This window comes from Pongo pygmaeus, chromosome 9, assembly GCF_028885625.2.
Source record: "Pongo pygmaeus isolate AG05252 chromosome 9, NHGRI_mPonPyg2-v2.0_pri, whole genome shotgun sequence".
Taxonomy (NCBI): Eukaryota; Metazoa; Chordata; class Mammalia; order Primates; family Hominidae; genus Pongo; species Pongo pygmaeus.
Window position 1 is genome coordinate 104,625,312 of NC_072382.2, and position 576,716 is coordinate 105,202,027.

General features: G+C 36.2%; 2 protein-coding genes across 9 annotated transcripts; one reads left to right on the forward strand and one right to left on the reverse strand.

Annotated features, from left to right (window-relative positions):
• Positions 1–583: 583 nt before the first annotated feature.
• On the reverse strand, positions 584–37,221 carry DCUN1D5 (defective in cullin neddylation 1 domain containing 5). 3 transcript variants are annotated; one of them, XM_054439097.2, is made up of 8 exons: positions 30,295–37,221; positions 27,741–27,832; positions 21,771–21,841; positions 21,263–21,354; positions 4,985–5,093; positions 4,795–4,899; positions 2,761–2,863; positions 584–912 (listed from the first exon to the last, which is right to left on the reverse strand). In XM_054439097.2, exons 1-8 carry the CDS (start codon positions 30,378–30,380, stop codon positions 857–859), a joined length of 714 nt encoding a protein of 237 aa, XP_054295072.1. In that variant the 5' UTR covers positions 30,381–37,221; the 3' UTR covers positions 584–856. The 3 variants fall into 3 exon arrangements, with proteins under 3 accessions (XP_054295072.1, XP_054295074.1, XP_054295073.1); XM_054439099.2 differs by having other exon boundaries at positions 30,192–30,304; XM_054439098.2 differs by lacking the exons at positions 21,263–21,354; positions 30,295–37,221 and having other exon boundaries at positions 27,741–27,759.
• A 10,457-nt stretch (positions 37,222–47,678) lies between these two features.
• On the forward strand, positions 47,679–407,488 carry DYNC2H1 (dynein cytoplasmic 2 heavy chain 1). 6 transcript variants are annotated; one of them, XM_054438209.2, is made up of 89 exons: positions 47,679–48,356; positions 52,149–52,319; positions 52,716–52,851; positions 53,791–53,909; positions 55,171–55,315; positions 56,175–56,407; positions 58,979–59,113; positions 59,221–59,334; positions 59,457–59,568; positions 59,902–60,026; positions 61,358–61,533; positions 63,605–63,800; positions 67,427–67,522; positions 72,074–72,226; positions 72,846–72,944; positions 74,019–74,158; positions 74,244–74,472; positions 75,637–75,764; positions 80,144–80,259; positions 80,854–80,981; positions 84,475–84,624; positions 85,620–85,825; positions 86,757–86,912; positions 87,001–87,115; positions 87,641–87,811; positions 88,701–89,083; positions 90,998–91,130; positions 91,231–91,348; positions 93,269–93,381; positions 95,365–95,484; positions 98,230–98,380; positions 101,081–101,286; positions 102,434–102,616; positions 103,212–103,394; positions 105,415–105,638; positions 106,416–106,531; positions 108,600–108,799; positions 109,950–110,214; positions 111,420–111,627; positions 114,146–114,275; positions 117,297–117,452; positions 118,635–118,894; positions 119,740–119,986; positions 120,898–121,049; positions 122,076–122,220; positions 123,929–124,031; positions 124,513–124,680; positions 130,702–130,832; positions 131,997–132,245; positions 132,769–132,877; positions 136,394–136,507; positions 137,550–137,692; positions 142,609–142,693; positions 144,528–144,682; positions 148,700–148,837; positions 152,716–152,829; positions 153,424–153,584; positions 154,831–154,954; positions 155,774–155,895; positions 162,432–162,518; positions 165,202–165,328; positions 166,844–166,985; positions 167,574–167,683; positions 174,880–174,978; positions 176,822–176,945; positions 184,820–184,983; positions 186,967–187,086; positions 187,653–187,787; positions 189,144–189,287; positions 191,424–191,513; positions 210,611–210,676; positions 212,455–212,505; positions 213,281–213,358; positions 216,595–216,726; positions 217,871–217,943; positions 233,389–233,549; positions 234,888–235,013; positions 237,994–238,104; positions 242,181–242,336; positions 246,702–246,777; positions 251,492–251,700; positions 254,358–254,462; positions 288,766–288,882; positions 324,296–324,505; positions 358,594–358,683; positions 384,232–384,341; positions 385,322–385,403; positions 397,136–397,252; positions 406,951–407,488. In XM_054438209.2, exons 1-89 carry the CDS (start codon positions 48,162–48,164, stop codon positions 407,107–407,109), a joined length of 12,924 nt encoding a protein of 4,307 aa, XP_054294184.2. In that variant the 5' UTR covers positions 47,679–48,161; the 3' UTR covers positions 407,110–407,488. The 6 variants fall into 6 exon arrangements, with proteins under 6 accessions (XP_054294184.2, XP_063528195.1, XP_063528194.1 ...); XM_063672125.1 differs by lacking the exon at positions 406,951–407,488 and adding an exon at positions 406,178–406,925 and having other exon boundaries at positions 47,730–48,356; XM_063672124.1 differs by lacking the exon at positions 288,766–288,882 and having other exon boundaries at positions 47,730–48,356.
• The last annotated feature ends 169,228 nt before the right edge of the window (positions 407,489–576,716 follow it).

Sequence of the window (576,716 nt, forward strand, 5' to 3'; positions counted from 1 at the left end):
GAGTTCTCTCATGATTGCTTATTCTATTGTCTTCTTTTCCTATGTGTATCTTAACTAAATCCATATCACAGCTAACGTTCTCTTAAGGCAAAACAAAACAAAACAAAACAAAAGTGCTTTAAACAAAATTCCCTATATAATGACAGTTAAAAATATAAATATGCTATTATCAACAATAATAATGATGATACAACTTAATAATACAACTTTTTTAGAAAACAAAACAACTGGACATAATCTTTCCAATTCTAAACTCTCTGAGATAAGACATCTGCATAAGACCTTGGCAGCTTTTATAGAAACCCAGAGCTAAAAGTAGGAGCATTTTTCCAATACCTAGAAATGTTTATTAACTGCATCAGCAAATCATTATCCCAGAAGTCAAGGCCAACAGTTTTCCAAATTGTGCAGAGATGACTATAATGAGCCATACCATCAGCAGACTATGTTGCCAAATATTAAGACTGTTTAAAATCTTGAAAATTCTGTAAATTCATGGTGAACTGGAACCTCAAAAATCAAAAAATTCAAATTTACAAAAATAAATACCACTCTGACACTCAAGGGACATCTTCACTTTAAGGCCTTTGTCACAAATCTGAATCTTTATTGTTCTGAAATAAATGTTATAAACATAACTCAAAACAAAAACTGCAATATTCAGTCTAAGAAGAGGTGTGGCTCAATGCCCATCACATGTAACAAGAAAAACCTCCTTTAAAAAAAGGAAAAAAAAGTACTATGAGAAGTCTTTCATATGAATGAAAATGCACCCGTTGGATTTTTTCCCCCTCATCACATTAGCTTGTATACACGTGGGAATCGAAAGGTTTGCATTTTCTTCACATAGTTCTTGCTATGATGTCTGACGGACTTTTTGCCACTCAACAAATTCATCAAGAAGAACAGGCCCTAGAAAAAAAGAAACCATTTTTGTCAGAATTCAGTGAACTCATCTCTCCAATTATAAAACAAACTCCCCACGAGCTCTGCAATGACAGAGGAATGACCCTTCCTTTCTTTGGGTGTTCTGCTTCTAGCCACCTTATTCCATTTAATGGTGCTTTCTTATTAGCCTTTTCTTTTTTGCCCTTAAAGACAGAAGGACAATGGTATCTATAGCAACTTCCTTCTCAAGGTGTTTCATGAACCCTCCAGTAACCGAGTCAATACAAATCTCTCCCTTTTTCTAAGTGTCCATAGCATTCTGGCATTTAATTATGAAACAATCTGAAAAGTGTTGAAGGTAATATTTCTATGCTGCCTCCCCAAGAAGTGTATAAGCTTGTTGAGAGGGATCAGCCATAATAGAGACTTACTTTATTCCAATAACAGGATGTAGTACAAAGCTGAACACAAAGCAAGTGCCTAATGAATATCTAACTAATGAGCTAAGTACTATGCTAAAACATATATTTTTATAATGTAGGGGAGGTCCAAACTCATTTGCTGACAGAGCCAGGTAGGCAGTTTAAATGAGCTCAGTGTTTGTTTAAACGTAGGAAAAAAATCACTGCCACAAAGAAATATGCTTGCTTTATTCTTCTTAAAACACATAATCCTCTGGTGGTCTTTTTCCATTGCTTTTGACAACATGTTTCTCTACTGTAAGAAAAGCAGCAGAGCACGTATGATAATAAATGGCAACTGAAAAACAGCCTAGGTGTTGGCATACCATGAACTGTCAAACTGAAAAGCAAGTCCAACACAGTTAACACTTGGCTCCAGCCTCTGACTCCTATAAAGGAGTACTATATAGGTACAGTTTTGTCAGACTTTTTAAATTTTTCAAACAAATCTAAAAGTTGTATTTTTATACAAAATCTCCTAGTTTTAAATGCTGATACAAAATACATAAATATACACATCTACAGGCCATATACAGCCGTTGGGCTGCCAGGTTACTGCTGCTAGGTATTATTTCTTTAAAATAATACTAAATTTTATACCATCTTGTAAAGAGAGGACAAAATATATGTAGGAAGAAATAAAGTTATCCCTTCTTCTGTTATTTTTTCAGTGTCACAGAAAAAAGTGTATAATTTCAGTTTAAGTTTATAGGAATGTATCTTTCCTTGTAACCGTTCTGAACACTGAAAACACATGCAACCAACCAAAATGGTGGTTGGAACTGAAAATAATTTATAGTTCTATAGAATTAACTTGGTTTATCTAATTAATTTATCATTATTTCAAAATCCTGTTTTATGGCATTCTAGCCTTTCCATGGAGGAGTATGGACAGATATTTTAACTTGAGGGATTGAAAAATTATAACTATTTCACTATCAGTTTGCTCACAATCAATTTATAGTTTTCAGAGAGCAGTTATACTGACATTATTTGCCATATTGTTAATGGGTAGCATAATATTACAATAATGTTAAAGCTTTTTCTATTGTGGCTGATTGTTTTGCTGTTATATTTTTAAAATCATGACTGTACTTTTCTTCCATAGGCAAATGCCAGGAAAGACAGAAACAAAGCTGAATTTTAGCTTCTGGATGCAAAAATTATAATTTAAATTTAGCTAGAATGTTTGGTTGCCGAGGAACTGAAAACATTTCATTTACCAGCATAGGTTTTATATAATACTGCTGAATCTAAGCTCTCTCTCTACTTCTCCCACAATCCCCCACACGATTAAATAAGTTACTATTACAAAGTTTAAAACCTCTATGCAAATACTACACAAATGCATACTCTCATTTAATATTTTTGGAAATTTTGTTTTCAAAGGAACATGTTATGTTATACTTACAAGCACCATCTTCATCATAGTTACTAAGATCAGCATGGACCGTTCTGCTGAATTCTAATACATTGTACCATTGATCTTTGTTCATAACACGATACTTTGATTGCTGCAAAAAATGATTTAAATATTTGTATTTAAATATTTAAACAAACATCATTTACTTAATTTAGTAAACTAAGTTTTAACTGTTTTTGTGATTTGGTTTTTTCTAAAACATTTATTACTCTTTTAATTATTTGTGTTTCTAAGAGATTCCTCATGGGCATTTACATATTAACATAATCTATTTTTTACTTTTTTTTTCATTTTTGAGGAATAAGAAGAGCACTGAGTACTAACAGTAAGGATAAAACTAACTTTTACATATGTATATACTTGTGTTACCACCAATGAGATCAAGATATATAACATTTCCTACATCCAGTATGTTCCCTTGTGCTGCTTCCTAGTAAATCATTTCTTTACTCAAGATTTACTGTTTAGCCACATTTTGAGTTTGGCATCTTTGGAAACAAGTGAAAGAGTATAGGCTTCGATTTAAATCCCACCCTTGCCACTTAATTGATTGATTTAAATCCCACCCTTGCCACTTAATTGAGTGATTTTGGGAAAGTTACTTAAGAATAGAAACCACTTCCTCATTTGTTAAATGGGGATAGAATTTAGTTCAAAATGGTATTATAAAGATTTTTAAAAATATATGCCAAACAACCTGTACATAACAAGTGTCTGAAAATATTTAGTTCTTCTCAGCTCCCCACAGAGCTGAATATTTTTACATTCAGTTAAATTTATTTTTGCCCAAAACTACTATAGGAAGAAAACAGATACCATCCATCAAAAATAATTCATAGGAATTACAGATTGAATCATGCATAAAACTCATTCATGTAATACCTTTTCATATCATTGTCTCTTTTTTTTTTTTCTGAGACAGAGTCTTGTTCTGTCACCCAAGCTGGAGTGCAGTGGTGCAATCTCAGCTTACTGCAACCTCCACCTCCCTGGTTCAAGCAATTCTCGTGCCTCAGCCTCCCGAGTAGCTGGGACTACAGGTGCAAACCACCACACCCAGCTAATTTTTTTTTTTGTATTTTTAGTAGAGACGGGGTTTCACCATGTTGGCCAGGCTGGTCTCGAACTCCTGGCCTCAAGTGATCTGCCCGCCTTGGCCTCCCGAAGTGCTGGGATTACAGGCGTGTGCCACCATGCCCAGCCGATATCACTGTCTTGTATCACAACTTTTACTACTCTGGGAAAAGGGAAGCTGCTATAAGCAATGTGCTTTATGAGAAATTATTTCCAAAGGAAAAAGCATCTGTATTCAAGATATGGTGAGAACTATACCAATAACCCTAAAATTACAAAGGCACAAAAACAGATTAAAAAAAAAAAAACTAGACAAAGCAATGGAAAAAAAGAATAGCATCTTCTTAGAATCACTGCCTATAGTAGTGGCTATGATAAGCCTTCTAAAAGAACACTTCATCATTTCAGCTTACATTTTTTTAGTAACCAGCATATTTAAGTATACTATTATAGCCATTCTCATATTTGTGGACATAAAATATTAATAGCTTTATTCTGTTTCTTTAGATTGAGCCTAAGTAGAAAAGGAAAGGAAAGTTTTATTACTAAATTGGTTCTCTTATGTACATTTCAGCTTAAGACCCTGTGTAACAAAAGATGAAAATCAGATTTAGAAGCTTAAAGATTTGTGTGCTAGCATTAATTCTCTCTTACGAAAAGCCCGAGAAACTAAATCTGCATGACAAATGTCTGTGATACAATATATTTCTTGGAGGTTTCTTTTATTTGGGGGGATGGGGGGGTAGGATTGAAAGTATCTTAAGTACAAAATCTATTAATAAACATGAACTTCTATCTAAAAATAACTGATATGTACATATTTTAGAATTTTTTCTCTACTTAAGTTTTTTTAAAGCATACTATTAAAAATCTACTTGTTCTTCAAAAGTATAACTTTCAGATTAAGTTTTAAAATAATATTTTCAAAATTCGAAAAAACATACATACCTCCAGGTACTGGTAAAATACTGAAAACAGTGGCCATGTCCTCCCAAGCAGAAGAGCTAACATAGATTTAGCAGTATCAATATCAAGGCTTCTCTGATCTTTATCCTAAAATATAAATGAAAAAGTTTTCCTAAGTGTGGTCTCAAGATGAAAAGCTATTAAAACAACAAAACAAGAAAATTGCACCTACCCTTGCAAAATCAAAGGCATATCTGTAGATATTCTTAAATGACGAAATATCATTCAACTGTGAGCGCAAAAAGTCAAATTTGTTTTGTAACTTTTCTGTGCAGTCACACCTTAAATAAAAGAAATATCAAACAAATTACATAATCAAGAAAATCAAATAAAAGTATCATTGGGGTTAGAAGGAATGCATTAAGAAAAAAGTGAGTGCATTTATGAAGTTAATTTAGTTTTAAAATTCTGAGTCACAAATTTAGAGTAATAAATTTCTTGCCTTGCATCTACCAATGCAATAAAAAAAGAAAAAAAGGGGAAAAAAGAAAACCTGGGAATCAAAGAAAGTTCACTCCAATTACTTTGCTTAAAAACAAACAAACAACTCATTCAAAAATTCCAAATCAAAGTTAAAAAGAGATGTATTAAAACATGTTTTATCACATATACAGCTAAAAATGGCAGAGCAAATGAAACTAATCATGCCTTTGTCACATATTTCTTTAGAAAGTTCGTAGGTAACAGTTTGGTGAAAGACATTAGTCATGAGTGGTTCTAAAGTTTAGGATATAACAGTGGAAATTAATACATTATATTAAGTGGTCCAGTCATAAATCCAGATCCCTATATTTTTGTGAACAAAAAGTCAAAGTCAATCAGTAGAAGCACCTAACTTCAAATAAGTTACATATGCAAAAGCATGCAAACAACAAGTTATACGTGTTATTTTTAAAGACAAGACATTAAATATAAGCAGCTAAATATATGGAAGGCTCAAAAATCTTAACTGACTTTGTCTCAGTGGGTTGATAAATTCCACTGTTTAGCAAGAAGCAAGGCAGTCAAGGCCTTTCACAATTTGGCACAAATCTCTAGTTTCATCTCCTGCCACTTCCTGATAACCTTACCATGCTCTAATTGTATCACTTACCATTCCCAAATGCCAATGCCATGCTTCAGCACCCATTATTTCCACTTGAAATCTCAAACATGCTGATAAAAATATTATTCATCAAGACCTAACTCACATTTTGCCACCTCTGAAAGACCATCTGACTCCCTTTAATCAACTTAATTGTGCCATCTACTGTGGTCCACAGTATTCCACTCAAAACTGAATTTTAGTTATTCAACATGCTCTCCAGACACCTGGCATTCTCAGATTTAACTAAGACTATACTAAATCAATAACGCAAAGGCCTATAATGTGTAGTAACATAATTTCATTAATGTGTAAATATTTTGGACAATTTTCTAATATTAATTAAACCTTGCATTTCTAGAATAAGTCAAATTTGGTCATGTTACCTGTTTTATACATTGCTGGATTTTGGGGTTGTTTTGCTAGGTTCCTAAGTGAGACTAGCTTGTAAGTTTCATTCTTACTCTCCTTGCTAGTTTTTTTAACAAGATTGTAGTACATAAGACTCAGAAAATGAAAAGAGAATTGCTACTTTTTCCCCCATTTTTTGAAAAAGCTTATGTAACCCTGGAATTAGCATCTGTCCAAACTCAGGTGAGTATTGAGGGAAGGAAAACTTTTAACCAATAAACCAACATTTTTAATGGCCATAGGGCCATTAAGATTTTCTATTTTTTTGAATGTTTTGGTCCCATACTTTTCTGATAACTGATTATCTTACATATAAGTTTATTTAAATATGATTAAAATTTATAAACATTTTCTAATTTGCATTAGCATTATTTATCATCGCTTTTTGTTGTTTTTCTTGACCAATCTTGCCAGAATTTAATTCATTTAATATAGTATTTAAGGCCATAGATTTCCCTCTTAATACAACTTTAGCTGCAACCACAAGTTTTGATAAGCATTGTTTGTAGAACTATCATTCGATACAACAATCCCATTATTGGATATATACCCAGAGGAATATAAATCATCCTACCATAACGATATGCAGGTGAATTTTCATTGCAGCACTATTCACAATAGCAAAGACACGGAATCAACCTAAATGCCCATCAGTGATGGACTGGACAAAGAAAATACGTATACACCATGGTATATGTACACTATGGACTACTATGCAGCCATAAAAAAAGAACATGATCATATATTTTGCGGGACCATGGATGGTGCTAGAGGCCATTATCCTTAGCAAGCTAATGCTGGAAAACCAAATGTCACATGTTCTCACTTATATGTGGCAGCTAAATGATGTGAACTTATGAACACAAAGAAGGAAACAACAGACACTGGGGTCTACTTGAAGGTGGAGGGTGGGAGAAGAGAGATGAGCATAAAAGATAACTGTTGAGTACTAGGCTTAATACCTGGGTAATCAAAAAATCTGCACAATCAACCCCTCTGACACTACTTTACCTATGTAACAAAGCTTCACATGTACCCCCAAACCTAAAAATTAAAAAAAATAAAGATCTTACAGTTCAAAAATACATGCATATTTTTGCTTTCAGTATTTACTTGTAAATGACACCTTGACAAGAATTGTTTTGAAGGAGTGATAGGGATAGAAATTTTACTAGCATAGGTTTAAGAGAGAATGAGAAGAGTGGAACTGGAGAAAATAAGTATAGACGAATGCTTTCAAAGAGTTTGATTCTAAAGTGGTGCAGATAAAAGAGGCACTAACTTGAGTTGGATGCAGTCAATGAACTTTTCACACTCACTCTCTCCTAGGTACAACTAAAATCCCTGAACATTATATAGAAAATAAACACAAGACCCTGAAAGGTGGAAACCTGAGGAACTACATGGTGGTGAGTTCTCTGGGTTTCTTTTTGCCTAATATATTCCAAACTTGGAGCTGAAGAAGCTAGTAACCAGAAACACCAATGGGGGCAGACAAAAAGCCCCAATAAAACCCTGCCTTTTCTCTAGCCAAAAGACAAAGAAAGGAGGAGCCTCACAAAACAGAATACTCTTAGAAAACAAACACTCTACTCCAGTTAAAAACCATTGAAAAAACTATGGCCCAACTCCCACCAATGCCAGCAAAGACTGAATGGGGACCTAAAATGTCCACCCTTACCAGGATATAATAAAGCCTCTCTCTCAACTCCTACAATGCTGGTGGAAATCGAAACCACACAGGTAACATGAACTTCTGCTCTTGCCAGGTAGTAACAAGCAGCCAATCCTCTTCTGCCCTAGGTTGATATAGAGGAGGCCTAGTGAAGAGTCAGGGCTTTCACCATCACCCAGTGGTAACAAGGCACTCCTATCCCTTTCAGACAAGAAAGCATCAGTAAAAGTGTAGTGGGAACCCAGAACTCTCTTCCCTGCCCAGCAGTCACAAGGGATATCCTTCCTTAGATGTTAATGAATGCAGAGTAGAAAATTCAATTTCTACCTGTACCTGGCAGTAATAAGGTGGCAGCCCTGATTTCTCTTGCCAGAATAGCATTAGAGTAAGCTAGCTAAAACTGAAGCTTTAAATATGATCCAGAGATCCAGAGTTTCGTAATATACTACCCAAAATATCCAAGTTTCAATTTAAAAAATCACTTGTCAAACCAAGATCTCAAATGGAATGCAAAAACACAATCAATACTTGCAACCACCAAAATGACAGAGATGTTCAGAATTATCTGACACATTTTAAAGTAGCTATCATACAAATGCTTCAACAAGTAATTAAAAATGTAATAGAAAAATGAAAAAATATAAAGTCTCAGCAAAAAAAAAAGTCCAAGGACAAAGAAATATAAGATATAAAAAAAGAACCAAATGGAAATTTTTGAACTGTAAAACACAAGGTAGCCTTAAGCCCTAATATATCCATAATTACATGACAGTGAGTAGTCTAAATACACCAATAAGACAGAGTGGATTACAAAAAGCATGACCCAAACATATGCTGTCTAGAAGAAACTTTAACTTCAAATAGTATAGGCAGGTTGAAAGTGAAACAATGGAAAATAATATTTCATAGAAATATTAAAAGAAAGCAGGAAGTGGCTTTCTACATTAGATGATATTAAAATAGACTTAGAGCAACTTCAGAGCAAAGAAAATGATCAGAACAGAGAGAATAATCATATTATAATAAAAAGGTCAATCCATCAGGAAGACATAGCAATCCTAAACAATTCTAAGCAATCCTATATACATTAAACAATAGAGCTATAAAATGTGTGAAGTAAAAACTAAATGTGTGAAGTAGCACTGAAAAGAGAAATAAATTCATAATTATAGTTGGATATTCCGCCACCCCTTTTTCAGCAATTGATAGAAACACTAGAAAGAATTCAATAAACACAGAGAATTTAACAACATCATCAACCAACAGGATCTAGCTGAACTTAGTAGACTACTCCATTCAAAGACAATAGAATACACATTCTTTTCAAGTGCCCACAAAACATAAAACAAGACGGACCAATCCGGAGACATAAACCCCTCAACAGAGTAAAAATAACTGAAATAAAAAAGAATGTGTTCTCTGACAACAATGGAATCAAACTAGAAATCAATAACAGAAAGTTAATGGCAAAATCTCCAAACACTTGGAAACTAAACAGCAAACACCTAAATAATCTATGGGAGAGTTAAGTCTCAAGGGAAAACAGAAAATACATTAAACTAAATGAAAATACAACATATCAAAATGTTGACATACAAATAAAGCAGTACTGAGAAGGAAATTTATAGTGCTAAATACACACATTAGAAAAAAGAAAAAGCCTTAACAATCTAAGCTTGTACCTCTAGAACCCAGAAAAAGAAAGGCGAAATAAACAAAGCAAGCAGGACAAAGTAAATAAGAGCAGAAACTGCTGAAATTGAAAACAGAAAAATCAATGCAACAAAGCACATTGAAAAGATCGATAAAACTGACAATTCTCTAACAAGACTGACAAAAAAAGAGAGAAGACAAAAATTACCCATATCAGGAATGAAATGGGGTATTATTACAGACCCACAGCTATCAAAAGCATAGTAAGGGATACACAATGAACATACACAATGTATGATAGTAAGGGATCACAATGAACAACTCTCTACACACACAAATTTTTCTACACATATAAAGATTTTTATACAGATATAATCTATATCTATATAATTTTATATAATCTATAGCTATATGATCTATAATCTATATATAGATATTTTATATCTATTGATTTATATAGATATAATCTGTATCTATGTAAATATTTTATATATAGATTTTATACAGATTTTTATATAGCTATAAAAATTCTACACATATAAAGATTTTTCTACATGAAACCTTGGATGAAATGGACCAGTAAGTTCCTTGAAAAACACAAACTACCACAACACACACAATATACAGTAGTCTGAGTAGACCTGTTATTATTAACGAAATTGAATTCAAAATTTTAAAACTTTCAAAAAAGAAACTCCAGAAGCAGATGGTTTCATTACAGAATTATACCAAACCTTTAAAGACTTATTCCACATAATCTCTCTCAAAACATAAAAGATTAAGAAAATTTAAAATATTTAAAAAAAGAAAAATTAAGAGATAAAGAAAAATTTATTTAATAAAGCCAGTATTACCTTGATACCAAAACCAGGCAAATACAAAAAAAAGCCACATAATTTTATCATTTAATACAGAAAAAGTACTTTAAAAATTTAACATCCATTCATGAGAAAACTCTCAGAAAAAAAAAAAAAATAGAGGGGAGTGTCCTCAACTTCGTAGAGCATAAATAAGTAACTTACAGGTAACATAACAGTGAAAGCCAACGTTTTCTCTCTAAGATGGGGAACAAGGAAAAGATGCCTACTCTTTCCACTCTTATCGACATAGTGGTAGAAGTTCTAGCTCATGCAATAAGTCAAAAAAAAGAAATAGGAGAGGATGTGGAGAAATAGGAATGCTTTTACACTGTTGGTGGGACTGTAAACTAGTTCAATCATTGTGGAAGACAGTGTGGTGATTCCTCAAAGATCTAGAACTAGAAATACCATTTGACCCAGCCATCCCATTACTGGGTATATACCCAAAGGATTATAAATCATGCTGCTATAAAGACACATGCACACGTATGTTTACTGCGGCACTATTCACAATAGTAAAGACTTGGAACCATCCCAAATGTCCATCAATGATAGACTGGATTAAGAAAATGTGGCACATATACACCATGGAATACTATTCAGCCATAAAAAAGGATGAGTTCATGTCCTTTGTAGGGACATGGATGAAGCTAGAAACCATTATTCTGAGCAAACTATCACAAGGACAGAAAACCAAACACTGCATGTTCTCACTCATAGGTGGGAACTGAACAATGAGAACACTTGGACACAGGGTGGGGAACATCACACACCAGGGCCTGTCGGGGGGTGGGGGGAGGGGGGAGGGATAGCATTAGGAGATATACCTAATGTAAATGACGAGTTAATGGGTACAACACACCAACATGGCACATGTATACATATGTAATAAACCTGCACGTTGTGCACATGTACCCTAGAACTTGAAGTATAATAATAAAAAAAAAGAAATAAAAGATATATAGATCAGAAAAGAGAAATAAACTGTCCCTATTTCCAGATGACATGACTATGTAGAAAATCCAAGGTCTATACAGAAAACATCTTAGAACTAATAGGTGAGTTCAGCAAGGTCACAGGATACAAGATAAACATACAAAAATCAATTGTATTTCTAAATATTAGTAATGAACATGTGGACACTAAAATGTAAAATACCATTTACAATAGGTTGAAGTAAAAATAAAATACTTATGTGTAATTCTAACAAAAGATGTACAGGACTTATATGCTGAAAACTACACAAAACTGATGAAAAAAATCTAATACCTAAAAAAAAAAAAGACATTATCTATCTTCCAGTATTCAAAGCAAGACTGACAAAGAGAGAAGACAAAAATTACCAATATCAGGAATATTAAGAGTATTCAAAGACTCAAAACAGTAAAAATGTCAATTCTCCCCAAACTTATATGCTGTTTAACCAAAATCTCAGTAAGATATTTTTGTAAAGAAAAGATTATTCTAAAATTTATATGGAAAAGCAAACACACTAGAATACCTAAAACAATTTTGAAACAGGATGCATAAGTCTATCTGATTTCAAGACTTACTTAGCCACAGTAATCCAGACTGTGTGGTACTGGCAGAAGGTTAAGACACATCAGCGGAACAGAGAACCCAGAAATAAATGTACACAAATATGTCCAACATTTATATACCTTTTACAGAAATTAATTCAAAATGCACCACTGACTTAAACGTAAAATTTAATAATGCAAGCCTTCTAGAAAAATACGTGAGAAAATTCTCAGGATATAAGGCTAGGCAAATAATTTTTAGACTTGACATCAAAAGTACAATCAAAAGTACATCAAAACTGAGGCGGGGGCTGATGTCTGTAATCTTAACATTTTTGGAGGCTTAGGCGGGCAGATCACTTGAGGTCATGATTTCGAGACCAGCCTGGCCAACATGATGAAACCCTGTCACTACTAAAAAATAGAAAAATTAGCCAGGTATGGTGGCACATGTGTGTGTGGCTACTTGGGAGGCTGATGTGGGAGGATCGCTTGAACCCAGGAGGTGAAGGTTGAAGCGAGCCAAGATCACAGCACAGGTTGGAATGCAACCTGTGAGTGAGACAACTCATTGGAGTGCAACAGAGAGAGATTCTCAAAAAAAAAGTACACTCCATAAAAGGAAAAACTAATAAACTGCTCTGCAAAAGACCTTGTTACAGGAATGAAAGAAGTTATAGAATGTAAGAAAATGTTTGCAAAACACACATTCAACAAAAGACTAATATCAGCGAACTCTGAAAATTCAACAGTAAAAAAATTTATCTTCCATGTTCGTTAGCATCTCTTTCACATTCCCCTTCTGCCTCTCTGCACTAATTTCCTTAGATATCGTAGATCACTGATCCTTACAAGCCAACTACATTATCTTCTTTCTATCTCATCTGCTCAGTGTTTGTTTGTGTGTTTTGAGATGGAGTCTCGCTCTGTCCCCAGGCTGGAGTACAGTGGTGCAATCTCAGGTCACAACCTCCACCTCCCTGATTCAAGTGATTCTCCTGCCTTAGCCTCCCTAGTAGCTGGGACTATGGGCATGCACCACCACACCCAGCTAATTTTTGTATTTTTAGTAGAGACAGGGTTTCACCATGTTGGCCAGGATGGTCTCAATCTCTTGACCTCGTGATTGGCCTGTCTCGGCCTCCCAAAGTGCTGGGATTACAGGTGTGAGCCACCACGCCCGGCCACCGAGTTTTTAATCTGCTGTTTTTCACTTTCAGAAATTTAATTATTCGGAGTCTGATATCTGAGACCATTCTCTTTTCTGTAACCACAGAGTTGTCTTATGCGGAAATTATGATAATTCATAAATTAATCTTAAAGGGTCTGATTCTCAAGTTCATTTTTTAAGATTGATTTCTGAATGTTTAGTGATTTCTGATTATAAACTAGTGATCACAGAACCTTTTTCTGCAAAAATTGAGGTTTGTGTAAAATTTCTCTATGGAAGAACTGCTTCCATTACAAACAGGGGAGTCTTATTCTAAAACACATTTCTGGCTTGGGTCAGATAGTGAATTCCATCCCCAAATCTGCAAGACAAAAGATGGAGGACTAGGAATTCTCTCAGGTAGAAGCCCTTTACCTCTAACTGTATGTAAAACCAGTCCCAGGTCATCAAATTTCCATTTATTGCATAAGTTTGTCATCAGTGTTTTTAATCTGATTCCCATCCTATTAAGGTCTTGCTTGAAATGTGTCCTCTGTTCTCAACATGCATGACATGTCAACAACCAGACCCTAGGTGACTAGGAATAGGTAGGTTTCTTCAGGGTAAATGTCAGCTCCATAGATCTCTATGTAATAATCACCATCACTCATCATTTCTGGCCTCTGATTATTTTCCTTATAGGCAAGTCCAAGTATACTTTTAAAAAGTTTTTTTTTTTTTTTGAGATGGAGTCTCACTCTGTCGCCCAGGCTGGAGTGCAGAGATGCAATCTCGGCTCACTGCAACCCACGCCTCCGGGGTTCAAGTGATTTTTCTGTCTCAGCCTTCCAAGTAGCTGGGACTAGAGGGGCATGCCACCATGCCCAGCTAATTTTTGTATTTTTAGTAGAGATGGGGTTTCACCAAGTCAGCAAGACTAGTCTCAAACTCCTGACCTCATGATCTGCCCGCCTCAAACCCCAAAGTGCTGGGATTACAGGCGTGAGCCACCGCGCCTGGCCAAGATGTTTTTATATGTTATCCAGCATTTAAGTGTTTTACGTGAGAAGTGGTTTCTCCACACATTTAGTAGCCATATTGCCAGAAATGGAAATCAAAATTTGGATAAGTTAACCAGAATTCCTTATATATGAATGAATGCACAATATGCTTGATGAGGAAACAAGAAAAATTTATTCTCACTTATTAGAAATTCATTACCTACTATTTCACTAAGTGGTTTCTGTTAGTGTAAAAATTATTCATTATGTGAAAAATAATGCTTTAATGAAAGTTGACTTCTACCACGGGGATATGCAAAACAAATTTCTCAGATTACATGCCACTATAATGTTTGAAAATATAGAGATGAAGTCTTCATAATGTGAGTCACATCTTTGATACAAAATCTCATGCAGAATCTTAACAGACTTGAGACTTAAGTGTTAAGAGGGCAAGGAAGATAAAGGATGCCCCCTGACATTCAAAGTTCTTTCTTTCCTTACCATCAGATTTTAAAAATCACTGTCATAGCATAACACAGGACCTGACATATAGCACTCCAAAAATATTTGTTAAATAAAAGTGTGACTACCAAAAATAAACCACACGATAGGTGATATATTTATTTAATTATATAATGTTTCAAAATTCCTATCTGGGAGAAACTTAGTGGTAAATGGTAGATCAAACAAAATCACAAAGCACATAGTGACTGAGAAGTCACTAAGGAGATAAGAATCCAAGAAATTATAATATTTTCCAAATATTTTACATTTCATGGTTACACAAAATTACAATCTTACTTATGTAATTTCAATAAGCTTAAGAAATACAGTGAAGGGAAAAACAAATTTTCAAGTCAAACAGATTGGTTAAAATTCTAGCTTCTCTATTTCTGGTCATGTGGCTTTCAGCAAGTTACTAAACCTTTTTCAGCCTGTTTCCTCATTTTTAAAATGACGATAACAATAATTTAATAGGACAACTATATGGCAAGTTACTTAACCTTTTTCAGCCTCAGTTATCTGATTTTTAAAATGGTAACAATAATAATTTCATAGGACAACCATAAAGATTAAATGAGAATCCATGTGTTAAATGCTTAGCACAGTCCTTGACATGCTTCTTTTGAGGCAAATGGATTAAAAATCACCTACACTACACACCTTGGTAGAAACTACATCATACCATTCCTAATGGTCTACTATAAATCTTGAGCAGAGAAAGAATCCGACAGACATTTTTGTAGTAAAAAAAGAATAGGCCAGCACAGTGGCTCACGCCTGTAATTCCAGTACTTTGGGAGGTCGAGGCGGGTGGATCACGAGGTCAGGAGATCAAGACCATCCCAGCTAACATGGTGAAACCCCGTCTCTACTAAAAATACAAAAAAAATTAGCTGGGTGTGGTGGCAGGTGCCTGTAGTCCCAGCTACTCAGGAGTCTGAGGCAGGAGAATGGCGTGAACCCAGGAGGCGGAGCTTGCAGTGAGCCGAGATCGCGCCACTGCACTCCAGCCTGGGTGACTGAGCAAGACTCCGTCTCAAATTAAAAAAAAAGAATAAGAGCACGAACCTCCATATTTATTAACAGTATCATGAAGACTGTGAACACATTTGGCAAAACTAACATACCGAAGCAGTTACTAACAGCAATACAATTTTTATATCGAATCTAGCTCCAAAATACTAACATCGATACCTCAGAAATTGGGAAGTTTAGAAAAAAGAATATTTCCTCCGAAATAAAAAGAAATGCATACTTAACTAGCGTACTATGGAAAGCAAGAGATAGTTTTCCAAATAACAACCAAATAAAACCACACAGATTTTAGGGAACACTGGCACAATACAATACACCATTCTCCAAGACCACTGTAGTTAGAAAGAGAAGAAATGGGTTTTAATTTCAAAGTTAGGACTTGGAAATTAATTTCCTGGTATTGCTAAGCAACTGATTACAAAGGGACGCTTTTGAACTTGTGTTTCATTAAAGACCTTTAAAGTGAGAAGAAGTTTCATGCATGTATTAGATGTAAGTGAGGCTCTCTTCCTAATCCGTAAGTCCCAGTGACTGTGCTGTGACACACTGATGTGTAACACGAAGAATTGTGTCACAAAGTTCTGGATTTAGAACTTCCTCCAAATAAGCTTTCTCGACCAGACCAATACCATCTACTTCTAGGGGTATTTGAAAATGTGCAGAGGGGCATTTTGAAATTGTCGTAATGACCTTAAGAGAGAACAGAGGGGAAGGATGCTAACGGCAATTAGTAGTTGGGCCCCAAATGCTAAATGAATGACAGTCACATCACACACATGATGGCATTTCATTTACTCCCCTCTTCCACCCCCACCAAAAAAAAAATCATATAAATGTTCCCTATTCCCCTCTCTCTCAGACGGTCAAGCCATGCCATTCCTTTTACACTTCAAAGTCCGGGGCTCAATAGAGACTAGATTTACAAACTGCAACCTACCGGCAGGCAGCTTAATTACTACCACTGTTGTCAGATGCTCTTGTTTTGTCTTTTTTTTCATTATCATAATCAAGTACAGTCCTCTTCAAAGGTCTATGTTCAGTTTTCTCCACTGGTATAGTATTTCACCCTTGCTCCAACACCAGACTTTCAGCTAGCAGATATGAGAAAAGACCTCCACTCTAGTACACTATGCCAGAACAAAAACTCGCCAAGTATCCTTGGAACCTCGTATCTATAGATGAAGGAAGAGAAATTCCATAACCTCCTGAGAGCACATCAAATTTTTGTGTCTAGCAGTACATGTGCCTCTTAATGGGAACGAGGGCCATAGTTCTCATAAGACTCTCAAAAGAGACTATGACTTTAAAATATTAAAAACAATTGCTCATTGAAAATTATCCCCCAAATCTTTTAAGATTCCTGTGCTTTAAAATCTCTGACGGTTTCCCAATATCTGTAACACAGATTTAAACTCTCTCAACATATTAGCTAAAGCACTCTACAGTGAAGCCATCACTCAAAATATTAGAATTCAAAACCTATCCCGGCAATTTTTTTATGTACTTTACAATTCTAAGAAATCAAACTACTTCCTTCAAACATATGCTTTCCTTCCTCAAGGTCCTGCTCACAATCTCCCTCTTCTGAAACATTTTCCTATATCCTCAACAAACAAAATCCTAATCATTCTTCATGTTCTAGTTCACAGGCCACACCTACATTTACCTACCTACTTAGCTGAAATTAACCTTACTCATCTCTGCTTTCATAGTATCTTGTATTTCCACTCTAGCACTTGTCACATTCTCCTTGGTTTATGGTTACAGCAAGGTGACCAATCTCTGGGCTGAGCATAATTACCAGCCTGTGGCCTGTTAGAAACCAGGCTGCATAGCAGGAGGCGAGCAGCAGGCGAGTGAGCGAGCATATCCACCTCCTGTCAGAACAGCAGCGGCATTAGATTCTCACAGGAATGCGAACCCTATTGTGAACTGTGCGTGCGAGGGATCTAGGTTGCATGCACCTTATGAGAATCTAATGCCTGATAATCTGAGGTGGAACAGTTTCATCCTGAAGCCATCCTTCCCTTCTCCCCAGCCCCATCCGTAGTAAAACTGTCTTCCACGAAACTGGTCCCTGGTGCCAAAAAGGTTGGCTGGGTTATAGTATTGTAATGTTTTCCCTGACCTAGTAGAATATGACTAAAGGACAAAAGCTGCATCTTATTCCTCGCTGTGATCACCAGTAAGTGATATTGTGCCTTACATAATACAGGTGTCTAATATAAATATCTACAAAATTAAATTAAAATTAATACTGGGCACAGTGGCTTACGCCTGTAATTGCAACACTTTGGGAGGCCAAGGCTAGAGGATCACTTGAGCCCAGGAGTTTGAGACCAGCCTGGGCAACATAGTAAGACAAGCTTGAGCCCAGGAGTTTGAGACCAGCCTGGACAACACAGTGAGACCCTGTCTCTCAAAAAAAAAATAGCCAGGTGTGGTGGCATGTGCCTGTGGTCCCAATTACTTGGGAGGCCGAAGTGGGAGGATTACTTGAGCCCAGGAGATTAGGTTGCAGTTGAGCCATGATTGTGTCACTGCTCTCCAGTCTGGGTAACAGAGCCAGACCCTGTCTCAAAAAAAAAAAAAATTAACACCTTAGATTTGCAAGGAAATTTGGCTATTATTAAACAAAGATGAAAACTACATGGAAGAATAGATGTGAAAAGCATATGGCAATTTCATCCCCTGAAACTTACAAAATGGCTAGTCTAGGCCAGTTATATCCAAGTTCATATACCCACAAATTCTTTCACACAAAAAGGAAAGCCAATTCAGTTATAGAAAGCCTATATGAATAGAAAACAAACGAATGCTAACAAAGTAGTCTGCAAACTATAAAGCATTACACAATATAGATAACTAATCATGATTATTACAGTCTACTATCCTTTAACACAGTGTATGTTTTAAACTACCAGACTGTTTCTATTTTTTAACAGACCAACATAGTTATAAAAAGTTTTATGGGTTAAAATTAATTAATTGAAACAACTCATGACTATCTTAAGATGATTTAAGAGATCATTAGATGCCCAGGTGAAATTATAAAAGTATGAAAAATATCAGAGGGAATTGATAATAAAGTTTTATCTTTTAAGATTATGTTTATTATATAGAACACCAAGTATACTAAGCAACGAATAATTTCTAAAGACACAGATTTTTTGTCTTTCTTGGTTTAAATTTCAAACTGTTTTATTCATAGCAAGTTTTTCTAAGAAAATTCAAGGAGTAATAAGACTTGGCCAATTGAAGAAAAACACTTTGTATTTCACATGGTAACCCAGATCATGAGGGAAAAAACCAACGATTTTCCAGGTCAAGAATGCTCACTTCAAGCATTCCTCAGTAGCTTCAAGGCTCTACAGTATATTATTCTGGGCAAAGGGGAAAGGAATAATAAATGAGTGAAAGAGAAACTTCTGGGACAAATTTAAGTGCTGAATAATTGCTTTTATTTTGTATACCCTGTGACCTTCCTACAGGAAAGGTGTGCTAATAAAAACCGTGCTTGGCTGGGTGCTGTGGCTCACACCTGCAATCCCAAGACTTTGGGAGGTCGAGGCAGGTGGATCACAAGGTCAGGAGATTGAGACCATCCTGGCTAACATGATGAAACCCTGTCTCTACTTAAAATACACAAAATTAGCCGGATGTGGAGGCACGCGCCTGTAGTCCCAGCTCAGGAGGCTGAGGCAGGAGAATCGCTTGAACCCAGGAGGCAGAGGTTGCAGTGAGCCGAGATCGCGCCACTGTACTACAGCCTGGCAACAAAGCGAGACTCCGTCTAAAAAAAAAAAAAACATGCTCATGGGCTAGTCAGTTTCTATTCTTGTACGCAAGACCATATGATGTTAATTATTCAGAAGTATATATTAGAAATGCTTTGTGCTTACACATTTTTGTTATAAAAAGACTTTTTATATTGTATCAACTTATGCAAAAACATAAATAAGAAACTTTTAGGTTTAAAAATATACAGCCACTTGTTAGCTGAGATACTTCAAAAAGCAGTATTCAAAGAGGAGAAGGAGGAGGAGTAGTAGTAGCAGTAGTAGTCCAAAATGCACTTATAATGACAAATGTCTTACATTAATAAGCCATATTACAACATAAATTTTAGTAAAACACACTGAGTTGTATAAAACCTATATTATTTGCATATTCTTTTGTATATTTATTTAGTCCTTCTCCAAAAAGCTAATTAAATGGTGAGAAATAATCCAAAGAATTTCAGAATCAATGTATTTAACTGGGCATATTATGACATCTAAATGTATGGCAGAATTCAGTCTTGGTAGCAAATGCTATAATTTAAAAATAATGGTCCTCTATTTTATAAGGAATGTTGATTTATATAGAAAGTAGGAATACAGTATTATAGATTGGTAATCAGGAAATTTGAATTCTAGCTTCTAACTAAGCACTACTACTAAGGAACTGTGCCAAATATTTTCGTAACCTCTCTGGGTCTCAGACTATTAAAAAAATGGAAGTGGGAGGGTTGATTTTATATTCAAGAAATTATGATTTGGTTCATACGAGCAAAGACTTTTACCCAATAATAATAATATAAAATATCCACGTGTCTACATGTTAATGTCAGTTAAAAAAGAGAATTACAAACCATTAGGCACTGAAAATTCAAATTTAAAAATTTCAGTGCCTCATAAACAAATACTTTAAAAAAAAATTTAAGGCCAGGCAAAAAATAAAGAATAATTACATGTGTTAATGAAAGCATAATCACAACAGGAAACCACACAGCTAATTAAGCCCCAGTTTTTGCCTCAAAAATATTATAAATTAATGCTTTCTCTATTTTAGAATGTTGATAACTAATACCCTGCAGAAACACTAGAAACGTGATACTATACAATTAACACAAAATTACTAATTGATTCTGAAATTAAGCACACTTCATTCAGGAAAGCCAAAATCAAATTATTTATATAAGGTGCAATTCTATAACTTATGAAAATGTTCAAAGACAGGATCCTAAACTGAAAGTGTAGGACTATAAAATGGGTAAAGATTGCATGGGAGCGGTTACAACATTTCTACTTTTGTCCTTTATGAAATTCACTTGGCAATAAAGAAATCATAAAAGGATAATGTAACTCTATCTTCAAATTTTTAAAGTCAAATATAAAAGTGAAGAAGGGAGAGGAGGCCCTAGAGCTTAGGGCTGCCCAACGAACATACTCCTTCCATAGTATAATTCTGTATTGAGAGAGGAAAATCCTTACACTCAAACAACCTGTAAATAAATAGGTCTTTGATCATAGGCTTTTAAGTCACTCATCAAGAGAATCAAGGAATTTTAATAGGACTGTACTAAGGTTCTTTCTTAGAGAACATAAAACATGGGGTACCTATATATTTGCCCAAGACCACAATATAATTTTTTCAATCCCCAAACTAATTGTTATAGATCAAACAGATTTGATTTAAGGTGAAACCTTACTCCTGAAAATTATGAAGCACAAAATATCAATTAAGATCTTCAAATAGGCCATCAAATTTGTTTTTTAAAAAAATTTCTTACTGTAATGAAGTCATTCCCTTTAACCATTCTTCCTTGGTAAAAAATCCCATGCTTTCAGCCTCCAATTTCCACGCTAAAACTAACATAATAATCTGGAAAGAACAGAACATAAAGGATAGGGGAAAAGTCAGCATAGAGATAATCATGTCTATATTTATCATGGAGAGCATTTTTACACAACTACTTCCATCCTTCAACTATTAAAGAGTACAACCTCTGGAATTATTAACTATATATAAAGAAATTGAGATGTGCCAATTTCTTAAAAGTAAAAAGTTCTAACAGTTTCTGAAGGTAGAATCTCTTACTCTATTACATATAACATTTGTATCAAGAAAGAACACATTTGCCCAACTTAAACTGATTAAAAATACCCTAAATGCAAATTTACAATATTAAACATGAAGAAATAAAATCTTCATACAAGATTAAAGTGTCTCAATTTTTAGAAATTTACAAATATGCTATACCCCACTTATATGCCATTCTACTTAGAAATAAAACATACATTTTCAGGTTCAACACCAATGTCTTCACAAAATTTTTCCATTCCTTCTGGCCCTACAACTTCATCAGGACCTTCAAAGACAAAAATAATTAACATATTTTGTTATAATATCAACATAAAACATAAATCGTCATGCTAAAGGTACCCATGAACACACCATAATATTTTGCAAATAATTAAATTTGAATTTTGGCATAGCTTTGATAAGTATAAATATTTGCTACAGGATTTAAAATTTAAAATTTGTGAAGTATTCTTTGAACACCACATTACAATATGAAATTAAGAAAATTTAAAAAGCAGCAAAGAAATACTCCATTAGTATCAATCACGAGTTAGTACAAAAACTCAAACCGATCCATTAAAAAAAAAAATTCACTGAGAGCCTACTCTGAATAAAATTTTTGACAATGCATGAATATGAAAAAACATAAAGAAGCTGGAGCTTCTTAATCTACTGGAATATCAGAAACAACACAAAGTTCAATACTGTAATCAGAAGGGGAATATATTTACCTATAAAACAGGCCATTTATTACCCTTTTGAAATACACTCAAATATAATTTAATTATTGAAAAAGACAAACGTATTTTGAAAATAATGACTTATGGAAATTACTACATTCCATTTCCAGAAAGAGCTATTTTCCTTATCATCTTGGTTCTAAAACAGACAGCAAGCATTAATGGCACCTTAATGTAGAAACAAAAGTTTAATCTTTCAATTAGCTAGTGTCTATCATTCATCCAAAAATTAATTACTGGCATTTAACTTGTTCCTTATTTTACACCCTTAGCAACACTAATAAATCAATACATCAATTATCATTTTTTCAAAATGTTATCAGATTCCCAAAATATAGTAATTACATCATCACTAGGTCTCTTTTGTGACTGGATAAGAATAAAACAAATTTTGTAATAATATGAGAAATGTGTTTACCACTATGGGATTTGGAAAATATAATCTTGAGATATTATTCTTAAGAGTCAAGAGAAGCCTCTATTTTCCTTTTTCAAGGATGAAAATCCTCCAGCTTCATAAACCATAGACTAGACCAAGGCTGCTCAGGTAACTTTGACAGCACCATATTTAGGTTACTAGCACAACATAAAGTCAATACATTCTTGCTGCCTGAGATCCAAGCTGCTAAGGTGACATTAATACATAGTCTGAAGCCAAAACCTTTTTAATTTTTTTGTGTAACATGTTAAGTGTTATTAGGTTTAAATAAGTACTAACAATGCACTCATGTGTTAAAAGGTGAAGGGGGTGATTAATTATAGGGCGCTTTCTCTTCCTTTACATATTTGGAGAATTGTTTAAATGAGAATGTATTAATTTTATAACTTAAAAGGCATACATATACAATAAAGGTGTTAAAATGCATAAATTAGTATGTATTCTTATATATGATTGAAAGAAAACAAAAATCAGATTTTCAAATTTAAGAGGCCCAGGCGCGGTCTTAGCACTTTGGGAGGCCGAGGTGGGATTATCACTTGAGCCCAGGAGTTCCAGACAAACCTGGACAACATAGGGAGACCCCATCTCTAGGGAAAAAAAAAAATAGCCTTGTGTGGTGGTGCCAGTCTGTGGTCCCAGCTACTCAGGAGACTGAGGTGGGAGGATTGCTTGAGCCCAGGAGTTTGAGGCTGCAATGAGCCATGATCACGCCATTGTACTCCAGCCTGGGAGAGAGCAAGGCCCTGTCCCAAAAAAAATAAAAAATAAAAAATTAAGGGAAAAGACAAATGGTTTTTTTAAAAGCCATGATGTGAATATATTGTAAATTTTTCTAAAGCATCAAGAAAACATACTTGCTCTCAAAGTTGCCATTAGTGATTCGAAGAGAAAGCTGAAGAGGATGTCTAGAAACATCAGTAAAAGCCAGAAGCAGTGGCTCACGCCTGTAATCTCGGCACTTCGGAAGGCCGAGGCGGATGGATTACGAGGTCAGGATTTCAAGACCAGCCTGGCCAAGATGGTGAAACCCTGTCTCTACTAAAACTACAAAAATTAGCCAGACGTGGTGTCAGGTGCCTGTAATCCCAGCTACGCAGGAGGCTGAGGCAGGAGAATCACTTAACCTAGGTGGCAGAGGTTACAGTGAGCCGAGATTGCGCCACTGCACTCCAGCGTAGGTGACAGAGCGAGACTCCGTCTCAAAAAATACAAAAAATAAAAAAGAAATATCAGTATAGCCCCCCCTAGAAACTGGAGGATTACTTGGTGATTACTAATTAAAATTTGGTTAGAAGCAAGTCAAATGAGATTACATAGAGATATAATACCTTATAACTTAGATAAGGTCTGTAAATGTCAACTGACTTTGCCAAAGTGATGTAAATAGTAACAGATCTAAGTCTAAAGCAAGGTCTGTAACTAATGTGCTTTCCCCGGACTGCAAAATGTTAATCCTTCCAATAACATTGCTTCCAATCTTTCTAATAAAACTACTCTCTGGGTAAAACCTCTGGAGCTAAATTTAATTAACTCTTTTGGACAACCAGGTTTCTACTCAATTGAAGAAGCTATAGAAATGATTTTCTTCATACTATGAGTTCACTCTACTCCACCAGCTAGGTACTATACTAGGACTATGCAATCCCAACCTTATTTTTTGACTCTATGAGACTTTAAAACTGCCCTTTCACTTTCCATGTTTTTAATTACCATAGGCCAGTATATTACTGAATCATTAATTTAAATATCACTCAAGAATGAGGTCTTGTGAAAGAACAAAACCAACAGCCTTATCACGCATGATATAATACCATAGTAACAAGTTTAGTGATATTTTCAAAACTAAAAGAAAAACACCATCAATTTCCTGATTTCTTTATAACCATAAAGAAATGTTCCCAGCTATATCTGCAAGGCCTAATACCATGCCAGCCATAACAGATGCTTAGGGAAAAAAAAAATGCTCAGTGACACAGTACCTTCAACAAGAGCTACGTAAGAGTCATTAATTTTGGAACATTGTAAAAAACACACAACCAGTAAATCTGATGCTGTAATGCTATTACTGTTTTAATAATAATAACATTTGAGTTCTGACTATATACCAGGTATTGTGCTAAGGGCTTTACATGTATTATTCTCAGTAGGCAAAATTATTGCCTTCATTTTAATACGGACATACCCATTTCAAGACAGAACAGTTACTGTTTATTTGGCAAACAAATGGTTCCTCCCTAATCAGGTCTCTGCACCAAGTGGTCTCCACAGAGAGGCGTTCCCTAATCACTCTATCTGAAAGTCCATCTAACCCTTCTTTATTCTCTATTCCTGCATCTCACCATATTTATTATCCTTATAACTCTCCACAATCTGTACTTATCTTGCCTACATACCTGTTTACTGACTGTCTTCCTCACCAGAAGGCAAGTCCCCCAAAGGCAGGGATCTTGTCTGACTTGCTCAGCACTATATATCCAGCACTCAGCACAGTGCCTGACTCAAAAGAAGTGCTCAATATTTATTGAATGGATGACAGAAATTAACCAAGAGTACCAATATTTTCTTTGCAAAAGTGAAAATCAGCTTAAATAAAAAATAAACATAAAATACTGTCTATTATAATAAAATGTTTATAACTATATATAATTATAAACATTATAAAATTTAAATAAAAAATACATAAAAGCATAGTAGTTAAAAGCATGGACTTTAGAATCAGAAGGACCTGGGTTTGAATCCTGGCTCTTGTCACTATATGATCTTGGGCAAATTAATTAATCTAAGTCTCAGTTTTCTCATCTATAAAATGAGGGTATGGCCAAGCACAGCAGCTCATGCCTGTAATTCCACCAATTTGGGAAGCTGAGGCAGGTAGATCACTTGAGCCCAAGAGTTTGAGACCAGTCTGGGCAACATTGTGAAACCCCATTTCTTTTTTTCTTTTTCTTTTTTTTTTTGAGACAGAGTCTCACTCTGTCACCCAGGCTGGAGTGCAATGGCATGATCTTGGCTCACTGCAAGCTCCGCCTCCCGGGTTCACGCCATTCTCCTGCCCCAGCCTCCCAAGTAGGTGGGACTACAGGCGCGCGCCACCACGCCTGGCTAATTTTTTGTGTTTTTGGTAGAGACAGGGTTTCACCATGTTAACCAGGATGGTCTCGATCTCCTAACCTCATGATCCGCCTGCCTTGGCCTCCCAAAGTGCTGGGATTACAGGCATGAGCCACCGCACCCAGCTGAAACCCCATTTCTACAAAAAATTTAAAAAATTAGCCGGGCGTGGTGGCACATGCCTATATTTCCACCTACTAGGAAGGCTGAGGTGGGAGGATGGCCTGAGCCCAGGAACTCAAGGCTGCAGTGAGCCATGATCACAGCACTGCACTCCAGCGTGGGCGACAGAGTGAGACCCTGTCTCAAAAAATAAAGTCGTAGTGGGGAGGTGGTGATAATACTACCTACTTAATAGAACAGTCACAAGAAAAAATAATATACCTAGGACAATTCCTGGAATAATGCAATTATTATGTTGGCTATTAAAAATGCTAATATAGTAAAGAAATGTTTAATTAGAATCTTATGCTACCTAGAAAAGTTCCTAGTTGAGGCAAATATTTTCTATTTCTATTCTATCTAGTAACCTTTGTAAGTGAAATAAGATGGGTGACCTTTTGATTATATATCATTCATACCAGTAAAACTGGCATTTGGGATAATGGGTCAACATTTTAAATGGAGGTCAGTAAGAAATGAATTCCCTTCATTTAAATTGGGTTAGTGGTTGTCTTGGGATGCCAGTAATAGCATTTATTTCTGGTCTAGAAAGAATCTGTTCTGTTACTAAACAATTTTAAAATTGTACTTTGGGATCACTCAGCTGATCCCAACAGTAAAGTTACTGCCCCCCTTTCAAAATAGTCTCACATTCCATACAATTAGCCTAAACTTATACCTCAAGTTCAAAGTATACTACTTTAGACCTCAATGTGGAGAGCACTAAATATAAGGCAATAGCTACATATACACTTCTATTTTAAACAAACATTTTGAGAATGATGGTGATTAAAAGAAGGAGAAAAAAAAGCGAAGCAGGTTAAAAAAAAAAGGAAACAGGGAAAAGAAAAAAGAAAAGCTTTAAAATCAATAACTCCAGAAAAACAAAACTATTCTAAGGGGAAAAAAATTCCATATATTTTATGAGATAGTATAAGTGTTCTTTAGCATATATTTGCTTAACTCTTCAGCCTCATCTCTGGCTGGCTTTGACTTTCGCCTCTAAAACACAACCCCACCCTGGGCCTAGGGCTCTTCATCCACCAGTTACAAGATTTAGCTGAGGTTAAGTTAGCTCCTCTAGAAAACTCCCATGACACTTTAAAAGCTGGGTTATATATTCCTCCTATGAACTCTCACAGTGTATCTTCTGAATATAGTATTTATCACACTGTATTAATATCAGTCTATTTTCTTACTTACTATTGCATCTCTAGTAGAAGTGGATGGCTAAATGATAATTGTTAAAAGGTAAATGTGTTGTACAATTATAACTGAGGGGTTTAAATCTTTTACTATGTCTCCCCAAAAGTTTCAGAAAATGTTAGTTCAGAAAAATTTCAAAAAAAGAATATTGAATAGAAATGTTTTATTATGTACTTTGTGTTTTCCACAATATCAAATACAAAAATGTTTTACTGTGTACCTTTTATTTTCCAGAATACTACTTTAGCCAATAGATGTAAATAAGTGAATCTTTGTTTACACGTTTTATTAATAGTAAATGAGTTCTTCTTTCCCAGTAAATATATACTGAATATATATTTAAAGAAATATCAGCCTAAATTGGCAACAAATTTTTAGTCTAACCACAATCCTCAGTCCTGACCCTCATCCCAGTACACAGCACTAACACATAGCAGGCCTGTAACAGATAATTTGTTAAATGAATAAGCCAAATAAACTTTTTAAAGCATATGACTGATATCTTCTTATATTAATTTCATTACCTGCATATTCATAAAACCAAGCCAGGCACTTCTTGCTTGAAAAATGTTCCTCTCCACTTATTAGTCTAGCAGGGGGTTGGGATCTGCAATAGCTTAGAAAACACACAGATGCCTAAGATTTTTATCACATCTCAACTCTTAGAGAAAAACTAAGTTCAAAATTAACTACTTCCATTCACATTAAACAAAGGTGTTTTTTTTCTTCGGTTGGCATTATTAGGAAAAAACTGAAGTTGTTAAGTAATTGCAACTTGAAACAGTAGTCTATACATAAGAATTATCGGCTAACAAAACCCAAATATCTCTTCACTCAGTATCAGAATCCAAAAATATCAGTAAGTTATTTCCCCACATTTTAAAAGACTACAAAGAAGTTCAACCTAGTAGTTGGGAAAGTATAAATATTTATTGTGATTCTATTGATTTGTATAGAAATTCTATTTGTGTGTAATAGATAAATATTTGAAAACAAACTCTTACAAAGTATATTTTGATACTTAATGAATCAATATTTCAAAATAAAATGTTATATTAAGAGTTGTTTTATCACCTCAGCTTAAATAGATTTTTAAAGATAAATGATGACTTAGGACCTAAGGGTATATTAAATTACACAGATTTAAAAAAACACAACAAAAAAACCCTAAAAGTTAATAATAGTCCAAATAATCGGGACAAGGCTATTTAATCCTAGGTTCTGTTCATTCTGTTTCATTTTTCTCATAAAATCATTTTCATTGTTTTTCATAAAATAACTAAAATTTGGTAAGTTCATAATGGCCTCCAGAATTGAATGGCCTTCAGAGAAACTTTTTTCAAGGAACTCAAATAATTACCCTACCACAATGATATAGAAATGATAGAACTTCTGTAATTGAATAATGTAAAGTATCATATTTAAAAATTTAAATTGATAGAGCAAAATATCACCTGAGTTCTAATAATACTGCCTGCTCAGCTATCTTAATATACTTAACTTAAATAATTTTAATACATTATATACTTAAGATGGCCATGAGATAGAGTAATACAAAAATGAATAATAATTTGCCTATATCTTATAAAAATATGAGCTACTAAAGTAACCATGTCAAATTCTAATGTTGACTAACAAGAGGTGTAAGTATATCATCGTTCACATTAATAGCCTAAGAAATACTCCATAGACTCCTTTACCAAAACACAGTAATGAGGGAAAAAAGTCGACCAATTACAAAAAAGAAGATGCAGACTAGATAAGTCATCTACCTCACAGTTTAAGCAGATCTCTCTTTAAGGAGAGCTCTATCATTACTTCCTTCTTATAATCCTGGCTACAGTCTTCTTTCAATAGTAGCATCTGAAGTTGTCATATCAAGTGCCAAACATTGATGAAAAGGCAGCTAATATGGTTATTTTTTAAGAAAGCATTTCTCAGTCGGGCGAGGTGCTCACGCCTGTAATCCCAGCACTTTTCGAGGCCAAGGCGGGCGGATCGCGAGGTCAGGAGTTCAAGACAAGCCTAGCCAACATAGTGAAACCCCGTCTCTACTAAAAATACAAAAAATTAGCAGGGCGTGGTGGCGGGCGCCTGTAATCCCAGCTACTCAGGAGGCTGAGGCAGGAGAATCGCTTGAACCCGGGAGGCGGAGGTTGCAGTGGGCGGAGATCGCGCCACTGCACTCCAGCCTGGACAACACTGGAAGACTCCGTCTCAAAAAAACAAAAAAAAAACCATTTCTCACACCAAAATTGCAGTTTTTTTGTAGCATATAATTTTGCTGTGATGCCTCCATGATATGCTACAAGGGGATCAAAGAGCTACTACTATATAGTTCTGCCTTGTCTTCTTCCTTACCAGTAGGACACAGAGTACAAGAGCTCACAAATTATTTAATTTATGCTGAGAGCTAACAGCGTCCTGAATGCTGGAAGACAAAAAGCATGCAGGGCCTTTCCAACTCTGCACACAGGGACTTGGCATAGGTGAGGCACTATACTTCCAGAAAATGGGGCTCCTGCAATTTAAAAGGCCTCCTGCTGGGACCTTCCGGGTTAGGCCACTCCAAATACTAAATATGGAGGCCAATTATAGCATACAAGTTTTCCTTTCTACCATTCCCAAGACAGTTGTCAAGATTCCTTATGTTCTGTTTTTTTCACACTCTACAAAGAAATTCTAGAAGTGACCCTTCTGCGGATATGTACTCACTTCTAAGTCTAGAAAAAGGCAGAGGAGCGATACGGGAGTAGGGGATCGAGGGTCGGTTGTAGGGTGGGGGGAGGGGGGGAAGCGCAATTTACATATGCATCTGTTCCCCACCCTGCAGGGCACGTAGACTCTTAACGTGGGCGGCTCTTCTAGTCCCTCCATAAACGCCAGCGTGCACACACTCGAACACGAGGTCGGGTCGGGCGCGGAGACTCGCGGTGTTCGGCACCTACAGCCTAGCTCGATCAAAGGGGCCTCACCTGTCTCCAGCCCCAGCCCGGCAGGCCGGGCCCGACTCCTTTTCCTCCAGTTGTCCAGCAAAGGAGGGAGGAGGGAACCTTGAAGGGTGGGGGGAGATGGTACCTGGAGATTTTACACTTTTTGAGGCCTCCGTCTTCCGCTACTGCTGCTGCCACCCCAGGAGATTTTCTCTTCTTCTTCACCGGCATCTTCCGCCCTCCCCGGCAGGGTGGGCAGGGGAGCCGGGGAAGGGGGTCCCTGTCGGCTGGAAGCCCCTCAGCGCTGGCACCCAGTTCCCAGAAACAGCAGCAAGCGGAGGAGCAGAGTCGCCAGCCCGCACCGGCGCGGCCCAGCCCGGCCGCCGCCCGCTCCCAGGTATCCTCGTCGTCTTTCTCTGATCGGGACAGGGCTGGCTCCTCGCCGGTGGACACTGCGGTTCGTTCTCACCGGGAGGAGATAACGCGGACAGCGCGGCAGGTCCACCAGTCACAGCAAGCAAGAGGCTCAGCCTAACCCGGAGGCGAATCGCTGAGGCCCGGAAGTGACGCAATCGCGGAGCCGGTCCCGGGAAGGGGCGTGGTTCCGGTTAGCCTCTGCCACTCGTAGGTAGGCCAGACAGGGCGAAGCTGTCTGACCCCTCGACTGCGGCCGCCCGCGGAATTCTGTATCCTGTCCAGGGTATCCTGACCTTTCCCATGAAGCTTCTACCGCGCTCTGATGCTGGCAGTCACCGCCAAAAAATGAAACTACTAATACTTTGCAGTTGACGTTAAAAATAACCTGGTAAAGTAGACCAAGTTCCACTTCTGAGCTCTTCCACACGATAACCTCACCTGAAGTGTTGCACCCCTTAAATGCGTTGTCACCCTGTGTCTTGCGCGTTTTCTTTTTGGGCCTGTGATCAGCCTCCCACTCCCCCTTCTCCCTGCCTTTGCATATCACTTTGTCCTGTATTGAAACTTAGCTCTACCATTATTTCCACAGAGCTCACCTCTCCGATAAGAGACAGTAGGTGACTGCGACTCAGTAGAGAGAAATTTGGGGGACAGTTCTAAGGAGCCTCCCCCTAGACCTTACTACCCAAAACACACTGTAATCTATTCACCTCCACTTAAGTGGAAATACTGTTTTTAAATAATGGTGATTGTATGTGAAGACATAGTAGAAAGTCGTTAGTAATTCTGTTGGTAAAATAAATTTATCTCTAAAAACCAACTGTGATGGGAGAAGACTAAAAGTCTTTGAGTAATAGTTGAAGTGGTTCCTGGGAAACTACCTTCACAATGGCACCCTAATCTGGCCAATCCGAATATCATATTTCCTTAGTGTTATTAATTGGTTCAGGATGGACACATACTCAGGCCAGGCCAATGAGTGCCAATGACACAAAATTGAACCACCAGGAAGCAATTTTATTTCCTATGGATTTGAACCAGAGAAGGTATGGAGAATGAAGCCAAAACTCAGAAGAGACCAGTATCAAGCAGAAAAATAGAAAAACCAGGATGTGATTATATGATATAAGCCCAAAATCCATGATATGCCCTGGAATTTTCAGTTATGTGAAGCAACGAATTTCACTATTTTGCATATTTAGTTCAATTCTCTGTTACTTAAAACCAAAAGAATGTCAAAGTATATGATCCTTCAACCCATTTAAAAATGCCTGAGGCCAGAAACAAAACAGAATCAGATAAAGTCTCTAAATAGAACTACCATCTACAAAAAGTAGAGGACAGAGGAACATGTTAAATACCGAATGCAATCAGCAATATCTAGACGTCAGAAAAGTCTACAGGACAATGAACCAAATTCTGCAACAAATTATTAGGATGAGAGGAGAGAGAAGGAAATTAAAAGAGACTTAAAGGATATGTCAGTCATTTTCAGTATGCAGTTCTTATTTGAATTTGACTCACACAAACAGTTTAAACAATATTATAACATCTCTGTGGCAATTGGAGATGTTAATGCTGGCTGGATATTTGATGAAATTCTAGAACATGTAAAACTTATTTATAGCAATGGCATATCAGTGACACTTGGGGACAGGGATGGAGTGAGTCGGGGAAGACTGACTGCAAAGAAACACAAGGGAACTTTTTGGGTAATGAACATATTCTATGCCTTGATTGAAGTAATAGTATATATACTTGTCAAAATTCATTGACTTGTACACTTAAAAATGGATATTTTTATGAATATTCTTCCTAAATTTATATAAAATATGCAAAACAAAACAAAAAATAAATGATAATGACAAAACTATTAGAGATAGCCAAGCTTATTTCTTCAAGAGGTGAGCTGCAAAAGCTTAACAGCCCCTTTTCCCAAAGAGGACCAAAGAAATGGAATAAAACCTAAAGGATGGAAAGAAAGATCTCAGGGGATGATGTTAAAGGGGTGTCCTTCCACAGAGTAGAATCAGGGCCTGATCAAAGAGTAGGGAATTTCATAAGGCCTGTCTTGCAGGCTACCAGCATTGCTACAGACCAAAGACCACTGCACATCTCATCTTCTGTTCTTTTTTAAATAGGATTTTTTTTACTGTGATAATTGTGTCCCTTCTTCACCATTATTTATTGGGTGAGAATGGGAAATAGATTATTGCTTCTTAGTTCATAGGCCATTGGCCTATAAGGAATCACTTTCGAGCTAAGGAAGACCCCACTATACCTGGAAATCCTGGACATTGAGCTGAATGCAGTAACTGGATAGGAGCCTACTCACACCCGTAGAATACTCTGAGAAAAAGACAAAAGGCTGGATCTATGTGTGGTATTCATTTAGTCTATCTAGTCAAAAAATATTTAATCATCACTTCAACCAGGAGCTTTACTGGGCTTAGGAATATAAAAGGCAGACATGACTCCTGCAATCATGGAGCTGCCAGTCTGGAGGGAGAAATACAGTCATGCACCACGTAATGACATTTTGGTCAAGATGTGCATATGCGCTGATAGTCCCTTAAGATTATAATACTGTATTTTTACTGTGCCTTTTCTATGTTTAGGTATGTTGAGATACACAAATACAATTGTGTTAAAATTGCCTACAGTATTCAATAGAGTACCATGCTGTACAGGTTTGTAGCCTAGGACCTATAGGCTGTACCGAATAGCCTAGACGTGTAGTAAGCTATATCATCCAGGTTTGTATAAGTACACTCTATGATGTTCACACAATGATGAAACTGCCTAATGACACATTTCTCAGAATGTATTCCTGTCAATAAGCAATATATGACTTTATGTATGCTATCTGCATTTAAGAGAATTATACGAATAGGAATTAGGGTTCATAATCTATGCTTGTCAATGATATTAAAGGGATGGCAATTTCTGGGTCATGTAGACCATTCATATCCATCTACCTCTTCATTCTCTTGTCTGGTCAGTACCTACTGCTACTGCCAAAACTCCATTCCCAAAAGTTGGCTCTTCATCATCCCAATTACTCTCACAAAGGGGCATATTGATAGCCTTGCTACCTATGAGACGTATAGAAATGCCTAGTTACGTGGCTTTAATATTTTCTGCTGCTCGCCAATGCATACATAGTACATGATTTTGCATCAAAAAGATGCCTCTAATACAGAAACAAACTATGACAGAGTACTGTGGCTCTCTGGTGTGCAGTAGAATTTTTTAAATGAAGGTAATGACAAGGAAGGGAGGGATGAAGTAGTTACCTCAAGCAGAAGCCTGTGTGTTCTGGTTTCAGATCCAAAGAAGACACCCAAGTGACTTTAGGAAAGGCAGATAATTTCCTTTGTCTTTCATCTTATCCTACTATTATACAGAAGGATGTAGGAAAAAAACCAACAAAAATAATACTTATGCTGAATAGGGAAGTAATTGAGAAGATTGAGACCCAGTTCTATTATCTATTTGGCATCTTGGTCATATATCATCCCTTAGCTTTTGGGAGTTATAAAACAAAGCCATGAAAAACATCTTTTAAAATAGTTATATCTCTGTCAAGGTACCCAAAAATAGTACTCTAAGATGTGTTAATTTATATATTCCGTACATAGTTTAGTTTTTCTTAACACCTCTTTAAAATAGGACTTTCCTACTTGCGAGAATAACAAGCAACACAGACATTAAGTGATTTATGGGATGCCACATGTTATTGTGGTCCTGGATCTGGGCAGATGCTCTCCCTTCCATATATTAATGTTGATTTTTAAAACAACAATGTAGTTAAAAATTTTGTGAAATGTTTTCATGCACATAAATCTACAGAAAGATAACTCTAAGAGAATAGTAGAAATGGGATGTCAAGACAGGATTTTTTGTTTTGACATTTCAGTATAGCCTACAAGAACTCCTTGTGTTTTAGAGAGGCCCAGAGGTGCAGAACTATGTAACACATGACACTTACCCCCCTACACCCTAAGGCGGTGTGCTAGACCACATCAATTTTAGCTTGGCTGTGACTGTGGTTCACTCTGGGATCTAGACTGAGGGAAGAGTCGCTACCTAGAACACTGCTTGTCATCATGACAGAGGGAAAGAACAACATGGTAAACCCCATGCTGCCTCTCGAGGATTCTGCCCCGAAGTGACACATTAATCCTGTTCAAGTCATATGGCTACACCTGAGGTCACGAGTGCAGGAATGTATAATCCTCCTGCAGAGAGAAACATCAAGTAAAGGTAAATACAGCCTACTACAGTAAGAGACTGGACTGAAATTTTGTTCAAAGCGTAGGGAAAAATGAGTTCACAGTGCAGTTTTAAAGAGGCAGTACGAAAAAGCATAAGATTGCTTTCTGCTTATACCTAACCGTGGCAGATTGTATTCTTCAAAGGTGCTCACAGCAATATCTCTCATCCCACATATTCTAGAAACTTACCATTTCCTATCAAAAAGTGAAGTCTAGTTGAAAAAAAAATCAATATTGGTTCATTCATTGTGGGAAATGTACCATACCAATGTAAGACATTAGTAATAGGGGAAACTGGGTGTGGGATATATGAGCAGTTTCTGTAGTATCATTGCAATTTTTCCACAAAATTAAAACTCTTCTAAAATAAATTATTAAAAAGTCACAGTGAATGGGAAAAAATAAAGAAAATTTAGAAAATAGTGAAGTACAGGAAGAAAGAGTAATGATTCAAAAGAGCTGCCTAGGTTGGATGCTTTTGGAAAGGTAAGAATCTAAAAAATTCTGGATGTGGGATCATAGGTAGAAAGCAATGTCTTGTATATCAGCTGGCCAAGGACAGAGCAATTTCAACTTGAAACCTAACCAGGAAGACTAAGAACAAGTGCTCAGTTGGGAAATTGTATTAAGCAGTACACCTGATTTGCCTTCCCATATGTGAATATGTACCCCAAATGAAGAAAAGTAGTTCAGGCCGGGTGCTGTGGCTCATGCCTGTGATCCCAGCACCTTGGGAGGCCGAGATGAGTGGATCACTTGAGGCAAGGAGTTCGAGACCAGTCTGGCCAACATGGGCAAAACTCTGTTCCTACTAAAAATACAAAAATTAGCTGGGCGTGGTGGTGCATGCCTGTAATCTCAGCTATGCGGAGGCTGAGGCAGGAGAATCTCTTGAACCTGGGAGGTGGAGTTTGCAGTGAGCCAAGATCATGGCACTGCACTCCAGCCTAGGTGACAAAGCAAGACTCTGTCTTAAAAAAAAGTAGTTCACAGAACCAAAATTACTGGCAGAGGTTGTATTGTTTTGATGACTTGCTACAGAGAACTCTCTTTTTGTTTGGATGAGATGGTAAAGAAGACCAAAATTGAATGGAGACAGCTTGCACTGGGTATGTTCTTAAGTGTAGTTTCCTAATTTTGGTATTTGCTGAATGGGCATTTATCACACTATACACTTCCAAGACTTAACATTGGAAAGTGGCATAGTGTAAAGGGTTTGTTAAAATAAGAACCACCATTAGACTGATGAATTTCCTTTTTAACTTTGCAACCTTGATAAAACATTTAACCATGTTGTGACTGAGTTTTGTTCTTTGTAAGATAAAATAATAATACTTGCCTTGCCTAGACATCACAGCATTGTGGTGTTGAAAAAAATCAGAAAATAAATGTCAAATAAATGTTTTGATAACAGTGTTACCAAAATTGCTAAAGGGTACAAAACCATGTATCAGTTGAGGTCTTTAGAGTCCATTAAACAAAAATCAAATTCTATATTTAGCAAGAGGATTTATTTTGAAGTATTTTACAGAATCAAAGGAAGGAGTTGCAATGAAGGAGATATGTAAAAGGAGTGAGCTGTCTTGGTTTTTATCCTCATCCAAATTCTGCTAATGGAGCTTTCTTATCTATATCACTACCACCTTTTTGATGACTTCATCTTTAGTTGCAGGGATGTTAACCATAACCATGTTTTCAGCCATTGAAAATAGGGTCATCTACGCTGGGCAGTTTGAATAGGATTCAGCAAATTCTTGGGCCATGGCTATGCATGACTTCTTTGGAAAATCCATAGGTAACATGTGAGCAGTTATGGAAAGCCACTGGTGAGGACCACTCAGCACAGAGAAGATCAGTTCACATGATTGCAGCAGAGGCAGTTATTCTTAGAAAGGCAGTTAATGGTCTGCAAAGAGTCGGACATTTATTTGGCACCCACCTTGCTCTCGTCTCTGGCAGTGACAGTGTTGGTGTCTCTTGATGCTGATGCTGCTCCTCGTTATGTCTTCCTCAGAGGCCTATTCCCTCATCTCTAGTTTCACAACAAAGACATCTTCCAAGTTCAAGCCCTATCCAACTTTTGAACACTATTTCTAGCCAAGATGACCTTCAATTGTTATGGCATAGCATCTATGATCTTCCTCTTTCAGGGCCTGAACTTGTAATTTGCAAAAGCCTTCTTGTTTATAAAGAAAACATAGCTTGTGAGAATCAACAGTTTTTGGTTTAAATAGCATTTTTAAAAATATTGTGGTATTTCAAGAGTATGTTTTTAAAGTAAATAGTAAACCAACTATATTTCTTTCCATCTCTGATTTACAGTTTATAATTTTCTTTTAGATAATGACACTGACTATAATGATCATGAGCAAGAATATAGAGACAACAAAAATAGAACAAAATATAACAATTCTTTCAAGATATTATCTGTCTATAGGCTAAACAAGTAGAGAATTCTTAGATAACTTCACTGAACTCTTTCACATTTCATATGCAGTTAAGGCTTCCACTGCACATCCTTCTGATACAACCTATACTTAGGACCAGGTGCATAATTTGTGGGACCCAGAACAAAATGAAAATACAGAGCCTCTTGTTAAAAAAATTATGTAGTGCTCTGTGAGGACCCATCATCAAACCAACTGAGAGGACTTTCTAAGCATGATGCCCTGTGATATCGCACAAGTTGCATGCGCATAAAATCTGCCCTGCATACACTTTAAAAACAAGTCAAGGCCCGATTGACCTATAGGTTCATTCAATGGAGCATCAGATTTGTAAAGCACACTTAGTCAGAGAATGATATGTGTTGATTAAGTCATTCTTTCCTATTCCAGGGTACAATAAAGATTACATTTCCCTCACTTGAACCCGGGAGGTGGAGGTTGCAATGAGCTGAGATTGCACCACTGCACTCCAACCTGGGTGACAGAGCAAGACTCTGACAGAAAAAAAAATACATTTCCTATCCACCCTTGAAGTCAGGAATTGCTATATACATCTGCTGCATGAGACTTCACTCTTTACCTGTCAATCAACCAGATTTAAATAACCCAGGAGAGAATTCCATAGTCCTAGGGGATAGTGGAGCTACAAAATGGAAGAGGTCTAGATTCCTGAATCATCACATGGAAGACTGCCTGCCAAGTAGCACATTGAATTGTCAAAAGAAGCAGAAATAAAATTCTTATGTTAAGCCACTGAAATTTGGGGGTTGTTATAATAACGTCTGCCATACCTTGATTGTATCTGTCAGGACTAGGCTATGTTACAGTAACAAACACTAAAATATCACTATGCTATCGTAACGAAGGTTTATTTCTTGTTCGTGGTAGGTTATTGAGAAGACCTTACCCATCCAAGCTACTCAGGGAGCCAAACTGATAAAAACACTGTCTTGATTTATGCTTCCATGATTACCATGATGGTGAGAAAGAACTATGGTAAATCATATTGGCTTTTAGTATTTTTGTGTATATGTGATATATTACTTCTACATAGATTTCAAAGATCAAGGCAAGTCATAAGATCATACCTGTCTTTAAAAAGAGCAGAGAAGTGCCAAGAAAGAGGAAAGCCAGAAACGTTTGTTAGATGACAGTAACAACTACCACATGAATATAGATGTTGGTGCTTAGAATGAAGATGCTGCGTGCAGAAAGTTAAAATATGTTGTATAGAATTAGTGGTTATGCAACAGGCAGCAAAGAAACAGATTAGTAGGTTGATTATCTAGAGATTTTTAACATGCCTTGTTAAAATATTCAGTGATACTTCCCAATGAGAAGTAGAAGGGAGACCATTAACCTAATAAGAATCTAACTCTATGGAAAATAGCTAGAGGCAGAGTGATAGTGTGTATTGGCTACAGTTGTCTGCCTTTAGCAAGATTTACAAGAAAAATATGAGCTCTGATGAGAGCTGGTTGATCTTCTAGAAAGAATAGAAGGATACTAAGGAATCCTAGAGATCAAGGGTCTCTCAGGTTTAGAGAGGCTGACTGCTCCTAGTTTCTAAGTAATAAGAGATAAGACTGAAAAAAAGTTGTAAGTGATAAAGGCACTGAAAGATCTCTCAGTTAATAAAAGTGATAGAATCTTTGGGCAAAGCTCAGACTAAGGGTTTTAACCTTGCCACTTAAACCTATTGTTTCATATAGCCTCAGGATAACCATCAAGTTGAGAGAGGGGGACATGGGTATGAGTAAGCAAAAAGATCATTCTTTGGAATCATATATAGGAAATAACTAGAATATGGAATTTAGAACATGGAACTAAAAGCAAATACATTAGAAAGCCTACTAAGTTTGGAAAATAATTATATTGTTAAATAAACCATGTGCCTGGACCAAAAAATACTGATTTTTTGAGCCTTAAAACAACTATCAAGCTCCCAGAGTTTCCCCAGAAGGAAGCTCAGATAACTTATATTTTTAGTTTGTAGGTTGCTGAACCATCAGGAGCTACATTTCAACCCGATGGAAACAACTGCATCGCATGGATACCTTAGAGATTCCTCTCTTTTCTCTAACAAAGGACTTCCCCAAATGCGTCTTCATTGACTTCACAGCCCCATTCCTGACAAGAACACTAGACACAGGATAGGAATAATTTCCAGTAGTTTCAGTGAATGTGTTCCTTAAAGGTGTAAAATCTCAAATTTCCTATTTCATTAGATATCTTTAGGGATTAAAGGTGCCAAGCCAATGCTTGAAAAACGAGAATTGTAACCTGATCTCTTTTACTTTAAATTTATCCTGAGCTACCCTGCTGAGTAGGTTGACACTGCCAAATTTTTGATGTTCTATTCTCATAGCAACAAGCTGTGATGTCAGAGAGTTATTTTATCACAGAATCTATCCAAAAAGATGCCAGGCTGTGAAGCAGAAAGCTCTGATTTAATTGCACGTTATTCAACAATCATTTTATGTAAATAAAAATGGAGATAAAAAAAGACTCAAAATAACAATTTATGTGAACATCTTTATTAATAGTTGCCATGGTGTAAAAAGCTTTCCCTTCAGCATTTACATCAGTGGGTATGTATTTCTTTTTAAATGACATTAAAGGACATTCAGGCAAGACTACTTCCTGCAAATAACAGATAAGCTAGACAATGCACACAGTAAAGAAAGCAACTTCAAACCATCTAAAAGTATAACTAGCATCATCATAGAGGAAAAGATTAACTAGTAATGTGTTTTGAAATTGTTTATATTAAGGGCCTTAACACAGTTTTACTAGTATACTTTTTTATCCTGAATGGCAAAATTAAAAGCAATATCTTTACCAGACAAGTGATTATCACATAATCTGGTGTAAGTGCAACAAATTTCATTAAGATGCATTACATAAAGCAGCTTTACAAACCTGCAAGCCTTTTGGGCCTGGTAGACAATGTAAATTAGTGAAGTGGCCTGGGTGTAAGACAACGGGGTAGGTGGGTACCATGGCTGAAACCAAGTGCATGCCCTATCTGCAGAAGTCTGGATGGGTTAGATTAGGCCAGAGCAACAAAGAAGCCAAAGAAACTCAGTTGTTTAGGACAACACAATTTTCTTGCTTGTTCATACTACCTGTTAAAAGTCAGCTGGAGACTCTGTTCTTTGTCATTAGTGCAGCCACTGTCTAGAACACAACTGGTTACTGTGGCAGAGTAAAAAGAAAGAGCACAGCTTCTTTGGCTTAGTGAAGCAGTATTTGTTTTTGTTAATTTGAAAAACATTAGGCCAGGCACGGTGGCTCATGCCTATAATCTCTTCACTTTGGGAGGCCAAGGCAGGCAGATCATTTGAGGTCCGGAGTTCAAGACCAGCCTGTCCAACATGGTGAAACTGGTGTATTTTCTACTAAAAATACAAAAAAACAAAAAAATTAGCTGAGTGTGGTGGCAGGTGCCTGTAATCCCAGCTACTCAGGAGGCTGAGGCAGGAGAATCACTTGAACCCGGGAGGTGGAGGTTGTAGTGAGTCAAGATCGTGCCACTGCACTCCAGCCTGGGAGACAGAGTGAGACTCCGTCTCAAAAAAAAAAGAAAAAGAAAAAGAAAAACATTAGAAAGTGTGGTAGTTACTAGGGTTACTCTCAAATATTCTATAACTCACCTTTTGTGTACAAGGTATGGTTTCACTTACCTGCCCACTTGCAGTAAGATGTGACCATGTGGTTTGCTTAGCCAATAAAATGTAAATGGAAGTGATGTGCAGAAACTTTGGGAGCCAGTATCTACTTTTTCACATGTTCTCTTTTCCCTCAATACCAGTAAGATGTATGGTCAAAAAGCAATGTGACTACTTAAGAGAATTCTTACATAAGGTAACTATAACCATAGCTCAAGAACTAGAAACAATTTTTACTAAAAAGTACTTGTACAGCATCACAAAGCTATACTTTTAAGAATATATATATATTCTTAAAAGTATATATATATATTCTTAAAAGTATATATATATATATATTCCTAAAGTATATATATATATATATATATATATATATATATATATTCCTCCCAAGGCTGGTATTCTTTTTATTTTAAAAGATAACAGTTTTAGAATAGTCTTTGCTGTATTTCCTGCAATCCTTGCTATTAATATTTAAATGTATTTAAAAGTGACTTTGATATGTAATTTTTAAAACATAAAGAAGCACTAACATTCAAATAAATGATATTTATTATCTGATAGAAAAGTTAAGATTTAAATTATTTAAATATACTGTCTGGATGTTCTCATAATGAAACAGAAATATTATTTGCAAGAAGGAATGCTACCCCTTGATTTTGTTATCTTCTAATGACTGTTTCTGGTTCTCTTGTTAGAGGAGACAGGTGAAAATCATGCCCACATGATCACATTTCTGGGTATTCTCCCACTTCGTCAATGATAACATTATAGGACATCATTGGGGGAGAGGGTGACAAGAGTGCAGATATAAGAAATATCTTCAGCTACATGTTAGAAACCAATGAAGACTAACACCCTTGCTTACATATCTTCTTCCTCTTTTCCTGTATATTTTCAATGCAATTGACTGCAGAAAGAATTGGCTCCCTGCTAGACCCAGAAGTAACAGTAAGCAACTACTGACTGATTTAGAAAGAGAGTCAGAAGAAATAGAATTCCTTTTATTCCACAAAGAGTCATAAAAATGTGTAAAGGTAAATATATTTAAGTATTTGAGGTAAATATCAGATTTCAGTGTAGAGAATCATCTTTGTTTGTTTGGGCTGCTATAACAAAATATCTTGGACTGGGTAATTTGTAAATAATAGAAATTTATTGCTCACAGTTATGGAGGCTGGGAAATCCAAGATCAAAGCAACAGCAGATTCGGTATCTGGTGGGAGTCTGTTCCTCCTAGGTGGTGCCTTCTATATGTCCTCATATAATGGAAGGGGTGAACAAGCTCTATTGGTCCTCTTTTACAGGGGCACTAATCTGATTCATGAGGGCTCCATCCTCAAGACCTAATCACCTTCGAAAGCCCTACCTTTTAATAATATCACGATAGGGATTAAGTTTCAATATATGAATTTGAAGGAACATTAAATGATCTGTATTACTCAGGGCTCTCCAGAGAAACAGAATCAACAGGGTATAAACAGATATTTAAGAGGATATTTGTTATGGGAATTTCCTCACCCAATTATGGAGGCCAGAAGTCCCGTGTTATGCTGTCTGCAAGTTGGAAAACCAGGAAAGCTGGTGGTGTAATTCAGCCTGAGTCTCAAGACCTTGGAATATGGTGTGCTGCTGGTATAAATTCTGAAGTCAAAAGGTCCCAAAGCTGGGAGTTCTGATTTTCCAGAGCAGAAGATGGATGGCCCACCACCAGAAGACAGCAAGTTCACCCTTCCTTGCCTTTTTGTTCTATTTGAGTCCTCAAGCGATTGGATGATGCCTGCCCACATTGATGAGGGCTATCTTCTTACCCAGTCTATTGATTCAAATACTAATCTTTTCCTGAAACACCCTCACAAATACACCCAGAAATAATATTTTACCAGCTATCTGGGTATCATTTAATCTACCAACTTGACTAGTATTTTGTCCTTTAAATGTACTAAATTACAAAGCATCTATTTAACAAGTAGGGCAATATTGTATAACCAACACTATATATTTAAAATATTTGCCAATATTTATCAAACATAATGGGTAAAATGTAAAAAAATCTTTATCCTATATTCACTTTCATGGAATAGATGCAGATACCTTAGAAATCATCTAGAAGGTTAGATTTCTGGAGGAACTTGAAATATTTTCAGGGGAACTGCAAGGTCAGAACTGTTTTCACAATAATAGTGAAACATTATGTATCTCTGCCGCTATGCTTGACATTTTCATCGATGGTGCAGTAGCAATGGCAGCTATGGTAGGCAGAATTCTAGGAAGGCCCCAAGGCCACTGCTCCCTGGCGTGCACACTTTGAAGAGCCCCCTAACCTTGAGTGTGGAGGAAATCTGTGATATGATAGTATATCACTCCTATGCCTAGTTTACTCATCAGTTGACTTTGAGTTAATGAAAAAGGAGATTATTCGTTGGGCCTGATCTATTCAGATGAACCCTTAAAAGGAATTGGCTTCTTGCTGTTATAAAAGAGATTTGAGGCACAAGGGAGCTTAGATGTGTTAGGAAGTTCTGTACTGTTGGCTTAAAAGATGGAGGATAACAATGCGGGCAATATCTAATTGCTGAGTGGCCGCAGCTGACATCCAGCAAAGAAATGAGGACCTCAGTCTTACAACTGCAAGAAAATGCATTCTGCATCAACTATAAGAGGACTCTAAGCTCCAAATGAGAATGCAGCCTGGCTGACATCTTGATTTATGCCTGCGAGACCCTTAGCATGCAGCACCCAGCCTCCTGACTTATCAGACTTTTAGCTAATAAATGGGTGTTATTTTAAGCCACTAAATTTGTAGTAGTTTGTTACACAACAATGAAAAACAATGCAGTGGCCAAAACACCTGGCAAGTTGACACAAATCAAGGGTGGGGCACCAAACTGCTTTAGTAATCATCTATTCTTCACATGCATGCATTCACTGGAAAAGATTCCAGTTTCATTTAAGAATCTCCTGGATGAAGGAGTAAAATTTATTCTTTTTATTAAATCTTAAACCTTCAGTACTAGTCATTTCAATATTTTGAACAATGAAATAATATACTGTAAAACACTGCTGCACTGAAGTATTAATAATGGCTGTTTCAAGGAAAATAATTTTGTGATTGTTTGAGTTATGATCAAAACTAGCTGTTTTGTTTTTTCATGGAAGACCATTTTTACTTGAAAGAATAACAAACTAATGTTATTCAGACTTTGACATTTGGCAGAAATTTTTCTTAAAAATGAATGAAATGAGCTTATCACTTCCAGGGAAACAATTGACCTTATTTGTGGCCAATGATAAAATTCAAGCATTCCTGCAAAAATTAGAATCTTGGATAACTTAAATTCTCCACTATAAGTCTGACAACCTCTCCATACATAAAGACTTTTTCTTGGCCAGGCGAAGTGGCGCATTCCTGTAATCTCAGCACTTTAGGAGGCTGAGGTGGGAGGATCACTTGAGCACAGGAGTTTGAGACTGCAGCAAGGTATGATCAAGCCACTGCCCTCCAGCTTGGGTGACAGAGAAAGACCCTGTCTCTAAAAAGACTTTTTCTTATAAGATCAGTGGTGTATTAATAAATGTGATTTAAAAAATATTGTATAAGCAAATGTATCAATATTGGGAAGATCTTCATAGCTTAGTGAACCAATACTTTCTAAATGACCAATGTATGATGTTATGAAATTATGTGCGAGCAAAAGATACATTCAAAGTGCTAGAAAACCAATGGATTTTAATGTAAGTGACTATGAAATATTCATTGATTTGGTTCCAAATTCGAAATTTTAACTATACTTTAAGAAACTACTACTTGTGGAATGTTAGATTAGTATAAAAGAATATTCACAAGCATCTATTAAAATCTTCTTCATTTTTTAGCTTCTCAATTTTTAAACTACATATCTGTGTGAGGCTAGATATTCTCTATATACTTCAATCCAAACAACGTATTGCAAGAGATGGAATGCAGAAGCACACAGAGGATCCAGTTGTCTTCTGTTAAGGCAGACAGGAAAGGGACTTAACAAAAATGTAAAACAATGCCATTCTTCTCATCAATTTTTTTTGCCTTTTAGAAATATAATTATTTTCATAAAAATATGTTATTTATTTTACCAAGAATGGTCTTATTATGCCTATTTTAAGATAGATAAGTAAATAAATATTTCAAAAATTTCTGAGTTTTAATTTTGATTACAATAAATGTTGATAGAAATAACCTACAGAAACAAAATCCTTTTGGAGTCTTCAGTAATTTTTTTTATTTTTATTTTTTTGAGACAGAGTCTTGCTCTGTTACTCAGGTTGGAGTGCAGTGGCATGATCTCGGCTCACTGCAACCTCTGCTTCCCAGTTCAAGCTATTCTTCTGCCTCAGCCTCCTGAGTAGCTGGAATTACAGGTGTGCGCCACTGTGCCCGGCTAATTTTTGTATTTTTAGTAGAGACGGGGTTTCACCATATTGGCCAGGCTGGTCTCAAACTCCTGACCTCATGATCTGCCTGCCTCAGCCTCCCAAAGTGCTGGGATTACAGGCGTGAGCCACTGTGCCTGGCAGTATTTTTTTTAAGTATAAAAATAATTTTTTAAAGTATAAAGTATAAAAAGGTCACCAAAAAGTTTGGGAAATGGCATATAGGACAAAATTAGGAAACCCTGTCTCAGAAAGTTTTGCGTCTTCCCCTTCAGCTCACGTTACCTGTTTTTATGCCACCTGACAGCCAACTGCTAAGCCAATGCCCCACATTAAAAAAAAAAAAATCATTACTACACTATAGATATCAATTACTCTTTTGGTTAGAGTAGCCTAAATTGCCATAAAAATAGCCTCACACAGTTTAATGTGTAATGCCTCAAACACAACAAAGGTTATTTCTTGCTTATTTAACAACTGCGGACATTATTCCACTCTGTGATTCAGGATCCTAGGGTCCTATTCTTGGAACGTTTTGCCATCCCTGTTGCTTCATTGTTATCTGCATCCAGCTGGCAAAAGGTAAAGGTACTCTCATTTCTTTAAAACTTTGCCCTGAAGATGGACACATTACTTCTTCACACATTTTATTGGCGAGAATTAGTCACATGACCACACCTGGATGGTAGCCACTTCTTAGCTATGGAACGGAAAAACAGATTTTGGTGGATATCTGGCTATCACTGTGATATGGTACATAGAGATTGGCTCAGAATTGGATTTTGGTATGAATCTTGGTTCTACCACTTACCATCTCTGTGTTTTTGTGTAAGTAATTTAATCTGTGAGGTTCTTTCTTCTTTATTGTATGCTTGATACAATAAATAAAGTTCGTATCTGTCTTTTCTTCCCACTCCGTGCCTCATTTTTTATATATAGTAGTGAAAATGAAACACAAAACCTCTATTTCATGGGGTTTACATGTCAACGGGAGCTTCCATGTTTGAGATCGGTGTTCAACTTGATTCAAACACAATTTCATAGTTTGTGGAAGCCTGAAGTTTCCTCAAGATTTCTAAAAATTCTTGGGAGGATCACATACTCATGGTCTCATCTGCTTTCTAGACTCATCTTCCTACATGTGTTGCCTTTTTATTCACCATATTGTTATGGAAGCTCAATTCAGCCATTTCATATGTTTTCACCACCAAAACAACTCACCAGACCGAGCACTTGTGGGTAATAGAGACTTTCCTGAAGACCTTGGTAAGAGTGATAATGCTCATTGCAGAGCAGGAAATTCTGTAACCACACTGGTCACTTTGGCTTTCAAAATCTTTTTATTAGCTACACAGTCATCTTGGGTTCCTGTTAGGATTTTTTCCCCCACCCAGTGGTCAGCATCCCACCTCACTGTTTGGATGTTTTCCCATCCAGTGGCCAAACTCCCATCTCCCACTGTTTGGATATTTCATGAGAATTTACATTCATTTCCTTTTATAATTTAGAGCAGTTCAGCTTTTTAAAGTTCCCACTCCAAAATCTTAAGCTGCTCAGCAAATAAAAGGACTCTCCTTCTAATTCTCAAACAGTGTAGTTTTAAGGGGAGGTTATGATTATTAAGTGCAAACCAAAAAAAATCTGTATATGTTTATGTACCCTAGGATCTTGGGTCAAACCAGTGCTGAGGTGATGAATGACTACAGCAAAAACTTCCTGAGGGCAGGAACTGTGTCCCCAGGGCCTAGTTCGGTACTTGGCAAATTGTGTTAGATTGGTGCAAAAGTAATTACAGTTCTTGCCAAAAAACCGCAATTATGTTTGCACCAACCTAATAGCATGTAGTAAATATTTTTAGAAGAGAATTACTGAATTGAGAAAGTGTTTGACGAATGTTCGGATGAATGACCAGCAATTTAGTAGTTTATAGTAATGCCATGAGGTAGAAAATGACAAAGAGTGTTTTCATATCTGTATTTTCACAGAATTTGGTTGCGGTTTGTTATAAAATAAACTAAAAAGTATCATTTTACATTTTAGCTATTTTACAAATATGGTTGTGTTCGGGTAATGATTGCAATCAAAAAATTGCTGGTTAAATTTTTCTAAAATTAATAATAGGAGAAAAAACGATGTTGGGAAATGCAGCAGCACAGAAAGGAGCAGAGGGCGACTGAGAAAGTAAATTAACATTGTATTGAATTCCTAGTCTTTATAAGCCTCTCTAAAAAGGGATTTTTAAATAGTAATCTTTTACAATCCGCACTACACTCCTGGTGGTGAGATAGTATTTCCCCCTCTTAACAGATGTGTACCTTGACGCTGACAGAGTGGTTTGCTACTAGGTGCACGTGGAGAGGGAGCACTGGAACCCAGCTCTCCTAAATCTAGATCACGCTACTGTACTTGAAGGCTAGATGTCTCTCTTCTGATTATGCGTGATAAAAAATCAGTAAGAAGAATAACAGACACGTTTGAGAGCCAACATAAACTTGTCCGAACTCCTTACAATCGATGACCGCAGGGAGCCGCTGAAGAGCTCCGAGGCGGTCGATCGCCTCCGCGAGCTTTGCGTGCGCGTGCCCCGAGAGGGCAACGTCCACCGCGCGCCGCCAGCGACGCCGCCGTAGCGCTCCGTCGCCATAGCGACTACCCCGGCAACCGCGAAGCTCTGCGGTCCCGCGGTCGGGCTACGGGTTTGAGCAAAGCTCCTCTCTTCCCTTCACTTCCCTCCGGACTGGTTTCTTCTTCCTTCCCCCTCCCCCCAACTTCCCTCCACCCCTTCCAATCATGGCGAACGGGACTGCGGACGTTCGGAAGCTCTTCATCTTCACTACTACCCAGAATTACTTCGGGCTGATGTCTGAACTCTGGGATCAGCCACTGTTGTGCAACTGTGTTGAAATCAACAACTTCTTGGATGACGGCAACCAGATGCTCCTCAGGGTGCAGAGATCCGAAGCCGGAATTTCCTTTTCCAACACGGTACGGTTCCTTGCACTCCTGCCTGACCCCTGACCACTCTTCAAGTCCCCAGGCCCAGCCAGAGGGATGTCGGGTCACACTCTTTAGCTTTACCAACCAGATCCTTTTCAGGAACCCAAGGCTGTCTCCACTTCTTCTGCATTATTGGCTTAGCTGCGTTGGCCTCGTGCTTAAGCATGTAGTTTCCAAGCTTTGCATCCTACCTGACCGAAGCAGGTTTCCCTTCCATACATCTGAATAGAAGCAATTAGATTGTATTTTATTTTAAATTTTTATACGGAGTTTCTTTCTGTCGCTTAGGCTGGATGGAGTGTAGTGGCGCGATCTCTGCTCACTGCGTCCTCCGCCTTCTGGGTTCAAGCGATTCTCGTGCCTCAGCCTCCCAAGTAGCAGGCGCGCGCCACCACGCCTGGCTAATTTTTGTATTTTCAGTAGAGACGGGGGTTTCACCACGTTGGCCAGGCTGGTCTCCATCTCCTGACCTCAAGTGATCCGCCCTCCTCGGCCTCCCAAAGTGCTGGGATTAGAAGCATGAGCCACCGCGCCCGGCCTATATTCTACTTTTTAAGAAAGACTACAGATACGTTATAACTAAAAAGAAAACATTTACTTAGTTGTTTTTATTTTTTTTCTCTCCCCTTTTTGATTTTTTTTTTTTTTTTTTTTTTTTTGGCGGGGGGTGGCAAATTCTAGTCTATCTTTTTTGGATCAGGCTCTGATTTTAACACTGCCCAAGGGAAAGATTAGTTAGGAATTTAAATTTTTGTGAAATGATATATTTCAAAATAAAGTTTGAATTCTTTTTTGGTGTACATCATGTGATATACTGATTTATTAATTGCACTGCTCCCTCCACTGGCAGGATTGCTTAAAAAATGGGTTGCATTTGCAATCAGGGCTTATATATATAAGCCTAAAAGAAAAACACAGAAGAAAATTGCCTGACACATTAAAGGGGACTCAGTAAATCGATTTAAGTTAATAAAACAAAGACATATTTTCAACCTCTTCCTCTTGTGTTCACCCTTATCCCTAGGTCTAGCAGAGTTTTTGACACTCAGCAAAAGCATTCAGTGCCTTTTTGTTTTGTTTTGTTTTGTTTTTAGATGGAGTTTCGCTCGTGTTGCCTAGGCTGGAGTGCAATGGCACAATCTCGGCTCACTGCAACCTCTGCCTCCCGGGTTCAAGCGATTCTCCTATCTCAGCCTCCCAAGTAGCTGAGGTTACAGGGCATGTGCCACCACACCCGGCTAATTTTTTGTAATTAGTAGAAACGGGGTTTCACCATGTTGGTCAGGCTGGTCTCGAACTCCTGACCTCAGGTGATCCACCCGCCTTAGCCTCCCAAAGTGCTGGGATTATAGTCGTGCGCCACCGCGCCTGGCTTCAGTGCATTTTTATAGGATGATTGAATCGTTCACCCCATTCACTATCTTTATTCTTAGGTTTAATTCGATTGTATTTAATAAACATTTACTTTGAACTCAGTACATGCAAGGCACTTTGCCAGGCTTCATGGGTTTACAAAGATATAAAAAGGATGGATAATCATAACTAACATTTATTTTCACTTTAGACTCTGTCAAGCACTGTTCTAAGTACTTTATATGTATTCGTTCATTTAATAGCCATAACAACACTGTAAGATAGGAACTATTTTTATTCTTATTTTATGGCTGAGGAAAGTAAGGGACAAAAATTACAACCTAAATGTTAACTTTTCTTTTTCTCGAATAGGTAGTGTAATTCAGGATAGAGCCTCCTGCTTTCTGCCTTTCCTAGACTCACTCCAGTGGCTTAGGATGACATATACTCAGCAAATGATAAAATCAGGACACACTGTTGTAAATGCCACTGAAAGTTCGGATAGAATGCAGTAGGAAAGATGGAAAGGGGTTTGGATTCATGAAAGTGTATCTTGGCTTGGTATTTGAAAGTTGAAGGTAGAACTTTTTTTTTTCTAAGTTAAAGCTATTACTAGTAAAGCCCAACGATGTATCTGTTATTTTTAGTTGTACACTTCGCTACAGGTTTTTAGTCATATTTGAAAATATTTTGTGATGTCTTCAGTTGTACTTTAGTTGCCTGATAGCGTGATTCAGTAAGTTAATAAGTCAGCAAATATTTATTGACTACCTACTAGTACTAGGGACAACGCCATGAACACAGAGTCCGTATCTTAAAGGAGTAACATTGGAATGGACAAAGGTAGGCTAAACGCATGCTACAGATATATGTAACATAATTTTGGGTATTGATAAGTGCCGTTAAGATAAAAATAATGTTATAGTAGTGATGGGGTGGTGTGGGGAACTAAAGATATATAGCGTGGGAGATAATCCCTCTCTGGATTAGTTATCTTTGAAGCGAGATTTAAACGATGAGTTGCAGGCAGACATAATCTGGGGGAAGAGTGTTCTAAACAAAAGAAACTGTAAGTACCAAGGCCCTGAGCTGGGTTTTAACTTAGTTTCCAGGGGCAAGAAAAAAAATCCAGAGTGATTGCTGAAGTTTATGGTATGAAGGAACATTGTGGTAGATGAGAAGGGAGAATAAGGCACAGGCTGATCATTTAGGACATTGTATACCATTTAAATTGAAATAGGAAGTTACTGGTAATCTTAAGCAAGGGAGAGCTGTGATCTGGTTTATGCTTTAGGACAGAGGTTGGCAAACGTTTTCTGTAACGGGTCAGATAATATTGCAGGCAACAAGGGCTCCATTGCAGCTACAACTTGGCCTTTGTAGTGTGAAAGCAGACATGTAATACTTTGTAATAATACATGTAATTGAATGGGAATGGCTATGTTCTAATAAAACTTTATTTATGGACACTGACATGTGGATTTCATATACTTTTCATGTGTCATGAAATATTATAAGCGTTTGAGCAGTAACAAAGTTTCAGCTCCTTTCCAGCGGCCAAAAATATAATTATTTGGATAGAAAAAAGTGGCATGAGACCCATAACTGTTCTTCATACACAGCAGTGACCTTGTTTGAAAGCTTTTTAATGTGTAGACTTCTTTTCCTGAAAAAAGAAATGAGAATAACTGAAAATGTGTGTATAATGCAAAAACTTCCTTTGACTAGTATACTTCTCAGCTAATGAACTCATTACTATGAACTGACCTATTTTAAACAAGGTTGCTGTAGTGAATTCCAATTGAGTTCATCTGGTTCCGATTTAAAATAATCTAGCTATATGACAATTTAACAAAGTTTTGTGCTCTTAACTCTTTAAGGAAAAATTTTCAGTTAAGATAAAGTTAATTTTAGGAGATAGACAACTTAAGTTCATTTTGGTAGTTTTGAGTGCATGTATAATTTTAAAAGCACCTTTTAAAATGCTTTTCCTAAGTAAGAGGGTAATTAACATTTTGTTATAGACTTTCTGGGTTACTAGAGAAGCACACTATTCATTGTGTACCCGGAACATACAGCTTTCATCTGTACTATTACTGATTCTGGCTAGAATGGACTCTGGCTGGAATGGAATCTGGCTGGAATGGAATCTGACTGGAATGGAATAGTTAGCAGTCAACAATGTATATATTGTTTTATGTTTATAAATAACTTATGAAAGTGACTTTATGATCTGATGTAAGTGGGAATAAGTTTTTAAACTGAAGTATTCTTAAGGAAAGAAGAGATAAATTGGTTTTAATATATTTATTTTTAAAGTAATTATTTTTTTCCAGGAGGTCTAATTATGGTGATACAATTTTGTCTACTTTTTTTTCAAATATTAAATTTTATGAAGATAACATTAAAAATCATTTATCACTTTAGATTGAGTTTGGTGACACAAAAGATAAAGTGCTGGTGTTTTTCAAGCTGCGACCTGAAGTAATTACTGATGAGAATCTACATGATAACATTCTTGTTTCGTCTATGTTAGAGTCACCTATTAGTTCTCTTTACCAAGCAGTACGGCAAGTATTCGCACCAATGTTGTTAAAGGTGAGAAAAGAAGCTGTCATTTTTTTTTAACTGAGGTATTTGGATAAATGTTTTCATATAAACATAAATATCTATTTTTTACTGTTAATGTTATTAGTGTTTTAATTTTAATGAAAATATCTTTTCTTAACTTTTTTTAACTTAAATTTTAATGTAAGTTGTGGTAAAAAATAGAGAAATTGGAGAAAGGTATAAAATGCAATCCACATTAACTCAACATTTCTACATTAAATGCTTTTCATAGTTTTGACTGTTGACAGGACTTTTTATTCTTCTTATGAAGTGGAGGTAGTGGCAGGCTTTAAGAAAAATGGGGTTTTGGACAGTGTTTTGGGAAGCCAATTTGATTAGCAAAATTTTGATCAATCTTGGTTGCTCTTGTCTGTTTTTATTTAGGATCAGGAATGGAGCAGAAACTTTGATCCCAAACTTCAGAATCTTTTGAGTGAACTAGAAGCTGGGTTGGGTATAGTTCTACGAAGATCAGACACTAACTTAACAAAATTGAAATTTAAGGAAGATGACACACGAGGTATATAACCATAGCTTAATAAAAGAAAGTGCAAAATGATTGTCTCATTAGTACCTTAGTAAATGAACATATTTCTTCATAGATTTCTTCAAATACTTTTGGAATTTCTCTGAGCATAGGTTTTAAAAAATGAGTAGATTTATGTGGATGTAGAGAAGAGGAAAATATAATTGTTAATAATGTGCAATCTAGCTTGAGCCTCCAGAGTAGCTAGAACTATAGGTGCATACCACTATCTGTTGGCTAATTTATTTTAGTTCTTGTAGAGATGGGGTATTGCTCTGTTGCCCAGGCTGGTGTCAAACTACTGGCCTCAAGGGATCCTCACTACTAGGCCTCCCAAAGTGCCGAGGCAGTAGTTGTGTTCTATAAAGTCACTGTAAACACTGTAAACACTGAATTAGTGAATATTGAACCTTTGTTCCTAGGAGCAATACAGGATTAGGTTCCTTTGAGCCTCTGGTCATAACATCTCATCAACTGATCAATACATAACCTTATTATTTTTTTTCTGTTTAAAGACACTTTAGTTTGTGTATATTGTTGATTCATTAACATTGACTTCATGGCTAACAGCACTGTAACTCATGCCTGAGGGAAGCTTATCTAGCATATGTATTTTTTCGGTAAGGCACATTACAACCTTCTTGTGCTTTGGAACACTAGACAGCAATTTAGCACTTTTTCGGGGGCCATTTTAAACAGTGAATCACTAACAAAAAGCACACAGATCTGAAAAATGTGGCACTAAGTAGACTTCAGGAAGGACACTTTGTTTATAGTATGAAATAGGAAACAATAAGGAAGTGTCACCTATTTGACCTCAGCTAGGAGCATATGTGTTAGATGACTCAAATATTTTGCTGCTCTGCTGTTTTGTATTCATTTTTTTCTCTGATATTCTATACCATTTTTTCTTTCCCCTCTTGACTTTTATAGGTATCCTTACACCAAGCGATGAGTTCCAGTTTTGGATAGAACAAGCTCACCGTGGAAATAAACAGATTAGTAAAGAAAGAGCCAATTATTTTAAAGAATTATTTGAAACAATTGCAAGAGTATGTGATTCATAAATGGTTATATATTGGACTTCTTATAAAAGTACTTTGGGATTCAATTTTTACAGCCTCTCCTCTGTTTTAAAATCTACTTGATGATTGTGAACAAAATAGATTCTTTATATGTAGAAAAGTTGAAGTTGTATATGTAAAATGAATTGAGAAATCCAAAACTTAAATTCTAATCTCTATAAAATATTTTTCTCAAAAACAAAATTACACCTGGGCATGGTGGCTCACACCTGTAATCCCAGCACTTCGGGAGGCCGAGGTGGGTGGATCACTTGAGGTCAGGAGTTCGAGACCAGCCTGGCCAACACGGTGAAACCGCATCTCTACTAAAAGTACAAAAATTAGCTGGGCGTGGTGGTGAGCACCTACCCGGGAGGCTGAGGCAGGATAATCACCTGAACCTGAGAGGTGGAGGTTGCAGTGAGCGGAGATCGTGCCATTGCACTCCAGCCTGGGCGACAGTGCGAGACTCCATCTCAAGAAAAAACCAAAAAACAAAAAAACCCCAAAATTACTTTTCTGCAGGTATATAGTGAAAAACAAATACAACAGGTTTATCCATGCACAGGTAATATGTTCTTTTGAATGGGTGTTCACTTTGTTCAAATTAGCATTTTGAAGTAATCTGAAATATTAAAAGTCTTAGTTTTATGCTTATTTGATTAGTCCTTTATGTGTCTACATTGAAATTGAGTGACGATTTTAAGTATGAACATAAAAAGTCTACTCTTTTCAAAACAAATATATATTAATTTTCTACTCATTTCCACTGTTATTTCAATAATATTTTAATAGACTGTTTTAAATGGTTTTAAGCTTTTTTTGGTAACGATGAAATATAGCATGATAAATCTTGACTGTGGTTGTGTTATTCTTAAACATAATATTATGAATTAATAATGAATGAATAAAGACATGCGAACTACAGTGGGTAGTGTATATATGGAGTTGAGATCACCTTTGTTGGGTAAATTTTAAAAAATCAAAATTTAAAATTAGGCCAAGTGTGTAAATGAATGAGTAGACTTTTTACAATTTTGATATTCTGTCTTTTCATGACATTTATGTTTGGGGGGAAATTATAGGGTATTTGCATATGGAAGTAGTTATAAGCTGTTAGAAAAAGGAGGAGAAAATAATGTGGCAAATATTAGAGTTGTGGCAGTTGAAAAGGCCTGGGAACATTTTGATTGTATTACCCAAGGTACAAATATAATTATGTTTAAAAATTAATGCATTTTTCTTCTAGGAGTTTTATAACTTGGACAGTCTATCCCTACTAGAAGTTGTTGACTTGGTGGAGACTACTCAGGATGTTGTAGATGATGTGTGGAGGCAAACAGAACATGATCATTATCCTGAGTCACGAATGTTGCATCTCTTAGACATCATAGGTACTAGTAAAAAAATGAACTTTTGGAATTTGGAAAACCTGTCTTATTTTGTTTTCTTTTTATCCTTTAAGTCCTTACTTAAAATGCTCCTTTATGTAATACTGTAATTAAAGCAAATCATGTAGAATTATTTAAATAGATATTTGTATATAGTTGGGTGGTATAAATCATATGTGTCAAATTCTTTGAACCATTGATATAACCAAATTTACATAGATTTTTAGTATTTATATATATATTAGGCTATTTTGAAATAAACTGAAAAATTATTTAAAATATATAGGCTTATTTGTTAATATTAAATATTTTGACCTAGAAAATACCCTTGTCATTATTTTATAAGGAAATATCAGATAAGTACATAAAGTTATATGTACAAATATATTATTGCAGCATTGTTTGTGATGAGCAGAAGTAAACAGCAATTAAGGATTGTTTACATAATGCAGTATCCATACAGTAGGCTCTGCAGCCTTGAGGAAGTTGTATATATATATATTTTTAATATATATATATTTTTATTATACTTTAAGTTCTAGGGTACATGTGTACAACGTGCAGGTTTGTTACATATGTATACATGTGCCATGTTGGTGTGCTGCATATATATTTCAGTACTTAAAAGGTGTAATGGTATATTGAAAATTGAAAGATGCAAAAATGCAAAGCAATATGTATGTGTGATTTTAAAAATATTTGTTACTGAGAGTGGTAGTCTAAAGACGTGCATGTGGTATTTCATAGATCCTTAGTTGGCTAATTTGTATATTTTAAAAATATTGTCATAAGCATGTATTTTATAATTATTCTATAAAAATACATTTATTTCCCTTAAACTCTTTGCTTTATGTTTTATTAGGTGGTTCATTTGGAAGGTTTGTTCAGAAAAAGTTGGGAACTTTGAACCTATGGGAAGATCCTTATTATCTTGTGAAAGAAAGTCTGAAAGCTGGTATTTCAATTTGTGAACAGTGGGTGATAGTCTGTAATCATCTAACAGGTCAGGTGTGGCAGCACTATGTTCCTCATCCATGGAAAAATGAAAAATATTTTCCAGAAACACTTGACAAACTTGGCAAACGCCTTGAAGAGGTATCAATTTGATTATCTAGATCTTTGTCTTTAAATGTAAAGCATATCTTCACTTGTTTGTAAATGTATTTTATAATCAATAAACACTATACATCTGCTGGAAATTAGTTTTGTGAGAGAGTAGGAATTAAAGTTCTTGTTGGGCCAATTTCCACATCCTTTCTTTTTATTTGGTGTGAGACGGATCAACTTGATAGTTGTGAGCTTATATTTTGTTTTTTATTGTAAAAAGATAATCAGCCCACTTGACCATGTATGGAAGCTTTCAGGGAGTCTTTTGGCTATTGCAATTGTTTTTAAGTTGGGACAACTTTTTAAGTGGTATTCAGTGGAAATATTTGAAACAATTGCTTAATTTACACAAGTTATGAGTTTCAGTAAAGAACATATATTTAGCTTACAGGGACAGGCAAAATGAGATTACTTAAAGATTGCAAAACTGACCATTCCTGCCTTGCTTAGAAGAACTATAGTTCTTTATTAAAGACTTTAAAAAAAAAAACTTTTTTTAAAAATGAAATATTTCAAACATATTAAAAAGTAAAATAGTATAATGAATGTCCATGTATCCACCATTCAATTTTAATAGTCATTGACATTTTTCAGTTCTTTTCTCATCTTTGTCTTCCTTGCTTTTCCCTTAACCTTTTTTTTTTAAACTGGAATATTTATAAAGCAGAGATATTGTATACTTCCGCCCTTAAAACATAACCACAATGCCATTATCACAGCCAAGAAAATGACAATAATTTCTTAATATCATTTTATATCTAGCCAGTGTGTATTTATCCTGATTTTCTCAGAAATTTGTAAATAGTTGGTTTACTTGAATGAGGTTGCAAACAAGGTGTACCCATCGTATTTGGTTGATAGGTCTCCTGAGACATTTTTAGTTTAAAAGTTTCCCCTTTTTTATGCCATATGGCATTTCTCACCTTGCTATATCAGGACGTATGTGGTATCAGGTTTTCCCATATTTAGTGATGTTAAGTTTGATCTGTGAGGGTTCAGGTATGATCATTCTGATGAATTTATTATAATGCTCTCCAACTTTTAAAAAATGCTTTTAGCAGTCATTAATCACGAAGAGTTACAAAATGGTGATTTTCTAATTCTGGTGTTCTTTCTGCTTTTATTAGTCATGACTTTTCTATAAGAAGAATTTTTTCTTCAACTTTTTGTTACTTTGAAATATAGTTTGCATAGAAACGGCAGTATAGATAATTGCTTATTTCTTTTGATCACTTTTTAGAACAATGAACATTAAGTAGATTAGTGTCATAGTAAGTTCCATTGGCAACCAATGAAATGTTTTTTGATAGTGTCATTATGAACCCATGAATTTTTGTATTTTGTGTGTTTCAGTCCATTTTAGTTATTATTATTATTATACTCAATTTGTTCAGTTTTTGGGCAGAGAGTGCCCCTTGAAGTTGTCTCCTATGCCATTTTGACATGACTTCAGTGTTTCTTTTTTTCCTTTTTTTTTGAGATGGAATCTCGATGTGTTGCCTAGGTTAGAGTACAGTGAGGTGATCTTGGCTCACTGCAACCTCTGCCTCCCAGGATCAAGCAGTTCTCCTGCTTCAGCCTCCTGAGTAGCTGGGACTACAGGTGCACGCCACCACACCTGGCTAATTTTTGTATTTTTAGTAGAGGTGGAGTTTCGCCATGTTGGCCAGGCTGGTCTTGAACTCCTGACCTCAGGTCATCCGCCCACCTTGGCCTCTCAAAGTGCTGTGATTACAGGCGTGAGCCACTGCACCTGGCCAACTTCAGTATTTCTTTGATAGCTTTCAAGTCCCCAAAAATGTTCCAGCCCAGCCCATGTTGTACATTTTCTGTCTCATACCTGGAATTAGTAATTTTTTTCAAGGAGCCTGGTTCTTTTTGGGGGCTATTTAACAACAATCTGTAGGGGAAGTGCTGTTACTTAGTTATCAGTGCTGTTAGGCATTCTCAGTAGACAGAACTGCTAATAGGTAAATTTTTAGCAAGAGAAAAATAAATCATGAGTTTATACTGAGATTTACAACTCAAATAGAAGGAATTGTTTTCACTTAACCTTTTTGATTACCTTTTGATTGTTGGTGGAAATTTTTAGCTCAAAATACAATATGTGTTTCCCAGCTGTTTGTAAATAATAAAAAATAGGGCTGTTAACATGTCATTTCATTATTAGAAGTGCAATTTAATGCAGAATAATGAAAATCAGAAGTTATTACTATATTAAGGGTAGACTCTAAAAATTTACTTAAATGAGCTGTAAATATAGTTTAAACAGTTTTTTAAACTGTGTTAAACTTTAAACATAGTTTAAAAATATTTAGGTCTTATATATTCACTAGATTTGAGCACACTTATTAATGTTAGTGTGAAGAAAGTTGTGTTTTTGAGCATCACTTTGTTGTCACGTGGCAATTCTCTGGACTAGAGTTTCAGTTTTATTGTTTTTTTTTTTTTAGCGAACCTAATTTAAAGAAATTCTTGCCCAATATATCTAGATTTTAGACCTATTTATGCAAATGGTTTGATTTAAATAAATTCTGTTGTTTTAATACTTCATTTTAGGTCTTGGCTATTAGAACAATTCATGAGAAGTTTCTCTATTTTTTACCTGCCAGTGAAGAGAAAATCATATGCCTCACTCGAGTATTTGAACCTTTTACTGGCCTGAATCCTGTGCAATATAATCCATATACTGAGGTTGTATATATATTTGTTTATGTCTGTACAGTTTCCTGTTTATGTTGTTCTTTTTAAAGACAGATTTAAAAAATACTAAAGTCTAACAATGTTGTTAATGTGTGTAGCCCTTGTGGAAAGCTGCAGTGTCTCAATATGAAAAGATTATTGCACCTGCGGAACAAAAAATAGCAGGAAAATTGAAAAATTATATTTCAGAAATTCAAGACAGTCCGCAGCAGGTAAAACATTGAGATATTTCACTTTTAATATTTCTCTTAAGCTAATATATATATAAAAATATATATATATTTACTGAGTTGATCCGTTGGGATGAACATATACTTATTTTATTTTATATTAGCTTCTTCAAGCATTCCTGAAATATAAAGAGTTGGTAAAACGTCCAACTATAAGCAAAGAATTGATGTTAGAAAGAGAAACTTTACTGGCAAGACTTGTGGACTCAATTAAAGGTAAAAGTTTATGAGATTATAGTGTTTGCTTGAGAGAATATTTTTGTATATTACTTTTTTCTTTGTTGCATACCATTTAGGATTAAAGATACATTTTTCTGACATTTTCATGCTGAAGATTAATTTACTTATTCTGTTATAAATGACAGATTTTTTTCATTAACAAGTTATTGTCTTCCGCTGTTTCATTTGATACATGGTACAGTCCTTGGGGGTAGGACCAACTCATTATTTTTCTTTCTATAGCATTTGACATAGTGCTTGGTACATGGAAGTTATTTAGGAAATCTTTGCTAATTCTTTGTAATCATTTATTTGATTTAAATTTTATAGATTTTCGATTAGACTTTGAGAATCGGTGCCGAGGAATTCCTGGTGATGCATCTGGACCACTTTCTGGCAAAAACCTTTCAGAAGTTGTCAACAATATAGTTTGGGTTCGCCAGTTGGAATTGAAGGTAGTTATTTTAATAAAAGATGAAGAGTACTAATTATAAAATCTGCTAAATTAAGGCATGTAGAAGGTACTCTAGAGCTGTAGTAAATATATTCTCTGTTTTCCTTGGCATGTCTGTCTAATTTTCATACAAAATGCAGAACACTGAAAAAGTATGCAAAGGAGTTGTAATGGTTCTATTCCTTCTTTCTGTAGAGATAATGCATCATTTATTCCAATTGCAGTTGTTCCAAAGAAATACCTGTATCCAGGAAGAAAGCATCCTTTACACTGAGTAAAAAAAAGAAAAATTATTGTTTACAAAAATGAGCTGGACATGGTGGTGCACATCTGTAGTCCCAGCTACTCAGGAGGCTGAGGTGGGAGGATCACCTGAACCTGGGATATTGAGGCTGCAGTGAGCCATAATTGTGCCACAGTGCTCCATGGTGGACGACAGAAAGAGATGCTATCTCAAAAAAAAAAAAATTATTGTAAAATTTTAGTAGTTGCAAAGTCTTACCTGCAAGTATGTTTATGTAACTAAATCACTTTAGGTTGAAAGGAAGTTAAAGGAAAGGTAAAAGGTAATTGTGGCATGGTCTAAGGTAGTGACAGCAATTTATAGATTTAAATGAGTATTATTTTAATATTATTAAAATTGACCTAAGACTCTTATGGACTTACTAACTAGTATGTGGTTCAGTGTCTTGCATTAGACTTGTACAATAAATGTTAATTGATTTTAGTCTATGAGTAAGAGCAAGACCTCATGGAATATTACAAAAGCCAGCGTATTTGACATTTCGCTTATTCAGGTTTGTATTTTTGATGTTTTATTTTCTGATATATTCTGCCTAATTTTTCTGTCAGTCAGTTTTCCAGGGTGCTGTAATGTTCTCTGTACAGTTGTGGAGGAAAGGCATTTATGTCTCTTAATTGACATTCCCTTTGGCCTAATTACTATTTGAGCTTTTAATCGCAGCATGTTGCTAACGGCCGAAATTATTACTGAACATGTTTAGGAGTAATGCTGAAGTTCCCAGAGTTTCCTCTGAAAATCACTGGGGCACAGATATTTTGAGGGCTGAGTTTCCCTTTACCCTCCATTTTATTCTTGGAGTTATGCCTTGTATGGATTATCCTCTTGTGTTTGCTGTTTTGCAGCTGTATAATTCAGAAGCGAAGTAGGGGTTGATATTTTTATATTCTTTAGTGAATCTTCCGTTTCACTGTTTATAGATGAAAGGTAAAATAATTTCTGAATCACAGATCAGAGAAGGGGACTCCTTACTTTATGCTAATTTTTTTGGAATTTAAATAATGCACATATCTGTAATTTGACTTTTTAAGGTGGATGATACTATCAAGATTGCAGAGGCTCTTTTATCTGACTTGTCAGGATTTCGATGTTTCCATCGAAGTGCCGAAGATCTCTTAGACCAGCTTAAACTATATGAACAGGAACAATTTGATGATTGGTCCAGGGATATTCAATCAGGTTTATCTGATTCCAGATCTGGTTTGTGGTAAGTATAGATATATTAAACTGTAAAATCCAAAACCATGTGTTATTAATCCAAATACTCAGAGGGAATTAATTATCTTTTTCCTTTCTCCAGACTTGCTGCTCCTCCTCTAATTTTTTTGTTTTTGTTTTTGATCATCAACTTTTAATTCATTAAGGCTGGAAACTGATGATTTAGTTAACTGCCTCCCTCTTGTTTCTCTTGTCTGTTCCCCAGAATTATGGATTCCCATTTTAGGATTAGTCTTTCCCCATGTTTTTTTGTTATTGGTATTTATAGGTTTTTCTACCTGTTCACATTAATATTATATGCACACACACACATACACTTTAAACAATGTTGCAGTTTTGTAAAATTGTATTATTTTTAAACTCCTTGAGATGGAGTATTTCTTCATGGTGCCCCACATAATACGGCTTTGGTAAATGTTTATTGAGCTATATTGAATGTATAAATGAGTTAACCTTGTTAATTCTAATGGGGATTTAAATCTAGAATTCTGGCTCTGGAGGAAAAATAGAGGAAACTGAAGGGTGTTAGGGCATAATGATTATAACTTTATGCCATTTAGTTCTTTCTCCTTCTACTTTGAGCCTAAAACATGAGAGATACTCCAGGCAAGAAAAACAAAAAACAAAAAAAACCAGTGCTTTAGTTAACTAATTTTGGAAAATTTGCATACTTTATCATTAGAGCTTCAGTGGCGGTCCACTAGCATGGTAGCATACCAACGGTCTGAGATCTGCTGTTAGTAAGTTTGTTTAACTTTGTTCCTTCCACACAGCGTTTCTCATTAGGCTTTGAAACCCCCTCCTCCTGCCCTTTTTTTTTTAGACCTATTTTTTGTCCCATAGAATCATCAGTGTGTTTTTGGACATATTTTGGGAAATGCTGGTATATACAAACTAACTTTGAAGATCAATCCTGAATAAAGGCAAAAAGAGTCACCATAATAGTTTACTGACATAATTTATTTGTATATAGGAAAATTTGGGCTAAATCATCATTTTAAGCCATTTCAAAGTGTTCTACTTTTTATTATATTTTGTTTTATATGCTATTAAATAAGCTGAATACTTTTGTTCTTTGCTTTTCAGTAAGTTGCCTTCTAATACCTGCAATTTTTCTTAATTGTGAGGGTGATTTGAAATAATGGGGCTAGGTGTGGTGGCTCATGCCTGTAATCCCAGTACTTTGGGAGGCCAAGGTGGGAGGATCACTTGAACCCAGGAGTTTGAGACCAGCCTGAGCAACATGGCGAAATCCTGTCTCTACAAAAGGGAAAAAAAGTAGCCGAACATGGTGGCTTGCCTGTTGTCCCAGTTACTTAGGAGACTGAGATGGGAGGAATCCTGGAGCTCAGAGTGGTCAAGGTTGTAGTGAGCCATGATCACTGTACTGCACTCCAGCCTGGGTATTGGAGCAAGACCCTGTCTCAAAAAAAAAAGCAGCATTATATAAACCTAATCCTAAAGGAAGGTGATGAAAGCATAATACCTGTTGCTGAATTTAGTTCAGCATTTTTACAATCCATTCTGATTTGAGTTCTCCAAAGTCATATTTGCTATTATAGCCTTTACAAGAAACACAAAAAAGGACAATTATTAGGTAGTGAAACAAAGAGTAGAAGAATGAAACGTTTTAATATCTCTACTCCTACCATTTTGATATTCCTTATTATTGATGTTTTAATAAAAGTACTAAAGGAGCAAGTATACTGTTTTTTTAAAAATCAAAGATACCTTTAGAAAATGAATCAAAATTTTTTCTTTATGGTGGATATGATGTCAATTTTGAGTTTTAGCTGAAAGATAAGAGATTGATTTTTCTTACTTTAAAACTGCTTTGTTGAAATATTAATGTGATGATATATTTTGGATATTGCAGTTTGTTTCCAAAATCTGAATTGTGAAATAATATATGGAAAAAACCCACAACTTAAAAGCTATAATTAAAAAGTTTTTTTTAACTTTGAACTAATATTAGATGTACAGAAAAGTTGTAAAAACTATTGTGTTTATTAGTCAAAACAGTGAGAACATGAAACTTAACAGGTTATTTTGTTTTATAGTATTGAGGCTAGTAGTCGAATTATGGAATTGGATTCTAATGATGGATCACTAAAAGTGCATTATTCAGATCGTTTGGTGATTCTTCTGAGAGAAGTTCGTCAGCTCTCTGCACTTGGCTTTGTTATTCCTGCCAAAATACAGCAAGTTGCAAACATTGCACAGAAATTCTGCAAGCAAGCAATTATTCTTAAACAAGTATGAAATTACATTTTTGGAATACCTGCCTATTTGGAGTTCGTTACATTAAACTAGAATATGCTAAAGGCTTTGTTTTTTTATTATTTTTTTTTTAGGCTAATAGAATAGCACTGCCAGCTGTGAAATTATGTTTTACTAAATGAGTCCATTACAAAATTTGCTTTGTAACCTATAAGGAATTTATTAAATTATTATTGTTTATTGCTTTTCACTCTAAAAAGCATTTGGAAAATAGTATGTTATTCTTCCTTCTTTTGTTTCATGTTACTTTCATGGGTTTTAAAGGACCTTCTAATTAAGGAGTCCTCTGCCTGCCTTCTAGGAGCAGAGTCTTAAAGAATTATCAGGTTGATGAATGGTTTCTGTTTCGAGTCATTTTCTCAGTCTACCTATGGGCGCATTGCCATCATTTCACTTGTCTAAAAATCAACTATTATCAGCTCACAGTCTAGCTCCATAACATGGCATACAAGGTCCTTCTTAATCATGACCCAACTAGACTGACTGGTTTTGGCCTTTACTACTTATGCACTTCCCCATCATACTGTACCCTATGCTTCAGTAATATAAAACTTTGCTTTTATCTGAACATGTCTCCATGCATTGAAATCTGTTCTCTGATTGGAAAACTCAGTGTGATTGTTTAATTTCCAATTCACAAGTCACTTTCTCTGTTGTGTCTTTCTTTAGTTGATTTTTATTCTTTGGGCAGTGTGAAAATCACTATTATAATACTTCTCATATTGTATCTGATTTTTTCATTTTTTCTTTGACTTTATTATATTTTAGATGGCAGGAACAGTATCTTGTATATTTGATCTTTCATTTATTCTTTTATTCAACAAAGATTCATTGAGTATCTAATACCCTGTCAGGCATAGCATAGTGAGGATATAAAAATGAATACATTACTATCATAGTCAGGCAAAGAATTTCTTAGCCTCTTTACTTTTGATAGTTTGGACCAATTCTTTTTTTAGGGGGCTGTGCTTTGCTTTGTATGATTTTTATTGGCATTCCTGTCCTGCACCTAGTATATCCAGTAGCATCTGCTTAGTGCTGCCAATCAAAAATATCTCCAGACATTGCCAAATGTTCCCTGAGGTATACTCTGCTTTGGTTGAGAATCACTGGTCTAGTGGGAGAGAGCAAACTAAACATTGAGTGCTCATTAAATACCAGGCCTTGTGGTAGATGCTTTCATTATGTTATTTTTAATTAATTCCCCATTGTACCACTAATTGGGGATCAGATGTTTAACAAAGTTTTCCCAGTTTCACAGATAGTAAGTTATGAAGCTGGGATTTGATATCAAGTTTCTCTGACTCTAGAACTCATATTTTTTTGTTTGTTTGTTTTTTTTGAGATGGAGTCTCGCTCTGTCACCCAGGCTGGAGTGCAGTGGCGCCATCTCGGCTCACTGCAAACTCTGCCTCCCGGGTTCATGCCATTCTCCTGCCTCAGCCTCCCAAGTAGCTGGGACTATGGGAGCCCGCCACCACGCCTGGCTAATTTTTTTTGTACTTTTAGTAGAGATAGGGTTTCACCGTGTTAGCCAGTATGGTCTTGATCTCCTGACCTCGTGATCCGCCTGCCTTGGCCTCCCAAAGTGCTGTGATTACAGGCGTGAGCCACCGCACCTGGCCTATTTGTTTCATTTCGATATAGTGATGAATAAGTAGATCAATATTTAATGTATTATAAGTACTATATTACAGATATTCAGGAAGTCTTGTGAAAGCATAGAGGTAGGAAGTTTCAATTCTTTTCCTAGGTAGGGATAGGAGTAGTAGCAGGTAAGTCTTTTCAGAGGAATGATTGATGTGAGTCTGGAAGAGTGTACATATATTTTTCTCAAGTACACAGAGGGTTGGGTGATCATTTCAGTCAGAGCGACTACTTAAAAGCAGAGAGGCTTGCTTACTTTAATATGGTAAGTATTTAGTCTGACACAATAGGAGCTCAAAAAATGAATGGTCATAGGTATTTGTATTTACCCTGGAAGAACAACTGGGAAAATCTGTTTATATATACCTTTATTTCTGAGCAGATATTTAGCTGGAATAGGGTGTATAAAGCAGAATGTTGGATAGATAGCAGTATGGCTAGATTGTAACAGAATATATACTATTCTATTGCTTCTGGTTTTCTTGATTGTACTTTTTCTGGGCCAATTTTTGTGGTACCGAATAAGTAGAGTGGGTTTTCCCCACCAAATAAAGTATATTTTTACATGTATTAGTGGAAAGAAGAAGATCTCTATAAAATTAGTTAAGAAATATTTTTTAAGCATCTACTATGTGCCAAGGATTTTGTGAGGTGCTGGGGACACAAAAATTAAGTTTCCTTAAACGCCTTAGACTCAGCCCAGGGTGTCCACTTGATCTTATTCCCTGAACTGCTCCTTTTTCCACCAACACAGTTAACAGTGTCCTCCTTTGTCCAACACTGTTCCTTGTAGGATCTCTATTTATTAATTAATTCAACAAGCATTTATTGAGTGCTTGCTGTTTGTTTGGCTCTGTTCTTAGAGCTGTCATTCCAGTTGGAGAGACAGATAACAAACACGTAAATATATAATGCAATGTTAGGCAGTGATAGTGATAAATGCCTTGAAGAAGAATAAAACAGAATAAAGATATTGTGACAAAGACTGCTATTTTATACTGACTGGACAGGTTAGGTATGCCTTGATGAAGAGGTAATGTTTGAGAAGAGACATGACATAAAGTAGGCAAAAGAACCATGCAAATATCTAGAGGAAGACTATTGCAGGGAGAGGGAATGGCAGATGCAGAATTCTAGAAGGAAGCCTCACTTGTTAGGTGAGAATAATAGTAAAAAGGCCAGTTTAGCTCATTCTTTAGTATATTGGGAGACAGTTTGAAAGTTTTTAGGTAATAGTTTGGGGATTTTTGGGTTTTATTCTCAAGTGTATTGGGAAGTCATTAGGTTTTGTGTAGGCAAGAGGTGTGATATATGTTTAAAGAAGACCACTCTGGCTTTTTTGAATAGATTATAGGAGGCCATGACTGGAAGCAGAGAGACCAGTTAGGAAATCTGTTGCACTGATCTTGCTGAGAGATGAGAGTGTGTGGATTGGGATGCAATCGATGAGGGTTGGGGAAAGTGGTTGGATTCAATATATATTTTGAGAGTATAGGCAATAGGCTTTTGCTGATGTGGAATATGAGAGAAGCATTAAGGATATCTCAAAGAATTTTTGGTCTGAGATGAATAAATTATTGTGGCATATACTGAAAAAAGAAGGAGCAGATTTGGAGAAGTGCAGGAATTAAGAATTTAGTTTTTTAGCATTTAACATGCTTCAGTGAGTTCCTTCTTTCCTATGAGATTATGAACTTCTTGATTCCAGGGACAACGTTTTATAGTCTATGTATAATCAGACCTCAGGACATGACTTGGCAAATTGTAGGAACTCAACACTTACTTGTTGATTGTGTATGTTAATACACGAACAAATGCCCTATTGGAGATGAAAAACCAATTTTCTGTTTAAATTTTAGGATTGAAAAAAGTTAACATTTTCATTCAAACAATTAAAAATAAAAAAATTAAAAATGAAGTTATTAATTATTACTAATTGGACTTTTACTTTGTAGGTGGCACATTTTTATAATTCTATTGATCAACAAATGATTCAAAGTCAGAGGCCGATGATGTTACAATCTGCCTTAGCATTTGAACAGATAATTAAGGTAAATGGGCTTTTAATTTTATTATAATTAGATTTTGCGTGTGAAGTGTTTAATTCTTAATTTTCCAGTGTTCCCTTCAGCTTAACATATCAAATGATCTAGATTTTGTTTTGCTTCCAGGGACTTCCTTCACTCTTAACAAGTAAAATTATTTTTTCCAACTGTAGGTTTAAGTGATTAGAATATTTCATATATTTTGGTACTGATTTCGATCAATTGCATTGATATAGATAGAAAATGATTTGTATGATGTTATATTCATTTATCCTCTGAAATTTGAGGTCCTTATACACAAGGTTCCTTAGACCTTTTCCACTACCTCCCAATTTTGTGATGTAAGATTTATTTCCTTTTTATTTGTGGTTATTTAAATGTCCATATATAAGAAATTAGGAGGCCGGGTGCAGTGGCTTACGCCTGTCATCCCAGCACTTTCGAGGCCGAGGCAGGTGGATCACCTGACATCAGGGGTTTGAGACCAGCCTGGCCAACATGGTGAAACCCCATCTCAACTAAAAATACAAAAAAATTAGCTAGGCGTGGTGGTGGGTGCCTGTAATCCCAGCTACTCGGGAGGCTGAGGCAGGAGAATCGCTTGAACCCAGGAGATGGAGGTTGCAGTGGGTCGAGATCGTGCCACTGCACTCTAGCTTGGGAGACAGAGCGACTCCATCTCAAAAAAAAAAGAAAAAAAAGAAAGAAAAAGAAATTAGGAAAACCCATAATAGTGTTTAAACTGAATGTTACTATGTGACTACTAACTTTTTGAAGTCTGTATTTTTAGTCTTCATAGACATGAAATGTTTGACAAAAATAAGCAGAAGAGGTATATACCATTTTATTTTTTTCTATTTGAAAGTGGATAACTAGTTGTGTCAGGATCCTCAGGACCACCCCAGATTCTTTGATTTGCCCAGAGGATCCACAGTACTCAGTGTATGGTCATACTCACACCAGTATTTATTACAGTGAATGCATACAAAGTAAAATCAGCAAAGGGAAAGGTGCATGATGGGGTGAAGTCCCAAGAAAACAGGTACAAACTTCTAAGAGTCCTCTCTCAGTGGAATCACAGAGGGTGTACTTATTTTTTGTAGCAACAAATTGTAACACGTGTGAAATTTCGTGTTACTGGAGAAGATCATTAGAGACTCAAAACCTAGGTTTTTATCGGGGATGGCCACGTAGACACTTTCTGCCTAGTATGCACTGAAATTCCAAACTCCCAGAAGGAAAGCAAATATTCAGCATAAACCAAATTATTTAGGTACAGTGAGCCAGTCTTATCAGAGTGGTAGGAACTCTTCTGAAAGCTAAGTTCCCAAATGCCAGCTAAGGGACATCTTTTAAGCAGGTCTTTTGAAGGAGGGTAGTCAGACCTGCTATGTTAACTCTTTTCTGCACACTAGTTCTCAAGCTTGATAATTCTAGAAGTTACATCATTCGTATTATAGATGTTATTAAAAGCACTTTTTTTCTTGTTGGCAGAGATTAACATGAGTTTATAATGCAAAGTTTAAAAACATAGGTAAACAAAAAGAGATGTTGTATAATCATGCCATCAAGAAGTGACCATTTTAAGAAGTCTGGTGTACATCCTTTCAAATATTTTTCTATGCAAATTTTTGAAAATGTATGCATATTTAAAAAATGTATACATAGTTTTGGAAATGGAATCACACTTTATTATTTTTGACCTTTTCCCTCTAATGTATAGATCGTTTTAGCTGTAAGTCCTTACAACTTTTTCTTCCCTAATAAATTTGTTTAAAATAAAGTCTTGATATTTCTGAGGAGGAAACTTATTTTGTAAAATTGTGTTGTGAAAAGTAAATATATTTAACAAGTTAAAGGAGACATAGTAGTGGTTATAAAACTAGGATAGGTGTAGAGAGAATAAGGTTCTGTATGATGCTCTACTTACTATATTGTAGAAAATCAGACTGTAATTTATTTATTTTCATATTCTCAAGCAATAGAACAGTAAGTGATACATAGTAATTATTCAGTAAACACTTTTTAATTCATCAGCTATTTATTGAGCATCTCCTATATTCCAGAGACTTACTATGCCTTCATTGACCCCTTCAAGTGAAGTATAGAAACTTTTCTTCTATTTAGGTTTCTTCAGTCTCTCTACTTCTATATATTAGTCTTAAATATTTTCCCTATGTACATTGAAACCACTTAAGATGGTGTTATAATTTTTCCCCTAATCATCAAATATGATTTAAGAAACTCATGACAAAAAGGGTAGTTTACTATATAGTTATATTTTTTACTTATCCAAATATTCTTTTTTTTTTTTTTTGAGATGGAGTCTAGCTCTGTCGCCCAGGCTGGAGTGCAGTGGCGCAATCACAGCTCACTGCAAGCTGTCTCCCGGGTTCACCCATTCTCCTGCCTCAGCCTCAGAGTAGCTGGCACTACAGGTGCCCACCACCATGCCCGGCTAATTTTTTTTGTATTTTTTAGTAGAGATGCAGTTTCACCGTGTTAGCCAGGATGGTCTCTCCAGTATTCTTTTTTTTTTCTGAAGTTCTATGCGCCTTTTGATATTTTTTCTTCTTCTTTAAAGAAATAACTTCCTTTAGCCATGGTTTAAGATTAGGTGTGCTGGTGACAAATTTGCTTATCTTTCCTTTGTCTGATAATGTTTTCCTGTTTTCCTTTTCCCTCATTCCTGAAGGATATTTTAAATAGATGTAAAATGCATATTTGACATTTTTTTTTTTTAGCACTTTAAACATTTTCCACATCCTGCTGGCATCCATGATTTCAGCTGACAAACTACTGTCATTTGAATTTGTGTTCCTTTCTGAATAATGCATTGTTTCTCTTTGGCTCCATTCAAGATTTCAAAGAATCTTTGTCTTTAGTTTTAAGAAGTTTAATTATTGTCTAGGAAAGCATAGAATGCTTTTTTAAGTTTATCCTATTTGGGGTTTACTCAGCTTCTTGAATCTGTAGGTTTATGTCTTTTGCCAAATTTGTTAAGTTTTCAGTTACTGTTTTTTGAATTTATTGCTTTTCTCAGTTTTTCTTTCTTCTTCCTTTTAGGAAGCATGTATATATATACACATATAATGCTTAGGAAGCATGTATGTATAAATATAAAATCCTTGGAAGCTAATATATATATTAACTCTTTTGTCTCAGGGCCTCTGTTCATTTTTCCCTTCATTTTCTCTTTGTTGTTCAAATTAGGTAAACTCTATTGATTTTTTTCTCAAATGTGCTGATTATATCCTCTAACATCTCCACTCTGCTATTGAGTTCATTCAGCCAGTTTTACATTTCTGTTATTGTATTTTTCAGTTCTATATATTCCATCTCTTTTTTTTATAATTCTATTTTTTCTTGAGATTTTCTGTTTTTCACTAGTTTCAAGAGAATTTGTAACTGCCTGTTGAAGCATTTTTATGATGGCTGCCTTAAAATCCTTGTCAGATAATTCTTATATCAGATTCATTTCAGTGTTCACATCTGTTATCTTTTCTCATTCAAGTTGTGATTTTTTTTAGCTCTTGGTATCATAGGTGATTTTCCCTTATATTCTGGTCATTTTGGATTTTATATTATGATGCACTGTATAATATTTAATTTTTATATTTTAGAAAACAGTTTCTTTGCTGAGAGGCTTGGGGGTGTGTGTGTGTGTGTGTGTGTGTTGAGTTTCCTGCTGGGCCCTACAGTACCAAAGTGGAGTATTTGTGCACTGATTCATTGCAGATGACTGGAATGGAAGTTTAGTGCTCCATTTTACTTTACTGATACCTTGTTGTGAAAGTGAGGCACCAACTTGGAGGCACCTTGTTGCCTCCAAGCTGGGGTGTAAGCTCAGCTCCCTACTTGGCCTTGTTGACATTAGGGAGGAGGAGTAGAGGAGTGGAGGGCAGATGCACACCGCTGTGAGTGGGGGTGGGAGCTCAGCTCCTTGTTCAGCCTCATGAATATTACCTTGTCAGGGGGATTGGAACACTGCATGCTTTTGCCAAGTAGGTGATGGAAGATCAGCTTTCTACTTAGTCCCACTGAAACATTAGAAAGGGGTGATTTTCTCCTTGGTTTTAAGCTACGATAGGACATGTATTGCTAAAAACATTTTCTGTTGTTAGGCTGCTGTTTTCCTAGCCCTTTATAGGCTTCTCCTGGAGCTTTTTTAGTCTGTGCCTGTCAGTGGTTCCAGACTGGAAGCTTCTCCAGTGCCCTGTCCTGGATGTATAGGAGATAATAAGGAAACCCAGGTTTGTTGTGCCTTAATTCCTGAGGTTTCTAGGCTGTCTGCCTTCTTCATTCTTCCTTTCCGTCACCTTATGCTTATTTGTTGTGTTACGTCTAGGGCTTTTTAGTTGTAAAAGGGAGAAGCTGGAAGAAATGGGCTACTCAATCTTTGCCAGACTGTCTTATCATTTATAAAATGGAAAATTATTATGTGCTTTCTTTATTGCAGGTCAGAGTTGGGGATAGTTGAACTTTTGATATAGAATATTGAAACTTTTGGAAAAAAGAAATACTTATACATACTAAAGGTTATTTATTGTACCATAGAATTCAAAAACAGGAAGTGGAGGGAAATCACAGATTACTTGGGATAATCCTAAAGAATTAGAAGGCTATATCCAAAAACTCCAAAATGCTGCTGAACGGCTTGCCACTGAAAATAGAAAACTGAGAAAATGGCACACTACATTTTGTGAAAAGGTATATTTTGTTTATAAAATTGAATAAGCTATGAATGATGTTATTTAAAAAGTCATTAAGATACAATTTTTAAAAACTTATTTTGAAATAATTTGAGACTTAAAGTTACAAAAATAGTACAGAGAAATCACAATTCCCGTTTGTCCAAATTCCCTGTTGTTAACAACTTATATAACCGGAGTAGTTATCAAAACCAGGAAACAGACTGTTTCGAATTTTATGATTTTCCACTAACATTCTCTTTTTTTTTTTTCCAGGATACAATCTAAAATCCAACTCTGCACTTAGTTGTTGAGTCTCTGTAGCCTCCCCCTCCTCAGTCTTTTCCTTGTTTTTCATGACTTTGATGAGTACTGATCAGTTGTTTTGTAGAATCTCTCTTGATTTGGGTTTATATGATGTTTTCCCCATATTAGATTGGGGCTATCTTATTTTGGCAGGAATAGCACAGAAGTGATGTTTTGCTCTTCTCAGTACATTGGTCAAGTATTGATATGACTTGTATAGATTAAGTTAAACTTGATCACTTGGTTAAGGTGGTATCTGTCAGGTTTCTCCACTGAAAAGTTACTATTTTTCCAGCAATACTTTGAGACTAGTATGCTCTAATTTTTCACAGGTGGTTTTTCTTATGAATATTGATCTGCTTCGGCAGCAACAGCGTTGGAGAGATGGATTACAAGAATTGAGAACTGGCTTAGCAACTGTAGAAGCACAGGTAGAGTATGTTTTATTTTATGTGTATACTTTGAAATATGACCTTTTCAGAATGTAAATATAATATATGAATTGCCGAGAAGTTCATAAAAGTTATCTTTAAATCTTACTAATAAATACCTAATATACTTATAATTTTTGACTGAATTATATATAAAGACCATATATGAACAATCAATTTACGTTTAAAAATATAAAAATAAGTTCCTGTAGTGTCTTATGGAATGCCAAATTCCTCAATTCAGAATTTGTAGATTTTTGTCTTGGTATTTAAATATCTATCACATGTTAGTTCTCTTCTAGGTGATTGTGATAGCTGTAAAAAACAAAGTTAAGTTTAGGTAGAATCCTAATGATTGAAATAATTTTATTTCAGATTTTTTTCCTTTTTGGAGGTAAAATTTGAGTTCTATTCATATTTTGATATAATAGTTGATGCATATAAAGGTGGCTAGTACAAAGCCTGCTACATAGTAGATGGTGATGGAATCTTAGCAGAATATGAGTTGGATGTCTCACACATTTACATATATTTAATATTTTTCAGTTTTTATAACTTCAAGAAAAGGCAAAAGTACTAGAATGGATATATTTATGGTTGTATAGAAGCAAAAAAGTATGTAAATTCTTATGAGCAATCTAATATTTTAAATCTCATATGTTTTAAAATATGTAGTAGATTTACTTTATGTAAGAAGTGGGAAGGGAAGAGAAGAGCTATACTTGATGGGAATTTTTGAAAAAAGGACTAAGAAGTTCACAAAATAAACCAGTATTTGTGGTACTACATCATAAAATAAAGTCCAAATAGAAAAGTCATTTAATATTTGCTTGGTTTTTAAATTTTGCTGTTCTTTTAAAATAGTATTTATAAGTATGAAGATTAGATTTTCATATTTGTCCCTAAATAAACTTATACGGAGAGTGACAAGGATGTACCTGTTTTAACATATTTGAAATGAGTTGGTTTTATTTTTGTGATTATAATTGTGCATTATGTGACATGAAAGTATTAAATGAAAAATCCATTCTACTGCCTAATTTTTAAATTAAAAATGTGAATGTAACATATTAGGGATTCCAAGCAAGTGACATGCATGCATGGAAACAACACTGGAATCATCAACTGTACAAAGCTCTGGAGCATCAGTACCAGATGGGCTTAGAAGCACTTAATGAGAATTTGCCAGAAATAAATATAGACTTAACTTACAAGTAAGATGTTTTTTCAACCCCAATTTAATGTTCATTGTATAATTTTCTAATAATTTATGTTTTAAAGTTATTTGTTTACTTTTAGACAGGGACGATTACAATTCAGGCCCCCTTTTGAAGAAATCCGGGCTAAATATTATAGAGAAATGAAGAGATTCATCGGCATTCCAAATCAGTTTAAGGGAGTGGGTGAGGCAGGAGATGAATCTATTTTTTCTATTATGATTGATAGAAATGCAAGTGGATTTTTGACGATTTTCAGCAAAGCAGAAGATCTGTTTAGAAGATTGTCAGCTGTTTTACACCAACATAAGGTATAGAACATGTAATGTTCCATCCTTGCATCATAAAATTATTTCTGATTGATTGAATTTACATTAGATGTATACATTAATAGTTTATCTTGTGTGGCATAACATTAAAATATGGCAAAGCAGAGAGCTGGATTCGTAGATACTTATACAACCTAGATTTATACTGCAGAAGAGAAAAGTTATTGGAAAGTTTTGTTTTTTTTTGTCTTTGACTATTTTGTGACAATTGAGAAACTTGTTTTTTTTTGCTTTTTATTTTTTAAAATAGTTGTGTCATCTTGGCGGGTTGGGCGTGGTGGCTCATGCCTGTAATCCTGGCACTTTGGGAGGCTGAGGCTAATGGATCATTTGAGGTCAGGAGTTTGAGACCAGCCTCGCCAACATGGCGAAACATCATCTTTATTAAAATACAAAAATTATCTGGGCATGGTGGTGGGCACCTGTAATCCCAACTACCATGGAGGCTGAAGTAGGAGAATCATTTAAACCAGGGAGGTGGAGGTTTCAGTGAGCTTAGATCGTACCACTGTACTCCAGGCTGGGTGGCAGAGTGAGACTCCATCTCAAGAAAAAAAGAAAATGTGTCAGGTTAGAATGTGATGTGGTTCTATTGTGTCAATTTGAATTCTCTTCTGAAGCCCTCAAATGTCACTGAAATCAGGGCAATTTAACAGCTTATTTCTGTTTAAGTATATCATCCCAACTAACTTTAAGTATAAACTAATTGTATTTCTCATTTGTATTGATCCTGAGACATATGACCGAAAATTTGACCAGTTTCTTAACTGCCACTGCAATACTTCTGTGTCTTAGATTTCTAGGACAAATCTGGACACTTTCAGATTTGTAGCCTATAGTGACTCTTGGTTTTGCAGAAATGATTCCACCTTTGAAGTTTTGTATTATTTAATTTGAGAAGAGAATCTAAACAGAGGGTTTATATAATTTTCTTTAAAAGTTTATGATCACTGCATTTGCATATTAAATCTCTTTTTTTCTGTTTATTCTTTAGGCTGTGCAGTAATGATTACATTACTTAAATTGACACTTCAATACCTCATATTTTCCTCTTTTTATTGGTTTTAATAGTTGAATCCTATTCTATTATATGTTAACGTATTGGTTCTGTGTCTTTAATAATACATTTTTTCTTTCTTTAAATAGGAATGGATTGTAATTGGGCAAGTTGATATGGAAGCTGTGGTGGAAAAGCATCTTTTTACTGTACATGATTGGGAGAAAAATTTTAAAGCATTAAAAATAAAAGGGAAAGAAGTAGAACGACTTCCAAGGTATTGGAGGTTAATGTAGTACTTATGTACCATAATAATTTTTTGACATGGACAGTAAGGGAGCTCTCTACTTGGTGGCATTGAAGTCAGATCAGCTTCTTGCCTCCTCCAGATCTCAGCTATGACACTTGAGTATCATCTAGGTAGGGCATTACAGATAATAAAGCAAGTTTTCCTTCTAGAAGCTCTGCTGGCGGAGACCTATTTAGGTAAAATAGACTGAAGAAAGAGGCTTCTATCTTCATCTGGTACGAAGAGCTATGTTTGATATGCATTGGCACAATCTCAGTATGGTTAGAAGCTACTGGTGAGAGCATACTAGAGAATATAAAGCTAGTGACATTTCACTCTGCTTTTGTACTGCTCTGCCTCCTTTCAAGATGTCCTAGAAGGCACACAACATAGTGCTGCATCTAGATATTGCCCTAAATGTGGACAAAAGCCTCTGAGGGGCAACTCAGCTACTTGAGAATATAGTCTCCTTGTATCTGAAATACTCACCACTAGAACCACTCTTAGCAATAAGTTCCATGAAAGGCCTTGTGTAATCATGCATATATCACCTGTAAAGGATAATATCACTTTTATTAATTTATGTTTTCATTCTTTCAATAAATACTTAGTGAGCGTTTATAAAATGCAAAACTTTGTGCTTTAGGAGTACAAAGAGGAAGAAGACAGAGGACCTAAGATGAATTTCTTATTCTCTGGTAGTGCAATAAGACAAATATATTTGATGATTAAGTCAAGTACACACAGGGGTTAAGTAAGTGGGCTCTGGAGTTAGGCAGCTGTTACCAGCTGTATGACTGACAGTCATTGAAATTGTGAACCTAAATTTCTTTAGCTTTAAAATATTAGCAACAATAGTTATTAATCTCACAGTGTTTTGAGATAAGTAAGTGTTTCCATATAAGTAACTGGCACAGGGTATATTTTCAATAAATGTTAGTTACTTTTAATTGTTATTAATATCAGGTGGAATAGTCTATATTCCATATTAAAACTGAACTAAAACTATGGGGATTCAGACGATGATGACATCCCCTCTGTCTGGGGCAAAATCAAGGAAAATCTTTGTTAGCATAGTAACACTTGAGCTAGGATTTTGACAGGTGCAAATGAAAATGGGAGGGTAAAAAAGAACCTCTTAGCAAAAGGAATTGTGTGCTGAAAATATGAAGTTGGTTAATTGAAAATGTTATTAGAGTTAATGTTTTATTAGGGACTAGAGGGAGATGATCCTGGAAAGGTATAGATAAGGTATAGATCTGGGAGTCTTACATTCAAAAGTAGAGATTTTGGATTTTATTCATTTTGGGATGATTAGCTTTTAAAGGGTTCTAAACAGGAGTGTGTCAGTACCAAAGCTATTCATTAGGAAATTTAATCTGGAAACACAGATATATGGTGGGATAAAGAGATCCTGGAGGCAGACTGGCTAGTCTGTCAGTCATCCAGAAGACCAGTAATAATAATGATAATTATTATTTTTTTTTTGAGATGGAGTCTTGCTGTGTCACCCAGGCTGGAGTGTAGTGGCATGATATCTGCTCACTGCAACCTCCACTTCTTGGGTTTAAGTGATTCCCCTGCCTCAGCCTTCCACGTAGCTGGGACTACAGGCACATGCCACCATGCTGGCTAATTTTTTGTATTTTTAGTAGAGGTGGGGTTTCATTATGTTGGCCAGGCTGGTCTCCAACTCTTGACCTCAGGTAATCTGCCCACCTTGGCCTCCCAGAGTGCTGGGATTATAGGCATGAACCACCACGCCCGGCCATAATAATTAATTGAATTATCTTGTTGGAACTCAAAATGAGGAGGAAATAGTATGAGTAATTAAGTTTTATTTATTGGAGGAAGATGAGGGATTAGGAATAGGAAGAGACAAATGACTTGAGGGTTTGAGCGTGGGTGATTTGGATACTGGTAGTACATTAACATTAGTTTAAAGTAAGGAAAAGAAAAGATAGTGCTTTTGTAGTGCTTGCACATGGGGTTTTTCTTCTCTATTGGGCCTTGCCTTTGATCTCAGTCTTGCCCATCTTCTTTGACTTAATGCTGTCACCTGACTGCATAAGAACATCTACTGCTACCTCTACTATTTTTTTGTCCCTTACTATAGATAGCTTTCCTATTTATGATCCTTGCTAAAAGAAAAAAAAAATAAAAACAACAATGCCTATCCCACACTGTATTTTTCATTTTGCCATTTCTTGCTAACAAATTAACATGTATTCATCTAAGTGAATACGCACATATGCACATACAAACACACGCATTTATTTTATCGGTACTTTTTGGAAATCTGCTGTAAGATTAGAAAAGCTGTATTCTAATGATGTATTTTAGATAGTATCATAAAATCATTTTTGAATATGCATCTTTGATATATAATGAGTCATCTTCCATTTCTATCTATGGCTGAACAGCATCTCAGTTTCATATTGTGAATATTTTCAAATGAAAGATGAATGTTAGCCTTGTCCACAGCACTCTGTAGTTAGTGAGTAAAACTTCTTTGCTGTAATTAGATCACTTTATGTTAATTCATTAGCAAAATACAGCATAATATAATCTTTTAGGTTGTCCAAAATCACATATCTTCATGTATCAGGTATCATAAATCATGAGTCTTTATGTGTCAGGATTTCAGAAATTTTATAACTTCATGTGTCAAGAAAATTGGCTGTTATACATAGCTTTTGGTTGTTAAGAACTGTAGTTTAAACTTCTCCAGCTAGTAGGGGATTGAGAATAAATAAGTAAAACTTTAAAAGAAAATTATATTTTCAAATAAAATGGTACCTAATTAAAACATATAATTTGCCTCTTAAGGATCTCACCTGGCTCTATGCTTTAAGAAAGGCAAATAACTTTCCGAATAACCTTTTTGACCAAAGTTTTCAGATTTGTTTTTACTTTGTATAATTTAAGATAAATATGAGATTTTCCTCAGATGACTGAGTCTGGATCAGCTTCTCTTTGGTTAGGACATTACTATTTGCATTGGGGTACAATGGAAATAATTACTCGTTTAAAAACTTTATACTTGTTTTCTGATGATTAAAATAGTACATTTGTTTTATAAATTGTTTTAAATATAGTGAAGTACAGAGACAATTCCTGTTAATATTTGATGTTTTGGACATATTAATACATACACTTATAAAATGTAGATTATATTATATCCTGCTATTTGTTTGTTTGTTTGTTAATTTTTTGAGACTGAATCTCACTCTGTCGCCCATGCTGGAGTGCAGTGGTGTGATCTTGGCTTACTGCAACCTCTGCCTTCTGGGTTCAAGCGATTCTCCTACCTCAGCCTCCTGAGTAGCTGGGATTACAGGCGTGCGCCACCATGCCTGGCTAATTTTTATATTTTTAGTAGAGACAGGGGTCTCACCATGTGGACCAGGCTGGTTTTGAACTCCTGACCTCAGGTGATCCACCTGCCTCGGCCTCCCAAAGTGCTAGGATTACAGGCCACTGTGCCTGGCCTATTCTGCTATTTTTATGGAATACTATTTCATTGGTATTTTGCCATGTTATCATCTGCACATCAAAAATGTGATTTTTAACTATAGGTATATATAAAAATTTATTTTGCCATTTCTATATTTACCTTGTTTCAAACTTTTCACTATTACAGTTAGTGCTTTCATGAAAATACTTGTGATAAATCTTGGAGCCTGCCTTGAAATTTGTCTTAGGATAAATTCTAAAGGTAGCGTTGTTAAGACAAAGGATATGCCAGTTTAAAATTATTTGGCATGTACATTGCTCTTTACAAAGATTGCATTGTTTTATATTCTAACAGTTCTGGGAATTCTGTTTGCCCACACAGTTGAAGATTCAAAGTAACCATTCATTACAATTTTTTTCAATTTGATAAGTGTAAAATGGTGTCTTATCGTTTTATTGTTTTAGTGCTTTAATAATCTAAATTCACTTTCTATCTATATTTAATTTTGCCTTATTTTTATTGTTTGTATTTTGGCTACAGGATAGTAAAATTTATTTTATAAATATTTAAATAGGTGTATTACATGCTGTGACAAGAGAAGCTCATTAATATTTAAATGTATTCTTTTGACACTTTACTAATTCATAACGTACCACCTTTTTTTTGAAGCTGATATGCTGGATGATTAAACTTGTAGTATTATAACAAAATGATTGTTCAATGAAAAACTTCAAAATAGTATGTGTAAGGCATTTTTGCTAAATTAAATCTAAATGTGCTTAAAGATCACCATATTACTGTTGACATACATTTTTAAGTGTATTACATGAAATCATTATAATATTATATGAGACTCTTTTCCTCTAATTAGTCTTTTCCGTGTCAAAATATGTCCATTGACATCTTTCAGTGCTGTCAAGGTAGATTGTTTAAATATTAATTGCAACCCTGTGAAGACTGTGATTGATGATCTCATCCAGAAGTTATTTGATCTGCTTGTTCTTTCTTTGAAGAAGTCCATACAGGGTAAAGACACATTTTAATTTTAATTTTTACTTAATTTGATATGTAGAAGCATGTACTTTGATAGTTATAAAATGTGAATTTCAATGATCATTAAAAACCAAAACTGAACTAATTTAAAAAAAGCAGGAAAAGTCCATATTCAATCATTAAGAGGTCTAAAATGAAGACATCTTTATTATTTGCAGTCTGAGCTAGTATCAGATTGTTGCATATGTAGCTGAGAAGGGTAGATAATTCTGATATAATGTATTTCTGCTTATCTCCTCAAATGACAATTTTTCAAAATACCAGTTTCTTCTTTTTCTTTTAAACTGAGATGTTTTAGTATGTTATGTAAAAGACGAAAAATGCAGTAATGCATTTTAAGCTTTTCTTACAATTTTTAAATACGTGAAACAACTAAACTTTCATGGGAAGAAATTTCTTTGCTTATTCCACATCTTGAAATTTTGTTTTATGAAAGCAAATGATAATTTAGAACTTACTGTATTCCATGTGCTGATTACTTCTACCACCCCTTGATTTAGAAATTATATAATTTAGTATTTTTGATGGTAATAATTACATTTCTTGTATTTCAATGTTATGACTCAGCTCATTTACATGAAATTGATACATTTGTTACTGAGGCTATGGAAGTCTTAACAATTATGCCCCAGTCTGTGGAAGAAATTGGTGATGCAAATCTACGATATAGTAAGTTACAAGAACGGAAGCCAGAGGTGAGAATCACAAAGTAAAATTATTATTATTACTTTTTACTGCATGGAAAATGTTTAAATTAGGTAATTTTATGTCATTATTTACAAATATATAATCTCAACATTATAAGGAGGTCCACAATAGTCTGGCTCACTTGGTTAGCTCATGATTAGACTCTTGGCTGGGCATGGTGGCTCACGCCTATAATCACAGCACTTTGGGAGGCCAAGGCAGGCAGATCACGAGGTCGGGAGTTCAAGACCAGCCTGACCAATGTGGTCAAACCCCGTATCTATTAAAAATACAAAAATTAGCCGGGTGTGATGGTGGGTGCCTGTAATCCCAGCTACTCAGGAGGCTGAGGCAGGAGACTCTCTTGAACCCGGGAGGTGGAGGTTGCAGTGAGCCAAGATCGTGCCACTGCACTCCAGCCTGGGTGACAGAGCCAGACTCTGTCTCAAAATAAATAAATAAGTAAATAAATAAATAGACTTTTGATGAACTATTGGTGTAATGAAACAGTAATAGTATTGTTTTCAGATCTATTTGCAGTGTATTTTATGATGTGGCATATTAGAGTAAGAGTAAACTTAAATAATTCATACTATTACCTTTAGAGTTATAATTTTAGGATGCAAAAGTATGAAGTTAAGAGCTAAACTAGGAGTACACATCTACACATACATACATAATGGAAGAGCTCATAATTAAATACAAAGGAGAATGGTAAAGATTCATAAAAAACTATCCAGAAGGCTAGAGCCCAGAATAGACAAGCCAAAGTTTTATAACATATTATAGATGATTTTAGTTATGTTTAGAGCAAGAAGGAGAAATAATTCAAATTAGTATACAAACTTATGTGCCCCCACTTAAAATTATAAAGAGAGATTCAAGGTGAATAAAATAACATACCATTCCAGTGGAAAGAATTACAGTCTTTTATGTGATAGACTGAAAGGTATTAAAGAGGGTTTAAAGGTGAATAAAATAATGTATCTGTCTAGTAGAAGGAATTAACTAAAATAGGAATAGTTATGAGCAGTGGCAGTTAGCAGAGGCATTTGACTGATATGTATGGATCACTTGATGTATTCTAGGCATTGTGCTAGGAGTTGGGGATGCAGCTGTAAACATATTCTATTCTCATGGAACATACACGTGTGTGCATGCATGTGTGTGTGAGAGAGAGAGAGCAAAAGAGAGGATTGAGAGAGAGAGAGAGGGAGAGGGAGGAGAGAAGTGAGGATGAGTATGCTTAACTAGGGGTTATTACTTAGGGTGGGTGATCATGGGATATCTTCTCAGAGAGATGACATTTGAGCTGAGACCTGAAAGATAAGAAAGAGCCAACCATTCTGAGATTTGGGGACAGATCATTCCAAAAAGAATGAATAGCATGTACAAAGATCTTAAGGTAGAGAAGGAGCTTGGTATGCTTAAGGAACAGATAGATGTAAACATTATCAAGAGAGTTAATTACTAAGACAGCATAGTATTCAAGGAAGAGAATGGTATGAGGTGCAATTGGAAAGAGAGGCAAGGGCCAGATTACGAAGATGTTTTAGAAATTGTAAGAAGTTCGTATTTTATTCTGAGTGTAATAAGAAAGTCTTTAGAGGGCTTTAAGTGGGGGAGTGACACAATGTCTCTGACATTTTGAAGTGATGACTCTAGGTGCTCTGTGGAAAATGAATTGGAGGGAGACAATAGTAGTGGACAGGCCAGTTAGTAGGATATTACAATATGATAGACAAGAGATGATGGAAGCTTGTATCATGTAGTAGTAGTGGAGATAGAACTGTAGAGATTGATGATGTATGGGGGTGGGTGTGGTTAGAGAAAGATAAATCAAAATGTCTCCTAGGAGTTTGGCTTGAGCAGCTGGGAAAATATTGGTGCCATTTCCTGAAATAGGGATGCCTAGAGGAGCAACTGGAGTTTAGAAGTGGTGGAGATTGAGTTGTCTGGTAGAAATCAAATGAGGAATGTGGAATTTAGAGTAAAGGTAAGGACTACAAAGACAAATTTTGAAGTCTTCTTTATATCCATGATACTTAAGCGTTGGGATTGGCTTGGACCAACTGGTAGATAATAAACACAGGGTGTAAGACCAGGCTTGAACTTTGCAAAATTTAGACTTCAAGCATGGGACGAGGAGCAAAGGACATAAATGGAGTGGGAGGAAAGACAAGAGATTGTGGTGTCACAAAAGCTAAGAGGAGAAATTGATGTTGTTTGCTGGGAATAAGAGGTAATATGTGAGGTAGGAAGTGGCATGAGATAATAAAAGAACTAGGCAGAATCTTCATGTGAACCATATCAGGGACCTTAGAATCTCATATTCGTGGGCAGTGGGGAGCTGTTGCTGGGTTTTATATAGCAAAGTATTATATAATTCTCTTATGGTATGTCTGTTTGTTGGTATGTGGATTTGAGGGGTAGGACTGGAGGTAGGTAGACTAGGAAACTATTGTGATATGTTTACAGGCTAACTGGAGTTCTGTTCACGTGTAGAAAATTAAAATCCTGAGGTGGTCCAATCATAGTTCACTGCAGCCTCAAACTCCTGGGCTCAAGCAGTCTTCCTGCTTCAGCCTCCTCAGTAGCTAGGAGTACAGGTGTGCACCACCATGCCCAGTTAATTTTTAAAATATATTTTTTTAGAGATGTGTTCTCACTGTGTTGCTTAGGTTAGTCTTAATCCCCTCACCTCGGCCTCCCAAAGTGCTAGGATTACAGGTGTGAGCTGCCAGGCCTGCCCAATTCAGTTATATTTGAATTTCCTTTGTTGTCTGTTTTATTATGTATGCATAATGATATTTAAAAATGTTTAAATGGATTTTATTGCTTTATTGAATAGTAAAAGTACAGATATTAATTATAGGATACCGTTGTTTTACAGAGCTTTAAAAGCCTTAGAGGCAATTCCAGCAGTTTAGCACCCATTGACCTAAACCCAAACTGTTTAACAAACTGTTAGCTATATACAACTTAGGACACTTCAGTTAAAAACCCTGAATGCACGAGCTTAATTTCACTTCTTTAGTTGTCTGTTTCTTAAGTACCTTTTTTCATGACTTTCCTTCTCTATTAAGTCGGATAATTTAGTTAACTTATGCTCTTAGATAATCACTAATTTTAGCTCCTTTAGAAACCTCTTTAGCATTTTCTTGTGAATGGACCATTTATAATAAGAACTTTGCTTTGATAAACTATAGTATTATCTTTATGGATTTCATTTAGTCTCATATTACTACTTTATCTTTTTTAGCCTCTGATGTTAGAGTGCCTTAGTTGAATTTGTGTATAGTAAAAAATAGCCATCAGAAAGTTTATATCCAGGAATTTTTTCCTGCCAAATCAGAACATATAGGAATTTAACAAACTGTTTAAATGCAAAAATCTTAATTTAAAAAATAAAGTTATGAAACAAAAATTAAAATAAATGAAATCTTAAGAGATTTGATAAAATAGGTTGTTATTCAATTTGGTTTTTTTTTTAACCTTTAGATTTTGCCCTTATTTCAAGAAGCTGAAGACAAAAACAGACTTTTACGAACTGTGGCTGGCGGAGGTTTAGAAACAATTAGTAATTTGAAAGCTAAGTGGGATAAATTTGAGTTAATGATGGAAAGTCACCAACTTATGATTAAAGACCAGGTTAGAATCTTTTAGTTATTTATTAAAATGGGAGCTTTTTTCTTACTAAGATTTCTTGCTTATCTTTTATTCCTTTATAGCCCAGGTTTATAATAATTTAATATGGCTGTTGAAATTGACCTCCCTGACTGCTTTTATAGTAAAATATGTAAATGATGATTGTTTCACATGGTTTTTCTTTACTTCCTATCATACCAAGAAGAAACCAATGTCTTTGAAATGTAACATTATTTGTAGTCCTATGAATGAATCTATTGCTTACCTACTATGTATGGCTTATGCTGAAACTCATGTTTTCTTTAATTACTAAATTTATTAGGATATCAGTTTAACTACTCTAATGGAGACCCCAAAAATTGTAGCTTATGTTTCTGTCTCACATTAGACTATAAGCTGCTATGGTGCCTCTGCTCCGTAACTTTGTCTGGGTCCTAGGTTTTGTCAATCTTTTTGTCTACCATCTCTAGCGTATTGTCCAGGATGGGTTATTCAGTTGCTATGTAGTAGGGTTGGGAGAGAGGGAAGGGGAAAAAGGCAGCATCTGTCTTTTAAAGACACAACCTGGAAGTGCACATATCTACTGCACTCATATTTTATTGACCAGAAGTTAGCCTGCATGGGAGACTGGGCAATGCCTTCCTTAATTTAGCAGCTATATACTCGGGTAGAACAATCAGCAGTCATCAAACAAACATTTTTAAATTATCTTACCTTTGTTGTTAGTTATACTAGGTGTGGTTAATCACATGAACGATTTTTAAATGATTTTATTTGAATGTTATCTCTTGTTATTATAAATGTATGGTCTAATTTATATGTTTGAATTATTTTATTGAACTTGGAATTAATAATGAAAATAACAACCATCCTTTGAAAAGTTGACATTGGTCATTGATATTTTTTCACTTTTAAACAGAAAATATTAGAAAGAAAAGTGTGAACCCAAAATGAGATTTTACTCTGCATTAAATTATTTAAACTTTATTGGCTTATAGATTGAAGTGATGAAAGGAAATGTGAAATCACGTCTTCAGATCTATTATCAAGAGCTGGAAAAATTTAAAGCTCGTTGGGACCAACTAAAGCCTGGTGATGATGTTATTGAAACTGGCCAACATAATACTCTTGATAAAAGTGCAAAGTTAATAAAAGAGAAAAAAATTGAGTTTGATGATCTTGAAGTCACAAGAAAAAAGCTGGTGTATGTTTTTTCTTTAAAATTGATAGTGCTCATTTTGAAAAAATAATTTATATATCAAGCTAGTAATTTTCCTATGTCTGTTATCTTGATAACTTTCCTCATAAACTTCATCAGTTTTTAAACTACAAATAATAAGCATTCATGTACTGTTGTCTTAGGAGTCATAGTTGTGTTATATAAGGATATTAAGAGAAAGCAAATTTCAAGAAAGGCCTAGAAGATAGATTTACCTTGAAGTTATATCTGGGTTGGAACTGTCACTTTCTTTGAACGTATCCTATTTAAAAATGAAATATATATAATTTTCAGAAAAATTACTTTTAGTGCTTCTGAGAAAAAAGTAAATCTAGCATAATAAGTAATAATAAAAAACTTCAAAGAAAAAAATGAGTTGTTGGCTTATAATATATAAAGTATTAAAGTTGAGCACTGCTTTAGGTTTGTTCTATTTAAGTAGATGCTTTCATAAATGAGTGGAGTGAGTCAATTTTGTTACTATAATTACTAAATGGCATTATACTGATTAGATTAAGGATATCTTATACTCTAGAAGCTTGCCCTTTCAACTGAGAAGAGTATTCTTTACCCAGATTAATCTGTAGATTTATACAATCTTGAATATTTACTTATATATAATATGTATTATGTACATATAAATCTCTCTATATTACCAACTCAGTTTTGACTTCTTTGGGAAAAATGTATATTAATGCATTTATAGCGTTCATATATGCGTAGGTAAAGTAAAATTCTCATAGTAAATAGGTAGTTTCTTAATGTTCTTATTGTAGTTTCTTATTGTATATCTATTAAACATAGACAAATGTGTGTGTACACACATACAAGGATTGCAGTTAAGTAACTTAATGATACTTAACAGTATCAATATTTCTGTTTTTAAAATTTAATATTTCAATATTTGTTTCTATAGTGATGATTGCCATCATTTTAGACTGGAAGAGCCTAATTTCTCCCTGGCAAGTAACATCTCTAAAGATATTGAGAGCTGTGCACAAATTTGGGCCTTTTATGAAGAGTTTCAACAAGGATTTCAGGAAATGGCCAATGAAGACTGGATCACTTTTCGGTTTGATTCAAAAACAATATTTAGACTAATAATTTGGTTGTTTTATTTTTGGATGTAATCTTTGCAATGTGTTTTTGGTATTTTATAGGACTAAGACATACCTGTTTGAGGAATTTTTGATGAACTGGCATGACAGATTAAGGAAGGTTGAAGAACATTCAGTGATGACAGTGAAATTACAATCAGAGGTTGACAAATATAAAGTAAGATTGTATTATTATTTTGCCAATTAAAAACAATGTTTGGAGCTTTCATCTTTTTCTTATGTAGTGAGTGAACTATATAATTTTACTTTATATGTTTTTCAATTTAATTATTCCATTTCATGAAGAAAATAGGAAATACAGAGTAAACCATAGAAATTATTGATATTTCTACTACCAATGAGAAAGAAGTTATAAGAAATTTATGTTAAAGTTAAAAAACAGAGTGTTTATACATTCCAGTCCATCATGGGTCCTATCCTATAATACTAAAAATAGAGATAGTCTATGTCATGTTTTAAAATATATTAAACTACAAAGGGTAATTTGTGTGTGTCCATAGCAGCATTTAATCAAAAGCTTTATACAATTCAGTTGAAGAATATGATTTTAAGATTATTAAACAAGAAAATGGAATAATTAAAATTTTGGTAACTAATAAGCTTAAAAGTAAATACTAATTTGCATTTTGCTAATATATGTATATGTGTATACGTATGACTTTTTCTTTTCTTTTTGTAACAGATCGTAATTCCTATCTTGAAATATGTGAGAGGGGAGCATCTTTCTCCAGATCACTGGCTTGACCTTTTTCGTCTCCTTGGACTTCCTAGGGGGACTAGTCTAGAGAAACTACTGTTTGGTGATTTGCTCAGAGTAGCTGATACAATTGTAGCCAAAGCTGCCGACCTTAAAGTATGAATCACTTTTATAAATATCCCATAAGTCTGGCCTTTTTAAATATACAATATTGCTTCATATTTTGTTTAAATACGAAAAAAGTCTTCCTTTAAGGGAATCAACTTTAATCAAAAAGTAAACAAACACAAATCATTTTACATAAAATACATAAAAAATTATGTGATATGTTACACATAAAAGCTAGAGGATACACAAATCCAGAGAGCTAAGCCAAGAATCAGTTTGCTAATCACTTTTAGAAAACCTCTCAGGTAAAAGTAAAAGTTGTCACAATTTATTACAAGTGACAGACTTTTAGTGTTGCGTTCTGGCCGTTCAAAATTATAAGGACTCTTGATATCAAATTGTTTTATTTCCTATCCCAAAAATAAACCTTTGTGTTTGTTAATAACCCTGGAATGTTTTTAAATAATCTTGAGAAGTTATGAAGCATGACTCTTGCAGAAGATAACTCTAGTGGATTGTTAATCATTTTAGATGTATCAGAATCTACAACAAGATTACAGTGTAATTTCTGAATTTCTTTTGTTCTAAATATTGGCCTTTTGGTCTGTAAAACTTTGAATAAACCAAACTAGTTTTGTCTTTTGTGATGGATGCTTTAATTTTTTGCTTTTCTTTTAGAGAAGTAAAAAGCATAAGGCAGAACTTTGTATGTATTTTGACCATGTGAACCAGGATACTTACTTAGTATCTTACATGCTTTGATAAAATAGCCAGTAATTTTCTTGAGTTGCACGTAAAATAGAGCCACTTAACTTTTTTTTTTTGCCTTATGGTGAAAAGCCAGATAAAATATATTTTTCATAAAATACTTTTCTCTTATTTACTTATGTGATAATTAATGTTGAAGTAATAAACATGGATATTTTGTGTTAAATAGGATTTAAATAGTCGGGCACAAGGTGAAGTTACAATCAGAGAAGCTTTACGTGAACTTGATCTTTGGGGAGTTGGAGCAGTGTTTACATTAATTGATTATGAAGACAGCCAAAGTCGAACTATGAAGCTGATTAAAGACTGGAAAGATATAGTAAATCAGGTTGGAGATAATAGATGCCTTCTCCAATCCTTAAAGGATTCTCCTTATTATAAAGGATTTGAAGATAAAGTATCAATTTGGGAAAGAAAACTTGCAGAGTTAGATGAGTACCTGCAGAATTTAAATCATATTCAGAGAAAGTGGGTGTATTTGGAACCCATTTTCGGCCGTGGAGCATTGCCAAAAGAACAGACACGCTTCAACAGAGTTGATGAAGATTTTAGGTCAGTACAATGATGTAAAACATAGACATATATGGTACTTTTTTTTTTAAATTAATTCATATTGTGAAGTGCTTAATACAGGCAAATTACTTTTACATGATTGGTATCCTCTGTGTATTCAAATTCTTTCTCTAGTGGATCCTTTTGAGAAGCTATTCCTCTTATTCAGGCATTTACTTCTTGAACCATTATGCTGTGGTCCCTGTTATTACCACTCTACGTAATAATACATACTTCCTAAAATCACCAATTACTTTCGTCTTTTAAATTCAAAGGGCATTTTCAATTTTTATTTTACTTTATCTCTCATTAGTGTTTAATAGAGTTGAGCATTTCTTTTTTCTTAGAAAGTCTCTTCCATTGGCTTTTGTGATTTCGTCCTCTCGGTTTTCTGACCGTCTCTCTAGTTCAACACATAGTTCCTAGTCCTTAGCTGTCTCCACATCTTTAGATGTAGTCATTCTCCAGCCCTCAGCCTTCGATTTTTTTCTCACTGTATTCTCAGGTAATCTTAACCACTGCCGGCATCAGTTCTCTTTTATATGCTGAGGTCTCCTCAACTTACATGTACAGCCCATATTTCTCTTCTGAGCTCCAAATCTACCAAACATGCTCAAATAGTAGGCTAAAACTGAATTCATGAGCTTAACTTACCAGTTCCTTTCCAGCAAATCTTTTTTCTTTCTGATTCCTGTTTCAATAAATGGCCCAACCTAATTGCTGAAAGCAGAGACATGATGGATAACTTTGATATCTCCCTCTTCCTCCACTTTTACATACATTAAGTTGCCAAATTTTGTTGATTCTAACCTACTTAGTATATCTTGAACCAAACACCTGTACAGAAATATATCTGTACTTCTATTCTAATGTTCTGTATCTCTTAGTTGGACTACACACATTAACCTTCTGACTTGCTCTTGTATAATATAAGTTTTTCACACAACAGCCAGAGTAATTGTTTAAAAATGCAGGTTCAGCACTTTCTTTTACTCCTGTAAATAAAACTTTAAAATAGTTTCCCATTGTACTAGGGATAAAGCATGATCTTCTCCTTGTTCATTTCTCTATCCTTTTCTTGTGCTGCTCTCCACTTTGCTTTAGTGACTCTAGCTTTTAGTTTCTCGGACATACCTATCTTCTTCCCAGAATCTTTGCCAGAAACGTCTTCTACTCACTTACTTTTTCTTTTTATTCTTCATCTGCATATCAATTTAAATTACTTCCTTAAAGAAGTCCTAGGTTATGGGTTGCCCGGTTAGCCATTTTAACAATACTTTACTTTTCCTTTTTAACATTTATCACAATTTTATTTAAATATTTCTAGAAATTATTTGATGTCTTTTGCTGTCACTGGACCATTAGCTCTATGAGGTAGGGCTTAAAACTAGCTTAGCAAGGCTGGGCGTGGTGGCTCACGCCTGTAATCCCAGCACTTTGGGAGCCGAGGCGGGCGGATGACGAGGTCAGGAGATCGAGACCATCCTGGCTAACACAGTGAAACCCCGTCTCTACTAAAACATACAAAAAAATTAGCCAGGCGCTGTGGCGGGTGCCTGTATTCCCAGCTACTTGGGAGGCTGAGGCAGGTGAATGTCGGGAACCCAGGAGGTGGAGTTTGCAGTGAGCAGAGATTGCGCCACTGCACTCCAGCCTGGGAGACAGAGCGAGACTCCATCTCAAAAAAAAAAAAAAAAAATTAGCTTAGCAAATGAAATATATAAGATAATTTAAAATATGAGAAGTTAAAAATGATAGTGTGATATTAATATTTAACATTCCTAGAGGTGTAATACTGTTATAATAGTGTTACCTTTAGTTTGTTTTAAGCAGGTAAAAAAAGTCTTAATCTGTTTTTCTTACCCCCCCAAATTGTTAAAATAGATGTGAAGATACTTTTTTTTTCTTTTGTAGATCAATAATGACTGATATCAAGAAAGACAATAGAGTCACAACATTAACTACTCATGCTGGAATCAGAAATTCTCTACTAACAATACTTGATCAGCTTCAAAGATGTCAGAAATCATTAAATGAATTTTTGGAGGCATGTTTTTTAAGAAAAAAATATATAATAAATTGTAAAGTACTTGATATCTTAATTATTTGAAAAAAAGAAATCTATTTTTTGTTTCTATTTTTATTAGGAAAAACGCTCAGCATTCCCAAGATTTTATTTTATTGGTGATGATGACTTATTAGAAATATTGGGCCAGTCTACCAACCCATCAGTGATTCAGTCTCACCTTAAGAAACTTTTTGCTGGTAGGATTCAACATTTATTTAACAGATATTTATTGAGTTTCAACTGTCTGCCAGGCCTAATATTATGCTCTTAGGTAGACTACTGAATACAGTAGTCAGTTCGTATACCCAAATACAGTTCCTGTACCCAAAGAATGTACAGTTTAATGGGGGAGACAAGGTTGTAAGTTGACAAATATAATACAGTGTGACAATTCTGGTGATTGACATAAGTATGTGGTGCTATAGCTCCATCTGTGAGGGCATTTAGCTCAGTTTTAGGGCGTCATGAAGTAAGTGACATCTAGGGTGATATCTGAAGAATGTATAGGCCTTAGTTAGAAAAAGGCAGGCAGGCAGGCAGTGGGTATTGGCTGTGCAAAGGCCTGTAATGAAGGAGAATATGCCTCTTCCTTATTGAGTTTAAGGTGTCCTGAATGACATACAGGTGGAGATACTCCATAGGCAGTTATTGTCAGTGAAGAGACCTAGGTGAGAATGTAGGAGTCATCCATATAGAAATAATAGTAAGCTATGGGAACAGGTGAGATTGCATGGGGGAAAAGTGTAATGTCAAATACTTTGATGTTGTAGAGTCACTTTAATGGGATACTTGTTAGTGGCAAATGGAATAGGTTTATTACCAAAATAATGACTATTATTTTTTTAAAATACTTAATTTGCTTGGAAAGAGCAAGCAAATGAATTCTTCTATAGAGGAAACAGCTCTATAGAAAAGAGCTGTGTTTTTCAAATTAAATTTATGAAGTAAAATAATTTTCGTCATTTTAACTAATAATCAAGGATCAGCAAAATATAGCCCATGGGCCAAAATCTGGCTCACTACTTGTTGTTTTTTAAGTAAAGTTTTGTTGAAACATAATCCTGCACAGTAGTTTGTGTATTGTTGTCTATACCTTTCATGCTGTGAATGCAGAGTTGTGTAGTTGACACTGACCATATGGTCCATTAGACTTAAAATATTTACTCTCCGGTCCTGTAAAGAAATATTCATCAATTCCTGTGTATCTGAAACTTTAGGGTGCTTATATTTGTAACTATGATTTGGGCAATGGAAAGTAGTAGAAAACAAACTCTTGGAATCAGAACCCTTTTATTCAACCAGTCTCTCTATTGTTTATTAATTGGTTATTAAGTTACCTCTCTGAAATTTAGTTTTTTTCTTTATATTGCAAATAATAATATAGCTTTTTTGTGAAGATCAAAATGACATAATATGTTCAAGTTTTTTATATACTATAAAGTAATATGCAAATTTGGGGGAAGGGGAAGTCTTATTTGCCTTCAACACATTTACCTGGGTTATTTTCAGTTTTTGGCTATTATGAATAAAGCTGTTGTAAACAATCATACAAGTCTTTTTGTAGACATATGTTTTTATTTGTATTGGATAAACACCTAGTTTTGGAATTGGATAAACACCTAGTTTTGGAATTGCTAAGTCATATAGTAAGTATAAGTTTAACTTTTTTAGAAACTGCCAGATCATTTTCCAAAGAGGTTATAACATTTTTCACTCCCCCCAAGAATGTGAGTTAGGGCAATTCTTACTGATTGATACGTGGTAGTTGATTAGGTTGCCTAAATTTTTTTTCTGGAAAATGGTAGGAATGTATAAACAAACATATATAGAAATATCTAAATAAACATTCACAAATTTGACCAGTGAATCATGTCACATATAGATAGATATTGATAAGAAATATTTCAGATGAGTGTTAAGAATATTGATCCAGAAAGTGATTTTTTTCCCCCAGTAGGACATTTAAACACTAGGAACACTATATATTATGTGGTATACATTATAATTTGATTATTATATATGTTTTAGGGTATATATTAACACTGTGACACATATATTGTATCTAATAATTATGTCTTTAATCCTTTTGCATTTCAATCGTTGCTTTTATATTTCAGGTATTAACAGTGTTTGCTTTGATGAGGAATCAAAACATATAACTGCAATGAAATCTTTAGAGGGAGAAGTTGTACCTTTTAAAAATAAAGTTCCTCTATCAAATAATGTAGAGGTAAGCAATTCTTTTTCAAATATGAAAACAAAAAGAATTAACTATATATGAACTTTGTTTCTAAAATAATTTAGTCAATTTAGAGGGTAAAGTTGGTTAATTTAGGTATTTTAGGAAACTCAGCTCATATCTTAAAAATGATTTGTTTTGTTAGTTTCAGAGTATTTTGATATTAAAAAGAATATGGATTTGTAGTCTTTGGAAGGCAGCCTGTAATTATGAAAAGAACCTTGGCCTTGGAGTAAAAAATCTTAGATATTAATCTTAGCTCCATAACTTAATAGCTATGTGACTTAGAGTGTTGGTTTTCTAATCAGTAAAATGGTAATCTCAGTACAGGTGGAGTATCTCTCAAAGTATTTGGGACCAGAAGTGTTTCAGATTTCAGATTTTGTTAGATTTTGGACTATTTGCATTATGTCAGTTCAGCATCCCTAATGTGAAAATCCAAAATGCTCCAATAAGCGTTTCCTTTGAGCATCATGTCAATCTCAAAAAGTTTTAGATTTTGGAGGATTTTGGATTTTGGATTTTTGGGTTAGGGATGTTCAACCTGTAACTGTTGCAAAGACTTTCAATTAAAAATTAAATGAGATAATTGGCTTTAAGTACACTATTTAGTGCTTGGAACATGGTACTCAATAAATTTTAGTTGTCTTTACTCTTTAAAATACGAATTTGTATAAGATGATTTGGGTGAACAAGTAAGCAAACAACTATTGATTAACTGGTTTTGCAGGACTGGAAGTAAACTGATCAAAGGCCTATTATAGGCATATAGCTAAAACTAACTAGCAATAGATTGTATCACATGGAATTGTAATTTTTCAATTTCAAATTATCTTCCAACTGGAAGCCAGGGCCCATGCCTTACCATGTGCATGTCCATACAGCCTAGCAAAATGTTTATTCCTGGTTAGGTTACAACATTTTATTGGATATTGAGTACATAAATCAGTTGATTGAAAACCTGGGAAATTTGCTAATCATATTTGGTTAAGAGTTTTGTTTTTTTTCCTCTCTTGTAGTTTTGTTGGATATACACAGAGGGACAGAGCTTAAATTTTAGCAACTGGGCTAGAGCAGGTATACCAGCAAAGGAAAAGTTGAAACTCTGGAAGCTTTATGATTGTTAGCAGAGTAGGTGTCTCTGCTGCCATGCACTGAGAGGCAGATTCTCACTCTTTAGCTTCAGTGAATTTTGATGCTATTTTCAATACTGGAAAATGCTCTACAGATTGAAAAAAAAAGCTGGAACTCAGAGTAATTTAAGTATGCAATGATGAAAGGCTAAGATTGCAGCTTTTGCCTTTTTATTACAAATGACATATTTTTAAGGTTAAGAAGTGATTCATAAATATTCACTGTTGTTTCTATCAATCATTGTTATTTTAACTTTTTATTACTTTATATATAATCAAGTGAGAGGAAAAATACATTTTTTTCACTTTGAAACAAAATTAGTTTTGTTGGATGCAGCAATCTAAGCCCCCAGATAATACATTTCATCCTGATGAAGCAATCCCTTCCTATGGTTATGACTTTATGAATATAAGATCACCAGGATAGCCTGAGCCAGGGAACTTAGCCAGCCATTTTGACCCTGATTTATTGGCCAAACTATCTAGTTTGATTCATCATAATGATGAAGTGAATGGGTCAACTTTTAAATGCTCATATTATATTGGCTTGTATAGATATAGTCATGGTAGTGTTAGCCACAAATTTATGAGTTTTCACACTCATCATTATCCTAAGAGGTGAAAAAATTGTTTTATTCAAATTATTTAAACTGTTTATTAAGAAAATAAAGAATTATATTCCTATAACACATTTTAGGAGTGTAATGATCAATAGGAAAGTATAATACCCCATCTTGAAATAACAGTATGGAGTTAGTAGATTGTATATTTATGTCTTATATATATTATTTTCCAATTTGTTTTATGTCTTGTTTATATTATTTTCCAATTTCTTTTTCAGACATGGTTGAATGATTTGGCCTTGGAAATGAAGAAAACTTTGGAACAGTTGTTGAAGGAATGTGTTACTACTGGGCGAAGTTCTCAAGGTGCAGTTGACCCATCTCTGTTCCCTTCACAGGTAAGGGGGCTTACGTGTAGAAGCTACATAGGCAGGGTACATGGAAAGATCCCTGACCTAGAAGCCAGGAGGCTCAGATAAATCGCATCTGTTTTCTCCCTTTATCTAACAGTTAATGGACAAATTGCTTAACTTCTGAGTCTCAGTTCCTTCAGCTGTAAAATGTGGGGGATGAATTGAGATCCAAGCAACCTAGGCCAGTGGTGAGTAGGATGGGGAGAAGGGAATCAGGCATCTAATAGCTTCCTGGTTTCATATGATTAGTTCATCATTGATGGAGAGGCACAGGATCTATAACACTGTTGTCCCCTACCCGTCCATCCCTCCCATGGGATCATCTAAGCATTGGAGCTGGCAGGAACTTAGCAGGTATTAGTGTAAATCTGAAATAGTCGTTACACTAAACTGTAATATTGACAGAGAGAGTGAGGTCATATGGTGAATTACAGAGATGGCTGCAGCTCAGGGTTAATAGGATTTCATCCCTGAACACTGTGTACTAGATATTTAGCTTACAAAATTTGTACCAGTCTGTATCAAAATGTAGCACTAAGACTTGTGTTAAACATCCTGCGTTGTTTAATAGTTGGGCCAGACTAATGTTACAGGTGTAGGTCATCAGGAACTTTAGTTCTTAGGGACTGTGGATGGTAGACATTGGGATGTTTCATGATTTCTTACAGAAAAATCTACCCAGCGGCTCTCAAAGTTATTAGCTTTTCAAATAAAAAAATGTAGTGGCTATTGGAACAGGTTTTTATGTTGATTTTCTTTAAGTATGGAAGCTTGGAACAGTTTACATTCTGAACCACTTTCTCATACATGCCATTTGTATCTTTTTTCATTTTAAGGCAAACTGAAATGTTTCAAAAAAGCTCAAATTCTTAGAGAAAAATATAAGTAATCATCACTGAATAACCAAAGCCATTGTAGAACCAGAGTAGACTGCTTTATTACCACTGAAAATGTTTCCTAGTACTCTGTTCCAGATAGGATTTATAAATCAACTTAGAATAAAAGACACAGTATAAAAAAAGTCTACAAAAGCAATATTGTATAATATTTGGGTTAGGGAAATGACAATTGTATTGGGAGTTATAGTGGGAGATAATAGGCTAGAGAAAGTTGTTGGATTTCAGCCTGCAACTTACCTCCAGGCCTTTGAGCAGTCAGGTAAAAGTGTGAACTACTAAAAATGTAAATAGTTCATTATCTACTAAAATAAAGAATTCTAGTTTATTAGCAGTTAATGCTAAGAAATATTGATCTCAAGAGTATTTACATAAGGGAATTGAGTAGCATAATTGGTTATTATGTACTGATAATTCAGTTACTTTTTTTATATGGACCTGAAATAATGGTAGAGAGGGTACTTTCTGGTCTGGGAAGGAGGCAGTGTGGTAAAGTGGAAAGAATCTGACTTTGTTTTAAATATTAATCTTTGCTAGTTATCCTGAGTAGAACATTTTGACACTTACATTATTTACATGCCCTTCAAGTACCTACGTTGTCTAGTCATTTTGAAGGTTATTTCATAATGTTTGCAGAGCACCCTTAATTGTTATTACATTTTAGGTAATTAATAATATTAGTTCCTATCCAGCTGTCTTAACAGTAATGTGATTTTATAACCCAAGACTGTAACTTAACTATAACTTTTGTTAGCCATTCACAGAAATTACATAGCAGACTGTAAAAAATTAAATTTATTGATATGCATTTATAATACAGAAATTCAGTAGTACTGCCAGGATTAGGCTTGGAGGTAGCAAAGAAACATCTTTATATGAAAATCAAAGAGCAAAGTATTTTTCTCAAAAGCAGATTTGGTTCTCCATAAATGCCTCGTCATATACCTGATTAAAGAAACTGATGAGTTTCATACTACAAAGTTTGTTTGGGCGATGACTTTGCTTAGAAATGAGTTACTAATTGGCTTTCTCTTCCATAAAAGAACCATAATATAATATTTACAGAATGTTTTAAGTTGGAGTAAGACAGCAGCTTAGCCTACTTTCATGTGGAGTGCGGTGGTGCGATCTCGGCTCACTGCAACCTCCCCCTCTGAGGCTCAAGCGATTCTTGTGCTTCAGCCTCCTAAGTAGCTGGAATTACAGGCATGTGCCACCATACCTGGCTAATTTTTGTATTTTTTCAGTAGAGATGGGGTTTCTCCATGTTAACCAGCCTGGTCTTGAACTCCTGGCCTCAAGTGATCCGCCCACCTCAGCCTCCCAAAGTGCTGGGATTACAGGCGTGAGCCACTGCACCCGGCCAAGGCAGATCTTAGTTTAGGAGAACACTGGAATTTTGCTACTGTAGACTTCAGTAGTATACTAAGAAATTATTTTGAAATGCTTAGGATTGCCCTTTTATTAATTAGAATGCATCATACTTTGGTATCTTTGTGGTTTACTGGTTGAAAAGAAGCCATTTCTGAAGAGAGGGGAAGAAAATACAAAGGCTTTGAGGTTACAATAAACACAGTGGGTTATAGGACCAGAAAAATAGGCTTGTAGTAGAGTATAGTATGAAATGAGTTCTGTGAAGTAGGCTTGGCTGCATCACACAATACTTTTTCTACTACTGTATTACTCTATTAATATTTAAGGTTCCAGTATGACATTAAGATGGAGAGATCCAATATACAATTGGCAATTTGAAAAAAGGTGTCTTTCTTTAAATTTATAAATCATTTCTAAGTAAATTCACCTTTTAAAAATAATTTTTCTCTTTATTCAATAGATTTTATGCTTGGCGGAGCAGATTAAATTCACTGAAGATGTAGAAAATGCTATTAAAGATCATAGTCTTCATCAGATTGAAACACAACTGGTGAATAAGTTAGAGCAGTATACTAACATTGATACAAGTTCTGAGGATCCAGGGAATACTGGTATGGAAAAGACATTCCCTTTTCTGCCTGGTTTTGGGTTATTTTTTGGTATTCTATCCTAATTTACCTATTGTGTTTTTGACTGTATATCTGTGTTGGTGATTACTCGAGGAATTACAACATATATACTTAAATTTTTATAATGTACTTTGAATCAGTAATTTACTAATTTAAATAGAATATAGAAACCTTACTACCATATAGGCTTCTTTATCCTCTCCTTTTAATATTGTAGTTGTCTTAATATTTTACATTTACATACACTGAAAACTCCATGAGATTATGTTATAAATTTTGCTTTTAACCATCAAAGTTATTTGAAAAAACTCGAGGAGAACAATCTTTTATATATACCTAGATGTTTACCATTTCTGTTGCCCTTCCTTTATTCCTGATGTTCCAGGTTTCCTTCTGGTGTCATTTTCCTTCTGTCTAAAGAACTTCTTTTAGTGTTTCTTTTGGAGAAGGTGTGCTGCCTGTGAATTCACATAGATTTCCTTCATCCAAGAATGTCTTATTTTACCTTTATTTCTGAAGAATTTTTCACTGGCTATCCTGGGTTAACAATTCTTTTCTTTCAGCATTTAAAGTGTTCTACTTCCATCTGAGCTATATGTTTTCTGATGAGGAATCCACAGTCATTGGAGTTGTTATTCTTCTATAAGTAATACATTACTTTTTTTTTTTCTGGCAGCATTCAAGACTTTCTCATGTTCTTTAGTTTTCAGTAGTTTGATTACGATATAGACACATCTTTGCATTTATTCTATTTGGGGTTGTCTCAGCTTCAATCTGTACATTTGTTTTTCACCAAAATCTGTGAAGTTTTTAGCTCTTATTTCTTCAAATATTCTTCCTGTATTATACTCTTTCTCCTATCCTTCTGAGTTTCTCACGACATGGATGTTAGACCTTTTGGCATGGGCTTGGATCTCTGACGCACTGCCTTTTTTTTTTTTTTTAATTTTTCCTCTTTATTAGCCTGCATAATTTGGACTACTCTGTCTTCAAGTTCACTGCCTCTTTCCTTTATTATTTCCATTTCGAGTCCATTCAGTGATTTTCAAAGAATTTTTCAGCTTTAAAATTTCTATTTATTTATATTTTTTATTTCTTTGCTGAGATATTCTGTCTCTCCACTTGTTTCAAAAGTCTTCACCTTTTACTTCTTGTACTTCTTAGAGCACTTTTATAACAGGGCTTTAAAGTATTTTTTTTTTTTTGGAGGGCGGGGACAGGTTCTTGCTCTGTTATCCAGGCTGGAGTGCAGTGGTGAGACTGTGGCTCACTGCAGCCTTGACCTCCTGAGCTCCAGCAATTTTCCCACCTCAGCCTCCTGGGTAGCTGGGATTACAGACACATGTCATCATGGCTGGCTGACTTTTTTATTTTCTGTAGAGACATGGTTTTGCCATGTTGCCCGGGCTGGTTTCAAACTCCTGGGCTCAAGCAGTCCTTCTGCCTCGGCCTCCCAAAGTGTTGGGATTACAGGCATGAGCCTCTTTGCCTGGCAATAATAGTACTTTGAAGTCTTTTGCAGATAACTTCAACAGGTATGTCATCTAGATACTGGTAGCTATTATTGTCTTTTCTTATGTGAATTGAGATTTTCTTGGTTCTTTGCATGTTGAATAATTTTGGATGATATCATGGATATTTTGAATATTATGTTATGAGGGTTTGGGTTTTGTTTAAATCCTCTGGAGAATATTGATATTTTTGTTTTAGCAACTGATCCTGTTGGGTTCAGATTGCAAGTTCTAGCCAGCTTTCTGTGGGTTATGGTTCTGGTGTCAGTCTGTTTTCAAATCTTTGCAGTGCTATTTCAGTCTGTCCCACATGTGTTCCCTAGTAGCCAATTCCAGTCTTTGGTTTCTGATTAGAATGAGATCTATTCATGCACCACACCTTGGGAATGAGTCCAGGAGCTCCTAAAGAAGTTTATGGGGTTATTTTTTCAATCTCCTTCTTCTCCATGATCTTCCCAGCATTTTATGGTTCCCTCAGCCTTCTGTTTTGTTTCTCTGGCCAGAAAGCTGGGGTTCATGTACTTTATTTTCTTGCACACTTTTGTGCAATTTGGGTTTACCTACTCTCTTGGGATCACAGCTCCTCTGGAGTTTTAGGGACTTCTGGGTCCCAGCTGCCAGTGGGATAGCTAGCAGAAGACCCCTTTCCTTCTAAAGCCTGAGCTAGAGGTGGTTTTCTAGAGCTCTGTCTACACCAGTTTGGGTTTCTGGCTGCATTGGGTATGGTCCTAGGGTTGCCAGAAGGGGGGAAAAATACAATGGTAAATCCACCACTGGTTTGGTGTCTCTTCTAATTCTGGTCTTCCTCAACCTGCCTGCTACTCTTTTCAGAGTTCTAAATAGCAGTTCAATGTATGTTGTCCAACAGGTTTTTATGCCTGCATTCAGAGGGAGAAGCAGAGTGGAGTGTGCTTACTCCCTTGAATAAGGAACTGAAACTCTTTTCTCTTGAAATTTTGATATCTTAATTTTTATACTCAAAATTCTTATTTTTTACTTACTGGTAGATTTGACTTTTTTAGCTTATGTGATTTGTATTACTATACCATTCATATGTGTCATGAAATTACCATTTAAATTCATTGAGAAATCACCTGTACACATAATCATAAATTATATAAATCACAGGCTAACATTTTCTCCAACTGTCAATATTTTTATTTCTGCCTAGAATCGGGCATCCTGGAGCTTAAACTTAAAGCCCTAATTCTTGACATTATCCATAATATTGATGTGGTAAAGCAGTTAAACCAAATTCAGGTTCATACAACTGAGGACTGGGCTTGGAAAAAACAACTTAGATTCTATATGAAAAGTGATCATACATGTTGTGTTCAAATGGTGGATTCTGAATTTCAGTATACTTATGAATATCAGGTATGAGTTGTGGCAGCATTTTATGTTTCCAATTAGAAATTATTTACTTTAAAGAAAATTTGTTATTGGTAGAAATACTTTTTTATTTAAGTAGTAATTTTTCCATAATATTTTTAGTATTATTGTCTTGTTTAATCAGACTTAGAAAGGTGTCACATAAGAAAAAAGTGAAACTTCATTCTATATACAAAAAAGTTAAAATATTGCTAGTATTATACTAAATTCTCAAAAATGTACCTTTTCTTGGAGTTGCATTTATATACAATTTGAAATATATCTTCATCCAAGGAGAACTGAATATAGACAACCTCAGTCAAAGCAATTGGGTTTGTGTCTCCTTATACAAGGCAAAAATTAGTGTAATTTTAAATATGCTAAAATGTTTGCTAAATATTTTTTAGTGTGTAAGATGAAAACATTTTCAGACAAATAACCTAGCTAATGTAAACATGGTCTCAAAAATTCCAACTGTTGCCTCTGCCTTTTTCTATCATAATGAATGGATCATCAAAATATATTTGAAAATATTGTCAATAAACCTATGTTAGGAGAGCTGCCAAATGGCTTTTTCAAAAGGGAAATGTATTTGAGACCCAAATCTATCTACCTAAATTGAGGAAAAACACACTGTAAATTGTAGCTGGAATGGGAGTCTGTTTTCCCTACAGTTTAGTAGAAACTTTGAGAATTATTTGATAAATGACATGATTAATTTCATAAGGAATTTTTCAAATTCATTACACTTTGTGACCTCCAAAATAGTTCTGATTTGTGGGTATCATAAGAGTCAAGGAAATAGTTTATATAAATTTTAAAATATGAAATGGGATGATTACTGTATAATAATTTTGGATTTCTTTTCCTTAGAAGTATATCTTTGTGCCATTAACAAGAACTTGAGAAACAATTTTGAAACCTAACAATGTATTCAGTGTAGTAAGAAATACTTTCTTGAAAAATAAGTTTGATTTCAGCTTGTGTTTAGAAAGCTTCTTTCACTAGAAAAAATTTTGGATATTTTTCTGTGTTAAAAACTTTAACCTGTTTGTTGCATTTTTATCTTTTTAACTAGAATCTCATGCTGTAAAAATATTTGTAAATGTTGAATAGAACATGAATACTCTGACTTTGTGTTGTTCTTGTATAGGGTAATGCTTCCAAACTGGTTTATACTCCATTGACAGACAAGTGCTACTTAACTCTTACTCAAGCCATGAAGATGGGACTTGGAGGAAATCCTTATGGACCAGCTGGAACTGGGAAAACGGAGTCAGTAAAGGCTTTAGGTGGACTTCTTGGAAGACAAGTTTTGGTCTTTAATTGTGATGAGGTAGAGTAAATAATTATCAAAATATGTAACAATGGGTTAATCATATTTAGATTAGTTTCTATTAGTATATGAAATACTCTACTTAAAAATCACTACATTTAAATTACTTGAAGACAGAATTTGTTTAAATTGAAATGTAAGATGGACAGAGGTTGTACATAGTATAGTCCAAAACTTTTCTAAGAATTATGGCAAAGAAATAATTTTAAATACAGAATGAAGATTTATATTACATTGCAGAAAAATGTTTTTAGTAAAGAGAATAATACAAAAGGAAAAATCTTCTATTCATTTCAGATGACAGTTTTAAAAACATTTTGTATGTAATTTGTATTTTGACTTAAAGAGTAACAACACAAAATCTTGTATTTGTTCTGCAAACTTTTTAGAACACTTTCACATGCATTATTTTGTTTATCCCTTGAAATCAACCTGGGTTTTGAAAGAGTAGCTACTTAATCCCTATTTTAAAATGAGCAAAAGAGGCATAGATGGGATAAATGATCACCTTATCAATAACTAACATTAAATATTAAGTAGTTATGGAGATTTTGATTATTTTTTAATGAATATAATTTTTATTGTTGTTTTTAAGGGCATCGATGTGAAGTCAATGGGACGAATATTTGTTGGTTTGGTGAAGTGTGGGGCCTGGGGCTGTTTTGATGAATTTAATAGGCTGGAAGAATCTGTACTGTCAGCAGTTTCTATGCAAATCCAGACAATTCAAGATGCTTTGAAGAATCATAGAACTGTATGTGAACTGCTTGGCAAGGAGGTATAGAATATGTTGGGAATTTTAAGAATTAAAATATTTTGTAAGACTTGATATTACTCATACTTAAGCAATATTCTCTTTTTATTTCTCCTGACACCCGTGTTTCTAATCTGTAACCTGTGTTGTAAGATTTTTTAGCTATAAAATGTTTCTGAGGTTTCTTACCCTTTTTTGGTCCTACTTTCATTATTCTTTTTTTTTTTTTTTGAGACATAGTTTTGCTCTTTTTGCCCAGGCTGGAGTGCAGTGGTGTGATCTTGGCTCACTGCCACCTCCGCCTCCCAGGTTCAAGTGATTCTCCTGCCTCAGCCTCCTGAATAGCTGGGATTACAGGTGCCCGCCACCATGCCCAGCTAATTTTTGTATTTTTAGTAGAGAGAGCGTTTGATCATGTTGGCTAGGCTGGTATTGAACTCCTGACCTCAAGTGATCCACCCTCCCCGGCCTCCCAAAATGCTGGGATTACAGGTGTGAGCCCCACACCCAGCCCATTATTCATTTTTAAACTTTCCATTTTGGATAATTCAGCTATAATAATATTTATATTGTTGTATTATATATTATTCTATTATCTGTGCTGACATTGTTCACAGTGCCTTAATGTATTGTCTCATTTAGTACTTACCACAACCCTTTGAAGTAGGTGCTATTATTTTTTTCCCTGCTTTGTGGCTGAAGAAACTAGGACTTGGTAAATAAGAGTAAGAAGTGGAGCTGGGAATTGACCCCAGGTCTGTCTAATTCTGAAGCACATTTTTTTTTGTTTAACCTTCAAGCATAGGAGCAGAATGAAGCACATGTTTTTGATCATTATTCTATATGAATGTTAAAACAACAAACACTTAGCTATTTTGTTCCTCACTTCTCCAAATAGGAGATATACATTAATGTCACTAGAATATAAATTCATTTGTACAGAAAATTTAAACTTTTTTATATAATGTGGATTGCTGAATACAGAAAGTTGTAAGAACTAAGAAATTATCATGTTATATAAAATAACATTTTCACAGTACATATTTTTCTAGGTAGCCCAAGAATGTAAGACCAGTTCTAAATTGTTAACACGTTGTTTATGTGATGTTTAAACTCTTCACAAAGAAAAAGAGAAGAAACTATTAAGTGAGAATTACCTGCCATCAAGATTTAGTTTCTTCTACATTTACTTTTTTTTCTTCTCTTACAAAGAAAGAGTTGTCTTTTCTCCCAACCAGTACTAATCTTTTCACCTGTGCTTTGGAAGCCTCTTCCCTGGGACCTTATTATCCCTTGTGCTATAGATAGCTTCAGTCTTCCCTCCTCTACCAATTCCTCATTAGGTTTTAAACATAATCACATCTTTTTCATCTTAATAATAACTAAAACATAAACAAACCTTCCCTGGTTCATATTTCTTCTTTCTCTTTTCTTTCCTTTGTAGCTAGATTTCTTGGTTTTTCTACTCTAGGTGCTTCTACTTACTAATTGCCCATTCATTGTTTACACATTCTAATTTAGCTTCTATTCTTAGGGTTTTGCTGAAAATCTTCCTACTAAGTGCTGTTATAACATTCAGTTCTTCCCTGTCATAATAGTTATTACATTATGATTGCCTCTTTGTAATACCAGATAGACTCTGAGCTCCAGAGTGGCTTAAACTATTATTTAGTTCAGTTGTCTCTGTGTACTTAACAAAGTGTTTAGTACTAAGAAGGCTTTTAGTAAACATATATTTAATGTATAAATAGATAATGAAATTAGTATCTCTTAAACATTCAGCCTCAAAAAACTGATTATAAATAAACTCTGCAAAGCAGTGTAGATCTTAAGGAATTTATCACATATTGAGTAAGGAGATGGTTAGTACATTGGAGGTTACCTTTAGCTAAGGTGTAAGATTTATGTGTAGTAATATGTCACAATAAAATTTCTGTTGGCAGCATATTTTATGTTTATAGTTTCAAATATAAATGATGCCTGTTAAATATTTTATTTAACTTAAATTTAATATTTAAATTAATATTTTTAATTAATATTTCAGGTAGAAGTAAATTCTAATTCTGGAATTTTTATCACTATGAATCCTGCTGGAAAAGGTTATGGAGGAAGACAAAAACTGCCTGATAATCTTAAACAGCTTTTCAGGCCCGTAGCTATGTCTCGTCCAGACAATGAGCTTATTGCAGAAGTTATTCTCTATTCGGAAGGCTTTAAAGATGCTAAAGTATTGGGCAGAAAATTGGTAGCTATTTTCAATCTATCTAGGTGAGTTTTCCTGTTCTAAATATTTTTATATTTTACATTTCTAATGATTGATTGTGGTTATTAGTGATCATTTTCGTATTTTCTCAATTCACCTATTGCATGATTTTTATTCTGATGATTTTATTGTACTTATAGTGTAGATCTGAAAGGCTTTAGTGTGCACATAAAAATATTGGTTCAAAACTACTTGCTTTTCTTAAATATTATTAATTTGATCAGTTTTTTTTCTTCAAAATGTTTGTATTAGAGTGCTTCAGCTAAATGATTCTTATTGAACTAATTTATCAGCTGACCACTCACAAGCTACTGTTCTTTGGAAAGAATCCTTCACAATTTTTCTTATGTCTTATTTCTGGTAATAGAAACTGACATTTAGCTTCTTTGGGACAATGTACAAGTCTCTTCCATATCCCTTAGGAGATAATGGTGAACTAGACAGTGTCAGAGATTGAGAGCAAGATGGATTGATTAAAGGCTTTAGGCTTTAGGCATTGATTAAAGGCTAAAGACAGTTAGGTAACAGGTAATTGTCATTTGGTATCTTCATTAAGATAATTAGCTTGTTCATAAAAGCTTTATCCTACCCTTGAGAACCGTCCATCTTTAACAGCTTACTTGAATGATTATTGTGTGTGGTTGGTTCCCTTATATAAATTAATGGGATATCAACATTCATTTCTATGTGTCAGTAGTTATATTCTGTATTTCTTTGGATGTGATGATGAAAGTAATTTCTTCTAGCTATTTGATGCGTTGATTTCCACGTCTCTACTTCAGGGAACTTTTGACACCTCAGCAACATTATGATTGGGGTTTGAGAGCTTTGAAGACAGTTCTGAGAGGAAGTGGAAATCTCCTTAGACAGCTAAAGAAAAGTGGCACTACACAGAATGGTATGATTGATTGTTCCAAATACATTAACTTAATTTTAAAAACATAAGTGTTAATTTAGAATAGTTTGAGATTTACAGAAAAGTTGTAGATACAGTATTAAGGATTACTGTATACCCTGCCCCAATTTCTACTGTTGTTAACATCTTTCATTAGTGTGGTATATTTGTCACAACTAATAAATCAACTTTGATACATTGTTTTTAAACTAAATTTCCTACTTTATTCAGGTTTTCTCCAGTTTTTACCTGATGTCTTATAATAACTTTTAAGGTGTGTTAAATATTAAATAGTTGTAATATGTAAAGTCCACTTGTTCTTTAACTTCAATGTCCATTGGAATCACCTAGTGGCTTGTTAAAACAGATTATTAGACCCCATCCCCAAAGGTCCCGATTCAGTAGGTGTAGAGTAGAGCCTGATAATTTGTCTTGTCTTGAAACAAGAACAGAAACCTTAGAAACACATGTAGGATTTTCTCTTTCTAAAGCTAGTATATTATGATTAGACTAGGTTATAAATGTTTGGAAAGAATACCGCAGAGGTGGAGTGTCTTTCTTACCACGTCGTATCGGTGGGTATATAACAACCATATGACATCACTAGTTATGTTAACCTTCATCACCTGGCTATGGTAGTGTTGCCAGGTTTCTCCAATGTGAAGTTGTTATTTTCTACCCTCCTGGCTTTATTCTTTGGAATCGTGTTAATAAATCTAGCTTACTCTCAGAGTGGCAAGGAAAGGATTAAGCTCCACTCCTTGCAGGGGTTGGGGGGGTGGGGTGGGGTGGGGAGGGGTAGTATCTTCATATATTATTTGAAATTCTTCTGTAATGAAGATTTGTCTTTTCTGCTCATTTATGTATTCATTAACTCATTTATTTAGCTCAATATAGACTCATATATATTTGCTATACTTTCCTCATATAAAATAAATGGTTTTTTATTCACATAAAAATAATGATTTCCCCCACCTGTGGAGGTATATGTTCATGAAAGGCTGAATAATCAGTTTCTTCAGGTTGCTATTGAAAACTAAGTTAAAACACTATGAAAATAGAGACAACATAGAAAAAAGGACCACATGAAATTACCTCTTTGGACTTTAAATGATCAAAGTGTGCCTCTTAAAAATGGCATCTACATTAGCTGTATTGTTAGGTTGGCATGTGCCTGGGTAGATATAGTTATTTTGTGAGTGCTTACGTTACTATTTTTTAATTATCTATATTTGGTGATTTTTAAGAAATATTTAAACCATACCTGTAATAAGTAAAGATGGGTTATGAGTTCAGTGCTTGAAATAAGCTTTAGAGAAGTCCAGACTTTTTATGTATACTTAAGCATGGAAATATTAAGCAATTACAGAGGAAATGCCGGGCAAATAGTTTCTTTGATTTTATGTATCTTACCAATCAGCAGCTAATATCTGTGAAAATAAGAGTCTGGCAGTGATATCAGTATTTGCATTTGGCTTAAGAATGGGTTTGTGAACCAAGTTTGAACAAGGCTGATCAAAGATTGTTCCTCAGTTTGTTAGTTGTTTATCTTCGGACATAAACTGTGAGACGATATTTGTATATTTGGAGAGGTACCTGAATTTAGAATTAGTTTATCTGGAATTGAATCTTAGCTGTAATACTGTTGTGCCTTTTCAGAAAGTCACTTAAACCTTCAGAGACTTAACATTCTCGTGTGTAAAATTGGAATAACAATAGTAATACTTTTTAACCTACTTTGTAGGGTTGTTAAAAGGATTACATCATATAAAAGGTGAAGTACTATGCAAATATAAGTGATAATGATTTTTATTATTAATTAAAGTCTTGGTACCCTGTGATTTGAATTCCATGGAAAAGAGTTTATAACTGTACTTAGTGATATTTACTTTTTAGCAGTCAAAAGATATTAAAGTAAGCTTGCCAATTCATGTGATGTAATGTCTTTAAATGTTACTAAATTCTAGTGCATTTAATGATTAATAATGCATATCAAGGCTATAGAATATTTAAAAACTTTTTTCATCATTAAAGTAATAATAAATAATTTTAAAATGAAACTTTTTTCTAGCTAATGAAAGTCATATTGTCGTACAAGCACTGAGGCTTAATACAATGTCAAAGTTTACGTTTACTGATTGCACCCGGTTTGATGCACTGATTAAAGATGTCTTTCCTGGAATTGAATTGAAAGAAGTGGAATATGATGAACTAAGTGCTGCATTAAAGCAGGTCTTTGAAGAGGCCAATTATGAAATTATACCCAATCAGGTAACTGTCAAGAATATTTTATAATAGATTGATCCTTTTTCCTAGTTGATTCCTTATTAACTATCCTTGTCCTTCATCTTTCAACTTATCTTTTATCTTTCAACTTAGATCTCACTTGCTCAGGGAAGTCTTCCTAGATCTTCAAGTCCTGAATTGATCTTCTTGCTATGTGCTCTTATCACATATTCTTGTTTCGTGTTTGTGTGTTTGTTTAATATTGATTCTCCTCCACCATATAGTAATCTCCATGAAAGGCAGGATCCATGTATATATATTTTTTATTTTTTTTTTTGAGACAGAGTCTTGCTTTGTCGCCCAGGCTGGAGTGCAGTGGTGTGATCTCGGCCCACAGCAACCTCTGCCTCCCGGGTTCAAACAATTCTCCTGCCTCAGCCTCCTGAATAGCTGGAATTACAGGTGCACACCGCCACACCTGGCTAATTTTTATATTTTTAGTAGAGATGGCATTTCACCATGTGGGCCAGGCTGGTCTCGAACTCTTGACCTCAGGTGATCTACCCACCTTGGTCTCCCAAAGCACTGGGATTACAGGCCTGAGCCACCGCATCTGGCCATCCATATATATTTTTGCTCACCATTTCATTTCTATTGCCTGTTATAGTACCTAGTGTGTAATGGATTCATCATTTTTTTTTTATAATTGATTGTATATACGATTTAGTTTCATTTTGATAATTTATTAGGATTTTAGGTGAGTCTCTTTATGTAGTGCAAATAATTGTCCAAAATTAGCACTTTGCCCTCAGTTCTGGAGACAAGTAAGATAAGAATGAATGAATGAATGAATGAATGAATGAATGAATGAATGAATAAGTGAATAAAATAATGAATCTATTTGAATGAGTGAATGAGTGGAGCAAGTAACGAACATAATTGTTCATACAAGTTTTTTGAACTTGGAAACCTGGAAAACACCTTTGTTTCTTTTAAAGAAATATTGAAGTATTTAAAGATTATTTGTAAATATGTTCAGATTTATTTAGGTATTCTGTTACATTTTAGGCAATATCTTCCACTGAAGAAATCAAAGGCTTAATTTACACATTAGAAGAAGTGTTATAGAATAAAAGCAGAACTAAGTATGATTGAATATTATAAATCATATATGAACATATTTCTTTCCTACTAGATCAAAAAGGCTTTAGAATTGTATGAACAGTTATGCCAGAGGATGGGAGTTGTTATTGTTGGTCCAAGTGGTGCTGGAAAATCAACCCTTTGGAGAATGTTAAGGGCTGCACTTTGTAAAACTGGCAAAGTGGTGAAACAATATACTATGAATCCCAAAGCTATGCCTCGATATCAATTATTAGGCCATATTGACATGGACACAAGAGAATGGTCTGATGGTGTTTTGACAAACAGTGCTCGTCAAGTGGTTCGGGAACCTCAAGGTTAGTCTCTATGTATACTTATTTGCTTTACTTAGTAATTCTTCGATAATGATATAATTTGTCTATAATGCTGTCTTTGTTAAGACTTCTGCATGACCGTAAAGTCATAATTAAGTTATAATGATGTACATTTGATATTTTACTTTGGAGGGGACCAAGACATGCTATCATTTTCAGTTAAACTCTGTAACTATTTTTAATATAATAGAAACTTAGAGTAAGTTGGGTGAATTGTAATTCACAACTAGATTAATTTACTGAATGAATATAAAATCTTTGCTGAGTTGATATTATAATGCCTCAGAAATAAACAAGATGACAGATTTTTGTTTGGGGTTAAAATTGATGTGTATGAGCAGTATTAACTCATTAGTTTGAATAAAGTATTTTGAATACTTTTGAAAATTTAAGTGGTAAAACTGCGGATTTCCTGGTCTAAATTTGTTGACTTGTTTTTTTAAGAGAATTTTTGGCTGGAATCAGAGGAGACTCCCTACTTTTTGCCAGGTTATAATTTAATTAATAATTATTTTTCTAAGGCAGTAAGTGAAAGCATTGGAAGGGATTTTCAATGTAGTCTTTTCTTTTTCTATATAATACCACATTAAATAAAGGCCAGTTATTACCTTCACGTATTTCTAACACTTTTATCAGTGAAATTTTCCTCTTTGAATTGTTTCAAAGGTCCAAGTACAGTATTAACCACTCCCATTTTAGGAAAGATGGATAAAAAAGGTTTTATCCTGGAAAGACTATGTATACAGTTGGTCACTATTTTTCCGCCTTTGAGGTCACCTTTTTATATGTCAAGAAAATTTGACAGTGGTGAATTTTTTATTTCTCATGCAGGGAGCTGGAAATTGGATTTTCTGTATTTTCTAAAAGATATAAAACAGAGCAAGCCTTCATACATTCTCATGACATAGTAGAAGACAAAAGTCTGAAGAATATCTTGTGGGAATAAAAATACCTAAGCCTTGCATTTTTTTTAGTGAAATTGCCTATTTTGTATGTTTATAGATAAAGTATTATTACATGATATATATCTGAGTCTTTGGCCAGCTGAGCCAGGATTGCCCGTGGGTTCTCCAGCATATTTGTAGTACAAATTCATATGAAAATTAAGAATTGGTTTAGTCCTTACTTTTAATTATTATCACTGCATATATTTTTATTTTATCTCCACTGTTTTGATTTGAAAATAGATGTCAGCTCATGGATAATCTGTGATGGTGATATTGACCCTGAATGGATAGAATCTCTGAATTCTGTTCTGGATGATAATCGACTGCTGACTATGCCCAGTGGAGAAAGGATTCAGTTTGGCCCAAATGTTAACTTTGTATTTGAAACTCATGATTTAAGTTGTGCATCACCAGCCACAATATCTAGAATGGGAATGATCTTTCTTAGGTAAGCCATAGATTATTTATGTACATTATATTAGAATATTATTTTACTCTCCTGGTTTCATATTAAGTAAAATAAGTGTAGTGTGAATAATGAATACATATTTTTCCCATTTATGATTAACTTCTTTTTTGTTAGGTTTTAATTAATTCAGAGAATTCCTGTTTTATTACAAAATTGAATTATTTTAGCAGTTTTAGTTGTATCACAATTATGAAATAATTATTATTTTTGTTTAAATGAAACAGCAAGAAAATTTGGTCTCTTCATTATTTTGTTGAAATATTGTGATTGATTTCAGAGAAGTGAACATATTAATTATGAGCTAGAGGCTAATAATTTAAAGCTGAATAGCAATATTTTAATTATAGAATTAATTAATTAAATCTATTTAATTTTAGATTCATAGAATTTTAGGGCTAATTCAGGTTTAGGAGGTCCTATGACCCAGTCTTTTCATTTTACAAATTGAACACCTCTTTACTTAATATTTTTTTTCTTCTTCAGTATATTTGGAAGAGGCTTAAAGACTGAAAGTAAATAATAAACCAATTTTAGATATCATGTAAAATAGTCACATACCAGAGCATGGACATTTGCACCAATTTTATTTTTGAAAATTAGTAATATTTTGGCATAAGTAAGAAACTTTTATTTTACTTTTCCAATTTTTATTTATCATCCTGTAGCATTTTATTTTTTTTAGGACCATTTAAAGTCATTTTAGGTGTTGTATGACATATGACAATGTAATAAAGTTGATTCAAATCATGTTTTGAAATTATTTAGTTGTTTACTTTTTTCACAGTATTGTAGGAAACATTTACTTTAAATTAGCCAGAAACTTCAATTGATATTTTGAGGTATTATTAAAAGATAATATAATTTTGGGTTTACAGCTTTCATAGCAGCATTCACACACAATTTATCATATTTATTAATTGTTTTATAATCTTGTGAGAAAAATAGAATAAAGGTAAGTTTTTAGTTAAATTTTAAAGTACTTGTTAAATATTATATATATGGTATTAAATTATGCACCTGAGGAGAGAGAGAGCTAGAAAGGAGTAAAACTGTTTATAGAGAGCTTATCTTTTTGGAAAATACTTTCACATGGAGGAGGCAAATTTATACAATTTATACAAGATAGAATATAAGTGAACTAAGCTGTAAGTAGAATACTATTCATATTTAGCAGAAAATAAGACACATATTGCTGTAGAGGATTTGAAAATTGTTGGTGAATCAGGTATTGTTTGTGAAAGGCATAATGAATGTATATGATTTCATGTAAAATACAAATACATATTAACTTTTTTTGTTGCTATGTGTTCAGCTTATATCTTAGTTTTAGGTTTCAGTTATTCCTTTAGCAGATATTTGTTGAGCACTTGCTATGTAATAGGCCAAATGTGGACCTTTTAATACTGAAATAAATGTTATTATTAATGATGCTGGGACAACTGGTATGAAGCAGTGTTGTGTTGGATAAACCAAGACACGTAGTCTCATAGACATTGAGAAAATACCATTGGTAAGAAACTCTTTATTCTGAAGGAGCTTAGCATCTTTGGTTGGCCTACTTTGGGCTAATCTAATGTTATTTAATTATTAACCTCTTTGATATTACAATTTTTTTTCATATTAGACTAGATAGAAAATGTGAGAGCAGAGATTCAAGGCATCAGTGTCATTTATTAATTTGCTATGAAACAATGGTGGAAGATAGGAAAAAATGACAAAAATCATGAGCTCTTGTCAATTCTAAAATAATATGAATTATTTTTACTGTAGTATTTAATAATTATGTAAGGTATAACTTTGAATAAGATGTGAATCTCTATTATTTCACCAATTGGATTTTGGTGAAACAATTGAATTTTACCCAGATAATTATGTGCTTTGCTAAAGGAATTATAGTTTGCTTTAGGAAGATCTTTAAATTTTAATACTGGCATGGGAATTTAGGTAGTTGGATTTTTATAGGATAGAGAAAAAATATTTATAAAGATCTGTATTACAGTTTAGATCAGTGCATTTTAAACTCTAATGTGCGTTTGAATCATCAAGGGATCTTATTAAAATGAAGATTTTTGCTTTAGTATGTCTGGAGAGGGATTTGGGATTTTACATTTCTAACAGACCACTCTGAGTAGGAATGGTTTAGACCACTTTAGGCTATGTAGAGCCCATGTAGAGTAGGTTGTGTAGATATATAATTCTCGTTTAGTTTATAATTTATAATAAAATAGATGAAATTTATTTGTTTTATAGAAAATGACATATGTACGTATGTATACCTCTATGCATGTGTGTTTGTATATATTATGTGTACGTATACACACACACAGATGTAACTGTATTATTCACACCTATGCATAGTAAAGTAACTAAAGCCACCTTTTGTATGCTAGCAGATAAAATATGTGTGTAGAATAATGTTTATTGGAGAAGAAATTTATTTTAAGGTAAATTGATAATTTCTTCCTAAGTAATTTTTTATTTGTCTAAACTGTTTCAGTGATGAAGAGACAGATCTTAATTCTCTGATAAAATCTTGGTTGAGGAATCAGCCTGCTGAATATAGAAATAATCTTGAAAATTGGATTGGAGATTATTTTGAAAAGGCTTTACAGTGGGTTCTAAAGCAGGTAAATTAACCATATTATTTCATAATTAATCGAGGTGAGAAGTATGATTAAGAGTGATGCTTATTTTAACTGCCTTGTGGTAGAACTCTGCTGGAATGTGGGGGTGAGGTGAGAGGTGGATTTTGTCACCGCTGCTCCTCCATATCTCTTAGCATAACTTTTTATTTTGTTAGTCTTAAAACATTTTACTTTTTTCATTCATAATACTTTACACTGCTTACCTAACAATCTTGATTACTAGAATGTCTTTCTAATTTTTACTAGCAAAAACCATCTTGCTGCCAGTTTTTACTGATATGCCAGTAAATATCTATATATATGACGTATGTATATATAATATATAGGTATTTATATACCTATATATACACCTATATATACACACCTGTATATACCAATAAATATCTATATATATATATCACATATATATGATATATGTAAGGTTAAAAACAATATGAAGTTAACACTAAACTAGAAAAGGGATGGTGAGTTATTTGCAATAATGAAAACATTTGTTTATATTTAACAAAAACATTGAATAATATATGTGAAGCATAATACAAGAGAGACTTTGAGAGGTGAAGATTAGCAAGATAATTCCTTTCCTTGAGAAGGGTTTATCTAATGGAGAAAAATGACATGCAAACAGATAATCACAATTCAGCAGGATGAAGGGAATATTGCTGTCATTTAGAAGAGGTTTAAGAGGAGATCACATTTGATTTTGGATTTGAAATGTGTAAAAGGTTTAGCATGCAGAGAAGACCATGGAGGGCGTTCAGATATTCTACATGTTTATGCCATTGCTTTTATGAAAAATGAAAACATATACAAAATAGAGGATATAAATAGCAGTGAGTTTTTTGAAAGTATCTGTGAATCTGAACTTGATTTAGAGGTCAATACTTTGGGATTGAACAAGATATAGAGAAATGAAGATTTGTTTTAGTTTTCTCAACCTTTTTCTTTTCTGACTTTGTAAGAATGAAAAATGGAGGAATAGGGATTTGTGAGGATAGTGATGCAAGTGAGGTAGGTTTTCCTGGAGGCCTACGAAAGGGAACACTCCCATTAGCTCCTAGTCTGACTGAGCTGTCTCCTCCTTTGTGCTTCTGTAGCAACATACAGCATCTACCAACTATGTTATAATTGTCTGTTTACATTAAACTATAAGTACCTTGAAGGCAAGGACCAAGCTTATCACACTCTTCATTGTGTCCCCAGAACCAAGTATGATATTAAGCGATAGCAAATGAATGATAGTATTGTGCTTAATTATATACCTGATGCCTACATTGTGACACCTTTTCAGTAGATATGTTATTTCGTTAGTACAAAACATTCAGAGCCTAACAAGGCTTTCCAGTGAAGATACTTTGAGGTAATCTGTTCATAGATGTGTGAATGTTAGAATAGGAGTATCATATTAGATGGAATATATTTATGTATATATAGGGGTTTGTGACTGTAGAAATGTCAACAGGATAAGATTATTAAACAATAGAGTGAATACTAAAGATTCAGTTAGAAAAAAAATGGTTTATGTTTTGAGGTCACACCCCTGTTTGTTTGTTTGTTTTATTTAATGTGTTAAGGGTTCTTTTCTTTTTATCCTGTATTTTGTTCACCATGCACAGGTTCTGAGGTATACCACAATGAATTCTCTAGTCAAACGCTGAAATTGTATTTATAACTAGAACTTTGCTTTCTTCTTTTTTCTCTTCCTCAGCCTATGGGATAAATCTTTGCTTTCTTGTATGAATTCAGCAAATAAGAAAATATAGAAGAAAATATGTATGTTTCCTTTATCTCACCTTTAAAATCTGGAACTCTTAGTATGAGTCTATCTAGATTTCTTTCTTTCTTCTCTTTGCTTCCTGCTCTTCCTCCCATTTCTTCTTTCTCCAAAAATATTAATTTTTTTAAGCAGAGCGATCTTTTTAAAATGTAAACTGGGTAATTCTACTCTATTATAAATAGCATGTTAAAGACAGGGAAAATAAGGATTGTATTCCTTCCCATGTCTGATAAATTCTGCACTCTGGCCCTTGCCTATTTCTCTGACTTAAAACACTGTTTCCTTGCTTACTTAGGCATAACTTCTTTTAATTCCTTAACTGTGCCAAGTTTTTCTTTGCATGTGCTATATTCTCTGCATAAGCAGATAGATCTCATCCTTCAGTCTTAGCTTAAATGTCACCTTTTTTTTTTTTTAAAGAAGCCGTGAGCCCTCTATCTGAGTTACTGTTTCCCACAACATTCTGTACTGCTGTAGCTCTTACCACAATTTGTTAACCATTTCCTCTGCTATGCTTGAGCTCCATGAAGGCAGGGACTCTGTTTATTCCAGCTTTTAACAAAACAAGGTAAAACAAACCTGGCACCACATAGAGATCCTAATGCATGATTGGTTCTCAGTAAATATTTATAGAAATATTTATAGGAATAGTTCTCAGTAAATATTTATAGAAAGACTGAGAGCCATTTTTTCTTTAACTCTCTAGCACTAACACTTACCCCAGGGGGGGCCTACAGATCAAAGCATCTACATAGCACTTAAGTCCAGAAGTTTCATTTAAAAATTCTTTCAGAGAAAGCTCCATGTGGTTTGTCATTTATGCCTGCTTTTTCTAATGTTTCTTTTCTAGTGCCATCAATCTAGCTCTTGCCTCTTGTTCTCTTTTTATCAGCAAGAGGAAATGAACATGTATTCTTTTTGGAACAATGCTCACTAACTTACCTTTTCTTTTACATTCTTCAGGTTTAGGAAGTAAATAAACTGTGTATCTATTTGAGGACCGTAGCACTGAAAGCTAGAAATATATGATTGTACTTTCATGATTACTTTTTATTTTCAAAGTATATATAAAAATTGAATGAAATCCAAACTTTCTACAGTTTGAATATAGGAGTGAGTTTAAAAATGGTTCTTGAAAAGGTATGTGAACATCAGTCTGTATGGTTTTATGTTTACTGGTTAATACTTGCCTTTTGTCTGTCTGTATCACGGATTTTAATCAACAGAATGACTATGTGATAGAAACAAGTTTGGTTGGGACTGTGATGAATGGTTTGTCACATCTACATGGTTGCAGAGATCATGACGAATTCATTATTAATCTCATAAGGGGACTTGGTGGAAATCTGAACATGAAATCACGTTTGGAATTTACCAAAGAGGTAATGCATATTTATAGCCTATATTTAGTCAAAACTTTAACTTTTCATTAACTCTTAACTGCCAAAATACAATGATTTGTAACTGTAAGATATGGAACTTTTAAAATTTGAAATTATGTATTCAATTGAGTAATAACGTATTTATATATGTGTATTATATTTTCTCCTTTGAGTTATTTTATGATGTTTGATAATATTCTCAACATTTTATAAAATAATGTTTTATAAGTTAAAGTTTGGACCATATCTTTTTTAAGTTATACATTTTTGGACCTACTTATCTATATTAATAATTATTTCATTCATTTAAAAATCTTAGAATAGTTTAGTTTTTATCATCCTTTTAACTAGAGCAGTTTTAGGAATTAGGAATATTAGGATGAATTAATAATAAATATTTTCTTTAATATATGTTAAAGTTGTATTACAGTGAAGTTGTTTATAAAGCTGAATTCTAAATAATAAATGATTTTTTTTCCTATTGGCCTCTACAGAAATTATTGGACATTTATTCCTTTGGGTTGGCTCTAACATTAACAGCTTTTTTTCTCATTTTGCTGCTGCTTCGATAGTGTCATTTACTGCTTTCTCTATTCCGTCTCCCTTTCCATGGCTGTCCTGTTGCCTCTGTTGCCAGTTGCTTCTCATTGTTACCACTCAGTGACATACTATATGCTGCTTTTAAGCACATACTCTCTTGTCAAAGTTCAGAATAAATGTATTGAAGAGTAGTATTAAGGGCTAACTGCTTTATATCTGCATAGATAACAGTTTTCAGTATTAAAAAGAAGAATAACAAGTGGAGAGCAGTGGTAGTGACACTGTGATGGACAGTACCAGGATATGGTAGAAATGAAGGGCTTTAGGATTTTTGCATTCTGTACTTTGTGATTTAATGTTAATAAGAACTCCATTAAAATGGAATATATTTATACCTGAGTGAATAAATAATTACCCGCTATGTCATTATCTCCTATATATACTTTAATTTACTTGCATAAATGATCATTTTGAGAAAAATATTTGAGATAAAATGTTACGTTAATGATTAAATAGGTTTAGTTTATATAAACTTTTCTTGGAACTAAGATGATTTACTTTTGGGATATTTACTTGGAATAATTTAAAAATGTCACACATTCTGGAGTATGTGAAAACTTACTACAATTTTTTCCTCTTAAGGTTTTTCATTGGGCACGAGAATCTCCTCCAGACTTTCACAAACCTATGGATACCTACTATGACTCTACTAGAGGTCGATTAGCAACATATGTGCTTAAGAAGCCAGAAAACTTGACTGCTGATGATTTCAGTAACGGCTTAACTCTTCCAGTCATTCAGACTCCTGACATGCAGCGAGGTCTAGATTATTTCAAACCATGGTTAAGTTCTGATACTAAACAGCCCTTTATTCTGGTAGGACCAGAAGGATGTGGCAAAGGGTAAGAAAAATATTGGCAAAGGTATATGTTGTGGATTTATTCCTGCCACCCCTAATTGATTTAATGGCTTTGTTATGTTTCTTTTGCTTAAAGTAGCATTTACATTTTCATGGAAGATTCATTTTATTTTCATTACTTATAAAAATAATAACTATGGGGAATAGTGTGTCCTTTTCTTTGCCAGGTTATGTGATTTCTACTGGAAAGACAGCAATCTGAGAAGATACTCTTAAAAATAATCAGTCCATATAATACAGCAAAAAAAAAAAAAAAAAAAAGAATGCCTTATATATACTCACACACATTTGCTTTAGTTATAAAATTTAAAATTTGAAGTTAGATCTCTATTTAAAAGTAGCTTTTAATTCAGTGGAATTCAGCCTAGTTTTAGTTCATATGGAGCATAGTCTCCTGAAATATAGGAACCATGGTTTATTATTTTCATATTTCTAGTATGGGAGTAGTAATTTTAAAACTTGTATAAAATCATAGTAATTTTTTTAAACTCATAGAACTTAAAATCTTAAAATCCTTCAACTGTGAGGAAACAGGGTTGGTATATTTAACATGTACTTTATCCAACTAGATTAATTCTGAGACTTTGATTTTTTTGGCTGAAAACAGTCCTCACAATGCCTTAAAACATGAATTTATGTTTTTCTAGTCTAAAAGTTAGAAAGTTACTTTGATAGTTATGGAAGCCATATCTGTATTTACCATTTTCCATATCATCATACACATTTTAGAAACTGAAATATTTATGAGATAGAAATTTCTTATTGAGTATAAAATGTATTTTGTTGATTGCATTTTTATCAAAGTCAGATGTCATGCATTTTTCGTAGGATGCTGCTCAGGTACGCATTTTCACAACTCCGGTCCACTCAAATTGCTACAGTTCATTGTAGTGCACAAACCACTTCTCGACATCTCCTGCAGAAACTGAGCCAGACTTGCATGGTAATCAGTACTAATACTGGTCGTGTATACAGACCAAAAGACTGTGAAAGACTTGTTCTGTACTTAAAAGACATCAACCTACCCAAACTTGATAAATGGGGGACCAGTACTTTGGTAGCGTTCCTACAACAGGTAAGTCATATCACTTGAAGTGTTTTTATCTAATTGGAAACAATTTAATTTCATTAACTTCTCTTAGAAAGTATGCATTCTTCATTTGGGGCCAGTTTTATCTAGCATTTGTCATGGAAATTAAACTCCTGAAACATTTCAGTCTTGTTCCAGTTCTTCTATGATTTTCCTTTCTTTAGAAGTTAGTATTACGTCAAGATAATATATGACAGGGAGAATAGAAACAGCCTTCACTCTACATCTATTACTTGTCCCTTATTCCTAAAACAAGGAGGAAAACAAAAGCTGGACATGGTGGTGGAGGTGGAGAAATTTTTGCTTCATGTTTTAAAGTATGCATTCTTCTCACAGCAGTTAGACTTGGTCATGTTTTTTTTCTGGCTGCTTTAACCCATTACTCTCCATTTTTGCGGGTATAAGGATTTGAGATCACATATCCTGAATCAGTGTGGAATATATTTTTTCTTCATGTTATTTACATCACATTAGAAACTATAAATTCTTAGAGTTTATTATGATATAGGTCCAAATTTAGGCTTATTATGTAACTGCAGAATATGATCAAATATTTACAGAAAAAAACAAAAATATTTTTCTCATATTTTTCCTGATACTTTCATTTTCTAGGCTAATTGTACTCAATTTATAATATCATTGCATTTTAGTGTTTATTAGAGAGAAAAGCATTTTAAACACTAGGATAATTTAGCTAACATTCATAGAACACAGAGATTTGAACAGTATTGTTTTTCCCAGTGATATAATAGTTTAAGATACCTTTTAATCTTAAATTCTTGAGTTAGATAGATGATGATTGCATTTACAAATAATTGAAACAGGCAAAAATATCCTTTATCGTGATTAGGAAATCTTAGATAAAAAACGTTTAAAATATATTTATTTTCAAATAGGTATTGACATATCAAGGATTTTATGATGAAAATTTGGAATGGGTTGGTCTAGAAAATATTCAAATTGTGGCTTCTATGTCAGCTGGAGGAAGACTGGGAAGACATAAACTTACTACCAGATTTACTTCCATTGTTCGTCTTTGTTCTATAGAGTATGTATCTTTGTGTTTCAGATTTTTTAATTTGGGAAGATATCATATATAAATGAATTTTATTAAAAGTATTTATGATAATACTTTAAAATTGAGAATATAAAAATGGTCAAACTTAACCTCTGATATTTTTTCCTACCCTTCTCAAAATATAGGCAATAATTTGGGATGGTAAAAGCTTTAATCAAAGCATCTTATTTATGATATTTTAACAGGAAATAAAACAAAACTGTTCTGTGTAGTCTGTGTTCCAAAATGTCAATCTCAGGAGTCTGAATGGTGGATTTTAGATTTAAATGTTTTATGCAGTTCATAAAACAAAAATACTATCAAATTTATGAAGAGAACAAAAAGAGAATTTCAATCTGAACAAGGGAGAATTAGGTCATTTTAATGGCTGGTGGCATCAATGCTAATCATATCCATGGGCCATAATTGTTACAGAGACTATGGCAATATCTTCTCTGTTTATATTTAATATACATTATATTACATTACAAATATTTGAATATTACAAAACCTTATTTGTATATTTTTGTGCTAATTGTGCTCCATCAATTAACCTTTTTTTTTTTTTCTAGAAATGTTCCTGCTGCCAGTTAAGCCATATTGAAATACATTTTGGTTTGGGAGAAAGGGGTTGATTTTATTTGTTGTATTAGTTTTACTTTTACAGTTCTGAGGTGGATTACTGCCCTGTGTACAGGCCTTATGTAAATCAAAAATGCTTTTCAAAAGTAGAATTTTCCTTTTGGTCTTTTCTAAAGATCAGTGTTATGTTTTAACATAATTTCTTGGTGTTCTCTAACACTTTCTGGTATTTGACAATAGATATTTCGGGATCGAATTTGGTTGAAATGAGAATGGATGGGGGCGATGAGCCTAGTCTTAGCCCCTGGGTAAGCTTTGGAGATATGTAGGTCTTAGAGCAGCACAGTTTCAAAACCACTGCTGTAACTTAACATTGAAATATTAATTTGGAATACTGATTTATTTCAGCTTTCTTCTTATATGCCCTTTTTTTAGTTACCCAGAAAGAGAGCAGTTACAAACGATTTATGGAGCATATTTGGAACCAGTTCTACATAAAAATCTGAAGAATCATTCTATTTGGGGTTCTTCATCAAAAATTTATCTTTTAGCAGGATCTATGGTACAAGTGTATGAACAGGTAGATATGCATCTAAATTGTAGCTTTCATGTCCATTAGTATCATTTCTAAAGGTCTGCTTTTAATTCTGACCTCTGTGTTGATACCCAGGCTTTACTTTCCTGTTTATTAGACTTTTCTAGTAAAGAGTAACTGTGAAGACAGGTGCTGTGTGTGCCTTATTCACTGTTGTACCCATGGCACAGTTTCTAATAGGCACTCAATATTTGTTGAATGAATGAATTTGTGGTAGATGGTTATTCTGCTGTCAGCTCAAATTTAGCATATTTAGAATTGAGTTTATCTTCTTTCCCAAAACAGATCTTTTTCCTGACTTCTATCAGTTTGTGTCTTCCAGGCTTCAAACCTGCGAGAAGTCTTTGATGTTTCTTTCTTTATTCCTGACTGTGAGGAAATGTCTAAAGTATTCTCCCTGATAAAATGGGGAAGATACTTGAAAGTAGGCATTGAGGATACACAAAACATTTGTTGAGCACCTTTTCTTGCCAGTAGTAGTCCTAGGGATGTAAAGATGACTTAGTTTATTTTCACTGAATGTTCGCAGTCTAATGAGGGGCTGAGTCATATAAATAAACTATTAATGCAGTATAATACGTATAGCAATAACAGTATGTCTAACTTACTGAGATAGCACAGAGGAGGAGTAAATAACTTTGTTATATATGGTAGTTGTTAAGGAGGAGGTAAAGTTCTATCTGAGTTTTGAAAAATTAATAGAAATTCACCAAGTAGCTGGAGGTGAAAGAATGTCTTCTTAGATAAAGGGAATAGCGTGTACAAGTTATGGAAATGTTTGTGGAAGATGCTTTTTATAATAATGGAGTAGAAGTGGGGATAGGTAAGTTTGAAATCAAGAAATTCCTTTGTTTAAAAAATTAAAGATGTTAAGTAATCAAGATCAGAATAAGAGTAATGGCTCTATCCATAGAGAGGAAGGGACAGGCTTTTTACTGGTTGATTGTATATTGAAGAGAGATACTTTGATTTGTTCAGTGACTTCTTGAACATAAATTGTTTTAATGGTTCCCAGCATTAAAAAATGGGTCTTACCTAGACCTGTGAGTACCTTGGAATTGCAACCATCATATTTAAAGGTTAGGTTTGTTTTTATTAAATTCTTGTGTTCAGCAGGGCTTTTTAGCCTTTTTTTTTTTTTTTTTTGGCCATCTGTTGAAGCCTATGAACCCTTCTTAGAATATATATATATATATTTTTTTCTTTCTTTTTTTTTTTTTTTTTTTTTTGAGATCGAGTCTCGCTTTGTTGCCCAGGTTGTAGTGCAGTGGCACGATCTCAGCTCGCTGCAACCTCTGCCTCCTTGGTTCAAGTGATTCTTCTGCCTCAGCCTCCCGAGTAGCTGGGACTACAAGCATGTGCCACCATGCCTGGCCAATTTTTATATTTTTTGTAGAGACGGGGTTTCGCCATATTGGGCAGGCTGGTCTTGAACTCCTGACCTTGTGATCTGCCCCGCCCTCAGCCTCTGAAAGTGCTGGGATTATAGGCATGAGCCACTGTGCCAGACCAGAATAATGTTTTTAACTGCATAAAATATAATATAAAGATAACGAAGTCAATTATATTGAAATCCAGTTCCATCTACAGGTAGAAATTGGTATTCCTCTGAGTCTAAGGAGACTGAAAAATTTATAACATGATTATATATTTAAGGCAGTAGAAAGATTGTTTACTGTATTTTCTTTTTCAGGTGCGAGCCAAATTTACAGTTGATGATTATAGTCACTATTTCTTTACTCCTTGCATTCTTACCCAATGGGTTCTTGGCTTATTCAGATATGATTTAGAAGGAGGTGAGTTTTGCTAGTGTGTATCGTGTGTGTGTGTGTGTGTGTGCGTGCAGATTTATTCTCTAGATTGTATTTGTAATAGATAAGTTAAATGAGTATTATATCACAAATTATATTATTAAAGAGAAATATTTTTATTAAAATTATTATATTTCCTCTTCCAAACTATGTATGATTGTCACTATTAAAACTTCCTTTTGGGAAAAATGAAATCATTATATTTGAGGTAAAGCATATTTAGTATACTTTCTGGAATTATTTTTGTTGAACAACTAGAGATGATATTATTTAATGTCATCTTTAAGTAATCACAAACATGTACCAACTTATGAACAAAATGAATTTTAACTTTTTTTCCTTTCTTCCATTTATCTGATGCCAAAATTATGGTATGTAGACGCCTGCTATTTCTTTCTAATTTTATGTTAAACAGATTATTTAAAAATCATTATATTACAATTAAATAAAATTTTGCCTTTTCTAGGATCCTCAAACCATCCACTAGATTATGTGTTAGAAATTGTAGCATATGAAGCACAGCGCTTATTTCGTGACAAAATTGTTGGTGCAAAGGAACTTCATTTATTTGACATCATTTTAACATCAGTGTTTCAAGGAGATTGGGGCTCAGACATATTAGACAATATGTCAGGTAATGTAATAGAGCTTATGCAAATGTAACTATTACAAGGATTTCAGAGATATTTTTCTTACCCACAGCATTATTTTGTAGGTCTAAACAAATAAAAACTTTGAATAATTTTAATATTATTTTTCCATAAGGTACAGCTCAGTCTTTTTTGCTGGATTTCAGTAATCACGTTTCAAACAAAATATAATGGCAATAATTTTTTTCTTAGAAAAAAGTTCAGGCCATACTGTTTTACATTGGCAATGCAAGATTATTTTAATAAAAGTTTTTTTTTGAAAAACAGTTACATGTATATAAAACATGAAGATCATTGGGAAAATTCATATTTGATTGTCATGACCTTTTGCCTAAGAGCAATGGCCATTCTTATTCCTGTCACCACCTATAATGTCATTAGCATAGGACTTACATATGCTTGTTACCATCTTCATCTATTGTTATTGTAAAGAAAGGATAACACCAGTCAAAGCTGCTGTGTTGCATTTGCAACTATTACTGTTTAATAACCAATTTTCATTTTGAAAACTATTGTGGGAGTAATGTATGTAATATGAAAGTCATCCTTGTGAGAGGGCCTTTCATTAAAAGAAGATTGCAATATGGAAATATTTCCTAATAAAACTGCTGTCAGGCCACAAAATGTGCTTATTTTTTCAGAGGACAAAGCTAGACTTCAAAAATATTTTATATAATAAGTATATTTTATACAATTACTTTTAATGGCAAAACCACAATTACTTCTGCACCAACATATACATTTAGTATATTGTACATTTGTAGGTTTGATATTGGTCTGAGATCCATGAGTACTTATCCTAAAGGGAAGTTTGAGGGTGGGAAAGATGTTTAGATTGACAGAAGGAATTTTCTAGGTGCTCCTGAGTTTTTGAATCAGGAAATGGGTTCAAGAGAAACTTCAAGAAGGATGAAATGCTGAGAGAAGACTGATCATATTAGTAGTTCAGAGTTTGCTTGAATTGGAGTGAGGGTTTATGTCATTATGACCTGTAGCTTGCATGGCTTAGTGTGGAGAGGCCTAGGTTCTTAAATGGTGCTGTCTTTCTCAGTCTGAAAATTGAGTCAGTAGTGTCTCTTTTTGCAAAGAAAGTGGCATATCCTTTGGGCATAAGATAGTATTGGCACCTAATTGGGTGTCTGAATCCTCTGAAGAGTTTGGTATCTTTCACAGTCTCCTGTCTAAGACTCAATAAATAAAATATGTCTTTTTTTGTTATTTTTCTCTTCAGTGAAGGGTTTTCTTTTTCTTTTCTTTTTTCTTTTTCTTTTTTTTGAGACGGGTTTCATTCTTGTTGCCCACGCTGGAGTGCAATGGTGCAATCTTGGCCCACTGCAACCTCCGCCTCCCGGGTTCAACTGATTTTCCTGCCTCAGCCTCCCGAGTAGCTGGTATTACAGGCATGTGCCACCACGCCTGACTAATTTTGTATATTTTTTTTCAGTAGAGACGATGCTTCTCCATGTTGGTCAGGCTGTCTCAAACTCCTGAACTCAGGTGATCTGCCCGCCTTGGCCTCCCAAAGTGCTGGGATTAGCTGTAAGCCACCACACTCAGCCAGGTTTTCTTTTTTAAAAATACAGGTTTGACATATGTTAGATCTAGGCATATAGGATTTTCACATATTGAAAGATTAGCTTATTAAGAAAAATTTAATCTTGGAGACATAAAAATAAACTAGATACATTCTTGTCCTTAAGAAGATTGTAATCTAATGACAGAAACAGATATAAAAACCTTTGCTTACAATGATAACTATTGCTAGTGTGGTTAGATGCCACAAATGTTTGTGGAAGTAGATGGTTAAAATGATAATTACAATGGAGTATGGAATGTTTTATAATTAATGTAACTTTTCTGAATATGTTTGAGATAAATGCTGGATAGTAGGGTTGTAGAAGAGGTGGAGACTAATTCTGCTTCGAGGAAGTTACTTGGAACCTTTTTTTAAGGCTGGTCAATTGAAACAGTGGGAGTAAAACTTTTTTAAATTCAGTTTTTTATTTTTGAGATAATTACAGATTCACATGCATAAAAAATTAATACAGAGAGAACACATCTACCTTTTACCTGGTTTCCCTCAATGGTAATATTTGGCCAAATTATAGCACAGCATCACAACCAGGATATTGACATCAATACAGTTTAGATACAGAACAGTTATAGCACCACAGGATCTATAATGTTACCCTTTTATAGCCATACTCACTTCTCTCCCATCTCCTGGAAACTACTAATCTGTTATTTCTTTAATTTTGTCATTTCAAGAAAGTTATCTTGACTCAACCTGTTTCTCTTGAGATACATGCCGATTGTTTTGTTTCGATAGTTCATTTCTTTTTATTGCTTTTTATTCCATCATATGAATATACCACTCTTTCTTTAACCCATTATCTACTGAAAGACGTCTGGGTTGTTTTCAGTTTTTGGCTATTAGGAATGAAGCTGGTATGAATATTATTGTACAGGTTTTTGTATGAACATACATTTTTGTTTTCTGTAATGAATGCTCAGGAGTGCAATTGCAGGGTTGTGTGGTACTTGCATGCTTACTTTTTTAAGCAACTAACAGGCAGTTTTTTATAGGGGTATTGTTCCTTGTCATTGCCAGCATTTGGTGTTGTTACTATTTTGTATTTTAGCCATTCATATAAGTGTATATAGATATGTCATTGTGGCTTTAATTTGCATTTTGCTAAGGGCTAGTGAACTTGAACATCTTTTTGTGTAACATTTGCTGTCTGTATATCCTCTTTGGTGGAATGTCTTCATTTCTTTTATCCATTTTCTAATCAGATTTTTGTCTTTTTTTTGAGACGGAGTCTCACTCTGTTTCCCAGGCTGGAGTGCAGTGGTGCAGTCTCTGCTCACTGCAACCTCTACCTCCTGGGCTGAAGCGATTCTTCTGCCTCAGCCTCCCGAGTAGCTGGGATTACAGGCGTGCACCACCTCGCCCAGCTAATTTTTATATTTTTAGTAGAGACGCAGTTTCATCATGTTGAGTAGGTTGGTTTTGAACTCCTGACCTGAAATGATCTACCTGCCTCGGCCTCCGAAAGTGCTGGGATTACAGGCGTGAGCCACTGCAGCCAGCAATTGGTTTGTTACTGTTGAGTTTTGAGAATATGTGTATATTAGAGATACCAATCCTTTGTTGAATATATGGTTTGCAAATATATTCTCCGTCTCAGTAGGCTTGTCTCTTCATCCCCTTAACAGGGTCTTTCACAGATAAAAAGTTTTTATGTAATTTTGTGAAGCCTAACCTATCATTTTTCATCGTAAGGATCTGTTGATGTCAAGTTTAAGGAGTCTGTCTAGTTGTAGATCCTGAAGATTTTCTCCTACGTTTTCCTTAAAAGTTTATAGTTTTATGTTTTACATTTGAGTCAGTGGTCCATTGTGAGTCAATTTCTGTATAGTGAATGAGACTTAGGTCAAGGTTTATTTTTCTGCCTATGGATGTTTATTTACTTCAGCATCGTTTGTTGAAAAGGCTTTCTGCCTGAATTGCTTTTGCAGCTTTTCAAAAATTGGTAACATGGGTCTATTTCTGGGTTCTCCATTGATGTATGTATCTGTCCTTCTGCCAGTACCACACTGTCTTGATTAGCTACTATATAAGTTGTGAAATTGGTTTAGACTGATTCTTCCTACTTTAGACTTCTTTCTCAAAATTGTTTTAGCTATTTCTGTTTCTTTGTCTTTTCATATAGATTTTAGAATAATCTTTTCTGAATCTACAAACAATGTTGCTGAGATTCTGATAGGAATTGCTTAAATCAGTATATTGCTTTGGGGAGAATTCACATCTTTTCTCTGTTGAGTCTTCCCATTTTCTCCATTTATCTAATCCCTCTATTTATTTAAATCTTTGCTTTCTTTCATTAGTGTTGTGTAGTTTTTAGCATTCAAGTATTATACATGTTATGTTAGATTTATACCTAACTTATACCTAAGTTTTAAATTTGTTAAAACAATTGTAAGTGCTCAAACTGTGTTTTAAAGGATGAATATAGTAAGCGAAGGATATTCCAGACAAGGGAAAAACAATGTGCAAAGAAACAGAGGCTTGAGAAAACTAGAGTATATAGTGCAGAGAGAGCTAGAAGATTCAAGCAATCAGTGAAGCCAGATAGTAGAGGGCCATCATTAGGAGTTTGGTGTTTTGTTTTGTTTTAGGAAGTGGAAAGCTATATGTGATATTGCAGTGGTGTGGCACAATCAGGTTTTGTTTTTGTATGTGTTATGCTAGTAGTAGTGAGGATGTACTTGAGGAGGCAGAAACTTATAGCAGGGATACAAGGTAAGAGCCTACTGTAATAGTCCAAGTGAGAAATGATGAGATGTGAGGATAATAGTTCAGTTTTGTACATGTGCTTTGAATGTTTGCAATCTTTCTTCATGTCTTTCGGAAATCTACATAGAGTTGATCATTTATGAGGGTAGGAATCATGTTTGTCTTACTCAATACTTATCTCAGGCAGAAAGTACCTTGTTTAAACACAGGTGCTCAGTAGGTAAGTATTGAGCCAATGAATGCATGAATTATATGGCTGTTAAGCAATTGGAAATACAGGACTAGCCCAGAACATAGGAGTTTTGCCTAAAGATAAGTAGTAGGTGAGTTTTTGGTATATAAATTGTTGATAATTTAACTGACAAAAAAAGATTAAATGATTCGGGGAGAATTTTGGAATTAAAAGACTAGAAGGCTGAAATTGGGCCCCAGGGAATATCAGTATATAAGGGATAAAGCAGAAAACTGAAAAGGACTGGTAGTTGTGGTGTGATAAGTAGGGTTATATAGATGCAAGTGCAAAAGAAGAGATGCACAAAGGTCATGTTGGGATAATGATTGCAAAGAAGATTTAGATTTGGAGATTATGACTGTATTATTGTTCCCAAATAAGAGTTTTAGTATAGTAGCCTGTACAGATAGAAAATAATGTAAAAAATGTGATGGTGAAAGTAGGGAGAATGTGATGTAGCTTGGGTCTAGGGAAGGTAAGGCTGTTATTTTAGGGGAGTGTTGAACTGAGCATGTGACAAGGATGCTTGGTGGAACAGTCTCCCAGAAGAGTTGGGAAGGAAAAAGTTCAATAGAATGGTGAGTAGACTTTCCTTGTGTGGCAACAGGAACATTGCTATAGGTAGATTTAAGGGAAGTTTGGGGGATTTTTGTTTTCTAATTCAAATTTGATCAGGTTTTTTTTAAACATTAGGGCTCTCGTTGGTATTAATACTTCCATGTCGTTTCTCAAGGAGAGTTTTGAGATTGTTTTATTTGCTAATTTCATGTGAACTATTTTTAACTTACAAATTTTATGTAGATTCTGAAGAAGAAGAAGGAAAATGGGACAAACTGAGAATAGACAGTGGGGAGTAGTAGGAGAAAAGTAGAAGGAATCCAGTTCATTTCAGGAGAAAGAAGTGAGGGGGCAGAATATAGACTAGTGGTGCCATCAGTCGCTTTTCAGGTAGAGTTTGATATTGCAATTGAAGGTCTTTGTATTTCTTTTCTATTTATTTATTTTTCTGAGATAGATCTCACTCTCTTGCCCAGGCTGGAGTGCAGTGGTGCAATCATGGCTCACAGCAGCCTTAAACTCCTGGGCTCAAGTGATCCTCTTGCCTTAGCTTCCCAAGTAGCTAGGACCACAGGTGCGTGCCACCACACCTGGCTAATTTTTAAATTTTTTATACAGATGGAGTCTTGCTGTGTTGCCTAAGCTGGCCTTGACCTCCTGGGCTGAAGTAATCCTCCTGCCTTGGCCTCCAAAATGCTGGTATTATAGGCATGGGCCACCTTGCCTGGCTCAGTCATTGTATTTCACCTGATTTTATTGACCTTACAATGTACACTTTAAAGTATTTTGCCTTTGCCCTTCTGGAGATGATCTTATGTGGATTATTAACTTAAAAATTGTTTAGTAAGCAATGTATTTGTTGAACTCTCATTATGAGTAATGCATATAAAACAAAAATATCATTTATTTCCGCAGATAGTTTCTATGTTACATGGGGAGCTCGGCATAATTCAGGAGCAAGGGCAGCCCCAGGACAACCATTACCTCCACATGGAAAACCACTTGGAAAACTAAACTCTACTGATCTCAAGGATGTTATTAAAAAGGTATAATATGAATCACTAATTGGAACTGGGATTTGGTCATTATAGTCTTTAAAAAATATTTATTGTAAAGATTTAGAGGGCATGAATATGATAGATTGTAGAATAGGCAAAGCTGGCTCTTATCTTTTGGAATTTAGTCCATTGTGGCAGATGTAACGAGATGCACCTGTACTTACATAGATATGTGTAAAATTGCTAAGATACATTTTGGGCAAAGGTATGTTGGAAATATTAATGAGGTTTAATATTAATCAGGAAATTACTCTGGAGCAGTGGTTGTCAAACTTTAGAGAGCATTAGAGTCATGTAGAGATTAGAAAATATGCAGATTCCTGGGTCTCATCCTCTTAAGTGTCAGATTCATTAGATGACCCAGGTAGTCCAGATGTCTAACAGGCTCCCAGATGATGTTGATGCTGCTGGTCCACTGAAACTTTGAGTAGCGCTATCCTAGAGAGGTTCTTTCTCTTTTAAAGTTTAGTTATAATCAAGAAGAAGAAACAGTATTGCAAATGATTGCTTTAAAAATTAATATTTATATTGAATGTTAGTGTGGATTTTATATCAGGAAACGTTGTTTCGTGGGCTGGTAAACTGATTCGCCTGGAATGGATGTGGCAAAGTTTTGAAGCGTTGAAAGTTGTTAAGTATGTAAAGTCTAATTTTCCTTTCTCCCCTCCTGCACTCTATCAGGTAGTCCCTGGCAGAGCATGGTACCTGTGTTAGCTTTTGATTCATTCCCAAGCAAAGCAAAAGAACAAACATTCACAAAAGATTTTTTAGGCACTAGGTTTCTAGAGTTTGGGGATTTTTTTCATGGTCTATGCACACTGATTCATAACAACTAATAAAATTTGAGCAATTTTAAAGTTTTATAATTAACCTGCTATCTCATGCTGCTTTTTACTAGTGTAGCAGTGACCAAAAGTAGCTGATTTTCATGGACCCTTGAACTTCTGTGACATGAGTTTTTCCTTAGAGAGTGCCAATTTATTTATCCAGGATTACTGGACATATAAAATATTGAGTGTGAGATGATATGTAGTCACTTTACCTTTTTTCTTGAATGTATCAAAAATATAATATTTTAACCTAGGTAAGTAACATTTTTATTATGTAATTAGGGCTTATATTAACTATAAATATTCTGATTTTTTTTAAAAGGGTCTTATTCATTATGGACGAGATAACCAGAATTTAGACATGTTACTTTTCCGCGAAGTCTTGGAGTATATGTCTAGGATAGATAGAGTGCTGAGTTTCCCTGGAGGTTCACTTCTATTAGCAGGACGCAGTGGTGTGGGCCGTCGGACCATCACTTCTTTAGTCAGTCACATGCATGCAGCGGTTCTGTTTTCTCCAAAGATTTCCAGAGGATATGAACTGAAGCAGTTCAAAAATGATCTCAAACATGTGAGTTGCCCACTCTCTTTTGCTTTATTTGGTTTTAAATTACATTGGTTATTATTCTAAACATCTTTAAAGACCTTTAGTTCTCTGTTATACAATGTAGTCTTTATTTTAATTTAGATTTTTTTTCCATGATTATTAGAAAATTACGTTTTTATCTATTGACAGGAAAGAGAATACTATTAGAATTTCTAGGACCCAGATACTCCAGGTTCTGGGATGTTAGACAGACATGAATGATAACCAGAAGGATGGAATTTACATAGGAAATATATGGGTAGAGATAAAAATGATCTACTTGTTTTAATTTTAATGGCCTAGCTGTAAAATAATTAGTATTTACTTAGGGGTTGGATTTACTTTCCAAATTATATGGCTAAAGTTTGATTTTTAATTATTAAAATGGAAATAAATGAATAAATAAACGCATGATACTGGCATACTTTACATACAAATACAAAATATTAATTTTTAACTGTACCAAAAATACTTAAAGGGCAGTAAAAAATATTTTCTTATTTTGCAGGTGCTGCAACTTGCAGGAATTGAAGCACAACAGGTGGTTTTACTTCTTGAGGATTACCAGTTTGTACATCCTACATTTTTGGAGATGATCAATAGCCTTTTGTCTTCAGGCAAGTGAACAGTTTCTTTTCAAAGAAAATAAAAATAATGACATAAAAATTATCCAAGTAAAATTATCTGGTGCAAAATTTACTTTGTTTTGGAGAAATTTTGGCATAGTTCTTACTTAGGAGACATGGTGTTAAACATGCTCATGGCAGGAGAATTGAGAGACTCCATTTTTATAAAACCAATAATTTAAGACATATAAAAATTGTTAATATTGAGTATTGGGGAATATTCAGAAAAACTGACTTTTACATATACTTTTGCTGGGTTATTATCTGTTATAACCTTTGGGAAAATTATCACCTAGGACTTATTAAAAGCTGTGCCATACTCTTTGATGTACCATTCTATTATCTGTAGGAATTTAACCCACAGAAATAAAAGAAGTAGTATGTAAGAAAATAGGTAGTTTAATTTATAATCACAAACATTTGATAGAACCTTCCTATCAGTAGTGGCATGGTTGTATAACTATATAATAGTATGGCCTTAGTATGGATATATGAATATACATATACTCCAGATATATGAAATCCCACATAATTCTACACATTAGTGCCCTCATTTCATATGTCTGGAATATAGTTGCATTCATTAACCTGGAAAAATGCACATTCTCCTTCTTCAGTTGGATATTACAAATCAAGTAATAAGTAATCTTGTTTGTTTGTTTGTTTGTTTATTTATTTATTTATTTTGAGGCAGAGTCTTGCTCTGTCACCAGACTGAAGTGCAGTGACACGATCTCCGCTCACTGCAACCTCCCCCTCCCAGGTTCAAGCAATTCTCCTGCCTCAGCCTCCTGAGTAGCTGGGATTACAAGCATGCGCCACCATGCCTGGCTAATTTTTGTAATTTTAGTAGAAACAGTGTTTCACCATGTTGGCCAGGATGGTCTCGAACTCCTGACTTCAGGTGATCCCCCCGCCTTGGCATCCCAAAGTGCTGGGATTACAGATGTGAGCCACTGCGTCCGGCCAGTAATCTTGTTTTTTAAAAGAAGAAATTAAAATTATTTTTAAGGAAAACAGGAACTTATACGTACTTTAAGTATGCATCTGTGTAATAGAAAAATACCACTTGAAAGAGGACTATCTTAATACAATTACTTTTTAGAAATTTATGGCTAAGTGGGCTCTCTATGTATCTGGAATTCTATGGATTGTAGAGATATTTATTGTTTTATGTTTTCAAGATTTCTATGGTTTGAAAATCATTACTTGCATTTTGCCTCTGAGATAGGTTCGAGTCTTGTTTTTCCTCTGAGATATAACATGAAGCACTGTCCATTTATATTCCTCAGCATTTCTCACCCCTAATTACACATTAGAATCACTAGGATAATTAAAAACAACAACAACAACAACTAAAAACGAATTATTTGCTACTACCCTAAATCCATTAAATTAAAATCTCTGGGGTATGGTGGGAGTATCATTTGGCTGTTGTGACTCCCTAATTGAGTCTCTGCAACCTGAACTAAGAACTGTTGCTACTCTTCTGCTGTGGCCGTGTCCCCAGCAAATTGTGGTACTCTCCTGTTGTCTGTGGTGTTACCTGACCTTTTTGGTGTTTTCCTGGGGAGGATACTTGCGAATTCCTATATTTCTTCCTTTTTTTTGAAGAATTTATGAAGTTTGTTAGAATCTTTCTATGAGTAATCACTGTTAGTGATTGGGAGGAAGTAGCTTAGTTTTAAACTTGGATCAAGAGTGTTTTGTTATTTAAGTACAAAATAAACCTTAAAAACTAGTTTCAATTGTATGGACGGTATCACTGTGGGGATCAAAGGACACAGTTATATGAACTCATTTTCAACTCAGTTTTTAATAAATACTTGCTTTGTATAGTGCTAGTGCTCTGAGGAGAAATTTTCTTCAGAATTTAACAGCTTTGGTTAAAGAAAACATTTAATTTATAATATGTAATATTTAAACATTAGTGCCCAGATGAGAAATACAGACCAGGATGCTCTAATTAGACAAGTGGTAGATCAATTTCTGTTGAAGAGTTGAGGGATAATGGCTTAGTGAAAGTGGTAGTACTTGAGTGTTCCATCTTTTGATATTTAAGGAATACATTCCTGCATATTGCTTCAGTTGTCACTAGATGGAGACATTGTTCATTTTGGCTGACAAGAGACCAGAAACACAGATTTTTTTTTTTTTTTTGAAAGCAAACATTCAGATAAGCACTAACCCCATAATCATTATTTTAAGACAAATTGGTCTTTATTATCAAGATGTAATTGTAAAAATGACAAGTCAAATTTTGGCATTTTATTTTCAAAGGAAGTATTCAGTAGGCTTGGTTTCTTTTTTCTATTTCAAATTCTTATTCCCTAATGTGTATAATATATAGGTAGAGCTGGCATTTTTTGCTAAATTTAAGGAATCAAAAATATCTTGGTATGTCTAAAATTTAAAGAAAAACATATGCAGATTTATGTGTGCATGTGTTCAAGTATGTACAAGCTTGTGGGGTGGGGGTGGTCTGGTGCCTCTTAGTTGAACCTAAAGAAAAGTAGGGATCAGACTGTGATGGGCCCTGTATGAATGCATTATTTTGGATATGTAGCAAAGGACTTTTCACTTAATGTTATAGTTTCTTGTGAATTGTAAACATATTGGCTTAACAAATATTTATTAAATGCCTCATATGCAGGGCCAAGTTTTAAATACTATTATAATTTGTAGACGTGAACAAGATGTGCTCCAGGCCTTCTATCTTTAAGTCTGTCTTTAAGACTAAAGTTGTAGTCTTAATCAACTTTGATTTGCCTTTCATCATTCTATTCATCATCATGATTTGGCCTGCATAGTAGCAGGCCATGGACCAGTTCTTCTGATTTCTAGTACAAGTTCATCTGTTCATTCATTCATTTATGTAAAACATATTTTTGTTCTGGATACTTAGGTAAGAATATTCTAGGGTTAAATGTTGAACATTATCAAATATTTGTCCTTAGAAATTTAGAGTCTAATTGGAGATAAGAAGGAAGTAATTCATTATTAAATGATGTGATAAGTGCTAAAAAGTGGTATATTTGAATAGTATGTGAAAGAGAAAGAGTGTTTAATTAGCATATGGGCAGTCAAGAAAGGCTCATGGCCATAGCAGTTAGGGAAGTAGCATCTTGAAGGATAAGAATTTATTGGGTATCAAGATAAGGGGCAGAGGATGACTCTAGGTATACATTCCAAGAGGAGAGAATATTTTGTTATATTTATGGAACACAAGTTTATTGAGGCTAGAGTACAAGGTCTTATGGAGGAAGATGGAAAAAGAACCTGTAAAGGTAGACAGTTGGCTAGTGTATGACTATTTTGAGTGGTTTGCTTAGGTGTTAGAATTTTATCAGATGAAGGCTATAGATAAAGATTTGTGAGTCACGTAGAGGTAATAAGGTTTGTATATTTTTGGAAAGAAAGATTGAATAACAGCAGATTTTTAAATACAAAAATTGAAAAAGCATTATTTATTAAAATGTTTTCAATTAGTCTAATATTTTTCTGTAGGTGAAGTTCCTGGACTCTATACTCTTGAAGAATTAGAGCCCTTGCTGTTACCACTTAAAGATCAAGCTTCACAAGATGGTTTTCTTGGGCCAGTCTTCAATTACTTCACATATAGTAAGTGACATAAAATTCATTAATCAAATCAAACTGGTTTGTATGAAATATATACCATTTAATTTGCCTTATTTTCTCATTAGATTGCAAAGGTATCTTAAATCTTTTTTCTGGAGCTTTTAGAAAGTAACACATAACTAGTGGATAGGCTAGCCTATAATAAAAACACCTGTATTAGTCTGTTTTTCCACTACTAATAAAGACTTACCTGACACTGAGCAATTTACAAAAGAAAGAGGTTTATTGGACTCACAGTTCCACATGGCTGGGGAGGCCTCACAATCATGGTGGAAGGCAAGGAGGAGCAAGTCATATCTTACATGGATGGCAGCAAGCAAAGAGAGGCTTGTGCAGAGAAACTCCTGTTTTTAAAACCATGAGATCTCATGAGAGCCATTCACTATCATGAGAATAGCATGGGAAAGACCTGCCCTGCTCCATGATTCAATCATGTCCCACCAGGTTCCTCCCGCAACACGTGGGGATTATGGGAGCTACAAAATGAGATTTGGGTAGGGACACAGAGCCAAACCATATCAATACCTTAGCAAAATTTTAGCAAACAGGAATGATGAAAGTATGGTAACGTTCTTTGGAATATTTACCTTGCCTCCTTTGTTTCATGTGGTGAAATTAGTGCTGCTTTAGTACCTCCTGTCTTAAAGAGCTATTGAACCATTTAGATTGTGCCAGACTTCATAGTTTTAAAAAACTAGCCTTTTATTCATATAGAAACAGTTTTATATGCACTGTAGAAATCCAAAATTGAAATAAGTAAAAAATGAGGCAATAATCACACCACCCAGACATTATGACACTTACATTTTTCATGGACATTTTTCTGAGTCTTTTTTCTTAACATGCACATACACAAATTTATGTGTTCTTTTAACTAAAATAAAAATCATAACATAATATTGTTTTATATTGTGCTCGTTTTAAGAAACGGCTCCTACTATTTCATTTGAGAAAATTTTGATCTCTTTAACCCAGACCACGTATAGATTGCCTGATTCTATTATTATTCTTATATATTTCTTAGGAATTCAGCAAAACTTACATATTGTCTTGATAATGGATTCTGCAAATTCAAACTTCATGATAAACTGTGAGAGTAATCCAGCTTTGCATAAGAAATGCCAGGTGTTGTGGATGGAGGGTTGGTCCGATAGCAGTATGAAGAAAGTAAGTTTAACAAATATTAAAAAATTTAAAAGCACATTTTATTTTTGAAGTTATTGATTTTCACAACTTCTCTTTGGTGTTGGTTATAACATCACCTTAATTATGCCACCGAACATGTCTTATGTTTGGAAATGTCTGTTTTCTTCGTACTCTTGCATCATAATTTAGTTGAATATAGAATTTTAGATTGAGGATCATGTTCTTAATTAAGGACCCCAGAGACAACTATACTTTAAAATTTTATGGCTTTAATTAACTAGCCTATTACAGGCTGTCTTATATTTTTTAAAAATCATAGCAAGTATTTAACAATTAAAGAATTTTTAAATCCTTAAAAAATATCATTGCTATACTGTGTGTTTGGAGGGGGATGAGTTAAAGTGTGAACTCATAACACTATCTTAACTGGAAGCCTCTTATTTTACCTCATTTGAATAAGTAATAATTTTCAACATTGTTTCTTTAAGTGATATTCATATTCTCAATCACTAATTTCTTTATTTTTCTATAAGAGATGTATAGTTTAATGCCTGTCATGATTCAGAGTAAGGAGTGTAATTTGAGATAAAAGACATGGTTTACAGATGAGGTAATATTTTAGTTACTGAAAGATATTTTAGCTTGAGGAGGCCACATGAATAAGAGGCATTCATTAAGAAGTAATTATTGGGTGCTTAGTATGTACCACTGTTCTATATATGTTGAGGACATAGCAGAGGAAAAAAACCCAGAGAGAAATCCCTGCCCTCATGGTGTTTACATTCTTCTCAGGTATATCTGTGGGGCAAGCTTTCTAGGTGAAGATCCTGGGTAGAGAGCATGTCTGATGATTTTGAGGATCAGTAAGAGGCCACTTCACCTGGAGCAGAGTGACTGAGGGGAGAGTTGGTGAAGATGATGTCAGAGAACTAAGAGGAAACCAGTTAGGATGGGGCTTTGTAAGCTACTACACTGTATAGGATTTCAGCTTTTCCTGAGAACTAACTTACTTTTGGATGCTTTCGAACAGAAATATTCTGACTCATTTTTTAATGGGATTACTATAGTTTCTGTGCTGAAAGTAGACTATAGAGGGCAATGGTTGGAGCAGTTACAAATGACTGCAGTAATCCAGAGAGAAAAGGATAGGTTGGGCTAAGGATGTAGTGGTAAGGTGGTGAGAAGTGGTTGTATTCTGCATATGTTTTGCAGTAGAAACAACAGGATTTGCAGTAGAAACAACAGATTGTAATAAGGTGTAACAGAAAGTGAGGGGTCAATGATACTTCTGAGTATTTTGGCTTGAACAACTAGAAGGATGAAATGCCCATCATTCGAGACAGAGGAGACTGTGAGAAGAACATATTAAGATGAGACTATGAAGCCTTCAGTTTTAGATGTGTTAAATATGAGATACCAGACATTAAACTTATAAGTTTGAGAAGGCATTTGGAAATAAAAGCCTGGAGCTCCAGGGGTCAGGCATACAGAAAAAAATTTGAGGAATTATCAGAGTGCAGGTGGTATTTAAATCTATAAGAATGAATGATATCACCAAGAGAGTAAGAATAAACAAAAGAGAGCAGTGATCCAAGACTGAACCCTAGGGCACTTCAACATTAAGAAACTGGGGAGATGAAGAGGAAGAACCAATGGACACTGAGAAGAAGCTGCTAGAGAAATAAGAAGAAAACCAGACAAACATTATATTTTAAAAACCAAAAGAAGATAGCATGTCAAAGGAGGAAAGTATGATGAACAATGAAAGTAGATAAGGACTAGGAATTGATCATTGGATTTAGCAACGTGGAACTCATTGGTGACTTTGATAGAGCAGTTGCAGTTAGTAATGGAAAAAGCCATATTGGCGTATGTTTCAGAAAAAATGAAAAGATTGGAGACAATGAATGTGAGTACACTCTTTTAAGGAATTTTGTTTAAAGGATGAGAGAAATGGGTCAGTAACTGGAGGAAGGAGGGGTAAAAAAATAGGTGTTCTTTTCCCCCCGCCAAGACAGAGTCTTTGCTCTGTCGCCCAGGCTGGAGTGTGGTTGTGCAGTCTTGGCTCACTGCAACTTCTGCCTCCTGGCTTCATGCAATTCTTCTGCCTCAGCCTCTCGAGTAGCTGAGATTACAGGTGCCTGCCACCATACCTGGCTAATTTTTGTATTTTTAGTAGAGACGGGTTTCACCATGTTGGCTACGCTGGTCTGGAACTCCTGACCTCAAGTGATCCACCTGCCTCGGCCTCCCAAAGTGCTAGGATTATAGGTGTGAGCTACCGTGCCTGGGCCTGTTTTTTTTTTTTTTTTTTTTTTTTTTAAAAAAAGATGGGACACACTATAGTATGTTCATATGCTGCTGAGAATGATTTAATAGCGAAGCAAAAAACATGTGATGCAAAACGGGGAAAAATTGCTAGAATAATATCATTGAGTAAGTGCACAGCAAATGGATCTAGTGTACCAATGGAAGAATTAAGGATCGGCATTTCCTATGAGAATGGAGGAATCATTTGTGATAACAGGAAAGAAAGCAGAATAGAGGGGGATAGATCCAGGTAGGTGGGCAGGTATGGTGCTGGGAAGTTTGGGATACTCTTTTCTGATTGTTTCTATTTTCTTAGTGAAATAGGAAGATTATTCCCCGAGGAAAAGAATGAGGGAGGAGGCTTTGGAGGCTTAAAGAGACACAAGAAGACATGGAAAACAGTAGTTTGGGAGAGTGAAAGAGGGAAAGGATTAGGAGAATGGAGTATGATAGGATTCACTTGAGGTTAGTGATCATGGAGTTCAATAGAGACCAAACAACATAGTTGTGTGTTTTTTTCTCAAGCCATAGGTGCTCTGATGAGTGCAGACCTTGAGTATGTGGTGACTTAGATTTGACCAGAATTGGGACTTTGGTGCTTGAGTATGACAAAACAATTGAAGGCAAGAGAGTTGAGAATATTTATAAGAATATAATTATTTTGATTTACCATGGAATTTAAGTTGGTAAGGTGGTAAATTAGGATAGGAAGATGGTGAATGACAGTGAAGAGGTGGTCAAATTGGTAGAGAGTAGGTTTCAGTGGAGTTTCAGGATTTTGATGTTGGAAGGGAGTAAGCTGGGAAGACAGGAGTGTAGTGACAGAAGAATGGGATGTTTGAAAGTGAGATTATGGAAGGATTTCACTTAGTGATAATTACAAAATCTCATGATTTGACTGTGTAGGTGAGTGGCTGACAAAAGGGCGGTGGCTAAGAGAAGAGGCATCTAAGGAATTGAGAGGTAAGGGTATTAGAGGGATTATCTATAATGGATATTGAAATTGAGAATAATTAAGAAGGTAAGACAAGGATTGTGTTGGAAAGAGTGACAGTGAGCCAAGAGCTAAAATTATTTGCGGAATGAAGAAATGATTGGACTGGTAGATGCCTGCACCATGGAGGGTTAGTGGTTACTCTAGCCTGATAATATGAAAACTGAATTTAGGGAGCTTAGTGAGGATGATTTTGAAGTAGTGATGAAGTACAAGAGGGCACTGCCTCACTTGCAGGCCCAGGGGTTCAAGGACATGATATTGCATGGTGTGCTTGGGAAATAGAGAGTTCATGTGGCTGCTGCACAGGGTATGTGGAACATTGTAGTGGGAAATATCATTAAAAGCCAGACTGGGGACAGATAAGGAGGGGAAGTGTTTAAGTGCCATGACTTTGAATTTTATTTAATAAGCAACTAGCAGCAATTCAAAGTTAGTGTGAAGGGGTTGATAGGATCCATCAGTTTTGGATATGTTGATGTATGAAAATGTTAATATATGTTATATATTATGTTATGAATATGTTAATATATGAAATACATGAGAATATGTAATAGATGAAAATAAAGCAAATTAATAGGCTTCCTATGCCCATTCAACTCTTTAAAAAGTACCATTTTTACTTCAAGGGAAGGAACAGGGGCAAATTAGGCCAGCAGACTTTGCTAATGTAGGATATTGTTTGAGGATAGACCATTTTAAAGAAAACGAGTTCCCAAAGAAACAAATTAATGTTGATTTAAAAATATAAGTTTAAAATATTCTCACATAGATTTAAGTGTTTTGTCAGAAATCAGTGAAGGCATACTCTCTGTCACAAGAATTATGGTACATTCAAACTCTGCGTTAATGAAGACATCTTTTGGCTTACTTTTTTTTCAGTCTGAGAAATTTAAAAAATGATTTTTTGACCTGATTACCGAGATCACTTGTATTTTCCTCTTGCTGGTAATTTGAGCTCTATCAGGTGAAAGAAATTGAAGCTATTTGGCTTAATTTAAAATTTCAAAATTGTTACTTTAATTTTTTTTCAGGAAACTAAACTTTCTTTTGTATATTCTAAAGTAGCATTCTTATAAGGTTATCTTTAATAATAATGATATCTGCTTATGAAACTGTATTTGCTTATTTACAGTAGTGGCAAAATTCCAGTCATAGTGAGAATATACTTTTTAGAATGATGAGTTATGAAATTATTGATTATAAAATTATTTTTATTTACTTTTAGTTTTTATTTGAAAAAGCTGAGAATCCTTGCTACCCCACTATGCCATGAAGGCATTTTACTAGTTTTATGCCAAATAAAATATTTTTATTATTGTATGTTTTTAAATGGCATGGTGATTATTTTCTAATTCAATCCAAATTGTAATTTCCTTTATTTCATATAGTTTTACCATTTCAAGTGAGCTTTTCCCAGTGTGCCATTGCAATCAGTTAATGGTTGATATGTGTCAAAATGTTGTCTAGGAAATCATTTCTTCTAAAGATTTCTGTGTTACTTTTGTCTCTTAGTCTGGAATGAATCCTAGAGGAAAAGTACAATCAATACTGACTTTTTTTGTGTTAAAGGTTTTTAACTTATGATATGGGACTTATACTTTTTCATAGTGATTTTCTTTTTATGTTTTAGATACCTGAAATGTTATTCAGTGAAACAGGTGGTGGAGAAAAATACAATGATAAAAAACGAAAAGAAGAAAAGAAAAAAAATTCAGGTAGTATTTTGATGAAATCAGTTTGATCTGGTTTTTATTTATGAAATAATTGCCATTTTTTAATGCTACAGATCCATTAAAGATTCATGATTATAAATTTGAATAATGCTAAATGTAACAAAATTAGATTTCTTCTGATGCAAACAAAATTTTGAAGCCCTTTTTATTTTTAAATTAATGGTTATATCATTTAACCTAGAACCCAACGGAATATCTACTGTGTGAGTTCAAGAAGTTTAAAAATTATTTTTCTGACCTGAGTGATTTGAAGGACCTACTTAAATTGTTTAGAGTCTTTGGCAAACACCCTAAACTTTTCATATTAGCTTATCACTTAGATATGGCACAGAAATCTATAATTTATATATGAAAAAGTTTTATGACATTCTTTGAATATGGGCTTAATCTTTTCTTAACTATAATATTCTCATTATTTTCTCTTCAAATTAATTTTGATTGTGGTCTTTATTTTTATACCATAGCTTATTAACTTATTTATTTATTTAACCATCTAATAATCAAATATTTATTGAACTTGTTTTATACTGTACTGGGCTGGATATTAGAGATCACTTAGTAGCTCATAGTCCAGTGATAGTGAGAATTGTGTTATATATAAACATAAATCTGTGATATAGCAAGATAAGTGATGGTAGAAGTTTATATGAAATAATTGGAAAGTAAAACTTCAGACTAGCAGATATTATAGGAAATAGACATTGCCCAGGCAGGCAGCTTGAGAAAATCATTCTGGTTAGAGTAAGTAACATGGGAAAGGTTTGGAAAAGTGAAACAGGCATTTTATGAAACTATAAATAGCCTAAAGGGCTGAAACATAAGATGTATAAATAAGTACTAGATGAAGAGGGAGGAAAAGGTTGACATGGTCAGGTAATGAAGAGCTTTCTGCATTATGCTAAGGAGTCTGGATTCTAACTTGCAGGTGATAGGGCATTATTGAGAGATTTAAAAGGAGATTTTACCAGAGTTTTGTTTTAGAAACAAATATCTTTATATATCCCTTTCTTCAGTTATTGGAAAATAGATTGGTAATAGGAGAAACCAAAAGCAATTACATCACTTTAGAAGTTTGTTGTAGTAATCTAAGAGAGACAAGATGAAGGCCTAAACCAAAGAAGAGGTAATAAGAATGGAGGAAGGAATGGACTTGGTGGATATTAGGAGGTAATCTAAATGAGACTTGATGATTATGTAATGGCTGTGGCACACAAGAAGAAGAAAGAGTCAAGGATGTTTTTTGGGGTTCTGTCTTGGAATATTCATTACAAATTGATTTCATTCACTGGGGCAGGGAATACAGATGCAAATTGTGTCGGTGAGAGGAATATGTGTTTGATCATGGATACATTGAATCTAGTGTGAACTTATTCTTAGCTTTTTGGCTTTTGAAGTCTTCTTTCTCCCTGTATCAAATGGGAGTGGATAGGTATTTTGTGTATTGTTTTTCTGTTCAGCAGATTGTATTTAGCTCACTTTTGGATTGCTGTACATGTGTTATATAGTCCCAATTAATTTATATGTTATGACGACATGTAGATTTATTTTTCTTGCAACAATAAAGATGTTCAGGGGAAATATATAACAGTATATAGATGCTACTAAAACTAGATAATTCAAAATTCCTAAGGAAGATGGGAGCTGTGAATAGTTGTCTAGGAATGCCTGTGCATCTTTAAGCAAAGATGCTATCTCATATTTATAATTATATAGCATGGAAGTATCTTGTATAAAATAACTATCATTAGGATATTTTCTCTTATTTTTAATGAATCGCACATATAATAAGTTATTTTTATTTTCTATTTTTTTCTAGTTGATCCTGATTTTCTAAAATCATTTTTATTAATCCATGAATCTTGTAAAGCATATGGTGCTACACCAAGCCGATATATGACCTTTTTACATGTGTATTCTGCCATTAGTAGCAGCAAGAAAAAGGAATTATTAAAAAGACAAAGTCATTTGCAGGTATAGTATTGGTAATCTTGAATTATTTTATCTATATATAGGAAACAAGAGTTTTGTAAATCACAATGCTATGTTGCAGGTGGCATATATCTGGTATTAATAAATGTACTGTATTAAAAGCCTTGGAAAACAGTCTCACTTTCCTACCTATGTTGCCCTGTAGGTTTTAGTGATGATTTGTATTTTTTTTTTTAATTCTCTGGTTATTTCTTTTCCTCGCTGGTTGGCATGTATGGATTTTTGATAGCTTATGGTACTCTCTTTAAGAGTCTCTTTCACATGAAAACATTTTTAGAAATTAAGAAAACTCTGTTATTCAGCATAAGATGATACAGTGGACTTTGGGGACTTGGGGGTAAGAGTGGTGTGGGGAGGGATAAAAGGCAACAAATATGGTGCAGTGTATACTGCTCTGGTGATGGGTGCACCAGTATCTCACAATTCACCGCTAAAGAACTTACGTAAGCAAATACCACCTGTACCCCAATAACTAATGGCAAAATAAAATAAAATAATAATAAAGAAAAAAGAAAACCCTGTTATTAACTGAAACATAATGTCCAAGATTATATTTTATAATAACCTTTAAAATTAAGATTATATTTTATAAAGTAATGTTTTCATCCATGTCACTTCACTTAGTACATTCTGAACAGTTTTCTTTCCATATTTCTTTAATTATAGAGCTTTAACTTAAATGTGACATTAGAATGTCAGCCTCTGAAGTTGTTAGAGAACATTTCCTCTCCAAAGTTTTAGTTTCCCTTTGTTAGGGTAATAAAGTAGGCTCCATCTTAATTGACATAATTATCTTAATCATTTCTAATGATTCACTTTCATTTATATTAAGGTACTAAGTATACGGGCTTTGGGGAGGGTTAATTTCCTGATTTAGTTCTCTATGGTACTTTGGATAAATTACTTTAACTTACTGTTTTGCAGCTTAATTGGGTCAATGGTAATTGTATGTGAGTGTATTAGATAAAATTCATATGGAAAAAACTTAGCTTAATACCTGTACTTTATGTTGGGTGCTCAATAGATATTAGTTACATTCCTTTTTTGCCATTACTCTTTCCCCAAGTCTTCTGATTTGTTAGGTGACAAAAACATGATAGAAGGTACAGAATTTTTTTCATGTACATCCTTGGGTTCATTATTCTGTTGTTTGGACAGTAGGATGGGGTACCATAATGGCCAGGCCAGGGTGAAATGCCTACTCAAAATGCAGGTTAGGCAAGTGAATGACAGCCCACCAGAACCATATGTGAGAAAGTCTCTTACAAGAAAAGTGAATATTAGACAGACAAAACCAAGTCATGTCTACTGTAAAAAAGAGTGACCCTTGAGTCCTTTTTCCCAATCAGTGAGACTGAAATTAGAAAAGGTTTAGTGAGTTATCCCTTGGTTGCTATTTTCTCTCCCATCTAATATAATGGTAAAAAGTGTTTTTTATTAACCAAACACCGCATATTCTCACTCATAGGTGGGAGTTGAACAGTGAGAACACATGGACACAGGAAGGGGAACATCACACTTCGGGGACTGTTGTGGGGTGGGGGGAGGAGGGAGGGATAGCATTGGGAGATATACCTAATGCTAGATGACGAGTTAGTGGGTGCAGCGCACCAGCATGGCACATGTATACATATGTAACTTACCTGCACATTGCGCACATGTACCATAAAACCTAAAGTATAATAATAATAATAATAATAAAAAAGTGTTTTTTATTAAGTTCAGTGTTTAAACTATCAAATATATATTTATCTGTTTAGCTTTTCTATGATGCTTTTTTTTAAGACATGGATTTATTTTAAAATGTTATAGATAATGATAATTTTATTGATATTTATGGGGTACATGTGATATTTTGATTCATACAAGAATGTGTAATGATCAAAGGGTGATTAGTGATGTTGAACATTTTTTCATATACTGTTGGCCATTTGTGTGTCTTTTTTTAAAAAAAATCTATTCAGATCCTTTGCCTGCTTTTTAATGGAATTCTTTGTTGTTGTTGTTCAGTTGTTTGAATTTCTTGTATAATTTACATATTAAGCCTCTTGTCAGATGAACAGTTTGCAAATATGTTCTCCCACTTAACAGGTTGTTTCTTCACTCTGTTAATTGTTTCTTTTGCTGTGAAGAAGCTTTTTACTTTAATATAGTCTCATTTTTCTATTTTCATTTTTGTTGCCTATGCTTTTGAGGTCTTAACCATAAAATATTTGCCTAAACCAATGTCCTGGAGCATTTCCTCAATGTTTTATTCTAGAAGTTTTATAGTTCCAGGTCTTTTGTTTAAGTATTTAATTCATTTTGAGTTGATTTTTTGTATATGATGACAGAGGGAGGTCTAGTTTCATTCTTTCGCATGTGGATATCCAATTTTCCCACCACCATTTAATGAAGAGGGTGTCCTTTTCCCAATATATCCTTTGCTGAAAATCAGTGGACTGTAAATACATGAATTTATTTCTGGGTTCTTTATTCTGTTCCATTGATCTGTGTGTCTGTTTTATACAAATACCATGCCGTTTTGGTTACTGTAGCTTTGTAGTATATTTTGGAGTCAGGTAGTGTGATGCCTCTAGCTTTGTTCTTTTTGCTCAGGATTGCTTTGGTTATTCAGGCTCTTTTGTGGTTTCAAACAAATCTTTGGATTTTTTAAAAAATTTCTGTGAAGAATATAATTAGTATTTTCATAGATATTACATTGAATCTGTAGATTGCTTTGAGTAGTATGGCCATTTTAACAATACTAGTACTTCTTCTTGCTCTGTTGCCCAGGCTGGAGTGTAATAGTGCTATCTTGGCTCACTGCAGCCTCTGACTCCTTGGTTCAAGCGATTCTTATGCCTCAGCCTCCCGAGTAGCTGGGATACAGGCAGGTGCCACCATGCCTGGCTAATTTTTTATTTTCAATAGAGACGGGGTTTCATTATGTTGGCCAGGCTGGTCTGGAACTCCTGACCTCAAGTGATCCAGCCACCTCAGCCTCCCAAAGTGCTGGGATTACAGGTGTAAACCACTGCACCCAGCCACAATGCTAATACTTTTGATCCATGAGCATGAGATGTCTTTCCCTTTTTTTTTTTTTTTCTATCTTTTTCAATTTCTTTCATTGGTGTGCTGTAGTTTACCTTGTAGAGGTCTTTCCTCTCCTTGGTTCACTTTATTCCTAGGTGTTACTTATTTTTTGTAGCTGCTGTAAATAGGATTGCCTTCTTAATTTCTTTTTCGGTGAGTTCATTATTGATGTATAGAAACATTGCTGATTTTTCTGTGTTGATTTTGTATCCTGCAGCTTTACCAAATTTGCTTATCACTTCTAAGAGTTTTTTGGTGGAGTCTTTAGGTTTTTCTAGATATAAAGTCATGCCCAGCTATAAAGAGGGACAATTTGACTTCCTCTTTTCCAATTTGGATGTCTTTTGTTTCTTTCTCTTGCCTGATTGATGTGGCTTGGACTTCTGGTACTATGTTGAATAGAGTGGTGAAAGTGGGCATCCTTGTCTTGTTCAGTTCTTAGAAAAGGCTTCCAGCCCACATTCAGTGTGATGTGGGCAGAGGGTTTGTCATTTTTGGCCTTTATTATGTTGAGGTATGTTCCTCCAATGCCTAATTTTTTGAGAGTTCTTGCCTTGAAGGTATGTTGAATTTTATCAGATGTGTTTTCTGTGTCTATTTTGATGATTATCTGGTTTTTGTCCTTTGTTCTGTTGATGTGATATATTATGTTAGCTGATTTGCATATGTGGAACCATTCTCTGTGATGCTTTAAAATTTGTTTTTCTTTAAAACCTCTGTGGGATCTTTAACTACATCTTAATGAGTATCATGTGAAATAAATTGTTATAATTAGCAATAAGAAAAAACCTAAGTCTACTTGCTACTGTTTTGTATATACACACTTAACATGTTTGCTTGATTCTTTTCTATAGGGCTTTATTTACTGTGTGTATGTAAAATTCCTTTTTTAAAATATTGCCAATCAATATTTTATTGATGTAGGCTGGTGTATCTAAACTAAATGAAGCTAAAGCTCTTGTGGATGAACTGAACAGAAAGGCTGGAGAACAAAGTGTGTTACTTAAAACGAAGCAAGATGAAGCAGATGCTGCCCTTCAAATGATCACAGTGTCAATGCAGGTAATGTTTAGAGTGACCACAAAAATGAAAACAACAGGGAGAGCATTTATGCCTGCTTGTCAGTCAGTGAAAAATAACATTTTCACTTAGGTGGATTTCAAAAATATTGCTTATTCATACTGAGTCAGATTGATATTATGTCCTTAAGCTTTTGTGGAAGGGCGTGGTATTTTCCTATATTGTTTAGACTGATAACTCAGTGCATTCAGTTGACCATGTGCAAATTATGTAAACTCTTTTTATATTTTAAATTGGCATGGATCTGTCTGTAACTGATTTTATTTCTTATACTCTGCCAGTTAGGTTGGTATTTCCTTTTATTTTTCTTAGAATTCTCTCCTTCAGGCTTTGAGAGTTTTCCTTGCTTTTAATTTTCTCAAGATTTATGAAATGTTTTTATTCTTTCAGTACTTTCATGATGTTTTGTATTTTGATTATATATTTTTTGAGCTGTTGCCTTTGTTTTGTTGAACGCTTTCAAAGGAGATTTCTCTGAGTTCCTTCCTTGCCCCAGTATTTTATGTCTGCATGCTCTTTCAGGATGATCTTGTTCATTATATTGCTCTTACTACCAACTACATATAACTGTTTTCAAATTCATCTTTTTTATTCTTTATCCTAACTCCTCTTATTAGCTTCAGAGTTACTCAATTACTGTCAGGGCATGGTCGCTCATGCCTGTAATCCTAGCTCTTTGGGAAGCCAAGCGGGAAGATCGCTTGAGCCCATGAGTTTAAGACCAGCCTGGGCAATATAGTGAGACCTCATCTCTACAAAAAAAAGTAAAAATGAGCTGAGTGTGGTGGCACGTGCCTGTAGTCCCAGCTACTCAGCCTCCTGAGGTAGGAGGATTGTTTGAGTTTGAGAGGCAGAGGTTGTACAATGAGCTGAAATCATGCCACTGCTCTCCAGCCTGAGTGACAGAGCAAGACTCTCAAAAAAAAAAAAAATTCAATTTTATCTGTTAAGCATGTCTTCTTGGAAGTCTCTTGGGCATTACAATTTGAAACAGGTTCAAAACTGAACTTATGACTTTTTTTTCCTGTATTTCTTTCCTCAGGTTATGGTACTATAATATACACTAATTATTTAAAACAGAACTTATAAATTATATTATACTGAGACTTTTGTTACCTCATCCCTTAATGTAATGAGTCATTAAATTCTGTCAATTTTATTTCCCTGACTATGCCTCAAATATGTTTCCCCATCTCCATCTCTGTGACTGTTACCTTGTCAACTAGGCACTAGTCTAATGCCTCTTTTATGAAAATTAACTTTAATATTCATCAGACTAATGTGTATATCTCAATTAAAAAGTAAGTGGCATGAAAAATCTTAACGAAGTTATGAGACTTAGGATTTCAAGTGTCACTTTTCAGTAATCATAAGGCGATCTGATATTAGTGTCATATTAGGCACAGAGATCACTGGAATGTGGTCAGTTGATTTTACACAAAAATGCCAATTAAATGGGGAAAGATAGTCTTTTTAAAAAATGGTGCTGGATATTTAGATATCCAGGTAGAGACAGAAAAAGACCAGAGCATTTACCTTTTAACTTACACAAAAATTTACACAGCGTGGATGATGGATCTAAGTGTAGAACATGAAATTATAAAACTTAGAAGAAAACACAGGAGAACATCTTTGTGACCTTGGTGAGGCAAAGACTTGTTCGATGTGATATCAAAATAGAAAAAGAAAATTGATAAATTGGATTTCATCAAAATGAAAACTTCTGCTCTTTGAAATAAATTCTGAAATGAAAAGGCAAGTCACAGACTGGGAGAAAATATTTACAAAACGTATATTTGATAAAGAACTTCTATTCAGAATTTTAAAAATACTACAACTCAATAAGAGCAAAAACAGAAATCCAGTTTAACAATGAACAAAAGATTTGAGCAGACCATTTATGAAAGAAGACATATAAAGGGACGGTAAACACATGAAAAGATGCTTAATTTCATTATCATCAAGTAAGTGTAAGCTAAAGTCCCAGTGATATGCTGCTACATATCCACTAGAATGGGTAAAATAAAAAGACTGAAAACACCTCAATCTAGTATGGCAAGGCGGTGTGGAGCATCTGGAACTCTTATAATTGCTGGAGGAAATGAATGATGCTACAGTTACTTTTCGAAAGTTTGACACAGTCTCATAAAGTTAAACATATCTTAGTACGTCAGCCAGCAGTCCCACTTTCAGATTTTTAGCTAAGAGAAATGAAAACGTGATAAATCTTAGAAGCATTACACTTAAGTGAAAACAGCCAGACACGAAAGACTGTATACTGTATGATTCCTTTGTAAGAAATTATAGAAACAGCCAAACTACGATAGAAATCAAATTAGTGAGTACCTGACCAGGTAAGTAATACATCAGAAAATGTAAATATAATTTTTATACTGTAAAATTTTAACATATTTTTTTCTGAAGGTATTTTGGAACAAAATTAATATTAATATTTACTTAATGAAGACAGCCATTTTTATTGTTAAAAAATCTGTCAATTATTTTGGCCTCGAAAGAGTTATTTGAAATATCAAAAAGTAAACACTACATAAAGGATAACACTGTTGATTACCATGTGTTTATAAAGGAAAATGTTCGGCACTATGTGTGCTTTGCATACTCTCTGGCTGGTGACATTAGTAATACACATTGAGTATGTGCTACTTTTTTCTCTGCGCTGTTCTGAGAAGCGATATTTCTAAGACTGTAGCTAATTTTATTATCCAGCAGAGACCCAGGAGAATAACTATGCGTCTCATAAGTTAATAATTTTGCTTAATTATAAATAGCAGATATTTCTGTTTGGTATTTTGTAGAAAGTACCGTCTGAAGAGATAGCTTAAATACAAAATTGTGTAACTTCTAAGGCTTGCAATTCTAGGTTTATGGCCTAAAGAAAGTGCAAATTAAATGCTATACAAACTCAGAATAGAGATACCTTCCAATTGGAACAGGAGGTTAATAAAAGAAGGAATCCATGAGCTATGCCTGGGCTGTTTAAGTGTTCAATATGTTTTATTATGATTATTTAAGAAATTATGCATTTCAGGATCTGGGCATGGCAGTACATGCCTTTAATGTCAGCTACTTGGGAAGCTGAAGTGGGGAGGGCCCCTTGAGTCTGGGAGTCTAATTAACATAGTAAGACCCTGTCTCAAAAAGAAAAAAAGGAAAAAAAACCTCAGAATGACAAATATATACAAAGATGTTCAACCTCATCAATAATCAAGGAAATACAAATTAAAATCTTACCTTGAAAATTATGTATTTCTGCTGGGCGCAGTGGCTCACGCCGCTAATCCTAGCATTTTGGGAGGCTGAGGTGGGTGGATCACAAGGTCAGGAGTTCGAGACCAGCCTGGCCAACATGGCGAAACCCCGTCTCTACTAAAAATATAAAAATTAGCTGGGCATGGTGGTGGGCACCTGTAATCCCAGCTACTTGGGAGGCTGAGGTAGGAGAATCACTTGAACCCAGGAGGTGGAGGTTGAAGTGAGCTGAGATCGTGCCATTGCGCTCCAGTCTGGGCGACAAGAGCAAGACTCCATTTCAAAAAAAGTTAAAATTAAAAAGGAGAAAATTATGTATTCCTATCTTGTTTAAATTTTATATAAAAAGCATTTATTGCTTTGCTAAGTAGAAAAAAATTAAAGCACTGAAACCTTTCTGATAGAAAATATGGAGTAAAATATATCATTGGTTTCCCAGGCATTTTGGAAACTCTCTTGTCGTAGATTCAAAACTAATATTAGGAAACATTTAATAGAAAATGTTATTTTGAAATGTTATATTTTGGATTTCATGCTTTTAAATATCAAGCATTAAAATTGATTGGAATGCCACTTAAATATTCTTACAGGATGCTAGTGAGCAAAAAACAGAACTTGAAAGACTGAAGCACAGAATAGCAGAAGAAGTTGTTAAAATTGAAGAAAGAAAAAATAAAATTGATGATGAATTAAAAGAAGTACAAGTAAGTTAAAAAACATTCTAAGATCCATTTACATTTTTGCTTACCAGTTATATGTAGGAATTTAAACATTATTTGTAACTCAAGTTGTTTTCTCATAGTATTATAAAATGTGGTTTTCAACCAAAATATTACTTGTAAAAGAGAACAAGAAGGAAAGCCTTCCAGAAAAAGTATAAATTAATGGATGATAATTAAAAATAATCTTTGTTTTCCATGAGCCATATGGTTTTGATTGTAGAGGGAAAAAATGTGTTAGATAAATTAAGATATACTGTTAAGCTCTTTTTCTCCAGTTGATTAAATAAGCCAGCTAGTCCTAAGATATAAAGAGCCTCTTGAAAATGACAAATTGTCTCAAAACAAGTTAGATTTTCCAAATTAGATTATTGCAGTTGTGGTGGCAAGAAGTCTTACAGTCTCAACTTGAACATTTTTAACACCTTGTATGATTTAAAGCATTTTGATATTTTAAGAGAGAGGACGTTAGTAACTATAGTCATTTTGCATAAATGACAATAGAAGATAATTTTTCAAGAGTTAATGATTTTAAAAAATATATAATTTGAAGATAAAAATGGCCTTTTTCTCTTTTAGCCTTTAGTCAATGAAGCTAAACTAGCAGTTGGAAACATTAAGCCCGAATCACTTTCAGAAATTCGCTCACTGCGCATGCCACCTGATGTAATTAGAGACATTCTTGAAGGAGTTTTAAGGTTGATGGGTATCTTTGATACATCTTGGGTGAGCATGAAAAGGTAAATTTTTCAGTTTGTGAAAAATATTATTTCAGCAATGAATGACACATTCTTTCATAGTTTTAAATATTTCTTATATTGTTTTTCAAAATGCACTTCATCTAAATACATGGGTGTACATTTTGGCTTGAAATTTCAAGGTATTCTATGTAATCATATATCAAGATCTATATATTCCTTTCACTATAAGTGATTGTTAAAAGTGTCGAAAGAGGAGAAAAGGAATACCTTAGAATCTTTAAGAAATTTCTCAGTAAATATAATAATATATTTGGTCCATACATAGTAGAGAGGACTGTGATTTCACTGTGATTTACTGTTGAAGAAAATATAGTCACTATCCTTAAGAGTCTTGTACTACTGAGAGAGGGAAAGAGACAGAGACAGAAACAGAAGGAAGGAGACCCTTAAATAATAAAAGGGAGCTGCAAACTAGAAGAGAATAAGGTATTAACAAAATATGAAACCATGCAGGTTCAGGTTTCATGTTATAATAGTTGTGTTATGGTTTGTGCCGATATTAAGTTCCTTGTTAGTATTTAGGTTGATAGTAAAGAGTTCCTTTTGTATCTGGAGATGGGGGAGGACATAGGTTGAGAGAGCACTTTAAGTTACCTTAAAAGGAGTCAGTCAGTTTTCTTGCATATCCTAGGACATTTGAGTACCTAATAGTTCACAAATAAGGATTTGAGTAGAATAAGATTGTGATTCTTTCATATCACTTCTTGTTCTAGTTTATTCACAGAACATTAGAAAGACTGTCCTACATCTCTCTAGAGTTTTTGTTGTCTACAAAAAGTCGATAATACAGCTGGGCACACCTGTAATCCCAGCACTTTGGGAGGCCAAGGCACTTTAGGCCAGGAGTTTGAGACCAGCCTGGGCCACATGGTTAAACCCCATCTCTACCAAAAATACAAAAAATTAGCCTGGTGTGGTGGCACACGCCTGTGGTCCCAGCTACTTGGGAGGCTGAGCTGGGAGGATCGCTTGAGCCCAGGACGTGGAGATTGCAGTGAGCTGAGATTGTACCACAGCACTCCAGCCTGGGTGACAGAGTGAGACTCTGTCTCAAAACAAACAAACAAAAATAAGGATAATACATTAGAAGCTTAAAGGTTTTAGTACCATATTTTTGTTAACTAATGGATAAAAGTATTGCATACACCATTTTGTTAAACTGATTTTTTTTCAGAAACAGCAAATTTTATTTAGCCTCATTTAAGGAAATATGCTTTAATTTTAGTTTCCTTGCAAAAAGAGGTGTAAGAGAAGACATAGCAACCTTTGATGCCCGAAATATTTCAAAGGAAATAAGAGAGAGTGTTGAAGAACTTCTTTTTAAAAATAAAGGATCTTTTGATCCAAAGGTAATTTTTAAGTTATACCATAAATTTGCTTTTCCATACCATATAATATTCTGCTTTTTAAAATGTGGTGCTTTGTCATTGCCAATTGTTTAGATCACTTAAAAATGAAAATAAAAAAATAAGCTTATAGGAATTACATTTGGGAAGCATTAACCATCAGAATCAGGTAAATTAGAATCTAGGTAGCAGGGGAGATTTATTATCTTGAGTGGTTTTACTAGTTTTGTATCTGCTGTTAATGTTCTCAGCTTTTTTTTTTTTTTTTTTAAGCTTTAAACTGTCCTGGTGTGGTTTTACTTTTTCTTGTGTACTTGTCAGATAACAACAGGTATCTGTTTTAGGACAGTGGTATCTAATTTCAGTGAACAATTTAGATTTCATGATTCTGGTATTTTTTTAGATCCCTTAATCAAAATGTTATGTACATCTTCTTTAACACCAACTACAATAGTTTTAAAGCTGCTCTTATCTAATAAAGATAAATCACATGTATAGAAGAAAAAGAATTGATGCTCGAACTTTGTTGTGGATGACACATGTATTGATTAGAAATGTGACTAATAGAAAATTATGTTGATAAAACATCTTTGTTTTAAAGATTCTGTGTGGTTCAAAAAATTTATTTTTAAGTGAAAATAGAGTTCATGTATATTTCTCTTAATCAAAATAGAAGTTCACTGTATTTTTATTTTAGCTGTAAGCCAAAAACTTCTTTATTTGGGTCAAGTTAATAAGTGCCCAAAAAAAGTGTGTTAGAATTAACTTTGCTTTCATTTGAAATTAAGTAAGTATGTTGAATCACTTCCATGGATTTTTCAGAATGCTAAGCGTGCCAGTACTGCAGCTGCACCTTTGGCTGCATGGGTGAAAGCCAATATCCAGTATTCCCATGTCTTGGAACGAATTCATCCTTTGGAAACTGAACAGGCAGGATTAGAATCGTAAGTGAAATATAAAATATAAACAATTCTAACCTTTATTTTCATCAGTTTGATGAGGTTTTAATATATTATTATTTTTATTTTTTCTCTATTTGTAAAATGGCAGTTGACAATACTAAAATATATAAAATGAGTCAATTAAAGACAAATTTAAAAACAGATCAAAAAAAGAAAGCAATTAGAAGGAGAGAGAAGAACCAACTCACTTTTTCTTTACCATTATTATATTGTGGGAAGGCTAGGTAAAAGTTCCTTTAGAAGGAGCCAAAGTTTCATAAAGGAATTTTTGTTGTTGTTGTTGTTGTTGTTGAGACAGAGTTTCGCTCTTGTTGCCCAGGCTGGATTGCAGTGGTGTGATCTCGGCCCACTAAAACCTCCACCTCCCAGGTTCAAGTGATTCTCCTGTCTCAGCCTCCCGAGTAGCTGAGATTACAGGCATGTGCCACCACGCCCGGTTAATTTTGTATTTTTAGTAGAGACGGAATTTCTCCATGTTGGTCAGGCTGGTCTTGAACTCCCGACCTCAGGTGATTCGCCTGCCTCGGCCTCCCAAAGTGCTGGGATTACAGGTGTGGACCACCACGCCTGGCCAAGGAATAACGTTAAAGTACAAAAGGAAAGCTTTGGAAATTTAAGGCTTTTATTTTTATTTATTTATTTATTTATTTATTTATTTATTGTTTTGAGACAGAGTCTTGCTCTGTCGCCAGGCTGGAGTGCAGTGGCACGATCTCAGCTCACTTCAACATCTGCCTCCCGGGTTCAAGTAATTCCCCTGCTTCAGCCTCCCAAGTAGCTGGAATTACAGGCATGTGCTACCACACCTGGCTAATTTTTTGTATTTTAGTAGAGAAGGGGTTTCGCCATGTTGGCCAAGATGGTCTCGATCTCCTGACCTAGTGATCCGCCCACCTCTGCCTCCCAGAGTGCTGGGATTACAGGCATGAGCCACCGTGCCCGGCTGGAAATTTAAGGCTTTTATATTTGTTTTTACCTTCTAAGTTCTAGGAAATGTTTAGCATATATGTTCCAAAACAGTGTGTGGACAGGTAGGAGGAAGATTTAACCACTTACTATTAGAGCTTATGGTTCTAATTTGCTATCGTTACTAAGTCAGAAATATATTTTATCTCTTTTGTTCTAAATGCAGATCAAAAGGTTTATGTTCTTTCAAAAAAAAAATTTCAATAGGTTTTTGGGGAACAAGTGGTGTTTGGTTACATGAATGAGATCTTTAGTGGTGATTTCTGAGATTTTGGTACAGCCATCATCTGAGCAGTGTTACACTATACCCAATGTGTAGTCTTTTATCTCTTGCCACCCGCTGCCCTTTCCCCTGAGTCTCCAAAGTCCAATGCTTCATTCTTATGCCTTTGCGTCCTTATAGCTTAGCTCCTACATGAGTGAGAACGTACGATGTTTGGTTTTCCATTCCTGAGATACTTTACTTAGAATATTTGTCTCCAGTTCCATCCAGATTGTTGCAAATGCCATTATTTTGTTTCTTTTTGTGGTTGAGTAGTATTCCGTGGTATATATATATACCACATTCTCTTTATCCACTCATTGAATGATGGGCATTGGGTTGGTTCCATATTTTTGCCATTGCAATTTGTGCTGCTACAAACATGTGTGTGCAAGTATCTTTTCCATATAATGCCTTCTTTTCCTCTGGGTGGATACCTAGTAGTAGAATTGCTGGATCAAAGAGTAGATCTACTTTTAGTTCTTTAAGGAATCTCCACACTGTTTTCCATAGTGGTTGTACTGGTTTACATTCCTACCAACAGTGTAAAAGTGTTCCCTTTTCATTGCATCCCTGCTAACATCTATTATTTTTTGATTTTTTTATTATGGCCATTCTTGCAAGAGTGAGGTGGTACTGGATTGTGGTTTTGATTTGCATTTCTCTGATAATTAATGATGTTGAGCATTTTTCCATATGCTTGTTGGCCATTTGTATATCTTCTTTTGAGAATTGTCTATTCATGTTCTTAGCCCACTTTTTGATGGAGTTGTTTGTTTTTTTCTTGCTGATTTGTTACAGTTTGTTGTAGATTCTGGATATTAGTCCTTTGTTGGATGTATAGATTGTGAAGATTTTCTCCTACTCTGTGGGTTGTCTGTTAACTCTGCTGATTATTTCTTTTGCTGTGCAGAAGGATTTTAGTTTAATTAAGTCCTGTCTGTTTATCTTTGTATTTGTTGCATTTGCTTTTGGGTTCTTGGTCATGAAGTCTTTACCTAAGCCAATGTCTATAAGGGTATTTCTGATGTTATCTTCTAGAATGGTTACTGTTTCAGGTCTTAGATTTAAGTGTATGATCCATCTTGAGTTAATTTTTGTATAGGGTGAGAGACGAGGATCCAGTTTGATTCTTCTACATGGGGCTTTCCAATTACCCCATTGGTTGAATAGGGCATCCTTTCTCTACTCTATGTTTTTGTTTCCTTTGTGAAAGATCAGTTGGCTGTAAGTATTTGGGTTTATTTCTGGATTTTCTCTTCTGTTCCATTGGTCTATGTGCCTATTTTTATACAGTGCAATGCTGTTTTGGTGACTGTGGCCTTATAGTATAGTTTGAGGTTGGGTAATGTGATGCCTCCAGATTTGTTTGTTTGCTTACTCTTGCTTTGGCTATGCAGGTTCTTTTTTGGTTCCATATGAATTTTAGGATTGTTTTTTCTACTTCTGTGACGAATGATGGTGGTATTGTGATGGGAATCACATTGAGTTTGTAGATTGCTTTTGGCAGTATGGTCATTTTCACAATATTGATTCTACCCGTCTCTGAGCATGGGATGTGTTTCCATTTGTTTGTATTGTTTGTTTGTAACCATATCCTTGGTTAGGTGTATTCCTAAGTTTTTTTTTGGTTGTTTTTTTTTTTTTTTGCAGCTACTGTAAAAGGAGCTGAGTTCTTGATTTGATTCTCACTGTAGTTGCAGTTGGTGTATAGCAGAGCTACTGATTTGTGTACATGAATTTTATGTTCTGAAACTTTGCTGTATTCATTTACCAGTTCTAGGAGCTTTTTGGATGAGTCTTTAGGGTTTTCTAGGTATATAATAGTATCATCAGCAAACAGTGGCAGTTTAGCTTCCGCTTTACCAATTTGGATGCCCTTTATTTCTTTCTCTTGTCTGATTGTTCTGGCTAGAACTTATAGTGCTATGTTGAATAGAAGTGGTGAAAGTGGGCATCCTTGTCTCTTGTTCCAGTTCTCATGGGGAATGCATTCCACTTTTCCCCATTCAGTATAATGTTGGCTGTGGGTTTGCCGTAGATGGCTTTTATTACCTTAAGGTATGTCCCTTCTGTGCCAATTTTGCTGAAGATTTTAATCATAAAGGGACACTGGATTTTGTTAAATACCTTTTCTGTGTCTATTGAGATGATTATGTGATATTTGTTTTTAATTCTGTTTATGTGGTGTATCACATTTATTGACTTAACGTATGTTAAACCTGCATCCCTGGTATGAAACTCAGTTGATCATGGTGGATTATCTTTTTGACATGCTATTGGATTTGGTTCACTAGTGTTTTGTTGAGGATTTTTGCATCTGTGTTCATCGTGGTTATTGGTCTGTAGTTTTCTTTTTTTGTTATGTCCTTTCCTGGTTTTGGCATTAGGGTGATACTGGCCTCATAGATTGCTTTTGGGAGGATTCCCACCTTCTCTATGTTTTTGAATAGTGTCAACAGGATTGGTACCAATTCTTCTTTGAATGTCTTATAGAATTAAGCTGTGAATCCATCAATTTTAAAATTACCATTTCAATCCTGCTGCTTGTTATTGGTCTGTTCAAAGGTTCTATATCTTCCTGGTTTAATCTAGGCGGGTTGTATATTTCCAGAAATTTATCCGTCTCCTCTGGGTTTTCTAGTTTATGTGCATAAAGGTGTTCATAGTAGCCTTGAATAATCTTTTGTATTTCTGTGGTGTCAGTTGTAACATCTCCCATTTCTTCTAATTGAGCTAATTTGTATCTTCTCTCTTCTTGGTTAATCTTGCAAATCGTCTATCAATTTTATTTTTTCAAAGAATGAACTTTTTGTTTCATTTATCTTTTGTATCTTTTTTTGTTTCAATTTCATTTAGTTCTGCTCTAATCTTCGTTATTTTTTTTTTTCTGTTGGGTTTGGGTTTGGATTGTTCTTGTTTCTTCAGTTCCATGAGGTGTGACCTTAGATTGTCTATTTATACTCTTTCATACTTTTTGATATAGGCATTTAATGCTGTGAGCTTTCCTCTTAGCACCACCTTTGCTGTATTCTAGAGGTTTTGATAGGTTGTATTACTATTATAATTCAGTTCAAACAATATTTCAATTTCCATTTTGATTTCATTGTTGACCCAACAACCATTCAGGAGCAGGTTATTTAATTTCCATGTATCTGCATCATTTTGAAGGTCCCTTTTGGAGTTGATTTCCAGTTTTATTCCACAGTGGTCTGAGAGAGTACTTGATATAATTTCGATTTTCTTAAATGTACTGAGACTTGTTTTGTGGCCTGTCATATGGTCTATCTTGGAGAATGTTCCATGTGCTGATGAATAGAATGTATATTCTGCTGTCATTGGCTAGAATGCTCTGTAAATATCTGTTAAGTCCATTTGTTGTAGGGTATAGTTTAAATCCATTATTTCTTTGTTGACTTTCTGTCTTGATGACTTGTCTAGTGCTGTCAGTGGAGTATTAAAGTTTCGCACTATTATTGTGTTGATGTTTATCTCATTTCTTAGGTCTAGTAGTAATTGGTTCTTAATATAAGAATTGCCTCCTTTTTTTAGTTGATTATATTTTTCTGTTTACGTATCACAAATTTATCCATAGTTTCTCTGTCAGAACCCTGAAACATCTTCATTGATCTGTGTGTTCTATTTATTTTTTCTTAGCTTTAGGCCTGCTGCTTAAGGCTGTTGTCTTGGGGCTTCTCTTCAGCATTGTTCTAGAGATTACCTATTGTATTCTTTTATTATGAATTCCTGTCTTTCTCTTCCTTCCTTTAGTACTTCAGGTTTCTAGAACACATCTTTCGTGGTAGAAAGAGTATATGGGCTGGAACATATTTTGAGATTTGCATGTCTAAAAGTATCTATAATATATTATTGTATGTGATCAATAATTGGCTTGTGTTTAAATACTAGACTAGAAATAGTTTTAGCTCCCAATTTTGAAGGCCTTATTCTATTGCAGCAATTCTCAAAATTTGGTTCCTAGACCAGCAGCATCAGCATCACTTTGGAACTTGTTAAAAGTGCAGATTTTTGAACTCCAACCAAACTAACTGATTCTGATTCAGATATATTGTGGGGGAGGGGACAGCAAGGCCTCGCAATCTCTGTTTTGACAGGTAATTTTGGTGTACACTAAAATTTGAGAACCCCTGCTGTGCTCTCTTCTAGAGTTCAGTGTTGCTTTTAAAAAGTCTAATGCTACTTTGATTCCCAGTGTTTGCATGTTACCCCATATTTTTAGGGAGTTAGGAAGCTTTCTTGACCTGTCTGATCTTTGGCTGTTAGTTATTAATCGTGAGTTTTAGAAGTCTGGCTGGAAGTCCTGAGTGTGTGGCCTGGCCTCCTTGGCTGCTGAGCATCACTGTAAGGTGATCAAATACGGACTGGCCATTTTATGGCAACCCCTTAATATTTGCTGGTATTTTGAGAGGATAGGGTGTCAGTCATTTTACTGTAAAAGAATCTTCATATCTTTCACCTAGGATGTGTGCATAGAGGTTGATGGAGATGAGTAAGGGCATAAGGTAGACTTGCAGTATTCTGGGTTATATTCGAGGTAGTCAACTCTCAATAGAGGATGGATTCTGAGGTCAAACTCTTTGTAATATCAATTATTAAATAATCTTCTGTATTTAGCTTTATTGTTACCTTCAGAAGTATCTGTTTACATTTTCTGAACATTTTAGGATTCTGCTTTTTTTTGGCTCCTCTTCGTATAGGCATTTTAGCTTTTGGCTTTTTGCGTTCCAGTATGTCAGTTATTACTTTTTAAAATTTTATTGAACTTTGAGAGTGCAGGAGGCTGAGGTAGGAAGATTGCTTGAGCCTAGGAGTTTGAGGCTGCAGTGGGCTCTGATTGCACCACTGCACTGTAGCCTGAGAAAGAGAGTGAGACTCTGTCTCTTAAAAAAAGAAAATTATTTTTGAAATTTCTCCTATTTCACTTTCCTCTTTTGATCTCTGTGCATGTGTATCTTTCTTATTTTCTTGGCTTCATTTTAGTAGGGTTCTAGAACGGATAGAAGATAAATAAATATGTTTACCATTTTTATCCAGAAATTTGCATGTATGAGTGTTTTTAAATATAAATTCCTAGAAGTGGTATAGTTGGGTCAGAGGAAACACTTTTAATTTTAGCATTGCTTTTCAAATTAAGTTCTAAGTAAAGGTGTTATAATACTGAGTTATTGACAGTTTTAATTGTCATATGATTACATTTTAAGGTGCTGCTGCTGCTTTATAGTTGATATCTAAAATAGAATGACTTGTATAATATTGAGTTATATTTTAGGAATCTGAAGAAAACTGAAGACAGAAAAAGGAAACTAGAGGAGCTTCTTAATTCTGTTGGTCAAAAGGTATCAGAACTCAAAGAAAAGTAAGTTATGTTTTGAAGTGTATTTTGGATAATGCTGAGAGTGTTTACATTTGACATCTTGATTTCTTTCTTGTTTTGACTTTTAAGATTTAGACTCTTATGTCAGATGATGCTGTGGGACCCAGTAGTCTATAATCTTTTTAAGGGTACATTATTATTTTTAAAAATTCTGTCCTTTTAACTTTTTTCTCTTTTGTGTTAAAAAAATTTCTTCATGCAAATATTATACTCAAGTTAAGGATCATTTTTGAATATTATTAGTCTTAAAGCCTTTCATGTATCCTATTTAGTACAGGGTAGAAAATATTGGTATGGGAATTATAAATGTTAGAACATTTTCTTTTAAAAGTTGTGAAGATTGAAAAGCTGAATAATATCTGATTTAATACAGTGTATGTTGAAGTGATGTGTCATACTTCCTTTTTTAATGGAAGCAAAACTAATTATTTTACCAAGAAATTAATCAGATTAAAACTATGAATTTTTTCTCTATGTTCAGGAAACAATTTTCTGTCTCTCTCTCTGTGTTTCTCTCTCCCCCTCTCTCTCTTCTTCCGTTTCTCTTTCTGTCTCACCAATATATACTTATAGAGAAAAACTTATAGAAAAAAAGCAACCCAAAAAGAAAACCCCAAACCAATAAACCCAGTGTTTTCAATATTCCTGAACAATTATTATGTTAGAAATATAGGAAACAATTCACATTTTTTTCCAGGTATTATTAGAGAAGTATAAGAAAAATAAGTATAATGTATTATTTTCACTGTCATGTGCTCACAATCAGCACTTAATATTCAGCTAATTCTCAAATATTTATTGAATAATTAACTTGTTATAGCAATGTTTTGACTTCATTTATTAGTCACTTGCTGCGTTAGGTGTTATACTGGGTAACTTGCGTATTTATTTCTTTAATCCTTGAAACAATGATGAGAAGTAAATCTATTTCTATTTAGCAGATTAGGAAGGTTAAAATTATATAGTTTTTTTTGTCTGAAGTTGAGCAGCTAGTAAAATACTAAGCCATGTTAGATACTAGATTTGTCTAATTCCATAAAGTTTCTGCTCTTAACCATTGCGCCATACTACCATTATTTTGGAAGAATTATTATAAGAACTTTTGGAACTAACTTTTAATTTTAAATGAAGCAGAATGACATTTTTCATTATGGAGTCATTGTCGAGAATGAATTAATGTTGGTTACCATGCTGTTACTTATTATGATCCTTAATTAAGGTTTAATTGACTCTAGGCCATGAGTAACAGTCTTATTTTCTTATACATCAACAAAGAATAAAGGACTTGAAAAATAAGCATGATCTATCAATTTTTAAATTCCAGTTTTACAAAATTAAAGAGATGGTTTCCATTTCTAATACAACTTATACAGAGATATGAGAGTTGATTTAATGCAACAAATATTCATTGCAAAACCATGTTCAAGGTGTAATATGAAATGTTGTGGTCAATAAAGATGCAGCTTTCCATTTCCAGGTTTTAGAACAGTGCTGTTTAATGGGACTTCATGAGATTATGGAAATGTTCTGTGCTCTGTGTTATCCAATATGGTAGCCAATAGTCATATGTGCTTACTGAGCACTTGCAATGTTTGTAATATGATTGAGGAATTGAATTTAAAATTTTATTTATCTTTAATAATTTAAATAGCCACAAAGTGGCTAGTGGCTATTTGTCCATATTGGACAAATTGGTTCTAGAGTCTTATGTCTAGGGAAAGAAAGAAGAAGGCACTTAGAAAGACAATGAAATATACTGTAAAGTACATGCAACTTAATGCCAGCCACATCTGTATATGAATTTTAGATCCTCTGTTGATTATTGATGAGAACCTGAGCAATAATTTATTTGGGTTTAAGTTTGCATATGTATAGCATAAGATTTATAATACTTAACTGGAACTGTTCTGGAGAATTAAATGCTGGTTTTTTTTTTTTTTTGATGCTTGGCACCACTCTGGGCATATTATAAGCACTTACACATATTTGTTGAATGACTAAATAATCATGTCAAATATTACTATTACATTTAATAAAATCACACACATGTTTTTCAAGGAAAATAATTTAAAAAGAAAATTATAAAGATCAATGAATATAGGGAGAGATTATATATAATGTACTAAAATGAATTTTGAAATTTTATTTGTATTTTTAGTGGTAAATGTTAGAGGGGGTTGGGCTGTGGGGTGAGGAAGGGTGTAGTTGGAAGATACTCTAGGCAAATGGAACATTCTGAAGAACACTAGAGATAAAGGTTAGGATATTTACGATAATGTAAAATTCTTCCGATATTGACATATATTAATGGTTTTGCTGCTCAGTAATACAATGAAATAAAACTAGAAAGACAGATGGGATGTTTAGGACAGTGCCTTGAATGCCATATTGGCAAATTTTTATATAATGCGGTACAGCACAGAGACCCTGTCAAGTTTTTTGAGGTAGAGAATGCTGCACTTTATATATGTGTGTGTGTGTGTGTGTGTGTGTGTGTGTGTGTGTTGATTTGTCTCTTCTATTAATGATACTTTGTATGCAAACATTAATAGTATTATCATTAATTAAATTATGGCATAAAAGTTTACTTTATTACCTATGGATAATTTCATTAAATCTCTCTCAAATCCTTTTTGCTTTTAATGAAATTTTAATGTTTACATAGATTTCAGAGCAGGACTTCAGAAGCTGCCAAACTTGAGGCTGAAGTAAGCAAAGCACAAGAAACAATCAAAGCTGCAGAAGTCTTAATTAATCAGCTTGATAGAGAACATAAGAGATGGAATGCACAGGTTTGTTTGAGAGAGGGGCCATGAGGAGTCTACATTTAAAATGCAGGAAATCTATAATGTAATGTATGTTAAGAAAAAGAAGAGAAAGAGCCATTAATTTGCACCTGGCTCAGGATAAATAATCTAGATATAAATGGCCATTATGTGAATTACTCTTTAAACAAAGTGTCTTTATATGAATAGATTTTTAGGCAAAGCAGCCTATTTTCCTTTCAGTTCCGATGTTGTGAGAGATGGGCAGGATGAAAATGAGTGGATGGAAAACTTAGTACTCCTTAGAATTTTCTTTGAATTTACCTTCACCAGGACAGTAATTTTAGGATTTGACACTGTTGGCTATTTATTTTTTCTTGAAATATTTTATTATTTTGACTTTTTAGTGTTATCTCTTGTTTTTTCTTGGTTTATTTCTGAAATCAGTTAAGCTTCCTTTCCTTTCCTGATCCTCCTCATCTGCTCATCCAGTAATGTTGATTGTCCTTGTTATTCTCTTCCACAGCAGCTTTTTCTGCAACTACCTTGGGGGTTATCTCATCCCTTCATAATATCACCTACACCTTCATAATGACCAGAGCTACATTTCCAGACTACTGAGTTTTAAATGTGTATTTCCAACTATACATTAGACATTTGCATTTAATTGTCTCTGAGGAACTCAAACCCAACGTGTCTAAATTATTTTCTTTTTCTTATTCCAAGTCTCCTTTATTTTCTATTTCACTGGAGGCATCTTTCTTTGGGCATCAATACTAAAAACATATGGGGTTGTCTTAGACTCTTCCCTGTTTACTTGTCATATCCATTTGCAAATATTCTTTATATTTGTCTTCTATCTTTAATGCCAATTTCTTTTCATTTTTCATCTGACTTTTTTAATGTCTTCCTCCTATCTGACCCTTTAATTAGTTCACCCTTCATTTGTCAGCTGAATTATCTTTATAAAACCCAATCTGATTACATTACTCATTGCTTGCTTAAATGCTTTCAATGGCTCACGTCACAGTTTAAAATAGAAATTCCTTTGCATGTCATGGAAAACCTTTCACAATCTGCCTTTAATTAACTCTATCTCTCTTCTTTCCTTTAATATAACTACTCTTTCTGCTGAATCTTGTGCTTTATTTACAATAACCTTTTTGCTAATGGGTCTTCACGCTGTACCTTTGTTTTGTCCCTTTGTTCATTCTCTGTGTCTTAATCTTAGTTTACAAAGTGGTGCAAACTCCCATTTAACTGTGATTGGGATGAAAGTTCTGCTTTCTTTAAAATCATTAAGAACTTTAAATGACTAAATATGTTTGTTTCTACAAATATATAAGGATTTTATACTTTTAAAAAATATCACAGCAGCGTCTGAAATCTTTTTGATATTTTTACATTTTGACCGTTACATTCAAAACGAGGAGTTATTACTTGTGATTTTCCCCCTCACAGTCAAAACCATGAAACTGTCATTTTCTTTAATGTTAGAACATACTCATATATCTCCCTCTTTCTTCTCTCTCTTTTTTCCAGGTTGTAGAGATAACAGAGGAATTAGCTACTCTTCCTAAAAGAGCTCAACTTGCTGCTGCATTTATTACATATCTTTCTGCTGCTCCTGAATCTCTGAGAAAAACCTGTTTGGAAGAATGGACCAAGTCAGCTGGTCTTGAGAGTTTGTATTTAGTTATTCCTGAATTTAAAATTTCAATATACTAAAAATAGACCCTTTGTTCTCTGTTATTTTACCTTTTTTAAATGGGGGAAATTTTATATGGGTTCCAAGGATACCTTAGCTACTTTAGATTTGCCGAATTCCCCAAATGTTCTCGAATTTGCTTTATTAATATGATTTTTCTATTCTTAAATCACTGTAAAAAACTGAGATGACTGAATTTATTTTTGATATTGCACAGATGCAATTAAACATTGTTACTTTTATTTTTATAATAATTGTATTTCATAGGCTGAGATGCAAGAACTTTAAAATTCTTTGTTATGTTAGTGGTATTTTACAAAATTATTTTAGTTTGTGAAACATTCACTCAAAGAAATAGGACTTCATGGAGTTCCATTCCTTTGCACTTTTTGTTTTTGTTTTAGACTTTTTTCTCCGTGGGTTTGGGTGTTAAATGTGGAAGAATGGGTTTCGTGTAAGGACTGTCATAGGACTTTTGTTTTGGAATAAATAGCTTTATTTCCTTCCCTTCATCAAGTACAAGATTGTTGTAGTGAAGTACTATCAATATCTTCAACTTTTCAGAATTTGATCTGAGGAGATTTCTTTGTACTGAAAGTGAGCAGTTAATTTGGAAAAGTGAAGGCCTACCATCAGATGACCTTTCCATAGAAAATGCTCTTGTAATATTACAGGTAGTTAATTTATTTAAATTTTTTTATTAGAAATGTTTTATTGTCAAGCTTGCTGTAGAAATTGTATTCTTCATATTCTTAGTCTTTCACAGTTACCCTTTTCTTACTAAAATAAAAATATTTTGCTAATGAAAACCCATCAATGATTCAGTTAGTGAGTGTATGACTTTCAGTATAATTTATTTTTTACCTTAATATAAAAGTATAAAGTGGCATTCTTTTGATGGCAAAATATTCTAAATTGTATTTCCTAACAGTAATAGAAATATTTTAAGGATACCCAATTCATTGGTTATATGGTTTCTTCATGAGTACAGACTAGAATATATGACTTCATAAATTTTATGTTTTTATTTCATTTTATTTTGCCAAACAAAATTAGCAAAAAGTGAAGTTAAGTTTTGGCTTATCAATTAGAGATAATCATACACATATTTTGGAAAATTGTTTTGTCATATAGTGCACAGTTTCCAAAGCTATTTAAAATGGAAAATAGCATAACCTTATTATCAGTGAATGTGAAAACCACATTCAAAGCCATGCACACAAATAAATAATCACTTGAATAAAGTTTGATTTTTCCCATTAACTTGGCTTACTTTTCTGATATGGAAATTGGAAGATGATTTTGACTCCTTGATAATGTGATTTTTCTATTCTTTCTGTCAATAGTTTATATTTCATAATAAATATTAGTATTCCTTTTCCTCTCTGTAATCCTTCTCTCTGCCTACACACTATTTCCTTATTATTTTTTAACTCCATAGTCTCAAAGAAAGCATGAACATTAAACATGCTCCTCTTTATGTAGCGTAAACTGTATTATAAGATTCATATTTTGGGTGCTGTTCATTACTTGATAATTTGTTCTGTTTTATTAGACCTATTAATCAGCTGACTATGCTTCAGCTCACTGTATTGGTAACTTACCAGTAGAGAAGTTGCTGACCACTAATTGAATAGTTTTGCTTTCTATTAATTTGATTTTGCCTGTTTTTAAATTTACTTAAAAAATTTTTTTTATTATTTTCACAATGGAATCACAAATATGAAACTCTAAATGCTTATGTAAATAGATGTATTACATTATAGCAAACTATATGCTTTTTATTATGTTTGTTACTCCCTCCCTAAGGTTTCATAGCCGCATCTTTTTCCTGTTTCAATAATCCAAGAAAGCAATTGATTGCAAATTAAAAAAAAAGTTTAAGAATTCTTTTTTATTCCATAAGAAACAAGGGGAGGGTGGTAAGTCTGTAGACAAAATATGTTTATCAGAATAATTTTTTTACCAATGTTAATTGAAAATGCTTAGTTTTGTATTCTGAATTGTCTTTCATGATGAATATGGGAAATTGCCTTTGAAATTAATAAGCTTACATTTACTTTGTATTTAACATTGCTAAGTTCCTTTTAGATAATTACTTGCATTTATATGACAAAACAAAAATCATTGGAAACATTTCTTAGGGTAATTAGTTATTTTGTTGAAATGAATTTGCCGTTATGGTCAACACTCCATCTCAGTTTTAAGGTGTACCAGATTTAAAATTAGTTGTAGTTTAAGGGTGTGATTGGATAGCACGTAATCTGTAACATCAACTCATTAACATCACCATGTATGTAAAATTAAATCTCTAAATATATATTAGTTGGGCTTCTTGGAAAAGATGGCTAGACATGATAAATAATATGCATTTGTGATTCAGAGATATAATACATCTCCTCATTAACTATGCTAAAGCTGGCCTGGTGTAGTGGCTCATGCTTGTAATCCCAGCACTTTGGGAGGCAAGGCGGGTGGATCACTTGAGGTCAGAAGTTTGAGACCAGCCTGACCAACATGGTGACACCCTGTCTCTACTAGAAATATAAAAATTAGCTGGGCATTGTGGCATGCACCTATAACTCCAGCTACTCAAGAGGCTGAGACAGGAGAATTGCTTGAAACTGGGAGGCGTAAGTCGTAGTGAGCCGAGATCACACCACTGCATACTCCAGCCTGGGTGTCAGAGTGAAACTTCTCAAAACACACACATACACACACACACACACACACACACACACACACACACACCAATGCTAAAGCTTTTCTGAGGTTCTACCTCTCAGTGGAGGAGGCTTTCCCTGATTCGAGGCCTGTGGTAACTCAACAATTTTGTTGATGCTAAGAAAGACTTTTTTGTCTAAAACTATTCTTTTATTAGTCTTACAAAGATGCTTAAAATTCTCATATTTAGGTTAAGCTAACTATTGAAGTGCATGTATTGCCGAAGAGAGTAATTAGTCAAATCCTTATATACCCTTGTTCTTACAACAGGAATTAGTTTTACTATGTTAGCAGAAAGCTCATGTGACCTATGTATTTGAGGGACAAGGAAAAATTTGGCCATAGTGATCATATGTCCTGGATTGCTTGGTCTATGGTTTGTACTTGTTGTCCTGATACAATTATTAATAGTTTTCCTTTCACTTTCAACAGTGTCCTGGTTTGAGTGATAAATTATATGATCTAATATTGGCCAACTCAGTGGATAATGGAAAGTATAATAAGGCTGTTAGAAACTATGGAGAAGGTGTGAGTGAAAAGCATCAAGAAAGGAGGTGGAGAAGTTGACTAATTAAAATATCAGATCTTATATGGGTTTTTCTTGTGATGACATCTATTGAATATTTGTGTTTTATTGTTATAGACAGTTCAGTGTCAAATTGGTTTTAACCACTCAAAATTTCTTAGATTTTTTTTTCTTGCTGCCTTTTGGTATATGCTGAGGAAATGCAAACTAATGTGATACTAGTCTAAGAATATAAAATTATAATGGTAAATTTACAACTTTAAAGTTAACTTCTCCACATAGGAAAAAGTTTTTCAATCCTCACGTAAGTAATAATAATAATCAATACTTGCGTATTACTTACCATGTTGTGCATATATTACTGTTTAAGAATAAATAGGTAAAGCACTTAAACACATAACTCATGTAATTCTCAAGTCAACCCAATCTGTTAGATACATGTGTTATCCCTTTTATAGATAAGGAAATTGAGGCACAGAAGAGTTAATTCACTTGTCTAAGGTCACATGGCTATCAAGTGGTAGAGCCAGGATTCAAACCCAGGCCATCTAGCTCCTGTCTATACACTTCTCATAGGAGTGTGTGTGTGTGTGTGTGTGTGTGTGTGTGTTTAGCCTTATTTATTTTATATTCTTGTTAATGTAACTCTCCTTAGTGAATCAAGAGTTAGGCTTTAGTTTTATTTATAAAATGTTTTTGCATTTATCCCATTTATAGGTATTAAAAATAGACATAACATTATAGAGTATACTAGGTGTTTTAAAAATTATCTCTTTCAAAAATATCCTTTGACCAATCTTTTTTTCCCCCAAGGAGAGAAGAATTTAAATAGAGATTGTGTATCTTTAGTTTTTAACTTGTTTTTTGAGCTCTTGACCTATAGTTCTAACTACCTGTTAGATATTTTTACCTGTGCTTCCTAGGCAGCTCAAAATTTATCAGCCTTTAACTAAATTCACCATTTTTTTAAGTCAAAAATCCTCCAGTGGCCAATTATAGCACATTTAAGGGGAAAAAGTAGCAATTTATGCTTTTAAATAGCTGAGATGTCTAAAAGGTTGAGGCAAGCTTCTGAATTAAAATAATTTTTACCAGGAGATCTCTGTCTCCATTTTATAAGATGGATTCATTCTCAGGTTCTCTTTGCCCTTTGTTAACCTTGACCATTGGTGACTCCATGTTTACCATTATTAGAGTTCATGTTTCCAGACTAAAGATGTGTCATTCACTCCCTCTGCACCATAGATAATATGCCAATCTCCCAAAAGGATTCTGATTGGTTAGCTTAGATCATCTAATCATATTGATAACCCATCAGAAATACATTTAGTGGGACATACAGGGTAGGCAAGGTAGCTCTCTACTATAGAACTCATTTTTCTTCCACTCTCACTCCCTATAACCTGCTTCTCTTATTTTCTACCACCAGAGATATCACAGTCTTTTCTCAGTAATGCAAGCTACAACCCTGCACGTCATTCTTACTATGTCTCTTTACTTTTTTATTCAGTTAATTATTCAACTAATCTTGTCAAATCTACTTCTCAAATGTCTCATGAATTCATCCTGTTTTAATCACTTCCACTGCCAGTGGCTTCATTTATGCCTTTATCATTTTGTATATGGATAAATATATCATTATACCAGCTGGTTCCTTGTCTCCAGTACCACTTCCTTTACTATTGTTGGAGTGATTTTTCTAAAACATTAATCCAATCATAATATTGCCTCAATTAATATATTTTAGTGATTTCCCATTGTCTGCAGTATAAAAATTTCATTATCCTTAGACATGGCATAAAAAGCTGATCATGATCAGACAGGCTCCAGATTACTCCTGCCATTTTATATGCATCATCTTTGCCCATATTTATTTTTCTTTAGCTACACCAGAGTACTGTAAGTTTTCCAAATACTCCAAACCTTTTTATTCCCCTCTATATCATGCTGTTGTTTTTGCCTGAAATGTTTTTCTTTTTTCACTTCTTTGCCTAGCTGATCTCTCTTGTCTTAGTTTGACTTGAACTGTTTTCTAGCCATAACTTCACCTATCATCCTTCAGTAGCAACTTGTGCACCTCTTGATGATGAAATTTTTATTTTTGCATCTTTATTGCATGTAAAGTTATTGAGGTTAAGGGAATGTATTTTATTAATTTCTATACTCCTTGTACTATCTCACTATAGTTGTTATCCAACATATAGTAGATGAAGTAACGAACAAATGAGTAAATAAATGAAAGCTCAACATTTTTGGATTGAGTATAGTTGTAGAATTTAACTATATTTAATCATGGAATACAGAGATAAAATGTACCATAGAAATCTTATCTAAATCTGTCTGGAGTCGTAAAATAAGATGACAACAAACTTGTAAGAACCTTTTGAAAAACTTAAGCATGTTTTCTTTGCCAAAAACATTTTGAAACATTACCTTTCTTCTTTTCATTTAACTGCATCAGATCATTGGTTTGAAATCATGGGTAAGAACTTTTTAAAAATTTAAAATAATTACTTTTATAGTTAGGCAAAATGCAGAATTGTGAAATGTTTGCTATTGAATGCTAGCATAAAATTAGATCAAAAACCTAGGTGCAGCACCATGGTAACACTTCACAGGCTATTTACTAACCACGTCATTGTGCTTCGAGTAGTACATTTAAATGATGGAGCAGTAAGTGAAACCTCTAGAAATAGATGCTGGGTGATGCTCATACAGTGTAACGTGGCAGGAGGTATGATGGGAATAGTCTACTGTGGGTGCAAGTGAAAGCAAGGTACCTTGTCTGTGGACCATTTTAAAATAATAATAAAGCTGTTTTAAAGTCGTTCATCTCTTTATTATCACCATGTGCTAGCAATTGTAAACAACATTGGTGATACAAAACTATTCGTCCACAGGGCAGATAATCCCCACTATCTCCCTCCCTCTTGGTGTGCCACTGAGATAACATGTCTGTTCTTATTAGATATACAGTGTTCCCCCCTTTTCTCCTGGGCATGTGTTCCAAGACCCTCAGTGGGTGCCTGAAAGTTCAGGTAGTACTGAACCCCATATTTATATATGGGGTTATACATTTTTATATAACACATACATACTATTTTATACACACATACATACTATGTTATACATATATACATATATATAAATACAATGTTTTTTTCTAAACATACATACTATAATAAAGTTCAATGTATAAGTTACACACAGTAAGAGATTAACAACAACAATAATAAAATAGGACAACTATAACAGTATACTGTAATAAAAGTTAAGTGAATGTAGTTTTTCTTTCTGCCTGTCAGAATATCTTATTGTACTGTACTCACCTATTTTTGGACTGTGGTTGACCATGGGTAACTGAAACCATGAAAATAAATTATTGATAAGGGGGACTGCCGTACCCCATTCCAAGTTTTCATCTTACTCTCACTTTCATATGTGTTCTCTTATTCTTATAGCACACAATTGCATTACATTTTTCAAAGAAATGTGAAAACTTAAGAAAAATTAGATCAGTTTAAATTTTAGTAGGTAGCAATGATTGTTAAATGACTTCTAAATTTATCATACATATGATACACATTTTATACATATATAATTGGCTTTCTTCTGTCTACTAAGTGCCATTGTGTGTGGAGGGCATTTTCACTGGTTTCTAACTCCCTTTTTTTTTTGAGATGGAGTCTCACTCTGTTGCCAGGCTGGAGTGCAGTGGTGCGACCTTGGCTCACTGCAGCCTCCGCCTCCAGGGTTCAAGCAATTCTCCTGCCTCAGCCTCCCAAGTAGCTGGGACTACAAGCGCCCGCCACCACACCTGGCTAATTTTTGTATTTTTAGTACAGACGGGGTTTCACCATGTTGGCTAGGATGGTCTTGATCTCTTGACCTCGTGATCCATCCACCTCAGCCTCCCAAAGCCACCACACCGGGCCTGACTTCCTTTTTTTTAGAATTTAATTAGTGCAGGATGTTCTATAATGAATTTAGTTTTTAGTTCATTTCATTAGATCTTAACCTACAGCCCATGTAATTTTCTCTTCCAGGATACTCCTTTAGTAATATTGGATATATACTGCTTTAGAAGAATTAATGTCTTAAAATGTAAACAATTATATTGATAATTAGCAGTATTTTAATGCTTTGCTCATACTTCTTTTTATGGACTTTATAGTTTTTATTCAAACAAAGAATATAGATAGATAGATAGATAGATAGATAGATAGATAAATAGATAGGGAATAATTTGACTGTGTATTTTAAAAGCCAAAAAGAATGCTGCAAATGACATCAGCTTGAGACTAAAGCTCTTGCTTAGCATAATGTTAGTACAAATATTCTGTGTTATTTTGTGTGAAGTAGGACTGTACTCTCTATACTCTGGCTAAATGTAATTACCTAATATTAACTCCTGGTCACTGAAAATTTGTTAATATGGCTTGTGATGCAGCTAAAAACTGTATTTTTGTTTCTTTTTCATGGTTGTATATTTGTGTTCTCCAAAGCTTGAGAGAATAGATCATTTAGTAATTGATTTATAATTTCTAGAAAACTATTTCCATTTAAATGAAAGCTGATAATCATTAAAAAACATTACTTTTCCTTTTTTTTTTGTACTAGAGTCGAGTGTGCCCATTTCTTATAGATCCTTCTTCCCAAGCTACAGAGTGGTTAAAAACACATTTGAAAGATTCACGTTTAGAAGTTATCAATCAGCAGGTATGTATTACTTACAATTTACATACCAATTAGGAATGACCTCTTATAGTGAAAAGATCTTGGAGTCTATAATCAGAAAACATAGATTCAACACTGGGTCCTATTGTGTGGGACCTGGGGCGAGAGATATAACTCTTAGCGTCAGTTTTCTAATTTGTAAAAAATAGATAAGAATATTTATTTGATTCTGGGTATTGATCTAAGCCCTGGGAATTTAATAGTGAGTTCCTTCCCTTATGAAGATGACAGTCTAGTAGGTTAGAGAAACAATTAAAGAAGCTTTGCACTAAGTTATGACTAATGACACAAGTGTAAACTGCTGTAGAAGTAGGAGCTTTTAAGTTAGCTTGGAGAATCAGAAAAGCCTTCCAGCCTTTTAGCATATTTACAGTTTCTCTGAATGCCTCTCATAATTTCCAATTTCTTTAACTCATTGACAGACATCTTTAATGTATCCCAAGATTTGATAATTGTTCAGTGAAATGTAATCATAGTCTTTTTGGTAGTGACTTCTCAGTTTCATGTTTATCTTGCAGAGGAAATTATTTTTGGTTAGGTTATTATTTTTTTAAAGGAAGACTTAATATATGATTAATTTTCATAGATAATTTTCAGGTGTTTCAAAAATTACCTCTAAAAGTTACTTTACTTGTAAAGTGGGGATATCAACTTTATTTTTTTTGTGATAAGAATAATTATAAATTAGATAATATATAAAATACTTTAATAATCATTTATGGTTTGCATATATGCAAATCATTTATGGTTTGCAATATTATAGATAGCTATATATGCAAATCATTTATGGTTTGCAATATTATATATGACTATATACATATAAGTATACTATATATCTCTATATAGTTATATACATTATAAGTACTATATGTCTATAGTTATAGTTATATACATATATCACTATACTATATATCTTATATACATATAAGTATATAAATATACTATATATATCTATAGTTACAGTTATATATACATATAAGTATTATATATATAGTCATAGTTACAGACATATAAGTAACTATATAGTTACTTTTATATATATGTACACACACACATATATATATACACACACATACCACACATACACACACAGACACATGCCTGGGGTGATGTTTAAAACTACTCCTTCCCTATCTAGAAAGCCTTAAAATTCTTGATTATTGAAATTTGCCTAAAGGTTCTTTTCAGAATTATCAGACCTATCCACCAAGAAAATTTTACTAGAATTCATCATCTTGCCTTTTTTCCCCCATTCAATGTGTGATTCTGAACATAAGCAGAGTAGGGTTCTTATTAATACCTGGGTAAGTAATTTACTACCTATAGAATTTGAAATTGTGTTTCTATAACATTTTGAAATTACTGTAGAAAATTGAAGAAAGGCTTTTGTATTTTGGGGGAAATAGAGAGTTACTATTCAGTGGTTACGGTCATGCAAGATGAAAAAGTTCTAGAGATCTGTTTTGCAACATTGTGCTCACAGTTAACAATTCTGTACTATACACCTAAATACTGGCAAAGAGGTTAGATCTCAGGTTATGTGGATTTCTTTTTTAACCACAATTTTAAAAAATGTTAAAATTCTTATTTTTCTTGTTTGTGTATTTAAATTGTGAAATTTTTTTGATAATTTATTCAACTAAAATCATTACCAAATACTTATGAGTAGAAAAACAATAATGAATAATTTGAATTATTAAGATGAGTATTAAATTTTTAAATATTCATATTATTCCTGTTAATATTTTCATTCATAATGTTTAAGGATGTTTGTAAATATTAAAGTAATTAAATAATTAATATGTATTCTTTTTTATTCAATTAGGATAGTAACTTTATCACAACTCTTGAATTAGCAGTACGTTTTGGGAAAACCCTTATTATACAAGAGATGGATGGTGTAGAACCTGTTCTTTATCCATTATTGAGACGAGATCTGGTTGCTCAAGGTAAATGATTGACACTTTCCAGAGTGTAAATATTTTTAAAATTTCCAAAGTAAGTAATTAAACCAGGTGCAAGCTTTCAAGAGTCCTCTTCCAGTGGAGTCACGCATGATGGGCTTACTTCCTTTAGCAATAAGTTGTGACAATATGTGTAAAACGTTGTTTATCAGGGAAGCTCAGTAGAGACCTAGCACCCATAGTTTACTGGGGGTTGATTATGTAAGCACACTCTCCTTAGCACATTACAAAATTCTAGACTCCCTGAAGGAAAGCAGGTGTAGCATAAACCATATTGTTTGTACAAACAATTTAGGCACAGTGAGCCACTTTCTTGAGTTCTGAGGATGGTGAGAACTCTCCCAAAATCTAAGTTCCCAGGTGCTGGTTATGGGCCAACTTTACAAGCAGCCCTTTCTAAAGAGTCTCAGGATTGCTATGTTAATTCTTTTCTGCATAGGAACCCAGCCCAGTCTTGGATGATCAGAAAGCTATGCCTTGAAACTTAAAGAGCATATCATGCAAAGTGTATACACATACATATGTAGACATGTACATATACATACGTGTATGTATGCCACATACGTTGCTAGCACTGCAAACTTTAAATAGAAAATTGGTGTTATTGGGGCAAGGCAGAGAAATAGCAAAGCATGCACTATTCTTTGATAATCTATTGTCCCTCACATAGATATGTTTGGCCTAGTACTAGTTGATATGTTATGAGAACTCAAGTAGTAGGGCCTTTGTAACATTATCCTCTTAATATATCTTATGGGCATGAAGGGCAGGGAATATCTAAGCTACTATATAACAACAGAAGCTTGTAATCAAGAAAGTGACCTTGCTAGAATGGAGTTGTCTTCCAGAGCTCAGTTGCTGGTCCTTCTGTTGGGGGTAACTCAGATCTGCTGAGCTAGTTTCTTGCTATGGTATCTTAAGGAGGAGGAAATGAACCTTTAGGGCCATCTCAATTTGACATTCTTCCTTCTATACTGTGGTCCTGAAGGACTCATTAAATATAAATCTTCATGAGTTCTGGTTAGTGTTAGGTTTTAATGGTATATGTGGCATTGTCTGAGTGTAGAGTGTTGACTAGATCCCGTGAAAAGAGTGATAAATTTTATATCATGATTGGTTCACATTTTGAACTGTTCTAGGTAGTTATGCAAGGCTGTTTAGGTCAATTTGTTTATGTCAGAATTAGGAAAAGAGAGTTAATCATTGCCCCTATCTGACTTTTTCCATCTTCTCCCCAGAGTTGGATGTATTAATGTCACACTAGTCTGTTATCCCCTTTGTGTATATTCCAGATATTGTCCTTTTCAAGAGTGATAAGTTCCTCATGAGTTGCCATTTTTTCATCATACATTAACTCTGGGGACAGAGGATGGTAGTCCTAGAATCACATAAAACAAAGTTTGTGCCAAGTTTGTTTACATCCCAGTGTCCTTAATCTAAGATACACAAATTACTTTTCTACTTACTGTGTTTAAAGCAGATGTAAATATAGGAATAGAATGTACTTCTCTCCTACAAATTTATGCTCTTCAAAAATCTTATTTATTGATCATAGAAGAGCAAGGTATACTTCTTCAAATTCTCTTTTTTTTCTCTCTCTCTTTTTTTTTTTTTTTTACTTTGTTTCCTGTGTGCTTAGGAGCTTAGCCAAGGCAGAAGGTAGATGTGGCAGTTTGCAGTTGGTAAATAGTTGAAGACAATTGGACCAGCTAACTGTATAGAAGTTGTTGAGGGAGAGGCTAGTGTAGTTGGCTAATAGTTTTACTTTTTACGAACAACAGACATCAAAAGTATCTTCTATTAAGCATTCTAGTCCTTTATGGTTGTTGTATTTCCATGTTGAGTTTGAGTATGGAACCAGGAATTATACTAGAGATGACAGCTAAACATTTGTGGTGGTTCTTTTAGTCCAGATGCCTCCTTTTAGGCATGGTTCCTACAGAGACAGGCATACATATATGCAACATAAAGGTTAAATTTGTGATTAATTGTTGTCTCTGTTTTCAAAAGGTATATCTCCATATGGATGTGTCTTTCGTAGTCCAATTGCTTCTGGGTGACCCAATGGCCCAAAGACTGGTAAATCAGTGTTCTTTTATTAGGAGCAGTTTTGTCTCCCAGAGAATATTTGGCAATGTCAGGAGACGTTTTTGGTTGTCACAGCTGGAGTGGAGGGCCACTATGCTAGAGACATCTTAAAATGGACAGGACAACTACCTACAACAAATAATTTCTCAGAACAAATTGTTAATACTGCTAAGGTTGAGAGACCTTAAGCTAGTTCACTAGTTCCAACCCATGAGTCTCTGGACAGGTATATTTTAGTTGGTCTCAGAGTGGCATATTTTCTAGCCAGGAACACTACTCGAAGTGAGCTCATTGTACAGAATATCCAATGCTATAGATTGCCAGAAATTGTACCTATGGTTAGTTGATGGGTATAACATTGCACTGGATTTGCTCATCTGTAAGATTATTTGTAGATATCTGTAATTCAGTGTACCTGAAGGATATAGGGACTGAAGACAAGGATTGATTTACAATTGCCTCAATTACTTCCAAAGCTGCCTCTTGCAAGGGCTGTGATTTAAACCTAGCCACGTTTGTTGACAAGATATAGGGGCTATGGTAAAATTTCCAGGTATGGAACATGCTGCTTTTTATAGGCCAAGAGGGTATTCAGATGTTGGTTATCTTTCCTTCTTTGTATTTAATGGCTGTAAAGCAAGCAGTTGGTCTGTAATGGGCTGTGGTATATCTCCTTGTGAAATGTTTATTTCCTTCTTTGGGTGCCAGAGTTTTAGATTTGCCTTTGATTAAGTCCCATTCATCTTGAGTTAGTTGTGCCTGAGTGGTATGCAATACAATGTGAAAAGTTTTCCCACTGGAGACCATTATCAAAATTTTATCTGCATAATGGAATGGAACTTGGACCTATATGGAGGTTCTCATGGTACTTGAATTCGTCTAACTCAGTTGGTAATATATTTCTGAAGTGTTTGGACCTGTAAAGGTGTCCTGCGTACAATAGCTGAACTGATTTTGGTCTTCTTTCCAAAAGAATATAAAAAAGAAATAATTAGTAATAATTAGCAATATCCCAGTCTGCATACTAAGTATCAGTTATGACAGCAGTTTTTATAGTCATTGTTATGTCAGGTACTCTGGAATCTATGGTGGCCACTGCCTGGTTTAAATTTGAATGGTCATAGTAAACCTTCAGCAGCATTAGTTTCCAAAATTCAGACAGATAAAATTGTGGAGCACCCCTGCCTGGTTTAAAAATATAGATTCCTTTTCACTTTCTGTCATAATACATTTCTTTCAGCTGTAAATATTGATAGGATTTGGGTAAACCTTATAGGTTGATCTTGCCTGAATCTTTATCTGATTGTTATAGAAGTAACCAAAGATATCACAGTGAATGCATCTAAATATATCCATGAATCTAAGCACCCCAAATGTTCATTCTATTATACACATTCACTGAAAAAAACAAAAAAAACCCAAAATATCCAAGCCTTATGTTGGTTCAGAAAACAGTAGCCATGTAAATTGGCACTTTCCCTGGAAAGGACCCAGAGACCAACTCTTGTACCTGTGCCCAATCATTCTATCTTTAGTTATCTAAAGTACAACACAGATTTTGTGTTCAGAGGAAAAAAGCAGTCAAAATTAACAGCATCACAGGTTAATTCCAATGTAAATTAAGAATTCATACAGTTAAGACTGTGTTGGACTCTATAGTTCTACATTTGATATTTTCTATGAGTAAGAGATGAGACAACACTGAAGAGTCTTTTTTAGACAATAAAATATTTATTTTAAAATATTTTCAAAAATGTTTTATCAAAGTAGTACATGCATGGGTTATAAAGTCAAATGATACAGAAGTGCAGCAGGATTCTGTTCCTCCCTTCCCGTGACTAGTTCTACTCACCAAAGAAAACCATTTTTTTATTTTAACTTTTTATTTAAAAATAAATATGCATAAAGAAAAGAATACCTAAATTTATAGCTAATGAATTTTTACAAACTGAATACACCTGTATAAACACCCAGATCAAGACATAAGAGCTTTATTAGCACTCCAGAAGTCCACTTATTTACTACACCCCTTCTCCACAAGGATAACCACATTCCTAACTTACAACAGCATAGAGAGGTTTTGCTTCTTTTTGTACTTTGAGTAAATGAGAAAGAAAAAAAGCAGCACCTGACTACTCTAGACTGAGATCTGGCCAGATTCTAAGAGCTTGGACTTTGTGTACTCCTGTTGAACATAAATCATTTCATAAAACACCAACATCCGAGAGGTCACTCTGACTGCAGTCATGTTTGAGCACAAAAAATAGGAACACTTTCCATAACACAAAAATAACCAAACATTCTCTTCTCCCAGTTAATATGAGTGACTCCTGCTTCTTTACCAATGATAGTTTAGTCCCACTCCATTTCTCTTACCTCCTACATAAAAATTAAGATACTAAACCATTGTTTGCTCTTTCTGATCACACCCAATTCCCAGGAAAAGTACATTTTTCTTGAATTATTTATAAATCGCCTAACATGAGCCAAAATCCTCTAACAAGCCTCTATTAAGTCCTTTTTACTGACACAATGCACAATTTCCCATGATGTTCTATCTTTCATTGTAAAGAGCTGGTAAACGTGAGCTATGGCTCTTTAAACACTGGGATTATTTTGTTTTGTTTGTATTGTGTTTTTTGTGTGTCTGTCAGCTTTGGTTAAGTCGTATTTTTTTAGGCGATTGTTTTATCTAAATTATCACATAGTATATATTTTAAATAATATTCTCATCTTTTCAATGTCTGTTGGCTTTGTAATGATGTTTCATTTTTCCTGATATTGATAATTTTTGTTATCCTTTTCATTGATTAGTCTTGATAGGGATTTATCAATATTACTAATCTTTTCAAAATACCAACTTTCAGTTTTTAAAATTTTAATTTTAGATTCACAGGGGACATATGCAGGTTTGTTTAACAAGCATATATTGCATGATGCTGTGTTTGGACTTCTATTGATCACATCACCCAGATAGTGGACATAGTACCCAAGAGGAAGTTTTTTAGCCTGTGATCCCCCCTAATTTTTGGAATCCCACTATCTAATGTTACCGTATTTCCCAAGTCTGTGTGTAGCCAACCAACTTTTAATGTTGATTTTCTGAACTATATTTTAAAATTGATGTTGCTCTTTGTTATTTCATTCCGATTACTTTCTCCAGATTTTATTTGGTCTTTTCTAGATTTTTGAAATGGAAAATCAAAATATTGATAGTCTTTTCTTTTTTCTGATATATGCATTTATGTCTATCAATTTTCCTTTACGCCCTTCTTCAGCTTCCCACCCAAGTTTCAGTTTCTTTTTTTAACTCATAAATTACTTAGCATTTTGTTATTTAATTTTCAGGTGGTTGGAGATTTTCTAGTTACATATTTGTTATTGATATGTAGCTTGTCTCCATTTAGTCATAGAACTTATTGTAAAGTATTTTAATTTTTTGAATTCCGTTGAGCCTTCTTTCTGATCTGGCATTGGGTTATTTTTTATAAATGTTCTGTGGAACTTGAAAATTGTATGAATTTTGCTCTTGCTTGGTTTAATTTTCTGTACAGGTTAATTAATAGTGTCAAGTTTGTAAATTGTGATGTTCAAATCTATGCCCTAACTTATTTTTTCTTTGCTTTATCATATATTGAGATAAATATCCTAAAGTTTCTGTGATTTTGAATTTGTCTTTTAGTTCTGTCAGTTCTTGTTTTAAATATTTTGAAAGCTATGTTATTAGATGCATACATTTTTGGAAATGTGATATCTTTCTATTCAGTTGTCTTATTTATCATTATGAAATGTTCTTCTTTATCTCTATAAATGTTTCAAGCTTTAGAGTCTGATATTAGAGTGGTTACACTAACTTTTTGGGCTAGTATTTACATGGTATGTAAATACAAAAAATATTTTATTGTGCATGTTTAAGATTTACAGTATTATATTATGGGATACATGTAGATTATAAAATGCTTTATTGTCATAAAGCAAATTAACGTATCTATCAATTTACACAGCTAGCCCCCTTTTCGTGTGTCAAGAGCAGCTAAACTCTACTCGTTTAGCACAACATCCCAAATGCAATAGTTTTGTTACCTACAGTCCTCGTGTTGTACATTGGATTTCTACACTTAATCATCCTACATATCTGCTATTTTGTATTCTTTGACTACATCTCCCATCCCCTCCTTCATTCCCCTGCTACCTGCCCCTGGTAAATACTGTTTTATTCTCTGTCTCTGTATATTTGAGATCAAGCAGTAATTTTCTTTCTGTGTCTGGCCTACTTTACTTTGTATAATGTTTTCCAGGTTTATACATGTTATGGCAAATGGCAGGATCTACTTCTTTTTTATGACCGAACATTATTCCATTGTGTGTGTGTGGGTGTTTGTGTATACACATCATGTTTTCTTTTCTTTTCCTTTTTTTTTTTAGAACAGGGTCTGACTCTGTTGCCCAGGCTTGAGTACAGTGGTGTGATCATAGCTCACTGTAACCTGGAACTCCTGGGCTCAAATGATCCTCTGGCCTCAGCCTCCTGAGTATGTTGGACTATAGGCACATACCATCATGCCCAGCTAATTAAAAATTTTTTTTTTTTGCAAAGACGAGGTCTCAGTATGTTTCCCAGATGGATCTTGAACTTCTGGTCTCAAGTGGTACTTCAGTATCAACTTCCCAAAATGATGCGATTACAGGCATGAGCAACCACGCCTGACCCACATTTTCTTTATCCGATCTGTTGATGGACATTCAGGTTGTTTCCATGTCTTGGCTATTGTGAATAATGCTGTGAAGAAATGGGAGTGCAGATATCTTTATGAGGTGGCGACTTACTTCCTTTGGGCATATACGCAGAAAAAAGATTGCTGGGTCATATGGTAGTTCTGTTTTTAATTTCTTTAGGAACCTTCCTACCATTTTTCGTAATGGCTGCCCTGGTCTTCATTCCCACCAACAATTCCCTTTTCTCCGTACCTTCATCAACATTTGTTATCTCTTGTCTTTTTGATAATACCCATCCTAACAGGTGTGAGTTGATATCTCACAGTGGTTTTGATTTACATTTCCTCATGATAAGTGATATTGAGCATTGTTTCATATAGCTGTTGGCCATATTTGTATCTTCTTTGGAGAAATGTCTATTCAGGTCCTTTGCCCGCTTTTTAATCAGGTTATTCATCTTTCTGCTATTGAGTTGTATGAGTTTTTTCTTTATACATTTTGGATGTTAACTGCTTATCTGATATATGGTTTATAAATAACTCTTTCCAAGTTTGTAGGTTGCTGTTTCATTTTGTTGATAATGTATATTTTTCAGTTACTCATGTTGATAATCTTTTTTTAACCATCATTCTGTTTTCAAATACTGTATCTTAAATACTAGTACAATAAACACTTTTAAAATGATGAATTTAGAAATAAAGAAAAAATATAATTGAGGATTTCTATTTTTGTCACCTATAATCAGCCATTTCAGAGCAGTTTGGAATATGAAACATATTAATGTTAAAACCATACTGAATGTGAATAGATATTCCTTGGGTGCTTCAGTATCCCAGGATCTTCTTAGTGAATATTATTTATCATTACTTGCATAAGTGCTGATAAATAGAACATTCTGCTAATAGTATCTCAGGTAACCCAACTTTTGCTGTCTTAGACTCTGTTGAAAAGCCTATATTTAGAAGTACTTAAAAATTATATTTTCAAATATTGTGTAGCGAAATACAGAAGATTCAGACCAACTAATTGTGTGTGTATGTTTTTTTTTTAAATAGGACCACGTTATGTGGTACAAATAGGTGACAAAATTATTGACTACAATGAAGAATTCCGCCTCTTTTTGTCAACAAGAAACCCAAATCCTTTTATTCCACCGGATGCAGCTTCCATTGTTACTGAGGTTAACTTTACTACAACAAGAAGTGGATTACGAGGGCAGGTATACATAGATAATAATAATTTACCTTGGAATCTTTTTGAGCTTTATATTCCTATTAGACGTTGTGAGTGAGAAGCTATTTTGTTAGACTAATTAGTATTTACATTTATGATTTTGAAAATAATACTTGTATGATGGAGTGAATCATGCCGGCTTATTTCATTTAACATATGTATTAGACCTGTAAATTTGATGCTAATGTCAAATTGCTGCTCCTTTTAATATAACTCTAATTTTAAAGTTTATTTCTGTTATATATGGTAGAATTTGAGAGATTGATGGATCATAGAGATTAAGATCATCTACATTATATTTTTGGTTTGAAAACTGAAATTTAATTGTGAAAAGTGTAGCTAATTGACTTGTTCAGCTAGTTAAGAGTCTTTGATTCCTGAGCCAGCATTTTTTTTTTAACCATTAGAACACATGGCGTCTTTGAAGTCAATTTATCTTCATATGGCTCATTACAGTTTAGAATTATTACATAAATTTCAAAATGATTTTTCATGTCCATACTTACATGTTTCCTAACTCATTTTTTCCCCTTTAAAGATATAATGCCAGTTGACTTTTGGAGTATCATCCTATTTTTTACTCATCTAACAATAGTAGATTTTTTTCATCTTTTGATTTATATGATAGCATACATATTTGCTGCAATTTTTACTTGATTGTAATTTTTAAAATTGTCCTTTCAAAATATTTCTTTCTATACCATATGACTCATCAAGTATATTTTAATGAACAATATCTTTTGATTGACTTGATGATACTTCTTTTAAATAAAACAATGTGACAATCACTCAAAACTTGGCAGAATTAATTGACAGAATTGCTCCTGCTATGTAAAAGATCTCCACAGTAGTTGCAAAAAAGGAGCTATGTAGGTCTTACTTTAGCAAGAACTAAATGAAGATGCTTGTACAGCAGATTTTGAATTATATATTTTATACCAATGTCTTTCTCTATTTTAGTATTCAGAGTTAACAATTTGACATAGCATTTTTCAACAGCTTCACAGATGACAGCTTTAACAAATACAATGTACATACCATACAACTTGCTGATTTAAAATGTATAATTCAATGGTTTTTTTAGTGGAATTGCTGGGTCTTATGGTAACTTTATATTTGGCAATTTAAGAAACAAACAAATCTTTCCAAAGTGGCTGCACTATTTACTTCCCCACCAGTAGTATAGGAGGGTTCCTCTTTTTTCCATATCCTTGCCAACTCTGGTTATTATGTATCTTTTTAATTGTAGTCATTCAAGTGGGAGTGAAGTGGTATCTCATTGTGGTTTTGATGACATAGTATTTCATCTTTTTATTTGTTTATTTTATTTTATTTTTTTTGAGATGGAGTCTGGCACTGTTGCCCAGGCTGGAGTGCAATGGCATGATCTCGGCTCACTGTAACTTCTGCCTCCCGGGTTTAAGCTATTCTCCTGCCTCAGCCTCCCGAGTAGTTGGGATTACAGGCGCCCACCACCACGCCCGGCTAATTTTTCGTATTTTTAGTAGAGATGGGGTTTCACTATGTTAGCCAGGCTGGTCTCGAACTCCTTACCTTGTGATCCGCCCATCTCGGCTTCCCAAAGTGCTGGGATTACAGGCGTGAGCTACCATGCCTGGCCCTTTTTATTTGTTAATGTGAATACTTACTATTAAAAGAATAGTAATCTCATAATTTAGTATATTTAATTTAAAACTAAATATTACATATTGATATGTTAAGTAATGCACTTTCTTACAGCTTTTCTTCAGTAGTTAATATTTTACTGATCAGCTTAACTAATTGTTTTGTCTCTTTTTCATCAGATGTAATTGTTGAAGGTGTCTTATGTTTAATTAGAAAGAATGAAATGAGATAACATAGTATCATATTTGTAATAGTCTGTCAAACACAAGGCCTGTTTGCAGGAAGTTTTTGTTTTGTTGTAAGCCTTATTGCTAGCATTACCTTGTCTTTTTGTTTTCCCAAGCTTTTAGCTTTAACCATTCAGCATGAGAAACCTGATTTAGAAGAACAGAAAACAAAACTATTACAACAGGAAGAAGATAAGAAAATACAGCTAGCCAAGCTCGAAGAATCTCTTCTAGAGGTGAAAGTCTAGCTATTTAGGTTACTTCTTTCGTATTACTTTTTTTTAACGAGTACAAATAACAGTGTTTAGAAAATTAATAGTATCTTCAGATTTTTTTTCCAAAGACATATTAGTGTATATCTTACAGTCAAAATTCTAACAAAAAGGGGAGCTATCTTTTGGAATACAAGATCTTAATGAGCAATGTTTAAGACTAGCAATTTTTAACTAATTTGTATTGTTTTATTATTTAATTATATGCTCATAATTTCAAGAAGCATTAAAAGCAAGAAATTATAACAATCTGTAACTTTAAGTAGTTTTTATTTTTTATTAAATTGACAAAATTAATACCTTGCTATGTTTGATAATGATATAGTTTCATAAAATAATTTATTAATTCATTTGATATAAGGCTATAATAAAAACAGAATAAAACTTTAAGAGGGCTATAAAATGTTGAAATTCTTCTAAAACAACATAAGTTGCCATAAACATCAAATGAATGACAGTTAATGTGGGCTTGCTTTAATTGGTTATTTTTATATGTGTAATAATGTTCATATTGTTAACTTTCCCTACAGACACTTGCCACATCTCAAGGCAATATTTTGGAAAATAAGGATTTGATTGAGTCTTTGAATCAGACAAAAGCAAGCAGTGCACTTATTCAAGAGTCACTTAAAGAATCTTACAAACTCCAAATTTCCCTTGATCAAGTAATTATTTCCTTCTTTGTAATTTCGTATTATGTTTTCTTGAACATTTAGGTTAATATGATAGAAAATGTAGAATCAGGTCCTCAGGGGAAAGATGATGTAAAAAAAAAAGCTATTCAAAAACATCAGAATGTTGGGTTTGATTCTAGTTATTGTAGAGAGGGAATTCAGATATTGGCACATTGAGGATAAGGAGTGTTTGTCAATATACCCTGCTGCCTTCTACTGATTTCTGGCATAATGTTATCTAAAGGTAGAGCTGCAATTTTATACTGAGATTGGAAATGAGTATATTGAAAATGAGTATTAGAGAATATCTTTGCCATTCTTAGAACTTAAGGCAAGTTAAATATACTAATTAAAAGGGTTATAAGCTCTAAGCTACAGTTATTGGCTCTTTTCATGCTTATAATGAACAGTGCTGGGTACTTTATTATCCTAATGTGGACACCTGTTAGAGTCATCTTCTCTACCTCTAGTTCCATCGGTGTTTTTATTGTCACCAATTCTGTACTCATAGTTTGAACTTTTCTTCACATCAGAAATAGCCTAATAGTGCTGTGCTGTCTTGCGTTACCTTAACTGATTCTCTTTTGAAATGTAAAATTGGATCATCTATTCTCTTATCACAAATATTAACCATTTCATGTTACCCACTTTCCCCTAATACTAGTGCTGTTGGTCCTCATTAAGACCAATCTGTGAACCACTTCTAGCTCTGTCAACTGAGAGGTAGAAAGGTGTTTAAAATATATTGCTATAGTCTGAATATTTGTGTGTCCTCATCACCCCAAAAATTCATATGTGGAAATGTAATCCCCAGTGTAATAGTATTAAGAGGTGGAGGTTTTAGAAGGTGACTAGGTCATGAGGGTGGAGCTCTCATGAGTGGGATTAGTAACCTTATAAAAGAAGGCCAAGGGAGTTTGTTAGCCCCTTCCAGCATGTGAGAACACACCAAGAAGCAGTTCTTTCTGTGAACCAGGAAACAAGCTCTCACGAGACACCAAATCTGTTGGCACCTTGATCTTGGACTTCCCAGCTTCCAGAACTGGGCGAAATAAATTTCTGTTATATAAAAGCAGAACCAGTTTAGTGTATTTTGTTATAGATAGCCTTAATAGACTAAGACATATATTCTTTTCAGTTTTATAAAAATGAGGAAGAAAAACTAGATTTTGCTATCTTTTTTAGTTAGAAACCATGATTCATCATCTTCATTTGTTTTATGTGTATAGAAAAAGTAAGGTTTTTTTATTACTTGGGTAGATATGTGCATTGTAGTCTTTAGGTGGCAGTAAAGTACTAATTCTAAGGTGTTTCCACCCTATCCCCTACCGATCTCTTGATCCATAGGAACGGGATGCCTATCTCCCGCTGGCTGAGAGTGCCAGCAAGATGTACTTCATTATTTCTGATTTGTCCAAAATTAATAACATGTACCGTTTTAGTTTGGCTGCTTTTCTCCGACTTTTCCAACGAGCTCTACAAAACAAACAGGTAAGCTGTTGGATACCCTGTACCTGAGATTGAATTACAGGGATCACTTTACTAGGGATAGTACTTAATTTATGATAAAAATTATTAAGCAAACTTTCATAGAATTATGTTCCAAAAGACCACATGTAACACTTTTAAGCTATATAAGAAATTAGTTACTTAATTTCTTTTTATATTGTTAACAAGGTGTCCCAATGTGACAGTCTTTTTAATGAAAACAGTTTATGTTCTGAGTACAAATTAATAAGTAATATATAATCATTAAAAAAACCCAGTGATTCTGAAAGATATAAAAATAAGAATTATCCCCATAATATCATTACCTGGGGAAAACACATTTAACATTTTATTATATATCCTTGTTGTTTAAGGCGGTAACTTTCCAGATAATGGAGATACAAGTGTCCACTGCCTTATCAAGCATGTATTCTAATGGAGGGAAATATGTATTAAAGGATAACAAATTGTTTTAACTAAAAGATACAATACTGTACTTTAAAAAGTGTATTAGTGTATTATGGACAGCTTTCCTACCAGTGAAAATAAACTTAATGTTTTTAAGAGATGGTGAGGCTATACCATACTTTATTTAACCACTTCCCATATATGCACATTGTTCTGATTATTTCTGTTGAGTATCGTATTAATCCGAAACTTGGCCGATTATAACTATTTTCTTATGCTTATTGATTCTATTGGAAATTTAGTCAGGACTCAGCAGGGATGACTTTGTTTCACAATGTCTAGGACCTCAGCTGGGAGGACTTGAGAGTTGAGGGGCTAAGGCAGGTGCTTCACTTGCCCGTCTGGTGCTGTGGGCGGGAGGAATTGACGACAGGACTGCCAACTGCAGCACCTCTGCAGGAGGCTTGACTTTTTCACAGCACTGAGTAGATGGATGGACTTCTTATTTTTTAGCTCAAGGCACTAAGTGTGTGTTTCAGTGAATAAGGCTGAAACTGAATAGCCTTTTAAAATGCAGCCTTAGGTCTGTGTCATTTCTGCTGTATTGTATTGGCTGAAGTAGTCACAAATCTATGTAGAGTACAAAACTTTCTTTCTGTTGTTTAGAAAATCTACTGGATCTTGTAGGTACAGTACTGTGTCTTATGATAGAGTGACTTTTAGGAAATCCAAGTCTCAATTTCACATTGTGATCTTTGTTAACATATAGTGAAATGAATACAAGTATTTGCTATCTAAAGTAATGATTAGTTGTCTTGGTTAGAACATACTACTACAAGGCTAGAAGCCTAGGATTAATGCATCTGAGTTCTAGTTCATAATGTTTTCTTTATACTAATTTCACACATTTCTCTGCTGATTCTGGATGTATTTTTCTAAGCATTAAAATTGTTTTACTAGGTTTTTTTCTTGGTATTAATTTATAAATCACAAGGAAGCAAGCAAATTTAGTCTAATTGTTATACCAGAATTGATCTTCATAAGACATGTATTCTCCAAATGCTCTCTGAGATGTAAAACTTACATCACACTAAGGGAAAAGGACAGATTGACAACCTTCCCTTCCTCCATTTCTAAGCCAAACAATTTTTCTTTAATCAAAGGAAATAGACACTAATAACATGTTTTTCAATTATTACAATCTTGCAAAATGGAATTATTATATCAGATCAAAAACTAAAATTTTATGTGAGTTTTTACAGCATCATTTTCAAAGTTATTGTTCATCCTTATTCATCCTGCAGCACATGATTTAAGATCATTGAGGTTCCCATATTGAGAATAAGAAAATTCTTTATAAGGTATTCTTGTCATATTGTTTTGGGGCTGGATTGATAATTATAATATAAATAATTAAAATGGCCTTAACCTAGATTGATGTAGATAGTACTTTAATGCTGATAGGAGAGTGATATGATAAAATTCAACTTATGTTGTATCATTGGGAATTGATTGTAATTTTCATTTGTTGAAGGCTTTATACATTAAAGAAAGATGCATCTTTTTTTATATTATATTAGTATACAAGTTTAATGCACTTGTTTAATCCCTTGAATTTGATGGTTGAAGATACTTGTTTCAGAATCAGCTTTGAATCTGGAGGAACAATTTATAGGAGTACTTTTTAAATGTTTATAAATTTCCTAATGAATTTCCAATTATAATCTACAGGATTCTGAAAATACAGAACAGAGAATCCAGACACTTATCAGCTCATTACAACATATGGTATATGAATATATATGTCGTTGTCTATTTAAGGTAAGAAGCATCATATTTTTCAAATATAAAATACTACTTGTTCTGTGATTTAACATAATATTTATAGTTATAGTATAACTCTTTCCCTACTGGAAAGGTATTAAAAATGGTATTTCTGGTATTTTTCCAGAACATTTAACTGGAATGCCTTGTAGGATTCTTGGTTGTAGTGGGGAAAAAAGTGACAAGTGAAGAAGGGAGAGCAAACACTGGGTTAGCTGACTTAGTTCTAAATATTCCAATGGTCACCGAAAGAGATAATGACAGTGGATTATGTATCTCATTATATAGCTAGACTTTCTCATCCTCAGCAACTGACATTTTGGGCTACATAATTCTTTGTTGTGTGGGATGTTGTTCTGTGCATTTTAGGATGTTTAGCAGTATCTCTGCCTTCCAGCATTCCTTCCCATCAATTGTGAGAATAAAAAATGTCTGTGGACATTGTCCAATGTCTCTGGGGTTGAGGAACAAAATTATTTTGCATTGTTAGCATTAGGAAATAAACTAGTATTTGATCCTGAGTTATGAAAGAAATTTTTTACAGAAGTCTTCATATTACATGTGTTCCAGAAGAGAACACACATCGGACAATATTTTAGAAATTTTAGATATTAGAAAACGCAGAGGCCTTTTTGTACTTAGAATTTTTTTTTTTTTTTTTTTTTTTTGAGACAGAGTCTCTCTCTGTTGCCCAGGCTGGAGTGCAGTGGCAAAGTCTTGGCTCACTGCAAGCTCTGCCTCCTGGGTTCAAGCCATTCTCCTGCTTCAGCCTCCCAAGTAGCTGGGACTACTGGCATGCACCACCATGCCTGGCTAACTTTTGTATTTTTAGTAGAGAGAGGGATTCACCATGTTGACCAGGGTGTCTCAAACTCCTGGCCTCATGTGATCTGCCCTCCTCAGCCTCCCAAAGTGCTGGGATTACAGATATGAGCCGCCACGCCCGGCCAAAATTTTTTTTTTTTTTAAATAGCAATCTTTGGGTATAGCTTAAGACATAATGTTGAAGAATAGCTTTGTAAAGGCAATTAATTGAGAGAAATAGAATTATTATGGTTCAATTATATGGTCTTCTTAGAAAATGTTGAAAAATATACAGTTAGTATATTTTTAGAACAGGATAGTAATTTTTGTGATTTTGTTGAGGATCTTTATTTGAGATACAGAATAAATCCTTCATAAGCTCTCTGGGCAGGGCATCTCTGAAAGAAAGGCCACACCCCAGTCAGGGGCTTATAGATAAAACTCCCATCTCCCTGGGACAGAGCAGCTGGGGGAAGGGGCGGCTGTGGGCGCAGCATCAGCAGACTTAAACGTTCCCGCCTGCTGGCTCTGAAGAGAGCATCGGATCTCCAATACAGAGCTTGAGCTCTGCTAAGGGACAGACTGCCTTCTCAAGTGGGTCCCTGACCCCTGTGCCTCCTGACTGGGAGACACCTCTCAGCAGGGTTCGACAGACATCTCATACAGGAGCACTCCAGCTGGCATCTAGTGTGTGCCCCTCTAGGACGAAGCTTCCAGAGGAAAGAACAGGCAGCAGGAAAGAACAGGAAGAGTCTGCTGTTCTGCAGACTCTGCTGGTGATACCCAGGCAAACAGGGTCAGGAGTGGACCTCCTGCAAAGTCCAGCAGACTTGCAGCAGAGGGGCCTGACTGTTAGAAGGAAAACTAACAAACAGAAAGGAATAGCATCAACATCAACAAAAAGGACATCTATACAAAAACCCCATCCGAAGGTCACCAAGATCAAAGACCAAAGGTAGATAAATCCACGAAGATAAGGGAAAACCAGTGCAAAAAGGCTGAAAATTCCAAAAACCAGAATGCCTCTTTTTCTCCAAAGGATCACAACTCCTTGCCAGCAAGGGAACAAAACTGGACGGAGAATGAGTTTGACGAATTGACAGAAGTAGGCTTCAGAAGGTGGGTAATAACAGACTCCTCGAAGCTAAAGGAGCATGTTCCAACCCAATGCAAGGAAGCTAAGAACCTTGAAAAAAGGTTAGAGGAATTGCTAACTAGAATAACCAGTTTAGAGAAGAACATAAATGACCTGATGGAGCTGAAAAACACAGCACGAGAACTTCGTGAAGCATACACAAGTATCAATAGCTGAATTGATTAAGCGGAAGAAAGGATATCAGAGATTGAAGATCAGCTTAATGAAATAAAGCATGAAGACAAGATTAGAGAAAAAAGAATGAAAAGGAACAAAAAAAGCCTCCAAGAATTATGGGACTATATGAGAAGACTAAATCTGCGTTTGATTGGTGTACCTGAAAGTGACGGAGAGAAGGGAACCAAGTTAGAAAACACTCTTCAGGATATTATCTAGGAGAACTTCCCCAGCCTGGCAAGACAGGTTAACATTCAAATTCAGGAAGTACAGAGAACACCACAAAGATATTCCTTGAGAAGAGCAACCCCAAGACACATAATCGTTGGATTCACCAAAGTTGAAATGAAGGAAAAAATGTTAAGGGCAGCCAGAGAGAAAGGTCGGGTTACTCACAAAGGGAAGCCCATCAGACTAACAGTGGATCTCTCTGCAGAAACCCTACAAGCCAGAAGAGAGTAGGGGCCAATATTCAACATTTTTAAAGAAAAGAATTTTCAACCCAGAATTTCATATCTAGCCAAACTAAGCTTCATAAATGAAAGAGAAATAAAATCCTTTACAGACAAGCAAATGCTGAGAAATTTTGTCACCACCAGGCCTGCCTTACAAGAGCTCCTGACGGAAGCACTAAATATGGAAAGGAAAAATCAGTACCAGCCACTGCAAAAACATACCAAATTGTAAAGACCATCAACACTATGAAGAAACTGCATCAACTAACGGGCAAAATAACCAGCATCATAATGACAGGATCAAATTCACACATAACAATATTAACCTTAAATGTAAATGGAGTAAATGCTCCAGTTAAAAGACACGGACTGGCAAATAGGATAGAGTCAACACCCATCAGTGTGCTGTATTCAGGAGACCCATCTCATGTGCAAAGATACACATAGGCCCAAAATAAAAGGATGGAGGAATATTTACCAAGCAAATGGAAAGCAAAAAAAAGAAAAAAAAAAAAAAAAAAAAAAAGCAGGGGTTGCAATCCTAGTTTCTGCTAAAACAGACTTTAAATGAACAAAGATCAAAAAAGACAAGGGCGTTGCATATGGTAAAGGGATCAATGCAACGCGAAGAGCTACCTATGCTAAATATATATGCACCCAGTACAGGAGCACCCAGATTCATAAAGCAAGTTCTTAGAGACCTACAAAGAGACTTAGACTCCCATACAGTAATAATGAGAGAGTTTAACACCACGCTGTCAATATTAGACAGATTAATGAGACAGAAAATTAACAAGGATATTCAGGAGTTGAACTCAGCTCTGGACCAAGCAGACCTAACTCCACCCCATCTACAGAACTGTCCACTCCAAATCAACAGAATATACATTTTTCTCAGCACCATATCACACTTATTCTAAAATTGACCACATAATTGGAAGTAAAACACTCCTCAGCAAATGGAAAAGAACGGAAATCATAACAAATAGTCTCTCACAACACAGTGCAATCAAATTAGAACTAAGGATTAAGAAACTCATTCAAAACTGCACAACTACATGGAAACTGAACAACCTGCTTCTGAATGACTAGTGGGTAAATAACAAAATTAAGGCAGAAATAAATAAGTTATTTGAAACCAACGAGAACAAAGACACAATGTACCAGAATCTCTGGAACACAGCTAAAGCAGTGTTTAGAGGGAAAGTTATAGCACTAAATGCCCACAGGAGGAAGTAGGAAAGATCTAAAATCAACCCCCTAACATCACAATTAAAAGAACTAGAGAAGCAAGAGCAAACACATTCAAAAGCTAGCAGAAGACGAGAAACAGCCATCAGAGCAGAACTGAAGGAGATAGAGACACGAAAAACTCTTAAAAAAATCAATGAATCCAGGAGCTGGTTTTCTGAAAAGATCAACAAAATAGACCGCTAGCAAGACTAATAAAGAAGAAAAGAGAGAAGAATCAAATAGACACAATAAAAAATGATAAAGGGGATATCACCACCGATCCCACAGAAATACAAACTACCATCAGAGAATATTATAAACACCTCTACGCAAATAAACTAGAAAATCTAGAAGAAATGGATAAATTCCTGGACACATACACCCTCCCAAGACTAAACCAGGAAGAAGTCGAATCCCTGAATAGACCAATAACAAGTTCTGAAATTGAGGCAGTAATTAATAGCCTACCAACCAAAAAAAGCCCAGGGTCAGATGGATTCACAGCCAAATTCTACCAGAGGTAAAAAGAGGAGTTGGTACCATTCCTTCTGAAACTATTCCATGCAATAGAAAAAGAGGGACCCCTACCTAACTCATTTTATGAGACTGGGATCATCATGATACCAAAACCTGGCAGAGACACAACAAAAAAAGAAAATTTCAGGCCAATATCGCTGATGAACATTGATTAGAAAATCCTCAATAAAATATTGGCAAACCGAATCCAGCAGCACATCAAAAAGCGTATCCACCACAATCAAGTCAGCTTCATCCCTGGGATGCAAGGCTGGTTCAACATATGCAAATCAATAAATGTAATCCATGACATAAACAGGACCAATGACAAAAACCACATGATTATCTCAATAGATGTGGAAAAGGCCTCCAATAAAATTCAACACACCTTCATGCTGAAAGCTCCATAAACTAGGTGTTGATGGAATGTATCTCAACATAATAAGATCTATTTATGACAAACCCACAGCCAATGTCATACTGAATATGAATCAATATCAATATCATACTGAATGGGCAACAGCTGGAAGCATTCCCTTTGAAAACTGGCACAAGATAAGGATGCCCTCTCTCACAACTCCTATTCAACATAGTACTGGAAGTTCTGGCCAGGGCAAAGAGGCAAGAGAAAGAAATAAAGGGTATTCAAATAGGAAGAGAGAAAGTCCAATTGTCTCTGTTTGGAGATGACATGATTGTATATTTAGAAAACCCCATCGTCTCAGCCCCAAAGCTCCTTAAGCTAATAAGCAACTTCAGCGAAGTCTCAGGATACAAAAAAAGGATGAATTCATGTCCTTTGCGGGGACGTGGATGAAGCTGGAAACCATCATTCTCAGCAAACTAACACAGGAACAGAAAACCAAACACCACATGTTCTCACACTTAGGTAGGAGTTGAACAATGAGAACACATGGACACAGAGAGGAGAACATCACACACTGGAGCCTGTTGGGGGGTGGGGTAAAAAGTGAGTGAGAACATTAGGACAAATACCTAATGCAGGTAGGGCTTAAAACCTAGATGATGGGTTGATCGGTGTAGCAAACCACCATGGCACATGTATACCTATGTAATAAACCTGCACGTTCAGCACAAGTATCCCAGAACTTAAAGTAAAATTTTAAAAAACAGAAAAGAAAGATAGTCTTCAAGCTCTCACATTCTTTCCTCCACTTCATCTGTTCTGCCCTTAATAATTTAGATTGCCTTATAAAATTCTTGTAGTAAGTTTTTCAGCTGTATCAGATCAGTTACATTCTTCTCTATACCGACTAGGTTGTCTGTCAGTCCCTGCATTGTTTCTATCATGATTTTTAGCTTTCTTGGATTGCCTTTCAGTGTATTCCTGTAGCTCAATGATTTTTATTTTGAATTCTGTTATCTTCTTTATCCATATTATGAATTCTATTTCTGTCATTTCAACCATCTCAATCTGGTTGCTTGCTGGAAAGGTGATGCAGTTGTTTGGAGGAAAGAAGGCACTCTGGCCTTTTGAGCTTTCAGGTTTCTTGGGCTGGTTATTTCTCATCTTTTTGGGCCTACCTATCTTCAGTCTTTGAGGTTGCTCACCTTTCGTTGGTTTTTTTGTTTTTCCTTTATTCTGTTTAATGACATTGAATGTTTGATTGAGGTTTAAGGTGGATTTAGTTAACTGCTTTTGTTTCTGGAAGATTTTAGTGGGCCAGCGCTCATCTCCCATTTCCTGGACTGTGTGCCCTAACTCCGGGGGACTCGTATTGGGCCCCAACTTTGATCTCTGGCTCCTTGGGGTTAGGAATCCACTGTGGTTGGGAATCCACACGTAAGGCAGTCGGGGTGGGTGGGGTGGGAGGGGCAAGGCGCTCTGTGACCACTGGTCACTACACTGGGATAGGTGGTGTTACCTAAAGTGTTTCATAGTGCGATTACAGTGGGATTCATCCCTGTTTGCATGTGCCAGCAGCAGTGGTAGCAGCAGCTGTGTCAGGGTACTAAATGGTCCCAGAGTGCCTACCTTTCTGCTTGCATTAATCAAGGTGGGGGAGGCAGCGCAGCTGTGGGGAGGGCATGTAGAGCCCCTGCTGATGACTGTGTGCATGATCACACTGCAGGTGGTGTTGGCTCAAGGGTGGGGCCCCTGTGGGTGCAGGTGGGTGCCTTCTCTATGCCCCTGCAAGCAGGAGTGGTCACTCAGGTCTGGGGAGAATCCTCTCTTCTCTGCACTTAGTTCCATTCCAGTGGCAGTCTTAGCACAAAAGTCAGCCACTGGCGGGGGTGGGGCCAGCTGGTTCTCTGCCTGCCAAGGCTCTTTTTGCAGTGGTGGTGGGTGGTGGGAGGTTGGGTAGACTGCAATTTTACATGCTGGTATGGCAAGGAAAGCAAAAGCTGGCCATGCATACATGCACGGCAAAGATGTGTGGAGTTGCTGTGGATAGTGGGGAAGCTGGAGTGTGGGGAGGGAGCGCATGGGCTGGTTCATAGCTGTGGAGACAGCTCTGCTGGAGCTCTCAGCCAGTCAGGCACAGTCTGCCAATGCAGGTCCCCTGGGCACCTGAGGCTGCCCTGCAAGCAGGCGTGGCCATATTGGGGCTTCTGGGGATGCCAGCAGACCAAGGGGTGCTGAGGTTAAAACAGCTAGTCTAATGGGCAAGACTGCCCTGCAGAGTTCAGGACAAACAGTTCCCTTAGAGCTAAAGTCTCCAATGGGAGCAAATTGAGCCGGAAATGGCCGTCCTTGGCCAGCTCTGCTGCACATACTCCAGTACCAAACCCCCTGGGCTCCACATCAGCTGGCTTGCTGCCCCTACCACTTCTCTAAGCCCCTCTCCCTGCCAACTCAAGTGTCTGTGGTGGTCAAGGGGTCTTTTCCTGCCTGGGTTCCAGAGGCCTGTGGTGAGAAAAGGTTGCATCTTGCCAGTTCAACTCGCTTAGTCCCCGGAGCCACTGAGGGCCAGGAACAAGTCCAGGTGTGCAGTAGCTCTGGGTAGGGTTCCCAGCTTTCTCCTCCTTCAACCCAGCTTCTGTGTTTTCCCTGTATCACTCTTGGTGCTTTCCCTCTGAAGATCTGTTAGGGCCCACCAGTCTTCTTGGCCCCTCAGTGGGAGCTGTTCCACCTGGTTGCATCTAGTAGGTCGTCTTGCCTTCCACGCTGTATATTTTCCTTTTAAAGACTGCGCACTTGACTATAATCCAAACCTCACTTTTTAAGCCTCAATTTTACCTTGTGTAAAATGGGAAATTATAAGCAAATGATGTCAAAGCCATTTTGTTACTAAAATGTTATGATCCTAATTATGAAGATAACCTTCATAGTGATACTTTGATTAGTTATAGATCCTGTTTTGTCTAACATTGTATAATGTATTATCTCATGCAATACTTAAAACTTTTTCATTATACAAACAAAACTTTAAAATATTTTTAGAGTTTCAAGCTTAATGGAACTATATAGAAAGGAAACCTTAAAGATCCATTTAACTATTTCCATCCCTTATTCCTTCATCAGAGTAAACCAGTTCAAGGTTTGATTTGTTCCTTATCATCCATTTCCTATCTGTTTATATTCATAAGTACAAATATATAGATATAATTTTTAAATTTTTCTTGCCATATATTTTGTTCCATAGTTTCTCTCTTTTTTTTGTAGTAAGGCCTGAAGATCTTTCCATGAGTATAAACATGTTAACTTCATTATTTTTAGTGACTGTGTGGTATTTTATAATATGACCGTGTACTACTTTATGTACTACTCTCAGTGAATATTAGATTATTTATACATTTTTTGTTCTTATACATGACTATAGTGAATATCCTGTATGGTACACTTATTTTTATGTATAGTGTAAGTATTTCTATTCAGTAAATTTCTGTAAGTATAATTGCTGGTCCAAGGATTGCTTTATAAATCTAATTGAATATTAGCAGATTGCTTTCTGAAAAGCTTTTTACCAGCTAATATCTCTACCCACATATTAATAAAGGTATATCTTTATCTCCTTTGTTGCACCTTATCAACCCAGGATGTTATCAGTCCTTTAAATTTTTACCAAGCTATGGTTTATAAATGTTATCTTATTGTTTTGTATCTTCTTTATTGTTTTTAAAGTTGTTTATTTCTACCTTCCTCCCTTACCTTGCCATATTCATGTGTTTTCTTGATATTTTAAATAAGCTTTTCCTTTATATAGAACAAGTCTATTTTGCTGTAATTATTATCTTCTATTTTTTAATCATTGGATTTACTCAATTTATATTTATAGGTTGTTAGATTTGTATGAGTAGTTTTTTTTAATGTAGTTTTAATCTGTTTTATTTTCTGGGCAATATATTAAGCCTACAAAGTTTCATTATTGGTCAGTCTTGTAATAATGTGTTTAATGGTTTTTAAATTTTTATTTCTAAGACTTTTACACTGAAATGGGCTGTGATTTATGCAAATGTTATGGAGCTACAGTTATTTTAAGCTGCCCCAAATCTTTTTTGAAAGTGGATATGTTATCAATAAATATTATTCTTAAAAATTGTTTATGGCAAAAGAGAATATAAACTTCCTTCTTGTTCATTTCAAATATTAGGAGCTTTTCTTATTAGGAGTTAGTTGCTTGTTTCTAAGCTATGTGTCTTATCTCAGTTTATATATTCTCATTTTATCGTTAGTAATACAGTATATTCACTGATGAAATTTGAACCCCTGTGTCATATTTTATAATGTAATTTGGGAAGGATAAAATGATTTAATATATTACTGAACTATAGTGACTGCAGTGAGATTATTTATTCGAAGTTACTTTAACTTTTAAAAATGCATATATTAGGCAAAAGGCAGCATTTTGTTCACTAGGACAGACATTGAGAGGCTTAAGCTTATTAATATTTTAGTTAGTACTCAATTGGGATTTTTCATTGCTTACTTTGAATAATACTTTTCTATTGTGAACAAGTGAAAATCATTTTTAAAAAGCTATTTTTAAGACATGTTTTAATTGATGATGGAATATCTGTTTTGGAAAATTCATATTTCTGTTTGAGTAATATTAAATTCAACATTCCATAGAGTTTCAGTGATTAATAAAAATTCAGAAAGCACATTAATCATAAAGCAATGAGATACGTTTCTCAAATTTATCACTACAACCTTACTTAGAATGGAACCAATTTTATATTTAATGAAAACTTTTAGGGTTTTTAGCAGTCAGCATAACATTAAACTACCTGCTAGGTTTCTCTCATGCTGAATTTGCTGTTGTGTTGGTGACAGCAGTATGGCAACAGTAGACTCTTGAAACAGAGAGAGACTAGGATTATTAATATTAACATCACATTGAACTGAAAGCAAGTTGACCTGGAAGAGAAACATGATTGACTTATTTTGTAGCAGGAAATTTAGACTGTTAATAAACTAAAACAGATAAAGACAGCTGTCTAGCCCTTTCAGTTTATATTATTAGCTATTCCATTGTTTTTTCTTCAAGAGATCAAAAGTTTTTATTTCAGTTACCTATTTCAGACAATTGTAGGATAAATTATATATTTTGTTCCCTAAAACTTATGATTATAATAAAACAATTTTTTATGTCTAAGTACCTTTATGTATTGTTTCTTCATTTCACTTTATAATTTAGAATAGGTACAAAATAATGGAAGTTGTTGGAGTATTCATTTTCAACTATATTGGGTGAGTATACAGAAAATGGTTGGAGCTAGGCGCGGTGGCTCACACCTGTAATCCCAGCACTTTGGGAGTCAAGGCAGGCAGATCACCTGAGGTCAGGATTCAAGATCAGTCTGACGAACATGGTGAAACCCCATCTCTACTGAAAATACAAAAATTAGCTGGGCATGGTGGGGTGTGCCTGTAATCCCACCTACTCTGGAGACTGAGGCACGAGAATTGCTTGAACCCAGGAGGCAGAGGTTGCAGTGAGCTGAGATCGCACCACTGCATTCCTGCTTGGGTGACAGAGCAAGATTCCATCTCAAAAATAATAATAATAAATAATAATAATAATAATAAAGAAAATGGTTGGAAGGAAGGATTGGGAACATGTGCAGTAGTCATCTCTTATCTATGTGGGATACATTCCAAGACACCCCGCATGGGTGCCTAAGACTGTAGATAGTACCAAACCCTATAGGAAGAAACGTAATATATGTAGGCTTTGGTATTATCCTATACATATCTATATCTACAGATATATATCTGTGATAAAGTTTAATTTATAAATTAGGCACAGTAAGAGATTAACAATAATAACTAATAGTAAAATAGAACAATTGTAACAATATATAGTAATGAAAATTATATGATGTGGTACCTCTCTCTCTCTCTCGAACTATCTTATTGTACTGTACTCACCCTTCTTGTGATCTGTTGATCTGATAACTGAGATGGCTACTAAGTGATTAACGGACAGGTAGCATATATGGCATGGATCTACTGGACAAAGGGACAATTGATGACCCAGACCGGATGGAGCCAGACAGCACATGATCTCATCATGTTACTCAGAATGGCTTGCAATTTAATATCTATGAATTCTTTGTTTTTGGGGTTTTCCATTTAATATTTTCAGACCACTGTTTACTGTAGGTAACTGAATCCACAGGAAGTAGAATACTATATTCTTACTGTTTCCCTTACTTCTTGGAATTAATATCTTAGATTTGAAATGGCATAGAAAAATGGTGGAATATGAGGAGAAATTGTTTTCATGCAAACTTCTTGAAAGTTAATGTCTATGCCGCTCACCTTGCCTCCTTTTGCATATGAATTTGTTTGTTGATGCAGTAAAATTTAGCTATATATTATGTTTTAAAGTATAATATTACTAACCTCACGTGATTGTATTTAGTGTGCAAATAATTTAATTTGGATTCTGCTATTTTTTCTACTAAGATTAGTTTTCTTACATGAAAAAGTAGAAGTTCTGTGGTTGGATGTTTAGAAATTTTGTAACTTGTGGCTACTAAAGTGAATCTTAATAAGTGAGAGAATTTTCTTCTGCTTAAATAACTTTGAAACTCCTAGAATTGTATCTAATCCTTTGAGTTTTCTGAAAATACAGTTGAATGTGCATAAAATTATTCATTAAAATGAGTGATTTAGTCTCAAGCAATATGTGAGTGCCCAAGTTCAATGTTATATAAACTGCTTTGAGCTTAAAGCGTGACTTCTCTTCACAAGGTAACATTTCTTTTATACTTTTCATTGAACATATTTGAAAGCAATAAATATAGTAGAGTAGAAGTAGAAGGAATGAATTACTTAGATTTTTTACTGCTTCCTTAGTCTCTTTGAGGATCGTGGGGTTTATGGAATGTTTTGGAAGTAAATTTGATATGACTATTATATAGTATATCAGTTTATTGTATATCAGATAGTAATTTTACTGCTCACCTTTTGTTAAGTGCCTTACATATTCTGCCATTTAATGCTTACAACAATTCTGTTATACAGAGGAAAAAACTAAGATTTACAGCTAATAATCTTTAACTTACATCTAGAGGATAAAAGAAGACATTTATGCAGCCAACAGACGCATGAAAAAATGCTCATCATCACTGGCCATCAGAGAAATGCAAATCAAAACCACAATGAGATACCATCTCACACCAGTTAGAATGGCGATCATTAAAAAGTCAGGAAACAACAGGTGCTGGAGAGGATGTGGAGAAATAGGAACACTTTTACACTGTTGGTGGGACTGTAAACTGGTTCAACCATTGTGGAAGACAGTGTGGCAATTCCTCAAGGACCTAGAACTAGAAATACCATTTGACCCAGCCATCCCATTACTGGGTATATACCCAAAGAATTATAAATCATTCTGCTATAAAGACACATGCACACATATGTTTATTGCGGCACTACTCACAATAGCAAAGACTTGGAACCAACCCAAATATCCATCAATGATAGACTGGATTAAGAAAATGTGGCATATATACACCATGGAATACTATGCAGCCATAAAAAATGATGAGTTCATGTGTTTTGTAGGGACATGGATGAAGCTGGAAACCATCATTCTGAGCAAACTATCACAGGGACAAAAAACCAAACACTGCATGTTCTCACTCATAGGTGGGAATTGAACAATGAGAACACTTGGACACAGGAAGGGGAACATCACACACCAGGGCCTGTCTTGGGGTGGGGGGATGGGGGAGGGATAGCATTAGGAGATATACCTAATGTAAATGACGAGTTAATGGGTGCAGCACACCAACATGGCACATGTATACATATGTAGCAAACCTGCACGTTCTGCACATGTACCCTAGAACTTAAAGTATAATAAAATAAATAAATAAATAAATAAAAAAGAAATTCTAGTGCATCCTGCTTGATGCTGAAGATTTCTTGCTGATAAGATGCAGTTGAAACAAACCACTATGCCTGGAAATGTGGACTTGATCTCAACTATAAGATTCACTTTAAGATGTCCTAATGTCATATTAATCCTGATCTAGTAGTTTCACTCTGATTATTTACTAGAGTGTATGGGATTTAATGGTATGGGAGGTATGGTTGACTTAAACCATCTGATGGCCTACTGTCATTTATTAATTTTTCTTCATTAGCTATTCATTTAGAGAGCTATTCACTTGAGATTTTGCTTGTTATATATCCCCTTGATATTAAAATATTTTTTAACAAAACTCAAGTATATTGAAATAAATTGTCGTTGAATTAAAGTGACCAAATTTCTTCATCTGATAAAGCAAAAATAGATGAAGGATTTTAAAGATACCAAAATATTTGCTCGTTTGGATTTTGACAGTTTTTTAAAAAAATAACTATTCAGAAAGCCTTAATTTATTCATTTTTTCTCCCTTCCCTTCCCTCCCCTCCCCTCCCCTCCCCTCCCCTTTTCTTTTCTTTTCTTTTCTTTTCCTCTTCTCTTCTCTTCTCTTTTCCTTTCTTCTTTCTTTTTTTGATAGAGTCTTGCTCTATTGCCCAGGCTGGAGTGCAGTAGTGCGATCTCGGCTCACTGCAACCTCTGCCTCCTGAGCTCAAGCCATCCTCCCACCTCAGCCTCCCAAATACTGGGACTACAGGCACACACCACCATGGGTGGCTACTTTTTGTACTTTTTGTAGAGACGGGATTTCACCATTTTTCCCAGGCTGGTTTTGAACTCGTGAGCTCAAGTCATCTGCTCGCCTCTACCTCCCAGGATGTTGGGATTGCAGGTGTAAGCCATGGCACCCAGCCCCTTAATTTATTTATTCTTAATTTCAATTCAGTTTAACTGGAAATAATGCAACCATGCACTTGTGCTCATGTTCTTTTTCTCTTTTTCTGTAAATTGTGTTTTTAGTTTTATTCTTGAATCATTATTGTTCTGCTTTATAATGTTATTGTCAAATACTTATGGCTGAAGGGATTTATTGGTACAGGTAGGCAACCAGATATAGGGCCAAAAGAGCTTTCTTTGCCATTTTCAGCTTAGAAAATTAAGGAAGAAGATCCTGGTTGGCCTGTCTTAGGTCACGTGGCAACCCTTGTATCAATGTCTATGGAGTGCTACAATGTGATTGAGCAACACCGTAATTATATGCTCCTTCTTAAGGTCAGGATATCTTCTGTAACCAGATAACGGGAGAAGGGTAACCACCATTACCCACTTATTGTCCACATATTATGTGCCTATTTTTTGACAACATTTTAGAGTTTTGGGCTCAGTAATAATTAGCAATTAGTTTACTGACTCCAGTGGATAATCTGAGGATCATGGACTGACAGAGGCTTTAATTCTGTTCCTTGAACCTAGAGACTACATTATTCTTCTTCAGTACAAGTGAAGAAATGGCTAAAAAAAATGTAGTAGTACTGTGTGTACATTTGTGTGTGTGTGTATATATATATATATGTACATATATATATCTGTGTGTGTCACAGATATATATATCTGTCATAAAGAATTACCTAGGCCAGGCATGGTGACTCATACATGTAATCCCAGCACTTTGCATGGTCAAGGTGGAAGGATCACTTGAGTCCAGGAGTCTGAGGCTGTAGTGAGCTATGATCACCCTACTGCACTCCAGCCTGGGCAACAGAGTGAGACCGTGTCTGTAAAAACAAACATCAAAACAAGTGAAAAGAATTTGCTATATCATTAAATTATAAGTATTGAACTATATCATTAAATGATAAAGGTTTTGAATTAATACATTTATTGTCTTATTTATCTTTATCGGTAATTATATATTTCTTTACCTTAAACTATATATGTTATTATAATCATTTTAAAGATTCATTAATTTATAAAATATTCATCTTAGTAGCTTCTCCAGCTCATCATTATTTAACTACAAATCTGAATTTTAACCTAATACCTAAGAATGCTACCCTACACATCTCCCCAAAAGACATGCCTTGCTTTTTACAGTATTTTAATTCTCACGGTAGTTGTTTCATGTACATATTAGTTGGTTGTAACTGTTTTTGGGGGTTTTTCAGCCACACTTGAACAATGGCCAATTGCTTAGATCTGTTATGTTTTGAGGGTTTTAAAATTTATTTATGTAGGCTGGGCGTGGTGGCTCATGCCTGTAATCCCAGCACTTTGGGAGACTGAGGCAGGCAGATGACCTGAGGTCAGGAGTTGGAGACCAACCTGGCCAACATGGCAAAACCCCGTCTCTACTAAAAATACAAAAATTAGCCAGGTGTGGTGGTGGGCACCTATAATCCCAACTACTGGGGAGGCTGAGGCAGGAGAATCACTTGAACCTGGGAGGTGGAGGTTGCAGTGAGCTGAGATTGCGCCACTGCACTCCAGCCTGGGCGACAGTGAGAGACTCCGTCTCAAAAATAAACAAATAAATAAAATAAAATTCATCTATGTAATATTCATTGGCTATATTATAGTTGTGAATGCATTTTTTTAAAGTAGGGTTTATTTTTTAGAGTAGTTTTAGGTTCATGGCAAAATTAAGCAGAAAGTATAGAGATTTCCCATACATTCCATGCCTCCACATACTATACAGCCTTCTTCACTATCAAAATCCTGCACCAGAGTGGTACACTTGTTAAAACTGTTCAGCCTACATTGACACATCCTAATCACCTGAAGTTCATAGTTTACATTAAAGTTCACTCTTGGTATTGTACCTTATATGGATTTTGAGAAATTTAAATGACATGTGTTCACCATTCTAGTATCTCACAGAGTAGTTTCACTGCTCTTAACATATTCTCTGCCTTATCATTCCTGCTCACTTAACCCCTGGCAAACGCTGATCCTTTTACTGCCTATAGTTTTGCCTGTTCGAAATTATATTCTAATTATATTTGTCATATAATTGGAATCATACAGTATGTCAGTATGTAGCCTTTGTAGATTGTCTTCTTTCACTTACTATTGTGCGTTTAAGGTTCTTTCATGTTTTTTTCATGGCATAATATCTCATTTCTTTTTAATGTTGATTAAAATTCCATTATCTGGAGGACCACAGTTTATCCATTCGGCACCTGCTGAAGAAAATCTTGGTTGCTTCCAAGTTTTGACAATTATGAATAAAGCAGCTGTAAACATGCATATGCAGGTTTTTGTGTAGACATAATATTTCAACACGTTTAGGTAAATACCAAGGAAGACAATTGCTGGATCATATGGTAAGAATATGTCTTGTTTTGTAAGAAACCGCTAACCTGCCTTCCAAAGTGGCTGTACCCTTTTGCATTACTGCCAGCAATTAGTGAGGGTTTCTGTTGCGCAACATCCTTACCATTATTTGGTGCCATCAGTGTTTTGGATTTTGGCCTTTCTCATAGGTGTATAGTAGTGACTTATTTTAATTTGCCTTTTTCTGATGACATATGATGTGGAACTTTTTTTTACATGGTCACATGTTTGTTTTTGTTAATTCACTTAGTCAAGAAATAGTTATTGAGTACTACACACACACACACACACACACACACACACACACACACGCACATCCCCAATATATACTTTTATAAAATAAATTTTACGTATGTAGGTGTGATTTTCTTGTAGGCAAGGAAATAACTTGCTTGTAGTATTTGCAAGAAGGTCTTTTCGTTGTATGTATGTTTTGTATAAATTGTGACTTAATCTCATATTTATCCCAATCTGTAGGTTTATAATTACACATACATATACTACTAGATGTAAAGTATTACAGTATGGGAAAAGCTATATAAATTATCTGTTAAAACTTGGTAGGAAGGTTTGTGCTTAATAGATGGCTTCTTTTTGTTAACAAACATTTACTGGGTTTTTTTAAAAACGCAAATGATACAAGCTTATTTTTAGAAAATTTGCAAAATATATTTGTTGGTTCTTGTGAGCATGAGCACTTTTTTCTGGTTCATATTTTTACTGGTAATGTAATTCTTTAAGGGCCCAAGTTTTAGAAAGAAATAAATCTCATTGTTAATATTTCTCCTTATGTTGCCTCTGGTGGGTTGTGCCCTAGGTTACCATGACTGTTTTCCTCTAAGGCAGCCATAGCTGGTTTTAATGCCGCTCTGGTTTTCAATTCCCTCTTTTTTTCTGATGCTTGAGGACCTTTTATCGAAGATTTTAGGTATTTGTAGCTGGAAAGTTTTGAAAATTAGTCTTTCATCTTCCATTTTGCTAGAACTGAGACACCAATTGCTGATTTTCTATCTTAATTTCCTGCAAGTTGGTATTGTGTTCCATTGACAAAAAGATTAATAATGATTAAATAAAATGTAGGATCTGTTTTATTCATTATTAGTACTAATGAAATGATAATAACTAATGTTTATTGGGCGTTTAGCATGTGCTAGGTACCATGATAAGTGCTTCAGATACATTATCTAATCTAATTATTAAAATAATGCAGTGAGGTAGATAGTATTTAATATTATTGTCCCCCTGTTACAGAGAAGGAAACTGAAGTCAAGAGAGATGATGTAATTTGTTTCTGGCTAAGGTCACCTGGCTAGTAAAATAGGAAGGATGGAATTTGTATACAGTTTCTTGATTCTGGACCTGTGTGGGTTCTTTTTTTCTTTTTTTTTGACACGGAGTTTCACTCTTGTTGCCGAGGCTGGAGTGTGCAATGGTGAGATCTTGGCTCACTGCAACCTCCGCCTCCAGAGTTGAAGTGATTCTCCTGCCTCGGCCTCCCGAGTAGCTGGAACTATAGGTGCATGCCACCACACCCAGCTAATTTTTGTATTTTTAGTAGAGACAGATTTTCACCATGTTGGCCAGGCTGCTCTCGAACTCCTGACCTCAGGTGATCCACCTGTCTTGGCCTCCCAAATTGCTGGGGTTACAGGCATGAGCCACCATGCCCGGCTCTGTGTGGGTTCTTAATGCCCATATAATGAGACTGTTCTTGCAAGAAATACTTGTTATCCACCTGCCTATTGTAGGTAATAGGGTTGCAGTGGAGAACAAGGCCTACCCAGTCTCATGGAGAGTAGAGTTAGTATACTGTGTGGATTAAAAACATTCTTCCCATAAATGGAAACAAGTTGGTTTATTTCCACAATATTTAAAAGATTAAAACATCAAATCTTATTTTGCATAGGTACCTTGTATTTAAGAGTGGTGTTTTTGATACATCATGTTACAATTATATCTTCTCCATTTTCATACTGTATGTCTGACACAGTATTGTTTTACCAGAAAGATGTTTTATTATATTTTAATAAAGACATAATTTTATTTACTCGATTTTGTATGCCCTATATAAACTTGTGGCTCTTATTTAATTTAATATGTTCTCAAAAATTGGAACAATTCTTATTTATGGAAAAATTAGTTTTCAATTCTTTGTAAATATATTATTTAATTTCAAAGACTTGAAGTCAAAGAGTATGATCCTCCTAAGACTACCGGCAGCACTTAGTAGAATGTATGCGGCATATTATTGAATTCACTTCCTACATTCTTTGACTTTGTTTCTTCCTTCTTTCTTTTTATTTTGTCTTTTAGATTGCTCCTGAAAGTCTGAAAATCTTAATTTCTACCTTATTTTTCTATCTTCCCTTCTTTTTTTCTGTCCTTCCTTTACTGAGAAATTTTTGAGCATAATCTGTGTTCTAGTTTTCTGATAAAGTAGATATGACCTTCTCCTTTGATAACTCTCCTTCTATGTGATTTGGTGTCTTTTTGATACCTATTTATTGACAGCCTGTTTTTGGTTCTGCTTGTGTTTTACCTGTGAAATATTGGGTTATCTGATAGTTTTTTCTGTGTTATCTAACCTCAGTTAGTTACTCATGTTTTAACTTTCTAAGTGATAACACATTGAAGGAATTATTTGTTGTTTGGGCTTATTTGGTATAACTTTTCTTCTTGTGTGGAAAATGAAGAGTTCACTAGAGTTTCCTGTTTGATTTAGGAAATTAATCTATCTAGTAAGGAGAAAATAGTTGTCATAATTGCATGTAGTCACCCATACGTTTAAACCTACACAGTGACAAACTGAAGATTGCTAATGCATGGAGTGGATTTGGTGGATAATGACTAATCAAATTTCACAGTTGTATTAATGTTTCACCTGGCTAAGTTAGTTTTGTTTTGTTTTTTAATGACATGGGCCCACTGCATAATTGTTAGTGCTTTCTCTAAAAATTTGATCACTTACTCTGACCCCACCCTAACTTGAAGTGTTTCTAAGATGTAGAAAGCAATCTGAATAGTGATTTCTTACACTGATAAAAGTACGTCGTATGAAGACAGAATAGAGATTTTTGTGTGCCAAATTTTAACGACTATGCTTTTCCAAAGACACAAATTTTTAAAAGGCAAGATAATATCTGTTATTCTTTGCAGGCTGATCAGTTGATGTTCGCTTTGCATTTTGTTCGAGGCATGCATCCTGAACTTTTTCAAGAAAATGTAAGTCAAATTAAAGGAGAGAAATTTTACAGTAACATAGAAATTTGTTAATGGGTGGATTTATGTTTAGATTAGAAGTTATTTAGGCTAGAAATTATATATCAACCTATTAATCTTTTACTAAGTTAGAAATGTAGTATAAAATGGTGATTTCTAGTTCTACTTCCCTGTGGATGAGCCTAACATTCCAGAGTGATGGTAAGGCAGGGAAAGAAATCTACCAAGCTGCCTACATTTTTCTGAACCCAAGTTCACTTACTTAGGGCAACAGAAGAGTCAGCCTTCTTATTTTCCTGGCCTAGGTAGTAGAGCTCATAAATAGAAAAAGTGAGACAATATTGGTACAGAACTACATTATTTATTGCTTCCACTGAACTGTCAAGAGGCAGCAGGTGAGGCATGAGGATGGGCAGTTCTCAGAAGTTTTCCTGAACCTACAGGTTTATGTTAATCTTTTTATGTATAATTTGTCTTCCTTGTTTATGATCTCATTTCTAGTCTGCCATGTAACCCCATCTCAAACTTTAAAAGGACCTCCCTTGAGCTGGAGCTAACAAGTCCATTTCTTGTCTGCTTACAATTTTAAAAAAAGTTATTTGCAAGTAGTTTTTCTCATTATGATGCTGTTGTCATAAAGTGAGATTCCGGTAGCCAGAGTGTCAAGGGATGGTATATGGACAGTGCAACTTTGACTTACTTTACTCTACTTGGTCAAATTTTAACTATTTTCTGTTTCCCTTCATTTGAATATAATAGTTAAAATAATGCAGACCATTTACAGTTCTCCATATGTTCTCCCTTTGTTTTTCTCTGACTCCACATGCACTGGCTAACTTGTATAGTTTCTGCTGAATTTATTAATTTGGTCCCGTTTATTCCTGCTGTTAACTTTGATGTCTTTTCCTCCTCTTATCTAATGTTTTTCACTATGATCAGTATGTTCCATGAAATATATATATTCCTTATTTTTCTCTCCTAAAGTATAAACAAATTGTCATTGGGAAAGGAGAACACTTTTCTCTGACTCACATAATGTAGTAGTAATCATTCATATTTTACTTATTTGTGGCTGCATAATTCTAATAGGAAGAGCGTGTGGCCAGGATGAGCAAAGGCAGAAAATATGTTGCTTTGGTAGTTTTTCCACATTGCTCTCAAATTTTCATATATTTTGCTTATTTACTGGCCTGTGTGTGACAGTAGTCACACAATATAGTACCTATTATTGTCTAACTCAGGGATGCCATGGGGAAGGCATAGATTTTCTTGGCACTAGATTCTGCAACACTTGATTAATCTTAATTCTATGGCAAAAAAAAAAAAAAGGATTAATGGCATCTTCTCCCAATCAGTGAGAAAAAAATGCGTAATGGAATCACTTTTCTCAATATTTCCTACCAGATACCATTTTTAAATTTTTGGGTGCACCTTACTGCTTACTTATTGGCAACAAATAGCCTGTGGAAAAACAATTAACAGGTAGTGACAAATGTTAAGTGAACATGACATTTAAATTTTTAGACATTGAGACTCATATATATAATGGAGTTAATTGTTTTGTTTTAATAAAATTATTCTTAGTAGATTTCATATTAATATTTTATGTTGTCACATTAATTCATTCTTGATAATGTTAATGTACTAGAAGAAGTGGTAAGATGGAAATGAGTATCTGCTTAGAAAAGTGCATTTTAAGCCATCTTATAGGGAAAGTTAGACAATTTTGTTAACTGGTTATCATTTTTATATTTTTGTGTTCCTATGTTTTTATTCAATAGGAATGGGATACGTTTACAGGTGTGGTTGTTGGAGACATGTTACGGAAAGCTGTAAGTTAAAATAACAAAATCTATTTTGCTCTTAAGGAAAATATTTCTGGCTTTTTGTTCATGAGGTATAATTTGCTTCAGAGGTGTTCTAAATTATTGTTGAAGTTATAATTTTATTAGAAGAATATATTCTGGCCTCAAGTATTTCCTATAAAATAGACAAGTATATTTGTTTACTTTAAAGACATATATTCTGAGAATAATATGTAATACTAATGAATTAATGCAGTTTCTTTTTCTCAGTATATGTATTTTATTCCAAGGATAATTTTATAATCTTTAAGAAAATCAAATCTTATAACTTGAAAATTTTTCTTATATAATTGGAGTTTAAAAATGACATTTTAGAACTTTTAATAACTTCATTCAAATTTAGCTTTTTTTCTAGTAATTTCCTGTTTGAATACATAATGAATAATAGTCTTCTAGCAGTATACCCGAAATATAACACAGAACCTAGATCATGTCTGAAATGTAAGATATGATTTTAAAAAATGTAACTTTTATGACAGTTCCTCATGACATTTGAGTTGTTTTGAAGTTTCATGAAAGATTAAGCACAATGAAAAAATGATTGCAACATTTTCCTAAATGGTTCTCAGTCCCTTATATTACAAAGAATTTTACCATGGTGACTTGTAAAATACATAAAAATATAAAGAAATAATGCATAGAATGAATTTTTTTCAAAATAATAAAATAGCTAATCAATTGCTATTTTGTAAACTCTGAATTTTACCAAGTATACTAAGGAAAATAATTGCTTTTATTAAAGGACTCTCAACAAAAAATACGTGATCAGCTTCCGTCTTGGATAGATCAGGAACGAAGCTGGGCCGTGGCAACATTAAAGGTATTCCTTTTCTACTATGGGACGTGTTTTAATTTCTTCTGTATTTGCATTGTTTCTGTTGATACTTTGTGCTCCTTATTCGTAATCAGTGTTAATATTTTTAATAGGATGTAAGTTCTCCCAGTAAAAAGTTACCAAAGAATTATTGTGATTAGTCCTTTAACCAGTAATTATTAAACCTTTCATTTATGAAATAGCATGCCTTCCAAGTACAGTATTTTCTTTCTCTCCCTTCCCACCCCAGCCACCATGGTAAGTTAGGCTATGAGAATGGTGACATGGGGGAAGAAAAAGCAGTTTAGAAGCTTAACTCTCAACAATTCTGTGTTCAACTACTCAGGCTAAAATGTTGTTTTTGTGGGGAATGAAAGACAAGTCTATGCATATATGTTTCCATCCTTCCCTTTCTTCCCCTGCTTTTCTTCACAACTGTTATATCATTATAACAGCACCTGATAAAAACAGTAAGAATAGCTAGCATTTACTGATGGCTTACTATGTTCAAGGCTTACTATGTTCAATTTTATACAATGTATAAAATTATTATACAGAATTTTAAAATGTATTATCTCACTAAATATTTTCAATAACGTCATGAGGTAGCTATTGTAATTTTCCTTGTGTCACAGATGAGGAAATTAAGGCACAGAGAGATATAGTAACTTGTTTATGGTCACTTAGGAAGTAGAGCCAGGATTTAAAACTATGTTTCTTGCTGCATAGTCTGGGCTCTTCACGACTACTCTTTACTGCCTTCATTTCATAAACATTGGTTGAGTAAAAGAAATGAAAAACAAAAGGGGGGGGGAAATTCTGCTATATATCCTCCATTTTTTTTTCATTAATCATTTATTTGGTGCTTACTACCAGTTGGCATAATGCTAATGACAGTCTTTACTTGACCAAACTTTAGTCAGGCTCTTGAACCTTCTTCTAGGCCCACCTGTGCACTTCCTTGTAAAAGCTACTTTTAACAGGAACCATGCAAAGTTGGTTTAGTGAGAATTTCTTAATCTTCCATATCTGATTACCCTTGATATCTAATCAGATTCCTCATTCCCCACCATTCCCCAGGTGATTCTAATGACTTTGGCCTGTCTTCAGCAAGAATCCCATTAGGTTGGTTTAGCCAGAAATCCCTGTACCCCTGATATTTCCTCTTAGTAATTTTCCATCCACTGACCTCACTTTGCTCCTTGGCTATAAATTTGCACTTGCCCATGCTATATTCAAAATTGAGCCCTTCTCTGTACTGAAGTCTCTTTTCCCCTATTGCTTCCTCTATTGTAATAGTCCTGAAAAAAATCCGTTTTTAATGCTTTAACTACTGACAAGCTCTGGTTTTTTTGTTTATACCAGTGGAATGACAGGTGTATATTTTGTAATATTAAGAGACTCTGCCATGAACAAACTTACATTGTAGAGAGCATATCAAATAATTACCTTGTCATAATGGTTGACAGTATACAAGGTAGCCAAATACGTGATGATAATATAATGTGTAGCACACCTAAATTAGCAATGATGAGGCCTTGTATACTAAATGTCAATAAAGTTAACAGACCACCATCAAGTGTTACTTTATAGGCTTAGATCATTTATTAAAAAGTAATTAAATTGAAATGTAATTAATTTTCTGCTATTTAATTTTAGTTAAGTTACATAATGAAATTTGGGCAATATAATGGATTATTTTTATATGAATATAGATGTTTGGATAAAGCATTTTTATATACTTGGTTTATGTTCATAGTATATGAAGTTCTATACTGAAGATATAGATCTTCTAAATTTCTCATTTATTTTCAATGAAAATTCTTCACCTTTACAGATTTACATTTCTGATCTTACACCCCACTCTTGAAAAATTTCGGAAAAGAGAACACTGTTTGAGGTAGAGGGAATTAATGTGTTTGGGAAAGCTTCTGAAAGATGATATTGTTTAAAGTGAATATTGAATGTGGAATAGAAATTTGTGAGGTAGCAAAGAGGGTTAGAACATTTAGAGACAAATAGAGGCATTTACAAATAGAGGCATAAACAAATAGGGTTTAGAAAAACATTCTTTGTTTTTGGATTTGATACTGTTTTAGAAAAACAGAGCTCGAAAGAATTTAAAACTGTGAAGATAAGTTTTATTGTCATAGGGGAAAAGAGATGTCAGTATAGTACTGGGCTCAATTCTGAATATAGCATGGACAGGTGGGAATTTGTACCCAAGAAGCAGGGTAAGGATTAGTGCTTGGGGTCAGTGAATAGAAAACTATTAAGTGGAAATGTCAGTGGCAAGTGGGGATTCTGGCTAAACTGATTTAGCTGGTGAAGGCAGATCAAGATGATCAGATACCAACAGATAACAAGGGTGGGAGAGGAGGAATTTTTCTTTCTTTTTTTTTTTTTTTTTTTTTGAGACAGAGTCTTGCTGTGTTACCCAAGCTGGAGTGCAGTGGCGTGATCTCAGCTCACTGTAACTTCTGCCTCCCGAGTTCAAGTGATTCTTCTGCCTCAGCCTCCTGAGTAGCTGTAATTACAGGCGCCCACCACCAGCCTGACGAATTTTTTTTGTATCTTTAGTAGAGATAGGGTTTCACCATGTTGGCCAGGCTGGTGTCAAACTCCTGACCTCAGGTGATCCGCCCACCTCGGCCTCCCAAAGTGCTGGGATTACAGGTGTGAGCCACCGCACCCGGCTGAGAGGAGGAATTTGATTGGATATTAAAGGTAGGGATTCTTGGTAAAGTTACTTAGCAAAATTCTTATTAAAATAGGATACTTACAAGGCAGGACACAAAGCCCATGATTGAGGCTTAGTCAAAGAGAGCTCAGAGGAGCCTGACCAAAGTTTTGACAAAGAGAGTCTTTGTCGATATTAATATGAAATTTGACATATTTAACATGGCAATCCTTAAAATTTGTACTTGATCTTCATGACAGCATTTGTTCTCTTCACAAGGTGGACATAGCTAGGTACAAATGTTTTTACATAGAGAAAAGATTTAACTCATGAGTACTGATTTAGTACTACTTTGGAAGTGTATTTTAATTCTGGCTTTAATATTAAGTGAGTTTACCATAGTGTTGCCAACCTAGAAATAATTAGACAAGGCAACACAAAGTAGAAAATGAGTAATAAACATCAACTAATAATTGGTTCTCACTTTTAGTTTTTTTAAAAATAAATATATGTGCTTATATTTGCTTATAGCTCACTGTATATGGCCATTTTTATTTTTTAGATTGCTCTCCCCAGTCTTTATCAGACCCTCTGCTTTGAAGATGCAGCTCTGTGGCGTACTTATTATAATAATTCAGTGTGTGAACAAGAGTTCCCATCTATCCTTGCAAAGAAAGTTTCCTTATTTCAGCAGGTAAAATTTAGTGTTATCTAAATGCAAAAAAGTATTTAATGTTTCTCTTATTATTCAGAAGCCATTTAAAGGAAAGCTTTGCTTTTAGAGGTTACTTTACCTTTAATGGCGTATTTGGGGAAGGGCTTGATGCTTTTGCCACGTTATTGACAATTAAATCACGCCAAAGTTTCTGGGTCTGGTTTCTCTCTCACTGTGGTTTTTTTTATTCCTTTTGCCTCAGACCCCAGGGGGATTTTGTAATAGGAAAAATGTATGTCAGAAAGAAACTAAGGTACAAATTGTACAAGTTTTACAATCATTTCCCAGAGTTATTTTTAAGGAAAAGACCTAATAGTGAGTAACAGGGGATTTTTCCCATTCTATTTTAAAATAGAATGATGAAACCTACTGGCAGGTTCCACTCAAACTTTTTTGGTAGTCAAAAAGCTTGGAGTGGGAGAGCTCTTCAGAAGTCGATGCTCCAGGAAATGACCTTTCCATTTATCTCTTCTCTGGATCTAACCCCTTTGTGTCTCCATATACAGTGAATTCTATTTCCCCAAGAGTGCTTAAACAAAAAGGAAAATGACTAAGAAAAAATTGATTTGAAAACTTAAACATATAGGAATATCATAGATATACATGAATCAGTAGTCCCAGCTACTTGGGAGGCTGAGGTGGAAGGATCACATGAGCTCAGGATTCGAGGCAGCAGTGAGATGTGATTGCACCACTGCACTCCAGCCTGGGTGACAGGGCAAGACGCTATTTCTATTTTTTTTTTAAAGGTAAAAATAGTGATTTGAAAATTTTAGGGAGGATTTCCGGTTTCTGGGCCTCTGTTTGCTGTCAACAGAAATGCCTCCTCTACATACCATGATTTTCACCTGCCATTTAGCCTTTTATTAGATCCAGAAGACATTGCTAACCCTATGTTTACTTTTGATGATAGGCTGGAGGAACTAAATGGATTTCAGTAATATTTTTGATATATGCTTGCTATATACCCATTGTGACAGTTTAAAGCATAGTAAATAATATGGAACAATAAGTGTTCCCATATTTAGTAAACATTTGTTTAATTAGTTAACATTAATTGTCGTTTAGTTAAAGTAGTTGCAGCAACTTTATTCTTTAAAAATATTCTGCATTTTATTTTAAGATTCTTGTAGTTCAGGCGCTAAGACCGGACAGATTGCAAAGTGCCATGGCTCTTTTTGCATGTAAAACTCTGGGTAAGTGTGACGCTTTTCAAGAACTAGACCACTGACCTGAATTATTTGTTTTTAATTTACCTTTCATTTTATGTTAGCCTTAGTTTAGAAATGTTATAATGTCTCTTTTATTCATTCTGTTTATTTATCTTCCAATCTCTACCTGTTTTAGAAAAATGATTCTCGGCTGGGCATGGTGGCTCATCCTGTAACTGCCCAACAGGTTCACCTTGCCTGCTGCCTAGACAGAGCTGATTTAGCAAGACAGGAGAATTGCCATGGAGAAAGAGTAATTCACACAGAGCCGGCTGTGTGGGAGACCAGAGTTTTATTATTACTCAAGTCAGTCTCCCTGAGCATTGGGGGTTGGAGTTTTTAAAAGACGATTTGGTGGGTAGGGGCTTGGGAAGTGGGGAGTGCTGATTGGTCAAGTTGGAGATGGAATCATAGGGGGTTTCAAGTGAGGTTTTCTTGCTGTCTTCTGTTTCTAGGTGGGATCACAGAAATGGTTAGGTTTTACAGTAGTGATGTCATCCGCAGGAGCCATTTGGAGACGTTCAGACTCTTGCAGCCACAGGCTGCGTTACCCCTAAACCATAATTTCTGATTTTGTAGCTAATTTGTTAGTCTGCAAAGGCAGACTAGCCCCCAGGCAAGAAGGGGGTCTTTTTGAAAAAGGGCTATTATTAATTTTGTTTCAGAGTCGAATTGAAACCACCTTTGCAAAAATTAAAACTGAGGAAATTATGACAGTGAAAGAGCTCAGGCCAAACTGACTCCATCTTGCTTCTAACCTTTAAGCTATCCTTGTTCATTCTTGGGCACAGGCAGAACTAACCTTGGGAAGGAATTTAGTTTATGGTTTGACTCTGAAACAATATTGATAATAGCCCTTTCCCAAAAAGATCTACTTCTTGCCTGGGGATAAGTCTGCCTTTGTAGGATGAATAGGTTCACTATGAGATTAGAAATTATGGTTTAGGTACTGGGTGTGGTGGCTCACGCCTGTAATCCCAGCACTTTGGGAGGCCAAAACGGGCGGATCACTTGAGGTCAGGAGTTCAAGACCAACCTGCCCTACATGGTGAAACCCCGTCTCTACTAAAAAAAAAAGAAAAGAAAGTAAAAGAAAAATTAGCCGGGCATGGTGGCAAGTGCCTGTAATCCCAGCTCCTCAGGAGGCTGAGGCAGGAGAAATGCTGGAGCCCAGGAGGCGGAGGTTACAATGAGGAGATATCATACCACTGCACTCCAGCCTGGGCAACAGAGCGAGACTCAATCTCAAAAAAAAAAAAAAAAAAAAGAAAAGAAAGAAATTATGGTTTAGGGGTCATGCAGCCTCAGGCTGCAAGGGTCTGAACGTCTTCAAATGGCTCCTGGGGATAACATCACTATTGTAAAACCTAAGATCAGTAGTTGAGATATTTTGCAGACCCTGCACTAGATGGATCAGCTGACACAACCTAGTCCGGTAATCTGGCTCAACCAATTCTGTGATCCCACCCAGGAATAGAGGACAGCAAGAAAACCTCACTTCACCCCAACTGTGATTCCATCTCCAATGTGACCAGTCAGCACTCCCCGCTTCCTAAGCCCCTACTCACCAAATCATCTTTAAAAACTCTGATCCTGAATGCTCAGGAAGGCTGATTTGAGTAATAATAAAACCCCAGTCTCCTGCACAGCCGGCTCTGTCTTGGTAAATCAACTCTGTCTAGGCAATGGGCAACAAGGTGAACCCATTGGGCACTAAAAAACCATAAACTAAATTCCTTCCCAAGGATAATTCAGCCTACATGCAGGAATGAACAAGGTCAGCTTAAAGGCTAGAAGCAAGATGGAGTTGGTTAGGTCTGATCTCTTTCACTGTCATAATTTCCTCAGTTATAATATTTGCAAAGGTGGTTTCAGTACCTGTAATCCCAGCACATTTGGAGGCTGACGGGGGAGGATTGCTTGAGCCCAGTAGTTTGAGACCAGCCTGGGCAGCATAGTGAGACCTTGTCTTTAGTAAATATTAAAAAATGAGCCAGGCACAGTGGCATGTGCCTGTAGTTCCAGCTACTCAGGAGGCTGAAGTGGGAGGATTTCTTGAACTCAGGAGTTCAAGGTTGCAGCGAGCTGTGATTCTGTCACCACACCCCAGCGTGGACAGCAGAGCAAGACCTTGTCTCGAAGAAAAAAAGAAAAATGATTCTCTTTGTTGGATATAACCCATATTTAATGTTGAATTAAATTTGACATCCTATATTTAGTAACGATATTTGGACTAGAGTGTTCCTCAATCCAATATGATTGGTGTCCTTACAAGAAGACATCCATGTAAAGACAGACACGCAAGGAGAGTATAATGTGATTATGAAGGCACAGATTCAAGTTGTGCAACTGCAAGCCAAGGAACACTGAAGATTTCTAGGCAACCACGAGAACCTAGGAAGAGATATGGATGTGTTCTTGTAAGGACACCAGTCGTATTGGATTGAGGCACACTCTTGTCCAGTATGACCTCATTTGAAGTTAACTAATTCTATTTGCAATGGCCCTATTTTCAAAAAGGTGAACCTTTTGAGGGACAGGGGTTAGACTTCAACATATCTTTTTTTTTGGGTTGGGGGAGACACAATTTAACCCATAACACCTACCAACCAAGCTTTTCACATAATGCCTATCTTCTGCCTCACCCATACACACACAAATATTTTGAGTCACTTTTTAGAATGGTCACCTGGTTGGTTAATGATGAGTATATGGAAATAAGTCTGGATATGTTTTGTGCTTTTGCTTACTTATGCAGGGGGAGGAAATGTCACTATTTATTCACCTCTGATAGAATGTTTATGTACCAGATAACTTTTACTCATGTTTGGCAGAGTAATTATCCACCTTTCTTTTGGTTGCAAGTGACAGATACCCATATTAAACTTGCTTAAATGAATAAAGGGAATTTATTAGTTTAAGTATTCAGTACTCAGGAAAGAAGAGATAGGGCTGGCCTTTCGGTTAAATGGACTTAGACAATATCATGACTCAGACAATATCAGGAAACTCTGTCTTTGTCTCAGTCTTGCAGTTTGTCTCTGTGTTTCTCTGCCCCCCCTACTCCTGTCTCTCTGTTTCTCCCTTTTTCTTTGTGTCTTTCTCTCTCTCTTCCTTTCTTGTTGCTTTTAGACTCTTATTTTAATTTCTGCTTGTGTGTTGTCCTTAGTCTCAAGGGTTCATAATATTCTGGTTGATAAGACCGCTAACTTGCTGAGTTATATTTTAAAGCTTATGATGAAAGGAGAAAGATAACTTTTCCTTCCCAACTTCACCATCAAAAATCCTAGAGAAGGACTCTGATTTGCTCAATTTAGGTTACATATCCACCTCTGCAACTAATCACATCAGAAATATATGGAATTACATTTCTCCAAAAGCAGCCATGGATGGGGGAGTGGTTATTACCAGAAGCGAAGGAGGAGATGCTGGTACAAAACAATAAATATGCATGATAATCAGGCTACATATAACCTGTTTTAATGTTTATATTTATTGATAGTTTGATAGCTGACCTATTAATTTGTAAAGTGCAGCTGGGCGTGGTGGCTCATGCCTATAATTCCAGCACTTTGGGAGGCCAAGGTGGGCAGATCACCTGAGGTCAGGAGTTTGAGACCAGCCTGGACAACATGGTGAAACCCCGTCGCTACTAAAAATACAAAAATTATCCGGGTGTGGTGGCAGGCACCTGTAATCCCAGCTACTCAGGAGGCTGAGGTGGGACAATTGCTTGAGCCTACGAGGCGAAGGGTTGCTGTGAGCTGAAATCATGTCACTGCATTCCAGCCTGGGCTACAGAGCAAGCCTCTGTCTCAATACATAAATAAATAAATAAATAAATAAATAAATAAATAATTTTTTAAAGTGCATTTTGGGAATCTAACTCCTTTAAGAGTTATAAGTATATAACTTGATTCTGTAGCTGTTGGTGGAAATGTTCTGTAAATGTCTGTTAGGTCTATTTGGTCTATAGTACAGATTAAGTCTAATGTTTCTTTGTTGATTTTCTATCTGGATGATCTGTCTAATGCTTATAGTGGAGTGTTGAAGTGCCCTGCTATTATTGTGTTAGAGTCTATCTCTCTCTTTAGCTCTAATAGTATTTACTTTATATCTGGATACTCCAGTGTTGGGTGTATAGATACTTACAATTCTTAAATTCTCCTGCTGAATTGACATCTTTATCATTATACGATTACTTTTTTGGTCTCTTTCTATACTTTTTGTCTTGAAATCTCTTTTATCTGATATAAGTATAGCTACCTCTACTCTTTTTTGGTTTCCATTTGCATGGAATATCTTTTTCCGTCTCTTCATTTTCAGTCTATATGAGTCTTTATATGTGAACTGAGTTTCTTGTAGGCAGCATATAGTTGGGTCTTATTTTTAATCTATTCAACCACTGTTTCTCTTTTACTTGGAGAATTTAGTCCATTTATATTCAGAGTTATTATTGATAGGAAAGGACTCTGGCTATTTTAGGAAAGGACAAACTACGGCTATTTCGTTTTTCTGTTTTCTGGTTGTTTTGTTAGTGTCTTCTTCTTTTTTTTTTTTTTTTTTTTTCCTTTCTTCCTGTCTTCCTTTGTGTACAAGTGATCTTCTCTGGTAGTATATTTTAACTTCTTGCTTTGTGTGTGTGTGTGTGTCCATTATAAGTTTTTCCTTTGTGGTTACTATGAGGCTTGAAGAAAACATAACCAGTGGATTTTAAACTGATGACAACTTAACTCTGATTACAAAGAAAAGAAAAGAAAAACCAAGAAAAAAGAAAAAATTTACACTTAAATTCAATTCCCCTTCCCCCATTTTGGGGATTTTTTTGGTTTCAATTTATATCTTTCTATATTGTCTATCTCTTAACAATTTATTGTAGTTACTATTTTTGATAGGTATCTTTCAGACTTCATAATAAAGATATGAGTGGTGATATAGTTTGAATATACGTCCCTAGCAAATCTCACGCTGAATTGTAATCCCCAGTGTTGGAGGTGGGGCCTGGTGGGAGGTATTTGAGTCATGGGGGCAGATCCCTTGTGGCTTGGTGCTGTCCTCACAATAGTGAGTGAATTCTCTCAAGACCTGGTTGTTTAAGCATGTGGCACCACCCTCCCTGCTCTCTCGTGCTCCTGCTTTTGCCAGGTAACGTGCAAGCTGCTGTTCTCACCATGTGAGATGCCTGCTTCTCCTTTGCCTTCTGCCATCAGTAACAGCTCTCTTGAGGCCCCCACGGAAGCCTAGCAGATGCTGGTACCATGCTGGCAGAATCATGCATCAGTCAAATCTCTTGTCTTTATAAATTAGCCCATCTCAAGTATTTCTTTATAGCAACACAAGAATGCCTAACACAAGTGATTTACACACCACAATTACAGTGTTAGCATTTTCTGTATTTGTCTGTATATTTACTTTTACCAGTGACTTTTATACCTTCAGATGATTTCTTGTTGCTTGAGAATCCTTTTCTTTTAAATTGAAGAATTCCCTTTATAGTTCTGGTGTTGGTGACATTTTTTAGCTTTTGTTTGCCTGGGAAAGTTTTTATTTCTTTTTTAATGTTTGAAGAATGATGTTGCTGGATATAATATTCTAAGTTGAAAGCTTTTTTTGCCGTTAGCACTCTGAATATGTCATCCCCCTCCCTCCTGGCATGTGAGGGTTCCACTGAGAAATGTGCTGCCAGACATATGGAGCTTCTTTATATGTTATTTGCTTCTTTTGTCTTGCTGCTTTTAGAATCTTTTCTTTGTCCTTGGCCTTTAAGAGTGATTATTATATGCCATGAAGTAGTCTTATTTAGATAAAATCTGTTAGTCATTTTGACTGTCTTGTACCTGGATATTCTTATCTTTCTCTATGCTAGGCAAGTTCTCTGTTATTATTTCTTTAAATAAACTTTATATCCTGATCTCTTTCTTTACATCTTCTTCAAGGCCAATGACTTATAGATTTGTCCTTTTGAAGTTATTTTTTAGATCTTGTAGGCATGCTTCATCCTTTTTATTCTTCTTTCTTTTTTCTCCTCTGTATTTTCATGTTTTCAAACTAATTTATTCTTCTGCTTGATAAATTCTGCTACTGAGACACTGATGCATTTTTCAGTTTGTCAATTGTATTTTCAGCTCTAGGAATTGATTGTTTTTATAAAATTATTTGAATCTCTTTATTAAATTTCTCTGATATAGGCCAGGCGCAGTGGCTCACACTTGTAATCTCAGCACTTTGGGAGGCCGAGTTGGGCGGATCACTTGAGGTCAGGAATTCAACACCAGCCTGGCCAACATGGTGAAACCCCATTTCTACTAAAAATACAAAAATTAGCCAGGCATGGTGGCAGGTGCCTGTAATCTCAGCTACTTGGGAGGCTGAGGCAGGAGAATTGCTTGAATCTGGGAGAGGCAGAGGTTGCACTGAGCTGAGATTACACCACTGCACTCCAGCCTAGGCTAGTGAGACTGTCTCAAAAAATTTTTTTCTCTGATATAATTCTGATTCATTCTCTGTGTTATCTTAAAGTTCATTGTGTTTCCTCAAGACAGCTGTTTTAAATTTCTTGTCGGAGAGGTTACATATCTCTGTTACTTCAAGATTGCTGACTGGTGCATTATTTAGTTCAGTTGCTGAGGTCATGTTTTCTTGGATGTTTCTGATGCTTGTGGACCTTCATCATTGTCTGGACATTGAAGAGTTAGATATTTATTCCAGTCTTCAGAGTATGGACTTGTTTTTACCTGTTCTTCTTGAGAGGGCTTTCTAGGAATCCAAAGGAGACTGAGTGTTGTTACCTAAGCCTGTTTTCACTAAAGCTGTTTTAGCACTATTGGGAACCCTAAGCCCAAGAACTCTATGACTCTTGCAGACTCCTAGAAACACAGCCTTGGTGGACTTGAGGAAGATAAGGGAGAATTCTCTGGGTTCCTAGACAAAATCTTTTGCTCTCTTTCCTCTCTTTTCCCCAAGCAGAAGGATTCTTTCTCTATGCTGGGTTGCCTAGAGTTTGGGGAGAGGTGATATGGGCTCTGCCTTGACTGCCACAGCTGGCACCATGCTGAGTCATACCTGAAGCCTCGAGCCTTCCAGACCATCACAGTACTGAGGCTTGCCCAAGGCCTGTGACCACTACTGCTTGGCTGTCACTGATGTTCATTCAAGGCCTGAGGCTACTTTAGTCAGCAGGTTATAAGTCAGCAGATTCTCTTCTGGCCCAGAATGGATCTAGAAACATCAACTAAGGAGCAAAGGCCTGGAATCATAGGCTTCAGGAATCTTCCTGGTGCTTTATTTTCCTGTGACTGGGCTTGTGTCCAATTTGCAAGACATAGTCCTCTGTACTCTTCTCTTGCCTTCCTCCAAAGAGAAGGAACGTGTCCATGTGCTGCATTGCCTGGAGTTGAGGGAGTGGTGATGCAAGTACTCTTGTGGGCTGCTGCAATTGGTGTTACACTGGGTCACACCCCAAGCCCACTGCTGTGGACACCAGAATAGCACCAGGGCTTGCCCAAGGACTGCAGTCACTGTGTCCTGACTGCCACTCAGATTTATTTGGGCCCTCAGGCCATTTAATTAGCTGGTGGTGAAGATGACTGGGACTTGGTTTCCTCCTTCTGAAGCAGAGGACCTCCCTCTGGTCCAGGGCTGCTTTATATGCTCCTTCCATGGGCACTGGTAGAATTCTGCGTGGTAATGAGGAGGAAATTAAAGAAAGAAAAAGAAAAAGAAATAAGCTTTCCTGTATTAGGCTGACTTATCCCAGAAGCAGCAACAGGCACTGCCCAGACCCAGGAAAAGCCTCGATGAACACTATCTGTGAAGCTAGGACACAAAGGAATCTTCTCTGGAGACTCTCCCAGCACTCCCTCAACATAGGGAGGAGAAAAACAAATTTTTCTGTCTCTTATGGTATGAGTTTATAGATTCCTGTTCTGTGTAACTAATAACTTCAAGTATTCTGTTTTATCTAAGTGGTACAATGAAGGTCATGAGCCATCTGAGAAGGCCTGAGCTACAGCCACCTGGGCACCATAGTGAAGGTTATGAAATAAGCCCGTGCAAGACACTAGAGCAAAACCTAGATAACAGCCATCTGGGCTGAATAGCAAGGGTCATGTGTAATTCAGAGTTATGCACCTGTCACAATTTGATTAACTGCCTTTGTTCTGCCTCTGTATCCTTGCTTTCACACCACTGTAATCCTTCTTCAAGCTAGCTCACTCCCTTTTTGAAGGGTGTATAAAGGTCAAGAGCTGTCTTTGTTCTGGGCCCAGTCTCAGGATGTTAATCCACTGGGTCTGAGTGCCCTCAATAAAATCCTCCTGCTTTACTCCAAGGTCTCTTTGGTCCTCCTGATTCCTGCAAGAGTACTGTGCTCTGCTCAGTGACAGGACCACACTGAGTTCCAATGCAAAGTCACACTCACTTCACTTTCCTCCCCTATGCACACAGATTCTCTCTGTGCTGTGCTGCCTGTGGTTGGGGTAGGGATGTAATAGGCAATCCAAGACTGTTCTTCCTACTCTCTTCAATGCCTCTTTCCTTGTGAGTCTATTGAAATCAGCTGCTGTGATCACTCACTAGATTTTTTGGTTTGTATGAAGGCTTTTTCTTGCATGGATAGTTGTTCAATTTGATGTTGCTGCAGGAGACAATTGCTGGAGGATTCTATTTGGCCATCTTACTCTGCCTCCTTCTTAACTGTTGATTCTAAAGACTGAAGTAGTTGGAAAAAATGGTGCTGGTGTCCATGTTTGGAAATGCTTTTGAATATACTTTATCTTGTTACTGGAACAATTAACATGTTCCCAAATTTGGATACACATGGTGAGTAATAACTGTATAATACACATCTAAGAATATGGAAAACAGTTGTCTCTGTATTTAGCACTAAAATTAGTTGATTGAAGTAGCCTTTTACTAGCATTTTTGAGAAAATAGAAGCAATAAGACAAAAATTCTTCATTTCCCATCAACACATCTACCATTTGCCTTAGTACTCATACTCATTCTGCTTTCCTTTCTCTTACTATGAATGAATGTCTTTGCTGTAATCAAAGGTCAATTCATTTAATGTTTTCTTCTTCATTTCTGCCATTATCATCTTCTCCCACATCATGAATTTCACCTTCTTTGCTGGATCTTTTTTTTTTCAGCACACAAATATATTTTACTATCTTCTGTCTTAAAAAATACTTCCCTTGGTCTCAGACCCTTTTCTAGCCACTATCCTATTTTTTACTTCTTTCTAAACTCAAAGTTGTCCATTTCTTTCTAGAACACATTCTTCCCTTGATTGTTATGTTTCTTTTTTCATTCCCCAACCCTCTTAGGCTGTTCCTTTTTACTTTCCTTTAGTGGCTTCTTGTCTGCATGTCTTCCAAGTGTTAGAGTACTTTTCTTTTTTACTATAGTTTTACCCTGGGTTTTATTCTTTCATTATTACACATTCTCTCTGTAGGTGACCTTACCCAATCCCTGGATTTAAATATCATTCATAAATTACTGACTCATATCTCTTATTTCCAGCCCTGGAATTCTAGGCTTGTGTATTTAATTAAATATCTCAAATTTAATGTGATCAGTACAGAACTTTTGATTTTTTTATACTAGCATCTACTCAGTTGTTTAATCCAAAACCCCAAAAGTACAATCACAAGTTGTTAAACAGTTTAGCAGTGTTGTTTAACAAAAGTACAGTCATGTGTTGTTAAACAGTTGTTTAACAGTGTTTAACAAAAGTACAGTCATGTGTTATTTAACAGTAGGTATGCATTCTGAGAAATGTATCAGGCAGTTTCATTGTGTGAATATCATAGAGTGTACATAAACCTTGATTGTACACCCTCAGACACACCTAGGCTGTGTAGTATAACCTATTGCTCTTAGGCTACAAACCTCTGCAGCATGTTACTGTACTGAATGCTATAGGCAATTGTAACACAGTGGTAGGTATTTGTGTCTCTAAACATAGAAAAGATACAGTAAAAATACAGCATTATAATCTTATGGAACGACCATGGTATACATGGTCCATCATTGATTGAAAAGTCATTATGCAGCTCATGTAATTTTTTCCTCTCTTTTCTTTCTTTCTATACTCAATCTACTATCAAATTCTTTTGGTTTCAACCCTAAAACTTATTCTGAATTCATTTTATTTGCTTTATTAGTACCAACCTAATACAAGCTATCGTCAGCTCTCAATTACTGCCATACCTTTTATTTGTTGTCTCTATCTTCAGAGTATATATCCAGAATCCAGTCACTTCTTAGACCTTTAGGACTTCCTACCACTTTGTTTAAGCCACTTTTATATAAGCGAGATTATTACCATTCAGGCTTCTATCCTTCCCCACTTAAATCTATCCTCAACATAGCAGCTAAGTGCCTTTTGAAATATAAATTAGATCATATCACTTCTCTGCTCCAGCTCTTCTGATGGAATGTGACATCTCATCTTCTTCAGAATCCTTATAATGTCCTACAAGGTCTTACCCTCAGATCTTATCTCCTAACCACTCTTGACCCTTGCTCAGTTCTTTACCAACATAATAGTCTTTTTCTTGTTTTTTTACTGCTCTAAGTATGTTTCTGGACTATCAGAACCTTTGCACTTGCTGTTCCTGTGGCTCAAATGCATGTTAAAATAAAACAGGACACTTTTCAGAGAGGTTCTTAAGAGAGGTTTTTTTTTCCTACCCATTTAGTCTTTAATAATACGGTTTTTGTGCCACATTGCACATAACCTTTCTTACTGATTTTATAGTTTGACTCCCTATCAACTCTTTGAAATACTTATGGTACTATTTCATCTCCAGGTCAAATGACATTTAAGGTTTAATGGCATTAATTAAAAACCTCATATTATTTATATATTCAGATGCTTTGAAAGTTTAATATACTTTTAAAATCATATTATTTCTAAGCAAAAATTACGTTTACTATTGTATGGCTGTATGACTTTGTATTTGGTCAGGTAGCTTTATTAAATTGTTTTAATGTAAAATTGGAGTTTTTATTTCAGGAATAAGTTTTAAAAATTCATATTACTAGAGAACAACAGGCACTTCCCTCTTTTTAATCAAATTTTAGAGCTTTGATTTTAAATGTAATTTCTCAAGCATCATTCATATGGAAAGATCTTTATTAAGTTTTAGCAACTTTTTATAATCTATAAACCTTAAAATAGTAAGTTAAAAAGATGTATTTATGAAAGTAGTTTTGATGTGAATATTTAAATTAGTATAGCAGTCCTCAAAGCTTTTAGGAATGCCTGTTTAATATGATTCTACAAAGCAAGACTTATGTGCTGGCAAAATCTACTACATTACTTTTTAGAAATGGTAGTGACCAGATGCAAGTATTCTTACTTCTGTAATTCTGATATAATTTTGACTTAAAAAAACTATCATGAGGAGTATATTATACTATGTGTATTGAGGTATTGGAAATGTAAAGAGACATGTCCCCATACGGTGCTACAATAACTACAGGAACCAGAAATTTTTAAAGGTTCTTCATCCAAAAGTTATTTTTGAACTGTGCATCTTTCCTAGTTTTACAGTTCTGTACCTCTCTTATGGCATCATCCCATCCCATGCACCCTGCTTTCATAGCTCAATCTGTCTTATCAAGTCTGTGTCTAAAAGAAAGAAAGACATAAGGATATGTGCATTCATTTTCTGTTGCTGCTAGAAATTTATCAGGTTTAAACAATGCCCAGTTATCTTCTGCCGGTCAGAAACCTGACGGGCTCACCAGGTTTCTTTGTTCCAAGTTTTGGAAGCCCTGGGGAAAATCCACTTCCAAACTCATTCAGGTTCAGCCCTATTCAGTTTTAGGAGTGAGGTTCCCATTTTCTTTCTGTCTTTTGGTGTCATTCTCAGCTTTTAGATGCCAGTTGGTATCTAGCCTTCCTCCATCCTTAAAGCCAGCATTAGTAGATCGATTCCTTTGCATGCTTCATATCACTCCTGTTTCTGTTTTCTGCTACACTTCTTTGACTCTAACTAGAGAAACTACTCCACTTTTAAGGGGTCAATTGATTAGCTTGGCCCACCTGAATAACACAGGATAATCTTCTTACTTTTAGGTTCATGACCTTAGTTATATTTGCAAAGTCCCTTCACAGCAGTACTTAGTTTAGTTTTTGATTGAATAACCAGGGCTTAGGATTCTTGAAAGAGATCTCTTTAGAATTCTGCCTACCACAACATATTTGACTTTTTTACTTGTTTCTAGGGTTGAGTAGTGTTCCATTACTAAAGTGCAGTTTCCCATTTAATTGGTTCACATATATTGTGTTAGGTAGTGGCTGTTGATTTTCCTCTTTTTATTGATGTTTGTGGTACATTTTTACAATTTTTTTCTCATAAAAGAAAGGTAATTTTATACATCTGATACTTATCAGCTCTTTGTTGTGGAGGATGAGAGGAATGAAAAAGAATGAATCTATTATACTTACTACGTATAATAGTTTTGATAATTTGCCACTTTCTTTACTCAGGTACCTGCAAAGTACGGGAGTCAATTTGTTCCTTTTTAAACTGCAAGTTTTTTCTTTTTTATTATCTCAGTATTGTATTTGCATAAAATAAAAAACAATAAAGGTTTAAGTTATTCCTTTGTCCTATTCTTACTTTTTGAAGGAAATGCTGTATTTATTTTATAAATTATGGTCAGAATATAAAGTTCCAGTGATTTCCAAATAGTTTTACATGATAATTCACAGTGCAATTATTATTTTTGGCTGTCTAACTATATTAAATAGTTTTGAATGATTCATATTGACGATTCTGATGGTATCATGAATCAGAATTATTTGGATTGATAAAACCAGTATACTCCATTCACTTAAAGTGCAACAGAAATTTTGCTGGAGTTTTGTGGGCGGGATGGCTAACATATAATTGCAAGTAACATGAATGCCACCTGTGTTATATTAAATGGCAAGGTATTTTTCATGATTTTTTTCTCCAGCTCAAAATGTTTTATTGCTTTGAAATATTGTGTAAAATGAATTAATGGACATATATTTATGTCCTGTGGGATTTTAAAATTAAAAGTTATAATTGAATTTGCTAGGCTCTGGATATAAAGTAGTGAAAAGATTCAGTATGATTCTTGCCCTCATGAAGTTTACAGTGTACATTGGTTAAATAAACAAGTGGAATGGTAATCTGCATTTTAGCTTTTTTTGACAGTTTTTGTATTGGCATATATTTTCCAAATAAAACGCACTTAAGTAAGTAGTTATTTTAAATGAAAATATTTTATATATATTTTGACATTTTTATTGTATAATGCGTAGTAATTACAGGAGTATCAGAAAATGCATAGACATGAAAAGAAAATGAGAAACACCTGGTATTCCATCATTAGCACTAATCATTGTTAACGTTTCTATTTATGCCTTTGCTTTCTTTTTATGCACATGGAAGTGTATACATTACAATATGGAATTATTGCCAAATCTCTTGAATAGTCTGATTTTTCTGTAAATTATCTTTTACCTCGACATGTTTGTAACTTCAGTTTCAATGTATGGCTATCAGAAATTACTCAGACTCCTGTTAGAAACTCAGTTTCTTTTTACCAGTTTTTAGCTAATATCAACAGCTACAATGAAAAGCCCTTGTACGTGCTTCTGCATCCATATCCTGAATTGTTTCTTAAATTATTCTAATTTTAATTACTGATCAAGGCCATGTACATTTTTAAGACTTTTGATACACTTTGTTAAATCAGACAATATATTTAATTGGCCTAGATGTTTATTGAGTTAATGAATAAATAAGTGAATGCTTGAATTGATGGAAATATTTCTTACTGCATTGCAAGTACATAAGAATTCTTTATTGCTAAATTTAAATTGCTAACAATTGAATAGTTGTTAGCAATTTAAACTTAGTTAAAAAGAAAATTTATAAAATATGCCTCTAAAAGCAATTCATCAATTTTAAGTGGCTCTTGGCGCAAATTTCACCCGTTATTAGGAATATTTCTGCCTTTGGAAATTCTTAGCATTATGGGTTGCTGTTGTGAAGAATAGACAAGGGTGCTGCTTTAGGAGTGAAATGTACCTTTTCAGATTGGTTATCTAGAATTGTCTCTTTTGACCCATCATGATAACATTGAATTTATATTTTAAAGTGTTTACTATTCTTAATTCTTTAGGGATGTCCATATCTGAGGTGCAGTCTTGTCTATTCACTTCTATTTTTGAGAATATATGGAAGCCCTTCTTGCCCATGTACTCAGTTACATTCTCCTAATTTTTCCTTTATTTTTAAACTCCTGTGTAACACTCATCTTAGCTCAATTCAAACAAGTATATTTTAAATTATTAATTGACATGAGCCTTTTCAGTTTGGCCTTTATGAAATACATTAATAATGGAAACGTTCAAGTTTTAGCAGAAGAGATTTAAATATAATAGCAAAATTATAATATCTTATCTGAATAGGACTTTATAGTTTGTGAAGGGCTACAGAGCAGAAAAATCACAGATGAATTGTTTAAATATAGTTAATGGTGGCAGCTGGGTGCCCTTTGGCAAGATAATCAATTTCTTTGAGTATTAGTTTTCTTACCTATAAAATTAATATAGTGATATTTGTTTCTCAGGATCATTGTATGGTTTATATATCATTTAAATAAACTACGTGGTATAATGCTTAGTATTTAGTAGGTGATGAATAAATGGAGTTTGTTACAATTATTATACTTATTTTGCTTCCAAAGTACCTGTGGATTGCTTTATCCTTGTTTTTGCCATTGAGGAAACTGAGGCACAGTGCATTTTAATGATTTGCATAGAGTCATTTGGCTAACAAATATAAACTGACAGCTATGTACTTCTGTCTTAAATTAAGCATTCTTTTCACTCTCCATACAACTTTTTTTCCCCATAACACATGGGCATAAGAGATAACTTTTTGGCCTATATCATGCCGGTGAAATCATTTACTCAGATCATGAGAAATCTCATTCCCCATATGCATGACACAGAGTAGGCACTCAGCTATCATATCAGTTAATGAATCGTATTGTACTGATGAGATATATAGATTGATGGTTGGATTCAGTCTTCTCTTGCATTGTGGTCTCAATTTACAATACAGCTACAGGTCTGTATTGTGGTCTCAATTTACAATACAGATGTTAAATGTGGTAATCAGGTACCTACCTCCTAGCATTGTAATAAGAAGACGATATCATACATGGAAAACATTTAGAAAAATGCCCGGCACCTTAAGCATAAAACAGATGTTGGCTATTACTAGTATATGATTTTAGAGTAGAAAAACTTTAATATATTATGAGATTACAACTTACCTGGGTATTCTCTATTATATATCATATAATTAGATTTAATAAACTTTTTAATAATGTGTACTGCTTTTATTTTTAATTTTTAAAATATATATTTTAGGACTGAAAGAGGTGTCCCCACTGCCTCTAAATCTCAAACGTTTATACAAAGAGACACTGGAAATTGAACCCATCTTGATAATTATTTCTCCGGGTGCTGATCCTTCTCAGGAACTTCAAGAACTTGCTAATGCTGAAAGAAGCGGAGAGTGTTATCACCAGGTAAGTACATATTGTCCCGCTGTTTTTGTTTTTGCTATTGCTGTTCCCACACTTGATATTGGTCAAATGGACATTTTTTGTTGTGATAAGCCAAATAATGCCCCCCAAAATGTCTATGTCCTAATCCTCAGAACTGTGGATATGTTATTTTCCATGGCAAAAGGAACTTTGCTGATGTAATTAAGGATCTTCAGATGGGATGAGTAGCCTGGATTAGCCAGGTGGACCCAATATAAAATCTCAAAGATTTTTTATAAGAGGGAGGCAGGTGAGTCGAGAGTGCAGGTAGGAGATATGATGATGTAAGTAGAGGTCAGAGAAGTGAGAAGGTGCTGTGCTGCTGGCTTTGAAGATGGAGGAACGGGCCATAAGGAAAGAAATGTAGGTGGCTTCCGGAAACTGGAAAAAACAAGGGAAGAATTATCTTTTAGAGCCTTTAGAAAGAACATAGCCCTATAGTAGTACCTTTGTTTTCAAACCCAGGCCCTTGATTTTAGACCAGTGAAACTTCTGGCCGCCAGAAGTTTGATGGTAATTTAAGGCACTAAATCTGTTGTAATTTTTTAAAGCAGCTATAGGAAATTCATACATTTGCTACCATTTTGAGAATTATTTTTAAAATTTTACTTGGATGCTTTTATAATAAATCACAGTAATGTTTATTTACACTTTGTTTACCTGAACTGAAAGAAATACAGAAAATTTTGAGTAAAATGTATTCATTGTAATGCCATTTTTTTTCCCCTGAGGTAGGAACTTTTGTTTGCTCAGGGTGCCTTTTTTTCAATTTACATGTAAATTTGAAAATGAAATGTATTAATTCACCCTCAATTTTTAACAAGTGAATACATCTTTTTCACAGGGAAAATAATTAATAATGATTTTTTAAACAACTGAATACTTCATAGCAACCAAAAATTGAAAAGTAAAAATTCTACAAAGAAAAATATAAATGAAAGATAGCAAAATAGCAGCGCTGTTAGACTCAGGTGTGCAGGTTTTGCACTAAGTCTAGAGAGTTCTAGTCAATCATAGTTACAGTAGATTAGTTTATACATTAGGTCAATATTCAGTTATCAGTGAGGGATCTTAGGAAGGGGAGCTCTACAGATTTTACCTGTTACTAGTGATTTTGGTAGGAAGATTAAACTATTCATATAAGCTTTTAATTATTTAACGAAGATTAATTTCTGGTATTAGTTTGATTCTTCTTCCAAATTTATTATTAAAGCCAGTTAGAAAGGTTTAGGGATTACTATTATTGAATCTCATACTGTTATATTACAACATGTTAGCAGATCTGTTTTTTAAATTTTGTTTGTTTTTTTGCTTTTGCAGGTTGCCATGGGTCAAGGTCAAGCTGATTTAGCAATTCAAATGCTAAAAGAATGTGCCCACAATGGAGACTGGCTCTGTTTGAAGAACTTACATCTTGTGGTATCTTGGCTGCCAGTTCTAGAAAAGGTAGATTCAGATAAATGTAGTACAAATAATGTCTATTGTACTCAACTTAGTAATCTCCAAGGGACATCAGTATTAAAATGTCATGCATTATTTATGATGATTTAAAAAGTAATATTTGAGAAATTTTAAATTTAAATATTTCATAAATATGTACAATTCTGCAAAATAAGATATTAATAGGAAGTCTATAAAAATCTTTTTTTTAAGGCATATAAGAGAAGCCAAGACATTTTTAATGAAGATTGACAGGGTAGCTTAGAAGACATATTTATACCATGAGTTTCTTTTTTTGCTCTTATTCTGTTGATCTGTATTGGGAGAAGAGACATAGTGGGGTGTCAGAGGGAACTGCCTAACTTCATAGGTGCTAAGGAAGCTAGAGAATAAACTGAAGCAAACGTTTCATTTATCTCAAATGGACTCAGGAGAAAAATAATCTTAAGACAGGACAAGTCACTGGATAGGCTTTACATGCAAACCTAGATTTTATTCTAGTGCTTATTTAAGAAAGATGAGTAGGGTCTTGGGTAGTTAAAGATGATTCTGAAGAGATATTCCTTGAAAGTCAAATAGGATTTTGCTAAGTATAGGCAAAGAAAGGATATCATGATTTTAATTCCATCAGCACAAGTAGAGATAGTGTTGGGGATGTCCACTCCTAGTACAAGGAATGAAGAGATGTCCTTGATAGTACTAGACAGGCCAGGCGGGGAAGCATGGAGAAATTGAGTTAGATGACTAGGAAAGAGCTAGGTTATGGAATACCATGAGAACCATGCAGAACATTTTGGAATTTTTGTCCTGGGACTTAGCCAAAGGAGGTCCTTAACAGAGAAGTTAGTAATTAATTAATTTATTTTTTCTGGCAGTAGTATATAGAATAGAAGCAAACAGAATAGAGTAAATTGAGGGAAGTCCTGCCCTAGGTGTGAGGTATTAAAAATCTCTGCAGTCCTAATTAATTGGCAACTACACACTTCCACAAATAGAGAGTCAATAAATTTTTGATGAGTAAGTTAATGAGTGAGTGAATGAGTTGATGGACCATGATGATTCATGATTCATTACTTGTAATCAAGAGAAGATACAGATTTTGGACTATGAATATTCATGTAATTCTATTATGGCTTTCTGTAAAAATTACTAATGTGTAAAAATATAAAATTTATGTCCGATAAATCATATATGTTTTGTTTTGGGGTTTTATTGAGACAGAATCTTGCTCTATTACCCACGCTGGAGTGCAGTGGCACAATTTTGGCTCACTGCAACCTCCACCTCCCAAGTTCAAATGATTCTCGTGCCTCAGCCTCCCAAGTAGCTGTGATAACAGGCATGCATCACCATGCCTGGCTGATTTTTGTATTTTTATTAGAGACAGGGTTTTGCCATGTTGGCCAGGCTGGTCTCGAACTCCTGGCCTCAAGGGATCCACCTGCCTCAGCTTCCCAAAGTGCTGGGATTGCAGGCGTGAGCCATCGCGCCTAGCCTGATAAATCATGTAGGTTTTAAGATATATAAAAAAGACTGGCGAATACTTGTACTGCTGTGTCAAACAGTTGATTGATAGCTACTAATCTATGTAAAATATAATTACAATTATTATCTTGAAAGTACATCTTAATTAGAACTCGTAGAAACAGTACATAATATTATATAATTTTTTAAATAACTGATTATTATTTGCTTTCCTATTAGTTTGGATGGATTGATTGGATATAAATTTATTGTAAGTCCAACTATATCCAGCTGTAAATCCAACCATATCACAATGTATTGTTTCTTTCACCTTTAAAATTTTTTTAGATTTGCTAATCCAAAGCAAAGTTTTATATAAACTTTACATTTTAAGGTTATGAGGTGTAAATACATTTTATCCTTTATAATTTTAAGCAAGCACAATGTTTTTACGGTCATTCTTTTGTCATTTTTTTGTCATCTTAACTCTACATTTCACATGATATTAAATGAATGTTAGTGTTAAACATCAATTATATTAAAATAATTTTTAGACTTCATTCTCTTTCAGAGCTATCAAAATTTCTTCTGTCATTTTTTTATTCATTTATTAAATTTACAGATACTTGCTGAGTACAAGAAAAAGCCAGAAATTCTGCCAGGTTCTGGTTACCTACAGAATTTGTACCTGCTCTCTGGGAACTTAATTTAGAAGAGACAGATCACATTAATAACTATATTGTGGGATGAGGAATACTATGGGAAAAATTTACAAAATGACATGGGTCATTAAATCTGCTTGGGATTGTGGTAGTGAAGAGTTGGAGAAGATATTCCCCTAAGACATAGTATTTAAATTATATTTTGACAGATAAGTAATAATTTGTCAGATTACAAAGAGAATAATAGGCAGAGGAAATATGATGAGTAAAAATAGTCGTAAGAGTCTGGATAAATGACTAAAGCCCACGGTATGAGAAGCATGGGCAGATGAATTTGTATGGTTAAGTTTTGAATTTATATTATAGGCCATAAGGTGCTACTAAAAATTGTAAATAAGGGAATTAATATCATTATATAACTCTGTAGAAGCATGAATTAAAGCATTGAGAATCTAAAGACCTTAAGAAGGCTGGTAGTTTAGGCATAGCAATTATAGCTAACACTTTGAACTTACTATGTATCAGGCACTGTTTTAGTGTCTTACACAATTCTACGTGATAGGTACTATTATCCTTGTTTAGAGATGGAATAAGTCAAAGAGACCAAGGTCACATAGCAGATTAGTGGCAAAGTATGAATTTCAACCCAGTCAACATGACTTTAGATGGACATTCTTATTCATTACACTGAGCTAGTAATAGAAAAGATAAAAATTTAAAGGAAATATAACCAGAGCATTAAGAAATATATCAGAATGTCACAAAAGTTTTAATTAAAAATAGTTACTGATAATGTAATGGTAAAAGAGAAATTTTCGTATGTATTTAAGTAAATTTTTATCATTGGTTTTGTAAACAAGGAATTGAATACTCTTCAACCTAAAGATACCTTTCGTCTTTGGCTCACTGCAGAAGTTCATCCCAACTTTACTCCTATTTTACTACAGTCAAGTCTGAAGATAACATATGAGGTAAGAAGATTTAAAACTTGGATCACTAGTTGTATGAAAGCAGTAATCTATACATGACTTCTAAAACTTTGTAAACAACTATTACACAGAACACACAACTTCTTTTTACATTTAGATGAGGTATACATAGATAATAGCATAAGATGATATAAAATACATTTAAATCTTTTCAAATTTTATTTCATACTTATGTTTTTTGTCTTTATTGTGGTAAGAAACACATAACATGACATTTACTATCGTAACCATTTTTAAGTGTATAGTGCAATACGCGCCTTGTTGTGCAGTAGATCTCTAGAACTTTTTTTATCTTGCAAAATTGAAACTCTATGACCATTGAAGAGCAACTCTTCATTTTGCCCTATCCTCTGGCAACCACCATTTTACTTTCTAAGAGTTTGACTACTTTAGCTACCTCATTTAGTAAAATCATGGATTATCTTTTTGTTATTTCACTTAACATAACGTCTTCAAGGTTTGTCCATGTTTTAGCATATGGCAGGATTTCCTTTCTTAAAATAGAATAATATTTCATTGTATGTATATACCACATTTTGTTTATCCATTAATCCATCAGTGGACATTTAGGTCTTTGACTTCTTGGCTGTTGTGAATAATACAGTGAACACTGGTGAGCACATATCTCTTCAAGATTCTGCTTTCAATTATTTTGGATATGTAGCCAGAAGTGCGATTGTTGCATCATATGGTGATTCTATTTTTAAGTTTTTGATGGAACTTCATACTGTTTTTCATAGTGGCTACATCATTTTACATTCCCACTAGCACTGAACAATTTGTCCACATCCTCACCAACACTTTTCTCTGAGTGTGTGTGTTTAATAGTGGTCTTCTGAGTGGGTGTGAGGTGATACCTGATTGCGGTTTTGATTTGCATTTCCCTGGTGATGAGTAATGTTGAGCATCTTTCATATGTTTGGACATTTATATATCTTATTCGGAGAAATGTCTTTTCAAATTCTTTGTGCATTTTAAAAATTATTTAATTTTTTGCTGTTGAGTTGTATTAATAGTTCATTATATATTCTGGATACTAATTGCTTAGTATCTTATCAGATGTATGGTTTGCAAATATTCTCTCCCATTCTGTAGATTGCTTTTCACTCTGTTGATTGTTCCCAACCTCCCTGCCTGCCTTCTATCCTTATGTCCATCCATCCTTGTATCTCTCGGTAGATCCAACCCAAACCTTATATAGCTAAAATTGTGTTTGTAATGATATTTTATGATTTGTCAAAGTCATAAATAAAATAGCAAACTATTAAAACTTTCATTTTATTAGTGTTTGTAACTACATGCTTTTTTTTTTTTTTTTTTTGAGATAGGGTCTCGCTGTGTTACCCAGGCTGGAGTGCAGTGATGCTATAAGCTGCTGGGCTTATAGCTTATAAGCTATAAGCTGCTGGGCTTATAGCTTATAAGCTATAAGCTGCTGGGCTTATAGCTTATAGCTTGAGCTGCTGGGCTCAAGCAATCCTCCCACCTCAGCTTTCTGAGTAGCTGGAACTACAGGTGCTTCACCACACCCAGCTAATTTTTTTTTTTTTTTTTTTTGAGAGACGAGGCCTCACTGTGTTGCCATGGCTGGTCCTGAACTCCTTAGGCTCAAGCAATTCTCTTGTCTTGGCTTCCCAAAATGCTGGGATTACAGGTATGAGCCACCGTGCCTGGTCCTACCTGTTATTTTAGATGAGTACTGCTCTTTTTCATCTGAAGGTGTTAGTTTCATTTAAGGAAGAAAACAGGGTGAGCATTAATCCAGAAAAGCAAAGATGATTTAATATTAGAAATATTTTAATTGAATGATTATAAGGTCTAGGAAGAAAGAACTTTCCCAGAATCTTCACCAGCTGCAATCCCACTATACAATTCTACTAATCTATATTCTAGAACTGGATTGCATGAGCCATGAGGGCAGGGGGTATTTTTTTTGCTTGCATTTTTGAACTTAGCATGTAATTCAAGGCCAAGTAAGAGGAATTCAGTAACTATTTCGATAAGAGGGTGTTATTATACCAGGTAAACTGTTCCTTGAATGTTTTAATGTGTAACCTTTTCTGGGATCTTGTTAAGAGGTAATTTGATTACATTTTTATGGAAATTTTCAATTTGATTTCAATTATTAGTGAATTTTTTTTATTTCTTGAATCACTATAGGAAATTTTAACTATCTTAGCTTAGACTATCCTTGTAGTTCATTGAGATGTTCAAAATGATTATATGTATGTGCATATATATAATATGGGCATATATTATTTTTTAAAATTGTTAAAGTCACTTCATTATTTTTTTCTTTTTTCGATTAGTTGTCAGAGTTGTTTAAAAAAATTGTTCTTCCAAATAACTGTTGCTATACTTATGAATTTGCTTTTTCTTATTCTTTTCATTTCACTGAATTTTCTACTTTTTTCTATTTTTCTTTCTAATGCTGTCTTTAGATTTTTTCTCCTTTTATTCTTCCTGATTTCTTGAGTTGAATGCTTGTTTTCTGTTTGCTTGTATTCATACTGAAACTGTTCTAAGTCTGAATTTGCAGCTTAATATGTCTTTGGCTTTATTTCACAATTTTGGCATATTAGTGTTTTTGTTTCATTTATTTTTCAGTCTGTATTTATATGTGATTTTCTCTGTAACTGTATACGATTTATTAATTTGTATGATCTTTAGTGTAGTGCCTTTTAAAAAACTCTAAGTGGTTGTTTGGTTTCCTATTAATGTCATGTTTTATTGAGTAGTGTGCAGAAATTTGGCCTTATCTATGATAGTTTTTGTAAATGTTTCATAAACATAAAAGCTTTCATTTAAAAAGTGTGAATTTGATAGGTACTTAATATTTCATTAGTGTATTTTCTTTTTTCTTTTTTCTTTTTTCTTTTTTTTTTTTTTTTTTGAGACTGAGTCTTGCTCTGTGCCCAGGCTGGAGAACAGTGGTGTAATCTTGGCTCACTGCAACCTCTGCCTCCTGGGTTCAGGCAATTATCCTGCCTCATCCTGCTGAGCAGCTGGGATTACGAGTGTGCACCACCACACCTGGCTAATTTTTTATTTATTTTTTGTATTTTTAGTAGAGGCGGGTTTCACCATGTTGGCCAGGCTGTCTGGAACTCCTGACCTCAAGTGATCCACCCACCTCAGCTTCCGTAAGTGCTGGGATTACAAGCGTGAGCCACCATACCCAGCCACTTTTTAAACAAGAAAGTCATTTTACTTAAGAAATAACAATGAAAAGGATTTCAAAGGGTATGACTAATTTTTGTAGTAGGCATTCTTAAAGTATTGGCCTGAATTTATTATTTTTATGTTAGAAACCATTTTGGAAGAAATATTTTATTTTTAAAACAAGCTAATTAGAATAACTTGGACAGAAAAACCCACATTATATATTTTTTAATATTAGAATTCTTTCTGAGGGGATTATTTTGCTATTTTTCCACGAACTTGAAAAGTTATCATTTTGATAATTTAAAAAATGACAGGTATGATACATATGGATGAACATTTTTAAAAATTTTATACTAGTCTGATATGTAATTTCAGTTCCTGGATTTTTGTGTTTATGAACCTAGCAATGTTAGGTAATACTTTAAATTTGGACTAATGCACAAGGAACATTAGTTGACATTCTATGTAAATGGTATGTTGAATTCCTCATGGAAATTCAAATAGCAACTAGTAAGGGAAAGCTGGCATATTAAACTCAGACACCTGTCCCATAACAATCAATATCACATTAGTATTATAAGTAGTGATTTAGTGTCAGTGGGAAAAAAAAAAACACCTCTCAATCATCATATAAAACTTATTTGGTTATTTTGAATATTATTGTATAGATTTTTAAATTTGAATCATTATTCTGTATTTATATTTGAGATGAACTGTTAGATATAAGCAATTTAAAACTAGTTTTATGTACATTTTGAAGTAACATAATAATTTAACTCAAACCTGGTAAGCAGTGAAAAATTTTCTTTAAATTATGTTGTTAAATATGTTAAAATCTAATATATTTTACTTGTAGGATTTTAGCAATAGGATGTCTGTTGATTTTTTTCTAGTCACCTCCAGGTTTAAAGAAGAATTTAATGCGTACTTACGAGTCTTGGACTCCTGAGCAAATTAGCAAAAAAGATAATATACATCGAGCTCATGCTCTCTTCAGTCTTGCATGGTTTCATGCTGCATGTCAAGAAAGAAGAAACTATATTCCTCAAGTAAGTAAGAACATGTCTTGAATACATTCTAAGCTTTATATTTTTGTATGTTAAAATATTTTTTTTGGCCAGGCATGGTGGCTCACACCTGTAATCCCAGTACTGTGGGAGACTGAGGTGGGCGGATCACCTGAGGTCGGGAGTTCGAGACCAGCCTGACCAACATGGAGAAACCCCATCTCTACTAAAAATACAAAATTAGCTGGGCATGGTGGTGCATGCCTATGAGCCCAGCTACTCTGGAAGCTGAGGCAGGAGAATCGCTTGAACCTGGGAGGCGGAGGTTGTGGTGAGCTGAGATTGTGCCATTGCACTCCAGCCTGGGCAACGAGCAAAACTACATCTCAAAAAAAAAAAAAACAAAACTGGTGGCACGCGCCTGTAGTTCCAGCTACTTGGGAGGCTGAGGTAGGAGAATTGCTTGAACCCAGGAGGCAGAGGTTGCAGTGGGCCGAAATCACACCATTGCATTCCAGCCTGGGCGACAGAGCAAGACTCTGTCTCAAAAAAAAAAAAAAAAAAAAATTGTAATGTAATATAAATAGCTAGGTTTACAAATTTACGTAATTACATAATAATTTGGCTCATGACTTAAATTTATGTCCTTAATTTGATCTTTTCTGCTGATCTTCTAGACTGTATATGGCTAACTACTTCACATCTCATTGTATTAAAATATTAAGAACAATTTGTGACCCATTATAAGCCCTCAATGAGTATTAGGTATCATTTTTATAGTTTATATTGCCTAGATGGCTCAAATTTCAAAACCTGAATTCCCCATACCAGTCAGTTCTTCCCAATAAAAGCCATTGGTATCTGTCTACTTCCTCAGTCTGTAAACTCAGGAGCTGTTCTTGGTATGTTGTGTTTCTTAGCTTCCCTATTCAATCCATCATCAAATCTTGTTAATTCTACTTCCAAAATATAATTTAAATATATGCACTTCACCATTTTTAAGCCTCATCACCTCTCACCTGTACTACTTTCTGAATTTGTCTTCCAACTGTTCTTCCTACTTTTTGCATTTAGCAACCAGAATTATCTTTCTAATATATGAGTTTGGTTATTAGTTTGCTTAAAATTTATCAAGTGGCTTTTTATTGTACGTAGGGAAAAGATATGCCAATACCTTAGCATAGTCCAGAAGAAAAGACCCACCTATCTCTTCAACCTCCTCTCAGGCCCTTTGTGTCACTTGCATTCTACACTTCAGTCATGCTGGGCTTCTTTAAGGTCTTGAATCTATCTACTCTTTCTCACCAAAGGCTCTCTATCTGTTATTGTCCTCACAATCAATAAACTGCATTTTTTCCATTGCCATGGCAGTCATATCTGGTACTAATGGTCAATTCTTCTTGCCAAATGCTTCTCTCAGCTGTAAATTGCATCACTCATCCATCTTTAAATTTTTCCCATCCTCTTTTTTCAACTTTGTCCACTTTCATTGAGGAAAATCTCTCCTCAAACTTCCCCCCTCACCCTGCTCCCCTTTTAACCTCTCTATTTCAGTGCCATGTCAAAACAAGAGCATAGGTTCTGGAGCTAGACAGACTTGCATTTGAGTCCTGACTCGAGAGTTCCCTTGCAGTGATACCTTGGGTAAACTGTTTTAACCCCCAATAAGCGTCAGTTTCCTCAACTGTAGAATGAGGGTAACAATCATATTTACCTTTATTGTGGGCATCAAATGAAATAGTGTATGTTTAATGCTTAACACAGTGTCTGATTTGTAGCCTGTCAATAAACATTTGTCAAACAGATGAAATACTAAACAATAATAGCATTGTGTTGTTTCTTATAATATGTATACCACACTTATGGGGAAGACTCATTGATCATAGTTAACTTGCTCAAAGAATCACACCTAAAAAGTAGTTCCAAAATGGGGTAGGCACATCTTCCTGTAAATCTTTTCTTTCCTGACTTCTCTGACCTCTGTCCTTAGCCTAATATATCAATTAATCCTGAATGATAGATGAACAATACTGATAGTGATTTACCTTTATTGAGAAACCATTTCTTGTTTGTGCTTCAGAGAGATTGTGTAAATATACAAACATATTTTATTAATTTATATATGCATTTATGTTCTTTATAACTCAGACGGTAGGTAGCATATTACAAACACAGCTCTGTACCTTGCTTTTTAAAACAATATATTTGACATTGTTAAGTATCAGTGTCTATTTAATGCCTAATTTAAAAATAATATTTGTATTATATAATATCGCTATAATTTTTTAGCAGTTTTGGATTGTTGGATGAGCATATATATTCTTTTCAACTTTTGTGAATATAAAAAAAATGTTGCAGTGGAGATCCCTATGCATGCTTTATTTAACACCTATTCATAGCTGTCAGTTTTTAAATGTGGAATATTTGGGTCAAAGAATATATGTATTTTTAGAAATCTATAAATATTACCAAATTGTTATCCATAGGGATACAGCAATTCACTTTCCCACAAAAAAAAGTTTGAGAATGTCACTTTTTTTCATACCATACTTTTGTTCTCATAAAAATCATAACACTGGAGGTAAATGTGGACAAAATATATATACCTATGACATGGTCTCTAACAATATAATTGTTAGAGACAATTTTTATTACAGACCATGTCATAGGTGTATATATTAAGCAATATTGATAGCAACAGTTTTCTAATTTGGGGGTTTTAAAAATATTGATCTTCAAGGTATTAAACATTTTTTAAAAATAAACTTTTTCACATATACGGTCTAACAGAATGATGTAAGAAATTTTATTAAGATGTTAGAAAGTTTAGATAAATATTAGAGGAATTTTGTTAATTGTTGATGGGTACGTATCCTTTAGAGATCTTTAATTCTTAAATCTGCTAACAGCAAAATTTAAATCTTTTGTTTTCATAATATCCATAATATTCTTTTTTTTTAAAAATATCCAAATGCTATTGACCCCAAATTTACACATACAGCTCAGATCAACTTTCTAGGCTGTATGTTTGCATATCTAACAGCTGTCATATCCAGTTGGATGTCTCAAACATGTCTGAAAATTCACATATTCTGGATCAAGCACTGGAATTTAAGCTTCCCAAGTGCACAGATATTTGTCTCTTGTTCATTGCTATATTTTAATTGACCAAAACATGGCCTGGTATATAGCAGTTCAAAACTTATGTTTTTGTTTAATGTGTTTGTTTAATTGCTTTGTTAAACGTTTGTTTGGTGATCTCATGATATTCCTTCCCAAACCTTGTATTCTTTCAGTGTTTCACTTATTAAGAATGACATCATCCATCATCAATTTGAATGAGCAATAAGCTTAGAAGTCATTCTTAACAGCCCTATTTTTCGTGTCTTCATACTCCATTACAATCCAATACAAAAATTCTGTTAGTTTTATTTTCCTAAGGAGTTCTTAAATCTGTCTACTTTTATCTTTGTATGTCACCCCTCTCCCCATTAGGGTGACTTTCCCTCTCCTCTAGATTAGGTCAGATCTCTTTCATATGTGTGAAACATACTAAATGTTTCTCTCGGTCAAAGTTATTATCATTTTACAGTTGCATATGTATTTGAGTGATTGTCTCCACCCCACTCTTTCCCACGTTTTACTGAAAGCTACATGAGGGCAGGGATAATTTTTTTGTTCATTCTTATATTCCCAGAGCCTGAGGTATAATATATATTTTTAAAATATTTTTTGAGTGTTGAATGAATGAATGAAATTTGTATCAGTATTCCTAAATAATATCCAAGTCTAAATATATTTTAATTTGAACTTATTTTATTACTTAGAACTAATTAGTCAATAGAAGCCATATAGAAATTATTTTATGTTTCAATTTATTGTCTACACAATATAGAGCTCTATGAATATTCATTTTATACAAACGCTGTAGCTATTAGTTATAGGTATATAATTTTATTTAGTTCTAATATGAATGCTTTGTGGGTTCCGTATGAATGAATATACTGCTATATGCTTTTGGGCCTTTTTTTGTGTAGTATTTTTTTTTTTGTATGTTTGTGGAGAAAATCCACAATTCTGAAGGATAACGTATTAGGAAATATCCCAATGTATATATAGTAATTAGAATAAAAAATTTAGTATACCAGTTTGTTCTCTGTGACTATGTTGCCACATAAATAACTAAAATTAGTATGGTATTATAAAGTACTTTTCATGCTATGGCCAGTAAATTTTTTTTAAGTTTACTGTTATTTTAGATTTATTATGTGTTGGTTTTATTAAAAATTCTCAGGAGTTATATATTTTTAAGTCTATATTGATCATTTCATTTAAGGACAGTGATACATACATATGTATCTTTGACTACTGCTTAGTTGTTTACTTAAAAAAATTGTTTTTTGACAGGGTTGGACAAAGTTTTATGAATTTTCTTTATCAGATCTTCGGGCTGGGTACAACATTATTGACAGACTTTTTGATGGTAAGTTCTAACAAAAAGTTTAATCTCATATTAATAAAATATTTTATCTGAGGTCTTATTAACTATGTTTTCTTCAGAAGTGGCTTAACTTCCTGTCACAAAATTTGCTTTTGCTTGTTATTTTATTTTTTATTTGACTGTTATACCTGTGTTATCTCCGAGTTGTTATATGGATCTGTTCTTACATGGATTCTTCTTTCTGGAAGCAGAAAGCTAGAAAGACCTTGTTTTCACTCTGTGTCTTTCAAAAGTTTCAGGCACTTTTTTTTTTTTTTTTTAATGTTTCTTTTTTTTTTCTTTTATTATTATTATTATTATTATTATTATTATTATACTGTAGGTTTTATGGTACATGTGCCCAATGTGCAGGTAAGTTACATATGTATAAAAAAAAAAAATCACATATACTTTATCTAAAATGAATATGCATTCGTGAAGAAAATGATCTAAAAAATATGAAACAGTTAGTTAAATAAAACAAGTCTTTACCGTCTGGTAATAGTCCCCTAATCCACTAAATGTCTACCATAATCCACCGCTGAATAGCTCCACAAGTAAATAAATCATTTAATGTCCTGATGTAAAAAAAAAAAAAAAAAAGTTTCAGGCACTAACTTAGTTTTTCAGATGTCTTTCAAGGGAACTGTTAAAATTCAGGAGTATAGCAGGCTAAGATTAGTACCAAGGATTTGTGGAGTCATAATTGAATTACTAAGTAGGATTCAGGAAACGAGGTACAAATAATAGATTAAAACACAGCAGCAAATAAAGCCATGTAATCTGATCCCTTAAGGCCATCTAGCTATCAGCCTCCTTGAAAACAGGAACAGTCTAATCTCTAAAGTTTATTGTGCAGGGCGAAGGGAGGGGGACATTAGAGTTTAGACCAATGATGGATTAGAGAATAGAGTATGTTGATAGTAATCTCAAACTTAAAAATGTCACAAACAAATCTCTCAATTCCTGTCTCCTCCCCACCCCCACAACCCTGCCAAATACTTTTTCCTGATTCTGCCTCCATTTCAGTAGATGGCCACCATTCATGTATTCACGTATTAATGGTTATTCAAGGCTAAAGCCTGTGAGTCACCGTGGATTCTTTTTTTTTTTTTTTCCTCATCCTCAGACATCCAGTGCTTTGGCAATTTCTATCCTTTGCAAATCACATCATGATTCTATTCGCTTATTTTCCAATGTGTTGGCAGTCCAAGCAATAATTTCTTACCTGCTCTTCTTCCACTTTAGCACCCTTGCAAACATTCTTCATACCATAAACAACTTTAGTTTTTCGAAATGCAAACCAAAGCATATAATTTTCCTGTTTAAAACCTATATCCATATTTGGCATCTTTATGTTCCTCAAACAAGCCAGACTTGTTCTTACTTGAAGGTTTTAATAGGTGTTCTTCCTTCTGTCTGAAATGCTTTCTTCCCAAACTTTCATATGGCCTTCTTCTTCCTCTTGTTCACTTCTCAGCTTAAAGGTATCCTCTTGAGAAGAGAATTGCTCCTGGAGATTGATTTCTTACTGTTGAATCTGAAGTAATCTAATCATTCTCTATCCCTTTGTCTTGTCATATTGTCTTAATACATTAGTACTACCTCGATATATTCTTGTTTATTCATTTATTTTCTTATTTTGTTTCTCTCTTCCCACTAGAGCATAATCTGTTTTAAAGTAAGATCTTTGTCTTGTTTACTGTGTATATCCTTGAGGTTTATAAGAGTGCCTAGCCCATCATAGTTAATTATTATTTCAGTTAATAGCATCAGAAATTTTTTCTATAACTTGTCTTTGGCAAAAGGATAAGGATGGACAGCTAGGATGTGGCCAAGTCCCATTTTCATTTATATATTTTTGAAGTTTAAAAAAACCTATTTAATGAAGTATATGGACAAAAAGTACTTACAAGTTTATGGCTCATTGAAATTTCCACAAACTGAATTCCCCCACGTAGCCAGCACCTTAATCAAGAAACAGAACATTGTAAGTACCACTGAATCTACTCATGTAATGTTGCCTTTCAGCCTCTACCATTCCCCAACTTTATCTTCCCCTGTTCCTGAGGTAGACACCAGACCCCTAACTATATAGATTACTTTTGCCTGTTTTTGTAAAACTGGAAACATACAGCATATATGCTCTAGTGTTTGGGTTCCTGTAGTTAACATTGTATTTGATAGATCCAGCTATGTGTTTGCATTTAGTTGTAGTCCATTTATTCTCAATGCTATACAGTATGCCTTTGTGTAAGTATATGTATTTCTGTTGATGGACATGTTGGTAGTTTTGAGTTTGGGATGATTATGGGTAATGCTGCCATACCTTTAGGTGACTATGTAGATATATTTCTGTTGAGTATATATGTAGGAGTAGAATTGCTAGGCCACAGGGTATGCATTTGTTCACCATTACTAGTTAATGCCAAATAGTGTTCCAAGAGAATTTTCTGTTTGTTTAAAAGATTTTTTTAAAATTCTACATCAGAAAAGTACACATAAATGTACAATTCAATAAATTTTCCATAAATTGAACCTATGTAACTTGCCCAAAATAAAAAAATAAAATAAAAACAGCATTATCAGTATTTTAGAAGTGCCTTCTTCCTACTCCTTTCTACATATGACCCAACATTCCCCACCTCATACATGGGTAACTACTTTCCTGAACCACATGAACTGTTGTTTTTAATATTTGACACAGATTTTTTTTTTTGGAGGATATAAACTAATACTTTTTTCAGCTTGCCTAAAAACTTGGTAATTTTCCAAAATGCTTTTGAATATTTATTTGACTTTTATAATACCACTGTGAGGCTATTAGTGTTAGTGCCCTTTCACAAAAGAGAGAAAACAGAATTTGAATGATTTATCATTGTGTTTCACATTTGTGATAGAATTAATTAATAGCATTGTAAGACATATCTATATAAATAGATATCTTACACCATTATGTTTCGAATAAAAGGCAGATGCTCTAAAATGATATTGAATCTGAGTAAAGATCTGTTAAATCTTGATTATAGAATTTTCTGACATGAATGAACTTCCACATGTATAGAATTAAATGCCAAAAAAGAGAAAAAGTTCTAACTCTTGGGAACAATTGGTATTGAGAGTAATAGCCATGCAACCTAGAGCAAGTTTCCTAATCTTTAAGCCTGAGTTTCCTGATCTTTAAATTAGGAATAATAGTAGACAATATCTCCGTTTATTCGAATATCCAGAAGTTTAAATTATGGAGTTAAGCTATCAGTAATTGTTGGCTGTTATTATTATTGCTATTGTTGTAATTTAAGTTCTATTCATTTTATCCTGAACAACATAAAATTTGTTTTGAGAAAAATAGGTAGAAAAAAATAAGATTTTCTTATAAAAATTCGATAAAATATTTCACATAATGGCTGCTGTTTCTGTTTTGTAAGTTGAAAGATACACTAATATGTCTGTATTCCTTAGTGACTTATCAATGACTGGCTAACTTATCAGTGACTGACCAAATGATAAAGGTATCACTCAGTGAGTATCAGGACAACTAGAAATTTGAGTCCTGGTGAAGTCCTTTGTTTAGTCACTGTTGACAATAAGATGTAGGCAGATAACAACTTTATTCTTCCACTATATAGGTCCCCTTATCCTGCAGGAGGCAACCTAAATCCCTTATGTTCCAAGGCATGTAGATAATCAATTTTTGTCATATCTCTAAACTTTATAGTTATGAAATAGAACTATGCTAGTAATGCTAACAATAAAGTTTATTAGCTAGTTTAAATGTAGTTATGTGTCTCCTGTATTTACTGTAGATCTGAGATTTAATTCTTACATTTTAACATTACCACAAAATTGTGATGACAAGGATATTTCTGTTGCAAAATGAAATAATATCTTATACAAGAAGTTCCTGACCAACATGGTGAAACCCCATCTCTACTAAAAATACAAAACTTAGCCGTGTGGTGGCATGCGCCTGTAATCCCAGCTACTCAGGAGGCTGAGGCAGGAGAATTGCTTGAACCTGGGAGGTGGAGGAAGCAGTGAGCTGAGATTGCATCATTGCACTCCAGCCTGGGCGACAGAGTAAGACACCATCTCAAAAAAACAAAAAACAAAAAGTTCCATTGTGGTTTTTTAATATTACATTTCTCTTCTATTAAAATAGAAAATGGGTAGTTGACTATGTAAAATCATGACATTTAGAAGAGTGTAATGTGTGAAGGTGTTTTGTAGCGTTTCCCTGTTAATCAGTTTATTTTATAAACTGATGGTTTCATCAAATGTGTAAAATTATGTTTTGGATAGGTTCTCTTAAGGAATTTCCAATTTAGGTAGCCAGGATTGTGTGGCAGATAATTCAGATAATCTGACTGAATTCAGAGTACCTCATTTCTATTTCAGATCTTCGAGATTGTATAACTTTCTCATTTTGGTGCCTCAGCCTCCCTATCCCTTAGGAAGGTTTCTCCATATGTATAATTGTATAATATTAATACTTCTATCTTTGCTATAAGGATTAAGTGAATTTATACATGTAAAATATTTGGAAAATTTTACTTGATTAAAAAATCTCAAATATTTACTACTATTAATATTAATAGTCATTTGAATAAATGATTTAGTTGTATTAAATATATTTTGCTACATGTTATAACTCAAGCCAGGAATTTAGTTAATATTTTAGAAATGAAATAATAAGAGTGCTTTTTTAAAATTATAGGTGCCAAAGATGTACAATGGGAATTTGTACATGGTTTACTTGAAAATGCTATTTATGGAGGACGTATAGACAACTATTTTGACCTTAGAGTTCTTCAGTCATACCTGAAGCAGTTTTTTAATTCTTCAGTTATTGATGTATTCAACCCAAGGAACAAGAAAAGCATTTTTCCATATTCCATATCTCTACCACAATCCTGCAGCATTTTGGTAGGTAAAATGAATGATTTTCAGTCTATTTCCAGGTAGATACGTGAATCATTTCTTACATTGTTAAATACATGTTACTTCTTTTCAAATGCACAAGTAATTATTCACAGTTTGGATTATTTGTTATGACAATATATGGCTTGATTCTTTCAACTTTAGTAAGGCATCCTAAAAACTTTTGAGTACTTACTGAAAGTTGGGTGGTTGATCATAATAATAGGCTGGTATGTAGACAGATCTTGAAGGGAGTGGCCAAAGAAAATTCAAATAAGGTAGGGCTGATGTGAAAAGCTGAAGTGGGAGAATATGCACTTCATAGTAGGCATGAGTATACTCTCATATATTGAAAAATATGAAAGAAGACAAATATTATTTAATAAATATGTGTCTTCAGTTTCTGGCTTGTACACTTAAAGCTTATCTAAATATATAAAAGGAATTTACTTTGTTTTTCACAGCAACATTTTGTGTATTTCAGCTAGCTGTAGCTTTTTGCCTTGAGCCATCACATGAAAGCCTCCTAGAATGTACTCATCTTTTCCAGAAAATAGTAATAAGTATAGCCGAAAGATTTCAATTCTAATTTATTTTGCCATAAACCTATATGTGTATAAGTGTGCAAATAATGCTTTATTAGAGTACTATAATTATACATTTCTTCATGAATTACAAAGACTTATATCTATTCAATTATGTAGTTCTCTCAGTTTTGTGCTATTTCCTTTCATCCAAATATTTTTCAAGAAAAATCCTTCATTTGGCACATAATTGTCAAAAAATAAAAGTTTAAAAATCACTATTAAATATATTACTCTTATTGACTATCTTACTTATTACCTTAAGTATCCTGTTTTATTTCTAGTATCTTTAATTTACTCATTCAGTCAATAATATGCATTGAACATCTGCTCAGTGATAGTTCTGTTCTAGGTATTGTGGATATAGTAATGCACCTGTGGAGTTTACCTTCTGGCAGAACCTTAGAGTGAGTGAATAAATAGAGAATATTGCATAATTATTATACATTTAATTCAGATAGTGTACCCCAACAAGTTTTCCAACTCTATTGTTAGAAGCTTACATTGAAAAATACAATTCATACAGAAACGTGTACATCATAAATGCACAATTCCATGAATTTTCATACATAGACCACATGAGTGTAGCCAGTTCTGGGGTCAAGGAACAGAATATTATTAGCTTCCTAGAAGTTCTCCTTATATTCCCTTCTAGTTACTACCTCTCCCACAAAGGGTACATTATACTTACTCTAACAGCCTAGTTTTCTTGTTTTTGTGCTGTTTATATAAATTATATCACATGGTATATATATATTTTTATGTACAAGTAAGGGTAAATCAGTCTGAATATGTAACTGCCAGTTACTAGTCAGCACATCACTGTATAGTTCTAGATAGACAGAAGACTCTAGCCAGTCTAGACAAGAAGATTTCATAGCTATTTTGAAATAAGCAAAGTGTATAACTCTACAAAGAGTAAATATTTTTAAATTTATAGGATGACTTATGAGAATCACTGTTTAGCTTTCTAATAATTGAGTTAGATGAAAGACACTGAATGTTTCCTAGGATAACACATGCACACATATATGCAAACATACACTCATGTACATGTACATATACATTTATACGTGTATGTTGTGATTGAGTACCTTGAGGAAGTTTACAAATGCTAAGCTAAAGGATTGGAAGAATTTCAAAGAACAGCATGACTTTCCAAAATGTGACATATTTACAGGCCCTGGACTTCCTGGAGTCCACCTGTCTCCTTGGAAATACTTCAGGGTCAGCTGCCAAGGATAAGAAAGGATGAGGGGAAGTCAGAGGCCAAGTCTCCCCATGCCTACTTCAGCAAACACGGTTTAGATGCACGTGCAGTACTTGCCTTAAAATAACTTCTCTTCATGAAAACAAAACAGTTTCCATGTTTAGGTCAAACTGAATAAGTGTTTTTGCCTGCACTTAGTTTTTGATTTAAAGTCATGAGTGAGTAACTGTTGAGATGAATGCTCAACAATCCAAGCTTATTCAATGTGTAGAGTAATTCTTAGGATGAAATGATAGGATTATCAATGCATTTTATCACACCTCCCCAGCAAACTGAAGACTAACTGGAATTGCTCTATTATAAAGCAATTTACAAAGCAGTGCTTGCATACTAGTATGTGTCTACACGTTTACAAGGTTTCTCTAAGTTAAAAAGAAACAAAAGTAGATTGCTTGAATATACATATATATATATAAAATCGCTTAATTTAACATGAGCAGAACTGCACTCTGCAGATTGGTCTTTGGTAAGCTATAGGAAAAAAATTACAGAGCTTTCCTAAAAACATCTAACATAGTAGCTTACATATAGTAGGCATAATCACTCAAATATGTTGTAAATAATTCAGAGTCCCTTTGTATGTGGGAGTTAGGATAAGAAAATATATCAAATAATTGAAGTGTGAAGAAGTATTAATGACAGAATACTTCCCATAGATAACTGAGTTAATATCAAACAAAGTGAGATTTATCTAGAAAATAAAAATACAAATAATAATTTAACATTTCAAAGTATTCTTTCTTATTTCAATGATTGTAAGTTCAATCTTTATTTTAAAAAAAAACTGTTTTTCACTTCTTTATATTTAGGACTATCGTGCTGTCATTGAGAAACTTCCAGAGGACGACAAACCTAGTTTCTTTGGTCTGCCTGCCAATATCGCTCGCTCATCTCAGCGCATGATCAGTTCTCAGGTAACCTAAAAAGAAGATCTACCTTCAAAAAAAGTTGCTAGTGAGCCTGAAGGAGACGAAATTAAACTTGATTTAGTACCATAGACCCCACAAGCTTTATTTAAACATTTTATTTTATTTTCACAACACCATTCCAGATTTAAATATACTTTTTAAAATATTTGATTTTCTGATTTTTTTTCGTTTTAAACTTTTAGATTCAGGGGGAAATGTGCAGATTTGTTACATGGGTAAATTGTGTGTCATAAGGGTTTGGTGTACAGATTATTTCATCACGTAGGTAATAAGTATAGTGCCCAATAGGTAATTTTTTGATCCTCCCTCTCCTCTCACCCTCCACCCTCAAGTAGGCCCTGGTGTCTGTTGTTCCCTTCTTTATATCCATGTATACTCAGTGTTTAGATCTCACCTATAAGTGAGAACATGTGGTATTTGATTATCTGTTCCTGTGTTAGTTTGCTTATGAAAATGATCTCCAGCTCCATCCATCCTTGCTGTGAAGGACATGGTCTTGCTCCAGCTCCTTCACTTCCTTGCTGCAAAGGACATGGTCTTGTTCTTTCCTTATGTTGCATATTCTGTGTTGTCTGTGTATCAATCACATTTTCTTTATTCAGTCTACCATTGATGGCCATTTAGGTTGACTCCATATCTTTGCTATTGTGAGTAGTGCTGCAGTGAACATTCATGTGTATATGTCTTTATGGTAGAACCATTTATATTCCTTTGAGTATATACCCAATAATGGGATTGCTGGGTCAAATGGTAGTTCTGTTTTAAGTTCTTTGAGAAATCGCCAAACTATTTTCCACAATGGTTGAACTAATTTGCATTCCCACCAGTGATGTATAAGCATTCCATTTTCTCTTCAACCTTGCCAGCACCTGTTATTTTTTGACTTTTTAATAATAGCCAATCTGATGGGCATGAGATGGTATCTCATTGTGGTTTTGATTTGCATTTCTCTAATGATCACAATGTCAAATATTTTTTCATATGTTTATTGGCCGTATGTATGTCTTCTTTTGAGAAGCGTCTCTTCATGTTTTTTGCCCACTTTTTAATGGGCTTGTTTGTTTTTTGCTTGTTAATTTCTTTAAGTTCCTTATAGATTCTGGATATTGGACCTTTATTGAGAACTTAGTTTGCAGACATTTTCTCCTATTCTGTAGGTTGTCTGTTTACTCTGTTGATAGTCTCTTTTGCTCTGCAGAAGCTCTTTAGTTAGGTCTCATTTGACAATTTTTGTTTGGGTTGCAATTGCTAATGGCATCTTTGTCATGAAATTTTTGCCAGGGCCAGTGTTCAGAATTGTATTTCCTAGGTTGTCTCCCAGGGTTTTTATAGTTTTAGCTTTTGCATTTAAGTCTTTAATCCATCTTGAGTTGATTTTTGTATACGGTGAAAGGAGTGGGTCTAGTTTCCATCTTCTGCACATGGCTAGGTAGTTAACCCAGCACCATTTATTGAATAGGAAGTTCTTTCCCCACTGCTTGTTTTGTTGACTTGTTCAAAGATCGTCAGATTGTTGTAGGTGTATAGCTTTATTTCTAGGCTCTCTATTCTGTTCTGTTGGTTTATGTGTCTGTTTCCATAGTTCTCTTTGTGGAGATCTTTCACCTGTATACTGCTGTTAATACTTCTGATTGTATTATGAAATTCTTGTAGTGAATTTTTCCATTCCAGAAATTCAGTTTGGTTCTTCCTTAAAATGCCTGTTTCATTTTTCAGCTCTTGGATTGATTTACTGGATACCTTGGATTCTTTGGATTGGATTTCAACTTTCTCCTGAATTTTGTTGAGCTTTTTTGCCACATTCTGCATTCTACGTCATTTCAGACATTTCAGTCTGATTAGGGACCGTTGCTGGTGGGCGGGGGATGGGCGTATAGTGGGCTCCTTTGAAGGTAAGGGGACACTGGCTTTTTGAATTGCCAGTTTTTTGTCTGATTCTCATCCGGTGAGACTGGCGTTCCTTTAACTCTGATGCAAGTTGGGTTTGGTTTTGGATGCTTTCAGAGGGCCAAGGCTCTGTACAATGTCTTTATTTGTGGGTGAATTCTTGCTCTTGGTTTCCGGCATCTATTAGAATAATGTTTAGTGTTGTAGTTTGGGCTGCAGTCCAATAGATGGCGCTTAGGAGTAGTGGCTGGTAGATAGGCTCTTACTCAGCCCTTGGTTTTTTTTGTATTTCCTTGTTTTCGCAAGCACGTTCTTGGGAGTGGAGAGAGGGGCGGGGAATAAAACCATCTCACCAGAGCCCCGTCGTTGGCTTTGAGTGAGCCTCCTCTGATCATTGGCTCCTTGCCCGGGTTTCTTTTGCTATGTGTTCGGGGTGGTGGGGCCCCCTCTGACAGGCTGCAGCCGGGAGGTAGGCCGGCCATACGCTTTCTGGACCAGCCCTGTGGAGGGAGGTACGAACCGCCTCTGTGCTGGCCCACAAACCTGCACGTCCCACCCCTCTCAGTGATCTGAGGGTGGGCGCTTCTCCCCAGCTCCAGTGTTGGCCGCAGATCTGGGCTCAGTACTCCTGAGCTGCAGACCGCATTCCGGGGACACTGGAACAGCCCTTGGCTTGGGGTCAGACTCTGGCTGCACTGGGGGATCTGAAGTGCCCCTAGGTTACTTAGAAAATACTCAGATAGTGCAGAGCACTCAGGCAGGGCTATGGAGGCTGCGTTGTGCACACGATCCTGTGGGGTGGCTATGGAGGGGCTCGGGAGCGGGAAGGGCTGCAGAACAGATGTGCCCCAATCCTGTGGGGGAAGCCAGCCTGCTGTCTCTTGGCCTGGCAGTCAGCTGATGCTAGAGCCTCTAGGAGGGTGATGGGGACCCCTGGGGGAATGGACACTCATGGCCTTACTCTACTACAGCTGTCCTGCACACAAAAGCTCCTGAGCTCCACACCAGCTGAAGCACTGTTTCTGCCTAGTCTCCAGGCAGATCCTCCACCAGCTCACACATCCATGGGGGATGCGGGGTCCCCTGAGCTAGGATCCCATAGGTCCAAGGTGAGGGTGAGATGTCCCTCAGTCTCCTCACTCATCACTTTCTCAGGAGTTGCTTGGGGCCGGGAACAGCCACGAGCATTATGTTAAGGCACACAGGGTTCCAGCTTCTTCCCTCTTCACCCTGAGCATCAGCGTCACTTCTCCATCCACTCTTGGTAGTGTTTTCTTCCCAAAGATCTGCCCAAATTTTGTTGGATTACTTGATAATTTGGTATCTCTCGGTGGGAATGGTTCTTCCTGGCTGCATCTAGTCAGCCATCTTGTCCAGCCCTCTCTATTTTAATGTTTAAACTCAAGTTCTACCCAAATACATACGTGTGTGTGTATAATACATATATTTGAATACTCACATAAAATTTTACAATACTTAAGCAAATAAGGTTAATATAGTTAAAAGGTTATTAAAAGAATGAAAGGTTATTTCAGAGACTCCAATAAAGGATTTGCTTTGGGAACCTTATCAATAGAAGTTCAATTATTCTCTTGAAAGTTCTATTATTAACAGAACATGGCTTCTGCAACTGCTAGTCTCAGTATCATTCAGGTTCTAGGGGAATCTGATTTAGCATAGTTTGGATCAGTTATCTAATGAAGGTAATAGGGTAAGATAGAGCAGATACAGCCTTAGAGACTTAGAGATACAGGAGAAGAAATACAGAATGTTCAGCATCTTCATCTTACAGGGAGGCCAAGCAAAGCAGCTACCTATATACAGAACTTATTTTGCTCCTGGGCCATTGACAGGAGCCAAGGGTGTGAGGATCATCTTGGTACTGAGAAGCTGTAGCCTTAGTTTCCCACCAATCTTCTATTTCATGTTAGCTACAAAAGTCCAGTTCTTGTATACCAACACACAGCTCCCCAGGCTAAGTGGAGTCCCAAGGAACAGGGGTTTCATGACAAACTAGGCAGATAAAACATTCCACGCTTATCTTAACTACGTAGTTTCTAAGGAAATAGTACTATGAGAAGATAGACTCCAATGTTATTTCCCCAGACTGTCCTGATTCAACCCAGACTTCATTTTACTTGTTACTCACTCGAATATACCATAAAATTATCCCAAATTTATCATAATATGATCTAATTTCTACTAGTTTGTCTTGTCTTAGTATTCCAATTTTTATGAATACTTTTGGGATGAAACGAAGATAACATTCTTCCTAAGGTTTTTTGGTAACACATATTTTCTTATTTGTATTTTAACTGTCAGTCTGTTTCACTGCTTATTTACTTGAGTACTTATTTTTTTAAATTACCATTTTTTACTTAAAAGGGTTTCACAGTGCTTCAATCATTGTAACATTTTATTTTTCAAATTATAAAGATGTATATGCAACTGAACTAATAGAATTTATATTTTTAGAGATTTTTTTCATTCCAAGCCACATTTAAGTGCCCTTATTTGAAAGTAAATATTCAGATACTACAAAGTTTGATTCGATACCAGGCCTGTCAATGTACTTGACAAAAAGTAGATTAGAAGACATTATTTATCATGCACAAGTTCAGGGATATAAGAACTGATATTGCATCAGGTATTCGATGATTTGGGCTTTTAAGGACAGGCTAATGCCAAAGTTGTATAACCAATTTTGTACAAATATGAAGGCTGAAAATGAGTACATACATTCAAGGCAATGACCACAAGTTGTGTCTATCTGCTGCAAATTGTTGATGATACTTATGTACAGATGCTGTGTGTCAGTAGTTAGCAGTTTTTTTCTTTTTGTAACCTGCTGCAGCATAGACACCACATGGCATTCTCAACCACATCAGCTAATACACTCTTTTCCTCAACTTTTCCACTGTTATAGTTACTGTAGGGATGTTACATTAACCAAAATGTGAAAGTCAAAAGCAAGAGACTTTGGGTTTTGTTTTTGATGGTGAGGAGGGGGAGAGAGAAATTTGATATATTAGTTTGAATTGCCCATGCAATAATGTTTATTTGAGTTGCCATAAAATATCTATTTGGAAATGTCTAGTAGGAACATAGACTAAATAAACGTAGGAGAGACTTCAGATGTAGATATGATAAAAAAAAAATTTTGACAAAAAAGCAGTACATCTGTGAGAGAGGAAGCTATGGGAATTAGAGATTGATTGCTAGGGAGGATGAAGCAGAAAAGAAAGATGCCTGAAGGTAGTATCCTGGGAAATATCTGTGATTAACACATACTTGGAGATGGGAAAATCTTTGAAAGAATTTTAGCAAGAGTGATCTGCATTCAGAAAACAAGACAAGCAGAAGAGCTTTAAAAGAGAGTCTTCAGGTGATGGGAGGGAGTGATGCTGGTTGTTCAGGGAGTGGAAGAGGAGGGCTAAGTTATAAGGAATTGGGCATTATTCAATATTTCAAAATCTTTTCTAGAATCATCTCTGTAGAATGTTGGAGGATAGAAATCTAATTGCAGTAGTTTGGGAGGGAAAGTGGGTGAAAAAGTGATGCAAATGAATATAGGTGATTAATTGAGGAAGTCTGGCACTGACCAGAACCTCTGTCTCTGCCAATAAAAGTTAAAGGCAAAATGTCAGTAATCTAATGTGAATACAAGATTCAGGGAGAGATTGTTATTATTGATGTTGGAAGAAACTGAAGCATGTTTTTTTCTGTACTCTCTTACAGGATTCTGAGTTATTCAAGGGTAGAGCATGTAGTTTTCTTTTCCTTCTCTTTTTTTTGTTGGGGGGTGGTATGCCAGTACCTGTTTACTGATTGTACCCTTAGTATCCTTAGTACCTTCTATTAATGAATATTGCTTTTGTTTTAAAGATGTATTTTACGTTTAAAGCAACTATAAATATCGTTTGAGTTGATTCAAAAAATATCTTAAGATATTTTTGCTGTTAGCATTTTTGGCTATAGGCATTTCAGTATTTCTTTATATCTTTTCTAGAATTACTCTTGCCACTGCTTTTGCTTATTTAAATTCTTAGTTCAATACCCAGTCCAAAGCTTATCCTCTCCTGAAGTATTTGTATTGATCGTCTGGTATTTTTTACTTTTATTTATCTCAGCTATCCAACATTATTTGCCTCTAATATAATATTAGAATAGGTTTTGGAATGTAAAGGCGAATAAAAATAGTCCGTGTTTTGAAGGAATTCAGTTTAGTGGGGAGAGAAATGTGTAGAAAAATTCCCACTGCCACATAAATGGTAACATAGAAACATGTATTCTACTAAGTATGTATCTTGTGAATTTATATCTGAATAAATATATGTACTTTTCATTTCATTGCTGAAGAAAAACTTTTGCATGAATTAAATCATTTGTGTTATGTTTGTACAAATTTGTGCAATCAAGACAGTGTGAGTAAATGAGAAACACTTTAAAATTAAGCTAAATTAAGTTCTTCTGAAGAAATCTTTAAAGCAGAAATTATACTTCTCTTATAACTTCAGACTTGGTAATGTTTGAAATTTTGCTTCTTTTAAATTAAAAAAGTAATTGTAGTTTCTACAGCTTTTTGTTTGGTTAAAACAGACTTTTGTTTCAGAAAATGAAAACTAAACAGTAAATTTTTTAAATAACTAAAGCTCTAACCTATTTTCATTAATATATATCTTTATTTACCCAGATAGGACAATATCTTCTATGTGTTATGTATATTAACTTTTGTCTCCCCAAATAAATAAAACAGTTAAAATAGCACTTAGTAAATAGTAGGTCCCTTTATGACAATGCTATTTTATTCATCTCCTTCATGTCCCTCCTCCTCTTGTACCAAAACTGGCCTGTCACAGTACTTTTATCTTTCTAATTAAGCAGCATGTGGCACCAGCAGAGTCAGACACTGAGACAAAAATTAAACTTCTTTCACTGGATTTCATATATTGGAATATTGTAGTCTTTACTTGCTGTTGATCATACTTGGAGTGAAAGAAGGAAGGCAGTTGTAGCCAATAATAAGTAAACCTCAATGATATAGAGAGCTTGAAAGAGCATTGTTTCTACTCTTTTGACAATAGAAGCCAGACAAACTGCGAATTTATAACTTTCATTGAACCTCTCAGGGATGAAATTGCAGGACAAAAGCTATGAAATCTAAGGAGATGCAGTTGCCTAAAAAGAAGTCACACAACACAAACATTTGCTTACCTGGGGCATATGCACCTAGGCATGGTTAAGAATTCAGCTGGAATTCTTAATAGTTAGTAGTTAATAAATAGTTAAAAAATAAATTCTTAATAGTTAATAAATTGGTCAAGGCCAAGTGTAGGCTGCTAGCCTGTGAGGGCAACTGATATAGGTGTTCTTACCCCCTTACAGGCTTTTTCTTCGTGGCCTCTTACCTGATGAGAGTACTCAGGAGCTTTTTTTGTGCCAGAAACCTGGGGGAGAGAAACACAGCTGTTTTGTGGGGAGGGGTCCATAAAATTCTGCCCCTACCCTAAATAAAAGGGATCTGTAGACCCCTGCTTTATATAAAAGTTATCTTCAGAGGAATTTGAAACCTGAACTGCAAAAATCACCCTCAAATCCAGCCCAACTCCTCATTTAACACAAATCCCTAAAGGCCTATCAGAAAGAAAGTTATATGCATTTGTAAGCTTTAAAACTTCCCTAGTCTTTACTGCTCTAGACAAAATGTTCAGCTTTCAAGAAAACATTACAAAGTATATGAAAATGCAAGAAAAGGTACTACTCCAAGAGACAGAACAATCCAGAGAACCAGAATAAGATAAGACACAGATGTTGGAACTACCTAACAGAAAATTTAAAATAGTTACAATTTTTATGTTAAAAGTTCTGACGAGGCCAGGCACAGTGGCTCACGCCTGTAATCCCAGCACTTTGGGAGGCTGAGGTGGGCAGATCACGAGGTCAGGAGATTGAGACCATCCTGGCTAACACGGTGAAACCCGGCTCTACTAAAAATACAAAAAATTAGCCAGGCGTGGTGGCACGTGCCTGTAGTCACAGCTACTCCGGAAGGTGAGGCAGGAGAATTGCATGAACCTGGGAGGCGGAGCTTGCAGTGAGCCAAGATCGTGCCACTGCACTCCAACCTGGGTGACAGAGCGAGACTCCGTCTCAAAAAAAAAGAAAAGTTCTGATGAAAAAGCATAATATGCAAGATTAGATGTTTAATTTTAGCAGAGATATGGAAAATATAAGAATTAATAAAATGAAAGTGCTAGAAATAAAAAGCAAAGTAACAGAGATGAAGACTGTCTTCAACAAGTTTATAGACTTGATATAAGCAAGGAAAGAATCAGTGAAATTGAAGACAGAGCAACAGAAGTTACCCAAACTGAAACATAAGGAGAAAAACATGGGGGAAAAAAAATAAAACAAAGCATCCAGGAATTGTGAGACAAAATCAAACAATCTAACCATTGTATAATTAGTACTCACAAATCCACAAAGCTTAAAGGTCACCATGCTGGATAAATTTCCACCACCTCACCCTCTCTTAAAAAACAAACACACATAGGCATAAAATATTAAAACTGAAAAAGACTGAACTACTGAAGCTAGCAGCAGGGTAGAGAAAGTGTTGTGGGGGAAACACACACCACATACAAAGAAACAAATATTAGAGCGGCCTTTTCCTCAGAAGCCATTCAAGTCAGAAGATAATGGAATCGTAGTAACTTTAAAGTGCCGAATGAAAAAACTGGAAAGCACGAATTCTAACTCAGCAAAATATCTTTCAAAATGAAATAAAGTCTTTCTTGGCTGGGCACAGGGGCTCACGCCTGCAATTCCAGCACTTTGGGAGGGCAAGGCGGGCAGATCACTTGAGGTCAGGAGTTCGAGACCACCCTGGCAAACATGGTGAAACCCCGTCTCTACCAAAAATATAAAAAATTCCTGTAATCGCAGCTACTCGGGAGGCTGAGGCAGGAGAATCGCTTGAACCTGGTAGGCAGAGGTTGCAGTGAGCCAAGGTTGTGCCACTGTACTCCAGTCCGGGCGACAGAGCGAGACTCCAGCTCAAAAAAAAAAAAAAATCTTTCTTAAATAAAACAGAATTTATTGCCAGCAGACTTACTCTATAAGATTGTTACAGGAAGTTCTTCAAACAGAAGAGCTATGTTTCCAGGCAGAATATAAATATAATTACATATTAACACACATTTGAATGTTTACAAGCCAAATAACTTTGTTTATAATTTTAATACATAGCAATTATAAAAGTATTTCCATATTTTTGAATTCAAAGTTGAATTGTTATAAAATTGTGTGTGTAAAAAAAGTAGAATTATTATAAGGTTTATGTGTTTTTTTGTTTGTTTGTTTTTTTGAGACGGAGTCACACTCTTTCACCCAGGCTGTAGTGCAGTGGCGCAATCTCAGCTCACTGCAAGCTCCGCCTCCTGGGTTCACGCCATTCTCCTGCCTCAGCCTCCCGAGTAGCTGGGACTACAGGTACCCGCCACTTCGCCAGGTTAACTTTTTGTATTTTTAATAGAGACGGGGGTTTCACCGCGTTAGCCAGGATGGTCTCGATCTCCTGACCTTGTGATCCGCCCACCTCAGCCTCCTTATGTGTTTTTAAAAAGGAGGCTTCTGAAAACCTTAAATGTGTCATTGAAACTAAGTTCTACTATACTGGCCTTCCCAACAGGAAAGCCTATATTCATGGGAGGGAGTGCATGCATGTTTGTGGATATGGGTGCACGTGACTATTTTTTAATGGGAGGATTTGGTGGATTTTACCAATAAGTTGTTTCTAAGGATATATTTTAATTCTAATGTATCTTATCTGTCAAAAATCCAATAAATAGAAGAAAGTTAATAGAAAATTTTATCATCATAATCATTTAAGGACCATAGAAAATTATCTTTAATGTAGAAATTTCTTTTCCTCTTTTAGTGGAAATTAGATGTTGAAAACATCTGTAATAAGTTCAACTCTAGGAGGTTTCTTTTATTCAGTAATATCATGGTTTTATTTAACTGTTTTATCTCTTTCTTTTAAATTCTTATTTTTCCTTTAAATGCTTGCATTTGTTAATAATGATTCAGTGATGGCACATTCTCTAGGCTAAGAACACTTGCAGCATGTTGCCTGGAAAGAAATGGTGTAAAATTTGTTATTTTTGAACAAAAGTCAGAAAAATATGGGCCAACTTTACCTTTGAAAATATCCTTACTAATTTAATGATTTGAATGAAATCGAGATACAGTAAAATCTTAATTTAAAATTTTTCCATCTCTGTTAATTCCTGAGGCAAACACAATAATCTATTCTAGTCTCTTCACCAGGTAGCTGTGTGGCTAGTAAAACATTGAGGATTCTACTGGTAAAGAAAAAAAGCAAGCAAGGATGGTGGGGTAAATTTAGGTATTTCTGGCACAGATAGGGTAGAACAGAATTTGGCTACAAGGAATATCTATTGTAAATCAATTATAAATTGTAAATCAATTATAAATTGTAAATCAATTGTAAATTGGATTAATCAGTTTGCAAATTATAAATATCAAATGTAAAATTTGGTTTTCATTCTAACAATTCCATGTAATGCAGTTTTTTTTAATTACAAAAACCATTTTTAGTTACCAAAAACAGTTTTAGTTGGCATTTTATTACTTTTTAAAATAAATTCAAAGTTCAATATCAGTATCAAATATGTAACATCAATATAAATAGCCTATAAATACATGTCTTAAATTTGAAGATTTTGATATACTCCAGCAACTGAACACATTAAGTACCCAAGAAATGCCCATTTAAATTTGAAAATGTTCTGGTAAGCACATTTCTTAATAATTAAGGTAGAGAGGATTTTTGTTTCATGGTAGAATTGGCTGCTTGTAGAACAAAGACCACAGTAGACTACTACAGTATGATAGTTTTGCAGAATATAAAGATTGCTGTGGAATAATCTTTCCACATGCTTCAGAGAGAAGGGTATTTTCTAGTAATCTCTGCAACTTTCAGCTGTAAAGTGAACCTTTTTAAACAAACAAACAAAAAACACCAGAGAAACCAAATGTTCCTTAATTATTCACCTTGAAGCATTTGGAATTATTTCTTCAGTTTAGCAAAATATATTGCCCATAATTACCATATGTATTAGGGCTTTCATGGATTAAAATACCATCTTTGGAAAATGACTTCAAGAGGTATTTTTCAATGTCCCTTATTTTGTCATGGCATTTCTTTGATTTAGCATCCAATAGTGCATTTTAAAAGCATCTATCAGCATTTTAAAATTTGTTTCTGTAGGTCAGTGTTGACATTTCCCTTGGAAAAAAAGAAGAAATGAGGGAATGGGAGGAATAGGCAACATACAAGTCGATAGACTGATAAACATATATTTCTAACCTCTTTAATGACTATACAGTTCTTGGTCCCTTAAGTTTTTACATAACAGAGCTGCCTGCCCTGGTTTATATGGAATGTTTCAATCAGAAGCTTCTACTAGTTTCAAAAGTAGAAATATGAAAAAGTTAGAAGCTGTTAGAAATTTCTGATCTAGGAATGAAGGAGAAAAATAGGATGTTTGGTGGGGGGAAAACATAGCTTCTGGCCATGAGATTAGCAGAGAGGAGAAAAATATGCTTTTGAGAATTGTTTTTTTAAATGGGAACCTGTACAAGGAATCTCTTTAAGTCTAAGTACAGTGATACAATTTTTATATTGCTAGAATTATATGAAATACCATTACTAACCCAGCCATCATTTATTACAAACCAAACTATGCCAGATAGCTTCACTTAAATCTCTTTTAAAATTGTGATTTTATCTTTTCCCATATACAGTTCATCAGTTTTTAGTGTATATATGGTGTTATCCTTTTAACCTGTGTTTATGGTGATGATAATGATGATGATAATGATTTTTATACTTCTTGTGCTCCCTGTAATAGGTTTTGTGATAAACATTTTATGTGAATTATCTCACTTAACTCTCAGAATAAGAGAGGTTACTGTCAAACTCATTCTATACTTGAGGATATTGAGGCCCAGGGAGGTTTTTATTTTTCCCAAGATCACATCTTTAGAAAGTTACTGAACTAGAACTTAAATGTGTTACTGAATACTGGTTCATGCCTGTATGACACACTCATAGAGCAAGAGTAAATAACTTGTGTTAGGAGATTCAGTCGCTTTTCTCCATAAAGATTTCACTTACCACATAACCTTCTTATATGGGGAAAGAAAAAAGATCTCTTGCTAGGCAAAAGTAATTGGCAAAATATTCTTCTCTTGTTTTGTATTTTTTATGGCTACATAGTAGTTGTACATATTTATGGGGTACATATAATATTTGTTAAAAGCATACACTGTGTAATGATCAAATCAGGAGAATTGCAGTATCCATCACTTCAAACATTTGTCACTTTTTTGCATTGAGAGCATTCCAAATCCACTTCTCTAGTTATTTTGAAATATACAATAAATTATTATTAACTATAGTTTCCCTGTTGTGCCACCAAACACTAGGTCTTATTACTACTATCTAACTGTATTTTTGTACCCATTAACCAACCCCTTTTTATCCTACCCTCCCTCCCAACCCCTATCCTATACACACCCTTCCCATCCTCTGGTAACTGTTATTCTACTCTCCTATCTCCATGAGATCAACTTTTTTTAGCTCCCACGTATGAGTGAGAACATGCAGTATTTGTCTTTCTGTACCTGGCTTATTTCGCTTAATATAATGCCTTCCAGTACTATCCATGTTGTTGCAAGTGACAAGATTTTATTCTTTGTTATGGTGAAATAATATTCCATTGTTTACGTGTACCATATTTTTTCTTTATCCATTCATCTGTTGTTGGGCACTTAGGTCAATTCCATATCTTGACTATTGTGAATAGTGCCTGAAGTACAGATACCTTTCCAATATACTGATTTCCTTTCTTTTGGGTATATACCCAGCAGTGAGATTGCTGGTAATAAACACAGGAGCGCAGATACCTTTCCAATATACTGATTTCCTTTTTTTTGAATATATACCCAGATTGCTGGACTGTTGGGAACAGGCCCCCAAATCTGGCCATAAACTGGCCCCAAAACTGGCCATAAACAGAATCTCTGCAGCACTGTGACATGTTCGTGATGGCCATGATGCCCACGCTGAAGGTCGTGGGTTTACCAGAATGAGGGCAAGGAACACCTGGCCCACCCAGGACAGAAAACAGCTTAAAGGCGTTCCTAAGCCACAAACAATAGCGTGAGGGATCTATGCCTTAAGGACATGTTTCTGCTGCAGATAACTAGCCAGAGCCTATCCCTTTATTTTGGCCCATCCCATTGTTCCCCTAAGAATACTTTTAGTTAATCTGTAATCTTATCACTTAGTTAATCTGTAATCTTAAGTGTAATGCTTATCACTGGCTTGCTGTCAATAAATATGTGGGTAAATCTCTGTTCGAGGCTCTCAGCTCTGAAGGCTGTTAGACCCCCGATTTCCCACTCCACATGCTATATTTCTGTGTGTGTCTTTAATTCCTCTAGCACAGCTGGGTTAGGGTCTCCATGACCGAGCTGGTCTCAGCACTGGACAATATAGTATTTCTATTTTGTTTTCTATTTATGTTTTTTGAGGAACATCCATACTGTTTTCCATAGTAGCTTACTAATTTACCTTCCAACTGTGTATGAATATTCTCCTTTCTCCACATCCTCCCCAGCATCCATTATTTTTTGTCTTTTTGATAAAAGCTACTTAACTGGGGTGAGACGATTTCTCACTGTGGTTTTGATTTCCATTTCTCTGATGAGTAGTGATGTTGAGGATTGTTTTCTATACTCGTTGGTCATTTGTGTGTCTTCTTTTGAGAAATGTCTGTTAAGACCTTTTGCCTGTTTTTTAATCCAATTATTTGTTACTTTGCTATTGAATTGTTTGAATTGCTTATATATTGTTGTTATTAATCTCTTGTCAGTTGAATAGTGTGCATATATTTTCTCCTGTTCTTCAGATTGTCTCTTTGTTGATTGTTTTCTTTGCTGTGCAGAAGCTTTTTAGCTTGACGTGATCCCATTTGTCCATTTTTGCTTTGGTTTCTTGTGCTTTTGAAGTCTTATTCAAGAAATCTTTGTCCAGATTAGTGTCCTGAAACATTTCCCCAATGTTTTCTTCTAGTAGTTTCACAGTTTCAGGTATTATATTTAAGTCTTTAATCCATTTTGATTTTTGTATATGTTGAGAGACAGCTGCCTAGTTTAATTCTTCTGCATAAGGATATCCAGTTTTCCCAGCACCATTTGTAGACGACACTATTCTTTCCTCAGTGTTTGTTCTTGGCACTTATTGAAGCTGAATTGGTTGTAAATGTGTAGATTTGTAGCTGGGTTCCTTGTTCTCTTTCATTGCTCTATGTGTCTGTTCTTATGCCCCTACCATGCTATTTTGGTTACTATAGGTTTCTAGTATAATTTGGAGTCAGGAAGTACGATTCCTCTAGTTTTGTTCTTTTTGCTCATGATTGCTTTAGGTATTCTGGATCTTTTGTGGTTCCATATAAATGTTAGGATTTTTTTTTCTATTTCTGTGAAGAATGTCATTGATATTTTGGTAAGGATTGCACTGAATATGGGTGATATGATCATTTTTACAACATTAATTCTTTCAAGCCATGAACATAGGGTATCTTTCCATGTTTTTGTGTACTCTTCAATTTCTCTTTGTATGTTCATATAGCCTCTTTTCAAGCTCACCAGTTCTTCTTCTGCTTGATCATTTCTGCTGTTGAGACACTGATGTATTTTTCAGTTTGTCAATTGAATTTTTTAGCCAGGAATTCTGTTTTATTTATTTTAAAAATTATTTGAATCTCTTTCTTAAAGTTGTCTGATAGAATTCCTTCTCTGTGTTATTTTGAAGTTTGTTGAGCTTCATGAAGACAGCTGTTTTGAATTTCCTGTCTGAGGTCACCTGTCTTCATCACTCCAGGATTGGTCACTGGTGCCCTATTTAGTCTGTTTGGTGAGGTCATATTTTCCTAGTTGTTCTTGATGCTTATGGACATTCATCATTGTCTGGGCATTTAAGTGTTAGATATTTATTTCTGTCTTTGTGTTATGGCCTTGTTTGTACCTGTCCTTCTTGAGTGGACTTTGAAGATTTCAAGCATATTTGAGTGTTGTTACCAAAGCCTGTAGCTGCTACAGCCATTTTAGCATTACCAGGTGCCCTAACCCAGGTATGCTGTGACCCCTACAGACCCCTGGATATATAGCCTTGGTGGAGCTGGGCAAGGTAAGGCAGAATTCTCTGAGTTCCCAGGCAGAGTCTCTTGCTCTTCCCACTCTTTCCCCCAAGTGGAAAGGGTCTTTATGCTTGTCTGCCTTGAGTTGGGGGAGGAGTGATACCTGCACTCCTGTGGTCGGCACAGTTGACTGTGTTAGAACACCATGAAAGCCTGAGGCCTCCCAGATCAGTGCAGCTTCCACCAGGGGTCACCCAAGGCCCATGGCCACCACCATGTGGCTGCTGCTGATGTTTATTCAAGGCTGGAGGCCACATATCAAGTGGTGAGTTCTGCTGGGAGTCAGTTTATCCCACCAGGGTTGTAGATTCCCTTCTGGCCCTGGGTTGGTCAAGAAACACCATTCAAGAGCAAAGACCTGCAATTGAAGGCTTTAGGATTCTACTTGTTTTTGGGTTTTTGGGTTTTACTGTGGCTGAGCTTGTATTCAGTTGCAAGACAAAGTCTTCTGTATTCTTTCCTTTCTTTCCCACAAGTGGAAGGAGTCTCTGCACTGCGTTGCCTGGAGTTGGGGGAGAGGCGATGTATGTACTCCTGTCATTCCTGGAGCCAGCGTCGTGCTGGATTGTACTCCAATCCCAGTCTCTGATGCCAGTGCAGCACTGGGGCTTGCCCAAGTACTATAGTTGCTGTGGCCCAACTGCCACTCAAATTTATTAGAGTCCCAGGCCACTTTATTCCACAGATGCTGAAGTAGGCTGAGACTTGGCTTTCTCCTCCTGGCGATGGATGCTTTCCCTCTGGCCCAGGGATGGTCTGTATGCCCCCTCTGTGAGCACTGGCAGAATTCTGCCCAGTGTTGTGTTCCACTGTGATAGGGCAGCACTGAGTTCCAATGCAGTATCCCATACTCACTTCACTCTTCCTCTTCCAAACACAGATTCTCAGTGCTATGCCGACTGGGTTTGGGGGAGGAATGTTGTAAGTAATGCAAGGTTACCTAGGTTATCCTTCCTACCCTTTTAAATGCCTCTCCCTTTGTTATTATGTTAAAGTTAGATACTGTGATTGCACACCTGATTTTTTTGTTTTTATAATAGTGTTTTCTTGTGTTGATAGTTGTTTAATTTGGTGTTCCTGCATGGGGGATGATTGCTGGAGGGTTCTATTTGGTCATCTTGCTTTGCCCTTGTCTAAAGTCAAATCTTAATTACAAACATTTAATTTTCTTTTTTTTTTTGCATTCTACAGATAGGGAAGCCTGAATGACAGATAAATATATTAATAAAATATTTTCAAAATTAAGAAAATTTGACATTTTGACATTAAGAAAATCTTGACATTAAAATCAATATTTTACAGTTACGTCATCTGCCTATGAAGCCTTATCTTTAGCTTCTATCCTCAGTAATTCTTCACAGCAGTAAACTTCCTTTATTGCTAAAGTATTTATATGCAAGTAAAATATTGGGTAAAAATAATTAGGTAATTTGGTATTTAATGAAGTTGTTCATTTCTTCAGTACTATTCAAAGTCCTGTCACATTTTATGGTAAATATTGATTAAAAGACTAAGTAGAATTTGTGTTCATTGCTCATCTTAATACCTTGGTACCTGGATATCTGAAACTCATGGTAGTATATTAAACTCTTGGATTCTGAGGCTGTGTTTTAGTACAGCTTTCGTAACTACTGTCTGGCCAGCAGTTTCAAAATGTAATAGCTGCACTGGCCATTGATGCTGGTGAAGGTGAGGTAGTTGCTAGAACAGTTGATTCACTCTGCCAAGAACAAACAAATAATGGCATAAAAAACAAATTACAGTTGTAAAGAAGTGAATATGACCATATGAATGGTTAAGAAAGCTTGTAATAGTTACAAAGGTTAGAGATTTAAAACTCCAAGCAGAATTTGGGCATTAAGTATACAAAGTCAATGAGGAACACAAAGCTTTAACATAATGATTGGTGGAACCTTTTTTTTAAAGCCAGAGTGATACAGACAAAGAAGTGACAAGGCTGTCTACTTGATTATTTTGAAAGCTGCTGTGTCCCATAACTATGCTGTTAAATTTAACAGTAGCACCCAGCTGCTATCTGTATACTTCACTTCTTTATGGAATCAATTCATTCAAAATCTTGGCAGGAGATCCATAAGTGCTAAACTATTCAAATAATTCTCTTGCTTTCTATTTCTCTTTCCTAGAATTTGTTTCCATAAGATTGTAAAAGCAAAACTCAGATCACTTAACAGCTGTTTTCTTTTCATCCCTCCCTTTTAAAATTTAACAGTTATTAAATCCTCAGTTGCAGATTGGGATTATTTAAAGTAATCCTTACACTGTCATAATTGCCTTTCCAGTTAAATTAAAATCTGGGCAATTTCTCTTAGTGTGGGTGGTTGGCCACTTAGTATTATCTGGGAAGTTAGTTTACAAGGTAGATTCGTAAGTTCTATCCCAGATCTGTAAAATTAGACTATCTCGAAGTGGGGCTCTGGAATCTATATTTTTTTTAACAAACTTTTAGGGCAATTCTTAGGCACCCTTAATTTTGGGAGTATCTGTACTTAGAAGAAACTGTAAAGAATTGCTAATTTTGGTATCCTAAGTGTCATCAAATCTGTATATCTGATTCTTTTCTAAAATCTGGCCCAAATAGAGTCACATTTCTCATTTGACTATAGGTTCAGAATTTAAAAAACTTAGTAAAGTACTCCTGGAAGGAACTTTAGAAATAATTGATTCCAAACTTAGATACTGAGTTCCTAATGTTGTACACTTGTAAACAATAAGCTCTATGGTATAACCAAGGTTTCTTGAATTATTTCAGTTCTCCCCATTGTAGGCTATTTCCAGAAATTCATTCTTTGAAACATTTTTATTTCAACCTGGGCAACATAGTGAGACGCCTTCTCTACAAAAAATTAAAAAATTAGCTGTGTGTGCGCCTATAGTCTCAGGTGCTTGGGAGGCTGAGGTGGGAGGATCACTTGAGCCTGGGAGGTCAAGGCTGAAATGATCCATGATCATGCTGAGAGGTGAAGCCAGCTGGACTTCCTGGGTCGAGTGGGGACTTGGAAAACTTTTCTGTCTTAAAAGAGGTTTGTAAAATGCACCAATCAGTGCTGTGTAAAAAGGCACCAATTGGCACTCTGTAGTTAGCTAGAGGTTGGTAAAATACATCAATCAGCACCTTGTAAAATGGACCAATCAGCACTCTGTAAAATGGACCAATCAGCACCTTGTAAAATGGACCAATCAGCAGGACATGGGCGGGGACAAATAAGGGAACAAAAGCTGGCCACCCCAGCCAGCAGTGGCAAGCTGCTCCAGTCCCCTTCCACGCTGTGGAACCTTTGTTCTTTCGCTCTTCCCAATAAATCTTGCTGCTGCTCACTCTTTGGGTGTGGGCCACCTTTTTTTTTTTTTTTTGAGATGGAGGCTCGCTCTGTTGCCCAGGCTGGAGTGCAGTGGTGCGATCTCGGCTCACTGCAAGCTCCGCCTCCCGGGTTCAAGTGATTCTCCTGCCTCAGCCTCCTGAGTAGCTGGGACTACAGGCGCCCACCACCATGCCCGGCTAATTTTTTTTGTATTTTTAGTAGAGACAGGGTTTCACCGTGTTAGCCAGGATGGTCTCGACCTCCTGACCTCGTGATGCACCCGCCTCAGCCTCCCAAAGCCACTGCATCCAGCCAAGTCTGTGCCACCTTTAAGAGCTGTAACACTGCAAAGTTCCATGGCTTCATTCTTGAAGTCAGAGAGACCAGGAACCCACTGGAAGGAACCAACTCCAGACATATCTTGGGGGCTTGTCCGGGATATTGCCAAGCAGTGAGTACTATGGGACCCGTTTTGCTTGCTATTCTGTCCTATTTTTCCTTAGAATTTTGGTGCTAAACACTGGGCACCCGTTGGCCAGTTAAAAGTGACTAGCGCGGCCACCGGACTAAAGACATGGGTGTCAGGCTTTCTGGGAAAAGGCTCTCTAACAACCCCTGACTCTTTGGAGTTGGGAGCATTGGTTTGCCTGGAATTAGCTTCTGCTTTTCCTGCACTTCCGGGCTGAGCCGAGGGTTGACAGAGAGGAAAGCCATTCAGCTCCGAGGTCCCGACAAAAAGTTCGTTGACCCTGCAGCCATGAGCAGAGCTCTCAAAGTTAAGTTGCCCAAGCACAACTCAACCTTCTATCCTATATATCCTGACCCTTGCCTCCTGGGTCCTAACACCTGTCAGACAAACTTCCTCCCACCGCTCTTCTCCCAGGCTAGTCCCGCTTCTAAAAACCACTCCCTGTCTCTGGTGCTTTTCTAGTTTCTCCTATAAGAATGATTTATAGTATAAATTTCAGGACTCTGTTCCTTTCTTTAGGCACCCAGGCCCACCAATCAGAAAGACATAATTTTTGCCCAAAGCCCCGTCAGGGGTGGGGAGACTATCTGGAATTTTAGGATCCCCCCTCAGGCAAGCAGGCCTAACAAAAGCTATTCCCGAAGCTAGGATGTGGGGAGCCTCAGAAATTATATCCTTCCTATTCATATGAGGAGAAGTGAGGACAAAAGGCATCACTCTTCCAAAACCAACTCTGGACACAATGCCACTGCATTCCTGTCTGGGCAACAGAACAAGACCTTGTCAATAAATAAAATAAAATAAAACTTTGTTTTCCTCAAATGAGTGTTTTGAACTTAAGACTTTCTGGAATCTGGTAACTGCCAGTTTTGTGCTTCCATTTAGACAAACAAATCTCCCCAAAAAGTGCTTTTCCTATATTGAGTTTATGATTTGGTTTCATGGCTGTAAGAAAAGTGTCACATTATTGCATATCTTATTTAAGACTGTACACTTCAACAATTTGTAGCTGTGATTTATGGAATTAATAAATTCAGGGAAATGATAAAGTACAGTTCTTAGAATAGTCTTCAGCAAAACTACTCCATCACTTTTAGGAGTCAATGAATCTCTGGAGCAATGTGAGATAAACACTGTGAAACTTTGGTGCAGACCCTTTTGACTTTTGTGCATCTTGTCAGTACCCTATGTGACTCGGAAAAATGTTTTAAGAGTCATTTGAATCAACATTTACATAAACAAGAAATCTTTCTGTAGAGATTTTAGATAGAGGCAAATAAGACTGAGTCTCTGGGCTGACTTCCCCATAGTCTTAAACCAGTGCAACTCTATCCATGAAATAAGATATTCTAATAATAGGATAGACATTTTCGTATTCTATAGACAGTAACAGAAATAGTCGTTTTTCCTCCAGTCACTCCCCATCTAATTCAGAATAAATGCATTCATTACAGAGGCTTATGAGATCCTCCAGGCTCAGGCCTTCTGCTCCCTCATTGCCTTTGTCCTCTGATCTTCCTCTTGCTCACTTTGTTGCAGCCACACCTGCTACACTTCCCTTGAGTTTCTGCCTTGGAGCCTTCATACCTTCTGTTCCTTTTGTCTGGAACATTCATACCGTAGATATCTGAATGGCTTAGTCTATTACTCCCTTCTGGTCTCTGAATGTTACCTTACCAAACAGACCGTTTTTGAGCATTTGTATAATATAGCAACCTCCTCCAACACTTAGTTCCACTTATTCTCTTTAACCTGCTTTGTTTTTGTAAGACTTCTTAGTATATTTATGTGTATTCTTCTGATTTTGAATTTTTAGTATCATTTCAAAATATAACACTTAATATATATAAAAGAATATAGGTAACTTTAATATATTAATGAGTAATTAAAACATTGCAAGTATGAGGATATAATGAAACCCATGAACCAATAACTTAACCCAAGAATTAAGATATTACCATAACTTGCATCGACTTATGTGATTTTCTTCTATCCAGTCCCACTCCCATTCTGCTGGAGTCCCCACCATTCTGTTTTGTTTAAAACTCTTTTTGTGGTTTTACATATTTTTTAATAGTTCTATTACGTGCATGCATTCTTTCAATCTCTCACACATGCATTTGTGCCTAAAAACATATTGTTTGTTTTGCTTATTTTTTGAACATTATAAAGCAGTGTTGTAAGGGATGTCCTAGGACTTGCTTTTTTCCTTCAGCTTTGTCTGAGATTCATTATTGTGGTTGGTTTGGCTGTTGTTTCATTCTTTATTACTATTGTATAATATTTCATTATGTAAATATAACACAATTTGTGTATCCATTCTCCTATTGACAGACATTTGGGTTACTCCAGGTTTTTTTTTTGGCTATTGAAACAGTGCTACTAGGAACATTTGTGGCTATGTCTCCCTACTGCATAAGCTCAAGAGTTTCTGTAGAGTATATGCTTAGGAATAGAATTGTTATGTCAAATTGTTTTTAGTGGTTGTATTAATTCACTATTGTGTGAACAGTATGTAATATCTGCATCCTTTTAATCCTACTAGTACTTGGTATTTTGGGATGCCTTTATTGTTGCCAGTCTGGTGGGTTAAAATGGTGCTTCATTGTGATCTTGATTCACATTTTTTATTGCTGTGGAGACCGTATGTGTCTTTCCATATGTTCTTCAGCCACTCCTGCTTTTTCTATTGGAAGAACAGCAATGAGGCTGATATGGCTGAAGCACAGTGAGGGAGAAGGGGAGTGGTGGTACATGAGGATGGGAGGTAGCTGGGGTGGAGGTGGACTAGGTCATAAGTCTTGTGAGCCATGAAAATAAATAGATTACTCTGGCAGAGTATGTTTTCTAGAAAATAGACTACTGGGTAGTAAGACTTAAAGCAAAGAGAGATGTTAGAAAACAGTTGCAGTAAGCTAATGCTGTTGCTCAAAATGGTAGCAGGTTTGGGGAGGCAATTGTTATTAATAAAATTTCTGATTAGCTTTAGTTCTGTAAAAGTTATATATGTTTTTGTATAAGAGCTACATATTTCTACGTGCTAGCTACATATTCACTTATTTTCTTCTAAACATACTTTGAAGTTCCAGAACTGTATTATTTTTTCATAGTTTCAATAGCAATTTCATGGCAAAATTTTAAAAACCTGTTATATTTATTCTTAAAATGTAATGATGACTTTTCTATTGCCAAAGATTTGAAGATTAATTGCCAGTGTAATAATTTTAGCATAATTGCATCGAATGGCTTTTATGAACTCAGCAGCTGTGGTTACTCATATTCAGCAGCTGTGGTTATCCTGACTCAAATGGTTTTTCATCAGTTATTAGAAAAGTCACAAGTTCTTGGTAAATTCATTTCTGAAATCAGAAAGCTTAAGTTCCCATTTTTTCTCAGATATACTCTATTTGAATATATTATCCCATATTTCAAGAGCATATTTTTAGCCACAACTTAGCCAATAGCACCAATCAGCAAAAAGAGATAATGTATTTGTACTTTTATACACAGTGTAATAACTTCTGATTTCTAATTGTAGGCAAATCTGAATTTGAATACTTTTCATATTTTGAGTTCTAAGACCGTTAGACAAAAGCAAGTTGACTGAAGGATATCACCAGTCTATTTCATTTTGTAATGTACATAATGATGTTACATTTTTCCTTTTGAATATTTATGTAGAAATAATGTATTTACTAATATCATAGACTTGATTTTCAAACTTTTATTAGGTTATTATTTAGTAAGATATGAAAGTATCTCTTTGAAAATGCAATTAAAGGGAAAGAACTATGTACTTATCTTTCCTTTGTGAATTATATTTCAAGGTAACGAAAGAAAAGTTGATAAAACTCTTCCTTATTGAATAATTCTAGATAATAAATATGGCAGAAATGATGGAATTTGAAAAATCATTATTTCACAAACTCTAATAAAATAATTGGTTCAGACAATTATTATCAAAGGTTGAACCCATTAGATGGAAGGTTGATGGGGGTGTTTGCAAAAGAAGGATAAGCTGTCACCACCTGTACCCTGTGATCAATCTTTGCATCACAAAGAGGAGGCATTCAGACACTATGCACCTCCTAATGTGATGAAATATGAAGAACAATTTTCAAAAGTATTCTTTCAAAAAGAGTAAACCTGAACCTAATCAAGTTTTAGAACTGATTTACCATTAACAGGAAACACAGGTGTAAAAGAACAAGTTAAATGACAACACTGGAACCAGAATGTGGGACAGTTTGCAAGATAACGAACTCAGTTTAATCAATAGGTTAATGGCAGGCAAAAGAGGCAAGCGAGAAGGACTTCTCTATATTAATAAGACTTATAATACATAACAATTTATGAACTTTCTGTGAATCCTGATTTAAATAATTCAATTAAAACAAATTTTGAGACTGTCAGAGAAATTTAAATATGGGCTGGGTATTATGTGATGCCAATTAATTTTTGTTTCTTGGGAGAAGTAATGGCATTATAGTAGTTATATGATTTTTTTTTCTTTGGAGATACATACTGAGTATGTAGGAGTTAAATAACACATGGTCTGGGATTTGTTTTAAAACGCTTAAGGAATAAAAACAAAAGGGAGATGAATGAAGCAAGTGCCAGAAAGTGTTGACAGTTGTTGAATCTACATTATGGGTATCTTTGGGTTTCTTTGAAAATGTTCATAATAAAAATCAGTTTTTGTGTATCTTTGAAAATGTTCATAGTAAAATTAATATTTAAAAGTTTTTAAAATGTCATGGATATTTACATGTATGTTCTTGAACTTGTCCACCCACCTTTTAGTACTTTCTTTTACACAGCTATTAGCACTTCTCTCCAAAAAAGTCTTGGGTGGGAGGCAGCATCCCCTATTACTGCAGTGTTGAAAATGGCAAACACTTTTCAAGTCCCCCTCACAGTTAGAGAACAGTCATGCCAGGCACCAACCCCAGTTTCTGAATAGGGAACTAGTGAATCAAAGAGGCAGTTTCTTTGCTCTCTTGAAAGGCAGTGGTAAACTAACCTACACTGAGAAAAAGGAAGTCAGTGATTGCCTAGTGATAGGGGAGGAAAGATTAGACGGGGGAGGGATTGCGAAGTACCAAGAGGTAATTTTCGAAGTGATGAAAATGTTTATTATTTAACACTAATTAGCAAGTTCTAATTCCTGGTAACATCCAGAGCTGAAGGCAAAGGTGATGGAAAAGCCATAGCTTCTGTGTTCAGTGGCACTATCAGGTTTTCCTTTCCTTTTTCCACCAGAATAACCAGTGTTTAACTGACCCTAGCCCAATTTTTAATTTTCCTGATAATTCTGTAAACTACCTAACATTGTTTTAGTAATTATCTTTTTTTTTTTTTTTACTTTTTACAGCTTTATTGGGGTTAATTAGCATTCAATAAACAGCATATATTTAGAGTGTATATTTTGGTAATTTTTGAAATATATATATACTTTTGAGGCTATCACCATATCAAGATAGTGAACATCCCCATTACCCTCAAAGGTTTCCTCTTAGCACTCCCTCCTGTTTCTTCTCCCCTATTCCCAGGCAACCACTGATTTCTTTTTTATCAGTATAGATTAGTTTGCATTTTCTAGAGTTTTATATAAAAGGACAATACAGTTAAGTGTACCGTTTTCTTTATGGCTTCTTTTCTCACTCAGTGTAATTATCATAAGATTCATCTATGTTATGTATATTAGGAGCTTTTCCTTTTTATTGCTAAATAGTATTCCATTGTATGAATATACCACAATTTGTTTATTCATTCAGTCATTGAAGATATTAGTTTGTTTCCATTTTGGGGCTCTGATATGGTTTGGCTGTGCCCTCACCCAAATCTCATCTTGAATTCTAGTTCCCATATCCCCTATGTGTCAAGGGAGGGACCTCATGGGAGGTGATTAGATTATGGGAGGCAGTTTCCCCCTGGCTGTTCTCATGACAGTGAGTGAGTTCTTATGAGATCTGATGGTTTTATAAGGGGCTTTCCCCCCACATTGCTCTGCACTTCTCTCTCCTGCTCCATGTGAAGAAGGACATGTTTGCTTCCCCTTCCACCGTGATTGTAAGTTTCCTGAGGCCTCTTCAGTCATGCAGAACTGTGAGTCAATTAAATCTCTTTCCTTTATAAATTACCCAGTCTCGGGTATTTCTTTATAGCAGCATGAGAATGGATTAATGCAGGCTCCTACATTAAGCTGCTATGAATATTTAAACATTGATTTTATATCTTCATATGAACATATTCTTTTATTTCCCTTGACCAAATACCTAGTAGTGGAATGGCTAGATTATATGACAGGCATATGTTTAATCTTTTAATTAACTGCAAAACTGTTTTCAAATGTGATATATAATAGATATTATTTTAAAAAATAAATAGATGAATGTATTAGGAGAGATAAGGTCTTACATGTATTTGGTTGTGTATATACATGATATAGTGCATTTATATGTTCCGTGTGTCTTATTTGTATTTTGATAAATAACAAAAGTATATTTTTACTATCAGTAAGTAGGATTGTTAGAGCCACTAATTATTCAGAGTGCAACAAAATATCATCTCAAGGCAGATACAGCATTTCATATAGTAATTAATACCAGATCTTATTTAGTATTAACCAGTTATGCACAAAATATGAATATATATGATTTATAATGAAGTGTCAGCCTAGTACTTCAAATAATATAGCTCAGTATTTGAAAACTGATATATTCACTGTGTGAGTATGAATTTATAATAAATATCCTTCGATGACAGGTTCATTCTCAATTTGCTTATGTTAAAATTACACTAACAGATCCTCTGAGATTTATTTCCAAGCTTTTAATGTCATATTACCTTGAAAAATGATGATGTGAGTTCCTAACATGGTAGGGTGCCTGTACATCTCACTTTTGATCTTGAGTGAAATCTCATCTCACAAATCACCAACATAAATTACAATTTGGTCTTGTGTGTGACTGGCATAAATATATTTTAGAGACATGAGAAATACAAAGAAAAGTTTTCCCGCCTCCCCCTTTATCCTGCAAATGTTAACATTAGAAAGATAAACCACTGCATATTCTCCTGTCTCATTTTAACATGTTAGTATATAGTTTTGGGGGGTATGCATTTTTATGTATGCAGGGAAATTTTATATGGTTTGATACATCCTGATGTGTTTGGTGACACAGTTAAACATCATCATTGTACATGGCCAAGCATGCACAGGGAACATGAAATATTAAGGGGTGATGAGAATATTGCCTAAGTATATTTTTGAGGCCCCCAAATCATTAAAATAGAATATTTGGGCTGAAGTTAAAAATATAATATCGTTTAATGAATTTCTATTCATTTCAAAAACACAAGGTACATATTATAAATTTAAAAAGTATTATAAATTTTTTTTTCTGGAAATTATAATATCTGAGAAAACTGATGATTTAGTGTTTTTCCTTTATAATTCTTAGACATTTAATTGTCTTTATTTGTCTTCTTGGGATAGGTAGATCCTTATGTGCAGTGTTGAATAAACGTAGTGATAGTTGGCATCCTTACCTTGCTATGAGTTTAAAGGGAATGGTTTTTAACATTTTATTATTATGATATTTGCTTCATTTTATAGATACCATTTATCAGGTTGTATTAGTTGGCTTGGCCTGTTATAACAAAATACCACAAATTGGGTGGCTTAAACAACAGAAATTTATTTTCTCACAGTTTTGGGTGCTAGAAGTCTGAAATCAGGGTATAGCATACTCAATTTCTGGTGAGGCTGCTCTTCCAGGCTTGTAGACAGCTGCCTTCTTTCTGGGTCCTCACACGTCCTTTCCGGGTCCTCACACGTCCTTTCCTTTGTACGTGTGCACAGAGAGTGAATGAGTGAGGTCTCCAGTGTCTCTTCTTCCAGGGACTCAAATCCTATCAGATCAGTCCCCGAACCCCTATGACCTCATTTACCCTTAATTACTTCTTTAGAGGCCACTTCTCCAAACACAGCCATAATGGGAGTTAGGGCCTCAACAGATGGATTTTAGTCCATAAATTAAGTTCATATTTATGGACATTTAGTCCATAAATTAAAGAAGTTTTCTAATATTCCCAGTGCTTCCCTTAGTCTTCACTTTACAGCAAACTATCTCAAAACTTAGTGACTTGAAGTAATAATGTTTTCTGATTTTTAAATGATTCTGTGGGTTGGCTGGATTATTCATTTTTAGTTTCACTTGAGCTTACATGTAAGGTTGCCTTTATTTGGAGAGTTGACTGGGCTGGAAGGTTCAAAATGTCCTTACTCATGTTTGTAGACGGTGCTGGCTATTAGCTAGGGTGACTTGATTCTCGATGTGGCCTTTTGTCTACCAGATGCTAGCATGGTGTATCAGGGTTAAGTCCAGAAAGTAAACTGCATGTCCTTTTGAAGTCTAGGCTTTGTAAATTACATATTGTTTTTGCCGTATTCTGTTAGTCAAAGCAAATCCAGTCCAGATTCAAGATGGTGGAGAAGTAGATATCTCTTGATATTGGAGGAGAAGAACATTACATTGCAAAGGATGTGATTTCAGGAACGCATCATTTATCGAAGGCTATTATTATAACAATCTCCCAAATCTTTGCTAAGTTTGCTAGGGGTAATTTGTTAAGAATGTATTGATGAATTTTATTGTCCGTGTTTCCTCTAAATATTGAGAAGATTATATATTTTTTCTCCTTAATTTATGTGATGAAATATAGTTTCTATGATTGAACCATATATTCAGTGTCATCCTGTATATCTTTTTAAAAATGTTTGATGTTTATTTCTTTACTTGAATCTGTGTTCAGGAGTAAGACTGGTCTTTGAATTTACATTTTCTTTGGTATTAAATTTTTACTAGCCTTTGTAACATTATTTGGAAAATGTTGCCTCATTTTTCTAGTCTCTGAAAAAGTAAGTGCAAAAATTATTTGTTTTAAAGAATGGTAATAGAACTTGCATGTAAACTATTGGTGCCTGAGATTTACTTTGAGATAGTATTTTTAACTTCTAATTTAATTTTTTGACCAACTGTAGCCCCACTTAGAAAAACTCCACCATTCTTGAGATTGTTTTATTAATTTACATATTCCTAAGAATTTCTCTATCAGCCAAATTTGCAACTTTTTATGGTATAAAGTTTAAAATAATCTCATGGCATCTTTTAATATTTTCTATATCTGTAATTTCCTTTAAAAGTAGAATTTTAAAATAAAATTTTTCCATTTTTAATTTTACCATTAGCTATCTACCATTCAATCTGGTAAGAAATCTCTTAATTTTATTAGTCTTTTCAGTGAGCCAACTTTTGGCTTTTTAAAAACTCTGATCTCTTTTGTATCTGTTTTCTATTTAAATTTTGTTTGCTCTTATTGTTATATATAACTTTCATCTATATTCTTAACTCTGTAATTTATAAGTTTTACTCAATTTTTAGCATTGCTTCTTTTTAACATAAGATTTGCTACTATAATTTTCCTCCAGAATCTCATTAACTGCCCATTCACTATTCTATAAATTTTGATATGTGGGTTTTTCATGAACACAGTATTTTAAATTTTTATTAAAATTATTTACTTGACCTTGAGTTATTTAGAAATGTGTTTTCGTATTTCCAAGTGTAGGGGGTTAGTTTTGGTAACATTTTACCAATTTCTAACAATTACATTGTTGTCAGATATGATCTGTGGGATATCAACTATTAAATTTGCTAAGACTAGCTTTGTGGTCTAATATGTGGCTGATGTTCTTAAATGTTCTCTGTGTGCTTGAAAGAATGTTCTTGCTTTTACACTGTTGGTGAAAATGTAAATTAATTTGACCATTGTGGAAGACAGTGTGGTGATTCCTCAAAGATCTAGCACCAGAAATACCATTCGACCTAGCAATCCCATTACTGGGTATATACCCAAAGGATAATAAATCATTCCATTATAAAGATACATGCATGCATATATTTATTGTAGCACTGTTCACAATAGCAGAGACATGGAATCAACCCAATGCCCATCAATGGTAGACTGGATAAAGAAAATGTTGTACATGTACACCGTGGAATACTATACAGCCATAAAAAGAAATGAGATCATGTCCTTTGCAGGGACATGGATGAAACTAGAAGTCATCATCCTCAGCAAACTAACACAGGAACAGAGAACCAAATACCATATGTTCTCCTTCATAAGTGGGAGTTGATCAATGAGAACACATGGACACAGGGAGAGGAACAACACACACAGGGCCTGTCAGGGCTGGGGGGAAGGAGAGCATCAGGATAAATGGCTAATGCATCCGGGCTTAATACCTAGGTAATGGGTTGACAGGTGCAGCAAACCACCATGGCACACATTTTCCTATGTAACAAACCTGCATGTTCTGCACATGTATCCTGAAACTTAAATTAAAAAAAAAAATGATTGTCTGTTCTCCAGATATTAGGTGTATTATATATCCCTTAGGTCATGCTTGTTGATTGTGTTCAAATTTTCTATATGTGATCTACCAATTGCTGAGAAACCCACATTAAGTGTCCTACATAATACTAGATTTCTATTTCTCTGTATCTTCTGGTAATTTTATTATCTACAACACCTGTGTTTTTAAGTATTAGGTTGGTGCAAAAGTAATTGCAGTTTTTGCCATTACTTTTAATGACAAAGTATCTATCCATCTATCTATCTATATATACAGATACTTAGAATTATGTCAATAGATAGCGATGCTTTTTCCCTGTAATACTTTTTGCTGTAAATTTTATTGAGGTTTACTAAAAAAGTGTTACCTTTTTCATTCTATTACCTTTTAACTTTGAATGTCCTTAAGTTTTAGGTACCCACTTTTAAATATATATACATATGCTTAACTATTAACATATAAACATATTTTTAGCTGTTGTTTTTAAGTAATGTTTAAGCAATTGTTTTAAAGCAATTACTGCAATTATTGATTTATTTGGATTCATTAATATCATTTTTAAAAAATCTCCTCTTTGGGCTGGGTGTGGTGGCTCATGCCTGTAATCCCAGCACTTTGGGAGGCCGAGGCGGGCGGATCTCAAGGTCAGGGGATCAAGACCATGCTAGCCAGCATGGGGAAACGCTGTCTCTACTGAAAATACAAAAATTAGCTGGGCGTGGTGGTGCGTGACGGTAATCCCAGCTACTCGGGAGGCTGAGGCAGGAGAATTGCTTGAACCAGGGTGTCGGAGGTTGCGATGAGCTGAGATCATGCCACTGCACTCCAGCCTGGGCGACAGAGCCAGGCTCCATCTCAAAAAAAAAAAAAGTCCTGTTTGGCCTGCTGTTTTTTGTGACCAAGGGCCTTCTACTCTACCCTTGTTTGCATTCTTTTAGATTCATTTTCCCTTTTTTAAAAAAATTCTGGGTTTTTTCCTGTTTTAGAAAAATTTATTCTATACTTATTTTTTCCCTCAATGGTTATACTAAATTTTAATGTGCCATCCTTCCATACAATATGATGATTTAGAATGCTGTAACTCTGGTCACTTTATCGCAACTTAAATATGATTATTTTTCAGTGTTTTATTTCTGTTGTATATTGGGATCATACTTTAATAGATTTATAAATTTCTTAAACATTTTCTTTGCTTACCATTCCTTTTTACTTGTTAGACTTTCTTTTTTTGATGATTTTCTTCTGGCTAATGTCCATGGTTTAAATAGTGACGCTCTATTGATAGTGCACTCTCAGTTTTGTCTCAAAAAAATTCATATTTTATATTTTCTCAAAAAATAATTTTGCTAAATTTATAACAATTCTAGGTTGACAGTCTTTTTGTCAACATGTTTTGCCTTCCGTTGTTGCAGTTGGGAAGTGTTTGTTTGGAATAATATATTATTTCTAGCTTCTTGTAAGATCTTTTTTTTTCTTCCTCAATGTTCTCCAATTACATTGTGCAGTACCAGGTGATTTCATTTATTCTGGTTGGGATTCTTTGACTTTTCTGAATATGAGAAGTATTGGCTTTCATCAGTTCTGGAAAATTCACAGAAAGTTTCTTTTTAAAAATTGCCTCTGTCTCCTTTTAGCTCTTCATATAGTAATAACTCTGAGTAGGCATATATTAAGAGTTTTTATTTTTCTTCTCCATGTTTTAAAACTCATATTTATTATTTTATGTCTTTGTATTTTTTCTTCTTTTTGGCTTTAGCCTTTAAGATTTTCCTTATTTTCCTTGACAATTCTGTCATAAATTTTAAGTCATTTTGTTGATGATGTTCTTGCTTATTCATAATTTTGAAATGTGCTTTATCATAAAATTTTCTCCAGAAATCTAGTCTGCCATATTCCCTGTAACAAAAATGTAAATTATTTAATTTCTTTGACGTCTGTAAAATGAGAATGAGTGTTTATATTCCTTCTTATTCCAAAAAAGAATTACTGGCAGTGACTAACAAAAATGTAAATAATCTACTAGGATAAAATCAGTAGTTGAGGAAATTAGTGTAAGAGAAAATTAGGATGGGAAAATAAAATAAAACTAAGGAAACAGTTTATGCCAAATAAGACAAAACAAAAAAGCTTGTACTTTCTATTTCTATAAAGTTGGTATTGTTTGATCAAAAATAATTTGGGGTGCTTCATGACATCCAAAGGATAATACAATTATGTATAAGATTTAGTGTCTTACAATAAAACATACCAATTGCTCAGGAAAGGTAGGTGTTCTTGAAATGTCTGTCACTGGTCTTTGAAATGAGAACAGGTGAAGTAGGAGTGGCTTTCCTACAATTTCTTCATTTTAAAAGTTTGTTTTCTAAATTATTTTTTATTTTTTAGAGATGGGGTCTTGCTTTGTCATGTAGACTTGAGTACAGTGGCATGATGATAGCACACTGCAGCTTGAAATTCCTGGGCTCAAGCAGTCCTTCCAACTCAGCCTCCCCAGTTGTTACACGTGCACACCACCACACCTGACTAGTAATGTATTTTTAAAATTTTTTAAGAGAAGAGGTCCCAATATGTTGCCCAGGTTAGTCTCAAACTCTTAGCCTCAAGTGATCCCCCCACCTCAGCCTCCTGAGTTGCTAGGATTGCAGGTGTGAACCACTGTGCCTGGCTCCTTTGCAATTCTTATAGATCTCCCAAAGCATGCCAGTGGCATAATTCATGCTGTTGATTATGGGTAGAAAGTGGAATAATTCATGTAAATATGTTGTTAATGAATTAAATTTTATCCGTTTTGATACCATTTTAAAGTATTCTGAAAAAATTATATTTAACTGATTTAAAATATGAAAAATAGATATTTTATTATCTATGGTTTATAAAAAGATAAATATATGTGGTAGATTTTATAAAAACAGATGGTTCATTGATACAAGTTATAGCCCTGTCCTCATTAATAAAAATGTTTTTATTATATGTTTGAACTCCCTTTCTTATTACTGCCTGCTCTTCAAAAATTATAATATGATAGTATTATTTAAAAAGAAATTCTCACATGTTATTTTTCTTGGACAGAAGACATCTTTTTTTGGTTGGTGTACATTTTATTCTTAAAGCAGATTTTAACATCATGCACAAAAAAATTTGCACTCTTTTTCCTTTAGACATCTCTTTGCATTCTTATTTGTTTTCTGTCGTGTTTGACAAATTTAAAACACAAATAAGTGATAGCAAAACTTGAGTTAAAATAGCACTTCTTCTGACTACCAACTAGTTGTGTTTTGTAGTGTAGCAAAGCTGATAAATTAGGTGCTATTGTAGGGTTCAGCTAGAGCAAATGAAAATAATTTATCAGAAAAACAAAAAAAATTAAACACTGAATCACAGTTTTTTAAGATTAGAGAATCAAACACTCTGGAAGTAACTTGAGTTTAACAGCATGATTATTGATGTTTAACAGTTAAATCCTACATTCATTCTGAAAGATTTATGGCCCTGATTTTATAATGAACTTTACTAATGGAACCTAACAAAATATGAAATATAGTTCAATATGTTACAAAAGGAAAAACAAATCACATTTCTCCCAAAGTAAAAACAGAAGTAGTCAACATGCTGCAAATGTTGAAGTTTAAAATACTGACTTAGGAAGATATATCTGGTTTTTTGGATTTATTTTGTTTATTTTAGACAAACAGTGAAATAGCACAATTTTAATATGTAGGCATAATATGAAAAACAATCAATATATACATCATTGATTTTATATATATAAACACACACATATCACATTATCTGTAACCTAATATTTAGCATAGTTAGTAATATTCTCAATCATTAACAAATGATTAATAAGATTCATTAATGTTCTTAAAATGGGAATCATTAAGTATTATTTTAGAAAAAAAGTGAGTGAATTGGTTTTGATGAGAATAATGATAAAGAAACTGATAATAAGGACATTATAGAAGTGAAAGCCCTAAATAGGGAATATTTACCTTGCCTTGTTTGAATTGATTGACCCATACTTTTTTCATTGGAGCCTTGTATGTAGAGGAAACATTGAAATTACAACTTAATGTAGAGCATTAAAACATTTATAAATAATTTATCAACCAGTAATTATCATTGCTTTACCATTTTATAGGGTTTATTATGCTATTCTTTTTCCAGTCATTTCATGTTTTTAAGGAAACTGTCTTTGACAGCATTTTGAGATTATGAAATTTAAATCAAAACAATTCCAGATTTCAGAAATGAACAAATAGAGACACCGAGCAGTTATTAATTATGAGTAATTAGAGCTTTCTGGATAAAGAGGCAGCTTTATGCCAGGACTGGTGGCTCATGCCTATAATCCCAGCATTTTGGGAGGCCAAAGTGGGAGGATCGCTTGAGCCCAGGAGTTCAAGACTAGCCTGGACAACATACTGAGACATAGTCTCTACCAAAAATAAAGTTAGCTGGGCATGGTGGCACACACCTGTAATCCCAGCTAGTAAGGAGGCTGAGATGGGAGGATCGCTTGAGCCCAGGGATTTGAAGCTGCAGTGAGCTATGATTGCACTATTGCACTCTGGCCTGGGTGACTGAGCGAGACCCTGTCTCAAAAAAATCCAAATAACAACAACAAATGAAGCATCGTTCAAATACAAGCCATTACAGTATACAATTTAAAAATCGGTTTTCCCCAACTGTAAGTTCTTTTGTTTTTTAAACTGCTTAAATAGAACTGTAAAATATTAAGCCAATTGAAGAGAGATAATAAGATTATAAACTGTTGACAACATTTTTGGTCTCTATTTTTATAAAACAGAATGTCTGTTTTTGTACCTATGTTCTTTCTTCCTGTTCAACTGAAGATATTTTTATTTGTTGATACTTATTTTTTTTTATTCAGGTTATTTCACAGTTGAGGATTTTGGGCAGATCCATAACAGCTGGTTCCAAATTTGATAGAGAAATCTGGTCTAATGAACTTTCTCCTGTCCTCAATCTCTGGAAGAAACTAAACCAGGTTAGTAGTGGAATATTCTTCTGATTCTTTTGCTTTTTCTCCCTGTCCTTTTTTCCAGCATTGTAAAAATGTGCTCCCCATTTCTGCCTGTGTCATACAAGTAATCACATTGCACAGGTTCCTAACTGTGAAGTCATGGCCCATGACCTCCTTTCTTCATACCAATGCACATCAAAGTTAGTATTTTTTACTCTCTCTTTTATGAAATAGATCTTTCCTTATCTTTAAATAAGTAATCAAATTCATGTAATTTCAGTTCTTCCCTTTAGCAGTTCATTCCTTGTCTTGATGTTTGATAATTTTCTTCCTCTCAGGACTGTGCTTCTTGTAACAGTTTCTGAGCCCAGTTTCCAACTTTTTTTTAAATGACATTGGCAGTTTTGTATTTTCTAATGATTTTCCCAATTCATGCAGTTCTTAAAATGTATATACATGGTACAACCATGTAGGTATCCATATGTATATATATTATTATGTAATATAGCTATTTATTCTGAGAATAATGTATGATTATTTTCAGTTTTTACTTAGTAATAATATGAAAATGGAATAATTTGCATAATTGACTAAGTTTACCTCTTATTAAACAGAAAACCAATGGCAAAAGTAACCTTAATTATTGCAAAGATCTCATCTTACATTTTGGAGACATAATCCAGGTATTTGTTGGAAAGTTTCCTTCTCTGTGAAATACAGGTTAACTTGTTTGACTCAATTTCCAGAGTTTGGGGGAAGATTAGAGTCTACTCCGTAGTTTTGGCACCTTAGTCCCCTATAGTTTTCTCTGCCTACTTCTGAATTTGCAAAGTCCATGTTGTTTTTGCTCCACATTTGATTTAACCTTAAAGCACAGCTTATATCTCTGTTTTTTATAAGAAATCCGTTCATGTGATTTTGTAGTTTTAGTGATCATTAATGAAGTTGCGAGGACAGCTCATATTGCTAAGTGTGCAGTCTTCTACTAAGTCACTTCTCTTTAAACTACATTCTTTGAAGTTTTGCACTTCTTAAAGTTCCCACAGTTGACTCTTCCATCTGTGCGAGGTTTACTTGGATGTGTCGTTTAGACTTCCTTGCACTACCTGCTTCTCTTCATCAGGCACATCTGATTTTATTGCTAGTCTCTCTCCCTCACTGCCAGCAGACCTACATACCTTCTTTGTAATTCTGAGAAAACTTTTTTTGATTATTACGTAAAGAAGACTATACGAATGACTTCAAAGGCTTACATGTAGATTATTTGCCTCCTGTGACCCAACTCAAGATTAGAAACTCACTGTATTCTCTGCCTTTCCCCAAACCCTCATTTTCTTTTTCTTTTTTCTTTTTTTTTTTTTGAGATGGAGTCTCACTCTGTCACCAAGGTTGGAAGGCAATGGCAGGATCTCGGCTCACTGCAGCCTCCGCCTCCCGGGTTCAAGTGATTCTCCTGCCTCAGCCACCCGAGTAGCTGGGACTACAGGCGCACACTACGGCACCCAGCTAATTTTTGTATTTTTAGTAGAGATGCGTTTTCACCATATTAGCCAGGCTGGTCTCGAACTCCTGACCTCAGGTGATCCACCTGCCTCAGCCTCCTATAGTGCTGGGATTACAGGCGTGAGCCACTGCGCCCAGAATGTAGATATAGCCCTTTACTAGTTCTCTGATGTTGGATTTCTGCCACAACACACCCCCTAATTACCTGATTCCTACATACAAAGGAAACAGGGTAGAATCTGGGTAGAGTACAATATCATAGGAACATCGAAGTATGTGGCCAGAAGGACAAATTATAGAATATGTTGCTCAAAGGTTTCATTTTAGGAGAAATTACTATTTTAGGGGAAATCATAATTTCCCCTAAAATAAAATTATGATTTTGAATGCTAATTAATTAATAATGCAGTTAAGTATTTTGAATTCTCATCACTTATATAACAGATAAAAATGTGACTTCCAGAGCCAGACTGGTGGGGTTCAAATTTCGGTTCTGGAACTTTCTAATTGTATAGCTTAGGAAAGTTACTCGACTTTTCTGTAAAATGGATATAATGATAGTACTTACTGTCATTACTTACTATCATCACCAGCAATGATAGTACTCATGAGGATTAAATGCATTAATATATGTAAAGCTTTTATAATAGTGTCTGGCATATATAAGCACTCTCTTTTAACTATTCATTTAACATTTATCCAAGGTACTTTTATTATGAATGGTCATTTATAATATATGATCATTCATTTTACCCTTTTTCAAGCAAGTTATTATTATTTATATCATAATATTATTGGTCTGTCATTCATTCGGAATATTTTAATGAGTACGTAATGTGTTTCAGTGATTTTTATGCTAGGGACTATGTAGAGATACTTGTGGACAGAACAGTCATGGTACCTATCTTGTGGAGTTTACAGTTAGTTCATAAGAGATATATTAAAAGATGAAGCAAGTAAATAAATAAAATATATTATTACAAATTATTGCAGATGCTGTGGATGGAAAGCACAAGTGGTGTTATAATAAGGGAGAAGACCTATTTTGGCCTGGGTAGTTAGGGAGTATCTTGTTTGAGAAGTGAAATTGAATCCAAGATATGAGCAATGAGAAGCTAGCCAGACAGAGTTGGAGGGGAAGACTATTTGAAGCCAAGGTGACAGCATACACAAATTCCTAGAGAAGAGAAAATGTTTGGCACATTCAATAAAACTGAAAGGATGTCAGTGTGATTGGAGTATAGAGACTAAAGGACAGAGTAGATGAGGTAAGGGGATGCTATGATCTGAATGTTTGTTTCCCTCTTGAAATTCATATGTTGAAGTCTTAACTCTCAAAGTGATGGTATTTGTAGATGGGGCCTTTGGGAGGTATGAATAGGGCATAAGAATAGAGCCCTCACAAATGGGATTGGTGCTCTTATTAAAGAGGTTCCAGAGAGATCCCTTACCCCTTCCTCCATGTGAGGACACATCAAAAAGACGGCCATCTGTGAATCAGGAAGCAGGTGCTCACCAAATACAGAATCTGCTGGTGTCTTGATCTCAGACTTCTCAGACACCAGAACTGTGAGAAATACATTTCTGTTGTTTATAAGCCACCTAGTTTATGGTGTTTTGTTATAGCAACTAGAACAGACTAAGACAGGGGAAGGAATTTTTTTCCAAGTGCAGTGGGAAACCATGGAAGTTATAGGTAGAGTGGGTATGATCTAGTTTACAAAAAGTTTTTGAAGAAAGCTGTTGTGTAGAAGATGGTGAGAAAGTAAGGAGAACATTCAGGAAGCTTCTGCAGTAGTCCAGGTAAGAGCAGATGGCAGCTTACATTACGGTGGCAGAGCAGATGAAGAGCAGTGGGTGCCCTTGAGTAATGTCAAAATTTAGAGTTATTATGAGAAAAAAAATTTAGAGTTATTATAGGGAAACAAACAAAAACAAAAAACAAAAAGAGAACTGAAGACTGTGTTACCATAGAAACCTTGAGGAATCTTTAGTTAGGAATGAAATTGTTAACTAGGCCAAATAGCTTCTGAGAGGTTAAACAAAACGAGGACAGAATTGACCACTGGATTTTCAGAATACAAGTGGTCACTGGTGACCTTGACAAGAAAAGTTTAGGTGGAATAAGGAGACTGGAAGTTAAATTTAAGGGCTGACTAGAGATATGAGATGAGGAGGTAGAGTCAATGTATCTAGACAATTCTTTCTTAAAATGTGCTTATAAAGGAGACTAGTGAAATAAGGTGATCAAGATACAGGGCCCAATGTGTTTTTTTCTTAGAGAGGGACAGTAAGTATTAGGTTGGTTTTAGGCTAATGAGAAAGATCCAGTAGAGGAAGTAGTTGAAGATGCTGAAAAATTAAAGCTCTTAAACCATTTAGGAAAACAAAAACAATGATTTTTGCTAAATGAGGGACCAATAATAAATATAGACATTCCTGCTTCTTAAATATATTAATTTTTTTTTTTTTTTTTTTTTTTTTAGCTATAGGATCTTGATGTAACCACTTCTCTCAATGTGAAACCACTGAAGTTTAATCTTGCCTTGCTTTTCTGTCCTTGCTTCTGGCCACATAGAATTCCATTGTTTCAGTATTTACAAGATTATTTGGTTTGTGTGTTTGTTTTTAATTATTAGCTCAGTCAGGCTATATGAAATATTTTTCCCACTTTTTACAACTGTTGATATAATCCCAGATATTCCTTTTAGCTCTTCTCAATGTCACATTTCAAACCAATTCAGTTAATCAAGTTTCAGCTTTCTGTCCCTTTGTTTTCTTTGACTTGGCTTAGTTGACCAAATAGAGCACTACAAAGTTGCTAAACATCCTTGTTCCCAATTTAATCTTTGTATATCTACTCTTTAAATGATATAATAGGTGGCTGGGCGCAGTGGCTCACGCCTGTAATCCGAGCACTTTGGGAGGCCGAAGTGGGAGGATCACCTGAGGTCAGGAGTTCAAGACCAGCCTGGCCAACATGGTGAAACCCCATCTCTACTAAAAATACAAAAATTAGCCAGGCATGGTGGTGCACACCTGTAGTCCCAGCTACTTGGGAGGCTGAGGCAGGAGAATCACCTGAATCCGGGAGACAGGTTGCAGTGAGCCACGATTGCACCACTGCACTCCAGCCTGGGCGACAGAGCAAGACTCTGTCTCAAAATAAATAAATAAATAAATAAATAAAATAATATAATATAATATAATATAATAGGCATTTCATTTAAGTATACTGACAGCTGGTCTAGGTTTAGCTTGATTTTTATCCTGTTATTTTGCACAAGATGCCTTAGTAATACTACAGTTCGAAGAAACTTTTCCAACCTGTTTTTCTTAACACATCAGAGGTAAATGTGCAAGAATACTTTAATTATTTTGAAGTAGTTTTCTCCAAAACTCAGCTTCTCTCGTCTCTCCACTGCTTTTTTTCTTAATTAAAACTATTAGTTTATGAGAAAATCAGTTTATTTAGGATATGTTTATAAGTGCTGGAGAGGAGATCTACTAGTGTGTTATTTCAACTGAGAGAGAATGTTTATCCAGCTGCTCTAAAGATTCTGGAATTTAGCAATTTCAAAATTGCTGTTAGGGGTTTAGATTAATACTCAATTTAAAATCTTACCACAAGGCAAACTCTTATTCTAAAAAAAATATTTTCCGAGTTTGTTCTTTCCCAAACTTGAGCTCCTTTAAGGGAAATAGTGATAGATATGGAATTAATGTGTTTATCTTTTAACAGCTAGAATTTTAGAATTTTCCTGTTCGGGATCATTAGGAAAAACTACCATCATGTTGAAACTGGAATATGGAGATCCTGAAATGTTTCTAGTGATTAAAGGGACTGGAAAATATAAATTAAGTCTATATTACCGATTGTGACTTATAATTTAAGGCATCCAAAAGTGTTATTGTAGCTGATTTAGTATGCATTCTCTGCTGCTTTATGTTTAAGGGGAGAAAACACTATTATATAAAAGGTAAACACCAACTAGGCTTATTTTGACAGTAGACATTATTTTATTTTCATGAAGCCAAGGACTCACAAAAACTCATGACTGATAGCATTATGACTTCCCAATGTAATAGGAGTCTTTTTTCCATATGAGGACCTTGAAGCTCCATAAGGCAAGCAAGAAATGCCATTAATAAAAATATGCAAATGTCTGGCTATTCTAGATACTTGACAGAGAATGATGAAAAGGAAATGACTAAAGAAAACCAAAGATATAGTTAAATTTTACTAAAATATTAACATTTTACATAATGTTAATACTATTAACAATATGTGTAAAGAATCTAACACAGCACATACATTTGACTTTTAAAATATCAAAATATTAGCTTCAGTAGATTCTAAGAATTTAAGAATCTTAATAAATTATGAGCAAAAGGGCTAAATAAAACAGAAGGGTTCTACTGACAAAGGAGATAGGAGGCTTTCGTGAGAAGCAGTTTCCTTTTGAGGATTTTTTTTTTAAGGACTGGTATTTGATTTGATTCCTGAGTTTATTTGTTAGAATAGTTTTGTAATTGGTCCTTGAAACATTTTTATGATGGCTGCTTTACAGTCCTTGTTCAAGAATCCCAACTTCTGTGTCATCTTGGTGTTTGCATCTGTTGATAATCTTTCTTTTTAAATTTAGATTGAAGTTTTACTGGTTTTTGGTATAATGAATAACTTTGTACTATATCCTGAACATTTTAAATATTTGTAAGATTCTGGTTCGTATTTAAATCTTGTTTTTTTTTTTTTTTAAGCAGGTAGTCAACCTATTTAAGTTCAGAATGCATGTCTTGATTCACTTCTATAGGTTGTGGTTCCAACATCAATTTAGTTTATAAAATCTCTGCAGTGCTATTCTGGTCTGCCTCACTTGTGTCTTACATGACAGATGTTACCACCACCACTGCCATCACTACCTCCTCCCCACAGTCTCCACAGAGCCAGCTGTGAGAGGGAGGGCATGCTGTCTTGTTTTACTTCAAGAGGTGGAGCCCAGAATTCCATCCACAGGCACTGGACGGGAGGAGCAATAGGCTCTTACTTCAGGGAGCAGGCAGAAGTCAGAGTACTGCCCAGCATCTCCACCTGGCCATCTCTCCTTCTGCAGGCCAGGGATGACTCATGACTTTTAATAAAATAATTATTGATTTCTTCTTATTTTTTAATTTGTAGAATATTTTACATTGGTAGGTTAGAAATATGCATTGGTGCCCAAGCGTGGTGGCTCATGCCTGTAATCCCAGCACTTTGGGAGGCTGATGCGGGTGGATAATCTGAGTCCAGGAGTTTGAGACCAGCCTGACAAACATGGAGAAACCCTGTCTCTACTAAAAATACAAAATTAGCTGGGCATGGTGGCGCATGCCTGTAATCCCAGCTACTCAGAAGGCTGAGGCAGGAGAAGCGGTTGAACCCGGGAGGCGGAGGTTGCGGTGAGCCAAGATCGCACCATTGCACTCCAGCCTGGGTAACACGAGCGACACTCTGGCTCAGGAAAAAAAAAAAAGAAATGTGTATTGGCCTTTTGTAATTAAATTAGTAATAGAAGGTTGCTGGAGATTTCTAAAAATAAATTACGTAAAGCCCAGAAATTGTAACTTTAATTCCTATTGGGCTGAATAAGTTAGGAACTCACAAGAATACTGTAAGTACTTATATTCAGGCAAGGGTCCAAAATACATTTTTTGATCAGATTGAAATGGGGAAAAGGTGTGAGTTTAACTCATTGTTTAGATCTGGGCTGTTTCTAACCTTCAGCCTTGTTGAATAGCCAAAGGAGAGAACTGAGATGGCAAAGCTAAGTAGATATAGCACTATAATTCTTTATTGTACAGGGAAATTTTACTCTTTCCCCTTCAAAAGGTTTGAACATGCAAAGAAATTATATTTTGCAATTTTTAAAACCTATATCTTTGGCTTTATGTGTTTGAGCTATGTTCAGATTGGTTGAAACTAAAGGAAGAAGTGGAGCTTGTGCATTTTGGACTAATCTGCAGCTTTTGTGAATCATAAACTAGTTCGATCATCTTTAATAGACACAGATAAGAACAAATATTCCTTTTTTGTGAAGTAGTTTTGAATGCAGGACAATAGAACTGGGAATAGAATTTATATCTTAAGAGAGAAAAATATTTAAAATTGTATAGGCATTAAACATGTTTAAACTTCCCTTTCTGTAAAATGTAGTCATGGAACCGAGGATAATTGAATAGCTAGTGTCTCCTTAGGTGGTACAACAAAAATGATGGATTTGGAAGAAGTGATGCAACTCCGGGTTTCATCTTTTGGTTGGAACATTTCCTTAATGTCTTGTTGGATTAAATGTAACAGTCACTTTTCATTACTAATGCAGAAGTAAAGCAGTATGTCAGGCATTTACAATGGCAAATACTAAGTTCTTGAGCATGTGTGTGCATATATGAATGTGTGTGTTACATGTGTGAGAGAGAAAGCAAGAGAGTCAAAGTTAAAGTCTTAATGTCTTGTTGGATTAAATGTAACAGTCACTTTTCATTACTAATGCAGAAGTAAAGCAGTATGTCAGGCATTTACAATGGCAAATACTAAGTTCTTGAGCGTGTGTGCATATATGAATGTGTGTGTTACGTGTGTGAGAAAGCAAGAGAGTCAAAGTTAAAGTCTTTGTAGTCTTTTATATACATGCATTTTAAAGTAGAACACTAGAAAATAAAGCAAAAGGGATAAGGACTCAAATCAAGGTTTATTTATAAATGAACCTTTAATAAGAAAAAATGTTTTCATATAATTTTTAGTTTAATATAGTTTCTCATTGTTTTTTATAAAATCTTATTGGTGAGATAATATAAAATGTTAAAATAAGAAAGAAATGAGATATTTTTACCATTCATTCTTAATGCAGTTTAATGTCGTAAAGCATGGAGCATGGAACTTCACTGGTTTGTTTAAAATTCCAGATCTGCCGCTTACAGATGTAATTCTGCCCATTTTCTTTACTTGCTTTACCTAGTTGACTGCTTTGTGAAATGGGGATAATAGATTGTCAGAATGACTAGATTAGTTAATACTTGTAAAGCACTTAGAACTGTACCTAGCCCAATGTTAAGTGTCCAATAAATATGAACTATTACTAATACAAATTTTAAAGATAATATTAGGAATGAAATTGCTCTGTAATCTCTCTGTATTCTTGAAATTTGATATCCCTTTGATAACTAAACAATTTAGAAGAGTTGCATAACTTTTCTGGCATTTATTTTAAGATGTAATTAACAGAGAAGCTTATCCTAATAAGGTAACAAAAAGTAGGTCTGTAGAAAAATGTAGCTTAGTTTAATATAAAGGGTCATTTTAGAATCCTAATTAAATTGCATATTAAGCAAGTTTTCAATCAACTACTAATGAAATTGCTCTAAATGAATTACTTCTCTGGGAAGAATAATCATTTTTAATGAATAATATATGAGTTGTGGCTAAATGTTATTCAGATGTACACATTTGTATGTGTCTGAGTGTGGGTGTGTGTACACTGCTTTATCAGATGAATTTTTTAAAAAATGTATTTCATTATTCCAATAGTTATTGCTAGAATGCTTTTTCATCATTTTTCCACTAAATCAAAGATTGTGAAAGGAAATCTGAAATAATTCTTTATACATAATTATGAAAAGTTTTAAAATCATCTAGGACACCTACTCCCATTTTTATCAGGTCACTTTTGTCTTATTTATAAAGTAGAAACCCAGGTTTTTCTTTAGTTTTAAAAATTTGTTGTTACCTTTATACTCCACACATTGTAATTGTACATATTTTGGGGGTGCAATTTGATGTTTAAGTACATATATGTTGTATAGTGATCAAATTAGGGTATTCAGCATATCCATTAACTAATGCATTTATCATTCCTTTGTGGTGAGAATATGGAAAGCCTCTCTTCTAGCTATTTTGTACTATGCTTTACTCACCCTATAGCTATAGGGTACTGTAGCTATAGTCACCCTGCTGGGCAATAGAACACCAAAACTTATTCCTTATATCTAATTATAACTTTGTACTTGTTGAACAACCTCTTTTTATCTTCCCTTTATGTATCCCCTCCACAGTCTCTAGTAACCGCTGTTCTACTCTCTGCTCCTATGTTACCAACTTTTTCCCTAAGATTCCACATGAGTAAGATTATGTGGTATTTGACTTTCTGTGTTTGGTTTATTTCACTTAATAAAATGTCTTCCAGGTTCCTCCATGTTGTCACAACTGACAGGATTTCATTCTTTTTTTTTTCCTATAGCTGAACAGTAGTCCATGGTGTATATATGCCATGTTTTCTTTATCCATTCATTGTTGTACACTTAGATTCTGTATCTTGTCTTTTGTAAATAGTGCTACAATAAACATGGGAGTTCAAATGCCTTTTATACTGATTTCATTTCCTTTGGATATATACCCAGTAGTGAGAGTGTGGGTAGTTCTATTTTTAGTTTTTTGAGAAACCTCTGTACTTTTAAAATAATAGCTATACTAATTTACAATCCCACCAGTAGTATGTAAGTGTTCCCTTTTCTCAATATCTTTACTAACACTTGCTTTCTTTTGCCTTCTTGATAATAGCTTTTCTAACTGGAATGAGACAACATCTCATTGTGGTTTTGATTTGCATTTCTCTGATTAATGATGTTGTACATTTTTTCATACACCTGTTGGCCATTTGTGTGTCTTCAGAAATGCTGGCTAAGGTCTTTTACCAATTTTTGAATCACATTGGGTTTTTTTTTAACCATTGAGGTAATTTCCTTTTACATTCTGGATATTAACCCCTAATTAGATGTATTGTTTGCAAATATTTTCTCCCATTCTGTAGGTTAACTCTTCACTCTGTTAATTGTTTCCTTTGCTGTGCAAAAGCTTTCTAGTTTGATATAATCCCATTTGTCTCTTTCTGCTTTTGTTGCTTGTGCATTTGAAGCCTTATTTAAAAAATCCTTGCCCGGCCCAATGTACTGAAGTTCTTCCTGCATATTTTCTTCTAGTAGTTTCATAGTTTGAAGTCTTTAATTTATTTTGATTTTATTTTTGTATATAATGAGAGGTAGGGGTCTAGTCTCATTCTTCTGCATGTGGATATCTAATTTTTCTGACACCATTTATTGACAATACTGTCTTTCCCCAATGCGTGTTCTTGGGACCTTTGTCAAAAAATCAGTTGGCTGACTTTGGGCTGGAACAAGATGGCAGAATAGAAGGCTCCACCAGTCACCCTCCCCTCTACCAACCCTGCAAGGATACCAATTTAACAACTATCTGCACACACAAAAACCACCTTTATAAGCACTAAAAATCAGGTGAGCACTCACAATAACTGGTTTTAACTTCTTATTGCTGAAAGAGGCATTGAAGAGGTAGGAAAAACAGTTTTGAATTGCAGACACCACCCCTCCCCTGTCTCCAAGCAGCAGTGGCATGGCATGGAGAGCGTTTTGGTGCACTGGGGAGAGGGAGATTGCAGCATTTGTGAGGCACTGAACCCAGTGCTGCCCTATTATAACAGAAAACAAAATGGGTGACACTCACCCACAGAAGGATAATTTAAACCAGCCCTAACCAGAGAGGATTCCCAGATGCCGGTGGCAGGAACCTGAGTTCTTGCAAGCCTCACCAAAGCAGGCTAAAGTATGCTGGGGCTCTAAGTAATCTTGAAAAGCAGTCCAGGCCACAAAGATTTCAATTCCTATGTGAGTAATGCTGCTGAACTAGGCCCAGAGACAGTGAACTGGAAGGGGCACGTGACCTACTGAGGCACCTGCTGGGGCAGCTAAGGGAATGCTGGCATCACCCCTCTTCTAACCCCAGGATACACAGCTCACTCTCCAAAACAGACTCTCCTTCTGTTTGAGGAGAGGAGGGTAAAAAGTGGGGAAGATTTTCTCTTGCATCTTGGATACCAGCTCAGCCACAACAGGATAGGGCACCAGTCAAAGTTGTGAGCCCTTTTTCTAGGCCCTAGCTCCCGGGCAACATTTGTAAACACTCACTGCATCAGAAAGCAACCTGCTGCCTTGAAGGGAAGGACCCAATCCTGGCAAGATTCATCACCTGCTAACTGAAGATCCCTTGTGCCCTGCATAACCAGCAGCAATACCCACGTGTACTACATCGAGGGCCTTGGGTAAGATTCTGAGGCTTACTGGCTTCAGTTGAGACTCAGCACATTCCTAGCTCTGCTGGTTGTGGAGGAAGACTCCTTCCACTTGAGAAAAGCAGAGAGAAATGCAAAGAGCACATTGTCTTGCACATTAGGTAGCAGCTTGGCTACAGAGAGATAGGGCACCAAAGAGGCTCTTGGAGCCCCAATTTCAGGACTTGGCTCTTAGAGGGCATTGCTGGACCTGCCCTGGGCCAGAGGTGAGCCCACTACCCCGAAGGGTGAGTCCCAGGTCAGGCAGCATTCACTACAAGTGGACTGAAGAACTTTTGGGCCTTAAGGGAATATCAGTGGTAGTTTTAGAGGCTCCTTATGAGCCTGTTGTGGCAGTGGCCACGAGTGAGGCTCCTCTGCCTTTGGAAAGGGGAAGGAAGAAAGGAGAAGGACTGAATTTTGTGGTTTGAGTGGCACAATACTCAGCTGCAATACAATAAAATACCAGGTAGAGTTCTAAGATTTTTGCCTCCAGTTCCTAGCTGCCAGACAGTACCTCTGGACACACCCACGGCTTGGGGAAGCTCACCAACCTGAAGGGAAGGACACAGACCTGGCTGACTTTGCCACCTGCTGATTGTAAAACCCCAGGGCCTTGAGTGAACATAGGCCATAGCCAAGGAGTGGTTACTGCAGGCCTTGGCAAGACCTAGTGCTGTGCTGGCTTCAGATCTGACACAGTGCAGTACTAGTGGTGGTAGCCACAGGAGTGCTTGTGTCACACCACCCCCAGCTCCAGGTGACTCAGAACAGAGAGAGGTTCCTTTCATTGGGGTGAAAGTAAGGGAAGAGAACAAGAGTCCCTGCCTGATAATCCAGAAAATTCTTCCAGATCTAGTCCAAGACCATCAAGGTGGTACCTCTGTGAAGATGCAAGAACCACAATATTACTGGGCTTGGAGTACACTCTAAAGCAGGTAGAGCTTAGATCACAACACCCAAGTCCTTTAAAATATCTGGAAAGCCTTCCTAAGAAGGTACAAACAATCCCAGACTGAGAAAACTACAATAAATAACTAACTCTTCAATGCCGAGACACCAAAGAACATCTGCAAGCATTAACACCATCCAGGAAAACATGACCTCACAAAATTAACTAAGGCACCAGGGACCAATCCTGGAGACACAGAAATATGGGACCTTTCAGACAGAGAATGCAAAATAGCTATTTTGAGAAAACTCAAAGAAACTCAACACAGAGAAGGAGCTCAGAATTCTATCATAAATTTTAACAAAGAGACTGAAATAATTAAAAAGAATCAGGCAGAAATTATTGAGCTGAAAAGTGCAACTGGCATACTGAAGAATGCATTCAAGCCTTTTGATAACAGAATTGATTAAGCAGAAGAAAGTGAGCTTGAAGACAGACTATTTGAAAATATAGTCAGAGAAGACAAAAGAAAAAGGAATTAAAAACAATGAAGCACACCTACAGGTTCTAGAAAGTAGACTGAAAAGGGCACATCTAAGAGTTATTGGCCTTAAAGAGGAGGTAGAGAAAGAGATAGAGGTAGAAAGTTTATTCAAAAGGATGATAATGAGAGCTTCTCAAATCTAGAGAAAGATATCAATATTCACATACAAGAAGGTTGTAGAATACCAAGCAGATTTAATCGAAAGAAGAGTACTTCAAGGCACTTACTAATCAGACTCCCAAAGATCAAGGAAAAAGAAAGGATCCTAAAAGCAGTAAGAGAAAAGAAACAAGTAACATACAATGGAGCTCCAATACATCTGGCAGCAGACTTTTCAATGGAAGCCTTACAGGAGAGAGTGGCATGACATTTAAAGTACTGAATGAAAAAAATATTTTACCCTAAAATAGTATACCCAGTGAAAATATCCTTCAAACATGAAGCAGAAATTTTCTTGATTTTATTTGCAGATAGCTCACTATTAGTGGATAGTAACACTACTGGTTTTTGTATGTTAATTTTGTATCATGAAACTATACTGAATTTGTTTCTTCTCACAGTTTTTGGTGGAGTCTTTAGATTTTCTGTATATAAGATCATGTTGTCAGCAAATAGGAACAATTTGGTTTCTTTCTTTTCCATTTGGGTTTTTTTTTTTTTTGTCTTGCCTAATTGTTCTGGCTAGAACTTTCATTCCTATGTTGAATAAAAGTAGTGAAAGTGGGCAACTTTGTCTTGTTCTTTTGTTTTGTTTTGTTTTTGTTTTTTGAGGCAGGGTCTTACTCTCTCATCCAGGCTGGAGTGCAGTGGCACGATCTTGCTCACTGCAACCTCCACTTCCCAGGATCAAGCAATTCTCATGCTTCAGCCTCCGAGTAGCTGGGATGCACCACCATGCCCGGCTAATTTTTATATTTCTAGTTTGACCATGTTGTCTAGGCTGGTCTCAAACTCCTGAGCTCAAGTGATCTGCCTGCCTAGGCCTCCCAAAGTGGTGGGATTACAGGCGTGAGCCTCTGCGCCCAGCCTTTATCTCATTCTTGATCTTAACATTCAGTATGATGTTATCTGTGCATTTGTCAAGTGTGGCCTTTATTTGTGTTGAAGTAGATAACTTCTGTTTTAATTTGTTGATAGTTTTTTTGTCAGGAAGGGATGTTGAATTTTGTCAAATGCCTCTTTTGTGTCTGTTGAAATGATCATGTGGCTTTTGTCCTTCTGTTAATGTGTGTCATTTTTATTTACATATGTTGAACCATCCTTGCATCCCTGGGGTGAATCCCACTTTAGTATACTGAATGATCTTTTTAATTTATTTGTGAATTTGGTTTGCTAGTATCTTTTTGAGAGTTTTCACGTCTGTGTTTTAGGGATATTGGCCTGTAGTTTGGTTTTTCTTTGCTGTGTCCTTCTCTGGTTTTGGAATCACAATCATGCTGGCTTTGTAAAATGAGTTTAGAATTGTTTCTTCCTCTTTTTTTTTGGAATAGTTTGAAGAGCATTGGTGTTAGTTTTTTAAATGTTTATGGTGGAGTGCAGCAGTGAAGTCATGAGGTCCTGAGCCGTTCTTTGAAGACTTCTATTACAGATTCAGTTTCCATACTTGGTTTGTTCAATTGTGTGTGTGTGTGTGTGTGTGTGTGTGTGTGTGTGTGTTTAGAGATAGGGTCTTGCTCTGTCACTCAGGCTGGAGTGCAGTGGTATGATCTTGACTCACTGCAGCCCTGACTTCCTGGGCTCAATCCCCATGCCTCAGCCCCCCAAGTAGCTGGGACTACAGTCGTGCACCACCATATTAGGCTAATTTTTGTAGAGATGGGGTTTTTCCATGTTATCCAGGCTGGTCTCAAACTCCTGAGCTCAGGCAGTCTGCCCATTTTGGCCTCCCAAAGTGCTGGGATTACAGGCATGAGTGACCATGCCTGACCCCATTTTTTAATTGATAATTTATCTTGGTAGATTGTGTGTGTCTAGAAATTTATCCACTTTTTTCTGTTATCAATTTGTTGGCATATAGTTGCTCATAATAGTCTCTTATGATATTTTGTATTTCTGTGATATCAGTAGTAATGTCCTCTTTTTTGACTCTGATTTTGAGTCTTCTCTCTTTTTTTCTCAGTCTAACTAAAAATGCTTGTTGATTTTCATTGACCCATTGGTTATTAGGAGCATGTTGTTTTGTTTCCATGTATTTTTACAATTTCCCAAATTTTTCTTGTTGATTTCTAGTTTTATATGATTGTGGCCATAAAAGTTACTTGATATGATCTCTCTCTTCCTAAATCTCTGAAGACTTATTTTGTGGCCTAACATATCCTTGAGAATGTTGCGTGCAGTTGAGAAGAATGTGTATTCTGTAGCTGTTGGATAGAATGTTCTGTAAATGTCTGTTAGGTCCATTTGGTCTATGGTGCAATCTTAGTCCAATGGTTTTTTATTTTCTGTCTAGATGATCTGTCCATTGTTGAAAGTGGGGTCTTGGAATCCCCTACTATTACTATATTGCAGTGTCTGTTTCCTTGTAGATCTAATAATATGTGCTTTTCATATTTTGGTGCTCCTTTGTTGGGTGCATCTATATTTACAGTTGTTACATCCTCTTTTTGAATTTACTCCTTTAGCGTTAATATAATGAGCTCCATAGTCTTTTACAATTATTTGTGAGTAAAAATCTGTTCTATTTTATATGTTTATTCCTGTTCACTTTTGGTTTTTATTTGTAAGGAATATCTTTTTCCATCTCTTTTCAGTCCATTTGTCTTTAATGAGTAGGCAACATATAGTAGGCAACATATAGGTCTTGTTTATCGATTCAGCCACACTATATCTTTTAATTGGAGAATGATATGGTTTGACCATGTCCCCACACAAATCTCATCTTGAATTGTAATCCCCATAATCCCCGTGTGTCATGGGAGGGACCCAGTGAGAGGTAATTGAATCATGGGGAGTGGTTTCCTCATGCTGTTCTCATGATAGCAAGTGAGTTCTCATGAGATCTGATGATTTTATAAGCTCCTGGCATTTCCCCTGCTGGCACTTATTCTCTCTCTTTTCTTTATAAATTACCCAGTCTGAGGTGTTTTCTCATAGCAATGTGAGAACAGACTAATATGGTAAATTGGTACCAGGAGTGGGGCATTGCTATAAGATACCCAAGAACGTGGAAGCAACTTTGAAACCGGGTAATGGGCAGAGGTTGGAACAGTTTGGAGGACTCAGAAGACAGGAAGGTGTGGGAAAGTTTGGACCTTCTTAGAGACTTGTTGAATGGCTTTGACCAAAATGCTGATAGTGATATGGACAACGAAGTCCAGGCTGAGGTGGTCTCAGATGGAGATGAAAAACTTGTTGGGAACTGAAGTAAAGGTCACTCTGGCTATGCTTTAGTAAAGAGACTGGTGGCTTTTTGCCCCTGCCCTAGAGAACGATGGAACTTTGAACTTGAGAGAGATGATTTAGGGTATCTGGCAGGAGAAATTTCTAAACAGCAAAGCATTCAAGAGGAAGCAGAGCATATAAGTTTGGAACATTTGTAGTCTGACAATGCAGTAGAAAACAAAAACCCATTTTCTGGGGGGAAATTCAAACCAGCTTTGGAAATTTGTATAATGAAGAGCCAAACGCTAATCGTCAAGCCAATGGGGAAAATATCTCAAGGGCATGTCAGAGAGACCTTCATGGCAGCCCCTCCCATCACAGGCCAGGAGGCCTAGGAGAGAAAAATGGTTTATTGGGCCAGGTCTAGGGCCCCCCTGCTGTGTGCAGCCTTGGGACTTGGTACCCTGCATTCCACCTGCTCCAGCCGTGGCTAAAAGGAGTCAAGGTACAGCTCAGACTGTTGCTTCAGAGGGTGCAAGCCTCAAGCCTTGGCAGCTCCCACATGGTGTTGGGTCTGTGGGTGCACGGAAAACAAGAATTGAGGTTTGGAAACCTCTGCCTAGATTTCAGAGGGTGTATGGTAATAGATGGATGTTCAAGAAGAAGTCTGCTATAGGGTTGGAGCCCTCATGGAGAACCTCTGCTAGGGCAGTGCGGAAGGGAAATATGGGGTTGTAGCCACCACACAGAGTCCCTACTGGGGCACTGCCTAGTGGAGCTGTGAAAAGAAGGCCACCATCCTCCAGACCCCAGAATGGTAGATCCACCGACAGCTTGCGCCGTGCTTCTGGAAAAGCCACAGACACGCAAAACCAGCTGTGAAAGCAGCCAGGAGAGGGGAGCTGTACCCTGCAAAGCCACAGAAGCAGAGCTCCCCAGGGCCGTGGGAGCCTGTCTCTTGCATCAGCATGGCTTAGATTTGAGACATGGAGTCAAGAGAGATTGTTTTGGAACTTTAATGACTGCCCTATTGCATTTTGGACTTGCATGGGGCCTATAGCCCCTTTGTTTTGGCCAACTTCTCCCATTTACAATGGGTGTATTAGCCAATGTCTGTACCCCCATTGTAGCTAGGAAGTAACTAACTTGCTTTTGGTTTTAAATGCTCATAGGCGGAAGGGACTTGCCTTGTCTCACATGAGACTTTGGTCTTGGACTTTTGGGTAATGCTGGAATAAGACTTTGGGAGACTGTTGAGAAGGCATGATTGTGTTTTGAAATGTGAGGACATGAGATTTGGGAGGGGCCGGGGACAGAATGATATGGTTTGGCAGTGTCTTTACACAAATCTCATCTTGAATTGTAATCCCCATAATCCCCATGTGTTGTTTGAGGGACCCAGTTGGAGGCAATTGAATAATGGGGGCAGTTTTCCCCATGCTGTTCTGATGATAGTGAGTGAGTTCTCATATGATCTGATGGTTTTATAAGCGTCTGGCATTTTCCCTGCTGGCACTCATTCTCTCTCCCGCTGTCCTGTGAAGAGGTGCCTTCGGCCATGATTGTAAGTTTCCTGAGGCGTCCCCAGCCAGGCAGAGATGTGAGTCAATTAAAACTCTTTTCTTTGTAAATTACCCAGTCTCAGGTAATTCCTTATAGCAATGTGAGAACAGACTAATACAGAGAATTTAACCCATTAGTATTTAAGATTATTAATACGTAAAGACTTCAGCCATTTTGCTAAATGTTTTCTGGTTGTTTTTTAGATCTTTGGTCCTTTCTTCTCTTGTTTAAATCTGGTTTGGTTGTTTCAACAGTGTTGCTAAGCCTTGTTTACTTTTTTTTCTTACTTGTGTATCTGTTGTAATTTCTTTCTTTGTTTTCACAATATGGCTAACATAAAGAATCCTGTAGTTGTAATAGAGTATTTTAAGCTGATAACATAACTTTGGTTGCATAACACTGCTACACGCCTTTCTGTCTCCCATTTATATTTGTGTTATCTTGATTTACATCTTTGTGTATGATGGGTTCCTTAGCCACTATTTGTAGCTGCTGTTTTTTCCACCATTTTGACTTTAAATCTTGATACTAAAGGACTGAACGATTTATATAGCACTATTAGAGCAATTCAGTATTCTTTGTTATAAATTAACATCTACTGGTGGGTTTTATACTTTCATGTGCTTTTATCATTTTTTTGTAAGGCCACTCTAGCAGTGACGAATTACCTCAGCTTTTAATTATCTGGAAAGGTCTTTATTTCTCCTTCATTTCTGGAGGATAGCTTTTGCTGGATATTACATTGTTGACTGATTTTTTTTTTTCTCAGTACTTTCTCATCCTATTCTCTCCTGACCTGCAAGGTTTCTGCTGCGAAATCTGACTGTCTAGTGGGGATTCCCTTATATGTGACTTCACATTTTTCTCTTGCAGCTTTTAGAATTCTTTGTCCTTGACTTTTGAAAGTTGGATTGAAATGTGGAACTTTTGGGGTTGAATATAATCGGGGCCTTTTGAGCTTCTTGGATCTGGATGTTCATATCTCTCCCAAGACTTGGGAAGTTTTCAGCTATTATTTTGTGAAATAGATTTTCTGTGACCTTCTCTGTCTCTTCTCCCTCTTGCACTCATGTAGTGCAAATATTTTTTCACTTAATGGTGTACCATAAGACCCATAGGCTTTCTTCATTCTTTTTTTCTTCTTATTTTTTCCCCTTGGACTGGGTTATTTCAAAAGACCTGTCTTCAAGTTCAGAGACTCTTTTTTTCTGCTTGTTCTGGTCTGTTTTTGAAGCACTCAATTGTATTTTTTAGTTTATTTTCAATAAAGTAATATCATATAAGAGAGATTAGACTATCATACATAATATTTACTAAAATTTAATATTCTTATTAAATAAGTACTTTTTAATCTTTTGATTATATTTATAGATATTGGTGGAAAACTAACCATTTAGTTATATAATTCTGTTTTTAAATGTCTAAACTAAAAATGAAACTAATCTTTTACATTCTTATACATTTATTTCTAGTATGAATATGCAAAATACAAATAATTTTTTCTTCTCCATATCTTGGTGGAAGAGTTACTTTGATAGAATTTGAAGTTACTTTGATAGAATTAGAATTAGAATTAGAATTAGAATTTTTACATTTACATAGGGTGAAGATTGCTTCTTTTAAGACAGAGTCTCGCTCTGTTGCCCAGGCTGGAGTGCAGTGGCACAATCTCGGCTCATTATATCCTCCACCTCCCAGGTTCAAGCAATTCTCATGCCTCAGCCTCCCAATTAGCTGGGATTACAGGCATATACCATCACACTTGGCTAATTTTTGTATTTTTAGTAGAGACAGGGTTTCACCATGTTGGCCCAGCTAGTCTCGAACTCCTGGCCTCATGTGATTCCTCCAGCCTTGGCCTCCCAAAGTAATGGGATTACAGGCGTGAGCTACCATGCCAGGCTGAAGGCTGCTTTTTACATTTTCTTGCAAAGATGTGCACATGCAGTCCAAAAGGTTATTTTAACTTAATACTGAGCATAAACTTTAAAAAAATTTGCGATCCAAATATTCATAATTGTCACTAATATTAAGAATTGTACATCTCCCGATTTTACCCTACTCTCTCCCAAATCCCTTCCTTTCACACAGGCAACAGAGTATATTTATGAGCCTTATTTGTTAATGTCATGCTAGAAGTCACTTTGCTCTTTCATTTTCTTGTGATAATTTATCATATATATTTTAAGTTCTCTGCTTTAAGTTCTAACATTGTAGGACTGGCTGCCTTACTTTGCTCTGATTAAGAAAAGAGCTCTTACCATTTGTTTAAAGAGAAATCAATTCACTTCCTCAAAATGAGCTAATTAGGGTAAGCCTTTGGGAGACTGCAAATAGAGAGTAGATTTTCAGGCCACTGTGATGGCTAGGACTGCTCAGATACTTCAGGTTTTTAATTTCAGGAGGTTAAAATCAAATATAGTTTAGAGATTGCTTATAATGCTTAAATTTGCATCTCATTGAAATGAAAATAATCAGTGGTGTCTGGCTTGAGAGAGTAACCTCTAATTCCAAGGCAATTCCAAAATATTATTTAAAAATGTTTCTCTTTGTGCAATAAACATTTCTGAGGATTTTTACTCTGAAAATATCTTTATTTCATCTTCACATTTCTCTAGTAGACTGATAGTATAGCTGCAGATCAATTTTTAGCTTTCCAATTCTTTTTCTACAACTCTTAGAAAATATTACTCATTGGTCGTGTATTGAAAAAATTAATCTGATTCTTATTTCTTTGAAAGTGACTATTTCTTTCCTTCAGAGCATTCTTTGTCTCTGATATTAAGTTCCACCATAATATGTTTAAGTGTATGTTTTTTGTTTGCATCTATTCTGTTTGATACTCCAAAGCCAACCTTTCCACCTATTCCTGGTAACTCAAACCAGCTGGATTGCATGTTATGGTATATTAGGTTCACTGCTCCCTATGGCTAGTTGTTGATATTGCTCTTTTTTAGCTCTGAAATAGTGACACAGTGGATAATGATGCAATCAAGACAATGTGAAAAGAAAAGTTTGCAGCCAAAATCTCTCCCTAGTCTGGTTTGCCCCAGCCATGGCAGTTACTATGTTCTCTCCTCCCGCTTAAAGTGCCCCAACACTTTCTTTCTGCCAGATGTTTCCCATTCCTATTGTGCCATCTTCTGTGTTCAGTATCCTTTTATTTTGTCAAACACAAGATTTGGAAGTGGGAGATAGTTTTTCATTTTGAGTATAAACCAGGGTAACTTTTAAAACTCCATTTTAATTCTTGTTTGTAAAATAAAGTTTTCCAAAATTTTTATATTACATTCATAATAGCCAAATTTATCAAATATTTTCCTCTTCATTCTGCTATAGTTTTACCCCTCCCATTTTCTTCCCAAAGCCATTGCCATGATTGAGGCTTCTATTCCTTATGGACTAAGGCAGAAAACTCCAAATTTTGACTCTTACTTCCTTTCCAATCATCCTTTATTAATATAACATTTATTTTTCTAAGGAAAACCTTTTTTTTCCCCTCCATTACTTGGTTCTGTAGCCAACCTTACTTCTAAGCTGCTTCTATAGTAAAGCAGATCTTATTGTTGCATGAACAAACCGGGACAGATTCTGTGAGGACTTTCTAAATGCTCTCTCCTTCTCCTGGAATCTCCTAGCTATGCTTAACCAATAAAAATCAGATAATGCTCCAGCATGCTCCAGAAGCCCTCTCAGTTGTTACTTATTTCCCCTTCTGTATTTCTAGTACCAATATATAACTTAAATAATAATTTCCATAAAAGTTGTGTTTTAAACTAGGCAAGTTAAGATATGGCACTTGAATAAACAGGAATTATCTTATTTGGGGAGAATTTTAAAGTTTATACATATAAATGATTCAAATGAAAGAACTTAAGGCTACATTTTAGTTTTAGAGTTTATCATTTTTATCAGGTTATAGTTAATTACTAGCTAAACTTAATAGAATAATTACACTTTAACAAAAAGTTGAAAAGTAAAGAGCAGCGAGTCATCCAGGTTCTCCTCTTTTCCCATTAAGTATTTACAGGAATTTAGCTGACTGTAAACTTCTGTAACTGACTGTAAACAGTCGAGATAACTGACTACCTTTGGGCTGGTCTGAATCACTTCTGAAGTTTTTCTTAGGTTTCTCATGGGTAAAAGAACGTAATAACCACTTCCCTCTCCAGTCATTTGTTTTCTCATTTGTTCATTTATTTATTAAATATCTATTGAGGAACTAATATGCAATAGGTACTATATTAGATGCTAGTGATTTACACTAGAAATTATGCTAAAGATTATACCAATACACACACAAAAAAGAGTACAGGTATTACAATCTTCTTTGGGAGCCCAGATGAGGGAATGATTAATTCTGCTGATAGGAAAGTCAGGGAAGACTTTTTTTTGGAGGTTACGTGATGAGGAAATTTTTTTTGTTTTTTTGAGGTGGGGTCTCCCTCTGTCACCCAGACTGGAGTACAGTGGTGCAATCTCAGCTCACTGGAACCTCTGCCTCTCGGGCTCAAGCAATCTTTCCAACCTCAGCCTCTCTAGTAGCTGAGACCACACGTGCACAGCACCAGCCTGGCTCATCTGTTGTATTTTTGGTAGAGATGGGGTTTCGCCTTGTTACCCAGTCTGGTCTCAAACTCCTGAGCTTAGACGATCCGCCAGCTTCAGCCTCCCAAAGTGCTGGGATTCCAGACCTGAGCCAACATACCTGGCCAAGGAATTCTTTAGACAAAAAAAGGTGGAATGGTATTCCAGGGAAAAGGAAATACCTGCCATGTTTGTTATTCTAACCTAACTGTTGCCAATAGAACTAGGTTGGAAAGGGGTTAATATCATGCTGGAGTGCTTATGCTTTATCCTTTAGACAAGGAGGATATAACAGAACTTATAAGAAGGCATGGAGGTGACATAAAAGGTTTGTGTTTTATAAAGGCAAAATTGATGAGGATGTAAATAGTAGATTAGATTAAGAAGATCGAGACCTGAAAACTAATTAAGAAATAATGTTCTAAGAGCAAGGTGGGTGGGGACTTTAGTATTGTGGCAGTGTGAATATAAAGTAAGAAGAGTCAAAACATGTTTCAAAAGTAGAATCAGCCTTCACAGAGATCCTATATGGATCTAATAACAAATAGATGTGATCACAGTTTTTGAAACATGGACTTTTCATAGATTAAACATTATCATCATTCTTATTTTTTTAAGGATTTGTGCATTTATAAAAGCCTGGCATAACAAGCACTAGTAGTGTTTGTGACATTGCCATATTCAATATCTTTTATTTTATTTATTTTATTTTATTTATTTATGTATTTGAGACGGAGTCTCGCTTTGTCACCCAGGCTGGAGTACAGTGGCGCGATCTCGGCTCACTGCAACCTCCACCTCCCGCGTTCAGGCAGTTCTCTGCCTCAACCTCCCGAGTAGCTGGGATTATAGGCACCTGCCACCATGCCTGGCTAATTTTTGTATTTTTAGTAGAGATGGTGTTTCATCATCTTGGCCAGGCTGGTCTTGAACTCCTGACCTCGTGATCCACCCGCCTTAGCCTCCCAAAGTGTTGGGATTACAGGCGTGAGCCATTGTGCCTGATCTTTTATTAATTTAGACGTTCATGCTTGAAGATTAAGACTGTGTCTTCAAATTTTTAGTGATGTTAGTGACTATATTTTTTGGTAAAATATATATTTAAGTATATAACTTTTAACATTACTTTGTGTTAATGGTTAACTCATTATTGTGTAAACTGTTCAAATACACATTTTAACATCTTATTTTTGTGTAATTTTTCCTGGTATTCTGAAAAATTCAGTAAGTTTGAAAACAATAATTTGAAAAGCAAAATACTGAAAAGTATAACACCCGAAGAATCTAATCTTCTTTAGTATTCTACATGTATGCCTCTGAAAGGTCAGTTCTTGCTTTAAAATTTTTATTACGTACCAGCTACCACTCAGCAATTTTTAATACCTGGTTGATGGTGATAACTATTGAGAATTACTGACATTCTAACCAATTTACATCTACTTTATATAGCTTCAGAACTCCCATTAATTCTCATTTAAATTACCCATATGATTGGTAAGAGGTGCATATAAAACAATCTCTTTTGGGCTGGTAGAATCTGTTTGAGAGAAAAATAGGTGATAGACTTTTTTTCTGAACAAGAGCTGAACCAGTAACTATATTTTTGTCCAGAATGTTCCCTAGATTTATGTATCTGCCAAATTAAACTTGTAGACTTGGAATAGCTTAATTTCTAAAGAATATGCTGAAGTTAAATAAAATTAAGAAAGTAACAAAAACAGTACTTTCTTAGGTTGCTGAACTAAAAATATCTTTAAAATTGATAATTTCTTCCTCTCAGAGTCTTGTCCAATTTTCTTTCCTATTAATCAAGGTAAGTCATAAAATGATTGCTATATACCATTTTTCAAAACTTTGTGGTACGATACTTATTTGTAATACATACCTTGGTTGGATGAAAGCATTTCTTAGTTGTGCTTAGAGCTTTCTTTTTGCTAACACTTCTGAAACTCCACAAACTAATTCACTGTTCTGTATGTCCCAGGTGAAAGATTTCCCTTTGAATTTAGTTCTTAGTAAAACTTTATCTGTGCCCCTCCTCCTAAACTGATATGTTTCATTCCTTTTGATAATAAAAATTATGTCATTTACTTACAGCATTTCAGTCAGCAAAGTAGAACAAATACTAGGTATTTTAATGGATAATTTAATATAGAGAATTGGTAACACATGTTGGAGAGCTCAAAAAGCAAAAAGGGAACAGTGGAATAACAGATATTTGCAGGAAGCAGCTACCTCCCCTAGAGCTAGAGGAACAAAGGGAATCAAAGAGTCTGAGGTAATCTGGATGTAGAATTGGAGAAAGACCCCTCGGAGCCAGATTTAGACCTCTGAGGAAGGAGTGCTGCTCTTCAGAAGTACTGATGTGTTTGAGGGGGGATTCTTTGGCTGATGCTGAGGGTGCCAAAATAAGCTGGACACTGGAGCCAACTGCTGTTGTTGGAAGGATACTGAAAAGAATCTCAAATGAACAGGAAGAAGGAAGTTCCTTTTCCTCTATTCCTGCTTCCCATTCTTCTATAGAAATCCCATTGGCAGAACCTAACAGGACATCATCTGTAAAGGAGAACTTCAGTTTGCAGAGTTAGCCCCAGCTTCACAAACATATATGCTGAGAGATAATACCTCCTACATAATAGAATATGCCTTTTCATTTGCACATCCTTTAATTTTATTGGTTTTTTTCTCTAATGTTTTGCTTCTTGATTTGGGTGGTTAATTTGGTAATTCTTTCTCCTTTTAAATTTTTTTTTTTTTTTTGAGATGGATTCTCGCCCTGTCGCCCAGGCTGGAGTGCAGTAGCGCGATCTTGGCTCACTGCAAGCTCCGCCTCCCGGGTTCACGCCATTCTCCTGCCTCAGCCTCCTGAATAGCTGGGACCACAGGTGCCCGCCACCACGCCCGGCTAATTTTTTTGTATTTTTAGTAGAGACGGGGTTTCACCGTGTTAGTCGGGATGGTCTCGGTCTCCTGACCTCATGATCCGCTCGCCTCAGCCTCCCAAAGTGCTGGGATTACAGACGTGAGCCACCATGCCCGGCCTTTCCTTTTAAAAATCTTAATAAAAGCACGGAAGGCTATATTACTGAGCACTATTTTAACTATAACCCACAGCTTGATAGGTATGTTTTCATTATTGTTCAGTTTTAAGTATTTTCTAAATTTCATTGTAACTTCATCTTCCATGCTCCATTTTTTACTCATTCTTTACTGTCTTGATTACTTTTTAGGTATAGATTTCTATTATGTATAACCACATTATGACTAGAGAATATGGTCTTATGACAGTAATCTTTTGAAATTTGTTGGGATTTGCTTTATGGCCCACTATGCAATAACATTTTGTTATGTTTGAAGAGAATGAATATTCTGCTATTGTTGACTGCTGTCCTCTCATTTTATCTTTTAGTATAAAATGTTTTAATTCAAAGCTTATACTACTACACATACACAAAATGGTATTTTGTTCATTTGTTTTATTTATACAGGTTCAGAATGTTATCTCTTCTTGATATATTGAATGTTTATCATCGTAAAGTGATTCTCTTTAGCGCTTATGTTTTTCCTATTTTTCTTATATTAATATATGTATATCAGTTTTCTTTTGGTTATTTTTTGCTAGATATATCCTAATTTATACTTTTAACGTTAACTTTCTCAAGTTTTTTTATGGGTGTCTCTTATAAAGAGCCTACAGATGGATTATGCCTGATCTATAACTGGAGTATTTAGTCTGTTTATGTTAATTTGATTTAATTATACATTTTATATTTTTTCTACTTTTTTTTTTTACTCATCTTCCTTTAGACTGATTATTTTCTAACGTTTCTTTTTCCTAGTTTACAACTTATATGCATTTTTTACTTTTTAGTTGGTATTCTATATATTTTTTTGTACATACATAGCTTATCAAAGTTAAACTCAGTATATTTGCATAACTCCCAGACAGTTCAAGAAGTTTAGTATATTGTACTCAATTCCAACTTTATATGCAATTATGATTTTATATTTTAGTCCATCTTTCTTGTTGTTGTAGTCATGTACATAATGCTTATTTGGATTTGCCCGATGTTTATCCCTTGTATTGTTCTTTATTTCTTCCTGCATCTCAGACATTCTGTTTGGTTTCACTTTGCATCTGCTTGTAGTGTAGAAAGTATCTTTTGGTTGTGAACTCTTGAGTTCTTATTTATCTGAAAATGCCTTTAATTTGCCCTCTGTCTTAAAGGGTATGCTATTCTGTATTAACATCTAATGTCTCATTATACTGAAGGTAGAGTTGAGATAGAATTCTGTCTTTTCTAGTTTCTGTTGTTGAGAAGTCAATTTTTGCTTCTTCGATCTATCTTTTCTTGCTGCTTTTAAGATCTCTTTACCTTGATTTTCTGCATTTATACTGTTGAGATTGAGTATGGAATTGTGTTCTTTTTCTCTTTATTTAATTCATTTTTTAAAAAAAATTGGGTAAGATTTAATGGGCTTTTTGAATTTTCATTAGTGGTGTTGATCAGTACTATCAATGTCTGAGTTACTCTTTAAATTTTGACTACTTCACTATCTCTCTTTTCTTGAACTCTGATTGGATATTTATTAGACCTTTCTCTCTCTCTTCATCATGTGTCTTATTTCTCATAATTTCCATCTTTTTTTCTACATGATGCATTCTGAATAAATTCTACAGAACTGTCTTCTGGTTCACTGTTTTTTTCAGCTGAATCTGATCTGTCAGCGTGTTACATTCTCAGTGTTTCTGTGTAAACAACCCTAGTCTTATGACTCTTCATCTACTATAGAATTAAATTTGTGGCCATTGCCTAGTTTATTGGTCTGATCAGAAAGGATAATAAAACTTATATTAGCTTCCAGAAAAGGGCCAAAGGGCCTAAATTCCTATATTAAATCCAGAGTCCTGGAGGGACTATCGCATTATCTCCTTAAATATTTACATATCAAAAGGAATAAAGCTCTAAAACTTGGAATCATCTCTAGGTCATCTGGCTCCTGGAGAGATTTTATTTACATACCACAGTGTTCTTTAGAATTCAGTCACATTACATTTCCTAGACATCCCCTTTCAAAGGAAAGAGGACAGCTGACTTCTTCCTCTTTATAACTAGAGAAAAACCATTTTTCTCTACCCTTGTACCTATCCAATGGAAGATCTGTCTATTTGAATAGGATAATTGATCTGGTTTTCATGTGACTGCCCCAGAAATAAGGCCTGGGGCGAGAAGTAGGGGCAACACACTTAGTTACTATGAGAGAATTAATAAGAAATCTGTGATCTAGAATACCTCTATTCACATTCAAGATGAGGTAAATAGAGATGAAGATTAAAAACTCAACACTTAGCTTTCTGAATAATCTTGCCTTACTTCTGAACTGATAGTTAAATTTGGGTGCATTTAAGAATATGCTTTAATATGTTATTCAACATTTTTGGTTGTTTTCAGCAGCAGCTAGCCCTACTTGAAATAGAAGCTGAAATAATGTTTTTATTTTGAGCAACTGTGAAATAAGTTATATATGTGTATTAAATGATTATGCTTTGTTTGTAGACTTCCTTTTTTTGTTCAGTGGTGATGTTATGTGGTGTTGGAATTATTTTTGGTTTTCTCATTGAGTCTGTACATTAGCTGTTGAAATGCTAACTCTTCCTTTTAGCCATAAAGTTATTGAACCAACTAGCTTACTCTTTGAGAGCAGTTGCACTCTCCTCATACTTTAAAACACACCACACACACACACAAAAGTATTTAGGGCTATCTTATTGGCTTTCTAAGAATCAGTCATGTACATAAAGCACACCAAAAGGCATTTCATGGAAAAATATACATCATTTGATTTTTAGGTGGACATGGAGGAAAGGATAAACTTATCAGTGTAAGTCAATTTTGAAAAAAAAATGTCTTCCTATTGGTTTCCTTTAAGCAGGTACAAAAATCTCAAATGTATGATATTCTACATTATTCTTCATAACCCACCCTTCTCTCACACATTTATATTCCTGAAACTTTTTTTTTCTTGGAAACAGAGTATAGCTCTTGTTACCCAGGCTGGAGTGCAATGCTGCGATCTCAGCTCACTGTGATCTCCGCCTCCCAGGTTCAAGTGATTCTCCTGCCTCAGCCTCCCGAGTAGCTGGAATTACAGGTGTGCACCACCACGCCCAGCTAATTTTTGTGTTTTTAGTAGAGACTGGGTTTCACCATGTTGGCCAGGCTGCTCTCGAACTCCTGACCTCAGGTGATCCACCCACCTCGGCCTCCCAAAGTGCTGGGATTACAGGCGTGAGCCATGGCACCCAGCCAAAACTTAAAATGTAACAAAATAACTTTGTACTGAAAGGCATATGCCTGACATAGTCAGTACTCCATGAAAATTAGCCATTCTTCCTCTTAAATATCATGGTCTGTGTTAGGCCTCTTAATGTGAGATTGTGTTGTTACTCTATTATTCTACTAGGTTACCTCTTTACTTGATAGCTTCACAGAGCAGAATCATTCCTCAGGCCAAATTATGGAGCAGATATCATATTAAAAATACTTTCCTACAAATAAAAATTTGTATTAATGTGCCATCTTTTCTATTAATAGCCTACTTTAAAAAATAATTTGCTTTAAAATTATTTGCTAATTTCATATGCCTTGAGAGTTTCATAGTTTTTATTAAAATGGCAAAATCACAATTACTTTTGCACCAACCTTATTTCAAACAAAAGCTCCTCTGTATTAGTGTTCTGTAGGTTTCTCCTGATTTTTCTTTTAGAAATACATAATAGCATTAGCTTCCATGCCTCAGATCTTTCAGAACACTCCTGTATTAGTCCATTTCACGCACTGATAATGACACATGGGGACTGGGCAATTTACAAAAGAAAGAGGTTTAATGGACTTACAGTTCCACATGGCTGGGGAGGCCTCACAATCATGGTGGAAGGCGAGGAGGAGTAAGTCACTTCTTACGTGGATGTGGGCAGGCAAAGAGAGCGAGCTTGTGCAGGAGAACTCTTCTTTATAAGACCATCAGATTTCATGAGACTTATTCACTATCACGAGTACAACACGGGAAAGACCTACCCCCATTATTCAATTACCTCCCACTGGGTCTTTCCCACAACATGTGGGAATTCAAGATGAGATTTGGGTGGGGACACAGCCAAACCATATCAACTCCCCTTCTCTTTCAGCCTTGGCTTTACTTGATCTACTAGTTTCCTGTGTTTTTGCCCTTTATTTCAGTTCTTCAACACTTGTGATTTAAACAATTTATTGGGTATTTATTACACACTTTCCCTGGTTGAATTCTGCTTGCTCAATTAAATAACATATCTTTAATTGCAACTAAAACATGACTGTTTGGGTTTTATTTGATCCACCTGACAATTTGGTATGAAAAGGAATATGGATCTCCGAATCTGTAGGTTCCATGTCTGCAAATTCAACCAACCATAGATTGAAAATATCCTGAAATAAAAAACACAATACAGTATAACAACTACTTACATAATGCTTACTTACATTGTATTAGGTGTTGTAAGTAACCTAGAGATTATTTAAAGTATACAGGATTATGTGTGCAGTTTATGTGCAAATACTACCCCATTTTATATAAGGGATTTGAGCATCCATGGATTTTGGTATTGAGGGAGGCTCAATACCAAGAGGGAGGGTAGGGAAGGGACTAAAAAAGGAAAGAAAATAGCATTATGAGTTTGGTGAGTTCAAAGAGTTGAAAGATTATAGAATTTCTGGCCACCCATTTTATAGGATAGCCATCTGCCTTACTGTACCAAAAGCCAGTTATTAGTGGACAAACAGAGCTAATGCAAAGGAGCTTTTGTTTGAAGTAAGATTGGTGCAAAAGTAATTGTGATGTGGATACCCTGTGCTATGGGAGGAGAGAGGATCCAATCCTCTGAGGTATGACTATAGTTGTTACTAGGTATAAAAGGTTTAGAAATCTAAGCTCTGTCCACTAATAACTGGCTTTTGGTACAGTAAGGCAGCCAGCTGTCCTATGAAATGGGTGGTCAGAAATTCTATAATCTTTCAATTCTTTGAACTCACCAAACTCATAATGCTGTTTTCTTTCCTTTTTTATTCCCTTCCCTACCCTCCTCTTTCCATAGTTTTGCCAGAAATCCACTTGTGGATTTAATTTAATGCAGATATGTACATAATGTACAGATATGCAGATATGGGCATAATTTAATCTAGATATGTAATATTTTGACCTTTCTGATTGCAGATGCTTGGGAAAGTTGTCTGTTGAACTTGCATTAATCAGTTAAGACATTTTAGATTGCAAGTAATTGGAAAACTCAGCTCAAACTGACTTACGTGAAAAATGGAAATTTATGGTGTATATGACTGAAAAGATGTTAAAATATTTTTTTCATAGCTTGTTTCAAGAAACTTGAAAGAATGTCATGAGGACCCAGTGATTTCTATATACATATATATTTCTTATTATGTATTATGTATATCCTCATATATAATATACTGAAAGATCTGATGTGCTGGAATATATACATATGTGTGATCATGTATATTACATATGATCATTGTATCACTGATATACATATATATCATATATATTTATATATATGTACACACACACACACACACACACACACACACTTCTCCTCTGTATTGGCACCATTTTTCATACAGCCTCTCTTTATTATCACAGAATTTTTGCAGCTATTCTCTAACTTATGATCCCTCAGGTTCAAGTCTAGTAGAAAGAAACAGTTACCTATTTTTCAGAATACCCAGCAGAATTCTTACCACATTTCATTGTCTCCATTTGGTCATGCTGCCATCCCTGAATCAGTCACTGTGGTCAGGAGAAGGGAACACTCTCATTAGTTAAGCCCCAATTCAAATTACAAATTAATTTGTGGAACTGAGTTGAATCAACTCTTCCAGAGCTATGTGGACTAAGACTTGGGAAGGGCTTCTGCCCAGATGATAGGAAATGATTATCTAAAGAGGAATGAAGGGTTACTTGAGGGCAAAGGTAGAATTTCCATTACATGGAAGTGAAGGTATTTTTCCCTTTTCTTTAACCCTTACAGAGCCACTCCAACTTTGTTTTTACTTCTAATTTCCTTTTTTGCTTTTTAAAGTGACTGTTCATCGAGTCTTTTGTTATCTTTATCTAATTTCCTTTTTTGCTTTTTAAAGTGACTGTTCATTGAGTCTTTTGTTATCTTTATCTTCCTTATCATAGAAAACATACATTGAACTAAGACATGATCATCTAATCTGGAAAAAAATACCTTTGTCCATTTGTTTATTACTGTTTTATAAGCTATGGATAAATATACACAGCAGAGGCTACATTTTACATCTTATGAATTTCACTGAGTCACATATCTGAGAAGGACTCTGATGTTATCTAGACTCTGTATCAATCCCCATAACACCTTGTACAAGTGATAACCTAGTCGAGAGGGTGGCAAACTGCAGCTCAGGAATAGGCCAAATCCAGCCTGCTGCTATTTTTGTAAATGCAGTTCTATTAAAACCCAGTCATGCCTATTTGTTTATATTGTCTGTGACTATTTTCATCCTACAACAGCGGAATTGAGTAGTTACAACAGAGACCTTATGGCCCACAAAGCCTGACATGTTTACTATCTGGACTTTTACCGATAAACATGCTAAACTCTGGTCTAGCCATTGCTTGAGTGTACTCTGGTGACAAAAATTCTTTCTGAGGGAGAATCATTTCTAGAAGCTCAATTATCAACGAACAAAAAGAATGCTACTTTCATGTGTCATCCATTCACTTAGGTCTAAAATAGTATCCCACCTAGGAAATTATTTCAGTTAAAACACAAACAACCTGGTTTCACACCTAAATTGTATCAAATTAGACAAATTTTTCTTGCCTAAATGAGTTTCCTTGCTTAATAGTTAAGTTTTAAAATATTGATAACCTGTATACACACACACCATGGAGTACCATGCAGCCATAAAAAAGAATGAAATTATGTCTTCTGTAGCAATATGGATGGAGCTGAAGGCCATTATCCTCAGTGAAATAACTTAGAAATAAAGTCAAATACCACATGCTCTGACTTATAAATGGGAGCTAAACGATGGGTACACATGGACATACAAAGTGGAATAATAGATATGGGGCACTGTAAAAGGTGGGAGGTGGGTAAGGGTTGAAAAAATACCTGAATAGTGAACATTGTACTTCATAGGTGATGAGTACTTTAAAAGTGTGGACTTCACCGCTATGCATTATATACATGTAAGAAACCTGCACTTGTATCTAAATCACTAAAAATAAATAGAGACAGAATGAGAGAAAGAAAGGCAGACAGAAAGGAATTAAGAAAACCGTATTCCCTCCTAGCAGCTCCATGATCAGATAATGATTTTGTCTGTATACACCGAGCTTTTTAAGGACAAGATGAACTTTAAAATGTCAAAAGCAATCCTTCAAAAATATACAATTCAATCAATTGTATTTACTCATTAAAAAAAATCCCTAGTTATCAATTGAGTAAACATATGGCTGTCACTTGCTAGGTTCATCAAAAAGCATACTGCATAGTTGTCGTAACATACTCATTTTGTGATTGTTAGCTATATTTGAATTATAAATGTCGAGTTTATTTTCAAGACTATGTAACATACAATTTAACATGTTGCTATTGCATAAATATGCTCCATTCATCTTTTGAGAATGTTTAAAGCAGCTGTATTTATTTTTAGAATTGAGTTAGTTTCAGCTTGGATATTGTGGGGATTGCTAAATCAACCTTTTAAAAAGTTTAGGCTGGACATGGTGGCTCATGCCTGTAATCCTAGCATTTTGGGAGGCCAAGACAGGTTGATCACTTGAGTCCTGGAGTTTGAGACCAGCCTGCGCAACATGGCAAAAACCTGTCTCTACAAAAAAATACAAAAATTAGCTGGGTGTAGTGATGGGTGCCTGTATTGCTAGCTACTGAGGAGGCTGAGGTGGGAGGATCACCTGAGCCCGGGAGGTCGAGGCTGCAGTGAGCCACTCTAGCCTTGGTGACAGACAGAGTAAGACCCTGTCAAGAAAAAGTTAATAAATAAAAAATAAAATGTTTAGTACATTTAGCTACCTATTTTCTTGGATTGTAGATAAATGGAATCTTGCTTCAATGATCTAAGTTTGAGTGTTTTTGTTCTATTAAGTGACAGTGCAAACAGTGCTATCAACCTAATGAAATGGATTAAAATCCACAAAATGTACTTTGAAACAAACTAAATTAGTACTTGTTAATCTTGCTTAGTATATGATTGATAAATATTTAAATACCACATATTATTTACTTCCAGGAACCCTGTTTTAATATAAAGGATTACAGAAGGTCTATAACTCAAATTTTATTTGAATTTTATTACTTAGTTGATTTAGGACGGAGATGTGCTAAATATTATTTATTGCATGCTCTGACAAGTAGTTAATTCTAATTAATTTTTTATAATATTAGACTTTTTCCCTCTCTGGATTCAGTATGTGTGTATCTCAAAAATGATTTCAGAGTATTAATATTGTAAATATAGCAGTGATAGGGATAAAAATATCAACATTTAAGCTCATAGCCTGAATGTGCTTTTAGGAATGATTTTATGCTAATAAAATTTACTTAATGTTGATTTATTTAATGGCAATAACCATGGTAGGTTAAATTACTTATTATGCTAAATAGATGAAAAAGCAACAGTGCCACCATAGACTCATCAATGTGGCAACTAGTAGAATGAGAAGAAGTGATCCTTAATGAAGATTATAAGCAGAATACATAGAGAAAATTAAGATAATGAGTAGTAGGTGAGAGAATAGCACTTTCCAAAATTATTTCTTGGCAGTTCTTTGACACTTTTAGAATATTATTGAAAGTGATCTTTTTCTTTTAATTATTGAAAGTGATTTTTTTTCTCTTAATAACATAAGCTGTTTGGAAACAAATGGGATTCCTTCAGTTTTTCTTAAGAAACCCCAGAACTGTCGTATATCACAGGCCTTGTTTAAAGCATATATATAGAAATAAATACTAAGATATAATGTTCACTGATCTTGAGCACAAGATTTCGTTTTTGGTTTTACTGTGGTTTTGTGTTGTAATTTTCAAATGGAAATAAATGCCCATTCACATTTTATTTTAAAACCATGATCTCTTCTGCTCTCTTTGTAGTGGTCGAGTAGTATTGCAGCTGTTCTGATCTCTTTGCATTGACTTACGGGATGCCATTTTTTCTACTTTCTTTTCTTACCATACTATTACTTAATGTGGTTTCCCTTTCACTATTCTTAATTCTCATTTCCCACACCATTTTTTTTTTTTTTTTTTTGAGATGGAGTCTCACTCTGTCGCCCAGGCTGGAGTGCAGTGGCACAATCTTGGCTCACTGCAAACTCCATCTCCGGGATTCAAGCAATTCTCCTGCCTCAGCCTCTTGAGTGGCTGTGGTTACAGGTGCACACCACCATATTCGGCTAATTTTTTTTTTTTTTTTTTTGTATTTTTAGTAGAGGCGGGGTTTCACCATGTTGGCCAGACTGGTCTCAAACTCCTTACCTCAAATGTTCCACCTGCATTGGCCCCCCGACAGTGCTGGGATTACAGATGGGAGCCACCGTGCCTGGCCCACACACCACTTTAAATGTTGAGGAACTCCAGAATTCCCTTCGTGTGTATTTGCTGACTTAATATATTTGACCATTTATAAAATAAAAGCATTTCAAAATAGTTTTTAAAACAGAATAGAACAAAAGGTTTAAATAAGTTTCAAAGCGTTTTATATATCGGTGATCTGTGTTGCTATTCTGTGTTGCTATTCAGTAAATATTACGACATTTTTCTTTTAGAATTCAAACCTGATACATCAGAAAGTGCCTCCTCCTAACGATCGACAAGGATCTCCAATACTGTCATTCATCATTCTTGAACAATTTAATGCTATTCGTTTAGTACAAAGTGTTCACCAGTCTCTTGCTGCTCTCAGCAAAGTCATCAGAGGAACTACTTTATTGAGTTCAGAAGTACAAAAATTGGCAAGTGCTTTATTAAACCAAAAGGTAAGCAAGTACTAACTGTATATTTTTATTTCATTGTTATAAGTGACTCCTCCATCACACATATATTTGTCAGGAATCATATAGTGAATAGCAGAAGACCCAAGTCACACTGGCTTAAGCCATATAAAAATTAATTGGCTGATGTAACTGAAGAATCCAGTGGTATCTAGCATTATGCCAGCTTGATGTAGGAACTTAAATTGTCATTAGGATGTCAGTTTATGTTAGCTATCTAGTGTTGCATATATAATGAAATCTATGTTGATTTCACTTTGGGGCAGGTCCCCTATACATGAGCTTGAGTTTTATATTCCAAGCTCCAAGTCCAACAGAAAGAACTCGTGTTTTCCAGTAACGCACACAAAAATCTTAGGATTTGCTTTGATTAAAATCAGTTGGCTCATGCGTTATGCCTATTCCCATACTAGTTCAGTGGGCAGTGTGTGCAAAGCTCTCATTGACCAGAGCTTCAGCCAAATGCCTCTTCCTGGAGCTGGGGATGGATTTATCTTTGCCTTTAACACATATACTGAGAGTAAGGAAATGATGACTACCAGTGAAAAGTCTAGATACTTTTAGAAGAAGGGGAAATCAACACTTCTTGTGCTGAAAAATTGGACCATTTTAAATGATAATAAAATCCATGTATTTTATATCTATTTGATAGAAACAAAAATATGGGATGTTCTGCATAGATTTATTTTAGCTGTTTGGAGAAGAGAAACTTTGCAGAAGTTGGTATCTGGAAAATATTTCACTGGAGTGCTATAGGAATTAAGTTTTCCTTTTTTTTCACCCGCCTTGCTGTTTATACTCAATATAGGGAAACCTCTGATAGTCAACCTAACAGTCCTCTCTGTTTGAATATAAAATAATAGCCTTCCTAGAACTTCCTACATTCACATATACTAACATTAAAATATCCAGTGCTTTTCTACGTGTACAGAAAGGTCTACTCTGGCATCTTTGTCTTCTTTTTTATTTTACCTTGAAAAAGAATGTCTTGCATTGTTTTTTCTTTGTACATAGATTGCCATCTCTGTTAATCAACCATGATTATCAAAATAGTATAGTTTTGATTTGTACCACAGATTGTAACTAAGTTGTTTTTAATTTGGAGTAGATATATTGTCAGTCATGAAAGATTATTGGCACAGTGAAGGAACCAGTTGGAAAGGATTCTAAACTTTCTAAAAACTTTATTTAATTAACTCATTTAATCATCACAGTAACATCCTGAGTGACATACTGTTATCTCCATTTTACTGTGATGAATTTGAGGCAGTGGGGTGTTACATAACCAGAATCACACAGCAAAGAGTTCCAGAATCAGGATTTGAATCTGGGTATGTCCTGTTGTCATAATAAATGTAAATGCTTCAAATTTATATATCAAAATATAAATGCTCTTGAGAGTATATTTCCTTATCCAACTGTATGCTGTACAGAGCAAAATGTATCATTAAGATGAATTGCTGTTGAATTAGAAGAGAAAATAATAATATAGGAAGATGACATGTAGAAGAGAACAGTAAGTCTAGTAGGACTGATACACAATGAAGTATAATTAGGATTGGATCAGATTTTGAGGTCTCTGAAGCCAAAGAAAGGAACTTGGATTAAATGCTATAGGCAATAATGATATTTATATGTAGAAATAATAGAGCAAAATGGCTAAGAATGTGACTGCTGGAATATGTCTGCCTGTTTGAGTTCTATTCTACCACATAGCGACTGTGTAACCTTGGGTATGTTAATTAAGCGTCTCTAAACTTCTCTTTTCTCATTTGTAAAATGAGGGTAATAATGGTACCTGCCTCATGGGATTATTACGAGAATTAAAACATCGGTACAGTGCTTGGCACATAGCAAGCACCCTACAAATGCTGTTCTTGTTATTTTAGGATAATTTTATTTTGAAAAGCTCTTCAAGCATTTATCTGGTATCATTGTGCAAAATAAGTTTATAGAAATAGGAATACCATGTAGGTTACTGTAATTCTTATCTCAGGAAGAGGTAGTTAAGTTAGGGCCTGGAATAAGATATTTCAAGATGGTTCTATGTGATATTAATGAAAAATGTAAGAGGTAATTGGTAACCCATCAGAGACAGTGAAGAGGTAAGAGGTAACCCATCAGAGATAATGAAGGAGGTTTCAAAATATTCTGAGATTTATAGGAGGGTGAATACCTCCTATATTTAAATACCTAAAGTAATAATGTTGGATAGTGCTTGAATTATCTGTTTTTGACTACCTTCTATTAGGCTGTGGTGAGCTCAAGTAATTGAAACCCCTGATGTAAGTAATACAGATGTATTCAGGAGGGGTACTTCTAAGGGGTTGAGGGGAAATGCCTGTTGAAGGTCAATGTCCCCCTAATTCTAGTGTAGGAGCTAGACTAGAGTGGTAAAATGCCCTGAAGAAACCAGCAAAGAAGAATACTTCTGAGATAATAAATAGGATTATTCCATATCAGAGGCCTTTTTGGACAATTGTTGTACGGTGGCCTTGAAATGTGCTTTCTTGGATAATATCACGTCATCATTGATATATAGTTAGTGTATTGGTTAGTAGGCCTAGGGTTAAAAGAGTCATAGAGTTGAAGTGAAATCACATGGCCAGGCCAGATGTTATTAGAATTGCTGAGAGAGCCCCTGTTAATGGTCAGGGACTGGGGTTGATTATATGGTAGGCATGTGTTTGGTGGGTCATTACGTGTTGTCATGTAGATAGAGGCTTACTAGTAGTGCAAAGACATAAGCCTGAATAAGGGCTATGGCGAATTCGAGAATGGTTAGTAGGATTAAAATAATGAAAGCAATTGAAGCTGTGGGAAGACTAATAGTTGATAGTACTAGTGTGGCTCCTCCGATTAACTGTATTAGTAGGTGGCCAGCTGTAATGTTGGCTATTAGTCACTCAACTGATGCTATTGGTTGGATGAATAGGCGAATAGTCTCAATGACTACCAATACAGGAATAAGTGGTATGGGTCTGCCTTGTGGTAAAAAAGTGGGCTAAGGAGATTTTCATTTTAAACTGGAAGCCTGTAATGACTGTGCCTGCTCATAAGGGGATTGCTATACCTAGATTTATTGATAATTGGGTAGTTGGTATAAATGAATAGGGTAGAAGCCCAAGGAGATTAGTCAAGGCAATGAAGAAAATTAGGGATATCAGTATTAGGGATCAGGTTTGTCCTTTAATGTTATGGGTAATTATTATTTTAGTACAAGTTGAACTATTCATTGTTGAATGGAGATCAGGAGATGACTAATTAGATGATTGGAGGTTAGAAATAGTATGGTGGGAAATAAAATGGTTAATACTCCTATGGGTAGACCTAGAAATGTCAGGGTAATAAAAGAGGTGAATAAATTTTCATTCATTTTCATTCTCAAGAGGTTAAATGTTCTTGCATTTTGATTATTTTTTGTGTAGGGGGTGTGTAATAAATGAAATTTGATAGTTTTAACTGAATAATGTAGAATAAAGTTATGATTATTGACAAGATAACAATAGATTGTGTGGAAATATCTAGTCGAGGCATTCACTGCAGAGAGGTGTAGACCCCCTCAGTCTTTAACTTAAAAGGTTAAAGCTAAGTAGCTTTACAGTGATATTATAGTGTGGTTGTGGATCAAGTTTTGAAATTTTTTAAGGGAATTGATTCTAGGACAATAGGTATAAAACTGTGGTTAGACCTAGAAATTTTTGAGCACTGTCCTTAGTAAAGGCCTGGTCATGTAGCAGTCAAGGTAGTTTAAGCATTCAGGAATCGCATCTGTTTTGATGCCTAATGAGGGAATAGTTCATGAGTGCAGGACGTCTTCGGATGAGACTAATATACAGATGGGTACCTCTATTGGGAGAACTGTTCAGTTATCAGCTTCAAGGAGTCGAAACTCTCTTGGCTTTAAGTCTGCTGTTGGGATTATATAAGAATCAAAGCCTAACTTTTCATGTTCTGTATACTCATAGCTTCAATATCATTGGTGATCAATTGTTTTGATGGTAATAGAAGGGTTGTGAACCTCATCTGTTATAGAATACGTAGGGATGGGAGGGCAATTAAAATTAAGATAATGGCAGGTAAGATAGTTCAGACAGTCTCGATTTCTTGGGCATCTATGCTGTTAGTATGAATTAATTTGTTGTGAGTATTAGGGAAATAATATATAGGACCAGGGAACTAATTAGGAAAATAATTATAAGAGTATGGTCATGGAAAGTGAGTAATTCTTCCATAATAGGGGATGTAGCACCTTGAAGGCCTAACTAAACTGCATGAGCCGTTAAGACATACAGGGTTTAACCTATAACTTAACTTTGACAAAGTTATGTAATGATTTTACTAATATCTTATCAAGAAAGTCATAGAGATTATGGGATTGGCTAGAAACCAGTTTCTGGAGGTTCGATTCCTTCCTTTTTTGCTTAGGTGTTCATGCAGGTTGGTTCTTCGAATGTGTGGTAAGGTGGAGGACAGCTGTAAAGTCACTCTAAATTAGTAAATGATTGTTCAGTTGTTAGAACTTTTCATTTTGAAGCAAAGGCTTCTCAGTTCATCAAAATTATTAGTATAACTGCTGTTAGTGAGATAAGTGAGCCTACTGATGAGATAATATTTCATGTGGTGTGTGCATCAGGATAATCAGAGTAATGTTGGGGCATACCAGATAGGCTGAGGAAGTGCTATGGGGAAAAGATTAAATTAACACGTATAAATATAATGGTGAAGTGGATTTTAGCCTAAGTCTGATTAATTGTAAAACCTGAAAATAAGGGGAATCAGTGGACAAAGCACCCTATCATGGCGAATACCACTCCTATTGATAGGATGTAGTGGAAATGGGCTACAACATAATATGTGTCATGTAAGATAATGTCTAGTGATGAATTAGCTAATATAATGCTGGTTAGACCTCCAACTGTGAATAGGAAAATGAATCCTAGGGCTCAGAATATTGCGGAAGATCATTTGATGTTACCGCCATGCACTGTAGCTAATCAGCTAAAGACCTTGATGCCAGTAGGGATAGCAATAATTACAGCAGTGGCAGTGAAGTATGCCCGTGTGTCTACGTCTGTTCCTACTGTAAATATATGGTGAGCTCATATGATAAACCCTAGGAAGCCAATTGATATTATAGCTCATACTGTGCGCATATACCCAAATGGTTCCTTTTTTTCAGAATAATATGTTGCAATATGGGAGATTATTCCAAAGCCTGGTAGAATGAGGATATAGACTTCAGGGTGACCAAAGAATCAGAATAAATGTTGATACAAGATAGGGTTGCCTCCCCCAGCAGGATCAAAAAAAGTAGTATTGAGGTTACAGTCAGTTAATAGTATGGTAATGCCGGGGGCTAGAACTGGGAGAGAAAGGAGGAGAAGGACTGCTGTAATGAGGGCTGATCAGATGAAAAGGGATGTTTGATATTGGAATAAGGCTGGGGGTTTTATATTAAATTGTGGTAATAAAGTTAATGGCTCCTAAAATAGAAGAAACACCTGCCAAGTGGAATGAGAAGATGGTTATACCTACAGAGGTTCCTGCATGAATTAAGTTCCCTACTAAAGGGGGATAAACAGTTCAGCCATTTCCAGCACTGGCTTCTACCATTGAGGATGCAAGCAGGAAAGAGGGGAGGAGAAGTCCGAAGTTCATATTATTTATCCGGGGAAATGCCATGTCAGGTGCCCCAATTATCAGAGGGACTAGCCAGTTACCAAAACCCCCAATTATGATTGGTATGACCATAAAGAAGATTAATACAAACGCATGGGTTGTAACAATAACATTATAAATCTGAGCATCTCCTAGCAGAGTTCCTGGTTGGCCTAATTCTGCTCGAATTAGAAGGCTTAAGGCGGTGCCCCTTATTCCCACTCATGCGCCAAATAACAGATACAGTGTTCTGATGTCTTTGTGGTTAGTTGAAAACAATCAATGATTGATGAACATAAGTGAAAAAAAGGTAAAATGGCTGAGTAAGCATTAGACTGTAAATCTAAAGACAGAGATCAAGGCCTCTTTTTACCAGCCCTAAGGTGATTTCTCATGTTGAGTTGCAAATTCAAAGGGGCAGCTTCAATCTGCCTTTCCAACACAACGGCAGGAGAAGTAGATTGAAGCCAGTTGATTAGGGTGTTTAGCTGTTAACTAAATTATCGTGGGTTTGGATTCCACCAATCTAGCAAGGGCTTAGCTTAATTAAAGTGATTGATTTGCATTCAATTGATGCAGAATGGTCTTGCAGTCCTTAGATCTGTTACAGAAATTAAGTGTAATTTACTTACTAAGGGATTTGAAGGCTCTTGGTCTTATTCAACCTAAATTTCCAAGTTATGATTAGTATTATTGGAGAGATGGGTAAAAGGAGGGTAGAAGAAATAAGTGAGAGGAGGAGTAGTATGAGTTTTGTGCTTTCGAATTGTCATTTTATTTTCATATTATTAGATGTGGGGAATATTGTTACTGAGAGAATAAATTAGGTGTATATAAAAGTACAGGTAGAGAAGGGTTATGATAGCTATAATAGTTGGGGTAATAAGACTTGTTTTTTGTAAATTCTTGAATGATGGCTCATTTGGGCAGAAATCCTGTTAGTGGAGGTAAATCTCCTAGGGATAATAGAAGTAGTGGGATTAAAGGTGTTAACCATGTTAGTTTGTTTCAGACATGAAATGGTGACAGGGTTGTAGCATTTATACTCAGGTTGAGTGAGTGCTAGGAATGCGGTGATTGTTAAAGCAAATAATCAGGTTTAGAATGGTAATGCTTGGGTTATAAATTAGTACTGCTATCATTCAACCTATATGATTGAGGAGTAGGCTAGGATTTTGTGTACTTGTGTTTGATTAAGTCCTCCTCAACCACCCACCATAATGGATAAAATTGTGATAGAATATTTGTGTTTATTGATGGGAAAATTTGAAATATAATTAAGATAGGGGCTAGTTTTTGTCCTGTGAGGAGAAGTATGCCAGACATTCGAGAGCTTCCTTGGGTCACTTTTGGGACTCCGAAATGAAAGAGGGCTCTTTCTAGTTTTATTACTAGGGCTATTATTAAGGATGAAAATCGACTAATAGTATTTATTATTCATTGTCCAGAGTACAGGTTATTGGAAAGGATACCTATCATATGAATTATAGATGTGGTTGCTTGTGTAAGGAAATATTTGGTGGCTGCTTCTCCAGGGCGGGGATTTATTTTTTTTTTAATTAAGATTGGAGTAAGAGCTAATATGTTTATTTCTAGGCCTGTCCAGATGAGAAATTAGTGTGAGCCTAGTATTGTGATAAGAGTTCCTGTGAAAATAGTTAAATAAATAATAAGTTGGGCTGGTGGATTAATTAGTACAGGAAGGATATAACCAGCATTTTCGGGGTATGGGCCTGATAGCTTATTTATCTGACCTTACTTTAGGACGTCGCGTAATAGGTAGCACAGACAATTTTGGATTCTCGGGTAGGTTCAATTCCTATAGTTCTAGAAATAAGAGGATTTAAACCTCTATTGTTTACTCTATCAAAGTAATTCTTTTATCAGACATATTTATGTTTGCGGTAGAATGCTGGAAACTAGAATAGGCATTGAGATATATGCAGAATGCTAGTGTAAGTGGTAGAAAATTTTTTCATAGAAGATATGAATTGGTCGTAGCAGAAATGGGGGTATGCTGTTGGAATTCATAAAAACAGGTAGTTAAAAGGAGTGTCTTGGTAATGAAATTTGTGGTATAGAGTTCTGGTGAATGTATGGTGTGTAGTGCGCCTAGAAAAATAGTAGTTAGGGCATTTATTATGATTATATTCATATATTATGCTATAAAGAAGAGGGCAAATGAACCTGCAGCATATTTGATGTTGAAGCCTGAGGCTCTGATTCTCCTTCTGTTAGCTCAGAAGGGCCCCGGTTAGTTTCTGCTAGTGTGGAGATAAATCAGATCATGGCTAGGGGCTGTGATGGTAGGAGTAGTCAGAGGAATTCTTGCTTCGTGATGAGTGCGTATAAGTTAAATGAGCCACTTATCAGAACTGATAATAGGATAATGGCTAGGGTGACTTCATATGAAATTTGTCTGGGCTACAGCTCGTAATGCACTGATTCGTACATAATTGGAATTAGATGCTCATCCTGATCATAGAATAGATGGCTAGGCTTGATGCGGCTAGTATAAATAGGAAGGCCTTTATTTAAAATTAATAAGAGGATCCGGTATAGGGAGGTGAGTTCACAAGAGGAGAGCGATAGAAAAGGCCAGGGTTGGAGCAATAATATAAAGGGTAACAGTAGATGTTGAGGGTCATAAGGGTTCTTTGGTGAAAAGTTTTGTTGCGTCAGCAAATGGTTGAAGCAGTCCATAGGGGCCTACAATGTTAGATCCTTTGCGTAGTTGTATATAGCCTAAGATTTTTCGTTAGATGAATGTAAGGAATGCTATAGCAATTATAGTGGGAATAATAAATGGGAGGTGGTTAATTATAGGTGTATTGTTAAGAAGAGGAGTTGAACCTCTGATTTATAAAGTTTTATGCAATTGTCGGGCTTTACCATCTTAAACCCTGTTCTCAGGTTGGATGTGTGATGATTTGTTTGATTGAGATAGTATCATCTATGAGGCGAGGGTGCTTTATGAAGTGGGCCCTATTTCTCTTGTCCTTTCGTACTAGCAGAAATATTAAATAGATAGAAACCGACCTGGATTACTCCAGTCTGAACTCAGATCACGTAGGACTTTAATTGTTGAACAAATAAACCCTTAATAGCAGCTACACCATTAGGATGTCCTGATCCAACATCGAGGTCGTAAACCCTGTTGTCTATATGGACTCTAGAATAGGATTAGCTGTTATCCGTAGGGTAACTTGTTCAGTTAAATTATGGGGTCAATATATGTTAACTCGCTTAGACTAGTGCCATCTTAGTTTAGGTTGTTTTGAGGTTAAATTATGCTCCAAGGTCACCCCAGCCAAAATTTTTAATGCAGTGGTAATGGGTTAGGGCGAGTTTCTATTTGCATTAATGAATTAAAGCTCCATAGGGTCTTCTCATCTTGTTTATATCCCGCTGGATAGGTCAATTTCACTGATTAAAAGTAAGAGACAGCTGAAGCCTCATGTGGCCATTTATACAAGTCCCTATTTAGAGAACAAGTGCTTATGCTACCTTTGCACAGTCAGGATACCACGGCCGTTGAACATATGTCACTGGGCATATGTCTAATACTGGTAATGCTAGAGGTGATGTTTTTGGTAAACAGGCAGGGTAAGATTTGCTGAGTTCCTTTTACTTTTTGTAACCTTTCCTTCAAAAATACCTGTGTTGGATTAACAGTATAAATAATAAGGTGCTTATTATATCACTTATTAATATTAGTTTGTTAACTGTCAGTGGGTTATTCTGGTCTGATGTAAGCTTATGTGATGGAGGATATCTTCATGTTACTTATATTAACATTATTGCTTCTATGAAGTAATAGATTAGTCCAATGTAATGTTAGGAGTTCAGTAGAGTGATTAGGATTTAAAATAGTTAGATGTTGAGCTTGAACGCTTTCTTAATTGTTGGCTGCTTTTGGGCCAACTGTGGTGGTAATAATTTTTACTCTCTGGAGGAAGGTTATTTCCTAGGGTCTAAAGATCTGTCCCTCTTTAGCAGTTAAACTTACAGGGGGACTAAGTAATTCTGTGGGTAAGTAGACGGCTAGGCTTCATGTGGCTAGTATAAATAGGAGGCCTGTATTAAAATTAATTAGAGGATCTGGTATAGGGAGTTGTCTAAGATTCTATCTTGGACAACCAGCTATCACCAGGCTCGGTAGGTTTGTCACTGCTACTCATGAATCTCCCCACTATTTTGCCACATAGGTGGGTGTGCTCTTCAGCTGTTCTTGGGTAGCTCGTCTGGTTTCGGGGGACTTGGCTATGGGTCTCTGTGTAAAGTTATTTCTAGTTAATACATTATGCAGAAGGTATAAGGGTTTGTCTTTGCTTTTAATGCTTGATTCAGTTCTTTCATCGTTCCTTTATAGTACTATGTCTATTGTGCTAGGATAAAATTTCCATTGCCTGTACTTTTATATAAGATAGATGGTTTAAGATTATTTGATAATGTCTTTAGTGAGGTTTGGAGTGAGATTTGGCTCAAAGTGGTCAGGTCATGATGAAATCTTCCAGGGGTAAGCTGGATACTTTGGATTAAGCTACACTTTGGTTTGTCCAAATGCACTTTCCAGTATGCTTACCATGTTACAACTTATCTCCTCTATAAGTGTGTAGAGAGATTTTAGTAACATGGATTTCTAGAATAGTATTTGAAAAGGTGACAGGCAGTGTGTGTGTGCTTCATGGCCTTATTCAACCAAGCACTCTACTCTTGGTTTACTGCTAAATCCTCCTTGAGTCTTTAGATTTCATAAAGGTTGTCGTGAGATTTTCTGGGTATAGAAAATGTAGCGCATTTCTTCCCACCTCATGAGCTACACCTTGACCTAACGTTTTTATGTGTATTACTTGTGCTTACTCTATAACCTTTTTAGGGTTTGCTGAAGATGGCAGTATATAGGCTGGGGGCAAGAGGTGGTGAGGTAGATCGGGGTTTATAGGTTATAGAACAGGCTCCCCTAGAGGGATATAAAGTACCGCCAAGTCCTTTGAGTTTTAAGCTATTGCTTCTAGTATTCTGGTGAATGGTTTTGTTAATATAACTATTATAGTTTAGGGCTAAGCATAGTGGGGTATCTAATCCCAGTTTGGATCTTAGCTGTCGTGTCTTCAGGATATTAAAGCCACATTCGTAGTATGTTTTATTTCAGCCTAAGTTTTTTACAACTTAAATGGAGTTTAGCTTTATTGAGGGCAGATCTTAAACACTCTTTACGCCGAGTTCTATTAGCTTGGGTTAATTGTATGGCCGCAGTGGCTGGCACGAAATTGACCAACCCTATGTATCAGTAAAGCTTAAACGTTCGTTTATTACTAAATATTTATCACTGCTGTTTCCCATGGGGATGTGGTTGAGCAAAGTATTTTGAGCTGCATTTGTGCATGCTTGATACTTGCTCCTTTTGATCCGGGTGATGTAGAGGGCATTTTTCACTGGGGTGGGGATGCTTGCATGTGTAAAGACCAGGACCAAACCTATCTGTTTATGGCGTTGTGCAAACCCATCTAGATATTTTCAGTGTCTTGCTTTAAATAATTAAGCTACATTAACTGCATAAATACTTGAGTATAAAGTAAGTTAGAATACAAGGAAAGAAGAAATAAGTATAAACCATTGTTTACAGTTCTAGAAATCCAGTGGTTTAAAGTTGAGTTGGCAGAGGTTTAGTTGGGGGTTCCTCATAATTAGGGTATAATTGATTTAGGCTATGATATATGAGGTAGCGCTTTCAGAAGGGTATATTCAAGGTATCATATCAGTATTAGGGTGGGAAATTGGTTGTTGTGCTTATTGTATAAAATGGAGGCTTCATTTAGTAGGGTTTTTAAGATTGTTAGGAAAGTTATATCAATCGAGGGGTAGCCATTGAGGTACTCATGATTAAAATATGATTTCTGGGCAAATTTGGTTTCTTGTTTTGTTTCTGCTGTTAATTATGTAGGTGACCTGTGGCATAAACACTTGAAAAAAAAAGGATAATTTAACTTTAAATCATTTTCTATGATTATAATATAATGTGGCTTAGATTATATTGAAAGATAAAGAACAAAAAGGGCTTAATTTTATGAAACAATTTTTTTATTAAAGACCAAAATATTTTAGAAAGGGGTCATACATTTTTAATTTTTATATTTTTTCTTTGAACCAAGATCTACTAAGTATTTCATTATTTCACACAGCAACAAACTGGATGGCTTATTTCTTAATTAACGTGTATTTATGTAGGATGCAGATAATTTCAATATATAAAGTATTCTATATTATACTTTGAATTAAGAAATGCAGCCTCAGAAAAACTCATTAGAAACTAAATGTCAGAAAGTGTTTTACTGATCTGATCTTAGTGAAAGTCAGACTAGTCTCATTTGCATTTCATCAAATAGCCTAAATGATTTCTAAGAATACCACCTGTGACAGAATTTAAACATGCTTTGAAAAACACATTTTTCATCCTTTGAAAGAATTTTAACAAATTCATTTTCATGCAAATAATACAAATATTTCAAAAATAGTGATATTTTCTGAGGCTGAGGAATGATTCTGCTCTGTGAAGCTATCAAGTAAAGAGGTAAACTAGTAGAATAATAGAGTAACAATACAATCTCACATCAAGAGGCCTAACACAGATCATGATATTTAAGAGGAAGAATGGCTAATTTTCATGGAGTACTGACTATGTGTCAGGCATATGCCTTTCAGTACATCACTACATTTCCTACAGACATTAATAACATTCCCTTAATATCCTTTTAATAATTTTATGCCTACAAATTCAACAACTTAGGTGAAATGTACAAATTCCTTGAAATAAATTCACCACTACTGGGCACAGTGGCTCACGCCTGTAATCCCAGTACTTTGGGAGGCTGAGGCGCACGGATCACGAGGTCAGGAGTTCAAGACCAGCCTGACCAACATGGTGAAACCCATCTCTACTAAAAATACAAAAATTAGCTGAGCATGGTGGCACATGCCTGTAATCCCAGCTACTCGGGAGGCTGAGGCAGAAGAATCGTTTGAACCCAGGAGAAAGAAATAAAGGATATTCAGATAGGAAGAGAGAAGTCACATTGTCTCTGTTTGCAGATGACATGATTGTATATTTAGAAAACCCCATCATCTCAGCCCAAAAACTCCTTAAGCTAATAAGCAACTTCAGCAAAATCTCAGGATTCAAAAGCAGTGTGCAAAAATCACAAGCATTCCTATACATCAATAATAGACAAGCAAAGAGCCAAATCATGAGTGAACTCCCATTCACAATTGCTGCAAAGAGAGTAAAATACCTAAGAATACAACTTACAAGGATGTGAAGGACCACTTCAAGAAGAACTATAAAACCACTGCTCAAGGAAATAAGACAGGACACAAACAAATGGAGAAAAAATTCCCTGCTTATGTACCACCATAGAATCAATATCATGAAAATGGCAGTACTGCCCAAAGTAATTTATAGATTCAGTGCTATTCTCATCAAGCTACCATTGACATTCTTCACAGACTTAGAAAAAACTTTGACAAACCTGACAAAAACAAGCAATGGGGAAAGGATTCCCTATTTAATAAATGGTGCTGGGAAAACTGGCTAGCTGTATGTAGAAAGCCGAAACTGGATCCCTACCTTACACCTTATACAAAAATTAATTCGAGATGGATTAAAGACTGAAATGTTAGACCTCAAACGATAAAAACCCTAGAAGAAAACCTAGGCAATACCATTCAGGACATAGGCATGGGCAAGGACTTCATGACTAAAACACCAAAAGCAATGGCATGCAACAAAAGCCAAAATTGACAAATGGGATCTAATTAAACTAAAGAATTTCTGCACAGCAAAAGAAACTACCATCAGAGTGAACAGGCAACCTACAGAATGGGAGAAAATTTTTGCAATCTACTCATCTGACAAAGGGCTAATATCCAGAATCTACAAAGAACTCGTTAAAAACCCCATCAAAAAGTGGGCAGAGGATATGAACAGACACTTCTCAAAAGAAGACATCTATGCAGCCAACAGACACACGAAAAAACGCTCATCATCACTGGTCATCAGAGAAATGCAAATCAAAACCACAATGAGATACCATCTCATGCCAGTTAGAATGGCAATCATTAAAAAGTCAGGAAACAACCAATGCTAGAAAGGATGTGGAGAAATAGGAACACTTTTACACTGTTGGTGGGACTGTAAACTAGTTCAACCATTGTGGAAGACAGTGTGGCGATTCCTCAAGGATCTGGAACTAGAATTACCATTTGACCCAGCCATCCCATTACTGGGTATATATCCAAAGGATTATAAATCATGCTACTATAAAGACACATGCACACGTATGTTTGTTGCTGCACTATTCACAATAGCAAAGACTTGGAACCAACCCAAATGTCCATCAATGATAGACTGGATTAAGAAAATGTGGCACATATACACCATGGAATACTATGCAGCCATAAAAAGGATGAGTTCATGTCCTCTGCAGGGACGTGGAATAAAGCTGGAAACCATCATTTTCAGCAAATGATCACAAGGACAGAAAACCAAACACCACATGTTCTCACTCATAGGTGGGAATTGAACATTGAAATCACTTGGACACAGGAAGGGGAACATCACACACTGGGGCCTGTCCCAGGCTGGGGGGCTGAGGGAGGGATAGCATTAGGAGAAATACCCAGTGTAAATGATGGGTGCAGCAAACCAACATGGCACATGTATACCTATGTATCAAACTTGCATGTTGTGCACAGGTACCCTAGAACTTAAACTATAATAATAAAAATAAATAATAAAAAAAGGAAAAAACTACTTTAAATTTCATATGGAACCAAAATAGAGCCTATATAGCCAAGACAATCCTAAGCAAAAAGAACAAAGCTGGAGGCATCAGCTACCTGACTTCAAACTGTACTACAAGGCTACAGTAACCAAACAGATATATAGACCAATGGAACAGAACAGAGACCTCAAAAGTAACGCCACATATCTACAACCATCTGATGTTTGACAAACCTGACAAAAGACGAGCAATGGGGAAAGGATTTCCTTTTTAATAAATGGTTCTGGGAAAACTGGCTAGCCATATACAGAAAACTGAAACTGGACCCCTTCCTTACACCTTACACAAAAGTTAACTCAATATGGTTTAAAAACTTCAATGTAAAACCCAAAACCTAGGCAATACCATTCAGGAAATAGGCACTGGCAAAGACTTCAGACTAAAACACCAAAAGCAAGGCAACAAAAGCCAAAATTGACTAATGGAATCTAATTAAACTAAAGAGCTGCTGCACAGCAAAAGAAACTATCATCAGAGTGAAAAGGCAGCCTATAGAATGGGTGGAAAGTTTTGCAACCTACCCATCTGACAAAGGGCTAAATCCAGAATCTACAAGGAACTTAAACAAATTTACAAGCAAAAAACAACCCCATCAAAAAGTGGGCAAAGGATATGAACAGACACTTCTCAAAAGAAGACCTTTATGTGGCCAACAAACTTATGAAAAAAAAGCTCATCATCACTGGTCATTAAGGAAATGCAAATCAAAACCACAATGAGATACCATCTCACACCAGTTAGAATGATGGGGTCTTTCTGTTTCGCCAGGCTGGAGTACAGTGGCACAATCTGGGCTCGCTGCCTCCCAGGTTCAAGCCATTCTCCTACCTCAGCCTCCCAAATAGCTGAGACTACGGGCGCATGCCACCACACCCAGCTAATTTTTATATTTTTAGTTGAGACGGGTTTCACCATGTTGGTCAGGATGGTCTCGATCTCTTGACCTCATGATCTGCCTGCCTCAGCCTCCCAAAGTGCTGGGATTACAGGCATGAGCCATCACACCTGGCCCAATAAAGTGATTTTTAAAAAGCCAACAAAGACATTATAGGTGAAAACCCTTCACCAACTTGCTTCATGAACATAATCACAAACACTAAACTTCTTACAAGATATTAGCAAATTGAATCCAACAAAATGTAAAATGGATAATGCATCATTCCCACAATACAAGTTTAGGCTAACATTTTAAAAGTTGATCCGTGTTGGCCAGGCGCGGTGGCTCACGCCTGTACTCCCAAAACTTTGGGAGGTCAAGGCAGGCAGATCACGAGGTCAGGATTTCGAGACCAGTCTGACCAACATGGTGAAACCCTGTCTCTACCAAAAATACAAAAATTAGCTGGGCGTGATGGCACATGCCTGTAATCCCAGCTGCACAGGAGGCGGAGGCAGGAGAATTGCTTGAACCTGGGAGGCAGAGGTTGCGGTGAGCCAAGATTGCGCCACTGCAGTCCAGCCTGGACAACAGAGTGAGACTCCATCTCAAAAAAAAAAAAATTGATCAAAGTTATTTACCATAATAGACTCATAAAGAAAAATTGTGACATTATCTCAATACAGAAAAATCATTAGAAAAATTTAACAGCTACTCATGATTAAAAAAAAAAAAAAACCTTTAGCAAACTAAGATTAGAAGTGAACCTCTACAGCCAGATGAAAGGGCATCTATGAAAAAGATACAACTAATATGACAGTAAAAGACTATATGCTTTCCTTTTATGATCAGGAATGAGGCATTAAGCTCCACTTCTATTCAATGTTGCACCAAATATCCTAGCTAGTAAAAATATTAAGAAAAATAAATAAAAGTCATGCAGATTAGAAAGAAAGAAAGAAGCCTGCCTTTATTTGCAGAGGATACTATCATCTATTTACAAAATCTTAAGGAATCTACAAAAAAGATTTAGAGCTAGTAGGAGTTTGTTTAGCAAGATTTTGGGATATAAGGTGAGTATATAAAAAATTAATTGTAGCTCTATATGTGAAAACAAATTATAGAAAATTGAAATTTAAAAATATTATGTACATTACCTTTCTACACACTGAAAACTATAAAATGTTGACTAGTGAAATTAAAGAAGACCTAAACTTATGGAAAGATGCATTGAAAGATGTACTGTGCTTATGGATCAAGAGACCTAGTGTTAAAATGTTAGTTCTAAGATGGCCAATTAGAAGCAGCTGCAGTCTGTGGCACTATGGAGAGGAATGAAAGGGCAAGTGAATTCAGCACCTTCAACTGAAATATCCATGTTCTCGCATTGGAAATGACTAGGCAAAGAACTCACAGAGAACAAAGAAAAGCAGAGTGGGGTAATGGCCCACCTGGGAGTGGCATGGAGCCAAAGGAACCCCCATCCCCAGCCAAGGGAAGCAGTGAGTGATTGGTTGACAACACCTGGGAAGCCACATTTCTCCCACACATCTTTGCAACCCATAGATGAGGATATCCCCTCATGAGCCCATGCCACCAGGGCCTTGGGTCTGAAACACAGAGCTGTGTGGAGTCTCTGCAGAGCAGCTGCTCAGGCACACACACAGAGGCCCAGGAGTTTTACATACTCCAGTCCTGTGCTACCCAGTAAGGAAAGAGTCCACCCGTATATGTCCCTAAAGAAGGGGGCTGAATTCAGGGAGCCAAGCAGCGTCATTCTGCAGGGCCCACTTCCATGGCACTTCACAAGGTAAAACCCACTGGCCTGGAATTCCGGCCAGCCTACAGCAACAGGCTGGAGTGTGCCTGAGGCAGGAACAAGTTTCTTGGGGAAGGGGTGGGGGCCATCTCTGCGATTTGGTAGACTTAGCTATTCCAGCCTGCTGGCTTTGGAGAATACAAACAGTCCAGATGAGGAAGGGTCCCCCCTCAATGCAGCACACTTGCTGTACAAAAATGAGCCAGACCGATTCGTTAAGTGGGTCCATGATCCCATTCCTCCTTACTGGATGAGACCTCCCAACAGGAGTCTCCAGATACCTCCTACAGGCACGTTTGGGCTGACAACCAGTCATTATCCCGCTGGGACAGAGCTTCCAGAGGAAGGAGCAGGCTGCCATCTTTACTGTTTCACAGCCTTCACTGGTGTTGCCTCCAGATACAGGAAAAATCAAGGCAACTGGGGTCTAGAGTGAAGCCCAGCACACCACAGCAGCCCTGTGGAAGGGTGGCCTGACTGTTAAAAAAAAAAAAAAAAGAGACAGAAAACAGTATTTGAAATAAAAGACCCTACAAAAACCCCAAAGGTCAGCAACCTCAAAGATCAAAGATAGATGAGCCCACAAAGATGAGAAAGAATCAATGCAACAACACCAAAAACTGAAAAGCCAGAGTGCCTCTTCTCCTCCAAGTGACTGCGACACCTCTACTGCAAGGGCACAGAACTGGGCTGAGGCTGAGATGGCGGAATTGACAGAAGTAGGCCTCAGAAGGTGTGTAATAATGAACTTTGCTGAGCTAAAGGAGCATGTTTTAATCCAATGCAAAGAAGCTAAGAATCATGATAAAACAATTCAGGAGCCGATAGCCAGAAGAGCCAGTTTAGAGAGGAACATAGCCAACCTGATGAAGATGAAAAACACAACATGAGAACTTCACAGTGCAATCGAGGTATCAATAGCAGAATAGACCAAGCAGAGGAAAGAATCTCAGAGCTTGAAGACTGTCTTTCTGAAACAAGACAGGCAGACAAGAATAGAGAAAAAAGAATGGAAAGGAATGAATAAAACCTCCGAGAAACATGGGGTTATGTAAAGAGACCTAACCTCTGACTGACTGGGATATCTGGAAGAGATCCATTCTGGGGAGAATGAAACAAACTTGGAAAACATAGTTCAGGATATCATCCAGGAGAACTTCCCCAACCTAGCAAGACAGGCCAACATTCAAATTCAAGAAATGTAGAGAACCTTAGTAAGATACTTAAGAAGATCAACCCCAAGATACATAACAACGCAGGCCAACATTCAAATTCAGGAAATGCAGAGAACCCTAGTAAGATACTCCACAAGAAGATCAACCCTGAGACACATAATCATCGGATTCTCCAAGGTTGAAATAAAAGAAAAAATGTTAAGGGCAGTCACAGAGAAAGGACACGTCACCCACAAAGGGAAGCCCATCAGACTAACAATAGACCTCTCAGCGGAAACCCTACAAGCCAGAAGAGATTGGGGGCCAATATTCAACATTCTTAAAGAAAAGAATATTTAACCCAGAATTTCATATGTGGCCAACCAAGCTTCATAAGCGAAGGAGAAATAAGATTCTTTTCAGACAAGTAAATGCTGAGGGAATTGGTCACTACCAGGCCTGCCTTACAAAAGCTCCTGCAGGAAGCACTAAATATAGAAATGAAAACCTGTTACCAGCCACTACAAAAACACACTGAGGAACACAGACCAGTGACTATGGAGAAACCACATAAACAAGTATGCAAAATAACCAGCTAACATCATGGTAACAGGATGAAAGTCACACATAACTACTAATCTTAAAAGTAAATGGGCTAAGTGCTCCAATTAAAAGACACAGAGTGGCAAGCTGTATGAAGAACTAAGGCCCATTGGTATGCTGTCCTCGAGAGATGCATCTCACATGCAAAGACACACATAGGCTCAAAATAAAGGCAGGGAGGAAAATTTACCAAGCAAATGGAAAACAGAAAAATGCAGGGGTTGCAATCCTAGTTTCTGACAAAACAGACTTCAAACCAACAAAGATTAAAAAAAGACAAAGAAGGACATTACATAATGGTAAAGGGCTCAATTCAACATGAAGAGCTAACTATCTCAAGTAGATATGCACCCGGATTCATAAAGCAAGTTCTTAGAAACCTACAAAGAGACTTAGACTTCCACACAATAGTGGGAGACTGTAACCATTGACAATATTAGACCATCAAGGTAGAAAATTAACAAAGATATTCAGGACCTGAACTCAGCTAAGGATCAAGTGGATGTGATAGATATCTGTAGGACTCTCCACCCAAAAACAACAGAATATACATTCTTCATATTGCCACATGGTACATACTATAAAATTGATCACATAATTAATTGAAAGTAAAACTCTCCTCGGCAAATGCAAAAGAACTGAAATCATAACAAACGGTCTCTCAGACCACAATGCAATCAAATTAGAACTCAAGATTAAGAAATTAACTCAAAACACCACAACTACATGGGAATTGAACAACTTGCTCCTGAATGACTCTTGGGTAAATAATGAAATTAAGGCGGAAATCAAGAAATTCTTTGAAACTAATGAGAACAAAGAGACAATGTACCAGAATCTCTGGGATGCAGCTAAAGCAATGTTAAGCAGGAAATTTATAGTACTAAATGCCCACATCAAAAAGCTAGAAAGATCTCAAGTTAACAACCTAACCTCTCAACTAAAAGAATTAGAGAACCAAGAGCAAACAAACCCCAAAGCTAGCAGAAGACAAGAAATAACCAAGATCAGAGCTGAACTTAAGGAGATAGAGACATGAAAAGCCTTTCAAAAAAATCAAAGAATCCAAGAACTGGTTTTTTTTTAAATAATAAAATAGACCACTAGCTAGAATAATAAAGAAGAAAAGAGAGAAGAATCTAATAAACACAATCAGAAATGATAAGGGAGATATCACCACTGATGCCACAGAAAAACGGAAACAACTATCACAGAATACTATAAACACGTGTATACACATAAACCAGACCATCTAGAAGAAATGGATAAATTCCTGGACACATACACCCTCCCAAGACTGAAGCAGGAAGACATTGAATCCCTGAATAGACCAATAATGAATTCTGAAATTGAGGCTGTAATAAATAGCCTACCACCAAAAGAGGCCCAGGACCAGATGGATTCACAGCTGAATTCTACCAGAGGTACAAAGAAGAGCTGGTACCATTTCTACTGCAACTATTCCAAAAAACTGAAAAGGAAAGACTCTTCCCTAACTTATTCTATAAAGCCAACTTCATCCTGACACCAAAACTTGGCAGAGACACAACAAAAAAAGAAAATTTTAGGCCAATATCCTTGATGAACATCCATGTAAAAATTCTCAATAAAATACTGGCAAACCAAATCCCACAGCACATCAAAAAGCTTATCCACGGTGATCAAGTTGGCTTCATCCCTGGGATGCAAGGTTTGTTCAACATATGTGAATCAATAGATGCGTTTCATTGCATAAACAGAATGAAAGACAAAAAACACATGATTATCTCAATAGATGCACAGAAGGCTTTCTGTAAAATTCAGCATCCTTTTATGTTAAAAACTCTCAATAAACTAGGTATTGAAGGAACATATCTCAAGATAGAGAGCCATATATGACAAACCCATAGTGATGTAATAATGAATGGGCAAAAGCTGGAAGCATTCCCCTTGAACGGCACAAGACAAGGATGCCGTCTCTCACCACTCCTATTCAACATAGTATTGAAAGTTCTGGCCAGGGCAATTGGGAAAGAGAAAGAGATAAATGGTACTCAAATAGGAAGAGAGGAAATCAAATTATTTTTGTTTGCAGATGACATGATTCTATATCTAGAAAACTCCATAATCTCAACCCAAAAGCTAGGAATACCTCTGCAGGATTTTTTTGTAAGTATTGGCAATTTGAGTCTATTTTTTTTTCTTTTTGCAAAAATGCAAAGGGTCTACTGTAGACCCTTTCATGAAAACAGGAGAAAAAAATGGAAGGTCTTACACTTTGTGATTTCAAACATTATGAAGATATTGTCATCAAAATACAGTGGCATTGGCATAAAGACAGATAAAGAGATCAATGAAATGGAAATCAATGGAATGAAGATCAGTGGAATGGAATCCATTAATCAATGGATTGGAATGGATCAATGGAATGGAAGGAATCAGTGGAGATCAGTGGAATGGAATAAGAATCCAAATAGACCCAGAAATATATAATCAATTGATTTTCACCAATAGGCTAAGGTAATTAAATAAGAAAAGGAAAATCTCTTTAACAAATGGTACCAGAGTAATTGAATAGCCAAAAGCCAAAAAAAATTTTAAAAAAACCCTGCAACTGTGTCTCCAAAGATATACAAAAATTATCCCCAAAGTAATCATAAACATTAATAAAACTTCACTAAAATTTTTTAGTGACTTTGTGTTTGGCAGTGATTTCTTAAATAGGACACCAAAAATGAACTATAAAAAGAAAAAAAATGATACATTGGACTTTACCAAAATGTTAACCTTCTCTTTAAAAGACACTTATAAAAATGAAAAGCAAGCCACAGAATAGAAGAAAATAATTTCAAGACATACACCTAACAAGGGAACCTACATCTAGATTTTTTAAAAAAACTCAATAAACATCTCAATTATAAAAAGGCAAAAAAAAATGTATAGATATTAAGACTTGTGGATGGGAAAGAAGCACATAAAAATGTGGGTGTCATTAGGAATATCAGAACTGCAATGAGAGTATCAATATATAAAGATCAGTTGTATTTCTATATAATAGCAATGAATCCTAGTATATGGCACTCACAGTATCCAAATGAAATTAAGAACTTAATTCCACTTATAATAGCATTGAAAAGAATGAAATAGATGGGAGTAAATTTAACAAAAGGAGATCAAGACTTGTGCACTGAAAGCTACACAACATCATTGAAAGAAATTAAAGACAATACTTAAGTAAATGGAAAACCATCCTTTGTTTAGGGGGAAATGGAGAGTGTGCATGGATCCAGAGTATTTTGGGGGATTGATAAAAATATTCTGGAATTAGTGGTTATGCTTGTACAACCTTGTGAATATATTAAAACCCACTAAATCATACACTCTAGAGAGGTGAGTTTGATGGTATATTAATTATATATCAGTAAAAACAAATTTTTAAAATCACAATGAGACAGCCCTGCACACTAGCTTGATTGGTTTATAGCTTAAATTAAAAAGCCAAATGGTACCAAGTGTTGATATGGATCAGGAACAACTTGAATTTTCAGATATTGCTGATAGTTTAGCTTTTTCTTATAAGGTTAAACATATACTTAACATATTAGCCCACTGTATCACTCATGAATATTTGCCCACTATATCACTCGTGAATATTTACCCAAGAGAAATGAAAGCATATGCCATACAAATACTTATTTGTGAATGTTCAAAGCAACTTAGTTTTTAAGAGTCAAAAACTAGAAACAGCTCAACATTCTTTTTAAGAGTCAAAAACTAGAAACAGCTCAACATTCAAGAGGTGAAATGATAAATTTTTGTTATATCCATAAAATTGGAATGCTACTCAGAAATTCAAACAATGACTATTTGATTTATGCAACTACATGGATACACCCAGTGTTCTGTGGGCAAATGTTTAAAAACTGGCTCTCCCAAAAAAAAAAAAAAGAAAGAAAGAGGAGGAAGCTTTGATCTATATAGCATTTTCTCATTTCCATGGTACAAATGCTTCTGCCATGGCTGATTTCAAGTTACCAATATAAGGTAAATGAATGTGGAGTTAGGAAGAGATGCCTAGTAGCAAACTATTTGATAGTATTTCTTCTATCCATGTCTTCTATCCAGTATTTCTTTTATCTTATATCCAATAGACATAATCTTGAACACAGATTTTTTGTTTTATTTTGTAGAGACAGGGTCTCACTCTGTCACCTAGGCTGGAGTGCAGTGGTACATTCCTAGCTCACTGCAACCTCCAACTCCTGAGCTCAATAGATCCTCCCACCTCAGCCTCCTGAGTAGCTAGGAGTACAGGCACATGCCCTCGCACCAGGCTAATTTTTTTATTTTCGGTAGCGATAGGTTCTCACTATGTTGACCAGGCTGTTTTTGAACCCTTGTGGTCAAGTGATCCTCTTGCCTCAGCCTCTCAAAGTGCTGGGATTACAGGTGTGTGCCAACTGGCCCAGCTTAAATAAACATCATTCTTTATTCAGGTTGCTATTACAAATTTTGATAGAGTGGGTGGCTTAAACATTTATTTCTTACAGTTCTGAAGGCTGAGAAATCTAAGATCGGGTGCCAGCATGGTTGGGTTCTGATGATGGCCGCCTTCCACATTGCAGGCAGCCTACTTTTCCTTGTATCCTCATATGGTGGAAAGAGTGCAGGCTAGCTCTCTAACCTCTTCTTATAAGAGCATTAATCCCATTTATGAGGGTGAAGCCTCATAACCTTCACCCTCATAACCTATTTCCTTCCAAAGGCCCCACCTCCAAATACCATTAGTGATTAGCTTTCAACAAGACGTCTGAGGGAACACAACATAATAAAAATTGTAAAGTAATATGAAAAGATGAGGTCTGAATATTTGCCAACTGTTTTAAAATAACATTTAATTTATAACTTTTAAAATAATGGCTATTTAACAACGAACTTTAATAATTTGTAAAATTTTAAGACTTGGCTCTCACTAGCCTTTGTGAGCTGGTTCAATCACATTACTGGATAAATCTCAAAATAATTATACATAACAAAAAAAAGGAAGGTTAAAAGTTTAATATTTATAAATACTATATATATAAATTTCATTATATACATAATTCTAGAAAATTCAAATTAGTATGTTGTTGGGAACAGGCCCCCAAATCTGGCCATAAAGTGGCCATAAACAGAATCTCTGCAGCACTGTGACATGTTCGTGATGGCCATGACACCCACGCTGAAGGTTGTGGGTTTACCGGAATGAGGGCAAGGAACACCTGGCCCACCCAGGACAGAAAACGGCTTAAGGCATTCCTAAGCCACAAACAATAGTATGAGCAATCTGTGCCTTAAGGACATGTTCCTGCTGCAGATAACTAGTGAGAGCCCATCTCTTTGTTTTGGCCCATCCCTTTGTTTCCCATAAGGAATACTTTTAGTTAATCTATAATCTATAGAAGCAATGCTTATCACTGGCTTGTTGTCAATAAATATGTGGGTAAAACTCTGTTCGAGGCTCTCAGCTCTAAAGGCTGTCAGCCCCCTGATTTCCTACTCCACACTTTGTATTTCTGCGTGTGTGTCTTTAATTCCTCTAGCCTTGCTGGATTAGGATCTCCACAACCAAGCTGGTCTCAGCAGTGTGTATTAACATACTAGCAATTGTCTGTTAATTAGTTGGTAGGGGTAGGACTGATGGATAACAAATGTGAACAAACTTTTGAGAGTGAAAATATTGTCAATAATTTTTAGTTATATTTTGATTTTACCCTATACAAGTTTAAATACTATTTAGACCCTAAAATTCCATTTAATTTACTGAACATTTATGTTAGCTTGGAAGACTATATGTATGATTTTTCAACATCCACGCACATAAACACACAAAATCTATGGCTAAACTGATGATTGTTATCTAGTTTGTGCTTCAATTAATGGCTGGCTAATTTAGTATCAAAGATATAACAAACTAATGGGCTTGAACCCAAGTTGGTTTCACCTCAAGCATTTGATTGATTGGTCGCATTAATGTGCAGAAATTAGTGCGACTGCCTCAGTAATTGTTTTATGTTCTAATTTATATTAATAGCCACCACACCAAGTGAAATGAACAATTACTACTGAAATATTTTTGTGCCATTTTGCATTAGTAGTCATTTTTAAATAAATTCTATATAAAAATTCATAAATGTGTTGTTTCTTGTTATGGCTCATTTAACATGGTTAGTGTGCTAAATTATGGAAATCAAAACTCAATACTATTAGCTTTACAATATTTGTAGATCAAATGTTAATGTAAACCCACAGAGTCCACTTAACTCTACTCTTGATGTATGTTTGGTTAAAATTTTTGAGAAAATACTAATAGAAATTATAACCCCAACATGCCTACATACATACATACTTTTAACTATGACAACATGATATTGGCCTAAATGAATGTATCACAGAAAACAATGTAGAAATAATCCACAATTTTTTAAACTCTCAAGGAATGTAACAGCATGAAGACATCTCAGTAAATATTATTTCAATAAATTTCATGGAAGTAAATATACATTCAATGTAGTTTTACTAGATGAAAGAAATGTTACAGATTATCATTTTACTTGCTGAACATACTTAATGATAAACTTACCTTCATCTTTCCCAGAGCTAAGCTTCACTATAGATATTCTTAATGTATACCATGCTGTAGATAGTATAATCTGTTCATATTTTAAAAGACAAATACTGTCTTAGACAAATTGTCACAACAAAATACTGTAGACTAGGTAGCTTAAATAACAGACATTTCTCACAGTTCTGAAAGCTGCGAAGTCCAAGATCAAAGGGCTGGCAGATCTGGTGGTGTCTGATAAAGGTTTACAGATAGCCATCTTCTCCTTGTATCTTCACACTCTGGAGGGAGGAAAGAGAAAACAAGCCCTCTCATATCTTTTAACAAGGGCACTAATCCCACTACAAGGGGCTGCTCCATTCTCATGAGCTTATTACTTCTCAAAGGCCTCGCCTCCTAATATTATCACATTAGGGCTTAAGATTTCAACATGTGCATCTTGTGGGGACACACACATTCAGTCCACAGCAAATATTAACTAATTGCTTTTTAAAAACTGTACACATTTTTAGTAGAATTTATCATTCTCTGCTGTACTAGAATTCTTTCAAGAAACAGAACCAGATTATAATATGAATATATATAAATGAAAAGCATACAGAAATATATATATATAAGTATATATATATAATTCAGTCTCAAATACTGATCTTTTCTGTAAATGCCCTCACAGACACACCCAGAAATAACCTTTAATCTGAGGACCCTGTTAGAGTAAAACAGCTTGCTACCTTAATAGAACTCTGGGACAACAGGCATCATTAGTCAAATGGATATATGGTCTCTCTATAACATGAGCTTTTTTTTTTTTTTTCAAAATATCTGAAAGAGAGGAGGAAGGAGGAGTTTGGATAAGAAAAAGCTTGCAGCTGGATGATGTAATAAGCAACATTTAGCAAATATTTATTGCCCACCTACCATGGGTTCTCTATATCATGCGAGGCTCTGGAGATAGGAAAAATGAATAGTACATAGTCTATATTCAGTGAGCTCAATATCAATAACAAAAACTATCTCACATACAGTAATAGCTAGCAAAACTTCACAGAAGGAAATTAGTAGTCTTTCTTAACCTTTTCCCAATGAAGTTTTTATTTTACTGTGACAAAATACACGTGACACAAAATTTACTGTGTTAACCATTTTTAAGTATACAGTTCAGTAGTGCAAAGTACATTGACATTGCTGTACAGCTAATTTCCAGAACTCTTCATCTTGAAAAACTGAAACTCTGTCCTATTAAACAACAGCTCCCATTCACCCCTTCCCCAGCCCTTGGCAACCACTATCTACTTTCTGTCTCTGTTAATCCTGGTACTTTGGGGACCTCATTTAAGTGGAATCATAACAGTATATGTCTTTGTGTCCCTGGCTTATCTCACTATGTATAACGTCCTCAAGGAACATCCATGCTGTAGCATATGTCAATTTTTTTTTCTTTTTTAAGGTGAATAATATTCCATTATATGTATATGCCACATTTTGTTTATCCATTCATCCATTGATGGATGTGGGTTGTTTCCACCTTCCTAACTTTTTATAACAGTGTAATCTCTTAAGATAACAAGCATTCATTCTATTTTTTTCATTGAAAAAACCTGGCTAGGCACAGTGGCTCACGCCTGTAATCCTAGCACTTTGGGAGGCCAAGGTGGGCAGATCACTTGAGCCTAGGAGTTCAAGACCAGCCTGGGCAACATGGCGAAACCCCATCTCTACAAAAAATACAAAAATTAGCCAGGTATGGTGGTGGGTGCCTGTAGTTCCAGCTACTCGGGAGACTGAGGTAGGAGGATCACCTGAGCCTGGGAAGTGTAAGCTGCAGTGAGCCATGATCATGCCACTGTACTCCAGCCTGGGTGACAGAGTGAGACCCTGTCTCAAAAAACAAAACAAAAAAAAAACAAAAACTGAGGTTAGTTTTTCATAGAAAGCAAGTAATAGAAGATCTTCTTTGAGAAGGGAAAACATAGATTCAAAAAATGATTAATGTTTTAAAAGAATCATTCAATTAAATCTTTTAGGTCTGAAAGTCCTTAGTTTGCTCTTGTATCATTTTATAATCCTTTTTCTGTACTGATAAAAAAAAAATTGAAAGCTACAGAAATACTGTGATGTACCCATGGAGCTGCTCTAACTTTTATCACAAATTACTCATTGTCTGTGTTGTACTTCCTCTTAAGTATAGATAGTAAGGGCTCTCTTATTGTTAAATTGTTTCGCTCTGAAACTTGTCTTTATCCTTCTGAAATATAAATTTCTAATTATGTATGTTTGTGAAATAGGTTTTAGTTATTGCAATTAATTGCGTAGAGTTGTAAATTGTGGCAAGTGTAGGAGTTAGTGATAATCTTAAATTGTATCTATTGTTAATCATTGCATATGAAGTTGAAATTACAGTGACCTCTCTGCATTTCTTCTTTCTTAAAATTGTAAACTGAGTCTTTTTTCACACATCATAAAAACCTTGTGCAAGTGGTAGTGTTTGAAATAAATTACAGTTACAGTGCTGTCTCCCTGTTTCAGGCACTGTGATAAGCTAGAATCAAATGAAAGTTCTTCTGACATTTTCAAAACCTAAAATCCAATGTTGGTTTCACTTCAACAGTCTGAAGATAATGGATTACTGGTATTGCACTCCTATTTGAGAAACAAGCTATTATTTTTACCAGTGGGATAGTGATATTTGTTAGTAGTACAAGTAATTCCATCATTAAATAGAGAAAGGAGGAAAATTCCTACAAGTGGCCATTTTTTAAGGTTCATACAATAAACATATTAAGATTCTAGAGTGGAAATTAAAACATCCAAGATTATACTAGAGTGTTTCTTTGTGCAAGTCTCTTCACCTTTCTCTACATCAGTTTCCAGATATTTGAAATGGTAATAATTATACCTACTTCCGAGGGTTGTCATAAGATATAAAAGTCTTAATGTAGATAAAATGCGTATAACAATGCCTGTACATATAAGTGCTATAAAAGTGTTTGCTATCGTTATCCTTCTTTTTCTCATTTTCACATGGTTCTTCATTGACTCATGTTTAGAATATTACCATACATTCTTAACTCACCTCCCTGATTGCAGTTTCATCTTCCTAATGTTGTTCTTCCCATTTCTACTAGGGTAATCTTTAAAAACATCCAAATTTGTGGTGTCACTTCCTCGCTTAAAGTTTTAGTTTTACCATTGTTTTCCAGATAAAATTTAAATTCCTTAGTATAAACAACCACAAATTTTATGATGTCATCCTTAATTCATCAGCCCATTTCTCTCATGTCTTATTAATGCTTCTTCCTTTCCCTGCTGTCTTTACCTATTATAGATACTCAGGAAAAGACTATTCATTTACCTTTTGAGACTCATATCAAGCATGATCTCCACCAGAAAGCCTTTCCTAACTCTTGCCATTCTATGCAGTTTGAATTTGATGTACTCTACCTTCGTGTTCACAATCACAGTGCTTATCGCTATTAGGGAGCTCAATTTATTGTCCATAGCCATCTCTTTTATTGTCGATTTCCCCCTCTATCATAAGCTTTTGTAGACAAGAATTGTGTTATGACTTCTTATCCTCAGCAGTTAACAAATGATTGGCAAATGGCAGCTATTTACTCATACTTGCTGCATAATCACTTAACTGATATTTGAGAGAGAGTGAGTTAACAAATGAACACCCTGGTTACAACCGGTTCCGCTTTTGTGACATCTTTCATGAAATGCATGGGATGGTGAAAAGAGGTTACATTTAGGGTTAGACCTGGATTCAACTTCTCTATCATTTAATTTAAAAAAAAAAACAAAAAAAACTAAAAAACTTTAAGATTAAACTTACTGTAAGCCTTAATGTCTCCATCATTATAAATTTAATTCCCAATACATAATTATCTTATATTGAATCTCAAATGGTTTAATATGTATAAATCATTATAGAAATATTAGATCTATTAAAGACAGTATTGGTGCTGATATGGACTCTAGAGCCAAGTGACCTGGGGGTTTACATCCTGGATCTGCCATTTGCCAGCTCTGTGATTTTTGAACATGCTATTCTCTTTGTGTCTACATTTTCTCCTCTGTAAAATGGAAATTATAATATTAAGTTGGTGCAAAAGTAATTGCAGTTTTGGACCATGAATTTTAAGTTATTGTATTAATAACTAGGCTCAAAGACATCTTTATTAATCAAAATAGGAACCATTACAATCAACACATTTTGCCAATAAGAAATACGTTGGTTTATTCCTGTAACATAATCTGTCCTTTGGGATTCGACAAACTCTTGGAAAGCATTTTCTGCATCCTGTTGATTGTGGAAGTGTTTTCCCTGCAAAATGTTGTTGAGATGCTTAAAGAAATGGTAGTCAGCTGGCGAGAGGTCAGGTGAATATGGTGAATGAGGCAAAACTTTGTAGCCCAATTCATTCAACTTTTGAAATATTGGTTGTGCAACTTGTGGTGGGGCACTGTAGTAGAGAAGAATTGGGCCCTTTCTGTTGACCAATGCTGGCTGCAGGTATTGCAGTTTTTGATGCATCTCGGCTATTTGCTGAGCATACTTCTCAGATGTAATAGTTAAGCCAGGGTTCAGAACGCTGTAGTGGATCAGACCAGCAGCAGAGCACCAAACAGCAACCATGACCTTTTTTTGGTGGAAGTTGGCTTTGGGAGGTGTTTTGAAGCTTCTTCTTGATCCCGCCACTGAGCTGATCATCACTGGTTGTCATATAAAATCCACTTTTGATTGTATATCACAATCCGATTGAGAAATAGTTCATTGTTGTTATGTAGAATAAGAGAAAACAACACTTCAAAACAAGGATTTTTGGTTAGCTCGTGAGGCATCCTCTTATCAAGCTTTTATCACCTCTCCAATTTGATTCAAATGCTGAATGACTATAGAATGGTCGATGTTGAGTTCTTCTGCAGCTTCTCCTGTAGTTGTAAGAGGATCAGCTTGGATGATTGCTCTCAGCTGGTTGTTGTCAACTTCCAATAGCTGGCCACTATGTCCTCATCTGCAAGGATCTCCTTTGCAAAACTTCTTGAACCACCACTGCACTGTATGTTCGTTAGTAGTTCCTAGGCCAAATGTGTTGTTGATGTTGCCAGTTGTCTCCACTGATTTACGACCCACTGTGAACTAAAATAAGAAAATTGCTCGAATTTGCTTTTTGCCTAACATCATTTCCATCGTCTAAAATAAACATAAACAGCAAGTAATAAGTCATTAGCAAAAAAAAAAAGTGAGACATGCTCATTAAAATGATGTATAACATAACTACATTTATTTAAGAATGTATTTCAGTATCAGTGAATTCTAACAATGTAAAAACTGCAGTTACTTTTGCACTTACCTAATAGTACACTTCTGAGGATTATTTTGAGGAATATATAAGGTGGTGTGTATCAAGCACTCACCATAGTTACTAACACATAGTAAGCACCCAATAAATATTAGCTTAAAAAATTTCCTGCAACTCTTTTTACCTTTGTGCAAATCTAACACAACTTTCAAGGCATAGCTTAATAACTACCTCTTTTTTAAAGACTTCCTTGATTGAATCATTTTTTCCCTCTAAACGCCAATAACATGATATATAATTTATTCATAAAGCACCACAAGGAACTTCAGCTTTGTATCTCCTTTATTGGTTTTTAATTTTCTTTAAATACTATATTTATTTTATTCATCTCATGTATCACTATCATTATCATTTCTATTATACACCTATTATGTTTTAATTCTCTACATATTTAACACTATGAAATATTTTTTATATAGGTAAATATTGTCTATCTCGCTATAAAATGTAAGCTCCATAATAGTAAGGACCTTATGTTAATAGTATCTGCACATTGTAGATAGTAAATAATTGCTGAATGGATGAATAATGACTTAAACATCTATTGAATTAATGTATTACACTTGGCAATAATATTGGTAACTCTCTTAACCATCTATAGATGAATAATAAATTGCCCTAAGGCTTAGTGGCATAAAACAATAGAAATTTATTATATCACAGTTTTTGTGGGTCTAGAATCCAAGTGTGGTTTAGCTGAGTATTCTGGCTCAGGGTTTCTCACAAGGCTCAGCTTCCATTACTCATGGGCTGGCTGTTGGTCAACTGTGTGTGAGAGGAGTGTCAAATAATTTAGGAGTCATGTTTAAAAACTGCTGCAGTCTGCCCTCTAGGCAGAAATTATTTACATTTCCCCACATGCAAAATACAACCGTCTCCTCCCAGACTCCTCCACAATGTTTCATTTCATTACAGGATCAAGCTAAGGCTAAAGGGATAAAATTGTCATTTAAATCAGGTGAAAGTATGAATGAGGCTTTTTGGGTTTGATTCCCCAAAAATTACTGCATAAATATTGTTCCCATCTAAAGAAGAGTGAACTACAGTGACAAGTTACCTGTTCCCTTTAAAACCAATATAAAATGGTAGGACAGGCGTAGGGTAACTGCAAAGACATTCCTATTCAAAAAGGGTGGAGGAAGAATGGGAGGCTAACATGTCCTTAGCAATTCTGAAATCCGAGGAAGTTCATGTTTCCAGTTCCTTTATTAGAATTTTGTATTGTTTCCTAGGGATGATTAATTGCTCTTGGCTTTACTGTCTGAGCTCTGGATTCTAACCTCTGAATTATCCACACATTTCAATAAGATGTAGCTCATGTTTGCAGCTGAGTGGTTTTCTCAGTCTGCTTCCTGCCCATAGAAGCCCTGGAGCCAAGTTCTCTTTGAATTGCATCCTCTCCTAACCCTGTAATCCTAAACTGATAGTTTACACCAGAACAGTTTTTCTAAAACTGGGAGTTTGCTATGAATCTCACTGAGATTCACTCCATTAGACAAAAACCACAACCACAAATCTTTTCAAGATAAGCCTTTCGCATCAGCTGTGGGACAACACCCTTAAGATTTATTGAAGCCCTATTGTTTAACAGAGGGTTGTCTGAGATTTTTCCTTCCTTTTTTTTTTTAAGTCCTCAAAGCTCCATAGGCTTCCTCTAGTATTCTCCTAGAAGTCCTTTTAAGTTTTCACTTACATTCTCCTAAAGATCCCTCCAGCTTCAGCCCACCACCTAGTCTCAAGTCGAATGCCATATGATTGAGGATTTTGTTAAGGCAGCACCCCGCCTCTGGTGTATCAAAATCATTATCGGTTGTATTGCTGCAGAACAAATCTCACCAAAACTTACTGGCTTAAAATAATGTTTTTTAAAAATCATTTATTTTTAGCTTAAAAGTCTGAAATTTACTAGGGCTTGGTAGAGAAAGCTTGTCTCCTTCACACAGCTCACTCATGGTTAGCAAGTTGGTGCCGGCTGAGAGCTGGGGGTCTCTGTTCATCTCCACATAGGCCTCTCCAAAGACAGTTTGGGCCCACAGCATGGTAACTGGCTTCTAAGAGTAAAAGTCTCAAAAGGCAGGAAATATAAGCAACCAATTTTTTATAGCCTAGACTTGGAAACTGACATAGTATCACTTCTTCTGTATTGGAAGAGAGGAGCACAGACCTCAAGTCTCAAGAGGCAAAGTGTCAAAGGATTTGCAGTTGTGTTTCAAAATCACTACACCTGTTTTAGATCAAAGCACAGTTCTGGCACTTATCTATCACATTCCTAAGAAGGCTTACTTTATTCCTGTAAAGTAAAGGGATTCGATGTTTTCTAAGGTCCTTTTCTACTCTAAATTTGGTCATCTTACAATTCCCATTTTCTATACATTGTTGATATATTCTAGCCCATAGTAGCTTCTTAACTATGTAATCAGACAGTGTTTGGGGGTATAAAATTGAAGTTCTCTCCTTATTACTACACTTCAGAAAGATAATATGTTGAGAAGTTTGTGTGATATTTATAAAATATTTAGAAAATCCAGAAAACCTTCACCAAAAAGGTATATTACAATGAACATGACCTTACAAGAATACTTGTGAAGAGTCTGCATTAATGGATAGTGCCTTTATTGGAGGGTCAAATATTAGAAAGATAACTTTTGTAAGGCAGCTGTTCTTAGAGGGGTTTTATTTATTTTTCATTTCATGTACTCCTTTTTATTTTTTTCCGTTTGTTTCATATGTCTCAATGTGGTTTGGGGAATAAAGTTTCCATTATACAGCTCTATTTATAGTTTTAAAAAATTCTGTAGGGACCAAAGCTGGTTGTTTTTTAATCTTTACCACTTATAAAATGAATCTCTCAAATTTAATTTGAGTTTCATTTGCAGTAAATATTGTTTAAGAAAACATGGTTGACTATTTTTTATATGCCAGTTTAAGTTCATCTTGTTATTCTTTCAGGAACTTGTACTTTTCTTCCTTTTAGAGAAACATTAATTCATGCTGTCTCTACTGTTCAATTTAATGAGATCAAAGAAAAACAGACATATCTTAATGAAATGAATTTCATATGTATATGTGAATTATGCCAAAATTTTTCTCCATCACACTAGTGTTAGTAGTCTTTTATATGTAGTATCATATACACAAACTTAATTTTGACCCTTTTTAAATTGCAGTGTCCTCTCACATGGCAGAGCAAGTGGGAAGGCCCAGAAGATCCCTTACAATACCTGAGAGGTCTTGTTGCCCGTGCCCTTGCAATACAGGTACGCCTAAATTATTTACTAAGTGGGTTGTCTGACTGTGTGACTATTGTATTATAGAGATAACCATTGTGCTAATCACTAGTGAGAATTATATTATGATTTTGCACATAAATCATATATTCATTATTCTGCCATTTATTTTTGTATAGCGCTGTTCTATTTTTTTTTAACAAAATATGTGCTTTCTGCTTTACTGTGGCTTTTCATCATTTTTGAGAATTTAGAGAAAAATTTACAATTTTAGTACAGATAGATCACATAGATGGTAACTGACACTGAATCATCACTGTGACTAGTTTGCCTTAGAGAGCTCCCTATGGGGAGCTGCTTTAAAAAAGTTTTCTTCAAATTGATCAAGTTTTTTCAGAATAAACCAGTCAGGTAACTTCAGGAAAACAGAAGAATAGTATAGACAGAGAAAGAGTGTATTTTTAAGGAATAGTAAATGATACAGGTTAGTTGATGCAAACAAGGTACCTTTGTGGATTTTCCACTGTCTTCCTCTGCTTGTTGCACCAGCTTCACAAAAGAGCCTTTTGTTTTAACCACATTAACTTCTACTATCACATGAATAACTTGATCTTCTCAATGCAGCACTCTTCATCCATGTTTTTTAAAATAATGATCCACAAACCTGTTCACATTTGTCATCACTCATCCCTGCTCCACCTTTGAACCTCTAAGCATACATGTTATTCTTTGACAACAGCCACATTTCATTCTCAATTTTGTATTCTCTAGACTTTCCAGTCTCTTCCTGTTCAGTTTTCTCTCAGTCTGTCACTTTCTTTCCTGATTCTTGTCCGATTCAGCCTTCTATTTGTGGCATATAACTATATTCTCTTTCCAGCACCTTCAGTATCCTAACTCACTTTTCTTTATGCTTCGTCCTTTCCAAAAACCATTTAACTTAGATTAGTATCTGTCCATATGCAGGCTGCTGAGCGCTGCTACCGAAACTTCAGATACAGTGTACAGTGTACACTTCAGATACAGTTCAGATACAGTGGATGGGACCTGAGCACTGCTCCTGTATTCCACAGTGATGTTCTTCACTGTTTCTTGAAGACTCCATTCTGTCACTGACTCCCCTTTTCCTTAGCAGAGCACCTTATTGTTTTACTTCATAGAGAAAATTCAAGCTGTGAGATATGACCATTGAAAATTCCTGCCCTTCTCTCTCATCTACAAATTTGTTTGAAGCCATCTTCATCATCTTTGTTCTAATATAAAAGTTGACCTTATGAAATTGAAAGCTCATCCCTAGACCTGTGTACTGATTCTCTCTGTTCTCCTCTCTTTAGAGACCTCCTCCAGGGTGTCTTCCCTTGTTCTTCTGTCTTTTCATCTTTTCAACTCTTCTTACTCTGTTTGCCAGCCTACAATTGGGACTCCTTTGAAGGCACCAGGACTGATGTGAGCAATTGTTTGGCTTCTATTATAACCAGTTCTCTGGATTGTAGGATTGTTGAAGGAAAAAAAAGTACTAGATCTGGAAATGAGGTTAAAATTAGCAGGTAGAGAAGAATCTGGCAGGGACTCTGATTTAGTCATCTATCTGCTGTGTATATGCCTGGACTGTCACTAAATGCTGGAAGGAAGAAAGGGAGAAAGTCTATTAGTGATCTTAGAAAAGTATAGAAATGCTCTGAAGTTTGTTGTATAATTCCTTGGCTGTGATAATTTACCACTGCCTGTACTTTTCAGTACTGTTTCCTTTAAATTATTTTTAAAAGGACAGGGACTTTAAACTTACCATGAATGGTAGCCTATATTACACTATGTAAGTACACTTAATAATTATGCTATGTGTTTATAATGATAAATATGTTGGTGGTACTATAATTAATATTCTTTAAAACAATTTTACATGAATTATTGCAATTTTCTTGCATGGTTATTCATATATTAATAACTGGTCATAAAAACTGATGAAAAACTGGTCATCAAAACTGAACACTTTTGCACTGTGTAATTTTCTTAAAAGCTTTATAAGGCATTTAGCCTTAATTGTAGTGATAAAATACCCTCCTAACCCTCAAGATAATGTTCAGGACTGACTGTAGCTTACCTTTCATCCTTCCAACCAGGGAATATGCACTATTTCTTCCACAACCACTTGGGGATACTTTTTATATTGTTTTATTTTCCTGGCTTAATATTGTTTTAAATTATAAATATATATAGATATCCATCTCCCTGAGGTAACCTTTAATATTTGGGATTTGCTTTTCATCTATTCAAGGACTCGATAGATTCCTTGTTTTCATCTGTGCCTTCTCTGTTTCACAAGTACCTATCCAGAGCAGCTTGTGATAGTTGGAGAACAATGTAACTACCTAGTTGGAAAACAAAGGATGGGAAACTGGGTGGGCAGGGAAAATTAGAAGCACTATTTGCAAGGATCTGTGAAAATGGCACCTTTTGGTTTCTTAAGAAAGCATAATGATCAGACTCAAAGCAAACAGGTATACAGCAGGTTGAGCCCAGATCCAGCTATAGTTCAAGATTTTAGGGTCTTGCATTTTGAGGCATGGTTTATGGGAGAAGAGAACAAACTATTGAGGGTGTCATATATCATGCCAGTTTATTACAGGGGTTTTGTGCAAATAAGGTAAGACTGACTTGGGTCAAAGGTAGCATTCATTTATTCATTCATTCATTCAGTCAAAAATATAATAAGCAGCTACTTTATTCTAGACCCTGTGTGAAGTACTGGAGATATCATGATTAGTAAGTAGATACAATAACTGCCTCACAGATCTTATATTCATTCATTTATCATTTTATCAATAAAAGTTCTATAAATATAAGCTGGGCACAGTGGCTTGTGCCTATAGTTCCAGTGACTCAGGAGACTGAGGCAAGAGGATCGCTTAAGCCCGAGAGTTCAAGTCCAGCCTGGGCAACAATGAGACCTCACCTCTTAAAAAAAGATAATTCCGCAAATGTGATTAATACTTTCCTGGCGCCAAACACTGTGTGAGGTTGCTGAATATAGAGTGGTAAACAAAATAGACATACATCTTGTTCTCCAGGAACTATCCTTACAACTTATCAGAAAGATAGAACTGAATAAACAACAGTAAGAGAAGAGTGATAAAGGAAGAGTGACAAAGGAAGTACAATATTATGGAGGCAAATAGCGCTATTTAACCTAGAAGGGGTCAGAGAAGTGATGCCTAAGCTGAGAACTTAGTAGGAATAAACCAGATGAGGATGAGACGAAAGAATTTATCAGACAGAAGGCAGACCAGAGTCTGATATCAAGAGTAAGTACTGTGTTATACCAAAGTTATTGAAATTTTGTAAAAAAAAAATTAATAAAAAGTAAATTAATAAAAAGCGATGCCTAAGCTGAGAACTTAGTAGGAATAAACCAGATGAGGATGAGACGAAAGAATTTATCAGACAGAAGGCAGACCAGAGTCTGATATCAAGAGTAAGTACTGTGTTATACCAAAGTTATTGAAATTTTGTAAAAAAAAATAATAAAAAGTAAGCATTGTGGTTTCAAGTAACTAAAAGCAGAGCATAGATTGCAAGGAGGGGTGTTCAGGCTGGAGGGCAAGAGGGGCCAAATCATGATAATGTATTAAAGAATTATATTTTATCCTAAGAACAAAAGGTAACCATTGCAGGATTTTAAGAAGGAAAGTCAGATTATGTTTTAAAAGGACTGTTTTAGCTGCAGTATGGAGAGAGTCTTAGTCTACTTTGTGGCAAAAGGTTTAAGACTCCTCTGAATACTCTTAATTTAGAGAGAGCTACAGATCCCCTAGGTATCCAAGGAACCTGAGCCACAGAGAGTCTTGAGGCAGCCTGGCATTCACTCTCTGATTTCTATAAGATCCTTTAGAGCAAAGATCTTAAAAAAAAAAATTCCACTATATTTCCAATACCTATATACTGTCTGCTGAATGAATGAATGAATGAATGAATGAACAAAGGAATTAACAAATGAATGGACTAGACAGATTACTCTCTTTGGGGAACTTAGAATTATTTCCCTGGCTTCAAATTTTTCTGTCTTTTCTTCAGAAATAACATCTTCAAAGAGTTTCTTGTGTTCCTGATTTCCACTCTGTGTTTTCCCTTTGGCTTGTAGCGTATCCCTTACAGCAGTATATTCTGATTCTTCTGTGATGATCATTCTAAGTTCTAGCGTGTTCTCTGCCCTGTTTGTAAATCTTACATTGTCAGCCTTGGTTTGGTTCCTTTATCCTAGTTTTCTCAACTACTCATAGTTGGATCCCTTGACTGTACACCTGCAATTTTTATTCCAGCCCTGCTCATGTGTTGATTTCTATATCCAAGCCAGGATATACAGAGAGATATTTATCATCATCACCTAGTTATACTTGGTTATGCTAAATAGACCCAATATTCTAGAAATGTTTAATGGACTCCTAAATATTTCCCCCATTATGCTTCCATTGAAAAGCAAACTTGGAGTGCTGTGTGTTAAATTAGCATTAAGGTTCGCCATTAATACTTACAGTTCATTTTAAACTTCTGCTTCAGTTTCATGTCTTTAGTTTTAAGATCCACAGTGACTTCTTGAACTCCACCCAGTTTTTTTGCCAAACTCAAGCCAGTGGTTGGTACATTCCTCTACTACCAAATCCTGCCACCCTTCGTTCTTATGACAGAATTTTGTTGTTTATATCAACTATTAAGCACCTTGAAGTTTGGGGAGATCTAAGCAATAAATAGCATTAATTATTGTTATTAGTAAATACCACTTAGCATGACATATAGACTATCATTAAAGCTTATCAGGAAAATAGACAACTAAATAAGCAACAACAACAAATCATTAAAGGAAGTGTTTGAACAAATAGCAGAAGTACTACAATCTAGAACCACTTAGTGCTATCCCCTGTTCCCCAGCGGGTAGTTCAGTCTAAAATTTTTGGAATCATTGTTGACTTCTCTCCTCTCACACTTTACATCCAGTCTACCAGAAAGTCATGTTTTCTCTGCATTCAAAATACATTCAGAGGTACCTTTTACTATCTGTACTACCACTACCTTGATTGAAGTCATTGTGAATGCAGCTACTATCTAACTAGAGTCCTGCTTCCACCCTTGTTCCCATTCTTACTGGTTCTCAACCACACAATCTCAAATGTTCTGACGTTAAAGCACAGCTCAGATTACATCACTCCTCTCTTGGAAATATCCCCATGACTAGTCATCTCATCTCGAGTATCAAAATCCTTACAACATCCTTCAAGTTTCTTTAAGGTGAAGCCCCATTATCTCTCTGCTTTTTGTTCCTAGTTTTCTACCTCATTTACTCTGTTCTAGCCATACTGGTCTTGCTTTTCAGTGAACAAACCCAGCTCTCTCCCTCTCATGGCCTTTACCCTTGCTGCTTCCTCTCCTTGGAATGCTCTTCCCTGGATATGTACAAGGAAGCTTCCTTACCTCCTTCAGGTCTTTGCTCAAATGTCACCTTTTCAGTGAGGCCTTCCCTGACCATCCTGTTTCTAATTGTAACCCCCACACCACCCCTAATACTTCTTACTCTCTTTTCCATCTTTATTTTTCTCTGTGGCCTATATCTTAGTCTAATACTCTGTATATTATAACCTATTTATTTTTTAAAGTTTCTGTGTATTCTTCCACTAAAAAGGAAGCTTCGTAAGGGCAGAGATTTTTGTCTGTTTACTGCCCCATCCAAGCATGTAGACAGTAACTTGTACAAATAGGCTTTTCAGTAAATATTTGTTGAATAAATAAATGACTCCAATCATAAGGTTATTTATTCTCAAGCAAATTGGCATAAATCTCTTTTTTCCAATCATCAAGACTTAGCTTCCTGAGATATATTCTGTAGTATTTCATTACATATTTTGAGATTTTTGGCTTCTATCTAAATCTACCCATAAATGTTATGGTTTAACTTTATACTTCCACAATCTATCATTTGAAGTGTTTTATTTTTCTTAAGATCTCAAATGTAAAAAGCAATTTATTATAATTACATTGTTAGGTTTTCACTCATTTTTTGAGGTGTCTTACTGTATTTTGGAAGGTTCTGCTACCATATTCTGCATTCCTGGAAGAGTGTATTATTTTCCTAACTCATCTTTCGTAACTTTCCTAGTCCTTGGTACGGTGTTTCATACACAGCAAGTACTCAGTAAAATTATTCATAGAAGACTTATATAAATAAACAAAGTTGAAAAAGTCTATATGTGGCTTTAAAACCTCCAGCATCCCCATTTTTGTATATTATACCCAGAAGAGAAACCTGTGAATGTTTTTTATTCATATATATGAATAAGTATATATTTATTAGTTTATTCATTCGGTGTATATTTATTGAGCTTCTGTTATATGCCAGCCACTGTTCTTAAGTCGTAGAAATACACTAGTGAGAAAACATGAAATTCCTGTGAACAGGAATTACTGCATTTTACTGAAGGAGATAGATAGCAAACAAATAAATATGTTAATATTAGAATTATATCAAAATAATTTGGTCAAAATCTTGAAATTAAAGATTAATGTATGGCCAAGCTTTAAGTTGGGTTATCACCATCACAGAATGAACTTAGGGTATATATCTGAAATTGTATTCAGAAAAATAAAGCTTTTACTATAACAATAGTATTACAAAATGTTGAGTCAAATTTTGCACAGGGACAGTAATTTCTCAGCAGTAACAGCTGATAAATCCTTCGTATGGCCAACTATCTTGCACATTTGGAATACTAAACAGTACTCTATGGTCTACAGTGATATGCAGTTTTACAGAAGCAATCTTACAAAACATGCTATTTGTACTGCTTGCAGAAGATAGATCTTGGTTCTAGAAATTTGACAACATAGCAACATAATTGGCTTTGAAGATAACAAAATCTTTCCTGAATTTCTATTCTTTCATCACATGCATACCAATTTTAGCAGCTTCCTGGAGTAGAATAAGAGTATGTTTACAGCAGAAAACATGCAGAGAATAAACTCTTATGACAAATTTGGTTTCTTGAAGAATCAGCAAGGTCTAGCGAACAATTTTTCCCTGCAAGTAACCAGTGATTGTTAGTAATATCTCCTATGCTGGTACCCTTACTTGCAAAATATTGTTTCAACGCTTCCCTTGATTTATGAGCCATTTTTTTTGCCATTTAAAGGCTTCTCTTAATCTTGTTTGAACATACGTTATTAATATGTAACGAGAGTTGCTAAATGTCTTGTATGCCATATACTTTGGTTTTTGGTAAAGAAGAAGAAATGATTGACAGTTTTTCTGCTGTTGTCAATAAATCCCACCTATCAAAATTTTTTATTATTTCTGAAGATACAATGGAAGGTTGTGAACAAAACATTGTGTACTTGTGATTCCTAAATCAATCATAGCCTTCAGCACATTTGTTCCACTGTCAATAATTGCATTATGCTTTATTTGCTGATTTTCCATTCTATATTGTCTATCAGCTTTACTTTGTTTTTAGCTATTTGCAACTGGAAATCTCTTCACAAGCAAGGAAAGTAGTGATTGGTTTTATTGTTAATTTATATGTTATCACACTTTAAAAGGACTTTGGGCTATATATTATATTATTTATCTATTTGTCTGTTATACATAATATTGAAGTAGTCTATTGAGTATTTGGCTTAATACTACCAATAATACTAACTTTTGTATACAATAAAAATAATTTAAGAAAATATTTTTTAGTAATATATATTCTAGAAAGAATCTTGAACATAAGATTCATAGCTTAGCAAGCCTCAGAACCCCTTTTACTTCATCTCCTGGAAATTACTGGTAATCTATGTCAGTGATTTTGACAAGTTTTTTTTTAACCTCCATAGATTCAAAACCTCAACAAGAAATTGTTCCTAAATATTATTTTTGATGTCTACAGTTCTGAAATTTGATAAGTGAGAAAATAAATATGTGTACGTAGTTTTTATTTTTTTCTCTCCTTTGTCTTTTATTTTGATGTCTGGATTGAAGATGATTTATGTTGGATATTTTTTAAATATTTGACTTTTTCTCCTTGAGAAATTTTGAGATAACAAAGTTGTTATTCCATTATTATTTGGTCCTCACAAAATGAGAAATATTTCCACGTAACTCTTCCTCTTAAAAGACTCATGGTTAAATAGAACAAAGTAACTTACGATTAAATTTTGTTACATGTTATTTAATTTGGAAAATGTCAGTATATTGAATAATTCCACAAAGATCTGGATTTCAGGACTGTCTTGATACATATATTTTTGTATTAGTTAAATTTTTATTAATATTTCTTGACTAAAATGTTTCCAGCTTTTTTGTATTTATCTTGCTATTATAGTCTAATATTTATATTAATTATCAATCTATTTCTTGAACCATAAGTTCTGAAATCTTTAACATAAAATTAACAATTTTTATAATAATTATTCTTTAAATTCTTCTCTTGCTATACTAAACACATAGTAATGATTCAGACTAAGATAATTTCAACCTATAGAGCACATAAGGGGTTTTCATTTAAGTAGCATATAGTGAATATTTTTAAATAAATCTAAATGTCATGCCTTGTTGACATTACTAACATTGTTACACTTATACAAATATTAATGTTATATATTTCCGGGATGTCAGAACAGTGTTAAAGTAAGCATCTGTTTGTTAAGCCTACCAGAAGGTAAAAGGCAAATAACAGATCCTGGCCAAATATTGAAAATGAATTAAACTTTATTTCTAATACATATAAGGATGCTGTAGAGCAAAATGATGTAGATTAAGGAGGCTAGAGACAAGTGGGTTGGGGAAGGTAACACTTTAGTATGAATGGTCAGGGAAAGCCTCTCTTTGGAGGTGATATTTAAACAGAGACTTGAATGAAGTAAGAGAGCAAACCTTAAAATGTATCTGAGGGAAAAACAAATCCAGGCAGAGGGATCAGTAAGTACAGAATCTCTGAGACAGGAACATGCTTTGCTTGTTCAAGGAATGAAAGTTTTACTGGAAATAAGGTTGAATGGGTGGCCAAGGACCATTATGTATGAGTCCATGTAGGCTTGGTAAGAAATTCAAATTTAGTCTGAGTACATGGGAGGTCAGTAGAAGATTGAGAGCAAAAGAGTAAAAGGTTATTCCGCTGGTATATGAATAAGCTATAGGGAGGAAAAATAGGAGCAGCCTGACCAGTTAAGAGGTTATTGCTTTCAAAAAGCATATAAGTAGCTGCATCTCTTCTAAATACCAAATGAATAAATACATTTTGTACATTCAAATAAATAATGCCAGTAAAATTCACTTTCTGCTTTCAAATATCTTGATGGAATTTAATGACTTCATAAAAATGAACTAGTTGAGGAAATTGTCTTCAAGATTATGGACAGTCACATAAATATTTGAAAGACTATTTTTCATTCTGCAGATGTTTCAGCATTTAGTATATGAAACTATCTTTGTATAGACCTATATTTGCTATTATCTATGGACATTTGGGGCTTCTTTCTATGCCCATCTTAAAGTATGATTTTATTCTGGGATTATCCTTATATATTCTTATTAATCTCTTTTTACTTATGTAGAGATTTGAATATTAATGTGAGTAAACAACTGACTTGCTTTGGAAAAAAAGAGGTTAATTGCAGTAATCCAAGTGAGGTTATGATGGACTAGGGTGGTAGCTGTGTATTATGGACTAGGGTGGTCGCTGTGGAGGTGGAGGCTTCTTAAAGAAGTGGTCATATTTTGATATTAAACTTGTGGATTTGGCTATGGGACATGGGAAAGAGATATCAAATGTGATTTCAAAGTTTTTTTTTTTTCTGAGATGCAGTCTTGCTCTGTCACTCAGGCTGGGGTGCGGGGGCTTGATCTTGGCTCACTGCAAGCTCCGCCTCCTGGGTTGACGCCATTCTTCTGCCTCAGCCTCCCGAGTAGCTGGGACTACAGGCGCCCGCCACCACGCCTGGCTAATTTTTTGTATTTTTAGTGGAGACGGGGTTTCACCGTGTTAGCCAGGATGGTCTCGATCTCCTGACCTCGTGATCCGCCTGCCTCGGCCTCCCAAAGTGCTGGGATTACAGGCGTGAGCCACCGTGCCCGGCCTTGATTTCAAAGTTTTGACCTAAGCAGTTGGTTAAGTGGTTTAGTGAGTTGAAGGATACTGATAATATGGTAATAGAGCAGAGTTTTGTTGTTGTTGTTGTTGTTGTTTAGTGAGGAGGGGAGTGGTCTTGCAAATTAAAAGTTCTAATTTGAACATGATAAGTTTAGATGCCTTTTAGACATCTTGGTGGAAATGTCAGAGAAGTAATTGGTGAGAAAGCTGCTGGAATTGGAAATAGAAAATTAGCAATTATCAGCATATCAACATAGTGTTTAAAACCATAGGAATGGCCAAGTATTTGGCACTGGTGCACTTCAATATTGAGATGTTTAGAAAAGGAAAAGTTGTCCATCATTAAAACCAAGAAGTAGTAGTTACGTATATAGAAGAAAGCCTGGGAGGCTGTAGTGATCAAGAAGCCCAGAGAATAAAGTGTTTTTAAAGGTCAGAATTATCAACTATGTCAAATGCTGTAAGTGAAGTTAGAGAAAAATCATGTTTGGCAACATGGAAGACATTGGTGATCTTGAGGAGCTGTTTTGTGAAGTTCTAAAGAATGAAAGCCTGGTCATATGAGTTTAAAAAAGAATAAGGGGTGAAGTTGAGACAGCAAATATAGACAGTTTTTTCAGGGAGTTGTGTTATGAAGTAACGCAGATGAATAGAGTGAGACTGACAGGGAGAAGAGCCAAAGGAATTTTTTTGGTTTGGTTTTGTTTTTTAATATAGGGGATTTTTGACCATATCTGTGTTCACTATAAATTTTTAGATTGATGGTACAAGAAAAAGGAAATGATTTTAGGAGTAAAGTTCTTAAAAAGGCAAGAGGAAATAGGGCCCAATGCACATGTGGAAAGATAGGCCTTAAATAGGAGCTTAAACTATTCACAAAATAAGTTATAGTTATAAATTATTATTAATAATTAAGAAGAGACCTATAAGTAGGTGGACATTATAAATTCCTGTTTTGCCACACTAAAAATTAGATACTGTGCTAAAAAGTAATTTTTAATAATCTTGTTTCTCACAGTGGTTCAGGTCCTGCATGAACACTATCAGGGTTTTTAGCCCATGTAACTCAACTCATTTCTCTATTTAGAAAAGTCAGGGAAATGGTAAATAAAAAACAAAGAATGAAATTTTATTACCCGAGATTTTCTCTACAAGGTGATAAAAATATATCACAAAGTTCTACTGAAAAATGGTACTTTTTTATATCAAATATTGAGCCTAGAAACCCAGGTTTATAAGTTTAATTTTAAAAATACCAAATCTATGGGTGGAAACTCGTACTCTAATAGGTGGCTATATTAAGGATGGGGAAGAGTAAGATTTCCTTTTTTAACAGTAAGGTAGGGTATATTCTCTTTCTAGACAAGACTATGTCTATTAACTTAATAAAGTTAAGGTAGCAAAATCAACCCAGTGGAGATAGAGCTGTGAGGCCTAAAATCTTCCTCAAATCCTTTGTACAGCTTGAGACTTTTCAGTATGCTACACATTGTGGGAAACCATTAACATAACCCAGTCAAAAAGTGGTTACGACTTTAAAAGTTAGAGTCATTGACTTGAATTTACAGACTTGGAAGAAGCAAGCCTTCCAAGTATCCATCATGCCATTACCACATTCATCGAATTCATAGGAGTTACTTTGTCCCAGAATCTGCATCCATCACTAGACAGCATGGCTAAACTTTGTTCTCTTTGAAAGGTTTATTATAACTAAGTTTTTTAAGGCATTGGAAATGTGTAACATGCTTTAAATTTTATAAGCACTTGGGTTTACTACTAATGTTTTGTTTCTTGTGGGTATCTCATTAATTCGGGTGAAGTTTTTTTGTTTCTTCTCTGTTTTGTTAATTCAAGATTTGAGTTTTGGGGTTTTTTAATGTTTTGTCCAATATTTTTACCAGATATTGTTGACATCCAAATAATAACCAACAAGGTAGGACCCAAAATACTAGGATTTTTTTATGTTATTTTCAATTCTCTGATAAATATTGAAAGAAAAAGGCTTAGTCTTTTAAGATACCTAAGACATAAAGGATGATTAACAAGTGGCAGGTCACTTTTAGCATTTGAAAACTCTTCAGAAATTTTTTCCACCTTATTGGATGCAGGTTCTATGCTTACTATGCCAAGGGTTAAAGGGGTAAGAAAATAATAACTTTCTGTAGAAAAATTAGGATATTAAGTTTAAGGATAATAATAAGCAAATCTGGGGAGGTTGGGGAGGAGCTTACTACATTATCTATAGTGCTTTTTACTGGAATGAATGTGGGTGATCATGGGTGTGTATGTTCTTCCACAATACTGTTTAACAACATCATGTTCTGTGTATAAATTAGTGAGTGGAGAGATTTCCTATTTAACTTAAAACTGTTTCTAAAAAGATACCTCTTCCACAGGAAAATCTTATCCCATTTCTCCGTGGCTCCAGATCTGCTCATTCTGACATTTATATTCTACAAAATGGTTAGAATCTTCAGGGAAATTTAGAATAAGTAAAGGTTAAAATACCAGAAAAACAAAGTCCTAAGTCAAACTATTTCTGTGCCTTAGGAGGGGAAATGCAAATAGTTAAGAAGTGTTATCCAGCCTACAAGGGAACTCAATCCACAGTAGGAGAGGGTAGGGCAGAGAGAGATTTCTTATAGTCAGCTTTCAGCAATATCTTTAAATCTGGAGATAAGAAATGCCAGAAACATCAGAATTTCTTTATAAGTTTATCGTGTTAAAGCCCTTCTCAAAACCAATACTTACCTGTTTCTTGCAAAGTTGTTTGGTTAAGGTTACTTAAAAACATGAACATGGGGACATGAAAATTTAAGTTTCTTAGAAGTTTTACTTTGAAAAACTCTCAGAAAAGCAACACAATGAAGTCATTACTTTAGGAAACTGTTAGCCAAATTCCAGGTATAAAACTATAGGTATTGATTTAAATTGATCAAAGATTCTTTTTTTTCCTTTGTTTCTTAATTCCCACTAGTAGCATGTAAAGCTGTAGATATAAAGGTAAAATATACAAAAATTTGTTGTGTTAAAACTGGTAGAAATAGGAAAGATGTTTCTGATAAGGTGGCATGTGAACAGAGACCTAAAGGAGGTAAAGGAATAGCCTATGCGGGTAAATGTCTGGTAGAAGAGAGTTTCAGGCAGAGGGAACAGCAAGTGCCATGGCCTGAGGCAAAAAGGATTTTTTGAGAAAGGGCGGCAAATGTGCCTGAAGGAAACCAGACAGAAAAAGGTGTCCAGAGAAGTCAGAAGTTAGGCAGTAAGGGGCAATGGGTTTAGAATTCAGTCAGGAGCAGACAGTGCAGGCCTTGTCTGCTATCAAAAGGACACTGACTTCTGTGAGTGAGATGGGATAACTCTGGGCAACTTTTGAAGACTAGACTGTATACGGGAAGGAAGGGCAACAGTTAGGATTTATATTTTTGCTTGCCTTTGGATCTTCAAAATATCTTCCTCAAATTATTTTTAACACATGTATTAATTGTATTTAACTGTTCATGGAAGCTCAGCAATGCCATCTAGTTTTCAAATTGATCCATTGTTTAAAGAATGAGGTTAAGAATTGTCTTACACTCAACCGCATAATCAATAAGCCAAGAGTGTTATTCATACCAAGTCACATATTGAACTTTATATTAATCAAATCTTCTCTATACATGTGGTAATTATTAAGTTTAGAAATTATTCATTGTCATTGTCATTATTCTTAATTAGAATATTGTTTAATTAAAAAATAATGATCTTACTGAAAGCATGTTAGAGCCATAATTTTACTCATTGAATTCCATTTTGCTCAGCCTAAAACACTGAAATGTTTACCTACAAAATATGGCAATTTATAAGCTAATTTTCTTCTACCTAATACATAATTAGGTAGCATTTTTACAAATTGATAGCTATTTTAAAGTCACCAATTAAAAAGCAAAACTTGTCAGATTGGATAAAACAAGACCCAACTATGATGGCTATAAGGCATCATGGCATTGCACTTTAAATATAAATACACAAATAAGTTAAAAGGAAAATGATAGAAAAAGATGTATCATGCTAACACTAGCCAAAAGAAAGCTGGTGTAGCTATATTAAATATTGAGCAAAATAGGTGTCCCAGCAAAGTTATTAACCAGAGATAACAAAGATGATTTTATAATGATAAAGAGATCAAGTCATCAAAAGAACGTAACAAAACCAAACTTTTACACACCTAATAACAGAGTTTGAAAATAAATGAAGCAAAAAACTGAGAACTGCAAAGAGAAATAGATAAATCCAGAATTAAAGTTGGAGATTTCAACATACGCCTCTCAATAACTGAAAGGATAAATAGATAGCAGATTAGTAAAGATATAAAAGACTTGAGTAACACTATTAGCTAAATTAATATTTATAGAGCATTAACAAAAGCAGAACGCACATTCTTTTCAGGTGCGCACAGGATGTTTACAGTGGTAGATCACATTCTGTGCCATAAAGCTAGTCTAAATAAATCTACAGAATTCAAACCACACAAAGTATGCTTTCTCACAATGGAATTAAGTTAGAAACCCGTAACAAAGATTTATTGAAAATCCTAAAATATTTGGAAATAAAATACATACTTGTAAATAACCCATGGGTCAAAGAAGATATCAAAAATAAAGTTGGAAATTAATCGAATAAAAATTAAAACACAATACATTAAAATGTGGACATGGCACATTGAGAAGAATGATCACTTAAATTACTTATTTGCAGTAAACACTTTTGCCAAGGAACACAGTGCATTAAAACAAAGTAAAATGGCATTAGTTTATAAATGCATTGTCTTTTACATTATAGAATTGCAATTATATGTGAATGAAGATGTTCATTAATAGGCTGTAGGCTAGACAGACCCACTGGAATATTTTGATATTTTTCCCATATTTTTCTATGTATTTAAATAATGTTTTCATAAAATTAGGTTCATACCGTGTATACATTTTTGCATTCTGATAAACAGTTTCCAATGATATTAAATATTTTTCCAATACCAGTTATTGGCTGTGTAATTTTGTAGTGATATGCCATAATTTAATCAGCTAATTTCCTAAACATTTTCCAATGATATTAAATATTTTTCCAAAACCAGTTTTTATTGGCTGTGCAATTTTGTGTGATATGTAGAGATAGGTTTTTAGCCCAACAGAATAGCAGGAGAAATGTAGTGATATGCCATAATTTAATCAGCTAATTTCTAATTATGCTTCTAATTTGTTATAATTTTGAATGAGCAAGCCATATATAATAATGTCTTGATTATTCCCTTAATTTGCATTCCAAGAAATGAATTACTGAGTAAAAGGGCCTTTTTTTTTTTTTTTTTTTTTTTTGAGATGGAGTCTTGTTCTATCACCAGGCTGGAGTGGAGCACAATCTCCGCTCACTGCAACCTCCGCCTCCCGGGTTCAAGCAATTCTCCTGCCTCAGTCTCCCAAGTAGCTGGGGCTACAGGCGCGTGCCACCACACCTGGCTAATTTTTGTATTTTTAGTAGAGATGGGGTTTCGCCATGTTGGCCAGGATGGTCTTGATCTCTTGACCTCACGATCCCCAAACCTCAGCTTCCCAAAGTGCTGGGATTACAGGCATGAGCCACGGTGCCAGGCCAAGGCTTGTATATTTTTAAAGCTTTGACACATTTTATCACATTGTTTTATCACAGTGTACCAGTATATACTCCTACCAAAATTTTGTCTGTGTTGCAACCCTTAGCAACATTTAATCATTATCATTTCTCCTGCTATTCTGTTGGGCTAAAAACCTATCTCAGTTTTACATAACTATTGAAGATGATATCTTGTTTCTATAATTATGTAAACAATTTGCCATTTTGTTAATGTTATTAACTCATTTTCATATTTGTGGTAAATGTGTTTTTCCAATTTAGTTTTAATGGTATATATACAGATATAAAATCTTCTATTATATAACCTATATTTCTTTTATCTTTTTAATGAAAGTCCACCATTCTGTAATCAGATGTATAATCTCACCCCTTTTTTTCCTCATGTGAATTTTTTTCCTCCATTTATTTATGGAATAAAATTTTACTCTGAATGGTAAGTAGCACAGTTTTAGGTTAGAATGTGAACTGAAGATTGAATTTTTTTCCAAAGAATACTTTTTCCCCAGCATAATTGATTGAATAATGTTTTTATTCCTCAGTGACCTTATAATAGGTTAAATTCTAACAGTTTTACTTGATTATGATCAGAGACTCAGTTTCTTCCTGGTGTGTGGATACGCATTTCATAAATGTTTGCAAAAACTTTAAAGGAATTTTTCCTCCATAAGGTATCACTGATACATTTGAATCACTTAATTTTTTTTTTTTGATCTCATGCTTTTGGCCCTTTGGGATTTTCATAAAGTTGTTTTCGTGCACATTTAATTTTGTCACAATAATTATATAGATTTAATTCTATGTTTAACTGATTTCATTGCTTATAGCCAATAGGATTAGCCTCTGACTTCTCTATCCCTAAAAATATTAGTGTTAATTAATATGTAAAAGATATGGAAAACTTTTTTTTTTAGAAAGAGATACAGACATGTATGTTTTCTGAACTCTCTCCTATGTAAAAATAACTGCTTGTATTACAATTTACTGGTAAGTTACCTAGATAATATTCTAGGATAGCCTTTTACCTTCAAAATTCTGTATATTTTGGTCCATAAAGGAGTGGAACTCTTATGACATACTATTTATTTCTTACATAGTTTTCCACTTACTATCATTTTTCACAGTTATTTTTGTATGTCTCATCTCCTCTAACTAAATAAGCTGTTTGCATTCAGTAAATGCTTCTGAGTAAATGAATGTAATTTGAATTCGTAAATCCTACTACATAATCAACCTTTTAAAAATAAAATATTGCAATGTCATATCACCTTTGAAAATCATTTATGTTATAATAATGGAGGTAAACTAGATAATCTTTATCATTCATTACAGTTTAGAAGTTTTACTGCCTGTGATTCTAAGTGTTTGTGCGTGTATAATATTCGAGAAATTGCCTAGCCCATTTAGCTGTTCAATTCTATTAGCTATTTATTCACTTATTTCCATGTTATATCTGTTATATGCTATTTGAAGAATTATGGGTATATAGTCTCATAGTCACAGAAGGGACTAGAAGTTTTATGTTTAATCTCAAACCTAATCCTTTAAAAGGGGCATAGCCCATAACTTAGAGTGAAGTAAAGAACATTGATGAAAAATATTTGCCAGTTAGTATGCCTACGACTTTGTTCAAAGCCCAATTTATGTGTGCATATTTCTGGTTATTAAAGATAATGCTACTTCTTTATTTTCACGCTTATGAGTATAAATGTGGTTAAGAGAAAAAACTGGGCTTATCGTTTCTGCACTGTGAAGTTTGCTGTTCAAAGATATTATGTATGCTAAAATAATCTTTGTTATTTAAACTTTATCTCATTAAATAACACATTTGCATTAGTCTATCTTTAAGCTTAATAGCTTAACAAGTTATTTTTTCCTTGGATTAATAACATTTTTACTAAAAGAGCTTTCCCTTCTTGACCAATTATATTATTCAAACAAGTGAAAATCTGATTATCAGCCATGTTAGTTTGAACATATATATATACGTATATACATATATATATATACGTATATATATATATATACACACATTCATTACTGGCAACAACTCTTCAGGACATTTGAATTCAAAATTAATTTTACAGCATTAATGAAATAGTAGTATAGTTGGAAATACTTATTAAATGACTGTTTTAAAATAACTGTTATAAAATAACAGGAATAATTATTAACTATAATAAAGATACAGTTAAGTATAATTCGTTGATTATGTTTAGCTAGCAAAAGAAATTAGCAGATAATTTAATAAAAATTATTTGATAGGGAATAAATATGCTATGTATATTATTATTTAATTGAAAATAGATACTTTATGAAGTGCTATCATTGTAAAGGATAGCCAAGAGAAATAATTATGCTTCGCTAAGAAGATCTTTTAAAAGTCTTTTCTGTTTACACAAAACATATTCATTGGTAGAGGAACATAGGAACATCTCTGAGTACTATTCAAACGCATTAAGATGTTAATGCAAACACAGCTTTAGAGGTTTTAATTTCTTCTTTTCTAGACCTGGCTAAGAGATGTAAATGCTTGGGTAAATAATAGGGTGTTACAGTACATGAAACACATCCTTTCTATGACAGTAATAAATTAAATGAACACATATTTTTCTAGGCTGTTTATAAATCATGCAAAATGAATTACTGAGTAAATGAGGATTCTGTACGTTTTTTTTTTTCTTAAATTGCTAACATTTATTGAGCACTTACTAAGTGCAAGAAATGGTCTTAAGCTCAGCACATACATTACTATATCTAATTCTTTTTTTTTTTATATTTTTCCTATTTTCTTTCCTTTTTTTTATTATTATTATACTTTTAAGTTTTAGGGTACATGTGCACAATGTGCAGGTTAGTTACATATGTATACATGTGCCATGCTGGTGTGCTGCACCCATTAACTTGCCATTTAGCATTAGGTATATCTCCTAATGCTATCCCTCCCCACTCCCCCACCCCACAACAGTCCCCAGATTGTGATGTTCCCCTTCCTGTGTCCATATGTTCTCATTGTTCAGTTCCCATCTATGAGTGAGAACATGTGGTGTTTGGTTTTTTGTCCTTGCGATAGTTTACTGAGAATGATTATTTCCAATTTCATCCATGGCCCCACAGAGGACATGAACTCATCCTTTTTTATGGCTGCATAGTATTCCATGGTGTATATATGCCACATTTTCTTAATCCAGTCTATCATTGTTGGACATTTGGGTTGGTTCCAAGCCTTTGCTATTGTGAGTAGTGCCGCAATAAACATACGTGTGCATGTGTCTTTATAGCAGCATGATTTATAGTCCTTTGGGTATATACCCAGTAATGGGATGGCTGGGTCAAATGGTATTTCTAGTTCTAGATCCCTGAGGAATCGCCACACTGACTTCCACAATGGTTGAACTAGTTTACAGTCCCACCAACAGTGTAAAAGTGTTCCTATTTCTCCACATCCTCTCCAGCACCTGTTGTTTCCTGACTTTTTAATGATGGCCATTCTAACTGGTGTGAGATGGTATCTCATTGTGGTTTTGATTTGCATTTCTCTGATGGCCAGTGATGATGAGCATTTTTTCATGTGTCTTTTGGCTGCATAAATGTCTTCTTTTGAGAAGTGTCTGTTCATATACTTTGCCCACTTTTTGATGGGGTTGTTTGTTTTTTTCTTGTAAATTAGCTTGAGTTCATTGTAAATTCTGGATATTAGCCCTTTGTCAGATGAGTAGGTTGTGAAAATTTTCTCGCATTTTGTAGGTTGCCTGTTCACTCTGATGGTAGTTTCTTTTGCTGTGCAGAAGCTCTTTAGTTTAATTAGATCCCATTTGTCAATTTTGGCTTTTGTTGCCATTGCTTTTGGTGTTTTAGACATGAAGTCCTTGCCCATGCTTATGTCCTGAGTGGTAATGCCTAGGTTTTCTTCTAGGGTTTTTATGGTTTCAGGTCTAACGTTTAAGTCTTTAATCCATCTTGAATTAATTTTTGTATAAGGTGTAAGGAGGGGATCCAGTTTCAGCTTTCTACATATGGCTAGCCAGTTTTCCCAGCACCATTTATTAAATAGGGATTCCTTTCCCCATTTCTTGTTTTTCTCAGGTTTGTCAAAGATCAGATAGTTGTAGATATGTGGCATTATTTCTGAGGGCTCTGTTCTGTTCCATTGATCTATATCTCTGTTTTGGTACCAGTACCATGCTGTTTTGGTTACTGTAGCCTTATAGTATAGTTTGAAGTCAGGTAGCATGATGCCTCCAGTTTTCTTCTTTTGGCTTAGGATTGACTTGGTGATGCGGACTCTTTTTTGGTTCCATATGAACTTTAAGGTAGTTTTTTCCAGTTCTGTGAAGAAAGTCATTGGTAGCTTGATGGGGATGGCATTGAATCTATAAATTACCTTGGGCAGTATGGCCATTTTCACGATATTGATTCTTCCTACCCATGAGCATGGAATGTTCTTCCATTTGTTTGTATCCTCTTTTATTTCATTGAGCAGTGGTTTGTAGTTCTCCTTGAAGAGGTCCTTCACGTCCCTTGTAAGTTGGATTCCTAAGTATTTTATTTTCTTTGAAGCAATTGTGAATGGGAGTTCACTCATGATTTGGCTCTCTGTTTGTCTGTTGTTGGTGTATAAGAATGCTTGTGATTTTTGTACATTGATTTTGTATCCTGAGACTTTGCTGAAGTTGCTTATCAGCTTAAGGAGATTTTGGGCTGAGACAATGGGGTTTTCTAGATATACTATCATGTCATCTGCAAACAGGGACAATTTGACTTCCTCTTTTCCTAATTGAATACCCATTATTTCCTTCTCCTGCCTAATTGCCCTGGCCAGAACTTCCAACACTATGTTGAATAGGAGTGGTGAGAGAGGGCATCCCTGTCTTGTGCCAGTTTTCAAAGGGAATGCTTCCAGTTTTTGCCCATTCAGTATGATATTGGCTGTGGGTTTGTCATAGATAGCTCTTATTATTTTGAGATATGTCCCATCAATACCTAATTTATTGAGAGTTTTTAGTATGAAGGGTTGTTGATTTTGTCAAAGGCCTTTTCTGCATCTATTGAGATAATCATGTGGTTTTTGTCTTTGGTTGTGTTTATATGCTGGATTACGTTTATTGATTTGCGTATATTGAACCAGCCTTGCATCCCAGGGATGAAGCCCACTTGATCATGGTGGATAAGCTTTTTGATGTGCTGCTGGATTCGGTTTGCCAGTATTTTATTGAGGATTTTTGCATCAATGTTCATCAAGGATATTGGTCTAAAATTTTCTTTTTTGGTTGTGTCTCTGCCAGGCTTTGGTATCAGGATGATGCTGGCCTCATAAAATGAGTTAGGGAGGATTCCTTGTTTTTCTATTGATTGGAATAGCTTCAGAAGGAATGGTACCAGCTCCTCCTTGTACCTCTGGTAGAATTCGGCTGTGAATCCATCTGGTCCTGGACTCTTTTTGGTTGGTAAGCTATTGATTATTGCCACAATTTCAGAGCCTGTTATTGGTCTATTCAGAGATTCAACTTCTTCCTGGTTTAGTCTTGGGAGAGTGTATGTGTCGAGGAATTTATCCATTTCTTCTAGATTTTCTAGTTTATTTGCATAGAGGTGTTTGTAGTATTCTCTGATGGTAGTTTGTATTTCTGTGGGATCGGTGGTGATATCCCCTTTATCATTTTTTATTGCATCTATTTGATTCTTCTCTCTTTCTTTGTCTTGCTAGCGGTCTATCAATTTTGTTGATCCTTTCAAAAAACCCGCTCCTGGATTCATTAATTTTTTGAAGGGTTTTTTGGCTCTATTTCCTTCAGTTCTGCTCTGATTTTAGTTATTTCTTGCCTTCTGTTAGCTTTTGAATGTGTTTGCTCTTGCTTTTCTAGTTCTTTTAATTGTGATGTTAGGGTGTCAATTTTGGATCTTTCCTGCTTTCTCTTGTGGGCATTTAGTGCTATAAATTTCCCTCTACACACTGCTTTGAATGTGTCCTAGAGAGTCTGGTACGTTGTGTCTTTGTTCTCGTTGGTTTCAAAGAACATCTTTATTTCTGCCTTTATTTCGTTACGTACCCAGTAGTCATTCAGGAGCAGGTTGTTCAGTTTCCATGTAGTTTCTTAATCCTGAGTTCTAGTTTGATTGCACTGTGGTCTGAGAGACAGTTTGTTATAATTTCTGTTCTTTTACATTTGCTGAGGAGAACTTTACTTCCAACTATGTGGTCAATTTTGGAATAGGTGTGGTGTGGTGCTGAAAAAAATGTATATTCTGTTGATTTGGGGTGGAGAGTTCTGTAGATGTCTATTAGGTCCACTTGGTGCAGAGCTGAGTTCAATTCCTGGATATTCTTGTTAACTTTCTGTCTCATTGGTCTGTCTAATATTGACAGTGGGGTGTTAAAGTCTCCCATTATTGTTGTATGGGAGTCTAAGTCTCTTTGTAGGTCTCTCAGGAGTTGCTTTGTGAATCTGGGCGCTCCTGTATTGGGTGCATATATATTTAGGATAGTTAGCTCTTCTTGGTGAATTGATCCCTTTACCATTATGTAATGGCCTTCTTTGTCTCTTTTGATCTTTGTTGGTTTAAAGTCTGTTTTATCAGAGACTAGGATTGCAACCCCTGCCTTTTTTTGTTTTCCATTTGCTTGGTAGATCTTCCTCCATCCTTTTATTTTGAGCCTATGTGTGTCTCTGCACGTGAGATGGGTTTCCTGAATACAGCACACTGATGGGTCTTGACTCTTTATCCAATTTGCCAGTCTGTGTCTTTTAATTGGAGCATTTAGTCCATTTACATTTAAAGTTAATATTGTTATGTGTGAATTTGATCCTGTCATTATGATGTTAGCTGGTTATTTTGCTCGTTAGTTGATGCAGTTTCTTCCCAGTCTCAATGGTCTTTACATTTTGCCATGATTTTGCAGTGGCTGGTACCGGTTGTGCCTTTCCGTGTTTAGTGCTTCCTTCAGGAGCTCTTTTAGGGCAGGCCTGGTGGTGACAAAATCTCTCAGCATTTGCTTGTCTGTAAAGTATTTTATTTCTCCTTCACTTATGAAGCTTAGTTTGGCTGGATATGAAATTCTGGGTTGAAAATTCTTTTCTTTAAGAATGTTGAATATTGGCCTCCACTCTCTTCTGGCTTGTAGAGTTTCTGCCGAGAGATCCGCTGTTAGTCTGATGGGCTTCCCTTTGTGGGTAACCCAACCTTTCTCTCTGGCTGCCCTTAACATTTTTTCCTTCATTGCAACTTTGGTGAATCTGACAATTATGTGTCTTGGAGTTACTCTTCTCGAGGAGTATCTTTGTGGTGTTCTCTGTATTTCTTGAATCTGAATGTTGGCCTGCCTTGCTAGATTGGGGAAGTTCTCCTGGATAATATCCTGCACAGTGTTTTCCAACTTGGTTCCATTCTCCCCCTCACTTTCAGGTATACCAATCAGACGCAGATTTGGTCTTTTCACATAGTCCCATATTTCTTGGAGGCTTTGTTCATTTCTTTTTATTCTTTTTTCTCTAAACTTCCCTTCTCGCTTCATTTCATTCATTTCATCTTCCATCACTGATACCCTTTCTTCCAGTTGGTCGCATCGGCTCCTGAGGCTTCTGCATTCTTCACATAGTTCTCGAGCCTTGGCTGTCAGCTCCATCAGCTCCTGTAAGCACTTCTCTGTATTGGTTATTCTAGTTATACATTCATCTAAAGTTTTTTCAAAGTTTTCAACTTCTTTGCCTTTGGTTTGAATTTCCTCCTGTAGCTCAGAGTAGTTTGATCGTCTGAAGCCTTCTTCTCTCAGCTCGTCAAAGTCATTCTCCGTCCAGCTTTGTTCCATTGCTGGTGAGGAACTGCGTTCCTTTGGAGGAGGAGAGGCGCTCTGCTTTTTAGAGTTTCCAGTTTTTCTGCTCTGTTTTTTCCCCATCTTTGTGGTTTTATCTACTTTTGGTCTTTGATGATGGTGTTGTACAGATGGGTTTTTGGTGTGGATGTCCTTTCTGTTTGTTAGTTTTCCTTCTAACAGACGGGACCCTCAGCTGCAGGTCTGTAGGAGTTTGCTAGAGGTCCACTCCAGACCCTGTTTGCCTGGGTATCAGCAGCAGTGTCTGCAGAACCGCAGATTTTCGTGATCTGCAAATGCTGCTGTCTGATCGTTCCTCTGGAAGTTTTGTCTCAGAGGAGTACCCGGCCGTGTGAGGTGTCAGTCTGCCCCTACTGTGGGGTGCCTCCCAGTTAGGCTGCTCGGGGGTCAGGGGTCAGGGACCCACTTGAGGAGGCAGTCTGCCCTTTCTCAGATCTCCAGCTGCGTGCTGGGAGAACCACTGCTCTCCTCAAAGCTGTCAGACAGGGACATTTAAGTCTGCAGAGTTTACTGCTGTCTTTTTGTCTGTGCCCTGCCCCCAGAGGTGGAGCCTACAGAGGCAGGCAGGCCTCCTTGAGCTGTGGTGGGCTCCACCCAGTTCAAGGTTCCGGACTGCTTTGTTTACCTAAGCAAGCCTGGGCAATGGTGGGCACCCCTCCCCCAGCCTCACTGCTGCCTTGCAGTTTGATCTCAGACTGCTGTGCTAGCAATCAGCAAGACTCCGTGGGCGTAGGACCCTCCGAGCCAGGTGCGGGATATAATCTCCTGGTGCGCCATTTCCTAAGCCCGTCAGAAAAGCGCAGTGTTTGGGTGGGAGTGGCCCGATTTTCCAAGTACCGTCTGTCACCCCTTTCCCTGACCAGGAAAGGGAACTCCCTGACCCCTTGCGCTTCTCGAGTGAGGCAATGCCTCGCCCTGCTTCTCCTGGCGGATGGTCCGCTGCACCCACTGTCTGGCACTCCCTAGTGAGATGAACCCGGTACCTCAGATGGAAATGCAGAAATCACCCATCTTCTGCGTCGCTCACGCTGGGAGCTGTAGACGGGAGCTGTTCCTATTTGGCCATCTTGGATTCTGTACGTTTTTAATCGCTGACATTACTATAGTACCATCTCTGTGCACCAGCTGAACTAATAGCTTACTGATTGATGATTTCTGAATCAGTCTATCTCTTAAAGGATATCACATGCAGGAAATATTACAGAGAAACAAGTCACTTAAAACTACCTGAGTTTACTTCCTGGTTCCAGCAACTTATTTGACCTTGGGCAAGACCCTTAACCTCACTGGGCCTCCACTTCCTCATTTGTAAAGTGGGGATACTAATAATAACTTGCAGGGTCATGGTAAGTGTAAACTTGGTTAATACATGGAAAGCATATAGTAAGTGTTACATAGACTTTCTGTTGTTTTTGTTATTTGTTCCAAATGACAATTTTAAAAAAATGCTTATGAAATATACTTTATATTGTTATGTATTTCTCCAAATGGAGTATGAGTTGATTATTTAAAAACACCTTTTAACACAAAATTATTTCTTCTTGGACATTGCCCTCCACTGTTGTAAGATGGCAAATTCACCATCAAATCTGGAACTGGAACCCTTATTCAGTTTGCATTGCCAAGAGAACTTTTTAGTTAGGCCTGGATGCTCAGTATTTCGTCAGCACACTAGAAGTGCTGGCCCAAAATGGGATGCTGTACATTAGGTTAATTTTCACCTTTTGGACTTTTTATTTTGAGCAGATTTTTACCAACAAACAGTTGTGCAAGGAATCAATTATTTAACATGGATGGATATTATGCTAAATTGCAATGCCAGACTTTACAATGTAAAATGGAAATGTTATATATATATATTTTCTAGATACCATTTCAGAGCATTTGGAAACTGAATTACTTTCTTACTGAAAATGACTTAAGTTTTTAATTGACTTATCTTTTAAGTGTGTGTGTATTTATATGTTCATATTTCCCCCCCTCTAGAACTGGGTAGATAAAGCTGAAAAACAGGCTCTTCTCTCTGAAACGCTCGACCTATCAGAACTTTTCCATCCAGACACATTTCTTAATGCTCTTCGCCAGGAAACTGCAAGGTAATTAAAATGAAATACTTTACCTATTTGTCCCTGAGAGTAATTAATTTTGCTTTATTGACTTCCTATTACACTGCCCTTGATTGTCAAGAAATAAATTTATTACTGAAACATAGTTATGTTATTTTCTTATACTCTAAGTCATACAGTTAACCTTTAGCTTAAAAAAGCATTGCTTTTAATGATGATATGTTTTATTCAAATTTAAAAAGATAAAATGTAACTTTAATAATTTTGATCATTTATCTAAACCTGTGCTGTCCACTATGGTAGCCAGAAGTCACAGGGACCTATGTAAATGAATTAAAAGTAAAAATCAGATTTAAAATTCAGTTTTTCAGTAACTCTAACCACATTTAAAGTGCTCAATATCCACATGGCTTGTGGCTACCATTTTGGACTGCATGAAAATATTTTTATCTTTGCAGAAAATTCTGCTGGACAGTGCTGACTAGGCTCCTTGGTGGAGAACAGGACTTGATGATTAAGATCAAGCTCCTTTTCTCACCACACTCAGATTATCATATCATATATAATTTTTAATAAGTTGGAATGTAATAAAAGGGACATTACTAAAAATATCCTCAACAAAATTTAGTTGTTTAGTAACTCTCAGGGGTATTTCAATTTGTATTGCTTCAGGATATTATAAACATCAAATTTCAGTTCGGCTAATAAACATTTATTGAACACCCATCGTGTGCCTGCATTTGAGGGTAATGGTCAAAACAGGATTTAAAAATGAAAAAAAGAAAGGCCTTATCCTTAAGGAACTTATAGCATCAAAGAGGAGACTGGCAGTTGTTAACTTTGAAAATTTAGTGTGAACTCTAACATGTTATGCATAGTTTAATGGTATTACTATTTACACATGGTAAATATTTTAATTTTAAATAAATAGGACTATATCTTCAGTTACTTCTTCATATTTTAATTCCTAAGGATTATTGATTTGTGACTTTGATGCTTTACCTTTACAGGGCAGTGGGTCGTTCTGTGGATAGCCTTAAATTTGTAGCCTCATGGAAAGGTCGACTGCAAGAAGCAAAGCTACAAATTAAGGTACTAGACTAATTTTAGATCTTGGAATCTCAGCCTTATCACCAACTGATATAAGAGATTCTGAAATTTTGATCTCAAAGTGACCTATCTTTATAGTGTAAGATCAGTAGAGTTAGATTGTATTATCTATGTGAAAAATCAAAATAAGATTTGGCATGAAACAACTTGTAATAGAAAATACAGACTCTTCTTATGCAAACATAAGAATCTTAGGGATACAATATTTGAAAGTGTAACTTTCAGCAGAAATTTTTACAAACCATGCAGTTCTTTTACCTTACCTGTTCTAAAATTGAACCTAATATTTACTGTACAATAAACTACATACAGGTTGAGCATCCAAACATCCCTAATCCAAAAATCCAAAACACCCCCAAATCTGAACCTTTTTGATTGCCAATATGATACCACATATTGTCGTATTTTGGTCCACATGGGTGGCCAAGATAGTGACACCTTTGCTTTCTGATGGTTCAGTGTGCGCAGACATTGTTTCATGCACGAAATTCTTTAAAATATTATGTAAAATTACCTTTGGGGTATATGTATAAAATGTATATGAAACATAAGTGAATTTGGTGTTTAGACTTGGGTCCCATCCCCAGGATAGTTCATTTGTGTATGTGCAAATAGTCGTGCACTGCATGACGATGTTTGTCAATGACAGGTTGCGCATACTACAGTGGTTCCATAAAATTATAATGAAGCTGAAAAATTCATATTGCCCGGTGACGTCTTTTGTTCATTGTAACATTTTGGTGCGCACACTACTCCTGTGTTTGCAGTGATGCTAGTGTAAACAAATATAGCTGCCAGTTATATAAAAGTAAATCACGTATAATTATGTATAGCACATAATACTTGATAACTGTTCATGCTTTATGTATTTACTATATAATACCTTTTATCATTATTTTAGCGTGTACTCCTTCTAATTATATTCTTCAAAAAGTTAACTGTAAGACAGCCTCAGGCAGGTCCTTCAGGAGGTATTCCAGAAGAAGGCATTGTAACCATAGGAGATGACAGCTTCATGCCTGTTACTGCCCCTAAAGACCTTCCAGTGGTGTAAAATGTGAAGGTGGAAGACTGATAATAATGATCCTGACCCTGTGGTAGGCCTAGGCTAATGTGTGCATTTGTGTCTTCATTTTTAACAAAAAAGTTTAAATAGTAAAAATTAAAATAAATTTTAAAAAGAAAAAACTTAAAAAATAATGATATAAAAAGTTTTATACTTTTTGACTCTTGTAAATAACACTTAGCTTAAAACATAAACACATTGTACAGATGTGTAAAAAATCAAAAGTATAATGTAAAAAGTGTTTATGTTTAAAACGCTTGGGTTCAAGTGATCCTTCTGCCTTGGCCTCCCAGAGCGCTAGGATTACAGGCATGAGCTATTGCACTTGGTCTGACTATAGTTCTTTAATGCAGTTAACTTTATGCAACTAGCTTTTCAGAAATTCCATTCATATAGTTCTAGTTTCCTGCTCAAAACACTTTTTACTTTATACTTTTAATTTTTTTTAACTTTTTGACTTTTATAAATAACAGCTCAAAACATAAACATAAGATGTGTAAAAAATTAAAAGTATAAAGTAAAAAGTTACAGTAAGCTAAGGTTAATTATTGAAGAAAATTATTTTTAACAAATTAGTGAAGCCTAAGTATACAGTGTTGATAAAGTCTACAGTAATATATAGTAGTGTCCTAGGCCTTCACATCATTCACCACTTATTCACTGACTCACCGAGAGCAACTTGCATTCTTTCAAACTCCATTCATGGTAAGTGCCCTCAACAGGTATAGGATTTTATCTTTTATACTCTCTTTACTGTATATTTTCTATGCATAGATACACTTACCATGTGTTCCAGTTGCCTACAGTATTCAGCACAATTACATGCTGTACAGATTTGTTTCCTAGGAGCAATAGGCTATACCATCTAGCCTAGGTATATAGTAGGCTATACCATCTAGGTTTGTGTAAGTACACTCTCATGTTCACACAGTGATGAAGTCACCTAATGATGCATTTCTCAGAATGTATTCCCATCATTAAGTGATGCATGACTGTATTCCAAAATTCAAAAAAAACTCAGAATCAAAAACACTTTGTTCTCGAGCATTTCAGATAAGGGATACTCAACCTGTATAAAGTATAGTATATAAAAAATTAGTATATAAAAATTCTTGTCCTCAGGGAGTTTATAATTTGTGAGTACATTAGTTAACAGTTTAAAAAAAAAAGCCACTTATGATGATCTATTTCTTTTGTAGTACAAATTAAAAATTCTTGTCCTCAGGGAGTTTATAATTTGTGAGTACATTAGTTAACAGTTTAAAAAAAAAAAAGCCACTTATGATGATCTATTTCTTTTGTAGTACAAATTTTTCCTAGCTCTTTTTCCTGTTAAAATCCATTATTTTTACAATAACAGGTAATCATTCAAACATTAACAAAAATAATTTAAAAGTCTGTGATGGAAACTTTTTCCCCAGCAACCCCAACCTTCTTCCATATCACTAGCCCCTCTTACACTATCATTCCTTGCCATTCCTCTTTCCCATTTCTTTACATAGAATTGCCCTCTTAACATTTTTTTCCACTTAAAAACTAAGCTGGTCTCAAACTTCTGGGCTCAAGCGATCCACTTTCCTGGGCCTCCCAAAGTGATGAGATTACAGGCGTGAGCCATTGCATATGGCCTGGCTATAGTTCTTTAATGCAGTTAACTTTATGTAACTCACTTTTTAGAAATTCCATTCATATAGTTCGCTTCCTGCTCAAAAAATTTGTTTTCATATTACTGCTATTTTCTAACATACTATATCATTTATTTATATTTGTTGTCTTATTCTAGTAGAATGTAAGTCCCGTGAGAGTAGTAACAATAGCCTTTATATAATAAGCATTCGATCAAACCTTTTCTGAATGGTTGAGGGCCTATAATAGGAGAGGCACTGTAGTAGGTGTTCCTAGCATCGGCTACAATGGTATAGTGTGCCAGAAATTTGATCATTACCACCAAGCTTGATCTTTCCCTTTTGGCTCTATAGACTGCCATAAAATTCTCACTTAAAGCTGAAGGAGTTAGAAAAGTTTTCTTTCATTTCTTTCATTTAATTTTGTCATTTTGTTTTGTTGAGATGGGGTTTTGCTATGTGGCCCAGGGTGAATCTGAACTATTGGGCTCAAGCAATCCTCCTGCCTCAGCTTCTTGAGTAGCTGGGATTACAGGCACACACCACCACACCCAGATTTTAACCTTAGCCCCTAGCTCATGAGAAGTACCTTGGCTATTACTGGTGGGTCATACACTGCTATCCAGTTGTCAGGAGAGGGAGGGAACACAAAACATGTATATTTAGTCTCTGGCAGCTGTGAACCATGCATGTAATTATAGCATCATTATTTAATTTAGGAGTATAGTAAGCAAGGGAAAAGCAGTTTTATTGTGTCAAAATGTGTTCATATTTCCCAAAGTATGTTGCCTGTTCTTTCAAAATGGGAATAAAGTCATGCACAACCAGAAAATCCCAAGCTTATATAATTGTTTTGTACATTGGGGCGGTGGGCGGGTGGGGGGTGGGCTGCGCTGACAGTAAAATAAAATTATAATATTAGTATCTAAAAAAGAGCCATGTGACATTTTAAAGCAATTAATGGGGCAGTCTGAGCCTTGGCTGTCACAGTTATGAGTAGATTTCAATAATAACTTCATTGACATGTTTATTATGAGGATCTCTGAATATATATGTATAATCTGTATATATATAATGAATATATATTTATATATATACAATGAATATATATTTTTATATATATTCAGATTACATACATGATTAAGATTTATATAGGTAGGAAATATTTGTTTCTTAGTTAGAAAACCAAGTATGTTTTCATATAAAGTTCTCTATATCCAGTAAGCAAAATTCTTTTAGTTTTCATTTGGGATTCATTAAAAGATATTTTATTGTTAAAAATTAAAATATTCACTTGTAAATATTTAGTAACATAAATAAGCATGGTATAATGACTAGAAAATAATTGTCATTTTTGTTAGTAATGTATTTCCACATATACTTAGAACTTTAGTTTTAAAAGCCATCTCTACATATGAGATTTAAGATAATTCAACAGAATTTTCCCTCTCTCTGGTCCATTCATGTGAGCTATAAAAGCACATTTTCTAACTGTCTCACCTGCAGTTTCCAATAATGTTATCAGGGAAGAAGTCTTTGTAAGGCTTTCACTGTTAGCACTTGGCAAAATTAGTAAGTTCATTTGTCCATTTAGGCTCCTTTTAATTATGTTTTTCAGCAGAGGAGATTGTTTCAGTAGGAGAACTTCGGATTTGAATTATACTTGAATTTTACTGTCACTATAATTTTATTAGTTTTTTTTAATCTCTATCACCATAGACTGAATTAAACAGTGAGGCTGTAGTTTTCCAAACCAATCAATATCTTAAACCCTCTAGACCTACTTGAGAGAACATGTTTATGTATTGATTTTCAGTTCCTGAACATGGCCCTCTAAAATTCCTGCCATTATTGATCTATTATGTGTTAAATAATACTTGAAAACTTGATATTGCAAAATACATAAATCAAGCTCCTGTTCCACCTGCATGTTACATCTTCCTCCAAGGCTGAGAGAGGATTGCCCTAGCAACACTTCAAGTGCTCAGTAGCCATATGTGGTATAGTACATACAGTAACCACATATGGCTGCTGAGCACATACAGGTACTATATTGTAGCTCTGCATAAATGTAAACATCCTTTGGTCTTCAAGGTTTTCTTTTTTTTTGATAATGTTTAATACTTTCTATTATTAAACATTTTAAACAAATACAGAAGAGAGAGTAGTAAAATGAGTCTGCATATTCCAAGGTTTAAAGATTTAGACACACTCCCCCTTTTTCTCTTTTTTCTTGCTAAAACACATTTCAGACATCATTTTATTTTACCCCTCTATGGTTCTGAATGTGTTTCTTTAAAAATATATTTTTTCTTAAGTATAATGTATTATCACAAATACCAAAATTAAAATTCCTTGGAATCATTTAATATTCAGTCCAAAACAATATTGACCAGTCTCCAAAAGAACTCTTTCCAATGGTTTGTTTGAATCAGGGTCAAAATAATGAAATGAGATGCTAACATTGCATTTGATGTGCCTTAAGTCTTTTTATATCTAAATCAGGTTCCACCTTTCATTTATTACCACTGTTTGTTACAGGAGTGGGGTCATTTCTCCTATAGAATGATGTACATTCTGTATTCATCTGCTTGCTTCCTTATGTTAGTAAACTTTTGTTCCTCTGTCTCTCATTCATTATAAATATAAATTAATTCCAGAGATCTAATTACATTGATTTTTTTGTGTGTGGAGGGGCAACAAAAATACTTCGTAAGTGGCACTGCGTCCTTCATTTTACATTGTATGATGAGGCACACACGTATTGTTTCCTTGTTTTTAGTGATTCTAACATTGATTCATGTGTACAGGCAGTGACAGCCTCGTTCCTCATATAAAATTTTTCATCAGTATTTCATCTAATAGTTTTAACCACTGATGATCATTGCTTGGATAACTAGGGTTGCATACTGATTTTTCTAATTCTGTTATTCCTTCCACATTTATTAGCTAAAATTATTCTGCAAAGAGGCTTCACTTAGTTAGGTATTCTTTATTTTCAACAAAAAATGTGTTTCATAGTATCCAGGTAACTACATAGACCTAATTTTTTCATTTAAACTGGGAATATTCAAAAGATGCTGTTGATAGTTTCCAGCAGTGTCCAGTGACATTTTCTCTTTAAGTATCATTGTGAGCTTCTTGTATATCTAATGTTTCAATAAATTGCATTTATTATTATTTTTCATGTGCAGTTGTCTCTGGTCTTTGGCATATATGTGACGCCTCTTAATGTTGACCTGTATATCTTTCTTTTTTCTTTTTTGAGGAGGGGGGTAAACCTTAATAGTGAAGTGTAGCATCATACACAAAAATGTACAAATCTTCAGAGTACAGCTTTATGAATTTTCAGTAAGTGAATAAACCTATGAAACCATCATGCAGATCAGTATAATAATTTATGGTGATTCTTTCTCAAAAATTATATTTACAATTAAATGGACCTAACACATATAGTACAAACCTTATTTTTCTTTCAATATATTGTAAACAACTGAGAACTGCTGAAGATGGCCCAGGGAGATTGTGATTCATCCACTCTCATCTAAATGTATACTAGTGATTGGTAAAATATTAAAAAAGGAAATCACAAACCTTAGCTGGCTTGAAATACAAGATAAGTGTTACACTGTGTCAGAAACAGGACAGAAAATAAAAGTCCAGAATTAGGAAGCAATGAAGCATGGCTTTTTTTTAGAGTAAAAGGGATTAGTAGTGCTAAATGTTACATAGGACTATAACCAGGCTTGTTGCTCGTCGAATCCAGTTCTGAGGTTACGCTCTCCATCTCCCCAATAAAAGGAGACTGAATAAAGCTGTTGCAGGCCTGGAGCGGTGTCTCATGCCTGTAATCCCAGCACTTTGGGAGGCTGAGGCAAATGGATCGCTTGAGCACAGGTGTTTAAGACCAGCCTAAGCAACATGTAAGAACCCTGTTTCTACTACAAATACAAAAAATTAGCCAGGCCTGGTGGTGCATGCCTGTTATCCCAGCTACTCAAGAGCCTGGGTGGGAGAATCACCTGAGCCCAGGAGATCAAGGCTGCAGTGAGCCATGATCATGCCACTGTATTCCAGCCTGGCCAATGGGAGTGAGACCCTGCCTCAAATAACCAAACAAACAAAATAAAGCTGTTGCAGAATCACTGATTGAGTTTATGGCATTATAGGAATCTGTAGGCTTAAGAAAGCTGAAAGACAAAGAAATAGCCTGACTCCTTAGATGCTGAATCTCACTACCTATCCACGAGATCTGCAGTATCCCAACATCGCCAGAACAGAACCCCCAAACTGGCATTATAAATATTGTGTGTATGTAGATATGGAAGGGACAGTACAGAGGTCTATGGAGGGAAAATACTGCTCAAGATGAACCTAGAATCCAAAATCCAAAGTAAATGGGAAAAAAAATCTAATCCAAAAAAGAAAACTAACAAAATCATCAGATGAAACAGCTAGTCAATTAGTTTGTTGTTAATTTTATAGAAAAATCTGACAAAAAAGTTAACTATTTTAGTTTCCTTGAACAGATGATACATGAAGGAATAACTTTCAGCACAAAATAACAAGAACTTCTGGAGGAAAAACAGGGTAAGATAATACAGTTATTAGTTGAAAGTAATGTCAGAAATGAAAAATGTAGTCTTTAAATGAAAAAATTGATAGACAAACTATACATTAGATATGATTGAAGAAGACATGATAAATTGGTTATGTTATGAGACAAAGACAATACTTTCAGATACTCCATCCTATTTCTAAAAGGATTTCTAGAAGTATAAAACAGAGAGAATAACAGGGAAGTGAAATTTGAAAAACTAATTCAGGAATTTTCCAGAATTGGAGAATGATGAGTTCTTGGAGGAAAAGCATCTGCAAAGTACCAAAAATAATAAACAAAAGTAAATTCGGGTTCACACCTAATCACACTATAGCAAAGCTAGTCAATATCCAGATTAAAGAGGAAAATCTTCAAAGTTAGCAGATAAAACATCAGATTTTCTATGAAAATAATCACCATGTTGACAGCGGACTTCTCATTCACAACACTAGATGTCAGAAGACAGTAAAATAATATATTCAAATTGATGAGGAAAAATAATTGTTAAACCAAACTTTATTCAATAATGAAAGCAATAAAGAGAGACTTTAGGAACCCAAAGACCACAAGAATTCACCACTCACATACAGCCTCAATAAAAGCAATATTGAAACATGTACTTCTGCAAGAAGTAAAGCCAGAGAGAAAGTAATGAACACCTAAAACAATAGTGAACCCCAAATTAACAAAATAATTTTAGTGTGTAATTTAACTTAAATTTAAGTAACTTAAATATTGACTGTAAAATATGTTATACTTAAGCTGAAAATCTAAACAGCAATAATTCAATTAGATATAATGTGTTAAAATTCATACTATGTTCAGTACTGAATACTTTAAGAATTTATTAAAAAGTTTTACACTTAATTATGCATTTAAAAGTAGATGGTAAAACACTAAAATAGATATACAATCCATTCTGGATTTCCATTCTGGATTACAATCCATTCTGGATTTCAATCCAGAGAAGGAGAAAAAGTAAGCAAAAAAAGGTAAAGAGAAAAAAATATAAAATAGGAATAATACCAAATATATGACTATTGTAAACATATTAATCCTACCAATTAAGAAAGAGAGATTATCAGACTGGGGAAAAAATAAAATCCAGTTAAATGTTACTTAAGGATATACATTTAAGTCATGATCACGCAGATAATTTGAGAAGTGGAAAAATACATGAAAGAAGAACTTAATGGTGAAAATGTCCTGTTTACATATCACAAGAGTAAATACTTTAAAAATGTCAGATTTTCCAAAATCAAATTTTAAAATTTAATGCAATTTCAACCAATATCCCAAAGTGTGTTTTGTTAATCTGTGGCACATGAGTTTGAATTAGCATTTGCTCAAACTAGCTCAAAACTTAACGTAGTGGCTTAGAATACCAATTTATTATTTTCTCACAGTTCTGTTGGTTGCCTAGGAGATCCTTTGCTGATTTACTCCGACCCACTCTGCATCTGCATTCGGCTAGATCAGTAAGAAGGGAAGGTCCATGCTGGCCTCATTCATATATATGGCAACTGGTGCTAGCTCAGTCCTTCACATGCCCTCTCATACTGAGGTACCTCAGTCCTTCACATGCCCTTTCATACTCTAGTAGACTAGGAGAGCTTCCTTATCTGGTGGTTTCAGTGCAGCATTTCTAGAAGGCAGAGCCTTTCAAAGCCTAGCTTCAGAAGTTGCTTAAAGTCCTTCTACCACATTCTGTTGGTCAAAGCAATTTAAAAGGCCAGCCCAAGTTCAAGGGGTAGAAAAGAAACTCCACGTCCTGATGGAAGCAGCAGCCAAGCTTACTTGGCAAAGGGGTGCATATTAGGAGGAGAGGAATGTTTGGCCATATTTTGCACTGTGTCACACTATTATTATTGTTATCATTATTAAGCGATGGCAATTGAGACAGTATGGTGCTGGTTTAGGGAAAGACAGACTAATGTAACACAAAAGAAAGTCCAGAAACAAACTTATGCCAGTATGGAAACTTGACACATGACAAAAGTGGGGTTGGTTACAAATTAGGGGCTTGGAAAGACTATTTGATAAGTAATTCTGAAACAATTGCTCACTCATTTAGAAAATGATAAAATTTGATCCATACTTTATATTGCAAATAAAAATTGACTCTGAAGGTTTAAAAAGTTACAGAAATAAAACTGTTTGAAAGAGAAGACTTTTAGCAACAAAATACAGGAAAATATCTGCTCAGGATTTCTTTAGACACAAAAGAAGTAAAAGTCTTAAAGGAAAAAGCTGATAAATTTGCTACCCTGAAATTAAAGATACCATAGAAAGCGAAAACACAGGCCACAGACTAGGAAAAGATATTAGTATCTTGTGTAACTGACAAAGGATTAGTACTTAAAACAGATAAAGTATGTTTATAGATCAATCTTTTAAAGAAAATGTCCATAGTAAGGAGAAGGTGGAGGTGGGCGAAAGATTTTAATAGGCAACTTACATGAAGAGGAAACCTGAATGGCTAATAAACATAAGGAAAAATACTTGTTCTTACTAGTAACTAAGAAATGAAGTTAAGACCAAAATTTGATTCCATTTCACGCTCATCAGATTGGCAGAATTTTTAAGTCTCAACAGACCAAGTATTGGCAAGATTGTAGCATAATGTAAATTCTTATATGTGACAAGTAAGAGTATAGATTGACAGAGTTACTTTGGGGAATAATTTGCCAATATTAGGTAAAATTGAGATTGACCACACTCTTCAACCTAGTAATTTAATCTATCTAGAGAAATTCATGCAAATGTGTATAAGAAAGTACACAGCATGGTTATTGCAGTGTTTTTTTAATAATGGTAAACAGTTGGAAATATTCACCAGCAGAAAAATGGATAAATTGTTGTATATTAACAAAATGAAATGTTGTGCAGCTGTTGGAAATGAAAGAACAAAATGGATGCACCTTAAAACCAATAATGAAGGAAAAGAGTAGGTTGCATGTTACCCTTTACATAGAGATTGGAAACATGAAAAACAATACTATTTATTGTTTATAAATACAGACAAAACTAAATTCAGGCCAGAATATTTTTGAAACTCTTCAAGTGACCTGTATATCACATCAGTGGTATAGTAGAAAGAGTATTTAAGTATTAAATAATTATATTATCACCCCAGCTCTTTTACTAGCAACAAAGTTACTTATCTTTTCCTTCCACCAGCAACCTTACTGTAAAATTCAAGTAATGAAATCATTCAAAACTATTCATTAAGGGATTCTCTCCTAGCACCTAAACCATTCCCTGACTGTATGTTGCTGAAAATTATCTTAACTCTTTCAATTTAGTGTTCCCTTCATTCTAAATTCTATAGTTCTTTCATTTAGTATGTTAAAATTTGAAGGCACTATTTTTTTTTTTTTTTTTTTTTCTGTGGCAGAGTCTTGCTCTGTCACCCAGGCTGGAGTGCAGTGGCACGATCTCGGCTCACTGCAAGCTCCGCCTCCCGGATTCATGCCATTCTCCTGCCTCAGCCTCCAGAGTAGCTGGGACTACAGGTGCCCGCCACCATGCCCAGTTAAATTTTTGTATTTTTAGTACAGACGGGGTTTCACCATGTTAGCCAGGATGGTCTCGATCTCCTGACCTTGTGATCTGACTGCCTCAGCCTCCCAAAGTGCTGGGATTACAGGCGTGAGCCACCGTGCCCGGCCGACACTGTATGTTTTAAGTTTGTTTATATTTTGTACCAAGTTCAAATTATGATAATATAGATGTGGCTCTTAAGGCAAAGTGCCAGAAGAGCTATAAATGCCAAATACTGACTCTACGTTTGTTACCTTTAGATAGTCAGGCTAGATTAATGGCAGAAACTAAAAGAATGAAGAGTTTCAAAGAAGAAATATGAAGCTAATAATACCAAAAGAACCGTGTTTTCATTTTCAAGATTTCTTATATTTACACCAAGGTTACCTTAAAGACATGAATTTTTTCTTCTCTTTAATTCTTCTTTCATATTCATATCGCATGTCAGTTTTTTTCATTACAGTTTCTGAACTTTATTCTATTCCTTAAAAGGTGTCAGAATTCCAGGTTGGGAATACAATGTTTGCTCTCTAATTATGCTTTTCTCCCTTACCTCATGGAGAAAGAATAACTTTTTGGCTTTTGCCACTGTAATTCTATTATGCTAATGTCAAGACACCTGCAGTTGTATAACAGATGAGATTTATAAGTAATTTTAAAAATATATTTGCTAAAAACGAGATATCAGTCTCAAAGAAGTTGACAGTGAACACTAGTCCAGGCCTTACTGACTTTATTCTCAAAGTACCATAATCTTTGTTTTCATATATTTGGAGTCGGTGAACACAATGGAAAGCATTGCTCTTAAGATAGAATAGAGTAACCTCTGACATTTGAGACTTTAATGCATATTTTCATGACTTATTTGTTTCCATGGCAGATCAGTGGCTTCTTACTAGAAGGATGTAGTTTTGATGGAAATCAACTTTCTGAAAATGAGCTTGATTCTCCTAGCGTGTCATCAGTGCTCCCCTGTTTTATGGGCTGGATTCCACAGGTAATACATTTTTAACAAGCACAAGTTTTAATTGTATCAGTTCACTCTTAGATTTTATCTTTTCAAGAAGACATTCTTGGCCTGTGTATTTTTGTTTGCTTTCTAATCTCACCTGCATTTGAACAAATTTGCAGTCAAAGTATTTTATCCTTTATCATGTTTAAGCTGTACAAGACATTTGAAAACCTTGATTTTGTTATAGAAAGAATAACATAGTATTAATTTCTAGAGAGTTTATAGCCTGGTAATAAAAAAGCCTTTAATGATAATAAGAACTACCATGTGTTGCGTTCCTGTTATTTTCAGCAATGTGTGCTAGGTACTTTATATGCCTTACCTAAAATCCTCCTTAGAGCAGCCATGCAAGGCAGATATTATTACCCGCTTTCAAATGAGAAAACGTGCTCACGCAGGTTAAATGACTTCTCATAGTTAGCTACACAGAAAGTGATAGAATTAAGGTGTTAATAGATATATGGCTTTGTATCACACAATGTCATTATGCAGCTGATAGCTAGATGAAGAAAACAATCTTCAAGACTTATTTAGTTAACTTTTTTCCTTTCAAAACCGTTATTGAAAAAACTTTCAACAGTAGAACTTGGGGTATACATGTCTTTAAAATAGGACATAGTTGTAAAGAAGCACATAACTTTTTCTTAATAAAGTTTAAGAATGCACATAAGACTACATGTGAATAAACTTTAAAGTTTTGATTCTGTATCTAATGAGCAACAAAACTATTTCATGTATTGCTTACTACAAGAAAAATGAGCTTTCTCATTGGGAAATAACGCATTGAATTTTCCAATTATTGTCATTCTGCTTATGAAATAAAAATCAAATGCACCAGAGTATTTATTTAAGGAAAATCTTAAAAAGCGATAGCAGTTAGCAACATTGCCAAGACAGCTATAAGAGTATCCTCTGACCTAAAAGAGCATATGTTTCTGTCAAAATTCCCTATTTTTCCCCCATATCAGCTTCATTTTCTCCAAAATTAGAGTGACTATGAGATAAAGGAGAGAGAAGAGATTGAAAGAATCAATGTTTACTTCAATCTTGCTGTTAATTCCTATAAAAATTTTCTACAAAAATTTGGTAAATTATGAATGACACGTTTTTATCTTAGGTGTGTAAATGAAATTGAAACTTATATACAAAAGTTAAGGTTGGAATTTGTCAAGGGTTGTGAATATAACATACAAAATTAGGATGGCAGAGATAAATTCCAATGAATTTAAATTATATAAACTACTAATTCTCTGGAAAATAAAATCCATATAATGATCATGAGGAGGAGGAAAAAAAAGTAGGGCAAGTATAAACAGGTTCACTTGAGGAAAAACCCAAACAATAAAAATAGAGCTTGAAGAGCAACTAAGAATAAATACAGGAGAAAATGACCTGGAGCAATACCCATGTACTGAACGCAAATCAGGAATGCAGTGCTGTCATGGACAAAGCCAATTTGTTACTGGGTTGTATGAAAAGCGATGTGACTTTACAAGACTAGGAAATGATAGCTTGGCAATATTTTACTTTGTGTATTATTTCTATCCAGTTTTATTTGTCATACTTCTTCAAAGTCAGGATTGGAATAAAAAGCTAATTTAATTTGAAAAATAGCTCATATAAAGAGAGGTAAAATGAATTGAGCATTTATCTTATAGAAGAGATGCCTAAAAGGTAATATGAACTTTTTACTCTTTTTCTGTAAGATTTTCTCCTAGGCTTTTGCACTTGTACATGACACGTAATGGAAGAATTTGTTAGTGCTTCCCCACCTTTCTTTACAGTGAGCCTCCTCCTTTTCCTATGATCATACTCTTTCAGAATGTCTGTCCCATATCAGCTAAGAAGGAAAGAACATGAGATCTACTGCTAAGTGTTTCAGAACACAAAATTCTCTAGTTCAGCAGACCTAAATTGTAGTCCAAGTTCCCAAGCTTATGAATTAGGTGATTTAGACAAGGTAGCTAACTTCACTGAGCCAGTTTCCTCATTTGAAAATGGACATAATAATGTTTCTGTAGGATCATGTTGAGGATTAAATATGTTTGTGTGTGTGTAAAGTACCTAGCACAGTGCTTCATACATGGTAAGTCAAATTTATCCTATTGTCAATAATTTAAACTTTTATAATGCTATAATGTTTTATCTTATTTCATATAGTACTTTTTAGTTTACCAGTACTTTCACTCATTATTAAGTTATTGTTGAGTTTTTATATACCAGATGTTATGCTGAACCCTGGGGTTACAAAGATAAACAGATTTCTCCTGCAGAGTCTTCCGCCAACTGGGGGAGCAAATAAGCAAAGAGACTACTACAGTTCAGAATCATTAGTGCAATTAGAAGGTTTATATATGAACCTTCTAATGAGGTTCATATATAACCTCATTATATATGAGGTTATATATGATGAGGGATGATGAGGGAGGCTTCAACTCTACCATGTGTGAACAATGAGGGAAAGTCAGATGACCTTGCTGAGAGAGGTGGCAGCTTGTCTTGAACTGTTACTTGAACTTCAGTAATAACAGTTTAAGGACAAATTCAAAAAAGATAGGGTAACAAGGCATTCCAGACAGAAGTAGCAGCATATGTAAATATACACAGATAGAAAAGAGCTTAGGATATTCTGGGAACTGCAAGTATTGTACATCTGGAGCATATAGTTCATATGGAAGAATGTTGGGGGAGGCGGCCAGAAAGGAAGGCCAAGACCAAGTATGAGAAGCTGAGTAGCCATGCCAGAGTTTAGACCACCTTATGGTCAGTAGGAAGCCATCAAGAATTTAGAACAGGGCCAGGCTTGGTGGCTCACACCTGTAATCCCAACACTTTGGGAGGCCAAGGCAGGAGAATCACTTGAGCCCAGGAGTTAGAGCCTGGCTTGGGTAACATAGCAAGACCCCATCTTTATTAAATAAAAAGAGAATTAAAAAAGATTTTTTTTAAAGAATTGAGAACAGAAATATGGTAAGATCAGATTTGTAGTTTTAGAAAATCGGTCTAGCAGTGAGTGGGTGGATAATAGATTGGCACACTGTGAGATACAATTATACCTGCATCTCATAACAATCCTATGGGTTTGGTACAGCAAATTTTCTATTTTTCTGATGAAAAGACTGAGAATCAGGTAAGTTAAATGACTTATGAGTTCCACAATGGTAGCATTAGTGTCCAGACAATCATAATGAACATTTATTTGCACTGATTACATACCAAGCACTGTGCAAGGTGTTTCAAATACAAGATATTAAGCTTTTAAAAAATTTTTGAAATAGGAATTGTAATCTCCATTTTAAAGTAGAAAATGGAGGTTTAAAAGATTATGTATTATTATATTATAATAATATAATTCAGAACTTTGGTAACTAAACTTTTTTTTAGACCAGAAGGAGGTTATTTCACAAATTATTTTCACAATATTATCTGACACCCCAGTATCCCTGAGGAGCTTCGTTTCAACAGAAACTTGCCCACTAACCCAGTCACTTGCACAACGTTGCTTTGAGTTAGGCTGCACCTCCATTTTTCAAAGAACATTTTAGGTTGCAAAAGATTGAAGAACTTCAACATTGTTTCAGTATGTGGTGATACTTAAAAAAGGGTATCATCAACAAATTCTAAGACTTCTATTGGGGCATGAAGAGGAAGCTCTATCATTGCCTCTATTTGAAATGCAGTGTACTTTGTGAATTAACAAGATTGGAATGATGAATTCAAGGAAAAATGAAAATAAATAAAATGCTAGTGAAATATTTTTCTAGTATTTCTGTTTACCATTATCTATGTACTAAGATAATATAACTGACATTCACACTATTTATTCATTCATGAAACAGATTTTTTTTTTTTTTTTTGAGATGGAGTCTCACTCTGTCTCCCAGGCTGGAGTGCAGTGGGCTCCATGATACAGATTCTTAAAGTTACTCCAGTGTTCTTAATTCTTAAGTTAAAACTTAAGAATTCTTAATTCTTAAAGTTAGTTCCAGCTCAGTGCAGTGTTTTTGGTTAAATTAATATTGGTTCAAATTAAGATATAGCTAGAGGATTTTACCCAGAAAGCATTAGCTTTTTCCAGTGCATTTCTTAAGATGTTTCTATATATCATTTCATAATAATTCTCTATGAAAAATGATTCAGTAAACAAACTTAATAAACACAATATTCCCTCCCTTGGAAAGTCTTACATTAACAGCTCTGAGAAGTCCGAAAGATTACTTACCACACAACCTTCTCATGCACCTACACCCTATGCTCCATCAGGATCTAATATTCCACATAGTATGATTTGGTCAACACTGCTTTAGGTGAAGACCAGTCTCAGTGATGCCCTTCTGGCATTCCACAGGAAGTCAGTTTGCCTTTGTTCTGTCTTCCTGTAAATAATGCTCCTTAGAGTTTCTCAGCCCCACAGTAACATAGTAGTCTTGAGCCAGTCTGAACCCATGAGGCTGGATATTCTGATAGGCACAATTGACAATTCAGCTTCAGAAAAAAATTTATTCTCAGAGAAAATAGAACTATAAAATATTTACACAAGCTACTCAGGAAAACAATCATTGTATTTTGTATAGATGTTAAAATATCACATATATCAGAAGATATGTGTTGAAAGTTCTGCCTTCTGTACACTCTGGTTTGAAAATAACAAATATTTGACTAACATATTTTGTATGTTATTTTTTTTCTTCAAGGACTTATTATGAAAGTAATGATGTTATCACTATATTATTGAAAAATCAGGGAAGTATATCTTTACCAATATACATTTTGAAACCTAGCTAGACATTCTTAACAGAACAAAGTCAGAGTATTCATTGGTGGCAAGCTGTTTTGTTTCCTATTTTAAGATTTTTTTTTCCCCAGAATTGCTTCACTAAATTGTGCTACTTGTACATACATTAGGACTCCGATTTCCTATCATTTCCTCTTCTAAAAAAGAACTGTTCATTGACTTGATTATAAACATTCAGAAAGCATGTGTTAAAATAAGTTGGACTGTGCATAGACTGATGAATATATTTTGTTTTGTCTTCATATGTGTTTTCTTATGAAATTTAATTGAAATTGCCAAATAGCTAATATGAGTAACCTAATAATTTTGTTTTCATTGTTTGGTTTTGCTTTTCCTTGCTTTCTTTGGTTTGCAAACTAAGTGATATCTAATATGGTAGTCCCTCTGTATCTGCAATTTCAGTTACCCACAGTTAGCAAATAAATGAGTATAGTACAATAGGTATTTTGAGAGAGAGAGACCATATTTGCATAACTTTATTATTATGGTATTGTTATAATTATTCTATTTTATTATTATTTATGTTAATATCTTACTATACCTAATGTATAAATTAAACCTTATCCTAGATATATATGTTTAGGAAGAAACATAGTATATATAGGGTTTGGCACCATCCACGGTTTCAGGCATCCATTGGGGCCTTGGAATGTATTCCCCGCAAAGAGGGGACTACTGAGTCACCATTTTGCCTTTGAAAATTGCATTGTCTTCTTTCAAATAGTAGTGTATTGCTTGCTATTTGTAGAATGTATGTTTTTAAGTCATTTTGCCCAAGGCATGGGCAAATTTTGTTGTGAGACATTCAAGCTTTTCTTGGACACTTTGGGAAAGCAGAAAAATTATGCAAGATGTTTATTCACATAAAACAATTTTTATTTATGAAAAGCTAATCGATTCAAATTTTAGCCTCATTATTGAACAGAACTAACTGGACCAGTTTGTTTCAATAAAGATATGGTTTATGAACACATCAACCATTTTAGAGTAATCAATCACAATTTATAGATTTTGAATTATTGTAATTGCACAAAACTTTGGAGGAAATATAATGTGAATTATTTGAAGTCTTCCTAATATATCTCCTTTTCTGCATTAATTGAACACAGGGTGTTTGTTCATAGTTATTAATAAAATTTTAGTTTCATCCAAATCAGCCCAACAGTGTCTTATGTTTTGCCTGTTAAACATATTAAACAGGGAATTGGGTCATAATAATTTAATTCAGTTAAGGAGTATTCAAAGAACTATATACACAAAACATTGTGCTAATATAATAGTGAGAATGCCAAAAATACTTGTCCCTGCTTCTACTGTGAGCATTTATTTATTGGAGACTTAAGAGCAAGTGTATTTAACTTTTTTACAGACGTAACATTTACCACTTAAGAGATTTTGAGAAGTGACAAAATATCAAGAAGCCACTGTATTGCTTTGCTTTAAAACACTGTAGGTTTTCAAAGAAAGATTTGTACCCTGGCTGTAAGACAAACAAAGCCTACAACTAAAAGGTTTGGAAGAATTTGGAAATATATACAAAAACTAGTAAACTGTTAGTGAATATGCAAAAATTCAACTTTAAGTTGATAATAATCAGCATTATTAAGTTCCTAATTTAAAGAGAAATAGTCTTTACATCGATATAGAGAAAATCTCCTGACTAGAAAGGAATAACATCGTAAAACATTTCATTGTGATGTTTCTATTTCAGTTTTGATCATAGAAGTAATGGAAAACAAAGCAAATATCAGGTGTCAGAAAAAGAAAAAGATAATTTAAGACCTTTCCCAGGATTAAAAATAGGCAATCATAGATTCAGATCACTTCAGTCTAACAAATATGTGATTTTTGTCTGCTCTTTGCCAAAGAATGTAAAGGAATGCTTGCACTAGGCTTTACCTTTTAAAATTGGCTAAGGAGTCATGACAATTACAGTTTTTTATTCCTAAAGCTTTGCCATCTAAGCAGAATTGAACAAGAGGGAAGAGATTAGTCGGTGACTGATAAAAGTTGAAAATTCTCTTTATTCCAAATCCCACATTTTTTTTTTCTGAACTTCAACTAAGGATTTACTCTCTCCATGAATCACTGTTAGGTTAACATATCCCAGAGTAGCATTTTCTGTATTTTGATTTTCTAAAGTATATATTTTCCCAAAACTTATATTCTAGATATTTGATACGTGTGTATTTTGTTTCCTAAAGTAAAAATTCAAAGGAGATTATTTTCGGTATTTGTCTGTGTACTGAAATGCTTTAGCCTTTACAATTCTAGGCACAATATTAGCATATAAAATGCTGTTAAATGAATGGCTGAATAATTGACAAGATCATCAGTGCAAACAGATAATTAGAAAAATTAGGACAGATGGTGTTTTTATCTATTTGGGAATGATTTTTACCTAGAGAATATGTCTGTTATATGTAAATCAGGTTAAGTTTTAAGAATGTTAGGAATGAATAATTTTTCAGGGGACATACTGATTTATATCAAGGGCCAGAAAAGTCAGAACAGTTGTTGGTGTGTGGGTATGTGTGTGGGCGGCGGCGGGAGAGAGACAGAGAGAGGAGGAGGATTGGAAAAGATAATATAAAGTTCGTATAATGCCCACTTAGGCTTAAAAGTAGAATGTCTTAATTTTCTATGAAAGAAATTTATTTTATTTCTATCGTAACACCATTTAAGAGGTGTAGTAGCTGCCAAAAAGCTGATTTCTTCTAGTCGATTTGAGAATTAGTAGGGAATAAGGAAAAGGCAGTCCAAAGAATTAGAGATATGTGGATAAATAATACTTATATCTGGAGCTCTTTAATATGACATCTGATTCTTTCCACATCCTGTGAGGTGGGCAAGTGTCATTTGTCTTTCTATAATAGGGAAACTGATGTTTGGAGAGTAACCTCTACAGGGTCAAGAGCTCCTAGACAAGTACTCCAGAGCCTGAAAATAATTTATTTCCATAAATGTTATTGTGTTCTATTTTGCAAAGTAACAGAATAAGAGACATTAGTTGCTAGCGTTCATATACTAGAGTGTTTTGTCAACTGTAGTATCTGTGACAACTTTGCCACTTCCTAACTAGGCTACCATGGGTAAATTCTCTGTGGACTTCTGATTTGTCACTTTTGTAATATTTTAAAATGGGTCTAGCTTGCCTCTTAAGTTCCATTCCAACTCTGCAAAGTAATAATTAATTGAATAAAATCATATAAATTCAGTAAAAATGCTAATCCTATATTTGAATTGGAAGTACAGTTATGAACTCATGATGTTTTTCTTTTAAAAATACATGATTTCTAAGCTCCAGTCACTAAAACATCCTAGAATTAAAATTATCAATTGGCAGGATGCGGTGGCTCACGCCTGTAATCCCAGCACTTTGGGAGGCTGAGGCGGGCAGATTACAAGGTCAGGATATCGAGACCATCCTGGCTAACATGGTGAAACCCCGTCTGTACCAAATATAAATACAAAAAATTAGCTGGGCGTGGTGGCGGGCACCTGTAGTCCCAGCTACTCTGGAGGCTGAGGCAGGAGAATGGCATGAACCCAGGAGGCGGAGCTTGCAGTGAGCCGAGATTGCGCCACTGCATTCCAGCTGGGGCGACAGAGCAAGACTCCATCTCAAAAAAAAAAAAAAAACAGATCAATTATTCCTAGCACCCAAATTATGGTCTCTAATACCATCTCTTGAAAGAAACTAGGAATCATCAGATTAATGACTAATTTCTAGGGCAGGAAATATAAAAGATGAATTTGTATAATAATACTTGTCATACTAGAAAGGCAGTGAAACTATTGAAGAGACAACTGGGGACGTATCAAAATGCAGGAGCCAACTTAAAAAGTTCCCCCTGAGCAAAGACTGACAATTTGAACACCAATGCAATAGCAATTGCATTGCATTAAAGCACATCATATATGTTTAAATCCACAGTTCATAATACCATTTTTTAAAAAGAAGGGGTGGTCATTGATCGCCTTTGGAGTGTGCTAGGAAACATTCACTGTTTTGAAAACACATAAAGGGAAATAGGCATTTATCTAGTTTTTCTTATATGAACTGCACCTCATGGAAATAAAAAAAATTGATAAATGAAAGTTTCTCTTTATAGATATCTTCCTGCTTGGAATAAGGAATGATAGATTATCCCTTGTGTAATCTTGAATGAAAAATGATTATCAGTGGCCTCTAATAGCCAAAAAACAGAGACAACCAGACATATGCTGCTTGATGGAAACATCTAGTACCACCTATGCGGTATTTTCCAAACATTGAGTCTGAGCTCACCTCTAGATCCAGTTTATAGGAATACAAGGAACAGACAGACCAACGTGATACCATGAGAATGTAACCCAAAAAAGAATGTGGGAAACTATTTGGTAAGTTTCTTCTGCAAACAAATTGCTAGGAAAAGAGGAGGAAAAACTTACTTACAGATTTAGGAGACTTAAGAGACATTTCAACAAACTGCAAAGCATAGGCTTTATTTAAATTATGATTCTAACAGAAAAACTCTTTAAAACAGGAAATAATGAGATAATGGATGTGTGATGATATTAAGGAGTTATTGGTAATTTTCTACTGTGTGATAATACTTACATGGTTCTATTTTATTTATAGAGATATATATGTAAATATAGGTGAAATTTTGTAATTGTAAGGTGCTGTTCAAAATACTCCAATATTTGGGGCTAGGGAGAGGTTGTAAATAAAACACGACAGGCTACGTGTTTCATTTTGTTGCAGGGGGATGATAGGGGTTTATCATATTAATTTGAAACATTTCATAATATAATATTAATATGTTTGTTTCCTTGGTTATCTAATAATCTGTTTCCAAATAGTGTATTGCTGTATTTTAAAACAAGTTATTTTTTTAAACAGGATGCATGTGGTCCATATTCTCCGGATGAGTGCATCTCTTTGCCTGTTTACACAAGTGCTGAAAGGGATCGTGTGGTTACCAATATTGATGTTCCATGCGGGGGCAACCAAGACCAGTGGATTCAGTGTGGAGCAGCTCTGTTCCTAAAAAATCAGTAGAATCTAATGACAACAAAAGCCGTCTTCACAAAAGGGAACACTGATTCTTTAAGCTTTAAATCAAACAATGTGGTCAGTCTACATTTGAAATGTTAGTTCAAAATATTAACATATAGTTACCTTATGTTGTTGATGTCATTGAAATTTTAATGTGTAAAAGCAGCACTGTGCATCTTTTAAAGTAATAAATTAATGGAGTTATTGTTAAAACAGAGTATTCTTTTGATAACATTAAATATTTCTATGAGGAAGTTCACTTTTCCAGTGGCTCAAAAATTTGTTTTAGGTCAGATTTTAAGTGGTATATTAAAGTAATCAATAATAAATATTTTGGCTGTCATTTGTGTCATAATTATTTAATAAAATATAAGAGCATTCATAATTTTTGCAGTCTTCCCATGACTCTTTTTACATAATGAAGAATGTATTATAAGGTTATAATGAATGTATAAAAGTATCAACATGAACATAATTATACTATGCTAATTATACAAATATATAATTATTGTCATTTAAATTATATACTTATAACTAATATCTTAAGGTAATTCAAATAGGAATAATTCCAGTGACATAATAATGGAGGATAAATTATGGTTATTAAACATTCAGCTTTTTTGTGTTTTTGTTATTGTTTTTTGAGACAGGGTCTCACTCTGTTGCCCAGGATAGAGTGCTGTGGTGCGATCACGGCTCACTGCAGCCTCAAAGTCATAGACTCAATCTATCCTCCTATCTCAGCCTCCTGAGTAGCTGGGACCACAGTATGCACCACCCCTGCCCAGCTAATTTCTTTTTGTAGAGATGGGGTTTCGCCATGTTTCCCAGGTTGGTCTCAAACTCCTGCACTTGAGTGATCCACCTGCCTTAGCCTCCCAAAGTGCTAAGATTACAAGCGTGAGCCACCACACCTGGCCTGTATTTTTTATAGGAGCTATTATTTTAGCTCTGCAAGATTCCCCGAAATCTAAGGAACCAAAAATACTGCTCAGTTGAGTGATAGACATTTTAGTATCCTATGAAGTTTTTTGCAGCTCTGTCCTTGCAGCGAACAAATTCTAAGAGCTGAGGCTTATATTTTTGATAGTTGTTTAAAACAAGTCATATCAATGAAAAGTTATATACTTAGAGGAGAAACTAAAGATAAAATGAAAGACATATTTTTAAAAGGATATATTTAAATATATATTTTAAAGGAATATATATTTAAATATATCCTTTTAAAAATATGTTTTTCAGGGCTTGCTGTTAACATTACAATCAGCTAGAAAGGGAAAAGCATGGACGAATACACATGGAACATTTTTGTGGGCCATGTCTGCAAATGTCACTCATCATTATGTTTACATTCCATTAGAGAGAACTTAATTACATGGGTATACATAATTCCTAGGGTGGCTGGGAAATGTAGTCAGCTGGGTGCTCAAAAAGAGAAGAGGATGGAGGGCTAGCTAGCTCTTTCTACTACATCCCCATCCAGTGAAAAATTTTAATTCGTTACAGAAATGCATTCAGTACAATGACATAAAATTACTTAATAAAGAAGCATAGGTCTTTAATATGATGCAAAACTCATGCTTATGAATTTTTGCATTAATATTCAGCAAAATAACATAAGCCAGATACTGGCCAGATTCCAGAAATATAAAGATAGATAATACAGTCTCTGCTCTTGAGAGATTTAAAAGCTGATTGAACAGTGAAATATGTAAAAACAGTCTCCACACTGTAAATGTTTTAATCTGATATTAATATTGCTATTCCAGCTTTTTTGGTTAAATTTGGGAAACGATACATTAAAAATGCCGATATAGAGAAAAATCATAGCACAATGAAATAAGAGTTAAGTGGCACAGTAGCAAAGGGCTATGGGATTCCAGAAGAAGGAGTAACTAATTTAATCAAAAATTATTAGTAACAGTAAGCTTCTTTTTCTCTTTTTAAAAAAACTTACTTTGAAAATATTTTACAAATAATAAATAATTGCCTTCCTCAAATGAACAAATATTCGATGTTACGGTGTTTGCTTTAGATTTTTTTTTAAATGTCAAATTTTAAAAATTGTTTCGAAATCAGAGTCCTTCACATTCCCTTCAGCAGAACTTACACTTCTTCCTCCAAAGAGATACCCACTAACTTGTATTTGTTACCTACACAGTGCATGTTTTTAATATACAACCAAAAATAAGGGGCATTTTTTTTTAAATTAATGGGAGCTGCAAGGAGCCTCTCTAAAGCTTCAGAAGCACACAGTATTTGAGGTTCTTAATCCATTAGAAGCAACAAACGACAGTTTTCGGTCCTCAGAGACCGCAGATGTTGGAATGGCCCCAAATAAAATACATCATAGCCATGTATTTGGTAAATTCAATATGACAATTTTCAAAATAAAAATCTTGGCTAGCCAGGAATTGAAGGGACTTTTCACAAATAATGGATATCTATGAAAAACCTATAGTAAAGATCATTTGTAATGAGGAAACAAGGCATTCGCTTTAAAATGAACAAGACAAAGCTCATAACTTCTATTCTACACTCTTGGGAGGTCCTAGACAGCACAGAATGACAAGAAAAAGGCAGAATTGAAAAGGCAAAGACAAATACAAAAAAATACGTTCAGGGAGAAGAAAATATCAGCATTCACATACTTCTTCCCATCAGCCCTTTGTGCAGCTTTCGGTTTTGGCAAGCTCAAACATGTATACATCAAAATAAAAATTTTAAAGGGAAGAAGTTGAAATTTAACTCCCTGTGTTAAATATTCCTAATCAATAATTATTTGGGGGTTTCATTTTTTATTCTGAGACCTTCTGCTATAATTTCTGAAAAAGATATGGAGACTAAAGGAAATAAAATTCACTTCAGTTACTTGGGGCATCATCTTCCATGTTATTTCTACGTATTTACTTCCATTGTGTCAAAGTCTGGATGAGTTATCATTTCCCACCTATCTTAGGAAGCTGTGAGCACAAAGGAGCCCTGTCAGGAACGCGGCTACAGAGCACGCAAAGTCCAAGACTGCATTTGACCTTAGGGAGACACACAAAAAAATAGAAAACAAAGTACTACAATACAAAGAATATTCAAATCAAGAAAATCAGTCATTTCACCTCAATTTTGACCCTCTTGCACACTAAGCATCTTAAGAGCAGGAAGTATATGTTTCGTGTTTTTGTTTATGGCACTTGCTTTTACTGGAGCTCAACATACATTTTTTGAATCAGTGACTAAAAATTGTTTCCAGACAACTTAATCATCAGATTTGTCTCCCAATGATTTTAGATTGCTCCCAGAATCAAACCCATCCTTAAAGAATGAGTACATTTTCATCATTGAGGATAGTTGGAGAAGGCTTTCTTCAAAGGTTCTCATGCAAACTTGAAAAAGAAATTTCAAACATCTCAGCAAGGTTGACATCATTGGACTGTGCTTCCATGTGATCACTTTGAAGAAAACAAATCGTTTGGTTATATATAGTCCTTCAATCAAAAAATCTTTGGGGGCCGGGCACGGTGGCTCACGCCTGTAATCCCAGCACTTTGGGAGGCCAAGGCGGGTGGATCACGAGGTCAGGAGACCAGGACCATACTAGCTATCACGGAGAAACCCGGTCTCTACTAAAAATACAAAAACATTAGCCAGGTGTGGTGGCTGGCGCCTATAGTCCCAGCTACTCGGGAGGCTGAGGCAGGAGAATTGCTTGAACCCGGGAGGCGGAGGTTGCAGTGAGCCAAGATCATGCCACTGCACTCCAACCTGGGCGACAGGGCGAGACTCCGTCTCAAAAAAAAAAAATCTTTGGAAATGAAAAGGATCTTAGAGATTGGCTGGGTTTCTGTTTTATTTTTACTTTACAGTCATGCCTTCCTAAATGCTCACAAGTCATGCCTTGTAAACTTAACATTTTAACTAGGAGAAAAATCAATTATCAGAGAAAGTTTCATGGAAGAGGTGGAATTCATGCTGGACAATCAGGGAATCTATAAGGAGTAGATGTATACCTACCAGGGTCCAAAAGCTCAAACCAATCCACCTCAGTACATCTGCTACCATATATTAAGACTGCAAATTTCACACTGAAAAATAAGTGTGCTCCAATAGTTAAGTTATCAATGGAAGGACAGGAAAAATAAACTCAATCTGAGGGGAGAGAAAAAGTAAGCTTACTGAGAACAACTGTATACCTACAGTGATGTTTTCCATGTATGTAAACATGGCTATCAGCTATTTTTTTTCAAAAATAAAGAGGAAAAACAAGTATCAACCAAAATATTATGCATAACCATTATAAATTCTGATTATGCTGTGCCTAAATTTTCCTTCCCATTTTTTAGTTCCTGAACACCATTTCAGAAGGGATCAAGGCAATAGAAACCTAATAAGGTAAAAGCAGAGACAAGAAGGTGGATTGTGTTAAGATTCAACACAATAGATAGAAAGATGGTCTTCAATTTCTCCCTGTTTTCGAAAGTGTATTATTTATTGTTTAGCAAAGTAAGAATAAAGAATGAAACCATGTTTAAGTTTTATGGGAAAATTACAAAGTAATGAACATACCAACTTAAACCACATAGAAAAAAATAATGGAATCAAATTACAGCCTAAATGCAAAATTTGATTATTAAAGTGACACCTGACTTTTAGAAGTTAGCTTCGTTTCCATTTGAAATTAATCATTATTAAAATAGGAATTTATGCGAACGTAACTGATTCTACTAGCAATGGCGATATGCTTAACAATGGGGTGGCTGCTCACTGATTTTTAATTTTAAAGATGCTTCCGTGCATGTAAAGCACAACTCTATGTTAGTTACTGCTGCTTGTCTCCCAGTGCCCATTCTCCCCTACCACCATAGTCAGAAAACTTACAATATTTAACTGAACAAATGCATACTCAGAATAAAAACTGAAATTCCTTATCTCCCTTACATTCAAGTGTGGCCATGTGACTCACTTCTGCCAAAGAATGTGAGCACAAATATCCTATGGCAGCTTCCAGGGTCATTCTTTATAGGATGTGACCCATATACCATTTTCTTTAATCTTCATCTCCTCTACTCTGCCGCCTGCAACACTACCATCTTGGACCTCAGTCTCTGAGGACTTTGTCAAACAGATACCACCCCTGGACTATTTAACTCTGAATTTCATTTATACAAGAGAGATTTTTCCACCTTAGATGGGGTGGATAAATGCCAGCTGGCTGGTGGTGTGGACAGACAAGATCTACTGCCCTCAGACAGTCCCTCCAAAGCCAAGGACAAGACCCAAATATTCCAACTGAACTAGGAACCCTAAGTTAGAGGCACTTTCAACCTGTTCTCTCTAATACAAGTCCCACTTGGCAAGGGAAAGCAATAATTGTAATCAAAACGGTCTCTCCAGGAACACCGTGTGCACCTTTGGGATGGTAGTTTTTACATGGAAGCCAGTCATTAACCTGCCTCCCTCCCAAAACACTTCCACCTTACAGATGGTCACAGGACAGCTGCAAGTGTTTAAAGTACCACCAGGAGGTCATTTCTCCCTTAGACAATTTCAGAGATCTCTCCAAAATGAATCTACCCTTGGTTACTTGGTAGAGGTTCGCAAAATAACTGCTTCATTATTTATGTGCCCTTTGTGAGCAGCTTTCCCTGTAACTAAGTCATCCAATTCAAACAGATGGTATGAAATTTGTTCTTGATTTCAGCTGAAGTGATCAATGACACCCATTCAGCCCTGGAAGACACTCAGTTCAGCTCCAACTCACTGTCTGTGGTTGTTTTGCTGTATTTGTGTTTCTGGGACAAATATAGCATCTCTGAGACAAATTCTATTGGTCTTAATATGATAATTTAGGCCAGGCGTGGTGGCTCACACCTGTAATCCCAGCACTTTGGGAGGCCAAGGCGGGCGGATCACGAGGTCAGGAGATTGAGACCATCCTGGCTAACATGGTGAAACCCTGTCTCTACTAAAAATACAAAAAATCAGCCGGGCGTGGTGGTGGGCGCCTGTGGTCCCAACTACTCGGGAGGCCAAGGCAGGAGAATGGCGTGAACCCAGGAGGCAGAGCTTGCAGTGAGCCGAGATCATGCCACTGCACTCCAGCCTGGGCGACAGAGCGAGACTCCGTCTCAAAAAAAAAAAAAAAAAAAAAAAAGATAATTTAAAAAGAAAATGTTTATAACAAAATGTTAGAAAAAATATTTTGTACTATGTAATACGATATTATATTTGTGAATATATGTATGTATGTAGCATGTATCTCAAATTAGAAAGTGGTACTTTAAAATATTAAATGTTCATTATTTCTGAGTAGAGAGATGATAGGTGATTTTTTATTTTGGGCAAATTTTTACATTTTTCAAATGCTGTAATGAGGATGTATTGCTTTTATAACCCAAACAAAACACTAGTTTTTAAAAATTAAAGTAAATGTAAGCTTAAAAAGAGTCCATCAAAGTTAGCTTTTCACATTTCAAGACACTTCCCTTCAGAGTTTCTTTATTTGCAAACTTTTCAATGTATTTGTAGCTTGAATTGCTATTGAAGATGTTAATATACCTCAGCTCTTTGTAACTTCCAGTAAGGGTTTGTTGGCATTTATACATAAGAGACATTTGATACAATTATCTTAGACCCAAAAGCAACTATGGCACTTCTAACTTGGCACATAGCTGCAATCAGAAATGTTTGCAATTTCACAGTTTAATATCTATAATAATGAGGAAACTGGTGAATCAGCTCTTATATTGAGGCAAGAACCCTAGACTTGGAGTTAGGTCAGCAGCCTGCCAGTCTTAAGCTAGGCCCATCACTTTTGCTGTTCCTTCTGCATTTAATTTTGTTTATGTGTAAAATGTGGATTATAATTCCCATTTCTAAGTGCGATTTGAAGAGCAAATGAAATTTAAGGTATTGTTATATCTTCATCATGGGACTGATGCAAATTTAAAAGCTAAGATTTAAAAAAATTATAAATCACAATTTTGTTTAAAATACTATTTAGAAATAAAAATTTAAGTTGAGAACTTTTAAATTATCATGTTCTCTAGCCTTACATTATCTAGTTTATGATTATGTTTCTAGTGTTAAAAATCCACTTTGTTTTCATAAGATGAACTACAGTTTATTCAAATAGCTGCCATTTGTAGAATTTTGTTCAAAATCAATACTCTGTATATGACCAATAATAATGATGACGGCTTATACAGTTCTTACTGCATGCTGACATTGGCATTGCTGCAAGCAATTGATAGGTAGATACATACATGTTTATCACCACTCACCTAGTTATGTCCATTCCATTGATGAGAAAACTAAGACAGATTATATAGCTAATAAATTGGCAAAGTGGCAAGAAAGAAAACTCTCTTTCGGCCCCCACCCCCAGGAAAGAGCAAAGCGAGCAAAATGGAATTCTCTAACATATATTATTTGGAAGTGAGTATGCTAAAAGGAATGAGCAGGATTATTCCAGAACCACAAGTTGATCAATTCTTCATCTTGACAAATATTTACTACAGCAGTGCTTCTGGCAAGAAGATAAAATGAATTGACAGTGCTAGTCAAAATACTTGTCACATTACATATTTTCATTGAAGAGTCACCTCTATAAAACTTAGGAAGAGAATATGTGGGGGAGTGCTTTGAATTGTGAACTTAGCTCTCAGAACTGTCAACTTAGCTTCCTTTACTGCAAACATGCAGCGTTCTCTGCATGCACGGGACTATCCCAGGGGCCTTGAGGGCTCTCAGATACCCTCATTCTTCACTGTATTATTTATAAAGAACACTGTAAAATATTTCAAACAGACAGATATGTGTAATGGATATATATACTATAAAGAGTAATATAATGAACACTTGTACCTAGCATGCTGCTGAAGAGAGCTTTACCAACAAATACCATTTAAACTGCCTGATGTATTTTCAGTATCTCATTTCCCATTCTCCACCCAGAGGCAACCATTACCCTGAATTTGGTTTGCTTAATTCCCATGGTTTGACGGTTATTTTTATGTGTCAACTCAACTGGGCTAATGGCTACCCAGATAGCTGGTAAAACATCATTTCTGGGTTTGTCTGTGAGGGTGCGTCTGGAAGAGATTAACATTTGAATCAGTAAACTGAATAAAGATCGGCCTCTACCAGCATGAGTGGGCCTCATTTAACTTGTTAAGGGCCCAAGCAGTACAGGAAGGCAGAGGGAGGGTGAATTTTCTTTCTTTGCTGGAGCTGGGCCATTCATCTTTTCCTGCCCTTGAACACTGGAGCTTCCTTGGTTCTCAGGCCTTCAAACTCCAGGACTTAAACTAGTCTGTTCTTCCTCTTCCCCTAGTTTTTGGCCTTGGACTGAATTATACCACTGGCTTTCCTGGTTCTCCAACTTGCAGATGGCATATTGTGGGACTTCTTGGGGTCCATAATGTCATGAGCCAATTCCCATAATAATCCTCTCTTACATCTCTCTCTCTCTCCCTCTCTCTCTCTATATACACATATATCCTATTGGTTCTGTTTCTCTAGAGAACTCATATACCTGGGGGGGGTGGGTTCTTCCTAGTTTTTCTGAATATGAATGAATCCCTAGACCATATTCTTCTACTTGACAAATATTTGCTTTTAATCTTAGACTGGCCCCATTGACACAAGAATAATACAGGGTGTTTGTGCCTAGAATATTCTAGGCAGCAGTTTCACATGACTAGCAAAAAGGAAACTGTTGAAATAGCTGCATAAGATAGGAACTCATAAGACCCTGAAAAACAGGATGTGGGTCAAGCTGGCCAAGACCAACTGGGCCCAACATGGCACTGGATTTGAGCTAGGTTTCACCTAGGACCTCATTATACACAAATTAACATACTCAACCACACACCCATCAGCACCATGACAGTTTCAGGAACACCCATATTTGATGTAAAAATGTGTGACACCACAGCTCTGAGAAATCTTTACCTTCTTCCAGAAATCTTCATGAATATTCCATTCCTTGGTTAAAGCAACCCATAGACAGAAACCCCAAACCCCACTGTGCATGACTCACTCTCCTGAGTACACCCACAATCCCCTTTCTTGAGTGTGTACTTTAACTTGTCAATAAACCTCCATACTTTCACCATTTTCTGACTAGTCCTTAAATTCCTTCTTCAGACAGTGTCAAGATCCTGGACACTGGCCAGGGTTGAGGTCCTACCAGCATCTGGGGACCTTGTCTAGCCCACTGGTGTCACCATCATGTTTGTATGGTTTTTATTTTTATGTAAATTATGTCTTGCTGTACATATTTTATGACTCTTCTTTTTTTCAGTATGAACATATGAATTGACCACAATTTATCCAGTTTTCTCTTGATGAACATTTGAATTGTTCTAGTTTCTTACTACTACAAACTATGCGGCTGTAAACAGTAAGTTTCCTGAAGTGCATTTACAAGACTTCCTGCAGGGGTCCCCAACTCGCAGACCATGGACACATACAGGTCTGTTAGGAGCCAGGCTACACAGCAAGACGTGAGCAGCAGGTGAGTGAGCATTACCAGCTGAGCTCTGCCTCCTGTCAGATCAGCTACAACATTAGGTTCTCATAGGAGCATGAACCCTACTGTGAACTGCACCTGTGAGGGGTCTAGGTTGTGTGTTCCTTATGAGAATCTAGTTCCTGATGATCTGAGGTAAAACAGTTTCATCTCAAAACCACCATTCCGTCCCTCACCCCGACCCCCAATCCATGGAAAAATTGTCTTCCACGAAACTGGTTCCTGGTGCCAAAAAGTTTGGGGACCACTGCTCTAGGGTATATACCTAGTAGTGGAATTGTGGAATTTCCTGTAGGAAACTGTCAACTTAATTAGATTACAATAAAAATTTTCCATGTGGTTAAATGAGTTAACATATATAAAGTACTTGAAAGAGTACCTAGCACTGGTAAGCACTGTAATCATAACAAGATTTGAGTATGAACCAATTCATAGTCCCACCAACAGTTTATATGAGTTCTTGTCATTCTGCATTCTCATCAATACTTATATTTCTGCAAATCTGGGGTATAAAATGGCATCACATTTAATTTGCATTTTCCCAATTAAAGATAAGCAATTTTTAATGTTTATTGTCCATTTGTGACTTTGTAACCACCCAATGGGTTCTTCCTGTCCACTGCACAGATGAAACCAATTCACTGTGACCATGGCATTGCAATAAAGAGTTAATTGACATGAGGCTGGACATGCCACATGGAAGATGGTATTATTAATCAAATTAGTCTCCCCCAAAATTCAAAGGCTAGGGTTTTTCAAGGATAGTTTGGTAGGCCAGGGAGTCCACTTCTGGGCGGGGCCATAGGAGTGATTTTGGGGTCCAGGTGGAGCCATTGTTCACTGGAAATGAAAAATCCTGAAAAGACATCTCAAAAGGCCAATCTTAGGTCCCACAGTAACGATGTCATCTGTAGGAGTAATTGGGGAAGATACATATCTTGTGACCTCCAAAATAATGACTAGTGATTATTTATGTCTACAGCTTAGCAGAATTCAAGCTCCTCCTGTCTCTAAACTTGTCATCTTTCATTGGCTTTACAAAGGCAGTTTAGTTTTGGAAAAGGGCTATTATTTAAATTATAAACTAAATGTATCTTACAGTTAGCTTGGCCTAAGCCCAGTAATGATTAAAGAAAGTTTGAAGGTTAAAGGTAAGATTGGGGTTGATTAGATCAGATCTCCTTTACTCTCATAATTTTCTCACTGTCATCATTTTTGCAAAGATGGTTTTAATTTTTGTCTGTGAAGTGCTATTACCTTTTGCCCTATTTTTTCTGTTATCTTTTTCTGATTTTTAGGAATTAATCATCCTTATATATTTGTAGAGTAGTGCATTGTCAATTATATGTTTTATAAAATACACATTCCCAGTTTGGGGCTTGTCTTTGTTTATGTTGTCTTCTAATGAATAAAAGCTTTAAACTCAAATGCAGAATGTACCAGCCTTTCCTTTTTGGCTTGTGTTTTCCCAAACAAAGTTCATTACGATATACACGTTTTTTTTTTACAGATTTAAAGTTTTAGAATGACTCTAAAAAGTAACCTTAAGTCAGATAAAGCCACATGTAAATCTAAAATTCAGTTGCATGTCATTTTTGGTATCTGTAAAAGTTACACAGTCCAAGAAAATGAAAGAATGGACACAGGATTATTTAGCGCTGCTTCACTAGCTGGAGACCTCCACAACTGGCAGTGTCCTTGCCCGGGCCTTGTTTGGCTCTTGGGTTGCCACTGGAAATACCCCACCCACTCGGCCAGACAGGTTGCCCTTGGCTTGCAGTCCATCCCAGATCCTGCTCTCACCACGGGATTTGCACTTAGCCTCCAGCTAGGTTGTGTGTGCCATGACCTGCTTCTGCTTTGGGTGCCAATATCTGGATGAGGGGAACATGGTGGCTGTCAAAAAAGTTGGAGACAACAGCAACTCTGAAGCCCCAAAGGGGGTGTTACAGTGTGTTAACAGCTCTTTCAGTCCCACTGTCTGCAGCCTGATGAATGGGGGCATGTGGCGTCCAGTGGCTCCCTCTCCCATTGGTTGGCAAGTGGGAGGGGAGTGCTACAGGGTTACAGCTCCTTCACACTCACCATTCTGTGGGTCTCGAGTTCTTGTCCCATTTCTAAGAAGAATGAGGTTACCTAGCAGCTGGCAGGTGAGCAAGGCAAATAATTTTGAGTGATGAAACAGCTCTCAGTAGAAAGGGGGACCCAAGTTTCGCAGTTCCCTACCTGAAGTCGGGTATTCTCCTCCTCCCGAAGGTGAGCAGTCCCAAAGTGTGGCTGAGTTTGGGGCTTTTATGGGCTCAGAATGGGGGAGTGCATGCTGATTGGTTTTGTGAGTATGCAAAAAAGGCCAGAAAAAAAAAAAAAAGGCACCACTGAAAGATGGGCACAACAGTGTTAAAAACCAACTAGGGAAGGGTAGGTCTATGTAAAATAGGTGAAGTATGGGGATCAATCAGAGGAAAGCATGCCAAACGGGAAGAGAACTTCTCAATCTGGTCTGTGGATTTATCCGAGATTTGTGGCTTGGTTTTCAGGCTTTAAACTGTCTTTGGTTGAAGGTCAGGTTTCACTGGGGACTTTCATCAGAATGAAGAGTCCATTTTTTAGGGAAAACAAGTTTTTTCTTCCTACTCTCACATTCAGCACAGAACACTTCTTTGGCCAGATGTGTCAGGGGTTTTCTCACCGCACCAAGTAATTCTTTGTGGACATCAAATAGTTGTGTCCTATAATTTATTTCAATTCAATTCAATTCTGATACCATCTACCTAGAGATAGTTCCAGGTTGTAACCTGTGCTTCTGACTAACCTGCTATAAATTGGGATTTCCATGACCCCCTCCTGCCACTTGACCTTAATAATGTGCTAGGGTGGCTCCCAGAACTTGGAAACACTTTAATTATAATCACCAGTTTATTACAAAGGATACAGATGAACAGCCAGATGAAGCGATGGATAAATCAAGGTATGGGGGGAAGGCACAGAGCTTCCCTGCCTTCTTTCTGTGGCACCCTCCCAACACCTCCATGTGCTCAGCAACCTAAAGGCTTGCCATATCCGGTTGAAGAGTTTTTATAGAGCTTGTTTTTCAGTGCTGACCAACCCTCACTGGGTGGCGCTGAAAGTTTCAAGCCTCTAATCCTCCAATCACTGTCTTTCTAGTGACTGGATTCTTCCTGAGGCTATCTAGGAATGCCACCGTAAGTCACCTCATTAGCATCAACTCCAGTGTGATCTGAAAGAAGCTCATTCTGAATAACAAAAGGCATTCCTATCACTCAGGAAATTCTAAGGGTTTTAGGTACTTTGTGACAGGAACCTCAGACAAAGGCCAAATATATTTCATATTATACTACACCATTAATTTCTGTTAAAGTAGAAAAACTCTAATGAGCTCTAAGCAGAATTTTAAATGCCAAGCAGGAAAATTCATACTGAAGGGGAGAAAATATAATTTCTTTTTCAACCCTCATAAATTCTTAGTTGAGACACTCTCCTGAAAATTCAGATTAACAAAAGAAAAAACAGCAGAGGTTTACTGATGTGTGCTATACACATGACATGGGAGAGGCCTCAGTTCAAAAGTATCTCTCAAGGTTTAAGAGACTTGTTTAAATAGCATTTTAACAAAGAACCATAAATCCTATAAAAACAAAACAAAGAAGAATGCAGTTCCAGTCTTGTAAAAGGTGGGAAAATGTGGGAAGGTAGTAGAATCTGTCCCAGTGTTAAAAAGTTTAGCCTAAAGCTGCCTCTTTATGAAACTGCCATTGCAAAACTGTAACTGAGACAGTCAAAGAGATCTGACCTACCAGTTCCATCTTACTTCTAACTTTCAAGCTGTCCTTGTTCATTCCTGGGTGTAGGCTAAACTAACTTCAGAAGAAACTTAGTTTATAGTTTAAAATGTAACCTCCCAATGGGCTCACCTTGCCTGCTGCCTACACAGAATTGATTTATCAAGACAGGGGAATTGCAATAAAGAAAGAGTAATTCATGCAGAGCTGGCTGTGCGGGAGGCTGGAGTTTTATTATTCTCAAATCAGTCTTCCCGAGCATTCGGGGACCAGAGTTTTTAAAGATAATTTGGTGGGTAGGGGCTTGGTAAGTGAGGAGTGCTGTTTGATCAGGTTGGAGATGGAATCACAGGGGGTCAAAGTTAGGTTCTCTTAATGTCTCCTGTTCCTGGGCATGATGGCGGAACTGGTTGGGCCAGATTACTGGTCTGGGTGGTGTCAGCTGATCCATCTAGTACAGGGTCTGCAAAATATCTCAAGCACTGATCTTAGGTTTTTACAAGGTGATGTTACCCTCAGGAGCAATTTGAGGTGGTTCAGACTCTTGGAGCTACAGGCTACATGACCCCTAAACCGTAATTTCCAACCTTGTAGCTAATTTGTTAGTCCTGCAAAGACAGACTGGACCTCAGGTAAGAAGGGGATCTTTTCGGGACTAAATTAGTTTCAGAGTCAAACCATGGACTGAATTCCTTTCCAAAGTTAGTTTGGCCTACGCCCAGGAATGAATAAGGACAGCGTAAGGGTTAGAAGCAAGATAGAGTCGATTAGGTCTGATTTCTTTCATTGTCATAATTTCCTGAGTTACAATTTTGCAAAGTCGGTTTCAAAAATAAAGATGACAACAGCCGTTTCCCATAACAAACCCCCTATTGCCTGGGGACTAGACTGCCTTTGTGGAACTAACAAAGTAGCCAAAAGATTGGAAATTATGGCTTAGGAGTCATGAAGCTGGAGGCTACAAGATTCTGATTGCACCACTCCCCATCCCTTCCCACCCCCCCAGATTGCTCCTGAGGATAAAAGCACTATTGTAAAACCTAAGATCAGTGCTTGAAATATTTTGCAGACCCTGCACTTCATGGATCAGCTGGCACCACCTAGATCATAAACTGGCTTATCTGATCCTGTGGCCCCCACCCAGGAACTGACTCAGCACAAGAAGACAACTTTAACTTCCTATGATTTCATCTGTGACCCAACCAATCAGCACTCTCGACTCACTGGTCTTCCCTCGCCCACCAAATTATCCTTAAAAACTGATCCCTGAATGCTCAGGGAGACTGATTTGAGTAACAGTAAACCTCTGGTCTCCTGCTCTGTATGAATTACGCTTTCTCTATCGCAATTATCCTGTCTTGATAAATCGGCTGTCTAGGCAGTGGCGAGGTAAACCCACTGGGCAGTTATACTTACAAATTTTAACTTTGGCCTAAAGATTTCTCCCTACATAATAAACTGTTACCTAATTGGATGAGGAAACAGATTGTAACCTACTGTTTTGCCAGTCACTAAGTTTTGTCCCATCAAAGGTGGCCAACTGTTCAAACCATTTTCAAATAAGGCAAACATCTAGCTGTAACCAATCTGGTGATTTCTATATCTTACTTTTGAGGCAGGGTTTTACTGTGTCACTCAGGCTGGAGTGCAATGGCACATATTCGGCTCACTGCAGCCTCGACTTCCTGGGCTCAAGTGATCCTCTCACCTCAGCCTGCCAAGTAGCTGGGACTGCTCGGTGTGAGCCACCATGCCTGGCCTTACTTTTGTTTTCTGTACATTCTTTTTCTGCTCATAAATCTTCCACTATGTGGCTGCGCTGGAACCTCTCTGACCCTATTCTGGTTTGGGGGATACCCAATTTGCAAATTTTTCATTGCTCAATTAAACTTTGCTGAATTTAATATGTCTAAGGTTTTTCTCTTATCACCAGATTCCTCTAACGCCTGCTCATGCCTTCTTCGGCCTATAAGCAAGTGCCATTTTCCAGGAAGGAAGGATTATATCCTGCTATTGCTACAGAAGGGCTGGGATCCCTGCTAAACTCCACCCTCAAGCCTGGAACCTTGGCCCTAACTGAAAACAACTGACCCCAGTTTTCCACTCAAATGACTGCCTTTTTGGCCTGCCATGCCCCTATCCTGTGCCCATAAAAAGACTTCAGCTAGCAGCTGATACATGCACCTGATGCAAATGATTGGGGTTACCAGCTGCTGAGTGTCGGGGCTGCACGCTGCTAAGCAGCTAGCAGAGAAGCAGCATTGAGTGTCAGAGAACACAGACAGACATGGCTAACTTCAGATCATGTGGCTTCAAGGAAAGATCACCTTCTTACTGCACACCATCCCCTTTCCAACTCCCATCCCACTGAGAACCATCACCCAATAAAATCCTCTGCATATACTACCCTTCAATCCGTTTGTGTGACCTGATTCTTCCTGGACGCCAGAACCTGAGTGCCGAGGGGGCAGGGGCATGGATGCTGTGGGGCCTGCACAGAGCCTGCTCCCACCAGAGAAGAGTGACTGGCCAGTTCCAGCATTCATTCCCTCTTGTTCCCACACTCACTTGTATACACACACCCTCTTGAGAGGAGTGGCCAGTGGCAGGCTGAGTGAAACGGGCCACTCCAGTTCCTGCCCATGAAGGGGGTGTCAAGGGAACAATCCCATCTCACTATCAGGCATATTGAGGCAGAGCGTTCTCCTGTGTTTTCAGTGTCATTGACATAACAATCCTCAATATTTTGGGGAGAAATATTTTGGTTTTCTTCAATACAAACACACTTGGGATGTTTCTATGTGGATAGGCTTTGGGGGAAGATCACCGGGACATTGCTTACAAAGCAAAAAAAACAAATGCATGCAGACTCAAATTAGGCTTAGAATAAAGGACTATGTGTAGAAGGTATAGTGAAGTCACAGGCTTTGCATAACCGTAAATATACTGAGTTTGTTTTGCTACTAGTCACTCCTCTATGAAATGATTGATTTCTGACTGCTAGCAATCTTGACAAATCTCATATGTTACCTGTCTGTAGATGCTTTTTCTTTTTGTTAAACACAAGATTTGTCAGGCGGTAACTGAGTACCCCACTTTTAAATTTTTCTTTCTACCTTCCTTTTCCCTCCTTACTTAGTAATAAAATTATATCCTCTTCCCACTAGGCAACCCACCCCCTGCAGAATGTTTCCCTTATCTAATTATATGCTTGCTTAGAAGTTCCAGGAACTGAAACTTCAAACAATGTGGCACCTACAGAATTCTCATCCACCAGATTACCTCAAGGCTGCAGTTAATTAACCTGATTGTGCCTGGGATGGCATCAGCTCATTCATCAAATGAGACAATAACGCGTAAGTCATTGGAACAAGTCACATAGACCAGCACCTCCTTGGCCCTCCTGCATGCGCCACATTCCAAGCTCCCCTTTTTAAGCCTTTGTGTTTTTTTGTCCAAAATTTAAAATGATTTAAGACAGGAGCCTGGACCATTTCCCCATTGCTAGCTTTCAAAAATAAAGTTACTTTCCTTCCACTGTTCCTCCTTGTTATTTAGTTCTGCAAGCAGTGATCGGTTGGACCTGCATTCTGTTACAAGTTAAAAGGTCATTGTTTAGCAAAGAAATGAAATCAACCTAAATGCCTGTCAATGGTAGACTGGATAAAGAAAATGTGGTACATATACTCCATGGAATACTACACAGCCATAAGAAAGCACAAGATTATGTCCTCTGCAGGAACACTGATGGAGCTGGAGGCCATCATCTTTAGCAAACTAACACAGAAACAGAAAATCAAATACTCCCATAAGTGGGAGCTAAATGATGAGTATACATGGACACAAAGAAGGGAACAACAGACACTGGGGCCTACTTGAGAGTGGAGGGCGAGAGGAGGGAGAGGATCAGAAAAAAATAACTATTAGACACCAGGCTTAGTACCTGGGTGATGAAATAATCTTTTCAACAAACCCCCGTAACATGAGTTTACCTATGTAACAAACCTGCACATGTACCCCCAAACCTCAAATAAAAGTGTTTTAAAAAACAAAAATGATTAGTTGGAGAAGAAAATGGGGGGGAAAGGTCATTGTTGTTATTCATAGAAAAGTATTTGCATTTTTTAGGAATTCACCAATTTCAACTGACATTTGTTTTTAATAAAAAAATGTACATGTCCTGAGAGACAGAGCAAGATGGCAGAATAGAAGCCTATACCATTTGTCCCCTCTGCTGGAACATCAAATTTTAACAACTATCTGCACACAGAAAAGCACCATCACAAGAACCAAAAATCAGGTGAGTAATCACACTACCTGGTTTTAACTTCATATCACCGAAAAAGACATTGAGGAAGGCAGGAGAGACCGTCTTGAATCTCCAAAGTCACGCACACCCCCCATTCCCCTATAGCAGCTGTGTGGCACAGAGAGAATCTGTGCCCTTTGGAGAGTGAGAGCTTGGTAACTGGATCAATTGAACTCATTGCTGGCCTGTCACAGTGGAGAATAAAGCCATGCTGGGCTCAACCAGTACCCACGCATGGAGGGAGCATTTGGACCAGCCTTAGCCAGAGGGAAATTGCCCATCCTAGTGGTCAGAGCTTGAGTTCCTTGGGAAGCCTCCCTACCATTTGTTGAAGTGCTCTGGGGTGCAAGGTAAACTTGAAAGACAGTATAGAACACAGGACTGCAATTCCTAGGCAACTCCTAGTGCTAGGCTGGGCTTAGAGACAGTGAACTAAAGTGACATATGACTTAGAGAAACACCAGCTGGCATAGCTAAGGGAGTGTGTGTGCCATCCTGTCCCAAACTCCAGGCAGTGCAGCTTGCAGCAATGAAAATGACTCCTTCTTTCTGCTTAAGGAGAGGAGAACAAAGAGTAAAGAGGATTTTGGCTTGCATCTTGGATACCAGGTCAGTCACAGTAGGATGGCAAACCAGTCAGAGTCATGAGGCCTCCATTTCAGCCCCTAGCTCCTAAATTACATTTCTACACACCCCTGTGCCAAAAGGAAACCTACTTCCTTGAAGGGAAGGACTCACTCCTGGCAAGATTCATCACCTGCTAACTACAGGAACCTTGGGCCCTTAATAACCAGCAGCAATACCTAGGGAGTACACCATGGGCCTTGGGCTCTGAGATGTGCTGGCTGCAGCACATCTGCACGGTGCTGGGTGATCCAGCACGATCCCAGCTGTGGTAGCTATTGTGAAAGACTCCTGTTTGGGAAAAGCAGAGGGAAAAGTAAAGGGGACTTTGTCTTGTATCTCAGGTACCAGCTCAGCCACAGTGGGGCAGAGAAACAAGCAGGTTCTTGTGGTCCCTGAGTCCAGGCCTAGGTTCCTGGAAAGAACTTCTGCAAATTCCCTGGGTGAGAGGGGAGTGCACGGCCCTGAAGGGTGAGTCCCAGGCCTGGCAGCCATTTACCATAAGCTGATGGAAGAGATCTTGGGCTTCAAGTGAACATTGGTTGTAGACTGGCAGAACCCCCCACAGACCAGTAGTGGTGGTGGCCACAGGGTGAGGCTCCTCTGCTTGTGGAAAGGTGAGGGAAGAATGGGAAGGACTTTGTATTGTGGCTTGAGTTCCAGCTTAGCCACAGTAGACTAGAACATTAGGAAAATTGCTAAGGTTTTTTATTCCAATTTCTGGCTCCCAGACAGCATCCTGGACATACTTGGGGTCTGGGGGAACTTGCTGCCCTGAAGCAAAGAGTATTGGGTAAGGTACAGTACTGTGCTGGCTTCAGGTCTGACCCAGTGCAGTCCCAGTGGTAGTGGCCACAGGGGTGTGTGTATCACCACACCCCCAGTTCCTGGTGGCTCAACACAGACAGACTCTGTTTGAGAGAAAGCAAAGGGAAAGGAAAAAAATTTCTGCCTTGCAATCCAGAGAATTTTTTCAGATCTTATCCAATACCACCATGGTGGTATCTCTATAAGCATACAAAAACACAGCATCATTGGGCTTGGGGCCCAAGTTTTTTTGAATACCTGGAAAGCTTCTCAAGAAGAACAGGGACAAATAAGCCCAGACTACGAAGACTACAATACCTGGTTCTTCAATGCTCAGACACCAGCAATTATCTACAAGCATCAACACCATCCAGGAAAGCCTGACCCCACCAAATGAACTAAACAAGGCACCAGGGACCAATCTTTCAAAAACAGAGATGTAAGACCTATCAGACAGAGAATTTAAAATAGTTTTTTTTTTTTTTTTGAGGAAGCTCAAAGAAATTCGAGATAACACAGAAGGAATTCCAAATTCTATCAAATTCAACAAGGAGATTCAAATAATCAAAAATAATCAAGCAGGAATTTTGGAGCTAAAAATGCAACTATGTAACTGGCACAATGAATAATACATCAGAGACTCTTAATAGCAGAACTGATCAAACAGAAGAAAGGATTAGTGAGCTTGAAGACAGGCTATTTGAAAATACACAGTCAGAGGAGACAAAGGAAAACAGGTGAAAAAACAATGAAGCAGGCCTACAAGTTCTAGAAAATAGACTCAAAAGGGCAAATCTAAGAGTTACTAGCCTTAAAGAGGAGGTAGAGAAAAAGATAGGGTAGAAAGTTTATTCAAAGCATTAATAACAGAGAAATTCTCAAACCTAGAGGAAAAGGTCAATATCCAAGTACAAGAAGGTTGTAGAACACCAAACACATTTAACCCAAAGAAGATTATCTCAAGACATTTAATAATCAAACTCCCAAAGGTCAAGGATAAAGTATCCTAAAAGCAGCAAGAGAAAAGGGACAAATAACAAACAATGGCGCTCCAATACATCTGGCAGCAGACTATTCAGTGGAAACCTTAAAGGCTAGGAGAGAGTGGCATGACATATTTAAAGTGCTGAAGAAAAAAATACCTTTTACCCTAGAATAGTATATCCAGTGAAAATATCCTTCAAACATGAAGCAGAAATAAAGACTTTCCCAGACAAAGAAAAGAGGAGAGATTTCATTAATACCAGACCTGTTCTACAAGAAATGCTAAAGTCAAGTTTTGAATCTGAAAGAAAAGGATGTTAATGAGCAAGAATAAATCATCTGAAGGTACAAAACTCACTGGTATTAGTAAGCACACAGAAAAACACAGAATAGGATAACACTGTAATTGTGGTGTGTAAACTACTCTTGTCTTAAGTAGAAAGACTAAATGATAAGCCAATCAAATATAATAACTACAACAACTATTCAAGGCATAGACAGTACAGAGGCCAGGTGTGGTGGCTCATCCCTGTAATCCCAGCACTCTGAGAGGCCAAGGTGGGTAGATTGTTTGAGCCCAGGAGTTCAAGACCAGCCTGGGCAACATAGTGAAATCCTGTTTCTTTAAGAAATACAATAATAATAATAATAATACATTAACCAGGTGTGATATCGTGTGCCTATAGTCCCAGCTACTTGGGAGGCTGAGGTGGGAGTGTCACTTGAGCCCTGGAGGGTGAGGCTGCAGTGAGCTGTGATCATGCTGCTGCTCTCCAGCCTGGATGACAAAGCAAGACCCTGTCATTAAATAAATAAATAAATAAATAAACAAAGACATAAAGAGAAAGTTAAAAAGCAGGAGGATGAAGTTACAGTGTAAAGTTTTTATCAGTTTTCTTTTTGCATATTTTTGTGTGTTTATGTAATTGGTGTTGTCATCAGTCTAAAATAATGGATTATAATATTTGCAAGCCTCTTGATAACCTCAAATCAAAAAACAAATACACAAAAAATAAAAGGGAAGAAATTAAATAATATCACCATAGAAAATCACCTTCACTAAAAGAAAGACAGGAAGGAAGGAAAGAAGAAAGAGAAGGCCACAAAGCAACCAGAAACAAATTTTTTAAATGGCAGGAGATAGTCTCTACTTATCAATAATAGCATTGCATGTAAATGTACTAAACTTTCCAATAATATGACATAGAATAGCTGAATGGATGAAAAAAGACAAGACCCAATCATCTTTTGCCTATAAGAAACACACTTCACCTATAAAGATACATATAGATGGAAAATAAATAGATGGAAAAAGATATTCCATGACAATGGAAACCAAAAAGAGCAGGAGTAGCTACACTTATATTAGACAAAATAGATTTATATTATTTATATTATATTAGACAAAACTTATATTAGACAAAATAGATTTCAAGAAAAATATTGTAAGAAGAGAGAAGAAGTCATTATATTAACGATATAGAAGTCAATTCAGTAAGAAAATATAACAATTGTAAATATTTATGCACCCAACACTGAAGCACCCAGATATATAAAGCAAATATTGGAGCTAAAGAGAGTGACAGATCCCAATACAGTAATAGCCACGCTACTTCAATGTGCTACTTTGAGCATTGGACTAGCCTCTCAGACAGATAAATCAACAAAGAAACATCACACTTAATCTGCACTACAGAACAAATGGACCTAATAAATATTTATAGAACATTTCATTTAATAGCTGCAGAATACACATTCTTCTCCTTAGTATATGGATCATTCTCATGGAAAGACCTATGTTAGGTCACAAGACAAGTCTTAAAACATTCTAAAAAACTGAAATAATATTAAGCAATTTCTCTGACCGCAATGGAATAAACTAGGAATCAATAACAAGAAATTCTGGAAACTATACAAATACACAGAAATTAAACAATATGCTCCTGAATGACTAGTGAGTGAATGAAGAAATTAAGAAGGAAATTGAAAAACTTTTTGCAACAAATAATAATGGAAACACAACATTCTAAAACCTGTGTAACATAGTGAAAGCAGTAATAAGAGGAAAATTTATAGGTGTAAGTGCTTACATCAGAAAAGAAGAAAAAATTCAAATAACAGAAATGAGTAGTATCAACACGAACAAAAAGGATGTCCACTCAGAGACCCCATGTGAAGGTCACTGACTTCAAAGACCAAAGGTAGGTAAATTCACAAAAATGGGAAATTCCAAAAATCAGCTCAAAAAGATGGAAAATTCCAAAAACCAGAATGCTTCTTCCCCTACAAAGGATCACAACTCCTCACCAGCAAGGAAACAAAACTGGACGGAGAATGAGTTTAACAAATTGACAGAAGTAGGCGTCAGAAGGTGGGTAATAACAAACTCCTCCGAGATAAAGGAGCATGTTCTAACCCAATGAAAGGAAGCTAAGAACTTTGAAAAAAGGTTACATGAATTGCTAACTAGAGTAACCAGTTTAGAGAAGAACATAAATGACCTGATGGAGCTGAAAAACACAGCAGGAGAACTTCCTGAAGCATACACAAGTATCAATAGCTGATTGATCACGTGGAAGAAAAGATATCAGAGATTGAAGATCAACTCAATGAAATAAAGCAAGAAGACAACATCAGAGAAAAAAGAGAGAAAAGAAATGAACAAAGCCTCTGAGAAATATGGGACTATGTGAAAAGACCAAATCTACTTTTCATTGGTGTACATGAAAGTGATGGGGAGAATGGAACCAAGTTGGAAAACACTTTTCAGGATATTATCCAGGAGAACTTCCCCAACCTAGCAAGGCAGGCCAACATTCAAATTCAGAAAATACAGAGAACACCACAAAGATACTCCTTGAGAAGAGCAACCCAAAGACACATAATAATCAGATTCACCAAGGTTGAAATGAAAGAAAAAATGTTAAGGGCAGCCAGAGAGAAAGTTTGGGTTACCCACAAAGGGAAGCCCATCAGACTAACAGTGGATCTCTCAGCAGAAACCCTACAAGCCAGAAGAGAGTGGGGGCCAATATTCAACATTCTTAAAGAAAAGAATTTTCAACTCATAATTTCATATCCAGCCAAACTAAGCTTCATAAGTGTAGGAGAAATAAAATCTTTTACAGACAAGCAAATGCTGAGAGATTTTATCACCACCAGGCCTGCCTTACAAGAGCTCCTGAAGAAAGCACTAAACATGGAAAGGAACAACCAGTACCAGCCACTGCAAAAACATGCCAAATTGTTCCATGGATGCTATGAGGCAAATGCATCAACTAATGGGCAAAATAACCAGCTAACATCATAATGGCAGGATCGAATATGCACATAACAATATTAGCCTTAAATGTAAATGGGCTAAATGCCCCAATTAAACGACACAGACTGGCAAATTGGATAAAGAGTCAAGACCCATCAGTGTGCTATATTCAGGAGACCCATCTCATGTGCAAAGACATACATAGGCTCAAAATAAAGGGATGGAGGAATATTTACCAAGCAAATTGAAAGCAAAAAAAAAAAAAAAAAAAAGCAGGGTTTACAATCCTAGTCTCTGATAAAACAGAATTTAAACCAACAAAGATCAAAAGAGGCAAAGAAGGGTATTACATAATGATAAAGGGATCAACGCAAAAAGAAGAGCTAACTATCCTAAACATATATGCTCCCAATACAGGAGCACCCATATTCATAAAGCAAATTCTTAGAGATCTACAAAGAGACTTAGACTCTCACACTATAATAGTGGGAGACTTCAACACACCACTATCAATATTAGACAGATTAGTAAGACAGAAAATTAACAAGGATATCCAGGACTTGAACTTAGCTCTGGACCAAGTGGACCTAATAGACATCTACAGAACTCTCCACCCGAAATCAACAGAACATACATTCTTCTTACCAACACATTGCACTTATTCTAAAATTGACCACATAATTGGAAGTAAAACACTCCTCAGCAAATGCAAAAGAATGGCAATCATAACAAACAGTCTCTCAGACCACAGTGCAACCAAACTAGAACTCAGGATTAAGAAACTCACTCAAAACCACACAACTACATGGAAACTGAACAACCTGGTCCAGAATGACTACTGGGTGTATAACAACATTAAGGCAGAAATAAAGATGTTCTTTGAAACCAATGAGAACAAAGACACAGTGTATGAGAATCTCTGAGACACATTTAAAGCTGTGTGTAGAGGGAAATTTATAGCACTAAATGCACACAAGAGAAAGCAGGAAAATTCTAAAATCGACACCCTAACATCACAATTAAAAGAACTAGAGAAGCAAGGGAAAACAAATTCAAAAGCTAGCAGAAGACAAGAACTAACTAAGATCAGAGCAGAAATTAAGGAGATAGAGACATAAAAAAACCCTTAAAAAAAAATCAATGAATCCAGGAGCTGGTTTTCTGAAAAGATAAACAAAATAGATAGAACACTAGCTAGACTAATAAAGATGAAAAGAGAGAAGAATCAAGTAGAGGCAATAAAAGATGATAAAGGGGATATCACCACCAATCCCACAGAAACAGAAACTACCATCAGAGAATATTATAAACACCCCTACACAAATAAACTAGAAAACTTAGAATAAATGGATACATTCCTGGACACATACAGCCTCCCAAGACTAAACCAGGAAGAAACCAAATCCCTGAATAGACCAATAACAAGTTCTGAAACTAATGCAATAATTAATAACCTACCAACCAAAAAAAGTCCAGGACCACACAGATTCACAGCTGAATTCTACCAGAGCTATAAAAAGGAGCTGGTACCATTCCTTCCAAAACTATTCCAAACAACAGAAAAAGAGAGAATCCTCTCTAACTCATTTTATGAGGCCAGCATCATCCTGATACCAAAACCTGGCAGAGACACAACAAAAGAAGAAAATTTCAAGCCAATATCCCTGATGAACATCGATGTGAAAATCCTCAGTGAAATACTGGCAATCCGAATCCAGCAGCAAATCAAAAAGCTTATCCACCATTATCAAGTCAGCTTCATCCCTGAGATGCAAGGCTGGTTCAACATATGCAAATCAATAAACATAAACCATCACATAAACAGAACCAATGACAAAAACCACATGATTATCTCAATAGATGCAGAAAAGGCCTTTGATAAAATTCAACAGCCCTTCATGCTAAAACCTCTCAATAAACTAGGCACTGATAAAATGTATCTCAAAATAATAAGAGCTATTTATGAAAAACCCACAGCCAATATCATACTGAATGAACCCCATCATCTCAGCCCAAATATTCCTTAAGCTGATAAGCAACCTCAGCAAAGTCTCAGGATACAAAATAAATGTGCAAAAATCACAAGCATTCCTATACACCAATAACAGAGAGCCAAATCATGAGTGAACTCCCATTCACAATTGCTACAAAGAGAATAAAATACCTAGGAATGCAACTTACAAGGGATATGAAGGACCTCTTCAAGGAGAACTACAAACCACTGCTCAAGGAAATAAGAGAGGACACAAACAAATGCAGAAACATTCCATGCTCATGAATAGGAAGAATCAATATCATGAAAATGGCCATACTGCCCAAAGTAATTTATAGATTCAATACTATCCCCATCAAGCTACCAGTGACTTTCTTCACAGAATTGGAAAAAACTATTTTAAATTTCATATGAAACCAAAAAGGAGCCCACATAGCCAAGACAATCCTAAGCAAAAAGAACAAAGCTGGAGGCATCACGCTACCTGACTTCAACCTATACTACAAGGCTACAGTAACAAAAACAGCATGGTAGTGGTAGAAAAACAAATATATAGACAAATGGAACAGAACAGAGGTCTTAGAAATAACAGCACACATCTACAACCATTTGATCTTTGACAAACCTGATAAAAATAAGAAATGGGGAAAGGATTCCCTATTTAATAAATGGTGTTGGGAAAACTGGCTAGCCATATGCAGAAAGCCAAAACTGGATCTCTTCCTTAGACCTTATACAAAAATTAACTCAAGATGGATTAAAGACTTAAATGTAAGACCTAAAACCATAAAACCCTAGAAGAAAACCTAGGCAATACCATTCAGGACGTAGGCATGGGCAAAGATTTCATGACTAAAACACCAAAAGCAATGGCAACAAAATCCAAAATAGACAAATGGGATCTAATTAAACTAAAGAGCTTCTGCACAGCCAAAGAAACTATCATCAGAGTGAACAGGCAACCTACAAAATGAGAGAAAAATTTTGAAATCTATCCACCTGACAAAGGGCTAATATTGAGAATCTACAAAGAACTTAAACAAACTTACAAGAAAAAAACCACCCCATCAAAAAGTGGATGAAGGATATGAACAGACACTTCTCAAAAGAAGATACTTAAGCAGCCAACAAACATATGAAAAAAAGCTCATCATCACTGGTCATTAGAGAAACGCAAATCAAAACCACAGTGAGATACCATCTCATGCCAGTTAGAATTACGATCATTAAAAAGTCAGGAAACAACAGATACTGGAGAGGATGTGGAGAAATAGGAACACTTTTACACTGTTGGTGGGAGTATAAATTAGTTCAACCATTGTGGAAGACAGTGTGGCAATTTCTCAAGGATCTAGAGCTAGAAGTACCATTTGACCCAGTGATCCAATTACTGCGTATATACCCAAAGGATTATAAATCATTCTACTCTAAAGACACATGCACATGTATGTTTATTGTGGCACTGTTCACAATAGCAAAGACTTGGGACCAACCCAAATGTCCATCAGTGATAGACTGGATAAAGAAAACATGGCACATATACACCAGGGAATACTATGCAGCCATAAAAAAGGATGAGTTCATGTCTTTTGCAAGGACATGGATGAAACTGGAAACCATCATTCTCAGCAAACTAACACAACAACAGAAAACCAAACACCACATGGTCTCATTCAAAAGTGGGAGCTGAACAATGAGAACACATGGACACAGGGAGGGGAACATCACACACCAGGGCCTGCCACGGGGTTGGGGGGCCAGGGGAGGGATAGCATTAGGAGAAATACCTAATGCAGATGACGGGTTGATGGGTGCAGCAAACCACCATGGCACATGTATACCTATGTAACAAACCTGTACGTTCTGCACACGCATCCCAGAACTTAAGGTATAATAAAAATAAATAATATAATGAGGCATCTTAAAAACTAGATAAGCAAGAACAACAGAACTCAAAATTAGTAGAAGAAATAATAAAGATCAGGGCAGAAATAAATTTGAACTTAATACAAAAAAATCAATTAAAGAAAAAGTTAGTTTTTTGAAAAGATAAACAAAACTGTGAAACCTTTTGCTAGACTAACAAAGAAAAAAAAAAGAAGAGGACCCAAGTAAATAAAATTAGAAATGATAAAGGAGATGTTACAACTGATACCACCCAAATTCAAAGGATCATTAGTGGATACTGTGAGCAACTATATGACAATAAATTGGAAAGTCTAGTAGAAATGGATAAATTCCTAGACCCATACATCCTACTAAGATTGAACCATGAAGAAATCAAAACCCTAACAGCCCAGTGACAAGTAATTACATCAAAGCTGTTATGTTTCCCAGTAAAGAAAAACCCAGGACTTGATGGCTTCACTGCTGAATTCTACCAAACATTTATAGAACTAAAACCAACTCTACTCAAACTCTTCCAACAAATATAGAAGAGAATACTTCTAAACTAATTCTATAAGGCCAGTATTACCCTGATACCAAACCCATACCAAGTCACATCAAAAAACAAAACAAAACAAAAAATACAGGCCAACGTATCAGATGAATGCTAATTTAACAATCCTCAACAAAATAATAGCAAATAGAATTTAAGAATACATTAAAAAGATTGTTCATCCTGACCAAGTGGGATTTATCCTGGGGAAGCAAAGATCGTTCAACATATGCAAATCAATGTGATATATTATATTAACAGAATGAAGGACAAAAACTATATGATCATTTCAATTGATACTGAAAAAGCATTTGATAAAATTCAACATTCCTTTATATAAAAGCCCTCAGAAAACATCATAAAAGCTGTATATGACAGACCCACAGCTCATCTCATACTGAATGGGGTAAACCTGAAAGCCTTTCCCCTTAGATCTGGAGATTTAAGGATATCTGCTTTTGCCACTATTATTCAACATAGTACTGGAAGTCCTAGCTAGAGCAGACAAGAGAAAAAAATAAAGGACATCCAAATTGGAAAGAAAGAAGTCAAATTATCCTTGTCTGCAGATGATATGATCTTATATTTGTATAAACCTAATGACCCCACTAAAAACTATTAGAACTGGTAAACAAATTCAGTAAAGTTACAGGATACAAAATCGACACACAAAAAAATAAAATCAGTAGCATTACTATATGCCAGTAGTGAACAATCTGAAAAAATTCAAAAAAGTAATCTCATTTACAATAGCCACATATAAAATTAAATACCTAGGATTAACTTAACTGAAGAAGTGAAAGATTTCTACATGGAAACTATGAAACACTGAGGAAAGAAATTGAAGACACAAAAAAAGAAAAGTTATTCCATGCTCATGGACTGGGAGAATCAATATTGTTAAAATGTGCATATTACCCAAAGCAATCAACAGATTCAATGCAATCCAAATCAAAATACAAAAGACATTCTTTAAATAGAAAAAAAAATCCTAAAATTTCCATGAAACCACAGAAGATCCATAATAGCCAAACTTACCCTGAGCAAAAGAACAAAAGTAAAAGAATCACATCACCTGATTTCAAATTACACTACAGAGCCACAGTAACAAAATCAGCATGGTATTGGCATATAAACACATACATAGACCAATAGAACAGAACAGATAACCCAGAAATAAATCCACACAGCTACTGTGAACTCATTTTTGACAAAGGTGCCAAGAACATATACTGGGGAAAAGACAATCCCTTCAATAAATGGTGCTAGGAAAACTGGAGATCCATATGCAGAAAAATGAAACTTGACCCCTATCTCTTACCTTAAAAATCAAATAAGAATGGATTAAATACTTAAATAAGATCTCAATCTATGAAAGTACTATAAGAAAAACATTACAGAAACTCTCTAGGGCACTGGACCAGGCAAAAATTTCTTGAGTAATACCAAACAAGTACAAGCAAACAAACCAAAAATGGGCAAATGGAATCACACCAAGTTAAAGAGCTTCTGCACAGCAAACGACACAGTCAACAAAGTGAAGAGATAACCCACAGAATGGGGAAAAAATTGCAATGTACCCATCTGACAAGGGATGAATAACCAGAATATATAAAGAGCTCAAACAATGTAGAAAAAAATCTAATAAGTTAATTTAAAAATGTGCAAAAGGTTTGAATAGAAATTTTTCAAAAGAAGACATTCGGGTGGTAAACAGGCATGAAAAAGTGCTCAACGTCATTGATCAGAGAAATACAAATCAAAACTACAATGAGATATCCCCTCAGCCCAGTTAATATGGCTTATATTCAAAAGACAGACAATAACAAACGCTGGTGAGGATGTGGAGAAAAGGGAACACTCATACACTGTTGGTAGGAATGTAAATTAGTACAACCACTGTGGAGAAGAGTTTGGAGGTTCCTCAAAAAAACTAAAAATACATCTACCATATGATCCTACAATCCCACTGTTGGGTATATGGCCAGAAGAATCTGCACTCCCAAATTTGTTGCAGTACTGTTCACAATAGCCAAGATTTGGAAGCAATCTAAGTATCTATCACCAGAGAAATGGATAAAGAAAACATGGTATATTACACAATGGAGGACAATTCAGCCATTTAAAAAAGGAGATCCTATCATTTTCAACAACATAGATGGAATTGGAGATCATTATGTTAAGTGAAATAAGCCTGGCACAGAAAGACAAATATCGCATGTCCTCACTTATTTGTGGGATCTAAAAATCAAAACAATTGAACTCACAGACATAGAGGATAGAAGGATGGTTTCCAGAAGCTGGGAAGGATAGTGGAGGTGTGTCAGGGAAGGTGGGGATTGTTAATGGGTACAGAAAAAAATAGTTAGAATGAATAAGATCTAGTATTTGATAGCACAATAGGGTGACAATAGTCAATCGTAATTTAATTGTGCATTTAAAAATAAAAGAGCATAACTGGTTTGTAACACAAAGGATAAATTCTCAAGGGGGTGCATATCCAATTTTTATTATGTAATTATACAATGCATGCCTGTACCAAAATATCTCATATACCCCATAAACATATCTATTACATACCCACACAAATTTAAAAAATAATTTTAAAAATGAAAATTTATATATTTTATGATATAGAGTTCAAATGTCTTTAGAGTTATACTGAAAAATACATATAGCTTTCTATCTCAGAGCCAAAGTAATGAAAAATCAGATTAAGTCGAAGAGGTGAATTGGTGACTATGTTGAGTAGGTAATAAAGCAGATAATATGTATAACCTACACTCCTGAACAAGGGCTCTTTATTTAAAAGTTTTGAAGCTCATGATACAGTGACATTTAAAAAGTGCTTGGTATGACAGAAAAGTCAGGGAGAGGAACCTTCTGATATCTACAGTCTAGGCTATCTGTGGCCCAAATCTACACTCGATAGAGCTAGATGTGACTATTTTCCCTGGCATACACATATTTAACTCTGGGAAGATTTGCAATTATGTATAGAAAGTTTAGGTTTTATATTTACATAGTTGGTATTTTATGTATTTATAATTTTAAGTAAAATAAAAGCTTATTGGAGCATATAGTTCTAATTTAAAATGTAAAATAGAATAACTGGATTCAACTTTATGAACTTAAAGTAAAAAATAAGTTTATAAACAATTTTGAAACAGCTAAGAGAATTTCCACTCAATATATTCATAATTTTAGTACTGTTAGCTTGTGAGAGTTAACTTCAGTATCTAGGAAAATTTTGGTTGAACTCAGATAACTAATTTAGGAAGAAAATTAAAAATGATAGATGTATAAATGTAAATGCTTAAGATATTTGAAGGTGTTTACATAGCTAAGCTCTTAACAGACCAAACATTTTCTAATGACAACTTAAAAATGTTGCTAACATTGGCTAGATTTAAACATTGAATAATAAGATTTTTAGGTTTAAGGAATACATGGAGCTTTAATTCATTATTTTAATGATTTGAATATCAATTTTTAACTCCAAATGAATCTCAGAAGAAATCTTTCCTGGATTTAAAAGCCAACGCTAAAAGGCTATTCTACCAAAAACTACTCACAATTAAACCTTGAATCTACATGATATTGATCCCTCTGTATTGTGTGACATAGAGATCCAAGTTCATTTTTCCTGTATGGATAAACAATTGTTTCAAAACTATTAAGTAGTCTGTCCTTTCTTCAACGTCTGCTTCCCCATTTGGCCAGTGTTGAAACAATGCCTGGCTGACATAATTACTTCAGTGTCATATAAAGTTTACATATACGATGTAGCAAATTCTACACTTTTAAGTTTTGTCATTTTGCTATTCCTCATCAAATTTAGAATCAATTTGTTAGGCTCTAAGGAAAATCCTATTGTAATTGCATTGAATTATAAAATATGGGGTAAGACTGACATCTCTACAACATTAATAGCACATTATATGTCTTTATTTAGGTCTTCTTAAATGCCTCTCAGAATGTTTCTATAATTTTCTTCATTAAAGACAGGAACTTGTTTGTTAGATTTGGTCCCAGGGGCTATTTTGTTATTGTTGTTGGTACTGCTATAATAGTTTATGGAAATTAGTTTCTAACTATCTGATATGTGTAAATCAAAACAAATGATTGTCCTTTTTTTTCTTTTTACTGATTTCTTTTTTTCATGATTTCAGTTCTTTTATTTTTTTTAATTTTATTATTATACTTTAAGTTTTAGGGTACATGTGCACAATGTGCAGGTTAGTTACATATGTATACATGTGCCATGTTGGTGTGCTGCACCCATTAACTCATCATTTAGCATTAGGTATATCTCCAGATGCTATCCCTCCCCCCTCCCCCCACCCCACAACAGTCCCCAGAGTGTGATGTTCCCCTTCCTGTGTCCATGTGTTCTCATTGTTCAATTCCCACTTATGAGTGAGAACATGCGGTGTTTGATTTTTTGTCCTTGCGATAGTTTGCTGAGAATGATGGTTTCCAGTTTCATCCACGTCCCTACAAAGGACATGAACTCATCATTTTTTATGGTTGCATAGTATTCCACAGTGTATATGTGCCACATTTTCTTAATCCAGTCTATCGTTGTTGGACATTTGGGTTGGTTCCAAGTCTTTGCTATTGTGAATAGTGCTGCAATAAACATACGTGTGCATGTGTCTTTATAGCAGCATAATTTATAATCCTTTGGGTATATACCAAGTAATGGGATGGCTGGGTCAAATGGTATTTCTAGTTCTAGATCCCTGAGGAATCGCCACACTGACTTCCACAATGGTTGAACTAGTTGACAGTCCCACCAACAGTGCAAAAGTGTTCCTATTTCTCCACATCCTCTCCAGCACTTGTTGTTTCCAGACTTTTTAATGATTGCCATTCTAACTGGTGTGAGATGGTATCTCATTGTGGTTTTGATTTGCATTTCTTTGATGGCCAGTGATGAGCATTTTTTCATGTGTTTTTTGGCTGCATAAATGTCTTCTTTTGAGAAGTGTCTGTTCATATCCTTCACCCACTTTTTGATGGGGTTATTTTTTTCTTGTAAATTTGTTTGAGTTCATTGTAGATTCTGGATATTAGCCCTTTGTCAGATTTTCTATATTAATATTATGTTTGAAAATTTTGCAACTCTTCTTAAAAGTTTTTATTTTAAAATATACTTGATTAAGGAATAATTTATACATGATAAAAGGCATCTATTTCAGTACAGAATTCTATGAGTTTGGAAAAATATATATAGTCTTGTTATCACCATCATAATCAAGATATAGAACATTTCTATCATCCCAAACAATTTTTCACCTCTTTATCAGTCAGCGTCACCCCACTCTTTGGCCCAGAAAACCACAAATCTGCTTTCTGTAACTAAAGATTATGCTGTGTGTTCTAGAATTTCTCAAACATGAAATTATCCACGTTGTTCCATTAATATGGTTAACCTTTGTGTCCCCCGCAAATCTCAGCTTGAATTGTAAATCCCATAATCCCCATGAGTACTACATAGACTGGAGAGCCTCAGCAGGGTAGTGCCAAATCCTAAAGATGACCTGTTCTCAAGAGGCTGTTGTATAGGGAGCCAAAGAAAGAGCGAGAAGCCACCAGTGGAGTAGGCAGAAGACTAAGAAAGCTTGTTTCTCAAAGGTGTCTGCAGGTTCAGATTTACTTGAGATGAGATGCTTACTGGACTCCTGGGCTCCAGCCCAGACCTTCAGAATCAATCTTTGGAAGTGAGACCTGAGAATCTAATTTTTTGAAAAAGTTGTCAGGTTATTCTTATGACTACCCCTACAGTACAGATTTGAGTATCCCTTATCTGAAATGCTTTGAACCAGAAGTGTTTCAGGTTTCAGATTTTGGAATATTTGCATATATATGCAATTATGTATATATAATATGTGGTTATATATTAATGTATATTAAAATATATTTATATATTATATGAAATATATAAAAATATATGTAAAATGAGATATCTTGGGGACAGGACCCAAGTCGAAACACAAAATTCATTAATGTTTGATATACACTTTATACACATAGTCTGAAGGTCATTTTACACAATTTTAAATAATTTTTTTACATAAAAAATGTTTTAACTGTGTTTTGACTTTGACACTTCACATGAGGTCAGGTGTGGAATTTTCCACTTTTGGTATCATATCAGCACTTAAAAATGTTCATATCTTGTGGATTAAAGACATAAATGTAAAACCTGAAACTATGAAACTACGAGATGAAAACGTCAGGGAAATGCCTCAGAACATTGGTCTGGGCAAAGATTTTATGGGTAAAAATCAGAAGCAACAAAAGCAAAAATAGACAAATGGGGTTACATCAAGCTAAAAAGCTTCTGCACAGCAAGGAAACAATCAGAGTGAAGAGATAACTTATACAATGAGAGTAAATATTTGCAAACTATCCATTTGAAAAGGGATTACTAACCAGGATATATAAGGGACTCAAACGACTCAATAGCAAAATAACAATCTGACTTTTAAAATGGGCAAATGATCTGAATAGACGTTTCTCAAAGAAGACATACAGATGGCCAATAGGTATATGAAAAAACCTTCAACATCATTAATTATCAGAGAAATGCACATCAAGACCACAGTGACATATCATCTCACCTCAGTTAATATGGCTATTATCAAATAGACAAAAAATAACAAATGCTGGTGAGAAGGTGGAGAAAATGGAACTCTCATACACTGTTGGCGGGAATGCAAATTAGCATAGCTATTATGGAAAACATTATGGAGATTCCTCAAAAAACTAAACACAGAGCTACCATATGATCCAGCAATTCCCACTGCTGGGTATATAGCCAAAAAAAGAAAAAAGAAAAAGAAAAGATATCAGTATGTCAAAGAAATGTCTGCATTCCCATGTTCATTGCAGAACTATTCTCAATAGCCAAGGTATGGAATAAACCTAAGTGTACATCAACAAGTGAATGAATAAAGAAAATGTGCCATATATACACAATAGAATACTATTCAGCCATTAAAAAACCAAAATCCTGTTATTTGCAGTAACATGGATGAGCCTGGAAGACATTATGTTAACTGAAATAAACCAGGCACAGACAGACAAATATTGCATTGTTCTCACTCATGTGCCGGAACTAAAACAGCTGGCCTTATAGAGGTAGAGAGTAGAATGCTAGTTACCATTCTGGTATGTACCAGAGGCTAGGGAGGGTTAAGGGGATGGGAGGATGAAGGAAGGTTAGTTAATGGGTACAAAAATACAGTTAGATAAAAGGAATAAGTTCTAGTAGCACAATAGGTGACTATAGTTAACAATAATTTATTGTATATTTCAAAATAGCTCAAAGAAAAGATTTGGAATGTTTGCAACACAAAGAAATGATAAATGTTTGAGTTTCTGGATATCCCAATTGCCCTGATTTGATCATTATATATTATATGCTTGTATTAAAATATCACTTGTATCCCATAAATATGTACAATTATTATGTATCAATTAAAAAATTCAAATTTTGGAGCATTTCAGATTTTTAATTTTCAAGTTAGAGATGCTCAACCTATAGAGGGAAATGAGGCAGAAATCAAGGCAGAAAATGTTTTCAATGGAGAAGTGGGCAATTGTTTTTATTTCTATAGAAAGTTCAAAGTCCACAGCATAGTCAAATAAAATCTGTAGTGAAAACTGACCACTGGACTTTGCAACTAGATCATGTGTAGTCCCTGGTGAGAACAAACATTATAAAACAGTGGAGGGCAGTGCAGATAAACCAGAGATTTATTTCCAGATTGCAACCTCCCTTTTTCTGCAAAAAGAGAAATGGATGGTAAAAATTTGAGACTTTACAAACGTGTGTCTTTCTGCCAATTTTCAATATGATTCATGATTTTTATTTCTATAGAACTGTGTGTCACTCTCTCCCCTAAGAAATCAGTAATGCCAAACCTGGTTCTTCTAGCCATTTAAGGTACCCTTTAAAAAAAAATTACTTTCGCAAACATGTCTTTTTTTTTCTTCCTTTTAGTTCAAATATAAGGATATTTTTCCCTTGATGATTAAATGTCATTAGAATGTATTCTGATGCTGAAGTCTGCTTATTATTTTTCTTCTGGGAACTAAATATCAATTTTTAGCTTTTAGGCTTTAAGTTCTGGAAAGTTTTCTTCAATTACACTCTTGATAAATTTCTACCTTTTGTTTCATATCCTCCTTTTGGAAATCTGATTAATCTTGGGTTGCTTCTTCGTGTTCTGTCTTCTATAATTTTGCTATCCTCTCTTGAATTGTCATTTTTTATTATTTTCTTTTGCAGCTTGTATATGTATAGAGTCTGTTTTCTGTTTCATTAATCTGTTTTTGAAACATTAATTCTACTACTCATGATTCCAATGAGTATTTGTCATAGAATTTGTCCTGATCTCTTGTTTCACAATTGCTGCTATTGTCTATCTCCCAGAAAATAGATTACAGATATTTCCAGAAGATTTGATGTTTCATTCTTCCTTTCTATGAGAAAAACCAAGCTGATGGATTAGAACTGGTGAAATAGAGTTGCTCTTCCATTTTGTTTCTTTTGCATTGACACTTCCTTATGGAAGTCAGATTGTTTTCCTTTCTTGCCCACACTTTCTTTAGCTTACTTTGATAATTCTTAGTGATGTGGTAGGGCCATTGCCAATAAATACTCGAAATCTCACAGCCCTACCAGTTGCTCTGGTTGGCCGTATGAAAAACTGCTTTAAAATCTCATTCTAATAATTTGCTTTCAGTGGAAAACTCTACACACCTGAGGTTGGGCTTGCTTGTAAGCACTGTAGAAGATCAATGACTGCGAATGATAGCAGAGAGCCTTGTTCACTTCCAACCACTGTAGAAGATCAATGACTGCGAATGATAGCAGAGAGCCTTGTTCACTTCCAGCCACTTGATCTACTCAACCGTCAATCAAGTGCTTCCATGTGCTTCCTTGCAGCCTTCAAATTACAGGCTACTTTGAGGGCTCCTTTGTTTTCCACTGTGATCAGCCATTTTAAGAAATTTGAGAGCATTAAAAAAATAACACTGGCTGCTTCGTTAAATCTCCTTGACATCAGCCTTGAAGATGGACAGTAATGATGCAGCTGTGAGTTGTATGGTTGTGATTGCTCCTGTCCCATCTGTTGCCAGGACTGATTTGAGGAATCTGACCATCTAAGCAGGTTATTCTTTCTCTTATTCCTCTTGTCTGGCTCCATGTGTTCCATAGACTCTGGGGGATGACTTAAATTATTAAGGAGAAAAATATAATACTGATTTTGTAAAAGGGAGTTTGGGTTAGATTATTTTAATAATATCCCTTAACAAATTTGCTTCTTGGTGTCCAAGCCCTTTTGCAACACGACTGATGCCCCTTCCATCAGGAGGTGAAATCTATTTTCTCAGACCTTGAATCTGGCCTGGCCTCATGACTTGTTTTGACCAATAGAATGCAACAGAAGCAAAGTCATGCGTCCTCAAGGCTAAGCCTTCAGAGAACTTGCCTTGAGTTTCACTCTTTCAGGTCACCACTGGCTTCTGAACAAACCTGGCTAGTTGCTTTTCTCTGCAGAGAGGAAAAGAAATCACAGGGAGAGAAAAACCCAGTAGAGAGAGTGAGTCTCAGCTGTTTCAGTGCAACTACAGCCGTGTCTCACTTAACGACAGTACATTCTGAGATGGGGCCTGGCCGGGGGTCGGGTGGAGGCATGAGGAGGGAGAGCATCAGGAAGAATAGCTAATGGATGCTGGGCTTAATACCAAGGTGATGGGTTGATCTGTGCAGCAAACCACCGTGGCACACATTTACCTATGTAACAAAACTGCACATCCCTCACATGTACCCCAGAACTTAGAATAAAAGTTGAAGGGAAAAAAATACATTCTGAGAAAGGTGTCATTAGTTAATTTCATCATTGTGCAAACCTAGATGATACAGCCTACCATACACCTAGGCTATATGGTAGCCCATTATCCTAGGCCATAAACATGTATACTATGTTACTGTACTGAATAGTATAAGCAATTGGAACACAATTATAAGTATTTGTAAGTCTAACCATATCTAAACATAGAAAAGGTGCCATAAAATACAATATAATAATCTTTTGGGACAACCACTGTATACATGGTTCATACTCGACCAAAACATTGTTATACAGCACATGTCTTAGTTGGATCCAGTTTATCAGCTGAACGTAACCTCGTGGCTGGACCACACAGCCAACCAGCAGAATCCTGAGATGTAATTGTTGTTTTAGGAACAGTTTCTGACAAAAACACAGGAAACTAGGAATGGATTTAGCCTGGAGTTTCCCAGAAAGCAGAGCCTGAGGCAAAAGCTTATTCATACCTACTTTTCCAGGGAAAGCAGGGAAGGAGAGAGAGACAATACAGGGGTGTGTTACTAAGAAAGTGATCAATTGGTTACCTCATTTTGGGAAAGCATCTTCTAAGAGGCCATTTGAATTGCTACATCACAGGATAGTCCACTCGGAGAAGAGACAAAGCAGAAGGATTTATCTGCTGGCTCCTGTCTTCCATTAACCAATTAATTTAAAATTTACACCTTATAAAATGTAAACTGCTTCATTCTCCTAGTTTCCCATTTCCAAGAACTGAGCAGGTTCTGGAGAGTTTCACCCTTGGGTCCAACAGAGATATCTCAATGTGAGGGGAATTGCTCACTGCAAACTGCTATACAGTTGTGCCATTTAAAATGAGTTGGAGCCTATTCAGAGTTGGTTCCTGTAGCAGAATCTGAGAGTGTGGCACAAGCAGCCAGAGCCCCAGGGTCAAGTAAGGCCAAATAGATCAGAGGTGGCGCATGTGTCTGACATAGGACGCAACAGGTATTTGGTAGATTAATGCTGATTGAACCCATAATCAATCAGCAGTTCCTACCTGTATTAGTTTGTTCTTGCATTGCTATAAAGAAATACCTAAGACTGGGTAATTTATACAGAAAAGAGGTTAAACTGGCTCATGGTTCCACAGGTTACACAGGAAGCACGGAGGCATCTACTCAGCTTCTGGGGAGGCCTCAGTGTGCTTTTACCCATGGCAGAAGGCAAAGCCAGAGCAGGCATCTTACATGGCAGGAGCAGGACCAAGAAAAAGAGGGAGAAGGTGCTACACACTTTTAAAACAACCAGCTCTCATGATAACTCACTTACTCACTATCACAAGAACAGCACTGAGGGGATGGTGTTGAATCATTCATGAGAACTCTGCCCCCACGATTCAATTACCTCCTATCAGGCTCCATCTCTAACAATGCGGATTACAATGTGACATGAGATTTAGGTGGGGACACAGATCCAAACCATATCACTATCTATTATAATCTAATATAAACCTATTGTATTAGTTTATTCTCAACTTCTATAAAGACTTACCTTAGACTGGGTAATTTATGAAGAAAAGAGTTTTAACTAGCTCATGGTTCTGCAGGCTGGACAGGCTTCTGCTTCTGGAGAGCCCGCAGGAAAGTTACAGTCATGGTGGAAGGTGAAGGGGAAGCAGCAACATCTTACATGGCCAGAGCAGGAGGAAGAGAGGGAGAGATGGGGAGAGAGAGAGATGGGGAGAGGGAGAGAGAGACAGAGAAAGGGAGAGACAGAGAAAGGGAGAGGGAGAGAGCGACAGAGAAAGGGGGAGAGAGAGAGAGAGCACGGAGGTACTACACACTTTCAGCCAGATCTTGTGAGAACTCTATCATGAAAACAGCAAGGGGCAAGTCCATCCCCATGATTCAGTCACCTCCCACCAGGTCCCTTCTCCAACACTGAAGATTACACTTCAACATGAGATTTGGGTGGAGACACAGAGCCAAATCATATCACCTATCTGATATAAGACTGTAGAAGCCTATAACAAAACTACACATATACATACCCTATACACAAAACTCTTAGATTACAATGATATGACTTTCATCAGTCTGTATTTAGATAATTTTTAAAGATGTTTTTCTCCCTCAAAAAATATGAGGTTTCTATTTCATTGTAGAAGTAATGTCAGAAGACAAGATTACAACAAATGTAAAGATCAAATTGGCTTTTATTGTGGTTCTAGAATGAGGCAACACCTCATTCTATAAAATTGAATGTTCTGTTGAGTTGAGAAGGGGCTGGCTTTATAGGCAGGAAAAGACTGAAAAAAGCAGAAACAGAACAAAAGGTGGATTGGTTATTTCAAAGTTACTTTTCTTACAAGGCTAAAATAGAACTTTCTTCTTATGCTGACGGATTAAGTAGAATTTTCTATTTTTGTTTTGTTTTTAAACTGGCTCGTTTCAAAGTTTGATATGCTCATGTGGCCCTTAGCACAAGACTTCTGGTTTGGTCTGGTTTGCTGGGGCCTGGCACAGAAGGCTAGTCCAAAACAGTGGCCTCCCATGTACTTTATTTAATAGTAATATATGTCCATTGTAACAATTCAAACCAGAGATATGTCACATCTCTTGATATAATTAATATTAACAGAATGGTTGAATAACTTATGCTTTCCCAAGTTTTGTATATGTGTAGATTGATAGATACATGCATAAACCCACATGCACATGTGGTTTTAAAAATTTTTAAACAGGCCGGGCACGGTGGCTCATGCCTGTAATTCTAGCACTTTGGGAGGCCGAGGCGAGCAGATCACAAGGTCAGGAGATCGAGACCATCCTGGCAAACACAGTGAAACCTGTCTCTACTAAAAAAATACAAAAAAAATTAGCCAGGCATGGTGGTGGGTGCCTGTAGGCCCAGCTACTCGGGAGGCTGAGGCGGGAGAATGGTGTGAACCTGGGAGGTGGAGCTTGCAGTGAGCCAAGATGGTGCCACTGCACTCCAGCCTGGGCGACAGAGCGAGACTCCATCTCAAAAAAAAAATTTTTAAACAAAAATAGGGTTTGACTACTTATACAGTAACTTGCTTAATTCCATTAAAAAATATACCATGATGAAGCCACTTTGGAAATCAGTGTGACAGTGATATGACTCAGTTACTCTACTCCTAATATATACCCAAGAGAAATGAAAACAAATGTTGACATAAAAATTTGTACACAAATGTTCATGGCAGCATTATTCATAATTGCCAAAAAGTATTAACAACTTAATTTCCCATCAGCTGATGAATGGATTTTTTAAAATGTGGAGTATTCATACAATGAAATATTATTTGTCAATATAAAGGAACCGAGTACTGAAACATGCTACACTGGTGAACCTTGAAGACATTATATGAAGCAAAAGCAGCCAGTCACAAAAGACCACATATAATTCCATTTATATAACATGTCCAGAATTAGCAAACTCACATGTTATAGACTGGATGTTTGCATTCCCGGGAATTCAGATGTTGAAATCTAACCCCCAGTTTAAGGTGGGAATTTGGAGAGGTGATTAGGTCATGACGGCAGAGCCCTCATGAATGGGATTAGAGCCCTAGTAACAGAGGCCCCAGAAAGCTCCCTTGCCTCTTCTACCATGAGAGGATGCAAGGCAAAGACCATTTATGAACCAGGAAGTGGACCCTCACCAGACACCAAATCTGCCAATATCTTGATCTCAGACTTCCAGTCCTAAAAAGCCATGAGAAATACATTTCTGTTGTTTATAAGCCACCAATCCAAGGTATTTTTTTTATAGCAGAATGGACTAAGACACCATGAGAGACAGAAAGCAGACTCATGGTTGCCTGGGGCTTGGTGGTATTGGGAGAGTGAGAAAATGAAGAGTTTCTGCTAATGGATACAGGGCTTGTTCTTGAGGTGATGAAAATATTCTGAGAGTAGTACACAGGTCTGTGAATATACTAAAAACCACTGAACTGTATACCTTAAAGGAATGGATTTTATGATATGTGAATTATATATCAGTTAAGCTGTTAAAGATGTATCATGGACATTTCACAGCTCATTACATGCAAAATGAGTGCATTCTTTTACGTAGCTGCAAAACAATACTCTGTATTCTGCATCTGGTGCAATTTATTTTAGCATTTTTATGCTAATTGCATTCAATTTTGTTTTTCCAGTTTTTTGCTATTAACAATGCTCCAATAAAATACTACTGTAGGTAAATGTTTTTGCCTAAGTTAGATAAGTACAACTAAAATTGTTGAATTAAATTGTATGTACCTTTTTAATAGATGCTGCTAGATTGGCTTACAAAATGAAAAGAGCAATTCACTCTGATACCAATAGTAAATGAGACAGTCCATTTTCTTATACCCTAACCAACACTGAATGTAATCAGTCTTTTTAACTGTTGCAAATAGGCCAATAACAATGAGTCATTGTTGTTTTAATTTGCATTAAAAGAACTTTAGTGAGATGAGACATGTTTTAATATATTTAATATTATTTAATATATTAAATATTTAATATATTTAATATTATTTAATATATTAAATATTTAATATATTTAATATTATTTAATATATTAAATATTTAATATATTTATTATTTAATATATTAAATATTTAATATATTTAATATTATTTAATATATTAAATATTTAATATTATTAAATATATTAAATAATTAATATATTTAATATAATTTAATAAGATATTAAAAATTGCATTTTTTGGTACATTTTCTTTTATAATATTTAGTCAGATTTTGCTAGATTTTCTTTGGTACCTTTACTAATATGAAGGGTTTTCTAGTATAGTCATGCTATGAACCCTTTGCCTGTGATGTTTTCCAAATGCTTTTTCCCCAATCTATCTTTTGGTTTTGGCTTTGCTCAGTATCTTTTGCCATATGAAAAGTTTTATTTTTTATTTATTTATTTATTTTTGAGACGGAGTTTTCGCTCTTGTTGCCCAGGCTGGAGTGCAATGGCATGATCTCAGCTCACTGCAACCTCTGCCTCCCAGGTTCAAGCGATTCTCCTGCCTCAGCCTCCCGAGTAGCTGGGATTAGAGGCATGTGCCACCATGCCCGGCTAAAAAAGTTTTATTTTTTATGAGGTAATGCTATCATTTTTAAAATGCCTTTTGTGTTACCTTTCTTGCTTAAAAATTACTCTCCCTCTCCACCTCAACCCTGCTAGGCTTTAAATGTGTCCCCAAAATTTCATTTGCTGGAAAGATAATCATCAAATTCATATGTTGATCAGAAGTGGGACCTTTGGGTGGTAATTAGGGTAAGATAAGGATGTCAGGGTAGAGTCCTTGTGAAGAGACTGGTGGCTTTATAAGAAGAGAGAGAAATCTGAGTTGATATGCACGCTTTTGCCCTCTTGCCACTTGATACCTTCTGATATGTTCTGAAGCAGCAGGAAGGCCCTCACTGAAAGCTGAGCAGATGTCAGCACATTGCTCTTGGGCTTCACAGTCTCAAGAACTATAAGCAAAATAAACCGATTTTCTTTATAAACTACCCAGTCTCTGCTATTCTGGTATAGCAAAAGAAAATGAACTAATACAACCCCCAAGGTTATATTAATAAAAAAAAAAGCATATGGTATTTTAGTTTCATTTTGAACAATCAGATCTTTAAATCAATTTTTTAATAAGATGTAGAATAGATGTCATTTTGAAATTTTCCAGTGAAGAGACAATTGTGCCCAGAAAATCTATTGAATAGTCTATTCCTAAACTTTAACTGTGTCTTAATCCCATTCCTTCTTGCCTACTCAAGGAATTTTTTCTTGTAATTTTTTGTTTTGTCATCAGTCATTTTTTCTTCTCTAATGGATTACTTCCACTAGCTGATGAATATGCTATAATATCTCCCATATTAAAACAAAACAATCCACTTGGACTGCAAATCTGCCTCTATCATTTTGTTAGAGCAAAACTCCTAGAAATAATTGTCTGTTTTCATAGCCAACACTTCTTTACCCCATTCTCTCTAGAATCCACTCCAGTTGGTTTCCTGCCTACCATTCCACTGAAACTCCTCTCATCAATGTCATTTACTTTACATTGCTGAGAGCCAACCTAGCCTCAACATGTATCTTGAACACTGAAAACCAAAACCATCCATCCCCCACAGCTTACTGTCTATGTTAACATGACTTTACTGCGCTAATGTCTTCATGAACATAGTTTTATCAGGTGACAGTTGCCCAGCAAATAACTTTATTACAAGAAGTTCACCCAAAGACCCATCAACTCTTCAACAGTAAACATTAACCTGACTCTTCACACTTCTTACCTCAAAATCCTCATCTTGCTATTTCCACAAATCCTAAACTATTATCTCATGATCCTTACCCACACCTAATCTGACAGTTCCTGCATTGAAAGAACTGCCCTAAATCAAACTTCAAATTCTTAATAAAATTTGATACTGCTTTCCCTATTTTACCAGTCCCCCTCTTCCAATGCGTAAGATGTGGTGGTGGAAGACAGGAATATTGATCATCCTTGCCCCATATAGTCCTAGGCTAATATGTATGTTTATGTCTTATTTTTTTAACAAAAAAGTGTAAAAAGTAAATAATTTTTTTAAAAAAGATAAAGGCTTTAGAACAAGAGTATAAAAACATTTGCAAATTCTTAATAAAATTTGATCCTGCTTTCCCTGTTTTACCAATCCCCCTCTTTCAATGCATAAGATGTGGAGGTGGAAGACAGCAATATTGATAATCCTTGTCCCATGTAGTCCTAGGCTAATATGTATGGTTATGTCTTAGTTATTAAACAAAATAGTAAAAAAATTTTTTTAAAAAGATAAAGGCTTATAGAATAATAATATAAAAACATTTTTGCATAGTTGTATAATGTGTTTTAAGCTAAGTGTTATTACAAGAGTCAAAAAGTTAAAAACATTAAAAAGTAGAAAGTAGAAAATTACAGTAAGCTAATTATTGAAGAATTTCCAAAAATAAATTCAGCGTAGCTGAAACATTCAGTGTTCATAAAGCTTATAGTAGTGTAATGTCCCAGGCCTTCACATTTACTCACCATTCTCACTGACTTACCCAGAGCAACTTCTAGGACTGCAAACTTTATTCACATTAAGTGCTGCTCTATACAGATATACCATTTTTTTTCAATCTTTCATAGCATGTTTTTACTGTATTTTTTCTATGTTTAGATATACAAATACTTATCATTGTGTTGTAATTGCCTACAGTATTGAGTAGTCACAAACCATACAGGTTTGTAGCCTAGGAGCAATAGGCTATATACCACATAGTCTAGATGTGCAGTAGGCTATACCATTTAGGTTTGTGTAAGTACACTATGATGTTCACACAATAAAATCACCTAATGACACATTTCTCAGAATGTATCCCCACAGATAAGCAACTTGTGACTGTCTTCGTATATTGTCTTTCTTATCTACTAAAATGAGCATTCCCTGAGGACAGACTTAGACTGTCTTGTTCTCTATTGTATTCTAGTACCTGGCACTTAGCGTGCACTCTACAAATATTTTTTGAATTGACTCATTAATTAGTCAATTTTTGGATTGACTAATTAGCTATTTAACTGAAATTTCATCTTTTTCATCCAATAAGTTACTTAGTTCTGTTTTTAGACATTCTGATCTGTTCTACTGATCTATTTTTATCTATTTCTGGGTCTTTTTTTTTCATTACTGGAAGTTACAAGTTTTAATATTTTCAAAACTGTCAATTCTTCCATATGGCTTATCAACTCTAATCTTTATTATCATTTTGTATAGTTATATAAGATACCCTTTTGAAATTAAATTTATATATTAATTGGAAAGGCTTAATCATTTTTTATATTAAATCTCACTCAGGAACATGCCATGATACCTCAAATATTCAGGTCTTTCCAGTTTTAGAGGTTTCATAATTTTTATTGGATATTTTGTAGTTCTTATCACTATTATGTATTCTTTTGATTTTTATTTTATTGCTAATATTAATAAAAACTCTGGGTTTTTATATGTTCTACTTACCCGTGTATCCAGCAGCCTTAGCAGAGTTTTTAAAAAACATTTCAAATTGGTTTGCTGAAAATAAAGTTCATTTTGGAATAATTTTAAATTTATAGAAAATATACCCCACACCCAGTTTCTCCCATTGTGAATCTTGCATATTTGTTTTAACTCAGAAACTAACACGTACATTACTATTAACCAAAGTACAGACTTTTTGTAGTATTCACTAGTTTTTCCATTAATGTCTTTTTCTGTTCCAGGACAGAATCCAAGAAAATACATTTAGTGTCCACGTTTTCTTAATCTTCTCTGGTCCATGACAGTTTCTCAATCTTTCATTGTTTTGAGGAGTCTATGATTAGGTATTTTATAGAACATTCTTCAGTTTCTATTTGTCCAGTGTTTTCCCCATGATAAGGTTGTGGTTAGTGTTCTTTTGTGTCTTATATCAGGAAGTGCATGCCATTAACATGATTTATTATTTATTACGATGTTAACCTCAATCATCTAGCCAAGGTAGTGTTTGCCAGGTTTCTCCATTGTACAGTGACTTTTTTCTTTCTTTCTATACTCTATTATTCAGAAAGGGGTCACTAAGTCCAGCCCACACTCAAAGTAGGGGAAAAGAATAAGCTCCAGCTCTTAAGAGAGAGAATATCTACGAGTCACTTTTGGAATTGTTCTATAAGGAATATTGCCCTCTTCTATTTGATTGTAGTTATTTATTCAATTAATCATTTCCTTATATATGTACTCATGGATATTTAACACTTGGTTATAATACAATGCTATGCTACTTATTTTGTTGCTTGAATTGTTCTGTTTTGGCCATTGGGAGCTCTTTTAGGTTGGCTCCTGTCTCCCTTTGATACATCGTCTCTAAGAGGTTTTTAGGTGAACTGCTTGAATTTTGTTGCATATTCAGTCACATAAACAAGTAAAACTTGCCTTTTCTGGTTCTGATTTTAATGACTATCTGTGTCCTCGGCTGTCTAAAGTCTACATGTTCAATGCACTGTAGTTTCCTGTGGTGCAGAAGAGAATTTTGATGCTACTTGAATCCTCTTACCTTTGTAAGTAGTCAGTTCTCTTTGATTGGAAACTTGTAAAATATGCCTTTTATCTTTGAAATTCAGGAATTTCACTAGCATATCTAGGTATATGTCTTCTTTTGTTAATTTTGCCTAAGATTTAGGAGTCTGAAACCTCACATTTTTTCAGGTCCAGAAGTCTCCCTTGAAACAGGGTCTCGCTCTGTTGCCCAGTCTGGAATACTGTGGTGTGTGATTATAGTTCCCTGCAGCCTCAAACTCCTGAGCTCAAGTGATCTTCTTGCCTTAGCCTTCTGAGTAGCTAGGACAACAGGCACACACCACCACGTTTGGCCTTTTTTTTTTTTCTTTTGTAGAAACAGTCTCATTAGGTTGCCCAGGCTGGTCTCAAACTCCAGGGTTCAAGTGATCCTCCTGCCTTGGCCTCCCAAAGTGCTGGGATTGTAGGTGTGAGCCACTGTGCCTGAAGTTTTCTTGCATTTATTCTTCGAATATAACTTACATATGGTGTATTTTTGTACCTTAAAACTTAATTTTTCACATTGACTTTCTGAATCTATCTTTTACAGCCCTTATCTTTTTACTCATGCTTTCTATGATTTTATATTTATGCTCTCTTATGGTATATTTCTTGTTTTCCAGAACAATAAGGCAGTTTACAGTTGTGACCTTTCCCCTGTCTCTTGATTTTTTCTTTTTTTTTTTTGAGACAGAGTCTTGCTCTGTCACCCAGGCTGGAGTGCAGTGGCATGATCTCAGCTCACTGCAAGCTCCGCCTCCTGGGTTCACACCATTCTCCTGCCTCAGCCTCCCGAGTAGCTGGGACTACAGGTGCCTGCCACCAAACCCGGCTCATTTTTTGTATTTTTAGTAGAGACGAGGTTTCACGTGTTAGCCAGGATTGTCTCGACCTCCTGACCTTGTGATCCGCTCGCCTCGGCCTCCCAAAGTGCTGGGATTACAGGCGTGAGCCACTGCGCCTGGCCCTCTTGATTTTTTATATCCAAAAATATGTTGAAACTTCAGAGAAACGATTTTATGTACTCTATTTGTATCACATTAAAGTTTTTTTTTTTTTTTTAACATTTTTGTTATATTTATTCTTTTAATTCTGATATCACAGGAACCACTTACCCTCACTGGCTTAGTGTCCCTTGTGTTCATTTTTAAGCTATTGTCTCCAGACTGTCTTAGTTCATTTGTGCTGCTATAACAAAAATGCCACAGGATGGATGGCTTATAAATAACGAGTTTCTCACTGTTCTGGAGGCTGAAAAGTAAAAGATGAAGATGCCTACAGATTTGGTGTATAACAAGCACCTATTTCCTGATTCATAGAGCACCATCTTCTTGCTGTGTCCTCAATATGGCGGAAAGGGTAAGGAAGCTCTCTAGGGTCTCTTTTATAAGATAGTTGAATTTAAAAAAAAATCCACTAGATCCATTTATTAGGGCTCCACCCCAATAACGTACTCACCTGCCAAAGGCCCCACCTCTTAATACCATCATCTTGGGTGGTAGGATTTTAAAAACAAATTTTGTGAGTGGAGGGACACGAACATTCAGTCTATAGCTGGCTTCAGGCCCACCCTTCTATTTTCTGCTTACTGAAGCTGGGCCTGAGCTTCTGCAAACCTTTTTCTGCTTTTCCAGTAGGGTCTCTACTCAGTTTTACAAATGAAAGGACACAGAGGGAGACATAAGAGACACACATGTTCCTGTTTGCTTCCAGTTGTATCAACTCATCAATGCTTCTGTTTTCTGGCAGTGACAGTTGACTTCAGATCTCCCTTTTATTCATACTCCTGGAATCGTTCTCAGGGACCCCACGGCACTAGCTAGCCAGCACCCTTCTCCTAGCATTTTGAGCTTCAGTTCCACACAACCCCTCTATAAGCTTTTATTATTTACCATATAACATTGCTGGTAGTTGAACATCTTGATCTAAAAACAGAGACATTTCATATGATTCAAACCAGGACCAGTTCCATAACAGTGTGAAATGAAAAATGAGGGTCCCTTGTTCAAAAATTGTTAATAAGACAGTGAAAGCAGAACATAAGCCAGACCCTTCTGAGCACAGGGTGCCGTGTGACTGCATAGGTTGCACACCCATGAAGCTGGCCCTGGCTCAGACTAATAGGTATAGGTTCAAATAAGGCCAACCTCTTCGCTTAGTTCTCCTGGCTCTATGGAATGGTAGCTGCCTTTGGTAGTCACTGTTTCTGTTCTGTCTTTTTTTTTTTTTTTTTTTAACTGTTTCAGTTCTCTAATACCTGTTTAATCCATTTTTTATTAAGTTATTTTTATTACAATAACTAATGTGATTTCTTTTTTTCCTGAGTGATCCCTCCTAGATGCTTATGATATTTATTTGACTTCTCAAGTCAGCCATTGTGCAAACAGGGACCCTTTATGTTAAAATGGGGTGGTGTGGGTTTTCAGGAGTATCAGGAAAGTCCAGTTTTTCAGTAAGAGGGTGTGTCAAAACATTTAAGCCAGAAACTTAAATATGGAGACATGTTCAAAACAGAACAAGACAAAACAAAACAAAACACACAACAGGTTAAACTTATTTCTTTGCTCTCACCTAAGTTCAGATTTTGGTATTCTGTTACCATGTCTTTCCTACAGAAATTGTTCTACCCAGATGTAGATTTGATGTTAAATGGTACTGACATTAAATTCCAGCATATGTAAAGGACTAGCAATACTGCAAACTTTTTAAAGACCTTGCTAAAAATCCAGACTCCCCTAACCAAAAGTCTTTGTATATTAAACCAGCACAGTTATTCTAGAGGACAACAGTAGTACCTGTGGACTATTCGATGCCTGTGGTCTGCAGAGCCAGAATACAATATTTGATTTGGCTCTTAAAGAGAGTGTTAATTTCCAGAGCATTAAATGGGGCCTATGTTTGTTGCTAAACAATTAGACACACGTTGGCTTGCATTCTCATGCAAGCCCTGCATTAATCAAAGCCTGTTGTAATCTAACTGCTGATTGTTTTGAAAGATGAGGAGAGTGCATCTGTGTTCCAGTGAATCCCATGCATTCAAATTGCCCTTAAAAACAATGAAAGTCAAGTCATGGCAGCTGAAATGAAGCAGCTTTGTACCTGGGAACACTAATATGCATGAGCATACCCCTCATATGGATGTGCTTGGTGGGGAAATGTTTTTATCTTGTTAGGGAACGTGCATTAATGCAAATTTGAGAATAAGAAGTTATAATCATTAAAGGCAATTCCATTTCTGAGCTACTTACAGAGACAGAAAATATTGCATAGCTTTTATAAAACTGCAAATTACATCTGATTTGAACTTCATTTAAAACTCCAGAGTGAGAGAACTATGAGTTTCCCATTAAATACAAAAGCTTAAATGAGAATTCAGCACTCAGGAGACAGCTGACTGACAATACCCAATCTCACTGATGCTTGAGTGGGTACACACCAGTACAGTTAATCAAAACTCCACTCAGCTGCCAGCTCTTTTGGCGTTCTTCTGAGCCCAGCAGAGAGTATTCACGACAGGAGATTCACCCGTCAAAGCTTCAGCTCTGCTTTCCTTGACATTCCAAGCAGATTAGTAAATGACAGATTTCTGCAGCCTAGTAACAGGGCTAGCATGACTCAACGGCAGAGATGACAAGCAAATCTGTAGGATCAAGTGTTCACAGCCTCTTGTTCCATCAGAACTGGCAAAGCTGCCACCAAGGTTATTGGAGTCATATGTTTGGGGGAGAAACATTTTGTTTCAAACAATGTGACAGGAAAGGAGAATGAGTCTATTCCTCACTGACACATATAGCAGAAAATCTATCAAGCCTTCACCACCCAGCACCATCTACCCCTCCCCTGATATGTCATACAAAGATTTGTGTGTGATTTGTGTGTGTGTGTGTATATGTGTGTGTGTGTATTTTGGGAAAACAGCAAAAATCATGGTCTGATTAAAGTTTACCCTGAGTAAAACTTTACTTGCAAAAAATGGTACACATAGATATTCCTGATAATCTCGTCTAGTATTTGCAAATATTTCATCTTCCTCATAAAGTAAATGCATATTACCCTGTAAACAGAGTCCCCACAATGCTTTTTCAATTGCTTAAACATAATCCAACCAAAATTTAAAGTTATGATTGAATATAGAAGGACTCAGATGAGGTGTATGTGGATTCACCAGTAGAGTTTTACCCAGAAACTTTTGCTTTGCTTTGTAACCCACTTAGGAACAAGTCCTGAGTGTCTTGACTGATGATAAACTTACCAAGGCTTTGTTTGTTTCAGATTCTCTGTCCTGCTAATGCCTTCCTGGGCTTTAAAGAATTGCCTTCTTAGCCTCATTCCAAATTGATTTCCTGAGCACCTGTTGTAGAAAAGGAGCCTGAAAACTACTGAAGAACATATCAGTGAAAGTGCTCATGCTCTTTCTACTCGGATAGCAGATATTAAATAGCAGCTTTAAAGTACTGTTTCCACGGGAGGAAAACTATTTGAGAAAAGAGCCTAGGTGGCAAATACTAAAGTATCTGAGATTGCTTTTGCCAAAGATGGCTTTATACAAGGAAAGTCCTCTCGAAATGTCTCCACTTCTCTTATCTACTAGGAAATATGAAAATGTGTGTAGCATCTCCTCAGGATGTGAGCGTGTCATTGTATGCCCATGTGAGCTTGTGCTAGTTAGTTCTTACTCAGTCCTTTAACATCCATCCACTCTTTGCATCCCAGTTTGTGGAAACAATGATGCCTGATTTGAATAGCATTTTACAGGTTTCAGTGGTAGACCCACTCTCCAGGTAAGCAATCTGGATTCAAATCCCAGCTCTGTCCCTTATCAGCTTGTCACTTTGTACAAGTCACTGATCCTCTATGTACCTCAGTTTTCTTATCTACACAATGGGGATAATAATAGCACCTATATGAAAGGATTGTTTAAGGATCCAATTATTCATATATAAAGCACTTAGAACAGAGCCTGGCACAGAATAAATTCTAGATACATGTTCTATTGGTATTATTTTATTTTCTTAATAAACCTATGATGCATGATCAATTACCCCCTTTAAAACCAGGAGACTGAGGTTTGAAGATGTTAAATAAATGATTCCAAGCCAATTTCTAGAAAGCATCAGGATAAGGACCAGAATCTAGGCCCTTTCCCAGTCAAATGCTCATTTTACTTTTCCACTAGCATAGGACTTTTATAAGCTTTTCAAAGGCAGAGCCTGTGTGGTCCCTGTCAATGCTTTCCTCCAAAAGCATTGAGGTGGAGCCTCAAGGCTGAGAATCCACTCCCTGTGGTTGGGAGCTTGCCTAAGGTATGCGGGAGGCATAATCTCTGAGGTAGGGGATCTGGTCATCAGAACCAGAAGAAAACAGGAGAGGATGTGGGGTGAGAAGCTAATGCAGCAAGGACCATGTTTTCAGCACATCATTCCATATCTCCCTCTTTCCTTCTCTGTCTATAACCCTTTGATCAAATATGAGTTGGTGCAAAAAACTGAGGTCCCTTTTATGGAAAAGTGTAGATACTACACTGGATACCTGAGCTTCAAGGCACAAGCCCAAAATTTTAGAAAGAGGTTTAAATGTCAAATCCGTGGGACTTGTTTCACATAAGCATCATCCTCAGATCACTCACAGTCACCCAAGAGTGGGTAAGAATCTTTCCTGTCCTGGGGCTCAGGAATCCTCTGGTGTCTCCCTCCTGCTCTAAGCCAGCTCTCCATTCCCTCCACGTTTGGTACTTTCTTCTCCCATCATGGCTGTAGCAGTCTTGGATCATCACTTTTGTCTTTCGAGGGAATTGTGCCTGCAGGTTTGTGAGAACATAGCTATTCATTCTGGTTGCCAGCCCCCTTCCTCTCTGCTGAGCCCTCCTGGGCTCGCCCAGTGCATCAGGATTAGGACCAGAAAGAGGTCCTGGATTATTATCAGGACCAGAAAGAGGTCCTAGATTATTCTTGGGAAGAATAATCTAGTTGTCTCTCTGCTCCTGGTGATTTTCTTTTGAGGGGAAGCTATTCTCAGCGAATCTGTCCTCTTTGACACTACAAATCTAGGAATAAAATATTCTTAATATTACATCAAAACTACAAAACCCCTATAAATCTCTTTGAGCCTCACATCCTCTTTCTATTTAAAAGAGATTAGACTCAAGAAAATGAACTCTACAATAACCACGGGAGGGATAACTGTAGGGTGCTTTCAGGATTTTTAAATTTTTGTATTTTGTTTTGTCTTAGTTATTAAAGTCTTATACTAAAGCAATTGTAAGACATTCTCTTGCCCCGTGTTATGCTATATTCAGAGGGGTGGGAGAGTGTGGTGATACAATAGAATGGCAGCAAAACTAAAGGTCTACCTATCTTCGGGGATAAAGTTTATAAGAAAAATAATAATCAGAGCCATTAAGCATTTTTACTTACTATAAAGCTTTTTAAAATGTAGAATGGGAAGATAACAGCACCTAACCTAGGATCATGAGACAGCATATGGACAACACAGAACAGGGTCTGGTGTGGGGAGTGATATTGGAAGTCTTGGTCATCTCACTTGTTTCCCTTACAGCATCATTCTATTCTGTTCTCACAACAACTCTGCAAGGCAGGGGGGAAATAAGTGATTTATTCATGCTTGCAAAACTGCAAAAGTATCAGAGTTGAAGCTCTAGGTCTTTCCTTTTTTATAATTCTGCAATCTGAGTGGCACTGGCTGGTAAATTCCATAGGAAAAACAATTCCTTTTTCTCTGAAGGTTTGGTCTTGGAATTTGGATGGGGAATAAAATTGGTGAACGTTGCATTCCACCAAGATTAGGAGTAGGTGGCTCTGACATCATCTTTGAAAAAATGCAGTAGATGCCAATGCAGAGTTTATAGGGATTTTACAAGATTTCATTGGCTAGTTATTACAAACCAAGTTCTGCATTTAGTGCACTTGTGTGCACACAAAGAAACACACATTTTAAACATGGATTGATGCAAGAAACTGCATGAACATTTTCTTCCCTAGTATGTAGGAAAACTTCCATCCTAATTTTGAATTGTCCCATGTAACAGTTCACCACACATCTTACTACTTCTAGATATTATTTTTTCATTTTTTCCCCACTTTTCCTCTTTTCTTCATTCAACAAACATTTGTTAAATACCGACTGTTTCCCCAGCCATCGACACATTCAGACAAATTGGCAGGATCCTTGCCCTCAGGCAGCCCTGGTTCCACTCATTCCTCCAGAGCCTTATTCCCCTTTTCTATCCCTACATTTCTCACTTTGGTTCAGATCTCTTTTCTATTTTTCTAGATTCTTGCAATAACCTCCTAAATGGTCACTGGCCTCAACTTTCTGATCATGGCTTTTATCATGTTCTTTTCCCACTTAGAAACTATTCATGACTTCCTACTGTCTAATGAGTTAAGCACAGACCTCTTTTTGTGGCATTCAAAGCCCTCTTCATTCTGGCTTCTGACTTTTCTTATGTATCAACTTCTACAACTGCCCTCTTTCATCCCTTTGCTGGATTCCAATAGAAATACTATCCCACCAAGCACATTTCCTCCCTCCCCTCTATGTGTGGTTGCATCTCAAGTGTTACTTTTTTGTTGTTGTTTTTTTTGAGATAGAGTGAGACTCTGTCACCCAAGCTGGAGAGCAGTGGTGTGATCTTGGCTGACTGCAACCTCTGCATCCTGGGTTCAAGCCATTCTCATGCCTCAGCCTCCCAAGTAGTTGGGATTACAGGCATGCACCACCATGCCTGTCTAGTTTTTGTATTTTAAGTAGAGACAGGTTATCACCATGTTGTCCAGGCTGGTCTCGAACTCTTAGCCTCAAGTGATCCACCTGCCTCAGCCTCCCAAAGTGCACAAGGGTGAGCCACTGTACTCAGCCAAATGTTACATTTTATCTCAGTCACATATCCATACCCACCTTTCTAGCCTTATTATGTATATTATATTTTGTTCTAACCAACAGAACAAAAATAGAGAGCCCAGAAATGAACCTACATATGTATGCATGGTCCACAGATTTTCAACAAGGGTGCCAAGAATACACACTGAGAAACTAATAGTCTCTCCAGTAAATAGTGCTTGGAAAACTGGATATCCATGTGCAGAATGAAACTGGATCCTTATCTCACTCCCTATACAAAAAATCAACTCAAAATTTATTAAAGAATTAAACATATGACCTGAAACTGTCAAACTATATGAAAAAACAATCAGAGGGAAAAATGTATACATTAGTTAATGAATTTTTAGATTTGACACCAAAAGCACAGGCAATAAAAGCAAAAATAGGCAAATGAGATTACATCAAAATAAAAAGCTTCTGCGCAAAGGAAACAACAGGAAACAACCTAACAGATTGGGGGGAAATATTTTTAAGCCATACCCCTGACAAGGAGTTAATATCCAAAACATATAAGGAACTCAAATTTTTTCTATAGAAAAATAATTTGATTAAAACATTGGCAAAGGACTGAATACACATTTCTCAAAAGAAGACATCTAAATGACCAAAAGATATATTTAAAAAATGCTCAACATCACTAGTCATTAAGGAAATGTGAATTAAAGCCATAAGATATCATCTCACACCTGTCAGATGGTTATTATCAAAAAGAGGAAGATAACAAGTGTCAGTGAGGGTGTGAATAAAAGGGAGCCCTTGTACACTGTTGCTGGAAATGTCAATTAGTACAGCTATAATGGAAAACTGTATAGAAGTTCCTTAAAAAAAAAAAAAAACCTAAAAAACAAAAGTGCCTTAGGATCCAGCAATCCCACCAAATTCTACTCAACAACTAAAAGAAAATTTTGTCATTTGTGAAAACATGGATGAAATTGGAGAACATGATGCTAAGTGAAATAAGCCACATGTAGAAAGATAAACACATGTTCCCACTCATATATGGAATCTAAATCACACTCAAAGCAGCACAGAGTAGAATGGTGGTTACAGAGGCTGAGGGGGTGGAGGTAATGGGGAAATGATAGTCAAAGGGTACAAAGCCTCAGACTGGAGGAGTAGGTCTTTCTTTGAGCTATATTTTACAGCATGGTAAAGAGAGTAAATAATAATGTCCTGAACATTTCAAAATCACTAAAATTGTAAATTTCCAACGTTCTCATCACAAGAAAATGGTAAGCATTTGAGGTGATGGATATGTTAATTAGCTTGATTTAATTATTCTACATTGTACTTACAAATCATAACACCATACATACATGCAATTGTATTATAATACATATATACAATTATCCTGTCAACTTATAATTAGAAAATAAAAATTTAAAAATAACGAATGGATAAACAAATTATAGTATACCTACACAATGGAATTATACTCAGCAGTAAACAGGAACGAACTACTGATACATGCAACAACACGGATGATTCTTAAAACAATTATACTGATTGAAAAGAGCTGGACTAAAGAAGGATACATATTTAGCTAGTATGATTCTATTTATATAACATTCTAGAAAATGCAAAGGAATCTACAGTTACATAAAGCAGACACACTGGTTGCCCTTCAACGGAGGTAGATGTACCGCGTATGTTCATTACTTTGATTGTGTTGATGGTTCCATCAAGTATGCCTATGTCAAAACTTATCAGGTTATAAACTTTAAACATGTGAAATTTATTGAAGCTCAATTATTCCTAAATATAGCTTTAAATTTTTTTTAAAAAATCAGAAAAATTTATTATAATGATATATCTTAGATGTAACCATGATGCTTGGGTGAACATTTGGCTTATACATATTTTCTGAGCCTTTTAAAAAACGAATTTACATTTACATAATATATTAGCATATTTTTCATTTTTCTGTAACACTGTAAGACACTCCTAGTATTATTAGAAGTTCTTTATAAACATTTACACTGAAAGATTCATACTGTGATAAACTTTATCAGTCATGTGCCATCATTGATATCAGCCTTGACAATGTAGCTTGGTCTGGCTAATGAAATGTGACTTTACATATTTCAAAACTGCTAGAAGAGTAGCTTTTAAATGTTTTTACCACAAAAAGAAATAAGTATGTGAGGTGATAAACTTTTCATTAGCCTGAATTATTCCATATTGTGAACATATATCATATTGTACCCCCCTAAGTATGTTATTATTTGTCAATTAAGAATAGAAAAGAAATATGACTGGAAGGGATGTGTTATTTCCAACAGGATTTAAAAGCATGGTGTATACTTTGTTATCCTGATGTCTGTCTATAACGCATTCTTTAAATTATGGTTACTTAATAATATGTTTAATATCTGGTAGTGCTTGTCCCAATCAAGCACTTTATGCTACTGTCATGAAATAAAGATGGGAACTCGGGTGAGGTTCAACATAGAGCATGCCTCTTACAATAATCTCTGTAGCTGTCTGTTGTAATTTTTATTGTTAAGGTCTCTTTCTAATTTAGTCATGAGGCCTCTCTCTTGGGAGTTGCCATAAGACAAGGTAACCACTCTCTAGCAGAGTCCTGGCCAGGAAAAAAATCAGCTTTGGGTATGCCGGTCAAGTGAGGTTCACCGAGGAGGTGAAGCCAAGATGCACCAAACAAAAAAAGAAGTTTGTATTACTTACAGATCCCAGAGAGGCTAGGGGTGCTGACGGGAAGTTGGGAAGTCCGGAATCAGCAGGGGTCTCAGCCAGCAGGGTGGGAGCCAGAGAGAGCCGGAGGACCTGTGGGACCATGCTTTATTAAGGCCCAAGGGCGTTATCCCTTAGGCCTTGCTGGGGAAGGAGGGGGCGGGGTAGTTGTGGATTGGCTAGTTTAACAAAAACACAAAAACCTGTGTGAAGTGGCTCTGGTGTTAACTATCAGATTTGATCCTGGCCAGCAGCTATTGGGTGTGCTGGGTTTGGGTCGGTGGGATGAGAAACAAATGGGCTTATATTGAAAACAACTGGCTGGGTGAGGCGACTCAAGCCTGTAATCTCAGCTACTCCGGAGGCTGAGGCAGGAGAATGGCTTGAACCCGGGAGGCAGAGGTTGCAGTGAGCCGAGATTGCGCCACTGCACTCCAGCCAGGGCGACAGAGTGACTCCGTATCAAAACAAAAACAAAACCAAAAATCAACTTCTTAGGGAGAGGAAGTTTTAACTAGGCCAAAGGTAACGAGGTACTACTCGGTTTCAAATAACTTATGTCAAGCCTAAAAATGGATGCTGAGACAGCAACTATATTACGCAAATTATTGACACTGCCCATTTTTGTTTCACTCTATCTCCTCTCAGACTCCAGCTCTTTCCACACAGAAAGAGGCCAAATATTCCTGCGCCCTTCACAAGACTCCGGGCTGAAGCCCTGCTGTTTGCCTTTCTGTCTCAGCCTGGGTGAGCTGGCCCATCTTAGACTGGCAACTCTGTTCTGTGAACAGGTTGTTAGAGCCCAAGTGCAACAGGAAATGTACAGAAGGTTTCAAATCATTATGTATACCTACAGGGAGGGAGAAGCAGATGCCATTTGAAAGGGGCCTGATTACAGAACATGCTTGCCGACAGTGTATCTGATTGGCATCTGTGGCTTTGCAGCCAGACCATCTGTTTTTGCTAATGCAGCTTCAAGTGCGGTGCATAATGAGGTTAGGGTCAGGACTGTATTGTTCGTCTATGGCTTATGTGTGCCTCCTCCAGCTACGTGAAAATTAAAGGGGCACTGCCAGGACCATGCAAGTGGAGAACACTTCTCTGCCAAAATGTGTCCGGAAAAAAAAGGGATAATGGGCTCCCTTTGTGTCTCTCTAGGGAGATCTTAAGTACGGAGGAACACAGAGCTAGAGTGCTATGTTAATAGAGAGAAAGGACAATGGGTGTGAGATGTAGTGGTTAAAAATGGATGGTATCACAAGTAGGAAAAGAACTTTAAAAATAAGACAAAAATCAAGAGGGACTGGCAGGTAAAGAGAAAGAGACATAAACATTTATGTCCCTGGGGTAATGTTTCAGCATTTACAAAATAGAGTCTCCCCAACTCTCAACCCACTCCCAGCTCATGTGCACTTTGTTTAGAGTGCACCACAACTGTACACCATTAGTCTAAAAATAATCAAAGCACCTATCAATTTGATAATGATTTCTTCTCATCTTTGTGCCTTCTGAAATTCTGTCCTCATTCCAAAGCCCAGGGAGGATTCCTGGTACATTTAAAGAATCTCTCTACTTAAGCTTGGGGACAGACCCACTTTAAAGCAGATTATTTGACAAATTACATGTTATACTTGCTTTTATGCAGTGTATTGCATAAAATTTGCCTACACCATTGTTATGGAACTCAGTAGCACCCCCTAAGGGTCACTGTTTGACAACAGAGATTTACATGGGAGTAGTGCAGTGTTTCTCTCAACAGTTCTTAATTTATAATTTCTTTTGACGAACATAAATAAAATAGACTATGGTGTTACTTGAAGTTTATAAATCAATCTAAATCAATTAGATATTGTGACTAAAAACATAGCAAAGCAAAGCAAACTTTAGAATTTACATTCTCAAATCACATCCTTGTGTTTTTGGAATGTTACACTGAGTGGATACCCTTGATACCCACTTAGTGGGCCCAAAGCTCCTGACCTGAGAATCTATAGATTAACAAGTAAGGCATCAAATAACAGGTACTTTAAAAAAATTATTTGTTAAGATTCCATACTATGTCAAGCCTTTCTATTCTGTTTTAATAAATACACTCTTTTGATAACTATATGTACAGCTTTGAGCTTATGCTTAAAGTATGTGCTTGTCATTCAGAATAATGGCTGGGGGAGGTTTTCACTATTGAAATGAAAATACCCAAAGTCCTCTGAATACTTCCCTCAACAGCAGAGATAAATACCTTATAGACTGATCTGTTGAAGTAAGAATGTGATGGTGGAGTGGTTCTCTCGTTCCTCCCTGTATTAGGCTATTCCTGCACTGCTATAAAGAAGTACCTGAGACTGGGAAATTTATAAAGAAAAGAGGTTTAATTGGTTCATAGTTCTGCAGGCTGTACAGGAATCATGGCAGCATCTTCTTCTGGAGAAGTCTCTGGAAGCTTATAATCATGGCAGAAGGTGAAGCAGGAGCTTTCATGTCACATGGCAAGAGAAAGAGCAAGAGAGAGAAGGTGCCACACACTTTTAAACAGCTAGATCTCCTGAGAACTCACTCACTGTGATGAGAACAGTACCAAGGGGATGATGATAAACCATTCATGAGAAATGTGTCCCTACCTATGATCCAGTCACCTTCCACCACGCTGTACCTCCAACATCAGGGATTACATTTCAACATGAGATTTGGGCAGGGTACAAATCCAAACTGTATCATTCCCTAATATAGACTTTTGAACACCTGCTCTTTCACACACTGTATATTGATACTCTACTGCCTTTTGTCAAAATTCAAACTTTGGTCCTCAGCTGATAAGCATTTTGAGCTATCACATGGCTGGGCATATTTATTTAGCAGTGTTTGTATAATTATCTGGATATTTCAATGACTTTTGCTCTTAAAATTTTACAAAAATAAGTAGATTGTATAATAGGAGCTATAAAAGTGCTAGCCTCAGCATTTAACAGCACATTTCTTATAAGCTCAATTGAGATCATCATTAGATGAGCTGAAGCAGTGACTTTTTAGCCTCAATTAGATGCTTAATGAATTAAACTGGCTGACTATATTAATTATGAAAAGGAACAAAATTAAAATTTAGAAAGAAGTCAAATTCTGGAAATATGCATTGAAGATTATTTTCAAAAGGCAAGATTTTATTAAGACTTTATAATGTTTTCGTTTCATGGCAATACCTCCCCATACACACGTTTCTGCCCACAGTGACACATAAAGTTAGTTCTTTAACTTTCAAAAAGTCACTTCTTGTATACATTTTAAAGACACATAGTATAACAAAAATGAGAGTCATTGCATACCTTCCTCTTTAAAAGGGAGTCTAAAAGTCACAACCTATCGGTGTGGTTGGTATAGGGCATTATTTGCGTGACACATTATAAATGAATAGATAATGCCCCCTCTAGTGTTTTTCCACATGCCAAACATGATATTCAGTGCATTCAACAACTGATATAGGCATACCAGTGCTATTGGTCCTATTGAATTGGAGAAAAGAAATCCCTTGAGAAATAAAATGATGGTGTGTGAGTAACTTACAAATCTCCTTAAATCAACAATATAATTTTTACATTAAGCAAATGCTCAATAAAGGCTGTAAGAGGATGACAAGTTTGTTGTGTTTAGATCTTTACCAGTATATTCCTATACTACAGGAATTTGTAATTCTTAATCTTGTCTCTGTCAATGTAATTGTGGCTATAGAACTTGAAAAGATTCTCTTCCCTTTGTGTAATTTGGCTTGTCTGAGGGGTTAATGATACTGCAATAATTTCCTCTTTTTCTGGGGTCCTGGACTCCCTCTTCTGCTTGTCTCTCCATTGCCATAGACTTTTGCATGTCTCTAAGTCCTGGGCTCTTAGCTCTTCCTAATTACAGTATTGATGCTGACTGTTTGCTATACCAATTCTAATCACAAATCAGATTTACAGAGGGCTTGCAATGGAAGAATTGCAGCCATGGCATTGACAAGACTGAAGAGCTTAGTTACCAGAAGTCACTTATCAAATGGGAAGGCTAGCTGGGATGGTTAATTTTATGTGTCAAGTTGACTGAGCTGTGGGGTGTCTGGATAGCTGGTCAAACATTATTCTAGGTATGTCTGTGAGGGTGTTTGTGGATGAGTTTAACATTGAATAGACTGAGTAAAGCAGATTGTCCTCTCTAATGTGAATGGGCCTCATCCAATCAGTTGAAGGCCTGCATAGAACAAAAAGGCAGATCCTCCCCTGAGTAAGAGGGAATTTCCTCCTGAGTGACTTTCAAGAGCTGGAAGTTATTGGTTTTTTTCCTTCCTTCAGACTGCAACTGAAATATCAGCTCTCTTGGGATTCCAGCTTACCCACTGCAGATCTTTGGACTTGGCAACATTTATAATCATGTGAGCCAATTCCTTATAATGCATCTGTCACATCAAGTGTCAGGTTCTAGCCCAAGCTGAGGTCCACAGGGAGTGGGTGGCAGATAGCTGGAAAAACACTAGAGGAATCATAGGCAGTTTTGACATGGCTTTATTCTCTCTCTGGTAGCAAGCCTGGGCATGAGCTGTATGTACAGTGTTAGCAGTGTAATTATACCTTTCACAGACAATAGTGGTTCCGAGCCAAGCACAAGCTCACGTGAGTAGTTACCTAATGTGCTTCATATGGTGTGGTTACATAATGTGTGGGGTTGTGCACCTGAGCTCCAAACCTGCTGAGTCATGCTGTGCTGGAAGTCCACCACTGCCTACTCCTGACTGAAGTGCAGCTATTTCCCTTACACTCCAACCCCTAGGCTGAGGGCATCTTCTGGGTAGGGACATGTGCCCATAGGGCAGAGCCCTGAATCCATAACCCACAACAACAATACAGAGAGCAACACCTCACTACTAGGATCTCAGCTATGCTACTTATGACTATTAGGGCCCAGCATAGGCCAGGGCCCAGGGATGCCCACCATCTCTGCAGGGGGTTGTCAGTAACGCTCTCGACTACCTTAATCTCCCATGAGACCCCTTGCAGGGCTGCTGTTATGTTCTGCTGATTGTCAGGGATAAAGGTACAACACTGTGTTCCTTAAAGGGCTTAGATGCCTCCTTGGGCAGCAGTTACTATGTCTATGGCCATCCAGTTTTGCAACACCACCTTTCCGATCTGATCAGCCTCTTCTGTTAACAGGAGGAGGGCCACTTGGATGTAATTCAGAGCCCGAGTGGTGTGCTCTGCATGAGCAGTAACCTGCTTCTACAATTATGACACCCGCTCCAGGGATAGTCACTGCCAAAGGGTAGAACTGCCGGGGGCTCATTGCACTCACACAAACTGAGAGTGTAGCATCTCCAAGTTATGCAGGCATCAGGGCAACATGGGGAGAACAGTGGCAGGCACATAAGGCCACCCCCAGGTACAATGTCCAGTGTGGTTCGCTGGTAGGTAAATCCACTCTGTGTCCCCACAGACCCATAGACTCCCGGGGGCACAAAGTCCATCAGGGCCTGATCTTGGTAGTGACATGTGTTATGTTTGCAAAGGCTGTGACAGGTACCCATCCCACAGCGGTGTTACCCCAATGTTGCTCTATGCACCGTGGCACTTGGGCCGGGAGTACTACATGTTCCCCACTAGCCAACCCCATCATAAACGCTATGGGCCAGCCAGGCGGTAGGCACGCCATGGGCCTTGCAGCATCCTTTGTCCAAAGCTGCCATGTTGCATTCCAGGCATCAGCCATGGGACCCCCAAGTCTCCAACCATGTCCAGTTCTCTGCAGATGCAAGATGTATGTTCCAAGGCAAGCCATCCGCAGCCCTGCTGGAAGGGCAGTGCATATCCAATAGTTGGAAACATTGGTCACCTAGTGTAGGTGTGGGCCCAGCCCACAATGCAATTGGAGTATGTTAACCTCTGATCAAAATGACAGAGCAGGCATAGGTACTACCAGGAGTAAATCATGCCCCTCAGGCAAAATACAAGCCAACTTTTTATCCCTAGATAACAATGCAGCTGCCAAGGGCTTCTGCCCTGGGTGATGGTACCATACCTTCTCAGCTCCTCATGGTTCCTTTGGGTCCTGTATCCACGCCAAAGTCATGGGGGAGCTCATAATAGGCCACGTAGACAATACATATGTTCCCTAAAGGAGGATTCCTTCCCTGGTCGTTCCCCTACAAACATTCAACTGCAGGGGCCATGTATTGAACACCCAAGAAGTTACATGCTAGTCATACTGTAGGCCCTCCCCCCAGGGAGCTATGACGGCCAACCACCGGCAGTCACGGGTCTGGAGGGTCCTCAGCCACAGCCAGGTTTTCTGTTCCCCTGCCTTCAGGGGCATTGGGGCAGGCAACAACATGTTACCATTTGTTCTCATACCTGGTCAAAGGAGGTCATCCTTGTTGTGTATCTGCAAGTGAATAGGGGTGGCGGCCCACTGTAACAAAGCCTTCACTGGGGCCAGGCTGCCTTTCCGTGGCTGTTCATTCAAGGTTTGGAGCACTAGGTCGAGACTTGAACTCCAGCCTCGCAAAGATGGGGGTGTGACATGCAAGCGTAACGCATTCTTCAGTAGCCTGTTATATCGCTCAATTATACCTGCAGCTTGCGGGTTGTATGGCACATAAAGTGGGGATTCCCACTTTATGTCCATTTGTTGTACCCATTATTGTACCTGTTATCCAGTGAAATGTGTTCACCTATCACTCTCAACGACCAGAAGGCAACCATCCAGGGCACGTAAGTGTTGCGAGGTCCAGATGGTGTGCTGTTGTTTGGCCACCCTGCAAGCGTAGGTAAACAACAGGCCTGTGGCCATGTCCACAGCTGTTAGCACATGTATATTCCCTTGCAACTTTGGCAGTGGCCTGATGTAGTCTACCTGCCACCTGGTCAAGGGCACTTGCCCTATCATCACTTGTGTAACACTGGGCAGCTGCCTCTATTTGGGGTATGCCTGAACATGTGCCGAGCATTTCTGACCAGCCTTGCAAATATCTTTTGTGGGCAGGGACAGACCCAAATGCATCTGCCTCATCATTACCAGGGTTAGCCAAAGACATATGGCCTCACACATGATAAATAGTTACATCTTTCTGATGACCCATTTCTTAGAGGTCTTGCCACATGGCTTGGCCCCAAATGGGTTGGTGGCCGACTAGCCAATTCTGTATTTTCCAAGTAGTTAACCACAAGGTTAAGCCTTGATAGACCACCCAGCTGTCGGTACAGATTACCATAGGTGCCACTTCCTTTGTGATCACCATCCATACTGTTTTAAGTTCAGCCCATTGGCTACTTTGCCCACACCCAGTTTCAAACCATATGGTGTCAGTACTAGGTTGAACTGCAACAGCGGTCCAGGCAGCAGTAGTACCTCAGCTAGAGCCATCTGTGTACCAGGCCTCTTTGGGAATTAGGGGACCCCATTCCTTAAACAGTGATGGTTTGGGGTCTAGGGGTGCATCAGGCCCCATGGCCTTCTCTTGCATTAGGACTACAGGTCCCAAGACCTCTTTCAGCTCTGCTAAGGGGCTTGTACTCAGAGTACTCCACTGGCTCTAAGTAGGCGCCCCACTTTGCTAACGTAGATATCTGTGCCATCCCAGTCCAGGGGTCATTACCCATGAATGCACCCATCCTGCTATCAGGTAAGTCATTTGCACGACGACTATAGCCCATCCTGTCACACTCTCACAAGCCTGAAGGGCGGCATTTATAGCTGCTAGCTGTTTTTCTGTCAAGGAATACCAAAACTCAGCTCCCTTCCATATTCGGGACCAAAAGCCTCCTGGCATTCTGAAGCACTCCGTGCACTGCCACAGGCCCCAGCTGAAACCATCTGTGGTCAGACGCACATCCTGCTCAAACAGGCACCCCTGGTCAACTACCCACAGGGCTTGTGTCTGCTGAATAGCCCGCTTTGCTGCCTGGAAGGTAGTCTCAGTTGCATCATTCCAATCCCGGGTAGCTCCCTTCTTTGTTAACCGATATAATGGTTTTATCATTTGAGCTAAATGGGGGCACAAATGCCCACCAATATCCCAAGAGGCCCACAAAAGTTTGCAGCTGCTTCACCGTGGTGGGCTGGGGATATGCCTGAATTTTGTCAATGATCCATCAAATCTATGATTGACAGTGCAGCTGCGTACAAAGGGAGTGTTACTTTATTCAGTTTCTAATAGTCAACCATCAACCACCAAGTTCCATCAGGCTTTCTAACTGGCCACATTGGAGAATTGTAGGGGCTGTGGGTGCCATGCACTATCTGCACTTCATGCAGCTTTTTAATGGTCTCAGTTATCTCCACATGCCCAGCCGGCAAATGGTCAGGGTTGTGCGGGACCTGAGGCTGGTGATACATATGTCCACGCAGCACCAGCTTCACCACAGGCACTCAGAGTCTGAATTCCCCAGCTGTGGTTTGTAACGGCAGGCCATGTAAAATGTCCACCCCCAGAATGTATTCCAGTACGGCAGAGACATACACAGTACATAAGCAGGGAGCCAAGCGGACCTCCTGACTGAATTGCAGTCATTTCCCTTACATCTTTCTTTCTCTCTCTCTCTCTCTCTTCTCTCCCTCTTTTCTCTCTCTCTCCTCCCCCTCACCTCTCTTTATCTGTATTGGTTCTATTTCTCTAGAGAATCCTAATACCCTAACATTGACATTTTTGTGTGTGTGTCAGAAACTGTCCACAAATCCACAGGGCAGACAACTTGAAAACAATGAAAATTATTTTATTTGCATTAAAGGTTCTCTTTAAAGGGTTGATTGCACCTATTATGCCAGCTACTCAGGAGGCCAAGGAGGGGATGATCACTTGAGGCCAGGATTTCAAGACCAGCCTGGGCAACATCTCTAAAAATAAATATATATTTTAAAAAGGTGTGTTTAGTTCCCCAGCCATTGCAGCCACCACTCTGGGTATGGCTACATGCCTCAATCTTTTATGCCACAAAAATAACTATGAGCCTTCTACATGTGCAGAAGTTCCATGCTTGTTTTATCGTAATGTCACAGAGGTCAATGCAATACAGAAGTGTAGCTAAATTTAGTTGCTCTCATCTTTAAATCAGAAAGCCACATTCCTTGTCCTGATGGTGAGTCTGCTGGGTTCCAGGCTAGAGCTATCCTGGGAGCAATGGTGAAATCCATCATGAATTTCTTTCCCTACACCTGGTAACCCTCAGCTGGTTGTCATGACATTAATGCTACCGTTTTAGCAGAAAAGGAAGTTGGAACCATGTGAAAGAGAGACAAAGGTAGACAGCTGGAATTTTCAATGGGGAAGGATCGAATACATCAAATTTTAAGGTTCTAAGATGAAGTTCGTATTCTTCAAATGTGTTGACCCTCCTATTTATATTTCCAGCTGCCCAACTTATACATTGTGAGAGAATATGTTACAGATTCATAATACTCATGAACTATATTCTTCCCTAGTTTTTTAGGTCACACTTATATAAATACATGTCACAGTGTTTAAGCTCAGCTTGAAAACTTCAGCTTCATCTTTCATTCATCCTTTTCATTAATCCCTCAGTTTATCAGTTCAATTAATTTGTGTTTTCTTCTAAAGAACTCATGCAGGTATCCTTTGCTCTATTTGACTAATGAGTAATGATGGTGAAGTGGCTTAAAAACATATCTGGACCAGCAGATCCTGAGGTTAGAATGAAGAGGCCAAACAAAAACCACAATGTGTGTGTGATGTGTGCATGTGTTTCCCTGGTATCTCTCATTCCACATTGATGATTAATAAAAAAATTATTTTAGGGACTTATTGAAACAGCCAATAGACTCCCAATTATCTTAATGCTTTATGTAAGCATTAAGCTCAGATCTAATGAATCTGAAGTGAGGCCAGCCTGATTCTGAAGCAGGTGGCCTAAAAACCACATGGAGAAACACCTGGTATACCCTCTAATTTGTACAGATTAGGCTCAGTCAAGCTAACTATTTTACATCTATAGGTTAATGATAATAAGTAATGGTCACTTTAAGATCACAAAGCACCTCTTAAGTAATTAAAAATGGATAAATTGTATTTAATAGAGTTTTAGATTTAATTTTATGTTTTATGAATTATAATTCTTATGAAATTAGAAACTGACAGTTAGCTTGCATGGAATCGCTCTGAAAAAAGAATATTCATGAGTATCCCATTCTTAAAACTCTGAACACAATGAGGTTTATTGCAATTGATAAGTTTTTATGCTTATCTGCATCCTCTAGATTCTTATTAGTAAATAAGAACAAAGCTTAAAAATGGCAAGTTCTGTTTTGCCTGCACCATCAGGGACAGGTGTTGTGTCTCAGAACTCGGTGGCTCATGGATGATCCCAGAGAGGTGAGATGGTCAGGCTGAGGAATTCACCTTCTTATGTGAGGGTGGTGGGTGCTGGCGAAGCTGTCCCAGCATCACAGGCTGCCAGTAGAGGCAGCAGGTGACATCAACAAGTTGTCAGACAGATAACATGAGAAGCATATCCAAAAGGCAGAGGCTGCCAAAAAAGGGTAGGCCCTGGGTCTTACCAAGCAGTTGGGGAATCAAGCATATACTTGAAGAGGAAACAACTTGAGATTGGAAGAAGAAACCCAATTATAGAACCAAGGTCCACTGATGGGGGCCAGTGACAAGCCTCAACTAAGGCTCAGGTATGATTAGAGAGCTGCTAATAACAGTTACCATCCGTTGTGCAGTTACCATGTACTAGGTACAGTGCTAAGCATTTTATGCATATTAACCTCTCTAGCCCTTGCAAAAAGTCCATTATGGAGATGAGTAAACTGAGCTTCTGTGTGCTTAGCTTACCTGCCTAACTGAGGTCATATTAAGTAGATGACTTGAAGATGGATCAAGAAGCTTATGCTTCCAGAGCCTTGCAGGAGGGTGGGATGTGAGCACATACATGTGTTTGCGGGTATGTGTGAGTGCATGTGTGTGAACTGGGTAAGCACGCATACATGAGTGTGTGTGTTTGGGGGAGAGTGTGTGCAAATATGTATACAGGGCAGAATGGGAAAGGAGCCCAGTATTTCCGTTCTGGTCACTGTGGCACTGAAATTCAGGAACAGAGTGGGGACCCATTGGCCCCTTCGTCTCGGGTCAGACTAAGGGCAAGAGTGGCCCACTGCCCAGTGGCTTGGGGTGATGAGGGGGAGCAGAGGACACAACTATGCTTTACATCCTGTTTTAAGTCAGATGGACGTGGGAAGTGAAAGATAGTGGGCCTAGCTGGCAATAGCTACATCCAGTCACATAGGCAGTTTCTCATTCTAGAATAATGTAAATAGGAAAACTAAAAGATTATAGCTTTTAGACTAATAATCAACACTGATTTTGTGTTTTCCCAAGTCACCTCCATCTCTCAGGGCTTCCTGAAATCCTAAAAATAGAAATCTAAAAGTGAAATTAAATCAAACATAAAAGTGCCATAATCTTATTTAAACCTAAAGATTTCTAGGGACTGAAATCACATACGTCCAGTACAATGTCAAGCACAGGGTGGGACACGCTTAAGACTCACTGTAAACTCTTTGTGTGTGCAGTTTTGTATTCACCCTGTTTTCATTTTAGAGTGATGTAGGTCTGAGATTTTGCGCTCATGATTTTATAGAACCCACTTCCAGGACTGATTTGTATTTTTTATGGAATTAAACTAAAAACATGAATATTCAACTGATTTAAAAAAGAGACAGCTCACAAACAGCCCTTTGATGTAAATTAGAAATTTATTCTTAAACCATGAAAATGTCACTTGAGCTCTATATATGATTGCAATGAAGTCCAAGGCTCTATCAAGCACCCAAAGTTAACTTATTAATATCTGAAACTGATAATATGCCAAATATGCAGATTAGCCTGATTTTGCAAGCCAGGCTTGGACTATGAGTGATTCTCTTTGACAATCTCTGTAAAGATTGCAAAAGGAAGCCTAGCTTTGTGACCTAACCTGTGTCAGAAGAGGTCCAGGTGAAACCCATTTTAATTGTGGTAGTGTGCACTGTCTCCCATCTCCCTGAATTGTTCAAATTTACTCAGACAGAAATGGAATTTAGAAATGTTCAGGATCTATAAATTCTATATTCTTATTCTTTCTCCTCTTGTTTGTACTTCAGATAATTCAAAACACTGAATTTAATTAGAAGTTTGACACAGGTTTGGTCATCGCTAGACAATGCAAATATCAATCATATGGAAATGGAATTTTCTCTGATAAATAAATAAGGCTAATATTTAAGCATTTGATAACTTTGCAAATTACAGGGCTGGAGTTTTGCAGTGATCCATTCCCAAGTGGTACAAATTCAATATCTTCAATTAAATACTAAGATAATGTGTATTAAAGCAAACAGAAGAGCTAGCTAGAGATGGCTGATGGAATCATTTCTTTTGTCATCTATGTACTTTGAGAGAATTGTGGAAACTTCAGAGACCAGAGTGCTTTCTAAGCTGGTTGGAAGGAATTGCATACTTCATCTTAGCATATAATCTGGCTATATTCCTAGAGTCTGGAGGTGGAAGCATTACTGTAATTAAAATATGGGATTTTACTTAGGTGGTATTGTTTCAAAAAGCAATTACATTAGCATTTTTCCTACCACTGCCCTCAATGGGACTCTGTTCATCAGTAATTACACCAGCATTATCAACTTCTCCATGAGTCCTGGGTTCCAATGTATCTCTCTCTGAGAAGTTATATTAAACAATACTTGTATCTCCATATATATCTACATATAAGCCCATACTGGGAAGCATTAAGCGCCCTGTTCTTCAATATCCCTCTGATGTGAATTTTATATTCTGCATCTTTACTTACACTAAAAATGTGTGGACTTTTCAAGTTATCCAGAAAATTTACATAAACCATTCGCTCTTCTTCGCCTTCTTTATTTCCCAAAGATAAGAGGAAGACTCTGATTGCAAAATCCAAGGCAATGCATATTAGGTGAAGTATTCTTTTATGTTTTGCTGCAAAAGAAACTGGGAAGAAGATGTCAGGGGAAGCAGGAAACAGAATAGCAGAAAATAGTTTGGGGAAGGATGGTGGTGGTTGGGTAGTTGTTAGAAACATGGCTTCCCTTACGAATATATAATTGTCCAGGGAAAATAAGACATTTGCTAGCACTGGTCCATGTCATCACAGATAGATGACTTGTCCTTTCTCTGAGTCATTGTTTTTACCAGGAGACTTGAGAGGTAAGGGTGAAAGGAGGAGGGAATAGGTGAATGCTCCTCACTGGTAGCAAAGTTTGATGGTGGATGCAAGAATCCTTCTCCTCCTCTGTGTGACCTGGGGATGCAGGAGCCTGACAGTTGGATTCATGGAAAGGAGGTGACTCCTGTGATTTTTTTTTTTCTAGAAAAGGGTCATGGATTAGAAAGAAAATAAGCAGGTTAATTATTAAGGTATAAACTCCCTGTCTGGTTCATGGTGACTTAGGATAGTCAGAAAAAGGATTCTTTCCTCTCCGGGGACTATTTGGTGTCTGTTTCTGCCCTAGGAAAGCTACCACCAGCCACCTGCATTGTTGTTGATCCCACCCACCCCATCTGGTGATGGGGAGAATGGAGTCCTCTTAAGCCCATTAACTTTTAAAGTTTGCTTTATAGTCATGTTATGGGATAACATAAAAGTCACTCCCCAAATCAGATTTTCAAAAGAGAACATAATTAAATCACTTGCCTCTCTGCATTCTGTGCATCAATGGAGGCAGGGTTTGGGGGAGGGCTGGCTGTGGCCAAGAATAACACATGACATTAGAAAGTTGGTACCGCATACTAATGACCAAGAGGCAATACGCAAGTGGAGAGCAAAGCTGTGGGGTGTTCAAGGATTTTTATCTGTCCATTGTTCTCTGAAAATATCTGGGAGTTCAAAAATGAGAAAAAGGTGTTTTCCCTAGTCTGCTAATTTCAAAATAAGAACTTAGAAAAAGGAAGGAAGGAAGGAAGGAAGGAGAGAAAGAAAGAAAGAAAGGGAAAGATAAACACAAGCAAATAAACAAAAGCTGTTCTTTCCTTAGCTGGTCTATATCATAGTCTCTAACCCTATATCTTTAGACAAAACCCCAAAGTGAAGTTAGAAACCACAGCTCCTCTGATTATAATCATTTCTCCATCTAAAATAAGTAGTATTTCTCTATTTCCTACCACACTCAACAATAATTGTACCATGCTGCTAGTGAGGCTTACTCCTGCAGCCCCAGCATCACACAGCAGGACCCATAATTCTGACATGATGAGTAAGAACAGCTCACAGGAAGACTTTCTGGGGGAGATTTTTTATATGCAAAAAAATCTTTCATAGTCGGGGCATGGGGCTTCAGGCCCAGGCAGCTATTTATTTAACAATCTTCATTCAATCAACATTTATTTTGAGCCAGCATGACAAATTTAGGGGAAAACAATATTTTTGTGTGGTTGACCTTCATGGGGGAGGAAGGTAGAGAAGAGATGAGATTGTCAAAGGAGATGAGGCAGGCTTTTATATGCTATGGTAAGGAGTTTGGATATAATCTATAATCTTTCTTTCCACCTACCCATCCACGCTTACTTCCATAAATTGCTTTCTGATACCCCATTACTGTGCCACCAAGATAACATGGCTTACAGGTGGAGCTACTAAAGGATTAAACCATAGAGTTGACAGGATCCTGTAGTGATTTACAAAATAATATTCTGGAAACAGTGTGGTGATAAATAAGAAGAGGTAAGGATAGAATTAGCAAAACTAGAGAGCCAGCGATGACAATGGCCAGATGGTCAAGAAGGGCCTGAAGGCAGTTGATAAATTGTGTGTATGTGTGTGTGCTCGTGCGCGTGCATGTGTGTGTGAGAGAGAGAGTTGGACACTTAGATTGAAGGGAAGAAAAAAGTCAATAACAATTCTGAAGTTTCTAATCTAAGAGTGTTCTCTCAGACTCTACCGTTTTTACTAAACATCTTCCTCATTATCACCCATTCACTGGCCAATAAAAGCAAATTTAAGGGCCATTTAAGACACCTATGGACTCTCCTCAGTCTTCCCCAACCTGCTCTGGAACTAACCCCCTTCTTTCTGAACAGGAGGTCCTCTTGAGTGTATGCCTTCATTTGGATACTCTCTCCAACCATATGGACTAGGCCTTAAGACCTGGCTGACTGAGAAGTGTTTCTCAGTCCTCCCTAAGGGCTGTGACTTAGGTGTGCTTCCCATCCCACTCTACTTTAGGTGGATTCCCTGCTCCAGCTGGAGCTTCTTGGAACCCAATTAATACTCCAAAAGGAAGTCTGGTGCCCTCTCCCTAAAAGGGAGTTTGGGTAGAGAAAAGAGAAAGAATACTTGAAGGAGAGGTGACCACGAGTTTCTTTTAGGTACGTTGAGTTTGATATGCTTTCTGGGCTACCCCGCAGGAGAAAGAGTTGAACTGGGGACACTGATTTGGGAATAGTTGACACCGTGGGAATAGATGAGGTCAGCCTGGGAGTGTGTGTGGCATCAGAGGGGAAGCAGGCCCAGGAGGAAACCTGGGAATGCTGACAGAAGAGGAAATAGTAAAGAAGAGACAGAAGCAGCAGCTGGAAAGAGAAAGGAAGCCAAAGGAGAAGAAAATTGTGAGAAGGGAGTGATTTGTGAACTAACAATAAAATCCTAAGCCCCCCACTGACTGAATGTGCCCTGTCTTGACCAAGGGAACCCCAGAAAAACCTTAAAAACAGAATTCCCAGCTATGACAGGAAGGAGGCTTGGACACACCTTATGACACTCCCTCTCTTTTGGAGTTTAGGCACAACTGACAAGTATTAATGTTAAAATAGAGATCATAAGACTAACAACACGGAATTTATCTCACAATAAAATACCAAATTATAAATAAAACCTAAGGCCATGTCTGACAAGGGTTAAGTCACACACCCCTGCAGGTCACTCTGACCCAGTGTGTTGGTTAACAGGCTTCTTTATCGTAAAACCTTTCCTTCTGCTGACTCCAAATTTTTAGACAGAGCTTTACTTCTTTAATTGCAAACGAAAGAATCTCTGAATCCACCTGTAACCTGTAAGTCCCTGCTTCAAGATATCCCATCTTTTTGGGCCAAACCAAGCTAAACCTTTGATGTATTGATTTATGTCTTTGCCTGTAACTCTTGTCTCCCTAAAATGTATAAAACTAAACTTCAGTCAGACTGCTGTGGGCACATTGTCTCAGGATCTCTTGAGCCCACTCCCCAGGACATGGGCACTCATATTGGCTCAGCATAAACCTCTTTAAAATATTTTACTGAGTCTAGTTTTTCCATTAACAGATCATTTATGTTAAGTATCAAAGAGGTTTTTGTGGGAAAAGACCAGATAAAGTCTTGTATTGGGTGTTGAACTCTAAAGCAGAGAAGTGGTGGTCCCTGGAGGAAATTTTAATATTCCTCCTTCTAAATCCAAATACTGAATTGTCTCACCTTTCACAGCAAGCTTAAGCCAAAGATCAAATTAAATTGAAACAGAGGGATAGTGCTGATGAGCATGGCTGAGAGAAGCTGCCAGATGATGCTTGAACAAGAGCACGTGGCCCTCTCAGCTTTCAGCACAGGGTTAAGGGCCAAAGAGAATTTTACTAAATAGGCAGTATGATTGCAGTTAAGCCAAGATCCAGCTATCAATTAGTATACCTACAGTCAAATTTCAGGTATTAATTTACTTTTAAATTTCCCATTTATTAGAAATAACTATAAACCCCAACTACGAAGAAGTAGTTTTGAGTAATCCATTGATTTGCATTCTTTTTGTTAGCATAACCAATCATCATTCTGAGGCTCATTCTATAACTGAATACAGGCTCAGCTGCTCACTGCTTGCAAAATCAAATGAACAAAGATGAGATGCAGTGAAAGGACCGTGACTTTAATTGCAAAAGCTAGCGATTGAGGAAATGGCCAGGCTCATACCTCGAATAAACCATTTCAAATTTTGGGCTGAGTATAGAGGATTAGAAAGGAAAACTTGGTATGAGGGGCATGCAGGAGTGGCAAAGAGGTGCTGGTCTATGTGACTTGTTCTGACGACCATCCTGAGTTTTTGTTCCATCTGGTGAATGGGCTGGCAAAGTCTTGGTTACAGCTGGGTTGCAAATTAACTCTAGACTTGAGGTAATTTCCAGGTAGGGGAGAAATCCGCAATCAACTGGTTTGTTTCAAGATTTAGTCCCTGGAAATTCTAAGCAATCACATAATTAGATAAAAAAGAAACAGTGTGCAAGGGAGTGACTGGTGGAAAGGCAGGAGCAAAGGTTATTACATTATTAAGAACAAAACAGGAAAGAAAAGGATTTTAAATGGGCTACTCAGTTACAGTTCTATCTAGTAGCCTTTATTAGTTTGAGTGTTTATTGTTTCACTATCATATGTTCAGATATAGGTTAATTTTTTTTTCTGCTCAAGTCTTTGCATGTTCCTTTAAGTATTCATGTTTTCCCATTAATCTTAGAAGTTTTTATGAACTTATGTCTTAGAATATCACTCTTGTTTCATTTTCTCTATTTTTTTTAACTTCTATTTTAAGTTCAAGGGTACATGTGCAGGTTTGTTACATAGGTAAACTTGTGTCATGGGGGTTTGTTGTACAGATTATTTCATCACCCATTAGTTATTTTTCCTGAACCTCTCTCTCATCCCACCCTCTACCCTCCGATAGGTCTCAGTGTGTGTTGTTCCCTTCTAAGTTTCCTTGTGTTCTCATCATTTAGCTCCTACTTATAAGTGAGAATATGCGGTATTTGGTTTTCTGTTCCTGTGTTAGTTTGCTAAGGATAATGGCCTCTAGCTCCATCTATGTTTCTGCAAAAGGCATGATCTCAGGTTTTTTTTATGGCTGCATAGTCTTCCATGGTGTATGTACCACATTTTCTTTATCCAGTCTACCACTGATGGGCACTTAGGTTGATTCCATGTTTTTGCTATTGTGAATAGTGATGCAATGAACATATGGGTGTGTGTGCCTTTATAGTAGAATGATTTCTATTCCTTTGGGTATGTACCCAGTAATGGAATTGCTTGGTCGAATGGTATTTCTGTCTTTAGGTCTTTGAGGAATCATCACACTGTCTTCCACAATGGGTGGGCTAATTTACACTCCTATCTACAGTGTATAAGTGTTCCATTTTCTCTGCAACCTCACTAGCAACTGTTATTTTTTGACTTTTTAATAACAGCTATTCTGACTAGCGTGAGATGGTATCTCATTGTGGTTTTGATTTGCATTTCTCTAATCATCAGTGATCTTGAACTTATTTTCATGTGATTGTTGGCTGCATGTCATGTATGTTTTCTTTTGAAAAGTGTTCATGTCTGTTGCCCCCTTTTAAAATGGTTTTTCTTTTAAATTTGTTTAAGTTCTTTGTATTAGGTTGGTGCGAAACTAATTGTGTTTTTTAAAAAAGTAATTACTTCTAATGGCAAAACTGCAATCATTTCTGCACCAACCTAATAGATGCTAGATATTAGACCTTTATTAGATGCATTGTTTGCAAACATTTTCTCTCATTCTATAGGTGGTCTGTTTACTCTGTTGATAGTTTCTTTTGCTGTGCAGAAGCTCTTTAGTTTAATCGGGTCTCATTTGTCAATTTTTGCTTTTGTTGCAATTGCTTTTGACATCTTTGTCATGAAATCTTTGCCCATGCCTATGTCCTGAATGGTATCACCTACGTCTCATTTTCTGTATTTTCTTCTTCAGTTACTCCAATATATACATGTATGTGCTTTTGTGTGGGGGGGAGTGGGTGTGTGTGTGCATATGAATGTAAGTACAGATACACATACCTTTTCCTTATATTTTCTCAATTTTTTAACTCTTCTTTCATCTTTTCCATCTTATGCTTATCTTATGCTGGACTCATTCTTCTTTAATTTTCTTGAATGTTATCACTGTAATTACCACTTGAGGGTTGTTATTTTTGATTTATAAAACTTCTCTTTTGTTATTTTTTTAATACTGCCTTCTCCTTTCATATGTTTTTATTTCTCCCTTTGTCTGTTAGGACATTTCAAGTATTTATATTTTAGTCTCTTTCACATAGTTTTTACTATCTTCAAGTCTTGTTGTGATATTGCAATATAATGAGAAATATATACTTAGTCTTCTTCTCCAGTTCCTGGCACAGAGCTCCTAAAACTCTTGGAATTTCCTGAGTGATTGTGGTGAGAGAAGCATTTTTTGTTATTTATAATAAGCCCCTTTCGACCACACTTGGGTGTATGCTATGACTCTTGGAGGATAGGAACTGAGGTACCAACCATGTGATTAGAGGGTTGGAAATTTAAGCCCCATTCCCTGACCTTCCGGGAAGGGAGAGGTGATAAAGATTGACCTAATTAGCAAGGGCGGTGATGCAATCAATCACGACTACATAATAAAACCTCTATAAAAATTCTAAACAGTATTAGGAGAGCCTCTGAGTTGATGAACGTATCAAGGTGCTGGGAGGGCGGCATGCCCACAGAGGGCATGGAGGATCCACCCCCTTACACCTTGACCTACTCTTCTCTTCCATGTGGCTTTTGCTGAGTTGTATCCTGGATAATAAACTGGTAAATATGTGATTTTCTGAGTTCTGTGACCTGTTCTAGCAAATTATTAAACCTGAGAAGGGAACCCCTGAATTATAGGCAGTCATTCAAAGTACAGGTGGAACCCTGGGAGTTGGGATTGCCATCTGAAGTGAGGGAAGTCTTACGGGACTGAGTCTTTAACCCCAAGGGTCTCCCCTAACTCTGGGCAGTCAGTATCTGAGTTGAGTTCAACTGTGGGACATCCGGTTGGCATCTAGAGAGTTGGATAATTGCTTAATGTGAGGGGAAAACCCACATATTTGGTGTCAGAAATGTTCTGTTGAGAGTGTAGAGAAATAGTGTTTTTGTTTTCCTATGAGGTACAAATTCCTGTATCATAATAGTTCATTTATTTTTGTTTCATAACTTTTTATTTTAATCTTTGATCTTCTGTTTAGACTGATCATCTCTGGAGTTGTGGCTTTGTAGGCGTGTGCTCACAAAATGTTTTGGGTTTGCCTCAAACCCAGAGTCTATAGACTATTCCTGGCCTGGATCATGCTTTGATCTTGTATCATAACAGGCTTGTTAATTCAGACTTCCTCTTCATGTATACTGATGCTGGGAAAGTCAGGCCTAAGCAGAATGCCTAAATTCATAAGCTCACCTTTCCAAAGATATATTTTACAATATCTCAGGGGTAATTATTTTCTCTAGCAGGGCCCTGATTTGATAGCAAGTGTCTGAGCTCCTTTCTAGGCTGGCAAATAGCAGTCTTCTAAAATCCGTTTCACATATGGACCAGCCCTATAGAATTGCCGGACACAGATATTTCAGTTCCATGGCTCTACTTGGGTAGGCATTGGAGCTGTTTAGGCCAAAACCCTTTGTTAGTGTCTCAGATTTTATGCTACTTCTCTGGCTCTGAGTTTCTTCTTCATTTCTGGTACCTGCAAATTCTCATTTTTTTGGTTGTGACCTCAGTACTATATTTAAGTAGGGAGTGGGTTATATTTTATTAAGAATTATATGTTTTCTTATTACGTCAGCCTCCCAAATTGACCTCTAATGATAGAATCCTTAGATACTAAAACATTGAAAATAAAAATGATGGCTGCTTTTATTTACCCGAGAGGCCCATCCACAATGTAAATAGACTAGTTTAGCATCTGAACCCTCACGGACACTTCCCTCAATAATATGCTTCCACTTGTCATCAGGGAAAAAAAATAACCGAAAGTACCTGCATATGAATGAAGAATCTGTGTTCCTTACATGATAGTCCATGAATTGCTTTACTTAATTTGAGTCACTTTCAAAACCATTATTTCTTTGATTCTTAGAACAATCTGATCATGGAGATTGGGTGGGTAGTTTTACTCCCATCTGAATGGAAATGAAAATGGGACAGGGGCTGGGGGGCAGTGTGCAGAGTGAGAAAACGCGGATGGTGGAAATGGGGTACTGCCAACATCTACAGGATAAGAGAAGGACATCATGAGGATATTGAAGAAAGGCATTTCAGGAGGAGGGAGCAGAACTGTCAGAGAGCAGCTGCTTAGAATACAGGGAGGAGTGGTCAATGAGGCCAATGGCTGAAAGGGTGCAAAAGGATGAAATATTAATTTTTATCCACTCTAAAGTCATTGGTGACTTTGGAAGAACAATCGTAGCAGAATATTGGGGTCTTTTGAAACAAAGTACGTTTAAGGATGAATGAAAAGTAAGAATGTGTATCTAGTGAACACAAAGACTAGTGTTAGGGATCATTTGGATAGTTTATTACTACACAGTGGCTCATGTCTATAATCCCAGCACTTTGGGAGGCTGAGGCAAGAGAATCGCTTGAGGCCAGGAATTTGGGACCAGTCTGGGCAACATAGTGAGACCCCTCTCCACAAACACAAAAAATTACCTGGGTGTGGTGGTGCACACCTGTAGTCCCAGCTACTCAGGAGGCATGAGGATTGCTTGAACAAGACCCTGTCTCAAATAAATGAAAGAAAAAAATAAAGAAGATAGAAGAGACCTTGGTGTCAGTGTTTGTGGATAAAACAAAATTGTACTCTTTACTCCTTATTAGAGTTTTGAATTAATACTTGTGAATTGGACAAATGGAGGTCAAATTTTAGCTTTAGCACTGAGAGTTCTATTGTGGAACGTGCCTTCGATGAGTGACAATCATAGGCTTCACATGATTGAACACCTGATAAAACGACCTTACCACCATTTGCTGGGCAAGCCCTGTGTGTGCCCTAGGGGAAGTTGCTTCCCAAATAAAGAAAGCAGAGCAGAATGTCCCATTATTTTGTAATTTCAAAAATTAATTTGGTTGGAGAAAATAACCATACCATATTCAAAGCATATGCAATATCTTACACTTAAAATATAATGGAAATATTTAGTTACTTTGTATTTCAGTATATTAATATCTCTGAAAACATATTTGATTATTAAAACCTCCACTTCTAAGCAGAGTGAACACACTTAAAATCACTTCTGCATATCCTCAGTTTGAGTGCCAACAACAAGCAGATTAAATTTGGAGAGGCTCTCTTTCTCTGCTTTAATTGAATCTTTTTTTTGTCCTGTTCACAGAATTGAAAGTGAAGACTGATGAATCATGCCTTCTGATCAAGACCCATGCTGGAGATTGTTGCCCTGACCTTGGGAGAGTCTGTGTCCATGTAAATTCAGATCTTAATGAAACAAAAATAAATGTAAAGCATTTTCTGGGAAACAGAAATTTTTGCTTAATGAAATCTAGGATACCAGCCATCAAAAAGACACTTTTAAATGCTTGATTTACAAACTTTTCTGCAAAGAATTTTAAATATGTTTTTCTTGTGGTAAGTAAAGAACATTAAAAGTTCCCAGTTTTTTCTGGTGACACCAAGTGTATAGAAAGCATATAAAGTTTCCTGATAAATGCTGATGTGAATACACTTTGAGACCATCTGCATCTCTCCCATGGAACCTGATGACATTAGAGCTTATGGCTTGAGAGTAAACGGAAAGGTTAATTTTCTTTTTTATAAAGCTCTTAGCTTCAGACACATGGGATAGAGATTGATGGTAGGACTTGGCACCAGAATACCAATTGAACAGTGCTCACTGCTCATTTGGGAATCAGGTCTCCCTAAGAAAAGCCGGGTTCTGATATCACTTCTGACACCTTAAGAAAAAGCCATTTGGTTCAGTCTGAGCCCCAAATTCCCATTGCCAGCCTGAGTTAACAATTTAACATATAGGGAAGATCCTATAATTAAAAAGTGGTAACGTTAATAATAAACATGTACTGAGTGATTATCATGTGCAAGCCACTGTTCTAGTGCTTTCCATTTATGAACTCAATTATTTCTCACAATGACCAAAGCCATGATTTAAAAACTACACACCCACCAGAAAGACCATAAAATCCTAATACTTGTAGTACGTTGAGTGCCTACCATATGCTTAGTTTACACTTTAGGTAACATGCTTTTACACAATATGCCATTTAATCATCACTGTATCAATCTAGTGTTTAGTTGCAAACTAAAGCATGTTAGTTGCTAACTCTAGTTTACTTATCAGAAAAGAAGTTAAGTAAAAATAGGTCTATCTCTTTAGATAGAACACAGAGACATTTGGAGGGCTGGAGAATCAGGCCCAAGACCGTGCTACCTACAGCAATACCTACACCACACAAACAGGTCTAATGAGAAAAATGAACACTGCTCCCCCCAAACTAGGTTTTAGTATATCACTGGCAACTTCTATGTTAAAAAATAAACTTTAAAGCAGCCATTTGCATCATTAATATGACTGCCATTTCTTCTCCAATAAATTTCACCTACTGCTACTACTGCTGCATCGCTAGGTCCGGAGAGAATGGCAAGGCGTTGGAGAGCTGATGTCTTTTGGCTCTACCCTCAGATGTTTAGAAAAATGACTAGCATTTTCAGTTCTGACCTGGGGAGACCATTTTTCTTTCCCTACTGATTTCTTAAATCTGGAAAGGAGTTCAGAGGAATGACAAATTTCTCCTCAGTGATTTTGTAAGAAAGGGTTTATTATCTCTATTTTAATGTATCATGGGACTAAGATCCAGAGAGGCTAGATTGGGTTCTTGCAAACAAACTGTAAGATGGAAAATATTGTGCAGGTTTATTAAAGAGTGCTCTCAGGACATACATCTCTAGGAAATGAAGAGAAAAGAACTGGGCAGAGGGAGAAACTAACCTTCATTGCTATCACAACTGAGGCCTCAGACAATCCTATAGGACAACAGAATTGTCCCAAATTAAAGCTAGGGGACTAAGCCTTGTATCTCTGCAAAAAGCCAGTTTGTGATCACAAGATGCCCTTTGGATGAGCCAAAACCTTGGATGAGGCAGTTTTCTGTAGTTGAAAGAGAATGAGTTCCTGTTGTTTTGGTAATGGCAATTAATTCATTAATTTAATATAGATGAATTCCCAAAGAAATGTTGATGGAATAGCTGTGGCATCCATCTCTCTTCCTATGATAGAATCTACATGAACCATATTTAAGTATTGTAAAAATACGACATTCAAAACTAAAGATGGACAACATCAAATGTTACTAAAGATTTAGTGAAATTGGAACCCTCATACTTTGCTGGTGGGAATGTGCAATGATGGAGTAGCTTTAGAAAACAGTGTGCTCGTTTCTCCAATTTGAATCCCAGTGGTGTCTCTGTCACCCATTCCTTATCATCTGTAATGTTTTTGTATTATGTAAGTCCTTTCTATCTAAAATATCTAGGATGATTTTAGTTTTATAATATTTAGTATTATATGCTGATACCTGACTGGTGTAACCTGTAATAACTAGAAGAAAGGTGGTATTATTCCTTCTTCACCTACATCACTTCATTTAGTCCTGGGTTGAGGACTAAATTCCCATCAGCAACGTATGATGATTCCAATTTCACCAAATCCTTAGCGACACTTAATGTTGTTCATCTTTAGTTTTAATGTCATATTTTTAAAATATTTAAAAATGGTTCATATAGATTCTACCATAGGAAGAGAGATGGATGCCACTGCTATTCTATCAACATTTCTGTGGGAATTAGTCTATATTAAATTGATGAATTCATTGCCATTACCAAAAGAGAACTAAATGAAGTTATACACTGAGGAAAACAGATTACTGAATCCATCCTGATAAGAGTGTAATCAAGAAGGTGAGAAACTTGAAACAAAGAGAGTTGTGCAAAGATCAAAGGTACCAGACAAAACTTATGAGGAACATAATGGCTGCTTTTAAATATCTTAAGCACTCTATGTGAAATAATTCGAGTACATAGGAAGAAGTAGGACAATTTTTAGGGACGAGTATGTGAAGAAAAGTTTCAGTGGTCAACTTGCCTTGTCAGGCATTAAGATTCCCATCACACGAGGAGTTAAAGCAGAAGATGGGTGGCCACTTAGTGAAAAAGTCACAGGGGAGATCCAAGGATTCTGAAGTGGGAAGTATGCAAGAGTTGAGGCAGATGATCTTAAAGTGGAGGTAGCAAACCAGCAGCTCATGGCCAAATACGGTCTACGAGACGCCATAACACAGATGGATTTATTTATCAACATTTATGAATCAACAGATTCACATAAACGTCTGAAATTTCTTTTTTCTCAGGGAAAAATATGAAAATATGGTAGCACTGCATTCCCTTTTGGCAACAATTGGTGATACTAAAAATAGATTGTTTCTTTTAAACAGATCAAGCAGCCTATAGTTCACCACAGTCCCAATATTCCCACCCATTTAGGCTCTAGCTCACAGCTTTTATCCTATGCTACCTGTCTGGGATCTCAGTTTGCTACCACTGGATCCCCAAACCTAAGATTCTCTGATTCTTTGATGCCATGACTTAAAGTCCAGTTCAAATGTTATCTCTGCTGGGAAGCTTTTCCTATTCATTCCAGCTAAATGTTCTTATTCTCCTCCCTGAATACCTCTGGCGCATAAAACATTTACCACAACTTATTTGAGTTTATTCTTGCAACTTTCCAATAAGATAGATGTTTGAGGTAAGGGGTCTCACATATAGGAGATCTCCTTCGATATTTTAGCAACAAATACCCCGCATTGACTTTTAATGATGCTCTTTAACAAGCTAATTAATTTCACTGTAACTTAGACATAGCTTTTTCTACACAAGGGAAAGTCTTACCTGATTTCATTTTGGCTGTAAAGTTTATTTTTGAAATTGAGTTCTATTTCCCCCTTGGAATTCAGGAATCTTAAAACAAATACGAAGGAATAATTTAACTTTTAGACTATGCAGCTTCCTAGTTTTTAGTCATTGTACTAGGCACCAGTCAGAATGTACCTTTGTCATGTAAACCTATAAATTTCCTTCTTTCCTTCACTGAGAAATTAAGATGTAAGACTAATTCATTCCATGATGCCTAGAGTTTACATTTGAGTTTATAATTGCAAATTAGTTTCATTGTTATTGTTCTAGACATTATTTTTTCAAACCACAATAATTTTTTTTTTTTTTTGAGACAGTCTGGCTCTGTTGCCCAGGCTGGAGTATAGTGGCATCTTCTCAGCTCACTGCAGCCTCTGCCTCCTAGGTTTAAGTGATCCTCATGCCTCAGCCTCTGGAGCAGCTGGGATTACAGGCGCATTTCACCATGCCTAGCTAATTTTTGTATTTTTAGTTGAGATGGGCTTTTACCATGTTGGCCAGGCTAGTCTCGAACTCCTGGCATCGAGTGATTTGCCTCCCAAAGTGCTGGGATTACAGGCGTGAGGCATCATGCCTGGCTGAAATCACAATTATTTTTGTTGGGAGGGAGTAGGTGAACAGTTTGCTACATTTGATCTAATCTGGACTACTGAGAATAACAGTATAATTTAATGCTTGGTAATTGTTTTTATATATAAATAATAATTACATATTACATATATCAGCTTTTTCTAAAATCTATTCTATATAATACTGTTCAAAATGCTTCCCCAAATACCCCATTTAATAAATAGGTTGAAAACTTATTAGATATAATACCCAACATAGACTGAATCATGATATTTTTTGAAGATACAGATAATTCCAAAAAAAGTTACCAGAATTTTGCTTCCAATATAGACTATCCCATTTATTCTGGAATAAATAAAAGAATAAATCATACCAGTGCTTTCACAGACTCTTCTGGAAAACAGAAGAAAAATTTCCCAACTCATTCTCCAAGGCCAGTATTACCCTGATAACAAAGCCAAACAGGACATCACAAGAGACAAATATCGCTGATAAATATAGGTTAAAAATATTTAACAAAATATTAGTAAGTTGAATCCAGAAACATAGTGAAAACATTATACTCAGGACGGGCAAGGTGGCTTATGCCTGCAATCCCAGCACTTTGGGACACTGAGGCAGGCATACTGCTTGAGCCCAGGAGCTCCAAATGAGCCTGGGTAACATGGCAAAACCCTATCTCTACTAAAAATACAAAAGTTAGCTGGGCATTGCGGTGTATGCCTGTAGTCCCAGCTACTCAAGAGGCTTAGGTGGGAGGATTGCTTGAGCCTGGGAGGCAAAGGTTGCAATGAGCCAAGATCGGATCACTGCACTCCAACCGGGGCAACAGAGTGAGACCCTGTTTCAAAAAAAAAAAAAAGAGAGAGAGAGAGATTATACTCCATGATTAAGTATGATTTATTTCAAGAAGGTAAGATTGGTTATTAGATATCTAATACTGTGTAATAATATTAACATTATTACAAATTTAACAACTTAAAACAATATGCAGTTATCCCACAGATTTTGTAGGTCAGGAATCAATGCATAGCTTAATTGGGTCTTCAGGTTAGTATTGTACAAGGTTGCAATCAAGATGTCATTTGGGGCTGCAGTTTCATCTGAGGCTCAACTGAGGCTGGATATTCCTGTAAACTCACTCAGGTTTTTGGTAGTTTCTTATGATTATAGGGCTGAGAGCTTCACTTACTGGTTGTTGGCTAGAGGCCACCTTCAGCTCCTAGAGGTTGCCTGTATTTCCTTGCCACTTGAAATTCCTCAACATGGGCAGTTGTTTCTTCAAAGGCAAGGGAGAGAGAGGTTCCAGCAAAATATCCCCCCCTCTGTTTTTTTTTGGAGATGGAGTTTTGCTCTGTTGCCCAGGCTGAAGTACCATGGTATGATCTCAGTTCACTGTAAACTCCACCTCCCAGGTTCAAGCAATTCTCCTGCCTCAGCCTCCCAAGTAGCTAGGATTACAGGTGCCCACCACTATGTACCATGCCTAGCAAATTTTTGTATTTTTAGTACAGATGAGGTTTTACCATGTTGGCCAGGGTGGTCTTGAACTCCTGACCTCAGGTGATCCACCTGCCTCGACCTCCCAAAGCAGGCATGAGCCACTGTGCCCGGTCCAAAACACCCCTTTCAACCTTCTGTGATGTATATAATGTAATCATGTAATCTTAGACATTGAGTCATATTTGCTGTGTTCGTTTTATTAGAGCAAGTCCCAGGTTCTGACCATACTCAAGGGAAGGGAATCACACAGGCCACCTAAATGGGCTTACTCTTTAAGTAGGTTTCCCTGAAGTCTTGTCCAGTGACTACCACTTATTTCCCTTGGACAGACCTGGGCTACATGGTTATTCTAGAAACAAAGGGAGCTGGGAAATGTAGTTTCTAGATGGGCATATTGTCCACTAGAGTGTAATTGGGTTTTGTAAGAAAAGTGGAGAATAACTATTGGGTGGGCAAATAGCAATATTTCATTCAGGTGGAACCATATCATTGAGCCAGGAACATCAACTAGTGAGTCATACTGTGAATATCGAAAGCCAAAATGATTATTTTTAGGACGAAATGAATCCATTGGCATTTCATTAATGGAACATGAAAATTATTGTTCTATTTGTTTCTATTTGTTTAAATGAAATACTTGGCTTCAATTCCAGTTTTAGAATGTGGGCCTTGAAATGCTTCAAATTAGCCAATTTAAAATTAATTCTGCTTTAGTAACATTTCACAAAAATGATTATAAATCAGAACAAAAACCTGTAGGTTATAGCAAGTTTCACAATTTCTTTACAAAACCAGCAATGCGCCAATAACCACAGAACAATAAAGAAAAATTAGAGGGGTATATCACAAGGGAAGAAATAATGGAAACCATTAGAGACTCAAAGAGCGGAAAGCCACCAAGAGAAGATGGATGGCTCCATAAACTTTATCACAGTTTTTCAGAAAAAAATACAACAATCTACCAGGTAGTGAAACCATTAAGGAAAATTATTGATATAGACCAATTATGTCCCCCAAGAAATGAGACAATCATTTCCCTGTTACTGGACAGAAAAAAAAAAAAAAAAGCAGTAGGAACAGAGACACATCCTGCCAATGAAAACCTTAAATGGTGATTATAAAATATTCTCCAGAATGGAGTAATGAGTAAAACGAAGGTTGTACACAACAAAGTAAAACTGTACTGAGATTGCAGCTTTAGAAAATCACTACAGTCACTGTGACTGTGGACATTCTCTGTGCTTAGATTCAGTAAAAGCAGTTGATGGAGTGATGCATTGCTTCTTCAGATTCTCATGGGTAGATTTAGGGAGAGAAAATGACAATTAGTGCCAAGATTATAGAGATATTATTGGACAAATTCATAGGCTATCATCAGAAGCCCTCATGGTAAAGAGGCGAAGGTAGACTGGGTGATATTCTTTCTGTGTTTATAAACAAATATCCCAAACAAAACCCTAATCAGCATATCTAATAGTGGGGTGAGGAGTATCATCAGTGACCTTAGAGAGGTGCCTGTGAAGGCTAAGGGGCCAGACTCTCCAGTTGCAAGATAGAGGATGTATTGCTGCTTCTCCATCAGACCAACTCATTTTCCTACTAGTGTTTCCTCTGCCTGGAACACATCTCCTCAGCTCATATATAACTAATGTGAAGTGTGGGCAGATGTGGTATGTGTTGACGTATTGCTTCTAGGTGGAAGTATTTACTTGCCAGAACTGTGACATTCTTTCTTGTTGGCAAGGTAATTGTGGAGTTTGGAGATAGCATCTCTCCCAGCCTGTCTCTGGGTGACCGCATGAGCAGAGCTCCCAAGCTAACCCACAATGTCCAAGTAACATGAGAAATAAACCTCTCTCTTTTGGGTAGGGGGAGGGGGGTGTTTGTTACTGCAATATAATCTCCTAGCCAGTTCTGATACTTCATATCAAATCATCTTAATTACTTATTTACAGCACTGTTCATGATCCATACACTCTTAATGTGTTTCTTTATTCTTTTTGTCTGGCCTTGAAATGTAAACTCTATGTGGGCAGGGACCTTATCTTTCTTGTTCACTGATACATTCCCCAGAACTTAATGCGTAATATGGAAAATAATAAATGTTCAGTAATATTTATTCAATAAATAGTTTTTAAATAAGAAGTACAATTCTCTTTAGCCAAAGAATGAAGCAACATTTCTTAAATGCCTTTCTTAGGCATTTAAGAAATAAGAACCCTACATCCAAATTTCTAGCACTTATCAGCTGTGAGACCTGAGGGACATTACTTCATCTTTTTGTGTCTGATGCCTAAGTGTCTTCATCTGCAAAAACAGAAATAATCATATAAGGTTGTTGTGAGCATTAAATGAGTAATACAAATAACATAATAAAGCATAATAATACATATTTATTACTAAAAGTGATACAAAACAGATATCCAGGGCAATGTGCCTGAATGGCAAGCTATGTTTTCTATCTTTCCTTGTGGCTAATTAGGGAAATTATATTCTAGCTAATGAGATGTAAATTGAAATGTTGAGTGGGATATTTGGGAAGATGCCTTTCAAAGAAGGAAGAAAAACCCTCTTCTTCCTGCTGGTTAGAATGTGGATATAATGGATGATTAGCCCCTACCACATGAGATGAAGTGGAGGCTAGAAAACCATGCACAGTAGAATAAAAAATAGAAAAAGCCTAGGTTACTGATGACTTGGTAGAACTGCTACACTCGCCATGAACAGTCTGTCTTCAAATTGCATTTTTTTGGAAGAATAAACTTTTACTTGTTTATGCCACAAAGTACTCATAGCTAGCACAAATTAAGTCTCTAACTGATATGCTCCCATCATATGTTGATCATCTATTTGATTTGTTTTTCCCAATTAAGAGTCTATTTATATGGGTGTGTGTGTGTGTGTGTGTGCGTGCATGTGCACCTGCAAAAATGTGTGTATATATATATATATGTCTACCTTCATGGTGAAACTCTTACAACATCTTTTTTTCACTATTGTGCCAAAAGGTGAATGAAATGGCAATAGATCAGATGGAAATTTTTAATGTAAACCTGGATATCTTCTTAATGCATTCTTTAAACTTTTTTATTTCAATAGGTTTTTGGGGAACAGGTGGTGTTTGATTACATGAGTAAGTTCTTTAACGGTGATTTCTGAGATTTTAGTGCACCCATTACCTGAGCAGTGTACACTGTATGCAGTGTGTAGTCTTTTATCCCTCACCACCCCCTACCCTTTCCCTGAGTCCCCAAAGTCCAATGTATTATCCTTATGCCTCTGTGTCCTCATAGCTTAGCTCCAAAATTTGAGTGAGAACACATGATGTTTGATTTTCCATTCCTGAGTTACTTCACTTAGAATAATAGTCTTCAATTCCATCCAGGTTGCTGCAAATGTCATTATTTCATTCCTTTTTATGGCTGAGTAGTATTCCATGGTGTGTGTGTGTGTGTATATATATATATATGTGATATATATATATCACATTTTTTATCCACTTGTTGATTGATGAACAGTTGGGCTTGTTCCATGTTACTGCAACTGCAAATTTTGCTGCTATAAACATGGGTGTGCAAGTATCTTTTTCATATAATGACTTATTTTCCTCTGGGTAAATACCTAGTAGTGTGTTTGCTGGATCAAATGGTAAATCTACTTTTAGTGCTTTAAGGAATATCTACACTGTTTTCCATAGTGGTTGACTAGTTTACATTCCAACCAACAGTGTAAAAGTGTTCCCTTTTGATTGTATCCATGCCAACATCTATTTTTTTATTTTTTGATTATGGCCATTGTTGCAGGTGGTATCACATTGTGATTTTGATTTGTATTTCCCTGATCATTAATGATGTTGAGCATTTTTCCATGTGCTTGTTGGCCATTTGTATATCTTCTTTTGAGAATTGTCTATTCATGTCCTTAGCCCACTTTTTTGATGGGATTGTTTGTTTTGTTCTTGCTGATTTGTTTGAGTTCTTTGTAGATTCTGGGTATTAGTCCTTTGTCAGATGTATAGATTGTGAAGATTTTCTCCCACTCTGTGGATTGTCTGTTAACTCTGCTAATTATTTCTTTTGCTGTGCAGAAGCTTTTTAGTTCAATTCGGTACCATCTATTTATCTTTGTTTTTTTTGCATTTGCTTTTGGCTTCTTGGTCATGAAGTCTTTACCTAAGCCAATGTCTAGAAGGGTTTTTCCAATGTTATCTTATAGAATCGTCATGGTTTCAGGTGGCATTGGTATAAAAATAGGCTCATAGACAGAATAGAGAACCCAAAAATAAAACCAAATACTTACAGTCAAACTAATCTTCGACAAAGCAAACAAAAACAAAGTGGGGAAAGGATGCCCTATTCAACAAATAGTGCTGGGATAATTGGCAAGCCACATGTAGAGGAATAAAACTGCATCCTCATCTCTCACTTTATTGAAAAATCAACTCAAGATGGATCAAAATCTTCAATCTATGACCTCAAACATCCCTATTTATCATTCTTAATGTTTGGATTAATGATTTAACCCAAAAACTCAGGCAAAGTCCAGGGATAGGTTAATATCCACTAGAGGGAACAATAATAAACATATTCATAAACTAACTGTTATGTACAAGTCAAACAAACAAGTTAATTGTTTGTTAGCAGAAGAGATTATGAGTTTATTTTAGGCCATTAGTGTATATTACTCAGTTAAATTGTGTTTATATCCTGTAAATCTTTAATATTTCACCTGAGGAAAGAAATTCAGCCCACATTTCTACTGGAAACTTCCAAAGACTTAAAGCATGACTTAAACAAATTAAAAATTAAAATTAAGCATAAGCAGTGGATCAAGTAATGAATTATTTGACGTTTAAAGGTTTGGTTATTAGTCAGAATTAAGTCTTTAGTGATATAATGGGCTGGTTGGTTTGGTGGACTTTACAATTGTTTTTAAATAAAGAAGGTTTCATTCAAAAGTTGCCAACCTCATCTTTTGGGTACTGTTTCTAGAGTCATAAGCAGAGTCCTCTTTATGCAAATATGAGATAAATAGGCTCTTCTTTCTAATACTCTTACTAAATTCTTGGGTAGGGAATAGGCAAACTGATATAGGTCCTTGAAACTTCCTGGAAATTTTCTGAGAAATACATTTAAGACCCCCAACTTTTTTTACTTTAAAAATATCTGAAATTTAATGTTAAAAGAAACTCTCTGTAAAGTGTAGACGCTGCTGATGAGATTCAACAGCAGAAAAACGAGTCCTACAAGAAAATTCTTCAGGGCACTAGGGCTAAATTTGGCCTTGGTGTCTTGGCTGATATTGTGATCACAGGAGACTTGGTTTTGACATTTGGTGTCTGTACCTAAGAGCCCTTTGGGCCTAGCCATTCTAGTACAGCGGCTGCCTTTGAGAAATGGATCTGAACATGTAAATGTAAACTAAATAGCTAAAGTGGAGAGAGCCAGCAAGAGCCTAGCTGTGGACAGGTATGGAATTACTAAAGTTTCATGACTGAGTTTTACCAACAACAACATGTGAAAGTGGTAGAAGTAAAAGCAACTGGAAATAGTAGATCAGTTAGATTCTTTATTTCCCTGAAGCATTTGGAAGGGGACACAAAGATTAAGAAACTGTATTATTCAGGATTCTCTAGAGGAATAGAATAGGATATGTATACTGGAGGCCAAGAAGTCCCACTGCATGCCATTTGCAATCTAGAGAACCAGGAAAGCTGGTGGTGTAATTCAGTCTGTAGTTGATAGGACTGAGAACTGGGAAAGCCTATGATATAACTACCGTTCAGAGGCCCAAAGGCCTGAGAACCTGGAGTGAGGGCTGGTGTAAGTCCTGGAGTCTAAAGGACTGAGAACCAGGAGGTCTAATATTTGAGTGCAAGGAGAAGATGAATGTTTCAGCTCAAGAAGAGAATTTGCCCTTCTTCTGCCTTTTTGTTCTTTCTAGGCCCTCAAAAGATTGAATGATGCCCACACCTCCATTGGTGAGGGCAGATCTTTTTTACTTAGTTTACTGATTTAAATGCTAATCTCTTCCAGGAACAAATGTTTTACCAGCTGTCTGGACATCCCTTAGTCCTGTCAAGTTGACACCTAAAATTAACCATCACAGAGACCAAAGATTAAGCACTGAATAGAAAGGTATTTATTGTCCTAGTGGGAGTCCAATCCTTCATAGAATCTAAGTGAATAGAAGATGAAGTTAGGGGAGAAACAATTGGGTAGATCTTTTAAAGTCAAAAGATCATCAGTCATCTTCCTTGTGGTTGAGTTCCCCAGAAAACAGACTCGAAGATGAAGATTTGTTTTCTAGTGGGTTACTGGGGAGTGTACTCAGGAATAACACCCATTAAGGAGTAAGGCTAACAGGAAGAGAGTGACCACAATAACTCTACTGCCTTTAGATCCATGGCTCCATTGGTCAGATACCCATACATTTGACATATCTCTTTCCTGCCATTTGGGAATGCTAGGAGACTTGCTGTCACACAGTGTCAAGATGATTCAGAAAGACTCATGGAATTGAGGAGATGCCTGTAAATTAGCTTTTGAGTCTTAAAAAATAGCCCTAAGCACATCATATAATTAATGTATAATATTTGATGTGACTCCATTAATTTCCCAAGATATTTACTCTTTCCTTATCAGTTCCATTATCTTGCCAGGCACTGAAGCCTAATTACATGTTAGTAGTTTTATCTAATCAGTATCTCGTAGCAACTTTTAAATATGTGTTCTGGGTTCCAATTTCCTGACACTTTTGGGGTTTGCCTAGATATCCCTACCCTCCTATATTTCTCAGACTAAATACTTCACAGTTGGCAAGATGCTTTTATAAATTCCTCAGATTGTAAATTTACCTACCACTTTCAAATATGCAAAGAAAGCACAGCTTATGTGTTTTTCATAATTTACCTAATCATCTTAAGAAGTCCCCTCCTTATTGGGTAGCATGGGAGGAGGACACTAAAATTAGTCCAATTCAGTAAACTCGGTTGAATCCTATAATTTAAAGACCATCTGATGTATAGTTCAGTCTCTTTGATAAGTCTTTGTTTTTATGCTTCCTCCATTTCTGATTCTCTCCAATATCAATCCAAGAATATAGGGAGGAGGCTTATGTGACCTCATGGCAGCAGGGAAGAGGAACAGCCCCTCAGCTATGTGTCCATGTTTTTTGAGCATCTTCTTGTGTCTTCTAGACCCAGGCAATGCCACTTTTCCTCTGGTCAGTGGGTTTCCTGTTGGTACCTAATGGTTCAGTCTGTTGTTTATGACATTGGGAGATTTTCTTTCTTGGTTCCATTAAATCCTGGTGGAGTCAGAGCCTTAGGATTCAGTCCTTGACCTTGACCCTTGCTTTTAAGGGAGGAGACCACCCCTCATATTGTCTTATGCCCAATTTCTGCCTCCAAAGAAAGAAGAAGTAAAAACTAAAAGGCAGAAATGAAATCCACAGGCAGACAGCCCAGTACCATGCCCTGGGCCTGGTAGTTAAAGATAGACCCCTGACCTAACCAGTTATGTTATCTATAGATTCCAGACATTGTATGGAAAAGCATTGTGAAAATCCCTGTCCTGTTTTGTTCCATTCTGATTACCAGTGCATGCAGCCCCCAGTCATGTAGACCCCTGCTTGCTCAGTCAATCATGAACCTCTCATGCGGACTCCCTTAGAGTTGTAAGCCCTTAAAAGGGACAGGAATTGCTCACTTGGGGAGCTTGGCTTTTGAGATGTAAGTCTGCCGAAGTTCCCAACCGAATAAAGCTCCTTCCTTCTTTAACCTAGTGTCTGAGGAGTTTTGTCTGTGGCTTGTCCTGCTACATTTCTTGGTTCCCTGGTTCCCTGACTGGGAAGCGAGGTGATTGTGGACAGTTGAGGCAGCCCCTTAGGTGACTTATGCCTGCCCATGGAGCATCCCTGCAGGGGACTCCAACCAGCCTGAGGGACACGGATCCTGACAGCGCTCAGTAGGCAATTGCCCAGTGGGATGCCTCGCCAAAGCAGCATGTGGCAGGCCCCTGTGGAGGATCAGCGCAGTGGCTGAATGCTGGGAAGGAACTATCACTTGGAGTCTGGACATCTGAAACTTGGTAAGACTGGTCTTTGGAACTTGCCCACTCCATTTGAGTGGAAAGGTGTGCCTGTACCACCAGTGTTTTGGTTTTTGTTTTTGACTTGATTTGGATTGCTTGATACTTTGGTTTTGGTTTTGACCTGGCTTGGATATCTTGATATTCTGATTTTGGTTTTTATTCTGGTTTGGTGTAAACTGTAAAAGTGTGTGTATGCTCTTTTTACCCATTCTTTGTTTTGTTGTGTGCATGTGGTGTGAGCATGGTGTTTTGTCTCAAGGAAGCATGGGTCAGGCACAAAGTAAGCCCACCCCACTAGGAACTATGTTGAAAATTTTCAAGAAAGGATTTAAGGGAGATTACAGTGTTACTATGACACCAGGAAAACTTAGAACTTTGTGTGAAATAGACCGGCCAGCATTTGAGGTGGGTTGGCCCATCAGAGGGAAGCCTGGAAAGGTCCCTTGTTTCAAAGGTATGGCACAAGGTAACCTGTAAGCCAGACACCCATACCAATTCCCATACATAGACACTTGGTTACAGTTGGTTTTAGACACCCCACTTCTGGCCCCCGCCACAGTGGTTGAGAGAACAGCAGCATAAGTGGCTGGCAGAGGCAAGGAAAGACCAGCCGAAAGAGAGAGAGGAAAGAGATAGAGAAAAAGAGGCAAAGAGAGAGAGGAAGAGACAGAGAGACAAAGAGGGAGTCAAGGAGAGAGAGAGAGAAAGAGAGAAGCAGAAAGACAGGAAGAGACAGAGGCAAAAGGAAAGTCAAAGAGAGAGAGAGAAAGTCAAAGAGAGAGAGAAAGAGAAAGAAATATATACAAGTAGTTAAGAAAAAAAAACACAGTGTACCCTATGCCTTTAAAAGCCAAGGTAAATTTAAAACCTATAATTGATAATTAAACATATTCTCTGTAACACTCCAATACCACTTTGTTGTCAGTGTAAACAAGGGCATATCCCGAAAGCATTGAGGCCTTCCTATCAAAAATCCTTAACCCAGTAACCTGCGGATGGCCCAAATGCATTCAATCTGTAGCGGCAACTGCTTTGCTAACAGAAGAAAGTAGAAAAATAACTTTTAGAGGAAACCTCATTGTGAGCACACCTCACCAGTTCAGAAGTATCCTAAGAAAAAAAAAAGAGATGATTTAACATTAACCACTGAAAATTCCCTTAACCCAGCAGGTTTCCTAATAGGGGATCTAAATCTTAATTATCATACAAAGGTCCGACCAGACCTAGGAGGAACTCCCTTCAGGACAGGATGATAGATGGTTCCTCCTGCATAATTGCAGGGGGAAAAAAAAAAGCCATCTATACCAATTCTAAGTTAATTTGGAACAAACAAGGTCTTATTAATAGCAACGGATAATTAAAATCCCAAACTTACAAGGTTTTCAACAAAAGTAAAGTTTGCTAAAAGTTAACAGTGTAACATGTATTATAGTAACTTCTAATCTTGTGGCCTTAGACAGTCTAGTTCACAGATATAAAGGAAGTTCGCTTTGGAAAAAAATGGTTATCACCTTCGAAAAATGGGAGAAAAAAAGGAAAAAAATTGGGGGGCAGAATTTATGTAAAAAAGAATGTTATATGGTAAATTCTTATTCTGAAATAAATTAACTGGTTGTTTAAAGAAAGAAATGTTTGCAATAAGTCAGAAAATTGAGGCATATCGTAGAATTGTCTGTGAAAGTCATGAAAGAGAAAAAAGTTATAAAAAAACAATTTATGCAAGAAATGTTGTATAATGTAAAAGTAATTAGGCCTCCTGAATGTAAAACGATTGAAACAGTTTATGTGCAAGGTGTATAAGCAAAGTAAAACATACCTCTGGTAAAAAGTTTATAAGGAGGCATAAGAATGTGGATTTTTATCTACATTAAAAGGTTAAAAAAATTGTTTTAAAGGTTTAAGCAAGTTTTAAAACATTAATTGTAAAGGAAATTCTGTGTGTAAACATATTGGCTAAAGTTAAAGGAGTATCATCCAGTTTTTCTGTGAACTGGACATTAAAATAAAAGCACAGCAGGTTTTTCTTAAAGCACTAACCTGCTCTTTAACAAAAATTATAAAAGGGTTAAAAAGAGTCTATAAAAATCTTACCTTATGTCAGACATTAAAAATTGGATAAATATGTCTACAAGGTTTTATTAAAATTAAGTTTAACATTAATAACACACTAATATAAAGGTAAAATTTAGCCTATATGGTATAAAAATCATACAAGAAGCATTATTAAATATAAAATGGTGTTTGGGTTTCTTTGGTCTAAAAACTAATAAAAATAGGTGCTAAAGGAAATTTCTCAGTAAGAAGTCACCAAAGACTATAAAGTGCACTGTTGATGCCCCCACATTTAAAACAAAAGCTCATTTTCTTAGAAATTATATACTTGGTTTATCTTCCTCTTTCCTTTCCCTCAAAACTAAAAGTCTTTTAGCACAGGTACCACCCCTAGAATTTCCAGTAAACTAGCACCAGCCTAAAGATTACCTTCCTATCAAAAGGTGGAAAGAAGGAAAACTTGAGCCAGCCTAGGAAGGACCCTACCTTGTGCTGCTAACCACCAAGACTGCTGTTCGTACAGCAAAAAAGGGATGCACTCATCACACCTGAGTCAAAGTGCCACCCCCTCCAGAGTTGTGGGCCACAGTCCCAGGGGAAAGCCCTACCAAACTAAAGCTAAGAAAAATTTAACTCTTTCATCTATTGTATTAATTTTTCTTCTTTCCTCGCTCTGTTGCTGACCATCTAGTTATTAACATAACCAAGTCAATTTCACCTCAAACTATTGCATTTAATGCTTGCCTTGTTATACCTTGTGGGGACTTGCCAAGTCAAGGCAGCTCTCTACTTCAGAAAAGTACCTGTGTCCCTCCTGACTCTCCTCAGACTAGGCATTAGTAAATTGGGATCATTTAATCTAGGGAGATTTCAAAAAGACCCCAGTGACAACCAGGACTCTTGCCCCCCAATGTAGAGCTTTTGTGCTCTAGTTGGCCCAACGTTCTGTGGACCACTAAAGAGCAAGGATTGACTGCCCCAACCAGTTTTTGTAATTTCCTAAAATCATACATTTATTTTACTAGAGGATCATAGAAGTTAAAGACTTAAACTTTGGCCATTAAGACAGGATACCAAGGTGCAAATGCCTGTTTGGAATGGATCAAATATTCTGTCCACATGTTAAACAAAAGCAATTGTTATGCTTGTGCACATGGCAGGCCAGAGGCCCAGATTGTCCCCTTTTCCACTAAGGTGGTCCTCCAGTTGACCAGGTGTGGGCTGCATGGTAGCTCTTTTCCAGGATTCTACAGCCTGGAGTAATAAGTCATGCCAAACTCTCTCTGCTATATCCCAAAGTCCGGCACCCTGCAGGTCAGCCCCCGAGGGCCATCCAGCTTCCGTCTCCCAACACTAAGTTCACTTCGTGTCTCTCACGACAGGGAGGAAACTTAGTGTTCCTTGGAGACCTGAAGGGATGCAGTGAGCTTAAGAATTCTCAAGAGCTTATCAATCAGTCAGCCCTTGTTCATCCCCGAGTGGATGTGTGGTGGTATTGTGGTGGACCTTTACTGGGCACTCTGCTGAATAACTGGAGTGCACTTCTGCTTTAGTCTGATTGGCTATCCCTTTCACCCTGGCATTTCATCAACCAGAGGGAGGAAAAATAAGACATCAAAAAGCAAGAGAAGCTCCTTATGGGTCTTTGGACTCTCATGTCTATTTAGACACAATTGAAGCCCCACAGGGAATACCAGATCAATTTGAAGCCCAAAATCAAATAGCTGCAAGATTTGAGTCAATATCTTGGTAGGTGACAGTTAATAAAAATGTAGATAGGATAAACTACATCTATTACAACCAACAGCAACAAGCTTTTCATGAGTTAAAAGAAAAACTCAGGTCATCCCCAGCCCTGGGGCTACCTGACCTGACAAAACCTTTTACACTATATGTATCAGAGAGAGAGAGAGAAAAAAAAAATGGCAGTCAGAGTTTTGACACAGACCATGGGGCCCTGGCCAAGGCTGATGGCCTACCTCTGTAAACAACTAGACAGGGTTTCTAAGAGTTGGCCCCCATGTTTGAGGGCCTTGGCAGCAACAGCCCTGCCAGCACAAGAAGCAGATAAGCTAACTCTTGGGCAAAACCTAAACATAAAGGCCCCCCATGTTGTGTTGACTTTAATAAATACCAAAGGACAACATTGGCTAAGGAATGCTAGACTAACTAAATACCAAAGCTTCCTCTGTGAAAACTCCCGCATAACTATTGAAGTTTGCAACACCCTGAACCCCACAACCTTGCTCCCGGTATCAGAGAGCCCAGTTGAACATAACTGTGTAGAGGTGTTGGACTCAGTTTATTCTAGCAGGCCCAACCTCTGAGACCATCCTTGAACATCAGTAGACTAGCAGCTGTACTTGGACGGGAGCAGCTTCGCCAGCCCTTGCAAAGTGACTCTGAAGATGACGACAAGCCCTGCCCCAGTCACACCTAGAAGCTGACTGGTCCACGCATGGCCAAAGCATGAGGAAACTCATTGCGGGACTCATTTTCCTAAAAATTTGGACTTGTATAGTAAGGACTTCAACTGACCTTCCTCAGACTGAGGATTGTTCCCAGTATATACATCAAATCACTGAGGTAGGACAAAAGGTTGCTACAGTCCTATTACTTTATGGATATTATAAGTGTACCAGGACTCTAAAAGGAACTTATTTGTATAATGCTATACAAGGTATGTAGCCCAGGAAGTGACCAGCCTGATGTGTGCTATAACCCATCTGAGCCCCCATGACTACCGTTTTTAAAATAAGATTAAAAACTGGCAACTTCTGGGTTCTGAAAAACCTCAATTATTAGACAATATCATACAGCAAGGGTGAGGAAGGACTTCACCCTTCCTGTGGGAAGACTCAGCTGCCTTGGGCAAAAACTGTATAATAGTACTACAAAAACAGCCACCTGGTGGAGTTCAAACCACACTGAAAGAAGTCTGTTTAGTAAGTTTCCAAAGTTGCAAACCGTGTGGACCCACCTGGAGTCCCATGGGGACTAGACAGCCCCCACTGGATTATATAGGATATGTGGCATAGAGCCTATGCCAAGTTACCTGACCAATGGACAGGTAGTTGTGTTACTGGCACCATTAAGCCATCCTTTTTTTTTTTTACTGCCCATAAAAACAGGCGAGCTCCTAGGCTTCCCTGTCTATGCTTCCCGAGAAAAGAGAAGCATAGCTATAGGCAACTGGAAAGATGACGAATGGTGCCCTGAAAGAATCATACATTACTATGGACCTGCCACTTGGGGACAAGACGGCTTGTAGGGATACCGAATCCCCGTTTATATACTCAACCGAATCATACAGTTACAAGCTTAGAAATAATCACTAATAAAACTGGCAGAGCTTTAACTGTTTTAGCCCGGCAAGAAACCCAGATGAGAAATGCTATCTACAAAAACAGACTAGCCCTAGACTACTTGCTAGCAGCTGAAGGAGGGGTCTGTGGAAAATCTGACCAATTGCTGTCTGCACATAGATGACCAAGGGCAAGTAGTTGAAGATATAAAGATATAACAAAGCTGGCACATGTGCCCGTGCAGGTGTGGCATAGGTTTAATCCTAGGTCCATGTTTGGAAAATGGTTTCCGGCGCTAGGAGGATTTAAAACTCCTATAATAAGAATTATAATAGTAATAGGAACCTGCTTGTTGCTTCCCTGTGTGCTGCCTTTGCTCCTTCAAGTAATGAGAAGTTTGTTACTACCTTAGTCCATCAAAATACTTCAGCACAAGTGTACTGTGTGAATCACTATTGATCTGTCTTGCAAGAAGACACGGGTAGAGGATGAAAGTGAGGACTCCCACTAATGGGTGAGGTTCTCAAAGAGGGGGAATAAGAGAGGAGACCACCCCTCATATTGTCTTATGCCCAATTTCTGCCTCCAAAGAAAGAAGAAGTAAAAACTAAAAGGCAGAAGTGAAATCCACAGGCAGACAGCCCAGCACCATGCCCTGGGCCTGGTAGTTAAAGATCGATCCCTGACCTAACTGGTTATGTTATCTGTAGATTCCAGACATTGTATGGAAAAGCACTGTGAAAATCCCTGTCCTGTTCTGTTCCGTTCTGATTACCGGTGCCTGCAGCTCCCAATCACATACCTGCTGCTTGCTCAATCAATCACGACCCTCTCACGTGGACCCCTGTAGAGTTGTAAGCCCTTAAAAGGGACAGGAATTGCTCATTTGGGGAGCTCGGCTTTTGAGATGCAAGTCTGCTGAAGTTCCTGGCTGAATAAAGCTCCTTCCTTCTTTAACCAGGTGTCTGAGGAGTTTTGTCTGTGGCTCATCCTGCTACACTTTGATTGGCTATCTCCCTGGTACCTGGTCATAGCTCTTACCTGGGGACCACATTCTTCCCAATGCAGTTACCTCCCCTTACAGGATCACCAGTCAGCATCATCAACTACTCTCCATGTCTGCCCCAGAGGATGCAGAAATTCTGGAACCATTTCCACACCACATAGGATTTAGGGAGATTTTAATTATATTATACTTTTTTTAAATTTTGCTTTGGCTGCTTAACAAAGTTTGAGTCCCCAAACTTCTCTTGCTATTCTCCATTCACTCCTTAGGTTATCATATTCAGTACTACAGCTTTAAATATCATCTATAAATGAATGACTCCCAAACCTAGATTCATATCGCAGACCTTTCTGCTGAACTCTAGACTCAGATACCAACTGCCTACTCAACAGCCCTGCTTAGGTGTCTAACAGGCCTCTCAAACATAAATGTCTAAAATGGAATGCCTTATCTTCTCCACAAATCTACTTCTTTTCCAGTCTTCTTCAACTCAGTAAGTGGTGCCTGTGCTTTTTTAGATACAGGAGCCCTAATACCTGATCATTATCCATGACTTTCTGACACCCACATTCAATCCATTAGAAAATCCTTGTGGCTTTCTGACATGATTTGGCTGTGTCCCCAACCAAATCTCATCTTGAATTGTATCTCCCGTAATTCCCATGTATTGTGGGAGGGACCTGGTGGGAGATAATTGAGCCATGGGGGCGGTTTTCCCCATACTGTTCTTGTGGTAGAGAATAAGTCTCATGAGATCTGATGGTTTTATAAGGGGTTTCCCATTTGCTTGGCTTTCATTTTCTCTCTTGCCTGCTGCCATGTAAAATGTGCCTTTTACCTTCCACCATGATTGTGAGTCCTCCCCAACCACATGGAACTATGTGTCCATGAAACCTCTTTTCCTTTATAAATCACCCAGTCTCAGGTATGGCTTTATCAGCAGCATGAAAATGAACTAATACACTCTCTTTCAAAATTCATCCAGATTCTGTGTATTTCTTACCACCTTTCTCACCCTGGGCCATGACACCATCCCCTCTCTTCTGGATTAGCTTCCTTATCTCAACCCTTGACATAAAATCTCCCTTCAACATAGCCTCCAGAGGGATTTTTAAAAATGCACAATTATCTTCTGTTAAACATTTTCCAAAGGCATTTGCTATTTTCTATGCCTGATACCCTCTTCCCTCAGATATCCACATGGCTCATCCCTCATTCCTTTAGCTCTCTACTCAAGTATCGCCTTTCAGTGGGGCTTTCCCTGACCTTTTAACAGTCATCTTAAAAGGCAATACCTGGGCAGGGCAGTGGTGGTTCATGCCTGTAATTCCAGCACTTTGGGAGGCCAACGTGGGTGGATCACGAGGTCAGGAGATTGAGACCATCCTGGCTAACACGGTGAAAACCCGTCTCTACTAAAAATGCAAAAAATTAGCCAGGCGTGGTGGCGGGTGCCTGTAGTCCCAGCTAATTGGGAGGCTGAGGCAGAAGAATCACTTGAACCCGGGAGGCAGAAGTTGCAGTGAGCCAAGATTGTGCCATTGCACTTCAGCCTGAGCTACAGAGTGAGACTGCATCTCAAACAAACAAAAATATGCAACACACACCCCCAACAATGGAAACTCCCTGACCCATTTTCCTGCTTTACTTCTCTGTAGCACTTATATTCCCACATATATGCATTTATATATTTGTTACCTCATTCTCCCAATTGGAAAGAAAAGCTTATAAGTTTAGTAACTTGATTCTGCTAATTACTTTATCCCCCGTGTCTAGAAAGGTTCCTGGCATGTAGTGGGTACTCCATTAATTTGGGATATAATGTCTGTTATATAGCTTACATCAGAATATAAGAAAAGTTCAAGAACCTTTTCAGTACAGCTTTGCTTCAGTTCCCTAATCTGGTTTCTCTGTTTGATGGCACCAGCAAAATTATCTTATGTCTCCCAGTGAACTGTTGGGGGATTCTGTCCTTCTGTCTTCTACCTTATGGTCTATGGGTTTATTTGTTTACCATCTAATTTGTGAGAGAAGTAGGATGGTACCTTAGTGTTGAAAATCCAGCATTATGAAATTTGGTATTATTATAAAGATTTGACTAAAATTTATGTTTCGGACAATTCTCAATTTTTTTTTTACAGATATACTCAGCTATAACTGAGGTGTAAGAGGACATAGTTTGTTACATGTAGGCACAGATTTTGGGGAAAGAAATGGGAGGTAATTATACTACCAATAACGTTAAAAGCCACTATTTATTTCGTGTCAAACTTGTGCCAAAAACTATGTATACTACCTTCACAACAGCCCTAGAAAATAGATATTGCTACTTCTGGTTTACAAATGAGAAAACCAGAGCCTGTCATTAATAACTTGATCCAAAGTCATGAGTTTAATGAGGGGCTGAGCTAGGGTTGTTGACTCTAAATTCTTTCCACTATACAGTGCTGCATTCACAGTAGTCTCCAAAAACATACTGGCAGCCTACTTGTTTTTGAAAACTGTTTGAAATGCTGTTTTAAAATGATCTTAAATGCATTTTAAAGAAACATAGCAGGATAGCTTCTTATATTGTAAACTAACTGAGCCCATAATTTTTGTGAGTATGCATGTCATCAAGCTTATTTGTTTAAGATTACATGCTGGCTAATGATTATATTGCTTTGCCAGTTTCCATGATTATAGAGAGATCTTTCATCTGGAACAGTGGAGGTGGCCTTTGACAGTGCAGAGGAGTGAGAGTGGACAACACAGTACATCACAATGGTAAGTATGTGACCCGCCTCCACCCTGAGCTTCTGCAGAAGCAGCAGGACAATGAAAGGAGAAGAAAGGTAATTACCTATGTATGAGTGATGACTGCTGAAAACCATCCTCCCCACAGTGGTTAGACCCTGGGTTTTATGGCCTTAACATTAGCACAGCAGGACCTAATGCTGATAGCCTGGAGCGGGGAAAGCTACATCTTTCACTTTGGTGCTCTGCCTCTATGGTGTTTCTCATCACCCTGCTGTGTTTCTTAAAGGTCTCAGGGCAGTCGTCTATCAGGGGTGACATCGATCATGCCCACTCATAACTTAGGCTTGTTACCTCAAGTCACATTGCATTGCTTCTCTGAAAGCACATAAATCTTTTATCCCTTTTTCAGGAATTCTGTTCGCCTACTTCTGTGATTTCATACACGGCAACACTTTGGTAAACGTAGGCTGCTGTTTCCTAAGGCTGCAGGTTCATGCCTGCCAAACCTGGGCTAGAAAGAAAATATGCCCTGTAAATCGCTCTGTGCAGTGATTTGAAAATAATGATGTGACTCATTAGTATTCACAGGTAGAAAATGGAACCTGATGTTTGTGTTCAGTTATTAAACAGTGTAGATGTCTTCCTGTAAAAGAGGTGGAAGTGGCCTCTACAATCATTTTCAGGTGTAAAATTCCTGCACACTACATCCTTTCCTAATTAATGTCAGTTGTACATTCTGCAGTATATTCCCCCAGCACTTCTGGGCTGTGGATGTATTTATTATCATATTGTTTGAGAAGGAGGGCAGTGATTGACAACGATTCTCTTTACAAATCCTAAGTGGTGTGTAATTTGGTTTTCTAATTGTGCATGTTTGCACAATCTACTTCCTACTCCAGCTAGATTACTATGAGTTGAAAATGCTCATGATGGAATTATATTTCTCAATAATATCTTGAGTCTGTTGTATGACTCGAGTGAGGACAAAATTTGAACATTCTAAGTATTAGGGGGCTCCCACGTGTATCAACAGGCGATCAGAATGGACTATCATAGCTGCTACAGTAGATATACCAAGGAGGGCAGTGGAAGCACAGGTGCAAGCCAATAGAAGCTTCACTGAGAAAAATAACACTTGAGTTGGGTCCTGAAGAATGGATAGGAGTTTGACAAGCAACAGGGAGAAGGACATTTTAGACATCATAAATATGGAAAATCTTGAAACAGCAAGGCCTAATTGGAAAATGGCAGTTACAGCAATTAAGTTATCTTTCTTATGCTATTCCCTCCCTAGTTAAAGCCTTTTGTTTCTTGAGTTATATGGAATTTAATATGTCTACTTAAATCCTAATGATAGGTTCATGGTCTTGTGGTAGGGTGAGTACTAGGACAGAGGGAGCCATGAGGCTTACAAAGTGCAAGAGGTTTGAATTTTGGGAAGGCTTCTCTCCTTGCTCTGTGACTCAGTTTCCTCATTTACAAAAAAAAAGACATCAACTGCCCCTGGTCTAAAGGTAACTGAGTGAAATATGACAGGCATCTACAGTCAGTAGATTAATTCTCCTCCTTGGGTGCTCATTAATGTTTCTGGTGGATAGGGAGGCAGACAGAGGTGATGTGGAGCCCCTCTGAGATGTACAAGTCCAACATCACCAATGTGCACTTTGGAGTTATACTCACATGGGTACCTCAAGGCATTGGGAAACTAAAATGTACCTCTCACAAAAATGTTGAGCACCCCCACATATGGAAAATGCTTGAAGTCTCTTGTTAGTCTAGGATATGCATATTATCCCTTACATATACTATCAGAGGATTTGGGGTGACTAATTTTAGGAAGAAAACTACCAGGAAAATACACTCATAAGTCTTCAGAGCATCTTTCAAACTGATAATCCATGAGCTATTATGAGCAAATTTTATGTTCAAGAATAAGAGCAATTCTCTAGAGGGGAAGAACAAGCCCTCACTGCAGTGGCAGAAGAGGAAGCTGAGCAGAAAAAATAAAACTGTGAAGGCTTCTTTCCTGGGATCCAGCTGTGAGTTTAGCTTTTCCCTGGATTTTCTATGACACTGGTATAGAGACTGACATTTTCCATGCCATAAGTAATTTAAGTATTCCAAAAGCTCTAACAAGGTAACTCATAGAGACCCATGGGTCCTCAACAATGCTCCTGGACACAGACTCTAAGGAAACAATGAGCCTGAAGCCCCTTCATTAAACCAGGAAGATAGGACAGAAAAGAATCCTTCCTTCTTCCCTTCTCCTTAAACATTTCAAAGTGCTGAGCTTTGCATGTCACACAAGAAGACAGCCTAAGGCTCACTCTCGAAGGAAAGACTCAGTTCTTTCTCTGGCTCCCATGGTGCTGTGGATAGTTCTCAACCTGGACAGAGGGAGGTGTTAAGTGGGCTGAGCTCTCTGCCTTCCTTTTCTCTGCAAAGAGAAGGCAAGGCCTTACTTTCTTCCTTGGATGAGAGGCAACATAAATTGATCACACAACTATTGAAGAAGAAAAAATAGTAAGAAAAAATAACTAATTTACCGATTTATGAAGGTCATTAACAACCTACTAGGATGTTCTGATTCAGTTGAGACAGTAAATTTTATGTGACAAAGATGATAATTGAGAAAATGTGACTGAGAGAATGCAAAGGAAGAAACATTTTGTTTTTCCCTTGCCCTCACATTACATCTTCCTTACTTCTTACTGTGAAAACTCCTACCCTTTTCTATCACATATACCTGGACTCTTCCAGATTGAACCTAAGTCATGCTATCTTGTCCTTCATTTGGACTGATAGACCTAACTCAGTGCTCTTGGCAGTCTTGTGGTTTGGATTTCCAATTTTCTCACTGTAGCTAATAGTCTATTTTATAGGCTGGCCAAAGCATTGACTTTGAGATTCAATAGAATCTTCCAAATTGGAAGACAACAATATGCTTGGTGTTGGCTCCTTTAACTGAAAATGAGAAAAATCATGCAGACATTGCAAGGCTAAAGGTTGTTTATCTCCATATTATAATTTCTTTTTTTTTTTTTTTTCAGATACAGCATGACTAAGCCTGCAAGTTGTAAGGGATCTCAGTGATCATCTATTCTAATGTTTCGCAGAGTACAGAGTATGATTCTAGACTGTACGTGAAATATTTTTTAATTTTAAAAATTATAAATAGGCAAACATTTATTTTTGCATGCATTACAAAAAATGTTAAACAGTACAAGAAAACCATGATTTCAAGGATATTATTATACAGGGTGAATATACACATGGATATGGCAATAGTTGTAAGGGTTTTATGGGTGGCTAAAGCTTGGAAAGCACTGACCTATCTCCATTTTTCTTTCAATAGCTGGGACAACTGAGACCCAGGAGACAAATGATTAGGTCAAGGTCATTCAGTGAATCTCTTGTAAATCTGGGGCTTAAGCCAGGATTTGGGACTCTTAATTCATTCATCATATTCTCTTTTTTCACAAATGTGTAACATTGTTCTTTGCATACTCACATATCAACAGTTTTTTTATATTGCTACATCATGTATAAAATTTCTATGTATTAGATATAAAACTTTAATTTGGGAAAAAACATTTAACAGGATAGTTAATGAATACAGAAAAGTGGTTTTAAAGGTAGTGCCTGTTGGGGTTGGCTGTGAAATCTGAGACTGTATATCAGCTGTCAGCCTTTGATGTCTTCAGCATGCAAAGCATGCCTGCCATTCTCTTTGGATTGTATTCCATAGTTAAGCAAGAGCAGGAAACTTTAAAGACCTAATTGAGACACCACAATGGGATCTGTTTTCAATGAAATCATATCTGTCATCCACTTATTCTGACTATTCAGTCTTTTTCTTCCATAATTTTGAAACTTATGTCCCTGCTACAATGGACTACCGTATTAGTTCATTCTCACACAGCTATAAAAAACTACCTGAGAATGGGTATTAAGAGAAGAGGTTTAATTGACTCACAGTTCCACAGGCTATATGGGAAGCATGGTTGGAAGGCCTCAGGAAACTTACAGTCATGGCAGAAGGGTGAAGGGGAAGCAAGCACCTTCTCCACGTGGCGGAACAGGAGGAAGACAGACCGCGAAGGGGGAGGTGCTGCATACTTTTAAACAACCAGATCTCATGAGAACTTACTCACTATCACGAGACCAACAAGGGGGAAATTTGCCCCATGATCCAATCACCTCCCATCAGGTCCCTCCCCCAACACTGGAGATTAAAGTTCAATATGAGATTTGGGTGGGCACACAGTGCCAAACCACATCAACCACCAGCAACAGTAATCATAGCTACCATTCATTAAGTTCTATTTGCCAAGCGCTATTCTAAGTACTTTTTACTTATCTGAGCCTCATAAGAACCCTATAAGATAGGTCCTGTTATTATATCCAATTTAAAAATCAGAAAACTGAGGCACACAGAGGTTAATCAACTTGTACAATGTTAGAGAACTAGTCAGAGAGTTTTATCCCAGGGAGTCTGCTCCAAGGTTGTTGCAGCAACCTTGTCTCAGGTCTTTTTAAGATTTCTCTATAAATTTTTATTAGCTTGTATACTATGATAGCACTGAAAACTCATTGTAGTATGTGTATAATTGGATGATAAAACTTGTTTAAAAACAGCTTTGTTTTTCTAATCTTCATGTTGTGTATAAAAATACTGTCACACATAATTTGACAAAGTCCCTTAAAGAGGATTATAGAGGGCTGGAAATTGGCAGGGTAATTAAAATGAATTTTAGGCAAATTAATTTGAAAACTAGAGAAAGCAGAAAAGATGAGTTAAGGAAGTGCAATGAGAATGGTGATTCAGAATTAAGATAACAATAATAGCATTTAACAATGGTAATAATAATTGTATCAGCTACAATGTGTTGAGAACTTAATATATGCCTAACACTGTGTTACATACTTTTTTGTATATTGTCTAAATGCTTAGAACAACACTTTCAGGTATTTATCATCACTCTAATTTTACAGGTGAAGAAACAGACTCAAAGAGGTTACATTATGTGTCGCTGTGATCTAACAAGTGATAGCAGAGCTGTGGTTTAAACCCAGGCCCAGCTGTGGCATTCTATACCTTTCCATTCCTGGGAGCTCATAGAACTCAGACACCTGATATGTAATGCAAGGTTTTTTGTTCTATTTTTAGCTTGAGTTATGAGTGAAGAACACACTGAATATTTTTCCTGCTTGGATGAGCCTCCACTCTCCAAGTTACTTAGCAGGGTTAAGGAGAACTTTGGGGGCCTCTCAGCAAGAATTGCTTTCAAAAACCTCTTAAGCGGCTCCATCTCAACATTTATAGTAACACTTCAATTTTGATTTTGACTTTCTGATCCCTCAAAAGTATTCATCTACCTCTATTAATCACATTATTCTGAGAGAGATATAGGTGTGGATATCTGTTGACCTATTCAAGAATCTAGTATTGTGGATTTGCCATTACAGAGGCATCCCAGGAGAAAATGGTCCATAGGCTGCAAAGGCTCTTCTCAAAAGGGTGTCCTAAAACTGTCAAGGGCAGCCTTTATGGAATGAATTTATAACCTTCTAGGGTGACAATTTTGAAAGCAATAAACTAATTCGGATATCTGACTCATTTGGTCAAAAAAAATCCACAAATTTAACGTATAAAACTTCATACACACACACAAAGTCCAACTTTCCAAAAATAGCAACTACCTTGGTTAAAAAAATTCTACCTTAGATTGGGTTGAGATCTGTCTCTGTAATTCTGAAATTCCAGCCCACATCTTCCAACATGTCCTTTCAGAACAATAAAGATCCAGTGTGTTCCCTCTTCCAGATGAAAGCCCTACACATATTTGAAGACAGTTTTCTGGTTTTCCTTGAATTATCTCTTCATGAAGTTAATCAAAGTTTCCTTGAAACTTCCCTCCTCCATGAAAGACTAATAAAAGGATACTTCCTCTAGAGAGTTTTAGTGCCAGAGATAAGCACAGCCTAGTTCATTTCTACTTTAAAAAATGGGATATGTGCAATGATAAAATGCCACTCGGCCTGTTTTCTCTTTGCAAGCAGGCTTCAGGATGATGATAAATATTTGTCTAGATTGTGCAGCTGAGCCACATGTAAATTTACATAATGGGACTCCAGGTGATGTGCTGCATGGTAATTACTTGTTACTTGTAACTTGATAAAGCTGGAATTTAGCAACACACTTACGACTGAATGCACTGTCAACAAACCAAGAGCCCTCAGCTTGTCTCCTTGTCACTTTAAATGGTGTTAAGAAGAGGGAAGAGGTGGTGAGAGTCAGTGGAAGACTGATTTGTTAGACTTCTCCAAGGTCACAATTTCTAAGAATGGTACAAGATGTTTGTTAACAGTGCAAATGTTCTGATTTGATTGGTCCACAATTTCAGTCTTTGTCAAGACCAATTCGGCCAGACGGATGAGTGAATTAGAGGAACAATGGGTATTAAACACACATTATGTTTCATATCCTGCAGTGGTTGCATGAAAGTGGAATCCAGGCTGCAGTATTCATACTTCCTGCTCTTCTCAAGAGCATTTGTCTCCCTGGATAAACACTTCCTCTTAGGCAAAGATCCTGCACTGTCCTATAAAGATCTAAGGAAGTCAAATCAAATCAACAGATTTAACAATTCAAGTAAAAAACATTGGGTTAGGTGCTCGGAAAAAGTAAATGAGTAACACATTCCTTGCTTTTGCTTTTTTTGATAACTTTTTTTATTTTGAAATGATTGCATTGCCTTGATATAAATAATAGTTACTTAAATCTAGGTGATATGGCAATTGTTGATGATGCAGTGTCAAATATAAAAATAACAGATTACAAAGATTGGTTTGTGAAGATGTGTAGTGCAGTGAGTAATAAAGCACAGCTTTAGAATCTGAATTCCTACCCCCACTTGACATATTATATAACCTACCTGATCCCAGGTCTCTTATCTTGGACATAGAAATGATGATGCATAGCTCTTACACCTCATTACTAATGAGATAATGACTGTAAAATGCTTCGGAGAATGCCTGGCCCATAGCTGAAGTTCAATAAATATCAGCTATTAATGTGATATCTGCACTGTGCTAGAACATTGTGAAATTATGAAAACAGTGAACTTAGGCCAATGGAAAATACACAGTGGATTAATCAATATGAGGGGATTTGAGGGACATATCTTTTGATTTATCTTGAAAGAATGTTTGTATGACAAGAACATATTCTAAAATAAAACTAAAATTATTAAATGGAAATAATTTTAAGCAGAAATTGAAGACTCAGTCTCTCCTATCAGAGACCTTATAGTCTAGTAGGGGAGACACAATTGTGGGGACACACTTTAAGTATAATTAGTAAATGCTAGAACAAAGAAGGGGAAGATGAACCCTGTGAGGGCAGAAAGCAAATGTTTAGAAATACTTCTTGGAGTCAGTAACGTCTGAGACGTAGATGGAGGGAGCAACAATGGTGGCATGGTCAGTAGGACAGGAAAAGAGGGCAACTATTTTGTGCAAATCCTCATGGCAGGTTCCAAAAGGTATAGATATGGATTGGTGTGATACATGTTGGTGATGAATCATGGAGGGTCTTAAACATCAAGTCAAGAAGTTAGGGCTTGGCTATTTATTCTGAGTTCACTGCCTAAATTCTTTTTATATGGCATGAGAATGCATTAGATCCTGCCATTTTCCTCCAATGATTAGCTTTTCAGCATATTAAAAAACGGAGAGTGATAATGATACAGACAGGAGACAGGGGGGTGGGGTCCCTGGAAAGGGCTCCACCCTCAAGCCCGGACCCACAGTTCTAAATGAGAACAGGCATTCCTGTTTTTGCACCCAAATGTTGACTTTTGGCCCACTATTCCCCTCTAGCCTGTGCCCATATAACCCCTAAACCCCAGGCTCCATAAGCAGAAGAGTAGCAGAGTGGCAGAGCAGCATGGCAGAGAAGGAGAAGAGAGAAGTGTCTGAATGTTGAGAGGAGTTTGGCTGGGGGAAGTTTGGCTGGGGGAAGAGAGGAGTTTGGCTGTGGTGGAGATCAGCCATGGGATGGCCAAATCCCAGGGGAAGATTATCTTCCTACTCCATCCCCTCTCCAGCTCCTCATCCCGAGAACCAGCTCCATCACTCAATAAAATCCCCGCATTTACCATCCTTCAAGTCTGTGTGACCTGATTCTTCCTGGATGCTGGACAAGAATTTGGGACACACTGGGTGTGAGAACCCAAAAAGGCTGTCACACTGACTCTTCACAGAGCTGTTTAACACTTAAGCCATCCCTGGACAGCAGGGCTAAAAGAGCACTGTAAGACCCCTAGACAGTGCTGTGGGGCTGGAGCCCAAAAGTGCTCGTCCCAGCTCCTGCACCTGCTCACCTGCATACTTCCCTTCCTGTAAGGGATTTGAGCACGTGGTGGCCGAATAAATGAGCCACACCATCCCATAAGGGGATCAGGGAACTCTCCCATTTCAATAATGTTTTAACTGAGATGATTTGGGGATAAAAAGACAATCAAAAATATGCCACCCAGGAATGGTAGTGTCTGAGCCACTAAAAGACATGCATTTTACCCATTTTATAGGGATTCTGGGAGTGAAAACAAGAAGCCATGATCTTCCTCAGCATCCCTTTCTACAGCATCCTCATGTGAAAATTGGCATAACTAGATAACTTTCAAACTTCTGGATAAAGTTGAGAATAAATGTATGGCATTTGAAAACAGAGTTAAGTTTCTACCTCCAAAACAAATCAATCTGCTTGTACTTATTGATGTAAAAATGGATCCAGGAGCCAAGTAGAAGAAACTCTTGCTTTTGGAATGATTGACCTGGCTATGAATCCTGGCTCTGCCATCACAGTTCTGTGTTACAATAGGTGGAATCACGGGACTCTCTGAGCCTCAGCTTCACAGACATGAAAGAGGATTGAAATAAGGCCTCCTCAATAAGGAAATTCTAGGAGACTGATGGAGAATTCCCCTGCTCCATGCTTTTAGAGATTAATCTGGTGTCATGCATTGGGCCTGGACCCAATCTGCCTCTTTCAGGATCGTGAATATTGTTTACGCAGTGAACATCACATGGGAAGATTCTTCAGTTTTCCAAAGTAATATGCTTCCTTCTCCATGAAACACACTCAGGGTTCTCTTGGTTCATCTTTTATTTTTTCATCAGAAGTGCATGATACTTACTGCATGCCAGATATTGCTTCAAACACTTTATATATATTAACTCATTTGATAAATCATAATTTTTTCTTTTTTTGAGATGGAGTCTCACTCTGTCTCCTAGGCTGGAGTGCAGTGGCATGATCTTGGCTCACTGCAACCTCTGCCTACCAGGTTCAAGGGATTCTCCTGCCTCAGCCTCCCAAGTAGCTGGGATTAGAGGCGTGCGCCACCATGCCCAGCTAATTTTTGTATTTTTAGTAGAGACAGGGTTTCACCATGTTGGTCAGGCTGGTCTTGAACTCCTGACCTCGTGATCCACCCGCCTCAGCCTCCTAAAGTGCTGGGATTGCAGCGTAAGCCACCGAGCTCAGCCAATCATGAAAAATTTTGAGTAGATTGTATCGTTACTCCCATTTTAAAAATGAGGTAACTAAGGCATAGAGATAAAGTATCTCTCATGATCATACAACTAGTAAATGTTTGATTTGGAGTTTAAATTTAAGCAGTCACCTCCTGAATCAATGGGCATAACCCCTGTATTATATTGACTCTCTTAGATAGAGATGTGGGTTCTTTCATTTACCATAGTCAAAACAATAGCATAAGCTCTTAGTCTAAGTGTTGGAAAGTAATAGAGAGTAAGGGAAACTGGCAAACAAAAGAACACATGACTCATCTGAAGTTGACAGCTCTACTCACATCCAGTGTCGGTTGCCATGGATGTCCTTGGACTAGTACTGCCAGCATAAATTTTCTGATTTTTCAATAAAGGCCAGAGTTCAGAATTTTAAAATGTATTCTACTGATTGTTAGTTGTTTCAGGCTAATTACAAAATTTTAAGAACTCAACACAAGCCATCCGTGGTTCACAGGACAATAGTTTGTGTTGTCAGTTGAGCACATTAATAGCTTCATGGTTATAAGAAAGTCTCTGAATCCAGACTTCTAGTTCAAATGCCCACCCCATTAACAATGAGAAAGTCATTAACCTTTTTTGCCTTAGTTACCTTGTCTCTAAAATAGGCCTCATGACATAAGTGAGGATGTATCCTTCAAATTATTTGCATAAGGATTAAATGAGTTAATATTAAGATTCCCGCACAGTGTCTAGCACATAAGCATTATATTAGTACTTATTATTATATCTTCTTATAATTCTGCTCCCTGACATGAAATCAATCATTCACAGTGAACGTAGAACTTGCATAGCTCTGGGTGGTAAGTAAAGTAGCTTTTCTTGGAAAAGAATGTTCTATGCAGACATCAAATAACTGACATTGAAAAATTATTGATTTTATAATATTTTCTCCATTTCATCCTCAGTCTATATTCTACCTAAATTTCCATCAAGGGTGGCCCAGAAAAAATTATTTCCTCATAAAAATAAGAACGGATTTCTCACTTTTATTTTTCCATCTTATTTGTTGTTGCTGTTTTTAATAATATTGCCTCTTGCCCCTTTTTCTGGGAATAATATGAGCAGAAGAGGAAATAACACAACCCTATAACAGCATATACAGGGTTCCCACAGTGCACAAAGAGAAGTGCTTAATCCTATAGGGAGTAATAAACAAACTAGATGACTTTTGCTGAAAAGAAAAATAAAGGAAAAGAAAAAAATTGATCAGTTTTTTAATATAACAGTAATTAAACAACTCCATTAAACATCTGCCCAAGAACAATATTCTCTATAGATGGCATGAGGATGTGAATTTGAATCAGATGAGGTCCCAAGGACTTCTGCAATGTGCTAAAGGATCACTTGGGGAGATTGTTAAAATGCAAGTTCCTGAACATTACTGTAGGGGGCCTGTTAATTTAGGTCTGAGTAGGGTCCAGGTATATGTTTATGTTTATCAGAATACTAGCACTATACATGGACCGCACTTTAAGAAACACTGTTCAAAAATAAGGGTTTAGGGGATTAGAAAATGGGATTGCCGACTCAATAACCTCCTCGCCCCAACTGACTTTTTAACTAAAAGATTCTTGAATATTATGTGTTATGAGCCCACCCCAATTCAAGGGGATGAATGTTTATTTGATTAAATCATTAACTGTAATGCCAATCAGTTGACAGGCATTGACATGAGAAGTTACACAGGCCAGTAAGAGAACATAAGGGTGTTTAGGGAAACTTTCTCACTCTGATTGGAAAGAGCAATGCACCAAGCCACTGCTAATTTTTTTCTTTGCCCTTCGATGAAACTGTGTGGGAAGACAGTGTCTAGGGCTGGCAAAGCCATATCGTAGCATAGGCAGAGTAGCCAGTATACTGAGGATGATGGAGAGGAAACAGGGAAGAAATAAATGTAGGTTCCTGATGACATTGCTAGTGATTAAAATAACCTTTGAAATACCTTGCCACTGGACTTAAATACGAAAATAAGCCTTATAAAATTTGAACTACTTTAAGTTAGATATCCTGCTATTTGAAGCTTATAGCATCTTATGATAGTTTTATTCCAGAATGCTATAAGAAACAGACCATAACATGTTGAACTTGTAAGTGTGGCAGATGGAATGGAAGGCAGTGGCAACTGGACTACTCCAGGCTGGGAAGTTGGAGATACCCGTTATGCAGGTATTTGATCCAACTGCCACTTGTTTCTTGTGATGCAGATGATATTCTGATTTGGCTCTGAGTTAGAGGAAATGAGAGGAAAAATTCAGTATATGAGGGATTTGTGGCTGCTTATAGATTCCTTCATAAGATTCTGCAAGAGACACATCCCCTGAATGTGGCCCATGTGAAAACAAAGTTAAAGAAAACAAACTGCTAAGAGAGGTATTTTATACCCAGAGGCTGAAAACTGTGTTGACTGAGAATCTTTTAATTTGAAGTCTTGCAGTGTTGAAAAAGCCTTGCAGTGTTAACTGTCCCCCAAGCTAAAGCTAGTTTATGAAGCAGCAGGGAAACAGAGACTTATCAGAAGATAAAATTAAGCAGTTTGGTGCCTCGGGCCTCTTGCAAATACCCCATTATTAATTACTTCTAAATGAAAGAGAGGCAAGTCTGTCTGTGGAGACTGAATAAAGATGAGGCCACACCTTTCAAAGGTCTTAAGGAAGGGGCCATTAAACCAGTGGAGAGGGAGAAGGTCAGGATTCCAAGATCAAGGGACAGACAGTGGGTAGGAAACAAGAATTTTGGAATTAGTGACCATGTCCAATCAAAAATTTTAGCTGTGTTTAGTAACCCATGAAATTGGAAGTAAATAGACTGCATGTATGCCAAGTTTGTGTGATTACTGTGTTGAAAAGAAACACTGATCCTGGCCCAGAACAGCTTATGAATTATAACCCCTGAGGCAAATCGCAGGCCTTTACACCTGAACAAATATGCAGGGGGTAGCTATTGCTGTGCCTCCTGCAGGAATGCAGTCTCACATTGCTCATCTCAGAGGTAGCCAGGGAGGATCAGCCAACCTGAGAGCAGAACCAGGTTTATGGAGGAGAGGACACAAAGGGAGATCTCCCTAGAGTGCCGAACCAGGTATTCAGAGGACTGTGGACAAAAGCTATCTCCACCAGATGGCAGAACCAGGTCTACTGAGGACAGGGGACAAGGGCCATCTTCTTAAAAGGCAGAACCTAGGCTTCCAGACTGGCTGTCCTGAGAGTTGACTGCACTGCCTGGGCTTAGAATCCCCATGATTCCTGTCCAGCTGGGTAGGGATGAGTATACACCAGGGCCTCTGCATTGTTTCTTATTCTATTGCTGTTCAAACGTAAGTTTTCATGGCAGTGAAAACTGCCTTGCAGTGTTAACTCTCCCACCCCGCCTCCCCCAAGCTAAAGCTAGTTTATGAAGCAGCAGGGAAACAAACTTATAAGATAAAATTAAGCAGTTTGGTGCCTTGGGCCTCTTGCAAATACCCCATTATTACTTACTTCTAAAGTAAAGAGAGGCAGGTCTGTCTGTGAAGATTGAATAAAGATGGGCACTTTCTCAACAAAGCCCACACCTTTCAAAGGTCTTAAGGAAGAGGCCATTAAACCAATGGAGAGGGAGAAGGTCAGGATTCCAAGGTCAAGGTACAGACAGTGGGTAGCAAACAAGAATTTTGGAATTAGCTTCTTCTGTTTCTCAGTGTATATTTGTGTGTAATTAGTAAATTATTTGTCTTATATCCATAGGGTTGTACATAGGGGATAAATGAAGAAAACACTGCATCACCCAGATGTCCAGAACTTGGAGCCAGGTGCTCCCTTTAGAAAGGAAAAAAATGAGTGTCATTTAGATATAGACATGAATGGCATCTCTGAGTATCATGCAGCCAAAGAAGTAGAAGGTGATAAACCATTGCTGAATACCCAAAGTCTCTTTCCACCTCCTGCCACTGTGGACTACCATGTTAAAAGGCTTCAGTTTTCTTCTGGTATTAGGAAACCACGTGCTTCACGGGGCCTCTCCCCAGCCTGGGGGTGAGAAAATTTGATAAGTCTAAGGCAATCATGGCAAAGTCATGATCAGCAACAGTCATTGGTTTAAGTATGGGCTGTGACTACACCCTGGCCATTTAGCAAGAGAACTTTCTTAGAGATTTCTGGAATAGGTGCTCCTTCCTGTAAAAAAAGAGGTGTGTGGGAAAACCCTCCCCATACCTCTGTTAGATGCTGTGAAAGGAAAGCCTCAGCTGCAGCAGTCATCTGGTGACTCCCTTGGAGTATGACGTAATGACAGAGCAGAAACATGGATGAAACCTGGGTCCCAGCTGACATGGTGCAGCCTCTGAATGAGCTTGGATCTGCTTGGCACCTGACTTCTTGTGAAGTGAGATAATGAAGGCCCGGTGTTGAAACAGTTAATTGGATCCTGTTACTTGCAGCATTAAACATCTTAAATGAGTGATATAGACAAGTCTTCCTTAAATACTATGTAGAGGGTCTGTATAACATTCATTTAGCACTTAGGTTTTTGAGTCGAATGAGCATCTGAATTCGAGGCCAGACTCTGCCACTTAGTGGCTTAAACAAGTTACTTCACCTTCTTACCTCAGTTTCTTGGTCTATAAAAATGAAGATAATAGAAACCTATTTGATAAGATTACCGTGAGGCATGAGATAATGTACATGCAGTAAGCATTTAATAAATGTTAACTGCTTGTCACGATTATGGTATTGATAAACAATATTTTAGTTTTACCCTGCAGTAGAAGCTGTTGTTAGTGTAGCATAACAGCACTCTGATTTGAAGAGTGTTCTCCTTCATTTTAAGTAAAACAAAAATGCCACTTATTCCTGGCTTCACTGCATCAGAATTATGCTGCTAAAGAAAAACAGAAACAAGTTTATTTTGCTGCAGTGGAACATTTCAGCCCTTTCCTTCTTAGTAGATTCACTGGGTTAAACAAGCATAGATGCGTTCCACAATTATCCAGGTGGCTCAGTTGGAATGTGTGACTCTTGCTGATCTGGTAATTGATGGCAAGCAGGAGATGTCTGAATAGGGATGCTAAATTACTTTCACCATGGGAATAGATTGTGTTGGCACTACTGTTGCTATATTTATTTAAACCACACAATCATTGTTGCCATTCTCTCTGCTCCTGGAAATTGGATGTGGCTATTTATCCAGGATGGTAATTCATTCATACATTCATGGACCACACTGGAAATTCGAGTCCAATCAAGGGCCAGTGATGAAATGAACGTACGGAATGGCCCAAGCTGAGATAAAAGGAAAGGGTAACATTCTCATAGTATACAATTTCTTAAAAATTAGATTATAAAATCACACAGTATATTTTTATGAGGAAGATTCACATGAATTCAGTAGAAGTTAATTTGTTCAACACAGTTCTCTGAAGCTGCCCTGTACCAGATGATGATGATGACATTTTATTTCAACCAGTACTTCCAGCCATGTTGCAAAAGTCAGCCTTCAACTAGCTTAGAATTGCCAGCTTCTTATCATAGACCTATATCTAATCCTGGAAATGACAAACCCAATTTCTGCTTCAACTTCTATTTCAACTATGACCCTAAGCTTAGGGGACGCATTTGGAGGGTACTGGTGGTGGGAGTGGAGGAAGAAAACTGACTTTATTCACAAAAATCCCAGGGCATTACTTTGGACAAGTTGTTTAATCTTGCTGAACTATTTGTTTCCTCCTTGGTAAAATGGGGATATCGGTGCCTTTACCATGGGCTTGTTGCTAGAATCAAAACGACATGAAGAAAATGAAGCTCATGTCAGTTGATCTGTTACCATATCATGTATAACCAGTTAGGGAGATTGTATCCAAAGATGGAGGGTATGTTCAGAAAATGTGTCCTCAATGTATAAAACATATGGAATGTGCAAAATTCACATTGACAGATCCAAGGAGTTGACTTTGAAGATACAGTTTTCTTTCAAAGTAGCTAAAACAGGTACACTGAGAGACATATATATATAATAAATTAGCAGCCTAATCACCTGTTTCCTTCTGTCTACTCTGCTTAAATATATATATTTAAAGAAGTAAAACAGGTGACAGAAGGAAACAGGTGATTTCAAATAGGAGCCCACATTGCAAATCTCAGGGACAGATGTTCTATTTCTGAGGTTCTATTTCTGGGACACATATTCGCTTTAAAAAAACCTACTGTGAAACTTTCAAACATACACTAAAGAAGAATATAATGAAACACCATATATCCATAATCCAAATTCAACAATGATAAAGATAAAAATTGTGCCATATTTGCTTCATCTTTCCTCTTCTGTAGTTTTTTGCAAAGCCCAAATCTCATTTTTTTTACACTTAAATATTTAGAATGCATCTCTAAGAACAGGGACATATTCTTGTTTAACCATGATGCCCTTATCACATTTAACAAAACATAATCAACAAAATTTTTTTGTGTAATTGTTGCCTAGTCATGATCCAGATTTACCCGATTTTCTCAACTGTGAGCTTTTTATGAGTGATTATTCCAATTAGGGGAAAAATAACCCACATATCATTTGGTTGTTATGGTTTAAATTTCCTCCCATCACCTCTTTTGTTTCATGCTGTTGTCTTATTGAAGAACTAGATTTATTTTCCTGGATATTGTCCCATAATTTGGATTTGTCTGTTTCCTTGGAGTGTCATTTAATTTGTTCCTTTAGCCCCATATTTCCTAGAAATTGAAAGTTAGCTCTAATAAGGTTCAGATTCAACTATGTTTGGCAAGAATATTTCACAGGTGGTTCTGTGTACTTCATGTTATATCATATCAGGAAGCACACCATGTTTGAATGTGCCATAGCAGCATTTTGTGCAGGTACCATGCTTATTCAACTAGTCCTCTATCGGTAGATGTTTATGGGTTTTTTCCAATTGTTTATCACAAATAATGCCACAATGAATAGCCTTGTGCATAAGATGTATTTTGCTCACAGTGCATCTTTTATATGATTTCTGAGGAAAGGGATTGTTACTTCTTTGATGCTCATTTATATTTTTTTTCCATGGCTGCTTAGAAGTTTTTTCTATTTTTGTTTCAGCAATTTTACCATGATATGCCTTGATGTGTTTAATTTGCTTGTGTTCATACTGCTCGGGGATAGAAATGCTTCTGGAATTTGTTATTTGATGGCTTTTGTTGGTTTGGAAAATTGTTCATATCACATATTCAAGTATTGCTATGCTCATTCTATCCTATCTGGATCTCTAATTACCTTTATGTTTGACCTCACTGTATTCCCTATATCTCTTATGCTCTTTTTTTTGCATTTTCATTCATCGATTTCTCTGTGCCTCATTCAGGATACTTACATCTGACCCACATTCTAGTTCATTAAATCTCTATTCAACCATGTCTAATATCCTTTTAAATCCACCCACTGTGTTTTTAATTTCAGTTATTGCATTTTTTTAGTTTAAAAATTTCCAATGAATATTTTTAATTTATTTTTATTTATTTATCATTATTATTATTATACTTTAGGTTTTATGGTACATGTGCGCAATGTGCAAGTAAGTTACATATGTATACATGTGCCATGCTGGTGCGCTGCACCCACTAACTCGTCATCTAGCATTAGGTATATCTCCCAATGCTATCCCTCCCCACTCCCCCTACCTACAATGAATATTTTTTAATAATCTTGGTTTGCTGTCCCAATTCTTAATTTGTCTCTCTCATTTCCTTGAATAGATTAAGGATAGTTGTTTTAAAATGATGCTCACTCTAAAATTTGGAGTTCCTGATGTGTTTCTGCTACTTATTATCCTGGATTTTATTTACAATATCTTATCTCTGTGTGATTTGTTATTTGATAGAGTGCTATTCATTTTCCATGGGAAAATATAGACATATTTTGATGTTCTGGGTGACACCATTGTATTAGTCCATTTTCACACTGCTATGAAGATACTGCCTGAGACTGGGCAATTTATAAACAATAGAGGTTTAATTGACTTATAATTCCACATGTCTGGGGAGGCCTCAGGAAACTTACAATCTTGGCGGGAGGGTAAGTGGAAGCAGGTGTCTCCTTCACATGGCTGTGGGGGAAGAGAGAGAGAGAGAGCGAGAGCAAGAGAGAGTGAGCGAGCGTGTGAGCAAGCATGCAAGCAAAGGAAGAACTGCCAAACACTTAAAACCACCAGCTCTCATGAGAACTGACTCACTATCACAAGAACAGCATGGGGGAAACTGTCCCTATGATCCGGTCACCTCCCACCAGGTCCCTCCTTTGATACGTGAGGATTACAATTTGAGATAGATTTGGGTGGGAATACAGAGCCAAACCATATCAACCATCTTTCTCTATGTGGGATATACATTTCCTTTGGTCAGGTAACTAGGGGTAGGTGTAAACTTGGATCACCTTAATATAACCTCAGGGCTCTGAGATGATTCAAAACCAGGTTTCAGTCACAACAGAGATTTATATTTTTTTCTTACTCTGAGGTAAAGCCCTTCTGGTCTAAACCTAAATCCTGAAGAGTTTACCAGAATCCTTTCTACATGGTGGACCGGGACTCCAAATTTACCACATGCCCCCTTGGGCCATCATAAGTACTACTTTGTTTTTCAATCTCTCAGCTACTTCCCATGGAACTGACAGCACCCTCAATTGTAGGGCTTCCTTCTCCACATTTCCTTCTCTTCCCTAACCTTGCTACTGTCATTTTTGTCTGCTTTGCTATTCTCACTGTGCCAATAATTTAAAAATATTTTCTCCATATATTTCAGTTGTTCTTGGTGGCAGGATTGGTCTAGCCTGCCATTAAGGAGAGCAGATGTGCTCTGACTTTTAAAAAAGAAAATATTCTAATTTGTGAAATTCTAACTGTAGTTTTGATATTCATTTCTTAAAGTTTTGATTTTTATATCTGCCATCTGTACAGTGAAATTGCCCACTTCCCATAGAAGTCTCCTGGAAGACCTTCTGATGAGTTCTAAGTGGCTGTGTGAGTTAAAAGCATTGCTGTTTCCCTGAGGAAAAGTTGGTTGGAAGTCCTTTCTAGGTCTGTATTTGAAGACACATTTTAAGAATCTAGTGCTAAGCTATACAGGTAAAATTTTTCTACCACTGTAAATGAAGCGTCTCATAATTAACTTAGTGAAATTTTCTTCTATTTTAAATAAATGCACATGAACCTGTCACTGTGACATACTTGATTACTAGCTTTGTGAAGCTTTAAAAATTCTCATACATACCAAAGCTCCCCCAAAGGACATACCCATTACATTACCTGTACATCTGTGAATGGAACCATGCCCTACCTTACTTTATTAGGTATTCTGTAATTGTGCAGGTAGCCAATTTTCCTACTTTTGTATTACATCTAAGCTAATTATTGTTTTTATGCTTGAGAAATATTGTCTGGGGCCACGCATTCATTCAACACAAGAGAATGAAATTGCTCAAGGCAAAGGGTAGAGAAATGCTAAGTCCCTCAGACTGTATCCTGGCAAGGCTGTGGCTGGAGTTGGCTTCCAAGGTTAGATTGTTAACCTAAGCATTCCCACTGTCTCCCTTCTGTGCTCTGCATTCTTGATCTCTCTCTTTTAACGTCCATTAATGTCTAGTGAAGATTTTATAGCTTGGAATAAGAATGGCATAAACTCCCAACTCTACTTCCAGCCAATTGAAGATGGCATTGACTAAATCAATTGTAAAGACTGTGATGCTCCAAAGAGCAGAGCATGATATCTCATCAATGGGTTCATCTGCTTATACAAAGCTCTGGTGATATGCACCCTATTTCCCTTTGAACAGAGGAAAAAAGACTTGGAGAAAGTTGGCAGGCAGGGAGAAAGGGCATCAGCGGGGCAATCTGCTCACCCTCTTACCATTTTGTGTGTAATAGGGTACCTGGAGAAGCAGCTTTTTTGCCAATAGCCCATCCAAGAGATCTGACCTCGGGGCAAGAAGACCCCAACAGCCAAAGGCTGATGATTGCACTCTAGTGGTGTCAAGAGGGAATTAGGAGGTTTGGAAGAGGTTAGGTTGGAATCAACTCTTCCACTTCTCTCTATATAGCAGGGAGGTCAGCTGAAGGGACTCTTCTTCCATACATATGCCTTCTCCAGTCATGCCATTGGGTTGCCTGCCACCTAGAGGACATCAATGGCTAGTGCAGGAGAGAAAAGATTCCTTTCTCACCTATCACTAGATTCATGGCAAGAGAAACAAGATAAAAGCATAAAAATATCATTTCATATAAATTTTATGTCATATGGAAGTCGTCAGAATTGAAGACCCCCTAAAAACAAGGAAGCCTATGTATTTTTGATAGTCATCCAGAAGTATGATTGGAAAACAGAAGATTATGACTTAATGATAATAAACTGGGAAGAACTTAGTAACGCATGATTTTTTTCCAGACGCTTTTTGGCATTTCTGTATATTAATTCCTTTCCTCCAGGTATAGGGAGGATCACTCTGGAATGGGAGTTTTATGATATACTTTAGAGGAAGGTCAGATAATTATTTTATGGTCTACAACAGGGGAGAACAGCAGGAAAAAGTCAGCAAGACCTTCCTGTTTCTGTTTTCTCAAATACCAAGGTGCCAAATTGTAAGGTAGTGTGTCCTAAACCCTATCACCAGTCAGTGTGAACATAGAGGACAATATCAGTAGCTTGTGAAATGATTAACACATGCTCTTTTTTCCCTCATCTTTAAAATTTTGTATGAGACCAGAAAGGAGCCAAGTAAGGATATTTTTTTAAAGGTCTTTGCTGGTGCTAATGAGCAGCTAGGGTTGAGAACTTCCAAAATTCTATAAAAAGGGGTGAAAGAAGTATTCCAGAAGCAGACTAAAATCTTTCCTGTACTTCAAGGTAGAGGTGAACAGGGAGGAATAAAGAACCAGGCCACGTCCCTTCACCAAGTCAGGTCCCTCAAACCACAGGTCTGGCCAAGTCAGGGAATGTTTTAATCAGTCATGTTTTAAATTAAACCTAAAATAACTTGGAAGTCAGTGTTTTCTGCACAAGGTATTATCGGGAGATCTACCACCAAGCCAGGAAGAGGGATTCAACACCGTACTAGTGGGGACACTGATTAGAGAAAAACGTAATAGCTTCATGTTTGAATACCTCTGAGAACAAACCGGATACAGTAACCTAACCTCTAGCACAGAGGAAAATTCCATAATGAAATGCTGACAAATTTTAATAGCTCAACTTGGGGAGCTTTATATGTTGTTTCCTCTGGCGTACCTTTCTCTCATACCTGAAATATAAACTAATGAGTAACAGGAAAAAAAAATTCAGGGACCTTCTTACATTTTGCTTTGGGTATAATCTCTATAATGGGATTTAGTAAGATCTAATGATGTCAGATACCTTCTAAGAATGGGGTTCATTAACTTTGCTGGAATTCTTCCTTCATTTCCCAATGCCTCCTTTTACATTTGTAAAATAATTTGTACATCATCTGCCTTCCCTGTTCCACTACCATTTTTCTTTGGTTTTTGCATTCAGGTGAGGTACTTATAGTTCACAAATGTCTTTCTCATGATAGGATAAGAACAAAACATTAGCCCCCAGAGATTCCTTTATCAGCAGAAAACTTGGCACCCTTTGTCTAAAGAAAGCCTATCTTCTAGATAAGAGATATGTAATTATTCTTGCTCTAAATCCTTCACTCTTCTAAGATTACTTCTTAAACCTCAACTGTCTCAGCATGGTTATTCATATTCACAATGGACTTTATAACCTCTTGGGAATCGAAATTTCCTTTGCTAAGCCTCAATTTTTGTAAGCAGATCCTCAGCTTTTACATCATTGCCAGGTTCTGTCTAAGGGTAATACTTCATTTTAATAAACTTTAATTGCTACATTAATCCAGTTCATTATCCATGTGAATTGCCATTTACTGCTCTTTTAAAAATATTTCCATCGGACTTTGTGTACACAGCCTGTAAACAAAGGTAGCTGCTGAATTTGTTCAGATTATTACCATTTGGGATGTGCCATCCACCTTTTGTTCCCAAATTAATTAGGGAAGATGAAACTGCTACTTCACAATTGACAGAACTGGCGTCTATGCAGGAGATGCCTTTACAGAAAGTAGAACATTTACTCCCAGAATCGCCAATCTAACGCAACTTCCTGTGTTTTCCAGGTCTGGTAGTGATCAATTATTCAGAGCCAATTGTCTATAGGGGATTATAGATCAACTCTTGATGATATTGCTCACACTATAAATTCTCTTTCTCCTCTGTATAGTAACTTTAATCAGACACTGGGGATGGGGAATGTCAGGCAATTCTACCTGATTTGAAACATCCAAACTAAAAGCAGCTACACATCTGCCTACTGAAGGGGATGGCAAATTGTCCATTGAAAGTCATTAAGGACAACCAGATCTCTGAATGGGATTGTAAATTGCATTTTGGACAGCAATCCTTATGAGAATGAGAATATTCTGTTTAATGAAATTGATTAAAAATAAAGGTATCCAGAAATAAAATAATGGAGAATAATAAAAGCTCCAGAGTAACAATTTTTTTCTTGAGTCATGTTTAAGGGATAGCCTTAATCAGAAACAATCAGAATCAGTATTCAGAGAGCATTTTTCTCTTTAAAGACCAATAACCTCCTTAACCATCACAGTACTCTATTATCACTCAGGGTTTTAAAAAGATGTCAGAGGATTCTAACCATGGTTCCTTAAGTTACTATGGCTAACTCTTAAAATGTGTATGAAAATGTCATTTTATTGGCTCATAGCTTAGTTATAGAGATGAAATGCTAATCTCCTTTTCTCTTTCCTTCTCCTATTAAAAAAAAATCAGATCCAACCATGGGGGCTTGATGGATTATAATCGAAGGAAGCATGTGAACAATACAAAAAGCAGGATAAGGCTATTGAAAAGAAACAACTATTTTCCTATTTTTATTACATCGGCTGTATAATTCCAAAATCAAAATCTTTCTTGATGGAGAAGCACTAATACATGATGATTCTAAAACTTTCACCCAGCCCCCGAGGAGGCAGCCTAAAGCTCAACTGGTAATGTATGATACTCTTTCATTTTTTCTTTACATTTTATTATCATGATTGACTTTCTTTCTCCTTTTCTCTTTCTGGTTGTAATACATTGTGCAATATCATCACCTAGCAATAAAGAACACCAAAGAAATCTAAGTGTTATGTAACTGGCTGCTTGGTTGGCATTATGTTGCCAGAGCTCAGCTCATTGTTACATATGGTAGAAGTTACACACATTTTATCTGCAAAAGACATGAAAGGGGGACACTCAGTTTTTAATAAGTGCCGGGAACCCTGGGAAACCCATCAGCACTTGACAACTGGGTAATAGCAAGAAAAGGCCTTGGACCAAAAAAGCAAAAACTCTTCACGGTGGCCTCATTCCAGGAGAAATGACTAATAGATTGTTATTTACTATCTATTTGGAATGACAAAAAGGTTTTTCCCTCTTTTCTCTGTCCAGGCAGTTGGTCATGGCTGTCTGAGTGCTGCCTTAAGAAAGGTGCTTGGGGAGGCCAGGGCTTAGCAAGGAATACTATCATAATTAGTTAGTGATGTTTGTGATTGGCATCTGAAGAGAAGTAAGAAGTGTGTGTCAAGTGACTGCTATTAATAGATATCATGGCCTTAGCTTTCTTTTGTTTACCCATTAATCAACTTTAAAATTCTTAGTCCTAGCCCCTCCTGAGAGCAGAATGAATCCCTTATGTGTCTTAAGTCTCCCTGAAGCTCTACAAAGCATAAACATCCCAGATACTGCAAAGGGAATATTCTAGAACATTGATATGACTTGGAAGGCAGACCTAAGTTGAAAATCTTTTGGACATATGTAAACAGCTCATGGGAACAGTACAATTGTAAAACCTGGGAGATGCACTAAAATGTAAAGAACAGAACCAAAAAGGATAGGGTATAGAAAAATGAGTATAGATGTTGGAAAGAGGTGAAGAATTTTGCTTAGGGTTAATGCTAATAAACAAGGAAAGGAGAAGAAAAAAAATAAGGAAAAAATTCCATGTTAAGTTTATTCTTTTTATGAGAAAAAGAATAACAAATGGCCGGGCGTGGTGGCTCACACCTGTAATCCCAGCACTTTGGGAGGCTGAGGCAGGCAGTTCATGAGGTCAGGAGATTGAGACTATCCTGGCTAACATGGTGAAATGTCATCTCTACTAAAAATACAAAAAGAATTTAGCTGGGCATGGTGGCGGGTGCCTGTAGTCCCAGCTACTTGGGAGGCAGAGGCAGGAGAATGGCGTGAACCCGGGAGGCGGAGCTTGCAGTGAGCGGAGATGGTGCCACTGCACTCCAGCCTGGGCAACAGAGTGAGACTCTGTCTCAAAAAAAAAAAAAAAAAAAAAGAATAACAAATAAGTGGACATACGTGAAAAAGGGTTGGTTTATTAAAAATTCGCAGTTCCGTGTCAGAAAATGAAATTACATTAGGTTAGAGGCAAAGCACATTTCTAATTGGATTCTGTCCACATCAAGTGTCATCTAAACCTTAAGGGTTATTTGTTAAATTCCTGACAGCTTGCATGTATCACATTGTTCTGTTATTACTCTAGAAGATGATAAAATTCTGGAAGTCTCTCATATTAAAACAAATCAATTTTCATAGTTTTTAAATCCTAGAAATCTCAGAATTTGTTTTCCTCTCATATAGTATTAGTTTATACTTTTTATATCTATATCTATTTGATTATCTATACAAAGAGTAAGACCACTACAGAAGAAAATAATGTGTTTAATAACAACCATTATTTGTCCAAACTGTACTCAATTGGTTTTGAATAAAAAATAAGCTCTAATGCCTTAAGGTGACCATTATATGTAGTACAATGCACCTTGAATGACACTCTTTCTGCTTACCTTTGCTAACAACAAACCACTTGAAAACTTAGTAGCTTAAGACAGGAACATGTATTTCATCCATGAGTTTGCATTTGGCTAGTGCTGAGTGGAAACAACTTGTTCCTGCTCTACTCAGTCAGCTAGGGTGGCTCCAAGGGTGGAGGATAGAATAATCTTAAAGCCTCACTAGCTACTGGCTGGGATCTCAGCCGGCGCTATGGCCAGATACATACACATGATTTTTTCATGGCTCCCTCACAGCATGGTGATTGAGTTCCAAGGGAAAACTTCCATGAGGACCAGGAAGCGAACTGAGGAATGTTCAAGAATTTAATGACTTAGCCTTGGGAGTCACATAGTGTCACTTCTGCTATAGACACAGAGCCACCCAGATTCAAGTGGAGGGAATGTAATCCCCATTTCTCAATGGAGGAATGCCAATGTCACATTGAAAGAAAAGCTAGTTGGGTGGGATATATAGGTACCTCTATCTTTAGAAAATAAAATATGCTATAGTACTACTTATGTACCAACTTTGGGAAGATGGATAAAATAATCACTCAATTTTTTTGTGTGTGTGTTTTATGGCTCGTATGAGGAATCCAAAATGAGAAAAGCTAAACCAAGTGATTTGGATATTGGCTAAAAGTGATAACACAATGCCTAACACTTAGCAGGGACTCAGTACATTCTTCTCCTCCCAGTTAGTAAAGTCCTATTATTTCTATGGTCTTACCAAGGATTTTGTGAAACCAAAGAACTGAAATTAAATTTTAGTTATGTTTTAGACTTACATTAATTTCCTCAAAAATCTTTTTTAATGTGCTAACATTATTATGTCTGGGAAATAGTTCATTTATCATAGAATCTGACCTTATGGAATATGAAGTAGCATGGAGACATTAGCTTGTGTTTTATAACTGAAAAATCGAATGCCTCTTGGTGTATTAAGGCATAAGGCATTAGTTGGGAGATAATAGGGGAGAAAGAGCTGCATAGTAATTAAAAAAAAACCTAACATTTCCAAGTTATCATAGTTTATCAAGATGGTATAACTGAATCTATATGGTGTTTATAATCAAAATCACCTAGATTCAAAACTTGACTGGCATTTTGTAGTTATGACATTAAAAATAATCACAATAATAGTAATAATAGTTAACATTTATAGAATGTTAATTCCTAGCTAGATATTTTGCTAAGAATCTTGCATGTAAAATCTAATTTATTTCTTTTAGTAATTCTTAGGTAGAAACTATGGTTATTCTCACTTATAGATGTTACATAGTAATGGAATTGGTATTTGAACCTATTCTGTTTCATACAAACTTACTGGCCATGCAAGTTCCTCAAATTTCTTGAGTGTCCTTATCTATACAATAAGGATATCATTATTAAAGAAATATAAATGAGATCATATATATGAAAATTATAGCACATAGTAAACACTTTATTGTTAATTTTATTTTCTCTTTAGGGACAAAGGAGTCAGTCATAGCCTGGGCGGCCTAGGTACTAACTCTAGCTACTTAATTTATGTTTGTGTTTTATATAGTTATAGATAGCCAGGGTTGAGAGAGGCCTTAGATATCACTTTTTACCACCTGTTTTGAAGCTGAAGAAACCAGAGGTTTGGATGGTCAAATGAATTACCCAGAGTCATAGAGCTAGCACATGGCAGAGCTGAGATCTAACTCTAACACTAGTGCTCTGCTAGTATATAATGCTGCCCTCTCATTTCTTTGACAAGTAATTATATTGTAAGAGCACAAAAAATAAGCTAATAAAGCAAGAAACTTGCCAATACTTTGTTTTATATTGATGCTTTTATAATTAAATTTAGTGTTTTATTAAATGCTTACTAGTAATGCATATTTATAAATATTTCCAAATGCCTAAAACTGAAATTTCATGCCATCCTCAATGATTGTCAAGTTACTAGGCAGTAACTCACCCCGCTAGGGTTAATTATTACACCTAATAACATTCATGCTGGAAACTCCTGCTTAGACTAATAACTCTCATAAATCTCTTTAGAGAAGTGTAAAATTCTCATTACTTAAATGATAAAACAACTAATCTACTAATCTTTGCTCCTTGTCCCTTCGAGATAATAAGATTGCCAAGACTGCTAGAGTTGAATGACGTTTTAAGGTAATTAAAAATGTTGAAAGAACGGAGGGCCTAAAGAGCTCACAATGATGTCTGGAAACTGAGGGAGAGCAGAAATTGTAGAATAAAAAGGAATGTGGAAAGTTCACCCTTAAATTTATAAAGGGATTCTTTTCCATTTTAACCTGATTTTTAAACTTTTGTTGCAGAAGGAGGTCCTTGAATATGTGGTTAAATTTGCTATCATCTAAAACTACACTAAGTGCTTAAATTTTTCATTTATTTATTTATTCAAGTACACATTGGAACTGAAGATAAAACTATCAACAGGACATCATCATTCACCTCACAGAGCTTGCAGTCCAGTAGTTACAGGTAAGTAAACAATTCAAATATTGTATGACTTGAAAAGCTTTTTTAAGGTGGTGTGACTCCATTTCACTGTAGCATTTTTCAGCCACTGCCACTCCTGGTGACTCACAAGTACCACATGGCTTAGCAGAATCACCCAGCTCCAAAAAATGAGTTATTAACCTTTGGTACATCCAATGTATCTATTTGTTCATTGAAACGACCATTTCAGAGGTACATCAGTCTGGGTCCAAGCAGGAGAGAGAAACCACACTTGTTATTAGAACAGAGAAAATTTAATATAAAGAATGGATCTGGGCAACATAGTAAGACCCTGTCTCTACAAAAAATTAAAAAAAACTTAGCTGCACATGGTGGCATGCACTTGTAGTGCTAGCTACTCCAGAGGCTGAGATGGGAGGATCTCTTGAGCTCAGGAGTTCCACGTGGCAGTGAACTATGATTGCACCACTGTACTCTCCAATCTGGCATAGCAGAGAGAGAGACAGAGAGACCGTGTCTCAAAAAAAAAAAAAAAAAAAAAAGAAAGAAAAAGAAAAAGAATGCCTAAGTAGGTTGTAAGTAAGTTGTCAATATGTAACTAAAGTGGTGAAAAGCTGGGTGCTATAGAGTTGGCTACTGCAGGAAGCAGCTATGCTACCACCTCGGGCTGAAAGAACACAGGTAACAGGTTGGAACTATGAACACTTTTAAACTTGAAGGACGGACCCTGTGGGGTCCCAGATCTCCAAAGAGAGGGTATGGCTTGGTTGGTACTGATGTCTGGAGGTTTTAGGGGAAGTCATGATGAAGCTGGTTCTAAAGTGTTGGAAAAAGGAAACACCAATTCAGTTATTACTAGGAACTGTTGCTGCTGAGATGAAGAACATTCTTGAGGTGTTACTCACAGTAACGGGAAGACCACAGAAAACCAGGAGCACACAGAAAAGAACATGTCCTCTTTCCTTCTCCAGCCTTACAGTCCTCCCCAGTCCCTCTACTGGCAGAGTCTAACAGGACCAGCTGGCAAAACAGAAATGTGGTTTTGTGAGTCCCAGCCCTCATTGTGAAGCAAAGTAGTAGTCCTGAATGAGTTTGGAACCAAAAGGTGATGATTTAATAACTAAGGCAAATGGGAAGCCAACAGAGTGGGCCCTGGATTCTGCTATCCTCAAAACCTTCTTATCCAATGCCTGAGAAATACACTTTAAACTCCCTTCTGTGTAGTTCTGTGAGGATGAGTTCCCCTCCTATATGCGGAAAAAGGCCACTAAGAGGGAATCTCCATGGACATGTTTATCCTCTAGCCTTCATTATTCCCTCTCTGTTATGGGATAATACACACAATTATCTTAATATTTACAGATGCATTTAAGATATCCTTCCTTTCTGGCCTCTTGGCCAATATCTCTTCATGGAAAAATTGTATAATATTTGGAGATGTTCCCAGACTCTACTGACTCTTTTGGTTTTGCCAACAGCATGGTAAGAGTTATTGTAGGTGATATGGTTTGAATCTGTGTCCCTGCCCAAATCTCAAGTTTAACTGTAATCCCCAGTATTGGAGGTGGAGTCTGATGGGAAGCGATTAGATCATGGGGGCAGAGTTCTCATGAATGGTGTAGCACTATCCCCTTGGTGCTGTTCTTATGATAGTGAGTGAGTTATCATAAGATCTCATTGTTTTAAAAGTGTGTAGCATCTCCCCTCGCCTTTCTCTTGCTCCAACCATGTGAAGGGCTTGTTCCCCCTTCACCTTCTGCCATGATTGAAAGTTCCCTGAGGCCTCACCAGACGCTGATACTGCCAGGCTTCCTGTACAGCCTGTGGAACCATAATCCAATTAAACATCTTTACTTTATAAATTACCCAGTCTCAGGTATTTATTTATAGCAATGTGAGAATGGACTACTACAGTAGGGATACATAGTACCTTTCCTTTCTACTAAGGGAGCCTCCAAAATGACTTCTTGCACAGTACTGAGTAAGACATTGGTCAGCTGCTGGCTGTTTTCTTTGGGAGAGATACAGTTCTGGGAATTAACTGGGATAGCTAAGAATGTAATTTTTAGAAGGAAGGATGAAAATAATGAAATAGGCTCAGAGAATGGCATAGAATAGTTCTTTAGGGGAAAATACAGACATTGTAGAGCAATGGTTTGCATTCATCTTTTTAAACTTTTATTTTTACATACTACAATGTTGGTGGGTATGCTCAAGAGATCAAAATATTAAAGTACTCCAATACCACACATCAATAATCACAACTCTACAACTTCATAGCAGGGTTTCAAAATGTTTACAAAAGCATTTATAGTAAACCCGCTAGTTATGAATTGGCCCTTCAGCATCATGTAACTATTTAGGTAAAATTATTTACTGCCTTCAGCACACTCTATTATATTTTCCTGTATACTTCAGATAACTCGCCGCCTTCCCTTGGTGCCAGCTGGCTGCTATGCCACATTTCTAATCTAGTCATGTTAGGTTGTACCTTGCTTTACCTGCATTGCAGGTGGCATTCAGGCTAATGCTCCAGCTCACAGGTATCACCATTAGAGTTGTTTCCAAACATAAGACAGAGTCCAAGATGGCCGAATAGGAACAGCTCTGGTCCGTAGCTCCCAGCGAGATCAACACAGAAGACGGGTGATTTCTGCATTTCCAACTGAGGTACCTGGTTCATCTCACTGGGACTGGTTGGACAGTGGGTGAAACTCACAGAGGGTAAGCTGAAGCAGGCTGGGGTGTAGCCTCACCCAGGAAGTGCAAGAGGTCAGGGTATTTCCTGTCCCTAAACAAGGGAAGCCATGACAGACTGTACCTGGAGGAATGGTACACCTCTGCCCAAATACTGCACTTTTTCCACAGTCTTAGCAACTGGCAGACCAGGGGATTCCCTCCCGTGCCTGGCTTAGTGAGTCCCATGCCCGCGGAGCCTTGCTCACTGCTAGCGCAGCAGTCTGAGATTGACCTGCGAGGCTGCAGCCTGGTTGGGGGAGGGGTGTCCACCATTGCCGAGGCTTGAGTAGGTAAACAAAGTGGCCAGGAAGCTCGAACTGGGTGGAGCCCACTACAGCTCAGCAAGGCCTACTGCCTGTATAGACTCCACCTCTGAGGGCAGGGCATCACTGAGCAAAGGCAGCAGACAACTTCTGCAGACTTAAATGTTGCTGTCTAACAGCTCTGAAGAGAACAGTGGTTCTCGCAGCATGGTGTTCAAGCTCTGAGAATGGACAGACTGCCTCCTCTAGTAGGTCCCTGACCCCTGTGTGGCCTGACTGGGAGACACCTCCCAGTAGGGGCCGACAGACACCTCATACAGTCAGGTGCCCCTCTGGGACAAAGCTTCCAGAGGAAGGGTCAGGCAGCAATATTTGCTGTTCTGTAATATTTGCTGTTCTGCAGCTTCCGCTGGTGATACCCAGGCAAACAGGGTCTGGTGTGGACCTCCAGCAAACTCCAACAGACCTGCAGCTGAGGGTCCTGACTGTTAGAAGGAAAACTAACAAACAGAAAGGAATAGCATCAACATCAACAAAAAAGGACATCCACACCAAACCCCCATCTGTAGGTCACCAAAATCAAAGACCAAATGTAGATAAAACCACAAAGTTGGGGAGAAACCAGAGCAGAAAAGCTGAAATTCCGAAAAACCAGAATGCCTCTGCTCCAAAGCATCGCAGTTCCTCGCTGGCAAAGGAACAAAACTGGATGGAGAATGAGTTTGACGAGTTGACAGAAGTAGGCTTCAGAAGATCAGTAATAACAAACTTCTCTGAGCTAAAGGAGAATGTTCTAACCCATTGCAAGGAAGCATAAAACCTGGAAAAATGGTTAGACGAATGGCTAACTAGAATAAACAGCATAGAGAGGTTGTTAAATAACCTGATGGAGCTGAAAACCATAGCACGAGAACTTCATGATGCATGTACAAGCTTCAGCAGCCAATTCGATCAAGTGGAAGAAAGGATATCAGCAAATGAAGATCAAATTAATGAAATAAAGCAAGAAGACAAGATTAGAGAAAAAAAGGGTGAAAAGAAATGAACAAAGCCTCTGAGAAATATGGGACTATGAAAAGACCAAATCTACATTTGATTGGTGTACCTGAAAGTGGCAGGGAGAATGGAACCAAGCTAGAAAACACTCTTCAGGATATTATCCAGGAGAACTTCCCCAACCTAACAAAGCAGGGCAACATTCAAATTCAGGAAATACAGAGAACACCACAAAGATACTCCTCGAGAAGAGCAACTCCAAGACACATAATTGTCAGATTCACCAAGGTTGAAATGAAGGAAAAAATGTTAAGGGTAGCCAGAGAGAAATGTCTGGTTACCCACAAAGGGAAGCCCATCAGACTAATAGCTGATCTCTCGGCAGAAACCCTACAAGCCAGAAGAGAGTGGGGGCCAATATTCAACATTCTTAAAGAAAAGAATTTTCAACCCAGAATTTCATATCCAGCCAAACTAAGCTTCATAAGTGAAGGAGAAATAAAATCCTTTACAGACAAGCAAATGCTGAGAGATTTTGTCACCACCAGGCCTGCCTTACAAGAGCTCCTGAAGGAAGCACTAAACATGGAAAGGAACAACTGGTACTAGCCACTGTAAAAACATACCAAATTGTAAAGACCATTGATGCTATGAAGAAACTGCATCAACTAACGGGCAAAATAACCAGCTAACATCATAGGATGACAGGATCAAATTCACACATAACAATATTAACTTTAAATGTAAATGGGCTAAATGCCCCAATTAAAAGACACAGACTGGCGAATTGGATAGAGTCACAACCCATCAGTTTACTGTATTCAGGAGACCTATCTCATGTGCAGAGACACGCACAGACTCAAAATAAAGGGATGGAGGAAGATCTATCGAGCAAATGGAAAGCAAAAGAAAAGCAGGGGTTGCAATCCTAGACTCTGATAAAACAGACTTTAAACCAACAAAGATCAAAAGAGACAAAGAAGGCCATTACATAATGGTAAAGGGATCAATTCAACAGGAAGAACTAACTGTCCTAAATATATATGCACCCAATACAGGAGCACACAGATTTATAAAGCAGGTCTTTAGAGACCTATAAAGAGACTTAGACTCCCACACAATAATGGGACACTTTAACACCCCACTGTCAATATTAGACAGATCAACGAGACAGAAGGATAACAAGGATATCCAGGACTTGAACTCAGCTCTGCACCAAGAAGACCTAATAGACATCTACAGAACTCTCCACCCAAAATCAACAGAATATACATTCTTCTCAGCACCACATCACACTTATTCTAAAATTGACCACGTAATTAACAGTAAAACACTCCTCAGCAAATGTGAAAGAACAGAAATTATAACAAACTGTCTCTCAGACCACAGTGCAATCAATTTAGAACTCAAGATTAAGAAACTCACTCAAAACCGCTCAACTACATGAACACTGAACAACCTGCTTCTGAATGACTACTGGGTACATAACAAAATGAAGGCAGAAATAAAGATGTTCTTTGAAACCAATAAGAACAAAGACATAACGTACCAGAATCTCTGGGACACATTTAAAGCAGTGTGTAGAGGGAAATTTATAGCACTAAATGCCCACAAGAGAAAGCAGGAAAGATCTAAAATTGACTCCCTAACATCACAATTAGAAGAACTAGAGAAGCAAGAGCAAACAAATTCAAAAGCTAGCAGAAGGCAAGAAATAACTAAGATCAGAGAATAACTGAAGGAGATAGAGACACAAAACACCCTTCCAAAAAAAAAAAAAAATCAATGAATCCAGGAGCTGGTTTTTTGAAAAGATCAACAAAATAGATAAACCGCTGGCCAGACTAATAAAGAAGAAAAGAGAGAAGAATCAAATAGACACAGTAAAAAATGATAAAGGAGATATCACCGCCAATCCCACAGAAACACAGACTACCATCAGAGAATATTATAAATGCCTCTATGCAAATAAACTACAAAACCTAGAAGAAGTAAATAAATTCCTGAACACATATACCCTCCCAAGACTAAACCAGGAAGAAGTTGAATTGCTGAATAGACCAATAACAGGCTCTGAAATCGAGGCAATAATTAATAGCCTACCAACCAAAAAAAGTCCAGGACCAGATGGATTCACTGCCGAATTCTACCAGAGGTATAAAGAGGAGCTGGTACCATTCCTTCTGAAACTATTCCAATCAACAGAAAAAGAGGGAATCCTCCCTAACTCATTTTATGAGGTATCCTGATACCAAAGCGTGGCAGAGACACAACAAAAAAAGAGGATTTTAGACAATATCCCTGATGAACATTGATGCAAAATCCTCAATTAAATACCGGCAAACCAAATTCAGCAGCACCTCAAAAAGCTTATCCATCACAGTCGAATTGGCTTCATCCCTGGGATGCAAGGCTGGTTCAACATATGCAAATCAATAAATGTAATCCATCACATAAACAGAGCCAGTGACAAAAACCACATGATTATCTCAACAGATGCAGAAAAGGCCTTGGTCAAAATTCAGCAGTGCTTCATGCTAAAAACTCTCGGTAAACTAGGTATTGATAGAACGTATCTCAAAATAATAAGAGCTATTTATGACAAACGCACAGCCAGTATCATACTGAATGGGCAAAAACTGGAAGCACTCCCTTGGAAAACTGGCCAAGAAAAAGATGCCCTCTCTCAGCACTCCTATTCAACATAGTGTTGGAAGTTCTGGCCAGGGAAATCAGGCAAGAGAAAGAAATAAAGGGTGTTCAATTAGGAAAAGAGGAAGTCAAATTGTCTCTGTTTGCAGATGACATTATTGTATATTTAGAAAACCCCATCGTCTCAGCCCAAAATCCCCTTAAGCTGATAAGCAACTTCAGCAAAGTCTCAGGATACAAAATCAATGTGCAAAAATCACAAGCATTCCTATACACCAAAAACAGACAGAGAACCAAATCATGAGTGAACTCCCATTCACAATTGTTACAAAGAGAATAAAATACCTAGGAATCCAACTTACAAGGGATGTGAAGGACCTCTTCAAGGAAACTACAAACCACTCTCAATGAAATAAAACAGAACACAAACAAATGGAAGAACATTCCATGCTCATGGATAGGAAGAATCAATATCATGAAAATGGCCATACTGCCCAAGGTAATTTATAGATTCAATGCCATCCCCCATCAAGCTACCAATGACTTTCTTCACAGAATTGGAAAAAACTACTTTAAAGTTCATATGGAAACAAAAAAGAGCCCACACAGCCAAGACAATCCTAAGCAAAAAGAACAAAGCTGGAGGCATCATGCTACCTGACTTCAAACTATACTACAAGGCTACAGTAACAAAACAGCATGGTACTGGTACCAAAACAGATATATAGACCAATGGAACAGAACAGAAGCCTCAGAAATAATGCCACACATCTACAACCATCTTTGATAAACCTGACAAAAACAAGCAATGGGGAAAGGATTCCCTATTTAATAAACGGTGTTGGGAAAACTGGCTAGTCATATGTAGAAAGCTGAAACTGGATCCTTTCCTTATACCTTATACAAAAATTAACTCAAGATGGATTAAAGACTTAAATTGTAAGACCTAAAACCATAAAAACCCTGACAATACCATTCAGAACATAGACATTGGTAAAGACTTCATGACTAAAACACCAAAAGCAATGGCAACGAAAGCCAAAATAGACAAATAGGATCAATGAAACTAAAGAGCTTCTGCACAGCAAAAGAAACTACCATCACAGTGAACAGGCAACCTACAGAACGGGAGAAAATTTTTGCAACCTATCCATCTGACAAAGGGCTAATATCCAGAATCCACAAAGAACTTAAATTTACAAGAAAAAAAAAACAACCTCATCAAAAAGTGGGCAAAGGATATGAACAGACACTTCTCAAAAGAAGACATTTATGCAGCCAAAAGACATATGAAAAAATGGTCATCATCACTGGTCATCAGAGAAATGCAAATCAAAATCACAATGAGATACCATCTCATGCCAGTTAGAATGGCGATCATTAAAAAGGAAACAACAGATGCTGAAGAGGATGTGGAGAAATAGGAACGCTTTTACAATGTTGGTGGGAGTGTAAATTAGTTCAACCATTGTGGAAGACAGTGTGGCGATTCCTCAAGAATCTAGAACTAGAAATACCATTTGACCCAGCCATCCCATTACTGAGTATACATCTAAAGGATTATAAATCATGCTACTATAAAGACACATGCACACGTATGTTTATTGCGGCACTATTCACAATAGCAAAGACTTGGAACCAACCAAAATGTCCATCAAAGATAGACTGGATTAAGAAAATGTGGCACATATACACCATGGAATACTATGCTACCATAAAAAAGGATGAGTTCATGTCCTTTGCAGGGACATGAATGGCGCTGGAAATCATCATTCTGAGCAAACTATCATAAGGACAGAAAATCAAACACCACACATTCTCACTCATAGGTGGGAGTTGAACAATGAGAACACATGAACACAGAGTGGGGAACATCACACACTGGGGCCTATCAGGGGGTAGGGGGCTGGGGGAGGGATAGCATTAGGAGAAATATCTAATGTAAATGAGTTGATGGGTGCAGCAAACCAACATGTCACATGTATACCTATGTAACAAACCTGCGTGTTGTGCACATGTACCCTAGAACTTAAAGTATATATCTATATGTATAAAAGAGTTGTTTCCTCAGTCATAGCAAAACTACATTTTTACATATCAGTAAAAATTACAGTGTATTTTGTGTGCTCTCTCTTCCAACATGAATATGGGTAGACAAGGCATTTGTTTTAGAATAGTGTCTTATCTTATAAGTACTATATATGTGTTAGCTTAATAAAATATTGAGATAGTGAGTTATGGTTTAGGAAAAGACAATGGTAGTTGCAGTGTGTCAGGAAACGGAAGAAGAGTAAGAATATATAAACCTCTTTCCAATCAGTTTCTTAGGCTCATTGGTCTAAATATTAGTTGCTCCTATCAGCTAACATTTCCATTTGGAAGTGACTATACTGAAACGATTCTAATAAGTTTGGCTTTGAAATATTCATGACAAATATAACAAAAATGGCACAATGATATGATCCTATTGGGATATTGATTATTAGAAATATGGCAATTGTACTGAATAACTATATTTTATAAACCCTTGAGGGCCAGCTACTTGGGAGACCATTTAATAAGTAAAAATAGAAGCAATATATGGATTCTCTCTCAGTGTCATCTGTGTCATCTGTATTTCCTTTAGGTTTTCAATCATATATATGAAAATAAACCCAATCTACAGCCCTAACCTCAACTGTCCAACACAGTAGACCTCAGCCACACATGGCTATGTAAATTTAAAAAAAATAAAAATTTAGTTCTTAATTGCACTTGCCACATTTCACATGTCAACAGTCACATATGGTGGCTACCACCATATTGGGCAGCACAGGTATTAGAACATTCCAACATTGCAGAAAAATCTATTGGATAGTGACAGACTATACCTACAGTTAGGAACTCTATTAGGGGTGTTTGGGGTTTAATTATATCTAAAATTCTTCTAACAAAGGCGTGTGAATGCTAAACCAAAGAAGATACGAAACAGAGGCAGCAATTATTTTCTCTATTGCCACATTTAAAAGAGATAAATTCTGCCATGAGGTGTTATCGTTCTCCATTATCATTAGTTTTAGTTTGGTGGGGTTAGATGAGAAGCTCATCCCAAATGCCTTTTGAATATATAAGACCCTTAGAGTAGGACGGATTCCAACAGATCAACCCAGAATCATCTTATCTGAAGTTTATATAACTTTAAAAAGGAGTATTGAGAGTGAGTTACAAGACTTTGCAGGATTCATGACTCATTTATGTGTAGCATCTACTTGGGTAACCTTCATTTTGCAGGAGTTAAACACTCAGCAGGAATGTACTTGTTAGAGACAATAACCACTGCTGCATCTTCAGGCAACGTGGAAACAGTTAACCTGATCTGCAGATGACAGAATTGGCAGTCGCTTCTTTTGCCATGTCCACCACAGATGGTTCTCAGGAGCTGGTTATTTGGTACTGATGATGCAGTTTGTGAGAGCAAGGCAACAGTTATCTAATGGAAAACTCAAATGTCACAACAACATTTAAGACACAATAAGAAAGGTAAGTAATCTTATTCCTATTTTACAGATGGGAAACTGAGGCTCATAAAGTTTCAGTAACACGGCCAGGGTCTCATAGGTGGAAAGTGATTGCAAACTTGGAAAAAAAAAAAAAAAGAGGCAGGGGTATGTTGCAGTGCCTCATGCCTGTAATCCCAGTGCTTTGAGAGGCTGAGGCAGGAGGATTGTTTGAGGCCAAGGGTTTAAGACTAGCCCGGGCAACACAGTGAGACCCCCTGTCTACAAAAAATTTAAAAACTAGCCAGGCATGGTAATGCATGCCTGTATTCCCAGACACAAGCTGAGGCAGGAGGATTGCTTGAACCCTGGAGGTCGAGGCTGCAGTGAGCTATAATTGTACACTGCACTCCAGCCTGAACGAGAGAGCTAGACTCAGACACACACAAACACACACATACACACACCAAAAAAGAAAAGAAAAAAGAAAAGGAAAAAAGGGAGGAGTAGGGGAGGCTTTTTTTTTTTTTTCCTCCATATCACACTATCTCCCAGAGGGAGAGAAGGGGCAGATCCTGGGGAATTTTTCCTTAAGGATTCGGATCTCCTCGTTCTGCCATCAGTTATGCTATTTTGGAGCATCTTGTGTCAATAGAGTGAGGATAAGCACCGTTCGAAAGCTGAAGAGATAATACACATAAAAATGTTTTTCTGCACCATCCTATCCCCTGTCAACACTTGGCTCTAAACGGCAGAGGGTGCCAAACTGAAGCAGCTGTGTCACTGTTGTTTGGCTTGTTCACAGACACCTGTGTAAAAAAAAACAACTTGGAGAAACATTACTTCTCGTTCCATCTGCCTTTCCTAACCTACCTTTTGTTTTATCCATTATTTTATGATTTTTTTAATGTTTAATTGACAAAGAATAATTGCATATGTTTATGGGGTGCAATGTGATGTTTCAATACATGAAATGATCAAATCAGGCTAATTAGCATTTTCATCACCTTTTCTTCTCTAAATTACAAATGAGTTGTCCAAGGTCAATGCTCAGAGGCTTTCTGCTCTTCCTTGGAGGGCAAGCATCACATCTATGGCTGAGTTAGAGAAACTGCTAACTAGGGCGGCACAAAATCACAGAGATACGAGAAACAGAGGTGAACACAGTGACCTCATTTATGATGCTCACAAGCTCCACAAATGCTCACATAGAGCAACCACTATAGATATCACAGGAACAGAGGCTGCCTCCTCTTTGAAGCTTATTTTTTGAATCTCCTGTGGCAAGGATAATTTGACAGGCCTAACAGCAAGCACCAGCTCCTTTGTGTACTGTTCTATGCTTTTGTAACACACATTCTACCTCCAGATACTGAAGTCATTTTTATTTGAACCCGGAAAAGACACCAAACAGTTAGGCACGAGGCTGTCATAAATGTCAAAATTCGATAAAGATTCTTAGAAATTTTTTTATAAGCTTAATTTTTGTCTCCTAGAGTCTGAGCCCAGAACTCTAGATATATATTTCATAAAACATGATTTTCCTTTCTGATTTGCTTTTGAAAGTTTGCTTTTAATGAACTCCTGTACAATTGCATGGTTCAGTATTACCCATGTGGCATGTGTTTGAAAAATCTCTGCTGAGCTGTAGCATGAGAAGATGTTGTATTATTCAGCAGCCACTTGTTATAATTCAGGCAGCTTTGTATAGTGAAAAATAGGAAGAGAGAAGTAATGAAATGCGTTAAGTAAAACAATAAATTATAATCTGTGCAAAAGCTAATTTGCTAATTTGCTAAACAGTAAACATAATATGTCTGGATCCTATTGAAGCATATTATGCAGTGTCTTGTGAAATCTTATTTGCAAAATTAATTTAAATGGTCTTGGAACAGAGATGAAGGACTGTAAACAAGGGTAGCAATAAATGGCAAAACTGTAAGAAGCAGCATTCAGCCAGTTGACAGGTAAGGCTGTCAGTCCCGGCAGAGTGGAGAAGGTAGTGGGTGAGGAAATAGGTGGGAAGGGAGGGTTTGAGAGTTAACTGGAGGTCACCAAGAAGCCAACAGTGAGGTAGATTCTCAGCATTTCATTCTTTCCTATTCCCAAACACAACTGCCATCGCTATTTTGTTTCTTTTTAGAACAGGGAGAATGAAAACCCTTTCTCTCTTTGCCTTTCTCAAGCATACTCTATATAGGTTTCCTCCGGCTGTCCTTCAGTCACCGGATCTCAGCCTTACCCAGAACCCAGTGCAGGGGTTTGGTACACAATTCCTTTGGTAATCACACAGCCCTGCTAGGGATTTTTTTTTTTTTTTTTTTTTTTTTTGCTTAGGATTGGGATTGTGATGGTTGTGATGGTTAATACTGAGTATCAACTGGTTTGGATTGAGGGATACAAAGTATTAATCCTGGGTGTGTCTGTGTGGGTGTTGCCAAAAGAGATTAACATTCGAGTCAGTGAGCTGGGGAAGGCAGATCCACACTTAATCTGATGGGCACAATCCAATCAGCTTCCAGCTAATATAAACCAGGCAGAAAAATGTGAAAAGGAGAGATGGGCCTAGCCTCCCAGCCTGCATCTTTCTCCCATGCTGGATGCTTCCTGCCCTCGAACATTGGACTCCAAGTTCTTCAGTCTGGGGACAAAGATTGGCTCTCCTTGCTCCTCAGCTTGCAGACAGCCTATTGTGGGACCTTGTGATTGTGTAAGTTAATATTTAATAAATTCATATATATATATATGACATTGGTTTTATGCTTTGGTTTGACAAATATTTGACAAATATTTATGAGTATTTATAAATTTATACAAAACTTTTATTAGAAAGTTTATACAAAACTTTATATGTATTAGGCACTGCCTGGAGTCTAGGTTTACAACTGTCAACACAACACTGTCCCTGTTCCCCAGTGTAGGGGTAATACAGGTGTTTACAATATACTCTAAGTTCCCTAGCCAAAGACAATCACTCTGTCCAGTCAGTCATCTTTCAAATTCATGCTTTCAGAATGAAAGTTGAAACACAAGAGTTTCAAGAGTCTTTTATTGTGTGTGTGATTATGCCTCTGAGGGCAACAGGTAACCCAAGGGTGATACCTGGGGCCACTGCCATCCCGAGTTAGGCAAACCCAACATCATAGAATTAAGTGGATAGAGTCTCTCTATTTGATAAGTGGAGACTTAGAAAACTGAGACACCTTCAAGACATGAAAATTAATAAAAATATTTATTTTGTATCCCAAGAGGTCTAGACCCCAAATGTCCTCTATCTGTCCTGTCATGGTGGTCACATATGTGACCATCTTCCTCTACCGGATCTGTTAAAGGGTGGCTGTGGTGCATTCTAGAGCTCCACGAAGGGGGACACACCAGAAATTCCAGACATCTAAGCAGCATGCAAATTGAGAGCACATTGGCATTAACAATTATTAAGCTTCATTAGAGAACTCTTGTTTTAAGCTCACTCTACTCCAGTCATTTTGTAGCCAGAGCAGGGCCTCATGCCTTGTAAAAACATAACCCAAGAGACACAATCACCTCAGGCAATATTTTGAATTAAATTACTAGAGGTCACACAGCTCTAGTTTGCCATAAACCATATGCCCTCTGTGCAGGAATTTTATGTGGTAAGGATTATGCCTATCATTTACAAAGACAGTTTATGGATTTTTTTAAAACCTAATTGACATATATTTCAGCCATGCTGTAATCTACATTTTAATTTTTTGTAGTCAAAGCTAGTGAACAGCTAAAATAGCCAAGGTCCATTCACGAACAATTGTTAAATAAATAAATCCATCGCTTTCTCAGCAAATGCTTAAATGAGCACAAACTAAGTAGTGTATACACATGCTTTTGGCATCAGGTAGAGATCCCTTCAAGGATCTATCTAAGCAGTAGGACTGCATTTTCCTTTTTTGGTGGTGTCTTGGAAGGTAGAAGGCTTTCATTCAGGGTTCATGTAACAAGTTTATTCTCCAGTCTTCATCAGAGAACTTCTCAGCAGCTACTAATGCTTCAGCACTTATGACTAGGTTCTCCTGAATGGAGAAGGTTGAGGTGGGCACAGGCTGAAGCAGAATCTTCATCATTTTCCTCCTCACTTTGGTATCATCTCCTAAATAACCTTTACCTGGGATGACAGCCCCAGAGAAACCTGCACAAGCTGGACAACAGGCAACTGGATAGCTAATGTGGTGGGCTGCTCTGCTCCTGGACGAGGGAAATGAGCAAAGAGGCGAGCTTGAAATTCTTCCATTCCTCACCTAATCTGAGGGAATGCTTCAGGTCAATGTAAAAGAATTGTGGAGATAAGGGAAACTTTGTACATGGTTGGTGGGAATGTAAATTCATACAGCCACCATGGAAAACACTATGGCAGTTACTCAAAAATTAAAAACAGAACTACTATATGATCTAGCAATCCTGCTTCTGGGTGTTTATACAAAAGACTTGAAATTGATATGTCAAAAAATATCTGTGCTCCCATGTTCATTGCAGCACTATTCATAATATCCAAGTCGGAATATTGAAACTTGGAACATTGGAACAATATATGGAAGAAACCTAAGTGTCTGTCAACAGATAGAGAAAATGTGGTATATACACACAAGGAAATATGCTTTAAAAGTGAAGGAAAATCTGTCATTCGTGACAACATAAATGGAATTGGAGAACATTATGCTGACTAAAATAAGCCAAGGCATAGAAAGACAAATACACTTTCTCATATATGGAATGTAAAACAATCAAACTCAAAGAAGCAGAGAGTAGAATGGTGGTTATAGAAGCTGAGGGGATGAGGGCAATGGGGAGATGATGGTCAGAAGGTAAAAAGTCTCAGAAAGGAGAAATAAGTTTTTTTCTTTGTGACATATTACACAGTATGGTGAATGTAGTAAATAATATACATTTCAAAATTGCTAAGAAAAAATTGCAAAAGTTCTCACCACAGGAAATATTTGAGGTGATAGATATGTTAATTAGCTTGACTTAATTATTTTACATTCTATTCATAAATTGTAGCCTCACTTTGTATCCCATAAATATATACAACTATAATTTGTCAATTTACAACTAAGAATGAAAATTTTTAAAATAATTAAAAACTCCTGTTAGTTTTTTCAAAGTTTGTTACACAAGATGAGTAAGTTCTAGAGAGTGAATGCACAGCATGGTGACTATGGTTAACACTGTATTTTATACTTGAAATATGCTAAGAGGGTAGAGCTTAAGAGTTCTGATCCCCCACCTCCCCACACAGAGAGAAAGAAAAGATGGGAACTATGTGAGTTGATTGATACTGTAATTAGCTTGACTGTGGTTTTAATTTCAGAATGTATACATATACAAAACATCGAGTTGTATATCTTAAATACAATTTCTATTTGTCAATTATACCTCAATAAAACTGAAAAAAATATTACTCTTATTCATGCAGTAAATAAAAAGACTCCGGAGGAGCCAAGATGGCCGAATAGGAACAGCTCTGGTCTACAGCTCCCAGCGCGAGCGATGCAGAAGATGGGTGATTTCTGCATTTCCATCTGAGGTACCGTGTTCATCTCACTAGGGAGTGCCAGACAGTGGGTGCAGGTCAGTGGGTGAGTGCACCGTGCGCCAGCCGAAGCAGGGGCGAGGCATTGCCTCACTCGGGAAGCGCAAGGGGTCAGGGAGTTCCCTTTCCAGGGGTGACAGACGGCACCTGGAAAATCGGGCCACTCCCACCCGAATACTGTGCTTTTCCGACGGGCTTAGGAAACGGTGCCCCAGGAGAGTATAGCCGGCACCTGGCTCAGAGGGTCCTACGCCCACGGAGTCTCGCTGATTGCTAGCACAGCAGTCTGAGATCAAACAGCAAGTCGGCAGTGAGGCTGGGGGAGGGGCGCCCGCCATTGCCCAGGCTCGCTTAGGTAAACAAAGCAGCCTGGAAGCTTGAACTGGGTGGAGCCCACCACAGCTCAAGGAGGCCTGCCTGCCTGCCTCTGTAGGCTCCACCTCTGGGGGCAGGGCACAGACAAACAAAAAGACAGCAGTAACCTCTGCAGACTTAAATGTCCCTGTCTGACAGCTTTGAGGAGAGCAGTGGTTCTCCCAGCACGCAGCTGGAGATCTGAGAACGGGCTGACTGCCTCCTCAAGTGGGTCCCTGACCCCTGACCCCGAGCAGCCTAACTGGGAGGCACCCCCCAGCAGGGGCAGACTGACACCTCACACGGCTGGCCAGGTACTCCAACAGACCTGCAGCTGAGGGTCCTGTCTGTTAGAAGGAAAACTAACAGAAAGGACATCCACACCAAAAACCCATCTGTATATCACCATCATCAAAGACCAAAAGTAGATAAAACCACAAAGATGGGGAAAAAACAGAGCAGAAAAACTGGAAACTCTAAAAAGCAGAGTACCTTTCCTCCTCCAAAGGAACGCAGTTCCTCACCAGCAACGGAACAAAGCTGGACGGAGAATGACTTTGACGAGCTGAGAGAAGAAGGCTTCAGACGATCAAATTACTCCGAGCTACGGGAGGATATTCAAACCAAAGGCAAAGAAGTTGAAAACTTTGAAAAAAATTTAGAAGAATGTATAACTAGAATAACCAATACAGAGAAGTGCTTAAAGGAGCTGATGGAGCTGAAAACCAAGGCTCGAGAATTACGTGAAGAATGCAGAAGCCTCAGGAGCCGATGTGATCAAATGGAAGAAAGGGTATCAGCCCTGGAAGATGAAATGAATGAAATGAAGCGAGAAGGGAAGTTTAGAGAAAAAAGAATAAAAAGAAACGAGCAAAGCCTCCAAGAAATGTGGGACTATGTGAAAAGACCAAATCTACGTCTGATTGGTGTACCCGAAAGTGATGGGGAGAATGGAAACAAGTTGGAAAACACTCTGCAGGATATTATCCAGGAGAACTTCCCCAATCTAGCAAGGCAGGCCAACATTCAGATTCAGGAAATACAGAGAACGCCACAAAGATACTCCTCGAGAAGAGCAACTCCAAGACACATAATTGTCAGATTCACCAAAGTTGAAATGAACGAAAAAAAGTTAAGGGCAGCCAGAGAGAAAGGTCGGGTTACCATCAAAGGGAAGCCCATCAGACTAACAGCGGATCTCTCGGCAGAAACCCTACAAGCCAGAAGAGAGTGGGGGCCAATATTCAACATTCTTAAAGAAAAGAATTTTCAACCCAGAATTTCATATTCTGCCAAACTAAGCTTCATAAGTGAAGGAGAAATAAAATACTTTACAGACAAGCAAATGCTGAGAGATTTTGTCACCACCAGGCCTGCCCTAAAAGAGCTCCTGAAGGAAGCGCTAAACATGGAAAGGCACAACCGGTACCAGCCACTGCAAAATCATACCGAAATGTAAAGACCATCGAGACTAGGAAGAGACTGCATCAACTAACGAGCAAAATAACCAGCTAACATCATAATGACAGGATCAGATTCACACATAACAATATTAACTTTGAATGTAAATGGACTAAATGCTCCAATTAAAAGACACAGACTGGCAAATTGGATAAAGACTCAAGACCCATCAGTGTGCTGTATTCAGGAAACCCATCTCACGTGCAGAGACACACATAGGCTCAAAATAAAAGGATGGAGGAAGATCTACCAAGCAAATGGAAAACAAAAAAAGGCAGGGGTTGCAATCCTAGTCTCTGATAAAACAGACTTTAAACCAACAAAGATCAAAAGAGACAAAGAAGGCCATTACATAATGGTAAAGGGATTAATTCAACAAGAAGAGCTAACTATCCTAAATATATGCACCCAATACAGGAGCACCCAGATTCATAAAGCAAGTCCTGAGTGACCTACAAAGAGAATTAGACTCCCACACATTAATAATGGGAGACTTTAACACCCCACTGTCAACATTAGACAGATCAACGAAACAGAAAATCAACAAGGATACCCAGGAATTGAACTCAGCTCTGCACCAAGCAGACCTAATAGACATCTACAGAACTCTCCACCCCAAATCAACAGAATATACATTTTTTTCAGCACCACACCACACCTATTCCAAAATTGACCACATACTTGGAAGTAAAGCTCTCCTCAATAAATGTAAAAGAACAGAAATTATAACAAACTATCTCTCAGATCACAGTGCAATCAAGCTAGAACTCAAGATTAAGAATCTCACTCAAAACCGCTCAACTACGTGGAAACTGAACAACCTGCTCCTGAATGACTACTGGGTACATAACAAAATGAAGGCAGAAATAAAGATGTTCTTTGAAACCAACGAGAACCAAGACACAACATACCAGAATCTCTGGGATGCATTCAAAGCAGTGTGTAGAGGGAAATTTATAGCACTAAATGCCCACAAGAGAAAGCAGGAAAGATCCAAAATTGACACCCTAACATTGCAATTAAAAGAACTAGAAAAGCAAGAGCAAACACATTCAAAAGCTAGCAGAAGGCAAGAAATAACTAAAATCAGAGCAGAACTGAAGGAAATAGAGACACAAAAAACCCTTCAAAAAATAAATGAATCCAGGAGCTGGTTTTTTGAAAGGATCAACAAAATTGATAGACCGCTAGCAAGATTAATAAAGAAAAAAGAGAGAAGAATCAAATAGATGCAATAAAAAATGATAAAGGGGATATCACCACCGATCCCACAGAAATACAAACTACCATCAGAGAATATTACAAACACCTCTACGCAAATAAACTAGAAAATCTAGAAGAAATGGATAAATTCCTCAACACATACACCCTCCCAAGACTAAACCAGGAAGAAGTTGAATCTCTGAATAGACCAATAACAGAAGCTGAAATTGTGGCAATAATCAATAGCTTACCAACCAAAAAAAGTCCAGGACCAGATGGGTTCACAGCCGAATTCTACCAGAGGTACAAGGAGGAGCTGGTACCATTCCTTCTGAAACTATTCCAATCAATAGAAAAAGAGGGAATCCTCCCTAACTCATTTTATGAGGCCAGCATCATCCTGATACCAAAGCCTGGCAGAGACACAACCAAAAAAGAGAATTTTAGACCAATATCCTTGATGAACATTGATGCAAAAATCCTCAATAAAATACTGGCAAACCGAATCCAGCAGCACATCAAAAAGCTTATCCACCATGATCAAGTGGGCTTCATCCCTGGGATGCAAGGCTGGTTCAATATACGCAAATCAATAAATGTAATCCAGCATATAAACAGAACCAAAGACAAAAACCACATGATTATCTCAATAGATGCAGAAAAGGCCTTTGACAAAATTCAACAACCCTTCATGCTAAAAACTCTCAATAAATTAGGTATTGATGGGACGTATCTCAAAATAATAAGAGCTATTTATGACAAACCCACAGCCAATATCATACTGAATGGGCAAAAACTGGACGCATTCCCTTTGAAAACTGGCACAAGACAGGGATGCCCTCTCTCACCACTTCTATTCAACATAGTGTTGGAAGTTCTGGCCAGGGCAATTAGGCAAGAGAAGGAAATCAAGGGTATTCAATTAGGAAAAGAGGAAGTCAAATTGTCCCTGTTTGCAGATGACATGATAGTATATCTAGAAAACCCCACTGTCTCAGCCCAAAATCTCCTTAAGCTGATAAGCAACTTCAGCAAAGTCTCAGGATACAAAATCAATATACAAAAATCACAAGCATTCTTATACACCAATAACAGACAAACAGAGAGCCAAATCATGAGTGAACTCCCATTCACAATTGCTTCAAAGAGAATAAAATACCTAGGAATCCAACTTACTAGGGATGTGAAGGACCTCTTCAAGGAGAACTGCAAACCACTGCTCAAGGAAATAAAAGAGGATACAAACAAATGGAAGAACATTCCATGCTCATGGGTAGGAAGAATCAATATCATGAAAATGGCCATCCTTCCCAAGGTAATTTACAGATTCAATGCCATCCCCATCAAGTTACCAATGACTTTCTTCACAGAATTGGAAAAAACTACTTTAAAGTTCATATGGAACCAAAAAAGAGCCCGCATCGCCAAGTCAATCCTAAGCCAAAAGAACAAAGCTGGCGGCATCACACTACCTGACTTCAAACTATACTACAAGGCTACAGTAACCAAAACAGCATGGTACTGGTACCAAAACAGAGATATAGATCAATGGAACAGAACAGAGCCGTCAGAAATAATGCCACATATCTACAACTATCTGATCTTTGACAAACCTGAGAAAAACAAGAAATGGGGAAAGGATTCCCTATTTAATAAATGGTGCTGGGAAAACTGGCTAGCCATATGTAGAAAGCTGAAACTGGATCCCTTCCTTACACCTTATACAAAAATCAATTCAAGATGGATTAAAGACTTAAATGTTAGACCTAAAACCATAAAAACCCTAGAAGAAAACCTAGGCATTACCATTCAGGACATAGGCATGGGCAAGGACTTCATGTCTAAAACACCAAAAGCAATGGCAACAAAAGCCAAAATTGACAAATGGGATCTAATTAAACTAAAGAGCTTCTGCACAGCAAAGGAAACTACCATCAGGGTGAACAGGCAACCTACAAAATGGGAGAAAATTTTCGCAACCTACTCATCTGACAAAGGGCTAATATCCAGAATCTACAATGAACTCCAACAAATTTACAAGAAAAAAACAAACAACCCCATCAAAAAGTGGGCGAAGGACATGAACAGACACTTCTCAAAAGAAGACATTTATGCAGCCAAAAACCACATGAAAAAATGCTCACCATCACTGGCCATCAGAGAAATGCAAATCAAAACCACAATGAGATACCATCTCACACCTGTTAGAATGGCAATCATTAAAAAGTCAGGAAACAACAGATGCTGGAGAGGATGTGGAGAAATAGGAACACTTTTACACTGTTGGTGGGACTGTAAACTAGTTCAACCCTTGTGGAAGTCAGTGTGGCATTTCCCCAGGGATCTAGAACTAGAAATTCCATTTGACCCAGCCATCCCATTACTGGGTATATACCCAAAGTACTATAAATCATGCTGCTATAAAGACACATGCACACGTATGTTTATTGCAGCATTATTCACAATAGCAAAGACTTGGAACCAACCCTAATGTCCAACAATGATAGACTGGATTAAGAAAATGTGGCACATATACACCATGGAATACTATGCAGCCATAAAAAATGACGAGTTCATGTCCTTTGTAGGGACATGGATGAAATTGGAAATCATCATTCTCAGTAAACTATCGCAAGAACAAAAAAACAAACACCGCATATTCTCACTCATAGGTGGGAATTGAACAATGAGAACACATGGACACGGGAAGGGGAACATCACACTTCGGGGACTGTTGTGGGGTGGGGGGAGGGGGGAGGGATAGCATTGGGAGGTATACCTAATGCTAGATGATGAGTTGGTGGGTGCAGCGCACCAGCATGGCACATGTATACATATGTAACTTACCTGCATGTTGTGCACATGTACCATAGAGCCTAAAGTATAATAATAATAATAATAATAATAATAATAATAATAATCAAAACAAAAAAAACAAACATAAAAAGAGAAACAACATTAAAATGTACTCTATTCATAAAAAAAAAAAGGAAAATTCCTAATCACTTTCATACATTATCTTTATGATGTGCTTAAAAGGCACTGTCTGACCTCGTTGCATTTCTTCTAAAGCCTTTTCCTTGTGCTTTTTATTTTCCAATTGTTTTGCAATCATGAATCAGTTAATAATTACTAGTTTCAAACCCTCATTATAAAGCAATGTCAACGTCCTCGTTTCTCTTGATTACTTGATTTTAAATTTTTAAACTCAGTACCATTAGTTAGTCCATATGCTAATATTTGAGAAATATTTATGCCATGAGAAATTTATGTATGTTTTATGATTCCACTAAGCACAGCAAGAAGCAAGCTTCAGGGCTTGTGATGATTAAGAGAAAATAAATCAGATTCCTATATTCTAAAAAAAATAAAATAAAATAAAAAGACTCAGTGACACATCACTTTCATATCCGTGTTCTCCACCTCTAAATTTGTTGTTGTCATTATAAAATAGAAGACTAAAAGAAGGGGCCAGGCACAGTGGCTCACGCCTGTAATCCCAGCATTTTGGGAGGCTCAGGCAGGTGGATCACTTAAGGTCAGGGGTTCATGACCAGCCTGGCCAGCATGGCGAAACCCCATCTCTACTACAAATACAAAAATTAGCCAGGCCTGTGCCTATAGTCCCGCTACTCAGGAAGCTGAGGCAGGAGAATCACTTCACCCTCGGAGGCGGAGGTTGCAGTTAGCCAAAATCACGCTACTGCACTCCAACCTGGGCCAAACAGAGTGAGACTCCACCTCAAAAAAAAAAAAAAAAAAAAAAAAAGAAGAAGAAGATGATTATTAAAAGGAGGGGAAATCAGAACAGAATTTCCACCTGATTAAATACTTTTTTTTCTGGTCAAAAACATTTTCTCTGTAGGAAATACAGTTTCTCTATTATGTCCATCTTGCCCAATCTATGATCGATCTTAGTGCTGGAAACCCCCTACACACGTGGAATACCTTCTAAAGACTTTTCACACAGAAAATATAATACTGAACTATTAATAGAAAGGAAACTCAGACTTACAGTTTTAGCTGTAATATGTAAAAAACTTGGAAGTTGTATTAAAGAAAAAATTATTCAGTGATATTTGCTAAAGCATATTAAAGAAGACCTTATTTAAGACCATTGAGATAGGCACGGGGCCACTGCAACAGGGTCTTGCAGTGGAGGAAAGAGATTGGACTCAACTGTGAACACAGCATGGGCAAAGCGGAAATTTATAGGCAGGGAGCAGGGTAGGGGCTAGTGGATGGAAATTACTACTAGGAAACATCTGTGATAAGGGGGACTCTGGCCAAACCAACTGAAAGTATCCTTACAGGGCTAACAAGAATTACACACCAGGGTCTGGACAGAAATATAGTTATAATTAAGCATTAATCAGGCTGCACTTTGGCCCACTTCCTCGTAACCGAATCATGTAGCACTAGATACTGACCACTTACATCCCCATTGTTCCTACAATAGGAACATCCCCATTGTTCCCACAGATAGGAATTCTGATGTTAGTCATAGGCTTTTGTTTAAGAATTGCTTAAGATGTTCTTTAGATCTGGAATTTCAATGGAATGACTGATGTCAACCAGTTTGAGGACCTCCACAGAGAAACTGAATCAGCATGAGAATGTAGTTTTTTCATCTCTCAACCCATGACTTCACCCTGCACTCTGCAAACTGTACCACTCTGCCACACTTTGGCCCACCTAAAATTCCTATCCCAAATTTTTTTTAGGGAGGCGGTTTTGAGGTTTCCTACTGTTTCTTCATTTGGCTGCCCTATGATTATTAAACTCTTTCTCTGCTGCAGTCCCCAGTGTCTCAGTATATTCACTTGATGTGCATCAGGCAAATGAACCTATTATATGACCTAATAGGATTCTTGCTGAAGATATGCAGGATGATCAGATATTGGGGATAGGGGATTCTTGTTAAATTGACTTAGCAAGGATGGCTAAAACTGGATTTTACCAGGAAGTGCACAGATAGGCAAAGGTTCAGATGGCCGAGAAAATTTGGCCATCTAGGATTAAAGAATCATTGCCAGTTGTCAACTCATCCTTACTACACGAAAAAGCTGGACAAATTAAAAACAAATGACTTACCTTGGACACATCTGAGAACTGAATTTGCAGAGAAGACAGCCACCCTGAAATCTGTTGAGTCAAGCATATCCAGAACATCACAGGAGAGGTCTGCTTACCTGGGGTAGAAGCAGCTAGAGGTGAAAACAGGTGGATGCACTTTAAATGGTAATTTTGGTGAATTACTAAAGGCTGAGTGTGGATTACCTTGAGAGTAAGAAACACTTGGAGGCTTCAGTCTCACGTTTATAGGCTTGCCCTTCAGGGCAATAATGATTTGAGAAAATTCCCCTGCAGACCCTGCAGGGGGAGGGGAAGAGTAACCCTTGTGAAACAAGCCCAGAGTGTTCTTATAACGAAGTACTACTCTCCCGGAGAAAGGACTTCAGTCAGATCTTTTTCTCTGTGATGACTCTCCCAGTTCTGCTCTTCTCAATATATTGGCTTCATTATCAAGCCAGCTCTTTTCATAATGGCAAAGTAACTGCTGCAGTTCCAGCATTCACATCTACATCCTATGCAGACCAGAGGAAGAGTGTCTTCTCCACTAGCTCTCAAAGAGCAACAGAGTCTCTCCCTAATTAGCCCCCTGAAACTCTCCCTTATGTTTTATTGCAACAAATTGGGTCATAGTCCCATTTGGAACCAATCCTTCTGCCTGAGGGAATGTCACGCGTTGAGTTTCTTAGTTTGGGCTTCTGGGAGTTAGGCTAGAGTTGGGGAATTACTTTCAAGGTGAGGGAAATATCTGAGCAAGTGTTCAGAAGCTTGCTCAAACTATTTCCCTCACCTTGAAAGTAACTCCCCAACTCTGGATGGGTGCGGTGGCTCACGCCTGTAATCCCAGCACTTTGGGAGGCTGAGGCAGGTGGATCGCCTGAGGTAAGTAGGTCAAGACCAGCCAGGCCAACATGGTGAAACCCCATCTCTACTAATAATACAAAAAATTAGCCAGGCATGATGGCAGGCACCTATAATCTCAGCTACTGGGGAGGATGAGGCAGGAGAATCACTTGAGCCCGGGAGGTGAAGCTTGCAGTGAGCTGAGATCACACTACTGCACTCCAGCCTGGGCAACAGAGGGAGACTCAGTGTCAAAAAAAAAAAAAAAAAAGTAATTCCCCAACTCCTTCACTCACCTCTTCTCTCCATCACCACATTCTCTCCCTCTTTTTTTTTTTAGGTTTTTCCAAGAATATGTAAAATGAGACTTGGAGTTTAATTAAAATCAGAACAGGGATACATTAAACAAACAAACAAAAAATACTTTTCTGATTATCAATTCTTGAGACTCAAGGCAACCCCCAAAACACTGGATATCTAGCTTATTCCTGAGAGACATCAACCATCACAAAATGTCTTCACTCTGAACTATTCACATTTTTGTAGCAGAAAACAGAACAAAGTTGGGCAGACATCCTTTCTCTCTTCTTTCTAAAGTGTATTCACAAACAGGGTCTTTTCATAGTTCAAAAGAAAAACAGGTTTCTTTCTTGGCCAAATGGCCTGCTACTCTCACCCTGGGATCTGATTTCTTAATAAGAAAGTTCAGGGCACCAAATCCAGCCAGAAATTCCCAGGACACCATTGGCTACTTAACTATGAGGGGATGGATGCTTCAGTCTTTCTATGAGGGGAGTCATTCTCCCGGGATTATTATGTTGGTCAATAGTCCCTGGAGAGGTAGGTGGGAAGGAGGGTGAATGCAAAAGCTAAAGTGTCAGAGAAAAGAATGAGGTTTTTATGAACTCATAGCAAGGCAGAATGGTCCAGTTTTACAAACCACCCACTGCAGATTCCAAACATGCACACCCAAAAACTAGAGGGGAAAGGAAAGAGTTCCTGGGGGACAAGGGGATACAAAACATGCTGACATAGAACAGCAGGCTCGCCTATGAACATTTCTCACCTTGCCAACACTGGAAGATGTTTAACTAAAAGGTTGCTGTTCAAAATTGTACTGAAAACATATCTAAAAATAGGTCTGTAGTCATCTTAAAAATAAAAGGTCACTTCTCAGATAAGAGGAGTGACAGATATTCTCAGATACCAACACTTGAGGTATCTTTGATGTAAATTTGAAAAACGGCCTGGTAGAGAAAAAGAAAGGAAAGGAAGAAAAGAGGAAGACAGTGAGGGAGGTAGGGAGGGAAATTCAGAGTACAATAGCAAAGGCAAGAAAACTGGGAGGAACACATTTTTTAAGCCCATGCTTATCTATCCCAGCAGCCAAACAAAGCAGATCCACAAAGGAAAAAAATGCAGTTTTTTTTTGTAAGAACATTCTGAAAATCAACTTCAAACTCAAAACATAAGAAACTGCAATCTGAGAACAACTATAACAAGGCTCACTGGACTTAAACATGACTACTGAGACTGGGTACTCAAATGGGTCAATGCTCTTCAGAGGTCATTCTTAGGTGTTATCTGACACAATACTATGATCAGGCCTTACCCACCAAGTAAAGGCTAAAGTGACTTTATTACTTGGTATGGACCTGCTCTAGAAGCAGACAAAATCACTTTGCTTTCTTGAAGTACAAGAGGACTCTGCCAGCAACAAGATGCAAGCAAGAAGCAGTGGCAGAAGAAGAACAAAACTGGTTACCAAGGGCTATCTTCTGATGTACAGTGTTAAACATACCTGCACAAATGCTCTAAGTAAAAGAATGGGAAGATGAACTATACCAAAGACAGAAGACATTCCTCCTAGAGGAAAGAAGGGAAGCAGACCTCAAAACAGTGTCACAGGGTAATGCTACCAGAGTTGGCCAAACTGTGCTCTGTTCTGAGGGACAAATACCTCAAGGTAAAAGGGAAAGCAGCTCTCTTTTTACCATTTCCCCTTGCTGGTTTTAAAGACCCTAAGCCCAGACTCTTGCAACACTGAACCATAGGTGGGATACAGGGAGGAGAGACAGAGGGTAAGGAACATGAATGATGTTAGGCCCACAAAGCTTCTGTATCCCTTCCCCAGACTTCCCAGCCAGGCAGTTGTTGGTCGTTGATATTTGATTAGGGACAAAATTGCAAGGTATGAGGGTGGCTCTCAAAAAAACAACTAGGAAAGCCAGAGTTTAACTGTTTTCCTCTAAACTGAGCACTACAGAAATACACCAAGAGCCTTCAATCTAACCTTTTTAAGTGGGAAGGGGAACAGGAGACAGTTAAAAGCTTAGCTCTAGAATCACCTCCTTCAGGATCATTTCCCCTACACACAGATTGCTTCAGGTGCTCTTCTCCTTCCTGTTCCTCCATCGTAGCACTTGACAGTGTTACATGGTTGGTAGTTTGTGTGTCTCTTTTTCTCCTCGTTGCTGAGATTGTTTATGCTACTGAATCAGCAGCATGTAGTGCAGCCACGCTTAGTAAATGCTCCACATATATGTGCCGAAGAGAATTGGTGAAATGAAATAACTTTAGCTTTAATGGTTGAAGCCTTGCTTGAGGCTTACTGGAATTATTGTGTCTGATCAGAAGTAGCCATTGACTCAGAATTGTTTTACATAAATCCTTCCCATTCGTCTCTTTCTCTTGTCTTCCACCTCCCCTTCCTCCTCTATTACACGCAATGTATATCGGAAAATTCGAAGCACATCTGACTACTGATATTCAAGAGATTTGACCATAGAATTTTGGAAATAAGTTGCTTCATTCTGGAGTCACATTGAATGTGAAAACCTGAGAATTCATATTTTTGGGCTGGCATCTAATCATCAATAGCTGTGCCTTTTCTCAAGCACTTCAGATTTCTGAATTAATACATGATTTATATATATTTGAATTGTGACTAGTTTAAAAGAGCCTCATCTGCTTTGGTTCAAATTGCAGCCCTAACTCTCATCAATTGTATGAATTTGAGCAATTTACTTAACTTCTTAATGCTGTTTCTTCATCTGTAACAGAGCTGTTGTAAAGATTTAATGAGATAATAAAAATAGAGCATAGGGAATGATGCTATGTGTAATAAGTGCTCAATAAACCTGAACTTTTAATTCTATTATTATAAAGTAAAATAATGAATTCCACCATAGACTCAAGGTGTCATGATTTTTAAGTGATGTTTGTATATTAATTTGTTATGTATCCTAAAGCTTGAATCATTTATGCCTTCACGCTTTTTAAAATTCATATCATTTTCATCTTGGTCTTTTCTCCATACATTCACCTATTCGATATTTTTAAATTTTATTTTTTCATTCATTTATTCATCCATGGCAAGGCTACATACCAAAGTCTTCACTCTTAAATTTTCTGTAAGTCTCTCTCCCTCTCTGCTATCTCACTGGTATCCTGAGAGCTGTTGGTCACTACCACCTTCCCAGCTCCCACAAAACAGAAAAAAAAAAAAAAGATTTAAAGAAGCCCTGGTTCAAAGAATAAGACAGAAAAATTTGGAGGTTTGCCAGCAAAGTTGGATACATATAAGCTCATTTGATCCATTCAATAATCCTATGAATTAGACACTATTATTACCCCAACTTTACCTATAAGGAAACTGAGTCAAAGAGCAGTTAGGTAGCTTGACCAAAGCCAAACAGAAAGTGGAAGAGAGAGAAATGAAATCCAGGTTGTCTAGCTCCTCAGTTGTACAAAGATCATCTCATCCTTATTCTGGAATGACTCATTATTCAGTTCAAGGGAGAGGCAGAAAAATAGATATAACATAGGTAAGTATTAAAAATATGGATTCATGAAAAATGCTCAGAAAGCAGAGAGGAGGGAATGGCCAACTATCAGGGACATCCAGTCCTATCCTGAAGGATAAATGGATTTTCCAGGTGGAAAGGGGTGTGCAGACACTGTGGGCTACAGGAACAATGTGTGCAAAGACCAGGGAGGTAGAAGAGCCTGATTCAGTTTAAGGAATGCCAGAGGGCTGTTTGGATGTCTACACAGAAGGAGACTTTGGAGACATGACAGTGGACACATACCCCAAAATATGGCACATTGGCATTTAAGAAAACAGCAGAATCAGGAAGGTCATCCCCACTTTACCCTCACCCTTCTTCTCTGAAGTAGGTCAGAAGTCCATTATTGAGGTGCCCTCCTTAAACTCAGAATAAAGAAACATTCTTATCTCTGAAGACACAGGGACACAGAGAAGCTGAACAAACAATTCTTGCTAATGTTGGGACTCAGAAAATAATACCCCAAAAGTTTGGTGCTTTGACATGCTGAATACTTTATTTATTTATGTATTTATTTTTAAGACAGAGTCGCACTCTGTTGCCCAGGCTGGAAAGCAGTGGCATGATCCCAGCTCACCACAACCTCTGCCTCCTGGGTTCAAGCAATTCTCATGCCTCAGCCTCCCAAATAGCTGGGATTACAGGTGTGTGCCACCACACCCGGCTAATTTCTTGTATTTTTAGGAGAGATAGGGCCTGTTATCTGTCATGTGATGTTATACCAGAGTCAGGCTGGACTTGTTATCTTTTTTTTTTTTTTTTTTTTTTTTTTTTTTTTTTGAGACGGAGTCTCGCTTTGTCTCCCAGGCTGGAGTGCTGTGGCGCGATCTTGGCTCACTGCAAGCTCCGCCTTCCGGGTTCACGCCATTCTCCTGCCTCTGCCTCCCGAGTAGCTGGGACTACAGGCGCCCGCCACTGCGCCCGGCTAATTTTTTGTATTTTTAGTAGAGACGGGGTTTCACTGTGGTCTGGATCTCCTGACCTCGTGATCTGCCTGCCTCGGCCTCCCAAAGTGCTGGGATTACAGGCGTGAGCCACCGTGCCCGGCTGGACTTGTTATCTTATTGCTACAAAGAGTTTATTCTGTGAGTCTAAGGATCTCTATTTTAATGTTAATGCTGCCTCAAAAAAAAAAAAAAAAAAAAAAAGACATTTACTATCTACTCTTTCTGAAGCCTGCTTACCTGGAGACTTCATCTATATAACAAGAACTTTGGCTTCCATAAGCCCCCTATTTTAACCCCAAGCATTTCTTTTTGCTGATTTTAACTCTCTAGGCAAAGCTTAACTCATTCAGGCAATTGCAAATCAGGAAATCTTTAAATCCACCTAAGACCTGGAAGCTCCTGCTTTGAGATGTTCCAGCTTTCTAGGCCAAACCAATGTATTACTTACATTTATTGATATATGTCTTTGCCTGTAACTTCTGTTTGCCTAAAATGTATAAAATCAAGCCATAACCCAACCACTTTGGGCCCATGTTCTCAGGGCCCCCTGAGGCTGTGTCACAGGTCATGGCCCTTACATTTGGCTCAGAATAAACCTTTTCAAATATTTTACAGAGTTTGGCTTTTTTCATCAACACTGGGGCAAAGGCTAAATATACTTTATATTGTACCACGAGGGCTATAAATCCTGATGAGTAATCTATTATCTGAAGAGGGAGCTGGTTGTGCAGTCCGTTGTTCAGATAAATGTATTTTTAGGAAGTTTCTTTGTCAACCAATAACATTATTTGTAACTTAACCTCATTGGCTGAGAAATTCCCAAAATAGTAAAGTGATGTTACTATAGACATTTCTAATTCTTAATCCTCTTAAGCTGTGTGGTTGATACAGGTTAATATAGGAAGGGTCCCTCCTATCCCCAGATTTTTTTTTTTTAAACTAAGAAAATATATTTAAAGCATTAGCAAAAAGTAAAAATTCTAACACTTAGCAATGTAAACCTATGTAAGTTTAAAATAGGTAAAGGTAAAAATTAAGAAACAATTGCTTCAGTCTAGGTAAAATTTAGTACATTCAAGAACAAGGTTCATGGCAATGGGAATGGACAGGAAAGATGTAGTCAAGTATTGTTCAGAATATAAAACTTAGAGGATGTTATAGATTGAATGGGGAGGGTGAGGAGAGGGAAAGTGACCACCACAGCCATTTGGATGAATGATAAAGCTACTTACTAAGATACAGAATGGAGAAGATGAAGCAGATTTTGAGGAATGAACTTAATTTTGGATACATTGCTGTTATTTGAAGGGACAGAAATGAAAAGGCTCTTTCTCTCTCTCTCTCTCTCTATATATATATACTTTTTTTTTTTTTTTTTTTTTTGAGATGGAGTTTTGCTTTTGTTGCCCAGGCTGGAGTGCAATGGTGTGCAATCTTGGCTCACCACAAGCTCTGCCTCCCAGATTCAAGCTATTCTCCTGCCTCAGCCTCCCGAGCAGCTGGGAATACAGGCATCTGCCACACCTGGCTAATTTTGTATTTTTAGTAGAGACGGGGTTTCTCCATGTTGGTCAGGCTGGTCTCGAATTCCTGACCTCAGGTGATCCACCCACCTCGGCCTCCCAAAGTACTGGGATTATAGGCCTGAGCCACTGTGCTCGGCCTATATTTTTTACATTAATAAAAAATTAAGTGTAGTCTTTGCTGGGAGACATTTAATTGAGGAGGCAGTTGGGAACACATGTCTGGAGCTCAGGATAGTAGTAAAGCCTGGCGGTCAAAGCAGAATAAAGATCAATGCTATGGCTCAGTGGATGGTAGCATCTGTCCTTGCCCTGCCCTTGCAGGGTTGTAATGTATTGTGTGTGTATTAAAGTTGCTAAAGCATTGAGACTTGTTCATTTTATTAATTCAATGAAACTAATCAGGCATCACCATGGTTAATAACCCTCCTTGTAAACCACAGCAGGAAATTTTCTGATTCTAGGCAGAACACAATGGCCATAAATTTTGCACTATGAATTATAGAAGAATGCAGAAATCCTATGCCAGCCCTTAACTGAGCAACCACAGGAGGCCTAATTGTCTGCAATCCTCTCTCTTCCTCATGCTCAAGGTCTGGGAACTAATTTCAATTGCTGATTAAAATGGTCATTTCTTCCCTTGTATTTCAGTGTTCATAACCACATCCTTAGAATTCCACAAATTCCATCAAGTGTTAGGAGTGATGGAGCTGCATAGTCAGGATAAGCCTTTCACCCAGTACTGAGGACACAGAGCTAATAACGAACAGGAAAGGATGAAAGGGGCATGCTGAAAAGTTAGAGGTTACAGTGGCTAGGCCAGTTTCACCATGATGTAGTAACTGTTGGAGTTCAGAAAGTAATACCCCAAAGTATGACGCTATGGCATGCTGAACACTTCGAACTACAGTGAATTATAAGAACTTAGAAGTAGCCCCAGAACCAAGGACTTTTCAACATTCTCCTATGTTTCCCCCTAAGTACAGGGTGGAAATCTCTCTCTCTGAAGTTCCAGTATCTGAAGTTTGGAATACAATTGCCTTCAGTCCCCTCCCTGAAATTGTATTAACCAGAGAATTTTAGATTCATGTCTCGGAAAGGAAGACTGAGGAAAGTCACCACACCTAGACACTTTGACACAGGCTATTGTTTTCCAGTCCTCTTCAATTTCCAAAGAGAGTTACTTACAAACTATCATTTATTCTTTGGGCTCAAACAACTCTCCTGAAAATAATTTACTGTCATTCAAAATTGCTTATATTCCCCCATTTCCCTATCTCCCAAAGAGAGTATTTAAGCATCAACCATTTGGCCCTTCTTTGAGTATCGTACCTTGCTTGGCTTTTGTGTACACTTGCACATTAATACATTTATGTGTCCTTTCTCCTGTTAATCTATTGCCACTCTATTGCAGCAGACTTGAAACTTCAGACAAAGGAAAAAGTTTCCTTTGCCTCTAACATAACCAATATTCTAGCCAAGGGAAAAAATTTCTTCATTTTTCTTTAATGCTTACTTTAAGATAAAAGCCAGGAAGCTTCTAACACTTTTATGAACCTTAGAATCAAACAAAAGAAGATCTTAAATTAAAGACTTCTGAAAAACTGAGGTTAAGCCCAGATGACTTATTCGACTCAGAGTCTTGAATAAAGCAACTAGCGGCAACCTCCAAAATTCAGACTCTTTCTGAATACTCTTACACATCCAAGGTCAAAGGAAAGGGCTTTAGTATGGATTTTCATTTCTTTCTCTCTCTGAAACTGGATTTGTTACCTGTGATCAAAGTTAAAGAGGTATTTACACTTGAAGGCCTAGAGGCCTTCTAAAAATATTGTCTGCAAAATTTTTATTTAACTCATTTTTAAACTTATTCATTATTGTTAAAATAGTAGAAAATGGATTAGAGTTGAAGGCAGACACACTGAATTCTAATTTTAGCATTTATTCATTCATCTAAGCAACATGTTTGCAAATCTATGTAACACTGGGCAAGTGATGGAACTTCCAATGTGCCTCAACTCTTTCTTCACAAAATGAGTGAGTGAGATTAGATGATGTCTAAGTTCATTCTAGCACCAATATTCTTTTATAAAATTAAAGATGAGTTCTATTGGGAAAAGAATACTCCTACTGCATTGTATTTATCTCTTAAAAAAACCAAATGTCACATAAATAAATAAAAAATGGTGTAATGGTGAAACATTAATAAAGATACCAAGTCAGAAAGAACTGAGCTTGTCAATAAAACCTAAAAAGTGGCAGATGCCATGCCTGTAATCCCAGCACTTTGAGAGGGTGAGGTGGGTGGATCATTTGAAGTAAGGAGTTTTAGACCAGCCTGGCCAACATGATGAAACCCTATCTCTACTAAAAATACAAAAAATTAGCTCAGTGTGGTGGCGCACATCTGTAATCCCAGCTACTCAGGAAGCTGAGGCAGGAGAATTGCTTGAACCCAGGAGGCAGAGGTTGCAGTGAGCCAAGATTGCGCCATTACACTTTAGCTTGGGCAACAGAGTGAGACTCCGTCTCGAAAAATAATAATAATAATAAATACATAAATGGCAGACTCAAGGTAGTGCCATGAGAATTCCAAAGCTTTTAGTCTGAAAGATGCTTAATTTATGTCTTACAGTTGGAATTCTATTAGGAAAATAGTGGGGATTTTTGTATAGATTCTCTAACCCTACCAAATTCTTAATTCTTAATAATAAAACAGAGGAGAAAATTAAAACAGAGCCAGAGCTGAAATGAACATCAGAAATACTGTTTTGCTTAACCATGTACTTTCTTTTCTCAACCATATTTCTATTCCACTGCAAGGTGTATAGTTGTCTAGGTTATAACAATAATAAAAATCACAAACACTGTTAAGCACAGCTATGTGCCAAAGAGTCTGTTAAATGCTGTACACAGTTTCACACTGGATTTTCACAGAAATTCTATAAAATAACCATTACAATTACCCCCACTTAACAGTGCAAGAAATGGAGACTTTGAAGTCCCTTTTTGTTTTTTTTTAGACGGAGTCTGGCTCCATCACCCAGGCTGGAGCGCAGTGGCGCGATCTCAGCTCACTGCAAGCTCCGCCTCCCGGGTTCACGCCATTCTCCTGCCTCAGCCTCCTGAGTAGCTGGGACTACAGGCGCCCGCCACCACGCCTGGCTAATTTTTTTTTTGTATTTTTTAGGAGAGATGGGGTTTCACCGTGTTAGCCAGGATGGTCTTGATTTCCTGACCTCGTGATCCGCCCACCTCAGCCTCCTAAAGTGCTGGGATTACAGGTGTGAGCCACCGCACCCAGCCTGAAGTTCTTTTAAGTAACTTGCCTAGGGACACACTACATAGCTAGTAAGCATCAGAGTTATAATTCAAATCCAAGCCTCTCTGTGCTTAAAGTCAGAGTTCTTGTCTCTATGTCATATTTCTTACTTTCTTTTCCTCGTCTCTATAGAACAGTGGGTGCCATAATGATCAGCGCTGACTCAAAGGGAAAAGAGAGCTGTTCTAGGTGTGAATTACAGGCACATGGTGGCCTTAAGAGAACCTCGTGGCAGGGCACAGTGGCTCACGCCTGTAATTCCCAGAACTTTGGGAGGCCGAGGTGGGCGGATCACGAGGTCAGGAGATCAAGACTATCCTGGCTAACACAGTGAAACCCAATCTCTACTGAAAATATAAAAAGTTAGCCTAGAGAAGTGGTGGGCTCCTGTAGTCCCAGCTACTCGGGAGGCTGAGGCAGGAGAATGGCCTGAACCTGGAAGGCGGAGCTTGCAGTGAGCCCAGATGGTGCAAGTGCACTCCAGCTTGGGCGACAGAGTGAGACTCCATCTCAAAAAAAAAAAAAAGAAAAAAAAGAGAACCTGGTAAATAGTTGTTGACTTGTCTGTGTAAATTGACTTCACCACAGAACAATTCTGGAGATAAATTTACTGACTAGAATTTTACCAGTTATTTAATCCAATATAAAATATAACATCATTTCACATAATGAACAACACACAGGTAATGAGATTCAGAACATACCACCCCAATACATGAATATAGGAGACAACAATATGCCACTGTAAAATATGCCTCTTTGGCATATTGATTGTTTTGAGCTGGTTGTTTTGAGAAACTACAGACGCATAAGCTCTGAAAGGCTATCCTTTTGTAAAGAAATGTACATTCATAGAGGAAATTTTCATTAGTAAAGTTATCTGTATCAGGAAGAGAGCTACTCTGAGACAACTTTTGTCACCTGAGAGATTTTTATCTGAATAACAAGGCAACTTTTATTCATTATACATTTCCCTCCTTTACCCTCCTGGAATTTGTCTCTATCAGTCCCTAGAAGCCACAAAATCCTACTCATTTTTGCAGCTCAAAATGTTATATAAAACTCAATCATCTGGTTGCTTCTTTGAGCCTCATATTTTTGTGAAACTCTTGTGTGTACATTTGCAATTAAAATTGTTTTTCTCCTGTTAATCTGTCTTTTGTCAACTTTATTTGTAGACCAGCCAAAGAACCTCAAGGTCTCATAGTGAGTCATTTGCAGAAACAAGGCAGAAATCTGGTCCATCATTTGGCCATATGGTCTTTTAGACCTATCATTGTTCTGGGAAAGTAAAAGGTGATTTATTTCTCACTATTATTTTTTTCCTGTGTGATCCAGCCTTTCGGGTGTAAATTAGGGGCTCCTTCTGCATGTGAATAGGAGTGGTGGGAAATAGACTGTTAGCTGTGTCTCCTGATCTGTAAGATTTGGATAACTTTTCCATAAACCACCATTTGAGAATATAATTCCATGCTTACTACTACAAAAATCTGAAAAGTCTTGAGGTACTCACAGCCTTATGGTCACCCATAGCTCTGAACCTCAGCGTCCAGGGACTTAGGGGTGTTCATGGGTTTATCTTAACATCATGCTTCTCCTGACTTTGTTTTATACCTTATTAGCCAAAAACATCAACTCCAGACCTTTCTTCACATTCAACTTTAAAAAAGATCTTCTCTCAAGGGCTTTATGTAAAGCTGATTATGCTAAAAATTTGGACTGGTACTGATGAGAGAGGAAGGATTTACATCTCAGCACCATAAGCAACCAAAAGTTAAACATTAGACATTCGTGTTCATAAAATTTCATCAGCCACTTTGCTGCAGGGGATGCGAATTCACTTTTTTAAAATGCATAGTTCCTGCTTGGGTGGTTTCTCCATTTCTTCATTCCAGTATTTTATCCTTCTCTTCTCTGATCCTGAAATCCCTATTCTTTTCTCATATACATACCATATTAGTGCATGCAGTCCTGAACTCAACCATAGCACCTGTGTCTCTTTGCCTGAGCATTTTGTCTGGTCATCTCAGTCAGCCCCATGCACATGATTATGTATGTCTTAGGCCAAAATTACTGGACAATATCCCCTCCTAAGATAATTCTTAACCGATGATTGATGGATACCTATGCGTAGATACCCCAGGTCCCTCACCCTTGGTTTAGGTGACTCTGAGCCTATGTTCTAAAGGGAGTCTTACAATCCTTCGGCATGTTTAAGCTCTCATTGCTAATACATGTTTGACTGGTTTATTTCTCTTCTCAGTCTCTCACTCCTCTACCAGTGTTTTACGAGTTCGCCTCCCATATAAGCCAACTGTTCTCAGATCTTTGTTTCAGGGTCTGCTTCTGGGGGAATCAAAAATAAGAAATGCCCACTTGAAAGATTTGTGAGTTAATTCCCCAAACATGGTTTTCTCCCTAAAAGGAATTATGATGCAAATTGTTAAGATAAAATATTTATTTTTCCCTTCTGCTCTAAGTATACTTGTCAGAAAGGTTTCCTAATATAATCAACATGCTATTTGGGGGTTAAAACAGCAGTGACTCTGAAAGTGTGAGGTAACCAAGGCATGCTGATTTATCCTGATCTTCCCATAAAAATGGCATTTTATTTAGAGCATCGGTACTCTTATGCTGAAGAATCACATGCCTGGCAAGAGATATCAAGGCTAAAGTTGAAAATGCCAGTAAGAGTATACCTCATATGTGCTTCTCAAGGAAATCCATTTTAATTCCAAGGTGAAGTTTGAGAGTCATGATTCTTCCCAGCTTTATGATAATTTAGGAAATAGTAATTCAGCATTTACTATGTGTTCAACACCATGCGAGACCTAGGAAATATAGAGATAAAAGTAACATATTAGGTGCCCTGCAGGTGTTCATATTCTAATGGAGCAGACAGGCTTTAATCAGCTATGTTAATTCAGCGTGGTAAGGGCTCTACTGGAAGGATGCATAAACACCATTTTAGCAGGGTGTTTAGTCTTTGCATGAAACACATACTTAACAATGGCTTACTAGATAAATGGAAGAACAAAATGAAGCCTTTCTACGTAAGGAATGGAGTTTCTGTACTCTCTTAGATACTTCTGAAATTGTCCTGGAAAACTTGTGTCAATAATCTTTGTGCACAGACATCAGAATTCAGGTTTCAACTTTAATCAAGGATCTTTTAGAGTGTCAGAACCAGGAATGACTTAGAGACCATCTAATTCATTTAGTGAAAAAAATATAAAAGCTAATGGAATATTCCAAGGTCAAATAGAAAAATCATCCAGTTCTATTCTATCATCTTTTACATAAAGACTTTTTCATATCACACACACACACACACACACACACACACACACACACAGACACACCCACACAGTCATACTCCTCTACTCAAACAAGTAAAAATTTGAATTAGAAAATATAAAGCACCACATTTAGCTAAAGTTTTCTCCAATGTTTTCCAGGGAAAGGGGAAATTAGTACAATTGAACCATTTCAAATATTATAAGACTGGTGTATGACACAATGGAATTGGATTTAGAATAATAGCCTAGGTTGCTTACAAAAGTCCGCAGATTACTCTTTTGAGGACAACCTCAAGATTGCCTTTATGTTGAAGAAGATCCTGGTTTATATGTTCAGTTTTTCGGGAAATGTACTGTTTATCTCCCTATTTTTCAGGGAATTTCCCATCATTAAATCTCTAAAAGAGAAAACAAACCCTTTTGGAATTCTATTTTGCTGTTAATTTAAAAGGGAGAGAAAGAGAACGCAGTAAAAATTTTAATTAAAACTGTAGCATTTGGAAGTGCATGGCTTAAGGTTACACTGCATTTATAGGAAAGCTCTTTCCGGCTTTGAAAAAGGAGAAATAATTGCATTGCCAGATTGGAAGATATGTATTGACAGTAGTGTGAGATGCTCTTGATATAGATTGTCATCTACTTGAATAACTGGCATTTTGCTTAAAAAATGTGATGGAGCATTGACTAGACAAATGCAGGAAGAAAAATGGGGCTAGAGAAATTGTTTAATCATGTTTTAAAAACATGATTAGCAGGTTGAAGAAGAAGCAAAAGTTTTTCTTCATTTATGCAGCAAGAAGACAAGAGTTAGAGTTTCTTAAGATGGCCCCAAAGTTTTTGTATGAAATCATTTGAATGATATACATAGGTCTAGAAAAGAATGCTCTTTTCAGAAGTTTTACAAATGGAATGGAAGTGACTGGCCTGATGAGCATTAGGTGAAAGATGAATGTGTGAGTCTGACAGTAGAGAAGCCAGAGGGTTCATATACTAATGAAGTATCTGATTTTAGTGGAAAGGAAGGAGCATTTTTTTTCCTTTTTTGTCTAGAAGTAGTTGTGAATGATGGCTTAAAAGGTTTCACTTGCTAATTTGAAGTGATAGCAGTTTAATAAATCACATCTCCCCAAATCAGAATTATATTGAGCAATCCAATAGCAAATCTTGAGTTTGAAAGTTCCTGCAACCAAGTAGATGTCAATACATAGATACAGAATGCAAATACCCAGAAAGTCAGAATCAGACCTTAACTATCCTTTTATTTTCACTAAGCTGGGCCTGTATAAGTAGGCAATAGCCATTTTGCTAAATCCATATTGAGTGCCAACCATGTTCTAGACTCTGTGCTGGGCTGAGGATACAAGAGAGTTTATATTCTGGTAAAGGAAGACATTTAAGATGAACTAATTCATTAGATGCAGTGAAAAAGTGCAATATCGAGGTACTATGACTGGTGCAACTAGAAAGAATATTAGTAAAAGAATGATCTGAACAGGTGGATCAGAGAAGCCTTCACAGAAAAGAAAATGGTGGATTAGTTTCTTGAAGAAACAGTAGGAGATCACTAGGTGAATGAGTAGTGTCAGGGCCAGCCAGGCAGAAAGAACAGGCTTTGTAAAGCCACAGTGGCATGATGTAGTATCTTATATTCGGAGAATTACAAGAAATTTTATATTGCTGAAGAGAAGGATGCAAGGGCAGGAGAGTGGGTAGGGGAGTAATTTTGACAAGAGATATGGCTGGAAAGTTAGGTAGGAGCTAGATCACTGAATTTCCTTGCTAGGCAAAGTTTGTTGCTAGTTTAACAAACTAACTTGCTTTGCTGCACTGTGAAAGTCTCAATACAACTTATATGGCCGGCTGTGTTTTGATGGGTCATTTTAAGAATGTGGAGCTATCAGGTTGTCTAGAAAACAACTCAGATGGTGGAAATAAAGGAGTGATGAGCTCTGGGCTACAGAGTTCTTGAAGGAGACCTTCACACATAATGAACTTATTTGAAGTCAAAAAAATTGACAGTGTGAACCGTGCTTGACATTATGAAATAGAGGGAAGTGACGTTAGGCCAGTAAGTATGTTTTGGTATGATACAATGTATATTTGTTTCTCTGGGTTACATGGGAGCTTTATCTTCAGGAGAAAGCTCAAGGTGATTGTAAAGGATTGAACGGTGTTCCCCCAAAATTCATGTCCACCTGGAAGCTCAGAATGTGACATTTGGAAATAGTTTTTGCTGGTATATTTAGTTAAGTTAAAATGAAGTCATTTTTTGCTAGATAAATAGAGAAAACAAGATGAGATCACACTGGATTAGGGTGAACTTTAATAATTGGTTTCTTTATAAGAAGAGGAGAGGACACACAGAGACAGATAGAACTATATAAAGACAAAGGCAAGGATTGGAGTGAAGAAACACCAAGCAACACCAAAGATTGTCAGGGGTCACCATAAGCTAGAGGAGAGACGGGACTAATTTTTCCCTCGGCATTTCTAGAAGGAACCAGCCCTGCTCATGGCTTGATTTTGAACTTCTAGCCTCCTGAACTATCAGGGTATAAATTTCTGTTGTTTTAAGCTAAGTTCATGATGATGTATTATTAAAACCCTAGGAAACTAATAAGATAGCAAAATATTTTGCTAAGTTGAGAAGTTAATAATTAGTCATCAGGGACTCCAGCAGATTTGGCATTTCATGAATTCTGCCTGAGATTTTGTCACGAAATCTAGATTATAGCTCAAATTCCAGATAATGATTTTGGGAAACAAAAGGGCTTAGAAAAATATTTAAAGTTTGAACCTGTCATATTTAGGTTTCCTTGCTGTCTGTTTCTAGT

What these genes read in the sequence shown, in the direction of transcription:
- DCUN1D5 (XM_054439097.2), bottom strand. Translation starts at nt 30,380, where the DNA reads ATGCCGGTGAAGAAGAAGAGAAAATCTCCTGGGGTGGCAGCAGCAGTA. An exon ending in AAGGGAATGACTTCATTACA is followed by an intron (nt 5,094 to 21,262) that starts GTAAGAAATTTT and finishes CTTTTATTTAAG; the next exon opens with GTGTGACTGCACAGAAAAGT. An exon ending in CTATGATGAAGATGGTGCTT is followed by an intron (nt 913 to 2,760) that starts GTAAGTATAACA and finishes CTTTTTTTCTAG; the next exon opens with GGCCTGTTCTTCTTGATGAA.
- DYNC2H1 (XM_054438209.2), top strand. Translation starts at nt 48,162, where the DNA reads ATGGCGAACGGGACTGCGGACGTTCGGAAGCTCTTCATCTTCACTACT. An exon ending in CTGTTTTACACCAACATAAG is followed by an intron (nt 74,473 to 75,636) that starts GTATAGAACATG and finishes TTCTTTAAATAG; the next exon opens with GAATGGATTGTAATTGGGCA. An exon ending in GAACAGGCAGGATTAGAATC is followed by an intron (nt 155,896 to 162,431) that starts GTAAGTGAAATA and finishes GTTATATTTTAG; the next exon opens with GAATCTGAAGAAAACTGAAG.